Source organism: Argiope bruennichi, chromosome 5, assembly GCF_947563725.1.
Source record: "Argiope bruennichi chromosome 5, qqArgBrue1.1, whole genome shotgun sequence".
NCBI lineage: Eukaryota > Metazoa > Arthropoda > Arachnida > Araneae > Araneidae > Argiope > Argiope bruennichi.
Genome location: NC_079155.1, coordinates 31,517,007 through 31,979,218, shown reverse-complemented (window position 1 = coordinate 31,979,218; position 462,212 = coordinate 31,517,007). Strand labels below are relative to the sequence as shown.

General features: G+C 29.7%; 6 protein-coding genes across 9 annotated transcripts; 1 reads left to right on the top strand and 5 right to left on the bottom strand.

Annotated features, from left to right (window-relative positions):
- Nucleotides 1-40,051: 40,051 nt before the first annotated feature.
- LOC129969482 (protein CASC3-like) lies at nucleotides 40,052-63,976 on the bottom strand. Of its 4 annotated transcripts, XM_056084071.1 has the most exons (14): nucleotides 63,679-63,976; nucleotides 58,868-58,981; nucleotides 58,574-58,681; nucleotides 58,395-58,466; nucleotides 57,149-57,346; nucleotides 56,085-56,236; nucleotides 54,674-54,838; nucleotides 53,499-53,734; nucleotides 51,946-52,416; nucleotides 50,086-50,268; nucleotides 47,945-48,085; nucleotides 45,662-45,861; nucleotides 41,858-41,998; nucleotides 40,052-40,343 (listed from the first exon to the last, which is right to left on the bottom strand). In XM_056084071.1, the coding sequence occupies exons 1-14, from the start codon at nucleotides 63,805-63,807 to the stop codon at nucleotides 40,200-40,202; spliced, it is 2,454 nt and encodes an 817-aa protein (XP_055940046.1). In that variant the 5' UTR covers nucleotides 63,808-63,976; the 3' UTR covers nucleotides 40,052-40,199. The 4 variants fall into 4 exon arrangements, with proteins under 4 accessions (XP_055940046.1, XP_055940048.1, XP_055940047.1 ...); XM_056084073.1 differs by lacking the exon at nucleotides 47,945-48,085; XM_056084072.1 differs by lacking the exon at nucleotides 58,868-58,981.
- Nucleotides 63,977-77,190: 13,214 nt separating this feature from the next.
- On the bottom strand, nucleotides 77,191-82,512 carry LOC129969032 (uncharacterized). Its single transcript, XM_056083429.1, has one exon. The coding sequence runs from the start codon at nucleotides 82,436-82,438 to the stop codon at nucleotides 77,486-77,488; it is 4,953 nt and encodes a 1,650-aa protein (XP_055939404.1). The 5' UTR covers nucleotides 82,439-82,512; the 3' UTR covers nucleotides 77,191-77,485.
- Nucleotides 82,513-87,192: 4,680 nt separating this feature from the next.
- On the bottom strand, nucleotides 87,193-112,864 carry LOC129968225 (uncharacterized). The gene is made up of 7 exons (XM_056082079.1): nucleotides 112,798-112,864; nucleotides 106,061-106,169; nucleotides 93,912-94,052; nucleotides 91,241-91,452; nucleotides 90,833-90,942; nucleotides 87,863-87,935; nucleotides 87,193-87,207 (listed from the first exon to the last, which is right to left on the bottom strand). Exons 1-7 carry the CDS (start codon nucleotides 112,813-112,815, stop codon nucleotides 87,193-87,195), a joined length of 678 nt encoding a protein of 225 aa, XP_055938054.1. The 5' UTR covers nucleotides 112,816-112,864.
- Nucleotides 112,865-125,464: 12,600 nt separating this feature from the next.
- LOC129969205 (protein Njmu-R1-like) lies at nucleotides 125,465-134,330 on the top strand. The gene is made up of 11 exons (XM_056083651.1): nucleotides 125,465-125,592; nucleotides 125,801-125,899; nucleotides 126,206-126,337; nucleotides 126,505-126,656; nucleotides 127,878-127,933; nucleotides 128,745-128,864; nucleotides 128,970-129,031; nucleotides 129,347-129,474; nucleotides 131,743-131,843; nucleotides 133,727-133,797; nucleotides 133,888-134,330. Exons 1-11 carry the CDS (start codon nucleotides 125,483-125,485, stop codon nucleotides 134,048-134,050), a joined length of 1,194 nt encoding a protein of 397 aa, XP_055939626.1. The 5' UTR covers nucleotides 125,465-125,482; the 3' UTR covers nucleotides 134,051-134,330.
- Nucleotides 134,331-134,765: 435 nt separating this feature from the next.
- LOC129969564 (rhomboid-related protein 2-like) lies at nucleotides 134,766-453,107 on the bottom strand. Its single transcript, XM_056084189.1, has 11 exons — nucleotides 452,823-453,107; nucleotides 385,679-385,738; nucleotides 284,183-284,288; nucleotides 264,769-264,792; nucleotides 250,084-250,248; nucleotides 147,339-147,551; nucleotides 140,402-140,544; nucleotides 140,136-140,248; nucleotides 139,410-139,510; nucleotides 139,231-139,285; nucleotides 134,766-137,920 (listed from the first exon to the last, which is right to left on the bottom strand). Exons 3-11 carry the CDS (start codon nucleotides 284,264-284,266, stop codon nucleotides 137,688-137,690), a joined length of 1,131 nt encoding a protein of 376 aa, XP_055940164.1. The 5' UTR covers nucleotides 284,267-284,288; nucleotides 385,679-385,738; nucleotides 452,823-453,107; the 3' UTR covers nucleotides 134,766-137,687.
- LOC129968224 (uncharacterized) lies at nucleotides 349,612-353,115 on the bottom strand. Its single transcript, XM_056082078.1, has 2 exons — nucleotides 352,065-353,115; nucleotides 349,612-349,778 (listed from the first exon to the last, which is right to left on the bottom strand). Exons 1-2 carry the CDS (start codon nucleotides 353,113-353,115, stop codon nucleotides 349,612-349,614), a joined length of 1,218 nt encoding a protein of 405 aa, XP_055938053.1.
- Nucleotides 453,108-462,212: the final 9,105 nt, after the last annotated feature.

The following is a 462,212-nucleotide window of genomic DNA, read 5'->3' as shown; positions in this document are numbered from 1 at the left end:
CCTACTCCTTAATTTCGTTGTTATACCTCGCATCCAGTATAAAAATTGTGGATCTTGATTAAGACCGTGAATGCTACGAGTACTCAGATTTTTTATTTTTAAGTTCTCATAGTGAGAGTTTTGTGTTTCAGAGTATAGTGAAAAAATTCGAATATGCATTTTGTATGGGTTTTTTCGGTTGACTGAAACAAAAATTTGACTAGAACTTGGAAACAAGATCGCATACAAATTTCGTTTATTTAAATCATTGAGTTTTCGAGTTACCGAGTTTATATTCATTCGAAAATAAAATAGAGACCGATCCCTTTAGAGACCGACAGAGACTGATAGATGACCAATCCCTTGACAGACTTGGTTCCAAATTCGATAAGGGTGTATTCAAAAGATGCTGAATCTATGTTCCAAATTGTATTCATTTAGCTATTTATGCATTGTATTTATTTTTTTCATTTGCTCTCAGATTGGCAAACAGACAGGCAAAATTGCTGTGTATAGATTCCGTTCAAAATTCAACAGAGATATATAAATTCGGTGTGAACAGTTATCAATATTCATCTGTCTATGTCAAAACGGTTTTTGTGTCGTCTTGTTCCCAGTCAAATATAGTTCCAAAAATGCGTTTTTCATATTTAGGGAGATTTAAAACATAGAAATTCAACAAAATCTCAAGTTCGATTTTTTTTTTTTTACACGATTATGGAATTTGGGTATTTATGATATCCATGTGAAATGTAGACATTAGATTCTTAAATTCTAAGTTCATAAAGTTCTAATTCATAATTCTAGTTCACTTGTTTAAGAAAATTATTCTTCCACCGTTTTAACTATAACAAAATATTTAATTTAATCAACTGCCGAAAAACACTGAACGTATGAAAATATAAGCGAAGCTGGGGACAGGTAAAAAACATTCTGTATTACATTCACAGTTAAGCTGACGATTAAGTAGAAATAATAATAATACAATTAACAATGCAAAATTAATAAAATAAAAATTATACAGTCAGACAAATAGTTAAAAAGAGTTTTTTTTTTAATTTTATTGTTGCCAATTCACTACACAATCATTGTATTTTCTCTTTATATGCTATATGTGAATGTAAAAAATATTGAAGACATCTCCAACTTTTTTTCACTTCTGGAGTGAGAATTCATATCTCAACATATAGTTAATACATCTTTTTCTTTAAACAGATAATGAAACTAGTTTATTAATCCAGTATATTCAAATTATTAGACTGTAAAGTACTGAAGGACTAGACACTTTGGTGAGAAGGCGACAGAAACTAAATTTAGTTGGTGCCGAGTGGCAACGTGGAAAAAGAAGCGTGGAGATGAATGATGTGGTGTGCGTGAAAAAGGAACACCGGAAGGAATAACTTATTAAAAATTTAAAATGTTTCATGTTTAAATGTTAGTCTTTGTAAAGTTGTGTAATGCAGTGATTGTCCCTATGTGTCAAAAAGAAATTAAACCAATTCGGTTTAAAAATCGGCCTGGAATTCTTTGGAATAATCCACGCTACCATATTACAATACATCTTGAAGAAATTAATTTCTTTACATTATATAATTCATTTTTAATTTTATATTACTATAGATCTAGAGAAAATATCAATTTCTAACAAAATAAGCTCGCATTTTCGCGGATGCAAATCATAGCAAAGAAAAAAAAAATGTAAAAGACAATAACATTTCCTTTTTTTCAAAATGTCAAGGGTAACTCGCTTTGAATGACAACACGAAGCACACACACTTTCGGCGCTTTATCTTTTACGCATCATTAGTTTTTTTTTTTTTTTTTTTTTTATCAGAGAAAATGCAGCGATTGACAGCAGTAAAGTGATGAGAACATGCGTTTTGCTCCAATCCTTCTGGTTTCGTAGTATGTGTAAGTGACGACCTCCCAAGGCTTCGTGGATAATAAGGTTCCTTATTTATGTTCAGTTTTGTTCAATGTATTTATCTCTCGTATCAAATATAAGATCTATTTTATCGCTTTACAAATGTTTGAATTCTCATATGCAGGTGTATATTTTTCTGAAAAGTTGTGAGAGGAGATAAGGACAGGTTGATTATGTCGTCAATCAACCTGAAACAAATTTATGTCAGGAAGTGATAAAAATAAAATTATTGGCTCGTTTTGCGCCTTAAACTTGCTTCGTTCCCCATAAAAATTTGGGATAAATTATTTTAAGGAAGGAGGAGTTAACTGTGACAAAAAAACAACAACACCTTATTTGTAGGATTTGAAAACAGAATGCACAATCTTTAGAATTAATTCTACAATTCATCGTGTAGCCATTTGGTTACACGCTTTTATTTCCATTTAACCCTTTAAAAGACAATTTTTTTTCTAGTCATGGTATATTAAAATATTTTTAGGTTTGAAATTGTATTAAGAAAAGTGATTCATTTAGCTTATTAAATAAATTTAATTTGATTAATTAGTTAATAATTAAGTAACAATTTAAGACATACCATTTTGTATGAGTTGAGGAACTGAAGCATCTAATCTTCCGTCTTATTGAAAAATTTGTCATATCTTATGCCAATTTATATAATTTCATACAAGGATGAGGAGTTTGGTGGGAAGCATATTTCCCAAGGCCCTAGAAAGCGTTTAAAGCTTCACATGACTGTTCCAAATGGCAACAACGAGTGTTTGGAAATTCCCTTTTAAATGCTTTTTGATAAATGTTTGTAGAAGAGATCGATATATGGCAATAGTAATACTAAAATTAGAGTTTAACTGGTAACTTTAAAAAATACCAAAATGGCTGTTGTATGAATGTTGATGATGTCGTGTCCGCGTTACTACGCAAAGGGGGTGCAGGAGCTTCTGAGGATAAAGACCCCTGTGCACCCGAGGGCAGGTCTGACTTCTAGCTCATATGAAGATGACACACAGACATTCGCTTGCACAACCCCTTTTTACAGGAGAGCACATTCACACACCACAGATAGAACACAGATGAAGAACAACCAAGTCAGAACCGGGATTCGAACCCTGGACGCCCAGATCACGGGGAGGATGCGCTACCCCTATGCCAGGACGCCGGTTGTTGTATGAATAATTCTATTATTAAAAGTACTATCAAAATAGTTTTTTGTGCATTATACACGAGCATTGTGCACGATATATAGGTAAAAAGGGACTATTATTTTTATTGCAGAATTGTTATAATGTGATTTGGAATATTGTTTCCTTCATAATGTATCCCCATGGGGGGCTGTTCGTAATTAAGAATGAGAATCTTCCTGCATGGTGGTTAGTTCACACCACCCTGGTGAGTACAGAACAAAACGGGTGTCAGTCTGGCCCCTCCCATCGATGGCGAGACGTACTTCCCAAAGGAAGGAATGTACCGTGGGTGGTGATGGCCGTTAGGACTCAACCACATATTCCACCAGTGGTGCTGTTGCGGCGGTCAGGTGATTCAGAATTTTCTGTGTGCCTTCGGATGGGTCGGAGTAGCTAATTTAAGGTAAGGTTTCCTTCATAATGTAGCCATCTGGCATATTTTATTAAAAAAAATTACAAAATATATTAATTAAAAAAATTGTTAATATTTTTTCTAAATTATGTGCAGCTATTCAAAACAACTATATTTTTTTAAAAAAAAAAGTCATGCATTCTAGGGTTATCACTAATTGACTACTCCGACCCGCCGGAAGGGACATAGAAAAGCTCAGGTGTCGTCCTCGTCATCTGACGGCGGTTTAAAATTACGAGGTCCGTCCCAAAATAGCCCTAGTGTTGCTTTAAAACGGGATGTTAATATAACTCAACTAAAGAGCTCTTGGATTTGATACTTATTACTCTCGAAAGATTAAATTCATGTTATCTCTTCAGTTTATTGCAGAGCTTCGAAAGCTTCAAGTTTATTCAGTTGTTCTGGAAACTCAAGTCTCATATAAAGAAATCACCATGTTTTTTTTATTACCAAATTTGACTGATTTTACCTAAATAAGGGTAAGGTATAATACTGAGGGAAAAGATTATTCTTTTTTTTTTCCACCAAACAATATATAGAAACATTACAAAGTTTCGAATTATAACATATAAACAAGATTAAAAAAAAAAAAATCCACCAAAAAAATAAGTAGAAAATAGCTAAAAGAAAAACACGCCTCTTAAAGAGCTTCGGTAAAGCACTCTTCTTACTCATTGCTTATTATTGGTGGGAAGTATGCTTCCCACCAAATTTATCAATCTTTGTATGAATTTATGTAGGTTGGTATAAGTTCTGACAAATTTTTTTAGTAAGTCAGAAACTTAGATGCTTTAGTTCTTTATCTCGGACAAAATGATGTGTCTTAAAGTGTTACTTAATTATTAATTAACCAAATTAATTAATGAATCAAATTAAATGTATTTAATAAGCTAAATGAATCCCTTTTTTTATTCTAATTTCAAGCCTAAAAATATTTTAATATAATATGACTAGAAAAAAATGGCCCTTTAAAGGGTTAATAAATGGGTTTTTGCACTGTAAAAAGGGATTAAATTAAAAACAAAAATTAAATCTTTAAACAAAAAAAATAGATCTCAAGGGAGAATAAAGGCAAGACAAGGATGAATTTCATTATTAACTTTAAAATTCATAAGAAATTGTGATGACTAGATTATATATTCCGTCTTCGAGAAAGAGGAACGGAATTCCAGATTCGATTTCATAAAAGATTCATCACACGCAGAGGCTTGATGGACATTACTTTTGCTATCGTGAGGCTTTAAAATAAATACATTGGTTGTGGAAATCTGGATATGTACTTGCTCAGATATCATTTATTTCATCTGATCCTTGTGCAGCTTTAAAATGATATATGAATAAGTATTGATTTTATGCTCATAATTTCGTTTATGCTTTCAAGATTTTCTTCAATAGCATTTTTACTTTCTATACACGATGGAAGCGAAGGTGAAAGTTTTCTAACCGTCAAAAGATTCGATCTCGAGATTTTGACGAATCTCTATGTTTTAAATCTCTTCGAGTCCGGAAAACACACGTTTGGCATTATGGCTATCTGTCTGTGAACACGACAACTCAAAAACGCGTTAAGCTAGAGCGATCAAATTTGATATGTTGTCTTAACCCTTTCACTACTGACCGGCCCAACTGGCCGTGCAAATTTTATCCTAGAAGGCCGGCTTCAGTTTCAAAAGAGGGTTGCAGGATGTAAAGTGAGAACATCCTTGTTGATAATTCGTTTTATATCATGTACTTTTCGTCTGAAACAGAAACTGGCATGCCAAGAAAGAATTTACACGGTTGTTTGGGACAGGTCAGTAGTGAAAGGGTTAACATTAAAATCTGGATAAAATATAGGGAAAGGAAATCTTTTTTGTCTGTCTGTCCATTTTCATGTGATTATGATGTTAATAACGTGTAGAGTTATATAGATGGAATTTTGTGTACAGATATACTATCAAAATTAAAGATGTGTATCAGATTTTGGGCCAAATCTGTCAAAGGAGAAGCCATCTGTTCATATTCGTTAATATGTGAACAGGATAGCGTCGATGTTTCATTGTCGCTTCGATCAATGAAATTTTGATATTGTGGTTTCATGGTCAAAATGTAGGGCTGTAAATTCTAGAAAGGGAGGAGTTCAAAATGAGGCTCATTTTTTTTCAGTATTTATGAAGCACAAAACGCATCTTAGAGTCCCATTACTAGCAGTGTAAGAAGGGAGGGGCACTTCCTCCTTTTCTCTAACTCTACCATACTCCACTATATTTGCAGGGGATGCAGAGAAGGATAGAAGCAGAACAGAAAAGATTTTCAGGTAATTGTTTATTTTTACGGTCTCCATGATACATCTCCCTCCAAAAGATTTAAAACTTTCACCAAATTGGCTATTGACAACTCGATGTGGGCAATCTTGGTGAAATTTGAAAATTATCAAATAAATCCATTATTTTGGCGATTTTAGAGTAATCTGAAAATCTTCAAGTAAACCCGGAAATGTAACATCTTGGCAACTTATGTATGCTGGAGATTTGCGATCTTGGCATGATCCGAAAATTATCAAGCAAACCTGTTTAATTGGCATGTTTAGCGTAATCTGAAAATCGCCAATTAAACTCTGGAATTGTAAAAATAAACAAGTCTCACTTATCTTAGCACTAGAGAAAGTTGAGGAGAGAGTACTACTGCCGTTTGTTAATTATAAAAAATTCTGTTTGTAAAGTGATGTTTATTAAATTATTGCTTCAAAAAAATTTTCGTAGTAAAAATAAATTATTTAAATTATTTCTTTAATAAATGCATCGTTATGAAGATTATTAAATAAATTTGTGGAAAACAACTATATTAATTTTACTCTTTATTCTATGCATCACAATTCTTCCAACGAAAAACGAACGAATTCAAGCCAACTGTTGTGACGTGGCCTTATTCTAAAACGTCATCACGGGAAATTTGCGCAATTCAATTTATTAAAGGGAATTACAGTTAAGAGAAAGCAAGACATAATTCTTTCATGCAATTACCGTCTTATTCCCTCGCATTAAAAAGTTGCAGGCTGCACCAAGAATTTTGCTGCACTGCGTCGTGGACACCGTACTTTAAATTAAAACTGTCCGCTCTGAGACTGATTTAAAACATTAACAAAATGAGATTACTTTGACGTCCGCCATTTCTCCTGGCAGCTTTGTTAATTCAATATTTATTTCATAAATTGATGAGCTTAAATTGTCACTTTATATTAAAGGGACTTTCCTTTTGTCCTTTGAAGGTCAGGGTCATATTAAACAAATGACGCTGACATAAACAGGAAGGAAAAGTTTGTGACCCAAGTTATTTGCTAGTTGACTAGTCAAATTGCTAATAAGGCAAATGAACGTATAAATGTTGGTTAATATTTGGAAACATGATTTCTCTTAAGCTCAATAAATTACCCTTAATAAATTTTAATCGAATAGTTACGAAAAATTTTTTATAATCACAGATCTTCACAAATATCAAAATCATTCTTAAATTTCTTTCTGCTTTTTTCAACCAACATTTAATTTTAAATTTATGGTAGGTGAGTCGGAAACATTTCATTGGATATTGCAAACACAAAATTTTCTTGACCACATGATGTCAGCGATATCCTAATGTAGAAGTATTTGAGAAAGGCTAGGAGAGAATTCAAATTTTTTACAGCTCTAATGAAGACAATTCTGGTGATGTCACATCTGTATATGCATATCGTTTGCGCATCATTTAAAATTTAATTGTATATTCTGTTAGGTTATCTGTAACTCTATTTCTCCTGGTAAGTAATTCAAAATCCTATTCTCGCTGTTCTTTCGTTCTTTATTTCTTTATTCGTGCAACACATGAATATGAAATGCCTGCATTCAGAATGCAGACATCATTCGCTCTTAAAATTCAGAATCCTATTCTCGTTATCCATTCGTTCCACGTTTTCTATGTTCGTATATTACATAAAATAAAACGAATACATTCAAGAAAGAATCTAAATTTCAAAATTTAATTTTCTTTAATATTTTGTTCTTTAATTTTCTTTATTTTGATGTTCATATATCACAAAAGCATGAAATAACTGAATTTTTTTCTCTTAAATTTCAAAATTTCATTTTCGTTGTTATTTTATTTCTTAATTCAGGGTTTGTATATTAGATATACGAAAGGACTACTTTCAAAATGCAAACTGAATTTTTCTCTCTTAAATTTCAAAATTCTATTCTCTTTGTTCATTTATTCAACGTTTTCGATGCTCGAATATCATATGAATATGAAACGAATGCTTTCAGAATGCAAACTGAATCGTTCGTAAATTTTAAAATCCTATTTTAGTTGTTCATTCATTCCACGTTTTTGATGTTCACAAACGTGGAATCGTACCACATAACATAAAATTAATGTATTCAGGTTTAGACAGAATCTTTTGTTCTTAAATTTCAAAATTCTATTTTCGTTGTTATTTCCCTCTCTATTTTGATGCTCTATATTATATGAATATGAAATAACTGCATTCAGAATGTAAACTGGACTTTTTTCTCTTAAATTTCAAGATTTTATTATTATTTCATTTCTTATTTCAATGTTTGTATTTTACATGATCATTACATTACATTGTATACTTCGATAAATGACTGTGTTCTGAATGCAAACTGAATCTTTCTCTCTTAAATTGTAAAATCCTATTCTCATTGTTCATTCGTTCCACGCTTTCGATGCTCGCATACTCACACTCATATGATATGCGATACTCATATGATATGATAAATGCATTCAGAATGCAAGTTGAAATGCATTCAAATGCAAGTTCGTAAATCAAATAGCATAAAATGAATGCATTCAGAATTCTGATGGAACCTTTACCTACAAAATTTCAAAACATTATTCCGTTGTTATTTCATTCCCTATTTTGATTCGTATATACAGTGGCTCCCAAAATTGTATATACAGTATACTCTTTCTTCTTTAATTTTATTCTTTTTGATCTTAACATTCTTATTTATGGCTAATATTTATAAGAACAACAAAATATACATTAACAAAAGTATTAGGCTAAAAAACAAAACGGAGGAATCAATAATATTTTTATTACAGTAATTTTTATGTCAAAGTTACAAATTCCAAAGTCACAAAATTCAGTATACACCTTATAAAATATGCGACTTGATTACCACTATTTATTTTCAAATGATAGTTAGTTATAAAATAGTTTTGTTATTTTAAGTGGCAATCATTGATTTCCATGCGAAAACAAACGTTTTGGTTATCATATTGAGCTCCAGAAATGAAGCAAATGTTGAGATTCGGAAACTTGTTATTCGATTGTCTGAATATGGTATATCTCCACCAGAAATTGCAAGGAAAATTTAACGCAGTCACGGATGCGATCAAAAATTATCCAGAAGTATAAAATGTATAGACAAATTGCTAATAAACCTGGAAGAGGAAGAAAAGACATCATCAGTGCCACAACTAAGAGAAGAGTTATTCGAGAGGTAGCAAACAATCCTAAGGAGAGTGCTACAAAAATTGCTACATCTACTTCAAAAAAAATTGGAAAGTGTGTTTCTGCAGAAACAATTCGAAGAGTAATCCGAAAAGCAAATTATAATGGTCGCGTAGCCAGAACAAAATCATTCATTTCCAAAGTAAATCAACAGAAAAGAATTTCATTTGCTAAAAGCCATATTTCAAAGCCTCCTGACTTCTGGATAATATTCAGTGACGAAAGTAAATTCAATGTTTTTGGTAATGATGATAGATGTTATGTTTGGTGAAAGCCCAATTCTGAAATTTTTCCTAAAAACACCAATCCTTCTGTCAAGCATGGAGGTGGTTCACTTCTTGTATGGGGCTGTATGTCTGCAAAATGAGTGGTAAATTTAGTTTTCATTGATAGAATCATAAAAAAAAAATTAAATATTTGGATTTATTGAAGAAATATTTTAAACAAAGTGCACAGAATTTGGGTTTACGGTCAAGTTTTCTGTTTCAACAAGATAATGACCCGAAACAAATAGCTAAAATAGTTAAGTTATGGCCGTTGTAAAATTGTAAAATGCAATTGCACATCCCTGTTCAATCTCCAGATCTCAATGTGATTGAAAATTTGTGGGCACAATTAGGACAATCAGTTCAAAAACACGATATTAGGGGCAAGGAACACTTAAAAAGAGTATTACAAGAAGAATGGTCGAAAATATCCGGCGAAACGACTCAAACTTTTGTCGACTCAATGCCACACCGTTTACAAGCTGTTCGAAATCCAAAAGGATATATAACAAAATATTAATTTAAATTTTTCTCTATATGTTGACAGGTTTTGCTAGATGTATACTCAATTTTGCGACTTTAGAATTTGTAACTTTGACATAAAAATGACTGTAATAAAAATATTATTGATTCCTCCGTTTTCTTTTTTAGGCCAATACTTTTGTTAATGTATATTTTGTCGTTCTTATAAATATTAGGCATAAATAGGAATGTTAAGATCAAAAAGAATAAAATTAAATAAGAAAGAATATGGTGTATACTCAATTTTGGGAGCCATTGGACATGAGTACGAAATGATTGCATTCAGAATGCAGACTGAATCTTTCACTCTTAAATTTCGAAATCAAATTTACGTAGTTACTTCGTTTCTTGTTTTGGATGCTCGTGTTTCATATGAGTACGAAAATCTTTCTATCTTCGTATTCGATGTTTATATGTAAAATGACTACATTGAGAATTCAAAATGAATATTTCTTCCAATAAAAATGATTACAAATGATGGTATAACTAGCATATAGTAGATAAGCCTAGGTGCAATTATCGAATTTCGGAAATCGAATTAATAAGACTGTTGAATTCAAAATTTCGTTTTTAAATTCTTTTTATTCTCCAGATTTTTAATATGGTCCCAACTAAATGGGGAAAAATATGAAGAGTATATTTTTAGGGGTTCTAATATAAGCTACTCCGGCAATTAATTTTGTTTAATTGTGATCTCGTGACCAAAAACCTCATTTCCGAATTTTTTAAGGACTTTCCTTAACAACTTCTATATCTATTTCATAAAATTACATCACTTTTCACAACTTTTAAAGTTATCTCATAAGAAAATGGTGATTTTCCTTTCTGATATTTGTAACAATTGAATTCTATTCTTCATTTATATAACTTCTTAAAATACAATTTGAAATCAGCTAATAAAAACCCTTATTACAGTAATTATCAGAACTATGTGCGGCTTCTATTAAGATGGAAGAAAAATTATTTATCCTAGATCTATATTCTTCCCTCAAGAATTTCACCTTTTAAGATTTTTTTCACCAGATTACGAATACTACGATGTTTTTTCCTTTATGTTTGAATATCAGTTTATGATCATTTATATTTCGAAATTGTATTTGAAGCAATGTGTATTTTATGTAGATGAAAAAATAAGATATTTGGTATGATTTCAAAGATATGCTTAGTCATGCATATCTTTGGAATCACACCAATCATATTTAAGAAAATTTAGATAGAAATTAACTTTTGGAATTTTTGTCCATAACAATTCAATTTTTACTCTCTCCTAGCATGAAGTTTCGGTGGTAAGAGAGGAATACAGACTGAAATTTAAAAAAAAAAAAAAAAAAAAAAAACAGGAACAGGGCAGTATTTATTTATTTGCCAAGGGTGCCATTATAAAGTGATTCCCCTAATTAACACAAGATTTGCATTTGTCACCATTCGTGCAGTAAAGTGTTGGCAACCCTATGAATCATTTCTCAGCTGATAGTTTAGGGTTAGTAAAAATGGAGCATTACTCGATAGAACAACGCGTTTTCATTGAACAATATTTCAAAAATAATGAAAGTCTGCCCGCCACAGTTCGAAAATTTCAGAATTGGCTCCATGATCGTGTGGTTTAACACCATTGTATTTCTTTTTGTGGGGTTATTTGAAGTCAAAGGTCTGTGCTAACAAATCTACAAGCACATGTGCATTGAAGGAAGAAATTCAATGCTGCATCAACAAAATTCAGCCACATTTTTGCAAAATGGGCATGGAAAATTTCGACAAAAGAATGCGAGTGTGCCAGAAAAGCCATGGAGGCCATTTGCCCCATGCGTAATTCCATACATAACCCTATCCTGTGTACTTTACAATTCAATAAAAATATAAAAATTTAAAGAGAATAAACTGTGCGTTTTTTTAATTCAAATCTTGCGTTAACACGTTATTCGATCGTGTAACTCTTCATATTTACTAACCTTAAACTGTCAGCTGTCAAACAGGTTTTTTTTCAATAGGGTTGCCAATACTTTACAATTTTTTTTACACTTTTGCCAATAACACCCTTTATGTTGGTGGGCTTGTGACGATGATTTATAAACGTATCAAAAATAACGTTTCGGTTTCTGCGTTTAGTTTAAAAATTATTATAACAATGCAAGAATGTTAAGCTGGCGTCCTGGCATAGGGATAGTGCGTCTTCCCCGTGATCTGGGAGTCCCGGTTCGGGCATGATTGTTCTTCTTCTGTGAGGTGTGTGAATGTGTTCCCTTGTAAAAAGGGGTTGTTCAAGCGAATATGAAGCATGAATAGCTAAGACGTTAACTCTTGGCCCTAGATGGCGCTACTGAAACAAGAGACGTTCTCTCGGCTTAAATATGACAAATGCCATAAGAAACAACACGTTAGCATGCATTGAAACAATGCATTGTAAATTTTGAATCTTTCTTATAAAGAAATCACATTTGTTTCAATAGATTAAATCTTAGAATTTAAAATTTGTGGAAGAAAAATTCAAAATTACGATCTCTTTCTTACCTGTTATTTTGATTGGCATTAACAAACTCGTTGCCACCTATCCATTCTCAGCGATACCAGTAAAGATCTCTTACTTCGAGGTCAAGAGCAACGCATAATTTCCTTTGTCAATCAATAGTAAAAGACGGTCTTTGATAATGACAGGTACTTACACGATTTTATCATTTCTTTTGATATCTTAAAGGATGTTCGGGCAAAATAAATTTTAGCTTTTGTTAATCTTTCATATGGAAATCTTTGTTTATTTTGAAAGGGAAAACTGCAAACAATGCAAAAATATGAAAAGAGGAAGTATTGAACTGAAAAAAAAGAACAATTTTCTTTCCTTAATCAGAGTTAAATTTGAATAAAATATGGACAGATTGCTTTGAATAGTATAATTAATAGTTAAGATTATTGTAATTTGAAGCAAACTATCATATTATGTAAGTTTTTTGGATATTTAATTTCCGTTTGTTATCAAGAAATACATAAATTCTTAAGAGAAAGAATTATGATTTTTACAAAACAGAATAAAAAAAACGAAAAATTTTTGATAAAATGATAGTTTTTTTCAATAAATATCAAAATGCGGAAGAATAAGAAAAAAAGCTTCAGTTTTCATTGAGATTCCAAGAAACTTCTTTTTTTTAATATAATAAAAAAAAGAGAACAATTTGCATTATGAAGCAGTTCAGCACTTTGTATTTCGCTATAAAAAATTAATAGAAAAATTAATAAAATTTAAAAATTATTTTAAATGAAATGATAAAAATTCGATACGAATGTTTTAATATAATCTAAATATTCTAATATAAAATACTGAAATAATATTCTAATACAATACAAAATACTCAAATGACATTCTAATACAAATTCTTTAATCCCAACTCAAAAAAAAAAAAAAAAAAAAAAAAAAAAAACACCATTGATTTGCAAATAGTTTTGGATACATGAAAAAAATTCCTAGGATTTATGATCTGAAATTTAAATAACAGCTGATTATAATTTGAATAAGTTCGATTATGTGGTTATATAAGGCACACTGAAATGTGAAAATAAATTATCTTAACGAAACAAAAATAAAAATAATAATTAAAATAATGAAATAAAACAAATTTTGAGGCCTTGCTAACCCCAAAAAGAGGGAGGAGTTGGCAAGGTATGTATGATTAAACGGATTTGATTATTTTTAAGATAATTATTTTCATGTTCTCATGTGACTTACATAATTAGATATTCGAATTTATTCCAATTATAAACAAGTATCATTTTAATTTCATATCATAGGATTTTTTTATGTTTCCAAAAATTCATTGTAAATCAATGTTGCGGTTTTTTTTTGGGGGGGGCAGTTCGTAGCAAACTTGTATTAAAATATTTATATTATATTACAACCATTTTTCCTATATCGTACGATTTTGTTTAAAATAATTTTTAAATATTAATTCTTTCATTATTTTTAAATTTTATCTAATTTTGTAACTTATTTTTTACAACACTGTTGAAAACATAAATTGTAAGTATTCACGGCATAACCTTATAAATTTCTGATCAAATTATTCTTCATATTAAAACGATATATTGTTTCTACAAAATAAAAATTGATTTTAAGAAAATATCTCTTTTTGCTTCAATTTCTGGAAGAATCGCAGTAAGGCGTTTTTGCATGATTGAGTACAAACAAATCAATCAAGCATGTTTGTTAACATTTTCCTTGGTGTCATTCTAGAAATTAATCATGCAGGAAAACTCCATATTGTATTTCAGGAAGTGTTTACATTGGATGTATTTCATAAGTTTCTTCTTAAAAAAAATCACTTATGCACACAAAATATGATGTTTTCGCGATGACAGAGTGTGCATTGTAACAGTGAGGATGTTATAGCCTATCCAGTTAACGTAAATTTTGCTTTTTCGAATTAATTTCGAATAATTTAATTAATAATTAATTATAACTAATATTTTTGACTTGATGTAAGAAGCTTCTAGCAAAGAAATAACTATTTTTTTCAATTTCAAAACATATGATTATTCCCTTTTATTATTATTTTTAGATGCCATATATATAATTTTTTTTGTCGTTGCTTCTTATGGCACTTGCCATGGACAAGCCCGCTGTTCGAAGACAGCCGATTTAAGCCCGAGGGGGAGCGCCTCTTGTTTCTATAGTAGCGCCATCTAGGGCCAAGAGAACGACTTAGCTACACGCACGTCACAACCCTTTTTATGGGGCGGACTTCATTCACGCATTTCATTCACTCAACCATAGATCGTAATTTAGACCTGAATCAGAGAACGATCACCCCTGATCCACTACTCCCACGACATGGAGGACTTTATGACCAAATTTAACGCGCGTCAGCCACCAAGCACGCGGGGAATCTTCGGCCGGCGAAGATCGAACTCGCAACCTAAGGGACGCGAATCCGACGCTCTACCAACCAGGCTATACCGGCCTATAATTATTTTTAGATGCTATATATTGTTTGCCAACGGATTCTAAAACCCTCTGCACTTTTTGCGCATGCGTGAGGATGGGTTCAATTCGTCGAAATAGGTGTGAAAGGAAATATGAAAGGAGGAGATGTTTACATTTAACTATAAAGTAAACTCGGTTTTCTCGCGGACAGAATTAAAATAAAATAAAGTCAGAAACGACTCATGCTCGCATACACGTGAAAAAAAAATGAACGAGAAAGTATCTAATAAGGGGGGAATCGAGGTGAGAAAATGAATAAGAATTCTGGAAATTGTGGTTGTCTCAGAATACTGAAAAGAACAGTATATTATTGTACTAAACAGATGTGAGATTATAACCAGTTGGAGTGGTTTCCTCAAAATTTTCTCGAATACTTTCTAATAAAGGTATTACCCCTTCCCTTCCATAAAATATTGTGGACCTTTGACAAAATCGTTAACGCTACAAGTGCTCATATTTGTATTTTCAGAGTCCCATACATGAGTGTTTTGTTCTTTTAAGTGTAGTAAAAAAATCAAATACATATTTTCTACATTTTTTGTTGTTGACTGATTGAATATGACGCAGAACTATAAGCTTAGAAACAAGATCTTTATAACAAATTTCATTTATCAAAGACGTAGTGTTTTTGTTTCGTCTGTTTAGGTTTATTCTATTTTTTCTTTTAATTTATCATGTTCACGTGCGCAGGAAAAACAGGCAAATTTCTCAATGATAGATTTTGTCCAAAATTTCATATAATCTATAATGTTTATGGTAAAACAACATTCCAAACATACCGTAACATTTGAATATACTTAATTCATAGACACATTATATGTTTCAAGAAATAGAAGAGGGGTTTAGGGTTCGGATTTTTCTACAAATACAATATTTTTTCCTTCTATACTTTGTATTTGCGAAAATAAGAAGGAAAATTATATACCAGAAATGATCATGAAAGCGAAAAATAAAAATATTAATTCTTTAAGTGATAATATAATATTCTGGCTATTATCTATTAAATGTGTCGTGTGACATTAAAATACCCATAAAAGGTTACTCCCCCAAGCCTGAAGGCATTCATACAAATCCGAAACACCGTGACAACATTGGTGGGACCTATGTTTGAACCATAAGGGTCATCACTGGCTATGTTACAACCACTCTTGTAGAAGGCCCGTCACATCATCGGCTAGGGGGTAGTCAACTTCGCACCATTTCTGTACCCATCAAGACGGTAAGAACCAACCACCATGACGGAACCTTCTTAATGACTTGCAATATAAAAAAAATCGTTCAAGATGCTCAATTGGGATCTTTGATTTATGGCTACTTATTTCTTGTTACCAAGGGCTCAATATAAAGAAATATCAACATTTTAATTAGATTTTTAATTAAAAATTAATGAAGTTTTTGTAGTTTTTTTCTTCAGAAAATTCCAAACATATAATTACACAAAAATCATTTAAAATTATTTTAAATTTCAAAAAATAAGCTTTTGAATAATATGAATTTTATTTCCATAGAATCAGTAATTTTAACGCACACCTAATTTTGTTACCTAACCTAATTTTTTTAACTAATTTTTCTCTAATTTTATTAATTTTTAAAAATATTTAAAGTATATTTAACAGCACTTCATTTCGTCAGATACTGAATTTATACATACGCGTGCTTCAATGATATTCAATGCTTTTTTGTGAGCTCGCTTTTGCTACCCATTGTTCCCGTTTTCACTTACAATTAAAATTAAATTTTAAAAGTAAAATAAAGATCAACAAATCAAGCCTGTGGTAGCGGGAAACTTCTCTTGTGATGGTCGGGACGACGTCACTTTCGTTTCTTCACAAATTCTGCCCCACGTTGGGCGCCAATGTGGTGGTATGTAGATTATTATGATCCATGCTGGAAGCAACAGGACGAATGTTTTTAAGAACATTTCTTTAATTCACACACTAAACAAACACAAAGACAAGACATTCACACGCGCGGATTCACAGTTCAGCGTCACATCTCATTCTAATTACAATCGCAATGCACTATGGGATGACATATGGGATGGCCTAATCAGGCATCGCCATCTAGTATCCAAAAGAGAAGATAAGAGTAATGCAACTGCTACAAGCCTTAAATATTATGATGTATTGATATTTCGAACTGAAATTCGAATCTCTTTTAAATTTTTTGTCACTCATTTGGATATTTATAAGTTCGATTACTTTAAACAAAAATATTAATGCAGATTTTTTAGCGATATTTAATTGAATATATTCTGTAGAGCCTCATAATTAAAATAAATTATTTTGAATCTATTTATTTATTAAATATGTAAAATTTTATACGATATTTTGCGTTGTAAGAAGGATGATTTCGGTTTACTTAGAACTTTTCTGCAATAGTTATCTTTTGAATTTCAGGATCAGTACATACTTCTTTATTCATTTTTACTTGTTTTTTGTTTATTTAGTTCTCGAAAAAGGGAAAAAAAATCTTAGTACTGCTCTCGGGTGTTTTGTTTGATATTTAGTAAGATAAATTCCTATTTTATACATATTTTGAAGAGGATGCCTCTTCAAAATAGAATGCAAACATCGACGTTGAAATGGATTTCAGGTACAAACGCAATGCACCTATTTCTGTTCAGAGATTTTATAATCATAAGCATCATCTTATCTAAAAAATTGATAGAATACTGCAAAAGAGGTTAAAAAATATCTTTGGATTCTCCATTATCTTCTCAATGTCAAGATGCTCAACAATTGCGTTTTCATATTCATATATATTTCACCTGAGAATGCACTTGCCATGGCACTTCTTCTCAAGTGGTATTTAGATATTCTTATATATTGGTGAAGATTGAAGCGAACAATTCCGTATCCTGTTTCACGATAACGAGCTGATCTAGCCGGAACTGTTTAAGTGAAACCACATACAGTTCAAACAAAATCTGATGTGAGATATGGCATTACTTTTGATAAAACATACATTCAACTTCTTTTAGTTTATTTGCTGAATTTGTTTTCGATTATTTATCATATTTTTACCAGATTCAAATATTTGATATTTCACTCAATGTTCAGTGCTATTTCAGTGGAAAAAATATATTTCTATGGTTAAATATATTTAATAAATATAACTTCTATTGTTTATTTGAAAGTGGCACTAATTTCAAATTAGCAGTTTATAAATTTTAAATTAGAAAAGATTGAACCATACTATACAGCGATAATAGTAAATTTTCAAGTGTCAACATCTGAAAAACTTAAAATTCCTGATTATTGCTTTGTTGAGTTGGTCTATCAATATAATATTTTGTGTTTTTTTTTCAGTTCCTACTATTAGCTCACACTCTCTCTATATATATTTTGTTCAAATTATTCAATTGTTAATAAAATACTTTTTATTCATCCACTCAAGTTCAAATACATTTTTTTAAACATGTAGTGGATGACGCTTGATGTTAATACAGTTTTTTTTCCAAATATTAATTAATTAATTAAATGTGTCCAGTAATTTCTTATTTGGTCGACAAATTCGCCAAATCTGTCGCCATGTCACCAAATGGTGGCCAAGTTTGTCGCCAAACACTATTTTTTTTATTTTAATTCTATCATATGCATATACATATTTATATTAATTGTAATTATTTAATAAAAAGTAATTAAAATGAAAAATATTTTGTTGACCTAAGTAGGAATTGACTTAAATTTTTTATATATATTGTTTAATACTTTGTGCAAGAGATCAGAAAAATAAAACAATTTCCAATGCAAGCCTTTCGTATCAAATAGCGGTTGAATACCGTTAACGTTATCACTGGTCCTTTATCTGAATGATTACCATGATTTTCAATAATTAACTGGAAAATTTAAAATCTTGAGAAGATAGAATCGAAAAGATATTGTGAATTGAGAAGATAGATTAATTTAAATATATCATTGTATTCTGATCTGTAAATAGAAAAAAATTGAAAACAAAATAGCTCGTTAAAAAGCAAATATAAGTTGATTCTCTTATTTGATCAAACGCACGTACGCTTAGACATATGAATATGTTGGCTGTTGCATGATTCGTTTGGGATTCCCACCTATTATCTAATTAGTTCGAATTTGCTATCTAATTAGATTACCTTTTCTTTATTACACTTATCTTGGAAAGTTGTTATCTACATAGACGGGTGATTATAGTCACACGCTCATATGGCAGTGAAAATGTTTCAAATTATATATAAATCCCAACATTGCCATCACACATCTCAAATTATATATAAATTTAATCAGTAACCTTAAATTTTTAGACATCGTCAATTGGTAAAATTAGCCAAACTCTTTGAATACAAATTAAGAGCCGCGGTGGCCTGGTGGTAAGTTATCGACTTGTGAGTCGTAAGACCCGGTTCGAGACCCGATTTCACCGAAGAACCGTCGTGTAAGGAGGTCTGTTGCACGTTAAATCCGTCATGCCAAACGTCCTTCCGCTGGTGTGGTGTGGCGTGCAGAGGGGGGTACCATCTCAGGTATCGTCCTCTTCATCTGACCGCGGTTCAAAATTACGAGGTCCGTCCCAAAATAGCCTTAGCGTTGCTTTACAACGGGACGTTAATATAACTAAACTAAACTTGAATACAAATTATTAGAAATCAAAAAATTTACTTTAGTTGAATATATTAATAAATAAGAGCAATATTATTTTAAATTAAATTTGGTAAAAGCAAAAGTCAGATCTCTTGCTTAGCAATAAAATAAGAGTTTTGGTAGAACTGTATAAGCCATATTAATAATAATTTTAAAAAATCGGAATCTCCTGTTGGCTCATAATACAAATTCTCAACAGGATATTAGACAAAAAATTTACACTGAAGTTATTTTATAAAAAGTGATGTATAAAACATTAAAATAACTTTTTCTTTGTACTCTCTCGTTTAAAAAGTATGCACAAAAATTGATTAATTAACCAGAAATTCCAGTCTCAATATTTTGATGAATTTCGACCATTGTATTTTTGACATTCCTCGTTTGCAAAAAGCATTTTTTTTAAAAAATTATGTCCTTAAAATTATCTGTGTTTATTCTAAAGGCTTGCCATAAGTCCTCTTCATTTGGCAATCCGGAAACTGAAGCAGATTCGTTCTCCCTAAATTAAAAGGGAAACAAAATTTCCTACTCCGTCTTTTCCTCCTACAATTTAGGATGACAAAAAGATAGAGGAGATTGCAACAAATGTAAACATTCCAACGATTAGCAACACATATAAGTTAGAAAATTTAAAGGAGTTTTGAATCTCGAAGCTAAAGTATCGTAGAATGATAATGTTTCTTTTATTCTTGGAATATTTTTAAAAAATTTATTATCTCAACGGTAAGATGATATACAAGTATATATACATTTAGACATATTTTAACATAAGAGTGGTCGAAAAGAAGAAATTTTTGAAATTTAACTTCGATTTATTTCATCCGGACAAGTATATTATGAAGGAGGTATATTATTGAAATTTTTCCCTTCAGTGACTTTAATATGACATTCTGATAATGATTACTTTGCCGTGTCTCGATTTTGACAAGGAATCTTAGTATCTTTGAAAAATATATGTGTATCTAAGGGATTATTTTTTATCCCTTCTCTCAAAACATGAGAAAATGCAAAAGTCATGAATTTTCTAGTGCGCATATTAGAAATATTTATATAAAAAATGGGAATTGGATCAAGAAATAAAAGAACATTTTAGAATGAAACTAACATGGACTAATTTTAGACAAACACTAGAAAATTAATTAGGATTAAATTAAGAGATATCATTACACACACACACACACACACACACATTTATATATTTATATATATGTATGTATGTATTCTAAAGTGCCAGAAAAACTGGTACACCAATATAATATCTTTTAGAACCCCCACGAACACGTAGAAATACGGCAATGCGGAGTGGCATGGATTCAACTAATTTGTGAAAATATTCTGTGGACAGTTTACACCATGATTCCTGCAGGGTAGTCCACAATGCCATGGGAGTGCGAGATGGTGGAGATCTCCTAAGGACAGCACGTTGCAAAACATCCCAGATATGCTTGATAATGTTCATGTCAGGGAAATTAGGGGGTCGAGAGAGTACGAAATTCAGAAAAGGACTCCTCAGATCACTCGGTAGCTACCGTAGACCTTTAAGGGGGTGCATTATCCTGTTGGAATTGTCCCCGTGCATCAGAATGCGCACAGGATTTGAATGGGTGCAAGTGGTCAGAAAGGATGTTAACTTACCGCTGACCCGTCATGGTCGAGTTTAGACGCATCAACGGTCCCATTTCATGCCAACTGCACACGCCCCATACCATCACAGAGGCTCCACCAGCTTGAAAAGTTCCCTGGATCCAACAGTTTCCTGATCCATGCATTCAGGGGGTTTTTTCCAAGCCCGTAGGCGGCCTTCCACTCAATTGGAAACGTGACTCGTCAGACCAGACAACGTTTTTCCAATCATTAAGAGACTGATGGCGTGTTGGCGAGTCTAGGCAAGGCGCAGAGCTGTGTCAACAATGGTACACGAGATGGTCTGCTGTTGCGAAAGCCCATATCAATTAGGGTAAGTTGCACAGTGCGCACTCTGACACTTGTTGATGAGCCTGCATTCAAATCCGCAGCAATTCGATGAAGTGTTGGACGTCTGTCTCGTGTAAGGATTCTTTTAAATCGTCGATGATCCCGTTCTGTCAACGTCTTTTTCCGGCCGTACCATTGTCGGAGATTTGAAATTTTACCGGAAACCTGATATTCGCGGTTCACCATCGAAATGGTCATGCGTGAAAATCCAAATTTCATTGCTACTTCTGAAATGCTGTGCCCCATTTCTGGTGCGCCAACGAACAGTCCCCATTCAAAATCATTTAAATTTTAATAACTTGCCATTGTGAACAGAAATAATCAATGTAATAGTCTCCTCAGACACTTGCTGTCTTACATACGCACTGTCGACCGCATTGCGTTGCTCTGATTGGTTGAACCTCCATTATTTGCATACGACCTGCTATACCAGTTTTTCTGGCTCTTCAATGTATGTATATATATATATATATATATATATATATATATATATAGAGAGAGAGAGAGAGAGAGAGAGAGAGAGAGAGTCACGACTCTCTAGAATATGAACGCAGTAAATGAAAGAAAAGTATTGTTGTGAGATATGCTTAAAAATATTATTAGAAATTTATTAAAATTAAAGAAATATTTTCAGAAATAAAATTAATAACACTAAAAAGTTATTTTTTTAAAATTTTTAAAAAGAAGCAGAAATTATTTATTTGGTATAAGATGTTCCGAGGCTATTAAAGAAATGCCTTAGTATTCTGACCAATTTTTAATCAAAATTATACTTTTGAAAAATTTAATTTTTAGTGAGCATCAGTTATCCTAGAAGTAACTAGGCACTATCTATCTGCTATATTGTAACAATGGTCTTTACATAATGTATGTCGCAGATGCATGTACAGTATTCAGTTTATAAATATTACTGTCTAATTTGCAAGCATTATCTTGCTAAAAATAGTTGAAATTAGTGGTTGAAAACTCCTATTGCAACTATTGAATTGCAATTGCAACTATTGAAAAACTTCTAATACAAAAGTTCTTCAATATGATGAGACGATAAGTTCATTTAATTCAATATTTTTTTCTATCTTTAATCTTAAAAAACTTATGAAAATTTCACTATCTTGCTATTTCCACTCCCTCTGAATTGGATAACTCATCTATAATTTCAATCGAAAGTTCCCCACTCCTTACAGCATATTCCACAATTAAATTTGAACGGTGAGTGGTTTGCGATTCTAGGGAACAAGATCGATGTATATCCTCAGAAATATTCGCGAAGTTATGGCATGAGAACATTACAATTAGTAGCATTCCTATAAAGAAGGATAGGAAAGAATCTACTAAAAATATTAAAATAAAAACTAAATACATTAAAATATATTGGTTTCTATTCTAAGGTAAATTACTGCGTCTTCTCTGCTATATAACATGCTAAGCTTGTTCTGTTCTTACGAAATTTATATTGCATTTTCCTGTAAAGGTTTTATCGTCAACCTTTCCTCAAAAATATGCTGACGCGTCTAGATTAATTAGAATAGGACATCTTCTCTAATCCTGAGTAAAACCTTAAGATGGCCAATAATATTTTTGAAGTTCTTATAATTTTTTTAACTAGCGGGAATGATCACTCCAAACTTTCTCGCATACTCTCTAAAAAAGATGCTATTCCGGTGAACGCCTTGCATTGGTGTACAATAATCACGAAATATTAACCTTTGGCGTGGATTCAGCATTTTTACTGAAGCTATTGTGCCATCCTTGGCGAGTTTTTTTTAGCGATTCATCTCTGGCATGCGGTTAAAAGTATCCAAAAATCGAATTTGGGTTCCAGACGCGTTTTTACCAACCTATTGAAACAAAGATTTTACACAAAACTACAATTATAATCACAAAATCATGCACCAAGTTTGATATATTTAAGTCACTGGGTTTTTTGAGTTATCGCGTTTATATGTTTCTGAAAGTAGAAACCGACAGACGGTCAACCCCTTGTTGGATATATAAATTAAATTGTAAATTTTCGCTATATTCTCTGTTTTGAGTATCCCGTCATCTCCAATATACAGAGCACCCCAAGATGAAAGGCAAATAATCTAGTTTCTACAGTTGAGGCAAATTGGTCCAGTGACGAATCGTCCATTAGAACAACTCTTCTTGAAATTATTTCAAAAACTACTTTTTTTATTTTTATCCTTATTTGTTTATGTCTCAACATTGAGAGATTGATAAACATTGAAAATAACGGAAAATGAAGAAATAAAAATGAAGAAAAAGAACAGAAAATGAATCAATAAAGAAGAGATACACAAACTAGAGCTACTCACCAAGCAGCCCTCGAAAGCATCCAAATTCGCTCACTGCGATATGCAGCGGAAAAAGAAACGCAAAGTTACCACCCAGTGATAGATAGTGGCAGCTAGGTTCTCAGTTCACAGCCTAGACTCGTCTTTGCTTTTTTGGCTCTGATTTTCTATACCCCTCTTTCTATTTTTCTATTATTGATTTTAGTTTCGCTTCCACATTGTCTCAACGGAAACTAATTTATTTCATTACACCTAATACTGTTTTTCTGTTAAAAACATTAATTGTAAAAAAAAAAAAAAAAAAATCATGAGTGGGTTTTTTTCCAACTCTCTATGAATACTCTCTAATGAATTGTTGCATACTCTCTAATGAATTTGCCATACCAGAGAACGCTTTACATGGCACTGGTGTACGATAGTTACAAAATATTAATTTTTGGCGTGAATTTAGCACTTTTACTGAATTTATCGTGTGGTTTTTGACGATTAACCCTTGGCATGCCGTTAATAGTATCCGAAAATCAAATTTGTGTTTTAGACATGCTCTCCTCAGCCAATTAAAAAAAATATTTGCATCAAACTGCACTTGTTATCTCATACAAATCTCATACTAAATTTGATACATTTAAGTCTTTGCATTTTTTTAAAAATTATCACGCTTATATGTTTCTGAAAGTACAGACCGACAGATGGTCAACCTGTGGTTGGATTTGACTCAAAATTTCACAAGTGTCTACACTATAGATGTTAAATCTGCGTATAGAATTTATCGGTCCATCTCTCTTCATTTTGTAATTATCGTGTTAACTTATATTCGAACTGTCAGACAGACGGATTTCCTGTGAATGGATTTCCTTTGCTCAAAATTTGACAGAAATCCGTAAATTTGTGTGAAGACAGTATATCAAATTTAAACCGTTTAACTCAAAGAGTTTTTGAGTTACCTTTGTCACAGACAGATATTTTCCAAAAAAGTGTTTTATGAACTTAGGGAGGTCTAAAACGTGAAGATTCTACAAAATCTCGAGTCGGAATTTTTTGGCAATTGCGATATTTTACTGTTTTGAAAGTACAATTAAAATTAGTGAAGTTCAAAATTTCGCATCAGTGAGAGGTAAGGCTCCTAAGAAATATTCTCTGCTCATTTACGAATTTATCAGCCAGTACTTAGTTGACCATCATTTTCTGTATATATATGTAACAAATTCGAATCCTGTCGACTCTTTAATTTGTAACATTATTTGTTGTGAAGCAGAATGCAGTTTGAAGACATTGAAGAGACTTTTTAAATTCTTTTTAATATCCATCGGGAAAGCATAATTTATTTACAAGCAGAAACGCGGACAAGACGTCCGCCACAGCGAAGCACACAAGTGAAAGTGGGGAAGAAGGGTTAAATGAATTATCCCTCGCCTTATATAACCTTAGATTTTGATAGGGAAAATATTTCTCCACAGTGCTAATATATTATTAAGATTCTGATAGGGATTTCTGACGCATGTCAATCACATGTAAGGGAAACACAGGGATCTTTTAAGAAAGAATGTGCTTACTGGACATTTTTTACCCCTTCAAGCCGAGCGTGTGAAAGTATCGGCGTTTAGTCAATTCAGCAATTTTATAAAGCTTCTCTTGAATTAATTAAGTAGAGACAGTGGAATTGGATCACGAAATAAGAGAATATTTTAGAATGAAGTTACTATGGGCTAAATTAAGATAAAATCTTGAAAATTGATTAAATTGAAATTAGAGTTAAAATATCATTACATATATATATTAATGCATACAACATTTTGTTCTTTAATGTAATTCTTTATCACAAAATTATTCGTTTTTCCCTATTCCTATTAATTTCTCATACTAAAATTTATTTCCTTGCATTTTTCTAGAAATTTAATCACAATTATCCAATTTTTAAAATAATATGTAAAAAATACAACAAGGGAAGATTACCTTGAAGCTATCTTCTTTCGTAAAAGATGATGTAATCCCAAAAAAAGAAACGAAAAACATACAACTTAGAACAGTTGTTAGACATCAAATAAATTCCCCACCTACCTTTTTAGTACTTGAAAAGCCACAATAGGATTTTCCCTAATGAACATCTGCAAGAATTACCTGCGCATCTGACTGATTCATTGTGGTAGAACAGGAGTAACGGACTTGTAGAAAGAGGGGAAAACTATTTATGTGGCTTCCAAGCTGCACTTGTGAGGATTTGTTGCGAAAGTGGAAGTGCAATTTTCGCTTTAACATTTGTGAAGTTTATTAATATCCTCATTTCTTTAGTTCCGTCATTCTTTTTTAAGGAGGAAAAAAAGTAATTGTAAATATTAAAATTAGTTTGCTCTTCTGCAATTAAAAAGCGTTCTTTTTACGCAGACGATAATTGATTATTTACAGACGATCTCGCGCTTAGAAGTTCTAAAAAAAATAAATCATATTCTTAGTTTACATAAGGAGATTGGCAACTCTCAGCTGTTTTATTGCATAACTGGTTTTAGTTAGCGTATACAGTAGTTCAAACAATTGAGAGTACACCTTACGTTTACTTGATAAATCCGACTTTCAATATAAATAACACATTACCGAGAAGTGCAAACATGTCTTTATTTTTACACATAACGAATGATGTAATTTAAAATTAAAACAAAGAAGAATTAACAAAAAACTTCTAAATTGAAAAAATTTCAAAAGCATTTTAAATAAACATATGCAGATTTTTGTCCCAAAAAATTGAGAATACACCAATAAAATTTTTGTAATATCTCGCATAGAAAGAAACTGTCAGTATTTAGTTACGTGCCATTTGGCTTTTATAATGGCCTCTAAACATCGTGGTACTGATTCGACAAACTCTTCGGTGATATCTAAAGATATTTTGCTCCATTCTTCTTTCAACACTTGTTTCAAATGGGTTTTGTTTCTAATTTTGTGTTTTTGGATCTCTGTTTCGAGTATGGCCCACACATTTTAAATGACATTTATGTCACAGACTAAAAATTTGCTAAAAAGTGCTAAAAATTTGTGTTTCGATAGAAATTTCATTTTTCAACAGGGCAACGACCCCAAACACATGTACGTAACGTCAAAATGTGCTGTCTTTTTCCTTGTAAACAGCAGTTACACAAACCACCACAGTTCCCCCGATATCAATATCATTGAAAATCTATGGAACACACTCGAAACAGTGGTCCAAAAACACAAAATTAGAACAAGAAACATTTAAAGAAGTGTTGCAAGAAGAATGGAGTAAAATATCTTCCGGTACCACCAAAAAGTTGATCAAATCGATACCACGACGTTTATAGGAAATTATAAAGGCCAAAAGACATTCAACTAAACACTGACACTTTTTTTCTATGCGATACATCACAAAAATTTCATTGGTGTATTCTCATTTTTTTTGAGACTAAAATCTACATATGTTTATTTAAAATGCTTCTGAAACATTTCAGTTTAGAAATATTTCGTTGATTCGTCTTTATTTTTACTTTAAATTAAAGCGTTTGTTATATGTAAAAATAAAAACATGCTTGCACACTTCTGTGATATGTTTTTTATATTGAAATTCGGATTTATAAAGTAAAAGTAAGGTGTACTTTCAATTGTTTAAGCCACTGTACGTATAATTAAAAAAAAACGATCAAATATTTTTAAAAACGCCAAGCGATATTTCGTGAAAATCGTTCTTTTTTTTTACCTCTCTAATCTTTCTTTTAATATAAAAAAAAACTATTGATTTTCAAAATATCAAATGAAAAAAAACTTATTCGCATTTAATGACATTAAAACGAAATGAAAATAATGCGTCATCACATTTTCCTACGCTCCTCCGTCGGAATCTTCAACCTTTTATTGCATAATTCAAGTTGTTGGTTTACGACTCCGTAAGAATTAGTTTGGCACTTAATTCTAAAAACGGCTCTTCACAAAAGATTATTGCCGACCTCTGGTTTCTCCAAACAATCTCCAACAGATTGAATCTAAGAAGCAAACAATAAGTAAATAAATATGGTGCTATGATTATAAAAATAAGCAAATCTTGAAAAAGCTTTCGAAATTTTTCTAAATACAGTGTTAGCAAGAAATAAATTTCCCATTTCAGATAGCTCTAGAATGAGTTCTACTGATTTAATGAAAAAATTTGTCTACAGAAAATTTAAATGATGCACTTCATATTTATTAAATACAAATTTTATTACAAAACTTCATCGATAGATAACTTTGTAATACGCATAGAAACATTTAATATGCCTTATAAATGCTAAGTAATATTAAAATGCAGCATTAAAAGTGCTCAATATGCTACCATCCATGCCAAAAATGTGTTTTATTGGCAGAATCTTATTTTCCATAGTTGAATGGAGTAAGCCTATTGGAATATCAAGAATGCGCCGAATGCTGTCCGTCAATTCTGCCACAGATGCTGTCCTTTGAAGGTAGATGTTGTCTTTGAGCAAACCCCCTTAACTTAAAGAAGCAAGGGAGGGGGGTGATATCCGGTGAACGAGGAGGTATGTTATTAGAAAAAAAAGACGGCTAGTTATCCGTACATCTGTAAAGAACTGTCGTAGCAATTGCTTTAATAATGATCAATATATAAGGAAATGAGCCATCCTGCATGAGAATAACGAGTTGAAGGCATCCATGCTAGTGAAGTTGTGAGATCACAGAATCCTTCAGCATATCGCGATACCGTTGTCCTATGACGGAACATGTTCGAAAACCAAAATCCTTAAAAAATACAGTCTTATGATAAAAAGTAACCCTAAAACTACACAATACCATCACTTTTTCAAGATACAAATCTTATTCCTGGATAGCGTGACAGTCTTCCGCAGGTCAAGTATAACTGTAGGTGCTTGTCCATTGACTCAAAATTGGTCTTCTATACTTCACAGAATGTTCCATGGTCAAGTGATGTCAACCACCATCCCAGCAAGGAAGGGCAAAAACTTTACGAACTTCTTAATCTCTGTCCAGAAATAGGTAGATGCAAAGATTCAGTTTGATAAAAATGCAAAATCCGCCATAAGACTTTCCTCATAATTGAATATGGCATATTCAATATACGGGAAACAACAAGTACACTCACATTACCATGCTGCAACTAACTGCTGGCTTCAACGGCCGCGATAGCCGCATTTTCAACGCAGGAGACCGGATTTGTTTTTATGATCTGCTTGAAATAATGCCCAGTTGTTCAAATTTCTATATCATCTTACATAAAGCATACAGAAATATTGGCTCTCTACGTATCCGTTTCATACGACGGAATTTAAAAGCAACGGAGCTTCGCTAGTTCCAGTAGAACAAATTTACCAATAGCACTTTTTCTTGGAATTAGGTATGATGTGCAGAGAAGAAACTAATGCTCATGCAGAATCCGCATTCTTTTTATCCAAAGAATAATGTTAATAGGGATATGTTTACATTTTTAATACATTTAAAACATTAACAAGATATTATAATTCAGCTACGAATTTGACAGATGAAATTTAGCATCATATCTTTAAGCTAAAACTGTAGATTTCCAACAATTTTTGGACAAAATCAGCAATGAGATTCATCTACTATATGAACACAATAACTCAAAAATGCAACGAGCTAGAAGAATGAAGTTTGGCATATAATTCTATCATCTGATTTGCAGATAAGTATCAAATTTTCCACCAAAAAGAATGACTATTTCATTTATGAAAAATAATAGACTGCAAAAAAGTGTGAATCTGACAATTAATGCGTATATGAATGCTATAACTCGAAAACCTCCAACCAGAATTAAACATGATTAATTATACGATTGCATGCTTTAGGACAAAATCTGGTACAGTTCTAGAGACGGGTACCATTTGGCGATTTCCCGCCAAATTTTTCTCGCCAAGCCCCGCGGCCGCTGTAATCTTCAGAATTGTATTTCTCAATATGATGACTATTCTCAAGAGATTTTTTTCTGAAGATTACAGCGTCCTTGGGGCGATGGCAGGAGAAAAATTTGGCATGAAGTATACAAAAAGAACAAAAATAAGAATAATTATATTTAATAGAATATTATATTTATATTTAGAATATTAGAATTTAGAATATTATATTTATATTTAGAATATTAGAATTTAGAATATTATATTTATATTTAGAATATTAGAATTTAGAATATTATATTTATATTTAGAATATTAGAATATTATATTTATATTTAGAATATTAGAATATTATATTTATATTTAGAATATTATATTTATATTTAGAATATTAGAATTTAGAATATTATATTTATATTTAGAATATTAGAATTTAGAATATTATATTTATATTTAGAATATTATATTTATATTTAGAATATTAGATTTTAGAATATTATAATTATAAAATAAGAATAATTATGTAAGATATAATTAAAAATAGCACAATTTGAACAATGTTAAATTTAAAAAAAATGCACACAAAAAAACAATACAATTTTTTTTAACTCACCCGATTTAACGATGTGAATTTAGTTAATTTAAAATAATGCTCTTCTCTTCTACAAACCTTTCCTTTCTGTTAATACCATATCCTGCCCGCATTCACCACACTCCTATCAGCAATTAAATCCATTTTCATGCACCATTCAACACACGCTTTCGCTACCAAAAATTCTAAATCCAAAAAACCCCTCAATTTAAGGGATTCCTCATTTGTCACATTCATACCAGCCATTTTACACCACAAGAAAAATGGACGAAAGTAACAAAAAAAAAAAAAAAAATACTTTACAAGCAGAAGAAATCAGAATAAATCCAATCGTCAATTAATTGAAGAGAAAATCTTGAAATTCCCCACGAAAAGCTGCCAGCACAAGAGAAATCGAAGTAAGAAAAAATACGTTACAAGACTTGGGAAGCAGTAGAAATTAGAAATTCCCCGCGAAAAGCTGCACTTATACCTAATTGGTTGATATTCAAAGTCAATTCATACCTGATTAGTTTATAATTACATCACCCCATTCTCTTTACAGGGTTGCCATACATTGCAGGCCATATTGGCAACTTTAGCTTTAAAATTTGGCGCCAAACTTGGCAATACCCGTCTCTAGAATTTAGCCCAAAATCTTTTACAAGACTTTTTATCTTCTTATCAATAACACTAACTATAAAAAGCACAGATTGACTTTTAGAGTCACTTCATAATCCTTCGATTTAAGAACGAACTATGTTATTATCCTTATAAGCGCACTTCTGAAAAGGGCGTGTTCACAAAAGTGTCAATAGTTTTGCAATCTTTGATAGAATGGATCCACATTGCGATTTTTTTTTCCTCTGTCCTTTTATATACTAATTTTTTTATATCCTAATTTGATGAATTTTTTTGCTTTGAGAGTTTATAAAAACTTGATGATTGTGTGGAATTTTTTAGCATTTTGTTTTGTTTTGTTTATTAAATTATTTCGTACTAATGCCTTATTTTGAAAACCAACGACTTTTTTACTTTCTCGTGTACATAGTATAAAAAAAGAACTATAATTGTCAAAAAATTCGAATTCGAGGTTATGATTAATCTCCACGTTTCAGAATTCCCCGAGTTCGAAACACACATTTTTACAAAATGTTCGTCCGTCTGTTACAAAGATAACTCAAAAATGATTTGAGATAGACAGTTGAAATTTGGTATATGGTCTTTACACTAAATTTGCAGATTTTTTTTTAATCAAATTTTGAGTAAAATCCGTTAAGAGGAAGTCTGTCTGTTCGGTTATACGAACATAATTTAACACGATAACAACAAAAGGAAGAGAGCAAGGCGAATAAAATTTGGCTCATAAATTTAATATTCATAGTATAAATATCTATCATATTTGGAGCCAAATCGAAATAGAGAATAAATAAAAATTCCAAATCGACCGTCTGTCGATCTGTACTTTCGAACGCACGTAAACATAATTTAAAAATGTAATGATTTAAATCTATCAAATTTAGTAAGAGTTTTTTTTTTATTATTATTATTATTACAATCAAATTTTTGTTTCAGTCGGTCGGAAAAAACGAGTCTAAAACACTAATTCGATTCTCGGATACTATTAACCACATGCCAGGGATTCATTGCCAAATAACGCGCCAACGATCACATGTTCGATTCAAGAAAAATGCTAGATTCACCTCAAAGATATATTTCCTAACTATTATACGTTAATTCCACACGATGTGTTCTTTAGAATAACACCTTTATTAGAGAGTATGCATGAAAATTTTTGGTAAATCACTTTCGCAGATTTTTAAGTCTTTTCATTGAAAAAAATTTAATTCCTTCAATTTTTCTAATTTTTAATACATCTTTAAGCACATTTTGACGTATATTTTATAAAGCTATTAGTTTCTTTATTGAACTCAAGGTTCGAGAGCATTATAACGATATTAAATAATTTTTTTCTATGCATTTATCACTACTAGGTAATTAAAAGCAAATTAAAAATAAATAAATAAATAATGACGAAACAAACATTGACGTTAAAATTTTGGATTATAAGTTTATTTTTTATTTATTTGCGAATGTTCATTCTTATTTATTTAGGTTCATTTTTCTACAGAAGCAAAACATGTTACCCTGGTAAACCTAATTCTTTAAAGTGATCCTAATATAAATACAACATTTCGAGAAAGAAGAATTCGGGAACAACCGAATTCGTATTATACATTTGAATAAAACAGTACTCACGAAAAAAATTTAAAATACTTTTATTAAGAAAATCAGAAGCCAAAATAAATTAACCACAACTTTACAAACATACATAAAAACAATAAACATGCAACTATCTTAGAACCAACAATCTGCAGTCAAAATCACACTAAAGCTTTTTGAAGTAAATAAATATACACACTCATAATGTCACACTAATCAAAACCCTCAACGGGCAAACACACACTTCACTTTCATGAATCCTCAGCGATCACATAACTAGACGGTTGCAGAGAGTGAGTTTAAAACTCGAGCTCATTTCACAATACACTTTACATAAAAGAGCGTTTGTTCTCAGAAATAAGAGAAAATAATAAAGGAAACCCTGAGAAACTACAAAGCCGACATATACATCGTTTTCTTTTCTTTTCAGAAGATAAAAAATAGCAAACGTTTGCCGCGTTATAAAATTCCATTACCAATTTACATAATTTTCTTTTCGCATAATAAAATTTTCAACATTAAATCACTGTATCTATCTTTAAATCATATTTGTACTTTGAGGATCAAAAGCTATAATTAATTAAATATGGACGATCATTTAAAAAATATATTGTTTGGTGCAAATGTGGTATAATTCTTTTCGATAGGCAATTTTTTTTTCCTTGATTATGATGGGCCATTTCTATCCAGTGGAAAACTGCAACAAATAAGGCATCTGAGGATAATATGCTCCCTCTTATTTCAAACTGAAATGTGATTATTTTAATAATAAAAAAATAAAAAAAAAAGAAAGAAAGATTACCGGCACTATTTATTCTTGTAAAGTTTTTAAAAGAATTTATTTCATTTATGATTTCAAATTTTTCAGAACACATTTATTTTAAAGATAATATAAAAGTGAAGCAGCTCTTTTCCTATTTTTTTAAACCTATTTTTATTACATTTTATTTCATTATTTTCATGACGCTTATTTATTTCTATTTAAAATTATTCAAATAAAAAGACAAATAAATAAATTTTCCAAAGTGTCAGAAAATTTGGAACCATTACAAAAAAGGCAGAATAAGGATTAAAAAAATTAATTTTGTATTAATAAGAGATACAGATATTACAACCTCAAGGCAGTTCATTACTTTACATCTAGGTTTAAGAAATCTCTGATAAATGCAAGAATAATAAATAATTGGGGGGGGGATTCATTATATTATTTTAGAAAAATATTTATCAGATTCAATAACACAATACATATTTTTAAAATTCTATAACTATAAAAAAAAGGCGGTACATTTTTTAAGAATAAAATAAGAAAAGGTTTAGAAGACAAGCAAATGTATTAATTCAGTCCTGTTGTATAGTACCTTTTAAACTTTCGTTTTTAAATTGTAGAACTCTTTTTTTGGATGAAGGCTTAAATTATAACTCAAACTACAAAACAATCATATCAGCAGCATTCAACGTATCACCCTCAGACACCTTACGTTTGTTTCCATTACTTTTTATTCAGAGATACTTGAAGAGTAAAATTTTATTTGAATTTTTAATACTTATTAATTGGTAATTTCTGTTGAATACTATTTAGAACATAATTCAGTTTCTGCCACACAAGATTTAAAATATCTAGAGTAATAATCTGCCCAATGCAATTCAAATATATTGGAAACAAAAGATGACACTAATACCATCTCTAATGGAAGATAAAGTGTTGTATGTTTAAGAACCATCATACTAGATATTGAAGAAAACCAGTAGCATGAAAACAAAAATGTAAAACATATCAAATAATTAATTCTTTTGGCATTTTATGATATTTAGGTATTTAAAGCTTATCCAAAAGTACTTCTGACATATTTTGTGTTACTTATTATATTACATTCAACATAAATCTTCCAAAGCATTAGACAATTAATTAATCATTTATTACAAGAAATAGTTTATCCAGGAATAAGGAAGCTCATTAATATAAAGAAGGAATCGCAACTTTTCATTTCCAGTAGCAAAAAAAGCTAATATTATCTTAAGTCATGCAATTTTTTTCAAACAACAATGATTCACAACAAAATTCATGAATTCGAGACAGCAAAAATGTAACAAATGACAAACAATGCATTACAAGTATAAATTACAATACTTTGAAAACACTTGTAATACTATTTACAATCCGTTTTTAAAGAGAATAGCTTTCTGTAGAAATAATTTCAATTTCACATTTAAGAAATGCAATAAATTGTTGAGCAGTATGTATGTTTGAAATCTTGATTAAAATTTACAGCATTGATTAACAATGAAATAGATAGTTCATGACATGGATCATGCTCTTTAATATTTGAATAAATATTAAAATTTTACCTTTTTTATGCAGAAAATATTTGTTCACTTCAGATACATTCAAAACACAGATACTGCACAATAATTCAACAAAAACCTGTAATTTAAGTTTTTTTTTTATAAAATGAAAACAAATCAGAGAAAAACCATTAATTATCCAAGTTAGATAATTTAGAGTATTCACAGATTTGCAACTTTAGAAGATAGATAAATATTCAGAAGGACAGCATTATCAAGACTTTTTGTCAAAGACTACTCTTCTGCTTATCATACAGAAGTATTCTTTACAAAGTAATATAATTAATAATAGATTATATTTAAAAGCCATTCCATTAACATATACTCTTTTTAATTTGCAGAATATTCAGTAAAAAACCTAATAAAGCGAATGCAAGCTGTTGATTTGATTAGCAGGTTTGATCTGATTTGCTCACAGATTATAAAACTAGAAATATACTCCTTTTCTATAATACTAGGCAAACCTGATTCATATAAGAATATATTTCTTACTTTTGAATTTCAAAACAGACAATTTAACAAAACCAAAACAAAGTATGGATCAGCAAACTAAAAAAATATTGCCTTTAAAAATGAATTACTAACCATTTCCTTCACTTAAAAAAGTAAAGACTGGACATAATTTTAGAAACTACATCAAGAAAAAAATTTAATTCTAGATTAAAAAAATATTGGAATACTGCATCTACATCCACTGAAGACATTAAGATCAACTTCGTTTGAAAACCTATTTTATTTTATGAGTATAGGAAATTCCATTGTCACCTTTAATTCTATTTACAAAACACTGTTAATACAAAGACCAAAGTCTCAAAGACAATAAATGCAATTGCAAGTGTTAGAAGGCATTCTTTGAAAATCATTACAACAAAATCAACCATGATACAAATGAAAACATACATGCAGTCAGTTAATGCACATGCAAAATCTATTGTTCTTTTAACAAATCACATTGCTAGAAATAGTTTTCTGTCAAGTTCTATAAAATTGTGTTACTGTAAATGGAATAGGCACCATACATTAGACTATTAAAAATCTGTTTCTATAGCACTAAACATCAAAAGATTCTCTTCACAGATTATAAATGAAGGGCATAAATTAATTTCATAATAAATGTTTTTTTTAAAAAAACTCAAAAGTTGAGATTTTTTTTTTTTGACAATAACAATGTGCACAAAATGTTGCATTATAACTCTTGACATAAAAGAGTAAATATATAATGTTCATAGCATCACAGCGTGAGGAAAGCCAAATGCAACACTTATTTGGAACAGCAATTAACAAAAATACATTGAGAACAAGCAGAATATCAAAAAACTTCAAAATGTTCTTCAAATAGATTGATCCCCCTCCCCAAAATCTTGTATATCTTAAAACGATAAAATACTTTATAATCCAACCCATAATATAATGATCAACATACCATTTAGATATTTATTTTAAATACAAGTAAGTTTATCAATTAAAAGCAATAATAAATAATTTTTTTTTATAAAAATAAGGTAAATAAACATTAAAGAATACTAATTATTATATTACTGATTTAATCCTTTCAAATCATTGATTTTTAAGAGGATTCACAGAAACAGACCAAATGATTTTGACATTGCATGCAACTTAAAGCTTTGATAAATAAATATAAAATAATTATCATAGCAAGCTATGAACTTAATACACAGATTCATTGTTGTTTCAAAACCTTGACTGATATTTTATATAATACTTCATTTAAATACAAACATGAATAAATATTAGTTTCAGAAATGTTGAATAACTACGAGATATTATTTCGTACAAGGTATACCACATAGAATTGATAAAAATTAAGAACATCTGAAGTAGCCAAAATTATTAATCATTAATAATTTTGTAAAGTAATCAAAATTATTAACCATCATCAAAAGCCAAAATTATTGATTATCATAGTAATTTTTTATATACTTGGTCATTTAAAAACATTTTATATTAAAAAAATCAAAAGCATATATATGTAAGATCTTTTACATTTCAATTGATAAATTTTTTTTATGATAATTAGTAAGTGCTTCAAACTGCTAAAATATATAAAATAAAATCTTACTTCAGAGATGGCCAATATTTCCAAAATTTTACACAGACTGTTTGAAAAGTGTGTCAATATATACAAGCACCAAAAATAGCTTTAAAAAGAGAGTATGTCACATAGTAAGTTAAACACAGCTAAGCTCCAATTGCTTTATAAGCAAAAAAAAAAAAAAAAACTGCAACAAACCTAATTTTTTATAAACTAGACTAACTTTGTTGCAAATTGATAGAAGTCAATAGAAACTAAGACAAATCTTAATCTCAATATTTAGACAATTAAGTACATTTTAAATTTAAAACATTTAAAATTCAAGGTACTTAAAACATCTACAGTGAAGTTTCAAAACATAAATACACAAAAAAAAGGTTTGAATTTTACAGAATTATAAAGAAACAGCAAAAAGCACTGAGTATAAACATTTAAAATAGTACAGGAGATACAAACATTCAGTACAATGTAACAAAATAATTTTATAACTAATATAATGAATAAATACACACTGAATCATTTTTTTAAAAAAGATCTTGATTTTTCTGGTTTATTGGAGGAATTTTGATGTGGTATCACATTTAGTTAAGTTGAGAATAGATCAGCGAGTATTCATGAAATAAGTAAGTGCTTATTAACTGTTTTCCTCGAGGGGAAAAAAAAAAAAAAAAAAACTAATGATACTTGCATTACAGGGCTTATTTTGAATAGATATATAGATTTGAAAAAGGCTATTGAATCCAGAATTAGTCCCAGAATATTTGAGTTGTTTAACATAAACAGAAAGAAAAAAAAATACTGATTTTAAAAAGTAAAAGGTAATTAAGAAATATCAATACACTAATTGTTTAACAGAAAAAATAATTAAAAGGTGCAAAAAGTAGTAGGCATAGATTTAAAAAAAAAAAAAAAAAAAAACTACTGCAAGCCAACCAGCAGAAACGCATAATTCATATTCTAAAAATGATTTAACAGGTTTATCTAATTATACTTCTGAAGTAATTCCACGTAAAAACATTATTTTCTCAGTAATAAACAACTTCTTAGATTTTCCTTTGTCCTTTATATGAATAAACCCAATAGCTGGTATATTAGTCATTAGAAAAAAGATGATCATACATTGCATAATATAAATATTCCTGCTCTAGAACTTTAGTAAAAACTTTCTTACTAAATTGACACAACATGCATTGTTTAATACATTCAATGATGCAATGTTACACAACTACAAAACTATATATATAAAAAAGAAATGAATAAAACTATAGCATGCAGATTATTCAGTTCCTAAACTGCAAGATAGAATATCATAGAAATGAAGTTTATATTAGTGAAATAATAATTATAATGAAAAAATTATAAAATAACAGCAGAATAATGTTGTCAAATACTGGACTCGTTCTATCATATTTAAGTAATTTCTTAAAAGAATTTTGTACCATATATTTTAGTCTTCTAAAATTGATTAGTTTTCCTTGCAAAAAATATCATGAAGAAAAATTAAATGTATCCAATGAAATTTATATCTGGCTCATAATGGTGCCAAATATACATGATTTCTTGTAAAACAAGAACATTTAAATTTTAATGCATTAAAAAAAAAGAGGAGGCTAATATTGGAAGAAAATTCTAATACAGAATTTCTTTGGATCTCAATATAAAATCAAAGAGATAATGAAACTGAGATTTTATGTTTTAAAATATATAATCAAAAAGTAGCTTGGCTTTTGCTAAAATGTCATCCTTAGATTGATTTTTTCTAAGAGCTTTTCCTTAGAACACTCTTATGTTTTAAAAACCGAAAGCAGCATTTTTATTCATTAAAGAAGTAAAGTTAATGATTATAAAAAATTCTCAGTTCAGAATAAAAAAAACTAGGACATTTTACGGTTATTAGTAACAGCATGATTTACTACCTTTGGATAAAAATGAAGTGATTAAACCTCCACCCATTTGGTTTTCTTGCATCACAGATTTTCAAGGAAATTATAAAATCTAATATTTTTTTTAATAATGCCTGATTGAATTTTTAAGGAATGGCACATAACTGAATTTGAACTGCATTAAACCAATTACACTTATATAGTGTTCCTTAAATTTAGCATTTGGTCGAAAATTACTAAAATACAAAATAAGTAAGTAACTGAACACATATAATATTATATATATATGTTATATGTGTGTATATTATATATATATTTATAAAATTACATTTGTAATTTTATAAATCTTATTCCATATCTGTATTATTCTATTTAAATATCTGATGCTGCGAATTAAATTTATTAATTTTCCTAAAAAATTTGATTTACAATATTACTATATTTAGGCAATTTCGTTTCTCTGTTAATCTTATGATTTCAAAGTAAAATGGCTTTCTTAATCACTTTTTGTTCACCACATTGGTAAATTTATGCAAATGCAAGCAATAAGTTCTTGCTACTCACAATATAAGAAATCATGGCATACAACATTATGGCACCATTTCAAGACTACAAAAACAAACTTTAGAAAGATCTGAATGTGCTTAATAATAATAATAATAATAAAAGCTAAAAATTTTATTTGTGAATTTAAAATTATCAATGTAATACAATGATATACAATGTCTTGAAATTATGAACAAATCATTTTTACTAAATGTTATTCAAATATATTTATTTATGAAATAAAAAATTTAAAGAAATTCACATAATTTTCAATTTTTTATGTAGATAGATGTTTTTTATTGTTTATATATGAAGTTAGAAAGAAAATTTTGTACAAAAATTATAGCATGAAAATGTTATTCAGTTCCTCTGATCTGACTGAATTAAAAAATAAAATGAACATTAAATTTAGAAGTTCCAGAAGTAAAAAACTTTTCATATAGAAGAAATGGTCATGAAAAGATTTTTAAAAATTGCCAGTAATAAAAATGAGGCTCTAAACTGAAATTTTGGATAGGAAGCGCTACCATATTAAACAATTCATGATAGATTTAAAGTTTCATCACAACAATATATTTACATGTGGCCAGCCCTTTTCCAGTTTTACATAAAACCATGCAGTCATATAGAGTAGCATTTTACATAAATAAAGTCTTTCATTGGAAAAATACTTATGCATTATTATTAAATAATATCATTACATATTTTTCTAACAATCAGTTACAAGAGCAAAGCCTGATTAAAAGACATCTATGCACAGGATGTACTGAAAATAAAATGACTGATACATAAGAACTATTTAAAAAATTCTAGAATTTCAAAATTTGCAAATTCTGTGAATAAGTTATCTCCCACCTTTATTCTACCAGTTTTGCAAAAACAGATAGAAAAATACATAAATACATTAAATTTTAGAAATCTTTTCAGTAAAAAAATCAAAACAAACAATTAAAAAACCATTTATTCAAAAATCGAGTCTAATAAACTATTGTGGCAATGTGGAAAAACAGCATTTGCTCAATGAATGCTAATGCTTCTTTTTAGTTAAGTCAAGTGAACAATATCAGCTAATTTAAATATATAATACAAGATTAACTTTCCACTCCAACTGCAGGTTGTAACTGTGATGATGCTTCAGTTCTTAATGATACATCTACACCTGCAGGGTCATTTGAATTTTCAGAAAAATTCCTATTATTAGATTGATTGGAATCTTTCTTGTCATTTCTCTTTGTCTGTAAATAATAAAAATATATCATAAGAATATGACTCAAAAAGAAAATTGAATTCATCAATGAATTTCTACAAAGTAATAGTAAATTTTAAAATAAGAGAATTTAATAAGAACAAAAGTATTCGTGCAATTCATAATTTTGAAAATTATGAAGACAAGGTTTTTATATCAGTTAGGAAATCGTTTATACAGAACAACTTAAAAAAATAAATATATTATTTGTTGTTTCTATACACAACTCTTTTTTAAAAGAATACTTAATATATCAAATTTGAATTATCTGTTAGAATAGGTGTTCCAACTATGAGATTCAATCTTTTTATTATTATTTGTTACCTTTGGTAATAAGCCGGTTTACTTGTTTTTAATTTCAGTATCTCTTATGCATAATTAAGTATTTATATTTCTTTCAGCAAAATAAGCTGGAATTTCAAAATGAAAAAGAAGTTTGAGCAGCAACGTTAATTCAGTAGCTTTACATCTATTTTTGGTGCGCATGAACTTTCCAAGTGGTGTCAAATCACATGTCAAAATTACAACTGCTTGCATCATATAACATCCAATAGTACATTATCTTATCACTGTAATAGTGTAAAGTTACAGTGTAATAGTACACAACAATTTTATTCTCTTAATTCTCATGCATTCTTGATTCCAATAATAAATTAGCACAATTCACTTGATATACTTTGCAAGAGCATGTTTAACAGCATGTTAGCTATATTGAAAAAAACGTTGATACAAAAATTTAAAGAATAAGAAATATAAGTATTTAGTGCACTGGATTTATTTCTTAGTTTACTCAATATTTTAGTGGGCTTAGTTTATAGATTGTAGGGAGAAAAAAAAAAAAAAAAAAAACAGAAATAATTCATAATGCCAAATCAAGGAATATGAAATAAAAGAATTTACACCCCTTAATTTTTCATAATAGAAAAAAAAAAAAAATGTGATGAACTAATGAAAATGGTATGAATTTCATTGCACAACTGCAACACCAAATACATATATATATGTATTTAAAAATGTTAAAATTAAGAGAAAATTTTTATGATAATTAAACTGATATAAAAAAAATTTGTTAAATTCCAAAATACAGTGAAAACAATTTTAGAAAATATTGCAGTATTTCTAATCCTTCAAAATATATTTGTGCCAAATCTTGTAACTCCTAGTTAAACAATTGATCTTATAGAGATGTAAGATTTTTTATATCATTTTTCCCCAATAAATAAATAAAATATTTTAAATTACTCTATACTCAAATATTATATAATATAAATAAAAAATTTTAATCAAAAATAATAAATTAGTAATTTAATGTTTAAATAATGTTTTAAATAATTTACATGTTTTGCAAATTTCCTTCATATTTCCAATAATAGCAGAAAATTGATTAACAAGTATATATTTTCTGTCCTCAAGAAATAAGAAGAATAAAAATATCTACACTGAAGATGGAACCATGTAGACATTTCACTAAAATATCTATATATTTATAAACGAATAACTTACTTCTCTTTCAGGAGGCGGTAGTATAGGAATAGCTGCTTTAGGTCGTTTCTGAACAGTTGGCCTTACTGTTGGTGGCTGATTTTGAGGATAATAATACGTTATTCCTGCAGGAGGAGCTGTATATATATCACTGGGAGGAGCCTAAAAAAAAAACAGTGATTAATTAAAAAAAAAAAAAAAAAAAACAGCATTTAATGCAAAGAAAATAAATAGGATAGCCAGCATTTCTGCTGTTTGAATTTCCCTGACTTTTCCCTTTAAAATAGAGAAAAAAAATAGAAAATTTGTCCTTATCAATTTTTTTCTGAGCTGTATAAAAAGAAACATGTTTTAGAGGTATAAATTTCAAATTTCACAGTTTCATATATATCAAACCTTATAAGAAAAAAGTTGCCCTCCTCTTTTTGAAAAATTACAAGAGACATGCATTTTATAATGTATGAAAGAAATTCATTTCTCATGTTTAATATTATTTTAAAGTTATTGAGCATTTTTGTTGAATGTATGGTAAATTTTAAACAAACACAAAATTTTTAAAAAAATGTTAAAAGAAAATATTAGCAATAACGTCAATTTCATTTTGTCCATAGCACCCATTCATATGAAGAATTTAGTAATCTATGTTCATAATATTTTTTAAAAAAATGTTTTACGAAAATAATAGCAATAACATCCATCTGATTAAAAAAAAAAAAAAACACTTTTAGGCAAAAAATATTATATATTTATACATAATATGCAATAAATTAGATATAGTGGTTACTCTTTCTCTTTCATAGACTATTAGAACAAATTTGATTATCATTAGTTGTGAATGATGTTTCATTCTACTTATGAAAAAATACCAGTGAATTATCATGTTCAATAAAAATTACCGATTTATATAAAAAAAATTTCGTTTTGTAATAAATTTCCCTGACTTTTTCCGATCTCCCGGTATTCCAAGATGATTCCAGGTTTCCCCAGACGGCTGGTCACTCATACTGAACTGTAGATGAGAAAGACAATCTAAACAACTGGGTTTATTTTAAAAATAAGAGAAAAAACCCTAATTTATTTAAGTATTCTTCCAGTTATAAAAAACAGTAATTTCCATGTAGATTATCTAAAAGTATCAGAATTAATTTTTACACACAGAGAGGAGTAAAATAGCACAGATTAAATAACAGAAAATATGTAATACATTATATTCATCACAGATAAACAAAGTAGAAAGATAGTAAATTCAAGGTACCAATAAGTTTGATTCAAATCAAATCAGAATGTGTTTTATATTGAGAAAATTTTAATATCTTTTAGAAAACATGGACTTTTATGGAGAAGTATTGTTAGTTAAATTGTATAATCTTGAGTATGAAAACATTAATAAGAATACTTTACTTTTGATAAAAGTTAACATTTAAATAAAATGTTTTTTAATCAAGACTCAGAGAAGATATTTCTGAGGATGAAAATAAATTTGTCAGCTTTGGTAAAAATTCTTGGCATCTCTGACTAGAATCAAAATTTATGCTGAATAAAATGTATATATACATAGCATATATTTATTCAGAAACTGAATTCACTGAATGAGAAATATCAAACAAGAATTTCTATTTTATAAAATTATGCAGAAAAATTGTAAAGTTAAAATGATGGTCGAAGACTGAAACTGCAACATAAATCTGCAATTACAGTTTGTTTCAGGATCCTGAGACTAGTATTTCTAGATTATTGTATTCTGTTAAGAAGTACTGTGTAGTCAGATGAATGCAATTCTCAGGAAGTATTAGTGAAGCTCTAATTTTAATTTATATCCCATCTGAGCCCTAGTATCAGTTATCATTTTGGAATGTACTATTTTATTTTAATATCAAACTTGTATTTTATTACTCGTATGGCTAGTACCAAGTTCAAAGTGTGCTAAAAATATTTTATATAATGTTATATAATATTATGATCAAGAAACAGAAAATGGAGACTATATAAGTCTGGTCACACATTCTACAAAATATTCCAGTCAAATTGCTGGAATTTTTGTTTATACCATTAAAAAGATTTGCTGTGAAGCAGGAGGTAAACAAATTTTGCTTCGCTTAAAAAAGTGAGAAAAAAGGTATTTTTGAAAAAACATCTGTTGAAGAATCTGATTATAGCATTATCAGATAAACTATTTACAACTTTTATGTTAAAGAAAAAGGAGACCTTTTGTTTAAGTTACACCCTGTTTTGAAAAAAGTATTTTATTAAAAAATATGAATTAACAAATCTTAAATACAAAATCTACAGTTTATTAAGTCAAAATTCTATATTTAAAACCTTGCTGTTACTAAAAATTGTTCTAAATTTGTATGATTTTACAGTATTTTTTCAGATTATCCAAGGTCATTGTATTTACTAATTCCAAGAGCAGTCTGTGTTCATCTTACTGTTAAATGTAACATCTCCTTCATTTTTCTTTTTACCTCTATTTTGGTGAAATCAACGCTTCCTGGTGCTTGCACAAAAACATGGAGGATTTCCATATCTGAGAATTGACAGCACGTGAAAAACCTATTTGCTTTATTCTGCAATGTTTCCAGATTTATCCTTACAAAGCTTCGTCATCACATACAAAGAAAAAATAGTTAATCAGATCCTGTAATATCAGTCTGAATGTGACATCACTCCAAACATTAAAGTAAATAAAAAGACACTTGTAGACCCCTTTATTGTAGCTTAAAATTGCATTCAAACTTATGGCTGGGATGGCTAGAAATATTGAATAAATGATGTACAAAGCTGCAAGTTTCACAGAACATGTCATCAAAAAGGAAATAAAAAACAGGTTTATTTGCTATTATTTTAGAAGGACAAAGATTAAATATTAATTAGATTTATCACTTCAGTAATTACAAAGCATTATTAAGATTTCTTTTGGAATGTAGAATAACCAGATCTGGAAATTGTTTCGTCAGCTCCACACAAAAATATTAATTGTGAAAGATACAACTTACATATGTTTATAAAGCAATGTTATTGAAAAACTCATTTAAATACAAGATTATTTAATATAATTGCATTAATTATTAATGATTTGATTGTTTTTTTATGGCGCAAGGGCCAATACTGGCCAAGCTGTGTCAAAATTATTAATGACCACAATATTTTCATAAATACAAATAGGAAAGAAGAAACAAATAAAATACAAAAGCAAGTTGTATTTCCCATATGTGATTTTTCTTTGTCACATGGGCAACATCCATGCAATAGTTAACTTCACACTAGACACAGTGAAGCAAGTTTGCAGCCACTGCTAAATATTTAACAACATACATGTAGTTATTTAATTCTGAAATTAATCCGTATGTCTTGCTTTCATTGGAGTAAGTCACAGATTCTATCTGAGTACCTTTTTTGCATGCACCAATTAATGAAGTGAAAGTAAGCATAGAGAATATTTCATATGGCAGTGATTGCAATAACAAACAGAAGTTTATTTCCTCCTCTATAGATTTCAAACTTTTCTTCCTTATAGTTTATAATGAAATTATGACCATTTGTAATAGATGCAGTTAATTTGAACTGCAATGTATAATTTTAGATTATTAATATATCTAAATTCAACAAACATTAACAGTTGCTAATTTAAATCCATTAAAAAAACTTGACATGTAACAGTGAATTTAAGAAGAGTTAAAAAGCAGTTTGTATGTGCATGGGGGATAAGGGTCAGTACTTCAAAAAATGTTTTTGTAGATTACTGATGTCCTAATCGACAAGCTGCAATTAATTTTAATGTAATTATTAAATCAGAAAAATATTAAAACATATAATTTTACTTACTGCTGGTGGTGGTGGAGGCGGTGCTGGTGCATACTGCTGGTATGCAAATTGATGGTAACTGGCAGGAGGTGGCGCTGGAGCAAAGCTCATTATATTTGCAGCAGGTGTAATACATGGAGGTGGAGGTAGAAGGGGTTGAGGGGCGGGCACGCTCACTTGAGGGAACAATCGAGGAGGAGGAGTCACAGGCATTCGAAGACCTTCAATAGAAAAAAAAAAGCATTAAAAAATGTAAATCAAGAAAAAATATTGTTTCTATCTAACTATCATCATTTGAATGATTAGGGAATAAGGACTGGGATTAGAAAATACCATTAAAATAACGAAGCTACAATTGATTCCTTATTAGTAAAGAAAATATATCAGCCCATCAAATATCAATTATTTTAATAATGTAGTAATTTGAGAAAGTAAAGATTCCAACAAAATAAGAAGTCTTTTAAAATAAGAAGTCCATAATTTAAGAGATAACTACATATTTTGACATTGAATTGGTAAATTTTAATAATTTTAAGCTTAATTGCAAAATATTTACAATAAAAAAAAATGTTTTTTTATCTTCCATATGAAAAAAAGAAATATTTGCTATACTTACAAAAGCAAGAACAGGCAATTAATTTCAACATCAAAAAAGTTTAGTTCAAAATTCATAAAAGAATAAGACATATACTTAAAAGCACCAATATTGCTAAATATTTCATGATTATTTTATCATCAAAACAGAGAATTCTCTATTAAAACATGATAAATACACTCCGTTTTAGACTTATGTATCTTTTAGTTTTGTTCGGTTTCTTTGAAAATAAAATTTCCTGAAAGAAAGAAGTTGAAAAGACACTTGGAAAAACAAATATCGAATAACAAATCTAAAATGAAATCCATCAATCCCTTTCTTCTTCTTTTTTTATAGAATGTCGAAGAAAAGACAGGATTATAAAAAAATTTTGCATTGGCACTTTATAATAAAAACACAAGCAAGTAAACTACTTTAATATAATGAACCAGCACTGAAGTTTGCCTCTCTTTCCAAAATTCAGCTAACTGCTAGATTTTGCAATTGCATTTACTATTAAAAATGCAATAGTAATTTTCTTAAAAAATACAACATTAAATTTCTTTCCAGGATGTTTTGCAAAAATGATATCCTCCTAATGCATATTTTGATAATGATTCCCCCTATTAAAAAGTACGATTTTTCAAAAATACACTAAGAACAGCACTTAATTAATATTTTTCTTTGAGAATAATAAAATATTTTTCTAGCAAAAAATACAAAACTTTGAAAACTAAATTTGAAATTCATATATGAAAATTAAAATAGATCAAATGGTAGGATTTTAGGATGAGGAAAGATTTGTACAATTTTAATTTTTTTTCCAAAATAAAGAATATTATTGGTATCTTAATCTTTTTTAACCAATGGGTATACATACATATATTTATTATCACAGGTATCATATAATAATCAGTACATCAAAATAAATAAATCAATAGTTAAAAAAACCTTAAAAATATTAAACAGAATTAGAATGTTTACATTTTTATACCACTTACCTATTGAAGAAAAAATTACATCAAATTATTACTTAACAAATAATTTAATATTATATAAATATTTCTGACATCACCAATATTTAATAAATATTTATTTTTAAATATGAAAAAGTTTTCAAAACATCAATATTCCAAAGAGAATAGAAACTGCACCAAAAAATATTTCATCTTTAATGTACTACAACTAATCAGGTTTTGGAGGATATAAATTAATTTAAAATTCAACCCAAATTCTTAAATGATGGAACTAGATACATCAAAAGTAGGTTGATGGTGGCAATAAATATGAATTCTTTAAGAAAAATAGGATGACATTAAATTTACTAGGCAATATGCTCATTTTGAAACTAGATATAGTAGCCTCGAAATGTTTTCTACCTGATAAATCTTAACATTTGAGAACTTCTGGCATAAAAATCAATATTCCTTTTTACTTTAATTTTAAAATTCACTCAATTATAATAGTGCGAGATTTTTTTAGGATAAACATTATCAACATTTGGCAAACTTTTTAAATGCCTCATTTTTTTTAAATGTCTTCGAGTAAGTTGTAGCAATAATTCATCACAAATTATTCAAACTGTAATAGGCATGATTCACTTCTTTAAAACAAGATGGAACATATACTGCAAAGTAATTTACACAAGCAAAGATAACACAGAGAATAACACACACACACACACAAAAGATTAACACAATATAGCACAATACAAAATCCCAGATACGCACCATAGTTGTCAGTATAAGGAGGAGGAGTAAAGGTTTGATATGCTGAAGGATTCATGATCGGGGTGGTTGTAACGGTTTGACTTTGTGTACTGGGAGTAGGAACACACGTTTCTGTAGGGGCATATAAAGTAGTTTGGTATCCTACAAAAAATGATATATATAAATATGGGGTATTTCTATTTATTTGTGAATAATTTAACAACAGACAGTTGAATAATGTAAAAACAAATTTTAAACAGTTTATTTAAAGTACACATTGCATATTTTTAAAAAATCATATTAAAAAAGACATTTATTTAAAAATATTAAATACATTACAAATAGGAAAATGCTACAACAATAGTTAATACTTTATTTTTCATTAACTAGTTAATTACAAAATTACAATAATATTTTTGTAAATGTAAATGTCTCTTAAGAAGAAGGAATTACAAGACAATATTAAATATACCAGCTGAGATCATGTGCATTTTTATTCAAAATACAAATGTTCCACATGCTCTGATATAAGGACCAAGATTTTGGATTAAAAATTTAATTTTCTTTATGAAAATTGGTTGAATTTTCTAGAATTTATTTTATAATGTTAAAATATATCAGTCTTTTCAAATTAGGACAAAAAAATGAGTTACTTATGAAGAAAATGCTTACAATAGCTTGCACTTCTACGAAGCACTGAAACAAGGGGCCAAGTACCTGCAAGATAACAGGGTTCGAGTAGCAGGGTTGAACAGAAATTTCTAATTACCTTTCCCATGCACATGCCAAAATCAGCCAGCAAGCACTGAATTAAGTACTGAGATAAGATGGCCTTAGGTAGGCTTTTTTTTATTTATATATATATATACAATTTGCATGACGAGAGATTCTGACACTTCCAAGCTTTCAGATAATAATTTAAGCATTGAAGAGCCAAAGGAATTGTAGATATGAAATGTCAAATTGCTATTAAGGAAGTGAAATGCATTTAAAGCTGACAATTTTTAAGAACTAATCACATAATCAACATAAAAAAGCAGAAAACACAAACATGCTAGAACAAAAATGTTGAAATTTATATGCATTAAAGACAGGCACTTGATAACAAGAAAGGAGGGAAGAAGCTTAGAACATTCAATTTGTATCTAACATATATGTAAATATATTGCAAATAAATAAAGTAAAAACATGCAAATCATAAGAATTTTTTTTTTTTTTTTTTTTTTGTCTAAGAGAAAAATTAAGAAATATTTGGATTCTAATATGCTCACAATCAAAAGGACAATTCATAAAAGCTATTTAAGAATGATTTATCTATTGAAATTATTATAATGTTCAAGGATATTTATTTTCTGGGAATGGTATTGCAAGTGGATGTTAACCAATTTAAATAATACCAAAAATATCAAATGTATATGTTCAGAATGTTCAAAGAAGATATAGAACTCACAAAAAACATTATATATAAATATATATATAAGAATGTGTTCAAATCTGAAAATTCCATTATTAGAGATAAGCCAAGAAGTCTAAAAAAGAAATAATACTCATAAAATAACAAATATTCAAATTAAAATTAATCTGAAATAATGAAACTACAAGAAGTTAATTCTATATCAAAAATATCAAGTCCCTAAATCAACTTCCAATTCTTAGAAATTTATAAATTTCGTTTTTATTTCGAGATTAAGTAGTAAATTCCGATTCAATGACCTTATTATTAAAAATATTGCATTTTCCTGCATTTTCTTGATCGAAATTAATATACTGTTATCTATCAAATATTTTATCAATAAAATATTTTTAGATTATTTTTTTTTTTTATTATGTAGAAAGCATCAAAGATATTTAAATCTCTTTCAGACTGAACGGATTTTACAAATTAAAAATCTCAAACATAAAACACATGCTTATGTGTGAAATAGTTATCTTTATTAAGAAGTTTTTTTCTTCTTTCTTTATATGTAGCTTTAAAGAATTTATATGAAATCTTCAATAAAGAATATCAAAATTAAGTAATATGAAACTGCATTTATATGTAATCATTCTGATGGAAATATCTGAAATATACGTCAGATGCATGCATAGAAAAAAAAAATTAGGCACAAACATGTCTTATACACTTGCTATTATTATTATTTAAAAAGGTAAAAAATACAAACCCGTTTCATAATATGATGGATGGGGTGGTGGTACCGTTGGTGGAGGTGTTTGGTATGTGGTGGTTTCTGGAAGGCTACGTTGCCTTAATGATGAATAGCGCTTTGGACGTCCAGATGAATCTCCAGCACCTTTGAGAGCCATATTTGAAACTTCACTACTGTTTACAGTTGAAGGTAAAACACCTGAGACACATACAGAAATATTAACAGATTTTACTAACTTAAAGCACAATAATATTTACAGCAAAACATATATGCAGTATAAGAGAAAACACACAGACAATATTCATGTGCTAGTTATAACAGAATTATGATATCTAGCTATATTAGCCATCATGATAACAAACAATTTAAAAATTACTAAACAAAAAAAAGTTACAAAGCAAACTTTAAATTGTTTGTCCACTTATTTATATAACTAAGCTATTTCTGCAGATTATTTAGTCATTAGTCCCCCCCCCCCTCTTTTGCAATAATTTAATATACAAAACTGATTTGTATTTGTTGAATTCTTTCTTTTTTCTGAGTTTTTTTTGCTCCCCTAAGGTTTATAACACTTCAAATGGACTAATTTTTCAAACTGAAGCAATAGATACAGAACAACATACAACTGACAGAGATACATCCATAAAATCTCTGGTTCTCAGACTAATCAACAAATCATTTTTCAAATTTTCAACAAGCATATCCTTGTTAATACTACATCAACTTTCTATAACTGCATTTTGCTGCCATGTGATAATAAATGATTTATTTTTTATAACTTCCCAAAAAATCAGAAAATCCTTTGCACCTCAAAACATTAGAATAGAAATCATCTACATGATTTTTTTTTTTTCATCAAATGAATCAAACTGTTTTTTTATATTCATTTTTTTAAAAAGAAGTTGAAGTAAATCAACCATTTACTTAACATTGCAATATTTTTTTTTATTAAATGTGGATTTAAACAAGATGCAGCTTTTAAAAAAGGAAAATTTTTGGACATGTGTTCACATATTTTTTTGTAGTATTCTTCACAAATACAAAACCCTTTATTAAGAAATCTAGCTCTCTCTCTCTTTTCAATTACAGTAGCTCCACTAGTATTCATGCAGCTTATAGTCACTATTCCAATAGTTGCATTTTTTCTCAGTCTTGGAAATTGGACCGATCAACGAAGAAGAAAAACGTTGAGTTTCCATGATTTAACAGTCCTGAAGGTATTTTGTTTTTAACATTACAGCAACAATAATTCATTTATGCAATGTTTATAAAGATTGACATTAAAAAAAAACTAAGAAATTTAAAATTCCTTGCAATTTTCTCGTTTTTAAGGAAAATTTCAAATTTCTTTGCATTTTTCCTGTTTTATTGAAATTTTTTAAATTCCCAGCATCCCCCCCCTTTACTTGGTGCCATAACAAACTTGACTTTAATTTATAATTTATCTTTTAGATAATTTATTATGAAAATATTCCATGAACTGTATTCTTAAAATCTGCTATTCTTAAAAATTATTAGCTGATTAATATTTCCTTTGAAAATATTTAATACACATAATTATAAAAAAATTTAATATTTAGCAAAACATAATTAAATCAGTATAAATTACTAATATGATTCAAATATTAAATGCTTTTTAGATAATAAATACTTCTGCAGATTTAAAATGCATTTTTAAAAATTAATCTTTTTTTTTTTTTGCATAAATTGACTGAAAATTTTTAAGCGAGTAAAAACTAACAGCTACCACATAGTTCCAAAATTATTAATTTCAATTGTTCTTTTTGCATAAACGTAGAAATCACAACTCAATAATTTTTAATTTGAAACTGATTTTAAAAATTCAGACAGTTTTTAAAGCCTTGAAAAACTTACCATTGCTCTCACTTGGTTGAGCAGGTTCAGGATTCACATTGTTGGAAGTATCATTATTTTCCAGAGATAATTGTTCCATGTCCACATTTAAGTTATTCATTTTATTTTCCATAAAACGAGGCGATATGTGACGCATACCTCCTCTTCCTCGCCGATTACTATGTTCTCCTCTCCCAGATCCTCTACCAACACGGGGAGTAGGTTTCCTACTGCCCCTTTCATGATTCGCACTAAAAGGAGGCGTCTTTCCCCGCCTAGGCGTATTTTCTCTCTCTACAGAATTCCTATTACTATAGTTGGAGTTTTCAAATGTTAATGTTCTCACAGATTTTGCTTCAGAAATATTGGAAGAATTTTTGTTGAAATAATTTTGTTGTGGAACAGTTTCTTCAGGTGTTTCAGAAGCTTCTTTACTAGGTAGAGCAGGAAATTCATTGCTGTTGATAACTGGAGCATTATTAACTTCAGCATCTAGAAAAATATAAAAGGTAAAGAAGTCTGTTATATTAATTCAACAGTATTTACTATATAGTACAACATTACATTACTTATAAGCAATCATATAAAACGTACAATCAGAAAATATATAATTGCACATGAAAAAAAGTATAATTATAAACATATTTAGCTATAAAACTTTTGATTTTCACAACAATTAGCTATCACTTAAGCACCATAATGCACCACATAATATCATAAGTTATAAATATCATTTTATTTTAAATAATTTAAAAGCCATTTTAGCTATTAAATACATTTAAAACAATGTAAATTTCAAAGATTTAATCAAATATTTGAAAATTTTGATACAAAATTGAACATTTACATTCAGTCCAAAAATTCCTTAATGATTATAACTGTTGATAATAAAAACATTAAATAAATAATAATGCTAATGTTGTAACATGTAAGTTTGCAAGACTTCATATCATTATATAAGTATTCAAATTAGGGGAAGAAAAAACAGATGCAAGCAATATTTATATCCATAGAATTAAATAATATAAATGCAAATTTTATTTTTAGTAACTTTATTGACTATTATTCATTTACTACCTAATGGTAAATTTACCCATTTACTACCTACCTAATTGCATCAAATGGTAAAATGCTAATAATTTTTTTAAAAAAATATTCATCCCAGAATGCAATATAATTTCTAAGTATCTGAATCTTTACTTGCCTTTACAAGGAATACTTTGGAAAAATATAATGACAGCATTTAAAAATGCACTTGCGGGGTATACCGACTACGTAGACATGTTTTTATTATTTTATATAAAAGAAATACTGCGAAAGTTTCCAAATTTTAGAAGAACAATTAAAAAAATTAGTTTCTAAAAGTACTATGCCTATTTAAAAAAATTTGGATCCACTGATTCTAAACCTTGAATATAAATTAAGAATTAAAATTTATTTTTATAAATTAATAACAATTTATATATAACAAAACCAATGACCTTGTAGTTCAATCAGTCAAAAATCTGCTCTAATGAAAATCAAAGGGCTGAAAAATAATGTATCACAGGGATTTAATATGCATATAACACTACCTTCAGATTCCTGCTTGGTAGGCACTTCTTCATTTGCAGAAAGATCTTCAGCTTCATTTTCTCTTGGACTGTTGGCATTCGAATCTCTACGGCCTCGACCACGAAAGCCAGGGCCACCTCTGAAACGCCCGGATGCTCTTCGTCCCCTTGAATTTCCTCGAGGAGAACCTCTGAATTTTTCTCGGCCATATGCAGTGACATCTTCCCAGTTTCGATCATATTTAGTAGGACCTCGTCTAAATTAGTAATAAACCATAGCAAAATTAACAAATAAGAACATGAATATGATATAAAATTAATTAATACAGTAAACTTATAGTGTTAAAAATATTAGGAGAAAAACACAATATAAATAATATTTATGTAGACTAAACTAACTAAATTAATCCTTTGAAAAAATAAGCATCACAAAAACTAGGATAAACGGAAAATATTATGCAATTTTCAAATTTTCTTAGCATATGTCATACAAATAATTATACTCTTAATAAATAATATTGGAAGTTCATTAAAAAGTCTAATTTGTTAAAAGATAATTTTTTAAACCAATTATAGTTTTACCACAGATTTCTAAGGAAATTAGATTTATCTGTTTTGAAAACCTAAATGAAAAACAGAACTTTTAATAATAAGGAAAAAAAAAATAGCATTTATTTTTTGCTTGTATTCCACAGAAAATATAATTCTTGAAAATCCATTTTCATTTTAGACCATACAATATGATTAATTTTCATGTTAATATAAATTCTGAAAAGATCTCATAAAAAATTATGAGTATAAAAAGGTTTTAACTGCAAATGGTAGGATCTTGTTACTCAAGAAATCAGATGTAGAAATATACAAGTCAGTGCTTTGCAATTTTTAAAATTTTGTATCAATTTCTCTTGAAATGTCAAGTCACTGATACTGATATTTGTTTTTGCCTATTCAACTTTCACTTTTGTGCAAGCACCAATGATCAGCAATAAGATACAATTCTACAAATCTAACAGCCAAGATTTAATATTTGCACTGCGAAATAATTATTATTCAATAATTATCAATCATTTACAGTACTACAGGGGGATGGTTATAGAAGAAACAAGTAAAAGGCAATTGTAATATACACAATATTAATTACATAAATCAGCATCTGTTATTTTTAACCGGAGGTATATTTTTAATACTAAACTCACCCATATCGACGTCTCCTCCTTGCACGAGGAGGCCCATCTTCATTACGTATGTCATAACCATAGGTTTCAATCAATTCAGTTCTAGATTTAGGATGCTGTTCTTCCTCTCGGAAACGGTCATGTCCCCATTTACCTTCATCTAACCACAATTTCTTTTTTCGATCTCTGAATATATTAGAATATTTTAGAATTTATAATAATTTGACATGAGCAAGGTTGATGAAATTATTATTTCAAAGAAATAGATATAATTAATGAGACAAAAGGCAAATATCAGAAGAAAACAATTTTTAATGCATTATTTATCAAGAGAAATTAAATTAATTAAAAAGAGTGGCAAGTAAATTTTGTAAGTACCATTATTTAAAATACACTGCAAAATAATATAATTGATCATTAACAAAATATCAATTGAATTTAATGAAATATAGATAGTAGCATAAAGTAAGGAGTAGTTTATTCAATGACATTGCCTTTTAAAAAATTAAAATTCTTTTATTATTATTTATTTATTCAAATTAATCAGCATAATCAGGGCCATATATTTGAAGATCCCTATTTATCAGCACAGTGAGTACAGTATTTAACATTTACAATGGTGCAATTTCATGCAAACAGTCTGATAAACCTACATTTTTTTTTTTTTTTCAAAATGTAATTCAATAGAAGTAAAAAAATAGACATCAGAAGTTACTGGTAACATAGAGTATGCCAAGGAAATTTTAGTAGACAGTGTTGCATAAAGTGAAAGTATTTCATTTCAGCCTACTTTTGAAAGGCATTTTTAATTAATGCTATTTGTATACATACACATAAGTACAGAATATATCTCATTCATTGAAATAACCTGTTGACCAGAATCCCTGATTTCACATAGTTTATGCTACTTCCTTAGCCTCTCATTAATAATCAAACTAAATGTTTAAATCACTGTGGAAACATTTATCTAATTATGATAAAAAAAATTGATACTTATTGATATTTATGTCCCACTCTAAAGTTTATTTGCTGATTTTCAAATTAAGAAAAGCCTTAATTCTCATAGAATGCCAAAATGATAACATTAGTTTTTATTTGTCAGCAATTGCAAGCAATTTCAGCTAGCAATGGCTTTATTATCATTTTTTGGTAAATTCTTCACAGGATCTGTAATTATCAATAAGTACTAAAAAATTGTATAAATGAAGTTTATGATAAGTAAAAGCATTAAAATTATTTTAAAAAGAAAAATGTATATTTAATCAAAAAAATGCACATTACTCTTGTCTGATTGCAAATAATACTATCACGCTTTTAGTACTCCCTCCCCCCCTTTAGTAGATACAATACTTTTTTGAATCATAAATAATGACAAAGTTATATAATTCAAAAATAAAACAATTTAAATAAAAATGATAAATATTTTTCTCACCTAACTGGTTCTGGCTCTTTTTCTTTTATATCCTCATTGTTTCGATCATCATGTTCATAAAACATACCCTTTTTAGGTATGTATTGGGGATTTCTTCTATCTTCATCGTAATCCAATTCTTTTTCAGTGGCAGTATTAGAGGGTGAACATTCCTGAAGCAGAAAAACAAATCGGGAATTTGCAATTGTGCATCAATACATAATCAATGGTCCATAATCTAAGCTTATACTATTTACTTAAATACCTATTAATTATATATATAAAATAGTCTAGCATGTACTATAGTAAGGGAATTAAAAAATATTCACTATCCATGAATGTTATAATACAATTTCCATAAATTTTGAAATCAATTTAATTAAATTTTTTTTAATTATTTATTATTTTATTGAGAAGCTTCCAGCAATGAAAATAATATTATATATATATATACTTAATCTAATTTAAAACCTAATTAATTTTCTATCTTAATTTAGCCCATATTAACTTTATCCTAAAATGTTCTCTTATTTTCTGATCTAATTTCCACACACTCGAATCACCCACATTGTGATAAGATCACACAATCACCACAAGAGATAAAAATCGCTAATGCTTACAACATTCTTTTAAAGATACCTAAGATTCTCTTTCCTAAGTCAACATATGTAAAAGAAATCCTTATCAAAATCTCAAAATAAAATTACCAGAGGGAACAGCTTCTGTCTTTTATGCTCATGCATCATAATCAAGACTGATACATCTCTTATTGCTTTTTATTTGTACAAATTATGCCTCCCAGGAGGAAATAAATTAAAGTTAAAATTCCAAAAGTTCCTTTTTTTTTGCCAAGCACTGTTAAATTATATATAAATATACATACACACAAGAAAAATTCTTTTATTATAAACTTCTATCTAATTAACAATTTAGATTTATTATCATAAGAAAACAAAACTTCATACAATATCAAAAAATGAAAGTAATCATTTAAAAAATTTACTATCTATTAACTGAAAATGAAACAAAAATATGTCAAGTTATATTAAATGCCTTTATAAAAATTGAACCAAAACATTAATTACCTCTCCATCTCCTTGTTGTCGTTCTTCCTCAACATATTCTCCTTCTTCCTCTTCCTCCTCTTCTTCTTCCGAGGCATCATCATTGGCATCACCCGAGAGAAAATCTCCTTCAACATCTTCAGACTCTGCAATGCCTTCTTCGCCCCCTTCCTCATCTACTATTTCAGACAAAGACTCTTGATCTTTTGGTTCCTTATTCTGTAGCAAAAAAAAATTGTTAGCTTTAGGTCTTTATGTTGTAACACCATACTTCAACATAAAATCCATCAAATAAAGAATCATTAAATATACTAATCAGATTTGTTCAGAATGACAAAAAAAAAATCAAATGAATAATTTATTAAAAATTGAAGGAAAAGAATTATTTCAACAAGATACTTGTATAAAAATATACAATAAATAATAAATGAATAAAATTAAAAAGAAAATTAAAAATTAAAAAAATAAAATGCACACCTTTTTAAGATTTACAAAACCTATTATTGAACCTAGAATTGCCAAATTCTGAGTAAGAATATTTTCCAATGTGAGAAAAAAATATGTTATGATGATCTTTTCTTTTTAGAAGGTTTAAAAAATTAATTAAAATTCTGAATAACTTCCAAAAACATCATTAAAAAATAATCTCTACTTATTCAAAATTCTCCCTACACACAATAGATGATCAGATATCCTTCATATTCAGGAGATACATAAATGTAAATAATGCAATATGCATTATTTACATATACATTAATTATAATTTATTATACAAGAACAAATTTTAAATTAAGTACCCTAATTTTTTTATTGAAGAATTAGAATCACTCTAAATTTAAAACTATCATACATGAAAATTTCTTATTCATATTAAGGATAATTCAATAAAACTCATTACGAACAAAGCTAAGAGCAACTGAACAATTGATGAAATCATATAAGTTTCAATGCATCATAAAGCTAAGAAATAGTTATATGAAGTTAAATGACTACAGTTTTTAAGAAGTTTTATAATAAAGAATATTGAGTGCTAGCATTTAAAACAAAATTCTGATAAAACGAATTATTTTATATACATTAGGATCATATTCAGAACTTCATAATTGCTGCAATAATACTTGGTAGTCTTTCTGGTGCTGTCAAACTAAATTCTTTACCATATTTATTCAAAGTTTTAAAAAAGACTGAACTTTTTTAATGAAAAAAAATGAAGAAAAATTTATCATACAATATTTTGATGCCAATTTAAATATGGAAATATTCTTACTGTTTCATTAGCTGCCTTCTCCTCTTCTGTACTTTCATATTCAGAATCTTCAGCCACTTTTACTAAAGTGTTCTAAAAAGAAAAATCGACAAAGTCAATATTGCAAAGTATTATTAGTAAAAATTTTATTTTAAATATTACCAGTATAAGATGAAATTCCTTTGCTATTTTCTACATACCCCTTTTCTATTTAAAATTAATTTTGCATCATCTTCAGAATCTTGATCAGAAAATGAAAGTTCATCTGACTCATCAGTAGCTATTTTGCGTCTTCTCCGTCTAACAGACTGCATGAAAATTTTAACTTTTATTTAAATTAAGTAAATCATTGAGAATCCATAATGGGTTAGTGCCTCATTTGCAAAATCTTACCAACAGCATTGCTGCAATTTGTGAAATTTTGCAAATAAAATTACTAAAAAAATTAGTAGAAAATATATATTAAAAGATGATTCTTTTCACATTTTACATACCACCACATTATTAATAATTGTTTTTGAAACATCAGCTGGTTCAGAATCTTGATCAGAAATCATAAAATCATCAGACTCATCAGTAGAAATATTACATCGTCTCCTTCTGCTATACTACAAGAAAACGTTGACTTTAAATTACAATGAATTACAAAATATTCTACTACTTTTGCATCTCAATTGCAATACAACTGCAATAAGAACTTTTGCAACCAAAAACTGAATAAATTACGTACAAAAATGTCCTCAAAAATTGCCATTCAGGACTGATTTTTAAAATTTTATAAGCAGTGCTTCAATTCATGGCAAAATGCATGAATATTGAGAAGCAATAAAGCACAAAAGTGTAGAACAAAATTAAATTCCAGATAGTAATCTGAATTCATTACATGGTCATATAAGTGAATACAAATATATAAAATCAGAACAATAAATAGTTCTGCAAATAATGAAAGAGGACAAAATAATCCACAAGCTCAATATTTAAAGAGAATACTAAAAACAGAGAGAGATTAAAATCATAGAAATGATTTTCTTGGAGAAATTCAAACAATAAGATTAACTGATATTTTAAATGCAGTTCTGCAGAAAATGTTATTTGGATTATTATTATAAATAATTGGAAATCAGTAAATAGAGCAAAATTTTCACCATACTAAATGATTCAGTCTTTTATTAGTTGGAAAGTGAACATACAAAACAGCAAAGAGAATTTATTGATGTTACATTTTGAAAAATAGAAGATAATATTTTTTTGTTTTAAATCTTTCATATGTCAACTGATATTAAACATGTGGTGTTGAAAAAAAATCAAAAATATAATTTAGCAGTCACAAAAAATGTAATTCCCCCTTTTTAGAGTACAATTTGCAAATGTGTATTAGGTCATGTAGTTTATTAAATAAAGATTTGTAAAATAACTATTGGATAAAATTTTTATGAAGGAAAAAAATATATTATTGTTAATACTAATTTTTAAAATATATTAAGTCGATATATAATTTTCATTTTCAGATGCCTACAGATGAAAGTTTTTGCTAGTTTGGAAACATGCAATAAAATAATTTGGATAACGTATGCCTTCATGATGTTTTAGGCTTATTCATTAAAACATCAAAATATTTTTAATGTTTTAATTTCTCTTTTAACTTAAATGTTTAATAAACACTGTCCTTTATGGTGAAACTAATATATCGTTACAAAAATGGATTAAAAAACTATTTACATGATATTAAAAGAAATTATACACGAGATAAGTATGAATTAATAACCCAAAGCAAATTGGCTCTATACTATAATTATTATTTTTAATTAATAATAATGAAATGAAAATGAGCCCTTAAGCTATAACTAAAAAGCTTCTTTTTTTTTTTTAATAATAGGATAAAAATTTTAAATTTCTTTATGCTACCTGCTTTTTGTTTAATAGAAAATTTCCTTTTTGTTTTCTCTAATCAAATATTAATGAATATTAAAGACTATCCACCTGTTGGCAATCTTCAGAATTATTCTTGAACTTAGAGCTATCAAATTTGGAACATGCGTATCTTGAATGTTGAAAGCATGTACTAGGGAGCCATTTCTTTCCTGGTTTATTATTATTATTATTTATTAATAAAGACTAATTTTAGTCATTTCAACCACTTTCTACCAATGATTTCCAAAGAATAATCCTTCAAAAATTATTCTTCATCTTTTTGATAATGATAGTTTAAATTCTGCCAAGTATTTTGTCAAATAAAAAAAGAAATGAGACATATACTCTTGCAGTTTTTTCATTTGAAATAATAATTTGACAATACCCATAACTTTAAAATCACAAAATATTATTTCCTATTTGATGTAGAGGCAATTGTTTTTCCCTTCCTCCAATTATAAAAGTTTAATTGAGAGATGCAATACACTACATGTTGCTCATAATATTTTTCTTTTGTTTGTTGCTCATAATACTTTTGTGAAATTTATAATTGTAAATTATGGTTTTTTTAATGAATAAGATTAAAATAAATAGTAAATTTCTACATTTAAGTAACATTTTAAGCATGTTTTACATTAAAAAAAAAAACACTTCTAGAACATTTTAAAAATTAATCATTAATATTAAACATAAGGCAATGACAGTTTGGATCGATTTGGTCAATCTTGATTCAAACCATGTATATAGAAACAATCAACAACATTTAAAGTACCAAAAACAGAATAGAACTGATTATAAAAGATTAAATAGAAATATATATATATAAAAATAGTTTCTTTTTATCTATATAGTATCTTTGTCTATATATATTTTGCCTGGATAACTAATAAAATAAACTTGGGTAGGATAAACTTCGCCACTATCTGATTTCAGTATCATAAAACAGTTGAAAAATCAATTTAAAAATTCCTATGAATTAAAAAAAAATGAAATCTATCATCTTATTATTTCAAATAGATAACTTAATTCTTCTGAAAGTAAAATACAATATTTTTTTGGACTTTTAATAAGAAATAAAATATTTCATCCACACAAAAATTACTATTACAAATGGAACTTTTTGAAAAGAACTTATGATTGAAATAAAGCATTTTTTTATAACTACAATAAAAGAAAACGAATTTTTAAATTAAAATCATTAAATGGGCTGACCGGAGATATTAGGCTGTTTACTGTAGTAAGAATAAAAATGTGTTATAAAGGCGTAAGTAAAGAAGTTGTAATTAAAGAAAACAAATAAAATCAACAATTAGTCTTCTTAAATAATATGCAATCGATACAAAAAATAAAATTAATATTGAAACTTCTAAAGTACAATCCATATAATCATTAACATAGTAGCCTTTTGATTTATTTACTGAAAAACAAGACAGTCAGAGACTACAAAATCAAAATAAAACAAATAATATAGCAGAAGATTGCATGTAAAGGAGGGCATATCACTGTTTTCAACTGCTGTTATAATTTATTCACCAATTCTTGGATGAAAAGTTTCAAAAGCTTATAATATTTACATAAGTTTTGAATTAAATCAGAAAATTCTTTATCCTAAACTGATTACAAACTAAAAGCAATTAGACAGCATGCATCAATATTTCAATCATTAAATTGTGTAAAATGCTCCAAATTGTAAGCCTTTTGTGCAGTTTATAAATTTTATTTGAAATAATAACTAATATCAAAATATAACAGAATATCCTCATTTCCCTTCCCCTCTTTTTTTTTTTTTTTACGAATAATGCTCCACTTGGATCAAGATAAGTTTTTTTAAAAACATTACGAGGTTAGTTTTTATTATTTTATATTTGTCAAAACCCTTCAAAGTGATTCTGAAATAGTTAATTAAAAATAAATAATCTAACAAATTTGATTTGTATAATTAATTTTAATTTTTTATGTCTTCATGTTTGAAGTTTTGCATTGCATTGTTCCCCATTATAAAATTTAAAAATACTATTGAACCCCATAACAGTGGCAATTAGAACACTAAAATGGCAAATAAGGTGAAATTTTTAAAAATATTTTTTAAAAAATTAAAAAAGTCCATTCATTTTCAAAGTTTAAATTATACAATAAAAAACGTCAAATTTACAGCCAACATTCCCCTTTATTTTTTCAGTATGAATTTATTCAGATAAAGCTAAAATTAAAATTTGTAACCTTAAAAAGTAAAATAAATATTCTTATGACTTTAAATAATTTTTAAGCATAGTTAATAGAGAATTTATTAATCACTTAGAAATGTATGAAAAAAAAAGATTAATGCTAATAATTAAAATTCAAATACTTAACTAATTGAATATCAAATTTAATATTCAAGATAACTTGCAACCTGAATGAATGCAACAAGTTATTAAAAAGATTTACAATACTTAATCAAATATGACAAGACAAAATAACAAATAATTAGAATAATCAGGACAAGACTCCTAAATGTTGAGTTTTGATTTCTAATATGGTAAACAAGATATAATTGGTATTCATGTAAAAATCACCAGCTGAGACATCTGTCTTGTCCAAAACTCCAAATTTTGAAACATGACTAATTTCAATTTTTGACTTTTTATGAAATTTAAGACTTAAGGCTTTGTCATGCATATTTTTAGAGCAAATATTTATGATTTTACTGTGAAATTATTTTTGTCAGTATAACAAGAGGAATATATATTATATCTATTCAACAAAATATAATAATAATTCTGATGTGTATGACATTCAAATATAAAAAAATACATAACCGATATTAATTTATTTAAATTTTGATTTTAAGATATTTTTCACAATATTCTATTGCATATTCAAAGTAAATGAACACAAATTTATTCAATGAACAAATTATATAGATTGCCGACTAACTAACAAATTACTGACAAGCCATTTTTATCATGTGGTTAGCGACAGCAGTTATTCATAATTTTTTTAAAAAAACTTCACAATTCCAAGGTTACCCTCCATATTTTTAAAACAAAATCAACTAAAAATCGAAAAGAAGTTACTCTGTTAGTTTATTATAAAAAGTGTTAGTACATACAAAGGTGTTTAAAGACACATGGACATGATACAAAATTAATTTGTGAATCTTATCGCATTATTATTACGATGAATGAATTATTAAAGGATCGGGGAGAAAAACTTAGGAATATTATTCAGGTTTTAAAAATAAGGATCCATTAATAAATTTACAGAATCAGTATTTCTGAATTTCTAGTCACTGATCATTTTTTCAGTTTGATATTTCCAATGTTAGAACGAAGCCATCAACAGTAACACAGAAAACATCTTATGATAAAATAAAATATTTGATTCAACTTATTAAAGCGATGAAAGTCCTTACCTTTTCGGGTGTTTCCAAGGGGCTATTTTCAGCTTCATTTGCATCGTCGCCTTCAACATCACTTTCTGAAAAAGATCTTTCCGAGTCGTCATCAGACTTAACTCGCCTTCTTCGATGTCTGTCTTCCATTGAATAAATAAACAATGATAAAAAAAGAATAAAACTAACAATATAAACAAGCTAATGCGATTTTAAATAATTTAAACAATGTTAATTCATCGCACGTTAACTGCAAATGTTTTATGTTGGTTTATCCTGATGAGATCGCATGTAATATTTCGGCAATGAAAACAGTTCCTGCCAGATTCTTTTCCTCAAAAGAATTATTCTTATCCCCCTCCCTCCTTGTCTCCATTTATGGGAGAGAAAATAAAGAAATAACGAAACAAAAAAAAAAGATTAATAATAAAATAGAATCAGGGCTTTTATACTAAAATAAGACAAAATTTCTGTTTTAATCAGAATCGCAGTTTGAATTCAGTTAGCTCTAGGACGACTTAAAAGGACACCGAGACAGCAAAATATCTAGTATCGGACAAATGTCGCCATCTTGAGATGTGATCTTTGATCTTTTGAGTTAAAATTGAGCAAAAGTGTTACAAACTAGTATTCATGTTCAAAAAGCGTCCTTTTGACTTTTAGACAAAAAAATCGAGCGTTCGAGACTCAATTTGTGGAAAATTTACTTAGTGCGTGGGGTTGAAACATAATAAATTCGTTGAGGTCAATAATGTTTCCCCACTATTTTTGTGGTGTGAAATTTTCGAGAAGGGATAGCCAACAGAGTGTTAACTACGTCGTAAAACATGATTTTTCGAGCATAATTTACATTTCGAAATTCTCCGTATGCTTTAAGAGTTGAGATTTTTTTTTTTGATAAAATTATATAAAAACTTAATCACAGACAAAAAAAAATCTTTATTCTATTAAGGGACATATAATCTCGTTATTGCTTATTTGTCAATTGTGAAAAAAACTGTCAACTGTGAATTATTATTAAATTTTATTAATCAACTTGTTCAAAGGAATCTGGGGGGCACGGCAGTGCCCCCTCCAAGTCGAGCAAAAACAAGAGGCACGGCAGTACCATCCTTTTCTCGAAGCAGTTCAGGCCATTTTCTACCTCCTATAACTTCGTTGTGGATTAAACTAGAAGCCTGAATTTTCAGTAACCAAGCAGGCGTTATACAAGTAGGGTATATTTCAAATTTCATTAAATTTGAACCAGTAGTTTAAGAATTATAACTAGTCAAAGTTTGTGAATTTTGTCACTGACTGACTGACTGACCGATCATCAAAACTCTAAGGCACTTCTAGCAGACATAGAAGCTTCAAATTTAGAATACAATTAGTGTTTAGTGTATAAATCAAGGAAAAACTAAAATATGCGTGTAATAATGGACAGGTCGATAAATTTTTCGAAGTTTCGAGCATTGTCCATTTTGTCGGCAAATTCGTCGCCAAGTCGCCAAATGGTCGCCACCAAGTTCTGGGATCACTGGTTCGGCATCCGACAGCATCCAATACAGATTACAGTAAATCGGTCTTTCTTATGATGACACTATTCACTCTGCGAAGCAAAATGACAGGTTTGTAACAATATCTAATTGGAAATAATTCAATTTGAAGTTGCAAACGCAATGGGTGACTTTCAGAGAATCAATCTGGCAGAGGAATATAAATATAACTTGTAATATAAATATATATATTACAAAATATGTAATATAAATATATATACAAGTTATAATATATATGGTAGAAGAATATTAAGTCTGGACGGCTTACATCGAAGAAATGTCGACTTTGGAAGAATTAAAGCGCAGGAATCCTCAATTTGTGAATACAACAGACTAAGAAACATTTACCGTTCAGACTTGTCAAAAATTGTAACATCAAAGCTTACGAGAAAAACCCAATAGAGACAGGGAGTGGGCTTTGAGAAAAACTGTAGCTGAAGCTCAAGAAGTAGTACTGGAAAAGAAAAAGAGGAAGACTATATACAAAAATAAGAAAAGGACTATCTACAAAAAGAAATGAGATGCCATTAAAAACATAACTTGTAAAAAATCCCAAGTCTCGCAACTCAGTTCTTCTATCGTAAAAAGTTGTGAGATCCATGTAATACCAAGTCGGTCAATTCATTCAGTCCCTACTTAAGGGTCCTTCTGTCTTAAGTTATTACGTAATTAACTAACCTAACAACATCTTATAGTGATCATATCAATATTAAAAATATTTTATGGTTTAAATAAATAGATTGACTTGGCAATCGCACTAAACAATCTAATTTAATATAATATGTTAATGTAATCTAATTTAATGTAAAGAAGCATTGTGTTATCATGCGATGGCCAAGTCAATCTATTTATTTAAACCATAAAAGATTTTTAATATTGATATGGTTACTATAAGATGTTGTTATGTTAACTAATTACGTAATAACTTAAGACAGAAGGACCCTTAAGTAGGGAATGAATGAATTGACCGACTTGGTATTACATGGATCTCGCAACTTTTTACGATAGAAGAACTGAGTTGCGAGACTTGGGATTTTTTACAAGTTATGTTTTTAATGGCATACAAATTTTCTTTAAAGAGCATGAAATATATTTATTTCCAATGAATAAATTTCCCGTGTAAGAAAAAGAATAAAGCATTTTATATGTAGGATCTTCTTTAAAACCTTGAAATTTAATTATCTAAGCTAAATATTAGAGGAATAAAGATCTCACAAATATTTTAACATCTTACGATGGCTATTTAAACAGAAAAGCGATCTATGAAAATGCACATTTTGAATTCACAATTAAACATTTGATGGATAAATCTCCGTAATATGAATTCGGATAGATATCTCGCCTTTTGTTTCAAATACCTTGGCTGACGGAAATTTCGAATTAAATCTAACAGTGTCTGCTTTAAAAAAAAATTCGTTGATGATGATGTCGTGTCAACACGGAAAGGGGGAGCAGTAGCTTCTGAGGATAAAGACCCCTGAGCACCCGAGGGCAGAGGTCTGACTTCTAGCTCATATGAAGATGAAACTCGCACATTCGCTTGCACAATCCCTTTTTACAGGAAGGCACATTCACACACCTCACAGATAGAATACAGATGAAGAACAACTATGCCCGAACCGGAATTCGAAACCGGGACGCCCAGATCACGGGAAGATGCGCTACCCCTATGCCAGAACGCCGGCAAAAAAAAAATTCGTTAATGTCTTAGAATTTCCTAAATATATAGCACAAATGATAAAAAATAATTACATTTTCCTAACATTCACCTCACTTTGTTTCACTTAAAGGTATAATGGAAGGATTTTCCTGTGAGAAACGGTCAGATCCTCAAGGTGAGATAGCATTTTGTCTAGCTGCCTTTAAAGATTCTTTTATTCTCTTAAAATAATGAATTTCCTATATTTTAAATTATAAGTAATGTATGCATTCATTTAAATTGTTATCATAGTAAACTAAAAAGATTAAAAAATATAAACCTAATGAAATTGGTAGAATTTTAAAGTATGATAATTTCACATATTTTTAATCACAATAAATATGTTTTATTACTTATAATTCCATTTTATAATTGTCGGACTTTTTTGCCGGATTTTGCAATTAACTAATTAACAACTTATATATACACGCCAAGTATTTTCGTATCATCAACTTTAGGATTTACAATGTAACAAAAAAAAAGCATTTCCTTTTTTCCTAAAAAATTACCTTGAAATTAAATATTTTGAAATGACCGGTATAAATACTTTGAATAAAATTATTCTGAAATAATCAGCAAAGTTACTTTGAATATAATTACTGCATTCTAGCAGAGTTTCTCAAATTACTAATCTAAAAATGATAATTTGATTCTACGCATTGTAATGTTATAAACTAAGAATATGGGGAAAAAATGCAGTATTTAAATCTTCATATCGATATAATCAGTGTATCTTTCCTATGACATTCTTATCTTCTATGGCCACAGATAATTAGTTTTATCTCTCACTTATAAAAATTATTTATTGGTTTTAAAAGTCTGAACGTTGAAAGAGAAATTATTCCAATAGAAAAACCTGTCCAATCCAGAGCGGACATGTGGGACTATAAAGTCAGTCGAAAGCCGGCATAGGTATAACAAATGAGATAGATACAGCAAACTTTCTTATTCATCATATCTTATAATTGCAAACAATATCAATGATATATCTTACAAAATTTACATAAGTAAAAATTTAGAAACTACGAAATCAACAATTATAATTAATTTTGAAAAGATCAAATACATGAAATAACAAAGTAAAATGCAGAATATTAAATATTAGATATAAGAAATAATAATAAAAATATAAGATAGACAAAAAAAATATAAGTAAATACAAAATAGGGCAAAGAATAAAATTTAAAATACTATTAATAATAAGAAATAAAAAAACTATTAATAATATAACATTTAGAAAAGCATAACACCAATATGTAAGTATAGTTCGTCAACGGATTCTGAGACGACCACATTTCGACGACTCCATCTCATTAAGGGGTGAGACGCAGAACGATGAGTGCATTTCGGGTATTCTCTTTGACCTTGGATTTCCCCTATCAGATACTGGTAAATGTAAACATCTCCTCCTTTCGTCTTTCCTTTCACCCCTATTTTGACGAATTAAACCTATCCTAACGCCTGCGCAAAAACACGGAAGGTTTTACAATCCGTTGCTGAACTATACTATACTTTCTAAGTACTGTGGTGATAAACTTATAAGCCAGATAACAGCTACGAAACACGGGCAATTGCTTTTGTCATGTGGTCTTATTACTCTGCTGCTAACCACAAGGTCCCAGGTTCTATCTTCACTCATAACAATCCGCTCCATTGGTGACCTCGGACGATGAACCTTCAACCTTCGTAGAGCTGTTGTGGCGCCATCTACGCACAGCAACCTAAAGTCGTCAGACTCACTTGACGCAGCAACACAAAGTCGTCAGACTCACTTGGCGCAACAGCAACCGCTCGCCATAAGGCTTGGCGCTACTCAAATGCTCAAAAGGGTACAGGCACATTAGACTCAACAGCTAATACATCATCACTCAACAGCCATATCGTTCGTCTCACCTCCGACTCACTGGAGGGAAGAGTACTGTGGTGATAAGCTTGTATGCCATATAACAGCTACGAAACACGGCAATAGCTTTTGTCTTGTGGTCTTGTTACTCGGCTGCGAACCACAAGGTCCCAGGTTCTATCCTCGCTCATACTAATACGCCATAGTACCTAAATATTATGCAAAAGAGTTTCCAATATATTTTGTATAGTATTCTTGATCCTAATTTTTACAGTCGTACGCTGAATCAATTCCAAAATTCTCATAATTTTGTAATTGTATAGAAAGAATTTTTCTCGCATTAGTTGTACTTTGATATATCAAGTTAAATAGTTTGTGTAATTACTTTTTCTTCTTTTGATCTTTCAATGGATTTACAAAAGTAGTCCAATTCCGGAAGAGTGTTATTCTCTCGTCTAAAATCGAACTGCTTAGCGTGTAACCTCCTCATCTTCTCAACGTAAGCCTTTGCTCGATAATTTTATATAGAACCTCCAACCATGTCGGAAGTAAGCCCATTGGCCTATAAGAAAAAAATTAACTTAAGTCCTTGCCTATCTTGGATATTAACACCATTCGAGCTATTTTCCAATTATCTGGAAAAATTCTCTTACTAAAACATTCATTTAGCATGCCAATCAAAATGTGAGAAAAAGACTTTTCTTACAATCCCATACCGTGATTCCATCTGGTTCAGGATCTTTAATGCAATTACTTTTCCAAAATTAAATGTTTAATTTCTTCTTGTGACTTAGGAGGGAAGTATACATTCTCATTGCTAGTTTTAAGATGAATTTGTACAACACCAACAGGAAAATGAAATTCTAGAATCCTAAATAGACTTTCTCTAAATGTTGTGGTATAACTACCATCATCTTTGCGAATCTGTTGTATTTCCTCCAAAGATCACTATATTATTTTTAAATATTCTATGAAAGCAGTCGAAAGTTTTGACTTTAACAGTATTAAATAAGACAGTTCTAAAGCTATTGAATTTTGCAGCTGAACATTTTTTAGTATATTTGGTCCGATTTAAGACAAGTTCTTTCATTTTGCTCATAGGTTGATAGAAATTTTTTCCGAAGAGCCTTGACATTATTTCTCATGACCTCAAACTCCACGTTCCACCAAATAACACTTCCATCCTTTCATTTTAAGTTTATTATTATTATTATTATTGTAACAATATTCCAAAATTTTATCCTGAATTTTTAAAAAGATGTTTATTTAAATTCATACACTGTTCTTTCGAGCGATTTTGAATCATTTAAGTTGATTTTAAATTACAAAACATTCATTTTCGAAATTTTAAAATTTTGCTATTTGCTTCTCTTTTTTTTACCTTTTCTTGAGAAATTTGAAATTTTATAATGTTATGATCACTGAAATTAATTCTATTCTTTACCTTCCAATTAATAATATTGGTAATACCAAGAATTTTTTATAATTGTTAGTTCAGTTCAGCTTACTCCTTGATAGCTTCTAAACTAAAGTAAATTTTGAATCGCTATAATTTATGATTATTAAATAATGGTGATGGATCATATTTCTAATTATATTGCTTTTACAATCAGTCATCTCTACTCCCTCCCTCCAAATACTTGATTTTGTGTTAAAATCACTTAATAAAAATGTTTTCAAATGATCCTAGCTCTAAGTGAACATCGGTATTTTTTTTTTTTTTTTTTTACACGACTTGCAGTGGAGTGACTACGGTGAGGTAGACAGGATGCTTGCCTTCAGCACAATTACTAGTGGGAGGAAAATTAAGAATTGATTAAAAGAAAAAGAAAGATTTTTTTAATCCAAATATCTTAACGATTAAAATGATTTCAAACAAAATATAGTTCAATCTAAATAATTTTATTTTACAATACAGAAATTTACTTAAGGTAAAATTTTCAAAAGTAAGCAACAAATATCATTATGTTGTAGATATTTAAAGACTAAAAACCTCCTGTATGGAAGAGTAAGTTTTTTTCAAATATTTGTATCTGAGGAAGGGGTGACAAGGGGCGATAAACTGGAATCGATTAACTCCGCGGCGTTTTTTGAAGTTTCTCACATTAGGCCTGAAAATAAAATTATACTAGTACCGATTGAATATATTTTTACATAGATTTTGCGATAAATAATCAGATAAAATCTGGCATTAGGGGATGATAGCCTTTGATGCTAATAATAATAAGCAGCTACAAAAAATGCAATTCTAATTTTAATGAGGTTGGTAAGAAGCTTTTTTTTCTTTGTAAAAAGAGTTTAACAGCTTTTAAAGAGGTAAATTTGCTCTTCTATTTCTATATTTCTTACAATGCTTTTAGAATTCAATATTTGAATATATTAACTAACTTGTATGTTGAAAATGCAACAGTGGATAATTTTGAATTTTATTTCACTAAAATAAAATGCATTTTCACTGCGAAACACACAATAGAAAATTACAAAAAGTGATAGAGAGAAGATAAATTCTTGATAAAGAAATAAATTCTTCTAAAAAATATGTGCAAGTTAAATTTGTCAGCTGATACTGACAATGAAATTAAAATAAATGAAAGCGATTTTCAAATAGTTAGCGAAAACAATAATGAATAGATATTGAGTTTCTGCCGAAATTTGAAGTGTTTTCTTTACTTTTCTTTTTGAATGTTATGACTGATGAATTTTAGCATATACATTACCATTTATCTTTACTGCCAAATTATCGAATTACTTAAATTTAGCAATAACCTTTTTCTTTTAATGTCGCTCTCACGAGTAATATTTGGATGACCCTTCACCTTGCCTTCGAACGTGACCCATGTGGGTCATGCTTCAAAGCCAACAATGCTAAGTTGCCAATCAAGATGGCTGACAGGATAAATAATATTATGAAATAGTTATTATATTGTGTTATTTTTATTTTTTATCTTGGCGAATTGGCATTGTTGACATTCTCGGCGAAATGGAGAAGTACTTTAAACTACATTTCAACCAATGCATATTTAATAATTTTAACTTTAAATTACTGCATGAATTTTAGAATGAGATACCTGGGAGAACGTTGAACTTAATTTCTAACTCAAGCAAGTTTCATTTTTTCAGAATCGGAACCTTGCAAATAAAAATCGATATTCAGAATGTCTTTTAATTAATTCTCTTTAACTAGCAGCATTCTTCTGTAAGAACATACATTTAAAATGTAACGCAATTAATTAAGAGATTCCAGAGTAGATATTAAACCCTCTTCGACGCTTATAGCAGACTTTATTTCCCTTTTAAATTAATATTCAAAGAAAATAGCTGTAATATAAGCTCATATCTGCAATGGGACAAAAAAAAAGATTATGGAATATTTTTGTATATTATAACAAATTCTATTATATCGCATTTTTATATTTATATATTTTATCTGTGTTAATGAAATATTCAATTCAGTATTTAGTACACTTACGCGCGTGCACACGCCAACACACACACACAAACGCAAACATACACACTAACACTAGTACGAGATCTGCATCTTTGTTTTATTTTTTTACTATGCATCAAAATTTTAACGAAAAATATTTCTTCCTTGAACCCTATTTAAGTTATTATACTCTTAACTGGCTTATTTAGTATAAAATTAGACCTGCCTTTTATTTTGAGAATCTTTTGTCATTTTGATTCAGAGGGAATCCATAGAATACATGAAATATTTAGTTATTTTACCCAATATTTTTATTTTGAAATCTAATTTTTTGTGAATGGCTTAGTAATTGTTTTAAAATGTAAAAAATGCGACAAATTAATGCACTTATAGTGTACTGCCAAACCAGTTAAAGGGTTAAGGTTAGAATGCATAAAATTCGTTTGAAAATTTAGCACAATTTCATTAAAGACTTCTAAAATGATTTTATAAAATTAGATTTTTTTTAAACATTTTTGTGACAGGCCTTTAAGATTAATGACCTGTCTATATATAATATACAGATGAGTGACAAAATAATACAAACACCCATGGAAAAGATGTGTCCCTTTGCAATGAAGCAGTACGCGCATGTCACTTTGCATTCAAACATGCCTCTTAGTGATTATAAAATGTAAGTTATCCATTGCTCAATATTAGTCATAGATGTCGCTTGCATCTACCATACTCGCTAATAACTCAATAATGACTGACCTACCAGAGCTCGAAAAAAGCATGATTGTTGTTGTTGTCTATAAAAATAATAGTCTAATTGTTGTACAAACAGTAAAATATGTTTTCTTTAAAAAAATGCATGTGAAATTTTTTTTTGGGAGGGGGGGCGGGATTAAAAAATCATTTTCAAAACCCTTCTAAAATAGATTTTGTAAATAATTTTTTGGTTAGTTGGACAGATTGCTCATAGCCTCCTTTATTGTTAAATGCTTCTGAATGTCTGCCTAAGGGTAGCAAAGAAGCGAGGCGAAAGTCCGTCAAAGAAAACATCTGCCGATTGTTAATCGAAATTTCGGTTTTTAATTGTGAAAACAGTTCTAAGTTCTAAATTCAGTTATTTTCTTTGATCCATGTTCGCCTTTTTGAATAGAAGTGACTTGCATGCATTTATCTATCATCGTCAGCTGGCAAGAGGAGTACCACGGGCGGAATAAGGCAAAATGCCCGGAGCACTATTTACAGCGTATCAGCTAGTTGGATTTAGGAGAAAGTAAGTCAAAGAAAGAAAAAAAAATGCTTTTATCTTTTGATTTTTTTAATATTTCATTAGAGCTGATTTTTTAAATTTCTTGATTCTTAAAATTTCAATGGAACATATAGAACAATAAATTATTTCTATTCTCTACATTATTATGCTATGCTATATTCTCATAGAATATCGCATAGCAGGAAATCCGTTTACTCATTTGCAGGAAGGAATATATATCTACAGAGGTACAGAGGTGCTTAAGTGATGTAAATTTTAGCAGCTAGCTTTTTTTCCAGTCGAAAATGAAAGATTTTTATTAATTTTAATTTATAATTGATATAAGCAGCTTTTAACTAACATATTACGACAAATTGAAATAACAAATCAATTAATTGTTTGCTATCTTTAAGAGAGATAATTTTAGTATTTAGCATAAAAAAATTTAAGTAACAAAAAGGTAATAAAATAAAGTTTATTAGAAAGTGTTAAGCATAGTTTTAACACTTTCTAAATAAAAAAGCATAGTTTTAACACTTTCTAAATAAAAAAGCATAATTTTAACACTTTCTAAATAAACCGCTACAAAGATTGTTGATTTGTTAATTAGTCAACAAAATGCAAATATTTGTACATGTTCATCAATTTATAAACATGAAGAAAAAAAATCTTAAGAATAATGTTCAGAAAGGCAAACGATACTTGATTTTAGTTTTAATTCATTTCAATTTATGGGGCTTGCGATCAAGTGAATTCATTAACGATGAACCAAAAATCATTGAAATTTATATTCTAAGTTACCAAATTAATTACAAATAAGAAGGAAATGTAAGAGAAATGTAATTAATAAAATATGATAACTTCTAAAAATACTGTCGCATAAAAAGATTTTTTTTACGCATTCTTAAAATTCCAAAAATTATCTTTATAGTAATATAAATTTGATCGTGCTATTAAATTTTAAAAAACGTGTAATAGTAATTCTAAATATGATTGGGTGAAGTAGTTTTCATTGATGAAATTAAAGTCCAACTCATTCCATGGTTTTATCAAATCTTTGAGTTATTGTTTTTCTTCTATTAAAAATGTCATTATAACTCAGACAATTTTCAATCAAAAATACTTTATAAATAATCTTTTAAGTTTTATAATTATCATTTTCAATGTTCTCACACGGATAGAGTGACAAGCTTAATGAGGATAAGTTAAATTTAAAATAATAAATAAATTTCGTTCAAAATTTAATAGATATATACACATTTAGTGTACACTTGCCAAATTTCATCCGGTTAGATCAAAGTATTTTTAAGTTATTGTGTTCATAAATGATTTCTAAATTGTGGCGTTTCTCTTCTGAAACGCGGAAATTCTTCGTAATGTCGAGATAATTTTTTTTTATGGGTAGAATACATATACTTTCTCTTTGTATATTTCCCATACAAGGAAAAAAAAAAACCACGACTGAAACGATCGACTAAAAAACGAACGAATCGAAATACGAAACGAAAATAAAAGAAAACGAATTCGAACTAAACGAAACAAAACTATATATAAGACTTTCTTTTATATGTTAAATTCAGGATCACCTGTTAACGTGTGGAAAAAAGAAATAAAAATTGAAGTTGATATTTTATTGAAAGGACACTGACCTTAATCCTTACTAAACAAAATGCTACCCATTTAATCATGTCATTATCTAATGATCGCATCTAATACATAAAAAGGAATTTTTGTTTATTCGCACATTATGTGCTGCTGTACCGTTCATCCAATTTCGATAAAACTTCGCCAACTTATAGCTTGCACTTGCGCGAAGGTTATAGGCATAGTACAATTATTAGCACTTATTTTGAACACAATAAAATTTACAAACAAATCGTTTCATACGTTTCGATGATTCAATATTAGAGAAACAGTAAAAGGCAAACGGCGCATGCCATTTGGAGTTAAACGCACATAATATCAAACAAAATAAAATAATTATCATCAATACCAATCAATGTGAGCGGGATGAAATCGGAAATATTTAGTGCAAGAGCTAATTTTTTTTTCTTTTCGTTAATGTATAGTCATCTACACAAGATGCAATCATTCAGCATGCACGACATTTTAGAACTGCACACATTATTCAGAATTTCTCTCACATATACAAAATATAATTTTTATTATTAATCATGTTTTTCATATGTCCTGCTGTATGTTGAATGCTCACGATTTGGACAGCTAAGAAATTTATTTGTTTCTGTTGAAGACGGAAAAACAAAAGATATTGTCAACCCTAAATTACTTGAATAATAAAGTTAAAAAAAAAATATTCTTTATACTTCTCCTCTATATATTATTAAATTTCAATGAATGTATTCATTGCCGATAAGTAAAAAAATATCATTTCTTTCTATCATTCTTAATTAAATAAGATAGCTATTTCAGATTTCAAACGATATTTTTCGAAATTATTTCTTCTGCGACAGCAACGCGCCGGGTACCAGCTAGTATTTTACATTTTAAAATTGTGTTTCGAAACGTTTCTTTGGTAAATTGCATACAAAATTAAATGAATACGTATTTTATTGCATGATCAAATTAAAAATATAAAAATGAATCAAACAAGACTAAAATAATGAATAAAAATTATTTTTTATTTACAATGAACATTTTTTTAAACTTAAATACATATGTACAAGAGAGATTATTTTATTTCAGATCTATCACTCAGAATCCAATATAACAATGATAATACTTTTGTGTAACAATAAAGGAATCTATATTAATTTACTGTCATCTGTTATTCAAAGTTAATTTGCAGATTTTGCGCCGAATATACGAAAAAAATTTCAACCCATTTATAAAGACGTGGCAGCACCTTTTACAAACAAAAATAGGTTTTAGCTTTTTGAGCTAAATAAATATAAATAAACAAAAATAGGATAAAAGACATCGAAATGTTCGCATGCAGACATACATGTTGTATTTAAAATTATTAATGAAATATTTTAAGCATAAACATGATTAAGTTCAATTTCAATTAAATATTCTTAACTCCTAGTTACACTTTGAAATTTTTGAGGCAACTCCTATACATTTTTTTAAATACAAGAAAATGCTAATTGCCAAATTTCAGTTGGGAAAAAACAGTTGATTATTTAATAATGGTCAACATAAGTAAATTACAATAAAAATTATCATCCATGAATACAAAGTAAATTTTCACCGAAAGTTTTGGATTTTTAAAGAAATTATTAATGAATTTATGATTTAATTATCCTGGATTAAGGTAATTATTGGATTAATTTTCTCCAGAAAAAAGTTGTTTAAATCTAATCAGCTAACATCTCCAACATATAGAAAACTGTATTTAGGAAGTTTTAAATGAACACAAGCTACATCCGTAATATTCTTTCACAGAAAATGCAAAATCACAATTTCATTTGAACAGATATATTTTTACGAAGTTGCGATGGAATATTCAGAGGAATGAATGGTTTAATCGTGCAGAAATTGATTTAAAATTTGGGCTATAAATAAGCGAAACGTATGCATGCATTTTGTTCATTATGATTAAATATAGGGTATACATTCAAATTCGTACATCATAATTTCATAACATGACACATGAATTAAGCCAAATAAGCCATTCAAGAATGCGACTCTATGCAGAAAAACATTATCAGATAATCATAATAAATCTGTTACACTTTCCGTTTATTTTTTATTGTTATTACAGATTTCAGTAGCTGAATTCAGAACTGCAATGAATTTTTAATTTCTTTTTCGATTTTTCGCATAACAATGAATGATTTTGTGAATGAATCTACTTGGCCTTAACAACTTAAAATAGGAATACTCAGATTATTGGCACATTATATGCTTGGAACTTGAACATGACATGTTTCATTATTTTTTTGAAGAGATTTTGTAAGTGTCCTTACAAAAACTGTTGCAAAAGCTTGAACTGTTGATAGCTATTTTGCAACAACATTAAATTTCAATAATGAAAGTAGAACCACTTCCTTTTTAAGAACCAAACCCCAGAACATATATTCCTTATCACACACAATGAGTTGAAAACTTTCTATACATCTCAAGTAGCTTTCCGACAATGCGATTCCGTAGTAGGACGACTACAACCACGTATGCTGTCATCATAAACTAATCTCACTGGACAAGAAAATACATGCAATGTAAATCTTTTAAGCCATTTATCCCAGAAACATTCATAGAACATATTACAGTCTTTTGGATGTTGAAATAATCCTGCTCGCGTACAAGCTACAGGAGAAATATCTACTGAACTTTGATTGTTGACAAAAGGAATGTTCCATACATGATCTTGAAATTGAATTTCCAATTCTACATCATTCTTTCCATTTACGGCTAATTTTCGAATCAAATTTGTTCTTATTTCCGTCAGCAGTTTTTTTGGTATTCTTGTTCGTTTATTGCCCTGTTCGTCTTGTCGAGATGCAGAATCTTTATTATTTTCAGCGCCATTTGGTACTTTTTTAACTAATATTCTCAGTTTCTTGGATTTTCTTCTTCTTTTTTGAGTGCGATTGCTCAGATTTCTGTTTTGAGCATCAGAATTTCCATCTAATGAAGATGTACCATGATGTTGATTGAATGAATTTATTGCACTTACAGGTACGTCATGGGATAAAATGGCAGGATTTTCTCCTGCGAAATATGAAGTCCCAGGATTAGCTTCATTGAAAGAATTTGTTTCACTTAAAGGTATAATGGAAGGATTTTCTGGTGAGAAATGGTCAGATCCTCGGTTATGATGTTTGCTGGAGTATTCTTCACCAAATGGTATACCTTGTGAGAAAGTGGGATCTCTTTCTGGTATATAATGTGATGCATTACGATTATGAAGACCATCAGAATTTTCTCTGTTATGAGTAATACTATATGGAGTAGAAGGACTTTCTGATAAGTAACGTACAGATCCACGATTGTGGTGTAAATTATTATGATGTACAATAGAAGGATTTCCTTGGTCATTTGTTTTTTGTGGAATAGATGTATTTTCGGGAGTATAGCGTATAGTTCCACGGTAATGTTGATTGAAAGAATGTACGTCCCTAGAAGGAATGTCATGTGGCACTACGCGAGAATTTTCGGGTGTATAACGAACATATCCTCTATTTTGTGAATTGAAAGAATGTTCATCACTAGAAGGAATGTCTTGTGACACTACAGCAGGATTTTTTGGGCTGTTACGAACAGGTCCATGATTATCATGATTGAAAGGATGTACTTTACTAGAGGGAGTGCCCTGTTGCACTGCAGGAGGATTTTCAGGTGTATAACGGGCAGATCCTCTATTTTGTGAATTGAAAGAACGTTCATCAGAAGAGGTGATATCTGGGGGATTCTCTGAGCTCTGACGAACAGATCCATGATTATGATGATTGAAAGAATGTCCAGTACCTGTCGATAAGTCTTGCTGTACTACAGAAGGATTTTCTGGATTATAATGAACAGATCCTCTATTTTGTGAATTGAAAGAATGTTCATAACTAGAGGGAATGTCTTGTGGCACTGTAGGAGGTTTTCCTGGTGTATAATGAACAGATCCACGACTATGATAATCAAAAGAATACCCACCACCAGTCGATATGTCTTGTGGCACTATAGAAGGATATTCTGTTGAATACTGTAAAGGCTTATTATAATCATTGAAATAATTAACTTCAGGTAAGCCCTGAGAAGGAATTGAAGGATTTTGTTTTGGATAAGGTAAAGGCGAAAGTGGTAATGTGTACCGAAATTGTGATATATCACTTGGAGGATTTTGAGGTGGATCATAATTTTGTGGAAAGTGAGTATTCTTTACATTTTCTGGAGCGGAATAAGGTACGAAATTATTAATATTAGAAAAATGAGTGTGAAATGCTGTATCTTGACTAGAATGAAGAGAACCCGAATTTCTTGAAATGTTTGCAGCTAAATTTTTGTTTACCAATTCGTTGTTGTAAGAGGAAGATAGCCATCTATTATTTATTTGGTAACTGTTGTCCCTTTCTGCAGGTTTTATTTTTTTTCCGAATTCATCATTTCTACTGTAGGAAGAGTAACCTTTTTCATCATCGAATTCAATTGCTGGAGTTGATGGATATTCTTTTTCAGAAGTCAAGGAGTTTCTTGAATCGCCAAAGGCAACATTGTTGTTCCACAGCAACTGTTCTCTGATCGAAGGATACCTACTTCTATTAGAAATTATTTTTGGATTCTTAGTAGATGTAGATGGCTGTGGTGTCTGAGTGGTTGTTCTATAAGATGCGAGTAGTTTTTGAATTTCAAGCTGTTCTCTGATGCTCGGGTATCTGTATTTGCGAAACAAACGTCTTCTTACAAATGGTTTATTTTCATGAATAGGTGAATCAACTTCTTCCACCTGAATATTCTTTTCATTCTTTTTTTCAGTTGGACTAACAGAACTGTTTGTTTCATTCTCATCTATCGTACTAACGCTAATGTTAGTATTATTATCAAAAGTATCAATGGATCTAGTAATATTTTCGTAAGGTAGCTCTTCCGTTGTTGAATTTACAGACTTATCACTTGTAAAAGTAGCATCTGAAATATCTTTGTTGGATTCTGTTCCAAGGTTCTTTGAGTCAGTAGAATTTAGAATATTTTCTAACATGTTTAACATGGAATCAATTTTATCATTTGTCGTATTGTTAGAGGGTTCAACATTTTCCATGGGTTCCATAGTTGCATTTAACTTTTTCATCAATAAATTAACATCTATATTTCCATTCGTCATAAAATTCTTCAGCATTATGTCAACTTCTAGCAAGATTTGAGGAGGAATTTCGTTGATATGATTTAAGTCAACATTTAAAAGAACTCCTTGAGGATAAAAGCTAAGTGGCATAAATTTCGCTTTGGTGTTTATTGTTAACGTTTCTTTTTCTTTTTCCCTTTCGTGACGCAGTGAGTAATGGAAATCATTTACTTCTAAAGAATTTTTCTTTTCGGAATTCTGTCTTTCCGGCTTAGAATTCGTTAAAGAAAGATTATCTTTACTATCTTTTTCTTGGTCATCCAACCGAATTTCTTCCAAGATCAATGGCGCGCTTCTTGCTGATAATGTAAAATTTAAATTGCTTGATGCAGATCTGCCTTGAGTATACCTTGAGCTTCTAGGCTTATCTTTTTCATTGCTGTTGTTTTGTATCTTAGATAAAGGCTCATTTGTATTCTTCAGTTGAAGATTTCGTACTTTGTAATCATTTTTAACATCAGTGTCATTAACCAAAAGCTTATATTGCTTCGATTCTTGATGTGCAGAATTGGATATATCATCTGTTTTCAATACATATTTGCTGAATTCATTGCCTTCCTTCATTTTCACAAATAAACTCACTTCTCCAGTACAACCAAATGTATTTTCATCTATTATTGTTGGATCACTTTCAGTAGCAGCTGCAGTCAATTTTGAACATTTTACTCTAGCAAACGAATTAGTACTTTGTGGATTTTTAGGGTTATTTTCTTCATTTGTAAAGTTATTTGCCAAATTTTGCTGTTGGTTTTTCACGTCTTTAAATGGATCATTAATTTTAGGATTTTGATGGTTATTTATAGTATCTTCGAATTTATAATTTGTCAAACTGTTTTTCCCTATTGCTCTGCCTTGAAGGTTTTGAGCGTAATAACTTTGGCTATCAAATTGATAATTTCTACCAGTGTTTTCATTTCCTGCAAATTGTTTGTTTTCTTTTGCAGGAGTGATACCTTGATTAAAAATATATGGTTCGTCTTTCTTCAAACTTAAGTCATATGACTGACCATTAACGCTTTGATTTCTAACTGGTCTAACATTAAGCTTCCTTACTCGACCAATACCATATCTGTGTTCTCCTGAAGAATTATTTTCTGATGGAGTTCCAGAATTTGATTTTTCATTATTTACAACCTTAAAATCTACTGGTTTTTCGATGATTACATCAAAGACGTAGGGTGGAATTTGAACCCGGGATGGATTAGTTATCATATATCTATGCCAATATGCTGTTCCATATTTCTTTTCGGTATTGTTTCTGGTATTAGAGATACTTACAGAAGGCTTATTTTCTGATTTGAGGTTTGATTTTTCTGGTGATGATGGTGGTACTGCATCAGTATAGTTGACAAAAGAAGCAGTTTTTCTTTCTAAAGATTTTGTCTCATAAGAAGTGTCATAAGTTGGACCTGTTTTACTGACACTAAGCTGATCTCGTCTAAAGGAAGTTTCTTGCTTGGGACTCGGAATTCTAGCATCTAATGGAATATGTTTTACTTCCGCAATTGGATTAGCTATGGAAATAGGTAATATGGTCTCTGTAATCACTTTATTAACATTAACTTCATTTGGAATCTTGTCAGCTGTGCCAATACCAAGGTGTCCCTCTCTTGCATTGTGAGATTGCTCAGTTACAGTCGTTACTTTTTCTTGCTCGTTGCTTTCGCACTGTGGAACCATCCATTTCCAGTTGCAAAGCAGGTTCTTCTCGTCAAAACCAAGAAGATGGGATGGACAAAGAAATTCGAACGCTGCCAACTGCCCATCTCCAAGATCAGAGCAATAATAAAACCATCGACAGTCTACAGGGTGAACATGAAATCCAGGTGTTGTACATTTGAATTTCTTTGGTGTGACTGGCATCAATTCAGCAGATCCTTGACAGGGCTCAGAATAAGACGGCCAATTGCAAGAACTTTGATGCTCATCGTACACTAATCCGCGGGGGCATTTATATACAAAAACAGCATGCTGGCTTTCAGGTTGGGCTGTTGTTGCTCGGTACTCTGCACAGTGGTAGAATTTAGAACAATCGGTGGGATGCCGGTAAAAGCCAATTTTTTCACATTTGAATTTACGCATTTCTTCTGGGTCCGTGTTTTGTTCATGAAGTACTTGTATTTCCTCTGTAATCTGGGACTCCCCTGTAGACAACGTTATGTCAAGATCTGTAAAAGAATCGAAAGAGTCTTTGCCATTTTTGATGCTGTTCGATATTTCGCTTATTAAGGGAAATGGCATTTTTCCACAAATGTTTTGTTCATCGTCGTCATTTATTGACCATATATCAGTTCCTGCTACATCCTTGTCCAAGATGTATTTGACCTACAAAATATAATGTGAATTACATAAGCATTAAAATAAAGAAGAAATAATTCAAAAATTTCTCAATTTACCTAAACCACTTGATTATTTCTATATTGTTTTAAGTTCCATTTTCGACAAAAAAATTTCCTTTTAATTTAAAGGCCGTATCTTTTATTCATGTTTACCAGATTTTGAAAATCATTATTTTTATGACAAAAACTTGTTAGTTGTGAATTTTTAAATCAAAATACTTTGTAATTTTTTAAATATAATACATTAACATTAACTCATGAATTAAGTTAAATATTAAAATTCAGTAATTATGCTAGTATACTGCAATGATAAAATTAGGGAAAATTGTTTTCTAATATTCATATCTTAGGTCTGATACTTTAGGAAACATCATTTCAGCCCAGTGGCGAATTTAGAAATTTTGTTTCTATAGGCAACATTAAGCTTGTCTTTTAAGTCAATAGCTAGTCAATTAAGCTTCATATTTTAAACATAATCATTTGCTAAAGATTTATTTTAATTTATTTTGTTTGATAATATTGTTAAATTATGCATGTTATGTTATTAACATGTGTATTATGAGAAAAATTATCTAAAATAATAAAATTCTTGAAAATTTAAACACAAATAGTCGTTACTGCTTTTCTTGCTTAAAAAAAATGACTTTTGTGAATAGATTTTAAGGAAATAATTAATTTCCTACGATTATACCATTAAAAAAATATTGTCTGACAGGATTTCTTAAGTAGAATATAAGGAGTTAAAGGAATATTAATATTCCAATATAGTATGATAAGGAAGAAATTAAAAGTATTTAATTTATATATAAATCATTTCAATAACTCATTGTAAACACACATTGAAGTTATAATATTTTATAATTAACTGAATTTGAACTGCTTATAAATTTATTTGTTTTGAAACTAGGTTAATAATACTGTTATAATTGCGACCGACCTAATTATAAAAATATTATTAACCTAATATATATATATATATATATATATATATATATATATATATATATATATATATATATATATATATATATATATATATATATATATATATATATATATATATATATATATATATATATATATATATATATATATATATATATATATATATATATAACCAAATTAGTAAAAATATTAAGTCAAAAAGAATAAAAAGAAATTAAGAATCCGGCCTGAAGACTTTCTCAAGGGTCACCCTCAGGCAGGGATTCAAACAAGAGATTTTTTCTGTGAGGGGTCTGACTTCGTAAAGCAATATTGACCCCTCGTGACTCGAAAATCCCCTGAGTAGCAGCATTAGTGCTCTTTAAATACAATTGTATCTTTTTTTAGTTTAATTAAGAAATAATTTTTAGTTTTTTTAGTTTGTTTCAGAAATAAATTTTAATTCAAATTTAATAATGTTTGTATTTTTGAATTTTATATATAGTATTATTATATATATAGTATTAGGAATATATGTTATATCGGTACCTCTGATTTGAGGCTACACCAATTAAAAAGATTTTAGAGAAATTTTTCTTATTCAATTTTTCTTCAAAAAAAGAAAATTTTAAAACAAAAGAAAAATAATCTTTAAATGATGTTATTAACTCCAAATATAATACTTAAGTAAACTTTTAAACTTACAATCTGTTCAAGATTGGAATAAAATATGTTAAAGATTTCATAAATATCTTTCATGAAACATTTTTAATTATAGAAGTACAACGATCTTGAAGAGTAACAATCATACCTCCTTTCTAAGTTCATCTATTAGGCTCGAATTAAGTTCCTTGCTTTTGTTTTGTTCAGTATTCATGAATTGACACATCTGAAAAGGTTAATATAGTTCATTAATACCGGGATTCTTCTAAAATGAAACATTCTGAAGCAGTATACTTTTAATTTTCTTGTATTCACTGTATAGAAAATCGCAATAAATAATTTATACTATATCCTATCCATCTTTGATAATCAGTTTATTCCATCAGAATATTACTTATTTGTTAAACTATTTATATGGAATGCTTAGCTATTTAAAATTGCATTTTCATTGTGAAATAAAATTAAAAAATATGAATTTAATGGAAATTGAAATACACAAGAAGATTAATTGCCTTTTTCTACGCTAATTTTCAAAATAAAGAATAAAGCAGCGAAATAGCCATTAAATCTTAAACAAGTTCAATATAACGCCAAATTTGGCGAGATATTGCTTTAAAAAAATTCAGATTTTTTTGGCCTACAAATCAAATATTTTAATCTGACCAAAATATAATTAAAATTACGTAACCTTCTTATTTTTCTTAGTAAAAATATGTAAAAAAAATAAAATAAAAAACAGAATTATTATAATTGCGAAATTATACTAAAAGTACTATGATTAGAAAGCAAAGTAAAAAGAAAATTTCATTATCATTCTAAAAAAAAATTCTGTTTGATGTAAGAAAATATTTCTCTGTAGAAAACTTATTAAATAAAATAAATGAGATTTTTCTTTTTTATACAGGATCACTCAGATTTCGCCTTGAGTGGACAAATACTGCAGATTAATTATGAAACACAGAGACACTCTGCTTTATATACATACACAGATTTTTAATTTATTTCAAATCATTCACGATTGTATTGTTTCTTTTCTTGGGATTATTAACTAAACATCTAATTATAACAGATAAAAAGATTGATTTAAATATCGTATATAGGCCTACTGTATGTTTACTCATTCATTTTAAATGATATAATTAATTGCAAAGGATTAAGTTCTTGATAGCGGTTCGTTAAGATAAATAAATCTTAATAATCGAATAAAGAGCATTTCCTCAATACTGTGTATTTTCATAAAAAGGGAAAAAAAATTCCTAAAATTATATCTTTTTGAGATTCTCTTGCTTCAGTCTGAAAGTTTCACTTTATCCGAATAGTTTTAAATATTAAAAAACTTAAACTAATTAATTAGATTAATATATAAATCTATAAACTATTATACTAATAATAATACTTTAACTTTACGTCTAATAATACTTTAAACTTACCGTCGGATATATTTCATGCGTAAATGGGGATTTCACTACGTTCTTCATTTGTTGATGCAAAGATATTGGTATTAACAGTTTACTTTTCGGGAAGCTGGTTTTCAAGAGAGACTCTACCACTTGTAATATATCCTAATAAATTAAAAAAAATTAGAAATATATTGAAGCAAAATACAATACTCTATTGCTTTTTATTTTGAAAGTAATTTTAAAAATTTAAGTAAGTAATTCCAGTTATTAATTTCCTAAATAATAAATTTAATTAATAAGTAATTTTATGTATTTTATATATAGGGTGCATCTATTTTAATCGTTACATGATGGATAATTTCTAAGTCTTGAAGATAAGCACGTACTGCCAATTGGAAAAATTCTTTCCATGACGTAAAGAGTTATATTTAATACTGTTTAAGACAATAAATGTACTTTTGAAACAATTCTGATTTCCTAAATAAACAATTATATTTTCTAAAATAATTTTAAAATACTAGTAATATAAAAAAAGCACTACATTTCTGCTTTATAACTCTATCAGTTATGGTGGAGTGGAAATGTTCGTTTTTAATTAAAAGTTTATGCATACAAGAATATTTTAAGAAAAATGACTAATAGAAATGGATATTATATAAAATATTAATCATCGAAGTTTTTTCTGTAGTACAATTATTATCTCAAATGACTTAAATTGTAAAACCATTTTTCACTTAGAGAATTTTTTCAATTGGATGTATAAGTCTATTTTTAACAGTTTAGAAATTAGATATTGGCCTACAATTAGAGTGGATACTTTGAATATATACTTTAAAAATAATTATAATAAGTGAAGGAGATTTAATACAATGTTTTTAACAAAATTTTCACGGAAAGAAGTCGATTTAAAAAAACTATTTAGTTTATTTATTTCAAAATATAAAATAAAGAGAAAATAAAAACAGAAATTAAAAAAAAAAACACTCACACACTTGTGCAAAAACAAAACTCTTAATAACATATATTCAAACAAACTGAAGAAAGCACTTAAATTCATGCACCAAGAAGAACCTTCTAGATCGTTTGAAATAAGATATATGCACCACTAACAGTAAATATTTAATAGCTCAAAGAAAACTAATTAAATAACATAGCAAAAAAATTGGATCCACGTGCATCTATTTATTTTCGCAATATCGAAACGTGAGAAGAGTTAATGGAGAAGCTTCATTTCTTTTAAATGTAACAATATTATTCTTTTATTAGTTACATCTTTTATTCCAATTATATTACTTGCCAACTTCACTTCAATTTATTATGGGCTTAATTTATTTTCTAAAAATGTCTCAGATAAGTTTCAGGTTATGATCTTATAGAAAAAAAAATAAATACTAGATCTATTTCTTCCATTTTAGTTCCTTATATAAAACATAAAATGACATGAAAAGTGGGATCATCTTTTATTTCATATATATATATATATATATATATATATATATATATATATATATATATATATATATATATATATATATATATATATATATGGATTGTTAACGGTCACTTTCACGAAAGCTGAAATTTATCATTTTCTTATTAGCTTATTTCTCATTTAATCATGAATTTCAAATTGGGAAGATTTGTTGTTCCTTGAGATAAGATAAAAAAATTAGACGATATCAGTCTAGAAAGACATTCAGCGCAATTAAGAAAAACATTACAAAATTTTATTTTGTCTAAGAGCTCTTTTAATGTCTTCATGTGAATGGAAGTAAAATAACTGAATTCAAAAGACAACTTAAAACATTTATAATTAAATTTGTCATCTAAATTTCTTAGAAAAAAAAACATTTATTATTATGTGTGTAGAATTTACAAAATGAAGTTATAAAATAAAAAAGCCAGATTTATTGCATTTTTTACATAGAAAAGTTTTTTTCAGAATTTTATGCTTAATAATGTAATGATTGAACAAAATTTCTATGCACAGAAAAAGATCTTTATTTAAAGAAATATAATATAAAATTATGTATAGCTTTTGTGCATACATATCGATGTTTAAAAAGCAAAAAGTACATTGAACCAGTAAAACTATATTCTTGCTACTTCTGTTTAAAAAATAAAAATATTCAAAATTACGACACAAAATTAATTAAATTTTAGTATAAACTAAAAAAAATTTTCAAAAATATTTTAAAAACTTTTTAATATTTAATTTTGAAATAGCAATAAACCGCTATCAGATACTATCATCATTGAAATACAGCTGAACTTAAGCAATTGTATTAAAATATCATGATAAAAATAGCTAATGTTATTTTGATATGAAGAATACTCACAAAATATTCCTCCTCAAATCCTCCTGAAACGGGATGTGACAATGGAGGTACAAAGCTTAGAAAATCGAAATGGCTAAAAATAGAGATGAAAGCTATAATTAATTTCATTTCTTACAAACTCAAATTATTCTTCTAAATGTACATGCAATTTTAAAAGTTTATTTGAAAGTAACCCAATCAGCTGACCGAGATACAACAAAACCCTTACTTCAGATTAGGTATAATAATTTAATTCTAGAGTACAGGATTTATGAAACTTTAGATCGCGATTCTAAAGCAGCGTTCACACGAGGCCACCTATTGTGCGCAATGAAAGGCCACCCTTCCTCAAGAATAGCACGTGATCGAAACGGGACAATGGCAGATGGTTGTCTCATCGGGACAAGTATTTGCCATTGTCCCATTGCAGGCACGTGATCTTCCTGAAGTAGGCGTGACCTTCCATTGCTCGCAATAATTGGCCTCATGTGAACCCTGTTTAATTTGGTCTCTTAATATGAAAGTTTTGAGACAGTGAAAATATGAAAGTAATCGAATACATTTCTATAAATTAAAAAATTTTAATAGTTCGCTTGGGGGAAAACCTGCAATATTTTTATTCTAAGAGATAATATGGAAGGATTTATGCAAAAAATTAGTACATAAAAGGAAAAGGTTTTTAATAAATCTTTAAAAATATTTTCTGCAATGATTGTTGTTTCTTTGAAAAAATAAGAATAGCTTTGATTACTGAAATAATAATCAATCATTTCAATCATATAGGGATGAAATTTTGTAAATATTTCCTTTAAAAGTTGGATTTTAAAAACCTAAACAGAGCGCAGAAACCTTCTATTTAAACTGAAGTAAGTATCAGCCTTCTACTAGTAGAAATCCAAGAAGAATTTTCCGAGTTTGCACAGTGTCATATTTTTAAGGGTTCAGATTAATAAAAAAATTCTTGATGTATTTTAATTGAATTAAAAAAATAAATAACAGCGTTTAATTTCCAGCTTAGTTTCTTGTGAAATATTTCCATTTTGCAAAACCGATTTTTGACAAGTGATTTTTTTTCCTTCAATGATTATAATTAAATCCAATCATCCAATATCTCCAAGAAGAGGCATCACGTCCCGCAGTTTCAAATAGGAACCTTTATTAAATTTTTTTCAATATATAAGAAAAATAAACAAACTCAATATATTAGACTACAATTTTTATGTTAATATTAGAGTGACAACTGATAGTAAATATGGAATTATTATTGATAACATCCTTCAAAATTAGAAATTTTATTATTTACTTAATTTTATAAATAAATAAGCTTTTTGAATTGAAATTATGAGCTATCGAAGCTTTAATAATTAATAAAAAACTTTTCGGGAAAATATGGGCTAGTGGAATGTAATGAGAGAAAATTTGATGCCATGCCTTTCTTTGAAGTAAAAATATGCCCAGTTTTTATGTTTAAAATAAAAAATTTTATATATATATATTATTTTACATATTTTATATATTTTCATATTTTTTGATATTTTTATAGAAGTAATCGAAATGAAAATGCAAAATAGTAGGTGGTGAGTGAGAAATAGTACTTACTAATTTAGAAAATAAAACAAAGCTTCACAATTCTATATTCTTTAATGCACATTCCTTAAAATGATTTAACTGACAATACATGTATATACGTGTGAAAGATGGGCTCAAAGAATCAGAAATCTGATCTGTTTCAATTAATTCCGCAGATTTGATATTTTTATGATGGTACTAATATTAGAACGAACTTACATATAATGAAACTTAATAATATTTAAAGAAAAGACAATAATGAATTCATATTCTTTCTTAAAATAACATGATACTATGTGTAGTAGAAGTTTGAAAGCGCAATTTGTTAAAACTAAATAAAATTAATTTCCTTATTATGAACTATTTATTATTTATTAATTTGAATAAAAATACATGATTCTGATCTTCACTTATAAATAAAGTAAAAATTGGATAAATCAAGCTATTTTATTCTAAATTAGAACACAGAGGAATAGCAGTTTTTTAAAATTAGAACAATGGATCAATAATCTGTATTCTGATTTGAAGTAGTTGATTTAATAGCTTATTTAAGGTTGTACCTACTAGTGAACAAATCAAAAAAATCCAAATCATTGCAAAAATTCTGACAAGTTTTTTTCATTTCCCCCCCCCAATTTTTTCGCACACAATTAAGCCGAAAATAGATCTTATATGTACCGTTCTATGAATTTTAATAATTATTGCCTGTTTTCTTTCAAATTATAAAGAAAAGATGTAAAATATTTCTAGAAAATTATTCCAAGGAATTCCTTGAAAATACTGACACTTATTACATCTTACAAATCCCTGAACGAAAACGAGCTGAAGCGTAGAGTCAAACTGACTTACTCTCTTTTTTTCTAAATTCAGTAGCAAAGGCAGACGTGAAATTTGAGCTATAACAGCCATCTCTGGGACGAAATTGAATCTATTTTTTTCACTAACGATTGCACAAACAATTTCTAATTTAGCAATTTCCATTCCGATAATCCTCGCCATTGTTGGTAGGGCGTATTGAAGGAAGAAACAAGTTAATCCAATGAGAATTACTTATTTTAAAATAGCATTTAAAAAGCGTTTCAAATTATATATAAGGAAATTTCATGGAAAATGTACCAGAATCACTGAAATTATGAATTTTCATAGTAAATAACAGTAAAAACTTTTATGTTCTATCATGGTAGTTTGTAATAAAAAAAAGAGTTTGAATTGAAAATAATAATGATAATAATAAAATTGAAAGTAGACCATTATTAAAACTGTTTGAATTTGCAAAAGTCGTAAAAAAGTATTTTGAATTTAATATTTTGCCCATATTTTTTCAAGTAAAATTTAAATTTAAAGATCTACTGTCTAAATTTTTTTAAAATATATATGATTTTAATCTTATAGTTAATTCATTGTGAAAATAAATATTATTACCTTGCAATTTTCAGGAACTGGAGATCATGCAAAAATGTTAACATATTTCTTGTCATGGTTATAGTGAGAATTTGAAATTTAGCTTCGGTTCTTAAAAGAGAAACAATGTCCTGTAAAAAAGAAAGTATGAATCTGAAATGCACAGTATGCATTGCAAATTTTTATTTATTTTCTTTCAGTTTTATATATATATATTCTATGTGAATAATTTGATAGTTTAAAAAAGTCAATAATCTATTCGAGCAAGTTGGTCGCCAATGGTGGCTAGTACTGTAAGATTATATTCTTATAGTTTATGCATGATTAGAAATTAAAATAATCATTATTATATAAAATAAAAAAGATAGAAGACATAAAACATTATTTATAAAACACATAAAAATTCTAAATTTAAATCGGTTTATATACCTGAATATATTTAAATATCTTGCTTTTAAAAGCACCATCCTCAAGTGCTGAGTTTTCTAAGCGGATATCTATTCCATTTATTGGTGAATCTAATAAGACTGAAAGAAGTTGTTGAAAGTCACTTGATGCATTTAATTTGTCATTTCCGTCAACAGAAATGGAAGCAATAATTTTCTGATCTCGGTCCGTAGATGTTATTAAATGAGGTACGTCTGGAAATACAAAAGTAGAGTTCATTATAAATACAGAAATAACATCTTCATTTATATGAAATTAAATAATAATTCTTTAAGATTTTTCCAGTTTACTAAGGAATTCTTTTAAAAATATTATGACCTGTCTAAAACTTTTAAATTTACAATAGAATAAATTCATTCTATATGATAAACAAATTAAGCTTATCATCTATTATCTAACTGAACACTGCCTTCCATTAGGTTCTGACGTAATACTGAATATAGCTAATGAAAGTGCTCAAAAGATTCCGAAAACAAATTGGCGTAGTGTTCTTGAAAAAAATCACTTGAGTATGAATTGATTTTAGTAGAATGGCATTTATTTTACTTTAATTTTTGTGCTTTTGCATTTGAAAGTCTTTGTTTTTCTTCCTTTTTTTTAAATAAAAAGGTGATGAAATTATCGTTTGCTTTAATATGTGAATCGATAATTTGTTTTTATATTTGTCGTTTTTAGAATGGCAACAGCTATGGCTATTAAAATTAATTTTTTAGAAGAATTTTATTAGAATACTAGCTTGGATATTCGTGTGAATATGAACTAAATAAATGCAGAATAGAATAAATATGAATTAACATTTCTGCATTTTCTTATGAACTTTTTGAATATGGATAAGTATATTTGATTTTGATCGCATCATTTTTATTTGTTATAATTGTTATAAAATATTTATTTTCATTATTAAAAAAGTTTTTATCAAAAGTTTGAGATATATTTCTAATTTTGATTAAAAATATCTATAATGTGAAGATAGTGAGTAACATAAAGATAAAACCGTAATCATTTTCTACTGGAAATCGATTTGAAAATCACAGTATTTTCCTTAATATTTCGATTTGTGTTTTGGACTTTTTTCCAAATATTCTATGATGTAGTATTAAAGCAGTCTTAGCCCCAAGTTATCAGATATGGTCTCAATTCACTGGTTTCTTCAGAGATATTAGTTAACCGTTTCAAACTCTTAGTTTTAGCTATACATCAGAAAAGATGTTATTTTAGCTTGGAGGGCATTTCTTATTACAACTGACCCGTAACTGATAATTTAGGAGATGCTATAAGATTTCTTAGTGTTATTCGCTGAATTTTCGCTTCACTGCACTATCTTTTTGACAAAGTGCGTGCCTTGAAAGAGATACGGGAAAACTAACACTCTTTTCATTTATTTTTTTCCACCACCGTATCGTCTTTATTTATGTAATGCACGTCCAAAAATTTATATGCTGTTATCTAAATAGATACAAAGTTTTCAGTTTTTTTCTTCTATTTAATCGGTGCTCGAAATCATAATTAATTAACTAAGCAAATATGCTTAAGAAAATATTCTGCCATCAACAGTACCTTACAACTGAGCTATATTTAAAGTTAAAAACAAAATATGAATCAAGTTTAAGAATACCATTAATAAAAGTTGTAAAAAATATTACTCAAAAACAAAACATTTTGGAGCGAAATGTCAGAGGAGTCAGATGGCGCTAGTTGTACCAGTGTAGTTGTTTACATAGGGCATTGATTTCAACCGAGTTGTAGCAATTGTAATGCTGAGATTCATTGAAAATTGGTGTCTCATCCTATAACATGCTTTAATGTGGATTAAGAATACTTTTGCATATAAAATTCGTTGTCATATCCTTGGCATTTAAGATAAACATGTAATAAATAGTTGGAAATTATGGTGTCATTCTTTTCTTTTGCAATTCCCCGCCAAAGTCCAAAAATTTCAAGGGAGTTGTGTGTTATTACTCCCCATGTATCCCTTATTTGTCTTCTAAGGATTTTTTCTTTTTCCAAAAATGAAGAAGCATTTATCAAGAATAATATTAATTGCAGGCAAATATCATGTATGGTTTCTACTAATTTGATGTGAACGCGTTAGTTCTACTGTCTGATAAATGTTTTAATCAATCGGGTGATAAATATGTAAAAATTGAAGTGTTGGTATCTCTCTCTCGCATCTCTTTTGTGTTTTGTGCCGGTTCTTAATTCTAAATTTTTTACTGATATTGTAATCTTTTTTTATTAAATCTATACTTATTTATCATATATTTCAAACAAATTGCAAATTATTGAATCGTATTTTCTTTTATTTATATCTTCTATTTTTTTTCTTTCTTTACTATTTCTTTTTTTTATTGTATTTTTCTGCCAAGATTTTACTTACTTTCATAAAAATTAAATAATGATCAGAGAATTAACATCAGCTTTTTTCAGTCAAATAAATATTCTATCATTTCTATTTTATGACTAATGATAATTTATTTTTTGGCTGAAAAGTGCAATAAAGGCATTATTGTTAAGAAGAGTACTAATTTCAAAATTATTAATTAATCCATAGTTTGTATTGGCATGGTAATGTTTCATTTTTTTTATCAATCTATGTTTATTTATATATTAAAAGCCATTGGTAAAATATTGATTTGCATTTGATAATACTTACTAATTTTTCGTTCATGCAGCTCAGCTGTGATGAGAATGTGGGTGCATAAACAAGGCTGCCAAGTGGATAAAGATTTATTATCTTCTGCGTGGTAACGACAAAAAATGATTTTGTCGTTGAAATTTCGTTTGCATGTTCCATCTAAAAAGGAATATATAATTAACGTACCTATGAAGAATTTAATTTGATTCTCTGCAATTTTTTATGAAAAATATTTTCTTAAACATCCTACATATTATATTTTTCAGGCAATTGCCGATTTATTGATAAGTAATATTTCAAACACTAGCAAAGTGATAATAAAATTCATAAAAAGAATACAATTCTTTTTAATATGGTTTTTATGTTGTTTATTTTGTAATAGCCAATTTTAGCAACCTTTTCGTTCTCCGGAAATATTAGTTGGATATAATTTAAAATTAAATCTTTTATGCATAATTTTATATTTATAATTTCCTTAAGAAATTATTTTAAATCAACAATCAATTGTGCATGTATGTATTCAATCCGTATATATGTAAATATATATATATATTTATCACAAGTATATAATATTTATCTATTATATTTTTAAAAAAATTAATGAATAATTCAGATTTTTTATAAGATAGTTAGCAAAGATGAAATAAAATTCTTTTTGCTTTATTGCATTTGTAGTTGATCTAATAATATCACGAATAAATATGCATGCAGCTTAAAATTTTCCTCAAGACGTATTTGCACAATCCTTTTTAATGTTAAAAAAATTAAAAATCATTTTATGACGAAATCCCTTCTCTTCCACTGTTAAAAAGAATAAAATATTCATGTTTTAATATATGATTATGATTATCTGTCTTAATCTTCAGATGTGGTTCTGGTTGGCATTTATTTAGTTTCTTCCCACATGAAGTGTTAAACAAGACAGAATAAATTATAAAATTAAAAGAAATTTGCGAGTAAAAATTCTTTAATCCTTCTTTTTGACAGGAATAAATATACACATGTAAAAGGTTTATCATTCGATCGGAAATATACTTATAATTTCAGTTAGATCTCCTCAATCTAATAGAATCTTCGCCCTTGATGAAAAACATATCATTTCAAATATACTGCGAAAATGTAATCAAAATTATAATTATTTCCTTAAAACTTTCTTGCACCCCCGGAGAGAGAATAACGCAATATCTTCTTTTCTGCGGAAAAATTTCTGAAAGATCGTGAAACCTTGAACTTGCAGAATACACTGCATATCGAAGGTTATAAGAAGAACAAAAACGGTGTCAGATGAAGTAAAGTGAAGTTTCTTTTAGCAAATAATCTTTGTTCAACACGGAATTATTCATTTTTATTGAAGTGATAAATGTTGTGGAATGACGAAGATTTCATTTTTATAAAATGATTACGGTACATTTTTTTTTTTGAGAAACCTTACTTAAACATTCTTTAATTAGTATTTTGCAAAACTGCTTACTTGTTATTGTTATGTACCATTTCAGACATTAGCTGTGAAAAAAAAATCGTAAAAATTATTAATCAGATTCGAGTCAGTTACGTCACTAAATTAAAAATGTTTGCTGGAAAATGTACTAGCAATAGACTCTAGAGTACGTTTGGAAATCAAGTTCCAAAGTTTTAGACTCAACATTCTTATTTTTGTCTCTGTTTAAATCTTTTTCGATCCAAAATTACGAATTTTACAAAAGAGTATTCTTTATTCCATTTCAACTTTATCTAAGAAACTTGCAATTTTGTGGTAGTCTTAAACAGTTTCATGAATTTAAAAATATTTACCTATAATAAGATTTCATTTGTATTATATGGCACCCACCAACCACCCCTTTCTTCCAGCTTAAAAAAGCAGTAAAACGTTCTTTTTTTTCCTTCCCTTTTCCTAAATTTTTTTAATAAAAAGATTATGATTACAAACAAAATGCAATTAAATGTGTGAATTTTAGGAAAAAAAAAAGCATAATACATATTGATGTTTTAAAAATTAGTTAAGGAGTCAAACAAAGAAAATGTTGAAGTTTCCTCATCTGCATCAGGTAATGAAAATTCTTGAGTTTCAAAAATGACCAGAAGGGAGAATTCTCATTTTGTGATCATATAAAGTAACTGCTATTAAAATATCACATTTCATATGAAAATTTTACCAAAAATTGACAAATACGAATGTGATAAGATAAACCATTCTTGATCAGCAAGTTTCCGATGTATGTCATCATGCTTTCTTTTGAAACCTAATTTATGAACGCCCAGTAATTCCAATTATCAAATCCACAACCAGCACAGTGAAATTTAATGCTACTCCCTCTTTCATCTCTTGTTCCTTTTTTTCCCCACCCTTAACTTCCTGTAATTTTGAAAGCAAGTAATGATGCAGATGGTCAATGACTTCCTATAAAAATATTCTGTTTCCACGGTGTTTTTGTTTAGCTCGTGCGTCATCGCAGAATAAACAGCTCATTATTAAATGGCGGGCATAATTCTGGGTGACGAAATATAGGCATTTAAAAATTTAGTAGCTACAGTGTGAAAGAAAATAGGAGAACATGCGCAGGTAAACACATAGTTTTGGTTAATGTAAAACGGCTGGAGACTAAAAGTACTGATCTCAAGGGGGTGCCTTTAAATCACTGCATTAATAAGACCTTTCTAGAAAATGAAAAGGATGGAAAGGAAAAACTGCATTGGCAAGTCCTTTTTAGAAAATGAAAAGGAAAGGAAAAAAAACCCTAAAGGATATTCGAACTTCCAGATCGAAACATGATAATGTTTTGGACATAATTTGCCTGCCTTTATATAATTTTTATAATTTACTCGTAATTATAGCAACAATAAAATGCGTGTGTAGAATGTATTTAATATCAACTCAGTTATTATATATATTTGTTGCAAACATTCAAAAGTACAGTGTAATATAAATTAAAATATTTTCAAAAATCTTTCGCAATAATAATTGCGCTGTTATTTGAAATTTTAATAGTTTGGAATATTAATTATATTACAGTATTGAAATATAAAAGGGGTATTACTGAAAGCCTATTATTGATCTTTTAGAATACATAGTATGTAAAGAAAAAAAATTCAAAATCGGGATTTTGACGAATTTCCAGACATTCCTGAGGTTGAGGGAAAAAAAATTTAAAAAAATTATGTGTGATAGTATCTAAAGTTTTCTGTTTGTGAAAAAAGTAACTCAAAAATATTTTTAATTTGAACGAACGAAAGTTGGTACATGATTTCAATACCATAATTGTAGATTTTTGTCAAATTTTGAGCGAGATCCATTGACAGGAAGTATGATTCTGCGCAAGCTATGGATCTGTATTTCCCCAAATACAGGTGAATACATGCAAATCCTAAGAAGCTAGATGGATAAAATTTGGAACACGAATTTTGCATCTAAATTGTAAATACATATCAAATTTTAAATCATATTTGACAAGGGGTCGAAAGTACAGTCGAATTCGTCTGTACTTTCACATGCACGAACGAGTTAACTCAAAAGTGTAGTGAGTTATAAATGAAATCTGGTATAATCTCGTTACTGAAATTACAGCCGTGTATACACTTTTGGCTTCATTCGGTTCGAAAAAAAAGTTCAAAATGTTGTCCCTATTTTTTGTTCTATTCTACAAAAGACAGAACTGAACAGGACTTTGAAAATGAAAATCTGAGTACTCGTGACATTCATGATTTTGTCCAAGGACCAAAATTTTATATGGAGGGAGGAAATGTTTTGATTAAAAAGTATGTGAAAAAGTTTAGAATAGGGCTAGTTGTACTGGTTTGAAATTAAAAATGCGTAAAGATAGATATAGTGTGGCTGTATTCTCCAAAATTGTTGAGAAAAAAACAAAAAAATTTCGATTAATTTTTATTTAAGAAACTTATTAAAATTTTGAAAACACTCTCTTATTGAGCATCTACTACTCAAGCAATAACAATGAGTCAACTCTTGTATCTTAGTCCAGCAGTGTGGCCTGAAGAGTGTTTTGCAAGATTTTTGCATGTCGAATTTTCGAATATCATAATTTAAGACTTATTATCCAGGCTATAAGCACTACCCTATTACAAACATAAATAAATGGGCTAAAGTTTGATTTAGTTCACTTTCTATTTTGATATAACACAACTATTTCTTAAGCCTCCAGTTGCTTATCCCACCATTTCCACGTGTTGGCAATCGGTCCATTTTCTATTGTAACCCGCGTTTTTCGCAGTTTAGAGTATTTATATTTAAGATGACAGATTTTTATTATATCATATTATTATTGTGTAACATATTACATCAGTTCACTTGGTTTGAAAAATATTTGAGCATATTTGCAAACATTGCATCTAAATAGTGATTTAAAAAAATATCCAGTGAGAAGGTTAAATGATTTGTAAAGAAGTCACCCAGATTCAGAACAGACAATCTACGGTTTATGTGTAAATGAATTAGACATCATTTTTTTTCTTAAAGGGAACATGAAAAGAATTTTCTTATTTCTTTCACTTTGGGTTATTAAAGAAATAAATAATATGAACCACTTCTCTGGGGCATGAACTATCATACTGTTAGCAGAAAACTGATAAAAAAATTTAGATCTCATTTACCAAAAAAAGGAAGAAAAAAAATTGAATGGCATACATGTGCACAATTGTCAACATAATGTAAGCAAATTAATAAAATGAGCAAAAAGTGTTTTGTCAAAACATGCATTTCGAAATTTTGATGATTCTCTTTGTTTTCAACATTTCTTCCATAAAAAATCCTTTTTAAGACTTTATCTCTGTGTGTTTATGTCAATCGAAGCACATGTGAATAATTTAACTAAAAAACATAACTTTTTTGAAAAAATACCAATAAAATTAAGAAATACAATTTTTTTTCTAAATATAAATTTTCTTTTCTTTATTATACTACAAAACTGCTAAAAAATCCTATTTACTAAAAAAAAATTATATTTTACTAATCATAAAATTCATAAAATTTTGTACATTTTATAAAATAGAATAGTGTTGCTCTTCATGTCCAGAAAAATATTTCAAAGATTTTTTAGCTATTATATTTATTTGCTTGCGTGTAGGCTAGTTGTAGTGTTGAAAATATTAAATACATTTATTTATGTGCATGCTACTATGGCTACAATTTTTTAAAAATTCTGAAAATAAATGATTATGATAATTTAAATGATTGTATTAAATTGGAAGTTATTTTTTTAATTTTAACAATTTTTTTACAGTTGCTCCCAATATTATCATCAGAAAATAACAAAAATGTATAATTAAGAAACAGTAATATCAGTACATCAATGAAAAGAACTATTGTGGATATTTTTAGGAACAAATTTTAATCAATAGAAAATTTCTACTGATTAAAATCTAGAATGTTTCGCTGCGTATCATACAGGATAACTAGCAATTTACTATCTTCTATAAAGGATGTTCTTAAGATAAAGTATACCTGAAAATTTATAGCAGACTGCTATCTATTTTTTTACTAAGCGAATATTGGTCAAAAATAAGCAAAATTTTCTGCGGGAAAAAATTTGGTCGTATTTATTTTGTAGTATTTTTTTAAAATTCTAATTGAAATATTTCTATTTCAAAAGTATCCATCGACTTTTTAATAATCTTTAAAAACCCTGAGAGAATCACTCACAGCAGCATTTTTGTTGAGAATATAATTCATTTTAATTTATTTTAAGAGCGAATTCTCAAGAAAACTCAATATTTCAACATTGATTCTAAACAAGTATCATAGATAATTTTATTCATTACAACGAACCTTACGCCAGCGGCTATTTTCATTACTTAATCACTTCGTAGAAACCTAATTTATTTTTTCTGCCTTCCAGTATGCAAAACTACTTCAAGTTTTGTCTAAGACTGTTTATCCACTTAAAGCAGGGGTCATGAAAAAAATCTGACCAGATAATCACTTATCCACCCAACCAACAAGTTCCGTTAAGTGGGGCCAAGACACCATTCGATGCTGCATTTCTGGTTATTGCAAAATGGGAAAAATCCCTTTCTACCCTTAATTTTTTTCTAGTGCATGCCATCTCTTCTCTTGGGGGACGGAGAATTCATTCCTTACAAACATCTTCCCATAAAGCATTCCTCAGTGCGTATAAAACCGTGACCCGATGTTTTTCAACCTTAAAGGTCGTTGCTTACAAGTGACCCATTTGAGAAGTGATCGCTGACGTGATGCCGGAATGGATAGCTGGTGGACTAACGGGATCGGAATCGGCTCAAGGTTGGCATGCAGAGGATGATAACAGCAGTGAAGTGAACGTCATCGACGAAAAGTGCATCGGAGAGAAATAGAGATGAAGGGTTTTTAAGAGAAAAGAAAAGATCTTTTCTGACGTTCAATGTCAAAGGTCGGAAATGGACGACTATCAAGGTGAGATAGTAACGGAACAATTGAAGAAGTGCTTTTGATAAGGAGAAAAGAATCATGAGCGTGGTGGTTTTGAATAATTTTTCTTTGCCTTGTAAAAGATCTTTGAGATTAATTAAAAAGCCGTTGGAAGTATCTGAATAATATAAGAAATATTTCAACAATGTAATCTTATAGAAGTGCTAGATTTAGCAAATAATAATGTTGGGACTTGATTGTTCGACAAAAATAGCGTTAATTGGCGATTGGAACTGGGGAGTCGTCTTTGAACATTTCAGAATATGTCTGCAACATTTTATATTCAGAGAAAAAAGAACCCTCTCGAATAGAATTTTGCACCTGTTATCAATAAAATTATTTGCTCTCTAGCATTATATTTGGGGTTTTTTTTTCATTAATTCCTTAAATATAAACATGAAACCTCTGCAGATGAGTAAAAAACAGTGCGGGATGTCTCCCAAAAATGTACTCTTATGCTCTTTTATAAATGTGTTATCCCACTCCTAATACTCACATTAAATTGTGGAACTTGAGCAAAACCGTGAATCCCATGAGTGCTCACACTTATTTTCAGATTTCCGCGCGTGAGAGCGGTATGCTTCATAGTAAAGAAAAGGAAATTGATACTTGTGTATTATTAACAGTATGCCATTGGCTATTAGTATGCGATCTTTGAGGATATTTTTGGTGATAAATCGCTGGAATGCGGTTACACAAGTACTTAACCGAATGCATATTTTGGACTGATTAAAGTCAAAATTGGACATAATATAGCAATTATAGTCACAAAATCACATAATAAATTTCATTTATTTAAGCCATTGCTATTACATGCATATGGAAATACAGACCGATAAGCAGTTAACCTTTTAAAATGGATTTGGTTCAAAACCGGTATGATCTACACCTTAGATGTTAAATCTGCTTACCAAATTAACTAAAAGTTCATAGAATAATTAAGATACTTGTGGAATAGTTGTTATTTGTAAATCAAATTATTATTATATCTATGAAGTACCTATAAGTTTACAAATTTCACACTGCGAAGCAACAATGGAATTTGGTCACAACAGTGAAGCATTTGAACAGTCTTTTTTCTTGATTTTTAAATTCTGTAAAAAAGGTAGGGGGTAATTAGAGAAAGGCAACTTTCTGCATATTATTACGAAATGAAAAATCACTACCGATGATTTAAAAAATATATTTGCTTTATACAAATGACAATTCTATCTCTTTTTAGAAGAGCGACGGTACAGATACTTATTTAACTGATGATAATTTTTGTCAGTTAATTTATAAAAATTAGAGAGCCATATTTAATTATCTCCCCTAAAAATACATTGTAAAAATGCTGGTAATATTTGACAAAGTATATGTAAGAAGTTATTAAAATACACATCTTTTAAATATCAATCTGCTGTTGGGTTGAGAGCTCAGGACATCTACAAAAACGCTTCATCAACAAATAAAATATTTACGATACATAGGAATGCTTAGTAATTGGATTCTTAGAGAGAAATGGAAATTCGTTTTATTGCTAAAAAAATCTCAATTCCATCTATTGTATTTTTAATTTCGAGATTTTAAGGATTTAAAATCAAAAATTTACTGTAAAGTAATAATTTAAAAAAAAATAAATTACGCGATTTTATTTCTATAATTTTGATAATTGTCTGAAGATATTCCATGCTCAGAAGTTATTTAATTTAGTGACATCAGTTTGATCATAATTCATTACTTTGGCGGAAAAAAAAGTGTCAATCTGTTTTCAATGTATCAGTGTCGTGAACAATGATAACTCAAAACCGAAACGGGTTGTAATAACGAAATTTTGCAAATAGTTTTTGTAACTGGCTTTGTTAGATTTTGTATCTAATCCATCATCAGAGCCTATTGTCTATATGTCTATCTGTGTGCAAGTGAACGCGATAATCCTAAAATGCAAAATATGAATTTTAGTACATGATCTTTAAAGATAATTAGAAGGTCAGTGTCAAATTTTGAATCGAACGGTCAGTTACAATGTTCATTTCATTCTTTTTAAATTAATATGAGATTAAATATTAGCCAGAACTATATGAAAAACTCTTGAATAAGGTATTTTTAATGAATGCTTAAATTTACTTTATGTATACAAAATATAGTAACCATTCACAACGAAGTATATGTTTAACAAATACTGATACATTATAATTTGAAATTCGCTATCTTAATATAATACCTACCATTCTATAATTTTTTTATATTCATTGAATAAAATGCCAATATAAATTTTAATATATTTTAATCAATTCATTACTTATCTGGTTATTGCTAACATGAAAGGAAATTCAGTTATATTTCATTTTTTTAAATCTGTAGTAAGAATAAATAATGCAAGTTCGCTTGCTTTCATAAGCTAACAACCTGATCTATAACTACTTATCTAATTAAGCTCAAATATACTTGGGTGGGAAGGCACACATTTTTTAATTAAAATTAGAATTTTAATTAGCTAAAAATTAAGCGCAATTTTGGCATTTTATCGTGATAACTTTCAAAAACTTTCTTTTTTTTTAATTATTGCATAAAAATAATTTTTATATACAAAATACTATTGCATAAAATATACAAAAATATTATTGTATAAAATATACGAAAATATTTTTTGTATAAAGTATACGAAAATATTTTTGTATAAAGTATACGAAAATATCATTGTCAAAAAATAATTGTCCTTTTTCATGACATGAATTTAGTTCTGCATTTTTTTTCACAAATTCTGACAATTTTTTAAAAATATACTTTTAGATTATTTTCAACAATATTTTCCATTGCTGCAATGAAATTAAAACCATTTTTATAATTTGATCAAATATTTAATCATAAGTAAATAATAAATAAATAAAAATGTGTATGGCTATGAAAATAGCACTGCTTTATCACTTATTGCTTGGAATTAATTTATTGAGCAAATCAAGAGTACCAAGTAATATTTTAAGTGCACTCAATATTTCTAGGGAATCATCTTATCGAAAAAGATGACCAGTGCAAAATAAAAGAAAAATATCATTAGAAATCATTTAATTAATTTTAAAATTTTTGATCGCATAATTAGTGTCTAAAATACAGTAACTCATCGACAATTCCAAAGCATGATTTCAAGGGTCTTTAAGTTTTAAAAAATGAATGCATTATAGTCATCATATGAAAATAAAACGCTTTTGATTCCACATCAATTTTAATAAAAAAAATAAATAATTCCATGGCTGAACTTGGATCGTTATAGCAATATGAGAAAAGGAAAGGCGCCATCTTAAAACAAGCAATGTGCATTGTAATTTACAAGTTCAAGGTTCCACGGCCTCTCAAAAATTTATCGCAAAAACGAAAAAGTTGTAAAATACTGCGTTTTTATTTTTCTCCGATTAAGCTAAGGAAGTTTGAAGAAACGGATTGTCGTTTTTGCTTACTTTTCCGAAATATGAAAGAAATAATATGTTTTTCATCAAGGGCAAAGAGTATTTTGTTGAGATTGAATCAGATAAAGAGTTCTGGCAGAAATTATAAATATTTCAGTTCGCATGGATTATAGAGAACATTCTAGATACATGTAATTACTCCTATCAGAAAGATGGATTATAGAAATTTTTACACGAAAGGCGATTTCAGTTTTAATATTTGTCCTTTTTTGATTAATGCTAGTGGAGGAAAACAAACTACACATCTATCAATCAGAATTATTTCTTAAGATTAAAGCGGGTAGAATAATTACATATTAATACATGAAAAATTTATACTTTTTTTAAAAACTGAATAATAAAGGAAGAGAATAAGTTTCGATTTAAGAAAGATTTTTCATTTTCTACTTTTTTGTGTATGAAGTATTCAAAGTACTGTAATCAGCAAAACATTAGAGCTAAAAGCTTTGACAAATCCCCATGTCCAAACTTTCCGACTTTCCAGAATCCAAAAAGCATATTTTTGAAATTGTGTCTATTTATGAACAAGATAACTTTGAGATGGATATATGAAATTTGGTATATAGACTTTAAATGAAATGTGTAGATTTTTTATCAAATTTTGACTAAAATCCAATCATAGAAAGTCTGTCCGTCTGGCTGTCTTGAGTACAAGTAAACACGATAACTCCAAAAAGGATCTAAATGGATAAAATTTAGTACACAGATTTATTCTCTAAAGTGTAAATACATATCAAATTTGGAACCAAATCTGTGAAAGGGTTGACTGTCCGTCGATATTATTATCTCATGTATGTAAAGGCGATAACTCAAAAACGGAATCTGGTGAATGATCTTGTGCCTACTGACAAATTTTAATTTCTTTTGGAGGGAAAAAAAACCTACTACGAAAATACATTACGATTTTCTGGTCCCTGTGCCAGCGATTACTTGTCTGTGTTAGCACGTTAGGTTCAGGAACAACAGTAGATTCAGCTGGAGACCGATCTTTTGCAATCATTGTTCCCTAGTGTCATGCAATTAATACACAAGTGACGATTTCCTTTATTATGCTACGTAGCTTACAACTCTCATGCATGAAAATAAAAACTTGAACTCTCATAACGTCCACGGCCTTGCCCAATATTTACAATTTTCTGCGGGAAGAATAGAAGGGGAAATTTATTAGGGAATGTGCAAGAAAATTTCGTGAAGATCATTTTTACTATTTACACGAAGAAAATGTCTTGATAATTTATTCGTGATAGTATTAATGTTATTACATTGTAAAAAGATACTAATTTCAATGCAGCTATAAAACGTCGCGTTTCTTATAAAAAGCCTTAAATAAAACATTGTAATTAAATTTTTATTACTAAATTTGTTGCTGTCACTGCTAGTAATATAATGAAGTTAATTCTTTCATTGTGATCTCCTTCATCTCTTTTCGAATTCTCCAGAAAAAAAAAGATTTATATGAAGAGAATTTTTAATCTGCATGTATCAACATCATAAATTTTGACTTCCAAGAATATGTACTTTTACTAAATTCAACTTTTGTAATAACTTTTTTACAACTTAACTATCCTCAATATATTGATACTTGATAAAAGTCTCAGTGCAATTTTATACAGATTTATTGTTATATAGGTTTTGATGAATCCATACGTTCTAGATTTTACTGAACGAGAAAAAAGAATTTATAAAAGCTTTATTTCTAATTACGAAATTATAGCTCAAAAATCTGAATAGCTAGATGGATGAAATTTGATATCTGACATTTGCACCAACACTCCAGATTTTTGCCAAATCTTGGGTGACATCTAACAACGGAAACAATTGCGTTTTTCAATCACACATTGAAATTTCTTCATTATTTTATGTCAAGTGGATTAACAAATACTTTTAAGGATATTCTTGCTATTTGGGTTGAATTCCAATGTTATATATGAAACAGCATATAAACATAATAATACTGCATAAAGAACATAAATATAGCATATAATACACCATTTATAGAGGTTTGTTTTCAGTCCTTACTAATAAAAAATAAATAACAATGTGCGCTAATTAAAATTATTTCATTTTAAATTTCTTCTTTCGCATATTTTTATAATTTTTTCTTTAAAATAAATATCAGATCATTATGATTCATTCTGAGATCACATCTATGCATAATGCAATTACGAAATGGATAATTAGCATGTTTATTGAAATTTACATGGCTGACAACTGAAGTTGAAAGAATCGCGCAATGTGTGAATTAATTGCTTTTACAATTTATGAATCATTTCTGTCATCATTAAAATGCCCTTTTTATGTCCTACCTGTGTGGCCTTCATCAGCAAACGCATCTTCCATGTGATCTCTCCAGTCAAATATGTCGGACCGGCCCAAGGAAAGAAAGGTCAGTAACCAGAGAAGAATGAACTTATCCTGTGAAAGATGAAATATGTGAAATTCATTTTTTGCAAAATTCTTACACAGACACTATAAAATATAGTAAGGCATAATATAATATTCCGAATATTAAATAAACTATAGTACAATATCATAAATATTATATAATAGTAAGCAATATTGTAAGTTATATTGTGTTACTTAAGTGTTACAAATTTTCCATAATAAAACATAATTAATAGAACTTGATCTAATCATTTATGATTTCAAATATGCATATAGATAATTAGTATAAAGTTTTTTTAAAAAAAATTGTAAATTAGAATTTTATGCATGAAAGGACCAAGTTTATAAGAAAACACCACCACTATGTACAGAAAATGATATTTTATAGCGCTATCCTTATAATTACAAATGCAACCAACATAATTATTTTTCTTACACAACAATAATGCAGTTGGAAAAACAAATATATATAGCCGTCTTCAAAAATTTATGATACCAAACAAAACCAGATAGAGTGCTTTCTTTTCGATTTGATCGTATATTTATGCAAAATTGCACGTTTTGTGTTTAAATGATCGGTGCAGGGTAGAAATTCGAATACTATATATTTTTTGGATTTCTTCAGTTTCACTATTTGTATCCGAAATTTAATACATATCTACATTTTTTTTATATTACATATATTTTTTTATATTAACATAAAAAACTTACTGGACTTTGTGTTATCATTATGACACAAAAATATAATTCCCAAAATGTTTTTTTCCCGGATCAGGACGTTTTTGGTGCTTAAATGTATTAGAATCTTGAGTTTGAATTTTTTTTATTAGTAATATTAATTTTATGTGAATGAGAATTTATTTAACTCTTAGGAAATATAAGTTTTTGTATTCCTCTTTACTCCCTCCCCCTACCTTTCATAGCCAAATAATTTTATAAACTTTTAGTACCTGCACTGGTCGCCATCGCCAATCAGCCATTCGTACTTTATTAATAGTATTAATTTAATCACATCAACCAATTTAGATTAACTACATTTTATAGAAATAAATAAAAGTGTTATTTTAAATTTTATCGCACAAAAGTAATAGAGACTTTCGACTATTAGCTATGGGTAGAAAGTGGCGAAATCGTTCAAATTATTGAGACCGGGGGATCTGCTAAAGTTTTATGTTATGACATTTTCCAAAAATCGCAGGTAGTGAACGGCAAATGACCATTAATTATGAATTTTAAGATCATAATTTTGCAAACGAAATAAAAATTAGTGTGCTTTTCACCCGTAAAGAATATATAGTAAAGGGTTTTAAAATTTTTATCAAAAAAAACAAAAAAAAAATGGAAAGATGGGGAACAGGCGACTATGAACGACTTAGTCAAATGTCATAGGCATTCACATGAAACAGAAATTTTTGAAGTAAATACAATAGTTGTGGTTGGACTTTTTTTAAAAATTATTTTTAAATAATCTCATTTACAATATTTTTGATTATTTTTTAAATTTCTCAGAAAAAATTTGGGATGATGGGAAAAAGGCGACCTTTCACATCTAGAGGTCGTGAGTTTACATATAAAATAAAAATTTAGGAACCGGGCTTTGGTTCTACAAATTATTTTAAAAACACAGAAATTCAAAGTTCTCTTAATACTGTGTTACTTCTTTGTCCTTGGAATCCTGTTTTTAATTCATTGAATTTAAATTTTGCAATTTATTATACACTAGAGAACACTAGAGAATAATAATAATATTTTAATCACAAGGGTTGCTTATCTAGTTGGAAAAATGAAATGTTTTAATATTTGAGGATAATTTAAATTTATCAAGTTGTGTTTGGTAAAACAACTTTTATAACTCAGCTTGGCCTCATGCGAAGAAAAATGTTAGCAACTTTATAAAACATTTTCCTTTCTTTCGCATTGTGCAAATTATAACATTAAAAAAATTATCAGTATTTTATTACTAGAACATGTGCATAACTATCCTGTTAACAATATCTAAGATCTGATTATCACAGATTAACTAGCGAAAGTTGTAATGAAAAATCTCAAGCATATTGTTAGAATGGTTAAGAAAAGAAATTATTATTTGCAACCTATTTTTGATGTAAATATATAAAAATATTAGAAGTTTTGTTTCTTTCCAATGGAATGTAATTATAGCACTGAAACAAATAGTGATCTGTTAATAGAAATAAAACGTAATTCCAAATATAAAATCCAAAATTATATATATATATATATATATATATATATATATATATATATATATATATATATATATATATATATATATATATATATATATATATATATATATATATATATATATATATATCGAAGAAATTATTAGCAATATCATTTAATGAATGAATAATTAAATAGAATAAACGAATCAACACAAATATTATTTATTCATGCTTAGGTTTATTCGCACTTCAATAAATCAGTCAGTTTAAACATATAAAAAACTTCGCTATGTTGCTTGAACTAGAACAGAAATTAGAATTTAAGCATTCAGTAATGATGTAGAGATATTTTTAAATCCCGACCATCATTACAGACGTCAGTAAATGATTATATATATTAAATAAACGTTTAAAATCCTGTATCAAAAATTAAAATTAGAAAAAAAATAATTTTAGAATACTGTTTGTCTGTGTCGGTGTGTTCATGAACACACCGACTAAGATGGATGAAAGAAAGTTGGTATATGATGGCTTGATATGTGGATTTGATATGTTTGTTTGATATGTTTGTACCAAAATCTTCCTTGAAATGAATGTCTACCATTCTGCTTTTTGTTGGATATAACTGCGAAAAAATCAGAACAATAACATTCTCAACCTCATAACATGTCATTTGTTATGTGATCTGAACATTAAAATTTTAAATTTGTTAAATTTCAGATATAGAAGAGCATAAATTCAAGACATAAACGTTATTACTTTTTTTTACGACACGGTATAATATAAAACCTGAGTTAAACATTAAAAAAAGCTATATTGTGGAAGTACATGAGAAAGTCAATGAGAAAACAGTCTGCTGGATAAGTCAGTTTCAGATTTTTAAAGTGTTTTAACCATGCATTGAGACAAATACTCTACTTTAAAAGTTAGAACAAAATGAACCCTTAAAATTTCTATTGTTTGAAAATATTTAAAATCAATTACTCTGTGATAAAATGAAAAATGTTGTCCGTAAAAACAGTTACACATTAAATGCCAACACACATAAAAACAAACATTTAGAAATTACATTTTTTTTGAAAATATTATGACGAAGAACTTAGGTCATTAATTTAAATAATATTAATTCGGTTATTTGTATTCTGTTATTATACTGCTTCAGCAAGTTTTATTTGGATTAATTTATTTCCTGATATGAGTTATAAATCCTCAATTATATAAATATATGCTATAATACTATGAATGTATACAGAACGAGCCGTGAATTTCCCACATTTTAAATACACATGTAGAAAAATAATTGAATTCCAGACAGTTTTATCACTATTCAATTCTTCTTTAAACATGACATTAGAAGTATATTAAATTAAATACAGCTTATTTTAATGTATTCCTTTTTTAACATTTTACAAATTTTATTCGGCAAGATTTCATTTATAATGAATACATAATAGCTATGAAAGATCTCCTATTGGAATATATATAACATTTTACGAAATTTACAAATTCCAAAAAAGAAAGAAAGAAATGCACGCTGCAACAAAATTGGCAAAGAATAATGGAATAGGTTAAAAAAATTACGACGCACACAAAATCTCGAAAAAAAAAATGAAAACGGAATAAATAGGAATCAAAACTGAAAATTACCATGAAAGCTGATCAATAACCAGATTTAATTTAAAAAATGACTAAAAACTATTTCTCGAATTTTCCGAACTAAATTTAGGTGATCAAGCGTGTTTGAAAAATTGTATTAAAATATAAATGAATTAAAAATTACTAAAACAAAGGCTTTAAAACTTTAATATTCCATTCAAATTCGTATGCCTGCTTTTTAGTTTCCTCAGAACTTTATCATTTCTCGAAAAACAAATTTGTCTTAAACGCCAAAATTGTGAAATTCTTTAGTTCCCGTTGGCAAAAATAATTACAGAACCCGCTTTGATTAAAAATATTTCACAAAGCTTTGTTAGCTTTCTGGTATGCAACACAAAAACAGTAATGGCACTTACACATTCCTTTCTGTGACTTCACGCCCTGTTCTTGGTAAATCGCATTAGTGTGGGCATCCTAGCATTTTCACATTAACATTTCATATGCTTTGTTTTTGCACCAAATATCATCAGGATATACGCTAATGGTTGTCTGTAATAATAGTTTCCCTACACTGTGTACTATAAAGATGAAATTTTCCCGTTATAATAAAATTTTATATGGTTTCTACTTTCTTCTTCTTGTTAAACTATGCATCAGATAAAATATTACATGGGAAGCGAAGTATTATAATATAAAAAAGGTTCAGATTAAAAAGGAAGTGTTAAGATAGTTTCTTTGAAATAAATGCAGATTGTATCACAACAAGATTTGATACACATATTCACCAAGTATGCGGTTTCGATTTCAAGAAAAAAAATAGTGAAAGCACCCCTCGAGTTTCACGTATACTTAGACAATATAATACCTTCATTTCAGTTCTTATGAAAGGGTAGTATTCTCCATTGAGTTTTTTAAACAATATTGCACCTTCATTTTGACTCTCCTTGTGAAAATCGGCATTCCCTTTGAAAGGGAAGTAAACAGCAAGTTTTTTTTAAGATCAATACATGTCAGCAAAAGCGATTTCCAGCCCACCCTCTGTCCACTTGTAGTAGCGCAGTTTTGTCACGTTTTATGTTTCGTAATATGATGAGAAAAAAAAATTGAGTATGCATTTTAAACGCCTTCTTTTATTATTACGTTCACATATATATACGAATAAGGCAGATAGATGGTCCCTTCTTTGATGAATTTGGTCCAAATGTAATGCAAATCTATCATTTTGATGATACATTTATGTGCCAAATTTCATAAACATAAACCTTTACGTTTTAGAGTTATCGTATTCCCATGCACAAGAATAAGAAAGACTTTCCTACGCCGAATTTCGCTCAAAATTTGATAGAAATCTATGAATATGGTATTTGGACACCAAATTTCGTACTCGGGCTCAATGCGGTTTGGGGTGATCATGCTCATGGACAGAGAGATATAGAAAAATAATTGTTTTCGGTCACAAGGAAATCTAAAATGGGGAGAATTCTTAAAATTTCGATTCCTTAATTAATCTGGATTTTATGACAGTATTTTTCTTCTTGTATGCTTTATTTCCAAAAAAGCTTTTAAAATTCCTATTTTCTCCGATTGGCGTAAAATAATGCTGATGTGTTCGTATTTTCCTAAATTTGAGGGAAAGTTTCACCAAACATTGTTTTAACCCTTTCTAGAGCCGTGGGAAGTATGCTTCCCACCAAATTTATCAATCTTTGTATGAAATTATATAGGTTGGCATAAGTTCTGACAGATTTTTTTAGTAAGTCAGATACTTAGATGTTTCAGTTCTTTATCTCAGACAAAATGATGTGTCTTGATTTGTTACTTAATTATTAATTAACCAAATTAATTAATTAATCAAATTAAATTTATCTAATAAGCTAAATGAATCTCTTTTCTTATTCTAATTTCAAGCCTAAAAATATTTTAACATAATATGACTAGAAAAAAATGGCCCTTTAAAGGGTTAAATGGACGACAGTAAATACTATAAATAGATTTCTCTGCTTAGTGGATTCTTGCATCCATGAAAGAAATAAAAATAAGTGGATATATATTTTTTTTAAAAAAAAAACGAAAATTCTGCCAGCGACTTACAAAAAAAGTTAATTCGAAAATCAAATAAGTAATTTGTGTCATAAATGTAATTGCAAAAAAAAAAAAAAAAACCCTGTTTATATTCTTGTTGCAAAAATCTTTGCGTTACATTAAGAGATCAAATTTTTAAAAAATGCAAAATTTTATGATTTTTATTTTTAAATTTTCTATTATTATCTTTAAAAAAAAGAGTAAACAAGAAATAAATCTGAAATTTGGGTAAATTTAATAGAAAAAATTATTGAATAGCAATAATCCTTAAAATAAGTAAAATTTAAAGAATAAAGGGGATTCATTTCAAGGGAAAAATTAATAAAAAGAACAAATGCATTCCAAACTTCTGAATTTAATTTAATAATTTAATATAAACATGCATTGTAGTACTAATACCTTATGATTCATAGATTTTGTAATTGTTTCAAATTTACTTATTTGGCAACTGATTTACTCCAAGCGGCTCCAGGCCTCCTTTTAGTGGGAAATGCGCCACTGTTTCAGCATTAAATATTGAAATATTACTAACTCAAAATAATAATTAATTGATCATTAATTTGATTGTTGAAATTACATAATGTAGTCAAAAAGTTAATTAACCTTTTTAAAAATCTTCTGAAGTTAATACGAAATAATTGCTTTAAATAAGACTAGCTGACTATAGGCATTTAAAAGTTGAGGATTTTTATGATAATCATATTTCCCACGGTCTTATAAATGGTTAATTTTCAAAAACAAATGAATAAATGAGCCAAGCAAAATAAATAACTGATCCAAATATCTTTACTTACATGGATTTGCGCACCCATGGAGAAACCTGTGAATTCTTAGAGTCCGTTTTTCGAAAGTGATTTTTCATCCGCGGATGGTTTTCCTTCCGGCACTTGGCGCGCTTCTTTAGCGAAAGTGAATGAAGAAGACGAGGCCTGATTGGAAACGAGTTATCATTCTTACCTTCCTGGCCTTGTTGCCGGTTCTTTACGCCAATTCATCCTATTAGAACAACTGGCATGGAAAAGCCGTCATTGTTCTAGTACAATGAGCGACTTTCTCCTTAATACAATATTTACATTTGCAAAGAGGCGGTTTTTTGTGTCCACTTCTGTGGTGAACATTCAATTAAACTTGGTGGACGGACAGTTATCAAGGTGCGTATTAGACGCTTCCGAAAAAAAAATTAGAACCTTTATTCAGAAAAAGAAGGTTACAGTTTGTTCTCTTCTTAATCTGATTCAATGGTTTGTTAGAACGTATCTTGACGAATATGGATTGTATTATAGGATAAAACCGTTTTTCTACAGGGTAAAAAAAATAAAGAGAGATATATAATTTTTTCTCTCTTTTAATAAGAATGTGTTCCAAATCTCACGAATGAAAAAAATGAAAAGAAATATTTACTGTGCTTTATAATTTGACTATTCAGATATCATAAGCTATATGTTCATATTTTATTTATTTATTTTTTTCTTTTAGAAAAGGAAAGAACAAAAACATTAATAGAAAAAGGGAATGCAATGATTCAAATCACTGCTTGTTTTTCCCACCGGAATCTAAAGTATGTAGAACTCCAATATTTTTTTCGATACTACTGTTACAAAGAAATCATGAACAGTAGTTAAAATAGTAAGCTTAGCGTTTTAATTCTTAAAATTGCAATTCAAAATAAAAAAAAATTATGTAATATATATTCAAAGTCTGGTCTGTTTAACTCTTTCAAATCTGTTTTCATATTTTTTTCCATCGCCCTTTCTTTAATATCATTTATTCGGCGGTATAGTTTTTGTATCACAATTATCATCAGTGACTATTTAGACATTTGCAGTCCAAGGCAGAGCACGTTATGAGGTCCCTTTTCTTAATGATTTGATGAATGAAGTTTCGCATTTCAGCATATTTTCAATTTAATCAACATATCAAAGATTTATTTTAGTCTTTTTTTTTCTTTTAATGGCTTTGTGAAAATGTATATGATGTTATCTGTTTATTACGATTCTTAATTGTACGTAATATTATTTAAGAAGTGTTTCAATGTTATGAACTGAATGAGAGTAAAGAAACAGACAGAAACTTAATAATTACACTTGAGAATGTGTTAATATTAACTTATTAATTTAATTCGAAAAATTTATATTTGTTCCAAATTTATTTGGCAACTAGATGATCTTTTTAATGGTTCTGCCTGCGGTTCCATCTTTGTTCAGCGGCTCTCTACAACTGCCCAATCAAGAATCGTCACCAATTACCATAAAAGTACACAGTACCTTGTGCTTAGTACAATTGCGCTTCTAAGTCCAAATGCTCTCTACTTGGAAACTATTATAAAATGACGTTTTAAATAATGGATTATATACATTTAGGGAACAGAATTACAAGAATTTTTGTTTTGACTATTTTTTTTTTGATAAAACTATCCAAAATTTAGTTATAAAATTCATTCAAATGGCTTCATTGAAAAAATATGACAATTGTTCGACCTATATGAAAATATGTTCGACCTTTCTAAAACCTTCAATTTGACTCTCAAAAATTATTATGATCAGATTCTTCCATCGAATATCGTGTTGTCAAATATAAATTAATTTTAAGAGAAAAATGATTATTTATTTTGCGATTATTTCATTTTGAGAAACACTATAAAAATAGGAAAGGATTATAGATCATTAAAGTAAATAGCTATTTCTTTACTACATACTTTTCATAGATTATCTCTGTCTCTATTTACTTTTATTCGTAATAAAGATGAATATATGAATGCTGACGCTCCAGACTAGACCGTTTACCTTAGAAAAACCAAATTTGGTAAATATATACTTTGGACTGTGAAAATATGTACTTTTGAACGATTTTTTTTTTGAAATTTTAATTAATTAACTAGGTTTTTCCCTGCAATAATAAGCTCCGAAAATAATGCTGAACAAAAGTAATTTTTGACATAATCTTAAAACTCAAAAAATTATTTTTTCAATAACACCAAATTTTTTATCTTTAAATTTTTATTTATTTTAAGTAATTTTTAAATATTTTATGCATATTTTCCTACAATATTTTTATACGAAATAAAACACTAAAATTTAACCTGCTTGAGCATATTATCCATGTATAAAGAAGATTTTTATTAATGTGTTGCCATCACGTAGATAAAAGTTCAAATTAAAGGATTAAATGAACTCTCCTTACAAACTTAACCTAGAAAACTATAATCTTCAACACATGTTCATATGAAATGAAATAAATTTGAAACAGGATTTTTCCTTGCGAAATGAATGCAAAAAAGTTTTCTGCGACTCTTAAAATATCTATTATTAATTCAATAATTATGCATTATTTAATCCAAACATAAGCTTAATGTATACATCATATCCACACCAATACAGAAAAGAACGCCGTCTCATACCCCCGTATCCGTGACCATTCTGGTCACTGAACGGTTTGGTAGGCATGTTACGGGAATTTTATTTAATTAACAAAATATTTACAGAAGGAAAACGAAACAAAAATAACTATTTACAAAATTTACAATTATATAAGAAATTATATTATGATGAGACCGTTTACATAATTTTTCAACTTAGAAGTATAATTTGTAGTAATTAACTTAGAAATATAATGCAGATTGAGAGATAAAATTTGTAAAAATATACATATAATCTGTGTTCACATTTTTTATGTTATAGTAGATCAGGATGCAGTTAAAAAAAAATCAGATGGAAAATGATTTGAGAAATGGAAATGAAGACAATCTCTGTTTGATTGAAATGTGTGACAGGAGACTGCAGTGCTTGTTTTTTCCCTTAGTCTTTTTTGGTATGAGACTTGATGTTGAGTGCTATGGAGGCGAGAATAGGTCTCTATTTCCACTTATAAATTTAATTATTCTGTGGATTTTTTGTCTGGAAAGGAAGTTGCTGGCGACTCTTTTCAGCCATTCCTGTTCATGGCTTGGTGATGGTTTTTTCATATGCCAGGAGATTGTAAGGATGCACTCCGTAGCATAATGAAGTGCGGTGCCTATCCCACTACAACTGCACTGGTCACTCTCAGACAGGTTGAACCTTTTGAGGTAGGCAGGAAAAGGGCCGTGTTCTGAGAAGAAAATAATTTCCTCTCTGTTCCAGTTAGTGGGATTAAGGTTGACTGAAGGTAGGATATTAAAAATTTTTCTGCCTGTGACACCATTGCTCCAATATCCTTGCCATTCCTCAAGCATGTCTTTCCGGAGGAGGGCTTTTATATGTGGTTTTGGTATCTTTGTTTGCATATAAAATTGCCCATTTTGCGTTGCGTCCTTTGCCAGTTGATCTGCTTTTTCGTTGCCTATATTGCCCGCATGCGCTTTAACCCATGAAATTTTTATTGTTGGTTTTGAAAGCAGGACACCAAAAATTTCTCTTGCTTTTTGGTTTGTGCTCTTTGGATTTGAAGATGCCATGATACTAGCTCTATTGTCAACATGTATTTTAAAAGTATTGTTGAATGAAAACTGCGATGTATATTTTACTGCTTCATGAAGTGCAGTGAGTTCAGCTTGGAAAACGGTATTGTTGTCATTCAATTTGGCAGACCAGTGGTAGGACCAGGTATCATTGAACAGAACACAAAACGCAGCTCCAACTCCATGTTCTGTTTTTGAGCCATCTGTGAAGATATTGATATTATTTATTTGAGATAAATTTATTCCTTCATCTTCCAATGAAATTTGGTTGGGATTGAGATGCTGTGAAGGGTGAGTAGACCAACCAGTTGCTTTCTTCTCTAGATCTTCTGGTTGTATCTCTGTTATATTATGAGGAAGAGGGATTCTTAGGCGATATATTGTCGTTAGTCTGGCTTCAAACTGTAATTGCAGGTGCAGGGGTGGAATGCCGAGAATGGTTTGTAGCGCTGCTGTTGGAGTTGTGCGGTAAGCACCTGAAATGTAGAGAAGAAATGGTCTCTGAATGGTGGAGAGCTTCCTCTTCATTCTATATGTTGGGTTTAGACACCACGCTGAAGAACCATGGGCGAGCATTCTCTCAACTACTGTCTTGTAGAGAACTCTTTTGTGTTTCTGAGAGATTCCCCATGTGCTGCCGGCGATTCTTTTAAGGTTTTGGTGCATTTTAATGGCCTTTTCTCCTTGTTTTTCTATGTGTTCTAGCCAGTTTAATTGATCATCAATGTGGACTCCTAAATATTTAATAGATTTGTTTCTCTTAATGATGTCTCCATTCCACAGGATTCTGGGGCCCCTCGCCATTTTGCTGAATAAAATATGGGTTGTTTTTTCCGTAGAGATGGAAAGTTGATTATTTGAGCACCAGGAGTTAAATTTGGCTATTGCAAGTTCAGTTTCTCTTTCCAGGCTATTTTTTGTGTCCGCTTCGATAACCAGTACAAAATCATCTGCAAAGGCCTGGATGTGCACATTTTCTGGCCAGACCTGCTTGAGAATTTCGTTGGCTACGAGATTCCAGAGAGCGGGACCACTGCATGATCCTTGAGGGCAGCCTTGTTTCTGATCTTTCATGGCCCTACCTTCTGGAGTCATTAGGGTCACTTTCCTGTTTTGGAGAAGACTGTGAAAGAGGCGATTGATGTTTAAAGGACAGGGACTTTCATCCAGACTTTTGAGAATTTCTTTGTGTTGCAAGTTGTCAAAGGCTCCTTTTATATCAATAGAGAGCACTAAGACATGCTTGCCCTCTCTTCTTGCAGCTTGAATTTTGTTTATCAGCTCATGGATGGCTGTGTCTACTGATTTACCTTCCCTAAACCCATGTTGACGCTCGCTGAGGCTATTAGTGGTCTCAAGATGATAAGTTAACCTTTGGGTCATTAATTTCTCTAGCACCTTCCCGATTGTTGGCAGGAGAGAAATGGGTCGATATGAAGATGCCAGTCTCTGATCTTTTCCTTGTTTTTGGAATAAAATAATATTTCCTATTTTCAAGGAATCTGGGAAGCAACTTAATTCTAGGCACTTATTAAAGAGAGTTGGAAAGATATTATGAAAGCGCTTGTGTATAATTTTAAGAAGGAGGTTGTCAATTCCATCAATACCGGGAGCTTTACCTGACGGAAGGTTGTCTATAATCATTGAAATTTCTTGGAGGGAAAATGGAGGGTCAAGTGGCTGCGTTGAAGTGTTTAAATTATAGTTAGTTGAAATAGCAGGAGATGGGAAAATCTGGTCCAAGATGGTTTGCGCTGCTTCCTTCAGACTTCCTTTTGGGTCACTGTTCATCAGGTATGGAATTTGAGATGGGAAAACAGATTTCCGGAAGGCGGCTTTGTAATGCTTTCCATATAGGTTGGAGGCTGAACTGCAGAAATTTCTCCAGCCAGTGTTTTTTGCTTTTTTAATATGTTTTTTGTACTCTGTTTTTTCTTTCTTGAAGATCTGGTATCTCCACTGCTTTTCAATTTCTGTTGCCCTCTGTGCTCTCTTTCTTAGTGCTCTTACTTTCTTTTTATGAATTTCCAATTTTTCTGTCCACCAGTTTGGTTTCGTTAATAAAAGCTGTTTTTTGATCTTAAAGGTTTTGTTGCAGGCATTAATAATAGAGTTTTTAAGAACTATTGCAGCGTCATTTAGCTCTCTGGAATTTCTTGCTGTTGCTATTTTATTTTCTAGATAATAAATATCTTTACCAAGTATATTGAGAAATCTAGGATGATTCCCATGGCGTGTCTTGTATCTTTTGTAGAACTGGTTCCACACCAATACAGCTAATTTCTAAATCATTAGTAACAGGTATACACATCTCATCAGAAAAATGGTCTAAATGAAGTAAATAATTATACTGTATGAGATTTGAGTCAATAAATATTCTGATAAATTACAAGACTTTAAATTTTTATATAGACCCTATGAGTTTTAAATATTAAAATATAATATAATGGAACTTTTTTTATTAATTAACTATTAAAATTAAATTTCTTTCTTTTGCGACAAAGGCAATTTTAATTATAAAAATAAGAATATAATTATTTTATTAAAAAAAAAGAGCGATTTCAATATCAGCCATCTCATAGAAGGTACATCAGTCAGTACCCGGAGTTCCCCCAAGGTTAATAAGTTTAAAATTATAAAATTGCCCTAAAATAATGGTATTCAAAAATTTTTAGGGTGATAAAGTTTGTTGGCAGAAGAAAAAATACTTAAGTTAGAGTGTGTTGAGTATTTCATTGAATATGATTTCTAAGGATGAAAGGACTGTAAAAAAGTTACACTTCATAATTTTTCAGAAGTGTATTTATTGCATGAAAGAAAAGAAAATATTATTATTTACTTCAATTAAATCCTTTTGAAATTAAAACTGAGAATTAGATTTTTTTTTTTTTTATAAATCAGATAAATTTTTATGGAATAATTCTTTGAGATACTGCCTAAATTATAAAAAAAATATATATATTCTGTAATATACATAAGATTTCAATATTGAATGATTCTATTTTTCTCTACTCATATATTTAATAAGCATGTTCAGTTTCAGTAAAAAAAGTTTATGTATTAACTGAAGTCACATTATTTCCATTTCAAATTCAAATTTTAGGAAAAATGATAGAAAATGAGAATATATCGTACGATAAATAAAATGGTATACAGCAGTTCTTAAAAAAATTTGCTTAAAAGCATTTTACTGAAGAAGCTGTGGCGGATTGGTATGAGCGAAGATAGAACCTGGGACCTTGTGGTTCGCAGCCCCGTAACATGACCATGATACAAAAGCAATTGCTCGGGTAGCGTAGTTGTTAACTGGCTTATAAGCTTTCACCACAAAGCTATTAAGACAACACTTAATAAAATATTTAATTGAACATTTTGGTGACCAATAATCTCGGCAAACTGGCTGGTCGCCAAAGATGGCTAATTGAAAATAATTATATATTTGATTTCATTAACATAATACGAGATTTATGAAATATTTTTACTTGAAGGAAAATAATACCAAAAGTTTCTCGCAGACTCAAATAAATATACTTGTGTATCATTAATCACATGCTATTGGGGAGCAACAGCCATGTAAAAGCCAAAATGTGGGCGATCTTTGGCGATTAAACGCTGGTATATGGTTAATACGTAAATGCAAAGAAAAAAAAAAAACCGAATATGTATTTTTGACATTTTTTTTTCTTTTTCTTTTTCGGCCGATTAAAACCAAAATTTGTCGCAAAACAATTGCATTCACAAAATCACATACCAAAATTCATAGATTTAATGATTCATAGATTTTTTTAATTATTGCATTTATATGCTTGTGAAAGTGCAGATTGACTTCAAAATTTGATAAATATCTGCACTCTAGATCCTAAAAATGTAAATCAAATTTCAGTTATTTTAATTGTTGCCTTTTTAACTTATAGCCTTTATAAACATGTAAAAATGCCAATGGTTCGCTTCTGGAAGGATTTTATTACAAATTTGACAAATATCTTCACTTCAAATGTTAAATCCGATAACACTTTTATCCATCTAGATTCTTTGTTTTGTAGTGGTCGTGATATCTTATATTTAGACAGTCGGACTGACAAACTTTCTTCAATTTTTTTTTTCTCAAAAGTAAATGGAATTCAACAAATTTGGTATAAGGTCATGTACCAAATTTCATCCATTTAGTTCAAAGCCTTTTTAAGTTATTGTTTTCACAGACGAACAGACCGATATAATATCAAAAATGCGCTTTTCTTACTCTGGAGGTGAAACTTAGAGATTCTTAAAAATCTCGAGTTCGAATCTTTCAAGATAATAATATTTTCTCTTTGTGTATCTCGTATACGAGGAATTAAAAATCTGCTAACCATGCATTTCTTTGAGTTCGGATAGCGATACCTAAAATAAAACTTGAAAATAAGATTCCTGTCGAGATAGCATTTTGAGAGCGTTAAGGTTACAGACAAGCGATAGATTAGGACATTGTTTTACATTGTTTATTTATCTATTTTATTTGTCATTTAAATTGATAACAATACTGTCTAGCTAGTTCCGTTTATCTTCTCAGTAATGAATTTTTTTTAAATGAATTATTCAATATAAATAGTAAAAAGTAATGTGCGGATTACTTAAGTGCTTTTTACTTTGTTACACATTTGAAATCATAAAAAAAAAAAGACATACCTTTACACTGAAATTTTGATGCACATTGACATTTTAAGCCTCCCTAAGTCTTTAAAAAATGTGAAGAAAGTGATTTTTACTTTCTCTTATTATAAAAAGTATACAAATAAGAAAATACTGGAACCGGCAAAAAAATTCGATCTCAAGATTTTGATGAATGTCCACGTTTCAAACCACACTGAGCCCGAAAAATATTTTTCGGAATTATGTTTGTCTATGAGCTCTATAATTCAAATACATATAGAATTAAAACAATGATTTTGGTCTTACCATGAAATTTGTGGATTTCTACAATTTTTTTTACAAAATCCTTCAAAGAGAAGTCTGTCTGTCTGTCAGTATTAGTTTGAAAAGCCATTGAGCAATGTTTATGAAATTTGGTATATAGATTTATCAACATAATTGTAGATGTGTTTTAAATTTTAATGAAATTTGTAACATGTGGCGAGATTATTTAGCCATCTGTATATTCTCTCGTATCTGAACATGATAATTAAAATTTGGAATGCTATTTTATCACCAAAATTTTAGATCCATATAAAATTTTGGCAGCAATCGGTAGAAAATAAAGTATCCAAAATGCATGCTCAGGTTGTTTCTTTCCCCATTATATTATGAAATATAAAACGCGCCATACTATGTACCTACATACAAAAAATTAACGCTTGCAGGTAACCATGACCTTTTTCCTCCCTTCATTATTCTGTCCTGCTATACATTCAGATGGTGCAAAATTAGGATAGAAGGGAGTTGAGAGAAGGTTCTCGATTGTCTTATCTGCAAATCAAGTGCCGAATAATCACATTTGTTGGAATTAAGGTTGTGTGGTTATCTATTGCGAATGTATCATCAAGATAACATGCCGCAGCTTCTAATCGATAATTTTCGCACACTAAAGTATCTTTGCAAAACTCATACCAATTAAGGAGAAAATTAGAATTTTTTTCAAGATGTTAAATAATATATTAATGATTAGTGATTATTTTCAAGTTTTGCCACTATTCTAGTCATGTAGACACGTCATCTCAGTCATTTTGTGTGATAGCCTTTTTCATTGGCCCCAATTAAGAACACTTAATTGGTTAGCAAATAGGTAACCTTTGTCATAAATAAATACGAATATAGTTCATTACTCTAAATTTGTTGTTGTTGTTGTTTCTTATGGCACTTGTCACGAACAAGCCCGCTGTTACGAAGACAGCGATTTAAGCCGGAGTGGGAGCATCTCTTGTTTTTATAGTAGCGCCAGCTAGGCCAAGAGTACGACTTTGCTACTCATTCGCTTGTACAACCCCTTTTTACGGGAGGGAACATTCACACATCTCACATATAGAACAACCATACCCAAACCGGGTCTCGAACCAGGGACGCCCAGATCACGGGGAAGACGCGCTATCCCTAGGCCAGGACGCCGGCACTCGGAATTTACTGTCGCAGTTTGAAACCCGGAGTTTCAAGCGGATAAAGTGAATAGGCCCTAAAGGCGTATTCAAATTTTATTTATTCTAAGGTCATAATTGAATTAAAATTCATCTTGTCTCAATTATTTCAAATGAAAAATACCAAAGTTTTAATACAAATTCAAATCTTTCAATTCAAAATAAGTCGAATGAATATAGCAAGTTATCATTCGACAGATGTAGATGATGAATTGTTTGTAGATAGAATCTAAGGTTAAATAAAGGATGCTTTATTTTTCGACGTATCTAGACAAGGTTGGTTCGCTTGAATCCAATTGATGACTAAGCAATTGTAGTCATAATCAAAAGTGACACTGTTTCTTTTAAGGAAAGATTTTTTCACAAACTGACTGAAGACGATCTTAAGTTTTGAAAAGACTTAAATGCGATTTTCCAAGACATTGTTGAATGCACTGATTATTTAATAAAATCTATCTTCGAACTTTGCCTTCCAGGATCATAATATTACAATATTTATTTGAAAATAATTTATTCAAATTGTATATGAATTATTATTCTTAATAAATATAGTGGCCTTAAAAATTATCGTTGCATTTACCGAAAAATATTTTCTATATTGAAAATAATAAAAATAAAAAAATTACTTGAGAATCTAAAAAATCTGTATTAATAAAAAACGATTTATCTCCTTAACATTTTATTTATCGGACATAAAATATACAAAAAAAAGGTGGTGTTATAAATTATTTTATTATAAACCACCTAAAATTTTTTTTTAAATCCCATATTATAGTAATTTGTATATCAAGTTGTATTTTATAATTTTTGAATCAATCATTTTTATTTTTTTTGATCTATTAATGATTGTTTTTGTAATTGAAATGATAAAATTTTTTAATTGTAATTGAAATAATTAAATTTTTTAAAATTATTTATCATTTTTATCTATTTTCTTAGCTCTTATTACAATACATTACTATAATAAATATAGTAATTTAATAATAATAAATTGCAATGCTCAATAAGTAATTATTTTGTTAAACGAAGTAAAAACCAAACCAGCTTTCAAAGCCACGAAATTCAGCTTTGCACCTCACCCCATTATGTACTTCACCCATGATAATCTGATCTCAGTAGCATAAGAATACGCTGGCCATTGAAATAATTGGCAATGAGAATATGTCAATAATGATTTGCTTCTGTTTAACTTTGGTGTATGTATTCTTGATATCAGACTATAGACTAGTGGAGAGATTTTAGTTTGTTCATTTTGGTCTGTGTTTGTCTCAGCGTAAAATAGCTTTATACTCTTTATGGCCTCTCGACATTAGATGCCCTTACCAGTGACACAAACTTTGAGTCGATTGACTGGTGTCGGTCCAACTAAATGTGATGTTGTTATTCTACTATGAGATTAATATTAGTATTAAAACAGGCAAGAAAATTAACTGATCTCGTCAATTTTCAAGAAATAACGGAAACTAGTAAATTTTTATTCAGCTTTCTATTAAACGAAATAGTTTTAATTATAAACTGGTATTATAATAATGAAATCATAACTGTAGCATGATGTGTAGTATCTACAATAAAACTAAACTTAGAAAACAGTAAGTGAGCATATAGTAATTTAATCATCACATTTCCCCCCCATTAAAACTGATAATTAAACACGAATATAAAGAGCATAAGATTTCTGAATGAGCATTAAACGTGTGGTGAAAAGCTTATAAGTCAGATAACAGCGACGAAACACGGACAATTGCTTTTATCTAGTTACTCGGCTGCGAACCACAAAGTCCCAGGTTCTATCCTCGCTCATAACGATCATTGTTTACCTCGGACAATGAACCTTCAACCTTCGTACAGCTGTTGTGGCGCCATCTACACATAGCAACCCAGAGTCGTCAGATTCACTTGACGTAATAACACAAAAAAGGCCACCGCAACACAAAGCCGTTAGACTCACTTGGCGAAACAGCAACCACTCATCCACACACTTGGCGCTACTCAAATGGGTATAGGCACATTAGACTCAACAGCTAATACATCATCACTCAACAGTCAAATCGTTCGCCTCACTGGAGGGAGAGTACTGTGGTGAAAAGCTTATAAGTCAGATAAGAGCTACGAAACACGACCAAATGCTATTGTCTTGTGGTTTTGTTACTCGGCTGCGAACCACAAGGTTCCAGGTTCTATCCTCGCTCATACTAATCCGCCACAAACGTATCATGAACAAGAATAGAAAGATCGTTATAAACAAGAAATATTGAAAGAGCTCAAAGAAAGAAAGAAAGAAACGTAAGAACGCAAAGTTTTGAAAGAAAGTTAAAAATCTCTAACAACTTTAAAGACATTGCTTTTCTTTCTCTCTCCCCCTGCCCCTCTTTTGTTAGCTTTACATTCCACAATTATATCATGACTAGTACAAAATAATGAAATTTAATTCCTGTTTTTAACAGAATACTGGGTATAATGTGAGATGACATCATTAAGATGAGTGGTAAACTATAGATCCCATCCATGCTGTTAAAGCAAACAGGTTGTTCTTGGCTGGCATCCATCACTCGGTCTCTAGTATGGTCTGGAAAATAAATTATGTCTGAATTATAACCTAATTATGAGAACACTGTTTCAAATTACGACTTTTCCCCGAAAATAATTCTCACGTTGTTTCATTCAGTGCATTAGGATGTATTAACACTCGCAAAAATAGTGTTGATTGACTTCTGAAAATATTCCCCTAATCAGATGGATCGAAAAATAAGTAACACGAACCACGAAATGAAAACTTGTTTCTTAAATTTCTATTTATAATATTTCTTAATTTCGCATTTATGAATTAGAAATTGGTAGGTTCGTTAACCGGTTTATTATTGAAAGAAAGAAGAAAAGAAACATTATTTACCTGAATCTTTATTTCTGTAGAATTTTGAAGTGGCAACATGTTTTCAGAAGATGTCTGCTAGCGGTTCTTCTGAGTCGCCGGAGTTGAAAACAAGAAATTCTTCCGAAAACTCACGTTGTTCTGAGAGCAAGTACACCCTTTATTTATTTAGTAATAACAAGTAAGTTTTGTTTTCTTTGAAACTAGTATTATTTACTATAATTTAAGTCATAAACAATTTGAAATTGCCCTTTTCTTCCTGCTTGTCATGCTTTGTTTTGAAAATGAAATTTAGTTTTCTTTTGCTTTTGTATGATCTTTACTTCGATTTTTTTTGTTATCAAGGATATAAATTGCTCTTTCCATATATATATATTTTTATTCTGTAGACATGCTGCAAGTCCGGATAATGCTCTGACTGATAAAGAAAATACAAGTTCTGCTAAAATTGATTCAAAAGCTAGTCAAAATGAAGAACCAAGTGTTTGGTAAGCTATTTTATCTAAATAATAGATAACATATTTTTTTTAAAAAAAAATCTACATAATACTTAAAAAAATATTTTAATTTTATGTAAACTTGAAGAAATGAATATTTTTATTTTATGTTGAGTTTCATGTGAAGCATACATTTTGTATCTTATTTCAAAATTAATGAGATTTAATTACTTTGTTAATAGATCTTCATAAATTCGTAGGAAAAAAGTATAATCTTCTTTTTACCTACTTATTAATTAATCCATTTATTATGATTTATGTTTTGATATCATTATCAAGCTGTTTTTTCTTTTCTAGTTTGTCACTTCTTGAAGGCAATCTAAGTGCAGAACAAGAAACTGTTGTTCGCTGTTATTTATTGAAAACATTATCTGCTCGACAAGATCTGAGTTTTGAAAATGATGGAAAATATGCTGAATTACAATTTAGGTAAACTTTCAGTGCTTATTAATGATCTCTGTTTTATTTCTGAATGACTGTTATTGAATACAAAATTGTTATTTCAGATATCTTATCTTATATTTAAAGGCCTCTAATATTTTTTACCTTTGTATTATTAATAAGTTATATGTTTAAAATCTGTTTTTGTCTAACAGTGAAGAGTTGGGAAAAACATTTGGCTGCTATTACCATAGATTATCTAAACATTCCATAACTGAAACAGATCCAAATGAAGAAAATGGTTCTCCTAAACTACATACCTTTTTTATTTGTCTCATTGGTCCTGCCAATGGAGTTATGGAATCATATCCTTTTTTATCTTAATGAATATGTAGTTATTATTAAACTATGTTAAGTTAAATCATAGGAATGGCTTTTTATGTTATTTTTATATATTTATTAATATCACATTTTTAGAGTAATTTTTTTTTATATTTACAAGCCTAATAATGTTTAAAATATTAAATTAGAATAATATTGGCAAATAAAATAGAATCACCTGTAAAATAAATAACATTGAGATTTTAAAGCAGAAAACTTTAAAAACAATAAGCAGTTTATTATATTCATTCAATAAACTTAAATTCTGAAAATTGAGCTTTAAAGTGGATGAACCTTACTTTTTGATAAGTAATTGATCCTGTGTATGTTTCAGCCATGAAATTTTTGAAAATGCAAAATTTAATATGAATTAACAATGTTTATGTATTAACTACATGCCAGTAGTGAATTGCCCCCTCTCCCCCCCCAAAAAAGATATGTATATTGTAACCAACGATTAATTGCCAAATATGTTGTGTTAGTCTATTAACTATATTTGCAAGTGATATGTGTTGAAGTCAAATGTTTGTCAGTGGCTTGCAGTTAATCCCAAATAACAATTTAGCTATTGCGATTGAGAACAAATAATTAAAAACGAGTAAAAAAAAGGGGGGTAATAAACAGACTTTGAATAGCATAAGAAAAGTTTTACTTTTTATTCTTAAGTTTATAAGTTATTTTATTAAATATTATAGAATTTTAAAATTGATTTTTCCCCTAAAATTAAGTCAAATTTTAATTAGTCAATTATTTAATAATTAAGTTTTAAAAATATCAAGATAGTGTGCTGTCATAGAGAATATGCACTACTTAAAAACTTTTGACAGTTCTAAAACTCATAGAAAGTAAGTGAAAAATTGATTATGAATCTATGTGTTTATAAATATGAAATAAGTCATGCTAAATAAAAAAAAAAAAAAAAGAGAGAGAGAGAATTTTCCTTGTAATGAAAATAAGAACAAAATAAATGTAATTGGAGAAAAAATAAAATATAATTATAAAAAATGTATATAGTACTAAGAATTTTCATAGCATATTCCAAATAAAGCTAAATATTCAAATGCTTATGAAAATCAATTTTTTGGCATTGTGAAAATTTAATTTTTATTTAACTGAAATGTAACAAAAGTTAGTATAGTATATGAAATGGTATAACATGTTTTTTTTCTCTATTAAAATTACTTTTTCCTTAATTATTTTTCTAAATTTTGTCCTGAGCTTGGAAAATTTTGTCACAGTTTAACTCCTTTATTAGACCCTGAGGTAAGCATATATTTTTTAAACAAATGTTACTTTAAAGAATTTTCTCCTATTCTTATCTTCAATATAAAATCAAAATATATCTAATTTTTTTTTTTTTTTTTTTCTTTTCCAGTAGACTTATTTTATCAAATTCCATGTTTCTTCGTATATTTAGTATATAAATTAAATATTTTTTCCCTCCATTAAAAAAAATCTTTATTTTTTTAAAATTACATTAAAATTTGGTTCTTGGCATTCTTTTTATTTAATGCTCTTTATACACTATCCATATTGTGATTGCATATAAATACATTTTATATTAATTATCTGAATCATGATTTTTAAAGCCATTTGTTTGTTTGTTTTTATTTTCATAGTAAATGTTTGAATTATGAGTAAAACATGTTAGCTAACTTCCATAGCAAAGTTTAATTGCTAATGATGCAATTTTAATTGTAAATTATTGGTTTTATATGGGTATTTCTTGCAATGAAATATTTTTTATTAACCTTGGAGATTTTAATATAAATGTTTATGAATTAAATACTTCAAATTTTTGTGAGTTTTATATTATACAGATTATAATAATTTCTCCAATCATAGGCTACAGTTGTCAAACAATTGTGTTTTGATGTATATTATTCTATGTTTTAAAATTAAAAGTTTAATCTTGTGTATTAATTTTTATTTATTAAGCAGGAAGTATCGTTCATGTAAGAAACAGTTCTAAATATATTTATTTTTATATGATTTATTGATTGTTTTTTCATTGTACAATTAGTAAATCACTGTAATTAGTTTACTAATTTAATAAATTCATTTATTTTTGTAGGGTCTAAAAAATAAAGATGATGTGCAGTTAAAACTGAAGTCGTGGTACATTTATTGTATAGAATATGTACAAAGATGCATTGAAAATTTTGGTGAAGATTTGGTTACTCTACTTCTTTGTGTAAGCATTTATAAGATATACTTGTTGTCACATACATTTTTTTTTTTTTTTTGGAAAATGTTTGTTTATCTTGCTAAATATTTCTTTTTATCTCTCTTCATTAAGTCTCTCTGGGGAAATGTTGATGTCATTTCAGAAGATGAACAAACAAAGTGGGATACTGAAAGGTAATTGTTTTATTTAACTGTTGATTAATCATAAGAGGATGTTAAAATGAATAGAAAATATACATTTTCAAATTTAAATGTATATCTAAGATTTCTAATCTGCAATCAGAAATCTTTATTAAAAATGAATATTATTTCTGAGAAAATATAGAAGTATTTAAAATTAATTTGTTTTTTATTATTCTTATTCCATAAAATTATGAAGTTTTCTGTTTATGGCTGCAATTTATTACTTACATTTTGCCATCATGGTTGCTTTTTTTTATTTGTATTTAAAATATATTTAAGTGAATTATTTTTATTCATTTTTGTCAGGTTTTTGGAAACATGCTGTGTGATGCCTGTACCTACTGAAAATGCTAAAGAAACAGCAATAGATGATGCAAGTTTATCATTTATAGTCACTGTAAAGGATGGAAAAATTAAAGTCAATGAGCCATTAGGTTTGCTTTTTTTTTTTTTTTTTTCCTTTCATATTTATGATATTTTGTACTTATGTGTAATTGGAAAGTATGCAATTGTATTTTAGCATTTGGAGAATAATTTTAAAGTAAAACCTATTATTATTTTGTAGAGTGGATTTATTACAATGAAAGACTGTTTTTGTTTGTTTGTTATTATGACTTTTTGCAATCATAAAAGTAAATTATGAATACCTATATGTTAAAAGTTTCTTTTTTAAAATTAATTCTATAAAAATATTTATTTCTGATTTTGGATTTTATTTTTACTTGAAAGAAATCAGCTGTAATTTTAAGTATGCAGTATCTTTTACTGTGCAAAGTTTTTAAACATAATCTCCATACTTCTAAAAAAAAAAAAAGCTGTCAATATTCAATTTTTATTTTAAGGGCCTCTGGCACTTTTTGAGTTGTAAGTTGTTGTTATGATAAATCTTTATTCTTTAAAAATAAAGAATTATTAATTGTATTCTTTCTTGTTACTAGACAGATCTTATGTTTACTGTATATTCTGAAGTGTTAAAAAAATCTGCTGTAAATACTTTAATGAAAATTTATTTTCTCTGCCATTGAGTGCTCATTTGGGTGTCTTCATGAATTGAATTCTCATAAACTCATAATTATAAACTTTAATTTTCCTAACCATTCATGTAGTATATCATTACTATAAAATGAAATATTAGAATTTTATGGGCTGATTAGTTGTTCTATAAATATGACTGCAGCAAAAGTCACAAAGTTATGTAATAAAAAGCATGTAGGCTTTCTTATATTAGGTATGAATTATTTATTTATGCTAGAATTTATGGAAGAAGTTGATTAGCCATGTTTAATAGACTTTTAATAGACCATGCCTAATAGGGAACATGATAAATCAGTGTAATGCCATGAGTTGTATAACTTCATTTTAGCTGCACAAGCACAAACACATTATTGAATGTACTCAGGAAGTGATATGTGAATGAGACACATTCTCATGTTTGTGCTGAGAAAAAAAGCTCTTTGGATGTAGCTAGAGTTGTGATTTTAGATTTAAGTGAGAAAATGTCTTTTTCAATTAAACTTTGATTTATTTGTAAATTATTCAATAATTTTTCTTGAAATTGCCATGCCTTATACCTTGGAACTCTCAAAATCTTAGTTAAAATAATTAGATTTAAAGAAATGCCTTACTCTCTCATGCACATAAACTTACAAATGTCCTACATTTAACTTTATTAGTATTATCTACTGATCATTAGATATTTTATTATTGTGTAACCTTTAATCATAAAGAATTTGTAATCTTTAAATATTTTAATAATAAATGGCCATAAATACTTTTTGGTCATTGAAATAAGTTATCAGCATCTTATGTGAAACCTGTATTGAACTTCACATATGAAACAAAATTTGGACCATTAAAAAGTTATTTAAATAAAAACATGAATCTTTAGAGAATGTTCTTTCAAAGTGTTATTTCGTATAGTTTATTTCCTGATATTTAAAGCAATGATGCCAGAATAATAGCAAACTGTAACTAAAATGGATATTTTTTATGTATCAAACAATATTTAATATTTTATTATGAAAAATACAACAATTTATTATGAAATATATATATATATATATATATATATATATATATATATATATATAAAATATAATTGCAATTTTAATTTAATGTAAAATTTTGATCAGATTATTGTGGATAGTATTTTTTTTTTTTGAATATGAGCTTCTTTTTATTAAATTGTATGCTTAAATAAATGATCAAATTTCTGTAAATAATTTTTCTAATTTCTCTTTTTCCAACAATTTTTTATAAATATTTCTTAAACTTAAAAAAATGCTTGTTTCTCAGATATATTACCATTGAGATTTTATTTTGTATAATGTTTATGAAAATTTCTTCATTTTTTCCCCTTACTTTAATAACATTTTCTTGATGGGATTTAATTTAATTTAAAATTAGATTATATTTTTAATTGTCTGACCAATTTCGATTTTTTAGAAAATGTTTACATCTGATAATGCAGATTTTTAGAATAAACTGTAATAGTAATGTGTTTCTTCTTTTTTAATACTAATACTTCAATATTTAAGTAGGTGTGGATAAATATAGTTTAATGCCTGCATTGTTTTTTTACAAATGCCATCCACTTTATATCCTGTTTTTAAAATGCTTTGATTGTACTTCTACATTTATTTTCTCCATCTTACACATTTTTTGTTTCCAGAAGTAAATAATTCTGCTCTTTGTATTTTCAGATAATTTTCCGTACTGTTCAAAGTGGTTGGATAAATTAAAAAGCTGTCCTTCAACTGATCATATTGGTCAACATAATGTTTTAGAAGGATTTAGACTTAAAGTAAATATTTTTTTTGAGATTTTATTTAATATTCTGCAGTCTAATTTCTTTATTTTAATTATTTTTTCCCTCAGCTATTAAATTAGTTGGCCTTAATTTTATCTTCATAATTTATAGAAATGAAATCTTTATATTGATGTATGAATTTTAAACAATAATTTTAATCTTTTCTACAAATTTGCTATTTTTGTAGATGTTGCCAATATTTTATAAAGTTGTGATGTCCTTCATTCATGGTAGAGTATCTTAGCTAATGTTTATCTAGACCAAAAGATGGGGGTGTAGGCTTTATGTAGATAAATCACAAAAAGAAAATACTTGCAGTGATAAAATGTCATTTGTGCTTGGTGAAATTTTTTCAACTTGTTTAAATTTTAACAGCTTTGTTGCTTAAATTTTTACTTATTTTTTTTATTTCAAAAAAAAAAGAAAAAGGAAAACAATTATCTATAGATGCAAAGAAAGATATGGTATTGTGTGGTTACCAATGAGAATGCCATGTCTCTTAAGTGGGTCAGGAAGTTTAGTGAAAACAATTTTAATGCGGGCAAAGCAATATTTTGGGATCTATTTTAGACTGTAGTCAATGAAATATTGGTATTCATTTAGTTTATTCATGCCCAATACCTATTTTAAATTAATATAGATGAGCCAAATTTCTGATGAATTTTCAATTGGTTTATACCAAAAATTACTTAGATTTCAAAGTCAAAATGCCATTTTTTTTTTGAAAATATTTTTTGAAATAATGCAAGAATAATCTTTATGTATATATATTTCTATATTTTAAAAATCTGTTAACTTTATATCTATAAAAAAGTTCTTTGAACTATGTTTTAATAATTATTCAATATTCTTCTTTTAACAAAAGTGGAATTTATTGAAATTATGCTTTAAATTAAATTAAACATTAACAAAATATTTTATAGATTAGTTTAGAATTAGATATATATGTAATTGTATTCACCAAAAAACAGTGGAAAGGTAATGGCATCAAATCTGAATTGTGGAATGAAAAGTCATTGTTGAAAGATGAAGGGTCATCAAACAAGCAAATACTGTATATCAGTTTTTTTACAAGCTCAATTTTTAGAATTAAAAAGTAAAATTTAATAAGTAAAGTGTTTTTTTTTTTGAAAAAAAAAGAAGCTAATTTTTATTTTTGTATTAAATCCAATTAATTATTTGTATTTATTCAAATACTTAAATTCTTTTCTCCAAAATCATGGGGTGATTAAGTACTTATATTTTTATGTATTATTTTAATTTAAGAATAAAAATCTATTTATTGCTCACAACCATTGATACTAATTTCATTTGCCAATGCCAATGATATGGGGATTTTTAGAAGCTCCTAGGCTCGATGGCCTTTTATCTTCTGTTCGGCTGAAATGATAGTTAAGTAACAAACAAAATATATTGAGCGTAACGTTGAGGGTTTTAATAATTTTATTTTTAAAGATACTTGATAAGATATGAAGGAAAAAAAAAATTAAAATGAAAACAGATTTATGAGTTTTACAATGTTATATATTCCATAACGTTTCTAGTTTTGAATAGTATGTGCATTGGACAATGGCAGGGAACATTCATGCTGACGAGGTGTTGGGTTGGTGGGTCATTTAGTGGAGCAGCGTCCTAATAATTTCATTTGTATCATCTGTATATGCAACATTTCTTTTGTTTTTATTTACTTCATTCCCACATAATGCAAATCATTTTTAATAGTTTAAATTCTTTATTTTTCATGTACATTCAATATTAAATACATTTCTATAAAATAATATTGTGTAATTTGAATATTATATAAATATATAATCATGTTATATGCAAATCTGATAAATGTTTTGGTTATCATTTTAATTTATTTTATATTTTTTCAGACTGTGCAAGATTTAAATACCTTAAAAAGATTGCTGCAAAAAGCACAAACAGATCATTATTCTTTATATAGGTTTGTATTATAAAAATAAATAAATAAATTGAGATGCTCAGTTTTAATTTGAAAAATAGCATACAATTATTATTATTATTTACTTAATAGGGCTTACCAGTTTCTTCAAGTCAGTGGCTATGAAGACATTTTGCTGCATCATGTAAAAAAGGAAGCAAGTATGGCTGGGGAGAAAGAAGTATTAGAAATAATATCTTGTCTCCAAGAATTCTTGAAGAGTAAACATTCCACAACTGATAGCAAAACTAAATGAATATTTTCATGTTTCTATGTAATGATAAGCATGTCTAAAATATATTTTCATATACATATTTTATGTTGAAGATCTGTAAAAAGTTGCCAGTATTTCTTTAATTACATTTATTTGTTTTGAATATCCCCTTTTTTAATTTTTCTTCATGTGAATTCCAAAAGGATGAAACAACTTATGTAATCTATGGCTTATTAGATTTGTAGAATATTAATCTTTGCTTTAAAAGCTATGCAAATTAGAGTGTAATTTTTACTTTTATTTATGTCTTAGTTATGCATACTATTTTATTATTGACATGACACTTTATTTTTCTAGAAATGTTGAAGTTCATTATATACAATAAAATATTTTTATAATGCATTTTTTATCGAGTCTTCTTGTTGTTTTATTTTATTCAAAGTATGGAAGTAGTATTGTATTCATCAAAAATATTCATTTGGAACTAAATCTGTCAAAGGATTGGCCATCTGTTAGTCTGTACTTTCCGAAGTATGTTATGAAGATGGTGTAATGACTTGAATACATCAAATTTGTTATGCGAGTTTAGTTTCATTTGGCTAGGAAAAACATGTTTAAAACAAAAATTCTATTTTTGGATATTAATCATATGGCATTAATTGCTAGAAAATTTTGTCTAGGATAACATGCTAAATTCATACCAAACAAGGCACTTGCAGCCTTACCTAAGGTCCAAAATATTATTTAGGGTGAAGGAAATAACAGTTTTATTAGAGAGTATATGAAGAAGCTTTGAGAAAACCACTCCTGCTTGCTTTCAGATTTTCTTGTAATTATAATTGCTCTTAAACACACAATACAAGCTTTGTCATGGAAATTAATATAAAATGTATTTTTGGAAAAAGAAATTGATTTGTATTTTTTATCTGTTAAAAAAATTGTTTGTGGGAAGAGAATATGATGAAAAAATAACACATTCTTGTTCATTTGATCAGAACTAAAATTTAATTTAAAATTTAAACATTATTACACAATAACATGAATGTTAAAAAACTTTGAAAACACTTCTAAGCAAACATACACATATTCAACATTCTTCCGAACATCATTCCTCTATCCATTTATCACAATCAGACATATGCTTAGGAAACAAAGGACACTGCAGTAGGATTAGCGCTTCTAAAAGTGCATACACAAATATGTGGAATGTATGTTCCAGTTGTTATAGCATTTCTTCTTAATTGTACTCAAATATTAAGTAATAATGAAAAAATCATCTTTTTTGAACAATCATATATTACTAATGGTTTTGGGAACATGTTTAAATAAAAAATATTTTAATTCATGCTTTAAAAATATATTATTGTAGTCGTATTTTGTACTTGTTTGTCTATAATATAAAACTGAAATTTTTCTTTACACATTTTGTAAATCAGTTTAAAACCGATTATTACTTTTTAGTACACAAAATGGAACATGCATACAATAAAATAAGTAGACAGCCTAATAGCTTGTGCAGTTGCATTTCAGATTTCTTTTTTATATATAAAGTTAACAAACAGTAAAAATAATATCTCTTCAGATGAGATTTTTTAAATGTTGAAATTGATGAAGCTCAAGCTTTAATATTATTTACTTATGAATGTAATTTTACAAAATTACTAGTAAACATTTAAATTTTCACAAAATAAAATGTCTTCTGTATGTTGAATCTAAACCTTATTATTCCCATTGGTATCAAATACTACTAATTGTCATTATGAAAGAAAAAAAAAAAAATTAGTTTATACATTTGAAATAGATTTATCAAAACAAATTTAGAATAGTGAAAAAAGTGTAAAATGAAATTTTTAAATTTAAATATATTGGGAAATTATATTTTATATGTAATTTAAGAGGTTTTTTTTTTTTTTTTTTTTTTTTTTTTTTGTAATTTAAAACTTTAAATGCGAAATGCTACTGCACATGTTCAATCAAAAAATCATACTTCACACTCGTGCACACACATATATATAACATTTAAATAAACTATTCTATCTGGATTTGACTTAGAAAAATGATTCACATAAATCTTATTCATCACATCACTTTGTATACAGTGTAGAAAAGTTTATTTACATTAGTTAGTGAAATGCTTTGCTCAAATGATTAAAATTTAGGTAAACAAGTTTGAAATCTTTCAGTCAGTTTGTATTGTTTTTCTTTTTTGTAAATCTGAATAATTAAATTGTATTTTAATTGTCTTGTGTTCCTGCACAATTTTTATTGACTCAAAAGTTTCAAACTTGTTAACCTTTGATGAAGATACAATGCTTGATCCTGAGAGAGAGAAAAAAATATATACTTATAATGGCAGTGCAGCCACACTTTCATATGATAATGAATTCACATAGGAGTACTGCTGTCTAAGTTGAGCCACAACCACTTGTAGATTGGTTTTGTATAATATAGAAAAAGATTTACATAAACAGTAAAAAATATCCTGAGACAAAAGTCAGATTTGGAATTGGTTTGTTGACTTTACAGAAGCACATACTGTGTCATCTGCTTAACCACAATATCAAAACACTCACTAGACAACAATATTGCAAAAAACACATTTGTTCATCCAAGACACAGTTACGATATTTTTAACACATCTCGATTCTCTTTAAGTTATAATTTTCATCTACTTCATTTTTCACACAAATTATGAAATATTTGAATTGAAATCTATTTCAGTATGCCTCTTTGAATTGCCAATGAGGCCTTATTGTTAATGCCAAAAAGCCAGATAGACATTAAATGGTTGCTACAGAAACTAGCTCGATTGATTGTTTGGCTTGCCATATTGACAACTAACATAAAGATGGCATTAAAATAGATTCCAATCTATATAATGGATAAATCAATCAGTATTTTATATAATTTACATTGACAGATATTTATTTATTATCTTTTTGAACATCTAAAGGCTACTGTTACATTTTCAGAATAATCAAATAGCAAGACATTGTAGAGATTGTTCATTTTATACATAATATACAATTTCAGTTAAATGACTAGTAAATTTTTAGGAAATATGTAATATTCCCAATCTGAAATTGCGTTTTATTTTTGTACATAAAAAACACATTTTTTTCACTGGTCCCAGTATTTTTCAGCTAATCGAGGGTTACATTCCAATATAACAAATTTTAGATCTTGATGATGTTAGAATGTGACGAAATATTTGATTAATTTATCCAAGGTTTAATAAATCATCGAAGAGAAATTAACCATAATATATATATATATGAATATATAAAAAGTTCACTTAACCGATATTTAAATATAGAAAATTAACAGATAAATCATGTATTATAATATTAATGATAAATTTACTTAAAATTAACATCAATCAACATCTTAAATGACTGTAATGTAAAAGCATATCGATTTTTCATGCAAATAAATTTTTTTTAAATTTTTCTTTTTAAAAAGAACATATTTTGATTTTATAATGATGCATAATTTGGCAAGTCACTTGAAAACAACTCGGAATTTGCCTTTCATCTGTATGTTTGTCCATTGCAGTCGATGCATCAAACTTCCCAATAATTTACAACAATCTTCCATTCTTTCCCTGATTTAAAAGTTCCTCTTGTTCTTTCGCAGGGAAGTACATCTACTGAGAGTCATTTTTTTTTGGTAGAACAGTTCAGTAATTAAATATGTTGAATAAGACGGCAAAGAGTGTACATGCTGCGTACACTCCCAGTGCCACCCACCACAGAACTTGCTCATGAAGTTTCTGCTCAAAGTTTTTCAGGACCAGAAGTCCTATCGTGAGTCCTGCTAAAGCTCCTGTGAGGTGAGCAACATAGGATACTGGAGGTCCGTGCTGCTCGACGGCATACCGGTTGTAGATGGCTAATCCAACATCGGCACTTGCTAAAAGAAAAAGGATACTTTAAGAATACATTTATCACATGGGTTTTATTTTATAAAGTGCATGAAAAACGGCATTTTTCTACCACATTTAATAATTAATAATGAATCGGAGAATTAGTCGTATCTTCGTAATTCCACCTTTATTCATGAAAGAAATTGGAGGTATTGTACGTATAGAAACAATGACTACTTTACTTCGTTGACTTGGATATTTGTTTTGAATACATTTTTCCTGTCTTGAATGTTAACCCTTTAATCGGATTGTGCCTCACACACACTATTCAAGACGGTGCATCATTTTGACGTTTTATTTATTTATTTTTCAATTTTAATTGTTAGAAACGACTACAGAGTGGTAAAAAGATGTAAATTAATTTTTTGGGAAATTCAACTTAAAACAATCATATATATCTTTCGGAACAATAAACAAGCCCTTGTATAAGGTGAATAATTATGCATCGAATTACTTTTCCGCGTGTAAAGGGTTAAAAGGCTGATTTGAAGAGAGTGTAATGGAGTTCTTGAGATCAAGGTTATTAACTTCCAGAAATAACAATTGAATAGAGTAATGGCATGGCAATGTTACAAAGTACCTTTTGATAAACCACAGAAAATTAAATAAAAAAAGATTTTAAGTTATGAATCCACTTATAATAATCGCTAGGGGAGAGTTGCGAAAGGTTTGATTAATTTTTAGACTATAATAGAAGACTCCTTTTCCGAACTGATTAAAATTAAGTTGATTTAATAGAAAGAGACCGTATCGTGTTTATCATTTAAAAAAAAATATGGGTGAAGAATGTTTGCCGATTAGTGGCTGGATTAGATGACCTATTATTTGATTGATGAAGTTAATAAAGATTTTCTAGATATAATCTTCAATTTTCTAAATTTCCAGATATGACACTATCTCTCTCGTACTAATAAGCATTCATCATTATACAGAGAATTTTATTTTGTGGAATGCAAATATAAAATAAAAATAGATATTGTTCTTAAATTAATATTTAGAATTAAACAATTAACATTTTATGGATTTTGAATTCACTATAGAAAAACGCGTATAACCTGACGTACAAAATCAAATTATTTGAAAAAACCAGTTAAAATGTATTAATTAACCATGGAATATGCAGCAGTAGTATTTTTTAAAATCAACTCTACCACAAAATATTTTGAAGTTGAGTTGTTTTTTTGTGTGTCATTTTTTAAACCTTAAATTTTTAAACCTTATCGTTTTCAAACAAACACTAAAAAAAATTAGCATCATATTATATTATATATAATATTATTTTATAAAAATATCTTACCTATAAAAAATATGCCACCTAATCTTGCCAAACCGAATTCCATTTGATTATAATTCTAGAAACAAATAAAGTACAATTAGATTTCTTCAATGATAATTGTATAAGGAAATCGAATATTATTAATATGTCAATTTTCTAATATTCATATAAGAACAATATAAAAATGAAAATATGCATACCAGTAAGACGTTTGCTAGGTGGGCAGCCAGCAGTGCATAAACTCCACCAGATGCTCCGACTAGATACACATCAGTGTCAAAGACAGAAGTGCCTAATGAACCTGAAACGAGACAAGGTGCATCCGTTAGTCAGGTAAATCATAAAACGATAAAAATTATTTCTTAAAAATCGATATATGTAATACTAGATTAGCTTTTGAAAATTAGATTATATATACGATTGCTGCTAATAGAGGGCAGCACTACCCAACAATCGATAACATTTTGAGTATTCATGTGAAGTAATTCGAGCACCACATAAAAATAAGGAATAAAATTATTTTTAATTTTTCGAAGCTTTTACGGTAAGAAGAATATAATTAAAATTTTTTAAGACATTAAATTTAAAAAAAAATGTGATTAAAAGTCGGACGAATTACAATAGGATCAAAATAAAGAAGGATTACATGTTTTCCAACTGTAATATCAGATGAATATGGTTATTAATGAACAAAAAAACAATTATCGAGAATTTTTTGAATTTTTTTTTATTATTCAGAGCTTTAAAATATTCATATTGAAAGAGCTGACAAATTAATGGGGTATTTTTTTGGCAGTGTATAATTTTTAATGCCACCTAAATTTATTTTTACCACCCTTTATTTTTATGTATCCATAAACTATAAAAATTCTAATTTTGCAATAATTTATTTTAACTAACACAAAAAAAGAAAAATTTATACATACCAGCCAGCACTCCAGCCATATACACGGTACCGATCCTTAATGACCCATGTACCATTTCTAGGGGAAGTCCAACGCAAACCTGTATCAGCAGGTTAAATAATAAATGGATCCACCTGTAAAAAATTTTTGAAATTTTAGTTCTAAGTTTTTTTTTTTTTTTTTTGAGTTAAACAACAAGAAAAGAATCAGATATCTAAAATCGTCATTAGCCATAAAATGAATAAAATATAAATTATGCTTTATAATAATTCAAAGGGTATCCTTACCCAGCATGTAAGAGCATGTAGAAGAAAAACCTCCACACTTCTTCCCGCTTGTCAGGTCTGTATATAAAAGGACTATCAATAGGTACTGGACCCGTTGTCGTTATTTTACCCGTAGACGCAGTATAGTAAGTAAAGAAACCCAGCTATGAAAGAAAAAAAGGATTTTATTAATTATTTAAAAGCGCATTCCTATTTAAAATAAATTAATTGAAGAATACTAAAGATTATAATATGGAGACATATTATACTTAAATTAAAGGTATAAGTTTATAGTTTATAAAGAAAATAATTTAATTAGACTCATAAAATATTGTTTGTATGTCTTAAGTTTATAAGGCATTCATTGTTAATTTTTAAATTTAGAAATATTGTGATGAAATAATATTTTAAATTTAAAAAAATAGAATATGTCGTAATAGAAAATAAGAATTTTAAATAAATTTTTAAAGAAAATACGCTAATTGCATTCTTATATTACATTCTTCTAAAATATGCTAATTGCAAAAAATCATTAAAAGTTATTAGTCTTCTAGTAAATTCAGAAAACAATTTAACATCATTTAAACATAAAATATTGAACACAAAAATAAATAAATTAAAAATAAAAATTTACAAAAAACAAAAACAAAAAATTCATATTTACATTCGATTTCTGAATACAGATTCTATAGCACTAATGTAGTATTTAATAAAATTTTTTAGATTAAATGGTTATAATTTATTAAATAGATTATTAAAATTAAATAATATTATTCGATTATTAAATTTTATCAATTCGCGATAAAACAACTATTTTTTAAACATATGAATTCTTTTTATTGGTCTTATTGATTGCTATTGTTTGTAATAAAGAAATAAAATAAATAAATTCAGTCGAATTCCATTTAATCCAGACTGATTAAGTTCCACAGTAATAATTTCAGAAACTTTATAACTTTATTCGATAATAATAAAGTTTTTTTCTCTATAATTTCATTTCATTTCCGAAACATAACATTATTTCAAATATCGCTGTTCTAATAATCAAATAAATCTTTGAGAAAAATTCTCAAGATAAATATGATTCTGAAAGTGCTCCATTTTTACTTGAAACGGATTATAAGTGTACGAAATTTCTTTTGCTTAAAAAAGGAAAATAAAAAAAAAAAATCGAAGAGAAATATCCGACACCAAAGCATTCAAAAAATGAATGGCGTTTTCATACTTTTCACGCGATGGAATTCCCCATATTGGAGCCCGGAAGATCTCGTGGTCAAAACGGTCATTTTTCAACCGGAGAGCCATCAGAATGACACGATTCCATCGTTCTTTTCCGATCACGAAATGCTTTCCCTTTTATGAATTTTTTATTTATTTTATTTATATTGGGTAAGCACTGAATATTTTATTTCCACACAACGAAATAGTTGGACGGAAACTCATTTCTTCTTTCTATTTCTTCTTATTTTTTTAGGCGTCGGGAAATGTACTATATGACTTAAATTTCTGGGTCCACTGTAAAAGTTTTATTCCAGTTTTATTCCAAGAAGTATTCGTTTTGAAAATTCGAAGTTGGGTTCTATTTTATTGCTGTAAGAATGTTTGAGTAAAATATTGGATTTTATTTTGCTCGTATAAGAATAAAATCGTTTGCTAGTAAATCGTTTTTTTTTTTCTTTTGAAAAACAATGCAGATTATTTTAATATTTCCACCATGATTGACTGGCAAAGGAAAAAAAATCGTCTGCACGAAGTTTTATTTTATTACTAAAAAATTATTAATTTATTTTTGCCTCATTTTACAGATTTTTATTATTGGTACTGATACTTGAAAATTGTGAATTAAATTTATGCTTTAATAAACAAAATAAGTTGTTAATTTTATTATATCTTAGCATTTCAATTTCGTCTCACACAGTCTATAAGTCAAGTCCAAGTTTTCTTGGATGAGCTAAAGATAATTTTTTTCTCTTAAGTGAACGCGAAAACAGACTCCTAGACTTTTTGTTGACTATTTTTTGGTACAGCAACGAAGCAAAAAACTGGATGTCAGGCCAAGGTTGTCCCCAAATAGAGACAGACGTAATCCTTTCCGGTGAAAAGCAGTCTAGGTAATGGGAAATTATTATTATTTTTTCATTAAACTAAATAGTTGCTATTCATCAAAATCAATCATCATTTTATCCTAAGAATATTCGAAACTTTTTGTAATCTAAACATTAAATACAACATATTAAAACTTGCTTTTTAAAAATGAAATCCTTTAACATCATTTTCTTCCATTTTAATCCCTGAACAGAACATAATATTTATTCAAATATTCATTTTATATATTATACTCATGCATGTTCAGTATTTTTAACATATTCAATATTTTAAATATAAATTTCTGAAATAAATAGATTGGTGTAGCTATTGTCGATCACAAAAATAAAACAATTTCTTAAATTCAGTAACTAATAATTTACTTGGCTACATAAATAATTTCATATATTTATATTATTTTATTTTAAATTAAAAGATAGCGAAAGAATATATATTTGATAAACGGAAGAAGAAAATGTGATGAAATGAATATAAATTATTTCCTTACTCAATAACTGTATCTTAAAAGCTATTCCAATTTTTAATGTGAGAAAAATATTAAGAATTTATGTATTAATAAGGAAAAGCATTAATAATTAAATATTTCTGTTCCATAAAATCTTAGATAAAATAACCCAAAACAATCTACGCTATCAGAATAGCTTATTAATTAATTATTATTATTAAATCCTTTTACTATTTTTTATTGTTTTCATTACCAATAAGTAGAAAAATAAAACATGTGGAAATAGAACTGTAATCGATTATTTCAGAATTTAATTTATTTTATTACGAATCTAAAAAAATTAATTGTTCCAAAAGATTTTTTTTCCCGCACCACTTCTGTGAAATACAGCTCAGAAAATTAAACTTTTTTTAAAAAAAATATTCTTCCAAAGAATAGCGATTGATTATATTTACATTTTATTCTTATGTTTTTTTATATCAATCTAAAATTTTATTCCTTAAAATTTGAAATTCTCGCATCTTAATGGCATATTTGACATTAAGTAATAGCCGATCTTCGAAGAAACAAAATTCCGCATGGGAACATTGGTATCTGTCGCCCACCCACCTAGTTACTAGACTGACGTTGAAAGAGCTGTCTTCGGGACTGTAGCCAATGCTTACAGTTCAAGAGCCCTTACCCTGATCCAAACATTTCAGCTTGCTCTCCATCTTTTTCAAGGCGACCTTGCTAAGGCGCTAACTATTTCGGGATCCCAGCGGACCTTTTGTGAGGTTAGTCAACTAAGCCACTGGTGAATTACATACCTGGCATGCTTCGCGAGTTATGAAACAATGTTGTACAATTAGTGTCTTAAAGAATCAAAGCGGGATATTTTTTTTAATTGAATGAAAGCGGATAATTAGCTATTAAATGCTAAAGGGGTTTGTAAGTTTCACTCAATAAGATACTGAGTCACATACAAAGTGCTTTCAACATTTCATGCTACTTTTACTTTCGTTTTTTTTCTTCCCCCCCCCCCCCCAAATATACAAAATTTCGTAATCATTAAAAAGTTAGCCCCTGAGATTTTACCAAACTGCACATTTCAAACCTCTCTCAATCCGAAAAACATATTTTTGAAATTACGTCTGTGAACAATTATCAATTTCTGTCAAATTTTGAATGAAATTTATTTGAAGATTGTCTCCCTGTCTAAATGCAAGTGTAAAGAGCTAGATAGATAAAATATGGCATATAATTTTAGTATTTAACTAGTAAATCCTTGTCAAATTTTGAATCAAATCCATCAAAACGTAGACCATCTGTTGATCGTATGCATATAAACATGATAACTCAGAAACACACCTATTTCAATAAATGGAATTTAGCATGTGATTTTACTAAAACTGTAATTTTGTACAGATTTAGTTTCATTTGTTAAAAAAAGTTTCTAAAATACATACTCGATTTTCTGTATATCAGTAAAGATAAAACATTTATTTGCGGAATTTAGAAAATAAAAATATGAGCACTGAAATTAGTTCACGGGCTCATTTACGCTGGTTTTGAATTCTAATTTATTTTTGCCTCTCCCATTTTTTTTTTAAATAAATGGATTCAAATTCCCTGGATAATATTTCAGTAATTAAAATAATATTTTATGTAATATCCGAGATATTTTTTTTTCATATGCTTTTTTTGGGCGCGAAAGATATCCGGATTTTAATAAAGATTAATTTAATATGAACTTTCTAAGTCAGAAAAAATTTATGTTACATTGAACGAAATGAATATATGCCATAGCAAGAATAAAATTAATAAATAAATAAAACTCTGGGAACAAAAAGCATTTACATGCTATAATTTTTTTTAAACGCATAGTAATGAATTTTTTTTTTTTTTTTTTTAGTATTCCTAATCAAAAAGTAAGGAAATAGGGTATTTCGTGCTAATATATGGATCTGCAGTCATGTTATGCATGCAAGGTTAAAACTGTTTGCTGCCAGGAAAGTCCTTGGTAAATTCACGTGATAAATAATTTTAACTTGCGTGATATTAACCGACAATTTTGTTTTGGAGAACATTCAACTTTTTTTTTTTTTTTACTAAAAATGGAAAGTACCATTTTTTCAATCGTAGTTTAATTGTATACGTCTAGAGAAGCTTCGAATTAAATTAACAAATTGAATTCTTATGTTTATAGAAATTTCAACACAAACTATAATCTAGAAGCAAATTATAGAAATTAGACTGTATTCTCCTTTTGCGAATATTAAGTTATCATAGAAATAAAAATAATCAAGATAAATAATTGGATAAGATTAACTACAAATTCAACTTGAAAAAAAATCATAACTCATATTTCAAGGAAATGCTTAAACATGAAGTTAACATGTTCACTGCCTTGACTCAAGCCTTCGCCACTATTAAGACCAATTATTTAATTAGTTGACTCCTTTTCTATTCTATTAATTGCAGTAGCAAAGGAATCAACTAATTAAAAAGTAGTGTGAATCACCGGTGATTCTCGCGGCATTCAACTTCAAAAAGGAAATTCTGTCTTGGCATTTCGCTTTTTCTGATATCACAGCTTTGAGAGTTGAATTCAATTTGCAATGATCCATTTTCTCCCTTTCCACGCTTACATGGAAGAAAAGAAAGCTAAACAAAGAGGGAAAGAGAAAGGGCTACATATCTGTGCTAACATTTCGTGTTGCGCATAACATTCCCTGCGCGTGTCAGAACACAGGCACCAGAAATCGGACACGGGTGTATGTAATTTTTGACAAGCGAACAGCGACTCGGCCAGAACAACAGAAATAGCCACGATAGAGCTGTGGTAAATACTCAGTACTTTAAAGAAAATCAGCTATTAAGCACGAACTGAGAGGCACTTGGAGTTGGCGGGTGGTCGTTGGCAAACAGGGGCGTAGATAATAGTACGTTTCTAATTTACGACTTAGTTTCTGCATATGATAAATAGTAAGAACTTAAAATGTCTTTGTTGCACTTATTAAGAGATTTAAAAAAAACCTTTGGTGACAACTTAGGAGAAGATTTATGAAAGATTTTTTCATTGCCGATCGATTTGTAAGTCTACATTTCGAAGAATACTAGTAGTATTAGCTTTTACAAAAAAATACCTTTTTAAAGAGTAATTGCTATTTTATTGTGTTTTTAACTCAACATCTGTGTTTTGTGGAAGCATCCAGGTACAGATACAATGGTAAAAAACTGAAATTTTCCCATCAATTGCATTTTGCAACTTAGATGCCACTTGAAACAGATTAACGACTTGGAAGCAACGAGTATTAAATTTAATAAGTTCATATTCAGAATCCTAAGCACATACTTGCTTTGTTAGATCTTATCAACAGGATAGGACTTCCTGCAACGGCCCTTTGCGGTCTGAGTTCATAGCCAATGCAGGGGGATACTGTGAGTCGGCATAAAATTCTGGACAGTCACGGTCCCTGACAGAATGTGCCCGTACATGAGGTATGAATCTTAAAGCGACCTTCGCCTCGATGGCTTTCCATTTGTGACAGAAGTGGCCTACACCCATTTCCGCTCCACAGATCTGGCATAAAAGAAGATCTCCTCAAGACATGGGTTCTCTCAAAAGAAATTACTGCTAATGAACGAGTCTCGCATCGCCACACGTGGATTGTCACGGCACGCGTCCAGAACGTGGCGGCAGGATTCACAGTACGGTGGTCGTTATTTTTACGCCCCGGAAAAACCACTCAACTGCTGCTTGTTCCCTGCCTTCTTTGTCAAGACTGATTTGCCGAAGACGCTTGACAAGAATAGATTCAGAATCAAAAGGAATCTGAAGGTAATAATTACTCGTGTAGAATCTATAGGAATAATGAGTATTGCACCTTTTAAGAGTAATAGTGCATTAAATTATATATATTAAATTATATATTGGTATATCTATCCTTTAGCATAGGCAATTTTCATTGATTTTTATATACAGATGCATCTAATATCAATACCGTATACTTTTTATTAGCGATATCATAAGTTTATAACTAAAAGAAATGAAAAAAAATGGCTATTTTGTGCCAAAATTTAGAAAAATTCCACCTAAAAAAGCTATTTATTGCATTTTTTAAAAAACAATAAAGGAAACTTTAATCCAATTCGGTCGGTTTTCTAAACATTGTTAAATACTTAACAATTTTTTTTTGACGAATAATCTTTTTATTTCAGCAAATTTTGACGTAGGAAACAATATTCATTGCAGAGGTAGGTTATTGTTATTATATATTCCGCAAAGTCCTCGACGATCCTTATATGATGATGCCAATAAGCCTTGAAGCACTATCTGCCTTAATATAATAGATAGTGCTTCAAGGTTAACGATGGCATTTAACATAAATGTAAAGTTTAAAAAGGAATTATGGCACCACTTACTTCTACGAAAGTGATAAGAAGAATGAACAAGGGAGGCGGGCAGCAAGTATATCGGTCCGCGTAGTATTTTCTGTCTCTGTCGTCGGCCAAAAAATGGTGAGCTATCTTGGCAACCATGCTGTGAAACAGGGCTCGGTCCCGTTCCCTGAGTAACTCTTCCCGGTCTCTATGCTGCACCGCAATCCTGAAGCTACGAGTACGTTTCCCGCTCATCTGCAAAGATAAAAAGCTTACCGTTAATAACTATATTCGACAAATTCAAAGATGACCTCTAAATTTAAAAGTCATTCATATTATAAAAATTCAAGATCATCCAAACTTTGGAAGTACCTCCACACATAAACCAGCAGGAGTGGTCTCTCTAAAGCTTTCTCGCATAATCTCTAACAAAGATGTTATCCCAGTGAACGCCTTGCATGGCATTGGCGTACAACAGTTACGAAATGTTAACCTTCGGAGTGAATTAAGCCTTTTTATTGAATCAATCATAAAATCCTTGGCAAGATTTTTGGCGATTAATCCCTGGCATGAGGTTAATAGTATCCGAAAATAGAATTTGTGTTTCAAACGTGTTCTTCCCAGCCGATTGAGATAAAAATTTAACATAAAACTACACTTGCAGTCTTAAAATTATGTACCAAATTTGATATATTTATTATCATTGTGTTTTTGAGTTATCGCGTTTTCATGTTTTTAAAAGTACAGACCGACAGACAGTCAACTTTTTATTGGACTCCACTCAAAATTTGACAAATGTCTACACTATAGATGTTAAATCTGTTAAATTTTTATGTATTTAGCTCTCTTCGTTTTGTTGTTTTCTTGCTAAGTTATATTCGAACAGACGGACAAACAGACTTCCGCTGAATGGATATTGCTCAAAATTTGATAGAAATCTACAAATTTGGTTTTAAGCTAAAATTCCAGATTGCATCCGTCTAGCTCAAAGCGTTTTTGGGTTATCGTTATCACAGACAAACGGACATTTTTCAAAAATGTGTTTTACGATTTCAGGGAGGTTTAATAAGTGGAGATTCGATAAAATCTCGAGTTCGAATTTTTTTTGACGATTAACATACTTTCTCTATTCCTCGTATACAAGAAGTAAAAATGTGAAGATCTCTATTTACGACAGACACAAACATTGGTTTCAACACATTAACCTTAACTATTTATAACTAAGATTTAATCCTATAAATAAATCAGAGGCGAAATACGAATTTGTCAAGAACAAAGAATTCAAACATCACTGAAAAAATATCGCCATGAAAATAAGCCGGATTAGGACTGATTCAAAAAATATTAACCGCAAATGTCAGAGGATCAACCCTTTTCCGTGATAAGTTGACACTAATAACCGTATCAGGGCTAACCCTGGATGACTTTTTATTATTCAGTGTTAGTCATAGAAAGATCAACTTGGTGCCAGACACCAAATATAGAAAAGACTGATGTCATGACATAATAAGAAAATGTTGCAATAATTCTGATTATTAAAACCATTAAAATATTTATTGCAAACGGGATGCTCTAAATTTAAAGCAAATAAGACGTGATTTTTCATTAAAATGAAAGAGTTTTTGTCCAAATAAATAATTAATAATATCCAATAAAGCATAAAATCCATGTAATTTGTATCTATTTATTTTTTAAATAAAAACACAAATGCACGATATATATAAGTAAAATTATCGATCCTTATTTTTTGGAACTTATTAGCATCAAATAAGGAAAAAGAATAAAAGCATTTGTGAAAAACAAATTCACATTTAAATTAATATTAAAACAATTATAAAGCAGTAAACCTAAAAACAATTATGAATCAGTATTTTGATACTTAACAATACATATATTTTCAAATAATACACTGGGGTTAGAAATTTTGAAAAAGATAATGCCTCTTTTCTTTGAAAAATGCATTTTATTCAATTCATCATCGGCTTTCCAAGAGTTTGTCGAACTTGTGTGAATACAAAAACTTTACCTAAACCCCAGAATAAAGCAACAAGTCATTTTTCTCCAATGTCCACCAAAAAAGGTTAATTTTAGCTTCATCTAACACCCCGAACAGCAATTTGAGGATCAATAATCTGTAATTGCAAAGAAAATTCATAATGTTCCTCCTGCCCATTGTTCTTGGAGATGGAGAGTTGTGATGGTATCAAGCCCTCAAGAACAATAACAACGTTCCTGGAGAGATAGAAAGGGGTGGGTGGGTGTGTGGAAGAAGGCACATTTTCTGTCAATAGTCCAGCTATGTCCGAGGGACCGTCTGAAGACGGAAGCTTTAGTTTGATGAAGCGTGGCCAGCTTCCTTCACTTTCTGCTCAAATTAGGGGCAAAGAGCGCGCGTGCGGTTCGTGGTCTTGGGTGATAATCATCTCCACTGACTGGTCATCTCGCTTCATATCATCGTCGTCGGACAGCAATGAACCCGCTCGAACAATAAAATAATCCAAGCGCATCGCTGGTGAATTCGGGGATATATATTTCTTTTATAAGTTCTGTTTGAAATTCTTGCAAAATTGGTGGAAGCAGACAATATATGAGATTTTTTTTATTCTGATGATTTTTCTTTACGAAAAATTGGCAACTCAAAATGATGAAATAAAATGCATTGAAATAAACTAAAGCATATAGCCTTGGTTATGACAAGCACGCGATTTTCAATGATGTTGAAAACACAATTTGAATGAGTTAAATAATAGATGCTTAACTCGGGTTAAATTTTTTTATTTTATATGCAAGTATTGACAATGGCAATCAAAAACAAGAATCAGGAAGTGGTTCTGAGATAAGGACATTTAAGTTCGAGAAAGACGGGTGAAATTAAAAAGTTACATCACAGAAGAAATTCTACTTAAAAAGTTTAATTTTATATGTGTATATATAATTTCAAAAGGCATCTGTTTTCCACGCATATAATTTAAAAATTTAAATGAAAGGTGCTTTTTTTTTCATATCTTAAATTTTTAATAAAAAAATATATTTCTGTTAGATCGAATATTTTTTTTTTCAAATTTCAATAATTATTTGATTCAAAATAAATTTTTAAAATAGACAAAACAATTTTTCCAAATGTGACTTGAAAATCTCCAAATTTTCCCATAGCCTATTCATTTTATAATATACTAACCGCCTTTGGCGACCAGCCGGTTCGCCAATCTTAATGTTCGTTAAAATTTTAATAATTTTATGCAATTCCTACTTTAATAGCTTCTTCATCAAAATATTTTAAAACTTCAAATTTTGATAGTCATATAATTCTCTCATAATATTATAAACGCCTTCAGTCATAACGTAATATATCTCTCTCTAATTTTCTGTTAGTTCCCGTAGAATTTATGCTATAAATTAAAGTGGAAAGGATTAATCCGAAATTAATATAATAATATTTTTTACTGAAACAAAGTATTTTTTTGTAATATGATTACTGAAAACAGTCACTGAGCGTTTAAACTTTATGTGCACTAAAGAATATCTTTCCTTATTTATGTAATATTTCAAGAATTTGTCAACATAATATTCTCAGATTCATTATGACCAGAACGATTAATTAAAAATAAAACGAATCGTTTAAAATAATTGGTTGAAAACAGGTTAAAAAAACGATATACTTAAAACTATAAGCGTATACAAAAAATATATAACTAACATAAATGCAATTTAATTACAAAAACATGCAACTAACCTAAAAATAATTTAAATCATCCGTTGATAATGGTTGTCATGTCAACAATCAGAACACAATGCGCATGCGTGAATTTTCAACTCCAGTTACGGTAACGAAAATGCGTGAGTTTTTCTAGGCCAGTTGGGGTAACGCTATGCAGATTAGACATTTTTTAATTTCCTTTATTCTTTTTTATTTTAATTCAAATGTACTTCAGAATGAATCTGAAAGATCGATTAATTAACAATGTTTAATTTGAAATGCATCAAACATTAAGAAAATGAAGAGAATCGTTTCAAATAATCAGCCGAAAAATCTTAAGCCTAGCCTCATGACTGTTGGGGAAAAAAATGAAGCCGCCTCATTTGGCGGTGGGGAAAATGAAAAGATTTTTTTGGCGGGAAAGTTAGTTTTTAATTAATAATTCAAATTCTAATTAAAAATTCAAAAAAGGGCTATCCTATCTTTTAAGTTAGATCAAACTGCACACGGTGTGCAAATTTGATTAAAATCGGTTATGTAGTTTAGGAGTCCATCGCGGACAAACAACGTGACACGTAATTTATATATATTAAGATTACATAATTATGTATGTATTAATAATATATTACGAGTAGCGTGTTTTAGCGATTATTTATAACTGGTGAAAATGATTAATGTATTGATCATGTTGAAATGCTATTAATAGAATTATTGGTTATTATTTATAACGACCGTACTTTTCGGTTGTGACGGCGACCAAAAAGCGCCAAAAAATCGCCAATTTGGTGATTTCAATCGTCAAACTATATGGCATGTGGTTCGCACGTTCAAAATTTTTCATGATAAATAATAATGCACTTAAGTACATTTTTATAATTTGTCGAATTTTTTTCTAGGTGCTTTTTGGTAGCCGTCAAAACTGGAAAGAACCATAAAAACTATTAATCAAATTAATGATAACATATGCTCAAAAATTATATTTATAAGAAAAAAAGTTCTATTTCCATTTTCAGTTTTATTACTTTGTATCAAAACAACAACTCATTTCGAACATTTTATGAAAGAGGGCAAAAACATAACCCTTACCCTCAAAAAATTTAAATACCATGAAACAAATCAATGATGCTGAACCAAGGAAAATATTTATGTCATTAAAATAATAAAGTGTCATTTTTTAAGTACATAAATACAATTATTAAATTAAATAAAGCGTTGCGTAAGGTAGGTCCTAAATACTGAAACGATGAATTCAGCAATATTATAACATAACTCCAAACTCCGAATTACAACAAAATAACCCAGAATTCCATATGCTGGTGAAACTTTTCGCAATCTGTTCATCTCTCCAGAGTCAGTGGTTCCTCATTGGAGCGTGTCGTCATTTCTGATACGTGGTCCCGAAATAAGGGTCGGAGGGCAAGCGTGCCGCAATTCCAATGTCCATGTCCTCGGACACATGCTATCCCTGGACGCCTGTCGGCAGAAAGACGACTTCTCGGGTGAGCGCCTTCGGTGATGAGTAAATATAATTCGAAATCGAATTATCTCCCCCCAATTACAGGTTGTAATCTGGTCGCACTCGGACAGAGTTCAGTTCCGACGGACAAAACATGAATAAGAATTACCCAGAAGGCAGTGTTTTTAGTTGTAACAAGTGGTAAGCAGAAATGGACTTCGAAAAGTGAATGACTGGCTTAGAAAATATTTTCAAGATTTCTGAAAAAGAAGATGCAAAATGTTCAGCCTTTGTTCAGATAGATTGAAATTCTGATTGATTATAATTTTCTATATCAATTATTATAATTGCGAATGTTTAGTAAATGTGAGAATCACTTTGAGAGTTTTAATAAATGCGCTTTTTTTATCACTTACATAAAGTTCATTGGATGCATAAATCCATGGAAAAGAAAGATAGCAAGAAAATGAAGTTATTCTTTCTAAAATTGATACAAACGATTATTAGAAAACAGAATATTAGAAGATAGAACGAATAGCTAAAAAAGAAAGAGTTGGAAAACGGAATTATTTCTTCGAAAACTGTCACAGTACGAAGAAAGATAAAAGAGATTCATAGTATTCAGTTGCCAAAAAGATTATTTAATTGTTTTTCTTATATATTTTTAAAGCATTCTTTACAAATTTTACAGGATATATTGTTATGGACTGTTCTTTTATTGAAATTAATTATTAAAAAATGGGAAAATGCTAGCACATCTTTTCCTTTCAATTAGTAAAATTTATCTTTTTACATCTGGCAACATCCATGAAATTGAGAATTACGAATTTTATCTTTTGACAACATGAATAGAATTTCAAATATTTCTTAGATATTTTTTTAAGTTAGTGTGTATTCCTTATTATGAATTCTTTTGAATTGCATTTTGAAAATTTTATTATAATTTTACACCAAAATTTCTTGTTTCATAATTGCATTTAAATATAGAAATTTTACTATAAATTATACTATATTATTAATAGATAATCAAATGAATGGGATGATAGATATATATTTGGAATCTCTTACAATCAATACTCATCTCTCAGAAAATACCGAAATGTGCATAAAAAAGCAGATATTATGCATCATTATTCCCTAACTTTCATATAGAAAATAACCATTATCCATTTTTAATACAGAGGAAAATATTATCTTCACTTCAGTGCGCGAGTTCCTAAGTCATTCCAGAAGAGAGTCGGAGACGAGATTTGCTAGTAATGTTCTTTCGGAAAGGAACTGGTGAGATTGTTGCTGCTTCGTTCAGCCGCAGTTACAAAGAAAATCTATCACGAGGTTTAGACACAAATACAAACTTTTTTTCCTCCCTTCTCAAAAAACCGCTACTAGAGAGTTGGGCTTGAAACCGAAGTTAGAGTCTGAGGGAAAGCACATTCTTGCTTAGAGTAGAGAGAGGCACCCGAAATAACCAAGACAGGTCGTTAGCTTTTATTGGTTTTGAAATTTCTTTTCCTTTTTACCTCGCGCCGCCGTGCCGATCATTTTTGGGTGTCTGGCACCTTCTTTTTCGCGATCGGGTTTGGGGACTTGACCACCACGAAATGTCAGATGGTTAAGATCTTGTTCTGCTTTTCCTCTTTCTTTTTAAACTTCTCTCTTCCGATATCGATCGATTAATCGATGGCGAATGATTGAGAACAAGGAATGGATTTTGATTTCTAAGCACGATCCGGCCTTAAATGGCGAGGCGTTAAAAGGAGATTCCATAACCTTCTCCGCCCCGGTTCGCCCAGAGGAATAAAATGGCTGTACATATTTTTTTGCTCTTCTTTCTTCTTCCTCTATTTCAGTTTTTTGGAGTTATAAACACTGTGTGCTTTCGCGTCAAAATTTCAAAGATAAATATTGTAGAGTCTCGAATCACATATTAAAAAAAATTTAATGACTTTAAGAATACGTTGTTTCTATGAAATATTCCTAACAATATCAAATATGAAAAATTATGAAAAATCGTATTTTAGAAAATGAAGCTACATCTAGTAACTTTGCAAAGTTGTTAATGAAACAAAAATGATTTTTAAAAAAAAACCTTTAATCATCCCCACCAAAGAAAGACTCAATTTTTTAATTAATTTAACAAAGAAAATAAATTAAAAGATAAAAATCTTTATAAAACTGATTTCAATTAGTTCAAAGAGATTTGTCGGTATAATAGATATGCTTAGAAAAAATGCAGCAACAAGGCAATAAAAATTCAGTTATATCAGAGTTAAAAGACTGGGTTCTTTAAAGTGTAATTTGGAATTGCATAGAAAACACTGAAATCCTGCCACTTTCAAGCTATTTTATTTAATATTCAAGAATATTTGTTAAAAAAAAATCACCTTGATTTTCAAAATTTATTGTTTTTCTCTAATTATTTTTCATAGAAATTCTTTTAAATTTATATATTGAGGAAGTGAAACATTTTTCCATCTGAAAATGGACTCAAGCATGAAAGTTATAAGAAATCTAATTTGGGATCAAAAATTTACTCTTAAATCTAAATTCAACATCCCACAACAACTGATAATAAATTAAAGCAACTTTATTCAGAAGTTTTGAACATACATTTTCTTCAGAAAATAATGCAACATAGTTTTCTCATTTCTTTCTCCCTCATAAAATGATTCTGGAAGCGAACATTTCGATGCTGCAGTACGCATCCTAACCCTATTTGTACTTGTGAATGCTATAATACCAGCGTCTTGAGCCCCCCTACTGTCACATAAGTCCCACGGGGGCGCTAACAGGATTGGCGCCTTATACTGACTCACGATGACGTCAACCCTCTAACACAAGGAGACGCCCTTGCTCAATCAGACACTGCACCGCTAACTTGTCCACAAGAAATGATCACGAAGAAGCAAGAATAAGGCTAGAAAGCAAGAGAAACATTGACCTTAGTAAGTTTGATAACGAATTTAAGGTCCGAAACATCGCTTTTCTTCTTTTTCTTTGCATCATTCCTGAAACAGATATTTTGCCTCCTTTTTAGATAGAGTCAATACAAAAATTCTATTTTCAGAAAACAAGATAATTATGCAAACGATGATTTCACAGTTTTTGAGTAGGAATAAAGACTGATATCGAGAAATATAGTTTGAAAGCACTTACTTCTTATACTTGCAAACAAGTACTTTCTTGTCGCAGGTCATAAATTTGACAGCTACTGAGTATTTAAAAGTGTTATGGTCATTAAGGAAGGGAAGATCAGGCCTATAGTCTGATATACTAGAGTAAGGGTGTCACACTTAAACACTTTTAAGGATCAAATAAACAAAGCGAAAGTAAGTGTAGGATGCAAGGAAAAGATATTACTTTCATAGAAACTTGCTTATTGTGGCAACATAATCTAAAAATAAATAAACAATAACGACGCTAATGATTTCTCTCCCCCCCCCCCGACTCTAGGCATCTTTTCTGTATTGGCATCTTTCCTACTTCTATGGATATCTTGTCTGAAGTGCTTAATTTCAAAATCTATTCAATATGAATGTGAGCTATTTTGGATCCGATAAGAATTCATTTTCTTTCATTAGTGAAACTGGTAAATACTTTAAAGCATAAAAATCGTTTCACATGATAATTTTTGAGAATTTTTTCTCTGGCTGGCAAAAATTTGTGAAATTCAAAATCCTAATTTCTGTGAATTCTGTCTTCAAAAATAAACAACACTGGATCTTTATTACCTGCATCTGCATATGATAAGATATTGATTTTATATTAATGGAGAAAATCGAAATAAACTTTTTATCCAAAGATTTGAAATTTATAATTTTTATTTCACATTCAATTTTTAGAATTAAAGTTTTGGATGTAACACGATTAGTAATAATTATTAAATTAATAATAATTAATAATAAGAATGAATAATTAGAAATTTTAAAAAATTAAAATACCAAAGTTTCATTAAACATTTTTTTCTAACTTGTAATGTTTACTGTACCAAAGAGTTTCGTTTTGGATCGTCTGCGGGTTGCGAACTTGACATCTTTGTGCTAAAGGGTAGAAAAAGGCATTGAAAAATCGATACAATGGATTTAGAAATAAATAATTCTTTGAAAGTTTTTTTTTTTTTTTCATTTTGAAAGTATTTTTTCAAGAAACGTATGCTAAGTTTCAAAAAGAACATTCATTAAAATCCGAACCTTAGATTAAAAATCGGAGGAAATTTATTCTCGAATGATTGTTTAAATACTTTATAATTGTAAGAAGTTATATATCAAAACTGCATTCATATTCCAAAATCATAAAATCGAGAAAACATACTTATTTTTAGCTTAAGTTACGATTACGACACAATTTCTTGCACAATAGTAAATGGTTTTCGGAATAACCACTCATATAAAACTCAAAACTTCGATTTCCTAGTTGAAGGGGGAAAAAAATCCACCCTGTCTCTCCTACTAATCCAATAATACATTCTTCTATCGGCAAGGACCCATCCAGCAGCTCTGACCAGGAAATGATCGATTCCAAGTTATCCTCAGATAGACATGTTTGCCTCCCCACACTGTTTGATCAGATGGTCCCGAATCGCGAAACAATCTGGGAAAAAGGGGTTTCTATCGGTCGATTCTATCAGACGTCCCTTTTTGCCTCTGGGAATCCCTAAAGGTCGGACGGAGGATGCGATGAATTCTGTTCATGCATTCAATCCATTACGGGGCGCTGCTGCGGTTTCTTCTCTTTCCCCGTGCCTACAAAGTTCGCTATCGACCCTTATTATCTATAGGTACTGCCCAGTCATGTACGGGGAAACCAATTCCAGCGGGGGAGGGGAATCAAATAAGACGGCTGGACTGAAATAAATTAACTGACTTTATTATTACTGTAATATGAGAGTACTTGGATCGCCGCCCCGTGGAAAAAAAGTATTAAAAGAATCTTGGTTCTAGTTAAAAAAATAATTAATAGTGAAGTATTTCGATATTCCAAACTGAATTTACGATGTATTTTTAAATGTAACGACAAAAATCATAAACAGGATTATAAATAAAATGTGTTTAAGTATCTTATTTTGAGATCTTAAAACTTTCTTTCGCCAGTCGCTTATTCCAATTCCATTATAAAAAAAAAAAAAAATTAGGATAAATAATTTCAATCTGAGATTTATTTTATCGAAATTTTATTGCTTTTTTTTAGTGCATATAAAATTAAAATATTGGTTTAGAAAAGATCCAGATTCTTAATACAAATTATAGGGAACACTTAGCCAAAAAGTAGTACAAATTTAAGTAATCAACAAAATTAATGTTCTCATGGCTATCGTTTGGCATGAAATATACTATATAGGATTATCTTTATGGATCCGAGTAATCCCAAGTTACCGCATATCTTCAATAATGGGTCGACTAAAAATTGGTTAAATTATAGAATATTTGTGACCCCCTTTTTCACTAGAAACTTCTTCCAATGATGTCACTGTATTTTCGTAATTTCATTTCTAAAGAATTGAGGAATTTCAGCACAATATTCTAACATCGTTTGTTTTATGTATACTCATCTACATGAAGATAGTCTTATTTTTGAATAGAGGAAAGTATTTTCTAAATTTTCGTTCCAAACTTAAATGTTTTCTTTGAGGCGGGCAGTATTTTAATATTTTTTTTCGCTGTTTACTTTCAGCCCTACCATAACTAGACGCACTTCATTTATTAATTATCACGGAATCAAAAGATAATAGAGCTAACTTTTAATCTTAGTGCCGATTGAGGAATTATCCGAAACTTTTATCATATTTGTCTGTAGATAAAATATACTAATTATCTAAGTATGTTTACATTAAAATATTTTGAAACATATATATCGAACTGTTAAAATAATTACTTTTGTAAACACAAGGGGAAAAAAATCAGATTTTTTTCCTTATTTACATCACGGTTAGGTCATATCTTTGAATAGAGTTTGTAAAAGAATTAAAGTCTCTAATCTTCAACAGCATCCATTTTAGTGGTCCTTTCAGATCGACTGATTTTTTTACATATCAGATATTCAGAAAAAAATGTACTTATTTTGATCCTTCCATTTAATAAATAATAATAATAACAATGATATATATAAATTTTTAATTCATTTAAATATCTAATTAATAATTCATAAGCTTGTTTTCCTTTTTCATTGCACTAAACTTGAATCTCCGAGTGGAAAATAATAGTGGAATTTGGATAATTTGATGCTGAGAAGATCAAAACAAGAATTAGAATAATTGAAAAATTCAAATGAACTTTTTTATAGTATATATTGTAACGGACAAAAAATTAAAGCCATTTTTAAGTCATTTTAAAAAATTAAAGTCATTTTTTAAAATTAAAATTAAGGAGCAATTTTATTTTCATGATACATCTTTTATGTAAAATCTTACATGAAAGGGTTAAACAAAATTGAATAAAGAGAATATGATACAAAAGAAAAATTAAAAAGAGATTAGTACAAATTGGCGAGATATGAATTCGAAATAAAAAAAATTGATTTGATCTAATTAGTATATTATGCTTCAAATACAGTAATATTTCAACCATTGAATAAAACGTTTGTACTGTTTAAAGCATTTTATTGTTGTTATTTTATACTATTATAATAGTTATCTTAAGTAAATATATCTAAAATAGAAAATTTATTTTATTACTGCTAAATTGATTCTCTACTATTATAGAAAAAGAAACTGGAAGATAACAGAAACTTATAACTATTAAAGACACAATGAATTAATCGACCCATCTTCAAAAACAAAACTAATTTTTTTCTTTCTTTTTTTCAGGAACGAGGTCTCGAGGAAATGCAACAAGTCGTCACTCATGTAACAAAAGCAAACGATCGACAGAGATGCCAACCTACGGATCTCAGGGTAAAGGCCCGAAGTCGGGGCCCAGCCCGGGATCAAGGTCCGCATGTGGGATGCGACACCTTTGGCACACTTTGCCCATACCAAAACACACACAGAAAGCGCCCTGCATTCGAATCAATCTTTTTAGACCCTTTATTGAGGACAAAAAATATTCATTTAATTTTAACGGAACTTTTCACTGGGTTATCAAATAACGCCAAAATCACTTAATACGGCGAGAAAAAAAATCATTGCAAAAACTGTTAAACCGATTTATAAAGGAGAGCTCATCATTTTATTCTAAAATGGAATAAGCAGAGATAACGTGTTTCAAGCTTTAAGTATCATAAGTTATAAAAACTTACATTAACTATTTTATCCAATAATCAAATAAAACGTAACATTATAGAAAAAAACGATTAAATCATATTATCACAGATCAATCAGCGTAAGTAAAACAAATAATAAATGCATAGCTAAAACTTATCAAAATAAAAGGAAGATATTCAAAGTTATGTATAAATATTTATAAATACTTTAGAATCATTTATTCATTTTGGAGTAAAAATAATTTGTAATTAAATAAACTTATTTATCAAAAACAGCAATTAATAGTTAACAAAGCAGCTCAAAAGATAATATAATAAAATGCTTATATATATCTATGGTATATACGATATTTAAAATTTGTTAGTTGCTATTGTTTTTATTGTATGAGAGTGCTTTTTTAAAAATTTAGAAATATGATGTTATATGTCTCCTTAATCCCTGTAAAGATCCAAAGATTTGTTCCAAAACTGAGCTTAAAATTTGTATAAAACTGCTCGTTTTAAATACAGCAAAGAATGCTAATTGATATATAATATATAAGACTATTTTATAATAGAAATTATTTATAAATTTTCAAAATTTTAGCTAAATAAGGATCAGAAATCATTGAAATAAAATTAATGAATGCAAAAACCATGCAACATATATAATCAAAAACATAATAATAATAATTTTTTTAACTATTTTCATTACTTATCTAATTCAATGTCGATATTCATTACGTTACAAAAACTTGTTATTCGAGTCGTATTTTTGAAAAGCTTTTTTTTATATTAAGTTTAGGAAAACTGAACTAATTAATTCCTACTCTTTCACCTTCTTTTTTATAAATTTTATTAATTTATTATAAAACTCGATTTTTCTAAATTTATTATTTCTTCATTCAATTATGATTCTATTATATTCAATTTTTTTCATTCAAATTATTATGAGATTTACCCGCAAAAAAAAGCGCACATTATCTGCTTTCACCTATACTGATTTACTAAAAAAATGCGCCTCCACTTTACCTCTCGTACAAATAACAAACGTGTGTTACGATACATTTGTGGCATGGGGGGGGGGCGTGCATAACCCGACCTCAGTTTCCACGGGGAGGGGGTGACAATACATGTGAGGGCGGAAGTGGGACTCGGAATTGCGCCAGACCAGAGACGGATATCCGTTGCTCACCCCTCCCATATTTTTTAACTTCGACGCAAAAATGCCATGAGTGTCGTTTGCCGCTTCTTAATTGGACAGAAAGCTCTTCGATCATTAGGGGCGGATAAATTAGGCGTTAACTAGTCTCCACTTCCCGTCAGCAACTATGCAATTAACAGTTCTCATTATACCCCCGTGGGTGCTTTTTAAACAATCCTGGTGCAAGAGAAGAAATAGTACAGGTTGTTGTCAACCCTGCGGATTAAGACAGATTAATATATATCCAAAATCACTAATAAAAGATGAAATTTTTCTATCATTAAAAAAAAAATTTTAGTATGCAAAATATACTAAGAGAAAGTATTATAAACGTCAAAAGATTCTAATTCGAGACTGGGATGAATCTCGATATTGAAAAACTTCAATAACTTAAAACTAGAGAGCATGCGAGAAAATTTGAAGAAGACCACTCCCATTGTCTTCTCCTTTTCTTTTCTTTTTTTTTAAATATTCACCCTATTACTAATTAATATAGCAATTGTTTCTAATCTTAAGACATTCTATCCATTACGTTTTATTTAAAGGTTCAAAGAATATATATACAATTATTGACAAGACAGTGGATAAAAAAAGCATGCACCATAGTAAAACCAGTGATTTCCGCGATTTTTTTGTATTTTTTTATACCATTACAAGTTTTGTGCTTAATTTCGTTATACAGAAGAGAATTGTATATCTTTTTTGCCTCTGGATTCAAAACTTGAAGCAGATCTTTAATTTTGGTATTGAGGCTGCATACTAAAATTCATTAATCTAGCTTGCCCCATTCATAAGTTATCCAGTTTAAATGAAGTACATTAATATTCATACTCGTAGTTAGGTGGATTCTAAGATGGAATTCATCAAACATGTTACGCACAATACTGTGATTAAAACAAATGCCAGATTTCTCTTTACATTGTGTTCGAATTTACAGGATAGCCATATAGGTTGAATTTTCAACAGAGAATTACGCTTTGATATGTTAGAATCACATATCACAATACATTTTACACGCTATTTGTGTTCCTGAGTTATTGTGCTCGCGGATGGACAAATAGATATAATTCAAAAAAAAAAAAAAAAAATTCCACCTGTATACTCTCCGGTTGAGGGGAGGTCTATATCGAGGAGATAAGTCAAAACGTCGGAATCTAATTTTTTAAGGATCATAATACTTTCCGCTTCGAAAAATTTTTAATGACAGAATTTTAATGTCTACATTCCGAATACAGCAATATTTTCCCATGATGCAATCAAAATGTCTACCTCTGGCTGCTTCAAGTTTGACCAGAAAATATTAATTTTAATTAATTAATAATTTTAGCTCTCATATTTCTAGACATTGCAATTCATTATGAATTAAAGGTAATATGGCCAATAATAAACAGTTGCACATTAAGCAATAATAATCAGCCTTATTGTTGAAACCAATGAAGTTTCTTGTAAAAGAACTACTTCAAGGGATAATCAATTTCTCATACAGCACAACAAACATCTAAATTGGGAAGAAATACCTTTTATAAAATAATTCCTTCTTTTCTGACTTCTACATATTACGGGATAAACTGTTTCACGCCTTCTGATAACAAAATTACTTAATAAAATTATTTTTCGAAATTAATTTTCTCGCCTTTATAGAAAAGCTCAAAAAGGAACAGCCTTACATGTTCCACTTCAGTGAGGGAAAAAGGAAATCACTTTCTGTCCAGGCAGTTTTTATAAATAATTTTTCCCAACTAGAATCAAAAATTTTCAAACCGAAAAGTTTGGGGAAGAATGCGCAAACCCCGCTCTCCCAAACAGCTGAGCCTGGTGGGTGTCCCGCGCACTTGCTTTGCTAATCGATGGTACAGACTTTGGAACAAAAACAAATGACCCGCTGCATTAGTGATATTTTTTCTTTAAATTTAACCACCAAAAACAGGTCTAGTACGTGAAATTAACTCTAAATTGCCCTTTCTTTTGCAATTGTTGCTTCTTTTGTTGGAGGTTGGAATGTACAACCAATCCGCGGCCACCTGAGTCGACAGTGAGTGGAGATGTATCAGCGGCAAACCAAATCCCGTGAAGAAATTTTTCTTGCTGCATGTTTTCAGCTTTTTCTCATGTGTTTGTTGATTAGAAGGTTGCGATTGGTCAAGAAATGCATTCTTTTTCCTTGTATCTGCCTGGCTTGGGTTTCTTTTATTTTTTTTATTCGAGATTCCTATTTTTTGAACAAATTTGTTTTTAATTGTTGCCTTCGCAGAAGTTCCATGTTCAGTTAAGGTACCCCCCCCCCCGCCCCTCATTCTCATAGTATTTCAGTTTCGGTAAATAAGAATTTCTAAATGTTTTGAAAAGTCCTGAAAGTAAGCCATTAAAATAATTATATCCAAATTTTATTTACTGGTTTTACAAACAAATTTTATATGTGTTGCTTTAATCTTAGTGTCTTTCTTTTAAATGTATCCAACTGATAATAAATCAACCTTATTTTACAATATTCACTTTAAATTTCGATATTAAATTTCAAATTTGTTACTCTTTTTATACAAAGTATTGAAATAACATTTTAAATATGCGTATTCTATAATCTCCCAATACTTCTAGTAAGTTTAAAAGAGACAATATCGGCAAATTTGATCTAATTCTCAAATTAATGTGTTCTAATTAACGACGTCTTCATCTATATGTACGGAATAAATATGAAAAGAGAAAAAAATAAATAAGTAAACTTACTTAATATAGAAATGATTTATACAAACTGTTGCTTTTTTTTGTAATTTATAAATATGATATATTTAATAATTCCTTAAATGACTGAAAATTTTAAAAATTTACTCAAAATTTTTAGTTAAAAAATTGAAATTTAACAACAGAACAAAAATTTTTTAAAGTATTACTATTTTGCACATTTCATATTAAAAAGAATTACCAAAAGTTATTGCATGAATACAATTATTTGATTGTTATAATTAAATATCAATAACCTGAACTATAATTTAAGATATAAAAAGGGTGATATTCAAACAAATTTTTAAAAAACCTAATTAATGAAAACAAAATAAAAACTGAATATTTATGTTGATTATAAAATAAAAAGGCACACTTAAAAACGGCAAATACGCAATTCAATTTTGTCTTCTACCAATAAATACTCGGAATATTAAAACCTATTTTAATATTCCAAACTGAACAAAAATCTTAATAAGATTCGATCAAAACTGATATGGAAAATTAAGTCCCGTACCTTATAAGCAGTTATATATAGGTACAGTTTTATTTGTTATGGTTCTACGTATACGCAGGTCAAGCGAATGTCCACCTTATGTTTGAATTACGAGGGTTAGTCGCTCTTTCGCCGAACAGTGCAATTCGTCAAGCCTGTCAAAGCGAGCGACACGCAAAGTAGAAGTGCATGGCTACCCTACCTGCACACCCGATGAATGTCAGCTGCTCGATTTTTATATTAAATTTTTTTGACTGCATCACCGAATATTTTACGCTGTTACACTAGTTCTCTTTGTACCGAAATTCATGCTCATGGCAGCAAAAGGCAAATAATTTCATTCGCAATGATGACAAGAAAATTTCCTTCTTGTATTCGAAGTACACATAGAGAAAGTACTGTAATCGTCAGAAAAAGAAAAAAAATCGAATTCGCGAATTTGACGAATTTCCACCTTTAAGACCTCCCCCTGAACCAAAAAATACATTTTTGGAATTATCTCTGTCTACAAACACGATGATTTATAAACAGTTTGAGTTTGACGGATGAAATTTGATATATAAACTTTACTCCAAATTTGCAGATTTCTATCAAGTATTGAACGAAGAGTAAGCATGTGTATCCGAGTACAGGAATGCAATAGCTACAAACGTAAGGAGCTAGATAGATGAAATTTAGCACACAAGTCTGACATCTAAATTATAGATTTTTTTTTTTTTTATCAAATTTAGAATCAATTCTGTCGGTTTGTTCTTTTGCATGCACGTATGAATTCAAAAACATAACAATTTAGGTAAATGAAATTAGATTCGCAGTTAAAGAATTTAAAGTATGGATTTTATGTTAAATCTCTTAAAGAGTTGGCTGTCTGTCTGTTTGTACGATCTGTCTGAATGTGAACGTGATAATTCAAAAGCGTAATAAATGAAATTGGATATGCATTCATGTGATTACAATTGGTAAGAGACACCTAAAATTTATATCCGATTTTCAATTACTTGCGTATTATCCACACGCCAGTGATTAAACGTCAAATATCGCTCTTTATATTCAACCAAAACGTTAGATTCACACTAAAGATGGAAATCTCGTAACTATTGCTCAACATTGCCATTGAATTTATACACAAGTACCGATTTTCTTTTCTATATCACGAAGCTTACAACTCTAAAAATAAAAATCTGAGCACTACAGTCGAAGTGAGCACTGAGTGAACAAGATCGTAAATGGTACTCACGGTCTTGTCCAAAGGCCATAATTCTATGCAAATGGAAGGGTATATTACTTTATTAGAGAGTAAATGAGAAAGTTTTTTTTTGGGGGGGGGGGGGATTAATCGCGCTGGTTTTATATAAACAATCTGAAAATTATCGAGAAAAAAATACAATGAGAAAAAGGTTAAAAAAATAGAGGTGCTAAGTTATATTTTCCACTTTTTAAGTGAAAATGAGGAAGCAATAAGCTGACTGATTACTTATTCATAACAATAAGCAATAAGCCTGATTACTTATTCATAACAATACATTATCCATAAAAATATCATTTGATTACTTATTCGTATAAAAAGTAATTCAATATAAAATTATGTTGCTGACTTCTTCGGTGAATAAGCAGAATTGATTTTATTATTTGTTTTGCAAAAATATTACTAGTTGATGTCGCCTTGTTACACAAATTTCGAATCCTTATTACCCTTTCTTGAATTATCATTCGAAACAAAAGAAACATCATATTTTTTTTAATTCGACAATCAACCATTAAAATTATTACTATTCAAGTGAAATTTAAAACACTTTCAGGAAAAATGCCATTTTTAAAATATAAACTATAATTTTTTTAAAAATTACCCTACAAAAAAATATACTCAAAATTAAATACTGATTTCAACAGTTATTAAAATTATGATATCTCTTTGAAATTTCAAAATATCATGACATCAACAGCTATAATATGAAATTGAAATTTCAAAACATCATGATACAAACAATTATCAAAATCGCAATATGAAACTGAAATTTCAAAATGTATGACATAAACTACTATCAGCTACTGTAATACCAAAACTAGAAATTTCAAATCCTATCAGGCAAAATTATTTGTAACATTATTATTCCAAAATGAATTAAAAATATCCATCAGAAAGAAGGATTAGGAATGTTCTCTGACAGAATCCGATCATTCGAATCAAAATTCCCTTGACCTCCCCAAATACCTTTGACAATATACCAAAAATCTACCTTTTACAAAGTCTCTTTCTACTTTCAATTGAGGTAATAAAGCGGTAAAGAGGAGGATTGTCCATTTATGGGTCATCGGTCATCCCGTCAAATACTGCCTTCGGTCACTTCTTTAGAAACATGGGAGGTAAAGTATTTCGTCATTTGTCACCTGGAGATTGCAAGTCCCTTTTCTTCGAGGGGTACAATAACTCCGCACGAGTCCTTTCAGATGGACCACGTCTCGACTCTTTTCGGCGGAACATCACAAGCATAGGTACATTGCATTCCTGCAAAAGTTTGGGCTGAAGCTGATGTCCTGCGCTAGACACTGATGTGAAAAATGAGCAGTAAAATTAACTCTAAATGTGTGGTCATTGAGACAGATCGCAAAAGAAGGTATAAACGCAAATGGACATGGCGTGACTAGAAACATTCAGAATTGACCACTCGGTATAAATTTATTTCAGAAGATGGTATTTTGTTGATATTCGACGGGCTTTTTAATGCAAGATGATAAAAAAAAATTTAGCTGTACTTTAAAAAAAGAATAAACGACGGCAATGTATGACTGATTTGTCAATAAAATAATCAGAACTCAAATTCCTACTGATTTAATTTTAACAAATTAAAATTTATAAAATAATGAATTTGATATATTTTCTGAAATAAAATCTAGATATGTAGAAAAATGCTATTTATCTGCTTTGTAAAATAAATGACCTCGACATCTAAATTCTAAATGTTTTATCCATATTTTATTCTAAATGAGAAATGAAAAAAATTCATTTCTTTTTACTGATATAAGGCATTGTTGACGACTACAAATCAGTGTCTTAAAAGTAATAATTTTGGCTTACAATTTGAGTAAAAAGAATATATATTAGAAGAGAGAAAACGATTTTTGATCGTGTTTGAATTTAATAAATGCTATCTTTTTTTCAAAAATTAATCATTCAAACACACATACATTTTTTAATGCACTAAGTAATTACGAAAATAAGATAAATGGGCGCCTTATAATTAAATTCAAAAGTTCATTTTAAGCAAATAAAATGCCCAATAAAAATAAAAATTAAAAATGCTCCAAAATTTGGGTTTTTAAACTAAATGTCATTTTTAAGATTTTTTAATTAATTATGAGTAAAATATAAGATAAATTGAAAAATGTCTTACTTCTTATTCTTATTATTACAAAAAAAAAAGATAAAAAAAATTTTGAGAAATTTTTAAAGTAGAAAATATGGATTTTAAAAAAATTGAGGCTTGCAAAACAGAAAATAGAAATATATTATAATAATTTTTAAAATTAATTTCAAATTTATCAAGACATGCGAATTAACCATTAGGATGTGATTTAAAACTTTATTGAAAAATCAAGAAATCAGTTTTCCACTGTTAAAAAGATTATAGAAATCTCCTAAAACAATTTATGGCTTGCAGTCTCTTCAAATATTTTTGGTTATATCGCATATATCAATGAGAAAAATGTGTTTGCCAATTAAATTTACTCAAAAGCCTATTTTACCGTACGACTTTAAATATTTTAAATTAAATAAAATTAAACTGATTATAATGTATTTTTGGAAAAGAATAGGGGTTGCATTTTTTGCATTTGTTCTAGCTGTTTAATAAACGCCTTCTCTATGAATCCATACTTGCCCATGAATAAAAACTCAAATTATAGATTAACTGTTTTCACTTAGAAAATTTTTATATGGAGCAAATATTGTGAATTGAAAGAATTAGTCAATGCTAACGCAGCATTTCTACTTTTGAAATTATTTATGACTATAATAAAGTTGCTAAATGGAATTCTTTAGAAAACTTGGTAAGAAATCCAATGACTTATAAATCAATTAAAGCTGAAACAGTTAAAATCCTTATAAAGCAGAAAAGTAAAACTTCATTCTGTGACATAAAATCAGCTTTTTTGGATTTCTCTGAATAATCCAACTAGACAATGGTCAAAATGATTATAAATATACATAATTGTTTTAAAATATTACAATTAAATAGTTATGATTCATTTTATCTTTTTGACAAAATCCATGGATCCATAATCCAGGAAAGATCCATGGATTATGTAATCCAACCTATCCAAAGATAAACAATAAAACCAATTCTCACCTGAAGGGAAACCACCTCCGCTGATCAGACGATCCGCGCAATAATCCATTACTTTTTCCCAAGCTCAAACGATCAACAAACAACCACTAGTGAGTGCTCCAGAAAGAGAGAGAGAGAATCGTCTGCACACACCGCACGACCACTTAGCGCGCGAGAGAACGCATCTCCTTCCGAACTGATCCTTACCTTCTGAATCCAGGATGAGTGTCGGATCGGGGATCGGAAGAGAGAAGAAGGGAAGGTTGCCGGTGTGGTGATAAAAAAAATAACCGTCGCCAAGGGATTGTCGCCAAGCCGGGAGTCTGCCGCGCGCGTGGTCTCGCATTGTGTGCGAGGGGGAAAAGATCAGGTAGATTATGAGAGATGGGGGCAAGCAGGAAAGCGGGAGTTTTGAAATCGGAAAAAGATGGGTTTGGAAGAAAGGAGGGAAGGAAACGGTTGGAAGGGGACTAAAATTTTTTTATTACGAAGAGGGAATAAGACATGGTACGGGGGGGGTGCAGAATTGCTTCTAGGAGTATAAGGCACAAAGGGTACGACATGCGCCATGAATATAATTACGCAGATCAGTCAAAAAGTTAGTTCCTTCATAAAAGTTTTCGGTGATGGGCTATTTTAATGTAACTTAGTGGCAGCACTTCAGACATTTATCTGTATCGTATGACGTTTTTAGATTGTCTGATAATGTCGTAAATATACCTTGGCCGTCTAAATTGGAAATGCGCGCAATGATTCTTTTTTGGTGGGGTGAAAAAGTGTAAATGCATTGAAATTTATCTGTATATGCATGAAGTGTGATGACAAAATTGTAGTGTTCCATCAAACTATGGCGAAGTGGTGCAGCATGCTTGAGAATGCACGTACAGATATCGACGATACTGAGCGCGAAGGAAGATCATCCCACTGTGACAAATTCTTAAATCACTCTAGCGTGAATAAAAGTTGGACGAGGTGTCTTTGCAGAAAGATTGAAAAGCTTGTATCCCACATTGACAACTGTTTAAATAACATCATCGAAAAGTAGATGTTTCATGAAACTTTAGAATATAAGAAAAAACTGTTTTAAAATTCCGCCTTGTTTTGTTTTTTAAGCTTCTTCTTTTTGATAGATATTTTAACTTTTGATTTTATTTTATATGGAAAGAGTAAATAAAATATTTTTTTGAAATTCAAATATTCTAAGGGATTATTAATTCTTACATTGAAGAGTTTTTGGAGAATCCTTGGAACCATCTTAGATACGACATTTACATGTTGCTATGTGCTATCTAATCACACTAGAAATTTAATTTTAAACTTTTAGAGGTAAGTATACTCTTTCAGTTGGAAAAAGGGATTAAAAGATTATAAAAAGTTATATTGTTTGAATCACTAAGTCTATTGTTGAAGAATACACCAACATTTTTCGTTTACATATATCTGCTGCTTCTATTAAAAACAAAAACAAAACTTTCTCCCATAATCTCTAATAAACTTATCATGCCAGAGAACGTCTTGCATGATATTGACCTACAATAGTTATGAACTTTTGGCAGGAATTTAGCATTTTTACTAAATCTATCGTGCTCCTTTTCGCGTTCTTTTTTTATTAATTTCTAGTAAGCAGTTCATAGTATCCGAAAATCGAATTTGCGTTTTAGACTCATTTTTCCCTACCGATTGAAACGAAACTACACTTACAGTTACAAAATTCCATACCAAATTTCATATAATTAAATCATAGCGTTTTTGAGATATCACGTTTACATGTTTCAGAAAGTACAGGTCGACAGTTAATCACCCATAGTTGAATTTGGCTCAAATTTTGACAGGTGGCTACATTATAGATGTTAAATGTGTGTACCGAATCTTATCTATCTAGCTCTTTTCGTTTTGCAGATATCTTGCTAACTTATATTTGAACAACCGGTAAGATAGATTTTCTCAGAACAGATTTTATTCAACGCTTAATAGAAATCTGTAAATGTGATGTAAAAGACAGTATATTCTTCTAAACCAAAGTGTTTTGGAGGTATGTTTTTCACAGACAGATGGACATTTTCTAAAGATGCGTTTCTTGAACTCAGGAAGGTCTAAAACGTCAGTTCGTGGAGATTCGTCAAAATCTCGAATTCAAATTTTTTTAATGATTATTATGCTTTTTTTATATTACTTATATAAGAAAGTAAAAAAGATAGAAAGAAAACCTCTTAATGACTCACGCACACATTTCATATTCACATGTTACTTGTCGAATTTTCTCAGCTAATTTAATTTTGAAATAAATTGTTCATTTTGCAGCAGAAAAAAATCGTAATTAGTATACGAGTAATTACAGAAAGATAATGTATAGTTACGACTGGCGTGTTATTATAAAATCACATGATTTGACTACCTCTAAACCATCATGCATACAATTATAATGTTTAACTCGTCTGCTGCTCCTACCATTGGTGATACTTCAGAACAAAGCCAATAAGCCAATCGCTAAAAAATCCCAAACTAACTAACTAAGAACAAAGCCAATCGCCAAAAAATCCCAAACTAACTAAGAACAAAGCCAATCACCAAAAAATCCCAAACTAACTAACTAACTAAGGACAAAGCCAATCGCCAAAAAATCCCAAACTAACTAACTAAGAACAAAGCCAATCGCCAAAAAATCCCAAACTAACTAACTAACTAAGAACAAAGCCAATCGCCAAAAAATCCCAAACTAACTAACTAAGAACAAAGCCAATCGCCAAAAAATCCCAAACTAACTAAGAACAAAGCCAATCACCAAAAAATCCCAAACTAACTAAGAACAAAGCCAATCGGCAAAAAATCCCAAACTAACTAACTAACTAAGAACAAAGCCAATGTCTTCAATGAATATTTCTCCTCCCTCTTTTTTTTTATGATTTAATATTATGAGATCTGTTCATAAAATAATAGTAACTGTCTAATTTCAAATTGGCTTTAATAAATCAATCGCAGAATTGGCAGAACAAAATATGATTGTTATAAAACAGTGAAAATTTAAGACATCTTCTGATGGATGAAATCAGAGTATGTCATTCAAGCAAAACTATTAAACTTTGCAAAGGTACAGACCAACAGGTACAGACCATCCAGTGATAAATTTGGTTCTAAATTTTAAAGAAATCTACAGATTTGGTGTGAAGTCCATATGCCAAATTTCATTCGTTTAGTTCCAAGCGTTTGTGAACTATCGTGTTCATAGGTAGACATAATTTTGAAAAACTGTTTCGAACGCTCAGGGAGGTCTGCAAGATGAAGATCTCAAGTTCGAAATTTTGACGATTACAATATTTTCTCTTTGTATACCATAAAGTCAAAGTATGGCTTAATCCAAATTTTCTAATTGGTTTATAATGCATTTATTTTTGTAGTCAGGAAATAGAACTTTGTTTCTTGCATCTACATTCAAAAACCTGTTTTTTTTTAATACAACTTCTCGAATAAAATAAGTACTTTATTAGAAGATATTTAATTTTTTGTAGTTTTATGGTTTATCTCTGAACATCGATTATTTACAATAAAGGTAAGTAACTTAGTAAATTCTGATCTCTTATATGACTGTTCGAATAAACGTACTTCGCAAAACACCACACAGTAAAACCGCCATGTTAAACTTATCTTAGAATTTGGTATTACATATTAAACCACCTTATTAGCTCTTGTATATATGACCACCCTAGTCACCCTTCGTAGAAGAGTTGTAGCAAAATTTATAGAAATTTAATTAGCTGAATAAAAAAAGATTAACTATCAAAATCCTGGAAATGTGATTTAAATTAAATTTTTTAATTTAAAGTAACTAAACATTATTTTAAAATTTAAATCATGGCATTTGGATAAAATTCATTCAAATATCAACAAAAAATTTTTTCACCCTTCTTTTGAACCTATTTAAATAATTTCTTGAAAAAGAATAGTATTTCAATCGATATTGAATCAGAACAAATACATTCTTTGATTTCCTAGCATATTTTTACAATGCGATGTCTTTTGTGTTTAAATTCGTTGTGTAGGGAGGAAGGTCAGATACGATTCGGACCTATTGATTTATCATTTAGGTTCAAAATTAGATGCATTTCTACAATTTTAATGCCAGGATTACATTCTAAATTTCATTTATATATCTCGTTGTATCTATGAGTTGTCATGTTCACATGTTAAGAAAGAGGAGGAGGATCTTCATAAAGTCATTTACGAATACTGTACAAGAACAATTTACGAATACTGTACTTATTGTGCAATTATAATCAGAGACAACAGCGATAACTGAGGTTCGTTAAGCTCTGGACGACGAGCAAAACGCTGCTCTTTTCCTGTCACAAGTTCTACACAAGACACGTGTTCAATGCCTCGGTAATATCGTCAGGACAACGCCTTGCCTTCCTCATTGAATTATGATAAACTTAGCTTAGCTATATTGACGTCCCGCTTTAAAGCAACATTAGGGCCGTTTTGAGACCAACCTCGTAATTTTGAACCTCGGTCAGATGACGAGGATGGCATCTGAGCTGGAATCCCCCCTTTCCAAATTTTCACATCACACCAGGAGGACGTTTGGCCCCGACGGATTTAACGTCCACCAGACCCCCTTACACGACGGTTCTTCGGTGGCATTGAGTCTCGAACCTGACATCCTCCGGCTCCGAAGCCGAAACCTTACCACCAGATTACCTCAGTCCTATTAATTATGATAAAAGAAAACTAGACTAGATAGTACGGAAGTCGGATAGTCGCGAACCGGATACTCGGAATTGTACTGTACTTTCACGATACCGTATACAAAAGCGGAAATTCCTGGTAGAAAACCAATTAACATCCTTCCCGATTCTGTCTTGTTACAGAATATACCCCTCTACGAAAACTTCTAAAACAAATCTTATTGACGCTAACCATTTACCTCCCAGTAAGACATCACTCATCGTTTAAAAAAAAAAAGCGCAGAGCGGCATCATCAAGTGTTCGACTTATCTCCCAAGATGACCGCACGGCAAGACAATCGTTTTGTGCCAAACGAAAAAAAAAAGTGCCTTTACAAGCAAACAAATTAGTGCCAGATCGTTTTCGTGGCGTCGCAATGGGGGAATGAAAGTGAATTGTGTGCGGTTGGTGCTAACGCACAGGTAGCGAGTCTATATATACATGGATCAGCGGGTTCTTCCTATCCGTCATCACATCTAATGGACACCGCAGAAAATGCGTAGGTGCCGGTGTATAAACAAAGAGCGTGCGGTTGAAAGAGCCCTTTTCTAATGACAGGTTAGCCCGAAGAATTGAGTACAAACCCGTCTTAATTCCCCCTGCCACTGACAGCTTCATCCATAGGGAACGCTCGCCAATGACGCCGCCAAGGAGAAAGGAAAGGTGCAATTAAATAAGGATCTTTTATTGCTTGCGTTGATTTTGATCGAAATTTATCAATAAGCGTTTGTTCTGATATATGGTCTGAATGGGAAGGGCACGAGGGATGGGAAGGGGGCTGTCATGGTCAAAATTAATTATTTATGGATATTTTTTTACGGGGAAGATTTTTGCAAAAATAAATTTAATTAATGGAACCATACATTGTTGTGTTAGAAAATATAAGCAATTTTAAATATAATAAGGAATAAAATCTTCATATAAAAAAATGGAAATCGTCTTATATCCGATTTGTAATATAAATAGACAAGCTCATGTAATTCATCCTATAAGACTTAAAAAGATTTAGATAATTTGATTCAAACTTCATGCACATCATATTGCACATAATGAATAAAAGCATAATTAAAAAAAGGCAATTTAAAAACTTCGCTATTTACAACAAAACTTATACATTGTAGAATATATTTTTTAATGTAAAGAGAAATGGAAGATTCAACATACTCATTGCTATCATTAAAATTATCATATTGTATACATTCATTATATTATATATAATAATATATTTACTAATATATTATATACATTCATACATTATTAAGATTAGTATATTCTAAATTACTATCGAATTATCGTCGTTTTTTTACTTACTAATGTAAAGAATACCACTCCATCAAATTCGAAAAATTCATAATAATAATTTAAAAAAAAAAGGTTATACTGCAAAGCTTCTCACACTTTTTACTTTCATATAATCTTGCGTTTAGTGATTATGTTTAGCTTTTTTTTCAAAAACGCAAATCATGAATGAAGAAATGAATATTTAAGAAACGGATATTAACTTTAAATGATGCAGTGCTGTATATTTGCAGAACTTATAATTTTATGTTCTGGAAATTAATAATAGTTTAGCAATTAATAAATCAAATAATTGATTAATCTGATTTTTAATTTTGAAGTATCAATCTGTTAATATCTTCTTAAATTTAATAATCAGTTGTGTGTGCGTGCGTGCGTGCGTGTGTGTGTGTGTTTGCTTAGTTAAAATTATAAATCTGAATTTAAAATTAATTTTTCCATATTTTTTGCATTTATATATGCACATTTATACAATTGCGTGCTTAAAAAAATTATATGCACATTGTAGTGTTAAATAAATATAAATGTAAAAGTCCTTTTAAAATAAATTGAATTAAAATAAAAAAAAATTATGATCAAAACAAAAATTAAAGAAGTATTTTCGATTCAATCTGATATCAAAATTCATAATCTAGAACATCGAAATATGATGCATGCTAATTAAAAAGGCATTTCAACACCTTATCAATACTGAAATTTTTAAAAAATGAAAAATTAATTGCATGAGCACTTGAGCAGTATTGCAATGAATTTGCAGTAAATTCAAAAGTGAGTCGATACAGTGGATTGGACTATTAAATAGTTACGCCAAAAAATACCTGCATATTTGATTTTCGGAACCAACTTTATTTAAAGAGCATTGCATTAACATTAAAGCTGCAAAATTCTTTGAAACATGAAATGTCTTCTCTGCATCCCCTGAAAAGTACTTTACAAAGTACTAAAAACAATTAGATACAAATAAAAACCGCAATAAAGCAGCTCTTACCGAATGCACACCGATTCACTGGAAATGCATCTTTTAGCGTTCTGCAAGTCGTCGCCATGGCAGCGCTTTACAAGATTACAGAGGTACCTCAAAAACGACCCATGAGTGTGCTACGTGTGTGGGATGCAGCAACTTCAGGTAGTGGTGAGACTACCTTAACGCTCCTCAGGTCTGGAGGGGTCGTCCTAGAATACCCACCCCGAAATATGGGTTCCCTCTGCTTTCACTTCAGGAGAGAGGTGTAAACAGGCCCTCTTGAAAGCATCTTTGTTCTACCGTGATGTCTTTATCGATGCTCCACGGACTTATTCACTGCTACCACTTTGTAAAGACGGTCCATTCTTCTTCCACGTGTTTTAAACGGTTGCCAGGGGGGAGGGGGGGAGAAAGGAATAAAAGGAGGCTCAAGTGTGACAGAGGAGTGATTGTTAAGTGGGCCTAACCAAATTAGTCCGTCGCAATGGTCATGGAAATAAGATAGCTCTGCTCGTAACAAAGAGGGGACGCACGTCGAATTCAATGGATCCTATTGTGGAGATGCAATGGTTTCTCGTCTTGGAACTTTTATTCGTTTGACGAGATCGATGCATTTAAAAGGTTTAATTGTAGTAAATGGCACTGCTTTTCACTGTTGTCAGCCAGATGCAGAGGTCAGATACGACAATCAAACACCTCCTTTTATTTGCATCTTTGGAAGAAATGAGTAACTGTTGCAAGAGTGCATGTTTAATCTGAATTCGAGACAACAGACAGAGCATAGAAAGTTTAATTTGAATAACTAGAATTAATATAACTACTAAAATTTATACATAAAATGTATAACATGTTCCAATTCGCTTCTTAAGTGGAGCCTTTTTCAACTGTTCAAGAATAATTTACTTTGAGCACTCTTTCCAAAATGCTCAAAGTAAAAGATGAACACTCAAAGTTTTTAGAATGAGGTTTTTTCGGTTAAATTTGATTACAAAATCTAGTCTTTGTGCGATTTTTTCACGAATATGTATTTATATATAGAATAACAAAAACAAAAAAAAAGTATTAAGGGAAAGATGTAAATAGAACAGCAGTCAGTTGAAACAAAGAAATGTATTCTATATTCGAAGTGACAAAGTATTTAATATGAACATATAGTTATTTTATCGAATAATAAGAATGGAAACCGCGGAAGAAGCGACGACAATCTGATTTAAATTTTAACCCTTAAATGCCTTATTTTTTTTTAATATTATTTTATTAAAAATAATTTAAACCTCTCTTTTTTTGAATAAATTATGGGAAAAATGCTTTAAAAAATCATATTTTGTTTTAAGTATCGCTTACAACTAAAAAAAATAGCTTGTTGCCAATCGGCTTTATCTGAACCACAAATATGTAAACCAAGTTAAATACAAACTTAAATAACAAACTCCAAAACAAATACAAACTTATTTTTCAAAGTTAACTCGCAAACATATACAAACTTACTTTCCAAGTCTCAACTTTTTATTCAACATTTAAGAATAAATATAGAATCAAAAGTTGCTCAAATACGAAAAAGTATTCTCAACAGACAAAGCAAACATAAAAGTGGAAAAGTCGCAAGGGGATAAAACATGAATCTAATTCTTACTTTCTCGTATTTCTCGTTCTGCATTGAAACATTGAAATCTTCTAAAAATGAGAGCTCGAGATTTTGATGAACATCCATGTTTTAGACCTTAAATTCGAAAAACATCTTTTTGGAAAATGTCAGTCTGTCTTTCGGTGACAAAGATAACTCATAAATGCTTTGTGCTAGTCGGATGAAATTTCGTATATAATCTTTACACAAAATGTGTAGATTTCTATCCATTTTTGAGCAAAATTTGTTCAGAGGACGTCTGTCTATCCGATTATTCGAATATAAATTAATACGATAACTACAAAATAAAAAGAATTAGATAAATAAAATTTTGTACATATATTTAAATTCTATATCGAAGATACCTTTTAAATTATGAAACAAATCCAACAGAGGGTTGACCGTCTAGCGGTCTGTACTTTCAGAAACATGCCAATGCGATAACGGAAAAAACGCAAAAACTTAAATATTTCAAACTTGGTACGTGATTTTACAAGTATAAATCTGAGTCAAAATATTGTTTCAATCGGTTGTAAAAAACGAGTCTAAAACACAAATTCGATTTTTGACTATTATTAACATCCAGTCAAGGATTCGGTAAAAATGCTCAAGTCATGCCAATGGTTGACTAGGTACGTAACTATTGTACCCCAATGTCATACAAGGCGCAAACGGAAAACTTAATATTTATACAAGGAAAAAACGAAAAAACGCAAAAACTTAAATATTTCAAACTTGATACGTGATTTTACAAGTATAAATCTGAGTCAAAATATTGTTTCAATCGGTTGTAAAAAACGAGTCTAAAACACAAATTCGATTTTTGACTATTATTAACATCCAGTCAAGGATTCGGTAAAAATGCTCAAGTCATGCCAATGGTTGACTAGGTACGTATGACTAGGTACGTAACAATTGTACCCCAATGTCATACAAGGCGCAAACGGAAAACTTAATATTTATACAAGGAAAAAACGCAAAAACTTAAATATTTCAAACTTGGTACGTGATTTTACAAGTATAAATCTGAGTCAAAATATTGTTTCAATCGGTTGTAAAAAACGAGTCTAAAACACAAATTCGATTTTTGACTATTATTAACATCCAGTCAAGGATTCGGTAAAAATGCTCAAGTCATGCCAATGGTTGACTAGGTACGTAACTATTGTACCCCAATGTCATACAAGGTGTTCACCGTTATAATACCTTAATTAGACAGTTTTGAGATGAGCAATTCCAAAGGCGAGTTACTTTTTTTCCCCTCATCAATGTAAATTGATTTAATAACATTTTTCAGTAGATATCTTAACGACAAAAACAGGCATTGGTTATCTTAATCTTATATTCATAATATTTTATAATTCAAAATTATATATGTTGTTTAACACTTTCTAAGGCCGTGGAAAGTATGCTTCCCACCAAATTGATCACTCCTTGTACGAAATTAAGTAGGTTGGCATCAGTTCTGACAAATTTTTTTAGAAAGACAGAAACTTAGACGCTTCAGTTGTTTATCTCACACAAAATGATGTGTCTTGATTTGTTACTTAATTATTAATTAACCAAATTAATTAATGAATCAAATTAAATTTATCTAATAAGCTAAATGAATCCCTTTTCTTATTCTAATTTCAAGCCTAAAAATATTTTTACATAATATGACTAGAAAAAAATGGCCCTTTAAAGGGCTAAAGACCAAAGAAAAGGAATCCTTAAAGATCTACTCAGCATTTAAAGTTAATTTCTGTAAAACAGCATATGGGTATTAAGGAGAATAACAATAAGAATCTTCTACGAAATGAAATCTAAATGTTTTATCGAAGGGTAATTAAATAATCCCCTAATAAGTATATACTTTTTTAATTACAAATCGGTGGGACTTCTCATCTGCTAACGCAATATTGCGTTTATGTGAGCATTACACATAGTATTACAACGAAGAGCAATGAGTATAGATTTTGGGTGTCTTCCTTTCCATTTTTAGTCCAATTACAATAGCGGCAACAGCAAAATAACAACGTTTCAGGCACAGACCTCATACAAAATTTAATTTGTTTTAGTAGCAATTGTGGTTTCGCCATTTCGTAATCAATTTTTTGTTTAACCAATGAATTCGTAGTATATATAGTAAAGAACACCGTATATATATTTCCGGCGCCTTTTTCTTTCTCCTACTGACTGAAATCAAAATTTGACATAGCACTACAATTATAGTCACGTATCAAATTTCATTTATTGACGCCATTGCGCTTTTATATAATAGCAATCACCCGCATACGAGAGTATACACCAACAGGCAGATTTGGTTTAAAATTCGATACATTACTACACTTTAAATGCACTAAATTTCATTTATCTAGCTCTTTATGCTTTGCAGTTATGCAGCTCACTTATATTCGGACAGTCAGAGATATAGACCTCCTCCAAATGGATTTAGTTTATAAATGAAAAAAAAAAATCTACAAATGTGGTTTAAAGATCACCTACCAAATTTCATCCATTTAGCTTAAAGTGTTTCTGAATTATTGTAATCACAAATTGACTGACAGATATAATTCTAAAAAAGTGTTTTTCGTACTCAGAGAAGCTTGAAATAGTAAATTCGAATTTTGTTGGCGATTACAATACTATCGCCTTTGTGCATGAGAAAGCAAAAATACTTTATTGAGGGAACTATAAAGTTATTTCTAAGGAATTCAGTTGAAATTGAGTACAATCAATATTCCAGGCCAATCAACAGGTCGCCAAAGTTAGATAATAATATAATATCGAACAAAGAAATAGTAAGGCGCTAAAAGGTGAAAGACCTCTTTTGAAACAGTACCCACAAACAATAGCTCAACAGCTTGGAGCCACTGCAATGTGAAACAAGGCGGAAACTACTGAAAGGTAAGAAAAAACACGAAGCATATAAACGTCGCACCGACATTCGAAAGTTATCCAACCCGATAAAAAAAAGTCGGCAGGAAAGTGATCTAAATAAACAAATAACTCTAAAGTAAGCAAGCCATGGACGCTTCTTCGCAAAAAAAAAGAAGAAAAAATCTCACCAAGAATTTAACATTAGCCAAACAAACAACACATAAAAAAAGAGCAAAGTAAAAAAAAAAACTGGAGTGGGGGTGGTCCGATTTCGAGGTCCCTTCGTGTGCGGCAGGTGGGACCGACACCTTCAAGGTAAAAGTGGTAAAAACGAAAAGGTGGCGCATGCACAAAAGCATCCTCTATCATTCAGTGGGAAAACGAGACAGTTCTTCAACCCCCTTGCAGTTGACGCCTCCGACACCCGGCCACTGGTTATCTCTTTTCATAACGGCGCAAGGGAGCGGTTCGGGAAGTGGACTGTGTTAGCGTCACCTCCGACGATGAGTTTATTTTGGTATCAGTGTCCCCGATCAACCAACGTAAAGTATACGCTATCGGAATGCACTTCTCTGTCTGTCGGCTCTTAACATGTGGGAGTTAAAAAAGAGAGGGGGGAGGTGCAAAATGTGAACAGCGAATAGAAACATGCGGTGGCATCTCAGATATTCGAGTTTTTCAGAAAGCTGATGGAGATTAGTTTGAGGTCAAGGATTTTATTTAGCTAGAGTAATAAGTTATATTCCATATCGAAGTAAGAGTTTGCATAATAAAGAGATGCGAAATATTTGAGGGTGTATGAAATTTCAAAAAAATAACATTTCATCAAAGTTGCAACATTACGGATAGTTTGTTACACTTAATGAATTTAGCACATAGTTATGAATGGCAATCCAACTCCATTAAGCATAATTTGAGATGTAGTTATTTTCGCAAAGCATAAAGAAGACAAGCCTCAATTGCTGTAGTCCCGCGAAATTAAGTATTTCATTCTAAGTAGTTTGTTGCTTAAAAGACTAAAGTGGGTACATTTTTGTAAAGCAAACTATACATATAGTTTTAAACAGAAAACCCTGGACTGTCGTTCATTCCTCATTGTAATGGACTAGGTCCAATTATTAGTGTTTAATCCAACTAGCATATCACAATTTCGGTATTTTAAGATAATTAAGAAGTTTTAATTAATGTTTCCGAGACATTAAAAGACTTTTACTTTATTTTATTACTTATATGTTGGTTCAATAAAATTTAATATGAAAAAAAAAAAAAAAAAAAAAAAAAGAAAGAAAAAGAACTTTTTAATGCAAGAAAGTGGAGCTGGTAAATTTTACAAAGGGAAACCGCACAAAGATTGAAACAATGGACTCGAAACTTATAACGAAACTCATGATGTTCCATTTTCGCTTATAAGACACGCTTCGACTGAAAGCAGGGCCGTGATGGCCTGTTGGTGTAAGGTCTCGGCTTCGGAACCGGAGAGTTTCAGGTTCGAGACCTGATTATACCGAAGAACCATCGGGTAAGCGGGTGCGGTGCACGCTAAATCCGTCGGGGCCAAACGTCTTCCCGTTGGTGCGGTGTGGAAGTTTGAAGAAGGGGGGCCAGATCAGGTGACTTCCTCGTCATCTGAACAGAGTTCAAAATTACGAACTGGATGTTAAGTGTTGCTTTAAAACTGGATGTTAATAAAGCTAAACTCGATTGAATGTAAGGATCATCTAGTTGCTGCCACTTTAAGAAAATGACACTCAAAAACTTCTAATTAATTTCAGTGACTTACCAAACTTATTTCAAGACTGAGTTTTGGGATCTGTTCTGGGACATTTTTTTCATGCCAAATAATGACGGAATGAAGTATTACACAAACCAGTGAGAGTAGTCTTCCTGAAACTTTCTCGAATATTCTCAAATAAAACTGGTAACCATCTCCCCCTTCCAATATAAAATGTGGGACTTCAGACATAGCCTTGAAAGCCACGAGTGCTCAGATTTTTATTTTCAGAATATCACACATGAAAGTTCAATGCTTCCTAATATAGTGAAAATAACCAAATATGCATTTTCGACATTTTTTTTCCGGCCGATTCAAATTAAAATTTAAGACAGAACTACAATTGTAGTAGTAGATCAAATACCAAATTTCATGCATCTAAATCCTTGCTTTTAGGAGTTATTGCATTTAAATGCATGCGAACGCACAGACTGATGGACGGTCAATCCATTCTCGGATATGGCGTATTCAACTAGTTCTTTATGTTTTATAATTATCGTGTTCAACTATATACGGACAGTCCTTTCCTTTCGACGGATTTTATCTAGATATTGATAGAAATCTGAAATTTTGGTGTTGAGATTGCATATTAAATTCCATCCTTTTAACTTATGCCGTTTATACTTTCTCGTATACGTAATATAGAGAAAGTATAGTAAATTCGAACTCGGGATTTTAACAGATATCCACTTTTTAGACTTCCATGAGTTCGAAATACACATTTTAAGAAAATGTCTGTCTGTGACAAAGATAACTCAAAACCGCTTTCAGCAAGGTGAATGAAATTTCGTATTCGGTCGTTACACCAAATTTTTTAGATTTCTACGAAATTTTACGCAAAATTCGTTCAAAAGAAGTCTGTCTGTCTGGTTGTTCGAATATAAGTTAACATGATAATTACAAAATAAAGAGAGCCAGATCAATAAAATCCTATACACATATTTAACATCTATATTGAACCCACCTAATATATTTTGAACCACATCCAACTAGGGGGTTGACCGTCTAACGATCTGCACTTTCAGAAACATATAAACGCGATAACTGAAACGTAAATATTTCAAATTAATTAAATATTTAAATATTTCAACTTAAATATTCAAGTATAAGCCTGTGTTGTTTCAATCCGTTGTTAAAAAGAAAAATAAAAGCATCTGAAACACAAATCAATTTTCTGATACCATTAACTGATAACCAGGAATTAATCGCCAAAAATCACACCGAGGATGACATGATACATTCAGTAAAAATGCTAAATTCGCGCCAAATGTTAATGTTTTGTAACTATTACGCCAATGCCAAGTATGGCGTTCTCTGCGATGACAATTTTATTAAAGAGTATGCGAAAACGTTTTCTGGAGACCATTAACTGATAACCAGGAATTAATCGCCAAAAATCACGCCGAGGATGACATGACAGATTTAGAAAAAATGCTAAATTCGCGCCAAATATTAATATAATGCAACTTTTGCGCCAATGTCAAATAAGGCGTCCTCTGCCAGACAATTTTATTAAAGAGTATGCGAAAAGGTTTTCTGGAGACCACTCCCGCTGGTTTAGTTATCGGGCTTACAGATAGAGAGACGGCTTACAGACAGAGAGGGCTATACAGAGACGGCTATCGGGCTTACAGACAGAAAGTTCGCATCATTTGACGATTGCAATACCTTCTCACTGTATACTTCTTATACGAGAAAATAAAAAGAATCGGATGTAGTAAAATAAAGAATTATCGAAAAGAACATATGCTTTTTGAAAACGAAAATGAAACAATGTAATGTTAATGTAATAAACATATAATCCTCAATCTTTAAAGATGAAATTAAAACCTTTTCACAAATTTACTCATTTTTTAAAAAATAAATCTATAATTCGATCAACAAGATTGGGAAAAGAAATCGTTTTCTGGGAAGTTAAGGATTTCAGACGCAGACGTAACACAGCTTATAATGGCAAGCTGCCGGGACGAGAAAAAAATCGGCAAGGTTGAGGAGGTTCGCACTATATTTATAAGGTCAGTGTACTAATGGAACCATTCGAAAATTCCAGTGAAATAGAAAACGCTGCGACTGGAGCTTGCTATGCAAGAAGCGAGAGTTGCGACATTTCGCTGATCTATGCGGTATAGTTGTTACATGTGGGCTGATCATTAGAAAGGAAAAGTTAAATATCAAAGGACCAAAGTAAAAATAGAATTAGAAGAGACAATAACATATCATTTTCAAAACAATTATAAGAAGGGTGTAGCTTTTAGTTTTCTTTGTCTAATTACTTTGTCTTATATAAAATTTACGGATAAAAAGTATCGTAATCGTCAAAAAATTCGAATTCGGGATTTGACAAATCTCCACGCATTAGACATTCCGAGTAAAATAAACAATTTTTGGGAATTATGTTTATTATAGCTTTTGAAGTGTGGTTTTTATACTGAATTTGTAAATTTCTATCAAATTTTGAAAGAAATCAATCAGAGGAAGTCTGTCTGCCTGATTGTTCGAATGCAAGTAAATATTACTATCCAGCTATTGGCAAAATAAGCCGAACCATCATATCGTGATCATCAATAATGGAAAGGGAAAAAGTGCTAATGAAATATTATTAGCATCAATGAAAACGGTTTGGTTTTGAATTATAGCAATGAAAATATTGTAAAATATATTTTCAAATATCTTTAAATGTTGATTAAATTAATTAGACAAAAAAAAATGCGGCAGCTCAATTGAAACTATTGAAAAGATAATTATGGGGATTTTAAAATAGTATGAAAATGATTTTTGCGCAGTAATATTTTTCAAGTTTATCTTGGAAAACTGCCATCTTGCTTAACTTTTAATTAAATAAATCTCTGATTAAAATTTTAAAAAAATCGCTCCAGCTTACGTTATTTGCTCTCCAAAGTAAATTTATGCTTAGTTCTGTAAGTCAAACGGTCAAACTTGTAGAACATCAACATACACATACAAGCACTCATGCACATTCCTTTATTATTATTATTATTATTATATTTGTGTTCAGTCCATATAATTGTTAATAATAGTTGATATACCCGGCGTTGTTCGGAATTAAAATGTTTTCATCCATAATATTTTTAATATAAAATCGTATTTTGTATAAATTAGTACAATACAGACGATCCTTTTATTATATCATATCACTTGATTGATTGCGCTTGGGTCTTAGTCACTTGCCATTGCTTGAAAATTTACAGCATATCATCTCTTTTCGTCAGTACATTAGGTGACGTTTAATACATACTTTAAACCAATAAAAAATTTCCAAACGATACGAAATAAAAATTTTACAAAGTAATCAAAATCCAAGATCTAGAAAAATAGATCAAAATCTATTAATTGCATTTCAAAATCGTCTGCAACAAATTTTTAAAAAATAAATAACAATTGAAGAAAAATGGCAAACAAAGGAATTTAGAATCACTAAAAATATAAAATTTTGAATTTTAAGACGCCATTAAAATATTTCTTGCAAGATAATTTATTCCGAAGTTAATACAGAAAAATCGCAAATTTTTTTGATTTCTAAATAATTGAATATTTAATTAATTTTTACACTTTGAAAAGTTGGTGGTATTGTTTCTTTTGTCTTTAAGAGTAAATGTGCAAAGTTTGGTGTAATCAGTCCGATATCGATTTATATCGATATTAAAATACCCGATTTAGAAGTTCAATTGTTACTGATAATAACTGTTTAATGACATTGACGCAATATATTTATATTACACAAATTATTTGAATATTTCTGCATGAGGTTACGAAATGTGAAAAGTTCGTACGGTTCCATTCTGAAATAGAAAGGTCTGTCTTTATTCTGGGATACTACAAATAGAGAAGTCAAAGGAAACGAAGGAAAAAGGAAAACTTGCGGTTAGAAGAAATATAATCACAGAGATATTTTAAACACAGTTCTTCAGTAGTCTCCATAGTAGAATATTTCTTTCGAATTACTACTATGCAAAAACAAATAAATAAAACAAAATAAAACATAATTGAATGAATAGTTAAATTTATAAATATACAAATTTTTTATTATTACTTAAAAAAATTTTGACGAATCAAACTCTGTTGAAATGCCCCCGACTTCAATGTATAATATTTACTGAGGCTTTTACCTACAAAATATTGATTGTTTCTCAGTGATTTATGAACTTATATAGTATGGCGCTGTATCACGGCGGTAATTTTTAAACTGTTAGAAACAGATACATATTTGCAATATATGGATGGGAAAAAAATCTTAAATAAAGCGTAAAATTATATATTTTTTTAATATTTAAGTCAATAAGGGGTGAAAAATTGCAAATTTTAAAGCACTGTAATGCTATTAATCATATTTAGAAAAACTTTCCTGTTATATTAGTACCGGGTTTACACTCGGCCAATTATAAAACGGCCAGTTGGCAACGCATGCGCAGAAAGGGACTGACTTATGTTTGCCACAATTTCATAAGATAGAATCAGACATTCCATGCTTGGCTATAAATTGCTATGTGTGTGTCCCTGGATTTTTCTTTTTCACTGCACATCGTATTAAAATGATGAATATTTATTCAAGAAACACGGTAAAATAAAAAAAAAAAGATCAACATACTTAAATTTGGAAAACTATAGGAAAAAAAGGGCAAATAAAATGATAAAAAAAATTCGAACCAGAAAGAACAAAGAGCAAAAAAATGTAGGAATCAATCAATAACAAATTATCAATTTTTTCAAGCAAAAGAAAAAATCAAAAAATAAAACGCATGCTTAGAAAGAAAGAAAAAAAAATTTTTTTACAATAAAGCGGTACAGCGACATGTTGTTGTCCCGTCGGGGCAATTACTTGATATCGCCCGAACGGACTTTTTCAACCTTTCTGCCCATACTGGCTGTCTTATTACTAGCCGAGTGTAAATCTTGTACCAAAAAAAAAAAAAAAAAAAAAAGACTACATAACATTTACATTTAAAACTGACTGAGTTTCTCGAGTATAAAATCTCTTGGAATATAATACCATAATATTCCACAATTTTCATAGCCTAATTCATTTATCCAAAATGTGTAAAAATAATTGTCAGTGAAATAAAAATGATATATGGAATAAATAACTCGTTTACTATAATTTAGGAAGTTAAAAATTTATAAAAATCTTTTGCAATAATGAATCAATTCTACGAAATAAAATTAATACAGCCATTTATTTTTAAAAGAACAATCTGCTACTCCGTCACTATAAACCAGCTGTCTTTAAATTTTAAAGAAATAAAGAGTTAATTACATTAAACAGAAGTAAGAGAACTAAAGAAGAAATTGGAAAATTAAAACGCTAAAAAAAAGCACAACATGAATTTTTAAGGCAATATTGATAAACAGTTAAATATGGCATTTTATTACTCTTTTTGCAGAAGATATATATTCATAAGTTATATTAATCTAGTTTAAAGATACATAACTTTTTATTTTTACATATTCGAAGTATTCAAAGAATGTATTCTCTAAAAATTTGAAAGTGCGATTTTAACTATTTTTGAAGATTTTAAAGTACTTCAAATTTCGTTCACAAATATTACAGCATAAGAATGGTTTTAATGAACTATTAAAGTCAATTATTTAAACTTTATTATTTATTAATAAAAAAAACATGAAAATAAGCCAAATTTGTAGTTGCTTCCGGTATAAATTGTTTATCGTCTGATCTTTAACTTTATTTTAATTTTTTTTCCAAAATTCTAGTAATGTATTTTGGCAACGGTTTTTTTTATATATTTTTTTTCTTTCACAATAAAAAAAAATGTAATTACAAATACTGTATAAAATTAATTTTGAAAAGTTTATTAAAATGAGAAACGAGTATACGAAAATGAAATTTGTGACACTAAAAATGTAATTTTCTTGAACTTCAATATGGCATAAAAATAGTTTTTGTTCAATATGTTTGGCAGATTTCGAGGAAAACTCTAAAATCTGACTTAATTTTCATTTAATTGAATTTTAATTATAATGAATATAGTTTATATGATGAATATAACCTATATCCTTTATTATTAAAATCTTATTATTATTAAATATCGCATTATTAAAATTTCATTATTTTTAAGCTCACAGTTGCGTAGTAATGGAATATCTGCAAATTTTCTTATTTCAAAATCGTCTGCATCTATTCAAGTATTCATTAAATTATTAAAAACAAATAAAAATTGATGAAAAGAATTGTACAAAAATAAAATCATAGCATTGAAAATATCAAATTTCTTGTGACATAATTTGCTTCAATATTACTACGAAAAACCATTCAACCGGTTATTTTCTAATTATTTAAATGTTTCATTAACTTTGAAAAATTGACAATATTCTTTTCTTGCTTTAGATAATATTTGTTAAAAGCTTTGGTTGAATTCTTTTGAAACAATGACTTTAATTTAAAATTAAGATTATAAATCAGAGCTAATAAGCAGATAAAAAATGAATTTAATATCATCTTAATGTTCTTAATTTAAAATCCAATTACAAAAATATAAAAAAAAGCACTGTTCAAAAATATATTTAAAAAGTATTTAAAAATTTATTAAAATTAGAGAAAAAAATTTCCGAAAAAAAATAACTATCACTAAAAAGTAGAAATTATTTTAAAATTTCAAAACTATATTAAAACGTTTTATCCATAATAATTATACTTAGAAATTACTGAGAGAAAATGAAAAAATATTTAAATGATATTTTAATTAAAAATAATATTATGTTTCGAAAACACATTTCTTAGGCAGCAGCATCTAAAAATTATTGATTACAAGAGGTTATAAGCAACCTTGTTAAACGGAAATGTACAAAAAATATCCATAGTTGAACACATACTGGTATGAAATATGATAATGCTAATAAACTGGCAAATATTTGTAAATGCGTCATAAGATATGTTTAGTGCGACGTACATGATTAACGCAAAACTCTTTACTGTGCAGACCGTTTTACCTTGAATTACCAAATTTGGGAAGTCGTTACATCCTGTGTGGTAGGTAATGATTCAGAAATGGTTTTTCAAATTTGAATTTAAATATAATTAAAATCGAAGGAAATTTAACATTGTTTTTTTTATCAATATCATAGAAATATATCTCAAAAATCAAATTTACAACACTTTAAAACTGAAAAATTTAGCTTTTCAGCAATATCATTTTCTTCAAAATATTTTAAAGTATATTAAAGTAAAGCAACAATAATATTCCTTGTTTTTGTAACGCTTAAATATGCAATATGCATGTTATCATTGCTGGATTTAAGAATAAAGTTTGAAAATAATATAAATTAGAGGAATCAATTCTAAAACAGTATCTTTTTACAATGTTTCGACACAGATGTACGAATCTTATTTGATTTGATTTTTCACCCCATATATAATTCCGATTAAACCTCAGAATCTTTTATTTATTGAATAATTCTAAATTAAACGAAAACAATTTTACAAGAAAATGCGAATTGGAAGACATCAATACTTATAATCAGCCTTTTAAAGCCAAAGAATTTAGAAGACAAACACAATTAAAATTAAAACAATTAATTTCCATTGCTGACGCACATTGCCGAATTTCTTGCGGATAGAATCGTGAGAACCGACCCTCCTCAGACGCGCCTATTGGCGTGCGGCCGTTTGAAGACTGCTGAGTCGGCAGGTGGGGGGCAGTGCACAGGTTTCGAGAAGCCCCGCAGGTACTGCACCTTGCAGAAAAAGATGCAGAACAGCCGATCAGAGACATTTGAATTTCAGACATTAGAAAGCCCTCCAAGAGCACGAATAAAATGGATGACGGGGAAAAAGATTTTGACATAATATAAAGTGATGTGTGTGCAAAAATAGGCCATGCCACAAAAAAAAAAAAAATGTGTGGGGGTGGATTAAAAAAAAAGAGAGTGAGCATGTCATTTTAATAAACAAAAAAACGCTTTCTTTTTATTATTTTTTATACTTATAATAAAGATATCTGTTGTGTTGGCGCTTATCAGATCAGATTGTTTGATCTAAAGCTACTAAACTCGGCACATATATATATACTTCTGAAAGTAAAAATGTACATCCGAGAGAGATTTAAAAAAAAAAAAATTTAATTAGAATTTTACTACTTAATTAAAAATTAATCTGATTTTTGAAATTATTACAAAGGGAAACCGTACAAAGATGGAAACAATGGATTCGAAACTTATAAACGAAACTCATGACGTCCTATTTGCGCCTCTAAGACACGCTTCGACTGAAAGCAGGGCCGTGATGGCATGGTGGTAAGGTCTCGGCTTCGGAACCGGAGAGTTTTAGGTTCGAGACCTGATTATACCGAAGAATCATCGGGTAAGCGGGTGCGGTGCATGCTAAATCCGACGGAGCCAAACGTCTTCCCGTTGGTGCGGTGTGGAAAATTGGAGAGGAGGTGCCAGCTCAGGTGACTTCCTCGTCATCTGAAAAAGGTTCAAAATTACGAGGTCTGCCCCCAATTTTTTTTTTAACTGGACAATAATAAAGCTAAACTTGATTCAAAGTAAGGATCGTCTAGTTGGTGCCATTTTAAGAAAATGACACTCAAAAACTCATAATTAATTTCAGCGACTTACCAAACTTATTTCAAGACTGAGTTTTGGGATCTTTTCTAGGGCATTTTTTTTCATTCCTAATAATGACGTAATGAATTACAGAGTGAGAGTAGTCTTCATGAAACTTTCTCGAATATTCTATAATAAAGCTGATAACCCTCCCCCCTTCTGGTATAAAACGTGGGACTTCAGACATGGCTTTGAAAGCCACAAGGGTTCAGATTTCTATTTTCAGAATATCACACATGAGAGTTTAATGCTTCCTAATATAGTAAAAATAACCAAATATGCATTTTCGACACCTTTTTTTCAGACCGATTCAAATTAAAATTTAAGACAAAACTACAATTGTAGTAGTTATTTTTTATACTTATAATAAAGATATCTGTTGTGTTGGCGCTTATCAGATCAGATGGTTTGATCTAAAGCTACTAAACTCGGCACATATATATATTTCTGAAAGTAAAAATGTACATCCGAGAGAGATTTAAAAAAAAATTTAATTAGAATTTTACTACTTAATTAAAAATTAATCTGATTTTTGAAATTATATCTCGACAATTTCCAAAAATATTATTGCACAAAAATAATTTCTACTCAATCTCAAAATTAAAAAATCCTTTTAATAATACAGCCTTTTTAATCATTCTTCCCTAAATTTTGATAGTTTTTAAAAATATTTCACACTTGCAATGAAATTTAAACATTTTTCCTTGTATCTTTAAATATTTAATGTTAATCGCAGCATTTTCTTCCATCGTTGCAAGTGAAGTTTATATGTGGAACAAGACGGTGAAGTTACACTACCATGAAAGACAACGTGCAATTTGAAGTATTACATGAGAGACTAAAATTTTTAATGACAACATTGTCGATCTCATTACAAAATAATAGGAGATATCCAGACTATTCAGGATCATACAGTAATGCTGGGAATATTAAGGATTATACAGTAATGTTGGAAATGCTTACCATATGCGGTAGATGCACTGTACGCGCGCCGGATTTCTGGGCATTCATGCAAATACTTCATTTCACACACTGGCACAGCGGTAATAGGATGGTTGATCATACAAACACAAAGCTTACGGATATATATCTGGCTTATGTAGCTACGGAATGCAATGGGCAATCTATACAATACTGTATGTACAACGATATTCGATTCTAACTGCAAACTCTTTAGATATAACATAACGCCATCCTGCGCCCTTGGTGTCTGTAATACCGAGTTATCTAACCAATTGGATGAGCACAAGATGGAGGGGTTAAAAAACTGAAAAAGGATAAAATTTGATAATTAACATTGGGGTATTATGGTTACGATAGAAGAATTTAAAATGATTTTGACAACTGACATTTTCACCTTAGCTAATGAGTGGTCTCGAGACGTTCTTGGTATTTCTAAATGTGATGTGATATGATTTATTATAGCGTGGATCTTGCCGGAAGAAAAGGTATTCGATGCAACTCTCTCATACCATTCTTTCCTCGAGACTTTTTTCTGGCTTTCTCATGTGCCATGGCAGAGTTAACATGCAATCGGTGGCACTGTAAATTGAAGACCCTATCTCCCCACAGCTACAATATGAAGAGTTGCCAATTGGAATTTGTGTAGGTATGTCGGAACGGGCCATGCACAATGAAGAACAGGACATCAGTTCTGTTCCAATTGGCCGCGCGGAGGGAAACAATATTGAATACTACATTGATACTAAATTGAATGTGGACAGGCCTATTTTGCATTCTTCTCATTCTTTTTGATATTTTGACATCAACTCGATTTGAAGGATGTTCTTCAGATGACATCCTGGGAGCTTCACTAAATTTCGATTTTGATTCGCATGAGACGAGACTCTTCTGACACCAACACCAGCGATTGTCTGATGATGGCTCTTTCCAAAGTAATCAGTTGTGAAAAAAATGACTGGTATAATGATCTCTTCTTTCGCCAGATCTTCTTCTTGGGGCATATCAAGACACAGGTTTCGAGGAATTAATTGCTGCGAACGCTGAGGACCTGATTGCACGCATCTCAGTAGTTGTAGGGAAAATTCGGGACACGTCCGTCATCTTTGAGAATGTTCCGAATTATCATACGTCGAAGATGTGAGGCTTGTACCACAGCTTGCGGTTGGCAGTTTGAGCACTTCCTTCAACCAGTACGTAGTTGACCATGTTTCTTTTGATGATGTACATTGAATCATAAACCAAGTGGTATTTTGATTCAACTTTTCTTTTCTTGTGTTTTCTGTATTCTTTGCGCTCCGTACCACATGCGCATGTCATTCCAACTTAGCACCGTATATTTGCTAGGCAATTTCGAGTCATCTGAGTGTATGCTACCTCTTTTAGAAATTTGTAACTTTGGGGTTGAAACACCCGTATACATATTTCATTTCCATTTAATCTAAGTGGAATATATAAAATCGGTAGATGATGGAACTAAAATACTTACATATTGGAATCCAGTACGAAAAAAAAAAAAATTCTGTAAAAATCAGACATTTTTTCTCGTACACCAGAAAAAAAAAATTAATTTTGTACCTCAATATAATTGTATTTATAAATACATATATACGATTTGGGGAGGGGTGTTAGTTGCACAGGCTTGAAAATATGAATCGTATAAAATCGTTTGCTCGAACATACGCTGACACAAGTCAAGACTGCGATTTGGGCCGTCTATTTAATTAGATGACCCTTTCTTCGTTATCTCTTAACTGTAAAAGAAAACGGGTAATCTAATTAGAAAATAGGCTACTGAATCATCAGCGTTTAACACAGCAATCAACGTGTTGAATGTATAGATGATTACTTTTAGACATGGAATAGAAAAATCAATTTAAGCTCTTAATCAGACGATATATTAAATTTGGTACATATATTTTATTTTAGTTCATTTAAAGAAGTAAAGAGTACAGGCTGTATTTAAATGTGCCTAAGTGTTTTTTTTTCCCATTAATTGCTATGTTGACTTAATTCAAGACTTGCATATTAAAACTTTGCTAATTCAATATTAGTATTAAATGCAAAGAGGTTATCAAGATTGCTAAAACTTGATATTTTCAGAGGTTCGTCCGAATCTCCAGATTTTCAAATGCTTTAACAGCCGTCTTGCCAATCAATGGAAAATTCACACTCTCAGGGTGAACATGTACTTCTCCAATTTCAGGCCTGAGAAAAAGGCGGTTTCAGGAACCCCATAGACACAGCTGATGGTTCGAATTAATCGCACCCCCATGTAACCAATTGCCGATATCCGGGGACCCTGCAGACTCTCGATCGAGAACCAGACGCTTTCTTAGCATCTCACAGACCAGCGTCCCTGCAGGTGGTTGCCTATGTTAACAAAAGTGCAACAAGTTTGTTCACCAATTGCTCGAATCGCAGCGTGCAGCGTCTCTTTTGACTGTTATGAGCCGTTTTTCTATACCTTATCCGGCGATTCATTTCGCCATAAAGCACCGCAAATTGGCGCAGTTTTTTTCATCTGGAAGGCCAGATCTCATAAAGCAAGCAGTGTGAGTGAGTCGTATCTTTTATTGTAATGACATGCACCCGCCCCTACATATGTTTATTACGCTGGGAAATTTCGTTTTTTTTTCCAGTTGTGGCATTGATCTCATATAATGCAGAACGTTGGATGTTGCCATTGAACTTCATTCGATAAACAACCTGCCAAGTATCATAGCTGGATTAAGCTTTCTAACCTCCATTGGACATAGCAAATCTCAGAGCTCTTTTCCCCCGCCAAAATTTTAAAATTAAATACTTTTAATCGTTTTTAATTTAACTATAAAAATAGTTTTAAACCTCAAAATTTTACTAATTAAAATAGCGAAATATTTAATTGCAATTAGTTTTCTAAAAAGTTGGTTTCAATATATCGCTTAAAAAAGGACAAACTTTTCTTACCATAATTTAAATAACATTTAATAATAAGATCGGATATTTTTTAAAATTATGAAGCATCAATTTTTGTAGAATTATAAAAATTGTAATATAAAATTTGCAACTTGTAATTAGTTAGAAATATTACTAATACAACGTTCCAAACTTAAGCTGTACGTACACACTTAAAACTTCGAAAATCGTTCAAAATATCGAATTTTTTTTTATTGCTTCAAAATGTTCTCCGATTCCTTAGCTTTCAAACGATACCAAGATGTTGTCAATATTCGGAATATTTCTTGAGTTATAATTATTTTTCTTGAGGTACTTTCACTAAAAACTCTAGTTTCGGTGTATTTTAAACTCATTTTATGAAAAATGATATTTTCCCACTACGTTGCTTCATTCAAACAATCATAACTCAACAAGAAATGAACCAAATGCAGTTATTTATATATGAAAAAAATCTGTATGAAACAGTGGATGTTTTGTGCCTCAATCAAAGTTATATTGATAGAAATAAATTTTTAATAGCTATTTAAAAGTTAAAATGACAGAAAAAAATCTCGCTTTTTCTCTCCATCTTTGATAAAAAAAAAACTATATATTTTTATAACTTGATTGAGGCAGACAACATGAAGACTAATATTAGGCATTATTTCCAACTAGAATTGTGTATCTGCACAAATTAGAATTTAAGATATCATGTTTCAAAAAATAGGCTAATTAGCTCATTCAATATTATTTAATTAATTAATAATTAGTGTAATATGGTTTTTTTCTAACTGAAATGAGTTTAAACATACATTAATGAGCTACTGTGAAAAAACTGGATTTTTAAAGTTAAAATTTAAAAAAAAAAATCTTCTAGTGTATACGTACACCTTAAACTGAACAATACTTGATTTTAATTTAAATAAAACGTTGCAATTGAATGGAAGAACAAAATTAAATAACATTCAAAATATCGCAAGGAAAAAAAAAAGAAAGAAATCTCGACAGATCAAGACAGACTAAAGTTGTAGGACCCTAATCAAATGTTTTATGCCAATTTAATAATATGGCCTTGCCATATGATAGCGCAAAAGAGAAATTAGAGTCATTCAAATACATATATATACAATATAGTTTAAAAGAATAGTAGACTAAAATAATTAATTTCATTATAGTTGTGTTTTTAAAAGCTAACTCTTGAGTTACAGTGGTTTTAATGAAGGGAAGTGGTCTTCTGGAAACCTCGATACTCCTCAATAAAAGTCTTATTGGATAGTATGCATACCTCATAAAATTGTAATCCTTGGGCAAGGCCGAGAATGCCTTGTATGGAATTGAAGAACAATAGTTACGATATATAGATTTTTGGCTTTAATCTAGCGCTTTCACTGAATCCATCGTGCGAATACATATTTTTACCGAGGACATATTGAACATATTTTTAGCGAGCAATAGAAGCCAAAAATTAATAATGAATTACAATTGTAGTCATAAGATCACATATCGAGTTTCACTGATTTAAAATGCGTTTATGTGTAAGAGAAAGTACAGAGAGACAGACGAACAATTCTTCCACAGATTTGGTTCAAAATTTGTTAATAATCTACATTTTAGATACTAAACGAGTGTACCAAATTTTATATATCTACATTTTGTAGTTATCGTGTTTTATTATAATCGGACAACTGGACAGACACACACCCTCTGAACGGATTTATTTCAAAATATAATATTTTGATAGAAATCTACATATTTTGTGTACAGTCTATTTATCATATTCTATATAGTTCAAAATGTATTTAGATTATCGCATTCACATTTCACACAGATAGACGGACAGGCAGACATAATACCAAAAATATGTTTTTCAAATTAAGAAAGGTTTGATATTGGAAATTCCAAATTAGAATTTTTGAGATTGATTACTCAACACTTTATAGATGAGAAAGTAAAAACTGCATGGTGATCTTATTCTGTACTTATCTTCAACAAATTCTCTAATTAACAAATCATATAATTCTTACAGGAAGATAATCTTTGCAAAATTAATTATCCTTTCGATTCGCAATATTACTTGAAGAGAAACAACTGGGTTTCGATTACTCAGAAGTAATTAGAATTCGAGAGTTTATGGCAAATAATTTTTCTGAATTTATCGGAATCAGAATCGGTTTTACTTTTGTAAACCGAGATCGGTAAATGAGCTTGGAGTGATTCCATTTAATGGTTAATTTTGCATATTATATTACTAATCTTTTGTAATTCAATACAAAAATCGCTTTTTTTTTTCTCATTAGGCTTATATTAGAGTATTGTTATTGACTTCATATTTGAGATTCGTGCTTACCAGTTTTAGGCCTAAATATTTCAGATATGAGATGAAATTATTTTTTTAATTAGATATCCAGAATGAGCATTATGTTGCATTTCCTATCTGTTTTCAATTCAGTGAGAAATTATACAACAATATTAATAAAGATATTGAAAGCGAAAGTAATTGTTAGTGTTATTTGAACCTTCTATCAAAAAGTTCCAAACTGATGGAAATGAAAGACAAAAATAATGCAGACATAAGCTCGACGAAAAACGGTGAGTTATGGTTAGTTGGCAGCATACAAAATCTCATTCTTTTTTCACTTCACTGTCTTTCTTCACTTTACTCAAACGCATCCTGTGTCACATACTGTGTCAGCATTTCATGTATTTCTAGTACATAATATATGTATACATATTTAAAGTACATTCATGTCATGATATAAACTGATACAGAATTTTACATTTTTTTCATTTTTTGTCTCAATTTTATGCATACATTTCCAGGAATCTGAATTCCAAATTTTATTTTAATGTCACACATCATTTGACAGAACACCTCAGCAATATATTGGAAATTATTTTTTTTTCTCATTATTGAGAGATAACTATGAACATTTCTCTGTAACCCTAGAAAATATGCATATTACGAGCATCTGAAAGTGCAAAATCTAACAAAGGAAATAATTCTGTTCAGATCTGAAACTGTTTATTAATTAATCTTGCTTCAACAAAATTTGAATTTCACCAGAAAATGAATTGCTTCAATCCTGAATGCCAAACCAAATCTTTAGAAAATGATGTCTAACTTCAGGCATATGTCCATAAAATTATTCCATAAGTTTCGCTTATTTTATAAGAAGGTTCTCTTACTTTATACTGCTAACAAAAATTAGTGCATAAAAATTATCTGACCCATTATTAAAACCATAAAAAGTTTCAGTCGTGTTAAATTTCAATTTCAAATGCCCAACTATATAAAACCTAACGAAGAAAAATTATCAATTAAACTTTAAAAAATGTATAAGCCACATTAACGCATGTGTACTCTTTTCATCTATATATTTTTTTGTTTATCACCATTTCATCGCTAAGCATTCATTATACAACATAACGGACTTTGAAACAAAACTCTTTCTCTCCGAACCAAACATAAACACCGGCCTTTGTTCACGACGCGAGCGCACTTTCAGCTGCTAGGCGTGCCACGTGCTCGCCAATTACTTCATTGTTTGGCAACAACGCAACACATTAGCTACAAAAACCAGCGTATCAGATTGCCACCCTCAAACAATTAATTCCCTTAATTGCTTTCACTGCGTCGCACGTGACCAATTACGGGCCTCGGAGAGAGCGCTCAACGGTTTGACATCTCGAGGGGGTCTTCGCATTTCCGTCCGAAGACGCAGCGGAAATACGACCGAAAAAAAGGGAAACCGTCTCCTCTTCGTATCCAGAAAACGGAAAAGGAAACAACCCATTACTACAGGAAGGAGAGAGGTATAAAAAATATAACAATAATAAAGAGTTAATATTCTCCCCCCTTCGTCTTTCAAGGGGTAGGAACTCGTGCGGGCCACGCGCCGCTGGAGAATCATCGTGCAGACGATCCAGCAGCTGCTGCCTGCAAAGGGGCCACGCGACAGATCCATCCGGCGGAAGAACACCCCCCTCTCGATCCCGGGTCGAAGATTTATCAGCGAGCAGATGGAAAGAAATCATTCCTCCTATGTCGACCGAGACTAATTGAAGCAGCAAGCGATGGACATATGTCTGATGGCTTCTGGTAACAGGTCAGCGCGTACTGGCCTGCTGCTAGCAACTGGTGGGAGGTTTCACCACAACCTAGCCGGGCGAACGAAATAGATTGTAAAAACAATATGTTATTGACAGAACAGATGAGCTAGAATATGCTTTCACTTTCTAGTTTAGGTAATTCAGAAAGGTTGACTGCTGTTCAGCTTCATGGATCAGTAGCAACATTCGAAATCTGTTAAAAGAAATTAAATAAAAAAAAAAGGGCAAATTCGATTTAAAGGTTTGTTTTAGTATGGAGTAGAAGGAATGGGAGTTTCTGAGATATCACATCTGAATCAGCTTACAAATAAAAGAGATTAAAAAAAAACTACTATTGTAGAGCATCAATTCAGTTTCGATATTGATGAAAAATGCCTCCAAGGTTAAAGACTTGTATTATGCACATTACAATGTAAATGGAAAATTTGCCAATAAAGACACAGGACAAAATAGTTTTCATAGAAAATTCTGAGCTATTTCACAACTGCATACTGCAACAATAACGTACTACAACAAACTCTAATGATGAAAAGTTTATAGATCCTGTCCTAAAATAAATGCAGTCTCAAATATCTTTAATAAAGTAAATATTTTCTACTATTTATATTAAAAGTTGTCTATCTGTCAATTCATATATTCAAAGTGAAAACTAAAAGTAACCAGTGGGAACTCACTCACACTATATTAAAGATGTTAACCCAAAGAATGCCTTGCATGATACTGATGCACAATAATCACTAAATATTAACCTTTTAGCATGAATTTAGCATTTATATACAATGTATAGTGTCATCTTGATGACTAATCCCTGGCATGCGGTTAATAGCATCCAAAACTCGAATGTCTATGCGTTTCCCAACGGATTGAAACAAAACATAGACGCAAAATTACATTTGTAGTCACAAAATATCATATGAAATTTAATATAATTAAGTTATTACGTTTTTAAGTTACCGTGTTTAAATATTTCTAAAAGTACAGACCAAAAGTACAAGATGATCAACCCCTTGTTGGATTTAGCTCAAAATGTGACTACACTATAGACGTTATATCTTTATACTGAATCTTATTTCTCTTTGTTTGTAATGATCTTATTAACTTATATTCGAATAGCCGGACTTCCCCTGAATAGATTTCACTCAAAATTTGACAACAATCTGCAAATTTGGTACAAAGACTATATACCAAATTTGATTCGTTTAGATCAAAGCGTTTTTGAGTTGTCTTTGTCACAAACAAAAAGACAGATGGACATTTTTCAAAAATGGGTTTTTCGAACTCAGGTGATCTAAAACGTTGAGATTCTTTGTAATTTCTAGTTCGAATGTTTTGATAATTACTATACTTCCTTTATACTACGTATACAGTGAAAGTAAAAATATTTTTTTTTTGTTTTAAATATTGTTTACCAATTATTTGACTTATTACTTACAATTAATGTTTGCTTTCCTTTAAATAATTTATTTCACTGAATCATAATACCTCGCAATTGGCTTCTATTTTACTTAATTGAACAAACTCAATCCATAGAAAAATGTATTAGATATATTTATATATATATATTGAATAAATACTGTAATTCATATAAAATAATATTCGCTTTATGAATCAGTTTTACTTTACATGCATTAAGTAAACACAAGTATTGTAATATTAATACAATCGTATATTTTAAAGGGCTACTGCGAATATATTATTCTTAGTGTTGATCTAATATATCCTCTTACCTATTTAAATAAAGAACGAATTAAGTTTAATTTTCGAAATAAGAAAGTGTTGGAAGAGTGCGCTTATATTTTTCTTTCTTGAAAGAAGTTCTTTCTTCTGCAGCTTATTATAAGCAAATATTTCAAATATTTGTTTATAATAAGAAGAAAATTGATAAATATATATTTTTTGCTTAATAATTGGATTGCCAATCGGTGAGAGTGAATTAAAAGTAATATTTAGCGAAAGGATTTTTTTGTTTTATTAAATAAAAAGAATTAGCATTATATTATTATACAATATATTCATTATCTTGGCCATTGCAAAAAGTTGTATTCACTCTTAATGAAAAAATAATAATAATAAAATTGCAAAAATTTCAGCATAAAGAACTGAGAAACTTTTATTGAATGAAGCATTTTCTTAGAATGGAACCTCGAGTATCTGAATGTTTTTCAAGCTAACTCTCTATTAACCAAGCTGGCACTAGAAAATCGAATTTTTTTTCATTTTTTTAAATAAAATCTTCGAATGTTTAAAGTGAAAAATATCAAAGTCGGTATTGGAGCCATCAGAAGACGATCGCTTGCAACCTAAAAAGTTAAAAGTTATCTGGGGGGGGGAATCAAATAAAATAAAAAAGCAGTTGTATTCTCAAACATTTCAATAATGATGTAAGCAAATGCCAACCAAAATTTTAAAAAATGGCAATTTAAATTTCATGGAAAAAAAATGGCAGCGCAAATGTGTCGGAACATTTTACGTTTGAACGGATGCAAATACTTTTTTGAGAACGCCATTAAGAAAGACTGGGATAACGCAAAAGAATCAGCAAAAATCAAATTTATACGAAAAGTCTTTAATAAAAATGATGAAAATTAACGAGAGTATTTATTTTAAACAATTATTATTGGTAGGACTTGCGGCCTTATTTTTATAACTTTAAATATGCAATTTTGCAAAAATTTTGTTGGAAGAAAAGAAGTTATGATTTACAATTTATTTAATTAACTAGTTTTTCGATTATCCAAGGACATTAAGAATAACCTAGATTGCATTCTATTCTAAATATTTTTCTAAATATAATAGGAATACAATCGTTGAATAGGCAGGTGAATTACTAAGAGACAATAAAAATGATTGATTGCCAAATGTTTTAATGATCATTGGATTACTTTTCTTTTCGATACACGAAAAGTAAAGAAAGAAGGGGGGGGGCAGCATGTCTGTGTGTTGTGCCTCACCCTAGCTGCTCGGCGGACCAGTTCAACGGCAAAGAGCTAGCTTGATGTCCGTCCGTCCTCCTGCGCATCGTACGTAATCGGTGGGGGTGCCACGAGAGGTTATACCTGAAGGAGGGATCTGGAACAGCTGTTCGAGCCATCGAACATCTGCCGCAACCCTCCAGGAAGTCCCCCTTTGCGCAAAACCCTGGCCACGAGGGAGGCTATGGGTCGGTCCACACAAAATTCGGGTCAAGTCGGAAATTCTTGAGGATCGTCGTTAAGCGGGCCGTGATGGATGTTTGTGGGCTGTTGCGATGCGCTTTTCCTAAGACGAGTTGTGTCATTAGCTTCGACAGGAGAAACGTTGTTGTGGCCACGGTTTGACTTGTTTTTGGAGACATTGGAATACGTCATTTGCGGAACAAAATAATTATTAACATAATGGTTTCGAGTGGAATCAATCCATGATCACGTAAGATTATTATATTACTGTCCTTTATATGCATCTAGAAGTAGACAAAAGGATGAAGGAATTGATGTTGCATCGCCATGTCGTGACAGGTTAATAGCGATGTTAAATGATATGCACAGTTTCTTTTGTCACGTTGTAAATTCAAATTCAAAAGAAAAAAAGTAAAATTTAAATTTAGAAGTAACTGAAGATAATAACAAAACAAAAAAAAAAAAAACTTACAAACTGTTCTTAATACAATCTAAATAATATTTAATAATATGACCGGACCCTTTTTAAAATTACAAACAATCACATTTTTTGGAATGATAAAGTAACAAAATATAAAACTAACAAATGATAATAAATTAGGAATGTTACTAAAATATGGTTCCAAAATTTATTAAAAAAATATTTGATATTAATTTCAACAAGTGCGATAGTACGACCTTTTTAAATAAATAAAAAACATAAAATTAATTAACTTTTAAAAAACCGTAAAATAATTTTGTGGGTTCGGGGACTCCGAATTTGGAAAGCTTAAGATTTAATTATTGCTATACTATTTTGCATAAAAGCAGATGTCATCCCATTTTTGGACAATTTGGCATCAGAAATAATTTAGCGTGCCTAAAATGTTAACATATGAAGAAAGTTTGCATTATATTGTTTTGTCACCATTTTGTTTTGTAATCAGCTTTTAATGAAAATGGATATTAAATTTATTTTTAGTTACAAAAAAAAAATCAAAAACAGTATACCAAGTGTTATTCCATATATTGTTACCAAAAATGGTATTTTCAATCCCTGATTTCTCAGATTAATAAAAGAAGGCATTACAATAGTAATGCTACAGTTCTTCACTCGCATGAAGTAATTTCAGTCAAAAATTGTGTTCTAAACCTTAAATAAATGACAATATCGTAAGTTTCATCCATTCTATCTGATAAAAGTATGTTTCGAAATAAATGGATTGGAGTATATATATTTTCTAAAGAAATTATTCCTATTTTTATTTTTAACTATAAATAATAAAATATCTTGTTTCGTTCGAATTTTACTTGTAATCTACTTATTTTTTGTTCCTTTTTTTTTTTTTTTTTTTTTTTTTCTTTAATATACGAGAGTACATCAATTACGAATGAGATTTTCTTCATAGCTGCAGACGATTTTATTATATGTTTCTAACAGTAACCATGATAAATTATTGAAGTTTAAATAATCGTTTTCATTTTTTAAATGTACATTTTCTTTTCGGTAACAAGTTGAGTGATTCCAAAATGTTCTTCCAAATATTCGAATGTTTCTGAATTGTTATTAGTCATTTGAAATTTAGAACAAACTGCATGTCCAATTCGGTAGTGACATATCATCCAACTCCCAAGTATACAAATGACACAGGTCTAAAAGTGCCTCTGGTAAAATTGAGAATTTGATTCATAATAGTGTCTTTCGAAAGCACACTTAATCGTCAAAATTCAACAAATTATTCTTGATGATCAACAATCAACAAGGCTAGGGTAACCTCGGGATAACTTCTGATCTCCCAGACAGTAGAATTCCAGTTTCGAAAAGCGATTCCATTTAAAATGCGGTTACGGTGCACATTAAATCCATCAAGACTTTGATTTATTTATAGTTGGAGATGGGCGTGTCAGCCCAATTGTTGTCCTTGTCTCTCGATTATGGTTTAAAATTGTCAGGTCAGCCCCAAAACAACTCTTGATTTATTTCAAAACGGAATGTTAATATAACTAAACCGATGAATAAAGTATGCAGCAACATCACCGTGATAACATTGAAAAGATTAACCCTTTAAAGGGCCATTTTTTTCTAGTCATATTATGTTAAAATATTTTTAAGCTTAAAATTAGAATAAGAAAGGGGATTCATTTAGCGTATTAGATAAATTTAATTTGATTAATTAATTAATTTGGTTAATTAATAATTAAGTAACAAATCAAGGCGCATCATTTTGTGTGAGATGAAGAACTGAAGCATCTAAGTTTCTGTCTTTCTAAAAAAATTTGTCAGAACTTATGCCAACCTACATAACTTCATACAAAGATTGATAAATTTGGTAAGAAGCATATTTCCCACGGCCTTAGAAAGTGTTAAAACAGCATATAGGTCCAAAATATGCTCCTTTCAGATCCCAAATTTTTTCGCAATCTCATCTGCAGGAAACCAATACCAACGTAACCTTACGTAACCAATGTAAATCATGAAAAATTTTAAAAATTTCGCTAGAAACATTTGAACAGCCACCCTATTATCCAGACATAGATCCTTCAGATTTCAATTTGCATGGGGGAACTTAAAAATATTATAGGATTTTTTTTTTCATTGGGTGATAAAGCAGAAAAGTTTATGAGGCCCAATAGGCTTTGTACAAGTCCCATTTCTTTTTTATGATTCAAGAATAAAAACAAAACTCCCCATTCAACAAAAATTCTTTATATATGTTAAAAGAGAAAGGGCAATGGAATAATTTTAATAGGTTATTAAAAATGGGGGCGGGATATTTTAAAGTTTCCAGTTCCTACTCTGGCATAAAAACGTGGGTCTTGGGCAAGACCGTAAACGACACGAGGAAGATTTTTAATTTAGAAGTCACTCACAAGAGTTCTGCACTTCGTAGTGTAATAAAGAAAATAAAATATGTAATTTGAATACCATCTATTTTTTTACTAACACAGAACTACAATTTTGTTAACAAGATCATTTACCAAATTACATTTAACTAGATTTCTGCATTTTTGAACTATCATTTATAGATTATTGTTTATAGAACTAATTATAGATTGTATGCATCCAAAAGTACAACAAATCCATGACGGATCTTTATCAAAAATAGATAAATTTCTACACTTTACACGCTAAATTAGATTACTATAATAGATAATAATTAAAAGAATTAATTTATTAATTTCTAGCTATCGGGAATGGGGGTGGGGTGGGAGGGTATTGTAAAGTCTCGATCCAATAACAGGTAGCGTTATGTCAAATTCTTTATTTACAGCTTTATTACATAAAAACAACTCTTTCTCATCTAGGTTAAATGAATGATGCTATTTATAGCACGAAATTTAAACAAGAATAGTTCCTCGAACAAATTTGGAGAAAACGCCTTCACAAGAACAGCCAACAGGCAGTTGGCGTCTCAGGCTGCTGCAGGGTTAGCTCTAGGAATCCACCGAATTTCCTTCGGGTTGAATTTTTCTCAGAAGTCCACTTCATACCAAGCTTCTCTCTCCTCTTCTTCCGACAAATCTCACCTTTTATCTTTCTCTCAGACTCCACCTTTCCTGTCCACTCCCTGTTACCCAATCACCGTTCAGAACAACCTGAATCGTCTCTGGTCGCCCGTGGGAAATGTCCATTGATGATCCACCCTCCACAATGGGAAAAATGAAGGACATCTGGACATCTGGAGTGTTTGACACTCTCGCCTTTCGAAGACACGATTTATTTCCCTGGGAAACGCACGTGTGGTTCCTTATCTGGATTAGCACTAATTGGCCAGACGACCGTACTTAAAAGGAGGGTCTTCCATTTGGCAATCTGGAGGCACTTAACACTGTGGGAGTTTCGTTGATGAAGAATGGCCCGGAATGTAAATTATCGAGTGTGGGAAAAAGGAATGTCACAGTGGTCACCCAGGGAAGAAGCTGAATCATTACAGTATCGTACACTTAGACAGACGGACTTCCTATAAATGGATTTCATTCAAAATTTGGGAGACATTTAAAAATTTATGGTATATACCAAATTTTATCCGTCTAGTTGAAAACGTTTTTGAGTCATCGCATTCACAGAAATAAGTATACTTCGGATTCAGGAAGGCCAAAAACTTGCAGATTTGGTAAAATCCCAAGTTCGAATTTCTTGGCTGTTACAACACTTTTTCTTTGTTTATTTCCTATACTCGGATATTTGGACAGACAACTTCCTTGTGAAGGGATTTCATTCAAAATTCCAGAGAATATTTTCAGATTTGAAGTAAAGGCCATATTTCATTCGTCTAGCTCAAAGCGAATTTGAATTATTGTATTCACAGATAGACGTAATTCCAAATTTCGTAATTTCAAATGACGCAATTTCTGACTTAGGGAGTTGTGAAACGTGCAAATTTGTCGAATTCCCTATTTTGAATTTTTTCGACGTTTACAATAATTTCTTTTTACGCACTTCGTTTACGAAAAAGCAAAAACATAACATTTATATTTGATCTATGTAGATTTTAACATTTTATTCATTGTTTTGCAAGAAAAATTGTTTTTCCGCCAACGTTTGAAAGTATTGCTGGCAGTGAATATATGCAATGCTATTAAATTATGCGTTGTTTCCGAATTGCTTTTCATTTAAATTCATCTAACATAAATTCCGAAAACTCATTAATAATTTGAAACTTTAAAAAAATATATAACTTTTCTTATTTCGCCTCACTTCGTTACAGTTAACTATTATTTACTCACTTGTAAAACATACAAATATTCGCTTGAATATGTTTTCTTAAGACATTCCAAGAAATTCATTTCATGCTTAGCATAGAACGCGAGAAAAACTATTTTATTATAAATATTAAAGGAGAAAATGAATACAAAATACTATTTATAAGCACTACTAAACAAAATTTTACTTTATCCACAAAATATTTGTATAAAGCTACCAAATGCTTTATATTTTAATATAATAAAGCCAAATTCACGCGCAACAAATTATAATTTTGTTTCCTGACTTTCAAACGATCAAATCAAATCAATGACTAAAAAAATTGGAGCCACTTATTATTCGGACAATAAAATATTGTAGATATTAAAAGGATGATTTGAGTTTTAATCATCACTTTTTAATATAAGCCCTTTTCTAAAAATTATCTTATTAAAGACAGTTTAATTCACTTATAATAACAAGTCCTCACAAATTTTCATCGGCCATTACAAAATAAATAGAGGCAATCAAGCAGGAAGTCACAATATGGATTGTAGAATTCCGTGATAATGAAAACGGAGCTCAACATAACTTTTTACAAAACTAAATATTCATTACAGGGTGTTCCACAAGGTATGCAGCACCTAATATTTACAGATTCGTATAGAAAATGTCAAGATGACATGTGCGGTTCCCGAATATAGCGTCATAGTCTAAAAAGTGTGAAGACTGTGTTGTGAAAACTTCAAGAAACGAACAAGTGAAAATCATTGTTTATTGAGAACTTTCAATACAACAGATTTCCAGTATGTCGGTCGTTCGAACAAATAAATAACGAAGTTTGGAATCGAAGCTCTCACTAGTTTACTGCAAAACATCTGTTCCAATTTCCTTGACGTTGGTTTCAATTGCTGCTCTCAATCCATCAAGTGTTGAGGGCTGTGTGAGATACACTGTGTCTTTCAAACGCCCCCATAAAAAAGTCACGGGTTAAGATCCGGAGAGGAAGGTGGCCATTTTCTACCATTATTTGTTTCGTAATGGAATCCAACTCGATCAGTCTATCGTGAAAATGATCAGCTAAGAAATCAAAGTTTCGAGAGTGCGGTGAGGTCTAACCCCCTCTTGCGTAAACCAATAATCGCTTGTCTTGTCTATGCCATACAAGAATGGAATGACACTGTCATTCAAAAGGTCAAAATAAGCATCACCATTTCAAAAAAAAAAAAAAAAAAAATGGTCCAATGATGATGCCTTTTGCAGATAACGCGCACCAAATTATGAGCCTAAGTGGGTGCATTGGCCGAACTATTGCATCATGAGGATTTTCAACGGCCCAGAACCTCCAGTTCTGTTTGTTAAAATATTCTTGGAGGTGGAAGTGTGCCTCGTCACTGAACCAGATCCGACTAAAATCAATTTCGTCACATTCAACTTTATTAATCATCGTATTTATAAAATGAAATTTCCTTAAACCAACCAAATCGATCAATGGTGATTGATTCGAATTTTGTATTGGAACAGAGCCACATCCCTCCTCCTTATCTGATGTACCGTACTTTTTAACATGTCGAGTTGTCATGCCACCTGTCGTACAGAAATGGATGGACTTGCTTCTCACACTTCTTTTACTTTCTGAATATTAGGTTCCATTCTTGCACGCATCTCTTTTTTTCCTCCACATTTTCGCTACCACATTGCCCAACACAGTGCCGGTTTTCTTAAATCCTTCGTTTGTTCTTTTAATCGTCGTGCCGTTTATGTTATTCACTTGCAGACGCGCTTTTCTTCTCATTGGTTCCCACAGATTTGCATAGTCACCAAGGGAAGCTACCATGTTGTGCAATCGGTGCTTGCATCGTAATTTGGAATACAAACTGTCGGATTCGTAACTAACGTTCTTCATGTAATTAGATTATGACGGGGACTCCACATGTTATATATCAAAATACTCGACTTAACGTATTCTATCCGAATCTGTAAAGACGCTGCATACCTTGTGGGACACCCTGTATTATAGTACTTTAAGGAAGAGTAAAATTGGATTATCGATCTGTTATCGAGACTGGTGAATCATTTATTAAAAGAAATGCATGCTACGGGGAAAAAAAATCCCTCATTTACAGTGTGCATTACAAAGTAAACCAGCTCGTGTTGTTTGATCTCATCTAATAAAGGAAACCGAATCTGTAAAGACGCTGCATACCTTGTGCGACACCCTGTATTATAATACTTTAAGGAAGAGTAAAATTGGATTATCGATCTGTTATCGAGATTGGTGAGTCATTTATTAAAAGAAATGCATGCTACGGGGAAAAAAATCCCTCATTTACAGTGTGCATTACAAAGTAAACCAGCTCGTGTTGTCTGATCTCATCTAATAAAGGAAATATCCCCTTTACTCTTGTATAAAATTTCGGGGGGTGGTTGTAATCGTCAGATATCAATTTTCAGAGTCCAGAACATGAGTGTTTTACATTTCTAATATAACGAAGGAAACAGAATATGCATTTTTAAACCTCCTTTCCGGTAAACTGAAACCAAATTTTGACCCAGAATTGTAATTTTAATAACAAGTTCTTGAAACAAAATTTCATTTACTTATATTGTTACTTTTTTGCTTTTAAAGGTAGCGTTTGTATATGTGTGAAAGTACCGAAAGTTACACGGTTAGATTTGGTTTAAAATTTGAAAAGAATCTACATTTTTAGATATTCAATTTGTGGGACAAATTTTGTTTATCTAGCCATTTACATTTTTATCGTCTTCGCTTACATTCGGACAAACAGACAAACACACTTCTGTAATGGGTGCTCGATGAAATGCTTGATTTGATGAACAAAAACAAGTTAAGTGTTCACAAAAACAAGTTAAGTGTTGATCAAATCATGATCGAACCAAGCATTTTCATCTTCGGTATGTTGTGGAAGTGCCGGAAGTAGAGTGTCTTCTTGAATAGTGATTTAGTCAAAAATTATTTATGTATGAAAGGTTAAGATTCACCGAACTTTCTTTTCAATCAAGCATTTTTATTTTCGGTATATTATAGAAGTTTGGGAAATTAAATACCTTGACTATGATAGATAATACTATGATACATACCGTCTTGTATGTATCATAGGTTTTAGTATAACGATGTCTGCCCTAAGGAAACGCTATTTTAATTTTATAAGAGATCTTAATCATCTAAATTAAACCAAAGATCCAAAGATACTGGTATAAAATATCCCGAAGGGTTGTTTTCAAACTTCAAGTGTAGGACTTGAAAGCAGAGACAGGCGTATTTAGCAAATGACGCAATTTATTGTCGAAAACTCAAAATTTACCTAGATATTTTTTTGCTGGGGGATTATATAAAAGAAAAGACTACTTCTGATGAAGTATACAACATGGTAATAATAGGATACATATTAACCATAGCACAATTCTGCTCCATAAATAAAAAGTGTGTTTATATCACTTCAAACGTTAATACTTGCATTAAATACTCAAGAAATTTATTGTTGATATAGTATCCTACAAACACCTTTCAAGTAGAGAAGGCCATGGCGCTGATTTCCGGGGACATTTATAGTTTTTATTTTCTTGCCTTAGGCTTGATTTGCCGGGTTTTTTTGGTTTTGGTTATATTAACGTCCCGTTTGAAGCAACACTAGGGCTATTTTGGGACGGACCTCGTAATTTTGAACCACGGTCAGATGACGAGAACGACACCTGAGCTGGCACCCCCCTCTCCACACCACGCCACACCAGTGGGAGGACGTTTGGTCATGACGGATTTAACGTGCAACAGACCCCCCTTACACGACGGTTTTCGGTCTAATCGGGTCACGAACCTGAAACCCTCCGGTTCCGAAGCCGAGACCTTACCACCAGGCCACCGCGGCCCTTGATTTGCCGGGATTGCTGCCGATACGTTGCCCGAAGACGCACAATCTGTTGGCAAGATAAACATAATTTCTTACGTTTCTTATCTGAATATGGCAAACCAACCAAGTGGTAAGAAGTTCCAACTATTTGTGGAGTTAAAAATTAAAGCCGTGTTCTTCTTCATTTAGGATGTGTTCGCCTTACTAGCATTATCTTATTTGTGAAGCTGAGGACGACTTCAAATGTATTCTTGAAAATGGACTACTGCGTAATTGTAAAATTGCATTCCATTCATTCAGAGTAGTGCATTTCATATGGCCTTCTCTTTAAATTATTAGCCGACAAAAAGATCTGACTTCCGCTGCAATTCTGATCAATTCTTTATCCAATTTGAAAAAATGTTTTGATTTATTATGCCTGACCTATCCCTAGATCTTGTAAAGGACCTCTTGGGGTGTGTATCAAATTGCTAACAAAGTAGTAAGGTCTTTTCATCATGTTACTTTAAATAAATTTTAATTGAGATCTTTCACGCTGGTAGACTTTCATAAAAAAAATCTCTGATCTGAAGGAACGAAGAGGTTTTGGAATTAGTAATGCACCAGGATTTCAGAAGTGATTTTTCAGCAATTACATTAAGAAGTAATTTCTAAGTTTGTCCTGTAACAACGATTCTCTGACATATGACAAACGATATATACCATGTCCATAAAACTCTTTCTCATGAACCTTGGAATTAAACAATTCAAAAAAGAATTCTTTCGCGTAAATCTTTTGTAATGGAATTCACTTTATTTTTTTCACGTTTTACAGAAATCTTAGGTGCTGATGGTCTTTTCATGGAAGTTAAAGCACATAATTCCCTAAAATTAACCTTAAAAAGAATTCCGAGATTTCTTAGATCTAAAATAAAACTTTTTTTTTGTGTGTGTGGTGGGTAGGAGGTGAAACACTCCATTGCAACGGCAGATTTTGGGAAACACAACTGTAAAAAATCTGTCATCAGATCCGACGGATGGAAAGGGGCATGCATGAAAGGGCCGGGGCGAGAGAAGGAAGAGGGCCTTTAGGGGTGGGGCTATTTAAGTTGATATTTATAGTAACAACACGGACACACCCTTCTGTGGCAAGACGTTGCCCTTACCCGAAATATCCATCTTTCTTATATTAAAAATCCGAATCGCGACAGCCGGGTTCTTCTTCCCCACTTCCGGATGCTGTAACAATTTTTGTTTCGTCAACGACCCCGCTCTTCCCTTTCCAGTGTCGGGGAGTCAATGAGAAATGCTGTGACGCTTCTCGGTTCTTAAGTGACGACGAACATAAAAGGGGAGGCGACAAATGAGGAAGCTTTGTGGTTAATTGTAACGCACGGCTGCTTTGCTTTTAACGCGGCGGGGGATTTTATTCCACCCGACGTTGATACCGTTCTTCTGAATGAAATAACAGAGAATCAACCAATAAAACGATAAATCTCTATTAAAATGAAGAATAATTAAGTGGCGAATCAGAATTAAGAACAGCATAATATTACGTCTTCGATCTTTACTAATAATGAAGAAAAACCTATTTTCGTTAATGCTCTACAGGTCAAACAATTAGATCTACCAAATTTATGTATTTTGGAAAGCGAAAATGTGCAGCTTAGTACAACTTTTTGAAACTTTAATTAGATTTTTTTATAATTAAAATATAATCGAAATGTTGGTGGATATATAAAATATAATTGAATGTGTTTTTTTCAATCTTCATTTCTGTAATTATAAAGGAAATAATAATAATAATAATTTTCTACACCATCTACCGGCATACTATTTTCTTCTTGTACACTAAGCAACAAGATGATAAAAATTAAAATAACGTAATACTTATTATTGATTTATACTACGTTAACCTCACTCACTGTTTAATATCTAAAGCCGTAGCAAGTAATCATACATGAATCATTGATTGTTCCCCTCAGGTCTCAGACATAGTAATATAACAAAATTATTCCAACCAATGAGAAAGAAAAAGTGTATTTCTTCGGAATGGAAAAGTTTTTCATTCATCGTAATATAGTTTTAAACAGATGTGTGATGATCCACTAGATCGAGATGGTTGTGCAACTCTTCATAGCCTAGCATATGAAGTTAAGTAATTGAATCAATAACTAATGTTAATTAGGAAGGAGAGGCATTTCCAGTCAATTAGAGAAACCCGTAAAATTCCAGACAGAAATCTGATTTAACTCTAATAAGTGGAGGTGGATCATTTACCTAGAGATCTTTCAGAGGAAACTGGTTCACATTTATGTCTCTCATATGAAAAACAACGAAAACTTCCAATTAGTTGATAAAATGTAAAGCAGTCTTCCAGTTTTTTGGAGCAATGCTGATTAAGAGAGTAAACATAGGAACCTTTAGCCTCGAATTAAAATTCTTAGCCATCCATGCTTTAATCTACTGGTAAAATACGCATGGCGTAGTTATGCCACTGGGAACTAACTCAAAATACACATTTTTACTTTTTTGTAAATTTGCAGATTTTGCAGATTTTAATCGAATTAAAAAATTTTGCAGATTTTAATCGAATTAAGAAATTTTGCAGATTTTAATCGAATTAAGAAATTTTGCAGATTTTAATCGAATTTTGAACGCAACTCATTTCTGTGGGAGTTCATTCTGTCCTGGTGTCCAAGTACAAGCGATCACGATTGTTTCAAAATGAAAACACTAAGCATATAATCTTTAGTAAAAATGTTTAACATTTAAAATACAGATCTGCATTAAATTTGGAAACAAATTCATGCAAAGGTCGAACGTCTGTTCGTTTTTTTTTTTTTTTTTTCGCATACATGTAAACGCGATTGCTAAAAACCGCAATGATTTGAAATACATGAAATTTGGCATATGATCTGAAATTGTAATTTTTAGCTAAATTTTATTATTAATTGATCATAAATAATACATATTTCATTTTTCTGGTACTTGTTTCCTCAATGTTTTACCATCGATAAATCCTCAAATGTCTCACGGTAGATTCACGACAAAGAATGATATTCCGTAACTACTACTCGCCAATGTCAAGCAATCAATACACACGACTCTCTCAAGCAATGAATACAGGAGTACACGACTCTTATGTGAGGAACTCCCATGTACATAGTGAACGGGGTACAAATAAAAATATTAAAGTAACATAGTTTTAAATCTCACAATTTCACGGTATCATGAAGTTACATCTAAACGATTTAACTTAAAATTAAATTTGACCAATATCCTCAGCAAATTAGCTGATCTCCAAAGGCGACCGGTTGATAATAATAATAATAAAAAAAAAAATCACGGGGGAAATTTGGGTTGTTGAATGTGGTAGTCTGTTTAAAAGGAATTAAGCCTAATGGCGTTCCTCCAAAAGAAGATTGCTTTCTTCGCACATGAAGCTCATTAGGAGACGCTAATACACAAGTTCCGGTTTTCTTGATTATACTAGGAAACACAGAACTCTCATGCTTGAAAAAAAATTCTGAGCACTCATGGCGTTCACGGTCTTGTTAAAGATCCATTATTTTATGCGGGGATGCAACACCTTTATTAGAATGCAAGAAAACCTCGGGGAAACAATTTGTACCGGTTTTTACTTTCTCGTATAATTAGTATAGAGAAATTATAGAAACCATCAAAAAAATTTGAACTGGAGATTTTGACGAATTGCCACGTTTTAGACCTGAGCACAAAAAACACATTTTTAGGAAATGCCCTTCTGTCTGTTTGTGACAAAGATAAATCAAAAACGCTTTGAGCTAGAGTGTTGAAATTTGGTATGAAGTCTTCACACCAAATTTTCAAATTTATGTTAAATGTTGAGTAAAATCTGTTGAGAGGAAGGCTGGCTGTTCTGTTATTCGAATATAATTTAACACGATAATTACAAAACGAAGAAAACCAAATAGATAAGATTCGAGGCATAGATTTAACATCTACAGCGTAGATACTTGTCAAATTTCGAGACAAATCCAAAAAGGGATTGACCGTCTGTCGGTCTGTACTTTCAGAAGCATGTAAACATAATAATTCGAAAATACAATGGCTTAAATGCATCAAATTTGGTATGGGATTTTCTGACTGCAAGTTGAGTTTTGTGTGAAATCTTTGTTTCAATCGATTGAGAAAAAGCGTGTGGAAGCAGAGATTCGATTTTCGGATACTATTAACCCTATGCCAGCGATTAATCACCAAAAAACTCGCCATGGATGACACGATGGATTCAGTAAAAATGCTAAATTCAAGCCAAAAGTTAATATTTCATAACTATTGTATGGCAGTGCTATGCAAGGCGTTCTCTTGTATAAAAAGAATATGCTAGAAAGTTCTGCCGGGACCACTCCCGCTGGTTAATTTAATTATATGCATGAAAACAGTTGATGAATGGGAAATTAATTGTTTTCCTCGGAGATTCAACACTCAAGAATAGTCATTTTTTTCACGCCACTCCTGGCATTAAGATGCTTAGAGCGGAAAAAGAATTTTATTGTCTTTTAAAATCTCGTAGTCGAAACAAAGTTGCTGTGATTGGAGCGCTTCCAGAATCTTTGGACTGAAAACCTGCGGAACACGGCTTTACTGGCGCTTCCCCCCGAAATAGTGAGGTGAGGAAAATGTTACTCTGTATCTACCCTTGCTACTCGAGGTGCTATGCTAAAATATTTACCTCATAAAACTACCTCTCAAAAATAAAAACACGAGAGTGGCTCAAGCGGTGAGTTATTGTTGCGAATAAAAAGCAGCTATTTTCGTGGTTTGCTTCAAGGGGTGTAAAAGATTATCCACTAAAAAGCCGCCGGAAAACAATGCATGGAATGAAATAACATTTTTTGCGATTTATTTGATGAAAAGAATATAAAAAAAAGGTATTTCATGAAATTTCTTTTAAAGATTTCGATGCATTCTTTTTGATATATGAAATTAAAAAAAGAAAGCTAAAACAGTTTTCCTTTAGTTTCAAAAATCGTAGCCTGAGGATTTTAAAATTTGATTTGTCTGTCTTTATTTAATTTTTAAGATTTGCGCTTAATTATATTACAGCGATAATGAGAACACATATAAAATAATATTCCCTGTTTCAAAGCGCCGGAACATAAATTTAGTATTTCAAACAATGAAAATAATGTTGTAAATTGCATTTAAAAATATTTTTTTTTAAAAATTTATTAAAATTAGAAAACAAACTGTACAGAAATAAAATTGTTATTCGTTAGAAGTCTGAATTTGAATTTTGGAGTGCTGAAAAAAAAATTGATTTGTGTGCAATAAAATGTTCTAAAGTTACTATAGGAAAACATCAAAATTTTTATTAATTTTTTTTAAAACTTAAAAATTTACTATGAAAGGAAATATTTTTCCGCAGATCTGAAGATTTGACATTTAAGGCCATATTTCCTTCTTTAGTGTCACCTCGATGTTTAAAGAAAAGGTGTGAACTCTGGTATCAGTCTCATCATCTGACCACGGTTTAAAATTAAGAAATCGTATCAAAATAGCGCTTGAATTATTTATAAAAACGGAAGGTTAATGTAAATAAAAGTAATTCGAATGTAATATCTAATAACTGAGTAGTCACGTGATACATAAAAAGATGAACCACGTCAATTCAGTTTTAGAATCCATTGTGAATATTGAAAGAGGATAAAAAGTAAAATGTCACAGCACTAAATCATACAAAATGCATTTAAAATACTAGATAGCAAAAGCTGTTATATCTGCCACGTGACAATAATACTATATGAAATGACTCACTTAAAAAATCTTTCTCGTTCTATTTTAAGAGTTCAATTTATTAATGTTACACATTTCACTGATTGAAATAAAACTAAATTTTTGAATCTTAACAAATTTCTATAAAGATAATAAAAGAGGAAAAATTCGAGTATCAAACGCAATACTTTTTTCAATTTTAGTTTTTTTATATTAAATTTATCATTTTGTGTGTATGGTTCTTTATAATTAGTGGTAGCCGCACTCCCAACACACAGGTCCGAGGTTCGATCCTCGGGCTGGGCAAGATCGACTCAGCCTTTCATGCCTTCAGTGGGTCGATAAACTGAGGACCAAGCATGTTTGGGAAGTAAACACTGGGGGTTAGGCTGACCACCTAACCGGGACATATGCCTTCGACCCCAGGGCCCTCGGTTAAGAAAGCAGATATGGGCACTGTAGGCTTTGGTCCACATGAGCTGTCGTGCCACTGAATTTAGTTGGTTCTTTATAATAAGCAAGCATTTCAACAATAAACGAATAATTGAAAACGCTGTAATAATAAATTATAAACTAACTGTTATCTTAATGCAGTTTTTCTTCTTCTTAGGAGTTAACCAAACATGTTTTTATAAAAGCATTAAAAAGTGGAATTTTTTATTTTTTATTTTGATAGTTTTCTAATTTTAAAACTTTAATTTATAATACATTAATATAAATAAAGAGGACTCTTAAAATCGATATCCCTCAATTTAATATGTGATGTTGTTACTTGTATGGAATAAATATTTAATTTATCAGCTAACTGATGATTAAGCTTTAGAAATATTAAAATAATAGAATGTCATCGAGAAAATACAAGGGTACACAATTCCGAAATTAAAGCACATCAGAAAGAAAGGGAAAAAAATTGAATATAAAATTCCATTTCTGTAAACATGAAAATAAAGTTAAATAAAAGTTTATAAAAATTAATTTAAGAAAAACATTTTAAAAAGTTATGATCCTAAATAAATAAAGAGTATAAAATTTTCTCCATAACTTATTTCGTTTAACTCGCCTCACAATTAATTGTTTTCATTTGTTAATGTTATTGTTTCCAATTTGCGATTCCGAAAAGTCAAAGCTATAATTCTTTACGACTGGACAGGTTTCCTATAAATTCACAACCATTTTGCTCACAATATAAATTTATTTACATTTTAACTGCATGTATCATCTATGTTCAAGGAAAAATTAAATTGGTTTAACTCGTCTCACAATTAATTGTTTTCATTTGTTAATGTTATTGTTTCCAATTTGCGATTCCGAAAAGTCAAAGCTATAATTCTTTACGACTGGACAGGTTTCCTATAAATTCACAACCATTTTGCTCACCATATAAATTTATTTACATTTTAACTGTATGTATCATCTATATTCAAGGAAAAATTAAATTGGATATGAAGCCGATTGCGTATAAACTAAATAAGCTTAACTTAAATCTATATTTTTAAAATTAATAATTGCATATTTTATTCGTTATCCGGTCATAAAAAGTTAACATCGCAAACATCATGGTTAATAATAATAATAAAAAAAATTATATTTGTGCAATCATATTACATTAACTAGTTAAAAAAAATTGAAAAGAATTTTTTTTTTTTTAGCACGTGGTTGGAATATGATGAAAAATACATTTTTAATTGATGATCAATTCTCATAAGATTTATAAAAAGAAGAAAAAATCTAAAAGCACTTACGAATTCCTTCGGCAGTTCTGATTATACATAATTGTGACTGGATTTCTTTTTTGGTATTAATAGACTATTCAATATTTAGTCGATTAGTATTAAAAATGCAATTGATTTACAATCAACAAGAAACAAATTCGAAATTCTGAATTTGACTTCAAAATGCGCCAGGGAAACGCACGAATTATAGAACAAGGTATACGGCGAGGATGTTCTGCCAAAATCAACAGAGATTCGCAGGCTTGTTGTTCCTGTTTCGATTTCGAATCAGGGCAGTTCACCTAATACATTAACCCCTTCGCATATCATGACGCGTCTGATACACACATCGAATGACTGAATTTTTAGATTTAAGTCTGTAATTAAATGACAGAATTGAGTATTTAAAAATGCAAGAATCACTTAGAAACGGTTTAATATCTCAAATGCTCCTTACATTATTATAAGAATCAAAATAACAATAAATGTTCAAAACAGGATGTGTCATCTAATTAGGAAGTTATATAAATTTGTTAAATAACTCATAGAACTCGTGTTATTTTCTTAGTAGAAGGCCGAATAGCATCGAATGGTACTTATTTCACAATATAAGGAATTCACCAACCAGCACAGCTGATTAAATATGAGGCTTCTCTCTATTGGACGGATACCAAAATTTTCAACGGCAGTCTGGGTGGGCGAGGGTGGACTACTGGATTATTGTTAACTTCTATAACTGGTAGTGGATTATGGTGAATATTGCCAAAATTGTCATTACATACAGGACCGGATTAAGTCCTACAGGGATCCATTAGAAATGTAAGTCTCAAGACCTACCCCTTTTCCAGTCCTCAACTTCCAAAACTAGATTTTTTTTTATTGAATTTAATCATTATAAACACAAATTTTGCACAGCTATGGCTAGAACTGAAATAACAAAATTTAATTGGGAATCAAAGAGAATTGGTGTTATAATTTCATTCATACACATAAAAAAGTAAATTTAAAAATAATAACAAACAAAATAATAAAAATTGCAAACTTTTCTAACGTCATCCCACTACAATTTAATAATAAGGTCAGATATTCTTTAAGTTATAAAACCAAGATATTTTCTCAGAATTTAAAATGCCATGACATGAAAGTTGCAAAAATGAATTAATTCGGAATATTTTTTGAATGGTGTTTTAAAATTTAAACGATACTTGATGCTTTTAATTTGAAAAAGTTTGACACAAGGTCCTTGTAGATTAAACGGAAATACAAAACTAAATTAGCCTGGTAATATCGCAAATAAATAAAGATACCAGGCCTCTAGAAGTTTCAAGATTTCAAAACAGTTGCCTGCTTCGAGTTTTTGATAATCCGAGTGATAGCTTAAAAGAGATGAAAGTTGACTTCACTTCTAAAATTCAGAAAACGAGTATTACTTAAAAATCACCAGACTTTTCAATACCAAAGAAAGAAAAGATTTTTCGTCAGTGGGAAAGAAAATGGCGATTTCTTTCTTGGACTATTATGATATAGTTTATTAGCATGAAGTACCTCCATTTATAGCTTAGTTTAATTTTAGTTATATTAACGTCCCGTTGTAAAGCAACACTAGGGCTATTTTGGGACGGACCTCGTAATTTTGAACCGCGGTCAGATGACGAGAACGACACCTGAGCTGGCACCCCCCTCTCCACGCCACACCACACCAGCTTGAGGACGTTTGGCATGTGTGGGTTGAGGTTCGAACTCGCAACGTTAGGGTTCATAGCCGAGTAACATAACCACAAGACAAAAGAGTACTCTCTTCTCCGGAAGTTGTTATCTGGCTTATAATATTACCACCACAACAGTGACCCTTGGCGCGTCGGCACCCACAAACTCTCGCCATAACGCTTGGCGCTACTCAAACCAGAATACGGCCCATTAAGACAACAGCTACTACTCAATACATCACCACTCAACGCAATATCGTTCGTCTCCCCTTCGCCTCACTGGAGGGAGAGTACTGTGGTGAATCGCATATAAGTCAGTAACAGCGCTTCTGCCCGAGCAGCTGTTTTGGCAAAATCGGAATGTTACTGAACTGCTAACCTAAAGGTCCCAGGTTCTATCCTAGCGCGTCCCTTACCGCTTCAGGCATAACGGATTTAACGTGCAACAGACCCCTTACACGACGGTTCTTCGAAGAAATCGGGTCTCGAACCGGCAACCCTACGGCTCACGAGCCGAGACCTTACCACCAGGCCACCGCGCCCCCCCCCTCCATTTATAGCAGATACTGGGCAATATTACATGAAAGACTTGAAGAACAAATGCATATATTCGTTAAAAACATACAAGTTGCATTAATCTAGTAGGCACTTACACTGTGATGCATACAATTATATTTCCAAGCTATTGAGTTTCAGCATGTGTTTCAAATATGCTGAACTAAGTATATGCAACTTGAAAGGGAGTAATTCGGAAAAAAAAAGAGACTATATCGAGTTTACTTATACTTAATGTAAAATAAATGAATTTTTATTCTTTTATTTAATTTACTTTCATACATCTTATAACTCAAAGAATGCATTTGTATTTCTTTGCAATAGCACTAAAAATTACGTTAAGACAAAATAAAGCAAAATTTCAACTTTAAATGTTTGGGCAATTCTCCCCTTTTTGAAAAATGTATTTCAATACTAAAAATACTTCTGAAAATTCTCAGAATTTTTTTTTATCAGTATTGAAAACTCTTTTAATTAAATCAAAATGTATTTTTAAAAAATTTTCCTTTGTAACACTAGAAAGATAATGAATACAGCTTTTTTAAGCAAAATGACATGTCCAGTGTTCCTCCAGGATCGCAAATTAACTAGTCAAATTACCGAAAATGCTAGTTGGAAAAAAATTATCAGAACATCTTTGAATTATGAGATCAGATTTCATAATAATTTGACTTAAGAAACAGAGGAGATAACATTACTTGGCCTTGGATATTTAATCTAACTCTTAAAAATTAAAATACTGGAACAGAGAAATAATTTGGGATGATTTTCCAACATATGTATAGATAAATATTTGTTTACTAAAAATAGAGGAGAATATATAGGTGTATTACCGTTCTGGAGGACAAACCTCTAACGGTTGTTCTAGACCGCTTGATCTAGAATAAAAAAAATTTGGTGCAAATATAGTTTGGAGGGTAAAAATAAGCATGTTCCTGAAGATTTTTTTAAACTGTTATTTAGTTTTTAAAGTAATTAAGGACTAACTTTATTGAGATATACCCGGCGAATGTCTGGTCACCATCAATGGCTAATTTCTCCTTTTTTTCGCAAAGAGGCGAATCTGATTTGCTAAAATGTTGGCTTCAGAACCAGAGGTAATGGATTTGAATCCACCTTGCATCAGAGACTCACCATTTATATGAGATTAAAGAACATTTATCTGAATTCGAGAACGCCTACACGTGAGGCGTGGCAATTTGCAGATGGGGTATTGGTTCAGACATTGCCCTCGTCATTTTAACACGGTTACTCATAAATGTATCATGCAATGTCCACTTATTTTAACAGACTGGAAATTTCAAAGAATCTCAGATAAATGCACTTTAAAAATTTAACAAAGAACCACCAGTGCCTTTATCTATCTCTCTGAGAAAAACCCATGTCATCTTATCAGTATGTTAAATTTATGTTCGTGAACAAAAGATTGTCTATTAACCGACTTAACCATTTTAACACCAGTGTGATTAACCGATTATGAAAATTAACGTCGAGTATATGCCCCTGAATAATTACTTTCCATATTGTTCCAGACAGAACTAATTTCCCTCAATTTCCATTTACTTTTTACAATATTCACAGAGCCGCCCAAACACAAAGCAAGGTCAGACCTCGCGCCGGACAAAAATAAGCATCGGATCACTATCTGAGCCGCACATCAAGACGCAATTCTCTGACCACGCGTGCTGATCAGTGCCGGTCACCGATGCTTAAAAAAAGAAATGCCCGAAAGGGCGATTGGATAAGATCTCTTGACTACGATGTTGACACCGGCATTCCAACATGGAACAATACGACCCGGCGTGAAACAATACACAAGGGATTTGAACAGCCCTACACCCGTGTAACGGGGACTTAGCGTTTTTACAGTACGCTTGAAAGTTAACGTTCTGGGAAACAATAAACGGTCTCTGTCGCGTGCAAACGATTAAGAGGCTTTTTTTTTTATGTCTGGGATCATTGGAAAGTGTTTATGGGTGGGTAGGAGTTTTTAATACAGAGGTCCAACAGGTATGGTGAATATAAAGCTGACAATAACTGCCCATATCGTTTGTGTATAATTTATAGCTAAGTGTCCGTAAGAAAGGAATGACCTGGGAGATTTATTCTAACGATTCTTATTCGGCAAAATGGTTTTGGATGATTAAAATTAAAATAACATTATATCAGAATTAATAGTTATGATTTTTTGCACCGAAGTTTTGATGAAACAAATTTACAAAGATGTTAAAAAGTTTAACAATGCGCTTACTAATTGCGCATTGTTAAACGCATAAAGTAAATGCGCTTACTAACTTTTGAGGCAAAAGATATTTTTTGATGAATCAAACAATAACAATTTTTAAAAAAACTTACAAAAAGCTTACTAATTATGGATCATGGTCCGAGAAGTAGTTTTTGACGAATCAAATTACATGCAAATATTTAATGCGTCATTCGATTGAAGTGCGCATTTGAAGAAAAGACAACTAAGAAGTTAATTTAGATATATTAACGACCTATTTGGAAGCAACAATGGAATATTTTATGATAGGTTTCATCTTTTTGAATCCTGAAGAGATGAAGAGGACGGTGCCTGAACTAGGATTCTATCCTCTCTCTTCTCCGCGGCACCATGGGGAGGGCGTTTGACTCATGATATCAGAATTAGAATGCATTGGACTTGAGTGAAATCCGTCTTTACAGATCTTTAGTGAAATCGAGTTTCGGACCTGATCCTCCAAGTCCGAAGCCGAGACAAACAATAGTAATAGTAACTTCACAAACAATAGTACTAGGCCACCATGGTGATCAAACGATGAAGAAGTTAAGTAGAAATAGATTAGGTTAAAAATATTCGATATTTACAGCTGGGTTCAAACGCGAAATACAGTATTACAGTGGTTTGGGGCAATATGCTTCTCGGATAATCGGAAATTCCATAAATAGGAATTAAATTTTAAATTGTGATCGTTTTTCTTTTTCGAAAAATTTCTTTTCAAAATTATGTATTTGAAAATGTAAAAACAAATACGGGAGTACTATTGTTTGAGAAATTTTATCTTGGAAATACGAGAAGAGAAGAAACTACACTTGTCTGGCACATTAGAAAGGTAAGATATATTCTTAAGATATATTCTTAATGAAAAGTTTCAAGAAATCAATTGTTAATAAGACAGTCATGAGTGTTTATCGATTTTTTTTAGCTGATTACTCTCCCTTTTTTAAAATAATTTTTAAAGATTGTTCTCAAAAGAATATCCCACCCTATCTTGCTGAACAATATGAAAATTTCATATGCATTTATAGTGCTGTTTTTAGATAAAGATGCATGATTATTGAAATGCTTAAAAATTGATTTCAATGCGAATTTTGACGTCTTTTTTCCAAAAAATTGTTGACAGTTCTAAAAAAGAAAATGAAAGCAGAATGCGGCTTTCTGATACTGATTATATTAACAGAGATCTCAGTTGATAGATAAAAGGATAATTGAGGGTTTATTGCATATTAATTTTGGGACAGGTTAAGATTCAGAAGTTTTTGGTTGGTTCGACACCGAGATTTTTTAAACAAAATAAATGTACTAGATCATGGATAATTCGAAGTTGACCTTACCAAAATGTTAATTCGTTTAACAATAATCTAAAATCTAATCTAAAAATTTAAATTAAATTAAAGTATATCCTACAACCATTACGTTAAAAAGGAAATTCAAGGGTCCAAAGAAAAATTCGAATTAATCAAGTACCAATAAAGCACTTGGTTAATCGTTTGTTGTTTGTTTATTTGTTTCTTATGGCACTGTATGGCATTCAAGGGCCCACTGTTACGAAGACAGCGATTTAAGCCTGAGGGGAACGTCTCTTATTTTTTATAGCAGCGCCAACTAGGGCCAAGAGTACGACTTTGCCACTCACGCATCACTCATTCGCTTGCACAACCCCTTTTTACAGGAGGGCACATTCACACATCTCACAGATAGAACAACAGAAGAACAACCATGCCCAAACCGGGACTCGAACCCGGGACGCCCAGATCACGGGGAAGACGCGCTACCCCTATGCCAGGACGCCGGCTGGTTAATCGTAAAATTCCAATATAAAAAAGGAATTATTAGTATACAAATAAGGATTGTGGCGCCTTTCAAGTGTAAAAAGTTAAGCAGACACTAACAATGCTGAAAATTTTAAAAAAAGATAATGCACCAAATTATTTTAGCGGAAGAAAAACGCCGAAGATAAAATTGTTTCCTAATTTCCCAGTTTTCCTACTTTAGATTTAAAAAGTTCGAATTCATTGTAGCAATTGATAAATGACAAAATTCCAATACAAAAAGATAAGTTACAAGCATTCTAATAAGTATTGTGGTAACTTCCAGAAGAATGCCACAATACTTAGTGGCAAAGAGAAGAAATGCCGCTTCGATGTAGAAAATTGTAAAAACATAATGCACCAAATAACACCAGCAGAAGATACCGAAAACAGGATTAACATCGATATTTCTCAAAGAGCGAAGAATGTTATTTTCACCAATACAAACAACGTTTCGAATTTTAAATCGTGCAACAAAATATCGTAAAAGACATTTAAAAAAACAACTCACGATTTAAAAATTCGATTAAAACACGATAAACCATTTATTTTTAAGTAATATCTGATCCAAATCAGCGGAGAATTCTATTTTTTAAAAGGTAATTAGCATGGCCTCTTCGTTTTATTTATCCAAATTATTAGTCCGGTCCGTTTCACTCCAGAAAAGTCGGAACAGTGAAAATATTTGCAAGGCATTTTTAGTGAGTGCGCACGGCCACAACAAATCCTGTCGATACTGCTACGTTCAGTGGTGGCGGGGTGGTCGGCTGTACGCAAGAAGAAGAAGTGAGTGCGCACGTTTAAATGCTCAATGGGGCATGGAACGAGCATTATCGGTCAGACTGTTAAACACAATAACACGGAGAAGGAGGAAAGTAAGAGAAAACACACAGCAATCTCACCTGTGGAACAATATGCCGTCCCGAACAATTAGATGTTGATGTTTAAACTTTCTCTTTTCGATGTTCGTCGCACAGACCCACATTTCGTGGACAATTCTGGGAACGGATGATCGTCCTATATTTGTACGGTCAGAGGTCGAATAGCCTTTTAAGATGCTGTCTTTCTTTTAAGTTGTAATCGAAGATCTCACATACATTACAGCCGTATTGCACAATTGGCCGTTCCTCATTAATTCCGCGGAAGCTACGACGTTTAGTCTTGAAATGCTAGGTAAATGGTGTCACAAGAAAATAATAAGAAGATATTCGTGGAGAACGGAACTTGTTTTGTTTTTGGGATATTCAGTCAGTAAGAGTGAAATGTTTTGCCATGACTTAAATAAGAAGACGAATAAGCAATTATATTTCTTATCTGTTTGTTTTTATCCTTTTGTTTTGAATCAAATTGTCTGTGTTCAAGCGGCTGGCGTCTCATTTTTGCAACGGATTGAAATAACTCTTTTACAGTTTTTTTACTATGAATTTATTTTATTAATTTATATACATTTCATGTTTTTATAATTTTTCACAGCTGAGATAATGCATAGAAATCGCAGCTTCGTACTTCAGAATTTTTATGCAGTATATCCAATTGGGGGACAAAGAAGAATTGATAAAAGAATTTTCCACTTAAATCTGAAAATATTTTTGGGAGAAATGATTTGCTTTCGCAAGCAAAAACAGCCATGAACAAAGTTACGGATTTTTTTAAATTCATAAGTAATATGTATTTAATGCCTATTTAACAAATTAGTTTTGCCATTCAACTGATTCAATAGTCACTTGTTTGAAAGATTAGTCCGGCACTAAAAGTGAATTTTCAAACATGATAATATTTTTAGGCAAGCAGACAATCTGCGCTTGTATGAAAAAGAAAATGGTCTACTGAAGAGACCACTGGATTTAAAGCTACTAAATTACTTGAAGCAGAGATGTTCAATAAAAAAGATACCGATTTATATTTTATTTGAAATTTAATCAACTTTTTAATGCTTTTTTCATTAATAACGTCGGTGTATATTATTGAACAAAAATCATTTTTGCCACACTTTAAATTTTTAAAAAACAAACACATTTTTTTAGTAAGTAATGCCAATTTTATTTTTATTTTCTGCACAATTTTTATTCCTGAATTTCAGTAAGTTTTTATAAATATTCTGAAGTTTATTTTATAAATTCACTTTTCATAGTTCTAGTTATTATACTGATTACGCGCGTTTCGGAGATATTAAATTCATTTTTAAGAACATTTAATCACTGATGAAAATAATTGTAATTAAAAGTAAATTTTAATAATAATAAAAAGAAAATTGAATCAATCCTAAAGTATTATCATGCAGCGATATTTTACACTAAAAATTCGATTTTTTTTTAGTAAAATGTTTTTTGTTTATTATTTATTTATTTATTTCAGAGGAGTGACATCAAATTCTATACGTAGTTATTCTTACTTTATTTTTAAGGAAAATTCATTTTTTCAAAATAGCATTCTATTTATTAATTAACAAAATTAGAAATAAATGTTAAGTTTGAATTGCAAAAGAAAAAAGTGGATAAAATGGAATAAAAAAATAAAATTAGTGAGGAATCTGGTTTGAAGACTTTATCAAGGATTACCTTCCAGCAAAAATTCAAATCAGAGATTTTTTTTTTTCTTTACCTGTAAGGGGTCGGACTTTTTTCAATTTAAACTTAATATTTATTTCTAATTTGATTCATTTCATTTGTGTTTTAGATGTAGCAGATTCAATACGTTCTAAATGAAATGTATTTTCCTTTTAATAGTTTTTGACTCAGGAAATGTTTCATAAAAAATTGCTTTATCTTATGGTTTTGTAGTTTCTTATGCTATTGATTCATTACAAACAGACGAATCAAACCTAAAGCCATCATTAAGCCCAAACGATATTTTGGACAAAAGGTTCGAATTCCCCTTTTTTTAAAAAAATTTTTCTTAAAAAAATACAACCACTCCATTATAAATTATGAGGTTTCTAAGAGGTCAATTAACTTATTTATTGAACTTGTCAGGTACTTTCGCCCATAATTTCTTGATATGCTACCAAAAAGGTAAGAAAAGGAAAAAAAAAAAAAAAAAAAAGCAAAAATGTGCACCGGTTATTGATGTTCGACGTTTAGGTCGTCTTCCATTCCATTCCAGGAAACCTCGAACAACAGACGGCAGATGGTTTGCGCCAAAAACCAAAAAAATAAAAACCGCATCACCAAGAAAAGGAAAATAATAAATAAGGAAACTACTTTGAGATTGAAGGGGGGGGGGGAGATTTCTTAACAATCGAAGTGGAGGTTTTATAAAGAGAGGTGAAGGGGGTCATAAGGGGGGAACTGATTTCTTAGCACGCGGCGGTCGCGCGTTTGCCACGCGGTACCCCCTGGGGGTTTGCGGCCCATCTGTCCATTGCTCCACACTCGAACACCTGGTCTGGCGTGCAGCATTTGGCGACAAAGCGCGCATGGCGAAATTTCGGAAAGTTACAGCTGCAAAAAAGTAGAGAGAGGGTTAATAGGGTATTGAGAGAACAGGAAATGACACAGAAGAAACGTTTGTTCATGATGTATTGTCATAAGCTTTGATTTTTGATCTCCGACTAGCGGAATTCGTTAAAAACTCTGCAAAAATGTTCGATCATTTGAATATCTGTATTACTTTTCTGCATCACAATAATTTTTTTCCCCGAGTGGATCATTGTTTAGGGAAATACTATTAATAAAAACAAGCATCTAAATTTTTATCATTTTTATTTAACTAACTAGTTGATATTTTAGCTATGAAATTTATTGTAAATCAACATGTCTTGCGGCCAAATGGAAAGGGGGATAAAGTTGATTTTCAAAGAAATCAATCTTATGAAATGAAATTATAGTTACTGTAATAAAACACTTGGCATTTCAAAAAAACTAAAAATGTTACTGTAGCAATGCACGGCGGACTTGGATTTATTTGAAGAAAAATGGACGAAATAAAAATATTATGGATTAAATGGAGACGATCGTAAGTCAATTACGCAAGAGATTTAAAAATTAATTAAAATTTTGACAAGTTATCATTAGAAAATTTGGTACAAAATATTATTTGCTATTTCTTTATTGGATTTCATAAAATTGTTTCATCATGGAAAGCAATAATATATTTAGAAATCAAACGAAATACATATATATAATAATATCTCTTAATCTAATTTGAATCTTAAATAATTTCCATATTTTTAGCTTAATTTTGCTCATATTAATATCACTCTGAAATGTTCTCTTATTACTTGATCCAATTCCTACTTTTTATTTAATTAATTCTTCATGCGCTCGAGAAAACTGATGACTTCAGCATTTTCTCATGCTGCGACTGAATGGATAAAAATCCCAGATATTTACAGCATTCTTTTAAAGATACCTAAGATTTTCTTTCCTAAATCTGCAAATAAAGAAATCCCTATCAAAATCAGATTGCAAAACCACTAAAGGGAAAAAATTTCTCTTTCTCTCTCTCTCTCTCTCTCTTTTTTTTTTTTTTTTTTTTTTGCTCTTGTGTCGCGATGTAGATTGACGCATCGTTTATTCTTTATATGAAAATTATGTGTCCCTGTGGTGAAATAAAGCGAGTTTAAAATTTTAAAAGTTTCTGCTATTTTGGCCAAGCATCTAATAAAATGTGTTTACATATATATATATGTAAATGGAATATAAAATTCAAGATGGAAAAAAATTAATGATATTGCATAGTTTGCTCTTTTCTTTATCTATAAAAAAATTTTGAATTTGAAGGAAAAAAAATTACTAAATATGAAAAAAAAACATGAAATTTAATTGATGCTATATACCATTCCATCAGCCTCCTCCCTAATCCACATTATCGTCGTAGTATTTAATATAGAACACGATTAATTTGATTGGGAAAATTGAACAAGTAATCTAAAACTTTTATGATAAGCATCAAATTTTTAAACGTCAGTTAATTAGCTTTCTGTCAAAAACTTTGCAATTTTATGTTCCATTGTATTTATCCTTGTAACGAACACATATAAAACACAATACATCGTGATTACCTCAAAATACGTTGGAGTCTTTTCTTATGTAGGGCATAAGGGTAGAAAACAGACATACATTATTCAATACAATTTCTCCTAAACCAAGAAAACGATGGAAAAGAGGAAGGGAAAAATTCATTTTAGGCGATCAAAGTAAGATAATTATTTGAAAATGTTTAGATTATTTTAAAATGTATCATTAATTTGTGTGTATATTTTTTTGTTTCTGCAAAATTATTTAAGCTCTTAAAATTAACCCAATTATTTTTCATTTACTTAAAAAAAATATAGCAGTGAATTTCTCTTGTTAAAAACTTGGCCTGTATTTACGTGGGAATCACTACAGAAATTTAAATTTCTTTCCGGATAATAAAAGAATCGATTGAACCATAATTCAACATAATCATAAATCAATGTTGTTTGTCTATAGAATGCTCAATATTTTAACAGGCTTATACACCACTTAAACTCTCCAGTTTGAGTAAACAGATGCGATATTTAGAATATAAAATGTCTTGCTTTCCTATAAACTCTTTTAACTGTTTTTTTTAATGAAAAAATATTTCCAATGTTAAAATTTTTTTTAATAAAGTTTATAAAGTAAAATTTATAAAGAACCTAAATAACAGAATGATAAGCATCATTTTATGATGCTTATTGTTCTCTCAAGATGATAAACAGATAATGAAAAATAACAAAGTAAATTATTAATTATTGCCTGAGTTAATCAAAAAAATAATTTGCTTGAGGGGATAGTGCAATTCTGAAAATCAATAAAGAGTTGACATGGGGCAAAGTTCTTTTCTTTAAAATTTCAAGCAAAAAAATAAAAATATTCAGCTATTTTTTTTTAAATATTGGTGATTGTGATGACAATATCTGTTTATTATCCTCTATTTCTTTGTATTTGTTATTATATTTTCATATATTTATATATAAGATATTTTCTTAAAAAATCCTGTATGAACCTCATTTATTTAGCCCAATGAATCATTTAATAAAAAGTAATATGTAATACAAACATATATGTTTATGCAAGAAAACCATAACTGCATTTGCATGCGTAAGATTAAGACATCTAATAATAATCTTAAATGCATTTTGCTTATTGTGCCCAGATGTTGAGGATACTTTTAAGATACAGTATGAAAACGCTTTTAATTTATTAAATATCCTTTTTCCCTCACAATTTTGCAATAATATTTGAAAAAAAATCGACTCATTTTTTAATTTGAAATAAAGATCAATTTAAAATATTTTACAGAACACTGAAATAAAATATTTGAAGTTATTATAAAGTTATTTATTAAAATTTAAAGCATGCATAAAAAATAACACACAAATAAAAAAGAATCTCTTGCTAAGTATAGGATGCCATCCCCTCTTAAGGACCCCCTTTGCCCTCGATTCTATGTCTGCACACCTGCTGCAATCTGATTGAGCAATAGTGTGCGCCGCTAATACTTCTGGCCTACACATGCGTAACCTGCTGGAATGACAGACAGGAAATTTTAGTCTAGGGGGTAATTTTGTTAAAATATCAAGGTAAATACTATAACTTAAAAATCGTAGCGTTGGACTTTAATTTTGATTAAAATGTATTAATGCATTGCACATTATAAACACTTTAAAACAAAAGTATGATATTTGCAACACAGAAAAAAATTTGTTTGCGTTCTTGAAAATAAAACAAAATAATAAAAACACTATGAAAACTTCGATAGAAAATTCTAGAAATTATGCATTTTCAGTTCTAAAAATTTATGCATTATTATTGATAACAAATCACAGCATTCTCCGTCGATCAATTAATAGCCGCCTTACATCGATGCCCTATCCACCCCTCAGCAATAATAGGGAATATTTTAAAAGGAGATTATAAGATGTCAAGTAAATAAATAAGATGCAATTGTGATTCATTTGAAAGCAAATTCAGTAAAATCAAGATGCCTAAATTTCCAAATGTTTGTCAGCCAGGTCTGAAAGACTTTCGGATTCAGTAAAATCAGCATGCCTGAATTTTGCAAATGTTTTGTCAGCCAGGTCTGAAAGACTTTCGGATTCAGTAAAATCAGCATGCCTGAATTTTGCAAAAGTTTGTCAGCCAGGTCTGAAAAACTTTCGGATTCAATAAAATCAGGATGGCTGAATTTTGCAAAGGTTTGTCAGCCAGGTCTGAAAAACTTTTGGAAATTTCCAAATGAAATAATTTTCAGTTAGGAAGTATTTATTGATGCAATCAATTACTTTCACTTATAAAAGGAAACGAGCCTCCTGTCAGATCAATGATAACTGATATTCACCTCGGCTCAACGCTGACAATAATCACTGCAAACAAGAAATCCTTCCAAATATGAAAAATGAAAGATGACAAAGAAGTGGTGGAAAGCATCAAGGGGAAAATATAAATTTAATGCTGCTTTTGTTTATTTTTGAACTTCAGTATTTTATAAATCAACTTATGTTTCTGTTTATGAACTGATTTATTGAGACCTTCATAAATTCATAAACTGATTTATTTAGACCTTCGAAAATTTGGACTTTGCATCCTTGCTTTAAAATAAATTCAACAAATTCTAAAACACAATATGTAGCTGAGAAATAGTAATTTCAAATACACGATGCAAGTGAAATAATTATGTTGTATTAAAGTTGTCCTTAATAGCTCTAAAAGCTTTATTGCTTCGATCGATTCAGTTAATGAACGCACCATCCTGAACGTATGAAACTTTCTATGGACGAATGAAATGGAAGTGCAATAAATAGAGATTTAGAAAGGAATTAGTGATGTGTTATATCACAGATAGTAAGCCTCAATAAAGGAGAGCATAGGAGGAGATAAACACCTAGTTATTTAAAATTTGATCCCTTTTTTTTTTTGACAATTTTTTATTGACTGCTAATTAAGAAACAGTTAACTACCTATGCCACGTGAATATTCTTGCAAAAACATATTGTTTATGAAAAAATATCATGTATAATGTTAATTTCAGCAATCCTTCAAAGGTGCTTTTAATGCAATTTTTCGATTAAAAAAATATATGGACAGATGGACAGCTTGATATTTTCATTGATGTTTTTATATTTTGACATGATGATTGAGTTTTCATGTTTTATTTTGAATCTAGTTACATATTTTAGTATTGCACATTTGTATAAATTAATTACTGTGGTTTTACGTAAGTGCCGATCTTTTCTGTAAAACTTATTCTGATGTAATGTGCTCTCTCTCTCTCGATTTCTTTGCAATATGAATATCGAAATTGTTTTTAAAGCAATTAACTTTATTTAAACTTACAGAATTTTTAAAAAGTTGTTATAAATTCACCGTTTGAGGATCCTTTGACTTTTTCTGCTATTCTGTTAAACTCTATTAAAATATATTGTTGCAAATATTGTATGCAATGCAAATTTTTATGTAGTATTGTATGCAATGCAAATTTCCCCAAGACTACATTATTAGATTTTTTCTTTTTTTTGTAATGTAGTAAATTCCTCGTTTGAGGATCCATTCCATCTTTTTGCTAAGTGCTCTATTAAATTTTACCTTGTAATTTTCAACAATTTATATTGCATGCAGTGCACATTTTTAATGCATTCCAATGTCTGGAAATGCATTGCATTGTGAATCTTATAATTTGCGAATTTCTCTCTCTTGCTCTTAACTTGTCTGTATCTCAGTGGAATTAAAGCATTAAATTGCATCAAGGTATTAGGTTAACATTTACCAAGGCAACATACATTATTAGATTTTTTTTCAATGTAATAAATTTATCGTTTGAGGATTCGTTGAATCTTTCTGTAGTATTTTATTCTATTTTTCTGCAGTCTCCAAGAACTTGTATAATATGCAATGCAAATTTTTAACTCTCTTAAATATCTGGAAATACATTGCAATGCTTCATATCTGGAATTTATAATTTGTGAATTTCTTGCAATTGGCTCCTCTGCATCTTTGTGAATTAAGGCTGCATTATGACATTAGGTTAACATTTCTCAAGACAACATATATTGTCAGATTTTTTGGCAATGCATTCATGCAGCAATTTGCAAACATTTTCAATGCATCAAAACCAAATGAATAGATCAGTGTCTGCACCTTGCCCAGTGCTTGTCTTCCTAATAAAAGGAGGGAATGCAGTAGCTCAGGATGCAGCAAGAGGTCCTTGCAACACCATTGCTGGCAAAGATTTGCCGGGGGCAAATCTGCTTCTTCCAGAAGGGGGGAGGGGAAATAAAGAGAGGGCAAGGAGACGGTGGGGGAAAGTACCAATAAACAGTCTCAAAGGTCATTACAAAAGACCCGAAACCGAGGGGTCACTGAAAGCAGCAGGTGAAAACGGCCCAAAAAATCGAACTTAAAAACACCGTGCCTTTTAGAAGTTCCGGCATCAGGCGATTCAGGAGGGTAGAAAAAAATTCAACTACATAAAATAACCCAAGGTCTACAGAGCAGATGGTAGCCCAAGAAAGCAATTCATCAAGCCGGGGTGTGGAGACCCGAGGAAAATTATATGCTCAGCACGTGTCTGACGCGTGGCCTCCCCTCCCCCTTTCTCGTTACTTTCGAACAAGCTTGCAGACGATTTTCGATTGGGGGATGAAAATATCTCAGCAGATTTGTTTCTTGGAATATTTTTTCTTCCCCCTCTTCAACTGGGAGAGAGGGGTGTTCGGAGTGGTGGTAGCAGGTAGCCGGTAGCGCCGAACAGTAGTCGATTGGGTGGCATTTCCGAATGTATGGAATGCAGGTAATGTATTGGTGGTCTTTGAAAAACAGAACAGCATATTCCTCCCCCGGTAGAGTGCAACAACATACGGTGTTTTTCTTCTGTAATTGCCAGGGCAGTTCCGGAAGCTTACAATGAAAATATCGCGTCACAAGTAAACATAGTTATAAATCGTCGCTCTAATGGATAAATTGTTTCTAGCACGAAAGGCGCAAATGAAATGTTTTCATTATTTTGCTATTCCTTTTCAAAAGGTGCCAAAAACGATCTGGTTATGTTTTTTCCAATCGCACAATTGCATGGATAATAGAAGTAATTCACAACAATATTTCTTTCTAATACTCTTGACCGATGTCAAAACACAGTTGAGGTCCTTGATCTTTTGGCGGATCAGACACAATATAAAATTATCGGGATATAAATTTGAATGACGAAGTAAAATTTTTCTTAGTCGTAATTATTTGAAATAAAAATTACATGGAATCTTTGATGATCTCAGATGCTTAATGAATTGTTTGTTGGATCAAAATAACAGAACATTTACAAAACAGATTTAAATTTAATTAGTGAAAAGAATTTAAGAAATGAAATTGTTTAATTTAATGAAAGAATATAAAGATGCTCTTGATTTTTAACTTTATTTACACATTTCAGCAACTGAAATAATAACATTAGAAAAAAAAAATATGGGTTTTTAAGAAACAACCAGTTGATTTTACCTTTTTTTTTTTTTTTTTTTTTTTTTTTTTTTTTTGTCGATTGTTGACTGTGGGTTTAAAGAGCTTGTACAAATCAATTTTTGAAAGAAATCTTATTATCTGATATAAATACAATAGCGTTTTGGAATAGACGTATATGCTTTAAAAAAAATGTTCAGCGTTTTTTGCTGTCAGCATGTGAAGGAATTTTTATTTCGGAACTCATGTTTCTAATTAATTAAATTATGAAATTTTATACTAGTCGACTTAGGCGCCTAGTTGTTTTACTCATAATAAAAATTATACTAATTTTATTAAAGTGAAATATTATAATTCATTTTATATTTTGCAACTTACTCAAATTTTGGAAACTAAAAGGTTTTATTCATTACAAAAGACAAAGAAATAAATTGGAAAATGCAAATAAATAAGTGAATAAAAGGTGCACAAGAAAAAAAAATGTATAAGTATTTGCACTAAATATCGATGCATATATGGAATAAAAATTTATAGAAAGTTTAGGTTCTAATGAAGTATATGATTTAAATCTTTACATTGAATTGTTAAAAAAAGAAGTGCCTGGACGAATAATTCTCTAAAAACATGAGATTCAATGAATATTTTTTTTTTTGCTCAGACATAATTATTATTTAAATCATAATTATTGCAAATTATTTAGCTGATTATAAAACGCATATTAAAATTGCTTATAAAATACGAAAGGATAACATAATCTCTAGAGAAGGTTAAACTAGCCTTGAATGAATAAATGGGTTTAAGATCTTAATATAAAATAAAATATAAAATAAAAAATCCCAAATGGTGAAACCAGCTGCGAAGCTGGTTAATTTATTTAAAAACTCAAGACTCGATATTTTTGTATACTGTTTTCAAAAAAAAAAAAAAAAAAAAAAAGGAAATGAACAATCTTTACGATTTATAGGTGGCTATGATAGCTGGAGAAAGCTGTCAACAGTAATTCAAGATCATGAGAAATTTGTCACTTTAATTCCTTTACTGATTGGAAAGAATTACTAAAACGACTAAAGTTATGTTTGACTATTAATAAAAATAAATCAAGTTAATATATATAAAAAAAATTGGAACAACTTAAATTACTATTTTAAAGAATTGTAGACATGATTCTATTTTTATCATGTAATAATCTTTCACTTCATGGAAACTATGAAAATAATAGAAACTCCTAATAATGGATATTTTTTAATCGAATTATTTAGTAAATACGACTTTGTGTTCATAGATCATACAAAGAGAATAAAAAAATTCGAAAATTAAAATTGTGCATGATTTAGCACAGAGATCTAAAGAACAAATTCATCCTGTGCTATGAAATGAAGTCCTCAAAACAAAATTAAAGACGATATAAAAGGAGCCACATACAACAGTATAAAGATGGATTATACTCCTGATATTTCTTATAGGGAACAAACTTCAGCTTTTATTAGGTATCACAAACTGGCTACGCCAATCCGCCAGACGACACACGGAAAAACTTGAATGTCTACACCGCCGGAACAGCAACACTGGCGGGAGCTGTGGTTTAATTCTAAGGGCCATCACCGGTCACGGTACAAGCCTTCCCTAAGGAAGTAAGTCCCGTCATCGATGGAAGGAGCCAGAACCCAACCCTTTCGAGTACCCACAGGGGGGATGAGAACTAACAACCAAGCCGGAAGCTTCTCATCCTCACTTACGAAGTCCCCCCCCCCAGTGGGGTGCCTTTATTAGATACATAAATTTTGAAGAGAAAATATTAAATATAAATAAGTAAAGTTTAATAAAGTAACTAATGTGACTAGAGAAGGGCTAGCAAAACTCCGATGAAAAGAATAAGTGAGCTGGATTTAGATATTATGAATTGTACAGGACAGGCGTACGACAACGGTAGAAACACGACAGGGAAATATCAAGTTGTACAATCTAGATTAATTGCTCTAAATCCACAGGCAATTTATATGCCTTACCTATCATGCTGTTTTAATTTATTGAAGAGTATGATAGTCAAGGCATAATATTAATTTGTGATGCCATTTCCAGCAGTATACATTGTAAAAAAAAAATGGATATTGCAACGTTTATATTGCTTATTATCTGCATCTACAAATAGATGAGAAAATTTATAAAAGCATTTAAATATTACTCTTCAACCATTATACAATACTTTTTGGGAAGTCAAAATAGATTCAGTTAAAGTAGTGTATACACAGTTTGAAAAAATTTGTAATGCCCTAAAACCAGTTATTGACGCAGATAATAATAATACATTGATGTTCGAAGCTACGAGTCTATTGGATTCTATGCAAAAAGTGACATTTATTATATATTCAATAATATGTCCAAAATTGACACTACCAATAAATTATTTCAAGCAAAAAAAAAAAAAAAAGTCGTCCTTTATTTGGCTTTTAATTTAAACAGTAAAATTAAAACTGAAACCAAAAATTTAAGAACAAAATTTAACACATTTTTAGAAGAAATAAAAGTGATAAGACGCAATGTGAATATTTCAGAACATTTTCCTAAAAAACGAATTCGGAAAAGAAAGAGATTCTATTCTAAAACAACAGACGATGAAGTTATAGAAAACCCGATAAAGGAATTTAGATGTTATTTTTAACACAGTAATTTATACTGTTATTGTACAGATAGAAGACAGATTTAAAATTATGTCAAATAATCATTGCTATAAAAACTTAAGAAAAACATGAAATAGAAAAATGTTGTAAAGTTTTATAACAGAAAGAAGATAAAAACCTAATCGAGGAAACTGCTTTGCTACTGGATTTGGTTTTGAATGAAAGGAATGTAAATAAAGCACATGATATATTGCAATTCATACTAAATAATAATTATAATGAATTATTTCTAAATATATTAATAGTGCTATAATTTTTCTTGACGTTGTTCAGTTACCACAGCAAATGCTGAACACTCTTTCAGCAAATTAAAATTAACAAAGAATTGTCCTTTGTCAGAGATGTGAGCAGAGCGCTTCAATGAACTTACTATACTAAGCATCGAAAAAAAATTGTAATTATTCTGAAGTAATTAATAGCAAAAACAAAATCACGTGATAAATAAACACCCAATATAATTATATATTAAGCTTGTTATATTTTATATTTTTTTTACTTTACAAAAAATTTAAAAGACCCAAATGTTTTTTTTTTTTTTTTTTTTTGCATCCGTGCCTCTTTATAGAGAAGGCCGGCTCTGTCTTAATGTTATGAGTTTCGAAGTAGAGAACTGACCCAACCATCATTTTAAGCCAGTGTTAACGACAGACATTCGTTGAATTCTCGCTCCACTTGAAACATCTGGGTATTATTTTTCTCATGGGATGAAGTTCATACTCTTTTAACTGGATTAGAGTGGTCTGGATTGGTTTAAAACGACAGCTACGTTGAAAAGTAAGTGTTGAAATCTGAACAACAATAAATTATTGCTACCTGTGACTGAATTACGAAAGCAAAATGGATTTTAAAAAATTGATTTCAGTGTTAAAGACAAAATTAACATTTTTAACATATATGCAAATTTATTTAAAACGAATCAACGCAGAGTTGCGGTGTAGTTGGAATTTCTTTTTCGTCAAATCTTGAAAAATTGTGAGCCTTTTGTGCGCAAGATCAAGAAATAAATGTTGATGACTCCGACGAGAAAGAATATCTTAACGCCGAAATGAGTCAATCTCTTGATATGTTGAAACGTGCTGTGTAGCGTCTTTTAAAGAATTTTAAAAACGAATAAGTGCAATCAATATATAAGTGAACTTTTAAGGGAAAAATTTTCGATAAGCAATAATTAATAACATTCAATTGTTATTTTTTTATATAAATTACTGTCAGACTTGAGAAGATGCAAGTGATGTTGTACTTCCTCGTATATGCAATATAGAGAAATTATAGAAATCGTCAAAAAATTCGAAATTAAAATTTTAATGAATCTCTACGTTTTAGACCTCCCTGAGTTCGATAAACATATTTTTAAAAAATGCCCGTCTGTCTGTCAGTGACAAAGATAACTCAAAAACGCTTCGAAAAGGATGGTTGAAATTTGTCATATATACACAAATGTTAACACCAAATTTGCATATTTCTAGTAAATTTTGATCAAAACTCTTTTAAATAAAGTATGTTTATCCAGCTGTTCGAATATAAATTAGCATGATAACTACAAAACGAAAATAGCTAGATAGATGAAATTTGGTACATAAATTTAATCTCTTTAGTATAGACGCCTACCACATTTTGAGCGAACTCCTACAAAGGCTTGATCGTCTGCTGGTCTGTACTTTTAAAAGTATGTAATAATTCAAAAACACAATGACTTAAATATATGAAATTTGGTATGAGATTTTGTGACTACAAAAGCAGTCTTCCAACAATTTTTTTTGTTGTTTCAATTGGTTGAGAAAAATGCGTTTAAAACACAAATTCCATTTTTGGATATTGATGTTTTAGATGGCGAGTTATTTGGCGATGCCAGGGATTAATCGTCAAATAACTCGCCAAGTCAAAAATTGATATTTCTTAACTATTCTACCCCAGTGCCTTGTAAGGCGTTCTCTGGCATGGCAAGTTTATTAGAGAGTATGCTTGAAAGTTTTGGAGGGACAACTCCTTCTGGTATGTTATTTCTTTTTGTTAAAAACATAAGAAGTTTTATTCATTTCGGTTATTGTTATCAATGGGTTTATACTAGCAAAATTTCATATATCCAGAAATGATCACATTATATGGCAACTATTATATTTCAAAATTTGCAAAATATTGGTTGATGGGAGTTATCCAAAATACATACTCGATTTTTTAATATTATAATACGAAGCTAATTACAAAAAAGAGTCGTTTTAGGTATATGAGAAAGGTGAAGAGGACGGAAATTGAACAATCCGACTGGTTTTTATCCTCTGGCACAAAATATCTACCTTCCAGATGTGCGTGATTTTGTGTTCCAAAATTGACTACACAGCCCAAAAGAGAATGCTTGAAATGCTACCACATTTTTTTCCCACAGACATACATTCCCACGTGCCTTTTGAAAGCGGCATTTCGGCCCTGAACACGAGGGACAGGTGTATTGAACTATTTTTGCGCAAGGGAACGGAAATGGCCACTGAATGGCTTTCCCGGATGGCCACTTCCCGTTGGTGGGGATGGACGGAAACGGCCACAAAGAAAGACAGTTTCACTCAAATAAATAAGCCGCTGGCAAAAATATGCGGTCTGCCAACAGATGCGGAATGAATGGGAATTCACGTACACACAGTAAATACCAGCAATCAAAATATTTAATGGGATTATTAAACAATGATAAGGTAAAAGAGGTCCTCAGCTAACTGGGCTTACTTCGGATCTAAACCATAATGCAATAATATATATCAGCCTATCTAGGTTAAAACTCTTCCAACAGATTTCTTAGCCGGCTGTCAAAATCTAGTTTAACGATAATTTAATTAATGCTTTCAAGTATCGCCTTATCATATACCAGCTCACAAGTCTTCGGACAGATTCGTCATCTGGCTGTTAGAATCTGCTTTCACGATGATTTACGCATTATTATCATCACAAATTTTCCGACAGATTTCTTAACTGGCTGTGAGAAACTGTTTTTAAGGTAGCTTAGTTAATGGCTTCATATATAGCTTTATCATGTACTAGTTGATTGTAGAATTTTTTAGGTGGCTGTCAGAATCAGCTTTTACGATAATTTAGTTGATTCCATGCATCGCATTATCATATATTAGCTCACAATACTTCGAATAGATTTCTTAGCTGGTTGTCAAAATCTGCTTTTATGGTAGCTTAGTTAATGATTTCATATACAGTGTTATCATATACTAGCTATTCGTAAATTTTTTAGAAAGCTGTCAAAATTGATGATTTCATGTATCGCATTATCATATACCAGATCACAAGTCTTCAAAACAGATTTCTTAATTGGCTGTCAGAAACTATTTTTTCAAAAGCTTAGTTGCTGATTTCACATATCATATTGTTATATATCAGCTCAAATAATTCGCACAGATTTCTTAGCTGGCTGACAGAATTAGCATTTGCAGTGTTTAGTAGATGGTACGTGGTATCATATGCCTAGCTTTTCATCTCAAAAACCTTGGTACAAATTTATCAGATGCTTGTCTGAATCTAAACAAGGTAGTTTAGTTAATAAATCCTCATTCTATCAAAGGTGCCAATACAGGTTTTGAACACAGCAATATTCCATTGCAAATTTTAATTGTTAGCGTAATAACATATCACCATTGCATATTTCTAAAGTGTATTATGGATCCCAAATTATACCATGTTTTAAATGGTATGGCGTGGAGAAGGGGTCTGCCAGCTCAGATGTCGCCCTCGTCATCTGACCGCGGTTCAAAATTATTCGGTCCGACTCAAAATAGCCCTAGTGTTGCGTTAAAACTGGACGTTAATATAACTAAACTAAACTAAACCATATTTTAAACTAAACTTGAGAATAAAGTGAATGCTTATAATAATAAAAATAATTTGTATTTTACATTTCAAAACATCTTGTTTCATACAAAGTGTAGAGAAAATATTGTAATCAGCAAAAAATAAATAAATAATAAATAAAAAATCTAGCTCAATATTTTGACGAATGTTAATTTGTATTTCAAAAAATATCGTGTTTTTATATTTTTTCTTATACAAACTATAGAGAAAATACCGTAATCGAAAAAAAAAAAAAAAAAAAAAAAAAAAAAAAAAATCAAAGGCAATATTTTTGACCAATGCCCATTTTCAGACCTTCCTGAGTCCGCAAAACATATTTTTGGAATTATGTCTATTTGTTTGTAAACATAATAATTAAAAAAAAAAGTGAAGTTTGAGTTTGATGAATGAAATTAGTTATACCGATTTCAGACCAAATTTGAAGATTTTTTTATCAAATTTTACACGAAATCTATTCAGAAATCTTGCTCAACAGTACAACAGTCAGTAAAAATGAACTCAGTACCTATAAAATGTAAAGAGATAATAGATAAAATTTGGTAGACAAATTAAGCATCGAAAAGGTGGATTCTTAACAAATTTTGAACCAAATATGCCAAAGGGATGACCATCTGTCTGTCTGTAGTTTCGAATCCATGCAAACGTAATGTTTTATGTCAATAAAATTTTAAATGTTATCTTGCGACTGCAGCTGTGGTTCTGTGTCCGATTTTGGTTTCAATCTCGTTGCTCTGGTATTTGCGTATTAATTACATCCCGGCGATTAATCGCCAAAGATTGCACACTAATAGGCTCTCTCGTAAATACTGTTTGCCAAAGGCAGGCGATTAATAATACACAAAAGCGTTTACTAGAGAAGAAATGAGGTAAGGAAGTTTCAAGGAGATCACTCCCGTTGGCTTTGAAGTCTGTCTGTCCGGTTGTTCGATTAAAAGTGAATTAGATAACTTCAAAATGTAGAACGTTAGGCAGATAAAATTTCTAACCCAGTTTTAGCACTTAAAATACAAACTCCTATCAATTTTGAGCCGTATCTCTCAAAAATTTGTCTTCTTGTCCGTCTGTACATGCATGTAAGCGCAATAACTGATAAAAGCCATGACTTAAATCAATGAAATTCACTGTATCATCTAGTGACAACAACTGCAGTTTCTTGCCAAATTTTGATTTCGTTCGGTCGCCAAAAAGGTGTTCAGAATACATTTTCGCTTAACAGATTCAGTAAAAATTCTACATTCATGCCAAACATCTGTATTTAATAACTATTTTTCACCAATGACATTTACGGCTTTACTTAAGGTTCACAATTATATGCGGGGGGGGGGGGGGAGAATAACACTTCTATTGAATATGTGAGAAAGTTTCGCGCAGACATCTCCCCCGGTTTTTATTGCATGTTTTGAATACATCGATTTCCCACACACACCCTGAAAGTACGAAATGTCAAAATTTAAAAGATTCAACATATTACAAATTTTAATGATGATATCAACTTTATTTTTGCAATTTAATATGACCTAAAATTCGATTCCAATCAATAAGATCGATAGAAGATAAAGAAAATTCAATATACTTTTAAATATATTTGAACTTTGAAAATTGCAAGTTAGTTAGTTTAGTTATATTAACGTCCCGTTGTAAAGCAACACTAGGGCTATTTAGGGACGGACCTCGTAATTTTGAACCATGGTTAGATGACGAGGACGACACCTGAGCTGTCACCCCCCTCTACACACCACACCAGCTTTTGGCTTGACGGATTTAGCGTGCAACAGACCCCCTTATACGACGGTTCTTCGGTGGAATCGGGTCTCGAACCTGAAAATTAACGGCTCATGAGCCGAGACTTACCACCAGGCCACCGCAGCCCTTTGAAAATTGCAAGATATTAAGAGAGAGTATTAGAAGAAAATGAAATTCTATAAGCTTTGTTTGGTAATGCTACATGCTCGAACAAATTAGTTTCTTCTGAAAATATAAATAGATAACAAATTTTTAAAAAAGACAATATAATACTGTAGAGGGAAGAGACTCTTTATAACTTCATTATGAGATAGATAAAAAATAATGGACAAGTTTCAACAACAGTTATTAAATTATTTTCTAAGCTCCCCATTTCACAAGACAAAACAAACACGAGCACGAAAATACACGACACCCACTTAGAATACAATCTAATATTGACCCACACGAAGGATAATGGGAAATATACTTTGATGTTAATCAGGTTACGCCATCTGTTGTCGCAAAAGAGAAGGTAGTAGAGTTATGTAACCGCTACAATACACATTTTAATAATATCTTCAACTTCATTTTAGGCACATTCCGTATCAAAATATTGCCTATGGTAATGTTTCTCATGACATAGTTTCAGGAAAATTTCTGCAAAATCATACTAACCGTAATACATATGTATCTGTGTTACGGTCAGTGTGATAAATTAATTTTACCAGTTAATCGGTTTTTATTAATAAAAATCGATTCATCGCATTGACCATAATGCACATGCAGTACATTTAATTAATCTAGTTTAAAAAATAATTTCCTAAGTATTCGAACTCTGAACTCTTCGCCATAAATTTAACTTCTAATTTAAGCGCATTATTATTTTCCCCCAGAACGAAAACGCTGTGTCGGCAAATTCCTTTCTGACACTATATAAGTTCAATATTTTCTCACGCTTTTGTTTCCTGCTCTCTGCTTTCCTACTGAATTCGCTGTGCTACATTCATCATGGTTTCAACAAAGAAATGTTGACAAAAAATAAAAACTGGACAATCTCATAGAAATAACGAAGAAGAATAATTGTTAAAGAATTCCTCGCCTGCTGATTCACAAACGCATGCGCTCACACATAAGCACACACATATAAATTTTGCATATATATTGAATGGAAGTTTTTATTAACTCATTGACTATTGAAGATATAAAGATAATTCAAAGATGATGATGAAGATGATTATTAATTAAAATGATTAAAGTTATTACTTAAAAAATTAAAATTATTAATTAAAAGTATTAAAGATTATTATTATTAAATATTTAATTAAAGAGTTTCAAAAATCTCTTAAAAGTGCAGACTCTCTTAAATATATTTCAGCAAAATTTGGTAATTTTAAGACATATGGTCTGTCCTGTCATTCACCAGTGGAGGGACATACAACACACACACACATTCATGTTTAGTATTAGTGCAGATAGTTACACATTGAGTGTTAAATAAGGATGGCCTTTTCATCTAAAAGGCCTCAGGTCTCAAAAAGACATATAAACAAATCTTATACAATCGTTTCAAAAATTGTTAATGAAATTTTGTTAAACTTGCTCACTGACATTCTTATGGCTCTTTGAGCTTATTATTTTAACTCTTTTTAAACGCTTAAAAAGAGTTAAAATAATAAGCTCAAACGTTGTTTGTATGAATACGTTGTTATTTTAAGAAAATATAAAATAAATACGCATTTAATTGATTTTGTAATTAAAAAAATAACATAAATGCATACAAAATCCTTTGATTTGATAGGGAAAAAATAACATAAATGCATACAAAATCCTTTGATTTGATGAGGAAAAAATAACATAAATGCATACAAAATCCTTTGATTTGATGAGGAAAAAATAACATAAATGCATACAAAATCCTTTGATTTGATAGGGAAAAAATAACATAAATGCATACAAAATCCTTTGATTTGATGGGGGAAAAATAACACAAATGCATACAAAATCCTTTGATTTGATGAGGAAAAAGGTGACAATTAGGAGTAATAACATTATAAAATATCCTTTTTAATAATAAAGAATAACGTGTAGCGTGTAAAGAATAATGTTATTTTATTTATAGATATTCTAAATCTTGGTAATGTGGAGTAGATTCTTTTAGAGATTTATCAAAAAGTCGGAATAATTCTTCCCCTGTTTCATTCTACTCTTTCAAAGTACAAATAATACTTTATTTTAATTTTTTAATTTGAATTTAAAAAAAGCGTAAAAATCCAATTAGTGCTTATATGAATTTCATAGCGTTTTATCTTCGTGTATATCATAAGAAATAGTAAGAAATTGCGTCGAGTTAATCGACGCATTATTTTACCATATCCAAAAATAGGATTGAGCTTAGATCTTAGGATCAAAAACGATCAGATGAAAACTGACCCTCTCACCCCTCTGAGACACAAATCTATAGAAAAGACCTAAATGAAACCTATAGAAAAGGCCTTCAGAACTTTTCCCAGATCAGCATTGGAATATCAAATTTCTGCAAAGTAAAACTCTTTATTTTGTTTTGAGAAGCTCACAGCTAATGGAATCGATTGTTTCCATTAGCTCCATTTCCGTTAGTGTTTGATTTGATTATCAGGATGTAAAAGAATTGTGAGCTTTAAGTTTATGAATCTGGTAAATAAGAGTAAAAATCATACATTGTTCTTAATTGCAGTTAATCGATTCTTGATTTTTGCATCCCTTCTTAATGGCAGCCATCTTATATGAGGTGTTATTTGCGCGCCTGCTTCATCCTAGTAACGCCACCAATGACATCATGGGCAAGTGAAAACATGATTGTCATCATCATATGTAACGAATTTTTATGCGCGAGGATAGAACCTGGGACCTTGTGGCTCGCAGTCCAGTAACATGACCATGATACAAAAGCAATTGCTAGGGTAGCAGAGCTGTTAACTGGCTTATAAACTATTCACCACAGACTCTTCCTCCAGTGAGTCGGAGGTGAGATGAACGATATGGCTGTTGAGTCGTGATGTATTTGCTGTTGATTCTAATGCGCCTGTACCCATTTGAGTAACGCCAAGCGTTATGGCGAGTGTGTGTGGGTGAGTGGTTGCTGCGTCAAGTGAGTCTGACGACTTTGGTTGCGGGTAGATGGCGCCACAACAGCTGTACGAAGATTGAAGGTTCATCGTCCGAGGTCACTAATGTAACGAATTGTTATGTGCGAGGATAGAACCTGGGACATTGTGGTTCGCAGTCCAGTAACATGACCATGATACAAAAGCAATTGCTTGGGTAGCAGAGCTGTTAACTGCCTTATAAGCTATTCACCACACATATAATGATTATTACCACGTAGTGGCGTACTGACCAAGGGGCAAAGGAATATAGATGCCCCTTAAATAAGTCTTAGGTCGCACCAAAGAGATGAAAAGTTCATGCATTTATGCAAATTTCTGAAGTCAAATATGATGAAGAGGCAAAATATTAATACCCGTACTACACCTATTACTACAAGAGCTCAATAATAGTGCTGGGATATCTTTACACTCGAAATGTTGAATAATATCGTATCGTAAGATAACTTGCACTGGTAGGGCGAGCATGTTTATGATTTTAAATTACTGATGACAACGTGGAAGACGCGAAACAATCATGCTGTATCCTGGACATAGTTTACCTCGTTATGCCACTGACTCCAGGTTGTTTTAGGCGGGGATTTAACAGTTCTAGTTGGCATAAAAAATAAATTTAAAATGTATTTTATTAAGAATAGTGAGTATAATTATTCAACGTATTGCATATAATATTTAAAATCTTAAAAGGCTTAGAGAAAGTATGTAAATACAAACACATAAAAATAAATTTAGAAAGTTAAACTTCATTATGATAGTTAAGAATATGGAATTAAGAAACTTAAATGTGAAATATGAATAAAAATGTGAAATTGAAAACTATATTTCTTGATTTTTACCATCTTGATAAACCATATTCTTTGATTTTTACCATCTTGATAAACCATATTCTTTGATTTTTATTTCATTTCTTGATAAACCATATTCTTTGATTTTTATCATCAAAGAATATGAATAAATAAATAAACAGAAATTTCAATTCACAACATTTGATAATGAAATAAAAACGCACAATTATATATTTGTTGAGACAATGAAAAAATACACAATATACTTGTAGAAGTATTGACACAATATTGTGGCAAACATTTCTATAAAAGTATTTGTAAAAAGATTATCGAAATTCAGGAAAATTTCAACTGGTAATACTTAGAAATGATTTTTTTTTTAAATTTTAAAATGATGTAAAATGTATTTTTGGCTAACAATATATCCTGAAGTTATGAAAAAAATCTAAAACTTTTATTTAATTTAACAGAATTTCGGATCGTTGGAGTTTTACTGTATCGCACGAATAACTGAATTCGAGCGTCTTCGTGAATTCACATATTAGTTATAACAATGGACTATAGATGGCGCCGTTACAATTTTAGGCAAGATGATTTAATGAAAACCAACCATTAAATATTAAGAAAAAGCTCATAGTAAAAAATCATTAAACGTTATTAATTCTCTTTCTTCAAATGAGTAAAGAAATTTTGATAGTTTTGGGATTTGATAAAGAAAACAATTAATCAAACCTCTAGGAATAATGTCATATATGATGTGACATCATCAAAAAATGATATAGATAATTATATTGATGATAATCTTTTTTGGATGCAATTTCCTAATTTTGTGAATGTTAATGCTATTCTCAGCAGTAAACGAATTAAAATTATTTCTTCATTCAATTATTTCAGAAGTAAAATTGCATCACTCAACATATTTTGCGTGGAAATGAGTATTATGAATTAGGAAGTGATTTAAATTATTATTTACGATTTTTTAATTACTAAGAACTGAATAAATTTTACTCAGATTCATTTTAAGAGTGAAATATTGTGAATTTCAAAATAATGTTTTCAATTGCCTAACAAAATACGAAATGTTATCAATTCTCTCAATAGATGGCAGCAGTAAAGAGAAGGCTGTGTCCTCGGAAATAACACCGATGAAACAGAATTCTCCTACGATTCCGAAAGAAGTATTACAATGGATGAATAATTACATTGTTTAACAAAAATGAAAATGGCAGATTTTTGAAAAATACTGTTATAACCAAATGAAAATAATTTTTTTTCTTAATAGACCATAATTATTATTATTTTATGTTCTTTCGGTAATTAAGAAAAACACTAAATCCCAAGTCAGAAGATTACATGAGAATTCACATTATTAATATTATCGGTATTTTAATAATGTGAATAATACAATTTTCACTTTAAAAAAAATAAAATATGTGATTACTAAATATTTGATACTATTTGTAATAAATTTGTGTGGTAATTAAAATAGAATCAAAATATATTATAGTTAAAATAGAATTGTGAAATCGATCAACAGAATTCAAAATGGTAGTCTATAAAATTTGATGACTCGAAAATATGAAAATGAGTTGCTTGTTTATCAGATATTTAATGACAGTTTGATTTCGTGGAATACGAAATTTGAATGGATTGTGTAGAGGTAAAGTATTTAAATACCAATTTTCGCATTAAGTCAGAAACTTTTTAATGTTCATTCATTTATTATGTTCACGTATGAAAAAAAGTAAGAAAATCAAATTTCAAAATTTCATAAAATAACATTTTTAAAAAGTGCATGTACTGTTTATTTTATAATCTATCAATGTCTTTGCCCAGATTGTTCCTTTTCTTTTGATTTATTTTTACTATTTTAATTGGAGGAAGAAAGCATTTGACTGAAAAAAAATTGAAAACATGAAATAATAAGAATAAAACTTTTTGATTCAAAAACACATAAGCGTAACACCTCACGAGACTACATAGCTTATAAAAATTTGAAAATGAAGTAATATAAAGAAATGAAGGATACGTGAGTAAAATGTACAAATTATTTTCATCCAAAAAGATTTGAATAATAAATTTTCAGTATTTCAATCAAGCTTTATAATTCACATTTAGTTGATTTTTTAACATTAGTTACATTACTTAGTTTTAAATTTATCTGTTTTTTTTTTTTTTCGCATTTCTAAAATTAACGTAATATCGAAAATGAAAACAAGTTATATAACTGATTCATAGATGGCACCACTAAAACATCGCATTTCTTTCTACAGCTTCCGTAAATCGAAAAAATGAGTCGTTTGTATTTACTGTTCGTAACTGAATCGTAGAAAAAAATTTATTGTTTAAATCGTTTTTATACTCGTTCATATAATTGTGCAAAGTACACATTTAAGCTCAAATGCGAATTTCAATCAATCTTTGGAGAATCAATGATTAACACATGGTTAGATAACAAACATATGTTAAGCAGATGCAGACACTGGTAATTTATATATATATAGTATATATAAAGCGTTTGTTGTTTCGAATATTATTTCCATGTAATTTAGAGAAAATTAATTAAAAATCATGCCCTGTAGTTTGTTAGCAATCAAATGCAAATGCTTTTTGAGGATCATAGATTGTTAGGAAGATATTACATTTGTTACATGTTTCAGTTTCGATGAATATGCAGTATTGGCGTTTTCTTGAGTGATAAAAGCTGAATTGTAAGGTCTTTCTGTTTTTGACAGAGGGCAATAAAATGAAGAATGAGATACGAAAAAAAAAAAAAAGATATGACAAATCTTTCTAAAGAAAATTTAAGCATCAATTAATAATCTAGATAACGAATTTGTAATTTGATCATTTTTAATAAAATAATCGGTTTTCTTGGGAGCCCAGAGTTTGACATAATTAATTTCAAAAAGTTGAGGATATTTTTTTTTATTTCAGGAGCAACTTGTGTGGTAAAGAAAAATTACCCTGATTTTATTTCAATATGATCAAAATATTGGGATTAATAAATTTTTCTTATAATTATCCCAAACTATCTTTCCTATCAATGATTTGTAATGGGCCCATGTTTATTAATTAAATTAATAGAAATGTGATATTTTCCGATCAAAATTTACAAATAAAAAAAAATCGATTTTATGCTTTCTTGAAATTTAAACTATCTTTACAGTCATGTGAGTATAATTGCTGCATAATTTATTCATTCATTTTAATAACTACAATTTTTAAAAAATTATATTTACGTGTTTTGAATTATATTTATAAATAGAATATAAGCCGCTTTTTCACTACACTGTAAGTAAGTAAACCATTCTATCATAGCAATAAATATAAATTAATTATGAAAAATTTGTGTTCTTAAAGTCAAACACGCACACATGTTTTGAAACAACCCGAGATCTATTTGGGAACGATCCTTGTAATTCTGAATCATAATCAGATGGCGAGGATGATATTATTTCACTAAATTTCCTCGCCATCTCAGCTATATGGTTAGATTCTAGATGGTTAGAACAGAAAAAAACGTATACGACGCATGAGGTGCAAACGGTGACCATTTACCATCTCGGAATCGAGGCCCGATTCCAACGTATGATCCATCGTAATTACGAAGGAAAATGTGAAATCTTTTGATGATGAAATGTCCTTCCGATACGGAAGTTTATAAAATGGTAATGGAATTATTATGTAATGTGTTACGGAAGTTTATAGAATGGATTAGTGTTTATCAGGTGTCATGCTCTTTTTCTTTCGTTTTTCAAAAATTAAGGTTTCTCCTCTTACAGTTCAAAAACTGGATTTTAATGCTACTAAACTAAACTAAATTAATCTAACACAAAGTGAATTTAAGCTAATCAGAATATAGTACTAACCACTGCCACGAAGTCGTCGAAAGTGATGGCATACGTCTTGTGCTCTCGGGCTTTAGAGGCAAGGATCTCTCTCTTGGACGGCTCGATGCATTCTTGGAATTCTGGACTCTCCAGAGCCACGAGGAAATCGTCCCAAGGAATTTCGCCGAAGCCTTCGTTGTCAAACTGTAAGCGAGTCACAAATCACAATCATGCTACTTATAATCACTAATACATTTGTTTATTTCTAGTAAACAAATATTCCATTGAATTATTTCTATAGAAAAACCCACTTTCGAAAAGTGAATTGACTGAAACTATTACTTCTCATATTCTCATTTAAAAACTCATAAATTGCTGAAATCGATGGTTAAAGATAAAATATCGCGAGGATAGTTGACACTGGTTTTTGCAATTTTGACTTTTTGAAATGAGAATTCAAGTTTATATACGCTCTTTTCTTTAAACAGATTAAATTATAATTTTGATTGCAATTTGCCCTTTTAGAAACGAGAATTCGAGTTTATATACGCTCTTTTATTTAAACAGATTAGATTATAATTTTGATTGCAATTTCCCCTTTTAGAAACGAGAATACGAGTTTTTACACGCTCCTTTCTTTAAACAGATTAGATTATAAATTTGATTGCAATTTCCCCTTTTAGAAATGAGAATGCGAGTTTATACATGCTCTTTTCATTAAACAGATTAGATTGTAATTTTGATTAAATAATTTGCACAAGATATCCACGAATAAAAGAACAGCAGGAAATAAAAATTCCAAATATTTATTTCTATTTCCTCTACATTCCTGCATCTTAAAAAACAACAATTTTTGTATAACAACTTCTCTTAAAAATTGCTACTTAAATCATTACAAGGAATATCATTTCACATTGAATTATCTCTGAAATTAAAATACCATATTCGATTAATGAACTTCCCTTTTTGCTCTCAGACACAGCCGTTATTTTATCGAAGTTCGAAAAAAGATTCTTCCTCTGTTCCCTAAAATGTGATCTAAATTGATTTTAAATGGTGGTTTAAACCCCTTTTCTTTTCGTCTTGATTACTCAATCTACGAACCAAATCACTCGGTAAAGAGGATGCACAGTATTTCTATTGGTCATAGCAACCTTGGAGAATCTAGCTGTTACATGAGAAAGAAGTCGAACTCAGCTCCGATATATAACAATAAGTTGCCTTACAGGAGAAACTGGCCCACCTTTGAAATTATCCAAGAATATCTGTAGAAATCATTCTGTTGTTGCTTCTTATGGCATTTACCATGGACAAGCCCGCTGTTACGAAGACAGCGATTTTAAGCCGGTGTTGGAGCGTCTCTTGTTTTTATAGTAGCTCCATCTAGGGCCAAGAGTACGACTTAGCTACACACACGTCACAACCCTTTTTACGGGGCGGACTTCATTCACGCATTTCATTCACTCATCCACAGATCGTAATTTAGACCTGAACCAGAGAACGATCACCCCTGATCCAGTACCCTCAGTGGTATTACTCTCGACATGGAGGACGACACGACAGATTTATACGCGCGTCAGCCATCAAGCACGCGAGAGAAATCATTTTATTGCAGCAAGAAATTTATTGTTAAAGCACACATAAATTTGTCTGTTTCAAGTCAATAAATGAAACCAAATGTGCGTAATACAGTTTTATTCAAAAGAATTGCAAGGAAATCTTTCATTTTACTAAAGCCAGGAAACATATTAATCTTTAAACAAAATATTCAATACAAAAAAAAATCTTTGAAGCATATAATGAAGATTATGAATTTCTATAGTTACAAAACTACCGTTACAAAGGTAACGTTTATGTAAAAGTTATATGGTTAATGTTGTTAGAATGAAAAAATGACATCCAAAATAATCAGTTCAATGTAAAAGACATTAATATAGCATAATACTGTATACAAAATCTCTTGTAATAGCTTCTGAGTAGAGTATTTATCAGGAACAACGTTTTTTGACGCTGGATTGGTTCTGAAACTTTTGATTGCAGGAACTGTGAAAGTGGATCTCTAGTTCAGAAGAAGTTGGAATCTGATAAAATAATGGTTTTAGATATTCATTCAATGATGTTTTGATTCCAGTATTTATCAGTAACAACGTTTTTTGACGCTGGATTGGTTCTGAAACTTTTGATTGCAGGAACTGTGAAAGTGGATCTCTAGTTCAGAAGAAGTTGGAATCTGATAAAATAATGGTTTTAGATATTCATTCAATGATGTTTTGATTCCAGTATTTATCAGTAACAACGTTTTCTGACGCTGGATTGGTTCTGAAACTTTTGATTGCAGGAACTGTGAAAGTGGATCTCTAGTTCAGAAGAAGTTGGAATCTGATAAAATAATGGTTTTAGATATTCATTCAATGATGTTTTGATTCCAGTATTTATCAGTAACAACGTTTTTTGACACCGGTCTGGTTCTGAAACTTTTGATTGCAGAGACTGTGAAAGTGGGTTTCTATTTCAGAAGAAGTTAGAATCTGATAAAATAATGGTTTTAGATATTCATTCAATGATGTTTTGATTCCAGAAAGGGTATCTATTTGAAAAGAGAATGTGGCATGCTACTGACTGACCATGAATAATTTCAGAAGCATGCCATTTAACACACTTTATTAATTGATCCTTCCAATACACAGATGAAAGATGGATTGAACAATTGAGGTATTAATTTTTTTCTAAACCTACAGTCAATAAACTATGTAGCCCTATGTTCTCAGAAATGCTGTTCATGCCATGCGAGGTCATATTTTTGAATTTTGAAGTCTAGCGATGGCTGTTGATCTAAGACTAATTATAGTGCAACACTGTTCAAAAGAAGCAGATAGTAAACATTTAATCATTTATTCTAAAATGAATTTATTAACAGTTTACTATTTTCTTCATGATAAGGCTCATGTGCTGGTATATTAACTAATTGCAAATTATATATAACGCAATATAAAAATCTACACGCGTGCTTCTGTCAGTTATGGACAAACACGTTAGATTCAGTCCAAAACAGAATAACAGATTTTTTTTAAAACCAAAACTTTGGTCGTTTTGTGTATGGTAACATTTAGATTTCAAACACTATTTTGAAATGAATGATCTTAAAAGGTGATTACAATTTATTAGGCGAACTTTAAATTCAATCTTTTAATTTATGTTGTTAATGGAACAGTAGATTCGAAGTATTCATTTAAGGTTATAAATTTTTTATGTATGTGTATTAAAATACAAATACATCAAATATTTTTTAAAAAAACTCTTTAAAACGAAATACACTATTTTTAAAAAATTTAAAAAATGTACAGTTTTTAAAAATTTCGAAATATTCCAAGTGTTCGAGTCTTTAATTTTTTTTTTGCATTATTTTTTTCTTACTACCCTTTATAAATTTGTTTGAGACACATTTATACACATTTTGTTTGGAACAATATTTGTATAATTTTGTAATTCCAATTAAATATTAATTTAAAAAAACATATTTTTATGCACACTTACTGAATTTTCATAAGAATTTCACGTTTCTCTGAACTAAAATTGACTTTTAAGTATCTAAAAAAAATGCTGGAACTAAAATGCATACTCTGTGTTTTTTAATATTTAACCGAAATCTTTATATTAATTTTATTTAATTTCGACAAAAATTAAGACACTTGGAACATTTCAGAGATATTTAAATATAATTAGAATATCCTTTGAGAAAAGTAATTAAAATGTCCTTTTTTTCTCAAGGCTCTTCAGATATTCATTTTATTGAATCAAGCATTTTATAATGATATTTTAGTTAAATTTAAACATATATTTCAGTGATAAAACAATAAAAATAAAATTTCATCTTTACGCTTATTACAAAGTTCACTGTCAACCAGTATTTTTGAAAAAGAAGAAAAACGCAATTTCTTTAGCTAAGAATTACTCGTTTCGGTTGGGTTAATTGCTGGATAATTTTTTCATTTTTCTCGAAGCGAAACACAACGACTATCTGGTTTCTCCTCTTATACAAAGACAGCCAATATTTTTTATAGGGACATTTCTTCAGATTTCTACCTTAAGTTGTACAAAATGCAGAAAGTGTGATATTTTTGCTTTATTGTATGTCCTCGCTAAACTAAGTGGAATCGCAAACCCCACACTTTTAAAAAGATATTAAAAGAATGACAGAATATAAACTCCTTTTTCATAATTTATGCATTTAGAAGAAAAATGTAATTTTTAAAAATTAAAATTTAAAGGAAAAATTAAAAATTAGCTGCTATTTAGGAGAAAAATTTCAGCAAATTATTAACTACAACAGCCACATTATAAACTGAACGTTTCACCTAATTTTTGGATTGACTCAATTTAAGAATAATCATGCAATAAGAGTAAAGCAGCTATTTTTAAATAGGCAAGTTGATTCGAACGAATATTCAAATACAACGGATACGAATATGAAAATCTGGAATCGATCAATAATACATAAACAACAAAATTCGAATGTGAAAAAAATATCTATAATTGACAGAAAGCATTTGAAAGGTATGTACTTCATAGTCCTTACATAACGCCTCAAATAACTTTTCTCTAACTCAAAAAAATGTCGCAATGCGATATAAAATTTATTCCAACAGAAAATACTTTAAAAATATAAAGTTTTTGAAATTTCCTATAGACATTATTATTATTTCGCTCTGAAAACTTTCTGAAATGTACTGAATGTTCTTAAAAACAATAAAACGCTGTTATATAGAACTGTTTTTCTTCTACTCTTTCCTTTTTTATACTTTAAAAATATAAAGGATTTACGTAAGGATTACAAAACAGTAACGAGAAATTTCGTTCGTGAAAATAAAAGGACATACTTGAAAAGTTTCAAATATTTGTAAAAAATAATAAAATTCGTGCATTGAACTGATTTTATACTATTTGGTATATATGCGTTATGTACAGTCCATTAAAAATGTCTGAACGCTTCTCATTATTTTGAAATTAACTATCGCACAATAGAATTGTAAATGCTTGTCGCCGTAAATATATGTCCCTTGTAAGTATATAAAATATGTTTTCATACAAGAAGTAATATTCATATTAGATTTGCATAAATTCAATTTCTTTAAGTAGCAATTTCTTAAGTAAACGGCTGATGAGTATTAGCAATTCAGAACTGGAATTTCTAATATTAAACATGGTTACCTATCTTTTCAATGTATTTCAAAATATAATTAATCCTTAACAACAATTAGTATCTTATATACATATATATACAAAAATAATCAACAGGACAAAAGTTAGGCATTTTTAAATATATGAAATTATATTTTATAATTTTTTTAATTTGTAAAGTTTTTTTTTTCTTTTTTTTTTTTCAGCAAAGCACAAAATTGTTGATGCCAATCGATGGATAATAGATTATCCCAATAATCCGTATGATAAAGAGCTGAAACATTACTGTTTCAATTTTTTTTTAAATCCACTTCTGTCAAATAGTTTTTAAGATTCCTGATTATTACCAAATATTTTCAAAATAAAATGATTTACATTTTCTTTGGAGGGCACTTTTACTTTGGAAAATAATTCATTCCCAAAGGTTTTAAAAAAAGTATGCTAAAATGTAACTGAAACCAAAGCATATCTTTCGGCATTGCTTTAAATTAATATATATATATATATATATATATATATATATATATATATATATATATATATATATATATATATATATATATACAGTGTCTCACAAAAGTGATGGGACACTTGTGCTTTACAAAAGGAAACTGTAATAAAATAAATAAATAAACATGTACAAAAATTTTTGGGTGTGTTTCATATTTAAAGTTATTAACAATTATTACATAATACACATTTTGTCAAAATATTAAAATATTAATTTAATAAAAATACAATTGTTTAGAAAGGAGCAAAAAATGGCTCACATAAGTGATTACTTTTCCATCAAATATTTATCCAAAAATTTTACTTTTTAAAAGGTTTTAATATTTTTTTGGATTTCCTTTTACTTTTAAAACATGATTTAATCTTCTTGGGATGGATTCGACTCATTTTTTTGTGATTTCTGGAGTGATTTTACCCCATTCTTCTTGAAGCACCGACTTTAATTGTTGTTTTGAAGAAATGGTGTGTTTGCGAATTCTTGATTCCAATTCTTGCCAAATATTCTCTATGGGAATTAAGTCTGGAGATTGTGGTGGTGTTTTTATGATTTCAGAACAGTTATACAAAAGCCAGAGTCTAACATTCAAAGCAGTGTGCTTGGGGTCATTGTCCTGGTAGAATTTAAAATCGTTATGAAGATTCAATTTTCGTGCTGAAGATTTCAAATTTTGCTTTAAAATGTCAATGTACTTGTACTGATTCATTATACTGTCAATAAAAACAAGATTACCAACTCCAGCGGACAACATACACCCCCATACCATAACTCCTCCTCCACCATGTTTTACTGTTGGCACCGAGTTCTGTTTGCGAAATTCTTCCCTGGGTTTTCTGCACACCAAGATTCTACCGTCAGAACCAAATATATTAAATTTACTCTCATCAGCAAATATAACTTTATTCCATAATCAGAATTCTTATTTGTGTTGGATTTTGCGAAAGCTAGTCTGAGTTTTCGATTCTTTTCACTTACGAAGAATTTTTTCCTGGCTACTCTACCGTGATATCTAGCAGATCGAATTACCCTTCTAATAGTCTCAGGGTTAACATTTATTCCATATAATGCTTGTAAATCAGCAGCAACTTTAGGAGTACTCTTTCTTGGATTTTTTTTTAATATTTCGAGTGATAATTCGCTTTATTCCATTGGATAGCTTTGATGGTCGGCCAGGTCTTCTTTTATCCTGAGTAATATGATTCTTTTTATATCATTTAAGGATATTGAAAACTGTTGAATGACTTAACTATGAATGAAGTTGAATGAAGTTAACTGTTTCAGCAGTTTTTCTAATAGATTTTCCACGTTCAATATGCAAATTAATAACTAATTTTCGAATTTCAGGCGAAGTTTCTTTTCGTTTAGCATTCATGGCTGCACAGAGCTAAAAAACACAAAAATTCCAAAACAAACTGGAGAGAAATACTGCAGGCGATTTTATAAATTACTAGCCGCCTTTGGCGACCAGCCGGTTCGCCAATCTTAATGTTCGTTAAAATTTTAATAATTAAATATTTTATGCAATTTCTACTTTAATAGCTTCTTTATCAAAATATTTTAAAACTTCAAATTTTGATTATCATATAATTCATTCATAATATTATAAAGGCCTTCAGTCATAACGTAATATGTATCTCTCTCATTTTCTGTTAACACCCGTAGAATTTATGCTTTAAATTAAAGTGGAAAGAATTTATCTTCAATTAATATAATAATATTTTTTACTGAAACAAAGCATTTTTTTATAATCTGATTACTGAAAATAGAGTCACTCAGCGTTTAAACTTTATGGGCACTAAAGAATATTTTTTTAAATTTATGTAATATCTCAAGAGTTGGTCAACAAAATTTTCTTAGATTCATTATGAGCAGATCGATTAATTAACAATGTTTAAATTTAAATGCATCAAACACTAAGAAAATAAAACGAATCGTTTAAAATAAACGGTTGAAAACGGTAGAATTTATGCTTTAAATTAAAGTGGAAAGAATTTATCTTCAATTAATATAATAATATTTTTTACTGAAACAAAGCATTTTTTTATAATCTGATTACTGAAAATAGAGTCACTCAGCGTTTAAACTTTATGGGCACTAAAGAATATCTTTTTTAATTTATGTAATATCTCAAGAGTTGGTCAACAAAATTTTCTTAGATTCATTATGAGCAGATCGATTAATTAACAATGTTTAAATTTAAATGCATCAAACACTAAGAAAATAAAACGAATCATTTAAAATAAACGGTTGAAAACAGGTTTTAAAAAAACTACTTAAAAAACGTTGTACTTAAAACTATAAGCATATACATGTTGTCATGGCAACAATCAGAACAGAATGCGCATGCGTGAATTTTCTTCGCCGGTTACGTAACGCAAATACGTGATTTTTTTTCTACGCCAGTTGGGGTAACGCTATGCGGATTAGAAATTTTTAATTTCCTTTATTCTGTTTTATTTTAATTCAAAAGTACTTCAGAATGAATCTGAAAGATTGATTCATTAACAATGTTTAATTTTAAATGCATCAAACATTAAGAAAATAAACAGAACCGATTGAAATAATCCGCCGAAAAATTTTAACCCTAGCCTCATTACTGTTGGGAGAAAAAAAAACTGAAGCCTTTCTCGTTTGGCGCCGGGGATAATGGAAGATTTTTTTGGCGGAAAAGTTGGCGGTGGGGAAAATGGAAGATTTTTTTGGCGGGAAAGTTAGTTTTTAATTAATAATTAAAATTCTAATTAAAAATTCGAAAAAAGAAACCCCAGGTGCACATTCCCAGCCTCCAAGGTATACATGTACCAAATTTGGTAGCTGTATGTCAAACGGTCTGGCCTGTAGAGCGCCAACACACACACACACACACACACACACACACATTGAGCTTTATTATAAGTATAGATATAGAAGATATAGATATAGATTGTTAATTGCTTTTGAGTAAAAATAAAACCACCAAAAATATTTTTATTGCTTATTTCAGGCGATTTTTGTTGCATATCTAATGGTGTCCCATCACTTATGTGAGCTATTTTTTGCTCCGTTCTAAACAATTGTATTTTTATTAAATTAATATTTTAATATTTTGACGAAATGTATGTTATGTAATAATTGTTACTAAATTTAAGTATGAAACACACGCACAAAAAAATTTGTACATGTTTTTTAAATTTATTATGTTACAGTTTCCTTTTGTAAAGCACAAGTGTCCCATCACTTTTGTGAGACACTGTATATATATATATATATATATATATATATATATATATTATGTGAAGAAAAAAATCGTTTTATGTGAATAAATTTAAGAACAAATGCAATATAAACGAAATTACGTTTGATTGTTTGGTACTTTTAATTAAATTAGCGGGAGTGTCAAATCAAATTTGATATTTAATAATCAAATCAAAATTTGATAGAAATTTACAAATCTGGAGACTATATACCGAATTTTATCTGTATAGTTCAAAGTGTTATGGAGTTATGCTCCTTAGTTCATAGACAAATCTAATTCCAAACACTCAAGAAGGCTAGAAACATGTTTTTTTTAAAATCAAAATCTGAAATTTGTATTTTTTTTTGGGGGGGGGGGGGATGGGGATTAAATTTTTTTTTCTGTACAAGAGAAAGAAAAAAAAACAATAAAAAAATAAACATTAGAGGCAAATGTTTGTGCAGTGTAGGGATTTAATTAACGTTAAATGCTTATATGAATAAAACATTATCGCATAAAATACAGCAGTAACATAATGTGTGTGGATTATGCAATGGCTTTAGGCTTTGACAAAATGCTTTTTTTTTAAATGAAATAAAAGCTTAAGAATGCTTCGATAAATTAATCGTTGTTATTTAATATTCTGTTTAATAAAAAGAGATTAAGCGTAAAAATATTTTTTAAAAGGATTTAGAGAGATTTTTAAGAGTATTTAAAAAGATTTAGGTGGGAATTTCAGCAAGTAAATGAACAACATTATGCCATTTTTGTTTCATTTATAAAAGAATGTTTCAGAAAATAACTATGTTTCAGCTGCTCCGTTTTTAAAAAAAATTTAAGCTTATTCATTTAATATTAATTCTTCAACTTATCAAGAATCTGATTTTTAAACAGCATTTCTCGTGGATACTAATTAATTATTTCTTTTGTTTTTAAACTTGTAGATAAAACATGCATTTTTAATTTCTATTTAATCCTTTTTCACTATTCCGAATGGCAACGTAAAAAGATAAACATTTCTTAGAATAAAATTATCGTTTGAACGATTGAAATGAAAATTTGAATAAAATAAAATATTGACAGTGTGAACCTATTTGCTATATTTGGATAAAATAATATATTAAAAAAACTTTTATATTAAAAATCTTTTTTCTGCTTTTTAATTCTTTTGCTTTACATCGCTAATTATTTGGAATCGATTTGTCTCAAATTTTATTTGAGGATTACTCGTTTTGCAGAATCATTTCATAAAATGAACAACTTGATGCTTCGATTGAAGAAGTTGATTTTGCGAATTGATTTTTCCCCCCTTTTACATCCGAGTTGAAAGACATATTTCCCTTGAATTTAATTTTTATAGATTAAGAGAAAGGTGGATAGTGTTTTTACAGACTGTGCTTTTTAAGTATATTATTCTTTTCCATATACTGTGTTAAGAAAATTTAAAGATGACCCTATTTTCGTAATATTTTTCTCATCCAATGTGCAAGATCTAATTAAAATACCCTGAATTTGTATGTAATGCTTCAAACAAATTAGAAGATTATTTACACAAGACAGCAAAAATGACGCTATAATAGGTACTTTTTTAGAATTCAAGAAAATCGCCATAGAATTTTTAACGTCAGGTTATACTTTTCGCTTTGGCTAATGTAAGAATATTTAAAAAAAAAATTGTAAATTGATTGCAAGCCATCTCATGAATTATCAGAATGAAAGGTGTGTCGAACATTTGATTTATTGATGTATTCATTAAAAAGAAAAAAAATTCATGTATAATATAAAGTTAAAAAAATATGTACAGTGGCTCAAAAAATTGAGAGTACACCTTACTTTTACTTGATAAATCCGACTTTCAATATAAATAACACATTATCAGAAAAAGCAAACACATATTTATTTTTTAACATAACAAATAGTTTAATTTAGAGTAAAAATAAAGAAAAATCAGCAAAAAATTTTTAAATTGAAAATTTTCAGAAGCATTTTAAATAAACATACGCAGAATTTTCCCTCAAAAAATTGAGAATACACCAATGAAATTCTTGCAGTATCTCGTATAGGAAGAATGTGTCACTATTAAATTGCATGTCTTTTAGCTTTTATAATGGCCTCTAAACGTCGTGGTACCGATTCGACCAACTTTTGGTAGTATCTGAAGATATTTTACCCCATTCTTCTTGTAAGACTTATTTTAAATGGGTTTTGTTTCGAATTTTGTGTTTTGAACCACTTTTATGAGCATAGCCCACGAGTATTCAATGCTACTGATGTTGGGGTACTGTGGTGGTGTGTATAACTGCTGTTTACAATGAAAAAGACACCATATTTTGACGTTACGCACGTTCTGTTTAGGGATGTTGTCCTGCTGGAAAATGAAATTTCCATCTAAATGAACATTTTTAACACTTTCCTTTAGATTGCTGCGACCATGTGGTTCATCCAACTTGTTGCAGAAACTTTTCAAATCATAGGCAGAAGTGTAAGTGTTGAAAGTGTGCGAAATGCCATTAGACAAGCTGAATATAAAAGTCACATTGTTAGAGAGAAACCGTTCATCAGCTTGCAAATTCAGGAAAAAGCATTTGAAGTTTGAAAAAACTCATCAATTGAAGACCAATAACCTTTGGAAGAAGGCAATATTTATTAATGAAAGGAAACTGAACATTTTTGGCACTGATAGCCACCGTATTGTATGGAGAAAACCTAATACTGCTTTGGATCCAAAAAATTTACGCCCTGCAGTTAAACATGATGGTGACTCCGTCATGATTTGAGGTTGCATAGCTTCATCCGGGGTAGGAAATTTAATTTTTACAGATGACATTATAAGCGATATGGTTTACTTGGATATACTTCGCAGCAATCTAAAGGAAAGTGCTAAACATTTGGGTTTAGAGGGAAATTTCATTTTCCAGTATGACAACGACCCAAACGGAATGTACGTAACGTCAAAATATAGTGTCTTTTTCATTGTAAACTGCGGTTAAACACACCACCACAGTACCCCAACATCAGTACCATTGAATACTCGTGGGCTATGCTCATAAAAGTGGTTCAAAACACAAAATTCGAAACAAAACCCATTTAAAACAAGGGTTATAAGAAGAATGGGGTGAAATATCTTCAGATACCACCAAAAATGGGTCGAATCGGTACCAAGACGTTTAGAGGCCATTATAAAAGCCAAAAGACATGCAACTTAATAGTGACAAGTTCTTATTATGCGAGATACTGCAAGAATTTCATTTTTGTATTCTCAATTTTTAGAGGCAAAATTCTGCGTATGTTTATTTAAAATGCTTCTGAAACTTTTCAATTTAGAAGTTTTTTTGTTGATTTTTTTCTTTATTTTTACTCTAAATTAAACCATTTGTTACGTTAAAAAATAAAAACATGTTGGCACTTCCCGGTAATGTGTTATTTATATTGAAAGTCGGATTTATCGAGAAAAAGTAAGGTGTACTCTCAAGTTTTTGAGCCACTGTATGTGTATTATGAAGTAAAGAAAATGCGCATATGTATTTACAAAGTAAAAAAAATATATAATAATAATAATATATTTCGAAATGCACTTAGCAGTCTTTGGAATCGGTTTCCAGCATATAAAAGATTATGTCGTATATGAACATATGCATTAAATAAACGTTGAGAATTATTATCAATCCATTACAGCCCATCCAAATATCTATAAAGGGACCTTCTCTGGTTTGAAGAACAAAAACATGCTACGGAATCGCTTTCATTGGTATGACTTATTTGCATTTTGTGTTTGTTCCCTCAGTCATAAGCCAAAAGAAAGTTAGTGGTTGAATATCCCGGTTGAAGTATCACAGATTTATCTTCTTCATTTCTAGATTCTGTCTGAACCCCATAAATCGTTTTTTATTCATATGAAGAGGATATTACATGAGAAATAATTCTAATTTTAGATGCAAAAGATGATACATCTAAGATGTGGGTTGATGGTTTGGACAACAATCAGTTAACAAGTCATACAAGTAATCAGTAACAATCATAAACAACTCAAGGAAGAAATTCTTAAATTTATTGTTATTTACTATGAAATCACATTCATTTTAACTGAATACAAGATTCGATATCATAAAAGGCATCCTACGAAATAGGAAACATATCCAAGCAATTAACATGAATCCAGTAGAATATATATGGAGAGTCCTAAAAACACTGCTTGCTATTCAATTAATTCCTTTTCTTATTATCCGTCAGCTACTGTTCTTGTGAGATAATAGCAAAATAAGCCTCAGAATTTGTAAAACTATTTTTGTATATTCAAGTCTATGCTCAATTTATTGATCGGAAGACCATAAGTTTCACTTGCTATCATATAAAATTCTAAAGAGAACAATTATTTTTTCCCCTCCAAATATTAAAATTTCCACAAATGCTAAAAATACAAAGTCTAAAGTTATCTACTAAAGTGAGTAAAATAATTTTATGCTCCAAATTTTTTAACGTAATATATTTGTGACACTACACCGAAATACTAATTTCTTCTTAAAAAAGGATGTATGACAAAGAAATATAAAATAATTTAATTGGCCAAATTGTTAACTACTTTTGTCTGTAAGATTTCACAGAAATATATATTCTAATTTTTCCCAACATAGGAAACTGGAATATATACATTTTCTCAAAAAAGTTAATAATCCTTTATTATTTTGAGCAATGAATTTTATCAGAACATAGAAAAAGGAATGTTTCATATGCAAACTTTCAAGCCTAATTTTAAAATATGTATAAAAAAATTAAATGTTCGAAGCAACATTTTAGCAACAGCATTTATAATAAAGAGAAGGCCAAAATCACGTATGAATTGTGGAAGAAATAATTCTATTTTATATTTCACTTTTTATTAGAAAGAAATGGATCCTTTAATTGATTACTAAAATAAAGATTCTGCTTCAAAAGTGGTATTTGAGAACAAAATAAAAATGTAACTGCTGTTCTATCATTTCAAAACATTTATCTAACCGAGCTATTTATCAGCCTGCAGTATCGTCCGCTTTCTGTAGTAAAAATTTGAAATCCTCCTAAAACGTTTGTGATGGAAAAGCTTATTGCTTCCGTCCAATACGCCGTTTCTAATTTCCGGGCATAGCACAATTGGATTTAAGGCTGGGGGGAGGGGAACAAAATGCCATCCAAATATGCCATAAAATGAGTCATAAAAGAACGACCAATATTATGGCCTGATCGTGGAGCTTGTAGCGGAAATCTTTTACAGCAGATTGATAAACACAGAACTGTTGCCACAGCTGAAAAATATTTTTAAAAAAAACAATAGCAGACGATAATTTGCTATTTCTTTTTTCCAGCCAAAAACTGCAATCAGAAATGGAGAAAAGAACGACGAATTATTCGAATTTCTTTTCTTCTTCTCAAAACGAACAAAAGGAAATTAATTAAGTTGGAAATTTTCAAATTAGCTCTTCAGATATAATGATCTAATTATAGAAAGCAAGTAAAATGAGAGCCAAAAGGAATCTAGTCTGTAAGTCTTTTTTCTTATATAGTCAAGCATTTAATTAAAAAAATATCGAAACAGAAAGATATGTGAATTGCGGTTTGAAATTCTACGAAAATCGAATTTCAAGAATCTAAAAAATGGTTAATCTCAAAAAAAATGCGATAATCATATTATTTTTAAGAAAGCAAGGAAAATTTATCAATACAGTTTTTTGAATATTTTAATATTTATTAAATACTTGTTATTTTAAAAAAATTAGCTAACCGTAATACAATTCTAATAATTTAAAAATATTTAAAATTAATATCAAGTGCACATAAAAATTTAGCTTACCTTATCAAACAACTGCCTCCATTTCTGAAAAAAAAATAATTATGAGATTAAAAAGTTTCAAAAATAAATAAAAAATTATAGCAAACATTTTCCATTTCAAAAATTAAAATGAATTATTTTTCTACAAGAATTTTCGTGAAAGATAATAGATATTAATGCTAAAATCTAGATAATAAAACGTAGAATAAATATTAGCTAATGTTCATAAAGTTGAATTAATTTTAATTTCCCCCAATATAAATTTTGGAGTCAACAAGTCTATCATGGCATTGTTCGAGATATCTTAACATTTGCATTCTTCAGTGACATGTTTAGTTACATAACAATAATATGGATAACATTTAATTAAATAAATCTCTACTAATAATAAAGATGAATGTATTTGTTTATGCTTTGGCACCTTGGAGTGATTTTAAAAAAAATTTAATTTAGAATTTAGAACTTTAGTTAATTATGTACTAAATTGTATTTTGAAGTTTTTTTCCCGATAACTTCTGAAAAGTAGTTGTATAAAATGATGTTTACACCGTTTTAAAGTTAAAGAATTTTCTTTGTAATAATACTAATTTAATAGTTGAGCAAATATATATTGACTTCTGACATTAAAAAAAATGTGTTTAAATTCCAATTACAGTTGCATTATTATTTGCCCTGAAAATCAAACAGTTTTCATTTTTCCATCAAATATTTAATCACGTGATTTTCTTCCATTATTGAAAGTTAAGGAAGGATGATTTTGTTTAATATCCATGTAATTAACAAGAGAATAAAAAAATGGCGCCAAATTTATAAAGTAGATGAACCATCTAGTTACATTTTTCATAATGCTATAATGCCATGACCATAATTACAAAATTTCACATATACAGTGAACAGAACATATGTAAAACTATTAATACAAGTCTAATAATGTGATGATGAAAAGCAATTTGTTGACAGAATCATGGATATATAATTACATCAAAAAAATTTAATTGGAAATAAATATCTCCAGCGAATCAGCTGGTAGCCGAAAGCAACCAGTATTTTTAATAAAATACTATGCCAATCAAAATGATGCTCCAAGGCATTGAAACCAAACATATTTTGGAATTACTTTAATTAAATATTTCTTATAAATGATCAATACATTTTGAAGACAATGATTAAAAAATACATATTTTTATGATTTGCGATATCTTGACATTTTGAGATATCATTTTCAGATGCGCTGGTTGACTTTTTGGTAATGAAAAGAATTATAACCTGTTGGAATGATCCTCAAAAGTATTCTAATAACAGACATTTGGCAATGTTCCAATCAATGAAAATTTCTTTTTTTTTTTTCCTTTAATGTAGTAATTTTCTTCATTAATCGGAAAAAATATATTTATAACAACACCAATAATATCATAACATTTATATTTTTGGAAAAGAAAATGAATCTATTATTTAACTGACACTTCTCAAAATTCGATACTAAATTCTTTGACCTTGTTTACGATATTGCTGTTGTAATAAAAATATAAGATGTAAGATATGAACAAAAAAAAAACACTCGTTAGAAAATATTGAATATATAATATCAAAAATATGGCAGATACCATTAATATAAATGATTTTTCGATTTGATAAAGAAAAAATCTTAACACTGTTATATGAAATGTAATTCGAAAATAGCGTGCGAAGACACGATATGTCACATCAAAGAAATGGATACGATTGCGTTTCCATGGAATCCATATTAGAAGACATCGCCATATTTGTTACTATGTATCCAAAAGAAAAAAAAAATACCTGTACAGTTCCCAAAAAATGAATTGATACTAGTGTCGTCTTAAACTCACAGGAAACAACAAATCTCAAAAGAAATGGTTCAGATTCTGAACGGTAAGAAAATTCATCAATTTACTAAGGAGAAACGGGAATGCCAGCGTACAAAAAAGAAATTTCGGTAATTAAATAAAAGTTTTGGCGAGATAGATGAAGCGAAGGGAAATGAAGACAAACTAAAATAATCGGTTGGCTAATGAGATTTCACGTTCCATTAATCAGTTGCTGAACAATGCAATGAAGTAGATAGTCATCGGTTAATTTTATACAAATAGAATAATTACGAAAGAGGATACAATGGAGGTCTGAACAACTGTGGTTGCACAAAGTTTTACTTGCATCTGCTGTTGCCAGGAACGAGGAGGAAAGACTTTTTCAAAAGAAACATTGTATTTAAAGATAAAAAGCGTGGTAAATTCACAATTAATGATGTGACAAATACCTATGAGGCTTAATTATTTTCTCGTTTACGAAATATAAAAGGAAGAAATGCTGTAATTGGCAAAAAGTTTGGTTGCTTGAGACTTTGAAGAATCTATACATTTCAGATCTCTATGAAGGCGAAAAATTCATTTTTCGTATCATGTCTGTTAGTGAACAGGATAATTTGATAATAATAATTTGATTTTAAGATAATTTGATGACTTTCTTTATGCAAAATATGTAGATTTCTGGTAAATTTTGAATGAACAAGAAGTTTGTATATCGGTCTGTTTGAGTGCAGCAGAACAAGATAAATTAAAAAAAGAATTTAAAAAAAACTAGATCAATAAATTACAGCACAAAGCTAGATGAATAATTTTTTAAGTATTAAAGTGAAAACCCACATAAAATTTTGAATTAAATCTGTTCAAGGGTTGGCTGTCTGTTCAGCTTGTATATTCGTAAGTTTGCGAATATGATAGCTGAAAAAATGTCATGTCGTGGATATATAAAATGTTGTATGTGATTTTGTATGGCTAAAATTTTATGTAAATTATTTTGTATCAAATTTTGACTTCGTCGGATAATAAAAATGTATCAAATATGTATATTCTGTTTCCGTTGTTTCTTACGGCACTTGCCACGGACTAGCCCGCAGTTCGAAGACTGTGGATTTAAGCCTAAGGGGGAGGGCCTCTTGCTTTTACCGTAGAGCCAACAAGGGCCAAGAGTACGACTTGACTATACACACGTCACAACCCTTTTTATGGGGCGGACTTCTTTCACGCATTTCATTCACTCATCCACAGATCGTAATTTAGACCTGAATCAGAGAACGATCACCCCTGATCCAGTACCCCCATTGGTATTACTCTCGACATGGAGGACTTTGTGACCACGACAGATTTATACGCGCGTCAGCCACCAAGCACGCGGAGAGTCTTCGGCCGGCGGGGTTCAAACTCGCAACCCAAGGGACGCGAATCCAACGCTCTACCAACCAGGCTATCCCAGTCCTCTACTTCTGTTTTCTTCATCACATTATGCAGCACAAAACGTTCATGAGCGGGACTCTGAAAGTAAAAATTTGAGCAGTGGTATTCACAAACTTGCATAAGGTTCACACTTTTTATGCTGAGGGAATGTGATAATGCTTTCTTTAGGGAATATGTGAGAAACGATTATTTTTACTTGTACGATGATTTTTATTTGACTTACGATGATAAAAAAGAGCCCGGATGTAAGTCAATTTTGAACTTCAAAGAATCATAGTCATTCTGTGATTCTAAAAAATAAGACTCTTAGTTTTCGTCAAAATGATTTACTGAAGTAAAAGTTTTAAGTTGATCTGCAATACTGTTTTTATAATCTACCTCATTTTTCAAAAATGTTTTCACCTGTAGTTGTTGTTATTGTACTAGAACTGAATCAACAGTTTGAAGATGAGAACAAGCTCCTTCAAATCGAACATGTTATGCGACATCGTAGAGATGTTCAATAACAGCGGAAGAGAACATTTAAGCAAATCATCAATGCTAAGAATTAAATGAGAAAATTGGATTTAAAAAGCATTCAATTAGAAAAAGAGCTTGTGCCCCCCCCCTCTCACATCCACAAGATAATATTTAGATTCGCTCCCTTCTTCAAACTGTTGTTTAAATTATAATTTAATCATTCTTTGTTTTAATTTAATTTTACTTTTCACAATATTAATTTTTAATGAAGCTATAGTAGATTTATAGGAATATTTCAGCAAATTAATTAAATAGCTTTGCATATTTTATTAAGGAAAGCAGAGTTCTTAATTTAACGCCTGTGCCTTAAGTTTAATTTATGGTGTTAATTTGAACAACCCTATAATCTTTTCAAGCAAGAGCTTATAGACAACAACAAAACTTTTTTGAACTTTATACGAAGATCTCCCGAGAAAAGTATGTAATTTGTTTTCATATCAACAAAGAAAAGCTTTTCCATTTGTGATAGTTCCTATGATAGAATATTAATATTTTTATTATTCTTTTAGATATTTCTGAAAGGATAAGATTTTCTATTGCTTATGAAATAGGGTGCTGCAAGATGTAGTCCAATTTAGTTTTGTTTTCACAGAATGAATCAAAGGCACACTGGGTGGAAAATAAGTAATTGGGTTAAGTAATTGAATCTGATCATTGAACAAGGAGATAAAAAGAAAGATACAGTTAAAGTTAATAATAAAAAAATGGATAGAAATATATAATTCTAAACTTTTCTGGATCAATTTAAGTCAATTTATATAAATAGCAAGCCGTCTTACTTAACTAGCTTCATCGTCTGGAATGTCGGCTTTCCTGAATGTTAAATTATCAATGCAGTATCAATTTATTTAAAATTTTACTTTCTTATGGGATAAGTCTGAAAAATATAAAATCAAGAATCAGACTACGATAGATTATTGTACGGGAAAATTTAAAAATTATATATGTTACTAAATTTAGTTTAGTTTCGTTATATTAACGTCCCATTTTAAGCAACACTAAGGCTATTTTGGGGTGGACCTCGTAATTTTGAACTTCGGTCAGATGATGAGGACGACACCTGAGCTGGCATCCCTCTCCCCTCTTCACACCACGCCACACCAGCGGGAGGACGTATATGTTACGAAATAAAAATGGAAGTAAGTAAAAATCTTACTTTGAAATAAATGTTCAAAAAATATTTTTTTAAATCTTAATCTTAACAATGGAATTCGTTTTTTTTTTTTTCAATTTTAATTTTAACAAACACACAGGATTGAATGGTTTGATGAAACAATGAAATTAGATTGAATTGAACCATAGCGATAAAAATATTTTCACTGATTGCGTGTCAAATTAAATTTAAAAAATATTAAAAATCAGAGAAAAAATTTAAATAATATTCATCTCATTAAAAAGGCATTTTTTTTTAAGATTTAAAATAGGGCTATTTTTGTCAGATAATACCTTCGAATGATATATCGCGCAACCCCCAAACTTACTTAATTTTTAATTAATTTATAGTATGGTTAACTTTCGGATTTTGAAAGATTGAAAATAATATATGTGGCAAAAGATAATTGAAGAGCATATGCACCAAATTTCAATAAGACTGGACAAAAATCATAGATTTGTATAATAGACATAGAAACAAACATTGATCTTCATATATAGATAGATATAGCCAATCACATATAAAATATCAGAATTATCTAATTTTCAGTCGTCACAGTATCGGTATCTAACTGTAAATCTAACTCATCAGTCGAGTTCAAAATGAAAAGACAGTAACAAAACACAATGAAATTAAAAAGTATTAATGAGATAAATTTTATTAATAACTACAAAGTATCAGGGCATACAACATTCTTTTTTTTGTATTCAACATTAAGAAAAAGTATCAGTCTAGGGAAAGCTAAGCAAACTGTTAAACAAAATTAATTGTGACTTTATGATTCCCATATGCCTCTGCGAAATTGAAGATATCTATTATCATGCATTCCCTTGCCACGGTCAATTTATTTCCCTTTTTGGAAAATTAATCTAGAGTTAATTCTGCGCCAAACAAGGTGACGCTGAAAAATTAGATAACCAAATAAATGTATTACGAAAATTAAAGAAAGCGCTGTTAAAAATAAACGATAGATAAAACTGAATTATAATAATTTGTTAAGTTGAATGAGAAAAGAAGGTTACGCGTTTTTATCTTGTTAAAAGGGGTGTAGTGTAGCAGGCCTCCACGCGGTGCACCTTGGTTAACACTAAACATGCTACGGTTTTGCCTTCTTCTTTGTGTCTGTGGCGTATTGGAAGGTTAAAGATTTAATGGCATCATAACCAATCTTCTGGGCATTCGTAATAAATAAATCTCGTTTAAAATTTTAAAATAAATATCGAAAGAAGCTGAAATCTACTATAGCAAATTTGAAGTTATCATGTGGGAACATTATTATTTTTCGAGTCTTGCTTTTGTTAATTAATTTAAGTCATTAACCAGTTTGAAAAATCACGTGACTATCATATTAAGCATGCGTCGATATTTAGAAAAACGAATAGTTATTTTCATCTCAAAATCTTTCGAACTCCAAAATATTTTTGCCAGCTAGAGAAACTGGAAATGAAAATTTTAAGAAATTAAATTATTTTATCACTATAATATTATATATATATATATATATATATATATATGCCTTTTAATATCTCCATTTGCTGCTACGTGCTGATTATCGTTTCCTTCTTTGTGCTTCTTCGAACAATAACTTCTTATGACCTTGCTCTTTCATTGGTCAGACAGGAGAATCGGGTACATGGCGGATACTCGCGCCAAGTTCTAACTTTTTGTTGCTTATAAGTAGGGATTGCAATACCGGGATACCGAATACCGGTATTTTGAGCCATTTGTACAATTTTGTAATACCGGTATTCACAAGTTTAAATACCGGTTTTTCGGTATTTACTAGAAATTTTTAAAATTTCTCCACTATATGTTCAGGTATCGCGAACATAGCAAAATAGTATGGGTTTTTGTTTTTATGTCTCCCTAACGGACGAAATTAATTATCTAATTAACGGCTTAATTAATTGCTTAAATCTAAATTAGCGAAACATGGATTATTTTTGAAAGAAGATATTGCATCCATAACGACTGATGGAGCAACAGTTATGAAAAAGTTCGAAAGTTGATTGGTGCAAATCATCAATTGTGCTATGCTCATGGAATTCAATTAAGTGTAATAGATGTATTATATCAAAAAAATAAAGAACAGAAGAATCCAAATACTGGGAATATAGAAACTTCAGATTCCAAATTTGAAGAAAGTGATATTGACAATGAAGATAATGACAATGTAATTGTCGAAGAAGATATTTCTAATGAGGATGAAATATTAACCTATCAAGAATTGCTTCCTATAATTTATAAAGTTTGAAAAATTGTTAAGATATTTAAACGTTCCCCTATAAAAAGGATATTTTACTAAAATTTATACTAACTGAAAATAAAACAGAATATATGTTAATATTAGATTCTAAAACACGTTGGAATAGTTTACTGCTATTGATGGAACGATTTTTGAAACTGAGAAGTCCAATCCAAAAAGCAATAATCGACTTAAACCTGTCAATTAATTTTTCAGATAGGGAATTCGACTTAATATCCAGAACTATATCAGCTCTACTTGCAATAAAACGGACTATTGAGGCATTATGTCGGAGAGATTCTAATATATTAACAGCTAATGCAACAGTAAACACATCACTATTTCAAGAATTATATATTACATTGAAAAATCGCACATAAGAAAGGCATACCGAAATAGAAAATGTCTTACGGTATTTACATAATTATAATGATTTTAAAAATGAAAATGAAAAAGAAGAAAAGAAAATAACCAATTCAAATCTGATTACGTTTAGAGTAAATTTTCTTAAAATTTTTTACCCACAACCCTATCCACATTCAGAAGAATTCGGTTCAATTATCGAAGATTATGATGTCACTACTGTCGATAGTGAAAAGGAATTGTCTCTTGAACAAAAATTAGAATTAGTGATAAATAAAAAAATTTCAACGAACCAAAATACAATATAGAAATCAGCTATATCCAAAACCATCTGACGAGAAATCGATTTATTTGAAGATGAGGGATTTAGAGGTAAATACTTGGAAAAAGTATATCGCGCATTGCTAACAGTACCACCAACTAGCGTAGATGCCGAGAGAGCGTTTTCGACAGCTGGTCATTTTTACACAAAATTACTTTTCAGGCTTAATGACAGTACAATGGATGCATTATGTTTTTTAAGATCACATTTCAAAAAGTTGTAATAGTACCCCAGATTGAATAGTGATATTTACACTTTTTTGTGATTTAAATAAATAAGATGTTTCTTTACTTTTTTGTGATTACATACTGTTATAATTTATAAGTTACAAATTATTTTTTTGTGATATTTACACTCTCTAACAAAACTGGCAAATAAAACAAAGAAACACCTGTGTTTTCTTTCTTTTTCTAAAATTTCTAATACCGGTATTAAAACCGGTATCCCGGTATTAAGATTTATAAAATACCGAATACCGGTATTGAACTTTTGGCCCGGTATTGCAATCCCTAGTTATAAGTCTTCAAATGTGACAACCCTTTTTTTTTTTAATCATTTTCTAATAACCCTAAAAACGGAAAATTGATGCCTCAAAAGCGATAAATCGACAATTTTCTGCCCATGCATTTTGTGGCTTCAAAAACCTCAAACTAAAACAACATCATTTTCTCACATGATTATAGCAAATTTGGTTAATAAGGGTTTTTCATTACAAGTATAGTTTCCTCAAATTTGTTCGCATTTCTTTCTCCGATATGAGGTGTTTGGATATGAGTAGAAGGGAAGGGATGATGAGTTGCCCCTTCATAACCGCAATGTTCATATTCCCCATCTTTGCCCAATCCTAACCGAACACACACAACAGGTTTTGAAATCAATGCTCTATGCTCTTTTTATGATCATGAACGAAGCTATGATCAATCGAAAACGGAATTCAACAACCAACAACAAGCAAAAACTCAAAACTTATATCGTCCCAGCGATACACCTTCTTCAGAGAATAACAGCATAAACATCAAGATATTTACTTTAACGTTCCCAAATCTCATTACCTAATCGGTAAACTTTCCTTCACATAACCACGAAGTTTACTTTTACTGCTTAGGTAAAAACACGACTTAACAACCCGGGGCACTATTTTAAACGTCTTTTTTTCACTTTCAGATTTTCTCTTTCTCTGGGGATGTCTCTTCCAAATCAGATCTCGCAACTCAGTTGCGCATGTTCCTGAAAAAAAAAAGTGTGGAGGGAGGGCCAAGTCAAATAGAAATCGCGAATTCCGATAAAAGTTGAAACGCAGAGAGGGAGAAAGTTCTTTAACTCCAGGAAATGAGAGGAACGGAATTATTATGACTTCCTAACGGACTCCATCACTCGATTAGCCTTTTTTCTCTAGATTTTCTCTTCCTTTTCTTTTTTTCTTTTTGAGTCGGAAGAAAATTCGAAGATTTCCCGTCGTATCTTTATGACTATACTCTTAGCGAAATCTCACTGGAGGTAAAAGCAAAATGGCAAATAATCTGAAAAGGCTTGATGTTCAGAGCTTGTTGGACATCGATTGCGACACGGTGAATTTGATATCTTAAGTAAACAAGTGGTATAATGGTACTTACCTTTGGTGTTACTGTTCTGCTAAATATTATAATGATTTCAGAATTATTTTAAAATCTTAAGAATGTTTTGGATAGATTTTGTTGAAAATTATGGCACTCATTTTGGTAGAGCATGGCATTGTAATGTGTAATAATTATGTTTCTCAGACATTTTTTTGTATTAAAAAATTATTTTGAAAGAGTCTGCTGCATTGGTTCTACGTAAATAATAAAACTCCTAAGTAGTCAAGACAATCCCAAATAAAAGCTATTCGTTCTGTTTTGAATTAAATATCTCGAATTGTATTTATAATTTAATAGCAACCTACAAAGATTTAAATTTAATCTCTTTAAATAAAAAAAATTTCAAAAGTTCAAATAAGATTCGAATTTTTAATTCAAAATATAGTAACATAATAATGCTTTCGGTTTGATTGGTTTGTGAATATTATTTTATTATTTATTATTTGCTATTACTTTTTCAATTTCTGTTATCTTTTTTAGGGTTATTGATCATAGGACGATCCTATTCTATGCAAAATAAAACTTGGGTAGAAAACAATTCACAACCGTTTCCTTTCAAAATTTAAATGCAATTAATTTCTTTTTTATATATTTCATTAATCATACAAACCATATATTTATTATGCAATTAGATCATCAAATGACACTTATAAGTACAAATCAAAACATGAAAACCAGAAATAAACTAAAATGGAAAGAAGCTAAAATAGGAACTAGGAAACATCGCTGCAACATGTTCCGATGTTCGCAGGGACCGTTGTCAAATTCGGCAGAAAAATTCAGAGCAAGGATAATATGCATTAAGTAGATGAAAAATTACCAGAAAACATAGGGTCACAGGTAATGTTTATTCAGTAAAAATCGCAAATCGGGTAGAGTTCGCACACTGGATGCTTGATGCCACACAGGAAGATGTACACTTTTTTATTAGAGTTGTATTCTCAGAAGTCTATTTTACATGAGAAGGTGACTTCAACACGCAAAATGTGAATATTTAGTTAATTCGAAAATCCCCTTATCGTTATCTCGTCGAACGTACAACATAAGTTTAATATTAACATCTGGGCAGGGTCATCTATTTGGACCATATCTTCTGCCCGAACGCCTCAGAAGCTCAAAGTACCTTGTTTTCTTCCAGCACGTTCCTCCGGATTTACTGCAGGAAACACCGATAATTGTAAGCCAGAACATTTGGTTAATGCACGATGGAGCACCAGCACACTTTAGTTGCATTTGTGAAATCTGACTTGTTTGCGAATGAAGTTTAACGACCAACAACTCTGCAATACTCATTAATGAATGCTTGCTCGCTGCTTTTATTTCCCTTGAACACATGAAAAATTTACATACGAGAAGGCTTCTTCTTGATTATCTCGTTCCTAATCCTCGCATTCATAGGGCCATTCTCTTCGCCAGTCTCATTGGCTTTTCAAAGTCTGTTTTTGCGATTTTCATTGAATAAACGTTACCTCCGACTCTATGTTTTCAGGTAATTTTTCATCTACTTAATGCCTATTGTCATTGCTCTGAATTTTTCTTCCGAATTTAACAACGCTCTCTGCGAACATCGGAACAGATGTTGCAGTGATGTTTTCTGGTTCCCATTTTAGTCTTTCTTGAATATCTTTAAGACTCCCCAGTTTTCCCACTACACGTTTATATCAAATTATAGAATATAAAATTCTTTACATTTTCAAGCTTTTATTTTTCTTCAAGTATTAATATTTTTGCAAATATAGGTTCAAAACTACTTTTTCGTTTTCAGTCATTTACAACCCCCTAGATCATCAAATCCGCATGTTACGTACATGGTAAAAAAATTTTCAGAATGTGCTTTCACTTAAAAATAATCTCGTTGCTAAAACACCATTTATTATTTTTTTTATTAATTTTTTACAGTTTCCAACAGTTCTCGGACTCCTTATATTTTTGCGATTTTTACCTACTAAACGTCGTTTGAGACCCTTTGTTGTATGGCGATTCTTTATCCTCTTGTTGCCTACTGTCGGCAACATCCTGTATATACAAGTCCACAGAGGTTGTGATGAGGAATTTTGCTAAAAAATTAATCCAGCTTCAAATCAGGCCAAAACTTAACGTCATTTTTCGGGATGATCAAGAGATTAAATCAAGTCATTCATTCTGTAAAATTATAGCAACACCAAAACCTTCAGGTTGCCGGCAGATACATATTTATATCAGCAATCCAGTGAAAAGTGTTGTATGTTATTTCCTTCTAGAAATTCTTAATTGAAAAAAGCCTCAATGCAAATTGTAAAATGACATATAGACGGAGATATAGCCATTCAACAACATAGAGACTCTTTAATCTAACATGGTCACCATTCATGAGAACATTCGCCATATGGCACTGTTCTTTCCTCTATCATGACAGCAGCTCCACCCCTGGATAAATTATTATCCATAATGTTTCCCCAGTTTTTTTTTTTTTTTTTTTTTTTTTTTTGCGAAGATTAAAGAAGGTTTATTGAAAGAATACTTTTTCTAGTAATGAAAAGAATCAATATATTAGAGGAATAAAATTTCCTATTAAATAAATGATTTCAGTAAAGAATCATAATTCTAGTTAATTAAAGAAAGATTTTTTTCAAATATTTATAATAACAAGTATCCAATTTCTTTCAAGTATCCAACAACTCTTTCTTACTGCATTGATTATAGGAACACATCACTATGATATTTAAATGCTAAATGGTATCATGGCGGTCTGTTGGTGAGATCTCTGTATTTAGACCTTAGGATGTCAGATTTGAAACCAAATCTAATTAAAGATTCGTCATGTATGATGACTTATAGCTCTTTTTATAGTTTCCCAATAAGATATGGATTTTTTCTACCAACAATGGAATATTTATCAGATGAGCCAGAGTAGTTGTATGTAATCTACTTTCTTTAACGTAGCTTCTGAAACTACAAAAATCTTCTAAAAAAGATATCTAGCTTTCAGCTCCAAATAAAGATATCATAATAATTCTTGTATTTTCCAAAACCTTTAATTTTATCATCAGGATTATCAAATCCTTCACCACTGTGGGGTGGGGTCACTGATCTAACATTTATTCAGCATCCATAAAGAATATCAATAAATCACTCTCTTCAGCAAAAATAGAAATATTGCAAGAAAGCCGTATAACAAATGTGTATTAATATGCATGTAGTCTGCATCTACCAGCTATTTTTAGAGCATTACAATTCGAATTTTTCTTACCGGATAATTACATGCATTTTAATTGAAATAATTATTATAATTAAGAATTATTAATAACTTGGAATATTGGAATGGGGCTATTATGAAATAATTATATCATATTGGAAATATTATTATAAAAAAATTAAAGGAAATACGAATCCTTCATCTGGAACATCGCAGCAGGACAATGTTTTAAGCTTGATTAGTCTATTGCGTGCACGCACGCACGCACACTCCACTACCACCACCATTCAATGAGCTTAATATCTTTTGAACACACGCACGCACGCACGCACACACACACACACACACACACTCCACTACCACCACCATTCAATGAGCTTAATATCTTTTGAACACACGCACGCACGCACGCACACACACACACACACACTCCACTACCACCACCATTCAATGAGCTTCATATCTTTTGAACACACGCACGCACACACACACACACACACACACACTCCACTACCACCACCATTCAATGAGCTTCATATCTTTTGAACACACGCACGCACACACACACACACACTCCACTACCACCACCATTCAATGAGCTTAATATCTTTTGAACACACGCACGCACACACACACACACACACTCCACTACCACCACCATTCAATGAGCTTAATATCTTTTGAACACACGCACGCACGCACACACACACACACTCCACTACCACCACCATTCAATGAGCTTAATATCTTCTCAACACACGCGAGAATAAATCCAGTAACTACAGCAATGAAAAGTATTGTTGTAATACATACTTTTTAAAAATTTACATGGAAATACTTTTAGTGCCACTAAAAGCATACATTTTAAAATTTTAATTAAACATTTTTGACGCTTATTTAAAATTATATTCTGAAATCACCTGCTTTATTTTTAAAAAAGTTTCTGAAAGTGACTTTCGTTCGATAGTATGTTCGAAATTTGTTGAAGTAAACAAATTTAATCTTTGATTAATATTTAAATAAAAACACGATCAGAATTTTTTTTTAAACCCCTACTTTGATGAGCCTCTCTTAACTATGAAATAATCTCGTGTAAAATTTAGTAATTCTAGATCCATCAGTTTGCTTTGACGATTTTTGATATATTTTCATCATATATGTCACAACTTAGTACTCTAATTTATGAACATAATGTTAAAAATAAAAAAAAATTCTAGGCATTTTTTTTTTTACAAATGAATGCTTATGAAGCTTATCGAAGACATTTTTTTAATAATGCAATAATGCATTTTAATTATAAAAAACAAAATCCAAAACATATCATAATAATAACTTGGCCTATGCCTAAATAATCCATTGTGGAAACTTGGTAATTATATCGTAGTATTTCGCAATGGCCATAAGCACAGCCGGAACAAAACTCATTTCACAAAATGAGTTTTCTGCGAAGACAGCGGGGATAAAAATTCCAAATTTTACCCGAAACGAGACAGAAAACTATCAAATACATTTCCCAGAGGACATAATAAGGCGCAGAAAACAACCGCCAAGAATAAAATCACAAGTTTTCAGGAGAGGAATTAAATTTCGACTCCTAGGTAAAATGCGTAGACATGAAGATTGAACTTGCCTTTAAAAAGAAAAGAATTTCACTTTTACTGTCAAATGGAAGATTCTGGTTGGAGAACAGATTTTAATTAAATTCGAAAGAGAAATGTGCTGCATTTGAAAATTTATCGCGATGGAATACCGTTTGTATTGATTAAAGGAAGTATTTCAGTGCTATTAATATGAGAAGGAGGATTTGAATGGTGTGAGATTTTTCGAAAATAGGAAGAAAAAGAAATAAAATATTAAAAATGAAATGTTTATTTCGCATTTATCGTTTGTCACAACCTTAAACTAATTAAAATTTTTGCGTATGTTTAAACTTTTTTTAAAAATTTATACATGCTCCAAAAAATAATTATTTTCTAATCACATGAAATCTAGCTTCACTTCAACTACGATGATACCTCGGTTCTTATTTTCCCATAGTGACTCTAACATGTATTGAAAACAAAAATGCTTTCTCTGCAAAATTCCATTTAAAAATATATAAGCTTAGCATACTTTCTCACTTCCCCCCCTTAAACCTTTTGCCTCCTTCTTCCGATTGTGTCTCTTGCTGATAACGGGTCAAAGAAATCTTAATGATGGATAAAGAATAAAAATCTACAGGCCTCCTTTTCTTTTAAACAAAATATATACGTATATTAAAGAATGTGTATTATAATATGTAATGATATATCTTAATTTAATTTAAATCCTAATTAATTTCATAATTTTTATCTTAATTTAACCCATATTCATTCTAAAAAGTTCTATTTCCTGATTCGATTTCCACTTTTCATTTAATTAATTCTACACGAGCTCTATAAAACTGGTAGTGTTAGCATTTTCTCATGCTCCGAGTGAAGAGAGAAAAATCCCTAATGCTTAGATATCTTTTAAAGATATCTAAGATTACCTTTTCTAAGTCTACACGTGTCAAAGAAATCCCTATCGAAATCTCTTAGTAAAATCACTGAAGGGGAACATTTTGGTCTCTTCTACTCTTGTGCCGCGATGTAGATTGGCGTATATTTCACCACTTATTCTTTGTACATAAATTATGTATTCCGTGGTGAAATAAATCGAAATTTAAAATTTCAAAAGTTTCTACAATTCAGTCACGCATCTGTTAAAATATGTTTATTTATATTGTTAGAATTCAGCGAAATATTTTCTAAAAGCAACTGAAACCAGCAGGGTCGTCCCAAAACTTTTTCAAATAACCAATAACAAAGGTATTAACCCTCCTTTCATTTATAATTATGAACCTCCGGTAAGGCCGCAGATGCATTGCATGGCATTAGCGAACAATAGGTACAAAATATAGACCTTTGGCGTGAATCTAACAATTTTACTAAATCTATCGTTCGAAAATATTTTTTGAACACTTTTTTGCCCACTGAATGAAATCAAAATTTGAAATGGAACTACAATTGTAATCATATTGAATTTCATTGATTTAAGTCATTCCGTTTACGAGTTATTGTGTTTACATACGCGCAAAAGAACAGACGGACAAATTGGCAATCTTTTGACAAATTCGGTTCAAAATTTGACAGGAATTTTTATTTTAGATACTAAATTATTGTACGAAATTTCCTCTACTTAGCTGTTTGCATTTTGGAGTTAAAGAGTTTGCTAACCAAACAAAAAGACAGATTTACCATGTATGGATGCCATTCAAAATATGATTAAAAATTTACAAATTTGAGGGCCAGTCCATATACCAAATTTCATCGATGCAGCTCATTTAGGTGTTTTAGCTCATATGCACAGGTAGATAGATACAATGCCAAATATGTATTTTTCAGACACATAGAGATCTGAAACTTGTAGATGCGTCAAATGTTACATCTCGTTTCTGTTGGCATTACATAAATTTAATATTTCATAAAAACGCTTGATTTAATTTTTAATTTTTCAACAATTTCTAAGTAATAAAGTTTATTAAAAATTGATAAGACCGAAATAAAATCATTTACAAAAAAATTCCTTTCGAAATGTTTTTTAGAATCGTTTTAATTTTGTTCAAAGTATTTACACCTTCAACGGAAATTATTGCAATTTTCAGATTTTATTTTAAAAAAATTCAATGAACAATCCGTGAATGACATTTATCATTAAAATCCAAATGCTAAAGAATCATATCGTAAGAGAACTAAACATTTCAATCAGTTTAAATATTTTTGCAAATCCATGTATATTTTTACCAGCATTTCTGGTATATTAAATAAGCGTTTTACAAAAATAATCTATAATGCTATTTTGATTTACAATTTTTATAAAAAAATACTTCTGTAATATTTATTAAATTCTGACATTATATTGAAATTGTGCTATGAAAAATAACTGAAAATTAAAAATTTGAAAATATGTTTTGTATATCAGAAAGTATAAGCAATAAATATTTCTGTCCATAATGTTTTCACAGGAGGGCTTAAGTTAACAAATGCAAAAATGGATATAAAAATTTTTATTGCTTGTGTTATGACAGCTATAGAAAGATTTTCAGCTCCAGTTTTTCATAATACAAATAAAAGCTGCATGTTAATACAAAGCTACGAATTGAAGCAACATTAAATATGGTTTCGACAGAATGTTTATTTAATGAAAAATAATTTTTCCCCTGTTGCAATCATAAGCAGATGGCACGAATATTAAAATAGTAATTTTATTCTTTTTTCTTTTGGATTACAAAAATCATAAGAAGGAGGGGGAGGGGATGAAAAGTAAATTATATTACAAAGAGTATAAAATTCCAAATGCAAATTTTGATTAAAATTCTCAAAGATAAATAAAAATTTTATTTAAAACCTCAAGGCTCTTTTTTTCTCTCTCTCTAAAGATAGAAACTGACTCTTTAACGCTAAATTAATTCCCCTTTAAGACCAAATCTTTTTTCAGATTGAATTGTTTTAAAGATTTCGTAGATCTTGTAAGATGCTTTATTATTCTTGCATTTATCTCTTAATACTTTTACGGATTCCGAAAAAAGAAAGATAAAATACTATTAAAACACTTTTTTTCTAAGTTTTAAACAAAAATTATTGTTATCGCAGTGCTGGAATGTGATTCCAATAATTTCGAAAAAGTTTCCAAGGAGTTGTAAAATTTAATACTGAACTTCTGATTTTTAAATTTTTGTTCCATATCATTCGAATTTAGCGAAAAATATATGAAATTAAAAATTATAATAATTTTTTAAAGATTAAAATTAGAAGCTATATTACTTTTACCCCTAAAAGGCAAATTTAAACGCAAATAACATAGAGTTTTATAATAAAAGTGATAAAATAACATCCTCGATTAAATTATCATTAATATTTTAACACACATAGAGCCATAGGAGTCTGGTTATTAGTTGCATTTTTCCTATTTTGAAATAACACGAGACCTATCCTGGGTTAGTAGTAATTTTAAAACGAAATTATTTGGTAAAGTCGATGCTTAAACCGTACTCCTCTTTCAAAATTTCTGCACTACATCAACAGGTGGGATATCTGACTCTTATCGGATTTTATGTACATCAGATCTGCTTACACGTTGGTTCTTCGATGAACTCGTATTTTGAACATAGAAACCTCTAGCTCCGAAGTAGAGACCTTAACATGTCACCGCGGTTCTGTTAGAAGAATCCCAACTTCAAAATCTGAGGTTCAAGTATTCGAAATCCGATTATATAGAAGATAATTGTGTAGGCCTACATTAATCCGTCCGTTTACCCTAGTGAGATCTGGAAATTTAGAGGTGGAGGATCCTATTTAGGCACCGTCCTCGTCAGTTGACCAAGCTCTAAAATTCGGAGGTACTTTCCAAAATAACTCTCAAGTAATTACAAAAGGGAATCAAGCTGCCAATACTAAATCTATACTTATATAAAGTTCAATGTGTGTGTGTGTGTGTGTGTGTGTGTGTGTGTGTGTGTGTGTGTGTGTGTGTGTGTGTGTGTGTGTGTGTGTGTGTGTGTGTTGGCGCTCTACAGGCCTGACCGTTTGACCTACAGCTATGAAATTTGGTACATGTATACCTTGGAGGTTGGGAATGTGCACCTGGGGTCCCGTTTTTAAATTTTTAGTTAGAATTTTAATTATTAACTAAAAACTGACTTTCCCTCCAAAAAAATCTTAATTTTCCCCACCGCCAAATGAGTAAGGCTTCAGTTTTTTTTTCTCCCAACGGTAATGAGGCTAGGGTTAATATTTTTCGGCGGATTATTTCAAACGATTCTGTTTATTTTCTTAATGCTTGATGCATTTAAAATTAAACATTGTTAATAAATCGATCTTTCAGATTCATTCTGAAGTACTTTTGAATTAAAATAAAACAGAATAAAGGAAATTAAAAATTTCTAATACGCATAGCGTTACCTCAACTGGAGTAGAAAAAATCACGTATTTGCGTTACGTAACTGGCATTGAAAATTCACGCATGCGCATTGTGTTCTGAATTCCGCATTGTGTTGACAATTATTATCAACAGATGCGGACTGGATTTAAATTATTTTTAGGTTCGTTGTATGCTTTTGTAATTAAAATGTATTTATGTTAGTTATATATTTTTTGTATATGCTTATAGTTTTAAGTACATCGTTTTTTAAGTAGTTTTTTTTTAAACCTGTTTTTAACCGTTTATTTTAAACGTTTCGTTTTATTTTCTTAGTGTTTGATGCATTTAAAATAAAACATTGTTAATGAATCGATCTGTTCATGATGAATCTAAGAAAATTTTGTTGACAAATTCTTGAGATATTACATAAATTAAAAAAGATATTCTTTAGTGCCCATAAAGTTTAAACGCTGAGTGACTCTATTTTCAGTAATCAGATTATAAAAAAATGCTTTGTTTCAGTAAAAAATATAATTATATTAATTGAAGATTAATTCTTTCCACTTTAATTTAAAGCATAAATTCTACGGGTGATAACAGAAAATTAGAGAGATACATATTACGTTATAACTGAAGGCCTTTATAATATTATGAATGAATTATATGACAATCAAAATGTGAAGTTTTAAAATATTTTGATGAAGAAGCTATTAAAGTAGGAATTGCATAAAATATTTATTTATTAAAATTTTAACGAACATTAAGATTGGCGAACCGGCTGGTCGCCAAAGGCGGCTAGTACTAAATATAAAATAAGACCAACTGTTTATCACAAATTTCTATAGAGGAATAAATAACTTATGAATGCTTACGTCATTGAGTAAAATATGATGAGCTTCCAGCTCCAACTCTTCCATCTCACCGGATACTGTCTCCAATTGCATGGCGGATACCATGACGCTTCGACCACCAATAAACCTGGAAAGAAAGCGGATATTAATACATGGTTATATGAATTTTCTGTTTTTTATATATTTCACTGTTTTGTTACAAAAGCTAAAAATACATGACAAACCCCATAACCCATATGGCACTTGCATTGAATCCGAATATTTTATTTCCTATTTTAGTCATCCAAAAACAGGGGATGATTTTTAATTAGGCAATTTAGGCAACTGTTCAGGATCATTGATGTGAGGGAGAATAGATCAATTCGATCAAATAGATCAATTAACGAAAAATTGTTTCCCGCCAAATAAATTCTATGAAAAATACAAATTTTAGGAATTATAAAATAGTAAGACTACAATACGTATTTTATTGAATTTTTAAAACAATTACTAAATAAATTGGAGCTAATGAATTCTCTATTTATAATATACTGGAATATTTATTATTCATTTAATTAAGAATGCTATATTTCATTTAGTAAGTCCTGTAAAACGATTTTTAAAGTTATATTTATTTGAATTTATTTTATCCTTATAATTTATCATAATAATGAAATCATTAACTGTAATGATAGCAAATTTTTCAAGAAATGTATTTTTCTGATATACATTTAAAAAGCAATGAATAAAAACATATATGTTGTTATTTCTAATGGCAATTTTCATAGACAAGTCCAAGACACCCTTTTAAGCCAAGGGTGCGTCCCTTGTTTTTTCAGTAGCGCCATCTAGGGCCAAGAGTACGACTTAGCTACACACACGTCACAACCCTTTTTACGGGACGGACTTCATTCATGCATTTTATTCACTCATCCACAGATCGCAATTTAGACCTGAATCAAAGAACGATCACCTCTGATCCAGTACCCCCAGTGGTATTACTCTCGACATAGAGGGCTTTGTGATCACTACAGATTTATACGCGCGCCAGCCAACACACACACGGAGAGCCTTCGGCCGGCGGAGTTCGAACTCGCAACCCAAGGGACGCGAATCCAACTCCCTACCAACCAGGCTATCCCGGTCAGGCTACATATACATGTATTAAAGATACAAGAATAATAAGACTTGCTTTAGTTTAAGCTAAACACCTTTATGAATTGTGGAACTAAGCTGACCAATTATTAAAAGACAATCTTCACACAGTACGTTGCCAAAGGACGCAACATATATATCTAAATCCGCAACTGATCTAAAAGAACATATAAAATTTGCTAAAGTTGATTATTTTAAAGGTAAACAAACAAATATTAATAAAGAAAAGCAATTATTGGCCAAAAATTAATTTCATCTCATTTAATTTGAGAAAGTAAAAATAATGTAATTTTGGGCGGAAGAATTTTAACGCCGTTACCAATTCCTCTGAGAATCAGTTAGAAATACTTAAATGGCTTACGGTGCGATGAACAACAGTATCGATTTCTGAAGTGATGAATCTTACAATCAGCAAAGGCGCTATTCAAAATAAGATAAAAGGCTCAACGTATTTAAGAACAGAATTAATAATAAATGATATAATACGAACAGAATTAAAAGATTCATAATTCAAAGATTCATCATCAACAGAATTAATAATAAAAGATGTAATACGAACAGAATTAATAATAAATGATGTCAAAGCTTTGTTTAAATAAGGTCCTTATTTCTATCAAATAGGATAAACTTCGAAAAAGTATAATAATCGATTTTAAGCACTGCAACATAGCTGATACATTAGAATTAAAATGAAATATCATTTATTATTATTAACCGGTCAATGTAATAAATCGAATAATTAATTTTATAGATTTTTTTTATTAATACTGATTAGTCAATGTTATTAATTGGTTAATATTAATAATAATTGGTTGATAATGTATTCATCATTTCTTATCTGTAATTATTCATATTACCTAGTTATCTTGATAAATGGATTAATAACTTTTACCATTTATTATTAAAAATAACCGATCAATGTGATTGTGAGAAAACAACCGTCACTGTTATAATTAGCATGATTAATAACTTAGAATTAATATTAACTGGTCAATGTAATAAATCGATTCATTACTTTTATTGGTTAATTATTCGTACTGCCCAGTCAGTGTCACTAACTAATTATTAGTTATAATAATTAGTTAATGCGATAGTCGATGAATTATTTTTTATCAGTAATTTTTCATATTCTGTTGCTAACATGATAAATAGATTAATAATTTTTATTGGTTATTATTAATAGTAACCGACGGTCAATGTGATTGTGGGAAAAATAGCCTTACATCGTTAATGTTAAAAACGTTAGTACGTCAAACAAACAAAACGTCGTACGTCAAAAACCATATAAAGTTTATGTGTACTACATTTTGGTGTAACAGCTGAAATAACCAATATATATCCTGCAGCAAATCGCCGAATCTTGCAGCCATTGTGTAGCCATTATAAAGTAGAGTTTGTGATTCTTCAGATACTGGAAAAATGACCATTAACAATGACTGCCATGCATAGACTTGAAATATTTGAAATCATAAATCATAAAAAAATCATAAATGCACTTAGCTTAACATGTTAATCGAAACAATATATTATGTCACAGTATTCATTTTACAGTTTATCTATCATTACTTATATTTTTGAACTTACATTGAGTTTTACGCGAGTTCGCAAATTGTACAGACTGTCTATGACAAAGGATACCGACGTGCTCTGATTGGTTTAAGCCTTGGCATCTTTTTGGCAAGACATTGACAAAAAGATGCCAAATTGAAATATATTTTAATAAAAATAAATAAAATTTGTGAATTTATCCCCCCCCCCTCCTATTTTTTACGGTTAACATGTAATATTAATCTGGAACACATATACAGCAGAAAAGATGAAATCCTGAAACCTAAATTTAGGAAATATAAAAATTACAAATTATTACAAATATTTTTTTGTATGTGTTTCTTTTTAATATTATTTTGATATAACTAAACAAATTAGCTACGAAATCACATATTCCGTTAAAGCTTACATATTTATACGTTTTGGGCATTAAGTAATCATCGCCCCATATTTAGTTGATGGGAAAGTAACAAACGTTCAGCAACAGGTTTCAATGACTGCATAAATTATCTAATAAAGGCACGAAAATCATAAAAAAAATAAGAATTATTTAATTGCTGCATCATATGTTGAGTAATTACTTTCATATAATTTTTATGCTTCTGTGCATAAACATTTACTTGTATTACTAGTATTATTAGTAATATTTATTATTATTATTAATAATAATTAGTATTAGTAGTATTACTAGCAATATTTAGAGAAAACAATTATATTAATGAAAATTAGATCGTGTTGATATTCACACGTATCTTCCATAAAACTAATGAAAGGTAAAGGTTTGAGCCAAATAAGCGAAAACTAGACTATTATGAGTGCAAAAAATTGCCAAAAAGATGCCAAGGCTTAAACCAATCAGAGCACGTCGGTATTCTTTGCCATAGACTTAGTCTGTACAATTTGCGAACTCGCGAGTCTTACCATGGTGAAATCGGGTCCGGGATGGCGCTATATGATATTTTCAGCATGCGAGCAGAAGAAAAAAGGGTTATAAAAGTCAGTTATAAAAAATGCTTTTTACTTGTGTGTGTAAAATCGCGTTTTTCCAAGGAAGACACCTATCTATATAAACTTAAAAAGCAAAACTTTATCTGAATATAAAAATTTGATCCAAATCGTGAAAACCGTTTCCGAGATAAAATATTATATACATACAAAAATTGCTAGTTTAAGGGAAATTTTTCAAATTTTGTGCTAGATAGATGTAAACTGTGTAAAAACGTAAATTTCCAAAATATTTTTCAGTTTCAAAAGTTACAAATTTATTTATTTTAAATTAAAAAAAATATTCACCCTTTTTTAAAAATGCTTCTTCTCGTACAGTTTTTAATACTTTTTCCCCAAATTTTTTTAAAGGGACCTCACACTATTTATCAGAATTAAGAATCCAATTTTTGTAAAAAAAAAAAAAAAAAAAAAAAAATGTTTATCAAAATTTCGTGAATTTTTGAAAAAAATTTGAATTTTTTTTTTCCCTTTGAACATTTTTAGAAAAAATTCTAATCAAAATTTTTACAAATCCATCGCCAATTCTATTAAGCATGTATTTAAGAGTGAGTGGAAAGAATTTCATGCAATTACATTAAATTGTGATTGACTTTTGACATTTTTTAGCAAACAGAATTTTGAAGAAAAAAAAAAAAGCAAACCGAGATAAATGGCTTTAAAATTTTCAACACAAAAATTTGTAATTAAAAGCAGTTCTCAAGATGCTTTTTTCGCAAAGCAATAATGTCACATTTGTAAGTCCTAAGATATCAATTTTATTAATATATATTCTTATCATATTTATAATTGACCATTATCATATATAGAGATTATTAGAAAAAATTAGAAACTTTCAACTTTTTTTCCGATAAAATTTTTTTTCATCAAAATATTTACTTAATGCTCTGCAATTCTGATTATCATATATCTATTAATACACAGCCAAAATTCTAGATCATTTAATTGAAATTGAAATGAAATTAGTAATTTTGATGTGATTATAATAACCAGTTAGAAACTCAATTGAAAAGAAAAGTGAAAGCAGTAAAACTATAAAAGAACATAGATTTAATCGTTACAGTATCAAACAACTGGTCTTCTTTTTATTTCATGGAAAAAAATTAAGCGACTTGTCGACATGCACATGAAATATATTTGATGTAAACACTAGAGGTGCACGTAGCACATGATATCGCGTTAGACAAAATAATTCCATACCTCCCAAAATATTTGTCCAGCTGTTTCGAAATTTTCGGATTAATAAGTCAAAGGTTCAAAGATCATTTTCCACTTAAAATTGGAAAATCGATATATTCGTCGATTTTTCGAAATCCTCAGAGTACTGAGTCCTTTTAAAGAAATTAAAAAATATTTTTTTTTTAAATGTTAAAATGGAGTAAAAATTTATTTTACGCTCTAATATTTTCTGTAGCTGTTATGGAAAAATGGCAACATTTTGCTAATTTTTAATTAACTGAAATTCTATTAAAATTTTAGAAAAACTGTCTTAGAGTTGCACATTCCAACTTTTAAAAGTATTTTTGATGATGCCAATTTTGATGATTGTAAGTCTAAAGGTCATTACCGTACAGTGCCAACACACACGCACGCACGCAGATAAGCTTTCTTTTATTATGATGGATGAAAAGAGTAATAAAGCAATATGATTATTTTAAAATAAGCATGTGGAATAATTGGAACAACAAAAGAATTTTTTCTAATCCAATCCAATTCAAGCAAAACAAGCAAAAAAAACATTTTTTATCAATAACATTATTTGTCTTTTAAAGAGCTTTTAAAGCAAACTTCTAGAAAAACTAATTAACAAAGAGAAAAAAAAAGTTAAGTTGATATTTTATTCTCTTTGTTCAGAAGCAAAAAATTATTCTTATGAATTTGATTTCAAAATCATATTTGAAAAGAACATTAAAAAAAATATTTTGTCTGGGGGAAGAGTGATCAGTCATTTGTAAAGATAATGCAAAGGTTAAATAAATTATCAGAAAAACGATAACAAAAAAAAAATTTAATGCTTTGTCATAAGTACTAAACTCTAGAAAAGAGCAAGTATAATATGAAAAAAAAAATTCCTCGTAATTATTTTTTATCACAGATTTTCCATACAATGCATTTGCAATTCCTTAAAGAATAATCGTTTCCTTAATTAAATTATTATGGCGAAAGCTTCATTAATTCTGATCCCTAGGGATGTGGTAAACTATTCAAATTACCGAAGTAGATAAGACAGCTCGGAGTAGATAAATTGCGTAGTATCCGATCGAAACTATAATGTCCCCTTATGTTAAATATTCTTGTCGTATGAATTCAAGATATGCAAATACAAAATGCAACGTACATTTTATATCTATGAAAAAAATGTTAACATGTGATTATAGTAATTTTTTATTACATAAAAACATAGTTCTGAAGGTAAGAAATTTATATTTTACATAACAATGTTTATTTTTTAAATTCAATTATATTCATTACTTATATTTTATATTAATATATTATTTTATATTATTAATCAATATTTTTCAAAGTTAGTAAAGATAATAATTCGAATATATTGAAGTTGCAGACATTTGAGTGCTCTTTGGAAATTAATACGAAAAGTGGGGAGGACTGTTGTGGCATAATGTAAAAATACAGTTTTCGACATCGGATGATTCTAGGTTCGAAACCTTATATCACTGATGAATCGTCAAGTAAAGGCATCTGGTTTATGTTAAATCGTTTAGGGCCAATGTCTTTTTATTGGTATATCACGGGAATCTGAAGAAAGGATTTTGGCTCAGTTGTCTTCCTCTACATCTGGCCACGGTTCAAACTAATAATATCAGTTTTTTTTTTTAAACTCTTGTTTCAAATTGTTTTCATTGCTTCATCAGATATTTTAATCATATGGTTTTCTTCCATTTATAGAAACTAAGGAAAAAAAATAATTCTGCACAGTTTACATGATAGATCAGAAAGGGAAATTACAATACCATGAGAGACAGAGAGCATTTTGAAATAAATTCTCTGTACAGTTAAATATTTATTTGCAATGTGATGTCACGCGACTGGTTCAGCTCATTTATATTAACAACCGTTTTAAAGAAACACTAGGGCTTTTTTGGGACGGACCTCGTAATTTTGAACCGCTGTCAGATAATAAGGCCGACACTTGAGCTGGCATCCCCTCTCCAAATTTACACACTATACCTGGAAGACTTTTGGCCCCGACGGATTTAACGTGCACGACGGTTCTTCGGTGGAGCCCTCCTGTTCCAATACCGAGGCCTTACCACCAGGCCACCGCGGACCCGTCATGTGACTGGACTTTATTGGCAAAGTTCATGCACTCAATAAGTAGAAAGAGTGTAAGGCCATTAAAATGGCACGGTATTAAATTTCGCCCGAATTTCATGATTAAAGATATTTTATTAATAAAAATTGTGAACAGCAAGTTATGTATAAGAGATTTAATTAAAATTAAACATAACTAATAATACCTTTGCTAATCCAAAGTGATTAAGGAAGAATAATTTTGACGATTAGATGATACAATGTTTAAGACCAAAGTATTAAGAATAATTTAAAACTGATTAAACATGAAAGGCAAACGAAATGATTACCTTAACAGCAATAATTTTTCCCATAGATTTCACAAATGAGAAATACAGCCATATCATTCCATCTCTGTATCGTTTTCCGACCGAAATCTTTTAAGCGGTTCCTCAAACTGAAAGATTTACTGCGTGCAAAATCATGAAATAAAATTTTATGCTTCTACAAAGACCTACATTACACTAATGAAATGTTTCAAAGAGGAAATAAGACCGTATCTTTGTAAGTGAATGAAGCGAGATATCTTAGCCATTTAAAACACACGCACCGTTAATTTCAGTGGTGGCGTTATGCTACAGAAACATATAATTTAACTAAATCCGTTTTATCGTCTGCAAAAGAGCGTTGTAGCGAAAATAAATGAGAGGTAAAATTGCGCTTAAGCTCTTCGAAGCGGGTATTAGTCAAAGGAATTAAACAAGAATTTCATTTTAAAAAGCTCTTCGTATAGTTGCTTTATCCATTCACCGAAATGAATGCATAAAAGCACTTCTAAGATATGAATTCGAGCAAACGAATAATTTCATAATTTTTGAAAAATAAAAGTGGTTTCTGAGCACTCAGAAAATCTTCTTCGTCTGTTTTTTTTTTAATTAATTAATGCTTATATACATTTTGAAATTCGGGTCTATTTAAAAAATTAAGAGATTTATAAAATTTGAGTCATTTAGCATAGCTGCATAGATCAAAATAGTACAATTCGTAAAAAATTATGTACAACTATAGCAGTTTACAGTTTCGCCATTATATTGAGGCAACAACAATAAATATAAACAGAAAAAGGGTAGAAACAACTATTTCTTTAAAAAAAAACATTGGTTTTAACTTAATAAATGTAAACAGGGGTTTCAAAACCTTACTGTTTTATAAATATAAGCAAAAAACTTCGAAAACTAATTAATTTTAAGTGTATAAAACAGATTTATAAGACCTTAGATTTATAAAATAATTTTTTTCAGTTAAAACCGAAGGGTTTTTGAAAAAGAAATAGTTATCGTTTATACCAAAAATGATACACTTAGAAACCAACACCAGTCTATGAGTCGCCATCAAAAAAGCAACATTTCAGCACAGAATAGACTGCAAATATTAATTTAGATATTTAGATTAATGTCCCGTTTTAAAGTAGCACTTGGACTAATTTAGCACGGACTAGTAGCTTTGTGTCATGATCAGATGACGAGTACGAGACCCGAGTTGGTACCCTCTCTTTTAAGCTCTGAATAACACCAATGGAAAGACAGGTAGCCTTAATGAATTTAAGGAGCATCTGATTTTCTTCTTTAGTGAAATGAAATCTTAGAATCGAGATAGCGAGAACTTAATCATCGTGAGTAAGTGAGTATGATTTGCCTTCATTCTAAGGTATGTTTTTTTAATAAAAATTTTTTAAAAAATTTGTCAGATCAGATATCAGAATTGAAATGATATAAAAATTCTAAAAGTAAGTCGCAAATCAGGTACAATGATTTTAAACTTGACATCATAAGAACATTTCAGATTATAAGAATTTAAAAATTAATATTGTTTACTCTTGTACTAAAATTAAAAAATGAACTTTTAAATTTTTTTGAAGACAGACTTTTAAATAGATATGTTCCTTCAGTAAAGCATAATTTACATATTATTCAGAAATGATTGTATATTAAATGAAATGCAATAAAAGCAAATTTGAATCGCTAGTAAGAAATATCATAGCATGATAAAGTTTTAAGTTTAATTCGTTTATTCTTTCTTCGTTTCCTTCGGGAAGGATTGTACCGTGGCCGGTGATGGCCCTTAGGACTCAACCACAGTTCCCGCCAATGTTGCTTTTGCGGCGGTCTGATCATTCAGTTTTCTTTATCCGTGCCTTCGGACGGGTCGGAGAGTCAGTGATATGACTTACCCTTTCTTCATTTGATTTGATTGCACCAGCCATTATATTCTGAGAGTAACATTTTTTTATATCACACAATTTACAAGAAGAATATCGATTTTTCTGTCTTATATTTTATACATATAATAATATTTGTCTTTATACATAGCTTTGTTGCTGATTGTAGAGTACTATTTTTTTCATTTTTAATAAAGTCCAACTATATGTGTACAAAGCCAAACAGAAGTAACTTGAGCTCTGCAGACACAGGTGTGGTGCGGTGTTTAGAAGGTAAAAACTTCTTTGTGGTATACTAGTCCCTCCCCCTTTTATTTTATTTGAAAGTTTTGTAATCATCAACGAATTAGAACTTGAGATTTTGATGAATCTTCACGGAATATGTATATTTTTGTTTATTTGAAAAACACATTCACTGCCTACGAATATGATAAGTCCAAAAGCGCTCAAAGGTAGACGGAGTAAATTTTTATAGGGATTTTAAACCAAATTTGTAGATTTTTATCAAAGTTTGAACAAAATCTATTCAGAGGTAGTCTGTTGTCTAGGTATTCGAGTATAAATGAATTCCATAACTACAAAATATAAAGAATTAGACAAATCAAATTTGGCACGCAGGTTTAACATGTAAAATATAGATTGCCAGCAATAAAATTAAATGCAATAACTCATAAAGATATTGAATTAAATCAAAGAAATTCGGTATGTGATCTTATGATTGCAATTGTAGTTCTGTGCCAATTTTAATTTTCAACAGTAGGAAAAAAATCGTTTAACATATGTATACACAAGATTGGGTAAAAGTGCTAAATTTGCGCTACAGATCTATATTTTGTAACTCTTGTTTTTGAATGTTATGCAAGGCATTCGTGGTCTTATCCAAGATCCACAATTTTTTGATATGATAAGACTTTTATTAGAGAATAGGCTAGAATGTTTCGAGTAGACAACTCTCTTTCATAACTACTATTTGCCTATGGCATTCGGTTATTAACATAAAGGTATTAGAGAATATACGAGAAAATTTCTTAGAGACAACTACAATTATTTTTCTTTTTGTGATCGATTTTCGTAAATGTGCCAACATTAAAATCTATAATCTTAAAGCCATCATCTAAATATACATCATATTCACTGTTCCATAGATTCAAATCAATAACCTAACAAAAAAAACTTCTTTGAAAAATATTTAGTAGCAATTTTTCTCGCAATTGTTTTTTATTTACCAACACAACTATTACATTCACATTCCAGAAATTTCTACCGATTCAAATCGGTGAAAACGCACACGAAAAATCACGAAATTCATTAAGTAACTGCTTATTCAAAGAATAAAGAATTCTTTCGCGTCAATTCCCACCTATACGAAACCGTGCTAATGAGTATTTGCTTCAGCTCAAATTTCAAAAAATAAAAATAAAATCTCACGACTCTCGATATTCATAAGCTGAATATCACCTACATTTATATCGATGTAATGCCAGTGAATTAGTGCATTCGTTAATTAACGAGAAGGTGAAAAGGACGAATTCGAACACGGATTGAACGTTACGTTCCGTGACCCAGACTATTAAAACCATGTTCCTGAAAACGCATTCAAAAGTTAATGGGTCTTATTTGAAAACAGCAGGAACTAAATTCATAACTTCCGAGCGTATATAAATCAGAATGGGAATATGAGAGCCTGATTAGTAAATTCAATTAAATACAGAGAATAAAGTAAATTCAAATAAGTAAAAATAATAAAACAATTAAACTTTTATTTAAAAGAGAAGCCTTCTAATGTCTGGTGTATTTTGATGCTTATAATAAAGCTATATTAAACTCGGACATGATCTCCGTGCCTGGTATTTATGCTATTCATACAAGAGACTTACTTTCTGTTATCATAATCCATTTTGTATAGTAATTTAACTTCATTTTGATACGTTTAGTGGCGGATTTAAACATTTTGCAACACCAGGAAATACACAACATGAGATCCTCTTTTGACAAAATTTAGATTTATTTTTACTTTTAATGCTTTTTTAACTTATCGACACGTTAAGGGATTTTTTTTTTTGCTTTAATAACTTCGAAAAAAGTATGTTTTATTTATTTATTTATCTATATATCATAGAAATAAATGATATAAGTAATAAAATTCTTCAAAAATTAACTATAATTATTAGTTAGAGATATTATTACAAACAAAAGGATTCAATTAATATAATAGATTATGGATAAATGATATATATAAATATAACATTAAAAAATATCATTTTAAAAGATTTATAAAAGGGAATATAACATAGTTTGTAAAATTAATAATTAATAATCCAACAAATTATAAATAAGTAATCGATTTTTTGCAATAAATTTAGTACTAACTTTAGTAATTATATATATAATTACTAAATCACTTCTAAATATGTAGTATTGATATAGTATATATAATTACTAAAATCACTACTAAATAAATAGCAATAAAATCGATTAGTTATTTATAATTTGTTGGATTATTAATTATTAATTTAACAGGTCATGTTATATTCCCCTTTATAAATCCTTTAAAATGATATTTTTTAATCTTATATTTATCATATATCATTTATCCATAATCTATTATATTAATTGAATCCTTTTGTTTGTAATAATAAGATCTCTAACTAATAATTATAGTTAATTTTTGAAGAATTTTATTACTTATATCATTTATTTCTATGATATATAGATAAATAAATAAATAAAACATACTTTTTTCGAAGTTATTAAAGCAAAAAAAAAAAAAAAACCTTAACATGTCGATATTATATATATATATATATAGTACTAAAATTTTACAATTCATAGAATTTTTATTTTTCACAAATCTTTAACCTCTTTCATAAAAGATCGATTTATTTTTATTTTCAACTCATTTTTAATTTATCAACATATTAAGGAATTTTTTTAAAATTTATTTACTTTAGTAACGTCGAAAAAATATGTTTTATTCATTTATTTTTAAATCTATATATCATAGAAATAAATGACGTAGCTAATAAAATTCTTCAAAAAGTAACTATAATTATTAGTTAAAGATATTCTTATTATAAATAAAAAGATTTGATTATTATGATAAATTATGAAGAAAAATATTACGTGATAAATGCAAAATTTATAAAATATTAATTTTAAAGAGATATAAACGGATTATAAGATAGCCTGTTAAACGAATAGTTAATATACCAATGAATTATAAATAAGTAATTAATTTTATTGCAATTTATGTAATAGTGATTTTAGACTTTCTATGTATTAAATATATATAGTCGTAAAATTTTATAATTCATAGAATTTGCACTTTTTACAAATTGATTTATTTGGCGAATAAGCTTATAATATTTTTTAATCGGCATGCCTTAGGCTCTCTTCAGCCCAGCAGTCATAGGCAGCTTCCTAGTCATGAATACATCCTGGGTATGCTGAAATTTCAAAGCTCCCTAGCACGGAATAAAATTTTAAAGCTGACTTTCAAGAAAAATTATCAATTTTTATGGAATTTCTACATAGTTGACAATAAAAATAACTACTATTATTACAATAAAAATAATACTATTACTACTATTACTAACTACTTTTAAGAATTACTTTTTAATAAATTAAACTTTTATTTTTTCTAATTCTAAAATATCTTCAGCACAATTTCGCCAGTTTAATAGCATCGAATAAAAGAAAAATAGGTTTATAAAAAAATTGCAAACATAAATATTCAGAAAAAATTTATTATTTTTGCTGAAGAATATTACAAATTCAGTTTTTCTGCTTGTGCAATTTTAAAGATATATAAACAGTATAATATCGATGTCATATTTGATCATATCTATATAATTTTAGTTATAATGTCGATGATAAATATTTATTGGAAAATGCAAATATCTTAATTGCAACTCAGGACAAATAGATTTGAGAAACCAAATTTCAAATAAGAATGTTAAAATTAAAGCCCAAAGTAATTTTTCCAAATATATGCATTTTATTTTAATGTTGTTGTATTCTTGTAGAAGAGCTTCTTGAAATTATACGAATGAAATGTTGCTGATGTTGAATCTGGAACCGTTTTAAAATCCTAAATATTTCCTTTTTCTAAAACCCAAACGACTTTTTTGACATATTTCTTTAATTCTTTAAGAAGAATTGTTGTTGCAGAAATATTTATTTTGTAACCTTCATAGCTACACAATCTTATAAGATAAATTTTGTAGTATTTTATTATCTTTTAAGAATTAAAAATTATTTAAAAACATTTTGAAGAATATTTTAAATGCAAAAATATACTTTCAGAATTTTATAAGTTCTTGCACTATTTTGTAAGCAAGAGAATTTTCAAAAAACTTAGGCAACTGATATTTTATTCACAGAATACCGAAATATGATAAAAAAAATATGGATAAAGCATTACCGATAAGTATTTTCTCCACTTTCTTTGATCTGTGAAAAACACATTTATTGTTGCAACTATTGAAGGCTGAAATAAACTATGCCATGAAAATGTTTGCTCATTTAAAATTGCAATAAAAAACATGAAAGACAAAATAATGAAATTTCAAATACATCCCTGCACGTTATTGGCTTCTGTCAGATGTTATTGCCAACACCGAAAAACGAAAAGGAAATAGCAAACGATTCTCCTGAACATTCAGATATGAGACTTTTCTTAACGTTTCTCAATTTGGAGTCTTATTTCATTTGCATGGCGAAGAAAGCTCGCTAGTTTAAAACTAAAAAACAGTTTTCCACCAGAATAAAAAAAGAATTACGCCAAAAGCAGGAAAGAATTAATATGTTGGACAGGAACGTAACAAAACTAAGCAACAGGAATTTAAAAGCAGTTTCTGTGCGGAAGCAGGGAAAAATTTGCATGCGTTTCGAAAAAGCTGTTTTTCATCCTTTTCTAAGAGAAAATAAAGGACTAAACAGTAAAAAAAGATTCTTTCTTTCGTTTGCTGTTATTATTTTTAAATTATTACTTTCTCTTCACGAAGAATTCTGTTGGTCAATATTTTCTAATGGGAAAATAAATTTTTTCCTCTTTTTTCCCCTACACATTTTGTCCACGCATTCTTTACGATTGTTGAAGTTGATAATCAATGTTTGAAGTGAACGTAAAAATTTTTGTTCTATTTGCTGAAAATGAATACAAACAATGCCTTCATCTATTGCCATTTATTTATTTATATTAATAAATAAACTGCTGATTGTAGAAACACTGCTGCTCAAGAAATTCTTTAAAGAGATTAAATATTTATCAAACGCAAAATAATATTTCATTTATTTTCAAAAATAAAAATATAAAAAATAATATGCAGACATAAAATCGTTTTCTTAAATTTATTTTTAAGTATTTAATTAAAATAAGAAGGTCATTTGTTATGTTTTTCGTTGATGTCATTTTTACTTAATATTTAACATATTAAATATTAAGTGGAATTTAAATGCAATTCTTTTTTATTAGTTTCTATTTATTTATTTGTTTTTTTAATGATTTTCTTATTTATTTATAATAAACAAAGTAAGTTAAAACATATTATTTAGCAAATTGGAGCGATTAATATAACGCATTTTGGAATAATTATAAGATTAGCGGCAACGCGTTTAGCTTGTTATATTTATTTTACGAACAGAATACATATATGTAAACATATTTTAACACATGCGTGGCCGAAAGAAGTTTTTGGTATTTTAAGTTCGATTTATTTCATCCATCCTGGGAGGTATAATTTTCATAAAAAGAATAAACGATGATTAAAGATTCGTCGGGCTACATTGCGATCTAAAAGCAAAAGGGACAGAAATTTTCTCTTCAGTGATTTTACTGTGAGATTTTGATTGGGATTTATTTGACACGTGTTCATTTAGGACAGGGAATGTTAGGTATCTTTAAATGAATGTTGTAAGCATTAAGGATTTTTCCCACTTCATTCGGAGAGTGAGAAAATGCTGAGATCAGCAATTTTATAGACTGTGTGTTGAATTTATTAATTAAAAACAAATTGGAATTGGATCAGGAAATATGAGAGCATTTTAGAATGGAGTTAATATGGGCTGAACTAAGATAAAATTTAGGAAATTAATTAGGATTTAAATTAGATTAAGAGATATTATTATACATATATATAAATTATAAATGTTAGCACTGATATAACGGTGACATTAATTTGTAATTAAATGCATATTTCAGTTTCATTAATTATACAGAACAGAAAATAAGAGCTCTATGAGAGGTAGGCAGTGCCAATGATGAATGTCATTTAAAAATGATAAGCAGTATTTATCTTGTTTCTTTTAATATTTACAAAAATTACAATTGGTGCCCACACTAACCAACTAATTTATTCTAAACTAATTTACTTAACTAACTCATTCTAAAACTAATGAATATTTATTAAGTAATAGTCAATGTAAAGCTTCAAAGGAGGTTGCCAAGTTGTCATTTCACACGTAATCGTGACGAAAATATATGTAATTAAGTTTACTCAAAAATACATATAAAAAATCGAAATGGTCTAATATGAGCTAAAGAGGAATTATAAATAAAATAAGAGAGAGAAAATTAACCATGCTGCATCAAATGAGCTTTAGATAGTGGTATACTGGAGATAAAAATCGTAACAAAGAAAAATTTATAAAAATCTTTCAAAAGAATTCCAGATGCATAAAAAGAAACGGGGACAAAAATATGCTTAGCATTTAAATGGGTACAATTTGAATACTTATCGTGAACCAAGATGCAATTAGACAAAAACTAATTAAAATACACAAAATTGTATTTTTTTAAAATTTGAGATAGTGCTGTTCATTTACCTAGTTTCGTAAAGTCCTTTACTGCGTATTTAAAGTTAGGGCATTAATTTAACTTAAGAAACAAATAAAATCAATATGACATTGTATTTATTCCCTAATAGCACCAAAATCACATAAACTATTTATAAAATCTTTCACAATACTGTGAATACGGAATACTGTACCAGCAATTGCAAAATATGCACAATACTTTTAAGATAAATATTTTTTCGATATGCAGAATATTTAATAATAGTTATACTTTGAAATTTACCTAACTTATGATGGTTTATTTAAAAAAAATCCCCTGGAATAACTGACACGGTAAAAGAAAATAACTAATCAGGAATTTTCAGTTCGAAGAAATAAATTTTAAACTTGCATAGGTTCTCATCTTCTATATATATTCAAATTTAAAAATTTCTAAAATTAACGAAAAACGATAGGTGTAATTCTGCTCTGTATGCTTCCATATTTAAATTCGCATTTATCTAAGTGATTCTAAAGAATGAGGAATTTGGATTAATAATGTTCTTCTCATCGATTCAGTAATTTTACATGATACCAAATATCTTTATCCTTATCTTTATTACTAATAAAGATGAATGTGTATATGTGCTGACGCTGTATAAAACAGACTATTTGGCATATAGGTACTAAACTTGACACAAAAATAGTTTGAAGTAAGGGAATGTGCACTTCGGAGACCTTTTCTTTGCTGAGTTTTTTTTAGTTAATTAAAAAGTGAACGGAATTTTGGAGTTCTTCCATGATAATTTCCGAAATTATCATCCCAAGAATTTTGCACTGCATCAAAATTAATAAAAAATATCTATCTATGATACCCCTTTAAAAATTGAGCATGCTTTTCCTAAATGTTAATAATTTCATAAAATATTTTTTTTTTTTTGTCTAACTTTCAACAAAAGATTGCATTGTTGCCCTGTTCAAACCATTTTCATTGTTTTATCAGCTGTCTGATCGCGTAATTTTCTTCCATTGTTGAAAGCTAAAAATATATTTTGTTTAATATCTGTGCAGTTTACGAGACAAATAAAAAAAACGAGGCTACAACAATACCACGGAAATTAGCAGATAGATAAATCGTATATTTTCGTTTTTTAATAATGTTATGACGTCCTGAGATGCATTTCCATTAGAAAGGTTCATCAACCCAATAAACAACGTTTTTGTAAGAAAATTAAAATGGATAGCATGGCTTTAATGTCCGATAATTTAATGGAATCATGATAATGAAGTTATGACTGTAAGATTTAAGGTATACGTACACACTTGAAGATTTCTTTTTTAATTTTAACTTTAAAAATCCAGTTTTTTTTACAGTAGGTTATTAATATATGTTTAAACTCATTTCAGTGAGAAAAAACCACATTACACTAATTATTAATTAATTAAATAATATTTAATGAGCTAATTAGCCTATTTTTTGAAACATGATATCTTAAATTCTAATTTGTACAGACAGACAATTCTAGTTGGAAATGATGCCTAATATTAGTCTTCATGTTGTCTGCCTCAAACAAGTTATAAAAATGTATAGTTTTTTTAAACAATTTTTTCATCAACGATTAATAGAAAAAGCGAGATTTTTTCTGTCATTTTAACTTTTAAACAGCTATTAAAAATGTATTTCTATCAATATAACTTTGATTGAGGTACAAAACATCCGCTATTTCATACAGATTATTTTGATATATAAATAACTGTATTTGGTTCATTTCTTGTTGAGTTATGATTGTTTGAATGTAGCAACGTAGTGGGAAAATATCATTCTTCATAAAATGAGTTTTAAAAACACCGTAACTAGAGTTTTTAATGAAAGCTCCTCAAGAAAAATAATCATAACTCGAGAAATATTTCGAATATTGACAACATCTTGGTATCGTTTGAAAGCTAAAGGATCAGAAAACATTATTAAGCAATAAAAAAAAATATTCGATATTATGAACGATTTTCGAAGTTTCAAATGTGTCAAAATTAAATATAACCAATATTCCCGGCAATTGTCAAAGAAGACTAGTAAATAATAAAGAATGAATATCTACTTTTTAGCACTCCGCAATCCAGACGCTTTGACTTAGCATTACATAAATTTGATACAAATATACCAAAATTGTAGGAATATGGGATTTAGGGACGATTGGTTTGAAATTTCAATTAAAATTTAAATTAATTAACTTAAAATTATTACATTTTCTTAAAAGTTAAAAACTGTCTTTTTAACAATATTATTTATTTGTGCATTTTTTTCTTGAATATTATTGATGATTTTTTTTTCAAATAATTTTTTTGTGTATTTTTTAAGGTTATTTTTTATATAGTTGCATCGAAATTCAATTTGCTTTCATCGCTTCGTCAAATATTTAATTAATCGCGTGATTTTTTTTTCATTACTAAAAGTAAAGAATGAAAAAATCTGTTTAATATCAGTACACATGAGGAATAAGAAAGAAAAATAATATTTATTAAAAATTTAAAAGATAGACGAACAGAAAATTTATGTTTTTAAAAGCTTTAGGACAGTATCTGATTTGATTCCATTTTGTACCTGGCTCATTTATACAATTAAAGAAACAGAATATAATTTGACAGTAATAATATTAAAAAAAATGTATTGGCTTTAATATTTATCACAATTTTTACATCACAGCTTTCTTCGAGAAATAATGAATATTAAAACTTACATAAAGAGATGTAATTTACATATTTAAATGTATTAGTTATTATAATGCAATATGTAATGTATAAAATGTAATTGTATAATAATGTAATTCAATATGTTATGTGTAATAATGTAATATGTAATATATAATCATGTAAAATGTGATCTACGATAATGTAATATTTAATGTTTAATAATATAATATAAGATATATATGAATACAGAATGCAATGTATAATAATGTAAGATGTAATGTATAATAATGTAATATGTAATGCATAATAAAGTAATATGTAATGTATAATAAAGTAATATGTAATGTATAATAAAGTAATATGTAATATATAATAATGTGATATGTAATGTATATGAATGCAGTATGTAATGTATAATAAAGTAATATGCAATGTATAATTAAAGTAATATGCAATGTATAATAAAGTAATATGCAATGTATAATAAAGTAATATGTAATGTATAATAAAGTAATATGTAATGTATAATAATGTAATATGTAATATATAATAATGTGATATGTAATGTATATGAATGCAGTATGTAATGTATAATAAAGTAATATGCAATGTATAATTAAAGTAATATGCAATGTATAATTAAAGTAATATGCAATGTATAATAAAGTAATATGTAATGTATAATAATGTAATATGTAACGTATAATAAAGTAATATGCAATGTATAATAATTGATAAGTATTGTAATGTATAAGTTATTATAAGAGATTATTATCATAAAAACTTATAAATAAATAAGCATTTTGAGTTACTCATAAGAGATGTAACTGAAATTTAACACAATTATTGGTTGGCGAAGTAGCTGGTCTACAGAACTGGCCGGCTACATTATATTACAAAGTACAGAATAAGCAATATTATAAATTCGACAATTAACAATGCTGCACAATATATTAAAGCAATGCAATAAATTATATTCCACATTTATTTTTTATGAGTCTCACTTAGAGCTCATTTGAGCCACAGAAGACGAGGGAAGATGAAAAATTGCTGAAAAGGGAGGTAATCAAGTACTTTCTAGGAATTGATACATTCCGGGACATGTATTAAACTCAGCAATTAAGTTCTTCAGCGAGGTCTGTTTTTCTTCTTTCATCGGCCGGTGCAACGACACCATGTTCGTAATCGCTTCTTGATGGATGGTGTGCCAAGTATTTCGGGTGGGTGTGGTTTCAATTTGTCACGCTCCGATGTGCGAAAGGAGACAAATCGCAATTCAACCCCTCTCAAGAGACCACACGCGAGATTCCAGATTCAGTTGGGTCGCCGTATAATATTAATACAAACTTTTCCCACGTTAAAAACAAAACAGAAATACTTATTAATTTCTGAAATAGGATTAATATTTTAATTAAATTTAAAAATTTTATTTCGGTGTACAGAGCGATCATATCATAGTTTAAAAGAGTTGCTGTTTTCCTAAGCTCTTTTTCGAAGAATTTATTTAAATTTCCACTCAATTTATTAATCATTATTTTAGCCCATAAAAGTACACATAGAATATCTGAAATAGGATATTCATCTTTTTTCCCCCTTCTATTTATTATTTTTTTTATCTTTATTTTATATTATTACATGCCAATTCAGTCCCAAGCGTTATATGTCATATCAGTTTAATTTTATATTCTATTACGCATCTTCCAAATAGGAAAAGCCTGTGACGTCACAATAGAGCATAAGATTATATGTATTTAACTGGCATGCGCTGTTCCGTTGTCACGTGGTTGTGATGTCACGTGGATTACTTCGTTGATCTGCTTAAACAGCTTTTTTTTTTTTCCCACCAACCTTCTTTATTTTCCTTCTAAAGCAAGGAAGAAAATAAATATTTTATATAAAATAAATCATAAAATAATCAAAATAACATAAAACTAATTACAAAAAACTGATTGCAGTTCAATTAGAACCATTAGTCCGAAGCATCGTACCATAATAATAATTTCACATTTTGAATAATCAATCTTTATTTTATCTTTTTCCCTCAAGGATTTGGATTTAATTGTAGCAGCGATAATGTGCACGTACTAAATGCTTTCATTATCGTCTTTCTTGCAACTAAATTCAAGTGTGTTCGGAGCAACTAAAAAATAAATAAATAAAAGTTCTTATTGAAAGAAATATTTTTTAAATTCAACAAAATTGAAGAAAAAATTGTGCGAAATTAAAATTTATATCACGGAAAAGCTAATTTTTATAATTTTAAGACAGTATAAAAAGGATTTTTGTGTGATCATATGTTCCGATCTTATAGAAGAAAATATTAATATTGCGATTTGCGTTCACTCAAAAAACTAATTAAAAATTTTAAAAAATCTTTTTCTTATGAATACCTCCCACCCAAAAAGTAACTATATGACAAATTTAGTAGATATAGGTCAGCTCTGTGCAATGTTTTAAATCATTATTTTAACTCAAATTACTGATAGTATTCAGCTTATAACAATTATTATCTTTATACAAAAACCGAGAGGACATGAAATCATAGGTAGAAAAGTTTAATAATTTTTTTTTCTTCTATGCTATCATAAAATTTTAAATCTTTGCTGAGAAAAAAAATTATGGAAATTAAACCCAGATTTCATTTGTAAAGTTTTTAACTATTTTGCTTTCATTTATGATAAAATTTATACATTTTTTTTTTTTGTTCCTAGGATGTTAAATGACTTTTTTTAAAAGCCAATGAATCAAAAATACACAAACAAGTTTCGAAAAATTATTCTTCGTAATAAGATCGATTCGATTGTTATCGAATAGTATCAATAAAAATTGTATTATTTAATAACTAAATACAAATAAATATAAAAATATTTCTATTGATTCAGGAATCGTTTGCCAAATAATATCTGATATATTCAGGATATCGTTTGCAAAATAATTCTCCATTTCAATATAATTCAACTGTAACCTACTGATATTTCTAGTTCTACTTTCCAATTTCAAAACCTATTAGATAGATTCTAAGTTCTTGTAAAAAAAAAAAAAACAAAAAAAAAAAAAAACGTTTTTATCTCTATATTTGCTAGCATTCTTTTACAATAAATATTTTTCCACGCCCACTACTTTCATTTTGCTCTTTAGATAGGATAGGTGATGGAAATCTAAATGTAATTTTTAACTTGCGACTAAAACATTAAAAAAAATCTTAAGAGATGAAAAAAAAAAATTCTATTTCCCTAAAATTCTACTATATATATATATATATATATATGACATTAAAAAGTCTAGAAAATACCTAAATGTAAATTTACAAGAAGAGAAATAGAATGCAATATTGATACGAAACGTTAACATAAAGATTCACTCAAATGTTTCATTAAGAATTCATAGCACAAAGCAAATAAATTCTTTAGCATTACAATTTTTATTCAATGGAAAAGCTGAACAAGAAGTATGTTGGGAATATATTATTATTTAAATTTTTTATCTGCACTTGATATTTTATTAAATTGCATGACAAAATAGTATATTTTTCATGGAGAATAAACTGGATAAAAGTGGAGTTCCTTATTTCCGATTTTCTCGTAAAAGTAAATAATGAAAAAATATTTCAATTGTGAGAAATTTTGTCTCTAAATTTCAACGAATCTCCTCTTTTTATATTTCCTTGAGTCAAATTGGAAAAACTTTTTGTATTGATATATGTTTGTGAACACGATATCTTGAAAATTCAACTTGATAGACAAATAAAATTTAGTATATATTGTTTACAACAAAATTGCAAATTTCTATCAAATTTTGTGTAAACTCCTCTGCGCGTTCAAGTACATGCATGGGGAAACGATTATTAAAAAACACAACTAGTTTGATACTGAAATTCGGCAAACGATTTTATCATTACAATTATATCTGCGTCAGAAAGTGAACAAATCAGATACTTTATTAGGTATATGACGGTTTATCTATTTGTAAACTCGACAATTAAAAAAAATCTAGAAGAATATATTTAAGTATAAGATTTTTCTGCGAAAAGTATATATTTCTGCTTTTTTTTAAAATCCACTTTACACTGAGAGAATATGTTGAAAAAGACTTTCAATTCTCTTAAATAAAAAAAATAATTTTCATAAATTTTTTTTTAAATGCGTTTGTTTCACGAGAGGGGTAAGGTTTTTTTCAGTGACAATATTAAATGTATTTTTATATTCACGTATGACGTTTACACTACTTAATTCTTAATAATAGATGATTAGGTCTGCTACATCTTTAACATCTATCATAAGTAATTGTTGTATTTAGATGTTTCATACAAATATTGCAGCATAAGAACATTTGTAAAGAAGGTTTTAAGATAATTAATCAGTTAATTTCTTATTACCAAAATAATTAAAAATGCGAAAAACTAATTTTTATTAGCAAAAAGAAAAAAAAAGAAAAAAAATCAGCCCTTGCAACGCTGGGTATATTATACAGTTAAAAGTTAATTTAAAGTAAAGAATTCTGCGAAATATAGAACGGCAATCAAATATAAATTTAACTTTATAAAGAGATAATTTTTAACTATTTTGAATACGAAATAAATTTATAAAAATTAATATTTATAAAAAAATTCGTCAAATCAGGAAATAAAAAAAGTCAACATTTATGAACAGTAAATGAAAAAATCCTTTTAAATATTTTCGCAATATTTTTATTCATGTCGTTTAAGAACAATTGGTTGTATATCGTTAAGACTAATTACTTTTTGAATTTAAAAAAAAAGTGAATATTTATAAACAGTGAATAAAGAAAATAATTTTGAATATTTCCGCAATATTTTTATTTATGCAATTTGAGAACAATTTGTTATAAAACGTAAAATATAATTATTTTTTTTAATTTTATAATTAGCATTTCTTTGAAAGAGTCCCAAAAAAACCAGATGGAGAATTCAGACGATTTTTTTTCATGACACAGCTTAGGGGGAAAAAATTAGAAAATAAAATATTCATACCACTAAATTTATGTACGTTTCAGAAAACTTTTCTCTGCAATTGAAAATGTAAAGATTAATTTAATAGCTTCTGAATAGCTATACAAAACCATCCCTCCAACAAGCCCAATTCAACATTTCCCACGTTCGCCATTTTAATTTCTTTTTCTTTTCTTTCCTTTCCTTTTTTTTTTTTTTTTTAAAGAATCTTCGTAATCCGATTCACCATTCAAACACCAAACTGTCTCCCCCCCCCCCTTCACATCCCCAAAGAATAACGCAGAAGAAAAAGAAACCCAAATGTTTAAGTAAAAAATTGTAAAGATTTATCTGAGCAGGCTAATTCGATAAAACGATGGCAGAAAAACGAAATTTAACTCCATTTTCACTGATGGCGAATTTAAAAAAGAATAGGGGTGGGAGGGGGACAAGGAAGAAAAACATGGGAAGAAGAGGAACTATTTCATTTCCGAACTTTGATAATCTTGTTTAAAATGACAAAAAATATATATAGTAGAAAGAAGGGGAGAGACAACTCAGAAAAAGAACGACAACGTTTTCTCTTTGGAATTTTTATATATTTTTCAAGTCTCGAGACCACTTCTTGGTTAGTGTGTTTTTCTTCTTCTTCTCCATCTTTTTTTTTTTTTTTTTTTTGATATTGCATTAGATTTTCATCACGGGGGAGATGTTACGTCCAGGTGGTCAGAAAATGGAAGTTTTCGGCACTTAGAGGTGCTGTCTGGATTTGATGATGGCTGGGGTGTTGAAATTGGATAGGGTGCCGACTGTCTTTATTGATTCCTCGAAAAGTTGTGACGCCTGTTATGTGGGGATGAAGCTGGCTACAATGCCATTGTTGAAGTAATAAAATAAAATAAAATAGGGGGGGGACAAATATTTTTGGTAAACCTTTTTGAAAGGTGCTGAAAACAGTTACAATGTGTTTGTGTTTGTTTGATGCTGAAGGGTAAAATACTGTGTCAATATTTATTACATTTCTTTCAAAGTGTCTTCACAGATTAAAATGCACTTCATACAATTTTTTTTTCTTCCAACTTTTCGAAATGTGTTTGAAAGTCTTTTTGTGAATCATCTTCCGGTTTTTCCGGGTTTAAACATCAATAATTCAAAATAATATATTGCATCAAGAAATTCAAAGTAAAGACTATAAAGTTAGTTTCTCTGGTGGGTTTAAAAAACAGTTACAAGGTACCATATCAGGTCACGAACTGATATGGCACCATGTCAAAAACTTATTAATGATATAATACTAGAAGGCGCATTATCGTAGTTCAACACTTTTTTACTTCATAGCAATTAAGGCATTTTCGATAAAATGATGCAGGCAAAGGCTGCAAAACACTAAACTAATATTCTTTACTAGAAGTCTGGTGGAAATTAATGATGTATAACACCTCGACAATCAAGAAAAATTATTTTATCTTTTTATTAGATTTTCTATCTTCTTTAAACATTGCATAAACTCAATGACTCTCTTTTTCATAATAAACATTGTTATTTCTTTTTACAATATAATGATAACATTTTGATTCGAAATTTGCATTGCGGAAAAAAAAATAATACATATCTTTTAAATCAGCCAGTTTAAAAAATGGTTTAAATTAAAATTATTATCAGCTTTAAAACAATTTAATTTGGAGACCATAATGTGAAATCTTATATTGAGAATCGTTGTTTATGTAAGTGTAAAATATTTAAAACAATATCCAGTATATATGCATTTTAAATAATTCATTCCCAGCATAAAATATTTCAAAACTAGATATTTCTTACATTTTTAATTTCTCGCTTACAAAGTATTGCTATAAATTTGCAATATTTCTTTTCCGTACAATTAATTTCATGGTAAGGAACAGAGTTTTATAAATAGCTCTAACAGATGAAGAATGGATGTCGGGTCAATGACCACGGACATGGTGACTGTTTGCCTTATTGGCAATAAATCCGGCAATAAAAATGGAAATTCCTGAAACTACTTGAATTTTAAAGATATATAAATTAGGAGTGAAGATACGATATCTTTCTAGAAATTCCTTCGCTTTATCATTAAGATAATAAAATCCGGTGATAAAAATTTCTGTAGTTATCTCCATGGAGCATAAAAATTACAAAATGAAAAAAAAATGCATATATTCGTTATAACAAATGTATTTTTGAACATATTTATAGCATCTATTTTGTTATCAAATAGAACTTTATCAACTATACAAAATTATAATTTCTGGCCGACCATTCTAACTTATTTCCATTAATAGAAGTATATGAAAAAATAAATTCGAAACAAGCGGCAATGGTCTCCCCTAAACTTTCTCGCATAGTCTCTAATAAATGGTGTTATCCTAGAGAACCTTTACATATCATTGGCATACAAAAGTTTGTAGTCACAAAATCCGAATCCAAATTTGATATATTTAGGTCACTGAGTTTTTGAATTATCGAATTTACTTGCTTCTAAAAGTACAGACAGACAGCCGCTCAAACCGTAGTTCGATTTGGCTCAAACTTTGACAAGTTTCTACAGTATATATGTTAAATCTGTGTATCGTATTTTATCTATGAAATTTTCTTCGTTTTATAATTATCGTGTTTACTTATATTCGAACACCCGGACAGATGGAATACCTCTGAAATGATTTTGTCGAAATTTTGATAGAAATCTGTAAATCTGGTGAAAAGAAACGTATACCAAATTTCATTCATCTAGCTCAAAATTTTTTTGAGTCGTCTTTTTCACAGACAGACGGACATTTTCCAAAAATGTGTTTTTTGAACTCAGGGGGGGGGGGTCTAAAATGAGAAGAATCTTCAAAATCTCGAGTTCGAATTTTTTAATAATTACTGTATTTTATGTATATTACGTATAAGAGAAAGTAAAAACTCCCGAAACGTTCATTGAAAAATTTTGGTCTAATTACAGATTAATCGTTTTGACCTTATTGCATTTAGTAGAATATTTTTTTAAAGAAACGATTTAATTTAAATGAAACAGATCAAACATCAAAAACGAGAGTAAATATATATATTAAATTACAAGATTCTTAAAATTTTGCGAATAAAACAAACTTACCGACCGGATGATAAATGCTATTCGAAATCACTATGTCATGATTTCAATAAAAACGTGATAAAGGATTAATTTCTTTCAAAGAAATGAAGTCATTCAGAAGTATAAGTCGTCGACCCCTAATGATTCGACGGATTTGTCTGTCTAGTACGGCATCGAAGTGAAGTCCTTCATTTCAAAACACGCTGTCCATTTAATGATTAACGTTTTCATCTCCTGCTTGAGTACGAGTACATTTCCTGCAATAAGTCTTTTTGTTCACATCTAATATATTCCAGCAACGGAATGGGGCTCTATGAACAATTTCTATTATTCCAGTTGTTTAAATTTATTACTTAAAGTAATAAATTTAACTTTATTTGACAGGCAGACTGAATATTAAAGAGAAGAAAAAATAATATATTAAAATAAAGCTAAAATATTCTTATCTTAGATTTTCAAATATCATTAAAAGGAGCTTTGGAATTAAATATGAATATGTATAAATTATATATCAATAAGATCAATAAAAAATTAACTGGTTTGAGAGATCAATTCAAATTATCGTTTCATACTAATATTTTATCTTGATTCGGCTAACAAGGCCACGGTGGCCTAGTGGAAAAGTGTAAGAGGGCCTGAAGTGCATTAAATCCTTCGGAATCGAAAGCTCACTAAAGGGCTCTTTAGAGAAGGGATGCCAGTTCAATTGTCGTCCTCGCCATCTGACCGAGGCTCAAGTTTACGATGTCAGTTCCAGAATTGCCTAAGATTTGCTTTAAACACGGTTGTAAATATTATAAATAAACTTGATTCATCTACCTTTATTTTATTTGCAAAATGTACTCTTATTTATGTAGTAGCAACAGAAAAAAAAGCTTTTTTTTTTTTAAATATTTTTGCAGCCTTTTTAATGAGCACCTACCACTTCAAAAGTAACTATATATCGAGCTTTGGTCAAAAAACTCCCCTGCGGAGCATTTTAAAACATTTTATCCTCATACATATTACCATTTACAGTCAGTATACCAACTACTAAATGAGGGCCACAATGGGTCTCTATTCTGGCACTGGCGGGTTCCAGTCTCGAAACCCATCTAAGAACCGCCGTGTAAGACAGGATTGTGCACGCCAGATTCATTGAGGCCAAACACCCTCCTACCGGTGTGGGGCGGAAAATTGGGGAGGAGGACGCCCACTGAGATGTCGTTCCCGGTATTCAACAGTGGTTAAAAATTATGAAGTCAGCCCTAAATTAGTCGTTGTGTTTTCGTAAATTGGGATGTTAATAAAACTCAACCAAATTAAACTAAACTAATCAATAGGTAAATTAATATGTTAACATCAGATTTTGGACCACAGTGAGCAATTTTTTATTAAAGCTCACATCTTTCAATTGGTGCTTTAAGAATATTGGTTAAGAGCACATTTCACTACTTTCTCCAAATCCTGTTCTTAAGAACATCATGCTTTAACTCATTAAGCCGTTACATTGGGCATTAGTATGATGTATAGAAGTTAGATTAAAAGAATTACATAACACATTTTGCTAATTGTTGCACTATATCATTTTCTTACATATCACTAATTTATTTTTGTACAAAACATCACTTATTATTAAATATCTAATTTCACGCTTTCTCTTATTAAAGTGTGAAAAAGTAAGACTTAAAATTGCAATTTATTTTTATCGGTTCTTTAATATTTTACCCGCTTTGCAAAAAAAGAAATTATTATTTTTTAAAAAAATATGTTTTTATAAAAAGCATTGTATTTTATTGAAAAGACACAAAAAAGTGCGGACAGCGAGAAAAGCTTTATGTTTTGAATCTGGAGTTCTTACCTGGCGCTGATATTGCAATAAAAAAACTCAGCACACACTTTTTAATCCCTAAGATTCTCAAAAACTCACAAAAATTCACTCCACACAAAACTTTTCCTACATATTCAGCAGCGGGAACAACAACAGCACACCTCCACTGTTATTGCACAAAACCACACCGCTAGTTTTGATTGACGCCTCGGAAATTGCGCTGGAAGGAGGGGAAGGAGGGGGCGAGTGAAAATCCACCACCGCCAACCCTTCTTATCACAAACCATTCTTCTTGACTTTCCATCGCCTAGCTTCTTCCTTTTCTCACCTTTTTGTGCCTGGCATCTTCATTGAGTCGGAACATAATGGAAGGCGCTGATGTGGCGAAACGCCAGAAAGTGTACTTCACCACCTCGCCTCCCCCCCTCCTGCACCCCCATGTAGTAACCCGGAAGCCGAGAGACTACATTTTACACGTCTCCGAACAATTGCTTGCTGCGTTGATTCATGGCCACCTGTATTGATGTTGTCCAGGGAAGAAAAGACGCTGGAATGTTTACGGAACAATTAACCGAAGCGGCAAATTTAATGAAGAACGTTGTCCCCAGTGAATAAGAGCTTTAATGATGCCAGGGGTAGTGTATAAGGAATTGATGGGAGGACTAGAAGAGCGATAAATAAAAAAGAAAAAGAGAAAGGATTTCGTGTTCCGTTTCGCTGAATTATAAAATAGTATTTATATATCTTTTATGACCGTGATTCTTTAGGGAACGGTTTTTACTTTCTCGTAAACGAAATATATAAAGAAAAAGTACTGTTTAATTTAGTTTAGTTTAGTTATATTAGCGTCCCGTTGTAAAGCAACACTAGGGCTATTTTGGGACGGACCTCGTCATTTTGAACAGCGGTCAGATGACGAGGACGACACCTGAGCTGGCACCCCCCTCTCCATTAAAAGTACTGTAATCATTAAATAATAAGAACTCGATATTTCGATGTGTCTCCATGTTTAGCGCCTCCCTTAGTCCGATAAACAGATTTTTAGAATTTTGTCTGTCTGTCTGTCTGTCTGTCTGTGAGAGTGATGCTTTGAAAATGGCGAATGATATGTTGTATAGTGTATTTATGCAACATTTATAGGTTTCTATCACATTTTAAACGAAATCCGTAATGTTTAATGTAACGTCCGATGTAATGTTTTGGAACCCTCTGAAAATAAAACATTTTTAACTTGTAAACACCGACTCATCTGCCATTGCATTATTGCGTATGCATGCTTGTGAGACTGCAGACCGACAGACGGTCTATCTAGCTCTTTAAGTTTTTCAGTTATTGAATTCAATTGTATTTAAACAGCCGAATAAATAGACCTCCTCTGAATGAATTTTGTTCAAAATTTGATAGAAATCTGCAAATTCGGGTAAAGTTAACATTTCATTCATCTAGCTCAAAACAGTTTTTAACTTTGGTATTCACAAATATCATGCCAAAAATGTGTCTTTCGCACTCACGAGGTTCCGAAACGTGAAGATTCATCGAGTTCAAATTTCTTGACGATTACAATATTTTCTCTCTGTATTCTTCGTATACGACGAAATAAAAATTAACATAAATTTATATTCAGTATCTCGTATTCTGACAGCATGTCTGCATTGATTTCACTTTAATTATTCAGATGGAAATTTTTTTTTCATTTGAATACACAAATGAATTTTTATATTATTTTTGAAATGAAAATCTGAACTATTTTTCAGTTCGCATCGTTTTAACCATTAAATGATACAAGTGGTATCAGTAGAGGTAGTATGCATTCTAAATATTGAATTTTAAGTTAAGAAATTATGTTGTTGACAGTTATTTAACTTTAAATGCATGAATTTTTATTTTTATTAAATAAAATTTGAAACAATGCTTATAGTTAGTGAAAAAAAAAACATAATTTTTTTTTAATTAAAAAAACCCCAAAAAACATATGTATTTTTACATTATCATGAACAATCACTCCTTGAATTCTACAAACTATTGTGTACAATAATATAACGTTTCAATCATTAATTGTATTTCTCATCACATTGCAAAGCAGGAAAATTCATTAAACAATTATTTTTAACATTTAAACATAAAGGAAAATTGCATTTGCTGCATGACCACCGTGTGATATCCTTACATATTGGAATTTTACACCTCAATCTGTCTGAAAATATAGGCTAGTGTCTTCGTTTCGTTTTTTCGTACATCCATAGACTGCAAAGGATGAGATGGCCATCTAAGTTTAGTGAACTTATGTAGATGGGATTTTGCATATTGATGTATTTTTGCATGACAGAAAAGCTAGATTTTTCTGCATAAATTTACCAGGATATGGAAAAATATAAATATTATTCGTAACTCTTGCCTTGTTTCTATCATAAAATAATTTTTCCTGTATGTTTTTATTATTTTTTATATCAATAATCTAATTCGCTACACCCGCCGTAATGAAATTGTACCGAGATAGCACGCCAACGATGAAAATTGCCACAGATAAAGATATAAACTGTCAAAGATTCTAGTAGCGTTCGGAAGTGATAAAACAGTTTTGGTAAAATAAAAATAAAAAAAACACTATACAAAGGTGCTACATAAGAAGTTCTGAGGTTTTAAACTACGACGCAGATGTACATCGCTATGCATTTAAGGGTTAAAAGGAGTCATTTGGAATAAACATTTTATGCCGATGAGTGTTAAAATTTATTTTTCTTTGTTAAAATTCTTTATCTGGTCATCCAACCGCACTTCAAAACCACAGCGGGAATTTTCAGTGATATTCAACGAAGTGAATTCAATTGAATGTCACACTCATATGAGAAAAAGGAATGATTTGTGGAGTTTGACATCAAACTGCACTTTGTTTCACTATTCTGAAAAATCACATCCTTCTTCTTCTACCACAGAATGAAATGGATTGCGAAATTAAATCGGTGCGGTATATTTCACATGAAACATGTGTATAAACTTCATTCCATTCATGCCAGTATTGTAACATAATAACACCAATGATGCCAATATAATAACATTCTGCGATGCCGGCATAACTTTCCATGATGCCAAAATAATAACATTCCATTATGCCAATATAGTAATATTTCACGACGTCAACATAATATTCCATGATGCCAACAAAATAACATCTCATTACTGCAATATAATAACATTCTACGATGCCAATATAGTAATAACTGTAACAATATCAACATAATAACATTCCATTATTGCAACACAATAACATTCTATGATGTCAACATAATAATATTGAATGATACCAACTTGATATCTACATTCTTTGCTTGCTTCCTTATCGCTAAACAATCAAACAATTTATCGTTTAAAGAAATAAAGAGAAATGTTATTTCTTACAAAATAAATTGAATGCAGGATTTCCTCAATTGTTTATATTTCTCTGCGAATTCATTTCAAGACTTTTAACATTAAAACTGAATAATTATTCTTCCGTTTTTTTTCTTTTGTTCTCCATAAACTGTTCCTTTGTTTATCGACGCATATAAAGCAAAACAGAAAGCAAACAACGCGAATGAAAATTTCACAATTCGGCATCCTTCTTTCAATATCTTTCATATCCAGCCCCGTTTCTTCTCAAAAAAATCCTTTTATACGCTTTAAGACAATGAATGCACTTTTGCCGGGTGCATTAAGCTATTGCAATTCTTATCTTCCATTACTGGCAACAGCAAGAAAAACACACGCTTTCGTAAGCAACAACAGCGATATTAAAATAACGTCTTTTCGATTCGTTCGGTCTTGTGAGAGTTTTAACGATAATTTCGCCATCGGAGCAATTTGTGGGGCGATAAAAAATAGCTTCGGCGTCATTACGCCAGGCTGAAAAACACCTACAAGTATTTATCGAAATTCGATTCGGTTGTCTTTAACCGCTTGAAATATGTCTTGGATGCTCGCCATAAATTATTATCACTCTTATGAATACCGCTTTGGAAGAAAAAAAATGAGGCGATTTGCATGGAAACAGGCTTCAATAAAAATGATATCCATATTTGAAGATACGGGAATATTTATATTTTCTTTGAATTTCAAATGGAATATAAGAAAAATGGATGTTTAATATGATAAATAGCGGTTTGGAATATGGAAGAATGGAGTAGCCACTAAACTGGATGCTAATTGACAAAACAAAGTTAAATACTCTCTTTAAAAATAAAATACAGTTTAATTTCACTTGGCTTGTTTAATGTTGATAAAAATGGAATTTTGCTATCAATTTTGCATTCATATCCTAGTACACCATAGTTTGGAATTTTTATGGTTAGGTTAGGTTTGGTTATATTAACGTCCCGTTTGAAGCAACACTAGGGCTATTTTGGGACTGCCCTCGTAATTTTGAATCATGGTCAGATGACGAGGACGACATCTGAGCTGGCACCCTCCTCACCACACCACACCACACCAGCGGGAGGACGTTTGGTCATGACGGATTTAACGTGCTACAGACCCCCTTATACGACGGTTCTTCGGTGGAATCGAGTCACGGACCTGAAACCCTCCGGTTCCGAAGCCGAGACCTTACCACCAGGCCACCGCGGCCCATGGAATTTTTATATACTTGTGGTTGTTATGTTATATGTATTCGTATTTTGTCATTTGTATGTTTCTTTCCAATTGATTGCAATGCAATCTTACTTTTTTTTATATAAAGTCCGCCTACATCTATACCAAACCGGAAAGGGGCTACATGTGCTCTAGAAATGGAGGTATGGTGAGGCGTTAAGTGTTAAATAGGTTTTCGATGACAATATATTATTTTAATATTTTCTGAACTAACACAGCTCTTAATCAATTAATTTAATTGCATTTTGATTCTATAATTCCTTCCACCTGACAAAAAAATAGTGTGATAAAAATTTGTTTCGAGATTTCACAATATGTATAACAATAAATCTTATAGGGTATCCGAAAATTAAAGCAAGATTTGAATTTGCCCACATTCATGCAGTAAAGTGTTGGCAACCATGTTAAAAAAAATATTTGACAGCTGATAATCAATGGTGAGTAAAAATGGAGCGATGCACGATCGAACAACGTGTTTTCATTGTTGAACAATATTCAAAAATAATGAAAGTCTGGTTGCCGCAGTTCGAAATTTTGAGAATTCGTCCCCTAGATCGTATGATTTAGCAATACTGGATTTCTTTTAAGGGCTTTATTTAAAATTAAAGGTCTATGCCAACAAGCACACAAGCAGGCTTCGCTGAAAGAGGAAATTTAGTGCTCCATGAGTGAATTTCAGCCACATTTATGCAAATTTGTAATCGAACATTTCAACAAAAGAGGGCATATGTGCCAGAAACGCCGTGGAGGCCATTTGCCCAATGTGTAATTCCATACATAACCCTATCCTGCGTACTTTAAGATTCAATAAAAACATAACAATTTAAGGTGCACGTACGCACTAGAAGATTTTTTTTTTTAATTTTAACTTTAAAAATCCAGTTTTTTTCACAGTAGGTCATTAATATACGTTTAAACTCATTTCAGTGAAAAAAAAATCATATTACACTAATTATTAATTAATTAAATAATATTTAATGAGCTAATTAGCCTATTTTTTTAAACATGATATCAAAAATTCTAACTTGTACAGACACTCAATTCTAGTTGGAAATGATTCCTAATATTAATCTTCATGTTGTCTGCCTCAATCAAGTTATAAAAATATATAGTTTTTTTTAAACAGTTTTTTCATCAACGATGAACAGAAAAAGCGAGATTTTTTCTGTAATTTTAACTTTTAAATAGCCATTAAGAATTTATTTCTATAAATATAACTTTGATTCAGGTACAAAACATCCGCTATTTCATACAGATTAGTTTGATATATAAATAATTGTATTTGGTTCATTTCTTGTTGAGTTATGAATGTTTGAATGAAGCAGCATAGTGGAAAAATATCATTCTTCATAAAATAAGTTTAAAAAAAACCGTAACTAGAGTTTTTAATGAAAGCACCTCAAGAAAAATAATTATAACTCAAGAAATATTTCGAATATTGACAAATCTTGGTATCGTTTGAAAGCTAAAAGATCAGAGAACATTATTAAGCAATAAAAAAAAATCGATATTTCGATTGTTTTTTTGAAGTTTTAAGTGTGTACATACACCTTAAAGGGAAAAACTGTTTTATATTTAATTCAAATTTTGCATTAACACATTGTTCTATCGTGTAAGACTCCATTTTTACTAACCCTAAAATATCAATTATCAAATGGTTTTTTAATAGGGTAATTTAATTCAAATCTTGCTTTAATTTTGGGACACCCTTTATATTTAAGTTTAAATAATTAATAGAATTTTAAAAAATTTTACTTTTTAGTACAAATATAAAGACAGGCTTTCGAAGCAGCTCTACTTTTTAGCAAAAAAAAAAAAAAGTTTTTTTTTTTTTTTTTTTAATTTATAACCCTCAGCAAATCCGATGACAGATTCATTTAGTAAATATCATCCATGCTTTTTTTAGTAATTGGAGCTTGCATACATACGGTTTGATAGCTCCGTATGTATAACATGTCGCATTAATTTCTGTATTTTTTAGTATATGATTTAACAATTGGTATATGCTAATAATGTAATATAAATTACTAATGTAATAAAAATTAATAAAATATTCCATTATTTGAGCGTTTTAATGATGCAGCAAATCTTTAGTAAGAAATAATTCATTGCTATATTCTTCCCACAATGTCCAACATTTTCAGAATAAATTCAAATGTGTCAACTTCTCAAATCATCGATCTTCCCTTAATCGACATCTCGCTCATTTGTTACCAGCAGCATTCGGATTACTAAAAATTAAACGCTTTTCGTTAAAAATTCTTCCACAAAATTTCAAACTGCTTATCTGCATTCGAAACTTGGCGTTACTCTTCATCTTTTTGAATGATTGATTAAGCGAAAGGCGTTTTATAATCGATAATCACGCTGAGAAATGTTAAAATATTGAGCCCGGGCGAGTTTAATATTACAGGACAGAGGCTGTAACGCTCTGATAAGCGGCTTCAGTCATTTCCGTCGAGACATTTATTGTGCTAAATATTGCAGAAATTGCAGTCAGGAAATTCGCCCGTTGAAATCAGGGATTTATGTTAAGGAGATGTAAAGTGGAGTACATGTTGATTCGAGGGATATTTAAAATCGTGCTACATGCATTGTTTAAAAATATTATTATAGAAATTACCATAGGAGCTTATATTATAGTATTACTGTAACTAAAGAATATTATTTTAACAATAAACGAATATACAATAAAATAAAATCATCTATACATTTAAAATAATCGACAAAATGAAAGAACCAATCCTCCAGTTTTAATTAATATATAAAATAAAATCAAATATATAACAAAATAAAATCAAATATATAGCAAAATAAAATCATCTATACATTTAAAATTGGAGGTAAAATAAAAGAATCTATTCTTCAATTTCAACCAATATATATATTGTTACAAATCTGTAATTTTGCTACTCGGCACGAATAGTGTCATCGTGGGAAATACCGTTGTAAGATCTGTCCTGTGCGTGCTGAGCGTGTGCCGCGTCAATGACCTCAGAGCTTGGCGATGAATTTGGCGAGTTTGGCGACTAAATACTGGAAAGTTCGAAAACTTTCACGATCCATCCACTAAGACCCGAGATACACCCAGGTACGCCCTGATTTGTCTGGAAGATTCAAGCCCCGCCTCCTGGAACTATAAAAAACAGGCACTCTGAAGCTGCAGGGAAGTCGTGTGTGAGAGTAGTCGGAGTCGCCGACAAGTAAAAAAAAAAAAATTAGAGGATTAGACAGCAAGCAAACTGCTGAACTAGCGATTAAATGCGCTGCGTTATTACGATTGATTGACAGTATTTGTAGAAGAAAATTTTGTAACAATATTAAGTTATCCTGATTACGTCAGTTTTTATGCTATATAAAAGATTATAAACCACGGTATGTCTTTAGTAGTCATCGACCTCAAGTTTATGATTACTTGGAATAACTCCCGCTCTGCTCATGTATCCGGAGCAAACTGAATGATCATTGTACTAACGATGAACCCTGATGGCCATCACCTACCTCAATACAACCTCTTCCTTAGGAGTTTTATCCCGTTGTAGAAGTAGAAGTAACTCTACTTCACTGTCTCAATTTATCCCTCCGGAGTGCAAGAACCACCCACCATATCGGAACTTCTTAGGTACATCCCAGGGTGGGAGTGTCTCCATTGGTATGACAATCGATATTTGTCTGTCCCTCCCACATTGCCATTCATATTCGGGAAACATCAAAAAAATAAAACTTTGGCAAAATACTCTAGTCTGAACAATTACTCCTATTTCTTCAATTTATTTCACCAATTTGCAAGCTTTACTAATGAAATCGATCAGGTACATCCACGTTTATTACACGAGCTTAAAATAATATTTTAAATCCTTATGCGCTTTAATAAATATACCGTCCTAAGGATATTGCAAAACATATGTTGTAATTAATAAGGAGTGCTGGATGTGTTGGAGATTTGGGATAGACTGGTTGCAAGAGTGTTGGATTCGCTTCCCTTGAGTTGCGCGTTCGAACCCTGCCGGCCGAAGACTCCCCACGTGTGTGGTGGCTGGCGTATGTATAAATCTGTCGTGGTCACAAAGTCTTCCATGTCGAGAGTAATACTACTGGGGATCAGGGGTGATCGTTCTCTGTTTCAGGTCTAAATTACGATCTGTAAATAAGTGAATGAAAGTACGCCCCGTAAAAAGGGTTGTGATGTGTGTGTGTAGCTAAAGTCGTACTTTTGGAACTAGATGGCGCTACTGAAAAAACAAGAGACGCACCCTTGGCTTAAAATCACTGATTTCTAAAGTCAGTGTGCTTGTCTATGACAAGTGCCATTAGAAACAACAACACTACTTTAGAGGAAATTTTTAATGCATTTATGCTTTTGATAACGAAACAAATCATGGATATGTATAGCAAAGAATTAACCATTTCATGGATGAGTCACTATCTATACAGATAAAATGACAAATCGGTGAGTGAAAAATGCGCATTTTTGTTCGTGAAAAGTATTTTTATACGATCACGTATGAAAGTTACCATAACTATTATTGAAAATTAGCACAACATAATCAGTATCTGAATAGAAAAAATATATAATACTGAAGTCATAGATTCATAAATCTCTCCAAGGCTACCTATTTCTCCATAAGTTATTAATAATAATAGATAGTCAAAGATTAAGTAGTCAAGTTCTTGTCAATTAATCATGAAGATGATGAATGCTTTTATGATTAACTAGCTTTATTAAAATAGAGCCACCTAAAACAAGAGGCTAATCTGATAAATTACTAATGCATAGCAACTGTCTGGGTTTTCAACCTGGGTAAAATCCTAGATGGGCCCACCTCTTGGCGACTTATTTGAAATCTCGCCAAGCTGACTATTAATTGAATATTTGTTATTATTATTATTTTTCAATTAAAAAACGATATTTGAAGGCCAGAAATAATAATAAATAAAATAAATATAATAAATAAATATAATAAAAAATAAATATAATAAAATAATAAATATAATAATTAAATAAATAACTAATAAAATAATAAATAAATAATAACAAAATAAAATAATAAATAAAAATAAAATAAATATAATAAAAAATAAAATAAAATAAAAATAAATTTTAAAAAATCATTCAAGGTTGCCACATTGGCGACGTTATCGCCACTCGTTTGGCAAGAATTCAAAAAGACGCCAAGAGGTGGGCTGCGCTAGGATCCACCCTCAACCTGTACTGATTGGATCAATGAATAAGTGAAATAAAGTTTTAATGGCAGTGTTTATATTTTCTGTAAAATAAGACCTGTGTGAGGTAAAAGTTATTCAAAATGCTCTGGCTAATTCTTGGGCATGAACTAATGAAGAGTTTTTCTAAGTTTTAATTAAAATTGAATCGAAATTTTAAAGTTTTTATCGATAGCTTCAGATGATTGTACTGCACAAAAAAAATAATTTTTAAAAATTTAAAAATAAACTTTTCTGTATTATCAGTTGTGTTTCCCCACATTTTTTGTTATTATTTTAATAAATTTAAAGAGAAATTTTTAATTATAATTTACAGCAATACTTCTCAATGTTAAATTCGTGCAAACTTCAAAAAATCATAATAAAAAAAGTAATACTCTAAAAAAATTGCGGTTTGCGGCAGTACGATCAGAGAGCCTTTGGATTTTGTTATTTCCATTAAAAAATGTATTTAAAAATGACCGACAGATGGCACTCACACGTCATACCGAGACGGTTTATGCAAATCAGCATAACTATAAAACACAAGGCTGGAAATGGATCTGTCATTCGACGCCAATAACATGCTATCTCTACCGGATCGAGCATTAGAGGTTAAACTGTTCTATAAGAACGGTGAATCAGCGACAAAAGCATTGCGACAGTTACGGACGGTGAAAGGAATTAAGGCGAAGAAAAACCCAATTTCATTGAATGGGATATTGAATTTAGATCGCCGTTTTGAGGAAACGGGAAGATTAGAGGATCGTCCACGAAGTGGCAGACCATTCGTCAGCGCTGGCCGCGTCACTGTTGCCCAAAGAGTCATGAGAAATGTGGCAGCCGAAACTTCAACGGGGAGTTCCAGTGCACGTGAAACAGGTAAAATAACAGGAATTCCGGAAAGGTCGATCCGACGCATTCTGCACGAAATCTTGAAACTGCATCTGTACAAGATAGATGCATCGATGCCAATATGTTACACGCAGCTGTAATAGGCGTAGTTACGCACCTCACTTGCTTAATACCTTGTGGTGGCGGCCATGTTGAGCATCTTTTGCTTTAAAATAAAATGTACTATAATGTTACTGTGCTCTGTTTTCCTAATTTGCATAAACCATGTCGGTATGACCGTGTGAGCGCCATCTATCGGTCATTTTTAAATACATTTTTTAAATGGAAATAACGAAATCCAAAGGCTGTCTGAACATATTCACGCAAACCACAATTTTTTTTCGAGCATTACTTTTTTTACTATGATTTTTTGAAGTTTGCACGAATTTATGCCGCACCCGATACATGCACATTGCCATGATATTAAATATATGTTTGGAGTGTACAGTATAACTGCTATGTAATTAAGAAAAATAATGGTAGATAAATCAAGTTAAGAATATTATCTTGCTGTTATGTTTTAGAATAGAGGTTCGAACCTCCTTTAATTTTTTTTTCAGTTTAAAACGGATAGGTTCATTTTCAGACTTATTATAATGATATTTTCCAAAGTAAGAAAAAAATGAATGATAGCATTTATCAATAGTGTGAATTTTCGATGTACGAGTGATCATTCTTAACATTTTCAAAAAAATTTCAAAAAAATCATTCTCGTACTCATTCTTTATATAATCAACCCTTTTATTCTCGTTCACTCATTCTTTATCCTTCATGACATGATATGCCATTAATAACTAAAGTCTTTATCAGTGTAATCTCTTTATTTTTGTCGCCTTATTTTAAAGAACGATAAATTCTTACAATCTATGCTGAAACAAATAGCTAAGCCTACTGAAGGGTTTATGCTAACTTTAAAATCTGAAAGAAAAAAAAACCCTTAAGATTAGAATAACTGATAAGCCAATCCATGACTTACATAAATATGAATATTTATAACAAAGTTTTAACAGGGTTTTTTTTTTTGTTTTGTTTCATATTTGTCTTGATTCTCGACGGGATTAAATGCAGCACAATTTAAAGCCATCATTAATAACTTCGCGTAAAGTTTCGAAACGAAATTTTACTTAGTTTTCATTATTTTTATATGAAGTATATAAAAAGAGAAGATATCATAACCGTCAAATGATTCGATATAATACATTTTAATGAATTTAGATTTACCCGAGTTCGAAAAAATATTTTGGAATAATATCATACGAGTGCAATAAATCAAAAACACACAGAGATAGACAGATGAACCATGGTATAATGAATAAAATTCGTCGGTGGGTTGACTATTTGGGGATCCTTCTATTTGTATGTGTTATGCTACTGCGATATTATTTCAAAAACGCAGAAAGCTAGAGTTTACTTATATTATTATCCCGTTTGAAAGCAACACTTGGACTGTTTTGGGACGAACCTCTTAATTTTGGACTGGGGTCAGATGACGAGGGTGACATCTGAGCTGGCACGCCCCCTCCAAATTTACATACCACAGCAGCGGAAGGACGTTTGAACCATGACGGATTTAACATGCACCAGACCCGCTTACTCGATTATTCTTCGGTGGTAATGGGTTTCGAACCTGAAAATCTCCAATTACCGCACCACCAGGCCACCGCAACTCTATAGGGAACCACAACGACGAATATTAATACCATAATTGTATATATTTATATAATGTGGGATTAAATCTATCGTTCTGCCCACGTATCTATTCGTGTAAAAATGAAAATTATAGTTAAAATATCATATACTATAGGTTTGGTTTGGTTATATAACGTCCCGTTTGAAGCAACACTAGGGCTATTTTGGGACGGACCTCGTAAATTTGAACCACGGTCAGATGACGAGGAGGACACCTGAGCTGGCACCCCCCTCTCCACACCACACCAGCGGGAGGACGTTTGGTCATGACTGATTTAACGTGCAACAGACCCCCTTACACGACGGTTCTTCGGTGGAATCGGGTCTCGAACCTGACACCCTCCGGTTCCGAAGCCGAGACCTTACCACCAGGCCACCGCGGCCCCATCATATACCTAAATGAAGAATTACAGTTCATGATCTGCCTTCTATTGCATATCAATATAAAAGTTTGGAATGAAAGAAATAAGCTCTTATATGCACAGAAATTTCTCTTTAATACACTACGACACTAAACTAAAAACTACTATATTATATAATTATATATAAAAAAAAGTCGAAGTAAAAACAATTCTCGCCTTGGTGTTTCTTAGATTACAAAAAAGACGATTTGAATCAATGAAACAAAGAAAACCTCACATTTAAATTTGTTCACTGTTTTTATTTTTTTAACTTTTGAAAGTGGTTGAAAAAAGTTGATTTCCGATAAAACCAAAGTTAGCAAGAATGTAAAAGTTAGTAAAGTGGAAAAAGTGATTGATGGAGATAAAAACCCGAAAAAGAAAGCTAACGCTTGTTTTGATAGAAACTGGGGAGAAGCCATTTATTCTTGAGCGATAAGTTTCAATTTTTGTGACGGTCACGGATCGTCACCATCAGCGATCAGAACTTTTTTTTTCGATCGGAAATCGAATTACACGCTGAGCACCTGTAATCTGCGAAGATGCTCATATGAAAATCGATGCTCAAATGATGCCCAATAAATTGAAGGAGACAAGAAGGGGATGGCTGTTATTTTAAGCATACTACATATCGAAAAAAATAACATAGAGATTATTGTTCTAAATGAACAGCATTGCTTGCATTTTATTTTAATATATACTTTTTATTTAAGCCAAAAAAAAAAAATGTACAAAAAGATTTTTTATTTGTGATTAGAGTAGAAATAAAACAATTGATTTGTTCTATTCTTGCAAAAAATAGTTCATATTTTCGTTTCCTTCTCGTGTGTGAGGCCGCGGTGGCCTGGTGGTAAGGTCTCGGCTTGTGAGCTGTAGGGTTTCAGGTTCGAGACCCGATTCCACTGAAGAACCGTCGTGTAAGGGGGTCTGTTGCACGTTAAAACCGTCATGCCAAACGTCCTCCCACTGGTGTGGTGTGGCGTGGAGAGGTTGGGGGGCAGCTCAGGTGTCGTCCTCGTCATCTGACCGCGGTTCAAAATGACGAGGTCCGTCCCAAAATAGCCCTAGTGTTGCTTTATAACGGGAAGTTAATATAACTAAACTAAACTAAACTCTCGTGTGTGAAGTATACAAAAGGGAAGAATTGCAAATATTAAAAAAAAATTCGAAGTAAAGATTTTTACAAATCTCTGCGTTTCCTCACCCTACATTCAATTATTCGAAAAGCATATTTTTGGAATTATATCTGACTGTCTGTGAAGACGATAACACAAAACATTTTGATTTAGAGGGGAGAAATTTGCTATATGATCTTTACACCGAATTTGTAGATTTCTATCAAATTTTGATCAAAAAATCATTCTATTGTATTCCAGAAGTAAGGTAAGCAAGTACGAATAAAATTTCATTATACATATTTGCAGAACAAAGAGTTGTATTTCTATCCGCTTCAGCCCCTACTGGGGGGGTATTTCAGAAATGAGGATGAGAAGCTTCCAGTATGGTGGTCGGTTCTCGTTATCCTGGTGGGAACATAAATGATGGGTATCGGCTACCTCCTATCGATGACGGGACATGCTTTCCACGGGAAGGTTTGCACCGTTGCCGGTGATGGACCTTAGTCCTCAATTTTAGTTCCCGCCAGAGTTGCTGTCACAGCGATCGAGTCAATCAGATTACGATTTGGTTATATAATAAATTTAATACAGGTTTTCTAAGTATTACTCATAGTTTTTAAAAGAATATCTTTATTTCTTAATTTTTTGTTTAATAATTTATTTTTTAATGAAAGCAGTGATTCCATCCCTTCATCTCGGAAAGTAGAGAAGCGTTCAAAAGCAAATTTATTTTCAAATAAATAAACAAAACAAAAAAAAACATGACACTATTTTATTATTCGTTTATTAGTACTTAATGGAAACCAAATGTATAATACACTTTTAAATAACTGATTTACAAGCTCATTTAAAAAAGCTAAAAATTTATAAATTTAAATGATATTTTTCAATAAAATCCTTATCTGATAATAACAATAAAGGTTAGATCAATAAACCATGAAACGAGTGTTCTAATCCTTTCACACTTCGCTTCTACTGATCTGCTACCATTCACAATCAAACAGCTCCTAAATAATTGTTCAAATTCACGGACAGTGCCAACTTTTCAAAGCGAAACACTCATTAATATCCCACTTAACAAAACTAATCCAAAGAGAGAGCATAAATCTTCTCTTTAAACTTAATCGATGGCAGTTTCCTCACAACTCTTTGTTCTCACTTCCCAGTTTAGAGCACCCTCAACAAAACTTCGACCCCCAGCTCCACGAAATCGCACCATTCTCTTGTCACATTGTTTATAACAAATGTTCCAACTTATGCCTCTCCGTAAACCCCCACCCGCCGCCCATACAAAATTGTAATGATACTATATGTACAATCCCTCCCATTGTATCGCTAATTTTTGTTCAGTTTTAATATTTCGCCGAAGAGGATGTAAAATGGAAATGAATATAGCCTTCAATTTAAGCTGCATTTTAATTTCTCGATTTTGGTCGAAATAGAAGATTATAGGTTCTGTGTGACTAGAACAGCCTAAATTTTCATTGCTTATCCTAAACCAGCCGCTTGGTTCCCCGGAAATGACGGTAACACAATGCACTTATGCATAATTTTTCAGGGTTTTCTCAATAAAGCATTGTTAAAAATTGTTATTAGTCTATAAAATTGTGATCGCTGAAAAACTGAAAAAAATTTAATAACCTGTTTTGTTTATTGTACACATGAACCTTCCTATTGGAGTTAAAGCCCATAACATCGGAGTATCATGAAAATCAAAATTCGGCAGTTAATCTATTTTCGAATTTCATATTGCCTCCCGCATGTCTGTAACTCCAATATTTTATTTCTCATATAGAGCACATAAATAATAAACCAAATCTTTCTTCTTTAGTTTACAATAACGGAATAAAATCATGCGATTAAATATTTGAGGAAGCAATGGGAACAGTTTGAATTTAATTGCGACAGTGAGAAACTTTGTTGATGATAAAAGGTAAAAGATCCTAGATGGTAATGGTGGATAGGTGTATATATGTCAAATGGGCGTTATGTTTCTTTTTGCCTATAGGGGGGAGGACGGGGATATTCATAAATTTTTCCCATGCGTGTTTAAATTTCCTTCAGCTACAAATGATCGAATATTTAGTTTAGCAATATACATTAGGAAATAAAAATCACAAATACAATCATCATCATGATTACAGCAGCCAGGTAATCGAAATATAGGGCATCATTAGTAAAGCAGAGAATATGCCATTCTCCAACGGTTTAGAGGGTAAAGACTTCAGAGGGTAATTTCAATATGAAATAAAAAATTGTGTATTCTATTCTTTGGTCTTGCTCTAGACTAGTATTAATCATAAGCATTAGAGACTAGTTATTAGCCGGGATAGCCTGGTTGGTAGAGCGTTGGATTCGCGTCCCTTAAGTTGCGAGTTCGAGCCCACCGGCCGAAGACTCTCCGAGTGTGTGGTGGCTGGCGCACATATAAATCTGTCGTGGTCACTAAGTCCTCCATGTCGAGATTAATACCACTGGGGGTACTGAATCAGGAGTGATCGCTCCCTGATTCAGGTCTAAATTATGATCTGTGGATGAGTGAATGAAATCCGCCCCGTAAAAAGGGTTGTGACATGTGTGTAGCTAAGTCGTTCACTTGGCCCTAGATGGCGCTACTATAAAAACAAGACACGCTCCCCCATCGTCTTAAAATCGCTGTCTTCGTAACAGCGGGCTTGGCCATGACAAGTGACATAAGAAACAACAACAGTTTTTAGCTGTAGTAAAAATGGTTTCTAGACATTTCTCTTGAATAGAAGCAAAATAGTTCACCATATACTCTTGGAAGACAACTTATCTCTTTATATTGAATCTAATCAAATATCTATTTTTTTTCTCGTACACGTATTGCAGATAAAGTATAGTAATCGTCAAACCATTCTCCGATTTCGAAAAACGTATTTTTGGAAAATGTCTGTTTTCTATCTGTGACAAAGATAATTTAAAAACAATTTTAGCTAGACGGTCGAAATCTGGTATGCAGTCATTACACCAAATTTGCATAAAATATATCAAATTTTGAGTAAAATTTATTCAGAGGAAGTTCATATTCTAGCTGTTTGAACAAAAGTTAACACGATAATTGCAAAACGAAGAGAACTAGATATATAAAATACGGTACACAGATTTAACATCTATAGTATAGACATCTGTTAAATTTTGAGCCAAAACCAGCAACGGGATGACTGTCCGTCGGTATATACTTTCAGAAATATGTAAACGCAATGAATTAAATTTTTTATGGGACTTTGTGATTGTAAGTACAGTTTTATAACAAATTTTTATTTCAATTGGTTGGGAAAAACGTATCAAAAAGACAAATTCGGTGTTTGGAAACTATTAACTCATGTCAAGGATTAGTTGCCAAATAACTCGCCTCGCCAAGATAACTCGCCAAGAGAACTAATACGCCATAAGTTAGTATTGCAAGCCAACGCCATGTAAGACGTTCTCTAGCAGGACAGGTTTATTAGAGAGTATTCCAGATAATTTTGGAGAGAATACTTGTCATGGTTTTTATGGTGATGCAAGTCGATTTGACATGTGGGATATATTGTCATTCTCCTTTTTCTCCAAACTTGGATTCGCGGATTTGGCTAGATATTCGAGACCAAATAGGATTAGAAATATAATCCCCTAGTTATCAATATTTATTGAAATTTCTCAGAATTTACCAGTTTGATGTGAAGACCGTACACCAAATTTCATCTGTCTAGCTTAAAGCGTTTTTGAGTTATCTTTATACAGACAGATAAACTTTTTCCAAAAATATGTTTTTCGAACCCATGGAGGTCTAAAACGTTGAAATACTTAAAAATCTCGAGTTTGAATTATTTTGACAATCACTTTACTTTCTGTATACCATGTATACGAGAAGATAAAATAGCTATTATTTAAAACGTGCTCACAACATACCATTCTATTTAAGAATTGCTTTAATTATACAAATAATAATCATGATCTCAAATATTCGCCAGGCACAGAAACATTATTTCGGATTCTCATCTTAATTACTTCATCATCACCGTAAGGCTCACAATCAGCACATACCAGCTATTTCTCACGACTGTGTGCAAAGACTGATCACTGGACACACCGCCTGGGGGATTAAGACGCACCCTACAGCCATTCATATTTCAAGAACTTTCCTCTCTTGGACCATCCTTTGCCCCAAGTTATGTCTCCAACTTCCGACCGGAGCGGCCAGAAAGAATAGATTGAATACAGAGCTGAAGAAGCCTCTTAACGGACTACGTGTAACGAGGCCTCGAGGCGTTCTCGTATAGTTATTAATATGATATCTCCACGGCTGTTGCTTGTTTATTTCATCAACTTATTTTCTCCCGATATCGTTAGCCTTCGAATCTTGTTCCAATGCCGCTGTCTTGGGTGTCTTTATTTGTTGAACCTACTTCTGTTTCTTCTGTGATCAGGGTAATTATATTTCTCGGAACAAAAAGAATGGCGTGACCTTAGTTTTGAATTAAAACAGAGCGATTCACTTTTTTTGTTGTTGTTGTTTCTATCACTAAAAGGAGGGGGGGGGGGGTGTTAAAAAAGTAATAGCATAAAGAATATGTTTTAAAAATGTAGTGTTATCTATTAAAAAAATGCAAGTGAAACAGTGAAAATGGTCTCTCCAAAGCTACCTTGGATACTCTAATAAAGGTGTTATCCTTGAAAACGCTTTGAGGACATTGGTGTACCGTAGTAACGAATTATTAACCTTTGGCTTGAATTTAGCATTTTCACTGAATCCATCGTGCATTTATTGGGTAGTAATTTGGCGACGAATCCCAGGTATCCAATTTGAAAATCGAATTTATATTTCAGACGTATTTTTCCCTACCGATCGAAATAAAAATTTGTCACAGAACAATTCCATTTCCATACCGAATTTGATATATTTAAGTCATTGCGTCTTTGAGTTATTACGTTTACATATTTCTGAAAATACAGACTGACAGACAGTCCATCACTTGTAGGATTTCGCTCAAAATTTGGCACACTAAAGGTGCTAAATCTGTGTACTATCTAGATCTCTTCGTTTTGTAATTACCATGTTAACTTATATTCGAACAACCCAACATAGAGATTTCTTCTAAACAGATTTTGCCCACAATTTGATAGAAATCTTCAAATTTGGCCTAAATACTATATACCAAATTTCATCTGTCTACTCACAGCGGTTTTGAGTTATCTTTGTCACACACAGACAGACTTTTTCCAAAAAATTTGTTTTTTGAGCTCAGGGAGGTATAAACATGGAGATTCGTCAAATTTTCGATAATACTTATACGAGAAAGTAAAAACAGTGACTTATTTCTTCTGTCTTCCTTCCAAATCATAAGGAATATTCGTTTAATAAACAGATATATAGTATTGTGATTAAGCCATAGATAATCTCGGTAAAATTACGCGCATTTAATACTCGCCTCTTAAAAGTTGACTTTGAATTTTTTTCTTCTGTAATGTTTTAATAATAAACTGCCAAGCGAAGTGTACAAACAAAAAGCAGCGAACATGCTTTATCAACATGAACATTTTTAAATTCACAGTACCTATTTATGTACCATATTTGATGCCAGAATGCAATTATCTTGAATTTTTTTGGTTGTTTTCAGTAATTGATACAAGATTCTTAGAATTAAGGGCTCTTAATTAAGTTGCTGAATTTGTTGTTGTGTTGTAACTTATGGCACTTTAGTTAACATCAGCGATTTAAGCCGAGTGAGCGTTCTCTTGTTTTTTCAGTAGCGTCAACTAGTGCCAAGTGTACGACTTAGCTATTTCCTGCGTCACATTCGCTTGTACAACCTCTTTCTACAGGAGGGCGCATTCACACACTTCACAGATAGAACACAGAAGAAGAACTATGCCCGAACCAGGACTCGAACCCGGGAAGCCCAGATCACTAAGATGCCGCACTACCCCTTTGCCAGGACGCCGGCTGCTGAATTGGTATAGAAAAACTTTGCAAAATGAAAATAAAAGATTATAAAATGCTTTGTTACAAGGATACATGATCCATAATCTATACTTATAATAAAGCTCAATGTGTGTGTGTGTGTGTGTGTGTGTGTTGGCGCTCTACAGGCCAGGTCATTTGACATACAGCTATCAAATTTGGTACATGTATACCTTAGAGGTCGGGAATGTGCACCTGGGGTCCCTTTTTTTGAAATTTTCATTAGAATTTTAATTATTAATTAAAAACTAACTTTCAGGCCAAAAAAATCTTCCATTTTCCCCACCGCCAACTTTTCCGCCAAAAAAATCTTTCATTTTTACCACCGCCAAATGAGTAAGGCTTCAGTTGTTTTTTTCTCCCAACAGTAATGAGGCTAGGGTTAATATTTTTCGGCGGATTATTTCAAACGATTCTGTTTATTTTCTTAATGTTTTATGCATTTAAAATTAAAAATTGTTAATTAATCCATGTTTCAGATTCATTCTGAAGTACTTTTGAATTAAAATAACACAGAATAAAGGAAATTAAAAATGTATAATTTGCATAGCGTTACCCCAACTGGCGTAGAAAAATTCACGCATTTGCGTTAACGTAACTGGCGAAGAAAATTCACGCATGCGCATTATGTTCTGACTGTTGGCATGACAACCAACGAATGATTTAAATTATTTTTAGGTTAGTTGCATGCTTTTGTAAGTAAATTGTATTTATGTTAATTATATATTTTGTGTATATGCTTATAGTTTTAAGTACATCGTTTTTTTACTTTTTTTAAACCTGTGTTCGACCGATTATTTTAAACGATTCGTTTTATTTTCTTAGTGTTTGATGCATTTAAAATGAAACATTGTTAATTAATCGATCTGATGAATTTCAGAAAATTTTGTTGACAAAGTCTTGAGATATTACATAAATTAAAAAAGATATTCTTTAGTGCCCATAAAGTTTAAACGCTTAGTGACTCTGTTATCAGTAATCATATTATAAAAAAATGCTTTGTTTCAGTAAAAAATATTATGATATTAATTGCAGATTAATTCTTTCCACTTTAATTTAAAGCATAAATTCTACGGGAGCTAACAGAAAATTAGAGAGATAATATTACGTTATGACTGAAGGCATTTATAATATTATGAGTGAATTATATGACTATCAAAATTAGAAGTTTTTAAATATTTTGATGAAGAATCTATTAAAGTAGCGTAAAATATTTAATTATTAAAATTTAAACGAACATTAAGATTGGCGAACCGGCTGGTCGCCAAAGGCGGCTAGTAAATAATAAATATAAGAGTTTCTAATGTTTTAGAGAATTTACTGATTATGACTGCATGGAATGTGTTTCAGCAATCATTGACTGATTTGCAATTATCATGTTATTATTCGTATGATTAAAAATTCTCAATAGCTTTTTTGACGTTATTTTTGCATATATGTGCGTTCTAGTTATTAAATTCATTAAAGTTTAACATTACATGACAAAAAAAATTTCTGATTTTCTATCGCTCTGAAATATGAAGCGAAACCAAGGACGACAAATTAACTGCTGAGAATTAAGAGTCTGTAGTGAATAGCTTATAAGCCAGTTAACAGCTACGCTGCACGAGAAATTGCTTTTGTATCGTGGTCATGTTACTGGACTGCGAACCACAAGGTCCCAGGTTCTATCCTCGCTCATAACAATTCGCAACAAGATATAGGCTATGGAGGCTAATAATAAGAAAGGAAAATAATAATAGGCAATTTATAAAACGTTCGCAAAAATTGAGCAGAAAGAATGGTGAAATATTAAAAATATATCTAACTACTATCACTATTACTCTTTTTTTTTTCTTTCAAATTTGTTCTTTTATTCTGATTATATTAGGGTGACCATTCCATGCACCATATATTAAATAAAAAAAGTATAAAATCAAAAGCAAACGCGGGCGAAATAAACAATGTTTATGTGGGTCACAAAAAAAAACACCTTCGATTTGTATAGCAACATAGATTTATTTCAAAACCACATCGCAAAATAGAGCAAGGACAACGATAAAATTAATGTTTCCATTCTGGCACCTCTTCTCCGTTTCATACATTCAGGGCTATTTTGTCAAGAAAGATTCATTTCAAAACGGATCCTGAGCGAATGTTAATCTGGATCAGACAGATTTATTATCTTTTATAAGGGTAAAGAATTGCTACCAATGGTAAGTATACTAAACAATGAAACTATTTCACGCGTCAATTTTCGAGAGTTGTCAATTTCGAACAGAGCAAAAATTTGGTAAATTCAGGCACATTAATATCCTTGAATAGTTCCGAATCTCGATTAATGCTATTTACATGTGATGGAGTAAAAATTCTAAAAACTATGAAAATCGAAGTACACTTTCCTTTTAAAGATTTAAATCTACTTGCTGGTCGTGAAAATGGTGCTTCAAAGTAATTTGTCTTTTAATACGTCGTTAATAATAATTATACATAATCAAATTTTTTAAAAAATATGCTGCGATGTATTTTATTTATTTATTTATTTTATATAGGTGTTTAAGTTTGCTGAACTACAAAGATATTTATTGTAAGCTTCGAGTTTGATATCTGTTCCTATATGGTAAAACTAAAAAATAATTCTTCAGAGATAAAAAAAATTTCCAACTCGATCTTTTTTTAAAAAAATATTTTTATATGAAAGATTAACTTATAATTACGAAACAAAATCCTCCGTTCTATGTAACACGTATTGTTGGAGAGCAGCTCCGAGTCGAAATTCAGTTCTATTCTGGTTAATCAGAGCTGGAAAAGCTGTTGAATTTGAAGTTATTATCTCACTCCAACCATTAAGCATTGAATGCATTTTCCGATACTCTAAGCCATGCTTTTTTAAGCTCACTAATAATGAAAGGTATTTGATGCTTTTACAAGAATTTCTTGCAACACAATAAGAATTTTTTTAATTTAATTTCACCATTTTTATTGCAGAAAATGTAACCGTAATAATATCAAATCCAATCACAAAACAATAACTTTAGAATAGGATTTCTTTTCGTTTTGAAAATTTGAGCAGATAGAATGGTAGCCCAAAAGGATATTATTCTATTTTAGGGTTGTTTTTTTTAATTGCCCTCCTGACCTCTTGACAAAGTTAAATTTTTCCAGAAAAAAAATACGTACGTATCAAACCGAAATTTTACCAGTATTACGATCTGTGTAACTTTTAAACTGACTTTGACTGTGACTGTGTAGCTTTTAAACTGACTTAACTTTTAAGCTGACTTTTTTTTAAAAAAAAATTGGTTTAAATTAAAGAACAATTAAAACATTTTTTCATGCTGAAATTTTTTTTAAAAAAAATTACTCCTGGCTTGATTAAACTGTATAAGCTTTTGAAACTTTTTTTTTATTTTACTGATTTTTTTTAACATCTAATACTTTTGTATTTAACCCTTTAAAAGGCCATTTTTTTTTCTATTCATGTCATATTAAAATATTTTTAGCATTGTGATTGCCATAAGAAAAAACAGACTAATTTAGCTTATTAGATCAAGTTCTTTTGACTAATTGATGAATTTGGATAATTAATAATTAAGTAACAAATCAAAACTGAAATATCTAAGTTTCTGTCATATTGAAAAATTCGTCAGAATTTATATCAACCTAAATAACTTCCCATGGCTCTAGAAAGGGTTAAACATTTCCTCTCAAATAAATAGCCTTTTATTTAAATGCGATAAATATTAAATTTACATCTCTTCTTTCCGTTCAGCTGGTTCGATATCCGAAGAAAATAGAGTGGTTTATTTTGGATGGTCATCTGAACAACCTAAAGCGATAAAATTATCAATATGCGTTTATCCATGTCAAAATATAATAATGAACTATCTGGTCAATTTAATTTTACAGCTAACTGACTCCATTATATAAGAGAAATAAAGGTCAGCAGGCTATTAAATGATTTATTTAAACGTATGAAATTCTTATTATGGGCCCCTTATTCACAAGTAAACTGCTAACCGCATGCAAATTCCGTGAAAATTTCGCAACACTGCACATGAAATATTAACAGCTACTTTAAAAAAAAAACTCGGGGCGGATTTGAGGTCTGCGCACGTGCACCACTTCCCCTGATTTCGTCCGGACAAGTTCATTTACGCTGAGCAAAAACGGCGAGCACACACACACACTCACTATCTTCCCGATCTCTATTCATATTGCGTAGTTCCTTCTAGAACCCAAGGTCGGGCCGCTTTCTTACTCGCAAGCAGCGCGTTTGCTCTCTCTAGTATTCCGTTTCACACGTGAAGAGAGCAAACCATTTCCTACTCTAGTGGTGAAAGCGAAACGTGTGGAGAATAAATCACGAAATGGCTGTCTTTAAAAAAACTCACGTAAATGGAACGTGTTTTTAAGCGAGAACATTACAGTGGTGATTCTGGAAGTTGCAGAAAAGATTTCTCCCAATTCGGGTCAAACGTTTCTACTGCTGAAGATAGATGCAATAAGAAACTGAAAACATTTCGGTTATCAGATCGTTTTGAGATCCACTACATGCAGAAGCGTAACTGTATGTTGGTAGGACTGGAAAGATGCCAGAGGCCACCTGCCTTAGAAGATATTAACCCGAGCTGTTACTATTATTTAGATATATAAACACTTTTATATCGACATATAAATACCAAAAAACACTATCTTAAAGTGTTCCTATCTGACACTTTACAATGGCATGGAACTCTGATTCTAGGTATTACAATTACATCTCACCTAAGCACATTCATTTTGATTTAAAAATATACAAATAAGCACATAAACATTCTTATTTCAACTTATAAATGTATGTAAAAAGCTGATAAATATTTTATACTAGCCGCCTTTGGCGACCAGCCGGTTCGCCAATCTTAATGCTCGTTAAAATTTTAATAATTAAATATTTTATGTAATTCCTACTTTAATAGCTTCTTCATTAAAATATTTTAAAACTTCAAATTTCAATTCACTTATAATATTATAAAGGCCTTCAGTCATAACGTATTCTGTATCTCTCTAATTTTCTGTTAGCTCCCGTAGAATTTATGCTTTAAATTAAAGTGGAAAGGATAAATCTGCAATGAATATAATAATATATTTTACTGAAACAAAGCATTTTTTTTTGTAATATGATTACTGAAAACAGAGTCACTGATCATTTAAACCTTATGGGCAGTAAAGAATATCTTTCTTAATTTATGTAATATCTCAAGAATTTGACAACAAAATTTTTTCAGATTCATCATGAGCAGGTCTATTAAGTAACAATTTAGAAATTTTTAATTTTAAATGCATCAAGCACTAAGAAAATAAACAGAATCGTTTAAAATAATTGGTCGAAAACAGATAAAAAAAATTACTTAAGAAAAGATGAACTTAAACTAACATAAATAAAATTTAATTACAAAAGCATACAACTAACCTAAAAATAATTTAAATATATTCCTCTTCCGTTGAAAATAGATGTAAACAATCAGAACACAAAACGCATGCGTGAATTTTCAAGGCCAGTTATGGCAACGCAAATAAGTGAATTTTTTTTCGCCAGTTGGGGTAACGCTATGCAGATTAGAAATTTTTAATTTCGTTTTTTCTGTTTTATTTTAATTCAAACGTACTTCAGAATGAATCTGAAAGATCGATTCATTAACAACGTTTAATTTTAAATGCATCAAGCATTAAGAAAATAAACAGAAAAGATTGAAATAGTCGGCCGAAAAATGTTAAGCCTAGCCCCATTACTGTTGGGAAAAAAACACTGAAGCCTTACTCATTTGGCTGTGGATAAAATGAAAGATTTTTTGGCTGGACAGTTAGTTTTTAATTAATAATTAAAATTCTAATTAAAATTTCAAAAAAGGGACCCCAGGTGCACATTCCCAACCTCCAAGGTATATACGTACCAAATTTGGTAGCTGTAGGTCAAAGGGTCTTTCCTGTAGAGCGCCAACACACACACACACATTGAGCTTTATATTAGTATAGATTAAGTATAAAAATTTCTAATGCTTCGTCGAGTTTACTGATTACAGCCGTAACTGGCAGTGTTTTAGTAGCAGTTGGATGATGAAAACTTGCCATGTTAATGATACATGATTAAACTAGAGATTATGATCTTCCTAAAACTTTCTCGCCTATTATCTAATAAAGGGTATTGCCCTCCAACCCACCTCCTATAAAATTTTAGACCTTAGATAAGGCAGAGAATGCCTTGCGAGACTTTGACATATAACAGTTACGAAATATTAAACTTTGGCATGAATGTGGCATTGTTACTGAATCTGTCATGGATCCTTGGCGAGTTTTTGACGATTAATTATTGGCACGTCGCATGTGTGTGACGAATTTTATTCGTCTCTCTTCATTTTGTAGTTATCATGTTAACTTATATTCGAATAAACGAACAGAGAGATATCCACTGAACGAATTTTGCTCAAAATTTGATAGAAATCTATAAATAAAGACCGTTTAACAGTCTGGCTCAAAGCGGTTTTCAGTTATCTTTGACAGACATAGACAATTTTCAAAAATGCGTTTTTCGAACTCAGAGATCTAAAACGCAGAGATTCGCCAAAATCTCGAGTTCGAATTTTTGACCATTATTATACTTTGTTCTACGGGTATGAGAAAGTTAATAGATAATGTTTAACATACTCTTTGTAATCTAAATTTTCCAAATATCCTATAAACATCAGTGTGAAACTCTGACACTGATGTTCGGTTCTCGGTTTTCTTCAACGGCAAAAGAAAACATTTTAAAAAAAACACTTTTTTTTTAACTTGAGGGAAGGGGAGGAGAAACTGCTCGTTCTGTTTCGATTGAACAAAAGTAAGCTTCCTGTTGTTGAATTTTGCAGTAACATCCGGAAAGCCAAAAGTGGACGACGTGGGCAATCGAAATAATAGATTTTTCAAAGCAAGAGAGAACGAAGTTTCAGTCCAGTTGTGAGAATCGATAGGTAAGAGATTGCGATGGTAAACCTGCGAGCAAAATGGGAGCTATGCCTTTGGAATATGATTTATGATATTGAATACATACATAAATTATTCATACAGATTGAATATATTTTATATACCAATATTTATGCTTTCAGTTTTTGAATGTGAAAAGACAACTTTAGAGCTAGTTAGAAAAGGAAATTTCAACGTTATTATGCTTTACATCTTTGATCTGAGGTTATCTAATTAGATAGCAGATAAGAATTAATTGAATAGTAGGTGCGAATCATTAATGAGTCACGTGGTATCTATAGTGTAAAACGGCATCTATACGTGTCACGTGGCATCTATAGCTGTAGATCCCAGATGTCTGGGGTGAAATGGAACAATTCCAGCTTAAGATTATTTAACTGTTAATTAAATTTTAGATGAATATTATTCAATTATATTATTATTTATTATGATTTAATTATAATTTAATTATTATTAAATTTTAAATTTTAATTAAATTCTAATTCATTAGATTATTATTGATTTAATTATAATTTGATTATTATTAAATATTAAATTTTAATTAAATTCTAATTTATTATATTATTATTATTGATTTAGTTCATTCTATCAATACTGATTTAAAGTTTAAAAATTAATATCTAATGAATATAACTACCCCATTATATGGATAATCTCTATTTCAAATTGAAATTTTTTTGAAAATTATTTCAAATATCAGAAAATATAAGAATTAAACTACGCAAATAGCAATTATGCAATAATAAATCGTAGGCTGAATTCTTAAGAAAATTGGTGCAAACTGATTTTATTTTACACTGATAAATGATTCCACAGATATGAAAAGATAACCCTAAGATAAGAACCAAATCTTACAGTTTTTAGATTTTGAAAAAGTCCCTTATAGATTACTTAATAGACGCCTTGCCATCCTCGTTTAATTACGATAACAGAAAAGCAGGCCGGATGGTATGGAATCCGGATAATCGTGAGACGGATACTTGGGAATGTAATGTATAAATCACCTGCAAACATTCCCACCAACTTCAAAAAGAAAAAAAAAAAGGGGGAATTAAAAAGAAACCAAAAAGTACAATTCCAGAAATGATGGATTTTTCGTTGTACATCGATTTTGTAATTTCAGATTTTACAAGTAAAAATGTAACGAATATTTCTGCATTTTATATCTAATCAAATTATTTGATTAACTATAAAAAAATAAATAACTCTTAAAAATCTTATTTTTTATTTCTTTTTTAGTGAAAGAAAACACCATTTTCTTTAATATATAGATATATCTCTTTCTATATGTAATCGCCATTTGTTCTGACCCGACCAGAGTTCTACAGCAATCCATTAATTTCCCTAAAACTCTGTATACGTATAAATCGATGAATCAAGCCAAAATACTATTAATATTAGAATTAATAATATAGTGGTGTGTTGCGGTTTTCTAAGAAATTGCCCTGTTTTAAATACACTATTTTTAATCTTCACAAACACAGCTACACTACAAAATTCATAAACACTTATTACTACAGGCACACATAGAAAATTAGGTTAAAGAACAGTATGGTGGAGGGATTCCACGGTTTCCAGACGAAAGCATTCGGCGTTAGCGCAAGGGTTTGCCATAAGGAAAAAGTCAACCTCAGGGTGCAGGTCCGCCGTTCAACTGGTTGTCTTCTGCAAAACGCCACAGGGGCGCGCTCTCTGCTTAAGGGGAGAAAGAGGTGCCACAATAATAATTATGTTTTATAATATAACTAAAACTAATATAAATACTACTTTTTTTCTCTAAACATTATACAATATTATATCTTATATTTCAATTCCAAGATCTTCAAAAAATGGTCAGATCTGCAAATTTTAACTTAAAAAAAGAGAAGGCCAATGCAGCAGTTCTGAATTAAAATTTTACTTTCTTTCTTAATTTTTTTTCCATAAAATATAATTCTTTTTTTTTTCTTTCATACAAAATTCCATATTTTTATTGTTAATTCTGCATGTACTCAAAGAGGATAAATTCTTAAGCCTAATATTCCAAAATATTAATTCTTACTTTTTGCGTAAGAAAAAAGATTTAAAAAAACACATTAACTTCCAAGCAATTTCAAAGAATCAAGCTAGATTTTTAATGGAAACAATTTAACACACCTCAAAACTCAAACAGTATTCGAATGTTTCAATTTAACAAGACAGAATTCCATAAGACCACTCTCCAAAACGTTCGCATTTCTCTCTCTTTAAAACGACCTGCAGCAGTTTCAGAAAACCTTTCAAATGTCAATTTAGTGCGGCCATCAACGCATTTTCCATCCATTTTAACTGATGAGTTTGGAAGGCTCTGAAATTCGTTAAAATATTCCCCTTCGCTAATTGGTTGTGGCCGGGCTCTCGCTTCTGCTTTCACCAGAATGGCGCAAAGAAGTTATTTTTAGGGGAAGAAGCCACTTCATTAAACTTTCTCTTCGGTTATTTGGTGTGATAACTGTTTCGGCTCCCTGCGCGGAAAACAGGGAAAACAAATTGCGGCAGATTTAGTGTCTTATTTAATAACGGTAAAAGTGCTTTTCGGAACAGGATCCGTTGTGGTTATTTATGTAACATTTTGTAGGAGGTTTTACTTTGATTGCTTGTCTTCTTTTGCAGTGGATTAAAAAGAAACGACGCAAAGCAAGAAGAACGTTTTAAAACTATAAAAATGAAGTATAATTTGTTAGGAAGTTGTATCCTAAAAGAGAATTGAATAGGTTTTTTTTATTGCGAACTGAGCTTTCACATAAAGTCAGTAGCAGTAATAATAAATTGTTCTTTTCATATGTAGGTAAGACCGAAGTAGTAAAGAAAGTATATATAGCTGTACTAAATCATGTCGTTAAAAATAGTTTTAAAAAAAAGTGGGACTAATGTAATTAAAAGGAGAGCATAATTTTTAAAATCAAAATTATAGAAGTATAACTAAAATCGAAAAAGCATTACGCACTGATAGAAATACTCCTAAGCAGGGGTATTAAGTTGATCGCGATCGACCGGTGGACCACCTAGTCATTTTGAGGCAACCGCTTTTTCTAAGACCTAAAACGTTTATAATAAAAGAAGCATATTTATGGAACACCGACGACTATTATTATTATGTTCGTAGTAAGATAAGCACATATTTCGCATTTATTATTAAATTATAATAAATATGGTAAACATTTTTTTAGCTCACCAACCTATGCCACTAGGTAGACTGCAACACCTTGAAAAAATTATAAGTAGCCCGTACCATAGAAAAATTTGCCCACTCCTGCTATTAAGTAAAATTGAATTTTAATAAATATTTAAAATATTTTTAATTATTAAAGAATGCGTTTCGTTTTTTACGATATTCACAGTGCTACTGTTTTCAGACCCTAACGTTTTTATAATCCTCTTTAATTTCCATATTTATAGGCGGACATTAATTTTGGGTTTATCAAAAAAAATCGTCATTATTTTTAAATTTCTTTGGGGTTTTTTTATCTTTAATATATGTGTCATATTTCATCAATTGCAGAGCTTTATATTCTAATCCCTGCTCTTTAAATTAACTGCTAAATGGTACTTCTTGTATTATATCAATTCCTATATTCTTGCATTACATATTAAAATTAATAGATTATCTAATAGCTGTGTTTTAGATTTATTAAAATATTGTACTGCCATCAGAAACACAGCTGTTAAAAAAATTCAGGAACTGATTCAAGAACATCAGACAGAAAATCCTACATTTTTTTGCGAGATTTTCCTTTCAGTTATGTTTAGTAAAGTTATTATTTCAACACTGTCTACCAGTTATTAATCGAATCAAAAAATCGAAAAGCTGAACTCTACATTCTAAAATTAAAAATTCTAAAAATCACCGTTTATACTCCAATAAATAAAAAAAATTAACTTCATACTTGCCTTCATGAATTAAATCTATGGTTTTTTTAAAGAAATATATTTAAAACTTTTTAGTAAGTCATTTTATTATTATTCAAAATGAAACATGGCTAAGATATCAGAAGTTGTCAGATTTCATATAATTCACTCGTTGTCAGCATTGAAAAATTTGCCATTTTGTCCAGTTCCCCTTTATCCCATTTTTCTCCTCGCTGGGACATTTATTTTCATTTGAATATTTTGACATGCAAGACAGATGGGGTAAGAAAGATCGTCATCCCTTGATAAAAAGGCCATCTATTCTACAAGTTTATTTGTGTTCGTAGTTTCTTTTCTACCATTCGTTTACCATTTGTTTTAGAATTCTTTTCAAGTTATGTTTTTGATATAATTTTCTCTGCAAATAGAATTCAATTTTTAGGTAAAAACATTCCGTGTATGAATTTTTATCAGTGGTTGATTTCCAATAGGCAGCTACTTGGGGACACTTAATTGAGAGGATTAATTATTTCTCTAATTGCCAAACAAATAAGTCTGTAAAAAATATAAATTCTATGAATGATAAAATATAAGGTAATATATTTGCATAATATGATCGCATAATTTTGGCAAATATACATAATTGATCAATTCCCTAAATTTCCTTAGTCATTACAATATTTATGAAGCCTAACATCTGCTCCAATACTGCTGCGTTCAAACGTGAACTAGGTAAGGACGGTCTTGAGTCATATAAATAAATAAATAAAAATATGTTTTTGTAAAGAATATTAGTCTAAAGAAACTAAGTAAAGAATATTAAACTCAAATAAATCATTAATGTATTAAAAATATGCTGAAGATGATACTAAATTGACCATATAAAAATAAGGGTCTCATAATGTTAATTGTCTAGGAACCTCAAAATACTTGAATCCGCTTCCGGTTTTTGTTTTCCTTTAAAATAACGATACAGTAAATAATAAGCATTTTCTGTAATGCTATTTTATTATAAAATCCAAGTTAATTATATACTTGTAGGTAGGGATTGCAATCCCGGTATACCGGGATACCGAATACCGGTATTTTGAGCCATTTGTACAAATTTGTAATACCGGTATTCACAAGTTTAAATACCGGTTTTTCGGTATTTATTAAAAATTTTTAAAATTGTCTCCACTATATGTTCAGATATCGCGAACATAGCAAAATAGTATACGTTTTTGTTTTTATGTCTCCCTAACGGGCGAAATTAATTAGCTAATGAATGGCTTAATTAATTGCTTCAATCTAAATTAGCGAAACATGGATTATCCCTGAAAAAAAATATTGAATCCATAACGATTGATAGAGCAACAATTATGAAAAAAGTTGAAAAGTTGATTGGTGCAAATCAGCAATTGTGATATGCACATGGAATTCAATTAGGAGTAATAGATGTATTATACCAAAAAAATAAAGAACAGAAGAATCCAAATACTGTGGATATAGAAACTTCGGATTCCAACTTTGAAAAGAGTAAGAGTGAGAGTGATATTGGCAATGAAGATAATGCAATGTAATTGTTGAAGATATTGCTAATGAGGATGAAATATTAACCTATCAAGAATTGCTTCCTATAATTTATAAAGTTCGAAAAATTGTTAAGATATTTAAACGTTCCCCTTTAAAAAGGATATATTACTAAAATATATACTAACTGAAAATAAAACAAAAAATATGTTAATATTAGATTCCAAAAAATGTTGGAACAGTTTACTCCTAAGGATGGAACGATTTTTGAAACTGAGAAATCCAATCCAAAAAGCAATAATCGACTTAAACCTGTAAATTAATTTTTCAGATAGTGAATTCGACTTAATATTCAGAACTATATCAGCTCTACTTCCAATAAAACTGACTATTGAGGCATTGTGTCGGAGAGATTCTAATTTATTAACAGCTAATGCAACAATAAATTTCATGTTGCAGTCAATGAAAGAACAGCACACATCACTATCTCAAGAATTATGTATTACATTGAAAAATCGCACAGAAGAAAGGCATACCGAAATAAAAAATGCCTTATGGTATTTACATAATTATAATGATTTTAAAAATGAAAATGAAAAAGAAGAAAAGAAAATAACCCATTCAAATCTGATTAAGTTTAGAGTAAATTTTCTTAAAATTTTTTACCCACAAACCTATCCACATTCAGAAGAATTCGGTTGAGTTATCGAAGATTATGATGTCAGTACTGTCGATAGTGAAAAGGAATTGTCTCTTGAACAAAAATTAGAATTAGCGATAAATAAAAATATTTCAACGAATCAAAATACAATACAGAAATTAGCTATATCCAAAACCATCCGACGAGAAATCGATTTATTTGAAGATGAGGGATTTAGAGGTTTAGAATAAATATATCGCGCATTGCTAACAGTACCACCAACTAGCGTAGATGCCGAAACAGCGTTTTCGACAGCTGGTCATTTTTACACCAAATTACTTTTCAGGCTTAATGACAGTACCATTGATGCATTATGCTTTTTAAGATCACATTTCAAAAATTTGTAATAGTATCACAGACTGAATAGTGATATTTACATTTTTTTTGTGATTTAAATAAATAAGATGTTTCTTTAATTTTTTGTGATTATATACTTTTTATAAATTATAAAATTATACTTTTATAATTTATAAATTACAAATTATTTTTTGTGATATTTACACTCTCTAACAAAACTGGCAAATAAAACAAAGAAACACCTGTGTTTTCTTTATTTTTCTAAAATTTCTAATACCGGTATTAAAACCGGTATCCCGGTATTAAGATTTAAAAAATACCGAATACCGGTATTGGAATTTTGGTCCGGTAGTGCAATCCCTACTTGTAGGATGCAAGCTTTCAGCAGTAAGTTTAATACAATAAGTAAAAAATGTCATTTAATGATTTTCACAACTAGATTATCATTTGCAAATAGCGATTGTTTCCCCTCGACTTTCTCGTATGCTGAGATAATATGGCAATCGATTCGATTCTCTTTACAGGAGTCTGAATCTTCCCCGGCCTCTCCTCAAAATCCACCTGGGACATGCCTAAAAGATGAGGATGAGTAGCTTTCAGTATAGTTGCTGGTTCTCTCTTTTAGAATGGATACAAAAATGATGGACATTCACTGGGCCCAATACTAATTACTTGTAACACCTTTGCATGGAGAGTCGGCGCAAGCACTGCTCATAATGGGGGAGGGGGCATTATGCATTTCTTAGAGTATCCGGTTTAATGTGACATAATTGCTCAAACCTTCAGTTTACCCCGGATACAAAGATAGGGTGAAAATATCTTTTCTATGGCCTTTTCCCAACATATCACAAAGAATAGAGAAGAAAGCGATGAGTGTGAAAGATCATGGAAAGACACAGGTGCAGTACTGTTCCCTCCCATTCGAAGGAAGTGACTGGATTGATACAGGAGCAGTACTGTCCCCCATTCGAGGCAAGTGAAAGGAAAGATACAAGAGCAATACTGCCCCTCCCCCAGTCGCAGTAAGTGGAATGAAAGATAAAAGAGCAGTACTCCCCCCCCCCCTCATTCGAGGTAAGTGAAAGGAAAAATATAGGAGCAGTACTGTCCACCCCCTATTCGAGGGAAGTGACAGAACAATTACACCAATACATTATAGAGCATATTGAAATTCGTAATACAGCGAAGAAAACAAAAAATATATAAATAACAAAATAGAAACTAAAATGCGACATATAATTATAACTTTATTGATTACAAAAACACAAATTTAATTTTATTTACCTATGTCTTTATGTTTCTGAATTCACATAATTAACACAGACTGATAGACAATCTTACAGCAGACATATTTGATTTAAATATTGATACAAATCTACAAATCTAAGTTTAAATCTATACATTGTAACATTTCCCGTTTCCCAGTACTGATAAGACATTTACAGCCAGCTGTGTCGTCGCTGTTAATTACTAAACTCCTCGAGATAGCCAGATGGTGGATGTCTTCACCTGGGTGGTTTCGCATCTGTTCATTAGCGACTACAGTGAAAGACCACATGTGGGAATTCCTCGTCCAAGAGATATTGAGAGTACCTTCAAAGAGAAAGGGGTGTCCAAACATCTGGATGCTAAATGTTTCTCATTGTGAAAGGACTATGATAACTCCGTATTCCTAAATAGTCAGTTATGAAAGGTGCATCACTAAAAGGACCTTCCCACGACCCACTGCCACCGTATGAGGGAACATATTTCTGAACTCCGATTGGCCGAAAGAGAGCTCAAATGACCAATGTAAATTAAGAGGCGGAGATTGTCGCCGAAATAAAGTGCGGATTTTTTTTTTTTTTTTAAGGGAGAGGAGAAGAAACGAACTGCAGGCAGACTGTTGGACTACGCCCACGAGTTCGGAGTCCGAGAACTACCCCTGGAGTGGTCGTGTTGACCCGCGAGTTCCTGTGGTGTTGTTTCTCCGTATTGATGGAGAACTGAGTTTCAAGATAAACCTTCGACTTCGACTGTTGTGTTTCCTACTACAGGTGTAAATAACTATTTATTTAACCAAGATTTGAACAAGTTGTACTTTTGTATATATAGGGCTGTAAAATGAAGAATTGTCTGGAAATAATGCTTCGTTATTTGATCAGTCTAGATCAAGACATTACAACATCAAATTTTATACATCTAGCTCTTTGTCTTTTTCAATTATGTTGTTCTCATACAAATGGGCAGACAGATTTTCTCAAGCAATTCTGTCTAAACATTTTTACGGAAATCTATAAAATTGGTGCGTAGAAGTTTGAAACGTAATTCGTCAAAATATCAAGGGATTTTTCTTTTTTTTTTAACTTTATGATTACAGTATTTTCTTTTCGTATATTCCACATACGAGAAAAAAATTATAATTCTGAATGGTTAACGGACAAAATCTTGCTTCAAATCGAGCGATTGAAATTTTTCACTAGCATTTTCCGCTGTAATTACACTAATTTATAGCAAAGTAATGGGGAACTGTGTTGTACTTTTAACAAAAAATGGCAGCATAACTATTTTTAAAAACCTAATTAAAATAGATAAGAAAATTAAAAACATCCATGAAAAAATGAAAATAGAAATTTTACTAACAGTAATTAATCTTAAAAACTGATTAATTGTGTGTTATTTTCTGTTGTTTCTAAACCAAACAGTTTTCAATGCACGTTTTAACTCTGAAGCTTATTTTGCATCTTTAATATCATTGAAATTTCACTTTAGTTTCAAAAAAAAAAAAAAAACCATGAACAATTTTAAAAATTTGTGCAGTTTCCAAATAATCTCTCCCACATTTTTATAATTTATACAGAATTCTAATAATGCAAGCACTAGCTAAATATTAAAAAGAAGCCTCAATTTATTAAATGTGAAATAGATGTGCTCAGAACTCATTAAAAAAAGCTTATTGGTATCGTATTATAGAGTGCAAAAAAAAAGTTTAAAAACAATAAGCAAATAAATAAAGTTTTAAAAAGTCTTGTTAGTAGCTGTGCATCAGAGACTACATTATTTCAGACGATTTTTTTATTTCTGATTCTTTTAATCTTCATTGCATTTTAAGAATGTATTAAAATGAATTTCATCTATTCTCTATCAAAAATTAACATATTATATTAAAGAATTATGAAAGTAACTTTTATTGATCGTGAAATATAAATTACTTTAACTTTTAAAATATTGGAAGAACTGCAGATTCAATACATAAATATTAATGCATTTTATATGAAAAAATAAAGAAAAAAATTTTTCCTTTCGCGAACGAGCACACAAATTACAAACATAAACCTAGATAAGTTAAAAATCATGCAAATTTTATGCAATATCACGAAAAAAAAGAAAAGAAAACACAAACTTATTCAATCTTATTTAAAGCGAGAGAATAATTCAAATGCTAGTTTGGAACATTTGACAATCGCTTCGTTCGCAATTCACAAGTAAGAATCATTCGTTGAATTAAAAGAACGCCAACTACAAACATAAAAACACATTTCATAAAAAATTTTTACATTTTTCTCATTTGTTCTGTAAAATAACCAACAAAGGAAGAAATTGTTTGTTTTCTTTTTATTCTTAAGAACTGCATCAGAATATTGAAATAAGATCAAATAATAGAGTTCATATTTCACGGTGGAATTATATTTTCCGTTTCTTCTTCGCTCGCTGTTATTGGCGACTATTAAAGCAAAAGCGCGAATTCGAATCACAGCAAAGAAAGGCGTTGAACTTCGCCGCGAGGTAAAGAGGCGAGTTGATGAACTTCCTCCAAAATTCCGAAAGTAGGAGGGTTGCCAGAATTAGCGTTCGTACCTACGCCTTTTCCCACATTTGGCAAGATTTCGAGGTTTGATAAGCACAAAGGATTAAGATCTATAAAACAGTGTACAAAATGCGGCAATGCTGATATATAAAATAAGTACTTTTCGCATCGTTTGTTGAATTAGGAATTAGCTACACATTTAGCATTTGCTACTTGTAGCGTTAAGAACAATTTTTTTCTATTGTTTTTTAGAATAATGCTTATTTTTACATTTCCTTTAATAATGCTTATTTTTACATTTCCTTTAATAATATAATTTAACCTATACCATAACAGATTTAATTAACTGCATTATAATTTTTTTTGTAGATTTCGAACTTTGTTTTACTTATCTACGATAACTGTTGGTGTAATCATTACAAAGATGATGCAATCATAATTTTCCATTATAAATTAAAAATTTAACTTTATTCAGTAATTTGTCTAATTTAAATTTATTATTATTCATAAGAAAAAAATATAAATGGTATGTTTTCATCGGCAACATCTTAGTACCATTTGTGTTTGTTAGCAATACTAGATTAAATCTAGCCAATATTGGCGGATCAAATTTAAGATTTTACTTACTGATATACTCAGCGTTGCGCAAATTAATGCTATTTTCAATTTTTGTTAATTTAAAATGAACTATCAATTCTTACGAAACAAACTTTCATTAAAACTTTTCTATTCACTTCAATATTCCATTGAAGAATTTCAAATATTTAGATTCGACAATAAATAAAATAATACAGATTATTATAATATACAAAATTGTCTATTGGTTGCAATTTTATTTTTAAATAAAATGAAAAAATGTGTCACACCAATGAAATTTAAGATCTTGTAGCTTCTCAAGAAATTACAAATAGTCGCCAAACCATTTTTAAAAAACTCAAGAAGCTTTTTTTTTGTAAGTTATTAAAACTGCTTGATTAATGATACAAAATTTACTCACATACTTTGAGTAGTAACTGAAGTATATATTTAAAGCAAGAGAATGGCACCAAATATTTTGAAAACTGATTTTAAATTTTCATGGGCTGCTGAAAGCAAGTTTAAATTTTTTTAAAGTAATATTTAAAAAAAGGAAATTTTTTTAAAAAAGAATTATTGAGATATTTTTCATTACCAATCACGCAAAAATAATTTTATTTTAATATATTTCTTTTCGATGTTGGGGTTATTTTTAAATTCGAATTACTGAACTAATTTTCTCGTCATGTTTGCTGCGTATAATGTGCGTGTGATTATTTATTTAATTATTGCAAAATCATCATTAAAACTTCTCGTAGTTTAAAATTATCTGTGAGCAAAATTTAAAGGCAATCTATTCAGCAGTTTTGATTTTAATCATGAACAAAAAATACATCGTTTCCGTTTTATTTATATAAATTATTTATTAGATTATTTACGATTTTTTAATAAGTTTGCAAATAAAATATGTACCACCAAAGTTCTTTCACCTACAATTCTTGTTCTTCTAGAAACTGTGCAAATAAGCAAGTTCTGTTGGGTTTCTGCTATGTATGGTGTCATATATCGTCTTTTAATTAGTTCAAAGTAATGCTGATAGTTAATATATTCTGAAACCCAAATGCTTGTGTCTATTAATGAGGAACATATTACTTAAAACTATTTGTAAATTGTTAATTTAAATGATTTTGAAAAAATATAATAACGCCTCCATATTAGTAATTATTTTTCTATTTAAATGTATATGATGATACTATTATTAGAATAAAATACTTATTTCTGCATACAAAATGATTAAAATACTAATTAATTTTTTTCTAAATTGTTAATTAGTTTAAATATTTTTGGAATTTTTTTAAAAATCAATCTGTGATTGTTGGCTGATACCAAGCGCGTATGTTGACGACCGTATTGATCGTTACTCAATTAAGTCAACAATTTACATGTATATAAATTATGCCGAAATGTTATTTTCCAGGAAATGGCTTGCTATTGTACTTTAATATTTTTATGGTATGGTATTGTGAGATTTAATGGCGCAAGAGCCAAATATGACCATACTGCGCCAAACAAATGGTATTAATAAATGCCAAGTACAATTCAGTCATACAATTTAAAATTAAATTCTTGTGATAAAATGAAAGACATCTAGTAATGAATATTAGCAGTGGTTTTAAAATTGCAACTCGCATCCCAGAAAGTAAATTTTTTCAAAAATGTTAAAAGATTAAAATATTAATTCGAAAGGTGCAACACTTATAACATTAAAACAAGTACAATAAATTACAAAACCAAGTGAAAAGAGAAAAAAAATCATTGTAATCTTTTGATCCGATGTTTCTTCAAGTATTTGTTATGAATGGGGGTACTGAAAGATTCACAGTGGAAATTTTTAAGATCAATCCATTGAACTTGACAGTCTTGGGGACTTTGTTTAAACACAGTTTTATCAACTGTGGTGGAAACGATAGAAGATTCTGGAGCAGGTGGAGTTTCATCAATTGTTTCATTAGGGTTATATTCAATTGCATTATCTGATTCTATATCACTGTCGGTGTTACGATTGGTCATATTTTTGGTCATGGTTTTATTATCTTTAGGCTTGGAGTTTTTCTTATATTTTTTCCTGTTAATAACGGTTTTGAAACTAGCTAAGTTTTGTGAAGTGTCAGAAACTTTACACTGTGGGATATCTTGAGTAGTGTCTTCCATAGGAATACTGGGTGAAAAGTCTTTTATAAATGATTCAGATTTGGGACAAATTTCAGAGGGTGCATAAGATGGTTGAAACGGATTATTATCAACATGCATGATTATAGGCATTATCTGAGTGCCTCTTGTTTCTAGTGTTTTCTTGGCAGCATTAGAATAGATGGATCCATCAACAGGTCTACGAGCTTTCACCATTCGCTTTGCTTCTGGATATGAAATGCCTTTCTTCACCTTTTCAGCAATCACTTCTTTTTCCAATATCCACGATGGACAGGAGCGAGAAAAGGACGTGTGCGAACCTTTGCAATTGAAGCATTTTTCCGGTGCGTTACAGTCAGAGTTTTCATGGCCTGTTTCTGCACAGCGGGCGCAAGTTAGAGATCCGCGGCAAGAAGCTTTGGAGTGACCAAAACGCTGGCACTTGAAACATCGCAAGGGATTCGGGATGTAAGGCCGGACTGCCAATTTCATGTAACCAGCTTTAATGTATTCAGGTATTTTAGACGAATGAAATGTTAGTATCAAATGCTTGGTTTCAAGGAGTTGTCCATCTTTTCGTATTGTTATACGAGGGACATGAGTAACCCCTTGACTTTCCAAATCCTTGGTTATTTGAGCAACTGGAGTATGAAAAAGTTCTCCGCAAGATATTACTCCTTTGGAAAAGTTTAAAGTCGAATGTGCCCTGACGGTCACTGGAAAGGATGCAATGTTTGTCATTTTTATAATCTGGTGAGCTTGTTTTTGAGAGAGAACCTCAATGAGCAAATCTCCCGAACGTAATTTCCGAACAGTTGATACTGTTCCAAGATGTGCCGATATACTTTTCTCAACTAAAAAAGGTGAAACGGAATGAAACGTATCGTTGGTAGAAGATACTCTTTTCAAAATAAAAAACTTATCGAAATGTTTTGAACATGATAAATCGTTTTGCATTTGATGCCCACTGAAGGGAGCTTTGTTTTTTTTACCCATGCACAAAAGGTCATGAGGTTCGGGTCCCGACGGCACCGCCCACCACCGAGCCCTACAAGGGATGGCAGTCACCGGCTCTGAGCACCCCAGCCTCGGCACTTACCATGGTGCTAGTCCAGACTTATACGCTCAGAGCCACCTCCAGGAACGTTGACCACCCTTAACGCCAAGCCCCAGAGAATGGCCCTTTCGCTTGATCCCTAGCAAACTAACCAAATTGTTAGGTTACCAGCCGAATTGATGCACTGGGGACCACAGTGCACCACCCTTCTAATGGGTTGCCACGCACGGCCAACACGTGGGGTTTTCGGCTGTCCATGAGAAGCTGGAAGCAAACAGAGCGGCGACAGCTTCTCATGGAGAGCTCCCTCGTTTGCCGTCGAGGGAAAGAAAAAATTAAGCAGATAGCAGAAGGCGTAGGGGAGTGGAAACATAAAGGGAGTAAAGATCCCTGGGAACCTCGGGATTGGGACACCCGTACTCACCTATAGTAGGTGAGCCCCTGAGGGGTTAATATTTTTATGAATGAATATACTAATGGCATACTACCATTCTAAACTTCATTCCGATTTCAGTTTTTTATTTAGTGCCCTCTCCTTGTAAGGATCATAAAGTGTAAATTTGAAAAATATATTTGCATTTCCATTGTACTTTTTCCTGAATTATAACAGATTGATCGTATAAGAATGCCTTTTTTTTTTCTTACTCAAAAATTTTGCGCAAAACATAGACACAGCAAAGATTAAGCAGACAGGAGGAACTGAAGTTTGGCATAAAAAAGTAATTTAAAATATTACATAATGCATATATGAATACGAAGTCTCTCAAACTCTATTTTATTTTTGATTCAATTATATTAATTTTTAAAAGTAAAGAACTTAAAAATTTCATTCGAATAAGTAAAACTTTTAAACAATCTCTGAAAAAGCTTTATTAAAAATCTGTATATAACAGTAAATATCCTTTATGATAATAATTCTAAATATTTAATCATTTTGAAAAACAAATTACCACATTTTTTTGCTACTGGAATGTATTTTAGAATTACAGACGATTATAATCAAGATGCATATTCGTCTTCTTTATTTTTTAACACTCAAATTTACGATTTAAATTAACGCGTTCTCTAGTCTTTAAAAACTCTAATTTTGAAATAACGTGAACTGAGAATTGTTTTATTATTTTATACATCGAATTTCCATATAGAAATATTCCAGAAGAATCAATATTTTAAAAAATTTTCATCGGTTTTCAATTTTTAAATTAATTGTAGATTAAATTTGTTTTGCATTATCCTAATAAGTCGTTTGCCCACTTCAAGTTTTTAATTTTTAATCCCAAAATAAACGATTAAAATAAATACATTAAAATAAACTAACCTGTTAGTATTTTAACAAAAATCTAAAGATTTTTTTTAACAACTAAAACAATGTTATTTTTGTTGCAACTTCTTTTTAAGAGTTTTATTTCTTTTTCTTTGCAGATTATATTATTTTTTGTTAAAACGTTGCCACTCCCTTTGTATCAAATATAAAAGAAATATGCAAAAATAAATCTTGAAACAAGTTCCAAACGATTTGTCTTGCCGAATTAATTGACAGAAAGTAATACTTATAAAATACGAACAAATCCTTTTCGTATTTTTTTTCAGTCTTCTTAATCCCAGCTATTTTTTTTTTTATAATTCTTATAAATGATTGACTGCACAATTATGGTGATAAGTAGCACAATTTTTCCTTCCAAAAAAGATATAATACTTCCAAGAAACATTATTTCAACTTTTTTTTATTTCTCTTTTTTTTTGTTATCTCTCTTCAGCTCTTCATCATATTAGCAAAAGGTTACAAAATTGCACTCATCTTAATAAATATTTAAAGAAAAGATGTTAACACTTTCTAAAGTTTTTTTTTTTTTTACATTTTTGCTGTATGTGAATAATTTTTTTCCATTTATTATTTATTAAAAGATGATTTGTAAATGTTACAACTTCTTTACAAGTTACATTATTACAAAATAGTTTCATTTTAACATCTGGAACTATCTCAAACGATAAAATTAGAGCAATATTCTTTTCAACTATTTTTTTTTGTTTCATTTTTCATTTACTTGTCTCATGAGAAAAATGTTGGTAGAAAACAACAATGAAGTTGAAATTGGATTTCTGAAACTAATTAAAAATTTTAAACGGAATAAAAAAATATATAAGCTTTGTTGAGAAAAAGCCTTATTTATTTTAATTTCTTTAGGGGGTGGGGTATGGTAAAGGGAATTATTATGTTTTTTAGGTTTTCACAAAATATTTGGCAAAACTGAAATTTTAAGTTCATGTATTCTTGTGACTTTAAATGTTAAATTTCATTATTGATTTTTATGCATTGAATTATTATTAACACAGATTGACAATTTTGTAAGAAATTTCTTTAATTATGTAAGACACAGTTTGTTATACTATGAGGGATACTGAAGTATAATTAAGAACGTTTTTCGTCGAATTATCAGGATTCTTTGTTGTTAAAATTTGTATTAAGATGGTAACGACTTAATAGAAAGCGCTCTGTAATATTCAAAATGTTAAAAATATGAACCGATTTGGACTACTCATTATGACATGCTGATTCCTTCCTCTCTATAAACGGAAAATCATGTCGGCCGCATCAATTTTTTTTTAAATGTTGCTTTTTCAAGAGTAAAAAAAAATCATTATTGAAAAAGAATTTGTAAGATATTTTAATAAATATTCGCTCAAAGAAAATCTATTGTAATGAAACAGAAGCACTTTTAAATTTCTGAATTTCATCAAATTATCAGAATTCATTGTTTTTAAAATTCTCGTTTCAAGATGGTGACGGTACAACAGACAGTGTTCTGTAATGCTGAAAAAAAAAAATGGAATTATTTTAGTATCTTCTATATCACAGACCATTTCTGTATGATTTAAAAATAATCCGTAGCAAAATTTTATAATTTTTTTAAATCCTTCAGACAGCTGACAGAATTGTTATTCATAACATCAGCAAGTAGCAAAGAATGTGAAATCATTTATAATATCGAGCAGATATGGTTCGAATACATTTTATAGCCAAATTGCGCATTTATGAATTTATGTCATTCATTCTTTTTTAATATTTGCGGTGAGGTGATTAGTCACCTACTTTTGTATTTTAAATATATTACATTTCAGCTATTAAATGGAACGAAAATTTAAAAGAAAAAAAATTATATTAAAAATAATAAATAGAATATTAATTTTTTTAGATTCTACTATTATCATTTTTAATCACGGTGTTTATAAAATCCAAAGTTAAATTAAATTAAGATCATAAAATTATCATAATTGTATAATTTAAGAGAAAAATTTTAAAAACAAATAAGAATTCATTCCTAAAAAAATTCAGCGTTCTAATTTCATTTTATAACTTTTATGCTATATTTTAGATGTTTAATACATTAAAATTCGACATACACTATTTGCTCAAATCAAAATTTCATTTTATAACTTTTATGCGGTATTGGAGCTATTTAATACATTAAAATACAAGAAACACTATTTGCTCAAAATAATCTCAATCTTAATATAAATGATTAATTTACATTCTCGTTTGCCTTCAACATTATTTTTTATGTATTATTTATCAACACATAAACAGAAAAACTTTAAATGCCAAACATTTTCTAATCATTATTATCTAAGTAAAAAGAACAATCCTAACACAATATAATTGAAAGTGAACTTTTTTTTTATTAAAATGCAAGAAACACTATTTGCTCAAAATAATCTCAATCTTAATAAAATTGATTAATTTACATTCTCGTTCGCCTTCAACATTATTTTTTCTGTATTATTTATCAACACATAAACAAAAAAACTTTAAATGCCAAACATTTTCCAATCATTATTATAAGTAAAAAGAATAATTCTAACACAATATAATTAAAAGTGAACTTTTTTTATTAAAATACAAGAAGCACTATTTGCTCAAAATAATCTCAATCTTAATATAATTGATTAATTTACATTCTCGTTTGCCTTCAACATTATTTTTTCTGTATTATTTATCAACACATAAACAAAAAAACTTTAAATGCCAAACATTTTCCAATCATTATTATAAGTAAAAAGAATAATTCTAACACAATATAATTAAAAGTGAACTTTTTTTATTAAAATACAAGAAGCACTATTTGCTCAAAATAATCTCAATCTTAATATAATTGATTAATTTACATTCTCGTTCGCCTTCAACATTATTTTTTCTGTATTATTTATCAACACATAAACAAAAAAACTTTAAATGCCAAACATTTTCCAATCATTATTATAAGTAAAAAGAATAATTCTAACACAATATAATTAAAAGTGAACTTTTTTTATTAAAATACAAGAAGCACTATTTGCTCAAAATAATCTCAATCTTAATATAATTGATTAATTTACATTCTCGTTTGCCTTCAACATTATTTTTTCTGTATTATTTATCAACACATAAACAAAAAAACTTTAAATGCCAAACATTTTCCAATCATTATTATAAGTAAAAAGAATAATTCTAACACAATATAATTAAAAGTGAACTTTTTTTATTAAAATACAAGAAGCACTATTTGCTCAAAATAATCTCAATCTTAATATAATTGATTAATTTACATTCTCGTTTGCCTTCAACATTATTTTTTATGTATTATTTATCAACACATAAACAGAAAAACTTTAAATGCCAAACATTTTCTAATCATTATTATCTAAGTAAAAAGAACAATCCTAACACAATATAATTGAAAGTGAACTTTTTTTTTATTAAAATGCAAGAAACACTATTTGCTCAAAATAATCTCAATCTTAATATAATTGATTAATTTACATTATCGTTTGCCTTCAACATTATTTTTTCTGTATTATTTATCAACACATAAACAAAAAAACTTTAAATGCCAAACATTTTCCAATCATTATTATAAGTAAAAAGAATAATTCTAACACAATATAATTAAAAGTGAACTTTTTTTATTAAAATACAAGAAGCACTATTTGCTCAAAATAATCTCAATCTTAATATAATTGATTAATTTACATTCTCGTTTGCCTTTAACATTATTTTTTATGTATTATTTATCAACACATAAACAGAAAAACTTTAAATGCCAAACATTTTCTAATCATTATTATCTAAGTAAAAAGAACAATCCTAACACAATATAATTGAAAGTGAACTTTTTTTTTATTAAAATGCAAGAAACACTATTTGCTCAAAATAATCTCAATCTTAATAAAATTGATTAATTTACATTCTCGTTCGCCTTCAACATTATTTTTTCTGTATTATTTATCAACACATAAACAAAAAAACTTTAAATGCCAAACATTTTCCAATCATTATTATAAGTAAAAAGAATAATTCTAACACAATATAATTAAAAGTGAACTTTTTTTATTAAAATACAAGAAGCACTATTTGCTCAAAATAATCTCAATCTTAATATAATTGATTAATTTACATTCTCGTTTGCCTTCAACATTATTTTTTCTGTATTATTTATCAACACATAAACAAAAAAACTTTAAATGCCAAACATTTTCCAATCATTATTATAAGTAAAAAGAATAATTCTAACACAATATAATTAAAAGTGAACTTTTTTTATTAAAATACAAGAAGCACTATTTGCTCAAAATAATCTCAATCTTAATATAATTGATTAATTTACATTCTCGTTTGCCTTCAACATTATTTTTTCTGTATTATTTATCAACACATAAACAAAAAAACTTTAAATGCCAAACATTTTCCAATCATTATTATAAGTAAAAAGAATAATTCTAACACAATATAATTAAAAGTGAACTTTTTTTATTAAAATACAAGAAGCACTATTTGCTCAAAATAATCTCAATCTTAATATAATTGATTAATTTACATTATCGTTTGCCTTCAACATTATTTTTTCTGTATTATTTATCAACACATAAACAGAAAAACTTTAAATGCCAAACATTTTCCATTCTTTATTATCTAAATAAAAAGATAATTACAAAACAATATAATTAAAACAGAACTTTTTTTTCAATACCACACTGTTCTTCGTACAAATATGAATGTGAAAGAATTCTCATTATGATCGATAAATGCTTTTTAACACAACTGATTTGGCAAGAAAAGCTGTTCCGTTCGGAAATTCATTAAAAAAAATATGAATAATTTTCTGAATATTTCGGAAAAAAAGAAAGAAAGAATGCAGCATATTCGAATGAAGTACTCGAAGATATAATTATGCTATAAATCTTTTCAAATTAAGTGAAGTAATAAATAGTAATGACATTCCAGAAGTTTCTGCCTTTTTTTCTGAAACAAAGCAAAATTTTATGAATGGGGGACAGTAGATTTTCCTTTTCTATATCAGCATTTTCTAACTTTTTTTTCCTCCTGAGTATCTTTTCATTCCGTTGTTTTAAATTATGTTCTGAACAATAAATAAATGAATAATTAACGCATTTGTTGTCATTTTGCATTTAAAGTTAATTATCATGAAAAAAAAAAGAATATAGGAAAGAATGCGAATTCCTTTATAACAAAAAAAAAAGAAAAGAAAAAGAAGAACCAGTATATATTTTAAGACAAAATGAAATCTAGCATCTAATTTATGAAATTGTGCTCAAAAATATTTATAATTTAAGTAACTTAAACAAAATTATTCTCACATCAATGATTAGTTAAGGGAATGTTTACAAAGTAATAAATGCGCATCACAATGTAAGAATACTTTGAAAAAATGAATCGAAGTAAATTTTAATAAATGACATGTTGAATGTTTAATTATTCTTTATTATATTTATCCAACACAAGATTTCATAAAATTATATCAAGTGTAAGTTCTAAGGTTTAGAATTTTAAATTATAACTGAAAATCTCAGAACTTTAAACTAAAACAATATTTATATTAATTTTTTTCATTCGTATTTGGAAGCAGAGATTGTTATTAATCTGGCTTCACGGAATAATTTTTTTATTTGTTACAGACTAAGTGTTATACTTGATGTTGCCCGGAATGAAATTATTTTTATATATTATACCAATAAAAATTAACTATTTAAATAATTATCGCAAAAATTTATTCAAAACATTATTTTTATAATTTTGTATTTTAGTGATAAAATTAAAACATTAATAATAAATTAAATATTTAAAGCAAAATGTTAATTATTTAATTATTATCAAGCATATATATATATATATATATATATATATATATATATATATATATATATATATATATATATATATATATATATATATATATATATATAATTATCAAGCAAATATTATAAACCAAATATTAAGCAAATATTTAAAGCAAATACCTAAATACCAAAACCAATTATTGAAAGTATCATTGTTTAAATGCCTTATGCAAGAAAACAAGAATATATTTAATACTAGCCGCCTTTGGCGACCAGCCGGTTCGCTAATCTTAATGTTTGTTTAAATTTCAATAATTTACACAATTCCAACTTTAATAGATTCTTCAGCAAAATATTTTTAAACTTCACATTTTGATAGTCATATAATTCACACATAATATTATAAAGGCCTTCAGTCATAACGTGATATGTATCTCTCTAATTTTCTGTTACCCCTCGTAGAATTTATGCTTTAAATTAAAGTGTAAATGATTAATATGCAATTAATATAATAACATTTTTTACTGAAACAAGGCATTTTTTTTAATAATATGATTACTCATAATAGAGTCACTGAGCGTTTAAACTTTATGGGCACTAAAGAATATCTTTCTTAATTTATGTAATATCTCAAGAATTTGTCAACAAAATTTTCTCAGATTCATCATGAACAGATCGATTCATTAACAATGTTTAGTTTTAAATGCATCAAACACTAAGAAAATAAAATGAATCGCTTAAAATAATCGGTCGAAAACAGGTTTAAAAAACTACTTAAAAAACAATGTACTTAAAACTATAAGCATATACAAAAAAATATATAACTAACATAAATACAATTTAATTACAAAAACATGCAACTAACCTAAAAATAATTTAAATCATTGGAAACAGGTTAAAAAAACTACTTAACAAACGATGTACTTAAAACTATAAGCATATACCAAAAATATAGAACTAACATAAATACAATTTACTTACAAAAGCATGCAACTAACCTAAAAATAATTTAAATCATCCGTTGATAATGGTTGTCATGGCAACAATCAGAACACAATGCGCAGGCGTGAATTTTCTTCGCTATTTACGGTAACGCAACTGCGTGAATTTTTCTACGCCAGTTGGGGTAACGCTATGCAGATTATACATTTTTAATTTCCCTTATTCTGTGTTATTTTAATGCAAAAGCACTTCAGAATGAATCTGAAACATGGATTAATTAACAATGTTTAATTTTAAATGCATAAAACATTAAGAAAATAAACAGCATCGTTTGAAATAATCCGCCGAAAAATATTAACCCTAGCCTCATTACTGTTGGGAGAAAAAAAAACTGAACCCTTATTCATTTGGCGGTGGAGAAAATGGAAGATGATTTTTTTGGCGGAAAAGTTGGCGGTGGGGAAAATGGAAGATTTTTTTGGCGGGAAAGTTAGTTTTTAATTAATAATTAAAATTTCAAAAAAAGGGACCCCAGGTGCACATTCCCGACCTCTAAGGTATACATGTACCAAATTTGATAGCTGTATGTCAAATGACCTGGCCTGTAGAGCGCCAACACACAAACACACACACACACATTGAGCTTTATTATAAGTATAGATTAGCACTATTATATCGCAATTTCAAAATAATATCGTCTGCAATTCATTTTTAATTTAAATAAGATGATCGGTTGCACCAAAGAAATTCCAAGAAAAGTTATAGGCGATTAAAACAATTTTTAAAGATTCACAAAAAAAAAAAAAAAAAAAATCGTAAATTCTAAGGAATGACACAAAATTTAGTCAAGCATTGTGAGTAACAATTCAACAACTTGGAATATGATGGAAACTATTTTCAGCAACCTATTTCAATTTTTATTCTCAGTTAAAAAACTAGTAGTCAAGTTTTGAACCAATCTTTGAATAACAGAAACTTTGAAGAAACTTTCAAGAAATATTTTTCAGTATTAATAAGAAAAAGTAAATTCTGTTTGAATATATCTTTGTTTCCCGTGCATTGGCTCTTCCAAATTCTTCTGTAAGTTGACGTACTACTGCGCATGCGCAAATGATACGTAATTTTTATTTAATAAAAAATTAATTATCATGAAAGTTTCACAAAATCTGTCGATGCTTCGCAATGTTTACAAGAAAAATTTGAAGATTATTTATTAAGTTATTTAGAGTTCTATCAAGAACAGGAAAACTGGCATTTCCATTTTACAGTCATTGAATGTTATTGGATATTAAATAAATATCTTCGCAACTTTTTATAATTTTTTCTTACTTAATTATAGTAAAATTTATTATATTAAAGTCTTGTTGTGATAAGGTTTTTAACAGAACATTATCTTGGTTTGCTGAAACATGTTTAGTACTTGTGGAATAAATTTAAAAGAATTGAAATATTCATAAATTTTAACAACATAGAAAACGATGATAAGTTTCAATTTAAAAAAAAAAAATCTTTCATTTTTATAAAGACTTTAAAAATCTTTGAAAAAAGAACAGATGTAGGGCTTAATCACTTTCATGATTAATTTATTTTAGGATTTAAAAGTTTTTAATATAATTGCATAATTAGCTTAAAAACTTTTTTAAACATAATTAATCATGTTAATTTCATAACCATAATTTTTAAATGGTTTATTTATTTAATTAAACTTTTGACTAAATTTTTCCTTCATTTTTCACCTTGTATTATATAAAATTCACATTTTAATTTTTTCTGTGTTTTACCCTGTTTTCCAAATTATTAAAATGAAACTTTTCCACAGTATTACAGCGAATTATTCTGAATTAATTCGTTTATCGTAAGCATACTAAAAACACTTTATCTAAATCAGCTTAAATTTTTTTGACGTTTTTAAAAATGAGTCTCCAATTACTAGAATTGTGAATCCAAGAAAACCACGACGAAATCAGAGTGAAATTTATAAGATAAAAGAGGGAAAAAGAAGTTAAACTAAAAATTTTGTCTTTCAACCAATCGATTCTATCTTTCTGTTTCCATCCACTTACTTCGTTAGTTTTTCTTAGAATTATTCTATAATTTTTCTAAATCATATCATTTAAAAGTTCGCGTAAACACTCCCTAGTTTAATTAATGCTATTTACTTGTTATTCTTTATTTGTATTGATCTTTGAAAATTTCGAATGCATTTTTGCTCTAGAATTATAGAGATTCTGCTGAATTTAAAAAAATTTGTTTTCCTCGCGAATCGTGCAGTAGTTCAGAAAGGAAAACATTTAACTTTCTTTCCTCTTCCTCATTTAAGTTAAACATTTTAAGCACTTGGCGAAGGTATGCGGGTTTAATTTTCTTAAAGCACTTTTAAGCCCATTTTAATTTCTCCGACTGTCAGAATGCACTTCCGTAAACAAATGAACTTCGTTTTCATTAATTCTAGAAGTTTATCGTGAAAGTTATCCAAAAATGCCCCAAGTAATATTTACTCAGTATTCTTTTTATTGGTGATGAAATTAAAAACGGAATTCTACAAAAGTTAAAGTTGCAAATTTAAAAAAATTTCTTTTTTATAGAATTGTTTTTTTAAAAAAATTGAGAGAATTTATCTATACACATACAGCCATAAAGAAGGTTTAGATCATACGAGTTGAAGTTGATACGAGTTCAAGAGCTTATCAGAAGAGTTTCGAGACCATGAAAATCATTATTAGTCTGGTCAAAGGAATATGTCAAACTTATTTCAAATTATCTTCTTTTTCTTCGAAAAGTAAATAATGGAGGCTTTCTTAAACAACAGTGGATTTAGACATTTGGTGGATCTAAGCGGTACCCACTATGAGTCTTCTCTTTTTTTAATAAATTGATTAATTTATTTCACATTTCAGAATATTTTAAAATTAATCAACATGTTAAGGATTTATTTTAGGTAATTTTTTTTATTTCAGCAACTTTATGAAAATGTATACGTTATTTATTTATTTATTTATTGTGACTCATATTTGAATTCACATTAGTACACAGTATTCTCTCGGTATTTATAAATACAAAAATAAAAATAATTAACTTAACGAAATAAATAGAAACCTGATCAATTATACATGATATAAAGTGTAAATATTTTCTAATACTTTGGATTTATTAAATTTAAAAATTTATTTATTTAACAGTTAATATCAATCTAATTCAAACTTTAAATGTTTGGAATTATTTTATTTAAATATTTAATGTTCGAAAGGGCACAGAGACTCAATTTAGTAATATTTAATTTTATAAAATGATGCATGTATTCATTGAGACTTTCTAATCCTTTTCTTGAAAATTAAAATGCAAAATAAGTTGTTGAATTCAGCACTGAATTCAATTTAAAGAAAAAGAGCTCACTATATTGCGTTTCCGTAAAATATAAAATAGGATATAACATGACAATCTCGCATAGAAACAACAAATTCTACAGAAATGGAATGATAGAGTCTTTCAAATTCGATTGCAATCATTTTGTGAAAGGTGAGAAAATTAACAGATGAAATATTAACTGTGATAGATGAATGGCACTTCTCGGAACAAAATTTTAAAAAATGAGAGTCCGCTGACCTAAGTGGAAGTGATCCATTAATATCCGACAACTTATGGTTGCTGCACTCAGATAAGATAAAATAAAACGCTCCGAAAGGTATTAATTTTTCAACAACCGATGTATCCGGGATTTCAGAGTGACAATTTGTAACATTGAAAGACTTTTTTTTTGCCACTTAGCTTTAGAAACAGAGATTAATATTAAAATAAGAACAAAATCTTATTTCTCGAGTAAAATCATCAGACATAACGTTAAAAAAATAAAAAAAACAGAAAGAATATTCACTCTGATTATAAATGAAAAAAGAAAAGAAAATATATAAATAAAGAATAGGAAGAAAAAAAAATATTCTTCAATTAGATAGTCTTTTACAAAACAGTATTAAATTTGAAACTTTTAGATTGAAATAAAGATTATTAGTATGATCAAATACGATTCAATTTTTTTCAGTTTTAGCATTCTTTTTCAATGAGTTAACTCAAATACGTCTTCGATATTTATAAGAAAATAGTACACTGGGAAATTACCGAGAGTGGAACGTTTTCTAGCTTTAGAATATCAATTGTGCTTTCTCATTGTTCGAAAAATAATTTCAGAACATATATTTTAGAGATGTTGATTTGAAAAAAAAAATCTGGTTGTGAAAAAAAAAATCTATAGAATTAAGGTTCTTGCAATGAGATTTCTGAAAATCAGTCATTGTTCGGTATTGTTCTTTTCTGAAATTGTTCTTGTTTTATTAATGTTCTTTATTATTGTTGTTAATGTTTATTATTTATTATTAATGTTTTTTATTATTGTTCTTTTTCTTAAATGAAAAAGGTGTTTAATCACATAGAAGCACATTGATTATCACTTTTCTATATTTCTTTTTTACAAATATAAACATCTTTTATATAATTACAATAATTTAAGAACCTTTTTTGCGATAAGGCTTTATATACAAATATTTATTGTTTTTACTTTATGATCATGACGATATTCAGAAGAGATTATGGAGAAACAAAAAGATAATTTAATTAATCTTATAAATAAATTACATTTTTATTAATCATGAAAAAGTCATTAAAAGCATTTCACACAGCTAATCGTTGGACTTAAGAGCTTAGCTACAATGTCTGGAAATTTGTTACTTTTGGAGCAGTGGATATTCACCAAAATAATATTTTAAAATCTTAGTTAGATTTTTAATTAATTAAAAATAAATCTAAATTTTAACCCTTTTCCTTAATAACTTAAGAGAAATCTGTATACATATAAAAACCTTTATAGCTTTTTAAGCTTAAAAAAAGCTTTTCAGTGGCACCGATTTTATTTCTGCATATTTTTCCTCCTTGAATTTTTAAAAAAATTTACTATGAAATGCTACATGCAGTAAATTAACAAATAATTATTATTCAAGTGCTATTGAAATGATCATCTGCTTAATTTTTGAGTTAATTTTCAAAACTTGTTTATGCACTTTGACTTCAAATTCAATGAAAGTATCTTGTATTTTGCATTATTTTTTTTATATAATTCTAACTTGATCAAGATATAACAGTGAAATAATATTATAAAAAAAGCAAATGACAAAATACATAATATTTTTTTAGAAAATAGAATTATTATTCTACAATGATTTGAATTAAAATTTCGATTTTTTTAAAAATTATTATTATTTTTGCAAAACGGAAGTTTTAAACTAATTGGTGCAGTAAGATAAAACAAACGAGAACTGACAAATATCTATGACTCATAGTTAAGAAAATAGATATCTTCATGATCATAACGTACACAATTCAATATTTAGAGATCAGAATAGCTCCTCTAAAGTTTCAAAATGCCATATAATCGAACAAAACAGCGGATTAGCAAAGGAATTCAAAAAGAACAAACAAAAACAGAAATTCAAAGTGTAATACTCATGAAATCTATTCAGAGAAAAAAAATATTTCGCTTTACAAACAGAGTTCAAAATCTCGAATTCTGTAAATAGTATCTCGTTTCATTACTCTCAGAATAATTCATAAAGGAAGAATGACGAAAACATCTAAGCCTCATTAAAAGCATTCTGTAAACAGGCCACCTTGTTATCTTCTATTGAAGATAGTATTACACGCCAAACTTATTTGAATGTATGCCGTTGCATCTCATTTGAAACAAAGTAACGCTTTAAAACTAGAGTAACTAAATGTTTCTGCAGAAGTGTATAGTTTCATTTTCATTAGAATAAATCCTTGATTTTTTTAAAAATCTATAATGAAGGTCATTCATTGTTTATCGGTCGTATTAGTTTACAAAAGCTTAAATGTTACAATTAAAAATTAAGATGGAATTACTATCTTAATTAACTCTAAAAATTTTTAGTTGATAAAAGTTAAATAATTTTAATTTGATTATTTCCAAATCGATTGATTCCAAATTAACGGATTCTAATTAAATTCTAATTAACGGATTAAATTGTGAATTCTCGATTTCATAGAATTTTTTAAACAATTCAAAAATTGAAAGTCAAAACTAGAATTCAGTTTAAAAGAAAACAGATGTCTTTCCATAACTAAAATAGGTATTTTCAAAGACCAACTCACTAATAAATAAAATTTAAGGTCATTAAAATTGTCAAAAATTTTTGGAGTACAATCATTTTACCTGCAATGTATGATGTTAACAGTTTATTATAAAGAATTTTTTTTAGATGAAACCGCTTTTTGTTAAACTCTTTTCACCATTTATGCAAAATAATGATTACAAATAATATTTATATCAATACGAGTAGAATTTTCATACAAATCAAAGATTCAAATCAATACAATTACAATCAATACAATTTACAAATCAATACAATTTTCATACAAAGATTTTTATAATGATTTTTCAAAAAAGAATTTTGGAAATTTCATTTTTTTTCTGTTATTTTCTTTTATTCCTACGAGTTAAAATTATATTAAAGTTCCACAAAGTCTACTCTTTTAGTAAAATTTTGTTTACTTTTAAATCCAATCGACTTAAAACTTCATTGCTTTTTATTGTAATACTAAACAAGATTCTTAATATAGAACCTATTATTTATATACAAAGAATGAACCAGTGTTCTACCTTCGACTACCGTACATATTTACAGAGTGTGGTCTATTTTGCATTTAGCTTCGTCAAACAGTGAACAGAATTAAATACGTCTCTTCCAGTTGAAAATTTGATCCCAAAACTGACATTTGTTTGAAAATCGCATACCAAAATTCATGCATCTAGCTCATATTGCTTATATGTTCTCGCGTCTACATACACATGAATAGGCATCCCAAGTCAATGATGGATTTAGCCCAAAATTTGGTATACATCGAAAATTGAGGCAATAAAATCTTATTCCAGAATTCATCTATCTAACTTGTTATAGTTTGAGTTATCGTATTTATACAAAAACAGACAGATGAAATTTTCACAAAGGATTTCTTGTGACATTTAATGTAATTTCATAAAATTGTTGTAAAGACAGATACAATATTTCATAATTCTAGTTCATTACTTTCCGAATTTATAGTGTTCAAAGACAAAAAGATATAATTCGAAAAATTCATTTTTTTCCGAAAGCATAGGGTGCCGCGGTGGCCTGGTGGTAATGTGTTGGCTTCGGAAATGGAGGGTTTCAGGTTCGAGGCCCGATTCCACCGAAGAACCGTCATGTCAGCTTTCCTGGCGCACGCCAAATCCGTCGAGGTCAAACGACCTCCCACTGTTATGGTGTGGAAGCCTGGAGAGGGGGCTCAAGCTCAGGCGCCGTCCTCGTCATCTGACCACGATTCCAAATTACGAGGTCCGTCGCGAAATATCTCTAGTGTTGCTTTAAAACGGGGCGTTAATATAACTAAACTAAATCTTTCTCAGAGAATTCTAAAGCTCTTGTAAGATCCATTTAAATGACAATGTCTTTTTTTTTTATCGATTTTAATACTTACTTTTGGCTTTTATTACAATTCTCTTTGTATAAACTTATTATAAATTCATAACTTAAATCTATTAGGTCAACAATAATATATATTCATGCATTTAAAAATGACAACAGAAGAAGATTTCATATCATTTTAAAAATTTGAATTACTTCAAACATCGTTTTATTTAAACAAAATTAGGCGATACATTTTATTAGAAGACACTTTTGATCGAAAATCTTCAAAGAGAAAATTTAAAGCTTCTCAGCAAACGGAATAAATCAAAAATTAATTTTCTGAAGACAACGCGCTTATAAATTCTGTCCTAAACGAAAGAAAAATGCATCTCTATCCTCAAGCATTTTTATTTCCACCAGGTTCAAAATAAGTAAACAAATATTCTTAGCTGCGAGATACTGAAATAATGAAAAAAATGAATAAAGTGCAAAATAAACTTTTAATTGTCATTACAGGGGTTAGTGAAAGCACACGTGTTGTTGACGGTTACAGTGACACGCAATCAAAGAACAATTTTTAAACGTCGAATAATAAATAAAACTTGAGTGAATCTACTCTGGAAAGTGTATTGCCAGATTTTAAGAACTAATTAATTGCTTCGGCGAATCTATCAGGGATGACGACAAATCAGGATTAAAATCAGAAAAATAGTTTTGATTGAAATCGTGATAATAATTGAAAACTTTAATTTTGAAATATGATGAGCGAGAAAACTTTTCAAAATTTTGAAATCTGGAATGCCAAGCTTTGAATTTTTACAGATAAACACAGAGAAGTATAATTTTAGTATTTGATGCTATTTCATGATGCAAAGTTCAGATTAAACTATGATGCACGAAATATACGGTAAAGATTTGTGACCAGAATTCGATATAATGTATTCGTTTTAATATGGGAATGATGTTAAGTCAAAATAATTAAAGAAATGGTGATAAGCAGTGTTATAATATAATATCGAAAGACTACGCAGTTTTAGAAAACTTTTATCATATAACCTATAATATTAAGTGCTTAAAAAATTATTTCTTTAAATATTGTGGTCGACAATATGACAAAATTGAATAAATATAACTTAACGAATTAAAGTGAAAGATATCTTCAAAAGATCATATAAAAATGCAGTATAACAGTAGGAGGATCTCTCCAATATTAAAGGTGTTATCTGAGAGAACGCCTTGCTTGACATTGACGTGCAATAATTATGAAATACTAACTTTTGGCGTGAATTTAACATTTTTACCAAATCTATCGTGCCATCCTTAACGAATTGTTTTGGAGTTTACTCCCTGGGGTGCGATTAATATCATTCGAAAATTGAATTCAGGTTTTAGACAAATTTTTCCCAACTGATTGAAACAAAAATTTGACACAGAGCTATATTTGTAGCCACAAAAACACTTACTAAAATTCATACAATTAAGTCACTGCGTTTTTAAGTAATCGCGTTTACATATTTCTGAAAGCACAGACCGGCAGATGGTCAACCTGTTCTTGCATTTAGCTCAAAATCTGAAAAATGTTTACGCTATAGATATTAAATGTACCATATTTAATCTATCTAACTTTCTTCATGTAGTTATCCTGTTAACTTTTATTCGGACAGCCGGACAGACAGACTTCCTCAGAGCGGATTTTGCTCAAAATTTGATAGAAATTTACCAGTTTCATCTGAAGACCGTATACTAAAATTCATCAGTCTCGATCAAAGTATTTTGGAATACTCTTTGTCACAGACAGACAGACGGACATTTTTCAAAAATGTGTTTTTCGAACTCTGGAAGGTCTGAAACGTGGAGATTCGTCAAAATCGCGATTTCGAATTGTTTGTCGATTACTATAATTCGTATACGAAAAAGTAAAATCTGCCAAAATATTTCAAATAATAAAAAAAAATTTTAAATTATTTTATTTATTTGATGTAAGAAATGTCTGATTTAAAATTAAAGTCTTATTCGGCGTTTGTAATACTGCAAGCGATGTTATTTAAAAATCAGATGTTGCAAAAACATGATGCGTTGTATATATATATATATATATATATATATATATATATATATATATATATATATATATCAGATCTTGCAGGTTTGGGCCATAATCATTTGTTAAGTCTGCGGGTGATAAAGAAATAATTTAAAAAAAAGGAGAACATGCCATCAGTCACTGCTTTCTTTCATTTTCAATATAAGGACGGGACGCTAGAGAACCAATGACACATTGCCTATTTTTGGTTACAAATTAAGGAGGAAACAGGACAGAATTAATTTATTCAATCCGAAGGCTGTTTAACCATTATATAATTGAATTATAGACTTTATTTTTTTTATTGACTGGGGGGGGGGGACTGGTTATTCAAGTATGTGTCATGGACGGTGTGATTATACAGTGTTGATTATAATTATTACGGAAACGAAAAAAAAAAAAAAATGGTCCCAATATATAAGGAAAAAAGTACATTTGAATGAGCAGTAAATAAATTTATAAATTTTTCTGAGCTCAAAAAACTTTTAAGAGGTTTAAAATATCTGAATAATAATATGTAAACGTAAAAAGAAATTTCGATTAAAATATATTTATCATTTATTAGAAAAAAAAGGAAAAGGAATATTAGAACTAATTATATTAGCACAGTGAAATTATATTTCAATAATTAAATGTTTCTCTCTTCATGACTATAAAATATGCATAAAAATAAGAAATATTTCATTAAATAATAGAAGCATTTCCCTATTTCAGTTAAATTGAAAGTTGTTTATTTTGATTAAATTGAATCGAAAAAATAATGAAATCTTCATTTTTTTAAGGGCGTAAATGCATTCAGTGACATTGGTGATGAATTTCATAAATAATCAAATACCAAACCCTTATGGTTACAAAAAAAATTCTCCTCGGTAAGCTGGAAATCAAAAGTAGATTCCTTTACATCTAAGTTACGATTTTGAAATTACTTTCAATCCTTAGACAAAACCTCACGGAAAAAACAGCCAAAATTAGGGTTCGAAAATAACTTTTTAGCCCTTAACTTCTAAAATATCGGAATTATCAAAAAACTTTAAATAAAAAAGTTATTCTTAATGAGATGCTAATTTATAAAGTCGTCAGAGATTTTTGCATTTCTAACAACATATCGAAGACATCCAAACAAAATTACTGTAATTATACTATTTACAAGATAACATGGGCAATATAATTTAATAATGGCATATATAATTTAATTTAATCCTTATTAATTTCCAAAGTTTTATCTTATTTCAGCTCATATTAAATTCATTCTAAAATATTCTCTTATTTCCTGAATATTTCACCTTTCTTATTTAATTAAAGCAGCAGAAGCTCTGTAAAATTGTTGACGTCGACAAGTTCCCACACTCAGAGTGAAAAGATAAAAAATTGTCGATCTAAGACATTCTTTTAAAAAATCCCCACAATTCCTTTACTTAAATCGACACGTTAAAGAATCCCTATCACCCACTTTGCGTCGTTCTGTATTGATGTGCTCGTCGCTTCTGCTTGTATATAAATTTTGCCTCCCGGGAAGGAATAAAAGCGAAGTTAAAAATTCAAAGAGTCTTCTCTCTTTGGCCTCTGCTTTAAAAAAAATTATGTTTATATATATATATATATATATATATATATATATATGATATTTTAAACTCTTAATTTAATCCAAATTAATGTCCAAAACTTTACCTTAATTTAGCCCTTCCTGGCTTCATTATAAAATATTCTCTTATTTCGCGATCCAATTCCACTTTCAGTTTAATTAATCCCTTTGTAAAAATAATGCGCCATCAAGAACTACGTTTCACATGAGAGCGATACCTCGGTACCTTGAACATTATATATATATATATATATATATATAAAGAGAGAGAGAGGTTTGGGCTTTAGGGACCATGATCGGTGAAGAACTGAAGAAATTTTCTAAAAGTCGTGTCATGAGAATCGTTGCACTTGATAGACTTTCTACAGGATTCTAAATAAAACGAATGATTATAAAAGTTTTGTACTAAAGAAAATAAAGAGATGAGGATTACAAAGGACAAAGTTCTATGGAGTTTGCGTTCGATATGAATTCGAATACTTTACTGTTTACTCTGAAATGTGAAATTCTCAAAATTCTACATTTAGAATCTAACGTCAAGCTAAAAATGAACAAAGGGGGAAAAGACGATGATAAATATTTTTCTGTTCTTATATAAGAAATGAAAAATATACTATAAATATGAAACAGATCCATTACAATTTGTAACAATTTCTTTGTAATCTCCACAATACAGTTTTGACAGTCATATTTTGTGGGATAAAAGAAATTCAACTACTTGAGAAGGGCCTGACTTTCCAAAGAAGCAGCCATCGAGCTATTACTTACATTTGTCAAAATGATGGATATGTGGTGACTTGAATGAAGCTCTTTTATTGCATGATAAATCGTCTTGCGCAGTTCTCCAACGCATGTAGATTTTATGAGATCATTTATCTATTCACTTCATTCAACACATGAGGAGAAATGTCCCATTCTTTTCTACTTCGGTATTCCTACCGCGGTAAATTTTAAAAGAAGTTAAATTTACGAATTCGTATGCTTTGACAAAATAATTGACGAATTTAATATGAGTAACGCTGATTTCTGTTTGTTTTATGGACTGGTTGCGCATGATTTATGTACTTACTAGCCGCCCTTAGCGACCATCATTTTCATCTTAATTATTGACTTAGTGAGCAGTTAAATTATTAATACGAAATGCATTTTTTAAAATTCAGTTTGATACTTTATACGACTAAAACACATGAAATCAATTTATTGCAAACTGAAATATTTATGTATTAAAAAAATGAAAACAAAAATGAAAATACTACCAAGGACTTAATAATTGGCAACGGCACGTAATTAAAGGATTTGGTGGCGAGTTTGAAATGCATTACAACATTTAAAAATATTGTCTATAAAATTGAATTAAAAATATTACTAAAATTAAGGGGGGAAATGTATAGAAATGAAATTTATATCATTAAAAAGGTAAATTATTTGATCTTAAGATAAGACAAAGGCCCTTTTTGTCTTTCCGAAGATATGCTCATTTATTTCTATAACTATTGCCCATATGTCGACGATTAAACCTGTTTTCACAATTAAACTTGGTTTGAAATCTATTCTTTCATTTCTGTTATATTGCCTTTTCTTGGTTGAATGCAATTTTAGTGATACTGCAAATATTTATAATATTATCTTACATTTCTATTAATTAGCTAAGCGAAACTTTGAATTGATGTAAAAATGATCAGTGAAGTAGACTGAAATTCGTATGATGGTCTGGACTGTTGCCATTCGACGATAAGCAATAGGAGAAATTTCTGCGCCAAGTACGTTAGCGTAATATATATACCGAGAGATTTTTCTATTTTCGAATTCATTTCTTCATATTGTATTTTCAGCATGATAATATATATAAGCTTGCTTAAAATCTGTAAATTGTGTCAGGCGACGCACTTGATGAAAAAATTGTTCAAATACTGTTCAATTAAAACAAGAGTTACCAAATATGGCACGTGGTTATTTCTTGGGTAATAGCTGCTCGTTAAGAAAGTTTTTTAACGTAATAAGATTTTAATTAAATGTTAATGAAAACTTTAACGCTTATCCTGAATAATCTGCTAATTATTAGCATTATTTTGTTCTAAAACTACTTTTATATCTTTTAAAAATTTATAAGTTTTCCATTGATGCTAATTCTTACTTTACACACCTTTTCGAAAATTTCAATTCATTTCTAAAAAAATTTTGAAATACAATTTGTAACAATATTTTTCATTGTTTTAATTACTGAATTTTTATTGACTCGCTTTGAGGCGACATTGACAGTAGTTTTTATGAGCACGCTATCGCTGCTACATAGTTAAGATTAAATTCTAAGAAATTACAAAAAAGAAGCCTAAAGAAATATCATGCAATAAATTTTCGAACTAGAGATTCGAATTTCTTACAAAAAATTTTCGAAGTCATTTCTTTCTTTCTTTCTTTCTTTTTCCATGGAAATGATTCCTGATGAATATAGGTAAAGAAAGATTTAAGTTCAAATTTGGACAGATTGTTCGCCGATCTTTTAACTCTTCAAGGAACAGTTTCTTTCTAATAATGATGTATTAAAGGATTTTTGCTTTAAAGATTCTTTTATGAAAAGAAAATCGTTTAAATTGATCAGATAAATTTAGGTGGACAATACTAATGACGAAGATCTATTTCAATTACCCTTGGAATGTTATTAGACATTAAGACATTAAAAAGAAATGCATTTTTTTGGTGTTGGATTCTAGGTTTGAAAATAGATTCCTTTAAAAGATGTAATATATATTTAGCGCAGTCGCATGTTTTTTTTTTTTTCTTTTCACATTGAATATTTCTGTTTCTGTTGTGGCGTGGATGTTTAAGAGACAGATGCTGGCTCTTAAATCGTCCTTAACTTAACTTAACTATGGTACCATAACCTAACCATGGTACAAAATGACCAGGTTCATTCTGAAATATTTGTCGTCTGCTTTGAAACAGTATGTTAATACAATTAAATAAAATTAGTTGTACGGCAGTTGCATTACTCTATCTTCACTTTTGGATAATAGATGGCGTTGCCTGATAAGGTACGCATCCCATAGTGCATTGCGATTGTAAATAATAAGATGAGATGCTGTTCTGTTAGAGAGTTACGCGCATGAATGTCTTGTCTTCTTGTTTTTTGTGAGACGTGATGCTGTTCTGTTAAGAGCGTGTGTTAATGCCTTGTCTTTCGTGTTTTGTGTGAAATGTGATCATTAGAGAAATGTTACCGAAAACATACGTCCTGTTGCTTCCACTGCACGGATCATAATGATCTTCATATTCCACCACAGTTTCTAATATTGTCTTTTTGTATGATATTAATTATATTATGAATATTAATTATTAACATTGCCTTGGATATTTAAAAAAATTATGAGTTTTTTGTGGAAGTAATTTTTTTATAATCGTACAAAAGCCTAGATAGAATTATTTTAATGACAAAGCATGGGGATTATTTAAAATACATAAATAAATTTATTAAATTATAAATTCCTTTTATTAATTGAAAAGTTCTTAATTAATGTTTTATATTTAAACCTAATTTTCGGAGGTTTCTAATTTTTATATCAAATAATGTGTTTAAAAGTATTGTGTATTTTGTTAATATGTACTTCTTAACTAACATCTGTTAACTATCATTAACAAAAACGAACTTTCTTAGAATTCTCAAATGAAATGCTATTTATGGATTTATTTCATTGAAAGAAATACGAATAAAAAATATAAGCTGACGTGAAGGAACAAGACAAAACACTTTAATTTGTACCAGTATCAGAAAGATTCATCAACGAAAGATATTTCCCATATCATAATTAAATGTTTAAATAAACATAAAAACTTCGGAAATGATAAAAAAATCTTTAGAAGATTCTATGTCCAAGAATAAAATTTGTTCCTACTGAATAAATATTGATGAAAAAAAACTCTTTCATCTAAGTGCTGAAACAAAGATACATTTAAGCATTGCCATTTTAGATGGCTCAAGTTTCATTCGCTTCCTGTCATAAATATTTCATCTATTCCTAATAATGGATTTAGAAACGAAGTATTTACTGCTTTATAAAAATTCTGGGATTCACAAAGTATAGGCTAAGAATTCTAGACATCCGTGTTTTGGAAGTAACGCGGAATTCTTTTCGTGACAAATGCAATTTTTAAAAGCTCACTGGATTTGTAAAAATAATGGTTGAATAAAAAGAATGAATTTAAATAAGACATAAGCTGATAAAAAATCTAGGATTCTTATTTTGCCGTTAGTCCAAGGTTAACGGCAAAATAAGAACACTTTTTTAAATTAAACTATTTTTTTATTTCGCAAATATTTCTGCAATATATTGTATATGGAATTTTATAATTTAGTATTTATATTTTCTTTGAAATCGTTTGCTTATAAAGATTTTAGTTATTCCAACAAAAAATATTTCTTTGTCATTGTTTATTAACGGATTTCAAAGTTTTAACACTTTAAAAGAAATAAAACATCCATCATTTTAATGGTAATCAAACCTGTTTAAATTTTTTGAAGGCGAATATAATAATGCCATTCGGAACGAATTTATCCGATTTTTAAAACAAATTTCTATAAAAAAATAATTTTTCAAAAAATTTTTAAAATATTTATTGCTGACAAAATCCTATTGCAAACCTATTGCTGGAATTAACGAATTAAAAGAGAAATTAGTAACAAGTTCAATTATATATCAATAATAATACTTCATTAATTTATAAGCATTTTTTCCAATAAATAAAAAAGTGGATTTTGCTCTAACCAAAAGACAATATTTTCTTGAAGGAAATAGCAACAACACTTCTTTTTCAAACCTTTTTTAAGTTCAGTTTTTAGCCCTACTTTTCGATTTCGCTTTTTCAAAATATCTTGTCATTCAAAACCAAAAGCTTCGATAAATAATTTGCCAGATTTAAAATTTATGAATTCTATTTCAATCAATTTTTTTTACTTAATCTTATGATGGTAGCAAATGTTGTACCCATCTTAGAAGTACGCACATATTTTGTAGAAAATGCTCAAAAAAATAAAAAAAAAATACTTTGAATAAAATAAAAAATAAAAATTATATATTCTTTTTAAACCTCATTCATCTTTTTACCATTCCTGCAGTAAATCTTTGCAAAAGCAATATTATTTGCAAACAACTTTAAAATAGCTTTAACCAAATTTTTTTCCCTTGAAAAATCAACTGCGTTACTTCACAAGGCAAAATAAGCATTTGAGCAAAACAACTAAAAGACGAATTTTATCGTTCTGTAAATTATAATAATTTGGATGTTGGCTGTAATGCTGAATTCTTCAGATGGCAAATATTCCTAAAAATTCCACAATATTCCTAAATAATGGGTATGGATTGTTACTCTAATAAATTAAATTAAATCCTTTCTTTTGTAAATTTAGTTGACATTTTTCCTTGTAAAGAAAATGTTTATTCGCATTATATTATAACCAACTCTTTCAAAAACTGTAACATATTTCCACTAATAATCTTTTTATATATGAAACAGATTTCGCTATCTAAAAATTTGAAATAAAAATACAGAAATGGTTAATGATAACGAAAAAAAAATTCTATTCCAAATAATTATTCAGAAAATTTTAATAAAAATGAATAATTTTTATGAAGATGAAAGATATAAAGGAATAATGCAATGTGATAAATTTTGTTGATATTACCAAATTCTTTCTTATGTCAACGACCCCTCTAGCCTTTACTCATAGTTTAAAATCAAAATCTGAAAGAATGATTTTGATTACAAAAGATTCTTTATTTATGAAAAAAAAATTGCAGAATATCCGCAAAGCGATTAATTTCTAAAAAGAAAAAATTACAAGATATCCACAAATGATTAACATGGCTTTGTCGAGGAAAAAAAAAGACAGCGATATCTATAGTTTTGAATACAAAAATAAAAGAATAATATGACAGGTGAAAGTTTTTGTGGATTTCTCAAATTTTCTATTACGCCAACGCTTTAGGCTCTAATCCACAGTTTAAGCAAGAATCTAAATGAATAATTCCGATTCCGAAAAATCCTTTACTTCTGAAGAATAATTTTTGGCAGAATATCCAGTGTGAGCGGCATATCTTCCCACAATTCTACTAATCTTAATCTTTCCGATAAGAAATACAAAAATATTTCACTATCCCAGTTTGGAATACAAATTCTCCTCTTCGATCAAATCGAATTTCCCACAGGAAAAAGGCAAACAAACCTTGGCGAGATTTTGGGCGACAACTCGTGACAATTCCCCCGCAAATGGACATAAAATCCCAGTGCATCTTCTCCTAATAGTTCGTATTTAAGCCAACCATCCATCCGCGTCGAATTTGGAAGGTCGCCCCACATTGTTTTGTGGATGAAAAAGAAGCAAAAAACATCCAATTTCGATGCCTCTGTTCAATTATGCCGGCGTTTTTCTCGTGAGAGCAGAAACGAGAAAATCGTAGCGAATTTCTGCCCAACTTATCTCCACTCCAAACCACATCCGTGTGTCTAGGAATGCCATCTCCAGCATTGACCTTTCTCGTTTCTTGTGTGTGGAAGAAAGTGAAAGAGTTACGTTGAACTTGATTATAAAAAATTGTTTATAATCATTACAATCTTGATTTAAATCCCGATTTAAAATATAATTTTCAAATGTGACAGTATTCCAAAGCTATCATCTGACATTTCGTATAATGTTGCTTCCTATTTCATAGATCTTAATTTCCTAAATTTTATCTTAATTTAACCCATATGAACTTCATTCTAAAATGTTTTCTTATTTCCTGATCCAATTCCCACTTTTTTATATAATTAATTCTGCACGTGCTCTGTAAAACTGCTGAATTCAGTAGGTCTTCATAATCTGCTCGAAGGGATGGAAGTCCCTGGTGCTTACAGCATTCTTTCCTAAATTTCTAAAATTTCTTTTCCAAAGAATACACATGCCAAGGAAATCTCTATCAAAATCTCATAGTAAAATCCCTGAGAGAAAATTTTGCTCCCTTCTGCTCTTGTCTCGAGATGTAGACTGTCATATTTCTTACTACTTATTATTTGTACGTAAATTATACCTTCCGTGGTGAAATAAATCAAAATTTTAAAATCACAAAAGCTTCTTCGCGGTCAAGCATCTGCCAAAACATGTTTTACACACACACATACGTGTGTGTGTGTGTGTGTGTGTGTGTGTGTGTGTGTGTGTGTGTGTGTGTGTGTGTGTGTGTGTGTGTGTGTGTGTGAAAAATTGACGTGAAAAAATTAAAAAGTCAATATTTTTATATAATCTCCCGATTTTATTTCTCGTATTTAATGAAATATTCTTCAAACACTAATATTCTATAAAGAAAAGAAAAAAAGAAAAGAAACGTTTCATAATTCTGTTGACTGGAAGTGGCAGTTATTTACTTAACCCTTTCTAGGGTCATGGGAAGTATGCTTCCCACCAAATTTATCAATCTTTGTATGAAATTATGTAAGTTGGCTTAAGTTCTGACAAATTTTTTTAGTAAGTCAGAAATTTAGATGCTGCAGTTCTTTATCTCAGACAAAATGATGTGTCTTGATCTGTTACTTAATTATTAATTAACCAAATTAATTAATTAATCAAATTAAATTTATCTAATAAGCTAATTTAATCCCTTTTCTTATTCTAATTTCAAGCCTAAAAATATTTTAACATAATATGACTAGAAAAAAATGGCCCTTTAAAGGGTTAAAACAATGCAACTGAAAGTTTCATTACTTAAATTTTAATTGCAGCTGAATGCAAATTATTAATTGCCAAAAACATTTCATTAATATGACCAATAGAACAAGGGAACTGTATAAGATTTTAGAATTTAATATTTACATAGCATAAAATTTTAGAATTTTAAAATTTAGATAGTAAAAAATTTTAGAATTTAGAAATGTAGAATTGTTAATAGTTTTAATAACTTTTTCATTAATATATTTACTGACCCTAGAAATATAAAAAATAAATAAACAATAGTAATATAATAAAACAAAAATTTTCAATTCATTGTATTTCTCCATTTGAAATTATATGCTTACGTCTAACAAATTTAGAAAGCTACTAGTTAACAATCAGTATTATAACAATATGTATTAATGTTGTAGGCTGTGGTGAATAGCTTATAAGCCAGTTAACAACTACGCTGCCCGAGCAATTGCTTTTGTATCCTGGTTATGTTACTGGACTGCGAACCACAAGGTCTCAGGTCCTATCCTTCGCGCATCGCAATCCGCCAAATTGGTGACCCGGACGTGATAATTTTTAATTCTAGCTTTGAAAGAGTCATTATTAACTTGTTGAGTGCTAATGTGGATAGTACATTTATAATTGATTGGTTAATTCGGTATGGACGTAATCATTGATATGAACGGTAATATTAAAATTCCAACATTCTGTTTTAATGTTTGTGCCTTTGCTGATGTATTCATTTCCTGCATTTTGTGATACCATGCAATATCTTTGTTTCGTGAACAAGGGATATACTGTGCTAAAACCACAATCTACAAAGAAGGAAGTTGGAAACGTGACGATCAATCTCTCCCTTACTGCTCTTAAAAAGTTAATCCACCAACGATATTTTTATTACAAAGGAAATTTCTGATTAAATTTTTTATATTTTAAAACATACCAGCTACTTGTGAATGCACCATGATTATACTGAAAACAAGTTAACTGAGCTTAATGGCCAAAAGAATCTGATGTTCCGATTTAGAAGGGACAGTCCTGCTTTTGACTCTATGCCTTGATTTGTACCACTTTTGAATAAAATTGAAATTTTCAGTTTTGCTTATTTGTAAATAGTTCATATAAAAAATCCTAAAAAGAGGAAATAGGATTAAATTTTAAAGGAATTATTGATTTTTTTTCCCACCATATAAGCATATTAAATGTGATAACTTTATATTAATGAACAGAGGCAATACAATATTTTAATCCTTTGAATATTATTAAATTCCGTTATATATAAGCTAATGTTGGGACAACGTAAATATAAAGTGAATAGGCGTGCGTCCAAGTTTTTTATTCTTGTTTTAGCCTCATTCCTTAGTGTCTAGTGTTTTGAGTTGAAATTTAGAAAATTTGCTTGCCATTATTTAAGTGATGAAAATATTATAGTTTTTCTCATGGCATATTTTCAAGATGTTTTTCTTTATTTTCAAAATTAAGTAAATCCCCTTGTAACCGGCATTCATTTAAACTGGCCATATCAAAATAATGGCACTTTTGAAGTTACAAATTTGCATTCAAAATTTAATTCAACAATGGGTTTTAGATTTTCATTAAAAAGAACGCCTTGATTACATTTGGCTAGAAACCTCTCAAGTCTAGCTTTTAATTTTTTTTTCCAGATAAGAGCCAAATAAAAAAAACAGAACTATCAGAGTCTCTCAGTTATGCTTCTGTGATTCGAAAACTTCACAAAAAGCCTCTATTACGTTCATTCCAAATTTTTCTAATGAAGGATTGTTCATCATTTTCGTTTGTTCTAAATTCCTGCTTTCAACGATTTCATAATCGAAACTACTCGACTTAAATTCATTTTTTTTTCGTATTTTCTATAACCAAATAAAAGATAGATTTGGCTCAGATGCTCCCCCGAAGCAAGCATGTAAACAATTCAAACGTGAGAGCTGTTGCCAAATGACAATTAACAAATTCATCTTGATTTTGCGTCTGCAAAACCATTTTATATTTATAGATGATATAAAAAATATATATTAGTGAAGAAGACGTCGAGGTTTTAGATAATGTAGTCAATTCTATTTCCTCATAATTATATCTTGATTACGCCGAAAGAATCAAAGATTTCATGGCAAAGGAGAAGGCAGATGATGAAGATGAAGAGTAGATAGACAAAAAGTGTTAAATGAAAGGAAGCAGACGAAGGATAGAAGACTTCGAAAATATTTACTTAATAGGTTGATATTCAAAGCTACATGTCACCATACTTAGAAATTAGTAAATTTTCTTGTAATATTATGTATCTTAATTTTAAAATATTGCTTAAGGTTGCTATTTTGAAATATAGAATTATGTGCATGTATTTAAATATTTCTTTATAATTAAATTTACAACTCTATCTATATAATCTATTAACCATTTTGAGTGACTGTTCGCCCACGATTTAATGGCATTAATTTAATCCTGTAAACCAACTTTGATGAACTACATTTTATCACACCAAATAAAAGTTTCATTTTAAATTATATTTTCACAATAAATAGCATTCTGATTGGCGAAATGTGCACGCAAAGTGACGATATTAGTTGGCGAAATCGATTCAGTTGTTGGTTGGTACAGGTCTGATGCTTAATCAAGGTTTTTATTTGGCTGTATCATTCTAAATGGAAGGTCGTTGGAGGTTGGAAATGGTCAAGAAGCCATTGATTACTTATCTAGACGTTCCAGTTTTTCAAATGAAATAAAAATAGGTGAAATCAATACAACGATTGCGACTAGGGAACTCAGTTTTATTTCTCAAAGAGAAATTACAATAAAATAGTGTTTTTGTGATTTCTCTCGAAATTAAATTGTGGTTACTACATACGATCATTAGGGGCTTATTAAGAATTCTTGCACTTTAAAATGAAATAAAAATGAGCGAAATCTGATCTGTTAATGATATTGGAGGATTCGTTCTTTTGTTTTTCTAATTACTTTGAATATAAAGAAATGATTTTCAAATCATTTGTTTATTTGTATTTTACAGATTGAAAAACATGACTAAAAGATTTTGGCAAGTATAATTTCTACAAATGAGAACACGGAGCTGTAAATTTTAAAAATATATACTGAATTTGTCTGAAAAATCTCTTATCTGGCATTCACATGGTCTCGTTGTGGCTAGTTAAGAGAGACGCTACCGTAAAATGTAATGCAATAAAGGGGAATAGAAATGAATCATTCAGACAAAATCAACAGCCAATCCCTAGACAGATTACTTGAGGTCCCCTCTAATGATCCAATAGCCTCTCCCCTCCACCCAGGGGAATGATACCACCCACGCGGACAAACAATGATCAGTATAAAAATGGCATTTGTTTGAAGTTCGAAAGTATAGATAGAGATCTTTTTCGAAGACATTCTAAACATAAAAATAGTTGATATTTAATATATTATTTATGCAAAATTTTATAAATATTAGTTTGCGTTTGAATCAAAATGACCTTTTCTACCCTAAGTTATAAATTTTTAAAAATGATTATTCGTATTTGCTTTTATAAGTTTTTTTTCTGTTTACCTATGATAACTTGATTTAATCATTTTTTTTCATAAATTTTTTAATAAAAAATGTGAGGTTGAATTTTTAATAAATGAATTATGTCCTCCCCCTTTTTTTTATCGTTTTCAGCCTTTTAATATAATTAAAACAATAAAGGTAAAGAATAATTATCTTAGTCGGCATCTCTAAATCGTTATCACACAAGCAATATAATGTAATTTACGCAGCGTTATTAAAGTATATAAGAGGCCTTTTCGCTTACTTGTTTGAAAATGCGCTATTTCTTACTTCATTAAAAATTATAAATTAAAAAGCAATAAATCCTGACAAATATATTCATAAACTTTAGAAAGCTATATCCAAAAGGAGAGTACGGGGGTATGAGAGGATTATTTCAAATCACAATAAAACTTCCAGGTTGAGTAATATATTGTTACGGACTTAACTTCCACTTCCGTCGGGTTTTTTTTTTTATTATTATTATTATTTGATTTGATGGTCGATGCAGAAATGAACAGTTCTTTAGTAGAAAAGACGACGACTTTTATTGCACGAAGATACTAACACAGAGACGACGAATATATACAGCTGAGACGAACACAGGACAGTACACTACAGCAAACAGTAGCTTACAAGTCGTAAACGGTAGTAATAACAGCCATAGCACACAAAGCGGCCAGACAGAATTCAGAAGGAGGAATCTTCGTAGATTCACTCTACGCTCACGTAGGTCTCTCCAAATGGCTGAAATTCTCCACTGTCTCCTCGCTTTAGCTGTATCCAGCAGCAATCGTTTGAGATCCACGCAATGCTGGCACTTCTCCGGACTATACCGCCGTTATTCACTATCCTCTCGACGACTCGTTCGTTACTTGTTTACGACTCCAAATCCGATTCAATTCCGACGTGAAACTGCCTGCCTTTTATAGTTCCGGGGGGGGGGGCGAGAAGATTTTCGGACCAATCAGGCGTATCACAGTTCCTATTGGATGGATCGATAAAATTCTCGAAGTTTCCAGTAATTTCTATTTTATCGCCAAAGTCGCCAAATTCGGCGCCAAGCTCTAAGATTACTGACGCGGCACCCGATCAGCACCCACAGGGCTGATTGTAAAACGACATTTCCTACGATGACACTATTCATGCTGAGAAGCCAAAATTACAGGTTTGTAACAATATTAAAACAGAAACACAATGATTTTCTTACCAACATTTTACCATTTTGAATTAGAAGACAACAAAATCAATAGCTCAGTTGCAATTTTTACTTTTGAAAATAACCACAAACCTCAGGGCATTTTTTTTACATTTTCAGGCTAACATTTCGGTTTATTTTAATTATTATTTCTTTTTTTAATGATACTGTAATAATATTTATATATTATATATTCATTGATATTTGTACACATTTTAGATTGTTGAATTGTCTAATTGCTTTATTAAAATTTGCATTATTCGCTTTATTAATTCTGCTTCAGAGCAAAAATTTATTCCACTGCAAATAATAATTAAATAATATATACAAAACTATTTACATAATAATGAGTACAGATATACGTAGTATCATGAAGATATTTCTAGGTTTAACCTATAACAATTATAAACTAATAAAAGTTGTTTCAAATATCAATTGAATCTCAGGATATAGCATTTTAAATAAATACACCTGGTGCTATTAATTATTAATTGCACATCTGTAGTAATTCTTACAACTGTTTGCAGTTATAATATATTTAGATTATTACAAGAATTTTATACCGCTCAGAAAAGAATAAGATTTGTATTTTTTTCTATTTAAATATTAGTAATTTTAATGTCCAAACATGGATGAAATAAAAGAACACTCACCTTTAATATCTCATCACACCAAGAGCTTCAAAAAACGAGATTTATTTGAAATATCCCTGCCTGGAAAGAAAAATTATGATATTAGAATTATAGATTCAAGAAAATGTTATTATAGATCTGAAGAGAATTATAAAGTCATATTAGAATATTATCGTTTGGCTCTATTTCGCCCTATAATTATTCTATAGTTTTTCGCGCTAGAACAAATCTAATATCAAAGCGTTTTTGAATCATTGTGCATATGCCTACAGAAAGACAGACTGACAACATTATTTCAAAAATGTGTATTTTGTATGCAAGGAGATCTGAAACGTAGAGATTAGTCAAAACTTAGGGTTCGAATCTTTTATTGATTGCAATGTTTTTTTCTTTCTATACTTCATGTATGAAAAAGTAAAAATACAAAAGAAATATCAATAGTATAAAAGAATATGATTTAAAATCTGATATAAATCTAGATTTGTGATAAATTAATATACTAATTTTATTCTTTTAGATCTTTGCATTTTAATTTATAGTGTGCATTTGAACATGATCGAATAGAAACGCATCTTTCCCTCTGACAAATTTCTACAATTTTGATTTAAAGATGATATAACATCTATTCTTGATTATAGCATTTTTCAGTTATGTTTGCAGCACACATACGGATTCAAATCAAGAAAATACTTTTTATTCAGATTTAAGTCAGTATGAAAATGTAGAAATTCGTAAATACTTCGAGGTTGAACTCTTTGACAATATTTTCTCTGTGTGTTTTTCATGTACAAGAATTTTTTTTAATTCAATATTTAAAAAAAGTTGTGTGAAAAGTTGCTTCATTTGAATATTGTTCCCCCTACCCCATTCCATTTTAGCCTTCTCCTCTTCTTGTGGTTATGATCATTGTTATTTCATGTTGAAGAATAATATTTTTTCAATAATATCTTGGATTTATTCTATTTTTTTAACAGCAAAAACACATATCCGTGCTTATTTCACGCAAATATCATTTTCAGCATTACATATGGAAAAATGGCAATCAAATCTCAGAAATAAGATACTTTCTTCGCCTTTTTTCAGAATGAGATTAAAGTAGAAACACCAAACGATTATTTTCGTTGCAATGAAATGGGTTTTCTGCAATATGACGAGATTTCTGGAAATAGTCTGCAGTTTTTTAAACGATTTCGTTTGGCTTGAAGCCAGTGAGAAAGATAATTCGAAAATCTTTTATGTCGCTGTTAAATTCCTAGTTTAATCTCGGGCATCAAGAAACGTGATGCATGCTTTACGGTGAGCATATTATTTATGCAATATTCAAAACCTTTATTGATCTTTTATAAGACCATGAAAAGAGTGCTTAAACCAAATTAATTAATTTTTAAACACTTGTGGTGAACTATTAATTTTTTCTGATTAGAAATGCAAGCTCTTAGTAACTTCTTCTACTTCAAAATATATTAAAACACATTTTGACAGCATAATGTGGTTTCAACGATCTAAATGAATTGTTAATTAATTATTCTTACTGTAAGATAATAATGTGGCAACATCTAAAGCTGAAAAAGAGAACTGTCGTAATTTCTTGCCAAATTCCTCGATGGCATAAAAATTCAAACGTAACACTTTTTCATCTCAAATTGTGACAAGGCGTTTGATCTTTTAATTAATTAATCAAAAAAATGAACAAATCATGTAAATGTTATCTAGAAATAACAATTTATTTCTTGTCTTAAATAAATATCTATCTCAATATAATATATCCTAATTAGAAAAAATATCCTTTTAAGTAGAGAAAGTAATAGGGAAAAAATTAAAATTATATTACTGATTTTTCAACCAATTGGTTGCTCTTTTGCATGCAAGTAATAACAGGCAGATGGCTGAAAGAGAGCGAAAACATAAACAAAGAAAAAATTCTGAAAAATATGAATTCATAATTAATCAAATAAATTAAATAATACTAATGTTATTTCGTAAATATATGTATTTCTTTTCTTATATCAGTATTTATTCTAAAATAAAGCATTCTTATTACAAAAAAAATATTCTTTTAAGTAGTTAGGGTCGGCGGAAAATTTAAATTATATTATTGATTTTTCAACCTAGAGGGTGCTTTTTTGCTTGCAAGTAATAGCAGGCAAATGGAAGAGAGGGGATGATAACATACATAAAGCAAAAAAAATTCTGAAATTATAAATAATAAAATAATTAATCAAATAAATTAACAAATCTTATTAATGTTATCTAGTCATTAAATGTATTTCTTTTCTTAAATCAATATCTATCCCAAAATAATATATCCTTATTAGGGAAAAAAATATCTTCTTCAGTAGTTGAGATAGGGAAAAAAAGATATTATTGATTTTTCACCCAATAGTGTGTTCTTTTGCATGCAAGTTATAACAGACAGTTGGGAGAAAGGGGACGAAAAGATAAACAAATTCTGATAAATCTAATCATTCTCACTAAAATAGGAAGAGAAACTTTATGTTAATATCAAAATGAAATTGGATCTTTAATACCTTCTTCACTCATTTACCGAGATAACTTGCCAAGAATATTTACTATGTACTACAGGCGAAATGTGTTATGTTATTTATAATATTATTTGTATTAATATATTCGTCTTCTGCAGTATGACTTTTCATATTTAGTGACAGATGTAATTCATAATATATAACATGAATGCAATAGTACTGTGGATACGTTACGAAAGAGTCCATAATCGCAATGAATGTTAAAATGGCATTAATGTCACAATATTTTTTTAATTAATTATTTCAAATTTCGAAATCCTTTCTTTCAGGGGAGATGATGGAAGCGATTGATTCTATTTATTTATGGAGCTTATATTTGCCAACTTTTTTTATGTTAACCCTTTCTAGGGCCGTGGGAGGTATGCTTCCCACCAAATTTATCAATCTTTGTATAAAATTATGTAGGTTGGCATCAGTTCTGATAAATTTTTTTAGAAAGACAGAAACTAAGATGCTTCAGTTCCTTATCTCACACAAAATGACGCGTCTTAATTTGCTACTTAATTATTAATTAACCAAATTAATTAATTAATCAAATTAAATTTATCTAATACGCTAAATGAATCCCCTTTCTTATTCTAATTTTAAGCCTAAAAATATTTTAACATAATATGACTAGAAAAAAATGGCCCTTTAAGGGGTTAACAAATTTATAAAAGCCATTAGTAACACCAAAATTCCAGAATATTTCTTTTGTCTTAAATGTTTACAGAAAGAGTCTAAAGAGTCTCTGTTTCTGTAGGAATTTAATAGTTAGTTCATAAAGTGATAGATAATACAATAAAAATTATGTACCTGAGAGTTAACGTTTATTAGTGTGCTATACTTTCTTATATAGGCATTTTTTTTTCAAATTTCTTTAAAGAAATTTATTTTTAAAAAAATTAATAATTTTGGCATATTTTTAATATGACATGATGATATAGAATTATCATTTGACATAAAGAAGTATTATAAATTACTTTATTTTTCATCAGACCATATTACCAGTTTTTATTGCTTTCAGGTCCAAACCTTCTTTGTAAAAAAACACTAATATCCCTCCGTAACAAATCCTATTTATAACATAACTATTGAGTCCGCCTTACTTTATTTTTGTTGCTAATTTTTTAACGTTTTAAAAATTAAATTTGTAACGTTTTAAAACTCATAATGTGACAATTGATTTCGTTTCCACATCACAAACCACGCAGACAGTGCCACTATGTAGTAAGAGTTAAAAGTAGAAAGTTTGAGTTGAGAGACCAGTTACAATGAACATGCATTCTAACTTTTTCAGATACAAATTTTTTATATTATATTTATTCATTTTTTTTTTCTGATATCCCAATCATTTTTTTCTCGATACAAAAATTCCATTAGTAATTATTTAATAATCTAAATGTTTTTCCTCCAAGGTTTTTATGTTAATTTTATGTGAATAAAAAGTATAATATTTAATTATTTTAAAAGGACCAGTTGGTGTTATAGTTGACATCAAACTTAAGAATAGAGATGCCATAGTTCTATTATATATATATATATTAAAAGTTATTTTATTTAGTAGTTTTAAATCAAAAAAGTACTTATTAATTCAGACGCATTTTATCTTTCATTTTAATACTTTTAATTCCTGTGTAAACTTTATTTGAGATTCAAATGAATAAAAATAACTGCAAGGTAAGTGTCAGAGTGTATAAAACTTTAAACAAAATGAATACAAATTAACGAGTGTAAAATATCCATTGCTGTATTACTTTTCATTTAAGTGCTGAGTATGCCAAATTTGACGGTTAAATTTTAAGAAAGTTACTGAACTACATGATTAAATTGGGGACTATTTTTGCTACAATTTCACGCTACATTTCTTTATAAATTACTAATTAATCAATACAACTTAACAGCAGTTTTCAGAAAGTGCTTATCGTCAACTTTGCCAAACACACGCCACTGAAAAGTGTTTAATCTACCAAACAGTTAAAACATTAATGAGAACTTTAGTACAAGCGCTTACAGTGGCCTGATTTTAGCTAAGTACACAGTTTATGCGCTTACATTTTACACCTCATTACTACCAGTTGCCACCGTCTTGCGGGAAAGTGGAGCGAATGACATTACATCAGGAAGACGGATTTTGCCACAGTTTTCTGGTCATAAATGGTTTGAGTCCAAATTGTTACTAAGTAGCAATTATGCGGAGTTCCCTGGGAGAGACTGTATTTGCTATTCCTGTCTAAATCAAAAACAAATTGCCAATTATTCAAGATGAATAGAAGTCGGGGAATGATTGGCCCACAAAGCGGAAGGACAAAGAGAATATGGAATGCATTTTTTTCCCGGTGAATAGACTTGTGATCATTTTTCAGGAAGAACTTGCCACAAAGATATTGATTTCAGATCGAGGTTATCGATTTTATTTCTGAATTTTTCGATGTCAGACTATGCAGCAAGAGAGGACCCAATAAGGGACCATTTTAAAATTGAGTTAGAAGTTTTTGATATAATTTTCATCAAAAACGTGGACAAGAAAATGAAAATAAAGTCCTTTTATTACTTAAAGAATTATGTTCTTGAGACGCAATTGCCTTGAGATTAGCGAGTTTCCTAAATTTATTGTAAACAGAGTTAATGGATAAACCAGCGAGATTGGCTTCCCCGAAGCTTTATCGCATATTCTCTAATGCCAAAAAATGCTTTATTGGTGTACAATGGTTACAAAATATTAACTTTCAGCGTGAATTCAGCATTTTTACTGAATCCATCGCATCATCTTTGGCGAGTTATTTGGCGATCAATCCCTGGCATACGTTAATAGTATACGAAAATCAAATTTTTGTTTTAGACACGTTTTTCTCAACCGATTGAAACAAAAATTTGTCACAAAACTATGCTTGTAGTCACAAATTCCCATACCAAATTTCATAAACATTTAAGCTCACTGCGTTTTCGAGTTATAATATTTACATGTTTCTGAAAGTACAGTCCGACAGACAGTCAGTCAGTACTTGGATTTGGCTCAAAACTTGATAAGCATCTACACTATATATCTTAAGTCTACGTACGAAATTTTATCCATCTAGCTATCTTCATTTTGTAGTTATCTTGTTAACTTTATTCAAACAGCCGGACAGACAGACTTCCTCTGAGCGGACTTTGCTAAAAATTTGATAGAGATCTTAATATTTGCTGTAAAGACTGTATACAAATTTTTAACCGTCTGGCTCATAGTGTTTTTGAGTTATCTTTGTCACAGACAGACAGACGGATATTTTCCGAAAATGTATTTTTCGAATTCGGAGGTCTAAAATGTGGAGATTCTTTAAAGATATAACAAAAGATGGCTTGCAATCCGTATTTACATCTTTGCATACAAGATAAAATTAATACTTAATTGAGCCAGATAATTACTTCGAAAGAAATTTTTAACAGACAGATTTCTCTTTTTTTTTTTCTATTCTTCTGAAATAAAATAAATTCCGAATCTTTTTAAGCGTAGTAACAACCTATTCTATAATTTATTGTTCCATTGTAGAACAAAGAATGAAAGAAATTCTCACAGCAAATCTCAAAGAATTGCCATTTCGAAAAACAGATACTTTTCACATTTTGCATAATTTTCTTTTTATCATCAACTGCCATCATTTGATGTAAATAACACAAAAAAAGAACAAAATTTTGATAAGCCATCAAATTACAACTAATGCCATCAAAACACTTTCTACTAATGCAACACCACTTAAAATAACTATCTTTCTCTTCCAATTTTTTTTGCCTTTATGCTTATCGTCCATATATTTGAATTGAAATTTCACTACGAAATAAGAATCCTTTTGTTTCAGGATCTCCCACACAAGAAGAAGCGATGGCAAATTTGCAGTAACAATAGATACTCTCTTATCTATAGCAAAAGACCCTCTAAGAGACATTCAACTGCAAGCAATCAATAGGAGCAAACAGATCGTTCAACCCGTCCCGCATTTCAATGATCAGTAAATACTGAAGTTTATTATCTACCCCCTTACCTCCTGACACAGTATTTTTGTCTTCAATTCTTGGAGAAAAACGACGAACTGAATGAAGGGACCACAGTTTGAAGAATAGCTGCTGTTGCCGTTTTATTTTAAAAAGTAATGCTATTACATTTTTATTTTTTCGTATACGTAGTATAAAGAAAGTATAGAAGTCGTCAAAAATTTCGAAGAGGTTTTGAAGAATTTCTACGATTTTGACCTTCTTGAGTTCGAAACGCACATTTTTGGAAAATATTCCGTCAATCTTTGATACAGGTAACTCAAAAACGCTTTGAGCTAGAAAGATCAAATTTGATATACGGTCTTTGAAACGAATTTGTGGATTTCTATCGAATGTTGAGCAAAGTCTGAAGAAGTCCATCTGTCCGGTTGCTTGCTCGAATATAAGTTAATATAACTACATAACGACGATAACTATATAGATAAAAGTAAGTACACAAATTTAACATCTATATTGTAGACATCTGTCGAATTTTGAACCAAATCCAATGACAGGTTGACTGCTTGTCCATCTGTACTTCCAGAAACATATAAACATTATAACTCAAAAACGACACGAGTTAAACATATTAAATTTGGTACGGGATTTTGGAACTACAAGTATAGTTTTTTCTGTTAAATTTTGATTTCAATCTTTTGGGAGTAACGCATCTGAATCACAAATTCGATTTCCGGAAGATTAACTGCATGGATTAACTGCTGGAAGATTAACATTTGTTATGCGATAGTCCAAATTTGCAGATTTTTATCAAATTATGTGTAAAATCTGTCCATCTGTTCGAATATAAGTTAAACCGATAATTACAAAACGAAAAGTACTGGATAGATAAAAAGCAGTACAGAAATTTAACATCTATTGTGTAGTCACCTGTCAAATTTTGAGCCAAAACCAGCTAGGAGCTGATTTTCTGCCGGTTTGTACTTTCAGAAACATTTAAACGCAATAATTCAAAAACGTAGTGACTTAGATATATCAAATTTAGAATGTGAATTTGTGACTACAATTGCAGTCTTGTGTTAAATTTTTGCTTTAATTGATTAGTAAAAACGCGTCTAAAACATTAATTCGAATTTTGGATACGAATTAAAGCATGTCAGGGATTAATTGCCAAAAAAAAAAAAAAACTCGTCAAGGATCACACAATAGATTCAATAAAAATGCTTGCTTCTGACCAAAAATTAATAATTCAAAATTATTGCATGCCAGTGCCTTGCAAGGCGTTTTCTATGATAACACCTTTTTCAGAGTGTATGCGAGAAAGTTTTAGAGAGACCACTCCCACTGGTTTCAACTAAGCCTAACTACCAAGTAAACAAGACTTTCAACTAAGTAAACAAAGGCAGAAAAGTTTGATTTCTCTCATTTGAAGCAGGTCTTATTGTTTTTAAGCATCTTCAATAACACATATAATATAAAATATGTAACTTTAATAATATAAAAGTAATGCTGTCAATCAAGATACTTCTGTATTATTTCATCGATTTGAAAATTGATACATGATTGATTATACGACAAATTGGCAGAAATTTTTGAGGATAAGTGATAGAAATTTTTATCTAGATATCAAAACAGAAAAATTAAAATATCGATATTTTATATGCTATCCCCTGAAAAAAGAATCGTGAGCGCTGAAGCAGATGCTTAGGTTTTAATTAATAAGATGTCAACAAGATAATGTGTAAATACCACATTGGAAAAAAAAATGATCATTTTCTCATAGGAACATTTAATACGAAAAACAAGATTGAAAACTATAATTAATGCAAAGAAAACTTTTCTTGGCATTATTCGTTTATAAAAAATTAAAAATAGAGTACCTGGAAAATAGAGGTTTGCTCGGCATTTTTTTTAAGACTGTAAATAAAATTCCGATTCTATTTTTGTAAATAAAATTCCGATTTTAAAGTTATAAGAGAAATCTAATTGAATTGCAGATGCGGGATCGAACACGAGAAAAATGCATCATAACCCTAACCATTATTTTATTTCTGATACGCTTACGCAAGTCATATATAGCCACATGTCAATATTTAGTAATAAAAAACTTGTTTGTGTAAAATCGATCGAAGAAAAGATCGAAACACACTTATATAGATAAACTTAAAAAGCAAAACCTTATCTAAATATCAAATTTGAATCCAAATCATAAGAGCTGTTTCCGAGATACACAGAATAAATTTATATAAATATATAAACAAGAACCGCTAGCTTAAAATTATAAGATTTATATTATACGATATTTAATATTGTATAATATAAATATTCAACATGACTTATTTTTGAAATGTTTTGCGAAAGCAGCGTTTATAAACATAATTGAAACCCTAATTTTCTTTTTGTCAATAGAAATCCAAATTGTGCAATAAATATTCTTCTAATTTTATTAACAAATTCTATTAGGAGTAAAGGCGATTTTAGTGAAAGTTTCGAGAACAATTAATAAAATAAATAATTTATTGTTCATAAAAGTTTGTTTCCTTCGCGCATTAGCAGTATATTGCACACAAACAACATGACGAGGCGGAAGATTTGTTTAGTAAACATAATTTAAAAATGTCAAAACACGAAAAAGAGAGACATTTAAATGAGATTCATTTTATTTATTGATACTTAAAAATGTTTTTTGAAATAGCTTTGAAATTTACTATCACTTAAAAATTGATTCAAAACAATGACTTGCTTTTAAAGGTGGATGGTAATTGGAAATTGTTGCTGAAAATGACTACCTTCATATTTCATATTGTAAACACATATTTAAGTTGCCACTCTCAATGTTTAATTAAATTTTGAGTCGTTCTTTAAAAATAATCTATGAAAATAATCAGCTTTCTACAGTTTTAAAAAATTATTTAGTACAAAGAAATTAAAAAAGTTTTTTCCAGCAAATTTTCTAGAAAAATAAAGCTTCAGACGATAGAAAGATTTTTAGTTCTGTAATATTTTATATAAAAACCTTTAACATCGTTAAATGTAATTCATAAATATTGGTTAGTTATAAGTGCTTTAATTTTTTTCATAAATATTAAGTATAAAGAATATTTTGGGGTAATTAATTAAATATTTAATTTTTCATTAATTAGAAATTATGTTCGAAAACTACTTTATTTTTAGTTTTGTCATTTTTTGTCAATGAACATGTTATAAATATTTTAAATCATTTTAGTTATTTATTTCCTATGAGTTACCAATCACGATATTTAATTAAATTTCCCCTATCATTCATTAAAAGATTAATAACTTAAATTATTCTAAAAATTAAGCTCTGTGGATTTTAAAAATCTTATAGCGCAGTCTTTAATTTTTCGAGAAGTTACAAGACTTAAAGGTCGTATGGTGCAATTGATATTCTCGTTTTAGTTAAATATAGAATTGCATATCATAAAAGGATTTTGGGAAATATAATAATTTATATAAAAATATTTTTAAGTGAAGATAAACGAATATTTTCCAAATTCGCCTTAATTCATTTGTACTTGTTTCCCATTAAGAGCTAGTATTAATTAATTTCATCCAACGCAGTACCATGTGTATCAGCTTGTAATGCAAAAATGTTCATTTTCAATGCTTATCAGGTATAATAATTACATCTGTAACGTCAAATATGAGTTATTGTTATTCAAATGCCATACAGATAGAGGAGTGTATAATTTTTCTCAATGCCAGCAAATACGAGATTATCGAAGAATTCCCCAACGAACAATTGACAGTTCAACAAAGGATTCGTTGATAACTCAAATATTAATTAGAAATCCTCAATATTATCGTTTGTAGAATTCGTTCATTCAGTAATGTATTACAAATTATGTTATTTCTCGCCTCTGTGTTATTTCCGATTTGAAATTCTTAACTCCAGAAAAATTATATACCGTGGCTCAAACAATTGAGAGTACACCTTACTTCTACTTGATAAATCCGACTTTTAATATAAATAGCACATTAACGAGAAGTGGAAACATGATTTAATTTTTATATATAACAAATGGTTAAATTTAAAAATAAAGAAAAATCAACGAAAAACCTATAAACTGAAAAATTTCAGAAGCATTTTAAATAAACATACGCAGGTTTTTGCCTCAAAAAAAATTGAGAATACACCAATGAAATTTTTGTAATATCTCGCAAAGAAAAAATGTATCAATATTTAATTACATGTCTTTTGGCTTTTATAATGCCCTCTAAACGTCCTGGTACTGACTCGAGGAATTTTTGATGGTATCCGAAGATATTTTACCCTATTCTTCTTGCAAACTTGTTTTAAATGGGTTTTGTTACTAATTTTGTGTTTTTGAACCACTATTTCGAGTGTGGCCCACATATATCCAATGACATTGATGTCGGGGGTACAGTGGTGGTATGTGTAAATGCTGTTTACAATGAAAAAGACACCGCATTTTGACGTTGAAATAGTGAATATTTAGAGTTCTGTTTGGGGTTGTTGTCCTGCTGGACAATGATATTTTTTATATAAACCCAATTTTTAGCACATTCCTTTAGATTACTGAGACCGTATAGTTCATCCAACTTGCTGCAGGAATTTCTCAAATCATAGGCAGAAGTGCAAGTGCTGAAACTGTGCGAAATGTAATTAGACAAGATGGATATAAAAATCGAATTGTTTGAGAGAAACCGTTCATCATGTTGCAAATTCAGAAAAGGCCTTTAAAATATACAAAAACTCATCAATTGAAGACCCAATAACAATTAAAAGGAAGTTATATTTAGTGATGAAAAAAATTCAACATTTTTGGCAGTGACACCCATCGCACCCTATGGATAAATCCTAATACTGTTTTGGATCTAAAAAATTTACACCCTACATTTAAACATGGTGGTGACTCCGCCATCCTTTGCGGTTGTAGGGCTTCATCCGGGGTAGGAAATTTAGTTTTTAAAGATGGCATTATGAGTCGTATGGCTTACTTGGATATACTTCGTAGCAATCTAAAGGAAAGTACAAAAAATTCGGGTTTTTTTCAGCAGGACAACGACTCCAAACAGAAAGCACGTAACGTCAAAATATGGTGTCTTTATCATTGTAAACAGCATTTACACACACCACCACTGTACCCCGACATCAATGCCATTGAATATCTGTGGGCCACACTCGAAGCAATGGTCTAAAAACACAAAATTAGAAACAAAACCCATTTAAAACAAGTTTGCAAGAAGAATGGGATAAAATATCTTTAGATACCACCAAAAAATTCCTCTAATCGGTACCAGGATGTTTAAAGACCATTATAAAAGCAAAAAGACATGCAATTAAATATTGACACTTTTTTTCTTTGCGAGATATTACAAAATTTTCATTGGTGTATTCTCAATTTTTTGAAGGCAAAATTCTGCGTATGTTTATTTAAAATGCTTCTGAAATTTTTCAGTTTAGAGTTTTTTCGTTGATTGTTCTTTGTTTTTACTTTAAATTAAACCATTTGTTATATGTAAAAATAAAGACGTTTGCACTTCTCGGTAATGTGTTATTTATATTCAAAGTCGGATTTATCAAGTAAAAGTAAGGTGTACTCTCAATTGTTTGAGCCACTGTATTTAATATACAGAAGCCTTGAGAAATATTCTTTACTTTTTTTTTCTTTATTTTAAAGATTTTTTTAGATATCATTAATTATTTTTCTTGATTAATTCATATCATTTATTTGCATTGAATGCTTTTTAATATTTATGTTTACAATGCCATTTATGCATGCTTTCATGTAAACTGTTTATATATAATCATTGAAATTGAGAGTGTCAATTCTAAATGGAATTTTTTTATAGTAATTTATCATTTTCTTTTCTTTTATTCATTTTTTCCAATTATATTTATTTTCATTGTTGTCTGTATTTATTATTTTTTTCTCTTTATCCTTTCTTCGTTATTTTTAAAAAGAACAGTGCATTGATAGTTAATCGATATGTTTTTTTTTCTGAAATTCTCATGTTGGACATGCTTGGGGTGCAATGAATGCCGAAGTTCTATGATTTCTACTACTAATAAAGATGTGTGAGTACGTGTGTTGGGGCTCTACAGGCTGCCCAGTTTATTTATATCTGACAAATTTAGCAAACAGATCTTGGAGGGAACAATGCGAATCTCGAAGCGATGCTTCTGAAATTTTAATTGGAATTTTAATTAATTAATAAATAATTCACATTTTGATGTTTTTCCCATGATAATATTTCACAAAAACTGCTTTTACACGGTTTCAAAAGCTAAAAAAATATTTTCCTTTTGAACAACATCAATTTAATGATAGTGCAAAATCTCTCTTTTCTTTAAAAAATAAATAATTAAAAAAAAATTTTTTTCCTGATATTCAACAGTTGCTAACATTGCTGTCCAGACATTCAAACCATTTTCATTTTTTCATCAAATATTTAACCATGTGATTTACTTCCGTTGTTGAAAGCTAAAGAGGAAGGATTCCGTAGTACATCTGCGAAATCTAAAGACGAATAAAAACGTGCAGGTACAACATCGCGGAATTTAAGATGCAAATGTACTACACATGTAATTTTTAATAGTCTATGATGTCATGGGACTAATCTCTATTAGAAAGATACATATGTTTCATTCATTGTGCGTGTGTAAGATAATTAAAACACCGTTTTAATATCTGGTATTCTGACGGAGTCATGGACATGTATTTATACGATTTTCCCGATATATTTATGAGATTTAAATGAAATGAAATGAAATCAATGACAGCAGTGAACCAGATGGTCGTCAAAAACTACTAATAATTAAATATAAGTAATTTGATGGAAATAACCAGCGGGAGTGATCACTCCAAAAAGTTTTTTGCATACTCTCTAATAAACTTGTCATGTCAGAGAGCCACTTGCATGATACTGGGATATAATAATTACGAAATATTAACTTTTGGCGAGAATTTAGCATGTTTATTGAATCTATCGTGTCATCTTTGGCGAGTTTTTGGCGAATAATCGGTAGTAAACGTAATAAAAAATAATCAAATGTGTGCTCGAGGCTCGTTTTTTTTTAATTGATTGAAACAAAGATGTGACACAAAGCTACACTTGTAGTTACCACATCCCGTACCAGATTTGATATATTTAAGTTACTGAGTTTTTGAATTAATCGCGGTTACATGTTTTTGAAAGACCGACAGACGGTCAACCCCATTGTTGAATTTAACTCAAAATTTGGTAGGTGTCCACACTATAGATATTATCTGGTAAACAGATTTAACATCTATATAGCTCTCTTTGGTTTGTAATTGCCGGGTTAACTTATGTTCGGATAGACTTTCTCTGAACACTGTATTTCAAATTTCAGTGCAAAGTATTTTTGTCACAGACTGACGGTCATTTTCCAAAAATGTGTTTTTCGAACTCGGAGAGGTCTGAAATATGTCAAAATCTCGAGTTCGAATTTTTTGACGATTACTATACTTTATCTATACTTTGTATACAAGAAAGTAAAAAACGAAAAAGTATGTATGTTTCATGAACTGGTAATTCCCATTTAAACTGACACTGCCAAACTTCATTTCAATAGCTTGCTAGTATGGCTAGAGCAAACAATATTTTTTATCCCTTCCACCTCCCAGTGAAACTGTAAGTTTCAAACGAATACAAATATTTCTGTGTTTTGTTAGTTTCATCAAACATTTCGAACGGCCAGAAACTTCTAACCTAATACATCACCAATTCGCGCTCCCTTTCGGAAAGGGAATGGGAAGAAAGAGGGGGAGGGGTTGAACATATGACGTGGCAGGGGATACCACTTCTTCCGACTCATTCTGGTAGGGGGTGGGGGGCAACGATTCTCTTGAGTAGGAAGATAGATGGACCCTCGGAAGGGAGATAGGTCCCTCCAGTTCCAAACGATGCGTCATTCTCTACCTCCCTTTTTGCAAACACCCCCACATACTTCATCTTGCGATCTCTTCCGAAATATGCGGAGGGCGGAGGGTTGATGGATTTGTTCTTTGCCATGACGACTAGACAAAAAAAAAATTTCTTTTGTTATTTTTCTGAAGAATAGCAGCAGTGTATGCAGTAGATTCGATACCGATTAAAGATGATATTTTATACATAGGGATCAACTCTAATTTGAGTCAACAGCTAATTTCCAAATCACTGAAGCTTGTGAAGAATGATTCAAATGACGTAAATAACTATATTTTCTGTTGATACAATTCTCCAGTCCTACGATTTATATTAAGTAAAATATTCTTGACAATTTAATATTTTAAACAAAAAAAAATGTTTATTTCGAACTAAAACTTCAGAATCTTTGAGAGTCACTGTTTTTAACCATTTTAATGGCTGCTCCAGGAATGATTCACCAATCAAAGCAGAGAGCTTCCAAGAGACTGCTTAAAACAATTAAATACAAAGAGTCATAACTTGATCAGTTTTGGCAGCATAGGTGTAGAAACTTTTAATTCATTTTTTTAACATGAGTGTGTCAAAAATATTTTATTAAACATACATAATATACCAGGGATTTGTATTAAATTAAATTACCAATATTATTCTAGCCATAAGCATAAAATAAAAAAATTGACTTCATTTAGAATGATTTTATAGCTCACAATTTATATCTACCTTTAATCATTTAGAGTTGGCTATGCGGATATGATTACAATATATAAAAAAACAAAGCAAAACGGACGAATTTAAAATAATCATGAAAGATATAAATCCACTCACAGTAACATGAAATGTAATAAATAGGAAACATAATATTTGCAATCTAAGCAGAATACTAAAGGCTAGCATACAAAGACGCGTTATCTGATATTCCACTTTAATCGACATCGGTGCGGTATAATTTAAAGTCATAAGATTGAAAAATGTAATCTATATTTTACACTACCGTAAGACGAACCAATTATTCGTTAGGCGTCAAGGTCAAATGACATGACACTCATGCGGCCATACTGTTAGTATTGTTACAGACACGAAAACAGCTTAGATTGCTATGGTAAATGAATGTCGTTATTAACTTATGGTAATCGATACTATAGTAAATGACTATTATAAATCTTCGTTATTTTTTTGATCATGTTAATAATTAAAGTTTCATTAGTATCTTTTTAAATTACTGTTTTATTGTGTAAATAAATGATTAAAATGATACATTAGAGAGAATTGAATTCAACTGAAATAGTTTTAAGAGACGTTCAACAGCGAAAGTTATGGATGTGATTTTTTCAAAACCATAGGAGATCAAATTAGAAAAGAGCAATATTTTTCAGTCTTTGACATAAAAAAACTTATAAATGAATTTCATTCACAAACTATATATAGCAAACATCAAAAATTTAAATTATAAAAGATGCAATAGAATGAAAAATGGCAGCATTGAAGGAGCAGGTGTGCCTGAGGAAATCGAACGTTAGTTTTCCGAATTCTCATGTACAGAATTTTTCTGCTGAGGGGATAAGAGAGGGACTGTTATCTAAGAAGATGGGGTGTTATTTTGAATGGGATATCATGATGTTTAAGCAAGATACCGATGAAAGTACACGGACACAAAAACGTACTAAGAGAAGCATGACGGACAAAGAAAAAATTATTCCTCAGTTAAAGATAAAGAATACTCTTATCGCTTTAACATCATTTTGTACTAGTCGGTTGAAACGACGACCAAAAAGCGCCAAGAGAAAATTTCGCCATTTTGGCGATTTCAATTACTAAACTATATAGCATGCGATTCGCACGTGATTCCCTTGAGTGCATTTTTATAATTTGGCGAAATTTTTTCTTTGTACTTTTTGGTCGCCGTTAAAACCGAATTGTACCTATCATTTAAAGAGCGTGATCTAAAAGTTTTTGCATTTATTCATTATTCATACAAATAAAACTGCCTTTTTGTAATCGCGGATGTATTATTTAATAAATATCTAAAAAAATTGCAAGAAAATATTACATGATGGCGGAAAACTGAAGTTTCTAATTAAATATTTTATGCAACTGGGTCTTCCAACAGCTTCTTCAAAAAAATATATTCAATTTCAAATTTTGATAGTCATATTATAGAAATCGTATTATTAGATTTTTATATAATATTATTGAAGCTTTATGATGTTCTGTTCATTGTACTTTGTATCTCTCTAATTTCCTGTCAGTTCCCGTAAGACTTGAACTTTAAATTGAAACTAAAGTGATTAAATTTCTACAATTCAAAAACTTTTTTTGATGAAACTTATTACTTTTTTTAAATATGAGTACAGAAAACTGATTTGTCCAGCAGTGAAATCTCATGTGTACTGCATAAATTTATATATATAATTTACGCAATGCCTCAAAAAACTTATTCAATAAAAATTTCTCTGTTTCATCATAAAATTCAGTTTTCAGTTTCACATTCAAATGAACTTAAATGACGTAAATAATAACGTTTTATTTTGCTTCAATCAATAAATATACTTTTGAAAAAGATATGAAGTCTAAATTTTATACAATCCTTTTGTCTTAAAGATTCATATTAAGTGAAATATTTTTGGCACTAGCTTTTAAATAAAATAAAGCCATAAACGTTTCTATTTTCTGCCATTAAACCTGACCGATTTATTAAATTTTGAATATTACAGTTTTAGAATCCTTTTTTCCCCAAATATATGTTTTTAGTAAGATTTTTGAAATCTTGTGTTTACAATTAAGATGTAACTTTAAAATTAAACAATGGTAAAAAATTTTAAAGTGCTTATATTATAAAATACTGCTGGTATTTTTTGCGATATAAACAGATATATACAGCTATAGACAAAAAAAATCAGGAAAATACATTGCACAATGAACACAATAATGTAAAGCTTCTAAAACATGAATCCAATTAGGATCCAAATCTGAATTTAAAAAATATTCCGCTGAGAAAGCCATATTATTTAATTGAAAATTTTAATAGCCATTAATCCCAAAGAGTCAACCAGTCCCCAAAGAAAGCATCATTGAATATATAGAGTGAGTGATTCATACATTTTTCAGATACTGCAAAACAGTAACAATCAAAGACAAGAACCACCTTAGTCAATCGTAGTCAGACTTGCACATTAACAAACAAACACCTTGGTGAAATTCGTAAAGTTTGTGTCTCGCCCTTAACAAAAGTCACATAGGCAGTAGCACGTCGCAGTATATGTCATGTGACTAGTTAGTCGAAATGGTTGCGTTTGCAGTGGAGAAGATTTTTTGTGTTCAATCTATCAAAACAGAATCTGCAACTGTTGTGCAACGGTTTTTCGATCCCAATTTGGAAAAGAAGTTCCAATTAGAAAATATATCTACGAATGGCATGAAAAATTTAAAACTGTGGACTGTTTGTGCAAAGGTATAAGTCCTGGACGATTAACTATATCGCAAGAAGTCGTCATTCAACGAAGTCCAGAAAAATCAACGCATCACGAAGTGCAGATTTCTCAGCCCATCGTTAGGGAAATTTTGAGAAAAAAGCTGAAAATGATTCCATATGAAGTGCAGGTTTTGCAAAATCTGAATGACTTAGACAGACAAAAGCGCTTTGAATTTTGTGCCGATATGCAGCTTCGCTTTGAAAATGAGGATTTTGCCGATCACTTAGTTTTCATTGATGAAGCAACATTTCATGTCAGTGGAAAGGTAACTGGCTACTCAAACCCCCCGGAAGACACACGGGAAAATCTGAATGACCAAACCGCCGCAAAAGCAACACTCGCGAGAACTGTGGCTGAGTCCAGATGCTGTGAACTGAGGTTGAGTCTGTGATAAGAGCCATCATCGGCTACGGTACAACCCTTCCCTTAGGAAATACATCCCGTCATCGATGGAAGAAGCCCACCCCTCCCCCACCTTTTTGAGTATCCACCATGGTGGCAAGAACCAACCATCATACCCGAAGTATCTCAATCTCAATTACGAGGTGCCCCCGTGGGACGGGAAATACACCATCTCAATATTCCCTTTGGGGGAAGAGAAGATCACAAATTCACAGAGCAACACATGCGAGATTCCCCTAAGATAAACTTGTTCTCTGCAATGTCCAGAAAGAAAGTCTCGCCCTCGACAGAAAGTGAAGAGTATAGAGCATCTGCGACGGTCTCTAACAAAACTTAAAATAACCCCACACAATTTTGTTACAAGTGACATAATATCTTACAATGTTCTTGATTTAGAGTGCATTGAAACTGTTCTTTATGAATCACCCTGTATATTACCAAAAGTAAAAGAGTTAGTGCTTTTTCCAAAAGATAAATCAACAGAAGAGTGTTTAATATTATCTACAGATCGCATCACTTCACATATTACTCAGCATTTATTATCAGCCATACACCGCAAAAGGGGAACTGGGAACGTATAATTTGTCAAACTCACTGCCTGGAAATTTGAGAAACAGATCAACCGAATGCACGTACGATAAAAGATCACGGATCGATAAGTGATAATAATCTGCTTTTAGCAGTCGCGATATCCCCAATGAAACTGGAAGAGATAAGTAATGCCATTTTGAAATTAACAGTAGCCGATTCCACCCTAATGCTGTAAGAGCAACCAGCAATCAAGTAGCTGTTACGCGAAGGCATCTAGAGGATCTAAGCTTATTAGAAACATTACACCTTGTGCGATTGGATCTGATTGTGATTCAGTGCACGCTTCCAAATGGGAATCGGAAATCAAACGAAAGAGGAGTTTGCAACCGAAGTGATTTCATTTGCATTAATCCATTTCGGTATCTGTACCATTTAATGGTACAGGTGATCAGTTCGGTAACAGCCGTGGCAGGAAAACCAGGCCCCAAAAATAAAATAGGGCGAATCCAAATTTGTATTGTGGGGTCTTTAAATGATAATAAAGGTTTACAAACGAGAACATAATTTTTTTAATAATAAATGCTTTGTTTTATTATCAAATGTTACAAACTTTTGCGGTATTTGAAATTCTTAATTAAATTAATTTCAACTTTTAAATGAATTACATAAAAAAAATTATGCTCTTTGTATGAAATAAATTAAAAATATTTCTTAGAAAAAGTTTATAAAAAATAATTTTAGATTAGAAAACAACGTCACTCTTAAAAAGGGATCATGGCAGATGAATATGCATCAAATAAACATGAGATAGATTAGTTACTGTTTCGACTGGAAACCAGTGGGAACGGTCTCCTAAAAACTTTCTCGCATACTCTCTAATAAACTTGTCATGCCAGAGAACGCTTTACATGGCATTGGCATACAATAATTACGAAATATTAACTTTTGGCGTGAATTTAGTACTTTTACTGAAGCTATCGTGTCATCCTTGGCGAGTTATTTGGCATGAATTAATAGTATCCAAAAATCGAATGTGTTAATGATTGAAACAAATGAATAAAATAGAACAAAAGTTTATAAGTAATGAAATATTTAACTTCATAAAGATTAAAAAATTAGTAAAAAGATAAAAACAAAAATCATTTATTAATAATTTTACTATTTTATATTCAGATTAATTCATCCATATTCATCATATTATGATGACAATTTTCTTAGATAAATAAAGAGAATTTTTCAAATGCTAGTTTCTTGAAACATTAAATCTTATTTTTTAAACCATATTCGATTGTTCTGGAATCCAAAATGTCCCTGGATTAATCTGTTCATATTGTTCAATAAGAAAAAGAACATCCGGAACATTTCATTCTAATTTAAAACACTTTCTCTATTAGCGAAGTCGAGTCAATATTTCGACCCTTATATGTGTAGTAAATTGCTGGAAATTTAATTTTTTGCTTCAATTACTTAGAGAATTCCAGACACTTAACCAAAATTCGAGACTTACTCGGCTTATACGAAACTTTCGAATGAGATATCAAATAAGACGAGATTGTCGGTCTAATTTTAAAACCTGGACAATCCTGTCGTAAATATAATTATATCAAGTGGAATCGAACAGCATAGAAAAATGCATAGTTTTATGATAAAAAACAAAGAAAACAATAATAATAATATATAATATTACAAGAATATTTTTCAAAAAAAATCTCATAAATCATCAGTCTTCTACAATATTACTTATTCGTTTAGAACACTCAACAGAAAAATAATGAGGTAAAATTCCTTTGCTAAACTTAAGAGAAATTCTTAAAAGAACAGGACAAATTCGAATTCTTTTTTTTCCCCTTCTTTGCTTAAACAACAAATCCAGAAGCAGGGACTAAAACCATACGTTGCAGATTTATTACAGCCATTTAATCCTGAAAAAAAAACCAAAACAGGAAGTAGTAAAGCAATGCCGTGCACAAGCCAAATATTCTGCCAATAAATTAACGATAAGTGCCTAGATAGTTAGTATAATTGCAAACACAAACCCAAAGGAAACGTGGGCCAACAAAATAAACAACTCCATTCTAGAAGGATGCAAGAAGTCATTAGTGTAGTTCCGGAAATGGATTAGTAGTGCCATTTAATTCAAGCACATATTTTTGGTAGCATCGATTTGTAACAAGTTGGAATTAACTCGGTAAGTAATTACTTGAGAAAATTTGGAAACTTAACTGGATCGTTGCCAATAATTATTTTGTTTTATTTAAGGATTCATTTGGCAGACGATGTTTCAAAGGAATGTTTGAAATAAGAAATATATGACATAAATACATTTTAACACTTTTTTTTATCTTAAAGAAATAGCAATTAACGTCACTGTTAAAAATGTTATGAAGCCATTGGAAAATTATGAGTTTTTGCGATATTTTTAATCAAAATAAAAATGTTAAAAATAAATATTTTATTTGTTCTTCTTTGCGAAATTTCAATGGCGTTATAATGAAATTCTCTTTTTTATTATGTCAAAAAGTAATAGGAAAATATTTAATTACTTACAGAACACAAATTTATTCATAAAAAATACTTTTTTTTAAAGTAAATAATATTTTAGCATAATAATTTATTAATTTAATTCACAATTTTCAACTATAAACAATGCATAATTTTCTTACAAAATCGTTCCATCCTTAAAATTCTAATTTAATAATTTTTTGAATGAAAAGGGAATTGAATTTTCAGCCTAAATCCTTCTAAAAGAACCTTTTTTGAAATATAAAAAAATTAATGAGAAAAAATGCAGAAAATTACAAAAAAAAAAAAAAACATAACTTTTAGGCACAATTTTATTAATCTTGGTTTTTTTTAAATTTTTAAGTAGCTTAATTTAAAATAATCATGTTTTTATGCAATATAGAATATGTCTTAGTAAAAATTTTAAGTTTCATTCCAATATTACTCGATGTGAATTAAAAGAACCATTAACTTTTAATTAAAATTCCTTTTCACTTTTATCATCTTTTCTCGTTCAAAGTAAGTAAAAAAATGTTGCTATTATATTGCAACAAACAAAGCTGAATTTTTATTACATTTTAAAGCTGTTCCATATTATATAAATATTATAATAGTGTATATTATATATAGTAGCAATAGTTTCAACTTTTAAAATCTTACTAGCTATCCTTATAAACTATCTATCCTATTTAAAACCTTATTAGCATTTAAATAAAACTTGAATAAAGTTGAAAAAAGTTTACATTTTTAATAAGATTTGTTCCATAGCTTGCAAAAAATATATTTTATTCTGAAAGACCTAAAATAGTATAATAGACGAATACTTGACCAAAATAAAAAAAGAAAGAAAATTCGAATATTTAACCTTAAAGTAGCAGGATAAGATTTTAGACCTAAGGTGTCTATAGTACATTTAGCGTTATATGATTTTTTAAATTAATACTTTATTTTAAAAATAATATAATTTTAATAACCGATGACGTGCACACACAAAAAAATGCTTTTATGTATAAGAATAAAAATAATTACTAAAGCAATGAAAAACATTCTTGCGAGATGTGATTTAAAAAAGTTTATTTTTTAAAATTTAAAAAGAAAAAAATACGGAAATAAAATTGATATCACTAAGATGCTTATTTTTGTATTTTAAAAAAGTTTAAAAGCCGTTTTTGAATAAAAATATTTATTAAAAATATTGAAGAAAAACACTAAAATTTAGATTTTCTTTTAATTAAAATTTTGATAAAAAAAACTCAATAAAAAAAACTCAAAACTTTCATAGTGAGCACTTTTTGTCTAAAAAGTAATTATTTAATAAATATAGTAACTGTATGTTCAATTATTTGCTTAGCAGATCGTTTGAACGATTTTCTTTTCATTATGATTATCGCATCATTTTATTTACAGATAATATGCCAAACGATAAACATGATCGTGCTGAGTAGAACCAGCAGATTTTTAAATCGACTTTTTCGTTTAAAATATGATGCATTTATTTTGTTTTTTTATTCTAACATTCAGAGAGAATCATACATTTTTTTTGGACAAAAAGTGTGATTTAAAGCATAGAAACTCATCAAAATTTTCAGGACAGAATTTTGATGATTAAAAAACTTTTTTTTCTTATAAATCAAATTAAAAATGTAAACAATCTGGAAATCGGAAGTTTATTATCCTCTGTTGGGGAAACATCTAAAAAATTATTTCATTAGGAATACCAATTTTTTTTTTAAACATTAGGCGCTATGAATACTTTTTAAAAAATACAGCACAACTGCAGCGGTAATATCTGGAAATAATCAGACACAAAATAAATCCGTCTGCAACAATTAGATTCTGGGGAGGCTAGAAAATACCATATGTACTCATCGAAGAACTCTGCGCTTTACATTAGTTCTTACTGTCTTTTGAAGCGCTTAAAGATTTTTTTTCTTGTTCCATTCGCTTCTTTCATTTATTTCTGAATCAAACCACTTAAGTCTTTACCACACAATATTCTCCTCTTCTGAAAAAAAAGAAAAAAGAAAAAGAAGAGAGAAAGAATAAAAGATAAAGAAGGTTTTACCTTCACTTCTAACTCCTTAATGCGCTACTTGAAAGAAGCAATGAATCTAGTGGAGAATAGGGCTGCAAAGAAGGAATCAAAGAATGCCTTTAGGTTTGTTGAAGAGGTGTAAAGAATTCGAGAGGAAGAAAAAAAAATATAGCAGAGACAGAGAGAGAAAATGGAATAGAACGAGTACATAAACCCTGACCATCGTAGCGGCGCTAAACAATTTAACCTACTTATGCGCTAAAGTAAATAAGAATTTTTCAGAACAGTACACATGAAAATTCTGAATCTTCCAAAGTGGGCAATTTTGCACAGAATTTATAATAACTTGTGCCATGAAAGTTTTTCAATTTTTTTTTTCGCTTATTTCTTCAATGAACCAAGTAGAATATTAAAAAGAAGTGAATATTTGTCTACGAAACTATGGAGAGTATTCTTCTTTAAACTTTTACGTATGCTTTCCGATGTTGGAATGTCCTACATACTGTAATGGTATTCATTATACTATTGATAATTATTATAATTTCATACAAAGGACTATAAATTAAGACTAAACAATTCTTTCTTTGCGAGATGGTCTTAGTAACAACGATTGAAAATAGGAATTGCAAAAAATGAATTACTGGCTCTATTAGCACAAAATATAGTGCGATATTCCTACGATGCTGTTCTATGTTTTGAATGTCTGCCAATGTCCGGAAGATATCGTAACAATATTCTTCAGCATTTCGTGCTAATAGAGGATGCTTCGATATTTGAAACAAAAGTAGATATTTTTAGTTAGAAAGCTAATGGGAAAAAATATACAACGATATATTTTAATCATTTTCTATGTCCTATAACATGGTTTACATAGCGAAATAGTTTTTGAATGAATTTAAAATTTAGATTTATCAGTATTTATAATAATTCCTAAATATAGTAAGCATAACTGATACTCATGTAATCACTAATTTAAAACAATATAAAGAAATTTCATTTGATGTAGGATTGTTCTTTTAATTTGATATAACTAATTTTATTGCACTTTGTAGAAAATCGAGTATTTATTTAGCTGCGGTATTTTTTCTATTTTGATTTTTAAGGCTTAAAATTTCATATTTACCTTCGGTATGAAGTCGCATGCTGAATTTCTTCTTTTTCTATTTTAATTTTTAGAAAACGAACGCGTAGAGAAGAAATAGCATTCCAAAATTGTCCTTGTCGAATTCAGAACTGTCTAAATTACGATATTCATCTCAGTCACAGAGTTGAATTTTATAATAATTACCGGATTCCCATTACGATAAAAAAAGTTGTAATAATATTTCATAATCGAAAATATAAAATTCGCTGAACAAAATCTGAAATTCAAAAGACAAACGTGGCAACAACAGAATTTTATTTGACTTTTATAAATTAATGTTATATCATGGCAAAAAAATTGAATTGCAATGTGCATATATTAAATAGAGATATATTAAGATGCTTTCATACTTTAAAATAAAAGTTACGAATCCATTAAATTCAAAGAAGAACTGCTTAAAATTTATCAATAAATAAAAAATTGAACAATTAAAAAGGATTTAGTAATATCTAATCATTAAAAATATTAAGCTTACCTCTTTAATCTAATTCTTATTAACATTATGTTGACTTCGTCAAGTAAAATTCACTTAAAAATATAAATACGTTGTCAGTGGTTTACAGTTAGATTAAAAGGTTGCAGTTACAAATATTAATCCTTTTCAGTCAGAAAAGTAATTCGATGCATAATTATTTACATAATAGAAAGGCTTTTTCATTGTTCCGAAATCTATATCTATCTTCTATACTTATAATAAAGCTCAATGTGTGTGTGTGTGTGTGTGTGTGTGTTGGCGCTGTACAGGCCAGGTCATTTGACATACAGCTATCAAATTTGGTACATGTATACCTTAGAGGTCGGGAATGTGCACCTGGGGTCCCTTTTTTTGAAATTTTAATTATTAATTAAAAACTAACTTTCCCGCCAAAAAAATCTTCCATTTTCCCCACCGCCAAATAAGTAAGGCATCAGTTTTTTTTTTTTCTCCCAACAGTAATGAGGCTAGGGTTAACATTTTTCGACGGTTTATTTCAAACGATTCTGTTTATTTTCTTAATGTTTGATGCATTTAAAATTAAACATTGTTAATTAATCCATGTTTCAGATTCATTCTGAAGTACTTTTGAATTAAAATAACACAGAATAAAGGAAATTAAAAATGTCTAATCTGCATAGCGTTACCCCAACTAGCGTAGAAAAATTTATGCATTTGCGTTAACGTAACTGGCGAAGAAAATCCACGCATGCGCATTGTTCTGATTGTTGGCATGACAACCAACGGACGATTTAAATTATTTTTAGGTTAGTTGCATGCTTTTGTAAGTAAAATGTATTTATGTTGGTTATATATTTTTTGTATTTGCTTATAGTTTTTTTTAAACCTGTTTTCGACTGATTATTTTAAACGATTCATTTTATTTTCTTAGTGTTTGATGCATTTAAAATGAAACATTGTTAATGAATCGATCTGTTCATGATGAATCTGAGAAATTTTTGTTGATAAATTCTTGAGATATTACATAAATTAAGAAAGATATTCTTTAGTGACCATAAAGTTTAAACGCTCAGTGACTCTATTATCAGTAATCATATTATTAAAAAAATGCTTTGTTTCAGTAAAAAATATTATATTAATTGCAGATTAATCATTTACACTTTAATTTAAAGCATAATTTCTAGGAGGGGTAACAGAAAATGAGAGAGATACATATCACGCTATAACTGAAGACCTTTATAATATTATGAGTGAATTATATATCAAAATTTGAAGTTTTAAAATATTTTGTTGAAGAATCTATTAAAGTTGGAATTGCGTAAAATATTTAATGGTACGACCGGAGTTTTATCCCCTCCTTGGCGAAAAATCGCAAACAACGGCCTTGCGAAATGTTCAAAAGCAAAGAAGCAGATGTTCAATTATAGTGCATAATAAAGATTGCCAGCTTTGGTGCGTTATCGCAACTTGGCGAAGAAGGGGATTAAACTCCGGTTCAACCTATTTAATTATTAAAATTTAAACGAACATTAAGATTGGCGAACCGGCTGGTCGCCAAAGGCGGCTAGTACTTATAATAAAGCTCAATGTGTGTGTGTGTGTGTGTGTCTGTGTGTGTGTGTGTGTGTGTGTGTGTGTTGGCGCTCTACAGGCCAGACCGTTTGACATACAGCTACCAAATTTGGTACATGTATACCTTGGAGGTTGGGAATGTGCACCTGGGGTTTCTTTTTTCGAATTTTTAATTAGAATTTTAATTATTAATTAAAAACTAACTTTCCCGCCAAAAAAATCTTCCATTATCCCCAGCGCCAAACGAGAAAGGCTTCAGTTTTTTTTTTTTTTTTCTCCCAACAGTAATGAGGCTAGGGTGAAAATTTTTCGGCGGATTATTTCAATCGGTTCTGTTTATTTTCTTAATGTTTGATGCATTTAAAATTAAACATTGTTAATGAATCAATCTTTCAGATTCATTCTGAAGTACTTTTGAATTAAAATAAAACAGAATAAAGGAAATTAAAAATTTCTAATCCGCATAGCGTTACCCCAACTGGCGTAGAAAAAATCACGTATTTGCGTTACGTAACCGGCGAAGAAAATTCACACATGCGTATTCTGTTCTGATTGTTGCCATGACAACGTTATCAATGGATGATTTAAATTATTTTTGGGTTAGTTGCATGCTTTTGTAAGTAAATTGTATTTATGTTAGTTATATATTTTTTGTATATGCTTATAGTTTTAAGTACATCGTTTTTTAAGTAGTTTTTTTAAAACCTGTTTTCAACCGTTTATTTTAAACGATTCGTTTTATTTTCTTAGTGTTTGATGCATTTAAATTTAAACATTGTTAATGAATCGATCTGCTCATAATGAATCTAAGAAAATTTTGTTGACCAACTCTTGAGATATTACATAAATTAAAAAAGATATTCTTTAGTGCCCATAAAGTTTAAACGCTGAGTGACTCTATTTTCAGTAATCAGATTATAAAAAAATGCTTTGTTTCAGTAAAAAATATTATTATATTAATTGAAGATAAATTCTTTCCACTTTAATTTAAAGCATAAATTCTATGGGTGCTAACAGAAAATGAGAGAGATACATATTACGTTTTGACTGAAGGCCTTTATAATATTATGAATGAATTATATGATAATCAAAATTTGAAGTTTTAAAATATTTTGATGAAGAAGCTATTAAAGTAGAAATTGCATAAAATATTTAATTATTAAAATTTTAACGAACATTAAGATTGGCGAACCGGCTGGTCGCCAAAGGCGGCTAGTATATATATAATTGTTTCAAGTTGAATTCTCCCGTTCATTTGCATCGTCTTACTACTCTGCAGGTATTTTTAACAATCAAAATCATATAAATAAAATGTCAAAATAATGCACCGTCTTGAATGGTAAGTCACCATCCGAGTGGAAAGGGTTAAACATAACAGTTAATCAAAAACAGTAATGTTTAATTTACTTTAGTTTAGTTATATTAACGTTCCGTTTGAAGCAACACTAGGCTATTTTGGGACGGACCTCGTAATTTTGAACCGCGGTCAGATGACGAGGACGGCACCTGAGCTGGCACCCCCCTCTCCACACCAACGGGAGGACGTTTGGTCATGACGGATTTAACGTGCAACAGACCCCCTTACACGACAGTTCTACGGTGGAATCGGGTCTCAAACCTAAAACCCTCCGGTTCCGAAGCCGAGACCTTATCACCAGGCCACCGCGGCCCCCATGTTTAATACGGTAAGTAAAATATAAAATTTCAAAAACCTTAAATGAAGCTGTAGGATGAGCATAAAGTAGACATTTTTTTTATTCACATAAAATTACAAAATTATCTTAGATATTAATAATTCATAAAATTTATCGTTGAATAACTCCATTCTTAAAGGGGTCATAGTGGCCTGATAATAAGGTCTCAGCTTCGGAACCGGAGGGTTTTAGGTTTGAGACCCGATTCCACCGAAAAACCGTTGTGTAGGCGGATCTGGAGCATGCTAAATCCGTCGGGGACAAACTTTCTCCCGCTGGTGTGGTGTAAAAGTTTGGAGAAAGGATGCCAAACCAGGCATCGTCCTCGTCATCTTTCCGCGGTTCAAAATTATGCAGTCCGTCCCAAAATAGCCCTAGTGTTGATTTAAAAATAGGATGTTAATATAACTGCACTAAACTCAATTCTTAAAGTCTTTTTTTATTATCAAACAGGTAGTGAGTCTAGTCTATTAATATAGACGGTTCAAACGTTTAGCAAAAATGTTGTTATAGATACATTTTTGTAGATACAAAAATCATAAAGCTTCTTTTTATTGAAGTTCATCGTCGTCGAGGAAGTAATTCTCCGATTCCAAGAAGTAAACATTTTCATACAGATTAATTGGAAAGGGTGGATTATATCATCGGCTCCACGCTCTCTTGGTTTTTATCTTTATTCCTCCTTATGAGATTATATATAAGAAAGAGTCTTAATCACATCAATTTGTAATATTGAAATACTGAAAGCTACGAATCTTCTGTATGTAATGTTTCTTCACAAATTAATAAATGTTGGGCTGTAACATTTGTGTGTCGCACTTTATATGTATTATTTTTCAATATAATTCGTGGAAACATCATCATTTTCATCTAAATCCTATAGCTAAGTGACATCCATATTGTTACAAACCTGTAATTTGCTTCCCAGCACGAATAGTGTCATCGTAAGAAAGACCGCTTTATGATCTGTCCTGTGCATGCAGAGCGGGTGCCGCGTCAATGACCTCAGAGCTTGGCGACAAACTTGGCAATCATTTGGCGGTTTGGCGTTGAATTTGGCGACTTTGGTGACAAAATGGATCATACTGGAAAGTTCGAGAAGTTTCACGATCCATCCAGTAGGAACCGAGATACACCCAGAGACGTCCTAATTGGTCTGGAAGATTCTAGTCCCCCCCTCCGGAACTATAAAAGACAGACACTCTCAAGCTGCGGCGAAGTCGTGTGGTTGAGCAGTCTGAGCCGCCGACAAGTAACAAGTCTTCGCAACGGCGGATTGCCAGCGCTGTGTGGAGTGAGTACTGAACTGCTGTCTGTTAAATCCTGTTGTCTACTATGTTCGCCTCTGCTGTAAATATTTGTCGTCTGTGTACTCGTCATCTGTGTGCTGTCCTGTCTTCGTGTAAACAAACGTCGTTGTTTTCTACTAAGGCCTGCTGATTGTGTGTTCTCAACACCATATCACTACCACTATCCAAATGAACCCGAAAATTTCGTAACAATATTAAAGCACCAAAAATAAACGGTCAAAATTGCCCCTGCCCTATTTAGACATGCAAGAAAATCTGAATCACCTCGTTACAACACGGAGGCAGTAACACTAAGCAGTATTCCTAATGACCATCACCAGCTACGGCTCAACGCTTACTACAGGGAGTACATCCCTTCATTGAAACGGAGGATATATACGTTCGGGAAGTTAAAAATAATCGACTAACAGGACACTTCTCATTCCCATATCAGAGGTGGGAGAAAGCGTTTAAAACAAATACCACCCACAGTAGTCTAAAGAAAAACTGAATATCCTCGTTACAACGCGGAGGTAGTAACACACAGCAGTATTCCCAATGGCCATCACCAGCTACGGCTCAACGCTTACTACAGGGAGTACGTCCCTTCATTGAAATGGAGGATATATACGTTCGGGAAGCTAAAAATAATCAACTAACAGGAGACTTCTCATTCCCATATCATAGGTGCGAGAAAGCGTTTATAATAAATACCGGCCACAGTAGTCCCAATGAATATTCTGACAGGAAAGGAACAAAACTTTTATAGCTTAAATATTTTTTTCAAAAATCTATATTGCATTATAATTCTATTTAGGGGTCCTAATTCCAAAGGCGAAGAATTGCCTCATTAAACAATTTGCTACTACTTTTAACCGTCAAATCCCGCAGTCTAATTATAGATGTAATTCCTGAGTGTTACCAAAGTAAATTAACAAGTATTAGTAAAGTTCAAGTGCATCGATTTCCCTGAGTCTTGCACAACCTCAAATCTTTTAATTTAATTGAATCAGGAATTAAATTGAATTTCAGTTGCATCCAACTTTGCCTAATTAGATGCCATTCTGTGATTATTCAGTACTATTGAAGAAAAACGAACATAGCAATCAATAAACCAAACATGCTTTTATCAACTTAAGTTTAAAAGCAGTGGTAAAAAGTTATATTTTTTATACAAAATTTTTTCTATACCTTTCGCTTTAGTTTTATACACTTAACTAATTAGTTAATTATGAATCAACTGATTACTTAATACGTAATTATATAAAAAACTTAACAAAAATGGACTTTAGTTTAATTTCAATTCAATTAAAGTTACTAAATTTTATTAATATGTTTTTCTCGTCGGAAATAATTTTATTATATGATTAGTTCATTCGAAAAAAAAAAATTCCTTTATAGGAAACTGATAAATAATCATATAAACTGTTGCATATAAAAATTATCGCCGTAACTATTATGAAATTCCTTGTTTCCTATTATCATGTGAGAACATAATGTTGTTTTGGTTTGAGGAATTTGAAGCCTCAAAATGCACGGGCAGAAAAGTGACGATTTATCGCTTTTGAGATATCAGTTTTTCGCTTTTAGGATTATTATAAAATGGTAAATTAGGTTTTCAGATTTGGCGACTTATCGCTAACAAAAATTACAACTTGGTGCGAATGTCCACTATGTGCCCGATTCTCCTGTCTGGCCAATAAAGTGTAGGGTCGTAAGAAGTTATCGCCCGAAGAAGCAAGAGAAGACAGTGGTAATGAATGCGAAACAACGAGAGGAGGTATCTAAAGTTATATATATATAATATAATATAATTTTTTATTAGATTTTTAATTTCTCTAGCTAGCAAAAAAAAAAAAAAAAAAAAAAAAAAAAAAAAAAAAAGGTTTTGGAGCTCGAACGATTATGAGAAAAAATAAAACCATCGCTTTCTAACTAGCGATGCATACATAATCTGATAGTCACGTGACCCTTTGGTAAGTTTTTCTCGAAAAAAAAAAATGTTAGAACTCGATTGATTTTGAGATGGTCAAAAACCTTCCTTTTCTAAATGTTGTTGATGCAAAATATGAGTTATGCGAGAACATGATGTTTTTTTGTCGATTGATACCACGTGAATTAAGGTGTACGTACACACTTGAAGATTTTTTTTTTTAATTTCAACTTTAAAATTCCAGTTTTTTCACAGTAGGTCATTAATATATGTTTAAACTCATTTCAGTGAGAAAAAAACTTATTGCACTAATTATTAATTAATTAAATAATATTTAATGAGCTAATTAGCCTATTTTTTTAAACATGATATTTTAAATTCTAATTTGTACAGACACACAATTCTAGTTGGAAATGATGCCTAATATTAGTCTTCATGTTGTCTGCCTCAAACAAGTTATAAAAATGTATAGTTTTTTTTAAACAATTTTTTCATCAACGATGAATAGAAAAAGTAGGATTTTTTCTGTAATTTTAACTTTTAAATAGCTATTAAAAATTTATTTCTAAAAATATAAATTTGATTGAGGCACAAAACATCCGCTATTTCATACAGATTATTTTGATATATAAATAACTGTATTTGGTTCATTTCTTGTTCAGTTATGATTGTTTGAATGAAGCAACATAGTGGAAAAATATCATTCTTCATAAAATGAGTTTTAAAAAAACCGTAATTAGGGTTTTTAATGAAAGCACCTCAAGAAAAATAATTATAACTCGAGAAATATTCCGAATATTGACAACATTTTCGTATCGTTTGAAAGCTAAAGGATCAGAGAACATTATTAAGCAATAAAAATTATTCGATATTTTGAACGATTTTCGAAATTTCAAGTGTGTACATACACCTTAAAAATAAAAATGATCTACCACGATAACATGAAATTTGCAATTGCAGATTTCACTTTTTATTTGTATTTATTTTCTAAAATAATATCCAAATAAAAATCAAATTTTATTTATCAAAATCACATATAAATAATTTTTTCAGGATTTTTTTTATTGCTTGATCTAATGTTATAGTATTACATTGAAATTTTAGCATTGGAATTGAGCGTGGCATATCAAATGAGCTCGGAAGATCTTCGAAGAATTATAATAAAATTTTTGAAATATTTTTTTTCTTGCGTTTTTAGGTTTTAATAACCGAGGAGAATTTCAAATTCTATTGCGATTATTTTCATTATTAATTTTAAGCTCCTAAAATCATTTTTCAGACCTCTAGGAGAGGTTACAATGTTCAAAATTCCCCATGAGATTTTGAAATGTCATTCATTATTTCATACCTCAATCTTATCGAATTTTCAAGTGACAGATGTATGAACATTCATCTAAAGATTGGCGAATATTCTGGTTCCCATGGCAACCCCAAAATACCCAGACGCCGAAGCATCTGTTGTAGAATGAAGCACAATGCTGAAATTTAAATCTCAGAGGATCCATACTTCATTCGCAAATCGCCCATTTATTTATTAAATAGTTGCATTTCAAAACGGGAGTAATTGGATTTGGGAAAATTAGTTAAATTCCATTAAATGAAATTAGAGTTAATTAAAGACAATGTGTCACTCTTTAAATTTCTATTGATCAAAGAATAGCGAATTTTAAGGAATGTATATGGCGCAGAATGTTTGTTGAATTATCTTTGCGATTAATGAATGCTTTCTTGCTTCAGTTATTTTTGATTTAAAATGATATTGAAATCAAGAATTACTGAAATTTTACTATCTTCATTATATGAATAAGTTCAAAACAGCCATTCGCTGTTGTTGTCAACATCATTATTTTTCAACAGATTCTTAAAACACAAAGAATTCCGGAAGTCCATGTTTACCAAATGGCAAAAAAAGAAGCGCATGCGCGTCAAATGTAGACTTTTTAAAATATCAAATAATAAATATTATTATTATACGGACAATTCCTCTCCCACTCTTTGATAAACACAAACTTCCTATATTTTGCTCTGCATACATTGAGAATATTCACAAAATTAATGGTGTTGACAGTAGATATTGGCTGTTGTGACGACTGTAAATATAAGTATAATAAATTTTCTCCAATCAACATCATTATCGGATTATCAGATGGCCAATAACCGAGGAAGGAAATAATAGCTAGAAAAAAGGAAAAATGCATGCCATTGACAGATGCTTTGAGGTAGTCTTTGTATATGCAGGGTGTCCCAAAAGTCAGTTTACAAATGTTAAAATATTCAGAAACAAGTCAGTTTTGCCACTAATACTACACCTCAAACGCAAACGGGACAAATAAGCTAAGTAAAAGAAACGGACAAACAAAGTAAACCATGAAACACAGATTATAAGAAATTCAAACTTATAATGGAACAGCAATACGAATGAATAAGAGGAATGTGTATAAGTGTACTCGATATGCTCTTTGAATGCTTACTATAAATACTCTGTCTTATTTACTACTGAATCTAACCCACCGAGGGGACACCCTAAATATACGGATGAAAAGCTTCCGGTATGAGTTTTTTTTCTCTCTCTTCCCTGGTTGGCATAGTAATAATGTTATCATCCGCTGATATTGGATGTGCTTCTATGGAAGTGGTTGTATCATGACCGATGACCATTAGCACTCAATCATAGTTCCCGCCTCATTGCTATCGTAATATCTAGATCATTCTTTTTACTCTATGTGCCTTCAAGCAGGGCGGTTGTAACTACAGTGCGGTTACTATTGTATCTACCTTAAACTCAAACATGGGAATAAGAAGCTTTCGGTGAGGTGATTGGTTCTTTGGAATACTTAGAAATGATGTAAGGCTGAATTATCCCAACTCTAAGGATGGGACGTATCTCCTGCTGGAGACATTGAGCAATGGCCGGTAATGATCTTTAAGACTCAACATCACTTCAAAATTACCGTGAGTAATGTCATTCAATTCACTCCATATGCTCCATACCAAGTCGGGGGTCGTTTTCTTGCAATTATGATTACCATTAAATCAGCCATTCTGCATATACTTATTAATGCTAATGCATTATCATGAATTTGTGTTTCATTGAACCTGTGTTGTATATTTTACAGAGTCTAGCCTTTTGCTCTAGTTATTTCATCGGCAGAAAGTTCTGTCTCATCTCCTTTGACAGTCACCTTCACATTTATTAAATCCATTTAGAAAGATGATTTGTGTGAGAATATCTGACACTCTAAGTTTGTAAATGACCTTTTGAAACATCCTGAAGTAAAATCGAAATTTTTTTATAGGAAAAAATACAGAATTTTCGGGTAATCTTTGCTTGTGAATGTGAGAAAATAAAATTTAAGGCAAATTGCGAAAAATTAGAATCATTTTGCATTATGACGCGGATGAATCATATTGTGTAATAGTTAATTTTGTGATTTGAAAAAAATAATATTTGTGGGAAATTGTAAATAAGAAATCCCGGCAGATAATGATGTGATTATTTCACAGAGTGGTCATCATAGAATGATCATCATCATGCTGTAATGATTATTTTATGTGATTTAAGCGATGACAATGATTTTTCAATAGCATTAAAAATTTGAAAATGATGTTTAAAATTCCATATTAAAATTAAAAAAAGAAGAGGCAAATTATTTGCAAACAATTTTAATATTCAATTTTGTATTTTGGTATGATTTATTAAGAAATAGAAATTCAATTATATAAACAAAACATTAGATTGCACATTCATTTTAAAAACAGCAATAAGCATATCATTAAGAAAAAACACACAATATTTTTAAAAAAAACTGTTTTAAAATGTTTAATGAAAGAGCTTTAAAATCAAATCAATAAAATAAGACCGCAAAAATCTGGATTTAAAATTCAACTCCGAAGTTTTCAACGAACAGTTTTTCAAACAAATATTTAAATAATGAGTAAAAACTCGCTTCGTATCAGAATAAATAAGTGATTCCGACGAGAACCCTTGTTTAAATAATGGCCGAAACGCCATTTCTCAAGCAATTACTGAAACCAGTGAAGCAAAGGCGATTGCTGTGTGTTCAAAGAGTTATCTGAAGCAAATTGAAACAAGCTAAAAAAAAGAAGAAGAAGATAAGATTGTGCATATTCTTAAGACATGCAGATGCTAGCAAGGATTTACTGAATCGCAATGATGAGCAAGAAACAGTTGCAATTATATTCAATTCGAATCATATTCAAATTCTAAGAGAAGGAATTTTAACTGAATCTCCATCATTCACCTAGAAGAAATTGTCAATATTGGTTGTCTTCTATATGAGAAAAAAATTGATTAGACGCGACCCACTCATGAATTATGATACGAGCCATCCTACTTTAAATTTCCTTTTAAAAAATGTCTTTTATTAAAGGCGAGATTGGAATAAAAATAAGGATGGGCAATAAATAACATGTCCAATTATTCAATTTTTCCAGTCTTTTGGAATGAAAAGATACTTTGTGTATTTTCTTCATGAAGACTGCTCATGATTCTTTGCCTGCCTTTTCATGGATCTTCTTTACAATCTCGCAAATTTGTAAAACTTTTTGAATGGCCAGACACTTAAAGAATTTGAAAATGAGTTTGTTTGACCAAATTATGGCTTCGTAAGATAAACAAAAAACTTCCAATGAGTAATCCTTGTTATATTTAATATTTAGGGAATGATTTTTTTAAATCTAAAATAACCATCAAATATCGCATGTATTATTTTTTCGCGAAACATTTATTTCGAGCCATACATATTTCCATTCTGAGAATGCAAACTAAGTCAAAGCCTTTACTTTACATTAGATGTTAAAATAGCGCACAAAAAGTCTATGAAAATCAGTTGATAAATTCATTTAACTGACAATGAGACAATTCATTGCCAATCCTTTTAATTGGCAAACACGTCATTAGATAAAAAAAATAATTATAGCCTGCACCTATTTAAAATATGAAATCTGTAAATTTTTAATTATTTAATTTAATGGATTTAAATTCATCACAATATTCTAGTACATCTATAAATAACAAATCCGACTTGACCGAAGGTACATGGAAAAATCTGAATGATCGAATGCCACGACAGGAATGGCGGAAACTAAGGTTCAATCCTAAGAGCCACGGCACAGCCCTTCCCTTTGGAGATAGGTCCCATCATCGACAGGGAGTAGTTGACCCCACACCATTTCTGTACCCATACCATACTTCTCATCCCTAAGTTTGAGGTTCCCTTTCCCTCGATGGGATACAATATTCTGTTATAATGGCTATTTAAATTTTATAACCATTCTAATATTACCATTTTTAGAATGTTTCTAAATATCAAATACATGTAAAATTCAGGTGCTGAAACTACATTGAATTTAAATTTGAACTTAATAATTTTTCGAACAAAACAATGTCAACATTCACAATATATATATATATATTGTGAATGTTGACATTTTTTGTTCGAAAAATTATTATTTGAACTGTAGAATTACTTCAAAAATATACAAGGTGGCAAATTAAATTGGAAATTATATAAGGAAATATGCAAAATTATACAGGTGGCTGAGTCTAAACAATCATTTCATGAAATAGCTGATCCTATTTTATAAAAATAACGGATTTCATGTTTCGACAATAGTTTATAGATTAGAATACTTCAAAATTTTTGCTGTTCAATCAGAATTAAATAAATATTTATAAATGAGAGTTAGGAATATAAAAAAATTAATATATTTCTTTTGTATTCTAAATTCCATTTAAAACTAATTAAAAAACCAGTATTTTTAATAGCTGCCCCTTCGTTTAAATTTATCTATTTCAAAACAAATATCTGATTTTATTGACAAATCAGTAAATTATTCAAAATTAATTAAAAGAGACAAAGTTCATTTATGCAGAAAGGAATCACTACGCAATGTAAGATTGGTTACAGCCCCCCCCCCCTACACACACACACCAACTACAACACACATGCCTCTACTGTTTATTTAATTAAATCCATATAAAATTCTTTCACGTCTGTATGCCTAATCTCACAAGCTTCAACAAATCGTTCCCTTTGTCAAATCGAAATCTAATACGGTTTCATATCTTCCCCAATGTAGGTTTCTGTTCTTTCTGCATCATGCGATAGCAAGAGTGAAACGGCGATACCTCAAAGTTGCCATTAATTACGCCGAAGCCCAGAGGGTTCGCCGTATTCATCATCCTCTCCAGTTACCAACATAAATCTTTTGATTTAGGAACTTATCTTGTATCGCAACAAACCAAAACCGATAGTTGTTTCACGGCTTGAAGAAAAGAAAATCCTTTTCTTTTTAACACAGTCCATGTATTTCGCCTCAAAACGTTGAAAATGTTAAAATCCATCATAAAACTGAAACGTCAAAAGCGTACATTTCGTAACTAAGAAAGTGCCCTTTTAAATTTTATGAAGATCATATGCGTAAGATATGTACTCTTAGAAGAGTGCATAAAATTAAGTTATATGCTCTTTTAGCGGCATATTAAGTATTTTTCTTTAAAATTGCCAATTTTCGATAATGGAAGCATTTTTGTAGTGGTGTTTTCTTAGATTTACTGTAAAATTTAGATAATCTTTAAAAACAAAGAAATCAAATTCCATGCACTGAACCAACAAACAAATACAAGGAAAAAAAATTAAATAAAGACGTCATTTTTCCCGGTGAGTTATATGTTCACGTTCGTATTCGATTTAACTAGCTGCCTGACAATACATTTTTTCGAAAAAGCATTACAAGACGAAGAGAAGTTATTAGATCAGCGTCAAAAATGGTCATGGGCGTCAACGGATTGGGACAAGGCCGTCTCGAAGACATTGTGACACCGAAAAGACCATATTTCAAATTATCTAATCTCCAAGAAGAGAAAGAACAAAAGCGGATCTTTCTCTCGAGAAAAGGATAAAAAAAAGATATGTTTTTGTTGTTATTGTTCTTTGTTATATGATAAGAGATACAAACCCAAGATCTAATATAAACTTCATCATTTTTCAATATATTTATATTTATCAGAGTATTAAAGATATATCTTATTTTGAGAAAAATGCGAATATTAAAAAAAAAACCACCTTCGTAGACAAGATGGTCCAACATGATATCTGAGCGCAGAAAAGAATTTTAATAATTTCTTTCGTATAGTTTTCTTTTAACAGTTCCCTCAACACAGTATTTTGAAATTTCAAATTTTAATAGATCTATAATATATATTATTTTAGAATCTTTTATCTTATTCTGTACATTGTGCAATACAAACCCTTAATTCTGTATCTGTCATCTCACCTAAAATTTGAGCTTTCATCTGGAATTGGAATGACTAAATTTCAACTAACCTTACAACTTGGATAGGAAATCGATGCATAAATATATGGATAATAAGTGGAATCATTCAACTTTAGAATTTTATATGTAAACCTAATATATTTCCTAAATTTTACTCTCTTATTAATTTGTATTATTTACTTATTAACCTGTTTTTATCTATTTTAATATTTTTTTACTTAAATTTATTTTATCGCATGACTTCAGAATTATTTTCTTCTACTAGATTTATCATTTTTCAAAATTATTTATTATCTTTTGCTGCATATGAATTGATATTAATTACTTTGTTTATTATTTGCTTTATTATTTTTTTTTGTATTTTATTTACATCTTATTTTCATTTTCTTTTTACTTTTATTATTTCTAATTTTTATTATTTGTATGTTTATGCTTATATATGTTGTTTCTTATTTTGTTTATATGTTAACAGTATTACATAATTTTTAGATGCATATTGTGACTTTATGCTGAGGGATTTATGTTGAAACAGCTTGCCGTCTCACCTCCAAATAGCTTAGAATTGGTCATAATTTCATGATTGAATGTTTTCTAAACTTTGTAATTGGTAAAAATTGATTGTTTACTTATTGCATAAAATACTTAGTTTATATACTATATATTATAAGAAAATAAAATTTATAATTTAAAATGTGTGAATGTATTTTTATATATGTTTTTATTATAAAAAAAGATATAAATAAGTTAATATAAAATTATATTCGGAAATAAATTTTTATGTTAAATTACCACAAAACTAAAAAAAGAGTAAAAAAAATTGTTAAAACAATAATTTAAAAATAAATCTACTCAATATGCAAAAATCAATAAATGTGCAAAAAAATTCATTCTTTGACTATGGAAGAAATGGAAGAAAACTCATCGTAAACTAATTGTAGTAACAATGAAATTTAAAAATTTGTAGTCATATTAGAATTTATTTTCATCTCATTATTACAATGAAAAATACTGTAGTAATATATACATTAAAATATATCTTAAAGCACTTTAAAAAATTTATTTATTAAATTTATTTTAAAAGTTTATTCATGCAATAATTATATTGCATCTATCATAGAAAAGATAATCTTCGAAATTTTTAGACGTGAAATTAATGGTGCCAAAATATGTACCAAAATTAGCAAAAAATTACTTGAAAGTTATTTAATTGAAACCCTAACCAAATTTTCAAAATAAAATCCAAGTTGCAAATTTCCATCATCCAAAGAATTTTATATCAAATGACGTAGCTGCAGGTCTCGCATTTTACTCTTTTGAGCGCAAATACATACATTGTTCATCATTATTATTATATACCAGATGCTATTTCAATAAAACTGATAAAAAAGCAATCAATCAACACTAAAATATACATCAGGCAAACTTAAATACAAAGATAGTCGTTCATCATGTAAAAATTCACTTTCAACTTTCAAAATATACATTTTTTTCTTCTTACCATTAATTTGTTTGAGTTATCAGTCATTTGTGTAAACTGACTTCAATTTTTAATTTTTTTACTGCCTTGTTACTCTTAGTTGGGTGATGGCAAAAGTTCAGCGTAGAATCGAATAGAGCACGCCTATCTTTAATTTAAATCTCCTTGTTTTAACATGTTATTCACCGTGTGAATCACATGTGATTCATACGGTGGAGCTTGGAAGAATCACAGGTGATTCTTACGGTGATCAAAGTTATAAACAAAATCACAGTTGATTGGAAGAAATCACCTGTGATTCGCACCTATGATCAAATCAGATTTGCCTATCTTTAATTTAAATCTCTCTTTTAACATGTTATTCACCGTTTGAATCACATGGGATTCATGCGGTGGAGCTTGGAAGAATCACGGGTGATTCTTACGGTGATCAGAGTTATAAACAAAATCACAGTTGATTAAAAGAAATCACCTGTGATTCACACATATTATCAAATCATATTTTCTTTTCTCTACTACAATTAAGAAACAGCTAAAAAGTAAGCATCTTATTAGAAAGTTATTCGAATCACAAGGTCATGGTAGAGAACTTGTGGAATGAAGATTTATTCAGTTTCTGAAGCAGTTTTTCTTCAAACTAATGTTTTAATTTTATAGAAATGACATAAATTTTAATTAGGCTACAAAAAACGGGTTTACAATAATATGGAGTATTAGCGCATAAAAGAAAAAAATTATTTTTTCATAAAATCGGAATTCATTTTATCATAATAATTTCTGTTATGTTTAGGTTAATTATTATTATTATTAACAAGCACTTAAAGTCACAAATGAGATTCTTTTTTAGTGAACGATTATTTATGAAAATGTCCAGTTCATCTAACTTTTTTTTTCCTTCTAAAAAAAGGGTGAGATGTTTCTCTCCCCGAACTCCCTTTTTTTTTTTTGGTTGAACAAAATAAAAAGGAAAGATGTGGGGAAAAAACAGTAGCAATTAGTAAGGTCCATTAAAAACTGAGATATAACTTTATAAAAAAAAAGACTTATACTTTAAAAACAAAAGAGCTCAACTCTAATTTGGACTTTTATTTAACAAAGCACAGCAGCAAACAAAAAAAAAGTTGAGTGTGTTCATTAGTTTGAAGAAAGTTGTTCCCAGATTTTTTTTTCTTTTGCTTTTTTCTTTAGTTTTATGATTACCGAATTTCTTTTTTCTACTTTTTTTGCATTATTAATCTCTTCTAGTTTTACACATTTTAAAAAGAAAAAAAAATCAACCTTCCGCATTTTAAAACACTTGTAACAACAGTAATGAGAAATTACGTGGTTTCTCTGCACTGACTAAATGACATCCAGAATATCAGTAACTAAATTAATGTCATTAAGTCTGCAAAAAACTAATGCGGACACAGAATTTTTTTTTCACGAATCTCTTCCATTTTTTTCCCTTAAGGGTATACGATGGCAAGTTCTCTTCAATTTCTTCTATAGTTAACGCCCTTGCAGCTTGTTAACATTATAACTTCCGAAGGAGAAAATTAAATATGAAAAAGTCATTAGAGATTTAATTAGACGAAAGAGAGAAGAAAGAGAAATAAGAGCTGCATGATGATTATTAGGTGCGTTAACAAACATGATGAAATGCCGCTCTCGGTTGTTTTGTCGAATAATCGTATAAAATCGATGAGAAGGGAATAATGATATATCTGTTTTCGTTAATTAAAAAAAGTTAAGATAGTAGCTTTAAATTGACACGAGGTAGAAATCTTTGGTTTAGAAAAGTGGTTTATTAATGAATTTGCTGCATTTTAAAAGTTTTTTTTTTTTTTTAATTCAGAGAATTAATTTCCTAATTTTTTTTTATTTTTAATTTCCAGACTTGCATTTATTTTATTATTAATGTACTCAGAATGGAAAAGTTCAAGTTAAAAGAATCTGAGTATTCTGCCCTTGATTTTCTTCTACACTTACATAATATGAAGCGATGTGTAGTGGAGAGAAATAAATATGGGCACTTGTTTATTTTTATGGCATGCATGCTTACTTGGCGATTTTCAGAGTATGCCAAAATTGCAAGACAGTATGTTTGTTTGGTGATTTTTAAAATACGCCAAGATCAACAGGCTTCATTATAAAACGCCAAAATGATAGCAGTTCTGGGATTACTTGGCGATTTTTTAATTAAGCCAAAATAGCCAAGATAATCTGTTTTCTTGGCGATTTTTAGAATACGCCAAGATCGAAAGACTCTATTTTATAACAAATATTTTGCTAAAATGGTCATACATCTGGGCTTACTTGACGATTTTCAATTACGTCAATATAACCAAGAAAATCTGTTTGCTTGGTGATTTTTTTGAATATGCCAAGATCGACAGGTTCCATTATACAGTAAGTACAAAAATTTCGTCAAAATGGTGATACTTCTGAGCTTACGTGCGATTTTTAGATTATGATAAGATGGTGGACTTATCTGATAACTTCCAGATTACGCCAAGATCGTAAATTTTATTATGCATAAGATGCCAAGATCTCGTCATTACACTTTGCTACAATTTCCCCAAAAAATGTAAATAAAACGAAAAGTTTTCGATCCCATAATTAAATAATATTCAGGAAAATCTACATGAAAGCAAATCAATAAAATCGGATTGAAAACAATTGGTAATATAACAGAAAGAAAGCATTACTAAGTAAAAAAAATGTTAATCGCTAATTAGAAGAAAGAACCATATATATTTTCATAAACAATTCTGGGTTCACTCGCATTCAACATTCGGCATACACAGTAAAACGTGTATACCTTGGAGGTCGGGAATGTGCACCTAGGGTCCCTTTTTTTTGAATTTTTAATTAGAATTTTAATTATCAATTAAAAACTAACTTTCCCGCCAAAAAAATCCTTTCATTTTCCCCACCGCCAAATGAGTAAGGCTTCAGTTTTTTTTTCTAACAGCAATGAGGCTAGGGCTAACATTTTTCGGCCGATTATTTCAAACGATTCTGTTTATTTTCTTAATGTTTGATGCATTTAAAATTAAACATTGTTAATGAATCGATCTTTCAGATTCATTCTGAAGTACTTTTGAATTAAAATAAAATAGATTAAAGGAAATTAAAAATTTCTAATCTACATAGCGTTACCCCAACTGGTGTAGAAAAATTCACGCATTTGCGTTACCGTAACTGGCGTTGAAAATTCACACATGTGCATTGTATTCTGATTGTTTACATTTCAACGGAAGCGGACTCGATTTAAATTATTTTTAGGTTAGTTGTATGCTTTTGTAATTAAATTGTATTTATGTTAGTTTAAGTTCGTCGTTTTTAAGTAATTTTTCTTAACCTGTTTTCGACGATTAAACGATTCTGTTTATTATCTTAGTGCTTGGTGCATTTAAAATTAAACATTGTTAATTAATATACCTGCTCAAGATGAATCTGAAAAAATTTTGTTGACAAATTCTTGAGATATTACATAAATTAAGAAAGATATTCTTTAGTGCTCATAAGGTTTAAATGCTCAGTTATTCTGTTTTCAGTAATCATATTACAAAAAATAAATGCTTTCTTTCAGCAAAAAATATTATTATATTAATTGCAAATTAATCATTTCCACTTTAATTAAAAGCATAAATTCTACGGGAGCTAACAGAAAATGAGAGAGATATAGATTACGTTATAACTGAAGGTCTTTATAATATTCTGAGTGAATTGAAATTTGAAGTTTTAAAATATTTTAATGAAGAAGCTATTAAAGTAGGAATTACATAAAATAGTTAATTATTAAAATTTTAACGAGCATTAAGATTGGCGAGCCGGCTGGTCGCCAAAGGCGGCTAGTAAATAAATAAATAAATTTGCATACATCAAAAATTGTTCGACATTATATTTAAATGCGTAATATTTAATTTATACGCCACAGCAGAACCAACTATATATTAACAAAATAATATAATCAATTTTTATTGACATTTAAAATCATATTTATTTGAAACCAAAAAATTTATTTACTAGAAATAAAATCCAGAAGGAAAAAAAAAGAATTCGGTTGTTCAGCCAGAGCACCACATTAACGAATGTATTCAGAAATCTTGAATGATATGTAATTACTCCCTGGTTTGGAAACCTCTGCTCATACACTACATTATTAAGTCTGTAATAATATTGTTGAGTACATAAGCTAGACAGACATTAACCAGACAAAGAACTTGGGTCAGAAGAATTTAATTGAGGCGCTCTTTAAACTCTCCCATTGTTGGTTTATCATTAAAGAGAATGGCAAATAAGGAAGCCCAATATTGGTATCGCAAGGTTCGGTAGGAAATTAACTCATGTTTCAAGACAAATAGTGCTGTTATAATAGAGACTTTCTTATAAAAAGAATCAATTTGATTAATTTGCGAAATTGTAGTATGAGAAAAATATTTCAATAAAATAAAACCATGGATTTTTTTTTCCCATAGAGATTGATTAATTCGAGATTACAATAAAAAATGAATTAAAGAAACGAGAATTCAGTTCAATTAAATTAAAGAATACAACAAGAGAAATCGACAATTTCGAAAATAACGATAAACGATAGAATGACAAAGATTTTTTTAGTTTTCATCAGTTTTAATAAATAATTTTTAATTGTTAAATAAACAATAATTTTCATAATAATTATTCTTAAAAAATTTAATAATTTTTAAACAATGATTTCAATAAAAAATAAGCAGTTTTCATAAATAAACACGGTGCATCATTTATATGTATATCAAATTTTTTCAATGAAATGGATATAAAATTTTTTAAATCAACAATAATATTGATGTTTAAGAAGTTAATTTTCTTTAATGTCAGGCATTTTTTATTGTTATTTATTACATTTTTATAAGGCAATTAAAGACTTAAAAATTCTTAATTTGTGATCGCAGAAAACACACAAGTATAAAAAAATTTAATGTTAAAAAATCAAAAAAACAAATCAATTAAAAATTTTTTTTAGCTTTTATTTCGAATTATATAAATTATAGACAATATTTTAATAAAAGTTCAAAGGACCTGAGAACCAAACAAGATTGCAGACAAATTCGAATTAAAATCGTTCGAATATGAAGAGTTTCGTTGCACTAATTATTATGATTAAAATATGCTAAGAAAATATTTTGTTGGCAATTCATAATACCATCTGAGGAATAAAATTAAATTTTGCCAAACTAAACTAAGTTTAAAAAATTTCTTATCAGAAGAATTGTATATTTGATTGTTATAAGCAATTAAATTATCTTTTTTTTAAATAATTGTTAAGAATAATTATAAAATAAGCATCCAAGATAAGTAATTAGATAAATCTTTCATATAGTTTTCTTTTTTTCCCTCACACAAATTTAGAGCATGCTTATCGGTCTCATTTCAGCATTTCGGTTCTGCGTGCATATTTTATAGCTATCCTTATTCAATCCTTTGTCAACAGTTGTTAGTATGCAATAGCACTGACATCACTGAAATCTATTATTAACTGTTATAGCTGCTATCTGTTTTCAAAATACTGATTTTGTAATAGATTCGAATATATATTCTATGTATTCTGGGTTGAAATTATGCTTAACTTAATATACTAATTTTAACTAGATAATGCATACTCTAGTATTAAATAATGTCAAGCAGTATTCAACTACAATACAGGTAATTTGTTCAAATGACGGATTTTATAGCTTTACATTTAAATCTGATATTTAGGTTTCAAAATTGAGCCGCATTCATATTAATTCAAATATATCATAACAATCTGTTTATTTGAACTATAACATTAAAAATTTATTATGCATAAAATATTTTCGAAAATAATAATAGATTTACATAATCAAATTTGTATATAAACAGTATCTAAAGTCTCAAAAGACTTAAATAAATCCTCGAAATACACAAAAACATTTAAATTTTACTATAAGTAATAAGAATAATAATAAAAAGAATAAGAATAAGAATTTATCTACAGAGAAAGTATAAGAAAAAATGAAACTGATGTAAGAATATTTGTAAACGAATAATACCGAATTGCAAACGATTTTTTGGATATCCGTTGAAATTTATTTATTTTTAACTGAAACATTTCCAACTACGAAATAAAAACGTCTTTTCTGATTATGTATAGGAAAAGAAAGTTAAAACACGACAATAAATAGATGATACAATTTCTTGGATACAGACAAAATTGGAAAGAGAAAAAAGAAAAACTAAATAACTTCGATTATATTATTTCTCGGAATCGAAATGATTTCAGATTTTCTTTGATGGCAATCTGTTACCAGTTTTTAATGCGAAAAGTAGCCGCTTTAAGCAATAAATTAATCTTATTATTTAAACAAATAAACATTATTATCAGCAAGGCATTTGAAGATAGTGAAAAAGATACAACTACAATAATGACAGATGAGTACGCCGCCGGAGTTTTTAATTCACGTTACGAAACAAGATTATATCAGATACGTCTCACAAATGAATAAAAGCGTCGCCTAAAAATGTCTTTGAATAGTAAACCTCGCTTAACGTGGCATTTCTGTCTTTCGATTTCACCCTCAAAATGTTTCCTAAAATGACAGAAACTTCCATAGAATTCTTAATTACTAATTTTTCTTAGTACTAATTTTTAAAATAAAAAATAAAATTTTAACAGAAGAAAAAACAAGGAAAACGAAAGAAATTGCTTGACGAAACAAAAACAGTAAGGCATCTAAAATATATAAATGCCTGACAACAATTGCACGATTGCAACTGAAAAAGTGTTTTTTTTTTTTTAAATCAAACAATTGTTCAATTAAACATCGATTTCACATACTAATAAAAAATTTCACAAAAAAAATTGCAAAATTTATCAGAGATCTTCAAAGAGTTATAATGATCTTTTAAGTAAAAGCCAAAAATAGATAAATTTAACAGAAAAGTTTTTAATAAGCTTCCATTATTGTAATAAGGAAAAATATCTGTCTACTTGTAGCCTATTTAATGCTATTATAAATATTATGAAATCTTGCAATGATTCTTTTTAAAATTCAATGATAGATGGTGTTATTGGTATGAAATTAAAATTGAATTCATTTAATAGATCACCATATAATCAGGTCTGAAAATACTAAAACAATGCATTATTATCAGAAACATGCAAATATTAAAAAAACTCCTGAACATCTGAAAATGACAGAAAAAGTAAAATTCCATTTTTTCAAAAATGAAACAAATTATATTAAATTAGCGAAGAAGTTATTGATTATATTTACAACAAAATACAAAGTAGAAAATAAAATAATGCTGAAAAAAATTATAAGTAAATGAAAATATGAAAAAGAAAATGTTTTTAATTGCTTATAACATTGATGATCAAAAAAATACTATCTAATATAAATTAATACGTTGGAGGCTTTGTGAAAATTAAATACTGCTTTAAAAGATATTTTTCATAATTACAAACAATATAATAGTGAGTTTCCTCTCATCTTTTAAACCCCCCCCCCCATCCTTTTTTTTTTTGTCCTTATTCGTATAACACGGATTCTAAAGACTTCGTATTTTTCAGGAATATGATTTCCATATTGAATGAAACTAACTAAAATCAGCATTATGCAAGTTCTATTAAAGAAATTAAATCTTCAATACACTTTTTTATTTTTCCTTATTCGTTAGTTGAATTGTAAAATGACAGATTCAAAAACATAGTGTTCCTCCAGAAATAATAATCAACTGTAAACAGGTCTTAAGAGGACTTTTCAGAATATTAGTGTACTGCTCTTAAAATGAATACAAGATAGTGTCATTAGTCAGACGGATGTAGTATAAGCCCATATGACAAACGTTCTGAATTATAAAATCATTTTAATCTACATTAAATATAAATAAATAATGTTATATATTTATAGGGTATCCACTTTAATCGTGGCTCAATAGCAAATTTCTAAACGGTAAGAGATAAGAGAGATATACATAAAATGAAATATATACTTAATACAGAGATATACATAAAATTCCATTTAGAGAAATGCTTTAAATGATGGGTGGAATAATTCATATTTTATGTTTTTATAATAAAAAGACATATTTCTCAAAAAGTTGTGCAATCTAACTTTTTACACAGTTTTCTGATCCTATCAATCACGTTTAGTAAAATGTTTTTGACACTGTAACATTTTAAATAAAAAAAAAAACCCATTCTGCTGCGATTTTGACTAATCGATATATGAAACATTAAAAGTCTATTTTTTTGACGAATTTTACATATAAATTCGTGGCATTCAAAGAGAGCGTAAAGGATCGTTTGCAAATTGAAATTATGTGCACTTATATTACTTTTTCAAATAATTCCTTAAAATAATTTTATAAGCGACCCGTATATAGGTTTAGTACCCGTAACTCGATATAATTTTAGTTTTAAAATGCTGGAAGTTTTTTTCCCCTATAAAATGTTTTAGAATTACGATAATTTTGATTTAAATATGACTTGTAGAACCACAGGTTACATAAAAAGTAAATTTTCTAACTTTTCGAAAATACATTTTTTTACTCAAAAAGCATAAACTATCATTCTTCTCATCATTCAAAGCATAATTTTTTTTTCATCCAGACCTATATGTACATCACTAGCGGTTTGTAAACTAATCAATATGCTACAATAGGAGCGAATACTTTGCATGTATCTAAGATAAATGACAATATAAATTATAATTTTGTTTCTGTAAATACCCAAAATGCAGCTTTTATTTAAACAGAAAAAAAGATTTTATTCATTAATAATTCTACATAATAGCATATAAAATATAGACTGTTATACATAAAATCAGCGACAGTGAGCTCCCTTTTAAACTTTTCGTGAACCTAGAAAATCTAGCACTTTCTTTTCAGTTTTTTCCTTTTATTCTTTTCTACAACCCCTGAATACATACCAAAGGTGGAATAATATAAGCAAGGAGTCAGCAACCTCTTGAGTGTCTCAAAAGTGTGAATGCCTCTTTGCAGTGTAATAGCGTAATACGACGTACATTTTCTACTTATTAATAATATAAAAGAGAAAAATGAATATGCACTTCGTTTTCCTCGATTGTATAAATTTGACACATATTTATAATTTTAGCAATAACATAGTAATTCAAATTTTATTTATTTAAATCGTTGAGTTTTTTTAGCTATATATGTACGAATACAGAGATCATCAAAGTCTTTTCCCTTACTTTTTCAGATTTAGTCGAAAATTCAGCAAACATCAACAATTCTAGTGATAAATTTGTGCACCAAATTTCATCTACACAGATCTTTGTGTTTTTGAATTAATGCGTATCTTTCAATTGGTTTCGTTCATATTATGACAGAAATTTACCAATTCGATATTAAGACAACATACCAAATTTCATCGCTCTAGCTCAATGGATTTTTAAGTTATCTTTGCCACAAACAAATGGACGGACAGGTGAAATTCTAAAAATCTACTTTATGGATTGGTAAATAATAAAAATGTAAACTCGTAGATTCACCAAAGTCTCGAGGTTGGATTTTTTGACGATTAGAATGCCTTTCTTCTTGTACATAATACTGGGAAAAATTGAAAAATATGAACATAAAAATGTGAAAAAATAAGATTTTCTCTTTAAAAAAATTCTGTACTTGTTAAAAACAAAACGCTTAAAACTCATAATCTAGAAAATTAATTCACGGCTTTTTAACTTTCAAACATGCTTCCAAAATAATGCATTTTAATTTATGATTTTAAAAGGATTATATTATCTTTAAAATATTAGTAGCAGTAATTTAAATATAATCTCAGTACAAGCTAGGAATTTTAATGAAATTTTTAAACATTATGCAAAGTATAATTGTTTTTTCCACATCAAATATTGAAATTGCAGCCACAGAAAATTCAAAAATTTCTCCCTGTAATCATAACTATTTAAGAGTTCATTGAAAAATCAAAATTGAAACCATCAAGAAAAATATTTAGTTTTTCCTTTTTTTTTCGAAGTAAATGTGATATTAACTGCAACCATGGTACTTTCGATTTCTTCTGAGAAATCATAATGATTCTCAGTAATTCTAATCCCATTTGTCGTGTCGTTGCGATAAGAAAGAAGAGTTTTTGACATTAGTTTCCTGAAAGAAAAGAAACTGTTGCAACAGATTACGCGTTAACATTGCGTAAACGATTTAATTGAATTCTAGTGTCGAACTGCGTAAAAGTTTTGTTGGATCTTATTAAAACATCGATGCTTACTTACTTAAATGCAATTATATACTAGTACAAATATTTATGTTTTTTTTCATCGCACTGTTTTATTATGAGAATCGAAAGACATATCTTTGTGTAAAGAAAATTAAAATGATAGTTTTCGTAAGGTTCAGTGGTTAAATACAATGGCATGCTTCAATTTTGTTGAGCTTAGACTTATTTAAAATATTTTTAACTACTTTTAGTATCAACATTTTCGGAAATTTTAGAAACAATGTTAATATAAAGTAGAGTAAAACTTCAATCACCTGAATTAAAGTATTTCAATTAACAATGGGGAAAAAAACAAATAAAATCATTAAGAAACGTAAACGAAAAAAGGCAGAAGCAACTTGTCTGATATTTTCAAGCAGTGATATTTTAATACAGTAGAACATTGTTTTTAGTCATTAAATTTATAAATTATAAAGAAAATTGAGTTTTTTTCACTAAGAAACAGCATTTTTCACTTTTAATTAACAAACTATCCCGATAAGATTAAACTTTTAGAATGCTAATAAAAGTTTAAAATTTTAAAATGTCAGTTGCGAACATACATCTTTTAAATTTTAGTTTAAAATCTAATAGAAAAGCATAAAAAATATAACAATATTAATTCATCGCGTTTTCATAAATTATTATGATTAAAAGTTTAAAGACGATATGAAATTCGTATTGAAAACATTTGTATATTAACAGTATTATAAGTCAGTCAACTAAGCATTTATTTAAAAAAATTCATTGTTATAAAGATTTAGTTTATCTTTTAGAGGATTTAACACATTAAATTCAATCGAAAATCATATATTACTACGATTAAATGTTAGATATGACAGATATAAAATGTAATTTTTTATGACAGATATAAATTTAATTTAAATTCAATTGAAAATCATATATTACTATGATTGTGTGTTAGATACGACAGATATAAAATGCAATTTTTCATTAAAATATTATTTTTAGCTTCTAATCTTACAATTTTTTGTCTCTATTTCATGAAAAGAAAATTCATTATAAACATTTTTTCCACTATTAAAAACGCAAAATCTTCATTAATTCTAACTTCTTTTAACTTGTTTATATTCGGGCAAGGATTCATTTGAAACGTAATAAAGAAGCAGATGATTAATCAGTATTTCAGAAAGTACGATTATACAATCTTAACATCGAATCAACAGAAGCAGGAGAGCGCGTGATTTTTTCCCCTCATTTATGTGTTTTTTCAGGCGCTGACCAAAACACCTGCTTTTTTATCATAGACATTTATAGACTGCTAACACGCATGCATCATTATGTAAATAAAACAATCTAATAGTAATAACAAATTCTAGTCGAAAGCTTGTCATCAAAAATTCTCTCAGAATCAGCACCTGAAATTAAGCATGCTTAGGAAACAGAACCTGTAATACTCATATTTCTAATTTTTAGATAATAAGTAATATTCAAGGGAATAAAATTTTATAATGAAATTCAAGCAAATGTACAACTTAATTAAAATGAATAAATTTTTATAGATAGAAATCAAATAAATAAATTTCTCTCCTAAAATATTTCCAAAAAAATAAATACATAAAAGCAAAATTATTTTTTTTTCAAACTCAACACAAAAATAACTGTAGCAAAAAACATTCAACAAAAATATTTCATTTAACATTTAAAGATTAATGATTATTAAATTCCTAATAATCGTTTGACGAATTTTTTTTTAATTATTTTCTCAGTAATTTGTAACGAAATAAATTCCTTAAACATAATGTTTAAAATTTTCCAAATATTTTTAAAAAAATTTATAAAAAAGGAACATGAAAAATCATTCAATATCTTGTTGACAACATTTATATCTTAATTAAAATCATCTTTTCATTTTATTTTATTTTCACATAATAAAAGTGACAAATAATAAATTTTATTTGTCACTCTGACAAATAAAAAATACTCCGGAATTTGTAAGAAAAATAAGATTTAAAAAAGTGTAAATTCTCCTTTTTTATATTCTCTCTCAAAAATGAAAAGCAAAATCATTTTACATGAATAAATTCAATCATTTTTTTTCTTCCTTTTGTATAATTATCATAATTCTAACATTAAAAAGCTTCACTTAGTTTCTCTCATACGTTTTTCTCTAGATAACAGAAAGCACGTAAAAATAAATTGCATTTTTATTTATTAAGGAGCGTGATTTTTAACATTAGGTGTTGGTTTTCGATAGAACACAACATTACATAAAATCCTTTGCAGTTTTTGATCATTTCTACATATTACAATGAAAATTTCATTTTCAAATTTGGCATCACTAGAGGTTTTAACATGATAATGTTTATAGGAAGGCTTGCTATCTGCAAATAAATAAAACCGTAAAACAATTTACAAAATAAAAAATAATTCAAAATTCTCATTCTACAAAACAAATGTTTGGACCTATAGAAATCGAATTTAGTACCCAGATATTTCTTAGTGGATGATTATTAAGAAACATTTTCTTTTTAATTTCAGTTAGATTTTTAATAATTTCATAACGGAATGAAAGGACATTAAAATTCTGTTAATATTGTTTGATTACCTTTAAGGAGAAATATTAAATATTATATAAAATTATTTTAAAGAAAATATATTTGTGTGAAAGATTATTATTTCATTCAAGGTAATTTCAATAAAATAATTTATTATTTAATAACTGAAGAAATTATGCAGTATCAATAACTAATAAAATAAAAATTATCAAAATTTTATAACATATTTTTGGATAATTTAAATATTTCTGAGAGAATGACAAGGAAATTTTAACGTTTAGACTGAATATTGTAGCATGATTATGTTAACCTGTTCAAAGGCATTATTTATTTTAACTATTTGGGGTTTTTTAACAATACTACTACCGCACTTTCTGCATTAAGTTTAAAAATTCATAAAACTGTATAAAAAAAATACGAGAGATACTTCCATCAAATTTGAAAACAGATTTTCGGATATACATCTTGATAATTAAATATTTTTTGAAAATTAAATTTATTAATTTTTGAATTAAAGATTATATTTAAAAATCTGATTCCACATTTAAACAGATTTCTGAGCGAACGCATAATAGAGAATGTAAAGTAAAAATCAATTAAATAAATCATTGCTTTATGAATTCTGAAAGGTTTACTTTCAATTAAAAAAAATTGTGCATTAATAAATTTAAGAAATCCCTAAAAAGCTTAAAAGTGTAGTAAAAATAGCTTTTTTTCAATAAGATTCTGCAAAATTATTGAGGGAAAATGTTAAAAGTCTCGAATAATTTTAAATTAAGAAAAAAATTATTTACAATTTCGATAGACTCTAACCAACTGCACAAGAAATAATTACAAACTAAATGTGGACGGGTAATATAGGTCTAACGATCTGCCCTGTAAAGCATTTAGCAGGATTTACGAATCACTATTAAGAAATTTTTAAGTAGCGCAAACTTAAAATATCTTCACATTAAAAATTTACTTGTCGTGTATGGAAAAAACGAAGTGCTAAATACTCTCTTGATTTGAAAACAAACTTGAAAATTTCACTTTAATATCAATAAGAAAGAATTAAATAACAGCGGCTTCCTAAAATGCTAAGATGGAAAGCATTTCAGATCTATTCTAAACTATCAATAAATTGTTCGTCCGACAAAATATTTTAGATAACATTCCATTCGATAACTTTAGGACTGGAAATTTTTATTACCTACATTATTTTTTTTTTTCTTCAATACGCAGAAGTAAAAAATCTTCGAAATCTTAGAAAGAAGCAGGAATCAATACACTGCAGACATTCATTCTATATCAAGAATGTTACAAGAATAGTGATGGCTGTAATTCCACTAGACCACGGATTTCTAACCCTTGTCTATGAGCCAAAACAGACTTGGAGCATTAAAATAAAAGCCTGACTTATATGAGAAATGACTGCCTTCCTGGCAATTTTTTTAGGGAAAGTAGGCCAAATTGTTGTTACATAAACTATTAAGCGTGTCCGGAACCAGCTCGACAGTAGCGAATAAAGAATTCATTACTAATGAACATATCAAGCAACAAACTTTTGCCTTCTCATTTACAAAGAATAGGAAGATAAATTATTGCAGTCAACAAAATATTCAGTCTCGTGATTTTTTTGAATCTCCACCTTTTATGCCTTTTTGAATCTGAAAAAACAATTTTCGTATTTATGTCTGTCTAACTATTATCTGTCAAATCTGTCAATATTATCTGACAGCTCAAAAACTCAACAAATAAGATGGATGAAATTTAATAGTAACCGTAACATCAGGATTCTTTATCTCTATGAAAATTTCGACGGAATCCATGAACGAAAAGTTATGTGTTTGCCCAATTATATGCATGTGTTAACACTGTTGTTGTTGTGTTGTGACTCATGACACTTTACAAGCCCGTTGACAGTTATCTGTCAACGATTTAAGCCGAGTGAGCGTCTCTTGTTTATTCAGTAGCGCCAACTAGGGCCAAGAGTACGACTTAGCTACTCACGTGTCACAACCCTTTTTAATGGGCGGACTTCATTCATGTATTTCATTCACTCATCCGCAGATCATAATTTAGACCTGAATCAGAAAACGCTCTCCTCTGAACCAGTACCCCCAGTGGCATAACTCTCGACATGGTGGATTTTGGGATCACGACATATTTATACGTGCGCCAGCCACCACACACACGGAGAGTCTTCGGCCGGCGGGGTTCAAACTCACAACTTAAAGGATGCAATGCTCTACCAACCAGGTTATCCCGGCCTATGTGTCAACACTATAACTCAAAATTGCAACTAAATGGTTGGTTGCATATATGCTGATATACCTCAAAGAAATGGTTGGATGCACATTCATTCTGCCAATAAACCAGATGTTGATTTTCAAAAGAAAATCAACATACAGTTTTATCAGCAGAATTGTGAATGAGTATCAATTTTATGATCAAATTCATCATAAGGCTAATTGTTGATATGCAATCTCATTCTCGTATATGTGAACGCGATAAATCAAAATTACTGTAAGCAAAATGCATGAATTTTAACATGTGATCATTGCATGAAAATTGTAGAAAGATATTTACTTTTGGTCTAAATTCGAGAATGCATATACATTCTGTTTGCTTATTTGTTTATGTATATACGAATGCGAGAATTAGAAGGAAAAAAATTGCACTAGATTATGAGACCAAAATTGTGGATCTGCATCGAATTTTGAACTCGAGCAGATAAAAAGGATGGAGTGTTATTCAAATATACATATTCGACAGCAATGTAGTTAGAACAATATCCGAAATTTAAAAAAATACTTGATTAATACATTCGAGTAACGACTTTTTTAAATTAAAGAAAGCACAATTTTTTTAAAAAATACCTCAAAAAATCTCGTGACTTCGTGGTTCCCAGTTATTGCAAAATCCCTAAACAGTTACCTCTACCCTTCTATCTTGCTCTGTAAAGCACGCCAAAGAAAAGCACTGAAAGCAAGACAAATGGTATGTGATTTGCTGTCTTGGCACAACAATTGTGCATCAAATATTAGACTTAATATCTTAGTGGGAAAAGATCCAAAAGGATAAAACATAATGTAGAAATAAACAAGAAATCGTGGAGAGAGCATTTCTGATGGTTTAAATAATAATGGTTAACAGCACTCCAGAATATAGCATCCACAATCTTTTTAGTCCATCTCATTCTTCAAACATATCCAATCTTATTCCAACGGCATTATCAAGAGCTGTTTCATCAAGATTTGCGCCAATAATGTTACAAACGGGCCAAAAAAACAGCACATATTCTTATCTTTGATAATTCCATAAGTAAACATAACTGCCTACACAAGTTAAGTACTTCCGACATAAGAATAGTGTCGTATGGTTTATTATAATGTTTCCAAAATTTACAGGCAAATATTTGTAAAATTAAGGCACCTGAACTTCATTGGATTTTGATTTCAAATATGAACAATGAATTTCATTAATTTCTCCATAATCCATTATATCTCGATTACCTACATTGCATGGGGTTAGGTATAGATTTTATATTTATAGAGGAAATCGAATGAAGAAATAAAAGCTTTCTTAACTAATTGTATGTAGTTAAGAATTTTAATACATCTTACAATGTAGATTATTTTAGGAACGTAAGAATTTAAATAGAATTTGGAATACAGATTTTTTAGGAATCCAAGAATTTCTATAGATTTAAAGAATATAGAAAAGATTTATAAATAATTAGAAATTTTAAAAAATCAAGTCACAAAATTTCTATTAAAATGACACTACACTCCTGTGTATCCTGTTCATGACCATCCGGCTTCCGTACTATCCGGCCTAGTTCCCTTTTATCGTAATTAATTTAAGAAGGCAAGGCATTGGCAGCGGGCGTAGGCTACGATCTTCCCACTTGTCGTAGGCAAAATACAAGTTGTGACAGGAAAAGAGCAGCGTTCTGCTCGTTGTTCATTATTTCGTCAATGCATAATGGACCTCAGATGTTGCCGCTGTTCATGATTATAACTGCACAATAGGTACAATATTCGTAAATTCACATTCTACGGGGTTTAAGATAAATGGAGGGCTTAATACTCTATAAATGAGAAAATACGTTATAACAGTGAGTTTTGGTATAAAAACTTGTTATTACAAGAACAAAGAATTTGTTAGAACAAGAACAAAGAAATGAGTTCACAGAACTCCGCCTATCCGGCTTTTTTTTAATCCGGCCTACCCTTCCACCACCAGGCCAGATATTCGGGAGTGTATTCTATATTAATATTTTTTGTTGTATGAACTGGAACGATATTCATTGTAAGTCTCGACATATCTTTACTTACGTTACCTGTAACGATACACATTAGAAATAGTATTCCCATCATATTTAAAATTATTATGAAAACCAAGGGACTGGTTCGCCCTCTAGCGACATTCATTGGTCCGTTTTTTCGCCAATCTTTATTTTATATGGAAACTCATGATTCCTAAATACATTATCAACGACCGCTTCACCACACATCTTCTTATTTTCTCAAAAAAAAATTTAAATTCTATTTCGTTGCACAATTTTATGGGAAAAATTAACTAACATAACATAACAAAATATATCAGCTACAACCACTGCATCGATTTCGTCAATTTTTATTTCATATATAATATGGCATTTAGATAAGTCAGCAATTATCTCCTGCCTTCTCCTCTCCCCCCCCCCCCAATTTCCAGAGATGTCGCATAATGAAATCTTAAAACAGACCGCAACCTCAACGACTTGACTGATTTCACCAGTTTTATTAGCAAATTAATTTCGTCCCTTTTCATGCATAGGTAATCAATTAAATAGCTTTATCTGATAATGCAATTATAAAATAGTGCTTTCTTTTATTTTGATAAGATTTATATCATCAAAATTGATCGGCATGACTATACAAATAGCCATGTCGAATGTATGGTCGACGGAGATAGATATTGTTATGACTCGGACCTCTACTTTCGTTTTGGAATCAGTTTATTTTTGCAGAACAAAAGACGGAGAATTTCATGAGGCTATTTACACAATGATGATAGAGATTGATGAGAGTATTTACAGATGAAATAGACTGAAATTGATGAAATGATCCGTACATCAAAGAGATGAAATAACGTAACGTGCAAAATTCTATCCTTAAAGCAAACACAACATATTCTACTTAAATCAAAACTGGATTTAAAGATTCCAAGCTAGAATAAGATGCAACGTAAACTCTAAAATAAAATAAACACAAAGTATAAAATTTATTAGGAGTGGCAACAGATATATTAATAAGACTAATTTCGTCACGTAAATTAACTTTGCCGAACTTCCTTTTATCATAACAAAAAGATAATAAAATTATAATCTCAACTAATAATAATGAATAAGATGAATGAATGTGTGTCTTGGAGTTTTCTGCGTGGATTGGCATTCTATTTTTTGTCCTAGAGCTGGCTACGGCTTATTTATACTTTGGAAAGTATACATATATACTTTGCACCTTGGTGCGAGTTTTTTGAAATTTTAATTAGAAGCTAAACTAATTAACTAAAAACTAAGCTGAATTTTTGAGTTTCTATAATTCCCGAAAATAGTATAACATAAAAATAATTTTTACGTCACTTAAAATTTTAAAAAAATTGCAATGATATTTCAATGATACTAATTTAATATTCGCACATTTTTTTTCAAATTCAGACAATTTTTTTAAAAAATTTTTTATTAATTTTCAAAAATTGATTATATTGTTGTCTTGGAGATTCAAACCGTTAGCCTTGCTTCATTAAACTTGTAATCGTGTTATTTTCTTCCATTGTTGAAAGCTAAAAGAGAAGAATTCCGTTTAATATCTAGGTAATTAACAATATTAATAAAAAGTGAACAAGCAATATGTGAGAATAAGAAGATAGACGAAGAAGACGTAGAAGATAGACGTACTCTTGGCCCTAGTTGGCGCTACTAAAACAAGAGACGCTCCCTTGGCTTAAAATCGTTGACTTCGTCAGCGACCTTGTCCATGGTAAGTGCCATTAGAAACAACAATAACAATATACGCAATGAAGAGAACATGTATAAAGCAATTAAAATAAGACAGTTTTAATGTCTGATGATTTGACAGAAACACTGATATGAAGTTGTATGTAAAAGATTCAAATGAAATTAGATATAACCAATATCACAGGCGAACCAGCTGGTCGTCAAAGGTGGCTAGTTACGATAATATGAATAAAAGTTGATAATGATCAAAGTTTATTGTTCAAATTTAATTTTAAAAAATACTTCAATTATTTTGTATCATTCATTTTTTCATTATTTTTTTATCATAAAACTTTAATAAGATGTCTTTCGTCAAACTAAAATGACTAAATTAATATTATTAATATATTGTCAAACAGATGGTCACAGAAGGCTGCTGACATTATGCTATAGCTAAAAATATATCCCATTATTCTATTTTGAGAACGAAACTTATTAATATTGTACCATCTTAGACCATTATGATTCCTTCCTTCAAAGTACTGAACACCTTTCAAATCTATTGAACGTGAAAGGAGACATGCATGAATTGCTATTCATTTTACCTGATAAATAAATAAAAAAAGAGAAACACAAGCAGAAGTGGAATCGATGTAACTATGGTGATAGGTGGAAGGAAATAAAAACACGCTCCCAAAAAAATAACCAATAAAAAGAGATACACAAAATGCAGTTAATTTAGACATGGGTGTACCTCCCCAGGCGTAGGTGGAGAGAAAATGCCTTCCACCCATCGGAGGGATGACTATTAACCTTTTGACTTCGGCGGATTTTTTGGAAACCAATAGCATGAGCTGTTTTCCCGTCTGTAGCATATAAACCGGTATATCTCAACACTGTGGTATGCGAGTCTGTTAAGTATTCGTACATTGTCATAAAATGAAATAAGAAAAGTCTGTGCTATGTCAGAAAGAATGCAGATAGAGGCGAAGAAATAATGAATTTTTTTTTCAGGTATTCATTATATTATTACTCATCTTGAATTGAAATTAAATATGTTTAAAGCAAATTTGACATCAAAAAAATTGGCAATTGTTCAAAAAGTGTTTCTTATATATCTCGTTTATGAAGTATAAAGGAAATATTCTATTCATCAAAGAATAAGAACTCGAGATTTGAGCAAATCTCCGTGTTTCAGACCTTCCTGAATTCGAAAACACGTATTTTTGGCATTATGTCTGTTTTCTTCAAACACAACTCAACGCTTTGAGATAGATTGATGAAATTTGGTATAAGGAATTGCGACCAGATTAGTAGATTTGTCATGTTTTGAACGAAATCCATTCTTAGGAAGTCTGTCTGTCCACTTGGCTGTTCAAATGCAAATGAACTCGATAAATCTAAAACGCAAAGAACTAGATAAATAAAATTTGGTAAGAAAACTTAGCATATAAAATATAGATTCTTATCGAATTTTGAACCCAATCAATATGTCAAAAGACTGACTGTCTGTCGGCCTGTGCTTTTGTATGCATGTAAACGCAATAATTCATAAACGGAATGACTTAAATAAGGAATTTTGGTATGTCATCTTATAACAACTATAATCTCATGCTAAATTTTGGTTTCATGTTTCTTTTGATCGGCAAAAATGCTTTAAAAATATATATTTGTATGACTGATTCGCTAAAAAATGTTAGATTCCCGCAGTGATCAATACTTCGTAACTACCGTTCGCAAATGTCAAACGAGGCATTTGCAATCGTTCCCAGGATTCATAATTTTTAATGGGGAGGGGGGGGGGGTAAAAATAAGACCATAATTGAAGAGTATGAAAAGAAGTTTCAAGAAGATCATTATCGCTGGTTTTTAATGTTGTAATAAATAAAAACTGTCATACTATTTGCAAATTGGGGCACTTATTAAAAGTAGTGCGAAGTGCTTTGAAGTGCATATCGTTAAAGTAAAGCTACTTAATTTGGTATGTAATTACTTCGGAGGTAAGTGTTCAGTATAAAAGGGTTTTTCTAAAATATTAAATAGATTTTTTTAATAATTTTTTGAAATTTTAACACTTTTCTTCGATGCATGATATTATGTACACAATATCCATCTTTATAATGCGTTAAAACTTAAAACAAATTAGCTCTTCAGTAAAGTTATTTTCATTTTTGTATAATTTTTTAGTTCAAAAAGTTAAAGAAATGAAATAAAAATAGATTAATCATTTTTTAAACATTTCATAATACGATGTTCCAGATTAGAGACTGAAACACTTTTAAATTATTCAATAGAAAATTACGACAGGTGGATGATATGGGAATTTTTTCTTTTTCTTTCAAGAAGTAAAGAAAGTATTTCTTTTTCGTATACTTTTATAAATCTACTTATGTGTTATCAATAGAATCTGGCGAACAGTCGTTACGAAAGAGATTATTAACCCTTCAACTGGCTGGGACGTAGAAAGTTACCCCAACAAGTCTCGCTAATAACGGCTAGAACATAGAAGGTCGCTCTGTCTATATTCTAATGTCGTAGTTTTAAAGAGATTCAATCCTAGACAGTCGCTAATCAATTGATTAAAGTGCGAACTCAGAGGATTTTTTTATAGTTAATCGCTTTGATGCGGCTAACACAACAGCACCAGAAACCCAAGTGAACAAAATGCCTTTTTCCCGATTGATTAAAACCGAAATTTGACGTATAACAATTGTAGTCACAAAAAAAAAACCACAAACCAAATTTCATATATTTGTTTAAGTCATTGCAGTTATATTTATTATGACATTTGAATTTGAATTATCGCGTTTACATGCATATGCGTTTCAAATTTGATATATATATATCTACACTTTAGATGATAAATCTGTGCATTAAATTTTATCCATTTACCTCCCTTCGTTTCGTAGTTATCATGTTTTGTAGCTGGATAGACAGCATTTCTCTAAATGAATTTTGTTCCCAATTTAAAAAATCTACAAAATCTGAAATTTCCTACCTCCCTGATTTCGAAAACCGTTTCTTGGAATAATTCCTGTCTGTGAACATGATAACTCAAAAACGCTTTGAGTTAGACGAATGAAATTTGGCATATGATCTCTAATCCGAATTTGTAGATTTCTTTCAAATTGTTTAATATGTACACAAAATGAATTTAATATTCATAGCGAAAAACAGTTTCTGATTAGGTGGATGAGCTCATAGGATACACGAATTGCTTGTTTGCATATTGCGCTTTTTTTTTGTCGAATACTTTAAATACAAATCACATTTTTGCAAATTATGGGGAGAAGTGTATATATTTAAGATCTTATTATAACACACCGTAAACTGACTAGCAATTTGCCAGTAAGTCGTTACCCACAGTTCATGAGCCCTTGTTTTAAAATGTTCCATCAGGGAAATTTAAATAATCAAAATAATTATGGAAATCATTAAATAATATTCATTGATTCTAATTTATGCCCCTTGGTATAGAAGACCAGAACTCTAACTATTCGGCCATCAAATATTTTCAAATATCGATACAATAAACAATCCATGAGACATTTGAAGTATTGTTAGATTCCAGACAATTTTATATCTAATTATGATGCATTTTTGGTGACAGTGTTAATGTGTTAAAAATGCGAACATTCATTACATGTGTGTTAAGACTCAATAATGGTCTTAACTAGGGATAAAAAAGAAAGAAAGAAGAAAAATTATGACATATTTAAACGATTCATTTATTTATTATTCTTAGAACACGGCAACTAAATCAACATAATTGAAAAAATAATTTTTTTAATTGCAATGCTTATTTTTTAATAATATTTTTGAAAATCATTACGGAAATATGCCCGTTTGATTCTTTCTTAATTAATTATAATTATTAATTATGATGCATTTGACAAAAGGTGCATATTCTTACTCTTTAAAACATGTTTATGCAATAACGGGTACTTCTAAATCCAAAGACTTTTACAAATGCAGACATAGACATAAAATGATAAAGATAAACAGACAGCAACACACTTGTTTTTCAGACAGCAATAAATAAGAATATATCATTTGTATTTCGCAACCAAAAACAGTAATAAAGATCAAATGTCCAAAATGCAAATCTAGAAATGTTTCATTTCTTAATTTTAACTTTGACCAAAAGTTTTTACTTTCTACTGAGGTTCATTCTTTTCAGCTAATCGGATCACTCGAAATGAGAATTGACGTCATGACTTTTTTTTTCTTTTACTTATTTAATATACGTCACCACTTCATCATATACAGCATATTATAATAATGTTTCTATCATTTATATTTCTGAAATTACATTTGCATGCGTATAAAGAATGTGCAATGCAGTTAAGCAAATTAATGTACACAATTTCGTTATCTTCTCACAAAATGCAAAGACGCCATAAATTGTTTAAAAGGGGGGAAAAGATATTTTGTCCGATATTTCTTTACAAGTAAATTCAAAACAAGGGAAAAGTAAATAACAACACATAAAAATATTCTCTGAATTAAAAATCAATCTAATTTTCATTCAGTTGATTTTAAAAACATATGCACTTCCACTAAAAGGATTTGAAAAATCGTCTATACAAACGAATAATTATTTCACCTAAAGTTCCAAAACAGAAAACGATTTTTTTTTATCTTTGAAAAAAAACATAGCTGAAATGCATTAGATTGAAAATTATCAAAATTTAAAAATCGCTCTGTTTCTCTTATTTAATTAAATTATCTTAATTAATTTATTAAACTTCAATCGCCATCTTAAATGGAATCGCATAGGATTTTACGAACGCGAAAATTTTGATAACATGCGTTCCTGCCAAATTTTCTGATTGTGATATTTCATAAAAAATAACGCGCATTAGAAAACTAAACTTATTATTTTGATCTTTTTACTTTAGCTAATCTAACGAAATTTTAAAAAATGAAACGAAATAAACAATAAAAATAAAATAAAACTATCTTCATTTCAAATAAAATGATGCTTCATCTAATTGAATGTGTTTTACGCTGTATTACGTACATGATGTATTCTATCCACTCATGATGATTATGATTAGAATAAATGAGAGAACTAAAAATTTATAATCCGCCCTCCGCTAACTAAGCAACAAAGGCAAGGAAAATAAGATGCGAAAACTTTGTGTCTGTCGAAACTGTATATTGGGCTTCTCATCAACTTTTGCAATTTTGAGACAAAAACACTTTGACAGGCGTACGATCTACGAATCTCAGTAGCTTTTTATTACCTCCGAATATACAGTGAATTCTCTTTGTCAGACTCAACAAATACACGTTTAAACAGCTAAAAAGTGACAAAAATGTCACTTTTAGTTAATTGAGTTGTTTTCAAAGATGTTAACATCCATACCCATTCATGTTACTATATCCATCCATGTTGTTTTCGTGCCTTCATAAAAATCTATATAATATTAATATATATTTGTAGAAAGAAAATTAATGAATTCAAACAATTGTTAATGAAAGCAAGTAATGTCATAGTATCCATTGATGACGTGAAATAGTGGCGTTAATACATTACATACGTGAGACTGTCTAATTCCGAGAGGGAGGGGCGTATATTCCCTGCTAGACAATATGACGCGTTTTGTACTTTATTCTCCAGTGAAGAAAACTGAATATGGGTATATTCAATTCCATCTACAGGATTGCTAATTTGCTGTCTGGTCGGGGAAGAGAACAAATACCAAATTTCATTTGTCTAAGTAACAGCGGTTTTGGAATATTCACAAATATACAGACCGATAAGTAGTAAAAACTTTGACAGATTTAAGTTCAAAATTTAATTATAAGACGATACAATTTTTATGATAAATTCATATGCAAACAAAGCTAATTCCAAATTCAATTATTGTGTTCTAGAGAACATGAACGGACAGACAGTCAGATTTCCTACAGAAAGAATTCTCCCAAAATTAGAGAAAAATCTGCAAATCTAACTAAAAGATTATAAACCAAATTTTGATCAAATAGTTCGTTGCATTTTTGGATTAGTCAGTTTATAGACGGACATATATAATTCCAAGAATATGATTTCGTTTTCAATTAGATCTTATGCATAGATGATAGATTTTATGCACAGATTTCATTACCATTAATGAAGCAGTTAATTTTAATTGAATTAAAACTATGTGCCCATGCACAATAAATATTATATTATGCCTTCAGTGTTACATTTTCTAATAGATAAAATTGGTTTTTTGATATTTTCCACCAAATTGTCATTAACAATACTTAATTAAATTCTATATCATTTTTAAAAAATAATTAATAAATTAAGAGAAAAAATTAGCTTACAGAGAAATTTAAAAATCATTTGTCACTCTCTGCAGTTTTACGCATCTTAATTATTTATAAAATTGCATGTCATATACTCGAATTTGAATATAAATATTGAGGGATATAACGACAAAGGCTGTTACTCCATAGGAACGAAAAAGTTACAGTAAATGAACATCAAAATATTTGAGGGCTTGAATAAAGAAGTTTAGATGATTGCTTGCGAGAGCTTGAAACAAAAGAAAGGCAAAAAGCATACCATGTAGAATTTTGTGTTTTATAACTTAGAATTTACAATGATGCCAAAAGAAAACCTCAGACAATACCAGAAATATCAAAAAATATGAAACTCAATAACTATAATCTAGTTAACTCTCATAGATATGATTTTTGAATTCCGTAGAAGAATATTTACTACAAGAAAGAGAAAAAACTTATCAAAGAAAACGGATCATCGCTGTGTTGAACTTAATAAGTTTAAATAAAAAATTTTAATGAAACTAGAAATTGGAAATCAAACTCCAATTTCCCAAATTTTACAGTATTTTTTTCTTTAAACTCTACTGTCATCAAATTAAATTATAAATGTCAGACATGTCAGTGAAAATAGTTCCATTTGAAATTATTACACTTTCAGCTGAGCTCTGTTTCGTAATACAATATAGGATCATTTTTTAAATTATTGAACATGTAAGCTTGCTAATATTTTTCTCCTGATGTTCAATTTTAGTTGCACTTTTTCATCAAATTAAGGAAAAGATAGAATGGAATTTGAAATATCTCATTTCAGATTTTTAACCGTACCGTGTTTAAATTTATATGCGAAACAAGTACTTTTCAACTAAAAAACAAGTGGTTTATCTATTTAAAAAAACAGACTTTGTTATTCCATTCTTGAACAAATTTTTTTATAGATACCAAACATTTTTGTAATATTACCAAGTGTAATTATTGAAAGATATATTTAAATGAAGAACAAGCAAGGAAAACTAATGCAAATCTTTATTATCCTTTCCCCGTAAGTCAGCTCAAGTCAATTTAAAGAAATACAGATAAATATCTTCAGGCATAATTTATTATTTTAAACTTGATGTCAGAGTAAAACGTATTATATAATTTAACTTATAATATTTAAAAAGCAAAAAAATGCAAATGAGTTTAAATATGCATGTTGCCATTTATTTTTTGAATAAATATAATGAGTTTCTTACTTTAATAAAAATCGGAAAGCTAATTTTGAACAACATTTTAAAAAAGCAAATCAGTAAACCAAACTTGCATGGATGAATAATTATAAATCGCTAAATATCGATTTAAGAAAAGCGCTGAATTTATAACTTTGAATATTTTAATCAATATGATAAAACTATTATGTTTTTTTAATTTAATTATTATTTCATTCTAATTATTTTTCAATTTATTTTTACTAATATTTACATTTATTTGCAAATTATTTTTAAATTCATTCATTATCAATAACAAACTTTATTAAAAAATAAATTATTTATTTTTTAAGATTCATAAATAATTTATAAAATAAATTACTTATTCATTTACAAATTTATTATTTAAAACTTTTTCTACATTATATAAATTAACTATGATTAATAAAATTTTAAATTAAAAAATAAAATTATTTTCGGTTTCCTATGCCAAAAAAAAAGAAAAAGAAACCTAAAAATTATTTTTGAAAATGTTGCCAAAATTGAAACTTAAAATCCAAAATAATACAGTTTTCCAGCATTTATTAGCTAGTTCGTGACACTCCAGCCGAACAAAAATTTAAAAAAAAGAATGCCGACACAGAATAGAAAGAGGGTGGAGGATATATTTTAATCAGCGCTCGAAGTGGGAGGAAAACGCCGCCTACGAATGTCTGACTCACGCATCGACATACAACCCGATGGCACGTCAATAGCAGAAAAACGAACAAGAACAAAAAACAAAAAAGAACATCTCACCTCTCGAAGTCTCTCACATGGTCCGAGTAGGTGACAGTTACCGTCAATGGAATAGTCTTCCGAAAAGCTTTTCGTTATAAATTATCAAAATCGTCTGAAGTTTGCCCACAGGCGTGAATAAAACGCGGAAGAAGAAGTGGTCTGCTGACAGGATGAAAAAAAATTGTTACAAAAAAAGAACGTTGATGTGCTGGGTCGTTTCACCACAACTCAGCCGAAGCACGTTAGAGAGGATGGGCAAGCACGCACCTAAAAGCGGTCAGGACACGTCTTCTCTGGGCTACGGCATAGCGGCCCACTGATCGGGTTTTTCGGACACATCTCGTCTTCAATTTGGCAACAAACGCTGGTGCCCGATTGCAGCGCCGCCATCGCTAAATCGATTTTTCGGTGGTGAAAATTGAATACTAGGGTTGGGCAATACGGGGTGGACAAGGGAGGAAATGAAAAAGCGGGGAGAACGAAAGGCATTTCAAAGTTTGATCAAAACCACAGGAAGTCTATTCTCTGCGACGATTTCTGAAAATCGCTAAATTTATATAGAAGCAATCGAAATGAAGTTACTAACAGATAATGCCTTCAAATACTTCATCTATTCAGAGGTGAAAAAAATTAATGCCTTTCTATCTGCGAAAATTGGTCTAAAAAGTCTGAATAGGCTTTATTATTAGAATTTTAAAGTCAATGTGTCAGTTTGTATGCCTTGCTTGTCATTGCAGCAGATGTTGAACTGATACATTGCATGTCATATGTAAATTACTAGCTTACATAATTGGCCTCTTGATCAACAGTGCATAATACTGAAATGGTAACTCCTAATAGAAAATGAACGAGGCTTCTCCTCTTACTTTTCGTAAAATTGCATAATATCGTGTCTTGGGCTCACTTCTCTTACGGGGATGAGAATCGAATATGCATTTTGAAACAGCACTTCTTCTCATTGGACAATCTGATCCAAAATTTGGCGTGAAGCTACAATTCTGGTGTAAATAACACTTATTAAAATTCATGCATCTAGCTTGTTTCATGTTTGAGTTAAGACTTGCACATGATTAGGCCTGTGAACAAATAATCATTCATAATGTTAGAATTGGTGTAAAATTTGATGCGCGACTAAAATTATAGTTACAATACCATATTTAAGTTTTTTATTTCTAAGTCATTGTATTTTTGAGACATCAGGCATACGAATACAAAGATAGACTCTATGGCAATGGATTTCATCCATAATTTGGTGCAAATCCATAATTTTGATGTTGATGCAAAATACGAAAATGCGTCCTTCTAGCACAGCAAATAGGGCTTTTTTTTACTTTCTCGTAAATGTAGTGTATTAAAAGTATAGTAATTATCAAAAAAATTAGAACTCGAGACTTTGACGAATCTCCACGCTTTAAATTCTCGGAGTTCGAAAAACACATTTTTAGAAAGTGTCTGTCTGTCTGTGACAAAGATAACTCAAGAATGATTTCAGCTAGATGGTAAGATTTAGTATATAGTCTTTGAACCAAATTTGTATATTTCTATCAAATTTTGAGCAAATTCCGTTCAGAGGAAGTCCGTCTGTCCGGTTGTTCCAATATAAGTTAACACGATACTACAAAACGAAGAGAGCAAGATAGATAATATTCGGTACATAGATTTAACATCTATAGTGTCAAATTTTGAGCTAAATCCAACAATGCTTTGAGTGTCAATTGGTCTCTACATTTCAGAAACATGTAAATGCGATCATTCAAAAACGCAATGACTTAAATATGACAAATTTGATCCGGGATTTTGTGACTACAAGTGCAGCTTTGTGTCAAATCTTTGTTTCAATCGGTTGTAAAAAATGTGTCTAAAGCACAAATTCGATTTTCGGATTCTATTAACCGCATGCCATTGGTTAATCGCCAAATATCTCGCCAAGTATGACGCGATAGATTCAGTAAAAATTCTAAATTCACGCTAAAAGTTAAAATTTTATAACTATTGTATGCTAATGCCAATGCCATGCAAAGCGTCCTCTGGCACGACAAGTTTATTAAGGAGTATGCTGGAAAGATTTGGAAAGACCACACCCGCTAGTTTCATTACTGTGCTCAATGGAAACTGTGCTCAACTAGAAAGACAAGTTAGTTGCCTCATTTTAAATTAAAAAAACTTTAAACTTCATTTTTCTAGTTGCCATATAAATAAATCTATAATACAAATTCAAGTGATTATGTATATTCCGGTAATACTAACATTTTATCAAATATAATTGGTCAGGCTTCTATATATTTTATAAAGTTCGCTTTGCCATTAAAATGTTTATAAACATTCAACGTCTGTTATAATAATACTGAGTACAAACGTAGATGCCGGGCAGTTTGGAGTCATGATAAATAACCAAAGACATCTTCACGAAATGAATAAAATAGAAAAGATGAATCTAAATAAACCATAAACATGTTGAAATGCGAAACTAAACTATCCAGTTTATTAAAAGAAAAGTCTCACTGATTGTGTTTACAAGTATCTCAAGATCGAATTTTTTTTTCAACCACGACAATAGCTTCCCATTTTGTAAAAGAAAAAAAGGGGAAGAAAAGCTCAATGAACTTCAATTTAATGTTACCTGCAGGGTTAATAGGATTCTAAATTCTTTAATAGGACATTCGCCTTTAAATGCTTTTCGAAGACGAGCTGAATCAAAGACGTTCTTAATAAAAAAAATAATAATAATCGCTCGAGTATTATGTTTGTGGAAATAATTATTTTCACCTTATGTCATTTCTGAAGACATATAAAATGTTTACCTAAGACCAAAATAAAAGCAAAACAAATGATGCATCTCCCCAAAATAGTGTCACAAACACTCAAACAAAGGTGTCATCTCTTCTCCCTCAACATAAGATATTAGATCTTGGTTATGTCTTGAATGCCTTGCATGGCATTGGCGAATAATAGTTCCGAAATATTAATCTTTGGCGAGAATTTAACATTTTTACTAAATATATCTTGTCATCTTCAGAGATTTTTTTTGGCGAATAATCCCTGACATGCAGTTCATATACAAGTACCGAAAATCGAATATGTATTTTAGAGATTTTTTCCGACCCACTGAAACCGACATTTGACATAAAACAGTAACTGCAAATAAAAGATCATGTACCAAATTTCATTTATTTAAGTCATCGCATTTTTTTTTCAGTTATTGCGTTTACATGCGTACGAAAATATCTTATCAATTTTTAATAGGTTTGATTTAAAATTTGATAAGGAACTACATTTTAGATGCCAAATCTAGATATTAAATTTTATCTATAATTTTTCTTTACATTTTGTAATCATCATGTTCACTTGTACTCAGCAGACGTACAGATAGACTTCCTCTAAAGTGATTTCGTTCAAACTTTGATAGAAATTCACAAATTTGGTGTAAAAACTACTTACTAAATTTCATCCACCTAGCTCAAAACATTTTTGAATTATCATGTTCCCAATCAGATATAATTCTAAAGTTTTTTTTCGGAGTCAGGGAATTCTAAAATGTGCAGATTCACCAAAAATTCGCGTTCGAATTTTTTGACAATACTTTTTCTATTTTACAATACTTTCTCTTTGTATACTATGTGCATTGGATTAGTTTATTGAACTGACATAATAAGTGCTTAGTTTATATATAAAAACTCAAAAAATATTGTTACGAAATTTCCGGGGTCCGTTTGGATAGTGGATGTTATATGGTGTGAAGAACGCTCAATCACCAAGCGGCAGTAGAAAATAAAACAACGACATTTATTTACACGAAGATACACAGGACAGCACAAAGATGACAACTATATACAGCACAAAAGACGATTATCTTCAGCCGAGACGTGCAGCAACAACAGCATACACAGCAGCATATAACAAGACAGACAGACAGTAGCGCACAGCTTAGTTCAGCACTAGCTTGACTTCCTCGCTGCTCCGCTTATCCCTGGAAGACCGGTTCTTCACCGTCGCTTTCGACTACTCTTCGTATCCACTGGTTCACGACTGCCAGGCAGCTGCGGCTTCTCAGGAGGCGGGGCTAGAAGCCTCTCAACCAATCAGGAACGTTCGAGGCGTAACTCGGTTCCTACTGGATGGATCGGGAAAATTCTCGATGTTTCGGATATAATCTATTTTGGCGCTAAAGTCGCCAAGTTTGTCACCAAGCTCTGGGACCTCCCATGGAACCAACTATGCTGGGAAACAGCATCACAGGTTCGTAACAATATGTTATCAAAAAACATTTGGGCAAAAACTAACGAAGAGATTCACTTTATTTGATAGATTACTTGAACTATCATAATTTTGTACAGTGATAGTTATAGCACAACTATGATGAATTGATGGATGTGATGCAAAAATTACGAATATATCTATTTAATAAATTAAGAGATGCGCATGAATCAAAACTTGCTAAGTGTGGCTGAGTTTTGCTTCTTCATTACGCCTGATTCAAACACAGTGCTCCATGGACAAAAATAAAAGAAAAAATATATCGAGTTAATCGTAATCATATTTATTAAAACTTCGTCATTTCTTCGCAACACGTTCTAAGAACTGTACTTTTCTACCACTGAGAAAATGTTATAGTCAATTTGAGTTTAAAGTTCATCTGCCAACTCATCAGAGATTTGCTGTAATACTGAATTCTTCATAAGTAAAAGAAAATTGCAGGGAATTCCTGTATTAAATTTCTAAGAACAATTATTAAAATTATTTACAACAATTCACATTAGATATTATACTTGTTGTTAATAAGTCTCATAATTCAAATGAAATGCGCTTGCATTTTCTTCGTTTTTTTTAAATGGTGCTACGACAATTTTCTTCTAGCGATATATTCCCAAGTTATTGCTGTAAAATTTCAATATTACGAAATAAATAAAAACGGTAATGAATTTGACAAAAAGTTATAATATCAGCAAGATAATTGACTATTAATTAGTAAAATTTTCGAAAAAAATTATAATATCTAATTCGTTAACTTATTTCTTTTCTTTTCCTTATATTAATTAAATGGTAGCTTTTGGCGACCAGCTAATGCGTCAAAATTATTTTTAGTGAAAAATATAATCTTTTATGTGTAATTTATTTTTAATATTTTCTGTTCTCATTCTTTGTTATGAGCCTGTCCAATATTCTCTATCTTTCATCTTCAAGGTCGTATAATGCTGTAGGGGTCTTTAAACAATGTAAGTTTTGCCTCACCCTTTGCTTCTTCCAAACATTCCAGATCAGATATTTTTATGGATTTATTTAGATAAGAAGTTTTTGAATAATGAATACTTAAATAAACTGAAATAATCAGGATGATCTACAAGAAAGTTATGGTATCTCAAATATCAAAAAAAAAAAAAAATGATTAAATATTTTTATGAAGACAATAGTTTTAAAAAGTCAGAACAATTTTAACGCGTTCTAAGAGTTTTACAAAGTTCGAGAGAATTGTTTGTAGACTTTTAAGACAATCCCACAATTTCAAAAAAAAAAAAAAAAAATCCATGCTGATTTGTATACGACTTTTAAAAAAATAATAATATACCTTAATCGCAAATTATTAACTGAAATTTAAACAATACTTGGTTTTAATTTTAATATTAAAATATAAAAATCAAATAAATCCCTTGTAAATCAAATAAACCCTTGTAATCAAATAAATAACCCTTGTAAATCAAATAAAAACACAAAATAAAATAACACTCAGAATATCAGGAAAAGCCTCCAAAAGTAGAAGCCTTCCAAAATTGCCCATTTCCTAAATAGTTATTTAATTTACATATTTGATAATCTAGCTCTGCTAACCTCTTCCAAAATTTTAATTTTAATCTGAAATGGGCTTGAATAATTTTTATGTCCTTAGCTCAATGATTCGAATTTTTTATTGAAATATGCTCCTGAAGTAAGAATTATCAATAAAATCATTCAGAATATATATATATATTTTGAAATAAGGAATATATGACATAATCCATAAAAAATAGCCACAAGAATTTTTATTTATGTATTCTGTGAAAAAAAATTAGCATACTCTAGTTAGAAAACAAGACTTTAAATTAAATATGTGGTAAAATATTTTAATTTTTCCAATTATATCACAGAAAAGTATAGTACTCTCTAGAAAAGTAAGAACCATGAAAAATGTTCATCTTAGTTTACTTTTGAAGCAAAATCTTATTTATAGTTACAAAAAAAAGCTAAAACAAGATTCAAAAAACTTTATTAAAATCATGCTTTAAAAAATAAATGATTTGAATATAAATAATGTGAATATTTTTGAAATATTTTAATGGATATTTTTTAAAGAAATAATTAAAAATATATGCATTTTCAAAAAAATATTTGTAAAAAAATGAATTAAAGCTTGATTATTAATAATATCTAGAATAAAACATATGTAATAAAAATTAAATCGGTTTGAATTTCATTATAAAAATGAGAAAAATTATAAAATATACTTAGATCTCTTTCTAAAGATTTTTTGAAATCAGTGAAACATTTGTGAATATTAAATCGGTACTATAATTATAATAATTTTTTTTTAATTTTCAGATTTTGTAAAATTTTTTGCACTATAATATTTTTTGTTATTATGGAAAAACATCAAAATTTCACTTAATTTTTAATGAAATAAAATTCCTATTAAATTTTTTTTAAATATCTGAAAGATGCACAATCTCTCCCCATCCCCTACATATTATACTGTCGCCAGATTTCGTTACTGTAGTTCCAACGGTCTAAAATATCTAAAAAGAAAATATATGTGGCATAACACGTACATATTCTTTTCATTATTAGTAAATATTTATTATATAGGAAGAGTTGAGGCATTAGATGACCATTTAGATGTGCTACAAGGATGGCATACTTGTGGATCAAATGAATGGTCGTTCTTCCATTGAAATCACAAGGCAATATTAAAACTTTAGTTTCCTTATAAATATTTATAAAATTTGAAAAAAATCATCAAAAGCACTGCTTCAAAAAGTTCTAGTTTTGGAAAGGTAACATAATTCCCGAGATAACGATTGAATAGATTTAAATAATGAATTGCAAGTATTAGTTAGAAAAACGAGTTTCAAATTATGATTCGTTAATAGAGATTCTTTCATAAATAAGAAAACTAGACTGCAAATATGTTTATGGTATTGCGTAATTCGCAATATCAGAAAGCAGTATTTCAAAATTGAAACTGATAAAAGCACATAACATGACTCAAGAAATAATTCCAATACGAATTGCGATTAATTTAAATATTAATATATCATTCAAATATTAGAAAGAAAAATCTTTAAAAATTAATAATTTCTCATAATAATTATTTTAAATGTAGCATGTATTGATAATGTTTAACAGACAGAATAAAAAGCAAAACAAATTATTTTGCTTGGTAAAAATCAACGATCATTTGTTTGAAAAATGAGACTTCACATTTTACGAAAAAGATATTTTTAGATTTGGTTCTTTTTCTTTTTTGATTATTAAAGTTGCGTCTTAATATTCTAAAAGCTTTATCAAATGAAGGAAACTTCACGCAAATCTTTTTAATACATTTTAGAACAAAACAACTATTACGAAAATGAAAGGAGATTGTAAAAATATAAAATCATATCCGCAATTTAGCAGCAATTTCATTTTTTTCCCGAAGAGAAAAGGATATCCAAAATACCAGGTACATTATTAAAATTAAACAAATAGCGAAATGAGGAAATTTACAATAGCTATTCACTAGAATAAAGTTTAGATTCAAAAATGTTTTTCATATTGATTAGAATGAAAAGACTATCAGCAAATTAAGTCAATTAATTTAAGATTTATTTAAAATTGTAAACATTCATCAATTTCGTATAAAGAGGGTTTTTTATTTAAAAGCGTTAGTGCTTTTACGCACAAATTTTTGTATAAATTGTCATTTTGTTAAAACATAAAGAAGGGTTCCTTTTTTTTTCCTAGATTAAGATTAGTAAAATACATGTAGTCTTGTATACTAGCTCAATTCAATTATATTTGTATCCTGTTTTTGAAACAACAAAGGGGTAAATTTCGGATAAACTTCGCCATTTTGACCCTACGCTACAATCTTCATTTACTTATTAAATCAATTTAAATGATTAATAATGACATACATTAAAAATGAAAGGGTAAATAATAATAACAGACGCAAGTTTCTGAAAAAAAATTTTATTAATGTACTAAATATATAAAAATTTTAATCCCAAATCTTTAAATAAAGCAAGTACTTTTTAAATCTTGAAGATCTGAAAGCAATACGATAGCGAAATTAAACTATAATATATATCAAAAAAATACTGCAATAACCATAAAAATTAAAATGTATTGAGAATGCGATTCAAATTCTTATTAAAAGTCTTATTCTTATCAACGTCTCAAGTAAGAAAGGATTAAAAATTAGGTGTTTTCTAGAAAACCAAGAATTGAAGAATTCTCGAAACAAAGCAATACTTTTATTTTAAAACTGCTGTCTATTCAGTTATTGCAGAAACTTTTCTTATTCTTTTTCGACTGACTAAAAGTGCGCAAATGTCTGGATTGGTGTTCAGTTAGTTTCAAATGACTATAATCCACTTTCTTTTGCTTGAAGAAGAAATGTTTTCACCTTAAAGATTTTCCAACGAAACTCTGATTTTAAGGAGTAAAATGAATGGTAAGATTTCATTTTCAATAGTTATGAAACATTTCATTGGTCATTATGAATAATGAATAAATTCAGTAAATAAGATAAATGTACTCCCGAACAGACATTTAATTAACTATTCCTCTTTTCTCACCATTTCCTACTCAGTCTCATGAGTATATTCGGTCTCTTTTGAGAAAACTGTTTCCTGTTGCTGTTTGCCATTTATCAGAATCGTGCTGTCAATGTACATTCTTCAGCGCAAGAAACATCGTTAAGGAATAATGATCGTTGCCACTTAATTATGTTCAAGTAGAAAAGTTCATAACAAATTTGCAGTATAAGCACATTTGAAAACGCCGCTATTGAGGTTCAATTCGCATAAGCTGCCAAAATAACCTTAAGAAGAACTTTGATTAGCTTTTCTTAACAAAATACGTCTCCCCTTTGCATATTGATCTGAAAATGAATTCTATTCTTAATGTTTAGATATAACTCTAATTCTAACTGATTCACTTCAAAAAGTGTTTACAACTAATAATGTTTCATTTATTACCTCATTTTATTTTTTGCATAATATTGGACAAAACACATTTCGTCGAGCAACATCTCCCCAGTTACATTAGTGGAACCAAGTTGGTAAATATTTATATATAGTTGGTATAGAGATGTTCTTTGTCCTTTATCAAATTATCTTTGTGCCACATTTTAGGTTAGTGAAACCAAGTTGGCATATATTAATAACGTTCAGAGAT

Bases quoted from the DNA above. Each gene is read 5' to 3' on its own strand.
- LOC129969482 (XM_056084071.1), bottom strand. From the start codon at position 63,807: ATGGAAGACAGACATCGAAGAAGGCGAGTTAAGTCTGATGACGACTCG. The intron at 54,839-56,084 runs GTGAGAAAAATA...TAATATATTCAG, and splicing joins AAAGAGCCAGAACCAGTTAG to AGATCGAAAAAAGAAATTGT. The intron at 53,735-54,673 runs GTGAGTTTAGTA...TTACTAATTTAG, and splicing joins AGGAGGAGACGTCGATATGG to ACGAGGTCCTACTAAATATG.
- LOC129969032 (XM_056083429.1), bottom strand. From the start codon at position 82,438: ATGCCATTTCCCTTAATAAGCGAAATATCGAACAGCATCAAAAATGGC.
- LOC129968225 (XM_056082079.1), bottom strand. The intron at 90,943-91,240 runs GTATATAAACCG...TCTTTTTTACAG, and splicing joins AGATATTTAAATATATTCAG to GACATTGTTTCTCTTTTAAG. The intron at 87,936-90,832 runs GTAATAATATTT...CTCTATTTTTAG, and splicing joins CAGTTCCTGAAAATTGCAAG to CCATTTCGATTTTCTAAGCT.
- LOC129969205 (XM_056083651.1), top strand. From the start codon at position 125,483: ATGTCTGCTAGCGGTTCTTCTGAGTCGCCGGAGTTGAAAACAAGAAAT. The intron at 126,657-127,877 runs ATCCTTTTTTAT...ATTTTTCTAAAT, and splicing joins CAATGGAGTTATGGAATCAT to TTTGTCCTGAGCTTGGAAAA. The intron at 133,798-133,887 runs GTTTGTATTATA...TTTACTTAATAG, and splicing joins GATCATTATTCTTTATATAG to GGCTTACCAGTTTCTTCAAG.
- LOC129969564 (XM_056084189.1), bottom strand. From the start codon at position 284,266: ATGGTATCCGCCATGCAATTGGAGACAGTATCCGGTGAGATGGAAGAG. The intron at 250,249-264,768 runs GTAAGCTAAATT...ACTCGCTTACAG, and splicing joins GGAGGCAGTTGTTTGATAAG to TTTGACAACGAAGGCTTCGG. The intron at 147,552-250,083 runs GTTAGTACTATA...TTATCTTTGCAG, and splicing joins TCGACGACTTCGTGGCAGTG to ATGAGCGGGAAACGTACTCG.
- LOC129968224 (XM_056082078.1), bottom strand. From the start codon at position 353,115: ATGACAAACATTGCATCCTTTCCAGTGACCGTCAGGGCACATTCGACT. The intron at 349,779-352,064 runs GTGAATCTTTCA...ACTGTTTTATAG, and splicing joins TGATCTTAAAAATTTCCACT to ATCTTAATCCTTTGTGCTTA.